The 576,716-nt window shown below is 46.3% G+C and overlaps 1 protein-coding gene across 2 annotated transcripts; it reads right to left on the reverse strand.

Moving 5' to 3' along the window:
• Nucleotides 1–38,598: 38,598 nt before the first annotated feature.
• ERP29 (endoplasmic reticulum protein 29) lies at nucleotides 38,599–440,139 on the reverse strand. 2 transcript variants are annotated; one of them, XM_069619502.1, is made up of 3 exons: nucleotides 439,944–440,139; nucleotides 177,058–177,196; nucleotides 38,599–39,462 (listed from the first exon to the last, which is right to left on the reverse strand). In XM_069619502.1, exons 1-3 carry the CDS (start codon nucleotides 440,064–440,066, stop codon nucleotides 38,960–38,962), a joined length of 765 nt encoding a protein of 254 aa, XP_069475603.1. In that variant the 5' UTR covers nucleotides 440,067–440,139; the 3' UTR covers nucleotides 38,599–38,959. The 2 variants fall into 2 exon arrangements, with proteins under 2 accessions (XP_069475603.1, XP_069475604.1); XM_069619503.1 differs by lacking the exon at nucleotides 439,944–440,139 and adding an exon at nucleotides 196,873–196,893.
• Between the last annotated feature and the right edge of the window lie 136,577 nt (nucleotides 440,140–576,716).

The following is a 576,716-nucleotide window of genomic DNA, read 5'->3' on the forward strand; positions in this document are numbered from 1 at the left end:
ATCTTAAAAAGAAAGAGTGAAACCGCTTGGAGGCTTTGCCCATCAGCGGACAACAAAGCCAAACGTTCCACTCTCTCCTCACTGTATAAAAAAGAAGTCTGCCAGGCAAAACGTAATTCATATGATGACCGCATAGCGAAATCCAACTCCAGTATGAAAGAGCTCTTCTCGATTCTAAAGGAACTTGAGTCCCCCATTGCCATTCAGGACACCTGCACCAAGGACAAACCTTGGTGTACGGATATCCAGCAAGCCCTTACCAATAAAATCATCACACTCCAAAATAAAATCAAGCAAAAAAAAAAATGCACTCAAAATTCAGGATCCGCCTCATACCAAGAACTCATTGGGGCATAGTAACACCTTCCACTTCTCCAAAATGACCACCCTGGAAGTAGAAAAAGTTATCCTGTCGCTTAAACCTTCAAACTGTAAAGGTGACATCTGCCCAGCACAGCTGATAAAAGACGCTGCCAGAGAATTATCCCCCTTTATTGCTAAACTGATCAACGCTTCCTTCGCTTCAGGTACGATCCCGGCCAACCTTAAACAGTCCTGGGTTCTCCCTCTCCTAAAGAAGCAGACATTAGACCCTCTCATCCCTACTAACTACCACCCTATCACGACGGTACCGTTTCTCCTTAAGATTCTGGATAAAGCTGCCTATATCCAAATTCAAAGGCACCTGGAACTACACAACCTATTAGGAGAAAGACAATCGGGCTTCCGACCCCTACACGGAACAGAAACTGCCCTTATAGACTTGAAGTCCCAAATCGATGAGCTAAGAGACAAAGGGAGAACAGTACTCCTACTACTCCTGGACCTCTCAGCGGCCTTTGATTTGGTGGATCACAGAGTCCTCTGTAGCCACCTGGACTCCGCCGCTCATTTCTCGGCAGAAGCTATTGGATGGATCAAGTCCTTCCTGAGCGAGAGAACGATGCGAGTCTTCTCTCCCTCCGCGGAGGCAGATCCCACCCCGATCTCGTGTGGTGTCCCTCAGGGCTCCTGCGTATCCCCAACTCTATACAACATTTTCACCAAGCCATTGTTCGACGATCTGGATCATCTTGGTATCACCTATACTAACTACGCAGATGATACACAGATCCTCCTCCCGCTTTCTGGGGATCATGCTAAGGACACGGAATTGGTGAACAAGGTATACCTTATCATCCAGGCATGGATGGCCACTCACGGCCTTTGTCTAAACGATGATAAGACAGAGTTGATCATCTTAGGTACCCGAGCCAATATCAAAAAACTAGGACAGGAATTTGCCTCCTTCAACATAGACGGGAACATCATCCAAGTATCCAAGGATGTTAAAACCCTGGGATTCTATCTTGATTCTACCCTATCTTTTGACAAACAGCTAAAATCCCTTGCCTCCTCCACGGCCTACACGTGCAAACTGATTAGTGCCAGTAAACCTTTCCTCTCCAACAAGAGTTGTCTAATCCTGGCCAGAGCCTTAATTCTTTCCAGAGTAGATTATTGTAATGCCCTATACTCTGGAGCTAATAAAAAAATAACCCAGAGACTACAAACATTACAAAATAATGCCTTGAGAGCGGCACTAGGCATTAACAAACAGTCCCATATCTCGTCCACCAGACGACATCACAACTGGCTGTCTACAGAGAACAAAATAAAACTCAAGATGCTATCCTTGACCCACAAAGCCCTCAATAACTCTGCCCCTAGTTACTTGTCTGACAAACTCCATAGGAGAACATCTTCCAGACCCACCAGAGCTGGTAACTTCAACTGTTTGACAATACCGAACTTTAGACTGAACACTATCGGAGGAAACAGTTTCCCAGTAAAGGCGGCTAAAACTTGGAATTCTCTACCACAAGACCTGAGAGCAGACATGCCCTACCGTTGCTTCAGGAAAAAAGTTATTCAACTCCTCACCTCGACTGACCTTTGCTGACCGGGGGCTCCTACTTCCTACGAACATCTTGACCCCCTTGAACTTGTATACTTGCTGTAATTACTGTATGCCTGATCTGTCTAACCCAATGTAATTTTAATGTACATTTTGCCATGATGTAACCTGTAAGTTTCGTATTTCCTTGCCACTGCGCCCTGTTACCCCTGGGTCTGGCGCGCATAAAAAGTGAATAAAACAAACAAACAAACAAACAAACAAAAGTCCCACAACTTCATTTTAGTTTTAGTGGGGTTAATGATTAGTTGCTCTAAATCTGAACTGATATTGGCCAGAATATCTTCGCAGAGCATAGCAAATTTATATAGGAATCCAGATCGGTAAATGTTATTGCCAGCCAGTTCATATAACGTGTTGGCAGTAGGGGCCTTAAGTTTAGCATAAAGCAGAAGCTTCCTCCAATCAACTCGTGCTGTTAAAGAGATATAGCCTAGCTCGAAGCGAATCGCAGCCAGGGGTACTGCATTGGGGATGAGTAAAACCCGTCTCCATATGTCCCCTTCAATACCATCCAATTTGGCGATGGTTAACCGAGTGCCGAACTCTAGGCCATAAATCAATTTCGGTGCGATTTTCCCCTCGAAAAAGAGTAAAGCGGGTCTAATGGAAAATCGGCCATATTTACGGTCAATTTTAAGGACCTGACTGGCCAGTACCTTAGCTTTATTCAGGAGAAGAAGGTTCTGCCCTTTTGAACCTCTACTTGCTCCCAGATAATAGCCCAGGTAAGTAAGGCAAGTGGAACAGGTTACAGTTGCACCTCCTAACTTCCAGGGGTTTGTTTTCTTCCTGACAACCCCTTTAGATAAGGCAAGGATTTTGGTTTTCGCAGGATTAATATTCAAGCCATTAAGTTGAGCATAGTTGGCGAAAACATCCAGCAAACGCTGTAACCCCACCTTAGTTAGATCAAATAGAACAAAATCGTCAGCGTAAGCCAACCAAATAATCGTTAAATTGACTCTGTCCAATTGTAATGTGAAACCAGGCTTTTATGAGATGGACAGCCTTGCGCTGCTAAGAGATGACTCTTATGCAGTATTTTCCCTTTGATCTTCCATTCAGTGCATATCGATCACTCTGCCGCTCCTGGCCCCGTTACTAGCAAGCCGAGCACAGCGGCAGCGTCATGTTGCCATGACAACATAGTAAAGCATGTTCCCAACAGATAGTGTATTTCCATCAAAATCGAATGGGTAGCCACTGCATCCACATTATCCCCACAGTAGTCAGGAAGGTTCCTTTTCTGTGGAACACCATCAATTCAAGCTCAGAATATAAACACTGTTCACAATTATGAATCAAGCAGATCTTAAATGCACACAGGAATCCCGTTGAAGCCCTGTGCCTCAATATATTTTAATCATGGTCGGTCTTTAAATTCACTTTGAAATATATAGTGAATGGACACTGCCACGTCGACAATGCACAAGATGACCGCCACTATTCATTGCTTCGTGGCCATGGCAACGAAGATACACTGCACTCGGCAATAGGCGGACGAAGGCCCTGCAATGACTCAACTTTTTGAGGTAAGCGGCCTTGTCATTTACTAACACATGAGCTAACACGTCCGATTTCATAAATGATCGGATAGTAACGTTATTAGGCACCACTCTGTAAAATACGACAGGGCGATTGCGTCAACGGGGGTGTACTGTTACATCTAGATTCTACTCAGCATTCTAATTTTACTTTAAGACGCAGATACTTAAATCATTATTTGGCACACAGAGCGTTTGTTAATAGATAAAAAATGTTGCCAACTGGCGTGACAACGTCTCGACAATACCGAGGCAAATTCATCCGTAACCTGCCCCCAACAAAATCCTCTGGGTAGGGTAAGACTGTATGCATTTACTCCGGGGGAGGGGGGAGTACATGGGATTTATCAACTCATCCTTTTAGAATCAAATGATTGAAACAGTCTCTGGGCCTCATTACACGGAATGCGGTAAGGGTTTACCGGTACCGGTAAGGGCACCGGTACCGGTAAACCCTTACCGTCTTACTACGAGGTCCCTTTGCGGGACCTGACCTCAACGGCTGGTTTTACCAGCTGTTAAGGAACAGGCCCGCAAAGGGACCTTGTTGCTAATTACGGTACCGCAATTTGCGGTACCGTAATTAGCTCCTTGGGGGCAAAAATGGGAATGGGGAAGTGCCTTGGTGAATGGGGAATTACGGCCCCCGCTCACCTTGGAGTAGGGCGGTAATTCCGCTATCCACCAAGGCGGACACTGTAAAATACCAGTGGCAACCATGGCCCTAATAGCGCCATGGTTGCCGCATACCGTGTAATGAGGCCTACTGTCCTATATTGATAGATACATGTGGTACACATCATTAGTTGATTGGCAGTCACCACGTTGGGATTCATAATCCAGCTACACATCCTGCAGAGGCGCATGCACTTATGATTTGGCCATAACGCAATCCTCAGACAAGGGTAAGATCGTACCGATTTATCTCATGGGGGACATCTACAGGGATTTCCTCTACAATCAAGTAACTAAAACAGTCCTTGTTTAACATTGACAGATCTTAGTGGTATTCATCATTAGATGTTTGCAAGTCACCACTTTGGGACTACTTCTCAGTCCTTTTGCCTTTAACCAACGTTGTGGCTTCGTGTCTTTCAAAAACTGGTAAGACCTTGGCCGGTTCTTGGCAGCAAAATTGAATTTAAGCATTAAAATGTAAGAATTAATTGCACTTGATTTATAATGGTATGTTCTCTGTAACCCGTACACATCCCTGACACACTTGTCTCTATCTATTCTTCGACAGAGTGAGCAGGACCCTTCCACCACAATTTTAATCATCCTGATGACGGCCTACATAACAGCAGCTACACAACATAGCAAGAAATGGCCGAAACACAGTTGTGTTGGCTTTTTTGACTCTACGTCCCAGTGTCTAAATCCTACACTGCTAAAATTGTGTAATCAACCACACTCCGTGTAATTTGTACATTTGTTCCTATGTTTTCCTTCACAGATTGAAGATTTTGTATATGTTTATGTACTCTGAACCAAGGTATCTTTGTTGGGTAAACATCATTGTATCATGTTCAGATACTTATTTGTGAATCGATAAGTATCCTGGAAATGTGTTGTAATCCCTTGAAAAAGTGAAACTATCAAATGTAATGTGTGGAAACAGATAGAAGTGTATATCTTTGGGTTCAGTGACCCTCTTCACTTGTCTGCTATAGGTATTCTGGATGTGCCTGTACTACAGCCGTGCCGGTAATTCAGGCACGTCTGGTGACTCTTTCCGCAGTTTATGGTCACGGTGCTGCCGGGTGCGGTAGCACCGCTGGTGTCACTTTGCGGTATTAGAGATTCCGCACTTACGACTCTGAATGAGCCGGTCCAGAAAAAAGGGCTGGTACGGTGCTACTGGCACTGCTCTTTCCGGACCAGCATACTTGTAATGAGGCCCAATGACCATTTCTCTGCATCTTCTGGGGGCACGAACGTGCAGCAAGAATCCCTGATATTGCGGCAAACACCTCCTTCCATCACCATCATCATGTCGAGCACATAGCGGTTCTGCATCGTCATCAGTCTTAGTGCTCTCAGCTCGACCTTTATGATGTTTAATCCGTGTTCAGTATTATTCGCCAACTGGACCAGTTCCCAGCGCACAATTTGCAACCACTTGGCCTTGGTTGCTGCTTGTACACCGGGTAGCAGTAGTGAAGCAAAGAATGTCTCAGCTGAACTGAAAAGTCGGAATTCATCTGGGATTTCAGCGAGCAATGCAGATGAGTCTTTGGATAAGTAGTTCAATCTCTTTTTCCTTTTCAGGTTTTCGTACTGCCCGCTTCCGGGTAGGATATAGAATTCAGGTGATGGTAGTGGATGTTGTTCTTCGAATGTTGGAGGAACTCTTGGGGCGGTATCTGGGATCAGGCCTCTTTTCAGGTGTTCTTCTGGGACTACTAATAGCACTGAGTACAGGGTGGCCAGCAAACAATAGCCCTTCCATGATGGTGGGAGATGCAAGTACACTTGTTGACCACAGACCCAGTAGTAATCCACCACTGTAGCAGTGTCCCTTTTCAAGTCTGGAATCAACAATGTTCTGTTACACCATTCGTTGGAGCCCAATAAAGACTTCACTATGGAAACATAGTTCATAACTCTCCTCTCTGTGCACTTTCACTGGCTTTTTCATTGCTGCAATTCATGTTAACTTTGTGATGTGCTCTGTCCATATTTGTGCACAGGTTCTTTCCACTAAAGCCACTACTTCTTACTCGTATCCCAGAATGCCTTCTGCTAAGCAGCTGAGTGTTGTTTCTTGCCACTTGCTGTTTACGTACTTCAGTTAGTTAATAACTAAATATGGTTGTTGTAGGCAGTTGTGATTTCTTGTGTTATTGTTGCATTGCAGGGAGTCTGGATTGACAAGCTCTAGTTGCACGCAGTGTGCCTGGAAGGTGTTGTTTATTCTACATAGCGCAAGATAAACCAGGCATTGTGCCTCTATAATTGGAACTTCCTGTGGTACTAAAACCTTGGGTGTCCCTGATGCGTGCAGTATTAATGAAAATACACAGCAGCTGCTGTTGGTGGTTTGTCTTCCTACCAGACTCATGTCGGTAAGCCATCTGTTGGAGTGCTCAGGATGTCTAATGTCTTCTATAGCATCCAGGCCTAGGCTGTGGTATGCATCATATTTGGGTCTACGCGCTGGCCTTCTCATTCTATCATGCCTTGATATATATTGTTTTGTTAGTGAACTGCTGCTAACATTGCTACTGATATTTGTGTTACACATTTATTTTCAAAAAATTGTAGGAAATAAATTCTCTAATATTTTACTCACACTCATCCGTCCAGATACATTTGTTTGTGTGTTAACACTGTTGTTACTTTCATGGCAAATGTTATACTTGTATACAGTAGCATTGCTGGTTTTGTTTAGCAATGCACATCCCTTTATGTTCCCTCTCCCCACTCTTTTAGTTGGCTTGCCCAGATAAAACAGGTACCCCAATACATTCCTAACATAAACATCAATACAGTAAATAGGAAAGCACTAAAGTGTAGGCCACATTTGTAGGAATATAACCATCTGGAATTAACATTATATTTAGTTACTTTTTTATTATACAATGAATCAAGTGACGTTGAGGATTCCATTTTCTTCGCTCCGGTAGCGGAAACAAAAACAGGGGTTGGGTGGGGGAAGGGGGGAATGAGGGAGAGAGAGATGGGCAGTATGTGTAGGGTAACTGTGAGGTATTTGGGGGTGCTCTATGAACATCAGAGCGGTGAATCCAATACCGAAGCCCCTTTAGTTTTACTGCGAGAGGGGTGGCAAACACAACCTCATAGGGGCCATGGAATCTAGGGTTGTTCCACTTACGCACAAAGCTTTTGATTTCTATTAATTCTCATGGTAGCAGCAGTTAGGTGAGTGCAGGATTGGTGGTTGGTTGCACTGCAGTGTTCGGTGTGTCTTCTAGGCGGGGTGGTGGAATCTGTCGGGAGACATTTTTTATTGAAGGCATGCACACAAACGCTCACGCCAAAAGGAATACAACCCGCTAGGGAAAAAAGGCCAAGAGATTCTTTCAAGCATAGCAAGTTTTAATCACACAAAAAGGAGGTATGCCAGCAAAGAACTCTGCTGCTCACGAATGTTATGCCGAAAAATGGAACAAACCGAATGTTATAAGGAAAGACATTGGGCCTCATTACGAGTCCGGCGGTAACCGAGGCGGTAACCGAGGCGGTAAAACCACCTGGTTACCGCCAGACTCGTATTACCATTCCGCCTCCGTGATTCCCGGAATTACCGGGGCATTACAACCCCGGTGACCCGGGAATTCCGGAGGCGGAATGGTGTTAATCCCTATTCCCATTGAGTCCCATAGGACTCAATGGGAAGGGGGATCATGGAAACACCGGCACCATCTCGTGATGGTGCCGGTGTTTCCTCGTCCGCCTGCAGGCGGGCGGTGTTAAACCCGCCAGGTCAGACCTGGCGGGTTTGACACCTCTGCCTGCAGGAGTTGTGATCACCCGGCATGGAAAGAACGGTGGCGGCGGGTTTACCGCCACCGTTGTTTCCATACCGGGTCGGTTGTAATGAGGCCCATTGTCATCAATGACGCACACATATGCAGCAAAAACCTGCATGGCTGGTTGGTGAGACCCTATACATGGGTGGCCTGCTCCATAGGGGATACCATGCTGCTATTGGTCCCAGCCCTGTCTGTCCGTCTTCCATCATGGGGGGTCTGCTGGGCTCATCGCCTCCATGGAACCAAGGTTGAATTCGCAATTAGTTACTATGTAAAACAATGCTACTTTATAATTATGGCATGCACCTGGGAGGCTCGGGAACTGGCACGGGGTGAGGCGTAAGATCGAGCTGACCCACACATTCTTCACTCATTCCGTATCATGCTATCCGCATCCAATGTCACAACCCTTAACCCAGACCCCCACTGGCAAGTCAACCTGCCAGGTAAGGCCAGGGTCTGGGATTCCATTAGGGCCTCAGTAGCCTTACATCCTCTTCCAAGACTCTCTTGGAGTCAGTCCTGGCGCCTGTGGCGCCAGGCTCATATTCAGTATGAAGAACATCTTTGAATGGGGACTACTTTTCTTTGGGCCTACAGTCAACATGGAGGCACTCACAGAACCCAGTTCCCAAGAACTGAGCTATGCGGTATAGTGTTTTGGGTGTGGTGGCCTGGGACTACTTTACCTGAACTACTTTACTGGGAGGCTATTTAAACCACACCCAAGCAACTAAACACGCTTCGCGTTATTCTTCAGCTTGCAGCGTAACGCTGACCGTGTCCAGTGTCCTTGATTCCAGCAATCCTTGGAGCAACGAGCCTGCAGAGGGGAAAAAGAACATCATTATTAGAATCTTACCTGCAAACTCCATCCTGTCATACGGCCGACGTTCATTCCAGATTCTGCTTATTTGCGGGCCACTTTTCCAGTGAACTACATCTTCAAGGCACTGCATGCTTACTGGAACGAAGCAACCTGAAAAGGAGAGAGAGAGAGAGAGAGACAACATTAGTAAACGCACACCCACGGCTTTCCATAAGCAACGGACATCACGAGAACCTCACCTGGCTAGTCGCTTCTTGGCCAGCATCGTCCCGGAACATCACACCCGCCCGAGAAGAACACCGCGACCTGCAAAGGAAGAGGAAGACACAGGTTAGCTTATACATGGCGAAGCAGCGCCGCGCATAGTGCATTACTTACCGCATTGCAGCGCGCATCTCACGCCATCCATTACTGGCAGGTGCTCAATCCAACCAGCACGAAACGCTGAATCTCCCGCACACCTAGGGAGAAATAAAAAGACATTAACCACAAAAGGAAAGGAAGGCAAGAACTGTATTGCATACAAAGACTGCTGGGCAGCAAGACCTACCTTAAAGACCTACCTTTCAGACATTTGAACGGGCTCGCACCAGTGAAGTAACTCGGTTGCCCGCGCCCACTGGCGCCAACGCACCCCTGTCAAAGAGGGCAGGACGGAGAGCACGCCTTATAGTAAAACAAGTCTTGACTTCCATCAAAGACACCACCCGGGATCAGGGAGAGGGTTCCAGGCGCATCTCATCCAACCAGGGCTGAGTGGTATCCCTGTGTATACCAGGTGAGCGTAACACCCAAGGCTCCCACTCTCTCTTTGGACTATCATTTATTCCACCCTGTACATCGCATTACAAACCTTGTCATTATGAAATAAGGTGGGATGGGCGTGTTCTTTTAGATCTTTTATGACCAGTGGGTTTATGGTTGGTGGTCAGGGGTCACCTACTATTGTGGAATTCATGGGTCTTGCAATGGGACAGTTGTGGGTGTCATAACTCATGGTGGTCTGGGTTGCGTTCAGCCTGGCTGCGATAAATGTGCACTGTGAGGCGCCTGGTACTGTCTCGCGGTCTTGAAGGGCACATTCCTTCTTGGGATAACATGTATTAGCAACAGTTGTGGAACAAAGGAAAGTTTCTATGGGAGCTAACAGCGTGGGTCTCTCTATCGTCAACGATTGGGCCTATTCAGGTTTCTTCATTCTATCTGTGTTTACCGCACAGCCATGCAGGACCGAATGTTTCCACCATAGTTATGAAAATGGCGCCTACTTAAATGTGTGCACTAAGTCTAATCATCTATATTTCACATAATATTGTGTCTGTACAGGGTCTTTTAGCACACACCTCTCCCCCCTGGCACATCGCAAGTGTATTTACAGGATTTGCCTTACTCTAAAGCACATAGGGGTGTGGGAGAGGGTCATTTCTTTCCCAACATTCCCCCCTTTCGTTACTTCTACAGTAATACATTCCTCTGGATACCTGCATTCATTTTTTCTCCTTACTGTGGCCTCATACAGTGGAGTTACCTTCATTGACATCCAAGCTCTACAAACTGACCACAAGATTTCTCCTGCTTGGGCATATTCTTCGGGTGTGCATGTCATATAAATACATCCCCGATCTCCAGCTAGATCTACCCAAACTTTCTTATAATTTTCAGGGTCAGGGGGTGATGTATGGTATAAGCGGTCTACTTCATCTCCATAATAAATAGGGAGAATTTGGGGAATGGTATGGTCAGTTTGTATTTGAGTTTCTTTTATAGTGGGAGGTACTTTTGAAACACCAATTGATCCATCATCATTGCACTATTAGGCACCGCTTTGGCACAACACTGGAGTCCCATTTGGCAGGTGCAGAAGATGACCAAGATGAACACAATGACAGGTACCAGCATCTTCACAATGGCTCCTAACCAGGACGGGGGCCCAATCGAAGGCCAGATCGAACTAATCCCCCTCTTGTATTCCTCCTTCCTTCTTCATGTGAACACCTAGTCTGTGCACTGCTGCTATTATATGAGATGACCATTTCTCTTTGTCTTCTGGGGGCATGAACGTGCAACAAGAATCCCTGATATTGTGGCAAACACCTCCTTTCATCACCATCAGCATGTCGAGCACATAGCGGTTCTGCATCGTCATCAGTTTTAGTGCTCTCTGCTCGACCTTTATGACGTTGAATCCGTGTTCAGTATCAATCGCCAGCTGGACCAGTTCCCAGCACACAATTTGAAACCACTTGGCCTTGGTTGCTGCTTGCACATTGGTAGCAGTAGTGAAGCAAAGAATGTCTCAGCTGAACTGAAAAGCCGGTATTCATCTGGGATTTTGGTGAGCAATGCAGAGGAGTCTTTGGATAAGTAATTCAATCTCTTTTTTCTTTTCAGGTTTTCATACTGCCCTCTTCCGGGTAGGATGCAGAATTCAGGTGATGGTAGTGGATTTTGTTCTTTGAATGTTGGAAGAACTGTTGGGGCGCTATGTGGGTTTGGCCCCCCTTTCAGGTGTTCTTCTGCGACTACTAATAGCGCTGAGTGCAGCGTGGCCAACGAACAATAGTCCTTCCATGATGGTGGGAGGTGCAAGTACGTTCGTTGGCCACAGACCCAGTAGTAATCCATCAATGCCACTGTGCCCCTTTTGAAGTCTGGAATCAACAATGTTCTGTTACAACATTTGTTGGAGCTGATAAAGACAGTTCCTTCACTGTGGAAACATAGTTCATAACTTTCACTGGCTTTTCCATTGCCACAATACATGTTCATTTTGTGATGTGCTCTGTCCATATTTGTGCACAGGTTCTTTCCACTAAAACCACTACTTCTTCCTCGTATCCCAGAAGGCCTTCTGCAAAGCAGCTGAGTGTTGTTTCTTGCCACTTGCTGTTTACACACTTGAGTCCGTTCTAACTAAATATGGTTGTTGTAGGCAATTGTGGTTTCTTGTGTTATCGTTGCATTGCAGGGGGTCTGGATCGACCAGCTCTAGTTGCATGTTGTGTGCCTGGAAGGTCCCTTTTATTCTACATAGCGTAAAATGAACCAGGCATTGTGCCTCTATAATACGAACTTCCTGTGGGACTTAAACCGTGGGTGCCCCGATGCGTGCAGTATTAGTGAACATACATAGCAGCTGCTGTTGGTTGTTTGTCTTCCTACCAGACTCATGTTGGTAGACAGAGAAAGGGAGATGGGCAGTATGTTTAGGATAATTGTGAGGTATTTGCGGGTGCTCTACGAACATCAGAGAGGTGAATACAATACCAAAGCCCCTTTACTTTTACTGCGAGAGGGGTTGGAAAACACCACCTCATAGGGGCCATGGAATCTAGGGTTGTTCCACTTACGAATTTTCACGTATATTACTTCTCCTGGCAGAAGCGGTTGGGTGGGTGCGGGATTTGTGGTTGGTTGCACTGCAGTGTTGTGTGTGTGCAAGTTTGGCATGTTGTGCAGTATATAATCATGTTTGTGAGATGCTCTTCAAGGTTTGGTATAAACCAAACTTCTTTTATGTCTGCTGCAATGTGTTGTTTTGAGCTATGAGACGGGTGGTGTAGCTGATCAAATGCAATCGCCAAGAGCTCTGTAGGCATAACTGTCTTGTCAGTGCATGTCTGTCTCCATAATAAGTCAGTAGGGGACTGTTTGCACCCTCTCTTTGACCATGGTTATTTTTCTTTGTTGGGTGCTTTTGTCTGCAGCTCAATGAGCTGTATAATGGGCGGAGCTGTGTATGGCATGTTTTGCTGATCATGTGATGGCTTAGTTATGGCGTACTCTGAAATTACTGGTCCAGGGAGATATGCTGCCATCTTGGCCACAGCATGCGTTGCGACGTTCCCTAATGAAATTACATCAGTGTTACTGGTGTGGGCGTCACTTTTAGCGATCGCTACCAAGGAGGGTTGTGACAGGGGCAGAAATCATTGTATCTAGTAGTGCAGCATGTTTTACTGGGGAACTGTCTGCTCTGTGGAAACTTCTTCTCTTCCGCCGTGAAAACCCGGCATGCATTGTTGTAGTGACGTGAGCCGACTCATAATAAATGGTCACATGGGATCCTTGTGATGCATGTAGAGCCTCAATGAGTGCCACGAGCTCTGCCGCTTGTGCTGAATAGTGCATGGGTAACCTTTTAATCACTAGTGTCCCATATTCTCCTCTCTCCAGATGTGCAACTGCTGCGCCTGTATGTCTTTGTCCTGTGTCTGGGCAAATTGTCGCTGAACCATCAACAAAGAGTACCTCCCCTTCCTCTAACGGACTGTCTTTTGTTTTGGGGATGTCATCTTCTTCCCCTGCATATGTGGCACAGTTGTGTTGTTGCAAGTCATCGTCTGTACACACTTCTGTTAGGAACGTGGCAGGATGTACAGTTTTGCATTGCACAACATGAATGTTTGGGCTTGAGATGATAATCTCATATGCCGATGCTCTCCGAGTAGTCAGGGTAGACTTCGATCTTTCTAAGATGGTGAATACTGAATGCTACACGTACAATGTCAGTGAGCATCCCATTACAATTGTGGAGCTCTTTTCAATTGCAAAGGCAGCTGCAGCAAGTGCTTGTTTGCATGAAAACTGTCCTTGCATAACTGAAGCAAGCGTTCCGCTGTTTGGCCCATTGTACTTTGCTGGGTCAGTAAGGCAATCATAAGTGTGCCACTTGAATGTGAAAATACATAGAACTCTTGTGTGTAATCTGGAATGGCGATAACTGGGGCTGCGCAAATCACTTCTTTCAAATCATTGAAATTTTGTACCATGTCAGTTGTCCATTCTAGTCTGTGGTTCCCTTTCTGTGCTTCCTTGAAACCTTGTAGAAGTGGCCTTGTGTATGCTGCATAGTCTAGGATCCATGCTCTGCAGTAGTTGCACAACCATAGGAATGTTGGCATGTCTTTTACTGTAACAGGTTTGGGCGTGGCACGCACAGATGCTGCTCTGTCTGGTATTATTATCTTGCTGTTTGCTGATATCCGCTGGCCCACGTAAAGTACTTCCAGTTGGCAATATTGGAGTTTGGCCTTGTCAACCTTGTGCCCCATGCGGTCAAGAGTTGTCAGAGAGTAATGGAGTCCCTTCAGCAGTTTTGTTCGTTGTCACTAAACACAAGTAAATTGTCTACTTTAACTTTTTCACTTTAAGACATTTGTATAGTGCAACATGCGTTAGGGCGCAGATAAGACTTAAAAACACTAAACAGAAATAGAAACGCTTTCTGACACGAAAACTCCTCAGACTACACTACCCAAGAAAATCAGATAAATAGCCATATTTTCTATTTTTTCTTGAAGCATGCTAAGGAGTCCTGACATGGAGATCAGAAGGAAGCAAGTTCCAGGCTTTGGGAGCTGCCATAAAGAGTGCTCCACTTTCAACCTTTTTAGTCCTACTTCTAGGGAGGGTAAGATAGTTCTGGTTACTAGTCCTGAAGGATCTGCTATTCACCTTGTTGGAGATGAGAACTTGCAGATAATTGGGCATTAAGCCAAGTCTACATTTGAAAGTGATCACCAAAAGAGGAAAGAGAGCACCTGCAACCACAGGGGGCCAGTGCAGAGACCTTCTGGCAGCTGAGAGATGGTCACAGTGGGATAATTTCAAAAGTACACACTGAATGACCGTGCTGGGCACTTGGATGTTACCTAAGTCTGAGTGTAATATTCTGTTGAATATGCTTGGGCTTTTGCAATACCCTTAGGGCAAACAAGTGTGCTCATAGTGCTTTCCACCATGTGTAAAAGCTGTGAGGTATTGTGAGTCAGGGTGCAAGGATATCGAAAAGAAGGCGTTCTTTAGAAGTGGGCCGCTTCTTTAGGGATACTACATAAAATGGTGGCAGGATTCGGAACTACAGGAAATTCTTTCTGTACTACATCATTTAGTGGCCGTAGATCCTGATCATTCTCCAATTCCTCCTGTGACCTTTTCGACAGGGCAGGTTGCAGTATTGCATGGTGAGGTGGAGGGCCCTATTATCCCTTGGTGAAGCAGGGCCTGTATCGTGTCGTTTATTCACTCTTCTGCCTCTCTTGATAGTGAGTATTGTTTTACTCGGGTAATACTGTCCCAATTTTTAGTGTTATGTGTACTGGGCACTTCTTTTAGAAGCCCTACGTCATGTGCTTTTATTGTCCACAGTTGTGCGGGAACATACTCCAAGTCTGCCTCAATGAACGGAGGTGGTGCGACAACAGCCATTAGGGGGCACTGCACCGTTCTATACTGCACCATAATCTCACAGGGGATACAGATCTCTAATATGATTTCTCCGTCATGGTCATTGTTTTCTAAACATTCTGCATCTGTCAATTCTTTTTAGGAATATGGTCGGATCGATGTATAGCACAGTACGCGACTTGCACCCTTGCCTGTCTGTTCCAAGGACAACCACTGTCTTTGCAGATACCACCAACCCTTGTAAGTTTAGGTACAATATTGTACCTGCCACCAATTCTGGGGACACCACAGGGCGAAAAATGAAATTGGTTGGTGCTCTTCAACAGGCCTTGGCAATTTGTGGTACTGCCTCTGCTAGTACTGTTATGCCGTAGATAAAAATGTCTGGGTCTACAGGTAGTTCGCGGATTACCACCTCGCGTGCCAATGGCATGTATTATGGCCATCGCTCTCATTGCACACATCCCTGGTGTGGCGCAGACAATGCTGTGATCAGTAAATTATATTGTCATGTTCAATTTGCTAAGTAGATCCCTGCCGAGCAGGTTGGCAAGAGAACTCTCAGAATATAATAGGGCCGCGTGCACCACCTTCCCCTACACATTTACATCCAAATCTTTAGCATATGGAACCGTAGAAATAGCACCAGAGAATCCCTGTGTGTCGAGAGTTTTGCCAGATAATGGGAAGTCCCCTTCACTGATGCATGACTTCTCAGCAGCCGAATCAACCATAAAAATGAATTGTTTCTTATCTCTGCTCCCAAAGGGTTCCTCTTCAAGGTTAGGGGTCATCGACAGGACAAGACACACAAGTGCTCTCTGTGGACTGTCCTAATCAGGGTATGTATTTGTCCCCAGAAATGAGAAGGGGTTTTCCCACCACAGTTGCGGTTTGGAACGGGGCAAGTGAGCCATTGGGCGCTCCGTTAAAGGGGTTCATGTTACCTGCCTGCTGTAAAGTGTCATGGGGCATATATTGTTGCATCGTTTGCTGCTGTGGTGGAGGGCCTGGTGTCTGCGAGGGCAGCTGCGTGTAGGCTTGGTGTATTTCGTGCAGTATGGAGGTCATTCTGGGAGTCGGCCCCTCTTGAGGTGGTGTACCATAATCTTGTTGACCATAACTCTACCCCATGCCCTGTCTGCTTCTACACTCTCTTGAGAAATGTCCCAATTTTCTGCAGTTCCAAGATTGTGACGGCCCCATTCCTCCTCCCCTAGGTCCCATTCCTCCAAATCCCACTCCTCCAAATCCCCTCCCCTTGATCCTCGGAAGCCTCCTCTTCCTCGCTGTTGTCCTCCTTGCCACTGCTGGCCGGGGTATTCTGTGTTCCTGCTACAATGTCCTTGTTTTCCTTCTGACCACACTGCGGCTATTCTAGCGTTCACGAAACTCAGGGTGTATGCTGCCATCTTTGTCTCTGCTGGCTTCGATACTGACGCCTCCACAGTGACCTTAGCTAATTTATTTGTATTAGTTTGCTACCTCTGCTTGTCGCCTCTGAGTCATTTCCTTGTCACGCTGCTTTATGTCTGCAATAAAGTACTATTACGCTCTGTATTTCAGGCCACCCCTTTGCTTCAACCCCCACAATTTTGTCTAGTGCCTTCTGTTAGGACTGAGTTTCTATACTCTAGCCTGGTGGACAGATGAATAGAAGGACAACCTATATTGTGACAGGAACAAATCTGGGAAGCTGTAGCCAAACCAGTTTAGGTAGCAGTGACAGGCGGTCTAGGCTAAGTTCTTCAGAGGTGGTGAGCTTATAGGGGGTGCACAATGGGGTCACACAATGGGAATAACAGATTTAACTTAGACAGGATGTATAAAAATAGTTATTTATTTATGGCCGAAACACACTATAGAAAAATGACTACTAGAAGGTAGACTTTTTCACACAACACTATCAAACCAAATACATATATACATTCACTTTCTGATAGGGCTTAATACACATAAGAAACTCCTGCAAAGGAAAGGTTCGAAATAGAATTATGCACTTATGGTCCACAGAGAACGCAGCAAAAAATTTGTGAAATGCTGGAATCCAGCTGAGAGCCGCGGCGAGACTTGGGAAGGACATAAAGGGTCCACAAGTACTTTGAAAGGAATGGAGGACAACGTGACTGAAATATATGGCACGGCTGATACCGCACTGTAGAGAGGATGCGAATAGGTGAAACGGACACTGCTTGATTCAAAGGAACCCCTGAAAAAGGATCCGGCGATTCGAAATCAAAGAGTCACATTTATTTTCTCGCCGTTCTATAAACAAGACACAGCGACTTTCCAGCACAATTGAAATCAATCTTTGAGTTGAGATTCGACTAAAGATATGTTAAAACACAAGATCATCATATAACTGGAACTAATTCTAGAGGAATTAGAAGAGATTGACTCAACACACAGGTCAACAGAATACTGAGAAAATTCATCCATACCTGATGAAGGGCTTGTAAACCCGAAAGCGTCGTATAGAGGAGAGAAAAAGGATATAGCAGGAAAATAACTTATTAGTATATCTGTATTTGATCTCACACAAATTAATTTTTTAGTTATGAAAATGTTTGAATTTGTAAAAACAACGTTGAAAACAGGAGAGCAATGTATTCATGATACAATGTTGCAACTAACAAGAAGGATCAGATTTAACAAACCAGAGATTTGGTGATTTATTATTTGAATGTCAATTTGTAAAATCAAATCTCTAATGAAGCTTTTTACTTCATTCTTATTAAATTGAAAAAGTTGAAAACACAGAAGTACTTGTTTAGCATTGTTTAGGTGCTTTATAGTGTGCACAGAGTTTCAGCCACATCGGATAGATGTGACTCTTCTTTACTTCCTATAGATACTGATCCTGTAGCCCAGGACCTGTCTCTGTGGCACCTGAATATTTTAAAGATTTATTTTTCCAATATTGAAAATACTATTTTGAAAATGAAAGATTGTTACCTTATAAAAAAGTGTACCCCTCTACATTACTTGTTCCACAGAGATGATCCCTAACTAAAATTGTGCAGCCGTAAGGTGTCTGGGGCCTTTTGTAAAAGTTCCACAGAAGTTATGAAGCAGGAAAAAATGCAGGTAGGGTCTCTTGGGTCCAGTGAAGGGTTCTTAGGGTTCAAGTTAGACTAATGCCCAAAAGTAGCCCCAACAGTCGGGCGTCTTGCGCAAGCAAGCATTGGCAAAGCCAAACATGTTAGAATTAAGCTTTACTATAAGCCCATTGACTTATAATGTGAGTACAGGGGTAGATTAGAAACTCTGCAACTTACCCCCATACTCCGATTCTTCCCCAGAACAAAGTAAGATGGTCCGAAGTTGCTTTTCCCACCGTAATTCACTGTCCTCGAATCACAGGGTTTGCAGGTTCGAGCTGATCTCTGGTTGGTGTCTTTCACTGTTGCAAGGACTCCCAATTGAAGAACCCCTCTCAGAACTGGACTCGGGTCAGGTAAGCTATTTCGGCCGGGGGTCACTGCAGCAGGGCGGCCCAAAAGGACTCAGCAGCCCCGGTCAGAGTTTCCCTCCTATCTCAGGTCCCCTCAATGCTAGGATGCCGACATTTTGCAGGAGGTGGTCTCGTAGGGCCAGCTGAGGATGCCCCAGGTTTGAGGCCAATACTCGCTACAGTGACACCGGCATCACAGTAACACCAAAACAAAGCTGGTCAGCCACAGGATGGTTCCAGGGCACTTCCTTTGGCAGGGCACTGAGCAGACGTCAGGAATGGATGGTTCCTCCACTCCAAGGGCCGCAGCTCCTTCGCAGGATTGCTAAAGATCAAGAGCAAGATGGGGCTCCTCCAGAACAGCAGCAGAAGTTGGTTGCCAGGCCTCCTTCAGTCAGGTCTCAGATTTCTTTGTAGGTCTCACAGCTGGTGACGATACTTGGCTCCTTCAGGTTTCTCCAGGATCTCTGAAGAATGGTGCAGGGATCCTCTTCATATCCTAAAGGCCAGGTAAGAGCTGAAACTCCCAATAGCAGGACCAGCCTACGCACACACCCCAGCAGTGGTCCAATCAGGACCACTGGCGGGAACATTCATACATACCGCTCAGACACACCAAAACCAGTTTGTGGATTGGGTCAGACAGACCCAGCCCACATCCTGCCAGTAAACACGCACAGCCCTCCAGTAGCCCGGCAAAAGCTTCTGCTTTCTCGGGCACTGGAAGTCCTTATAAGGATATTCCTGGCCAGAGGCCAGGAAGAAGGCGAAAGAACAAGATGGCAAAAGGACAAGCAAAAAATCTTGTGGCACGGCCATGTCAGACCAGTAGCCACAGTTAGTAGCCAAACATGGTAAACGCAGTAAGGCTAAAACGAAAACCCCCAAAAAGTGGGGAAAAGCTGCCACAAGCTTATCCTTTTAGCACCCCTGGAGTAACCAAAAATCCTCTGAGTGTTAGTCTAGAGCAAAACAAAAGTGCAAGCCATTGTACTGCAGTGTAAACTGTATTGTACAATGATAGAAAGTGACCACAAGTGATACAAAAGTAACCAAAAGTAGTAACACAGTAACATGACTAAGGGAAACAATGCTTCCCAGTACTGATAGCCTGAAGGACATATCAGTTTCCCGATAACATATGAGCAAAGGCCAGTGTAGTGAAGCTTAAGGCTTCACTGCACTGTGAACAGTACAGGTCAGATTCAAAAATAAAAGCAAAATGTTTGGGGGTTCCATGAACATGCGTTTCCTGTTTTTGCTCTCCACATCTCCTGAACTTTAAGAATGAATTCAGCAGCGTCTTCATCGTCACCCATAATACACTGCATAATCGACTGCAAGATGGGTGTACCACGAAATACTCACCACAGCGCATCCCATATTGTTGCCCTAATCTTATTAAAGGACACTCCTTCATGTGTGTCCTTTCCCAAAGTTACTCCCGGGTACCCTGCTTTTACCCACACATCAGAAGCCTCATCTCGGATCGTAGCTACCAATAGGCTTATGATGTCTCCTACCGCTAGGGGCACACCCGCCATCTGTTTTTCAAATGCACAGATCCACTTGCCCACGCCCGCCGTAAAGGCCGAGGGTGCTTTTATTAGATTATTTTCGTCCATCTGTGCCCATGGCACATAATGCGGTCTGCCTGTCCCCTTATGTATGGGAGGCATTTGCAGTCATGCTTTGCTGCCATCGCTCTTCTTCCCATTTCCCTTTTTCCTTGCTACCGCCATCCGGCCGAACCTACTCCTTAACCTCCCATCCCATAAACGTTCCACACTAGGAGTTCGTTTGGGTGCCTGTTCTGTCTCCTCATCCTTGTCATTGTAGAAGACCAAAAAGGCATCAACGTGCTGGGAAAAAAACACCAGAGAAGAGCTACCCAGTTAAAACAGAAACGTTTTTAACTGCTTACTGAAGATGGATAGGGCCTGAATGCTCCTGAGGTGTAAAGGCAGGGCGTTCCACAGAGTCGGAGCCAGTACAGAAAAGATCCTGCCTCCCGTACGAGAGCGTTGGATAGTTAGCAAAAACTGATGAGCCGAGCGTAGAGTTCTCTTAGGCTGATAAATGGACAGTTTAGCCACCCAGAGAGCGAATAGCACGATGTACCCGGCACAGAACCTTACATTTTACCCGGGTTCTGACAGGCAGCCAATGAAGGCGCCGAAGGAGGTCCTCAGAATGGGTAAGTCGAGAGACATTAAGAGCCAACCTGGCTGGCACTTTCTGGAGGATCTGGAGTCGTTGAAGCAGTGCTTCTGGTTGGCTAAAGTAGATGCCGTTACAGTAATCTATAGCACCCATAATGGTGGCAGTAGCGATTTTACTCCTAGCCTTAGTAGGAAGAAACGGGAGAGCCTTCTTCAGAACCCTAAGTTTCACAAAGCCAATCCGAAAGACCACTGAGATTTGCATGTCTCTGGAGCCCGAGGACATGATCTTAATTCATCCTCAAACTCGTTGAATGTACTCCACCCGTCAGCATTGTCATATCCTAGGCTGTCCGCCCATTCACTTCCCTCTCCCTTCTTTTCCACATGCATGTTTTTTATGGGTGTATTATCTATCCTGAATAGGAAATCTCCTGTCTTCCAATCATCTGGTGCCTGTTCTTCCTGTCTGTCTGTCGACTTTCACTTCATTTTGCACTGTTCGCAGTCTATTCAATTCTGCTCTTGCCGAGGCCAGTGCCACCTTTAAATCTCTATTATGTCCTGGGGCGTCCGAAGGGAACACATATGGGGGCGGTGGCGCAGTTGCTGCTGTGGACACATACGTTGGGTTGGTACAGGCTGGCTGTCAGTGGGTATATCCCTCTGTGCTCTGTCGCTGCCCAGCCCTCGTTTCCTGGGCAATTGTCCTTGTTACTGTCCTGTCCGTCCTCTCCCTTACACTCGTCAAGGTCTTCGAACATCTTCCAAAGGTCTAATATTTCCTTCCGTCTTTGTAATTCTTTTCCTTTATATTGGCTATTAGGAATATGGACATATGTTCTAGCATACCCTTATTGTGGAAGCCCTGCTCTGGCCACGAGCGGGGCATTCCGCCTCTTCTTGTTTCTGTCACCCACTGCTTATAGTACTTCTCAAGTCTGTTTCGGTACAGCGCTAGGGCCTTATACATATACTCTTACTGGGGTTTCTCCTCCCATGGTGGTGGTGGTTGTGCCCTGTTGCCCTTATGCTTGTACTAGTGTGCTGCAAACAATGTTACATTTTGTCAAAAAAAACATGATCACTTTTCACCCCCCCTTTGTCAAAACGTGTCCCCCCCTTCTTTCTCTCCACACTGTTGTTTACATACTCCACACAATCAAATATACCACAGATCACACCATGCCCCCCTTGGGCTTCCATCCTACATGATAAAAACACCAATAAAACAAGCTAAAATAACAACTACTACTATTCCCGAGCCCTCTAATTATGCAGCGCTCCTATATATTTCCATTCTCCTCCGTTACACAGTATGAGTGGCGCCAACTTCTCCCCTCACTCGGGAGGCTCCCTACACTTCCATTTTCCTCTCCTTAATATTCTCCTCAAAAGATTAATAATACCAAAACACAAAACCAACCACCTACAAATCGCACTCACACCTTCACTCTCGGCGTGTTCACACTGTCCACACCCATCCATACATTTATCCCCAACTTGTTATCACTTACAAGGCTATACTCACATGCGTGGGTTCATCCAAACTCCTCTGTCACGGGGTTCCAATAACACTGGCCTGCATTTCTCCTCAGAGCCACGCCCCAGTCCAAGGAGCAGACAGGACTTCTGCAAAGACGACTCCTAAACAGACACTGGAGATACACGTTTTTTGGATTGGTCGCTGTAGGTGGGTGCGGTCCCTTCAGAGAGGCTGCCTGGATACCTCCGCAGGTATGGGGGGGCGCTGTGTTCACGTTGGGGTCACCAAAAGACGGCATGCCCACAAACGATCATGCCAGAAGGAATACAGCACTCTAGGGGAAAAAAGGCCAAGAGATTCTTGCAAGGATAACAAGTTTTAATCACACAAAAATTAGGTATGCCTGTAAAGAACTCTGCTGCTCACAAACGTTCTGCCGGAAATGGTACAAGCCAAATTTTATAAAGAAAGACATCGTCATCAATGATGCATACATATACAGTAAAGACCTGCATGACTGGTTGGTTAGACCCCTATACATGGGTCGGCCTGCTCAATATGATATATGGCATTTATAACCCGCCTATACAGAAGTGTTTCATAGGGCATACCAGGCTGCTATTGGTCCCAGCCCTATTCGTCAGTCTTCCATAACGTGGGGTCTGCTGGGTTCAACATCTCCAGGGAACTAAGGTCGAGTTTGCAATTAGTTACTATGTAAGACAATGCTACTCTATCATTATGGCATGCACCTGGGAGGCTCGGGAACTGTCACAGGGGGAGTCATAAGATTGAGCTGACCCACACATTATTCTCTCATTCAGTATCGCGCTATACACACCCAAGGCTTCCACCCTCACTTTGGACTATAATTTATTCCACCCTGTACCCAGCATTACAAATCTTGTCATGAAATAAGGTGGGATGGCCGTGTTCTTTTAGATCTTTTATGACCAGTGGGCTTTTGGGTGGTGGTTTGGGGTCACCTATTATTATGGATTTCAGGGGTCTTGGATTGGGACCGTTGTGGATGTGTGTCATAACTCATGGTGGGCTGGGTGGAGGTCGGAGGGCTGCTTTGGCCTGGCTGCGATAAACGTGCACTATGAGGCGCCTGGTACTGTCTTGTGGCCTTGCAGGGCATGTTCCTTCTTGGGATAACATGTATTAGCAACAGTTGTGGAACAAAGGAAACTTTCTATGGGAGCCAACGGTGTGGGTCTCTCTATCATCAGCGTTTGGGCCTATTCAGCTTTGTTCGTTGGATCTGTGTTTACAGCACAGCCATGCAGGGCCAAATATTTATACCATACCTATGAAAATTGCATGCATGCACTAAATCTAAGCATCTATATTTTGTTTTGTATTGTGTCCGTATAGGGTCTCTTAGCACCACCCATCCCCAGGCACATCGCAATTGTATTTACGGGATTCGTCTTACTGTAAAGCGCCTAGTGGGGTGGGAGAGGTTCATTTACTTCCCAACAGCATTAAACCTGTAAGCCAAGGACGGCGGCCAGAGCACTGCATGGTCTCTGCCCCCTATTTCTAGACTAACACAGCGTGTTTCTCTTAAGTGTGGTCTAGTCATTAGGTACATATTCAATGAAACTTGAAAGTCGTCCCTGCCTTCTCTAGATGCGATCTGCAGATTCCCACAAGTAGCTACCAAATCATTGGAAATGAACATGTAGTCCAACGTTGAATTACACCATCGGGTTAGCCCAGGTATATTGTGCTGGAATGTCACCCTTTTGGTTACCATTTAGAAGTACCATATCCCACATTTCTGATGTAGACCTAATGACTAACCCTCTTTCTTTTGAGATTTGTGAGGCTTTCCTTCCATTGTTTTCATAATAATGCTGATCCAAACATTCACTATTGAAATCCCCAAGTATTAGTACACTAGTTCTTGAATCATCTACAAACTTCTCCAAATACTCAGAGATAAAATCCATAAATGTCTGCAAAGAATTTTCAACAGGATTGTAATACACATTCAGGATTATACATGATCGCTGTAGCATCCCTCCATAGGGACGTCCACTGATACCCTTGCATGCTCTTTCATAGCAAATATCAAAACCATCAGTAACTGCAATATCCATAAGTAACGTCTCTTGGAAGCAAATTAAATCTGCACTATTCCACAAAGGGTAATTTGACATCAGGTGTTTAAAGCCATGTGTGTTCCATGTAACCACTGTTGTGTGCTGATTTCATTTAACTCTTTGGCTAATATCTCCCCTTTCATGCAATGAACTAAAAATATGGGTCCAATCATAAGAAACATTTCTTTTTCCTGTGCCCACCCTTGATTAGACTGTCGATGAGATGTGTCAGGGCATATGATATGATATGGCATTTATAACGCACCTGTACACAAGTGTTTCTAGGTGCGACAGGGCATACTGTAACCACCAGAGATTTTTGCACAAATGATTGATTAAGGCCCACAATCTGTTTTGGTAAAGTCAGAGCATCAGCTAGGGCTACTGAATCGGTAATCAAGTAGCCAGGTTGCCTCAATGTTGTGGACTCCCAAAGGAGCATATCCTTGACCAGTATAGAATGAAAACCAAGTCTCACCAGGTCAACTCTTTTAGCATCAATAAACTTGACCTGGGACAGATCTTTAGTAGTTAAGTATTTTAGGCTAGATGGCTCCCCAAACAAAGCCAACACGTAACGCCTATTCAGGGGGAAAGAACAGTTTACTTCAAATAAGCATTCAAGTGTAAAATAAAACAAATTGGCCTGCCTCTGATCCTCAATGGCTGGTTCCATACCACTACCCTTGGGCCCCCACAAATCATCCATGCGGGGCAATTTCAATAGATTAGATGTTTTGTGATCTTGTTGGGCTCGATTTTCCCCCCTCTGCTTTGACTACTGGAGTTAACTGGCTTAAGATTTTCTTTCTACAATCTTCCACTGATAAACATTGGGAACACATTTTCAGGCATACTTGCTTGCACAATAGGTGGCAAAGGGGCTGTTACACTCGACTTCAGCAACAAAGGACCCATTACATGACCCCTAGTCTCTTCTACCACAGAGTCCAACCCCACTTTTGTTTCATCGCAATCTGCCTCCAAATTTGTAATTAAATAGTCTAGGTCCTCTTCCGCAGCTGTGTCTTGATCCAATATAGATAGCAGCATCAACTGACCAAGTGGTATCACCTCCCGCTTAGGCCTTAGAAAACTATTGATAAAGCCATTAGATTGTTTATTAGTTGTATTCAGAATCTTCAAGGGCTTTCTCCTTTGTGGATCTTGATGGTGGGATGTTGGGGGTAGAGATACGTTACTAGGGCCCGCCTCTTCCCATGTTCTTGCTGTGAAAATGTTTTAACCCAAAGATAATGCTACAGTAGCTTCCACCAGTGATCCCTCCACATGTCTGAGTGACCAGAGGAACTTTCGTGAGCCTTTTTTGTTGTTTTTCTGTTGGGCATTCTTAATATTCATAGATTTTTTGTTTTTCCTCCCTTTTTGTAACTGAAATTGATCATCCATTTGTACTTCACCTTCGTATGTAAACAATTCTCCAGAGCAAACTTCTTCAACCACATTCGTGGCAGGGATAGATACTATAACATCCTTGATCGCTAAAACATGCTCCAATTCATGGGCGAGTACCACAGGCTGGCAGCGTATGGATTTCAAGGTTGTTCTTGTGTCTAATGCAGTGCCTCCAGTCAAGGGCACCCCACCGTGCTGAAATGTGTTTGTGGATTTTGCAAGCAGTTGGCCACTTGCCATCACATACCCTTCAATAAAATTCATTTTAGCACAGAGATCGTGGAGCACCATCCGTATTTACCCTAATTCATTCTGGACAGAGCCATGGCCTTTATCCATAGTATTCAAAATCCTTGAAAGCACAGGAAAAGAGAGAACATTTATAATCTGGTCATCTTTAGAGATGCCAGAATGATTATGATCCTGCAGACTCTGCTGGTCTCCCCCTCCCCTCCCAGTAGGCGACTACTCTGCTGTAGGGAAGGTATCCGGAACACCTGTTGTTTTCCCGAATGGAGTCCGGGAGAGAAGTATAGATTTCTTTTCTGCAGGTCTACGTAGTGAGATGTCCTCTCGACTAACCCACACAGGACTATTCGACAAACAGGGCCCCAAGTACAAACGCACCAGTTTCCCAAGTTCACTTAACACTTTGTGGGCAATGATTGAAACATCCAAGCTCAAATCTGCATTTCTACACATATTTAAATCCATGGGTCAGTATGCTCTAATGAACATGATGCACCACTGTCGTCAATGTTCATCTGAGGCGAGCCAATGGCATCAGTCTCTTGCACAGCAGTCTGCTCTGGAAAGGTATTTAGCTGTGTGTAATGTACTTCTGCTGCATTTTCCCCATCATAGGTGGGGGATTCTCTCCTAGTGCCATCACTGCCTCTGCCATTGTTCTTTTCTGTGCATGGACCGCCAAGAAGTGGCCAGATTTCATGGGAGTACCACAGTGAAGGTTCCTTTTTGTTTTCCCCATATTAGTATTCAATTGCGACTTACTCAATAAGGCAGCAGTATGGCTTCTCAATCCGTATACCATGTATTCACACCCTTAGCCAACTACCAATAACCCGGTTACCATAATCAGAGATGTAAGACTTATGGCTGTGTGTGATCAGATTATTCCGACTGCCTTTGCTTATTGCCTTACTGCCAGATTTCACCTTCTCTCACTCTGCCAAATTTCAGGCACTAACGTGCTGTGCCTTCCCCTTTGTAGTGCAAAAACAAATTAGGCAGATTAGCTGCAGTCCAGTCCAACAGATGAGATTAATTAGCCCAGGGAAAGGAATCCGTGAAGACAGCGGGGTCCAGACGGCAACCTCCGCTGGCTCACAGCTGTTCTGAATGTCAATTTCACTCTGAGCTGATCGCCAAAGAAAACACTGCAGTCCTTGAGGGTTTTAGAAGTGAATAAAGCTTTGTAGTTGCTGAAGTCCAGTCACAGCAGAGACAGAACACGCTGAGTCAGTACAGAAAATTGCCAGACTGCACCTTCTCTCACTCTGCCAAATTTCACTTACTCCTTTGTTCGATATTCAGTAGTAGTTATAATGGTTTTCATTTCATTCGGCATTCAAAAGTTATTGAAATTCTTCACCCGCCCCCTCGCCATGCCCAGGCCCTTTTCTCCAGGTGGATTCACCGGTTTATGTGTACGGCGGTTCTGCGAGTCTCCCACCTACCACGGTTCCACTTCTCCATGCAACGTCTCGCATCTGTGGCGTACTGGCGTTCAGCGGCTTTGCTTCTTTCATCCGGAGGCTGTCAGCGGGACGGAAACTTCCATTCACTCCAGCAGTTCAGCCTGGACCTCCATCTCGCACTGCGTCCTCCTTCCGCTGCCCCATCTCTGCACTTCGCGGAACTCCTCTTAACCGCCACGCATGCCATCGATTGTGGCTCTGGCTCTCCCAGCTGAGTTCAGGCACTCCGACTCGGTCTCCATTTCTGTAAGGCTTCTGCCTTTTAAAGTACCTGCCATCATGATTGAACAAAAAAGGACTCGACTTCTCGCTGCTGAAGCAGTAGTGCTGCATTACTCTTGCAGTTCTCCGCGTCTCAGTACTCAGTTGAGGTCAATATGTGTGTGTTATTAGAATGAGGTTGTGTTGCTCTAGTTGGTCTTTTCCTCAGCTCAATAGAGTGCTGTTGAATCTTGGGAAGGTTTTAGGGGAAAGACAGGGAAAGGGCTGACAATAGCCTATAATGGCTAGTGGGATGGAGATTTAATTATAAAAAGGAAATGGGGGATACCATGTCTCATCTAAGGACGTCCTCTCCCCACTCCCTAAATTCCCTCCGCCCAGGTGATACTCCCTCGCATTTCCACCCATAGGGTCAGGATCCAATAGCAATGGCCTTTCCACCTGGCCAGCCCTCAGGGTCCTCACATACCCCTGCCCTAAGCAGGTTGGACCTAGATGTTTCAAAGGGAAACCGGGAAAGGAAGTCAGCGTTTCCCTGATCTCGCCCTTTCCAGTGTTCCACTGTGAAGCAATATGGCTGAAGGTCCAAGAACCAGCGCATAGCTCTCAGGTTTGTCTATTTTCCTTGGCTTATCCACACTAGACGAGAATGATCGGTCATCAGTCTGAATTTGCGCCCCAACAGGTAATATTTCAGATGGAGTATGGACAACATTCTACTGATGTAGAGTATAGGGTGTTCCAGCCAGTCATGTTCTAGAGAGGACAGCTCCTAGTCCCATTAAAGAGGCATCCGTTTGCAGGATGAACTCTTTTGAGAAATCAGCTACCTCTAAAATGGGGCTCGGACAAAGGGTCTCCTTTGAGGTGGTATAACAAATTTGATCTTCTTCATCCCATTTCATCTTTTGGGCTCAGTGTTTTTCAGTTCATCTGCAAGTCTTGCGGTTTTACTTGAGAACCTGGAGATAAAGCAGCAGTAGAAACCGATCAACCCTCAAAAGGCTCTAAGGTCTTTCTTGGTCTTTGCTGTGGGGGTATCAAGGACAGCTTTACCTTGGTCCTGCTGCGGTTGCACAGTGCCATTAACCCCGAAAAACCCCAAATATTTGACTGCGAATTGAGCAATTTAGATTTTTTGGGATTAGCAGTTAAGCCTGCTTTTCTCAATACTCGCATGACTATCTAGAGGTGATGTACGTGATCTTCTCAAGTTTTACTGTGTATTACAAAATCATAAATATAGACTCTGCAAAAGTCACAATAGAGTTCTAAGATCGTATCCATCAACCTTTGGAACATGGCGGGGGCCCCATGTAGTTCGAATGGGAGGACTTTAAAATGGAATAGACCTATAGGTGTAGCAAAGGCAGTCTTTTCCTTGTCAGGACTGTATAAACGGAACCTGCCAATAGTCTTTTGAAAGGCAGATATGGCATTTACTTTCCTGAAGTCGATACAAAATCTTCAGCTCCATCATGTTTAGCAACCAACACAATGGGGGTAGACAAAGCGCTAGTAGATGGTTCAATAATATTAGCCTCAAGTATCTGCTTGACATCCTGGATGATGGTTGCTTTTCTGGATTCAAGTAATCTGTACAGTTTTAAATGTACCACTTTGCCTTCTGGAGTGCGGATATGATGGTAGATATGCTTAACTCTCCCTGGTTCCTCTCTGACCACATCAGTAAATTGGAGTATGAGGTCATATAGATCTTGTTTCTGGCTATTACTAAGTTTGGGCGGAATCAGAACTTTGTTATCAGAGTCCTCAGGCAACAAACAAAAATAAATGGTGGCATTAGAATCTGAAGTATTCTCCTTCCATTCTTTTAAAAGGTTTATGTGATATACCTGGGATTTCAATCGTCAGTCAGGGTCAGAAATTTTGTACTTACAGGGTCCTGTCTGTTCCAACACCTCATATGGTCCGTGCCACTTTGATAGTAATTTATTCTCAGAAGTTGGCAATAATTCTAATACCTTTTGGCCTACTGAAAAATATCTTAACGTAACTGTTCTATCATATGAGGCTTTCTGTTGTTCCTGTGCCTTGTCCATATGGGTTAGCACTAAAGACCTAACTACCGTCATGTGTTCGTTAAGTCGGTTTGCAGTTTGGGAGAGTGGGATGCGTGCCTCTTCCCAGGTTTCTCTCAATATTTCCAAGATATCTTGAGGTTCCAGTCGATAGAGTAATTTGAACACGGAGAACCCTGTAGAAGCCGGAGGGGTCTTCTCAATAGCAAATAAAGCTCAAAGTATCATTTGATTCCAGTTTCTGCCATCCTGTTCCTCTAATTTACTCAACATGGTTTTCAAGGTCTTATTAAACCTTTCTACAAGGCCATATGTTTGTGGGTGACATACTGAGGTTCTTCAAGTGGTAAGATGCAACTATTGTTTTACTTCCCCCATGAGTTTGCTCATAAATGTCAAGCTTTCTCTGGGAAACCTTACTCGTGAAAAGAAAGGGAGTAGGTGTTTCAAGATCTGTTGGGTGATGTTGGCTCTCAGGGCAAAGGCTTCTAGGTAGCGAGTGGCATAATCCTCTATTGCCAAGATGTACTTGTTCCCTAATTTTGATGTTTCCAGAGGGCCTACAATGTCCATGCCAATTCTTGAAAATTGAATTTCAATGATTGGAAGTGACTGTAAGGGGACTGGTGGTGGTATATGGGTACTGGTCTTTTGGCAGATTGCACAAGACTGGATAAAGTTTTTAATGTCAGCATGAATTCCTGGCCACTAAAATGTATTAAGGATTTGGGCCTGAGTTTAGGTCGGTCCTAGATAACCTCCTGTCAGATGGGAATTAGCTATTTCCAGGACTACTTGATTTTGACATTTAGGGACAACTAGTTGGGTTTTTACTATGCCCTCTGAAGTAGTGTCTCTCCGGTACATTAGCCCATGTCGCTAAAAGAAAAAAGGTCCTCCTCTTTCATGGCCCCCTTGCTCAGGTACAATTTGCAAAAAGGCTTCAGCCAACAATGGGTTGTTCCTTTGGGCGAAGGCCAGGTTGGGAATAGTTTGTTTCTTCTTCTCTGACCCTTCTGGGTTCGGGGTCTTGAGAGATGTCAGGTGTATCATCAGCCTCCCCGAAGCCTTGGGTATCTGTTACCTCCTTCCCTTACTTTTCCTTTACCCTAGGGAATACTGCTCTCTCGAGCACCCCTTGGACAATTTTATCCCCCTGATGAATCTGGAAGGGATCCTTACCATGGTTCTGTAATAACACTGTGATGATACCTCTGAAGTTAGGATCTATAACCCTGGTTAGTACATCAATTCTAAACCTCCATGCTAATCCTGATTTGGGAGTAAGTCCGATGTAGGTATTTTGGGGTGGAATCAAAATCAGATGAGTGGGTTTTAGTCTTCTTTAGTCTTCTTTCACCTGGGGGAATGATCTCTTCCCTACTACTGCAGATATCAAACCCAATAGAGCCCTTAGTGGCTACCGAGGGTCCGATGCTCTTTCAAATTTTAGGGTTACCCAACTGTTATAGGTTGAGCCGCATCGCACTCCTGACACCACTCCTCCACTCCTCTCCCTCCCCATCTCTCATGCCTCCCTTGGCCCCCCTCTCCCCTTCCCTCCTACTCTCCTCGTTCTAACCCATAGCACCGGATGAGGTCTCTAGACTAGTCCTCTCTATGACAGTCTCCTCCAAACAGGTGCTCCTCCAGAACTATCAAGGACAACAATGTCTCCCTTGCGCCAGCCTTGGCCGATTTCTGTAATCACTCCTTTGCCACTGGATCATTTCCTCAACCCCACAGGCACTCCCTTGTGCATCCTCTCTTCGAAAAAGCCCTCTGCCGACCCCTCCTTCCCAGCTATCTACCACCCTATCTCTATTACCCCCTTCTTGGGCAAACTCCTGGAAAAGATGGTCATCTCCCAACTGATCCGACACACTGAATCTGTCTCCACGACCACTAGTCTGGCTTCAGAGCAGCCAGAGGCACGGAAACTGCTCTACTGAACACCCGTGAAGAATTGCTTTTTAATCTCGATTCCAACTCCCCATCTGTTCTTATCCTTCTGGAATTTCCTCTGCCTTCGACACGGTCAATTATGCCACCCTTACAATTCAGCTCTGTGACACTCTTGACATCATGCCCTGGCACTTGACTAGTTGTCCTCATTCCTCTGTGACAGACCTTCCCAGGTTCAACTGGTCCCTTTTCTCTCCACCATCACATTCTCCACCTGCAGCATCCCTCAAGGCTCTATCCTCTCGCTGTGGCTCCTCAACATTTATCTTGCCCCTCTGGCTCACATGATCTCCTCCTTCTCTCCTCACTTCCAGTGTTAAGCAGATGACACACAGCTCTCCTACAAGCTTCCCTCCACTGCGTCCTCTTCCTCCTCTCTCATCCCTGACTGTCTGATTTTCAGGCATGTTGTGCTCCTAACGATCTCTGCCTTAATGCCAGTTAAGACTGAGATCCTTCTCATTGGACCCCTGCTCCCTGCTTTCCTCCTACCCTCTGGCTGCCCTCTATGGGTCCCCCTCTCCTCACCCTCTTGTGAGGCAAAAAACCTTGGTGTCATCTTTGACTCCCCTCTCTCTCCTTCTATCCTCACACGGCGGGCCTTGCCAAGAAGGCCCACTATCAGCTGCACCTCTTTAGAGGCATTCCCCTTTTCTCAGAAACTCGATGACTCCAGAGCCCTGGTCCTCTCTAGGGTGTACTACTGCAACAGCCTCTACCTCAATCTTTCTGTATTCTTGCTCTGCCCCCTACAACTAATCCAGAATAGGACTGCAAGACTTATCCTTGCTCTCAAGCCCAGGGACTGTATCTCTCCAGCCCTAGAATCTCTCCACTGGCTTCCGGTTGCAGCTAGGATTATGATCAAGACCCTCTGCATTATCCAAAAGGCTTTCTGGGGCCTAGGACCCTGCTACATCCAACTCTCTCTCCCTAAATACCTACCTGCTAGAGCCCTTCGATCTTCTACCTCCAACTCTCTGCAGATCAGATGCTTCTCTAAGCAGAGAGTGGGGGTAGAGCTCTCTCTGCAGCAAGAGCCTCCCTCTGGAATGGTCTGCCTGCCCCTCTCAGGCTTGACTAGGATCTCCTTAAGTTCCGGAAGCTCCTTAAAACCCTCCTCTTCTTCCTTCCCTCTCCCCTCCCCTCCCCTGCTAACACCTTTGCTTGCCTCATGGACTGGCTGCCTGGTTCCCTCTGAGTTATACAGGACACCAGCCCCCTCGCCCCCACGCTCAGTCCACCCCCTCCTTGCACTTAGCATGTGGACCCTTACCCCCTGCAATCCCTGGCACTTGCTCTCCTGGCCTCCCCTTAGCACTCGACTAGCCCCGGTTGCCCTCTCCCCCCTCCAACACTCCCTGTTTCACTTGCTCACTCTCCTCCTTACCCTCTGCTTCCCTTCCCACCATATGCACTTAGTGTTCACACAGAATGGCACTCTCCCCCGCCCCTCCCTCACACTTCTTTTTACTGCACAATCTGAACATCACAAGGCCTATTAGGACCGTTATTGTTACCCCCCACCCCCTGCATCCCCCTCTGTCTTTTGGTGCCTTCAAACACCATTTGTTATAAAGGCACCTTACAAATATCCAATAAAATAAAAATAAACAGTTTCAAGTTTGGTTCACAAAAAGCTTTATTAACTTGAAAGGCAGGATGGAGTAATGCTTAACTTGCCCTATGCTAAGGTGGGATTTCCCTACCTAAAGAAAACTAAGGGTAGTCTGTGTAGGAAGTCCAAAACAAATGTCTGTCTGTGTCCAAAAACCTATACTTGCTTTCACAACTAACTCTATACAATGTGTAGGGAAGTCAGCATCAAAATGAGTAGTGTTCAAAGTAAAGTTTAGAGCTTCTTCCAGCTCTTGGCTTGAAATCAGCTTCCCCTTACCCAAGTTCAAAACAGTTCTCAAGGCATCTTGGTTCCCTTCCCCAAAGGTTCAATTTTTTCAGCTTTTCAAAAACAACACAGTTCATTGGGACACATCCCAGCTTTTGGGTTATTGGCACTCTTCACTAATTCACATAGGCAGTTCTGTTTCTTGACTTCAAAATCATATAAAAGGTTGTTGAAACACACAAGCTTCTTTATGGATACTTTCAGTGGCTTTACCATACAGGACCCTCGGCCTAGACATAACTTGCAGTTCTTTGAACTCCTTTGGCTGTTCCCCATGCTCATTTTCCCAAACAGTACAATTAATTGAATTCTATTGGCTTTAGCCAATATTTGATTTATAACACCATACCCTTCTTGGTATTCTCTTGACTTTGACAATAATACAGTTTGTGGTATCAACCAAATTCACCACGTTTCTTCCACTGTATCTTCCACTATTTTGAATATTCACAAGTGCTCAAAACTTGCTTTCACTCTGTCCTGTATTAAGAAGTACGTATTATGATTATGATATGGCATTTATAATGCATCTATACACAAGTGTGTCAAAGCGCGACGAGTCAAGGAAGAGGAAACAGAGGGAGGACAAAAGACAACGATCTTACTAGGCCAAGTGACATTGAGATTGTGCAAGTGCAGCGGAAAGGGGAGGGGAAAGTGCCAGGGGTAGGGGAGGATGGGCAAGTGCAGAGCAAGGGATCAAAAACAACAAGTAGTGCAGCCAACAGGTGGCAAGTGCAAGGGTTAAGTGCAGGCAACAGGTGTCAGATAAGTGCAGGTAATGGGACTGTAGGGTTACAGAAACGGACCTAAGTGCAGGGGTTGCCAGGAGGCAGTGCGGGTGTGCAACTGGGTGGGCAGGGACCTGGGCTCGAATTCAGAGGGTAGCCAGGTGACCAGTACAGTATCAAACAGGAGATCAGCAGGGGAGAGGAAAAGAGAAGGCAGAAGCAAAGTGGAACTGCTTCCGGAACCAGAGATGGTACAGCTCAAGTTTCATAGAGGCTGTTCCAAAGAGAGGCACCAGCCGAAGAAAGATCTGTCCCCAACACTTTGCTTGGAGAAGCGACTGACCCTCAGGGAGTTGGAGGAGGAAAAGCAAGCTCGAGGAGGCTTTCATGTAGTTCGATAATCAGAAGTAATTTTCATTTCATTTGGCATTCAATAGTACTTTTAATTCTACAACTCATACAGGCTCAACTGCCCCCTCACCATGCCCCCTTCTCCAGGCGGGCTCAACGTTTATGCGTACAGTGGTTCTATGAGTCTGCTGCCTGCCACGGTTCCACTTCTCCATGCAGTGTCTTGCATCTATGGCGTGCTGACGTTCGGCGGCTTCGCTTTTTCCACCTGCAGTCTGTCCGCGGGACGGAAACGTCCTTGCGGGTCCTCCGGCTCTCATCTGCTTCATTCCAGCAGTTCAGCCTGGACCTCTGTCTCGCACCGGGTCTTCCTTCCGCTGCCCCAGCTCTGCACTCCCCGGGACTCCTGCAACCTACTTGCCTCCCGCGCATGCCACCGATTGTGGCTCCGGCTTCCCTAGCTGGCATCAGCCACTCCCACTCAGTCTCCATTTTGGTAAGGCTTCCGTCTTTTAAAGTTCCTGCCATCATGATTGAACAAAAAAGGACTAGATCGCTTGCTGCTGAAGCGGTAGTCCTGCATTACTCTTGCTGTTCTCCTCGTCTCAGTACTCAGTTGAGGTCTATATGTGCGTGTGTTATTAGAATGAGGATGTTTTGCTCTGGTTGGTCTCTTCCTCGTCTCAGTAGAGCACTGTTGATTCTTGGGGAAGTCTCTAGGGGAAGGACAGGGAAAGGGTTGGGCTGACAATAGCCTATGAAGGCTTGTGGGATGGAGGGTTCATTATGAAAAGGAAATGGGGGATACTATGTCTCACCTAAGGATGTCATCTCCCCACTCTCCACGTTCCCTCCACCAAGGTGATTCACCCTTGCATATCCACCCCCAGGGCCAGGATCCAAAATCGATGGGTCTTTCCCTGGTCACCCGAGAGGAGGATTGAGGGGGAAAAGAAGTGAGGACGCTATCAGGTTCCTCACAGCAAGAAAAAAAATAATTTGCAAAATCAGCTATTTTTCATAAACATCAACTCTGTTTAGTTTGCTATTTTTATAAAATGTGATGTTTTTCATAAATAATTACTGTTTTCTTACATATGTCGTATGTCTTTTTCTATATGATCGCTTTGTTTGTTTGTATTATAGGCTCAGTTCAGGACACCGCACAGTCGCCATATGGCATTAATGACCCCTTGCAAAAACATGACTCTACTGTGTATTTCAGAAAAATATAAATAAAATTCCCCTTTTTATTTGATATGATAGTTTATTTATATAGCGCCTATACACAATGTGTTTCAAAGCGCTTCAAGGCAAGGGAGGTAACAAGGGAAAATACAATGACATTCTTACAGGCCGTGAACATCAAGGATGTGAAATTAACTATCGTACTCGGCCTGACGACATTTCAGATAGTGCAAGAGCTAATACATAGATAAGGAAGGGAGAGGGAGAGTGGGAAGGAAAGGGAAACAGACAGGCGACTACCGTACTGGGCATGACGACAATTCTGGTAGAGCCGGAGAAAACAAAAGGTGAGGAAGAGGGATGCAGAAAGAGATGGGGGGAACAAAACAAGCGACTATCGTACTATGCATGACGACATTTCAGATAGTTCTGGGGTGAGGAACAAATAAGTGGAAGGGGGAGGAGACAGACGAGGTTGCTATCATGCTAGCTCCAAGGGCAATTTTGATAGAGTAAGTGCATAGAAGAAAGTAAGGGGAGGACATAGGAAAAGGGAGAAAGGGAGAGGAGAAGAGAATAGAGAGTAAGCAGTTAAAAAGAGTGGAGAAGCAAGAGGGGAGAGCGAATACAATTGCAGAAGTCAGTAGTAACACACAATGTTGCAAGTCTGGAAACAAGATGAAGATGGGACCATAGTCAAGATACAAATTATATATCTTGACTATGGTTGATGGGACTTTCAAAAGTACTGAAGCAGACATAATGTCAAGGTAAAGTACCTTTGTGCAAAAAATCTCCCAAATTAGAGTGGGCTTAGAAAAATTGGGTTCAGAAAATGTATTTTCCTTCTGGACATCTCCAGTCTAAAGAAGTGAAAAATGTGTTTTTTCAACTTGTCCCAACTTCTCATTTATTGCATGCACTCTTTAAAAAATGTATATGCTTCATTGGATTTGTCACGACCAGTTGCTGCCAAATTTGGTGAAGGGCCATCCATGTGCTTTAAAGGATTAGAAATAAGTATTTTGCCATGTTCCTATGTAAAGTTTTTTTTTGTGCATTTTTTTATATAGCGCTACGAACCCTCCGGTATCTGAGCGCTGCTTATTATTACCCATGGTGTGTGGTGCTCATTTATCGACCTCGGAAGGATGAAAGGCTGAGTTTGGCCCTGCCGGGATTCGAGATAGCAGGTTCTGCACAGATGTCAAGCAAGCGCTTTACTTGCTGTGCTATCGGACCGGCTAGTGTGATATAACCTTTACAATACTGCTGTGACTGAGGCAGTATCACATATACACCCCAAAAATATTCAACCGGTTATTTTCTTAAAGCGAGGGTCAAGGAAGAGGGATGGTAGGACACTTTAGGGAAATATGCCATCAGCTTTGAAATGCTACAGACTGCTTAAGTCACTTGTCTGGCATTTACAATTATGAGGTGAAGCATGGTAGGTTGGTAGAGGGATGGAAAAACAGGAAATGTATAGGACAGATAGACCTGTCTCATTTGCTCATTTCCATGCCATTGGTGTTATGTTGTAGCTCCTTGTGTATCTACCAATTTGTAGTACTCATTGTGGGAAGGAGGGAGATGGATGCAGGAAGAGGAAATTGGTTAAGGTTGAACAAGAGGAACACATGAAGAGGCATTCACTGCTTCTCCATCTTTGCAGCACTCTGGGCATTTCATGAAGTGCATCTGCCTGAGAATTAATTGCTACAAGTACTTCACAGATCATGCATGTCTAAAAAGTTATGAACAAGCCATTTGTTTTTCTCGGATATACGTGATTTGACTGTGGCAGAATTTTCACAACGGAATTGACTATGGTCAATTTTGCCAAGTATACAATTCTGCCGCAGCCAAATCTGGCAAAACCTTGACCCCACCCCTAATACACCCCCCACTTACCTTTTGCTTCTTTGCTTCCTTCTGACCCTGCAGCATTGGTTCTGTCCCTCTTATGCGGGTTGGATCTGACGCCGCAGTGTACGCTTTTCTCTCTTTTTTTACCGTCCCCCGCCTCCAGTCCTCAGGAAGCAGGGGCCACCCCACAAGGCAATCACTACCAAACATGGGGAGCGGAAACACCCCTGCAACCCCTGCTCTCCATGTCCGGTATTGAGTACCCAATTTGTTCGAATTTAATCGAACAAATGGTAGTGGCCGCATTCGGCCAAATCTACCAAACTATCAATTAAATTCGAATAAATTAGCAATACCTTTTTCTCTCTGATAAGAAGCTATCACGTAGAGTAAAGTCTTATTACAGTAAACATTTGATGGTGCCTACCTCCCTTTGAACCGAGACTCAGGCCCTCATTAGGACCCTGGCGCTAAGTGTTTAACGGCGCCGTAAAAGGCTGCGGCGCTGTTAAACACTTAGTGCCTTACTACGAGGTCCTTTTGCGGGACCCGACCTGAACGGCTGGTCTAGACCAGCCGTTAAAGTAGGGACCCGCAAAGGGACCTTGGTGCTAAGTACGATACCGCAATTTGCGGTACCGTACTTAGCGCCTTCCCCAGTCCCATTGCGCCCTATGGGGCAAAAATGGGAATGGGGAAGGGCCAATGTTCAATGGGGAATTACTGGCCCGCCAACCTTGGAATGGGGTGGTAATTCCCCATTGAACATTGGCGGACTCGTTACGATACCGGCACCAACCATGGTGCTAATAGTGCCATGGTTTAGCGCCAGTATCGTAATGAGGGCCTCAGTCTTAGTATTCCTTTAAACATCTTTTGGAGATTTGTGGATTTCCTTATTGTGATTTATGCAGATTTATTGAAGGGTAAATGTATAACAAAATGCTAGAAAATGTTTGGAATTGTGTTGTACATTTTATTTTACTTTTAAAAATGTGAAGTTTGATTCTATGGGCAATACAACAATCATCTTCCCTCATTTTTCAAACCATTTACCTATCATGGATTCCTTGGGGATCAACAAGCGCTGGTTCTGGTATTTAAAGGTTGTCTTGTAAGTAATTTTCATATGAAAGTGTTAATTACGAAAAAAGAAAACTTCTTGTAAATTCTACATTGACATTCTAACTCAGGATAAGAGCTTTTTCTTTTTAAATCAATTGGCATAATTTTTCATTTAACACTGATGCCAAACAACACACTTTTAGTATGTTAAAAAATGTACTGCTTCTTGACTTTTTGTTTCATAAACGTTTAAAGCTCTTCTTTTTCCTGATCCATTTTCTGGAAAGAGCTGAGAATGTTTAGCCTTTTTTGAAGCTCTGCCTTCTTTGCATCACTCATTGCATCCTTTTCTATCATTTTGGAGAGTCTTTCGGTTTCAGTAACAGGAAAATGCTCGTTGTGTTCCAACATTTTTCTCATGATTTTCAGATACTGCTCTGCAGATTTCTTGTCTGCCTCTTCAACATGTTCAGACTGGCCATTACTTTCATTTAGCAGGATACGACGTTGTTCTTCACTGCTAGCACTTACAAATTTAGCTGCTATAATATCAAACTCTTCCAAGCAACCTGGCATGCCAAGGTACACACCATTTCTTTTTAGCCAACGCTGGATATCACTAGCCTTTATGTTTCCAATATATGGAAATGGGTTCTCCAAGTCCCCATTCACGAAAAGATAAAATTTTGGATAACTTTCTTTTTCGATATTGTACTTTTCGGCCAGCTCAGTGTTCAACTTGTCTCCATAATCTAAAAACAGAAAAGAAAGAATAGTTTAGGAATTGTACAAGGCGTAGGTTTCTTCAGCCATTACAAAAAATCCAGCTTTGCCATTTTGCATTTAAAAACAAATCACAACATTGATATTGGGAGCCTGCGCTTTGTAGAACTACCCAGGTTCATTCAGACACATCATTACATTTTTTATTATACATGTACAGAAATACATACTAAAAGGTATAGGACTGCATCCAGGGTAACAAAGAGTGCAATATTGAATAAAGCCACTTCTGAATGATAAATACTGCATTGTTCACAAACATAACATTTGTAGATGTTCAACTACGGAGAAGGCAGTACACGTCTAGTATACGGCAATATTGAGTACTGGCTCTAAACAACTGCAATGGATAAAGACCGCTTAATAATGTGTTTAAATGTCTTTGTTGAGCAAAGATATTTCCATTCAAAGGTATATGAAAACACTGGTTTTACGCTGGTAGCTCTAGTGATACAGAGCTCGACAGAGATAGCAATAGCCAGAGCAGTGCATGGGGTCTATAGATGTTGAGAATTCTTGCAGAGAGTGAACAGGCACAGACAGGATAAATTGCCAAAGCCAATAGGTCTGGTTTTATAAATGCTTTGTAAATTGGTGAAACAACTCTTACTCTGTGCATTTGCAAAGTCAGACCTATTGGTTTTGCCAGTGTTTGCTATTGTGTATTTTGTACTGAGTGGAATTCTCAGTGCTTCCACTTCACGTTGCCTGCCAGATTGCTAAACTTTATTTGTGGGGGAGCCTTATTTGGCTTCAGAATTCGCCCAGGACTCATTCCCGTAGCAGGGAAGCCTGATTGTTTTGAATACAAAATGTTCCTTCTTGATATTCATGTTGTCGTTTCTCAAAAGATAGTGTGATGAATCAGTAGTGATTCACGCAAAAGCCCGGCCTGGGACCTTCCTCATGTGGCCAGGGAAAGGCAGAAGCTTCCCGATCCCGATCCTGGGGGTGGTGTTCTGCGGGAGGGTCAAATGAGGGAGGAAACAGATCAGGAGGAAGAGAAAATTTCCCTGTTTAACTTCCCCTGAGACCCTAGTCTCTTGATGGCTTATTTTAAAGTGGAAAAAGTTAGGAAAACAAACTTTTCATTAGGGACTTCACGTCCCAGAATTCCCTCAGTACTGGGACGAGGAAGAGGGATGCAGAGGAACAAAGATGTAGTAAATGGTCAGCTAAATAGTCAAAATAACCTACACCTGAGGGAGACTGGGAGGCTTAAAAGGCCCCCTCGGGTGCAGGTAATGAGGAAGTAGAATTGTAGAAGGCAGTGCGGGTCGTGTATGCAGTGGGAGGAAGAAGTCGAGGACCAAGAAGATGCCGGGACTAGGACGAGTCAGAGGTCTGTGCCTCTAAATTTCCAAATTGCAGAGGTTACTCAGCATGGAGAGGAAACGCTTGCCTGGCAAAACTATGTTGTGCAGAGGTTGCGCAGCGGGAAGCAGACGTGGTGCGAGCAGTCGAGTGGTCTCAGGAGGCTGGAGTGCGCCGAAGACTCTCGGGAGCCAGAGCGGCTCCAAATCAGCATGGGGGAGCGGTGGCGACCAAAGGGCGAGTGTGCACCTGGTTGGGAGAAGCCACATGGTCAGCAGTCCTGCGAACACGGCGAGGAGCACCTGGAAGCGACTTACCCCGTAAGTCTGAGGCGAACGAGTGACTCTGGGCCGATCCGGTGCAGGCCACGTTTTCAGCACAGGCAGACACACTTGCGAGCGAGTGAAAAGCAAACAAATAAGCGTTACGAATACCGAACGGTTGAAAGCTTACCAAAGCAAGCTAATAAGTATTACGAATACTGAACTATTGAAAACCTATCAAAGCAAACTAATAAGCGTTATGAATACCGAACTGTTGAAGACTCATTAAAGCAAGCTAATATGCATTACAAATACCTAACTATTGAAAATTCACAAAAGTGGCTGGTGTTAAATCAAAAGAACCCTATAACTGAATATGTGAGTTTGAGCAAACACCAACAACCCAGTGGGGAGGCCTTATTAGAATCTGAGGCACACCACCAATACACAAGCCAAGAGAAATTAAAGACCAGGCAATATCAGACTAACAGAAGTTGGCAAACACAAGATGGGAATGTTGGGAAGCCCCTTGGTTGTCAAGTTTGCGACTCACGTTCTGGGACACCTATAATTGTGGTTGTAATAAATTCACATTGCTACAGCTAAGGCATAAACAGGAAAAGACTGTATCCAGAAATATTATTTTGGTATTGATGCAGAATGGAAAGTAAGGCAGCAAACAGGCTGCCCTTCTGGAAGAAGCTATCCAGAGGGAGATGAACATCGTTTGTGGAGGAGTCCTAATATGAATCAATGTGAATGTTCTATTCTCTGAAAGCTGCTTGAGAGCTTATGACTTTTGTAAGATACTTTATTGAAAGAACAGAACTTTGTGTTAAATTTGATTTCCTTTTTTTCCTTTGAACTGTGGATAAAACTCATTTGGATCTGGGCAAGGGAAGTTCACCCAGACCACGACAAGAGACATTAATCATGCTGTGAACCAGGTCATATGTTATATATATGTGTTGAATTGAGTTGCCATATGATACCTTTTTGTTCTGATTGTTGTACAACTGTGAGGGTTAGATATCCCTTGGTAAGAGTGTTCCCTCTAGTTTATTCTCGTCAGGGTAGGGATAGTGAGGCATTTATTCAACCTGTGTATTTAATAAAATGGCAAAGGTTGAAAAATCTATACAAAGTTGTCCGCCTCACATTTCTGACCCCTCACAACAGATTGCTAAGAGTAGGATGGGTGGATATTAGTGTGGGAATAAACATGGCCACCCTCAGTTTGACATGTTGCAGAAATAGTGTTCAATGTGCCAATCTGCAAATATTTATTTCATATAATACATCGAGAAACTGTATATGTTGCACTAACAAATTAATTGTATGCCCCATTCACTAGTCTGCCCCATCCTGCAACCCCTCCTCAACGCCATTAAATCACTCCAATGCAAATAAAGCTTGTTTAATTATAGTGAATTCGAGTATTTGACAGTATATTTTATTTTTGAAAGTCTGTTTGTCCACTATAGAAATGGAGGGGGAACTATCTAGAGGGCTCCAAAGGGATCTAACAGGGATAACACATTTTACAAAGAATGTAATGGTGTGGTTGAAAGTTTCTTAAGTGGCACCCCGGTGGACAAAATTCCAACTAATGCTCATTTTGCTTAACAAATGACCATAGCTATTTTGCTTGATATACAGCCATAACAAAAGCTAACAATTTGCTCAACAAATGACCATTTATTTATTTAATTTTTTAAAATTTTTATTAGTTTGTTACAAACATTTAAAAGAAATAGCCGATTGAATAACATCATTTGATTATCAGCTTTTCATAGTCTTTGCTTATATCTGGTGTGATCTCCCAATCAGTCTCGATCAACCTTTTTTTAAAAAAAAATAGCCCATTGAAGGATGTTTCATATCATTCCCAGCTTTCCATAGTCCTTATTTATCTTCTGGTGTGATCGCTCCATCACTCTCCATCCATTTATTTGACCAATTCTTTTCTTTACTTTTAAGGATTATCTATTGTTACTGCTAATAGCTTGGATATTTGGTCCAATTAAGTAGTTAATGCAAAAGTTAACTTGGTATTCACTCCATTGCACCATAATTGTCACCAATATTCTCTGGTTAATAGCGGTCTTTCGGCTATGAGGAGCCCCAAATGTCTCGTTCTTAATTAACTGAATGCTGGGTAGAACAGCGTTAGATGCTTTAATGTTTATGCTATCTTGTTCCAGAATCTACACTTGTTGTCTTTGAACGGACTGCGTTTCTGAATTTCCAAAATGTCTTTCGTCGGAAATAGGTTAAAAACGGAATTTCATATATAGGTTCTGATGTTGGTTTGGCAATTTCTCTAAGTATTTCGGTAAAGTATTCGTAGCTTTTGACTCGCTACATATATTTTGGGCCAATTTGTGTTTTAGTCTTTGGTCTAAAGTGTCGGTCCAATCTCGATGCCGGATTTTCTTTTTTTTTACATCCTCTGGATTTAACTGTAGCATGGTCATGGTTGTGTTAGGCTCCAAAAGCATTTCTTCGCATCGTTCAGCCCATTCTGTAAATGTGGGTTCATTCATGTGACTGTGCTGTTGGCGCAGGAAATTAAATTGAGGAAGGTTGCCATCTGTCACAGTTTTTCTGTAGAGTGACTTGCATGCTCCACATCACTCTGGCGTTTATTGAAATCAGTCCCAACTCGTATCCTATGCTAACTGTCGGCACACCCTTTGGCAGCCGCTAGACTGCTCGCCAGAAGTTATTTTCCAAGGATGACCACAATGTCCCAGGGCATCCAAATGCACAGTCTACTCCATGGATTAATGCAGGAACCACCTTTTGTTTGTAGAAAATTGTGACTGCTCTCAGCGAAAATGTGCACTTCTTTTTTATTGATGATAAGACCTTGTGCTGTTAATTGCTTATTTTTTGCCTTTATGCTTTCCACCTAGGGGGAATCATTGATGCTGGAATTGATCCACATCCCTAGGTATTTTGTGTAGTTCACTCATCTCAGTGTTTCTTTTTCAAGGCGCCATCAGAACTTCTTTTTAAGGTTACTATTCCTTCCTTTTGTGTTTTGTAATGTCAGAATTTCTGATTTCGAGGCATTGATATTTAAGCCATTAGCTTCTAAGTATTTTTCAAGTAGATGTAGTTTCTGTTGCAAGCCGATTGGTGTTACGTTTTACAGCACAAGGTCATACGCATACATCATCCAACTGAGGTGTTCTCCATTGAATTTCGGCGGAAACGCATTAATGCTTCCTAGCGTCTCACCAATATCAGATATTAAAAGGTTAAAGAGGAGAGACGCCAGTGGACATCCCTGGTTGACTCCTCTGAAGGTTTTGATCGGCGCAGACAACAAGCCTGATTGATCAAGGCGTATTCTTAGCTCAGTGTTAGAATGTAATTCTTTAATCACCATGATGAGGCTTGTTGGACAGTTCAATTTTTTTAGTTTTGGCTCCTTGTCGAATTTCTTTCATTTTTAACAGGTTAATTAGGAGCAAATTGAGCCCACATCCAACGCCCTTTATAAAGCCTGTTTGTCTAGGGCCGTAGTTTTGAGAAGATGTAATCCAAGTTGTCATTTCTGCTTGAATTTGCGAGGCAAATATTTTGCCTACACAACTGAGAAGTGCAATTAGGCGATAATGTTTCAGATCAGATCTAGTTCCTAACGGCGATAGGTCAAAATCAAAATAGGATGCTGCACCAATCAGCGCGCTTCTACAGGCCTGGTGCATGTGAGATAAAGTCACTGAATGAAGATCTGAGGCGGCGGCCATCTTTAAGACAGGTCGCATTGCGGATTTCGGTCTGTTTTATTTTCAAATTGTATCGTGGCTAGGCAGATGTGCAGATCAAGTGAGCAGGGCACACCAGATATGGTAGAAGCAGGATACTGGGCAGTAGGGCAGGCAATTGGGGCACTTAGATGTGGTAAGCTCGGAGGGGCTTCTTGGCAGCTGTTAATATGCCATAAACTTACCTCTGCTCACAAGCTGGATGGCTGGGTGCTGTGGGTGTGCTGCTCCTGCAGCACACGACTAAGCTAGGAGCTCCTGCTCCAAGGGGCACGATGGAGTCGTGGGTTTGTTTGATGATGGACACTTGCTCTACGTTGAGAGCATTTAATGCTGGGCAAGGTACTAGATTCCACTCTCCTACGCTTATGTGATCTGTTGTTTATACTTGCGCTAATTCTGTCACATATCATAATTTCGTCTTGAGAGAGGTTACTGGCTTCAGTTGTTTGTCTACTCTATTGTGACTCACATCGGAGGTTATTCTTGTGAGGTCCCGAAGCAATTTGTCAGCCACTGCTAGAAAATTCCTCTGTGACTGAATGCCACTCCCACCATCTCCAGGTCCATTCACCACCTCACACGTTGTTGTCTGCGGACCAGGATTGAACGTGCGTTGTGGGGCGAATACACCAGCCGGTTCCTGAAATTGTTCCATGGGCTGTGCAGATATGGGAACTGTCGAATTCACAGATGACCAGGTGCTTGTGTTCTCTGCCAAAGTCTCCATCTCAACGTCTTCCTCATGGCTGGGGCTGTGCACTTGATCGTTTTCCTGGTCATACTGGGACAGTGTTATGTTAATGGCCAGGTGATTTGGATTTTCCTTTACGATTTCCTTGGGTATGCCCAACGGAGTGCTTTTATCCTCGCAAATTGAGGACTTCTCACTGGAAAAACATTGAGCACCTTGCCACACGTTTTGCACTAGTGGAATGGACAATGATACCAAAGGGCTAGTCTCATCTCCCGCACACGGTTGATTTTGCAACCCCCCAAGTGGCCATGGCCGAATTCCGGCCATTCACATGGAGTGGCCAACCAGAGCCGCAAGCCGTGGAACTGAGTAAACCAAAGCGGAGGCAGAGACCGTTAGGTTTACAGCTTCATTCAGATTGTAGTTTAGAGGACCTGCGGGGCAATGCAAGGCAGGCAGGAAGGGTATACTAGCAGTATTATCAGTATGGGTCTCACACGCTATGACTGCAGCGTCTTGGAAGGCATGAAGGCAAGGTGTCACTGGTTCTGCTGCTCGAGGGACAGCAAGCGTGGGATTACCAGAGGCACACTGGGGCGCGCTATTGCTTACCTTCGGCCGCTTCCTCGTTCACGGACTTCCTTTGCACCCGTTTATCCCCAAGCGGGAGTCTGGTCAGCTGTGGTAATCCTTGCTGTGTCTGTAGCCTTGTCTGCAACGACGAGGGAGGCATCCGTACCGGGTCAAGCCCCGCTGCCACGTATTTAGAAAGGCAAGGTGTCTTTTTAGGATCCAGCAACGCTTTTATTGGTCAACCCCGGTCGGCCCAGGGAAACACAGGAAACACTCCTGATACTCTGCGACATTCCACGTGGAGTGGGTATTTGAAAAGCTTGGCTTCCTCCTCTCTCCTCTCAGCAGAATAGGCAGCAAAGAAAACCTCTCCACAGCACAAGGAGAGCAAAGTGAAACACCAGGAACCTCCACACAGGAAACACTCCTGACACTCTGCGACGGTCCGCCTCGTGGAGTGGGTATTTGAAGCTTGGCCCCTCCCCTCTCCGTTTAGCAGAATTGGCAGCAACAAAAGACTCTCCACAGGACAGAAGAGCAAAGTGAAACGCCAGGAACCTCCACACAGGAAACACTCCCGACACTCCAACCATAATAAAAGTCGAAAATGCATGAAAAATTAGTACAAGAAATCCAGACGAATTAAGACAAGAGAATCGGGCCAAATACTCTTTTTGACAGACAAGTACACTTCCCCAGTGGCAAAAAACCTGTAATTCGATCATCATGCCATTCAAGAGACTATCTACTTTTGGAGACACCAGAACAGAGACAAGCCAGACCACAGGCACATATGTAGCTGGAGAACTCACAACAAAGGCAAACCAGACAACAGCTTGATGCAGCTGAGCATGCTTCAAAACGACAGAAAGAGACATTAGATCAATGTCAAACAAGACTCCAGAGTAAAAGGGCCTTGCAAGGTAAGGTAATCTTTTTATGTATGCTCCTACTGAAAAGACATGCAACATTGTGTATACTGAGGTGTTCAGTAACAATGCTGATCATTCCTAAATATGTACATGTATGGCTATACATTGATAAGGAATACCAAACTATTAAGCCACTTCTTATGTCTCTTTGTTAACCGGTGGAAAACCATATGAAAAGTATGGTTACTTTTTAGCCCGGGCAACACTGTGTATATCTGGTAGTATGCGCGCTCAAAAATATTATTGTCCCGAGGGTTTGGGCATGTGTTTTTAAGCATAGGTTGATTGATCGTACAAACAGTTCCTATGCATCTTAATGTAGTTTTCCTCACTTTTACACATGCAAAATCAGGCAGCAGGTGGCGGCCACCTTGTGCTTATCTTATACGTTGCTGCATCGCCCTAAGGTGAACTGCCCTGGCAGCACTAAATCATACCCTCCCGCCCCTGGAGCTGACATCACTAGATGCGTACGCCCCATTTCGCAATGCCAATGCACGTCTCGTGTCAACGTTCTCTGCGCTCCAGCTAATGACGTGTTTTCATGGAAGTGGCAGGACGCCTCTTTCCTCAATAAGTATAAACAGACCGCTTCTCATCAGACAACATCAGAGTTGCTTTGTCAATCGTTTCACTGTCTTTTCTTGTGTATCTTGTGGCTCGTTTCTGCTCTATTCAGCTATCTTCGTTGCTCGTAGCCCATGCGAACAGATACTAGTACTATCATTACTATCTATTTTAATTTTGTCGCATAATGGCAACAATACAGCACTATCAATACGAGCCGGAGTATTCAGAGACGGAATTAGTCTAAAGAGAGATACGGAAACGATGGGGCTTTGGACAACAGTTGGGCAGACAAATCATCGGATCAAGAGTCTGAGCCTATTCGCATGGAAGACGTTTCCACCTGGTGTAGCTGCAATCGGTGCAAGGTCATACCAACCGAGGAGAACTGCTGCTGCTGAGAAAACTCTGGATGCTTGGCCTACATATCGGAAGACGAGACACGCCCACAATGCGCTACCGAGCTGCATGACTTCAGGGCAGCCTGCCCTACACGGTGCGTGTTTGAGGATTATGATGGTGCTTATGCACAAACTTAGCACAACAGTTCGCCCTCGCAATCCAAGTAACTAGTAAGTGTACTCTAAATTTGATGTCACTTTTACCATTGAGGCCACTTACATTTCTTGTTTGTCTCCTATATTGTCGTAACTTTGATCTATCAACGCCACATTAATGTAGTCTTGCAATTCTATAGATCACTCATGATTTGGGGAACTCATACTGGTCATCTTTTGTGTCTTTCACGTACAACCAAGAAACAATATTTCTCTGTGCCCCCAATGTTACAGAATGCATTGCTATTCACTTTTGTAATGTGTCTACACTTACGCCCAAGTTGATTGATCCATGAAGTAACATTTGTACTGGCAACTATGCCATAGGGTACAAGATTGCATTTTCAACTAAGGTTTGATACACTTATCATGTTAATTTAAATGCAGTTTGTATGTTTCTCTTCCACAGGTGGTACAGGTCGGTGGCCTATTGTGCGTTTACATGGTGGGTTCATGGGAGGTTTGGATACCACGTTCGACGAGTAATACCCGCCTGTGTCGTTGGTGCCATTTAGAGCCACATTTCCCAGTGACAACAGTCAGTACAGGGGATTTTCCCACATTCTGCTGCAACCCGAAGTATATAACGTGTAGTACATTTGTGCCATCAACATCAGCAACAAAATAAAATACAACTAAGTTTTATTAATGGTTGTTTCAATTTTTCATTGAATCAAAGACACGCTCACTTGTCCTGGCAGGGCTGACTGGGTGGGACTGGCTGAGGGGCCAAACACCATGTACACTTCAAAGGTATCTTCTGCGCAGGGGCCATTGTTCACATGGCCTCCCCACACCCAGTGTCTCCAGGCATGCTCCCCTGAAGCAGACCGTGCCCCTGCAATCCACATAAGTGTGTCTCTCCCTTCAGCGTTGTTACGGGCCTTGTCTGCACGCCTCATGCCCAACCATCCCCCCTCCATTAACAGCGGCAGTTCGCACTTGTGTCGGTGCCCTCCCAAGGGGACTCTCAGGGTGGGAAAAGCTGAGGTGCCAAACACCATGTACACTTCAAAGGTATCTTACGCGCAGGGGCCATTGTACACATGACCTAGCCAGACCCAGTGTCTCCAGCCATGTTCCCCTGAAGCAGACCGCGCTCCTGCAATTCACATGAGTCTGTCTCCATTCAGCAGTGTTCCGGCCCTTGTCTGCACACCTCATGCCCATCCATCCACCCTCCATTATCAACGGCAGTTCGCACCTGTGGATGTGCGCTGCCAAGGAGACTGGCAGGGATGGCAATGGCCAAGGTGTCAAACAGCATGTACACTTCAAAGGTATTTTACGCGCAGGGGCCATTGTACACATGGCCTAGTTAGACCCAGTGGGGGTAATTCATAGAATGCAGCGCACAAGCGGCGCACGTGGCTGGCGCACAGTGTGCGCGTGCGAATCCCTGCGCCAGCCGCGTGCGCTGAAATCCATTTCCGCGCACAGCGTATTCATGGATTCCAGCCACCAAAACCAGCCGTGGCGCACAGTGGCGCAGCGACCCTGCAGTAGCGTGTTACGCCCCCAAGAACGCCTCTCGCGCAGGGAAAAGCCATCAAAATCCACAATCCAGTGCAAAGGGCTGCGCTAACCCTGTACCAGCACGGCAAGCAGGCTACGTGTATCACTGGGGTGCGCAGGAAGTACCTCACGCGATTGCCGCAGGGTACGTGTATTTCAGGGGTGCGCGGGAAGTTCCACACGCGATTGGGCCCGTGCGAGCAGGGTACGTGTATTTCAGGGGTGCGCGGGAAGTTCCACACGCGATTTCAGCAGGGTACGTGTATTTCAGGGGTGCGCGGGAAGTTCCACACGCGATTTCAGCAGGGTACGTGTATTTCAGGGGTGCGCGGGAAGTTCCACACGCGAATGGCCCCGTGCGAGCAGGGTACGCGTATTTCAGGGGTGCGTGGGAAGTTCCACACGCGATTGGCCCCGTGCAAGCAGGGTACGCGTATTTCAGGGGTGCGCGGGAAGTTCCACACACGATTCCAGCAGGGTACGCGTATTTCAGGGGTGCGCAGGAAGTTCCACACGCGATTTCAGCAGGGTATGTGTATTTCGGGGTGCGGGGGAAGTTCCACACGCGATTGGCCCGGTGCGAGCAGGGTACGCGTATTTCTGGGGTGGGCGGGAAGTTCCACACGCGATTTCAGCAGGGTACGTGTATTTCGGGGTGCTTGGGAAGTTCCACACGCGATTCCATCAGGGTACGCGTATTTCAGGGGTGCGCGGGGAGCACCACACGTGAATTGCATGTGTGGGTCCTCCCAGGTGTTCCCGCTACACCCTCCACGGCCCCTGCAGGTGGCTCACACCACAGGGGCCTACCCTGCACATGTCCTGCAGGCACCCCATCCACCATGGCCATGCCCCCCAGCCAACCCACATGTCAACTTGCATTACTGCCCACCAACGCATGTCCCCCTGCACCCCCAGCCACCAGGGGCACCCTCCACCAGGCCCCCACCCATGCCTCCCACCCCCCCAGCACTGTGGGGCAGCTGCCAGCAGGCCCCCACCCATGTCCAACTCATGTCTCCCACCCCCCCGCACTGTGGGGCACCTGCCAGCAGGCCCCCTCCCAGGTCACCCACCCCCCCACCCCCCAGCAGTGCAGGGGCACCCTCCACCAGGCCCCCACCCATGTCTCCCACCCTCCCCACCCCCCAGCAGTCATGGGGCACCCTCCACCAGGCCCTCGCCCATGTCCCATCCATGCCCCCCTGCACCTGGGTCCCACCAATCCCCAATCATGTCCGTAATGGCCATCCTCCCCTGCCAAAAGGCCCAACCAACTATCACATCCACCCACATATCAAAGGCAATTACATGTTACACACCAAATGTAAATAATGCAAATGAACACATGTCTGTCACACACAATGGCTGCAAGTGAATGTTAAAACACCCAACATGACATGCATGAAAGCAATGAGATGATACGACACATTGAAGGATGAAAATAAAAATGTATTTAAAATCAACTTGAATGGAAATGAAATGAGAAAAACCACAAAGCAAAACAACCAAAAGAAGATGAATGTCCATGAAAAAAATCAAAAACACACAGCGCAATCAAAATAAATGGTGTCCAAAGTCACAGTCAGAAAAGTAATCCAAGTGTAAATGATAAACAAAAACCATTGCTCCATGGCGATGAAAAAAATCCAAAAAATAAAAAAATCCATTGAAGAACTATTCACAAGATAATCCCGGGTCCATGAGCCCAGCCAAATGAAACCTAACTATGACAACTAACTAAAAACTGAACTATATACAAAAACGTGGCGCATTGTCCAATCGCAACCAAATAAAAAATAAATAAAGGAAACCTAACACTAACTATATAACTATATACAAAGGCGGCGGGCAAGTCCAGCGGCTCACTCCGTGGTGTTCCGGGCCAGGGCATCATCGAACTCCTGTTCGATGTCCCGGAGGCGGTCCTGTTCCATGGCCCCGAGGGTCCGCAGGGACGACGCCATCTCCTCCTCCAACCCCCTGCGGATTGCCTCGAGGCACTCGGGCCGCCTCAGGGCCCTCCGCATGGAGTTCTCCGCCCTGACCATTGTGAGCCACGCCTCTTCCGCCCGCCACCGCTCCGCACCTATCTGCTGGCCCAACCGCTGCCACACGGAAGACACTTCCCGTCCTGGGTCCTCCTGCCCTCCGGCCGATGCCTGCCCCTCCGATGTTGATGGCCCCGAGCCATGATGCCTCCCACGTGGACTCCGCTGCTGCCTCCGACGCCACTGCCTCTGCCAGCACGACGGCATCCAGGCTGATGGAATCCACCGACGCCGTCGTGCACGTGCCCTGCCTGATGATGCCGGCACATCCTCCATCTGCTGGGGTACAGTTGCTGTGGTGTCCACTCCTGCTGGACCTCTGACTCCCGACTGTGGCAGGGATGGGATCCCCACCGAGCTGGCTGCATTGGTCAGGGCAGGTCCACAGGGGGCCCTGGTGGCATCTGGGCCGGAAGACGGCAAGGAGAACGACTGGCGTATAGTCTCCACAGAGGAGGAGAGGCCCACCAGATTGGCCGACACATGCAGGAAACCCCCGAACATGGACGATCCCAATTGGGCCACGTCGACACGGTGCTCTTCATGATGACGTGCGTGCTCCTCCTGGGAAGCACGCAAGGCATCACGAATCACAGCCGTGCGCATCGCGACCCCAATCAGGACCTTCTCCATACGGCCAGGGGTCCCCTCATCCGCAGGTGGAGGGGAGTCAGATGACATGGATATCCCCTCTACCTGCGGATGGGCCTGGAACGGGGCATCCCTGCTGGTGCATGGTGGTGCACCCACAGGGTCAGGGACAACGACATGCACAGGCCCCTCCACGGTGACCTGTGCTGCCTCCTGCCCCTGGACTGCACCACTTGCACCAGCAGGGATGCCCCCACCAGGCCCCATGTGCGCCTCAGTGGCGGCCTCCTCCTTCTCTGTGGAAACCACCAATCTGGATGGCTCCTCACTGTCTTCTGCCGAAGCAGGCCCCTGTGGGGGCTCACCCACCCCTTCCGCTGCAGCCGTGGGGGCATCCCGCCGCCTTGCTCCACAGCGCCGTCTCCGCCCTCTTCTTCACTAGCCGCTGCATAGAGGGAGACATAGAACACAAGCATCAGGGTACTGTACAATGGTCCCCTAGACAGGAAACAATAGCAGATGAGTGCCACTGTCAAAGTACACTTCCATCATGTCCCTCCACAACACATGTGTCAATCCAGGCAAAACACACACAGTGACAGTCATGGTGCATGCCATGGACATTTCCATACATGTCCAATGGACTCTCGATACATACAATGTAATGGAACTCACATGCATCATGGGTCATGCCTATCACATGCACACACTTCATCTCAGTCACATCCATCTGGCCCCGTACACCCCAATCACAGTGGATACAAGGATGACTAGGCTGCAGCAGTCAATCTGTACATTGTCACAGACATGTGTCATGCATCCATGGCATTCACAAGTCACAGACACGCAGGTCAGGCACACAGACATGGATACCATATATGTACCTGGCATCAGCACCCATCCCTCACCCCCACCCATGTCCAGGAACAGAGACTGCCATGCTCTCATGTGTACAATCTGCATAGGGCTCCCCATGTCGCATTTAAACACATGCAACAACCGTGCGGTTCACACATTACTGGTCGCACATGCATTACCATGATGTCCCTGCACACATACATGCGTACATGGCCTATGTCACACATACATGCAAGTATCAGACAGCCAGCACACTGCAACATGCCCTGTCTCACACAGCAATGCTTGGCCACTTACCGCTCAACTCCAGACGGGTCTCCCTCTCAAGGACCTGGGCGTGGAGCGCTGGGTGTACGCGTTCCAGGATCCTCATCTGGATGGAACTCATGCGGCTCCGGCTCCCCTCCACGAGGCGCCGGGCCTTTATGAGGGTCCTGGACCTCAAGTCCTCCTAGCACTTCTTGACCTTCTGGATGGTGCGGGTTGCCAACCCCCTCCACGTTGATGGCAACCACACAGTCGGCCCAGATCCTCTCCCATCCTTCCTTGTTAGCGTGGGACGATCCGAAGAGGGCATCATACTGCCCCAGGACTTGCTCCACCAGGACACCAACTTCGGTGGCAGTGAAGCTGGTGCCCCTCTGCCCCTCTGGCCGGGGGTTGCCACTGGTGCCAGATGTTGATGTACCCGACATGGCAACCCCAGGGGCAGGAGTGGGTGGGCAACTGGGTCCTGGGGCTGGGCTGTGGAGCGATGTTATCCGAGTCGGGAGTCTTCTGTTCCAGCAGGGGTGGACACAGCAACTGGACCCCTGCAGATGGCTGATGTGCAGGCACCAAATGGCAGGGCACGGTGGCAGCCGGCAGGCAGGCAGCAGCAGATGGCACGTGGGAGGCTGCTCGGGGCACTGGGGGGCAGTAATTCTGTGTTTTCGCGTGGCCAGCTTGATACGGAGTGATTTGGCACGTGAAAATCCTGCACGTCAGCGTGAAATTCGAGGAAAGGCCCTTAGCGCGTAAGCGCGTCAGCACGCGTACGCAATTTCATTGGACCAAAGGCCCTTACAGCGTAAGCGCGTCTGTGATGTTTCGCGCACGGGTGTTGCCCTGGCAGGGCTTGGAGATCCCGCGTGCCCTTACACTGCTCTGTACGTGCTTTTCGTGCGGTGCGTGTGTTTTCCATCCGTTGGGGTTCACACGCTATTACTTCACAGCGGGTGTTGGCTACGCGTTCTTCTACACGCAAGGCAGACGGTGAGTGGTACCCCGCTCCCCCCCAGGCCCGATCGCGTGAAAAAGTTCACGCGAACCCCTGAAATACACGTAGCCCGCTCCCCCAGGCCCAGTCGCGTGAAAAAGTTCACGCGAACCCCTGCAATACATGTAGCCCGCTCCCCCAGGCCCGTCGCGTGAAAAAGTTCACGCGAACCCCTGAAATACACGTAGCCCGCTCCCCCAGGCCCGGTCGCGTGAAAAAGTTCACGCGAACCCCTGAAATACACATAGCCCGCTCCCCCAGGCCCGGTCGCGTGAAAAAGTTCACGCGAACCCCTGAAATACACGTAGCCCGCTCCCCCAAGCCCGGTCGCGTGAAAAAGTTCACGCGAACCCCTGAAATACACTGCTCCCCCAGGCCCGGTCACGTGAAAAAGTTCACGCGAACCCCTGAAATACACGTAGCCCGCTCCCCCAGGTGCGGTCCCCTGAAATACACGTAGCCTGCTCCCCCAGGCCCGGTCGCGTGAAAAACTTCCCACGCACCCCCGAAATACACGTACCCCGCTCAATCGCGTGTGTAACTTCCCGCGCAACCCCGAAATACACGTACCCCGCTCAATCGCGTGTGTAACTTCCCGCGCAACCCCAAAATACACGTGCCCCGCTCGCACAGGCCCAATTGCTGTATGTTGCCACTTTTGTAATGCGCAGGGACGCTACCGCCGGCCTTCGTGTGGCGGACGTGTTTTGGCTTGTGCGTGTCTTTGGCTGTGCGTGGCTTTGCCCTATTTGATTCCATGAATACGTGTGGTTCGGGTGCGTGTGGGCGTTCTGTCTGCTTCCCTGCAGTACATCCCCAGTTACGCCCTTATTTTCGCGCGTTGTTCCCCATTCCGCGCGTTACGCCCCGTGTTCCGCCCACTTTCTAGTGTATGCGCCGAGGTTGTGCGCTTTCACTGTGCGCGTCGCGCATGCCTTTCGGGATGTTACAGTGACGTGTGCGCCATGCACGGGTTTGGCGCACATCGCGAGGAAAACACGCGCAGGGACTTCCATGAATCGCACGCGTGCGCCTTATTTTGCGCTTGCGCCTGCTTGCGCAAAGGTTTTCGGCGCACGTTTGTTCCATGAATCGGCCCCAGTGTCTCCAGGCAGGCTCCGCTGAAGCAGGCTGCACCCATGTTATCCACATATGACCATGCCATATACAAGTCACTCATTCACATACACACCCACTTTTCTAATTCTTTATAAACCCCTTGATATTTATCATGAGAACATCTGTAAGCACTGCAAGTCAGCTTGTCATCATGCTACCTGTGAACATCTCTGAGCACTGGAAGTCAACTCGTGAGTGTGCTACCTATTCTCCTTCTACCAACTACCATGCTTGCTGAATCTAACTGTTTGTTGGTCAAGGTAAGGGCAGGTCACCAAATCATCTCTTCTTGAGCTCTAAATTTCTATCTATTTCGAAAGAATGTACCCAGTAGTGTGATGTTGATTCATCTCATTGCCATTACCATTGACTTCTGTTTAATTTGTTCTGTTCTCTATATACATCAATTGCCATCAGTGTCAATTGAGATAGAATTGCAACCTTAGTGGATCGTGTCTATAAGTATGTTTCCTTTTGATGCATGAAAGTATATTCAACGGACACGTTGATTTGCGTCACATCAATCAATTCTGTATGAAAGGTATCCTAGTGTATAGTCGACTACGCTACACAAGTTTTGCTTCTTTGACCAAAACAAACATTGCATAGCAAAATGTATGATATAAGTCCATCTTTCTCACGCATTCATGTAAAATATTTTTTTTTAACTATGTGTACTTCTTTTTTTTATTTAAACAGATTTTTCAACAATGCTTGTTTGTATGGTTTACGGTTGCTGTTCTAAGACCCATACCAAACCACAATAATGCATATATTCCCGAGAAATATCGATCTAATAAGAGATTGGGTCAGATTATGTGGATTTGCGCCGGGTGAGCTAGAAAGTAGAGTCCACGATTACATAAATGTATTATGCATGGAATTTTAGATAATATGAAATAGTTTACGTATCCTGTTGTTTGTTTACATAATGTTTCATTTATGGGTTTTTATTTATATGTACCATTGACTGCATCCGATTGTCTGTTCAATTTCACAGTTTTTATCCATACTAAAACAAGTACTGTGTTACAGGGGGAGGCTGGTACATTGACTACAATTACATCATCCTTTGGAGCTGGTCCAGAGTATGAGGTATGCGTACTGACAGTTCCCTTGAATGAAAGAAAGCAAATCCTACATATGATACTATGAGCCAGTGACATGCAGTTTGTCAAACCTTTATCATTTCAGTTCTACCGTTACAATTTCTACCCTAATGCTGAATACAATGCAAAATGCTTGAGTGCAACATTACAATCAGTAGGCTTTGCACAGTGATCTCTGATCAAGTACACTTGCCATCAATCAGGTGAAATTCGAAATGTCTATTTTGACTAAACGGCGTACACTGTTTACGAGGGTATGTATGTAAGTGACGTGTATGATGGAAGAATTTGATTTCAAATACGATTGACTTTTTTAAAATGAATATTCTATTTAAGGTATGTACACAAGGTCGGGAATTAGAAGAGGAGGCACATGGATCAGAGATGGTGGACCAACTTGCTGGTGCGGTCGTTACAGTGAAGAACATGGTTTCACAGAAAATCAAGAAAACAAGGGTAATTTACAAACAATTCTGTTTACTGGGCTGGTGTCCTCATAACATTTTTTTTAAATCTAAAGTGCTATATACTGTATGTTGGATTTACATTGAACATGTTTTTATAACTGATCTCCTAGAGGCCAGAAGGAAAAGAAGTATAAACAAATGAAACCAAAGATGCTGCTTGCCAAACAGATTTCACAATGGAGCAACTATTAGTTGAGGCGCGGCGTAGTCCAGTCAATAAGCAGACTCGAAATGCTTATGTCCAATGGCCAGAAAATGAATTGAATGTGACCGGCGAAGCAAGCAAAGTTATTTTGGACCATTGCTACAATGTGAGAGCTCGACAAGATGAAGAAGAAACTGAATATAAGGAAGATGCTTTTGAATTACTCAGTGACCACTTCAAACAATCGACACCCGCAAAAAAAGGCTACCCAATAAACAATTAACATTGATGGTTTCTCCAATTCGTGTGCAAATAACACAAGCTGAAATAACAGATGCTGAAGCCTCAACGCAATTGACCGAGGAACTTGCCAAAGATCTCGACTTCAGTGTGTCCTGTTCGGCCGATATGTCCACCACAGTGGAGTCACAAACCACATTCATGCAGGACGATTGTCTAATAAAGGAGCACAAATACATTGTATTAGACAGCTGCCTGGTAGAGATTATACTGATGCTGAAATGTGTCCATCCAGTGAGGGGGAAAGTATGCGGGCAGCCATTGGTGAATGTGACCGTGTATCACAAGACACCAACCTGAAAATCCAGGCCACCTGTGCCCTGCTCCATGCTACATTTTCATGGTCAGCTCAACCGATGCTGGGCAAAGTGCCAGCTGGAAATCTAATGTGTGCAGCAGCTTTACTTTTCAATGGCTATACTTTTAGTAAGTTGTCCAGCTTCTGTCAATGTGTGGGACTTCAGTTTCTTTATAAAACGCAGTATTATAAATATCAAAGCAAATTTTTATTCCCTGCTATTAGTCAAGCCTGGAAAATTGAACAAATGTCTATCGAAAGGACATTCTCTGCCAAACGGTTCAGGCTAGCTGGCGATGGACAGTGTGACAGCCGTGGATTTTCAGCAAAGTACTGCACATACCACTTTTAGGATATGGAAACTAAAGAAATAGTGAGTTCTGTGGTCGTGTAGGTGTCCCAATGTAAATCCTCAGTGGCCATGGAGAAACATGGTTTTATACAATCCCTGGAAGATCTCCAATCGAGGGGAATGCAAATAGACCTCATAGCCACCGACATACATGTTTCAATAGCCAAGGCCATGCGAGAGCAGTTTCCAAACATTCACCATCAATTTGATGTATGGCGCGTTGCCAAATCAATCAATAAAAAAATCACAGCGGCTGGTAAAGATAAGGATTCTGAACATATTTTACAGTGGTCCCAGTCTTTCAGCAACCATCTTTGGTGGTGCTCCAAAACGTGTCATGGGTCTGTGGAAATTCTACTTGAAAAATGGCATTCATTGATGCACCACAGTTCCATGTCCACTCATGGACAGAAAACATACATTTTCACCAATGTGCACGTGGACCGTTATTGGAGGAGCAGGAACGCAAGAAGAAGTGGTTGGTTCCATCTTCACCCCCACACAAAGTTCTTGAGAAGATTGTGTTTGATAAAACTCAATCAAGAGATCTGAAGGGACTCGCAGAATTCTGTCACACAGGAGATTCCACAATATGTGCCTAAAGTACAGGTCCAAGAGATTGAATTTCGGCATAGACGGAATGCAATATCGAACACTACTAGTGGTATTAGCGCATAACGAGAACATAGGGAGAGAACAATCGAGAACTGTGGGAAACTTTGGGATGCTTCGTTACACAATGGCCTTTGCAAAAAGAAGCAAAAAATGGGTGGTCAAGCCAATATACCAGGAAATGGAATTCAATTTTGTGAAAGATCTCACTTTGACTGTGTTGAACATGCATACTCATGGAATCGCTCACAATTTTGTTCCTAGGACAAATGCATTGCCACATAACATTGCAAACGTGCCCTGTCCACTGAAAGCAGACCTTGTGGAACAGTTCACTTCCCGTTTCAAATGATTAGCTGCTATTTATATGTTCAACTATGTTTATACATTGTACATGACCAATGGAAATCTATTCAACTTGAATTTCAAAGCTATTAAAAGTATAAATTGTCCAAATTGTCTTTCCAAATGTATTCTCTGTGTCAATTGTCCAAATAAAGCATCCACATTGTCTATTCAATTATATCCTCTTGCTCAATTTCTTTTTGCAAGAAGTGCCTGTTGGAGGATGCCATACATTGTAACTCTGTGCTTTCACACTCCCCGCTTTCGTCGAGCTCTTGCGGGTCCTTCACTGATCGGGGAGGGTCAGATGGGTCATCATGAAAGCAAATGCGGGGTTTGCCGTTGCCTTAGCAAGCACGTGTCCAAATTGCTGAATAGATACGCGTCCCACTAAGGAATGAGACCTAGGCTAGATAACAAACTTGGCATGCAAGAACTACTGACTGTAAGCAAAACAATGCATGAAAGGGGGCTGTTGGTGGGAAATAGGTGCATTCTGACCTATATGTTTTTATGGAGGCATGTGTTAGGGTTAATTACTAACGGATGCCTTATCAGAAGTACCGATCTTTGATTTGCAGCCTTTGGAGTCTAACGATTTGAAACACAGTGGGGATAGGTGTTAGTGTTACCAAAATATATGACCACTCCAGATTAGGTATATGGGAGGTGAATTTGAAATGGTGCGGGGGTAGTGTCTGGGGAACAGATGCGTTAAAAGGGAACAGGGGTCATGGGTTCAGGGGACCGCGGCCTGGCATGAGGGGTTTGGAGATGGCACGAGTCAGTCAGCAGAGACGGATTGTGCACAAAGGTTGGAGCAGGGCTTGGTCACATTACTCCTCGAAAACAGTGTGCACGCAGATGTGACAATGGGGAGGACACTGACTGGAACTGTTTTCATAAAATAAGTAAATCACTATAAACTTTGCCCTACATTGGTGGATGCCAGCAAACAATTTGTTTCTTTTTTGAAAATATTTCAAATGCGCGTTGGTCTGCAGGGCTAATCGCTTCCATGGGAGTGACGTTCACCGCGTTTGATTTTTGCTTGTGAGCTGTGCACACCCACGCATCATACACTGTATGTTTCAGATTTGTGGCTTCCCTTCACCAAAAGCAAACTTAGCATAGGCACTTCTAAGCATGGTTGATTGTTTTTCGTCTTTGGAAGAAAGGGAGGATTTGCAATGGAGTGAATGAACAGAGGTCTGTAATACCGTCAAATAGGATAAGGTTCACCATTCCAAAACTGGACAAAGGAACATGTAATTTCATTTTATGAAAATTCGTTGATCTGAATGGACACTCTGTGTTACGCCAAGAGAATGGAAAAGCTGAATATTATTTTATTAAGTTTTACTGTAGACGAGTTTAAAGACAAACGAGTCAAGGTTTCATTTTATGACTGGTATTGCTGGCTAACATTGTAATGGGTTGTTGTTTTTGGCATATTGTAACGACACGCAAAAAAAACATGTGTGTACTTGTCTTTGTCCCAGGAACATGGGCAGTCCTGCACCAAAATGCATGTAGTCCATGTCTGGGTTCCGACAGGTTCCACCAATGCCAACTTCTATGCTAATATTCCGTTAAAATGCCCTCTATGTGTTCGAATTCTTCTATCAGCCTCCGCATCGGCATCCTATTGCGAGCTAAACATACTCCATAGCACTAACCTCTCACGTACATCGTAGACTCCAACATTCCACAATATTTGCACTGTTTCCAATTTTTCATGTTTGTGTTCATCATCAGTTTTCACACGGTGCATAATTAATGTGCTAATTGATACATTAGAATAAATAACCACTACTGAGACACATTTCTGTTATGTTTTCTACCCAGCTACATCCTCCCATTCTGCGAATGTCATCAATTCCAGATACCAATAGACGGCTTCTTCAGCAGGCAGTTGCAAATACACCTAAATGGCTGGCTTTCCATCACGTTGTTTTGGGCCAATCGCCCCGGGCCGATATGCCCTTTTGCGGTACTAGCGACACGGAGCAACTTGACATCGTTTACCATGTTCTAGCAACAAGCTGATGCCGAAGCCTCGCGATTCACGGTGCGTCCAATGTGCTTCTTATACCCAAAGGAACACTGTGTGACTCACGATAAACATTAGTGGATTGAGAACAAAGAAAGAAATTACCAATGTGGTTGAATATGGAAATCGGTGGATGTTCTCGGGACATTTATTGTGAAATAAAAGCACATTCTAAATTGCAGAGTATTGAGGTTTCCTTTTAAAATAGTGTTTTGTATTCACAATTGGGACGCGCTCTGCTGTGAGAGGATGTGTGTTGATATTCCTGGTTCTGCGTCAACTGACATTAAGACGTAGGTGATGCTGGGCGCGTTTGGCTATGCTGCACAGCAACGTCATGGAGATAGGCTGAAAATATCACTAGGAATGGTGATGTCAGCTTCAGGGGCGGGTGTTATGATTTAGTGCCGCCAGGGCAGTTCTCCTTATGGCGATGGATAAACAGATAAGATTAGCACAAGATGGATGCGCTCTGCTGCCTGATTTCGCATGAATAAAAGTGAGGAAAACTACAGAAAGGTGCATAGGAAATGTTTTTACGATCGATCAACGTATGCTTAAAACCACATGCCCGAACGCTCGGGACAATAATATTTTTGAGTGCGCTATTCCTTTAATGTTAACGTTAAAGGATATTTGTATCATGCACTATCACCACCGGAGTGGTGCACTGGCGCTCTGGCGGATCTGAAAAGGGAAGGGGGGGTGGAGTTAGTGGGAATGAGCGGGAAAAGTGCAAGAGAGCAGAGATGTGCTGTTGGCAGCTTCAGTTCTGTTAACACTGTTCACTGAGCTTGGGGTGCTTTTCGGTCGGTAGCCGTTGTGTACTGTTGTTCGAGGCTATGTGTGGTTTGTTTTGTTGTTGCGGTGTAGTGAAGTTTGTGCGGTTTGTTGTGCTGTAGGGTTGTGGTTGGTTAGAATTTGAGAGGTATGTGCAGAGGGTTGACATTGTTAGCAGGCTGGTTATTGGCGTCGCTGTCTAGAAGTGATGTACTAAATTTCTACGTTCTTTCTAGATGTGTCGCGTGAATATCTCTGCATTTCTGTCTAGATCTGGAACTGGCTAATATTCACAATCCTTTCTATGTATGACGCATGCCAATATTCACAAATATATCCAAATGTAACGAGTAGTAAATCAATATCAACTACCAGGACGAGAGATTCAGATAATAAGACTGTGAGGAGGAAAATTAAGAATAATGAGTATTGCTGGTAAATAATCAAAACGGCCGAAAAAGCAACACAGCCTTAGGTCTGAAGCAGGTCCCAGTAACAATCCTTGTGAAAGAAAATGAGATAGGAAGGAGTACACATAAGCACCCATAACTCTACAGACCATCTAGCAGCAGTAATGGCGAGGAGACACAATGGTTTGAATGGTAATAACTTCAGTGAAATCGCCTTCGGGGGCTCAAATAGGGGAGTTTCCAAAACCCTAAGGCTAAGGAGATAGCCAAACTGGACAAGGAGAATGTAGACCTGATCTGAAAATATGGAAAATCCCAAGAAGGTGGGAAGTGTTTATCTCATACTCACACACCCTCCCCACCAGTACATGAAGACTCATATGGTAACCAGCTGTCAGTGCAAAGTAGAAACAGACAGTTCAAGATTAAAACCATTACCAAGGAAACATACATGTGAAAAGGAGAGCAAGAAGGAGGATCCAGACCCATCCATAGACAGCACCCGAAAGATCTTGCAAAAGTGATGGACAAACTGTCGACCAAGGATACACATAGTAGCTGATGACATCTGGGGGAGAAAAGCGAACCAGGGATATCTACGCCACAAAGGCGTGAGCAGGATGATAGATGTTTTCACCCACTTGGCCTGCAGCGGAACATGGTAAAAAGAGCAGAGGGAGGTAACACATTGATATGACTGGGCCACACCAGAGACATCCCATCCAAGCCCAGGGCCGAGGGATCTTGAAGTCTAGAGTAATAAAAAGGAATATAATTTTCTTTGGTTGCAAACAGATCTATACTCTGGGTCCTGAACACTTGGCACATTAAAGAGGATATGGCAGGCCCTAGGGAATACTCCATTAAGGAGGGAAACATCCTGCTAAAGTCATCTGCATGGTATTCTGCACCATGGGGCTTTTGCCTGTAGTGACACATTTTGTTATGGCTATGACAGAAGATCGCAAGCCACCATCTCCAACGATTGTTGACTCGTGCTTAACTGACTGCATATGGGATTTCAAGATGGAATTGTCTTTTTATGCCAATACTTCCCCTGCCAGCTCCCCCATGGACGAGAGAAAACCTGGATAGCCTTGAAAATTGCAGACATTTCCGGAAGATCTCAGATGAGATTCTGTAGCCAGAGGCCCTAAAATAATTTGTGTTCTAGAGTGTTACCCACATCGGGAATCACTATGTGGTATAAAAAATTGGCGGAGGTGGATATAGAAATTATCCCATCAAGAGATGTCCACTTGTACCACCATCTAGTATGTGTGAGGGGCACATGAATACTCTGGTGGTAATCCTGGGAACTTGGGACCCAGTGTTGTAATAGGTGGTGAACCAGTGGCTCCAGATGTACTCTGGGCCAAGGTATTACAAACGCACTGCTGATGAAATGTTCCACTGTTACTGTAACCATTCTAGCATCCAACAAGGCCACACCATACGCGGACGACATCCTCCCTTGCCTACGTACTCACACATTTGACTGAAGCACTCTTCCCTTACCTGACAATCATCAACAGCTCCCTAGTTCAAGGCACCTTCCCCTCAACCCTTAGGCCAGACAAATCTTGCTGCTTCTCAAGAAACCAACACTGAACCCTGATGACCTGAGCAACTACTGTCCCATTAACCATCTTCCCTTACTAGGTAAAATCCTTGAGAAAGCAGTAGTCACTTAACTCATCCAACACATTGAAGCCAACAACCTCCTTCATCCCTACCAATCTGGCTTTAAACCCAAATACAGCACAGAAACAGCTACCATCAAGGTGATTGACGATGCCCTTAAAATCCTAGATGATGGCCATCCTTGACTCCTGGTTCTCCTTGAACTCTTAGCAACATTTGACACAGTAGACCACCAGACATTCACTGACAATCTACATCGCCACATGGGGATCAGTGAGATAGTCCTCTCATACCATGCTAATCGGCACCAGTTTGTACAAATGGATTCCTCAGATCACAAACTCTCCCAATCTTTTCTGGAGTCCCCCAAGGATCCATCCTCTGCCCTGTGATCTTCAATCTTTACATGAAACCACTTTGAACCCTCCTTACTCAATACAACACTCACATCCACAATATGCAGATCACGCCCACCTCTACCTTAAGATATCCTCCATCAAAGAAATCCACAGGCTTTCATTGACCTAGTCATGGATGCCCAGTGCTTACCTGAAGCTCAACCACCCCCTCTCCCCACGCCATGACTGAATTCCTACTGCAACAACGAACACCCGGACATCCAGACATGGCCCTCTGCTATACACCTCAGTGCTTCACACCCCAGCCGGCCACCTGCACCAAGTCCTTTGTGTTCAACATCGACAGACACATCTCCTTCAAACAGCACATAGCAAGGAAGATATAAACAGCTTTGTACCAACTTTCTCTCCTGTGAACAATCAAGCACTTCGTCTCGGAAAACAACTTCATATTTGCTGTTCAAGCCTTAGTCCTCTGACATGGTGGCAATACCCTTTTGGAAAACCTTCCGGCAGTTCCCCTGGCTCCCCGGACATTTGCCCTGCATTCGGCAGCACAACTCATCAAAGGACTCAGTAAATTCAACCACACTACCCCGACCCTCATCGATCTGCACTGCCTCCCACTGCAAGTCTGCATCATTTTCAAATCCTGCAGCATCATCCACAAGGCTGTTGCCCTGAAGCCCCCAAGCTATCTCACTAAGAAACTCAGCATCTCCGCAGGCCTATGAGTCTTTCTCTGTCTATGCCCCAAGACTCTGGAACCTCCTCCACATCAATGTCCGACTCGCCCCCTCGGTTCTGCAGTTCAGGAAGGACCTCAAGACTCTACTCTTCAAGGAATGGATCCACCCTAACACCTAGGTCCATACACCATCCATCCCCCACCTTACCTGAGACTGGGTGGTCTGATACCCACTGTTTCCTCCCCTGGTTACTTGTAGATCTATTGCTGACTAGAAGCGACCAGTGCTTGGTGCGGCTTGACACTTTAGGCTTGATGCTTGGTGTCTGTTCACGGTCTATGGTGTCTTTAAGGAGCTGGTATTATCATGCTTTCGTTCCCCATGCCTTGGTTTTGGGCACCCGCTGACAGTTGGGCACCTGCTGGCCCCTGATTTCTATCAGGCAGAAAGAAGGGAGTCTGAGGATAGCCTGAGGTGAGCCTGAGTGGAGCCAGAGAGGAGCTGGAGCACCAGTTGGGAGCAGCTACTGTGAGTCTGAGCTTTTACCTCAGTGTAAGGTGTGAGTTGCCCCACAAGGCCACTGATAACTTAGTGGTGGCGAGGTACAAGAGACTAGTAGTTAGTGTCAGCGCTTGTTAGGGAGATGTATCATTATTGTGCTTCATCTCCTCTCTTAGTGAGACCCCCAGTACTTTCTGCTGGACCTCTTTCTTTCAATCCTGAATGAGTGGAGACTTTTTCCACCCATTCAGTCTTGTGGGCTCTGTCTTTTGGAACTCTATTCTTTATATTCTACCTGTACTATGGAGTCTGTCTGCTCCATAGCTCTTAAAGGCATCTGTGTTCTACTACTGCAGCACACAGCTCCTTATGGGTAGTGTTGCTGGGGACCCTTGGGGTCCTCCTTTAAGATTATTTTTCTATATCCTTGAGTAACTACAGTTACTTAGTATCTCTCCCAAAACTCTATAGTCTGAGAGATTGGCACACACCACCTTCAGTGGAGTGCCAAAGGGATATTTAGTATCCCCCTTCTCTCTGCACCTGTGACTTTTTTGTCACATAGACAATCACCTGGTTATGGCTGGTGGCAGTGGACGTGTTCTACAAACTGTTCTATATTTTTTATACCGCAGGCTATGTCCATAGCCTCGGTAGTGCACAATAGGTGCACGCAAGTACCAACTTCGAGCCTCCCTTTTTTTCCGCCATTAATAGCGTGGTTGTTCTTTGTTAGCCCTTCTTCTACCATTCTGGGAGGGGGAGGTCTGTGTATGTGTTTTGCATTTGGCAGGAACCAGTAGGTATCCCCGTCTAGGCTCCAGAGTGTCTGGGCAGGCAGGAAGTGGGGGACGAGTCTTCCACCCCCTGTCTGCCTGAGGGCCTGAATAGGTCCAGCACCCACAGAGGGTCTGGCTGTCCTGATTGGACAGCCAAATGCCCATTTCTGCTATGTTGATTGATTTTGTAAAGCGCACGCACACCGAAGCATCTTGGCGCTAAAATAGACCGCATGGATTTACGAACTGGCTGACAGAAAAAAATAATATTTTAGAACAGATAGGTTTTTAACATCCGACGAAAGGAAAGAAGATTTTTTGTAGCCCTTAGTGAGACTGGCAGGGAGTTCCACAGTTTAGCGGCCACCACAGCGAAGGAGCGGCCCCCACGCACTCAAACTGATAACGAGGAACCATGAGAAGACAAGAGCCCTTAGACTCAGTTCGCAAGAGGGCAGGGACAGACTTTTTCCTGGAGATATTCAGCACCAGAACCATAAAAAGCCCAGTGCACTATCACCAGCAATTTAAATTGAATACGCTGGAGAACCGGGAGCCAGTGCAGTGATCAAAGAATGGGGTAGATATGGGCACCGTAAGGGGTACCAGTGAAAATACGAGCAGCATAGTTTTGTAGAAGCTGCAAGCGATGGAGGAGATAGAGGTTGGGCTAGGAAAAGAGAGTTGAAATAATCCAACTGATTTAGAACTAAGAAGGCTGGAAATAAATGCCGAAGTCAGACAGGAAGGAACGGCAGGACCTTACAGAGCACTCGAAGTTGAAAGAATCCTGTTTTACAAATGGCCCCAATTTAGCCATCCATCGACAAAGAAGCAGAGAAATGACTCCCAAATTGTTTACCTCCGAAACCGGAGAGGGACATGGGCCGAGTTCCATGGGCCATAGGCTGGAGACCAGATCGAAGCACACGCAGAAAGAAACACCTGAGGGCCGTGTGGGTGGGTACACCACCAGTAACTCCGTCTTTGTCATGGTGCATGCCCCGAGACATCAGGAGCAGACCAGCCTACCCAGGTTGCTGGCACCCAAGGGGACCTTTAAGTCTCCAAAAGGTTGCCTTACCGACTTCCTGGAGTCAGTCATGGCGCCGTTGGCGCCACGCTCATATTATTCCATCTTTATTTATTTATTCGCATTTGTAGAGCGCACTTTCAGCCCAGAGGCACCTTGTTGCAGGGAGCATGGAAACACACATAGCCCAGCCTGAAAGAACTGAGCCATACAGTCTAGCTTTGGGTGTGGTTGGAAGGACTACTTTACCTGGGACTACTTGTGCAGGGTGTGGCTGGAGGGACTACTTTACCTGGGACTACTTGTGCATGGCTATATAAACCACACCCTAAGGACAGAACACGCTTCGCGTTATTCTGCACTTCTGCAGCGTAATGCTCACTGTCTGCTCAGCTCCAGTTACCTGGTCTTCAGCCACGCCTGCCTTGGGAACCACGAACCATCAGCACCTGTGGAGAAAGGAAAGGAAGAGAGAACAAGAACAAGAACAGTGGTTGAGTCCTTACCTGAGAAGCAGTCCATCCGAAAGGCCTTTTCTCTGCCGCTCTGAGGATCGCCGCATCTGCAGAAAGGAAACACACGCATAGAGAGCCAATACTCTCCCGGAGGCTGCACTCTTCCTATATTCCATCGAAGCAGTTCACGCGATTGCCGCTCCGGAGCCACACCGCACCTGCAGAACAGGAAAGAAAGAACAGCAGGTTAGTTACGTAAAGGAAAAGAACCATTTTCAGTACATTTCGATGCCGCTCTCTCGCGCTAATACTCACCTGCAAGAATTCTGCTCAGCGTCGTGGGGAGACGGCAATCCTTCATCTGGCACCCTCCTAAACTGCACCTGTAAAGGAATAAGAACAATAATGAGAACTTTGGCAACTAAGAACATTTAAGCAAACTATACCAAGAGTCTATTGGCATAGAGACTTACCTACAGAGTCACAGTTATTCAGAACTCTGCAACAGCCCGCAGGATCAGTGACGCAACTAGATCCAGAAGATTCTGGAACATTACCGCGCCTCTGCATTCAGTTGCAGGACAGAGAATCCACCATTAAAACACCGCAGGTGAGGCATAAGCAGAGAGGGGCACTCAGAGGTTATGGGAGGTGGGAGCCTAGCCCGCCCCCCACGACTGGTTAACATCTCGTTTCAACATTCTAGGCCAACGCTCCCCTGTGAAGAAGTAGTGAGACAGAGAAGACACATGCAGGCAATCATCATGCCACTTCGTGCGACGCACGTGTGGGCATTCATCGCTCAGCTTCGTGCGATACCCTTGTGGAGACCAGGTGTGCGTGACAGTCTTGCCCCCGTTTAATTTCAGCCAATTGTTGCCCATCCACTTACTCACGGCCAACAGGCAACTCCTAAGCTGAGATGCAAGGGCCGGTTGGGTAGAATCCAACCCGATGATGATTTGCGTATCATCAGCATAGGAGTAACACCTGAAGCCGTAAGAGAGGATGAGCAAAGCAAGAGGCTGAATACAGATGTTAAAGAGAGTCGGGGACAAGGCCAATCCCTGTGGATGCCACACAACAAACCGAAGCGGCTGAAAAAAAGGAGGCAAGTGTCAATGTTTGGCTGCCGTTGGCCAAGAAAGAGGCAATCCAGGCCAAGACCTGACCAGAAAGGCTGGCCACTGCCAAACGATCCAGTAGTCCCTGATGGTCCACTGTATCAAACACAGCCGATAGGTTTAACAAAATAAGGGCTCCAGTTCCACCACCATCAGCCAACCGGCAGAGGTCATCATACACTGAGACCAGGACACTTTCCGTCCCTTGACCAGGACGGAAACCAGACTGGAACGAGTTCAGGAAAGAAGAATGCTTCAGAAAAGAGGTGAGCAAAGGGGACACAAGAGATTCCAACAATTTCATACAAAAGGGTAACAAAAAAATAGGCTGAAAACTATGCTGGCAAAAAGGGATCTAAAGAGGGCTTTTTCAAAAGCGGAACAGCAGCTTGTTTAAGCTCTGCTGAGATAGATCCAGTTTGGCATGAGTCATTAACCGCTTCCATCAGCCATAAAGAAATATGAGGCGTGATGTCTTTCAAAATTCTCAGAGGGATGGCATCCGAAGGTGAGGCAGACTTCAATCTGCCAATCGCAGACTCCACCTCTTGAACTGAAAAAATGGGAAATACCGACCAGCTATGATCTAATGGACAGAGAGAGGACTGCTGCTCAAGAGAGGGAGAAGCGGATAGACAGATCTGTTCCCGATATCAAATTAAATTTATTGATGAAAAAAGCTGCCAGATTGTCACAAAAAACTTGAGAATGGGTGGCCTGCAAGGCAGTATGCGGAGGAGAAGACAGCGCTCGAACAACAGAAAATAATTCCTGGGGTTGATTAAGAGCATTTTCAACCTTGCAAGTATAAAAAGTGCTTTTAGCTATCCGAATGGCACGATGATAAGTGCTATATGTCGAAGCAAAGGTTGACTTGGCACTGGCGGAATAGGTTCTCCGCAATTTCTGCTCAGCCTGCCGTTTTGTAGCCCTTAGGGCCTTAAATTCATCTGTAAACCAAGGCTCAGAGGGACGACCCCTCAGCTTACGGAGGGTAAGCAGGGCTAAAGTATCTGCTACATCTGTGAACATTTTTGTTAATGTGGAAAAATGTATTGCACCCGCCACTTGGCAGTGTGCCTGAATATTGGAGGCAATGTCTGCATTAGAGGTTTTTAACCAATTTCGACAGAGTTGATATTTGCCTCCCAACGATGCACGAGTGACCCGTGCCTGAATCAAGAAAGTAAATGGTTGGACCAAAGAATAGGGAAAGGGGGGAAAGCAGTGACCAGGGGATTCCTGGCAAAAACTAGGTCCAGTGTATTACCAGCTACATGAGTCAGAGCAGACACCAGTTGAGTCAGACCCACATCCTTGTTTGCTCAAAAGAAATGCTTCTCAGCCATCGTGGCATGACAGTTAAAGAGCAGATTAAAGTCACCGGTAATGACCAGGTGCGGATATCTAAGTTCCAGAACTGTGACAAGCTCAAAGAATTAGTCACAAAAGGAGCTATCTTCTCCAGTGGGACGATAAACCAACAGAATATGGTGTAAAATGCTGACAGAGATTGCAGAGGAGTGTGTGCTGCAACTGTATAAAAGGTGAGGCTTCTGGAGTGTAAAGCAAGTCGCCCACAGGAAGCAGAAGTAACCGAAGAAGATGACCAGAGACGCCTGCCGACCCTTTGACAGACCGTGAAGCGACCACTGCTGTTCTGACCCTGTTTTCTATGCGACAGAGGAGCTCTGGTGAAGACTCCTTCCCTTTGGCTGGTGAGAACAGCCAGTATCAAGATCACTTTGAAACAAGCCATCTCCCGAGGTCCTAGGAGCTTCCAGAGCTGCGGAACCCCAATACCAGGAGACCTGCTACCCATTTCGAGTGCATTGTCGTGGAAAGGCCGAATCCGTCCAAATCTTGCTGAAATTGTAAAGACACTCCAGAGATCCGATGCAACTCGCCCAGACCCCCTCACCAGAGTGTGGGAGAGCAGGAAGTGAAGAAGATTGACTGGGCGATTTGTGTCCTTTGTGGGTGCTGCTGAAAAGGTGCCAAATCCTTAGAGTGAACTGAAAGTCGTGCTACAGGTCTTTCCTCAAGACTGCTGCTGAGAGACAACGTCCATTGTCCTGCCTTTCGTCACCAGACCAAGGAATCCAGAGGTCGGGTCCAGAGCTGCCACATTGCAGAGAAGCCAACACAAACAATTTCTTCAAACCAAAGGTACTGTGGGGAAAAGGTATTGCTTAACTGATTCCAAGAAGTGTTGGAGTGCACATTGAGGTGTCAGGGGCAACTCTCTCTTCCCTCTGACCTAGGCTGCTGCTTGTGTCCCCTTCTTGAGTCTGTTTTTAGGTCTCCTTTGTTAGTTGCTAACTTGCTACTTCAATAACTTTAGATACTGGAAGAAATCTGAAGGAACTCTTCATTATTCGCTGTTTGTCAAGACTTCAAGCCCTCTCCGAACTGCATTTAGCTAGGGGTGCGTTTTCGGACTTAAAAGACATGCCAGGAGAAGAATCTGTTTCTAGAAGCTTCTGGTTACTGCTCATGTTGCAGTAACCACTTATTTTCCTCCCTTTAAGTGACTTTTGTATATGTATTTGCAGAATATATGCATTACCGTACGACCTGTTAAGTATTTAAAGTGATTCTGGTGTAAATATAATAAATATATATCTTTTATATAACTATATGTGTAAGTGCTTCTTTGTTGTGCCTATCTAAGTAAGATTCAGAGTACTTACCTACAGCTAACATCTTCCTCTTAAGATAAGCCTGACTGCTCTGCCACACTACCAAGGTCCTGAGTTAGTACAGACTGATACTAAGAGTTGGGGATCTACAAACCATTGGGATAGCTCACTAAAGTCTTACTACCAGTAGGACTTTAGGAAAACTCCCCTAACAGTGCTGGCCACTGCTGACCTCACTTCACAAATCCAATCTCCCATATAATATAGGGCTGTGCCTTAAATGTTGTCTGCACAGTGACTACTGGGTTTTTCCTGTAATAAGGAAAACTCTCTGAGCTGTCCATCTTTAAGTGGCCATTTGTGCATGGTTACAAGTGTGTTGCTAAGTACAGTCGGTAGTCTGCAGGAGGCAAGGTACACAGGTACGCTTTATTGGTACGCCCCAAAGAGCAGTTAGGAGGCTTTGGGGGTTGAATTTTTGCCGAGTGTGAACGGCTACTGGGCTCAGAGGTGTAAGACCTTTTGCCCCGATTGAAGATTCAGAAATGTCTAACCTGCATAGTAAGCAACACCACCGCAATGCAGAGGGGAGCCAAGAAGATCACTCACACGACACTAAGTGTACTACTGCAAGGTCCTTACTTGTGAATCAGTTTGATGGCACGGCCTCAGTTAAATTGGCTTCTCGATGTCAGAAAAACATTATGGATTTATTTAAAGATATAATACAGCAAGAAGATTGAGGGGCGATTGAGGGGTTGTGTTTTGATTTCATGGAGGCCGAAGGGGAGAGCCCGGGGCTGTTGAACACAGGAATAGCCGAAGAAATATCTTATCAGGACAAACTACATTCTCTCCATCCAATTCACCTGCAATTTTGAGAGACTGTCTTGGAGACTCAATGTTGGATCATTACTGCTCTTGCTTGGATTTGAATTTGCAGTCATTCCTCTTTATGAATATTGTATTGTTTCAACACTCATTTGTCAGGTTCGGTGAATGAATACTCTTATTATGTCATTATATGTGTCACTGTATATATATAATAGCCTTGAAAAGTCCTGGGAATAGGTCAGAACATGTGCTAGCTGCAATTTCGCTACATTCCTCTTGCAATACAGAGCAATATATGTGAAATTAACTATCTCCGTTATCAGTTACAGATTTATCGTAGAGTCAATATTATCACGCAATGGAGAGCGCATTTTGGTCAGGACAGTGGCCCTCATTATGACCCTGGCGTTGGACCATGGTGCTAATAGCACCATGGTCCATGCCGGTAACTTACCGACTCCGCCATGGCGGAATGGGGAATTACCGCCCCATTCGAGGTTGGCGGGGCGAGGGCTCAATGGGAATGGGGAAGGCGCTAAGTACGGTGCCGCAAATTGCTGCACCGTACTTAGCAATAAGGTCCCTTTGCGGGTTGGTTTTTAACACCTGCAAAAAGCAGGCGTTAAAGTCTCCAACCCACAAAGGGACCTCGTAATCAGGTGTTAAGGGTTTAACGGCGCCGCCACCTTTTACGGCGCCGTTAATCCCTTAACGCCTGGGTTGTAATGAGGGCCAGTATCTTGTAACCTTCAACTTTCAGTGACGTTAGGCATCACCACACCTTTGTCCAGTTCAGTGCAGCACCTTTATTACCAATTTATTGCTTTATAAATATTTTGGGAAGAGTAGCCGGAACCCGATAGGAGCCCAGCTTCAATTTGAGTTTACTTTTTCCGTACAGGTTTAAGCTCCTTAGCCACTCTTGGTTTGGCAGAGTACATCTTGCCCAGAGTTGAGGACATTAAGGCACTTTTTGCCCCTAGGGGCAGCCCATCCAAAACATTTAGGACCGCCAGCAAAACCCAAGAAACTTTGAGACAGAAGGTTGTCAGACTTTAAAGATGATCGAAAACAGAGTTCAACATATTTTGGGTAAAAACCACGATGCAAAACTATTATGAACAAAATGAAATCCCCAGAGTTTTATGATCCTTATACTTCCTCACTTCAATAATTCAGATGATTCAGATCTAGCCCCCTAATGGGAATAGAACCTGAACCAGGGATCTAGAATCATGATTCAACTATTGATTGAACATGCTACTCGAGAACATGTTAGGATAACTAGTCAAATTGAGTCCTTAAAATTGGAAATGGAACATATGGACGTCCATCTAGCATCTAAGGGGAACAATTATAAAACTATGTATGATGTCTTAAAAGCACACAAAGATTAAGTTAAAATTAGGAAATTTCAAAAAGATTTAAGGGAAGATAAGGATTATCAAGAAGACTTTGTTTACACTTTCCAACCAAAATATGATGAAACAAATCAGATATCCTCTAGAAATTGCACCCCAACTTATCTCGGTGTAGTTTGGACATAGAGAATGAACCAGAAACGTCTAATGCATAGTGCACAGCAATTGCATTTTCTGATACTACAGACTCCATCAATAAGAGGAGTTTTTTTTTAGAGCAAAACAAAAGTTACAAGAAGGGCAATTTCAGAACCCAAGTGAAAAATGTCAGATTTCAAGAACCACAACCAAAGATATTACAACACACCCCAATTCAAAAGGGGAAGAAGATAAGGACTCAGGAGAAATTCAAGAGCACACCAGACGCGTGACAAGATCAGGGTCACATAGTCAACTGAGACCCAGGAGAAGTTACATTTGGTGATGAATCTTTCTAATAGACAATTAACCAGCTACTAATACTGATTGGACTGATTTACAAATTGATTTACCCAAGTTCATCAGGAAACTGAAACTGAAGAAGTTTTTTTTAATCATAAGGCTCCACTTCAGAATGCACGAGTACCAATTTTCCCAGATAGTGAGTTCACTACTAAAGATATTCAAGATATACAACTTTTACTTTCTCTGCAGGAATACAAAACCATACATGATATGGACTTATTACGAGACTTGAGCGTTACCCCCAAGAGCTTTGGCAATATAGAGCACAAAGACAAGTCCAAGTTCACTTGTGTCAGATAATGTTATAGACACCCTCCAACGAGCTGTCACTTTGGAGATTAATAAAATCTTGGGCAGAACCCATTCCCCCATAATCATTAATAATCTCTCAGCAGCGGAGAAACGTGCCCTTACTACACTAAGAAATGACTCTACGATCATCATCAAGGAAGCTGACAATTGAGGGAATATTGTAATTCGTAATAAACAGGATTACATCTTAATGGCCAGAACACATGTGGACACTCTCGGATGCCATGAGAGATTTATCAGTAATCCGAGTAAGAAGATTAATTCTTTGGCCAAGGGGTTGATACTCAAATGGTTCAGTATTGGCTTACTTACCCTCATTACGAGTCCGGTGGAAACCGTGCTGGAAAAAAAGGCAGGTAGCCGCCAGACCCATAATGGATTACCGCCGCCTGACTTGCCAGAATAACCAGGGCATTACAGCCCCGGCGGTCTGATAAATCGGGCGGCGGCAATTGTTAATACCCATTCCCATTTGGGCTCAATGGTAATGGGGACCATGGAAGCACTGGCACCAATAATAATGCTGCCGGTGCTTCCATGAACGTCTGCGGCCTGATGCCGATCCGCCGCCAGGGCAAACCTGGCGGGCGGCACGGCACTACGACGCAGACTTGTACTTTTGCCGGTCCGGAATCAATGGTAGAGGTACGCTTACCGCCACCGTTGTTTCCAGACCGGCTAAGTTGTAATGAGGGCCAAGGTATATAAGCACTTTGACTTCATCCCAGAAGGCAGACCAATTGTCATTGGGGTTTCATGTCATTTCACTGACTGAAAAGACCTCGAAGTAATTTCCTTCGATGCTATTACTTCAAAATTGTTATTTATATATTTTTTTAAATACTTATATAAATTTAATATTTGGAAGTCATTGCATTGAAGTAAACTACTTTGAAGTGTTTGTTGTCGCTAAAACCATGGGATACCGTCAGCAGGACGGGTTGGGTGACAGAGAAGTTTTCCAGATATATTGACTCCATCATTCGGACAGAAGTCTTTAAACTTCCGGCCTACCAGAAGAACACTATGTATCTATTACAGTTACTAACTAACTTTGTGTGGCAGGAATATTATCGTTTTGTAACACTCAATGTAAAGGCACCGACACTGGATGTATTTATTGCCCACGATTTGGCTCTGAAGACAATTGACTTCACCTATTCAGATATCTCTGCTTCATATTCCGCACACCTGTCCATGTTGTAGGAAATGTTGGAATTTGCGTTGAGCCACAACGTGTTTATTTTCAATGATGAGATTTAAAAATAATTAAAGGCATTCCCATGGGGGCTAATTATGCACCATCATTGACCAATCTTTTTGTAGGATTCTTTGAAAAAGTGTATGTTGAATCCAGCCACCGGTTTACCCACCATATCTTGGTCTTGTATAGCTTTATAGATGATATATTTCTAATATGGAGGGGTAATCAAAACATAATTCATGATTTTGCCAATTATCTCAATTGCAATAGCTTTAGTATCAGGCAAACATGTGCACCACACAGAAATCAACTTCCATGATGTGCACCTATTTACTGAGGCAAACCATATCCATTCATCTACATTTAGGAAGCCAACAGAGGTACATTAAGTACTTTTGGCTACCAGCAGTGACTGTAAAAGTGTGATCAATAACATCCCCACATGGGAATTTATTTGTGCCCATAGGAACTGTAGTACAGGACAGTAATTCAGGAAGGAGTGCACATTACTAACAGAGATTTTCTGAGCAGAGAGCTTGGAATAAGGATACAAAGAACCTACAAGTACCGAAAATCAACCCAGCAACCAAGGACACTGTACTTGTCAGGATGATTACTCGGTACACCTCTTACAGCCAAGCCATTCTTAATACCTTCGAAAAGCATTGGCGTCTCCTCACACTTGACCCAGATCTCAAAGATTATATCGATAAGTCAGCCAATTTTGTGTACACTAGTGCTCCAAATCTGACGTCGGTTTTAAGTCCCTCCTACATCAAATGACAGGATTGCCCTAAACAGACATGGCTGCATACAAATCTGATTGGCTTTTACAACTGTGGTACATGCAATGCATGCTCTTATGTTCTTCCTTGCAAAACTTTGAGCTTGAATATAATGAATCCTTGAATAATCAAAGAAATTATAAACTGCCGTTCTAAGTTTGTCGTATATGTGATTCTCTGTATATGTGAACAAATCTATATTTTGTGAAGGCATCATGAAGAACGACACAGACAAACAACAGACTTCAAGTTAAAACGAAAGAATATCTATTCACTTAATGTCAGGATGGTTGAAGGCCTAACTTGTCCTATGCTAAGGTGGGATTTCCCTGCCTGAACGAAACTAAGGAAAGTCGGAGTCAAAGAGTTCAACTTAAAAGTCTGTCTGTGTCCAAAACCTATCATGGCCCTCACAAATACAATATGTAGGGATGTCAAAATCAAAAGAAACTGTGTTTAACTAGTTCTGAGCTTCTTCCAGCTCACAGCTTCCGTACAGCTCCCCTTCCCCAAGCATAAGAAAAAGTCTCAAAGTGTACTTTTGTCCAGTTCAAGACAATATAGTTCAGAACCAATCCTTGGGGTTCCCTGCCCGAAGTTTCAAGTAACACAATTCAAAACAAAGGAGTCTTGAGACTCTGGTCCCAAGACAACAAGTGTAATCCCTTAGGTCTCAGGATTCCCTTCCCCAAGACTTCAATGCCTTTAATTACACTTGTCTTAGTCTTTGTAGAAGTCTTTAACAAAACACCATGTCAACTTGTTTCAAGGTGTGCTTAACTTTTACCATTCGGGGCTCTCTGGTCTAGGTGCAGTTGTTAGACTGCACTGTCCACCCATCACAGGTCGTGTAGCCAGGACTCCTGGGCCCGTCAGCCCAGACACACGGGTTAGTTGGTACTTATTCCTGTGAACCAGTCACTGTCACTTGATTACATTTAATGGGCTCTTGGCTTAGGGTGTATTCTTGTGCTCCTCTGGCTTCTTCTTGATCGTCTTGTGGCTCTGCCACCATGTATCATACACCCCTTGCCAAACTGTAGCCTTGCTACACTGCATTCACTCATTAAAGTTCACAATGTTTGGCTTCTACAGCCTTTAATGTATTGAACTTCAAGGTTTGGGTTAATTTGTTGTGCCAGATATATTTAAAGTTTACTTTTAGCTCAGAGTTCACCGCTCTCTTATGTTGCTTAATTAAGTTCAGTATTCAATGTATACTTGTTCGCTTTAATGTTAAATTACCATTTAATTCAGTATTCAATAGGCGCTGGTTTTATTTCAATGTTCAGTTCATTCGCTGTGTGCTCCCTGCCTCACATCGGCACCTCTGAAGCTTGTTTCTGGACGCGGACAGCATCCCCGGCATTCCGGGCTCCTTAGCAGCTCCTGGGCCCGTGCTGAGGTTTGAAGGCTCCCAGGCTTGTGGGGAATACAGAGTCCACTTACATCGGGTCCCACAAGTCCTCTGGGACTTCTGCCGGGGCCATCACAGCTGCCCCCTTAAACGGGTTTCCTGCTGCCCCTCCACACTCAGGCCTCCCTGTTGCGCCCTACCCTGCTGGGCTGGTCTCCCTTTATACACCTGCAGCCCTTTGACAGGCTGCAGGTGTGGATCTTCGATTAGCCCTGCCTGACCAAAATTAAAGGGACATGCCTGACTCTCACAGGTCCTTGCAGGCATCTTCCTCATCCCAGTACCAAAGTGCTGTAAAGGTATAGTCTTCATCACTCTTAGTTGCCTCTTCTTTATCTCAGTACTGTCAAGTGTTCTACGTAAAGACTTGAGGGGATCTGGCTTATAATAGCCTACAAAGGTTGGGGGAGGGTTCGGTGGTTGTCAATAGGGAAAGGGGGATACCATGTCTCGCCCAAGGGCACCCCACTCCCAAGTGATTCTGCCTCGCTTCACCACCCCCAGGGTCAGGATCCAAGAGCGAGGGCCTTTCCCTGGCCACCTGTGCAGAGGATCCAAGGGGAGTTAGGAGTGAGAACACCCTCAGGTTTCTCACAATAGGCAGCACGATATGCAAACTATGCGTACAAATAAGGAAACATCTGAACTCTATCGGAAGTCAGGACCCCAAATTGCTGCTAGCGGTACATTGGTAAGAGAAGCATCAGTTAGATTCCAAGAGTGACGTCAAGTTTGTAGCACTACAGGCTGCCACATGTGATGCAGGGGGCGGGGATAGAGAACTTCGCCTGAGACAACTTGAGATATATCTGCAAACACAGAACAGTGTTTCTAGGATAAACACAGACTATGAGATGACCGTTTTTTTGTAAAACACGGACATTACCAATGCTTGGTGCATACTGTTACACTGGAATTTTCATCTGTTAATTTATATTTTGATTCTGTGATTGTTATGCCGGTTACTACAACTGCAGCACATTGTGAGCCCCATCTCTATGTCTCATTAGGCCCACCTTGACACTTTATTTTTCTCCAACTCCCTAAAGCCGTTTTACAGTTTCCTATTGTATTGGACTTCCCCTGCAGTGTGATCTGTATCACAATGAATCCCCTTTAGATAGCTCCAGATTAAGTAACATTGGGTTACCTGTGACTTCAGACTGTTTGTGCAACTTTAATATTTGCCTTTTTGCTAGTAGAGACTGTGTAAACAATGTTCCAATGTATAGATATTTTTTATTCAATGTCCATTTCTTACAGATCTCACACAGATATTCGTTTGTGTTACAATTGTGTTCATTATTTTACGCATATTTGACATAATCCAACCATGGCTATGTCTTTCAGACTGCATATGTATATTCCAACTGTGCCTACAATGTGCTAAAATACTGTTGCTCAGTAATTATATAATTCGTATGCTTTTGCATACATCATCTATTATTTCTCAAGTTCAAGAAACCAAACCTAATTCCACTGCATTATGAATGATTCATTTTTGTGATCCTATGAGTGTAGACTGCGTTTGTATAAGGTTTAAGTTACTTACCTGCAACTATTGTTCCGCAGCATGGGTCTGGCATGGATTCACATGCTCATGAATAGTCCCTGTCGTCAGGCTGGGAATTCTCAGTAAAAGAAAAAACAGTTTCACTTCCACTTTAAAACTGTATTTCTCCTCTAAACCAATCACTGTCCTCTAGGACATACTGCCCCCATCCAATGACAGTCCTCTCCCTAAACCCTGCCTCTGGCAGCCATTTTCAGATTTGGTAAGCATGTAAAAGTGGCAGTATGACCAAGAAGAGCCACAGAGGGGCCGGGGGTAGAGGGGTTTTGCATGTGAATCCATGCCAGATCAATGCTGGAGAACAATAGTTACAGGTAAGTAACTTAAACCTTCTCCAGCATGGGGTCTGTCATGGATTCACATGCTAATGAATAACGGATACACATCAGTACACATTACACAACCAGGGGAGGTGGCAAGGCTGCACAGAAGCAATTAACACTTACCCCTGGAACAGACTCACTTCAAGCAAACAGGTTGCGTAGCACCGCTTGGCCGACACTGGACTACTCCCTGGAATCCCTGTTGATGCAGTAAAACTTTGTGAAGGTATGCATGGACCTCCACGTTGCAGCCCTGCAGATGTCGAGCAGGGGCACACCAGAAAGTAACACTGCTGTCGTTGCATCAATCACTCTGGTGGAGTGGGCTCTTAGACGGTCCAGCAACAACTGGTTCGCTAGCTGATGACAGTGCATGATGCAGCCGGAGAGCCATCTTGAGATGGAAGCCTTGGACAAGGCCTTCCCATGGTTCACAGGCCCAAAGTTTACAAACAATTGAGAAGTCTTCTGAAAAACTCTTTGTGCGTGCCACGTAGAACTTCAAAGGGCGAGCACCGTCTAGCGAATGCAAGGCCCTCTCCACCGGCGACGCAGGTTTCAGGAAGAGAACACGCAAAACTAGAGGCTCATTGAGGTGGAATTCTGACAGAACCTTCAGCATGAAAGAGAGGTGTGTATGCAGTACCACCCTCGATTTGTAGAAAGTCAAATACAGTTGCTTGCAGGATAGGGCCTGTATCTCACCCACACGTCTGGCAGAGGTGATGGCCACAAGCAAATCCGTTTTACATGAGAGAAACTTGAGTGGGGCTAGATGCATAGGCTCAAAAGATTCCCCCATGAGCCTCGCTAGGACCACTTCGAGTTCCCAGGTGGGAAAGATCAGAAAAGCTGCTTGAGGAACTCCTTGACGAGTCTGTGGGACCACAGCAAGGATCTTCCCAGGGACCTGGCGTAGCGGGAGATGGCCACCAGGTGTACCTTGATGCATGAGCCAGTTCAGGTCTTGCCAAGGACAGCAAGTATGAAAGGATCTGTGGATCCATAACCCTCAGAGGGGTAATCTTCTGTGACCGGCACCACATAGCAAAACGCTTCCACTTATGGTCGTAGCACTTTAGAGTCGACAACGCCCTGGTTTTGGCGAGGACTTCCTTGCAATCCGCCAGCAGCTCATAACCTGCTACCTCTGAGGCTGCAGGAGCCATGCCTTCAGGTTCAGCAATCCTCGGTCGGGATAAAGGATTGCACCTTCCTCTCTGATGAGCAGATCCCAAAGTACCAACAACTTGACTGGAGGCGACACTGTCAGGCTGAGTAGGTCCGGATACCAAATCTGCCTCAGCCACGCCGTTGCGATAAGTATCATCTTGCATCGACAACGTCGGAGTGTGTTAATGACATGTAGCAGGAGAAGAAATACAACCGTACAGAAACAGACCTTCCAACATGAAGGTTAATGCGTCCCCCAAGCTCCTCGGTTGATGGAATCTGGTGGCAAACCTCTGGCATTTGGAGTTTGCTAACGAGGCAAAAAGATCGATCCGGGGTCTGCCCCATTTGATGAACAGATGTTCCACCTGATCCTGATGAAGTTCCGACTCGTGGCAGGAGCGCAGTTCCCTGCTGAGGGAGTCTGCGAGGGTGTTCTTGATACCTGTCAGGTGGAGAGGGATGAGGAACATTCCCTGTCCGATGGCCCAGTGCCTCAGGTCCTGAGCTTCCTTGGAGACTGCTGGAGACCAAGTGCCTCCTTGCTTCTTGATGTAGAACATGGTGGTGGTTTGTCCGTGAATATCCTCACCACCTTGCCCTTCAGAGATGGTAGGTAAGACTTGAGGGACAAGAACACCAGCCGTAGCTCCAGGATGTTGATATGCAGATACTTCTCCTCTGGAAGCCACATACCTCTGGTGTGTAGACACCCGTTGTCAGCCCCCCCCAACCTTCAAGAGAGGCGTCCATGGTGACAGTCTCCTGGTATGGCAGGGTTTGAAATCCTGTTTCCTGGGTAATGTGGGAGCGCACCCCCCACCACTCTATCGGCCGCCAGAACTCCTCGTTGAGAGGGATCTTGTCCGCTAAACCTCCGGACACTTGTATCCAAAGTGCTTCCAAGAATTCCTGTAGGGGTCGCATCTGCAACCTGCAGAGACGGACGAGGTAGTTGCAAGACGACATCATCCCCAGCAGCGACTTGATGGCCCGCAACGTGGCTGTCTTCGCCGAAGACCGTCTTTGCACCTTCCCTTGAATGGCTGCTAGCCTCTCCTCTGAGGGCGACGCCAGGTAAGCCACCATGTTGAGTATGGCACTGAGGAACAGTGCGTTCTATGATGGCGTCAAGCAGGACTTTCGGATAGCTCACAGAGAATCCCAGCTCCGTCAGTAGTCGGATGTTCTCCTTCGTGTGCTCATCAGCCAGCTCTCTCGAGCGGGCACGTATCAGCCAATCGTCCAGATATTGGTATACCTGTACGCCCTGACAATGCAGATGGGTCACCACCGGAGTCAGGCATTTTGGAAACACCTGTGGGCCGATTTCAAGCCGAATGGTAGTGCCTTCAACTGGTAGTGCTGAACTTGCACCACAAACCGTAGGAACTTTCGGTGTTTCTTGTGAATGGGGACATGGAAATATGCATCCTCCAGGTCCGATGACGTCAGGAAATCCCATTCTTATCTGGCAAGACCCGATACCCAATGGTTTGCCAGTGGAAACTTGAAAAAGACTGGGAGAGCCAGTGATGGGGCCCATGCACAGCATGTTTATACAAAACAAAAAGAGTGGGCACCTCCCCCCGGACTGCAGGAAGGCATGTATAGTGGTGATCCCCAAACCTGGGAAACTGCCGGAACTCTGTGTCTCTTATAGGCCAATATTGCTAATAAATGGGGAGAACAAGGCCCTGGCGCGGGTCCTAGCTAGCCGACTACTGGGAGTGATGGACTCCGTAGTACATCCAGATCAATGCACATTTATGCCTTCCAGATCCACACGGATTAACCTGTGCGGGGGGGAAGCTTGCCATTAATCATGCCCCGGGGATACCAGACCCACTAGCGCTCTTAGCCGTGGACTTCAAGAAGGCATTTGACTCGGTAGGGTGGGACGCCTTATGGGACATTATGGGCCGAATGGGATTTGGGGACGGCTACATGTCCTGGATCAGGCTATTAAACAATGGGATTCACATGGCCGTGGGGGCGGGATGGACCGGGTTTCACTCTATGCGGACGATCTCCTTATCTATATAAGCAACCCTGTCACCTCCTGCCCGGTGGTGACACGCATCCTAACAGAATATTAGAGGTTCTGCAGACTTAGGGTGAATAAACAAAAGACAGTCCTATTTCCTCTTCACGATGGCTTGGGGGGGGGCGGGGCGATCCCCATGCAGTGCACATACTCGATCTCGATCTCAGGTTTCGAATATCTAGGCATCCGGATGGGCCCGGACCCTGGGGAATTCCTAAGGCTCAACCTACAGCCGGTGATAAGACAGATTCTTGGCCGATGTGGCTCACTGGCAATCCCTTCCACTAACACTGTTGGGCAAGGCGGCCCTCTTTAAGATGCTGACTTTATGTCCTCAGAGCACCCCACTTCCCGTCCCCAAGGCGGCTTTTACATCCATCAATGGCATTCTTTGGGGATTGCTCTGGGGGGGTGGGGTGGCACAACCCTGCATCAGTCTCAGGACCCTTCATCGCTCAGTTTGCAAAGGGGGAATTGGTCTGCCCTGTCCCTGCAGCTATAACTGGGCGGCGCAACTGGGAGTGGTGAACGAATGGCTTCATGGTGACCTTAGGTTACAATACATAGGAGGGGGGGAGAGAAAGAAAATGGGACCTACCACACCCCTGCATGTACTGTACAGAGATGGGAGGGGGACAGCGGAAATGATGCAGCACATCCGACAAACCTTGCCGGATGCTTATCACTATATCGGCTGGGGCGGAAGGCCAACACTGGACCAGCCCCTGTGGAACAATAGGCATATCCCATGAGTCCTAAAAATGGGCCATTTTGTGAGCTGGTAGGGGCAAGGGATCTGGATCCTTGCGGACGTAGTACAGGAGGGGCGTCTTCTTACATTCGATACACTGCAGGATAAGTTTCAGCTACCAGATAAGGACCACTACAGACCTCTGCAATTAGTGCACGCCATTGGCTCTCAGTTTCCTGTGTTAGAGGAGGCCCTGAAATGCTCCCCCCCTGGAGGCTAACATTTTCCCAGAACGAATTCCAACTGAGGTTACTTCCACGCTGTACCAGGTACTTACTGCTTTTGGGGCCCAGGAGTTGTCCCAACTTAAAGAGATGTGGCAGAGGGAGGTGGGCCAACTGGAGTCCGAGGAGTGGGTGGAGGCACTAATGTTCCCACGGGATATCGGAATAGCAGCTAGGCTTCACTTAATCCAATACAAAGTCCTGCATCAGGTGGATTATTCGCACGCAGCGATGGCACGATGGGGGCTTGTGGATAGTGGGGTGTGCCTGAGATGTGGGAGGCGAGAGGGTACATTCTTCCACATGGTGTGGAGCTGTGACTCAATCCAGGACTTTTGACAGAGGTGCATTTGAAAGATATCTGGGATGTTGGCGTCTCAAGTTCCACAGGACCAGAAATTGGTGCTATTGGGAATCTGGAGGGAAGTGGAGTTTACCAGACATGAGAAAACGTTCCTTGCTGTGGCGCTGGGGATGCGGAAGAGGCTCATGGCTGCAATGTGGGGCTTTGTAGAAAGATTAAGCCTCAGCCGCTGGGCTGCTGAGGTTGACAGATGTGTGTCCCTAGAAAGGCAAATCTATAATGCCACGGGTTGCCTGGGAAAATTCCTAAAAGTGTGGGGGAGATGGGTGGGAGTCGAGTGAGGGATGAGCAATGTATTGCCCTGGTGCGTGGATGTAGTCCCACCACCCATAAGATGGAGCTGTGGTCTGACACTGCCATTTCCCTGCCAACTTGGGATCTTTATGTATGGACTGTTATACTATTGACATGCTGTAACCAAGCTCTGGCAATCTTTATTGTTTTCAATAAAATCACATGAAAAACAAACAGATTTATAAAAAAGAAAGAAATCCTCTTCTTCCAGTTGGCTGAGCACATGTTGCAACATAACCATCCTGAATTTTTGAGACTTCAGGTACTTGTTCAGACAGCGTAGGTCCCGGATGGGTCTCTAACCCCCTGTCTTCTTTCTTACTCGAAAGTATCTGCAATAGACTCCGGTGCCCCGGAGCCAATGGGAACGAGCTCTAGCGCCCCTTCCCGTAACATGGCTCACACTTCTTCCAGGAGTTGAGGAATGTGCTGCTCCTGCAGGGGAACCGGTTGCATACAAGGGCACCTGTGTTGGAACTCCAAGGTGGAGCCCTGGGAGAGAGCGTCCAACTTCCATCTGTCAGTGGTGATCTTCTTCCACTTGCTGGCAAAACTCGTCAGCCAGCCTCCCAGCAGGGTGCATGAGTGGGAGTCCGACGTCTTAGCCGGTTCAGGTCTGCTTGGGCCTGGCAGCGGCCCCTATAGGCCTCCTGCGTGGAGGATCGGGGAGGTTGCCTTTAAGATTTGGAGAAACCTTTGGACGATCTGCTCGACGAAACAAAGACGAGCAGTGCTGCTGAAGGGTGCCAAAGGACCGTGCTGTCTCCGTATCTGTTTTTATGGCTTGGAGGGACTCATCGAGCACCTTCCCAAACAGATTCTGGCAGTCAAAAGGCAAGTCCAGCACCTTTGCATGAACATCCTGACGAACGTTAGTGGCCTTCAACCATTCCTTCAACGAAGGCAGACTCTGTTGCCCATCTGTCGGAAGCCCGTATCGGCGATGTCCACTGCCACCAAGATGGCATGGTCCAATGCCACTTCCCCTTCCTGAAAGAGGGCAAGAGCTTCCATTTTGTTGTCATCTGGGAGGAACTCCAGGATACGCCCCAGCTTGTACCACAGTTCCCTGTCGTACCGGGCCAAGATAGCCAGGGCGTTTGCCGCCTTGAATGTGGACGCAGCCATGTAAAGGACCTTCTTCCCAATGGCGTCCATCTTCTGTCCCTAGCTGTCCAAGGGGACTGATGATGATGATGCCAGGTTAGCCAAACGTTTCCTTGCGGCAGTCGACATTACAGAGTCCGGCGACGGTTGAGACCTCATGCACTTGGACACGGAATCCAGCACCCTGTACTTCTTCTCCAACCTGTCTCGCTTGGCTGGAACTGTTCATGGGTTTTTCATGACGGCTAGGCCATCCTCCCAAATGTCATCCAGAAAAGGTACTGCCATGATAGTCTTCCTCTTGGATTCTTGTTGCTGATACAGGGAACCCTCCTTTGTTCCTCAGGCGCCAGCTGGGACAGCTCAGCAGTCCTGGAGATCATGGAGTGGAACAATCCCACCTCGTCCGGTGGAGAAACTCTATGAGGAGCATCTTAATGTGGCGATTCATCGTCCGCCGGGACAAGTCCTCATCCTCGTCGATAACCGTGGCCATTTCTGTACCAGTGTCCGGGTCCGCTGGAGGAGTCGGTTCCGACGTGGTGGCGGAGGTTGATGCGGGGGCGTTAGATAACGCTTTCTCTTTTTACTTGGAAGCTGATCAGGAGCCTGAGGCACCACGGGTGCCGGTGCTGATGGCAACCTCTGTTGAATCTCCGCCACCAGGGCATGGAGAGTCGAGAGAATGGTCACTGAAATGTCCCTTGGCTGAGGATGGAGCGACGGAGCGCTATAACCTGCCCTGTCAACGTCCTCATAGACCTTATGAACGGAATCTTGGTTGTCGTCTGTGAATGAAATGTCCATGGGTTGAATGTCAGCTTTGGAGGGCTGTTGCAGGGCCTCCTCGCCCCCCACTTTTTTTTCCCTGAGGGCCTTGAACTGGGATCTGGACCAGTGTCTTAATCCCTCCAGGGTTACCTGCAGCCTTCGCTGATGCCTCTGCAGCCGTGTCTCGTTGTGAGGACATGGACACCCTCTGTGCCTCAGGAGCTACCCTCGTAGGATCGGCTCCCACCGTCACGGTGGTCATCACTGTAGTCGTCGACGAAGTGACCTTGTTCGAGTTAAGCCATTTTGCCAGCCTGATGTGGCTGCCTTTCATAGTCTTCTTTGAGAAGCCCAGGCATATCTCGCACTCCACCTCCATGTTGTCCTTGTGCAGGCAGTAAAGACACTGCAGGTGTTCTTCCACAAAGACATTCCGTAGCCCGCATTTGGTGCAGAGACTGAAGAGGGTCCTTCCCTCCTTCTCCGACATGGTCGGATTGCGAGTAGTAGTCCCAAGGTGGCCTTCTGGAAACTTCGCCGAATACTTGCCATTGAGGGGAGCAAAACTTCACCGACAACGGATCCCTGTTGCCGGCCGATGGGGAAAAGAGTACAACAGACTATTGTACACAAAAACTGAACTTTTCTGTGAAGAAATCTGGAAAAACGTACTAGATAGCTCAGAGACACTCCCAACACTGAAGCGTGATGTAAAAATCTGAAGATGGCTGCCAGAGGGGGGGGCTTAAGGGGCGGACTGTCATTGAATGGTGCATTACCACTCAGAAGACAGTGGTTGGTTTAGAGGAGAAATACAGTTTTAAAGTGAAAGTGAAACTGTTTTTTCTTTTACTGAGGATTCCAAGCCTCATGACGGGGAATGTTCAGATCCATGTGAATCCATGCCAGACCCTATGATGGAGAAGTGATATTAATCTGTAGACTCTATGCTGGAGAAGTGATATTAATCTGTACCTTACTTCATATTGGGACTTTTATATAACAGTTATCTGGCAGCTCTTTTTCATATGTGGTCTGGAATGCTTACTTTATTTTCTCCCTCTCATGCTTTTTTGTGTAGATCATCCAAGTCCTATTGGTGGTTTACTGAGCCTAATTAACTCCGTTCATTTACGTTTCTTCTAATATGAGCCACTTTGCCTTTATTGCTTGATTTCTTTACTATTGCATAACATTACGATTGGGGTTGTCTTTTTGGATTAGGTATGTTCGGTTTTCATAGATCGCGCTGGTATTCTACGGATTTGTAACTGACAGAACAGTTAATCAGGTGTGGAAAGTCAGTATTAATGCATTGATGTTTAGCTTTGACACATTCACTTTTACTTAGTGTTTTCCCTTTTGTTTCTGATTCTTGGTTTTGAGTGGGGAATAAACGAGGCCATCGAGTGGACCTTTATATATGGAAACAAACTAGTTCTGAAGCATTTTGCGTCACGTTCGCACCTGTCCATACCATTAGGTGAGTTTATGATTGGCATGACGGCATTTGAGGGATGTTTGCGTTTTCACGGATATGCTGGACCATCTAGTGTCACTTGTGTGGTTTTCTTGGATTTTCGTGATACTTCACGTGGTTTGTGTATGACATCTGCTAGCACACTTGACCTTTTCACGCTTAAAACACACGGTCCAGACTACTCATTTGGTCTTACAGAAGCATGTCTACATGGAATTACACATTTTTCACCATCGGTTTTGGTAATAGTGATGTTTTAATTGTACAGACATTTCCAGTTCTCTCATCAGTGTTGTTATTTACGGTTTTCTCCCTCCCTTACCTGCCTTCCTGCTCTTGGGTTTCAATTTGCAATCATTCCTCTTTATGAATATTGCATTGTTTCAACATTCACTTGTCAGATGTGATGATTGATTACTCTTATTATGTAATTATATGTGTCACTGTGTATATTTAACAGCCTTGACAAAAACTTGGGAATAGGTTGAATGACATGTTGGCTGCAATTTTGCTATATTCCTCGTGCAATAAAGCGCAATAGATGTGCAATTAACTATTTCCAAGTCATCTGTAACCAAGTTATCCTAGAGATTTTGCAAAGTCATTATTATCATGCAATGGAGAGCGCATTTTGGTCAAGAAATAGCTTGTACCCTTCAACTTTCTGTGACGTTGGGTATCGCCACCACCTTTGGCCAGACCAGTGCTGCCCCCTTCATTACCAATGTATTGTTTTATAAATATTTTGGCTGGAGTAGCTTGAACTCGATAGGAGCCCAGCTTTAATTTGTGTTTAAGAGTAGGCCCTATACTTCCCGCGCCTCATCAATTTCCTTTCTTCTCCTGCTGTCTGCTCTCCCCCCTCCACAGCTTCCTCGCCTCCCCCCTGCTGCCTCCTCCTTGACTACCCTGCCCTCTCCTGCTTCCTTTTCTGCCCCCCTTCAGGCTTTTCCTACACCTCTGCAGGGCATACCTCTGATTTCTACCCCTCCCCGAAAGTCTTTCAAGGACGGAAACCTTCTCCATATCGCCACTCTTAACTATCGCTCAGCTGTCAAACACTCCTCTGACATCTGCCGCCTTCTGGAGGAACTTGACCCCGATGTGCTCGGTCTCACCGAGACATGGTTCACGGCCAGCTCTGTCACGAGCTTTGACACTCTCCTCCCTGACGGTTACAAGATCCTCTCCGCGCCCAGGTCCAACCATTCCGGACGGGGTGTAGCCCTGATCTTCCCCGAGTGGATTCCTGCCTCTGTCATTCCTACGCAGGCCTACTCCTCTTTCGAATGCCTGGTCTGCAGGCTTTCTCTCTCTCTCCTAGCCATTCCCTTACTGTGGCTACTATCTATCGCCCACCTGGTCAGGCCTCTTTCCTCTCTGAGTGGGCAGACCTTTCCTCTTACCTTCTAGTCTCAACCACTCAACTCCTCTCTCCTCTTTCTTGGAGACTTCAACATCCACCTGGATGCTTCCTATCCTTCCGCTGGACTCTTTTGTGACCTTTGCGAATCCCTCTCACTCTCTATTCTCCCCTCTGGCCCGACTCACTCTGCAGGGCACACTCTGGATGTTCTGATCTATACAGACCTTCCCCTTTCCATCCCTCTCACCACTCCTCTCTCCTGGAGTGATCACGTTCTCCTTTCCTCCCACCTCACCCTCTCTACCCCTCCGGCCAAGCCAACTCCATCACTGCCTCCCATCTTCTCGGTCATCTGACCCATGAAGTGCGTGTCAGTTGAGGCTTTCGCCGCCACTTTCTCATACCCCCTCCCCCTCTGGCTGACTCACACCCGGATATAGCCCTTTACATGCTTCACTCTGCTATATCTGATAATCTCGATGTTCTTGCCCCTGTCATGAGGATCCGCCTGAAGCCCAAAGCCAAGTGCAAATCCTGGTACGACTCAGACCTCGTCACCCTTAAACGCAAGTGTAGGGTGGCTGAGAGGAAATGGCGCACTTCATGGACAGTCACAAATTCTGGTTCGGATGATTTTGTTTGCTTAATAATTTTTCGGGGGGAATCAATATTTGATTTTCATTTTCTATTGCCTTTTTGCCATATCAAGACTACTTTCCAAATGAAACATTCTTTTAGTCTTTAATCAGTTTCTATGGAAAGCAGAAAGTTATTTAAAAAAAAAAAACACAGGTTCTTGGCAGTTATCTTTTTGTTTTTACCATAAACCAATAGTGTCTGTAGGTTAGCGAAATTAAAAAAGTATCAGGGAGATGAATGGACCAAATATTTCAAACAGTTCTCCTAAATACTAGGTACGTGGACCTAAGTGGACCTCAGCTGTGGGTGCTGTGACTCTGTACCGCAGGGCCTCTTTGATGGGAAGAGGCAGGGGCTCCTGGTCTGCCAACCCGTTAATCGAGTCAGATGATCACGCAACGTATGAAGGAGCCATCCCACGCTCACATTCGGGGCACTTGACGGCTGTGTCCCGGAGCTTGGGGAACATCACCACCGCAGAGCCTGGCTGGGCGTGAAGGTGAGGAGCAGCGGGAGGTGATGCCACGCCGACCTAGATGCGAGCACCGGCGTAATAGAGACATTCTGTGCGGCCCGCCGGCATCCCGTCCCCTGGTGGTCGCAGCGTTCACAGGCTGCCTGGGCGTGAAGTGGTGGCACCGGGGCTGGAGGACCGCGAGGGACCGTGTCAGTCTTTGGGCCACAAGCTGATACGGCCGGACCAGAGGAGAAACATAAACGAATCTGGGGGAGCAATTTCCCCCTACCCACATCCCTGGAACGGCCTTACACTGGTCCCTTCTTCCGCTCCTCTGGGCATGGAGATCTTGTGAACAATAAGCAGGCCCGAAGGAGGTCGACCCCCCCTTGGACATGAGCCGTTCATTCCCCCCTCCCTAACAGCCGAACACCAGCCCGGGGGGCTCTTTAGAGAGTGAGGGAGGAGCCACACAAAGGTGGAGTGGCTAGGGGACCGGCTCTCCTGTATTGGCACCTTTGGCGGCCGGGATCCCCTCCAAGATAGTAACATACCCTCCCCCTCTGCACCAGTGGGGCCCTGGCTGCGACGGGGGGCATTTGATAGCTTCATCTGGGCTCAGAGTGGTGCTTGATCGCTGCAGAAACTCCCCATAGCTTCGGAATCCATTGGCCCTGGTTCACAATACCCAAAGCTGGGTGAAAGGGAAGCCAGCAGACATCGAAACATTCTTAACCCATCAAGACTCAGTGAAATCGGGGATGCAGGCTGTGAGAGCCAAGGTCCACTCGCCCCCTCTGGAGCCAATACCCTCTGTACCTGCACTCTCCAGAAGGGGTCACAAGGACATGCTGAAGGTATTCAAGCAGGACATCACGCAGGAGATAAAACAAGAAATAAAAACCTCCAAAGACTCCCTGGCCCGATCAATTGCGGACCTGAGCTCACCTACTGGGCCTCGAATCTCACATAAATGACCTCGAAAACACAGCATGTGAACAGGCACGCGGCTATGCGGAAACTTGCGAAGAGAGTGTATGGGATTGAGGAGTACCTTGAAGACATCTGGGCGAAACAAGCCGATTTGGGGAATAGGTCAAGAAGGGACAATGTCCACCTACGAGGGGTTCCGCGCCACATTTCAGACCGAGACCTGGCAGCATATGTGAGCGCTCTCTTCACGTCATTGCTTGACCTTCCGGATACTGAGGAACTCATTGGGTCTATTCCTCTGCCCAACAGACGCAACCTACTGCCAGACGTCCTTTCCCGCGTGCACTTCTACCATCAAAAAGAGGTGATAATGGCCGCGGCCCAGAGGTCGGAGCCGGTGATTTTCCAAGGGGCCTCCCTCACTTTATTCCAGGACCTCTCGCTTTATACCCTGGCTAATCGGCAGCGCCTGCAAAAGATCACTTCATGGCTACAGTAAAAAGAAATCTGCTATCGCTAGGGGTATCCCTGTAAATTGGTCTTTGATTTCCGCAATCGTCACTACACTATTGGCTCAGAAGAGGAGGCTAGAGAACTTATGGACGAAGTGAACAACACCAGCAGTTCGGAAGTCGGAGAGCCGAATGATCCCCAGCTTGAGCCTAACCCTAGAGTTAAGAGGAGGAAACCTAGGAGGCAACATACATCATCATCTCAGCCCGCAACACTGAAGGACAAACCGGAGTCCCTCTGACCCCCAGACTGATCCTCCTGCATCTGGAACTGTTCCCTAACAGCAACAGCTTCAGAAACTGGGGGGATGGCTGCCTGAGATTGTTCTGCCGGAACCTCACCCAGTATTTGGGCCGTGTGGCCCTAGGGGGGGATCACCAATCTAGGAGCTCTTGTGTCCTTTTCTTTTCCACATCAATACAAGAAGAAGATGTGGAACGTAGTAAACGATTGGGTGCCCTGCGTGGATAACGCCCACTACTGTTGACATTATGTCATTGTTCAAAATGTTATGGCAAATTTTTAAAGGCCTTACTTCATTTTTATTTATGTTTAAATTTAGTAGTCCTGTATTTGTACTGTAGCACACTGCCTGGGAGAATGAATTCATCGCCAAGTAGGGACTCCTGGCCACCCCTGCAGGGGAGATCAGCCATTCAAGGCAACATATGCTTACCCGATCGTGTTCAGGGTGGCGACTCCAGATGTTAATTGTCTCACCCTGAACGTGCAGGGTTTAAATGCTCAGTTAAAACGCAAGGCACTCTTCCACAGAATGTCTACCCTTAATTCCTTGCTCCGGTTTCTCCAGGAGACTCATCTCCTGCCCTCAGATGAACCCCACCTCAACAATAAATTGTTCCCTACTATGTTTTGTGCCTCTAGTGGCTCAAAGAGATGTTGAGTTGCCATCCTGATGCATAAAGGTACCCCGTTGAAAATGCTGAAAATCCTGCAAGACGAGGTATATCTTGGTAGTTGCGCTATTATATAGACGTAAAGTGACCCAAACATCGATATATGGCCTTAATACCCACCAGGGAACATTTTACGCATCTTTCTCAAAGACGCTAAGGGGGTTTGCTGAAGGGGACATCATTATGGGCAGGGACTTCAATGCAGTTGTTAATCCACTGGTGGATAAGTCTCTACCGCCGACAGGCCCATTACAAGAAAAACTCCATAGCCCTCATCACACTACTACGCGAACACTCATTAATTGAGGCATGGCGCTTCTTCCAGCAGAACAAGCGCGATTATACCTTTTTCTCGCCAGTCCATAATGGGTTCTCCAGGCTGGATATGTTCTTCCTCTCCAACACCCTAATCCCGCATGTAGTTAATATTAAGATTCTCCCAAAAGCCCTATCAGATCATGCCCCTGTAATGCTTGCAATGGCCCGCCTACCCAGACCCCCAACACAAACCCTCATGGCGCATTAATAATTTTCTATTGGGGGGCCCTTTGGTCCACAACCACGTCTCCAAAGCAATCAAGCACTACTTTTCAGAAAACGACACTGGTGATTTTGGAGTCAACACTTTGTGGGATGCCGGGAAGGCGGTTATTTGGGGTTGCATCATAGATCAATGAGCAGCACGGGGGAAAGCAAGGAAACTGCTTCAGACCCATCTGGAGGAGGAGCTTTGAGGAAAAGAGACAACACATAGGGAGAAGGGGTCTTGGCGCTCACTTCGGGACTTGCGTGTAGCGTAGAAAGCCCGGGAGGCGCACCACATGGACCGCACAGCACATTCCTTGTTGCTTACAAAACCACACTTTTTCACTAAAGGGAATAAGGCCAACAAGCTGTTAGCAGCAAAACTGAAAAAGAGGGCCAGGCGCAATTATATAGAGGGTCTGCGGGACATTAACGGTAAGCGCGAAACTTCAGAAGAGGGTAAACTACAAATTATGGAAGGCTTTTACTGGGTGCACTCGGCCGCACATCCAGGAGACCAGCAGGCAACGTGCAACTTCATACACAACTCCCAACTCTCCCAGACTCTACGGGAGCCCTTAGAAGCACCCATCACCGATAAAGAAAGGTTTTACTGGTAATTCACTCACTTCCCTTGGGAAAGACCCCAGGGCCTGATGGCTTCACTAACAAATTCTATAAAACATTTAGCTCAGAATTAGTCCCTCACTTGACCAAGATGTTTAACTCCTTTTTCTCCTCAGGAGCTGTAAAAGCACACCATGGCGGAATCAGCTACCATGCTACTCTTGAAACCGGGAAAGAATCCAGTGGAACGTTAACCTTAATGCCCAATAGCTTTGCTCAACACTGACGTGAAACTCTTCAGTAAAATTGTGGCGCGGTGGCTTGGGGAAGTTCTCCCGCTACTAATTAATAAGGATCAGACCGGTTTCATACAAAATCGGTCGGCCCATGATAATATCCGCCGAGTGATTGATGTCATAGCCATGGCCCCTCCAATTCCAGGAAAGCTATCACTATTGTCCCTGGATGCCAACAGACCATTCAATAGTATGTCCTGGGACCATCTGAGAATGGTACTCCAGGGCTTCGGGATTGGTCCGTGCTTCACCAAACTAGTGTTTGCAAACTTTCAGTTTCCAACTACCCCCCTTTAGGGTTAACTCCCGGTTGTCCTCCCTGATCTCCTTGGGTAGGGGCACTAGACAGGGATGCCCTCTTTCTCCCCTAGTATTTGCTTTAGCTATGGAACCCCTAACCCAAAGAGTTTGCCTCCACCCTGGTGTACAATGATTTAGTTATGGGGGGGAATGCCACAAACTGGCATTGTACGCAGAAAACTTGTTATGCCTTCTAAAGGACTCACCACACTCCCCGCTCTCATGGACCTGTTCGCCCAGTTTACGTCAGTCTCTGGGTTTGCAATAAACCAAGGAAAATCTACAGGCATGGGCCTGACAGAAACACCAGCAGCACTAACAACTGTACAGGCAAGATTCCCATTCCGATGGTCGGACACAGATATCTCCTACCTGGGGGTACACACAACCCCCCCACCTTCTCTGGCCTGCTAAAGGATTCTCAGGAAATCTCACGGCTAGGCCGAATTTGGGAAATCTCATGGCTAGGCCGAATTTGCACTGTCAAGACGACACTCCTCCTGAAACTGCTATATATTTTTCAGGCGCTACCGATGCTCATCCCGGTACGGGAGCTACTTGACCTACAGAAAGCTGTGGGGTGGTTCATTTAGCAGCGCAAAAAACACAGATTCCACGCACGCTTCTCACACGAGGGAAACTGCTGAGTGGCCTAGACTTGCCTTTCGATTCCACGGTATTACTGGGCTGCTCAAGTAGCGGCAATGCTGGGCTGGGCGGGGGTAGGTGAATCTCCCAAATGGAGAGACATAGTACAATTCACATCTCCCTTCCCACTGGGTCATCTTCCGTTCCTCCCCAGGGAGGCACAGCGTCAGTGCGACTCCATGCTGATTGCCACCCTAGTGACGCTTCAGAACTGGGACAAAGCCTGCCCTCAGAAGGGTTTTAAAATGGGTCTTAGGCCCATTCTCACTGATTACCCGAAACCCAGCATTCACCCCGGGTCTGAAAGCAAGAGCCTTTCAGCTATGGAACTCTGGTGAACTCCTGAGGTTGCAGGACCTCTCTGGTGATTCGGGCACCTGACATTTATCGAGTGCAAGGAGAAATTCAACCTGCCTGAAGCAGAGCGGTTCCGCTATAGCCAATTGCATCATTGGTTGACTAACGCAACAGTCCGACAAGCTGGCACCCACCCCCCCCACCCACTCCAATCAGGCGTAGAATTTAAAGAAGGGGCAAAAAACACATAGAATATCTGCATGTTATAAGCTTCTGGAAAATGCCACGCCAGAGGAAAAGTTCCCTTACATGGTGGCATGGGAAAAGGAATTGGGCCTGGAAATTTCAGGGGAGTCCTGGTCGAGGATATGGACTAGAGCTCATAAAAGCTCACGCTGCACCCTGGTGAAGGAAGGGGCGCTCAAGTTGTGCTTCCGTTGGTATCTCTCCCTTCAGCGCTTACATGCAATGCACCCCACCTACTCGGCTGGCTCTAGTCATAGTATGAGGAAACCTCACAGTTCTCTGCTGTCTTGGTGTAGGTAGGTCCCACCTGGGCGCAAGGACTCACATCTTGGGCACAGCCCCATTTGGGTTTCTTTAAGGCTGGGTTGGATGATGGCTGAAAGGAGAAATGCTGATCAAAACAGTTTAAGGCAACAGAGTCAAAACTAAATCTGTGATGAGGTACCTAACCTAAAGAACCAGACGTACAAAGTCCATCACTATTGTAAGCCCTATTCGTAAAGGACCAGAGGGGCCAATCAATACCAGCCATACCAGCCATATTCTTTCAACAGAAAAGGTTCCCAGGTTTTTGCCCAAGATATAGGGCCTCATTACAAGTCTGGTTGTTAATCCCCATTCCCATTTGAGTCCCATATGACTAACGGTGTTAATAATGGAGCTGGTGCTTCCGTGATACTCTGCGGGCGGGTGCCGTTCCGCCCACCATGTCTGTCCTTGGCGGGCAGGACAGCACCCGCCCGCAGAGTCATACTGTGCTGGTGCGGTAACAACGGTGCCGGTAGGCTTAGCGGCATCGTTGTTACTGGACCGGCACAGTCGTAATGAGGCCCATAGTGTTTGGCCAACTCCCAGTCTCACTGAGTGGAATGCCCCTGCACACCTTTTGTCTGTAGCTTTGCATCTTGTTGTGGCTGCTTCCTAGGCCTGACTGATGTTTCCTGCAGCTGGTGACATTCATGGAATTGCCTTTGTCACCAAAAAAACTGGGTGGTAACCTCATGCAGCTACCTGGGCAAGACCTTACACCCCTATGCTCTTAGTGTATTTGAACCTCAGAAAAGCATGCAGCGATTTCCCCCGTCCTTGCAGGGTAATTTTGGGTAAAATGAATGAGTCCTCGACCTAGGTTTATTCACCCCAGTCAGCAAGTCTTTCTTTTATTGTATTGGACCTGCTGACAACATGCACTGCACCATTGTCCCGAGGACTGGAGCCACAGCGGCCATGTGACTCCTTCACATCTGCACGTCATGGTGCTTAACGGCATGGAAGAGCAAAGAATGCCTGTGCATAAATCAAAGCCCACAGCGGTGGAGAGCAGGGTCCATTAGCTCACATCATATGGACCTGCATACTTGATAGGATTGACAGACCCGGTTCTACTCAATGGGGACTCGCTCTGACCCCAATCGGGAGGCTGGCAGTGGTGCTTTTCAAAGCTTGCACAGAGTGGTCCGTTCCTGCTGGGGATCCACTCTTCACTCACATAGCCCATGCTTTTCAGGCCACTCCATAGTCAAGCCCTCTTGTGCACACAGGCCTTGCTTGCTAGACCTACACCAGCTACTACAATGTGGGGTTCATCTCCAGATGAACCCCTTCTGGAAAGGTTCCACCTTTTTATGAATACCCCTAACTTGAACTCGTGTTCACAGACCTTACAGGAGAGGTGGTCCCCTTGGCCTCAGGCGCGCAGGCTACACTTGTGGAAGTTAGATCACCACCTATATATCATGCAAACCAGTACACCACCACCAAAAGGTCAAACCTCTACAGGAACAGGGGGCCTATGACCCTCCTTATTCTGGTGGAAAGGTGGTCATGACGAGAAGGTCCTCCCTTTCTCATGAGAGCTTTTTCAGAGAGAGTGCTCCAGTTTATGGAATGTTGGGATTTACAATTCCCGGGGGCTCCTCCAGCAGAGGAGAGGGTACTCGCTGAGGTTGTGGGGTTAGGCTGGACAAGATCGGCAGAGATATGCAACCGGATGTCCCAAGGGAGGCAAAAAAGTTGTGGGAAGCTGCCCACTTAGTAACTCCATCAAACCGCAGGCTGAAGGCTAAATTTGGCCTGGCGCCAGTGGAACAAACCTGCCTTGCTGCCCGTTCCCTCGCGCTTTCAGCTGTGGCCTTGGCAGCTCTAGAGCAAGGCACACTTTTCTCCTCAGCGTAAGCTTCGGGGCGATCAGTCCTGTCGCCGTCTTCTTCAAAGCAAGATAAAGCTATGGATGCAATGGGTAAAAGGTTTATGCAAACAATTGCCTTATGCCAGGTACATTTAGTTGACATCCTTGGTGCCTGCAACCTCAAGTTATGGAGGGAAATAAGGGTGTTTCCCTTTGATCTACCCCTTAATAGAAGGGACACATTCTTAGCTTGTCTGGCGGAGAGAAAATCTGCTGTGGCTGACATCCATGTATAGGCAGCAGGGCATGTTTATGCGACCACTAGTGGGATGCGCAAATGTTGGACAGCAGGGGAGTAGCCTGGCTGAAAGGCACTTCACTGATACAGGAGACTCGTGAGAAATGAAGAAGAGCTCTTTCCTTCAATGGGGAGACCCTGTTCCACCCCACAATGGATGACACCCTCTCCAAGGGAAAGGCCAATGCCAGCACTGCAAAATTATTGCCAAAATATTTGGGCCCTGGCATTTATTCTTTTACATATTAAGCACTGGCTGCCACCAACCAGACATATACTTTACACTAGGCAGTGAGACAATAGTCACACTAGATGACATCGTGTCTCCAACGGGCACATTTCACAGGTTTATGCCATTGGTGAGCCCTGAGCTAGGACTCAACAAGAAGCTGTTCGAGAAACCCAGGTAGGAATAAAAGGAACATGAATGCAAACACCCAGGCATGCCAAGTCTCCCGCAACTCGCGGGAGTCTCCAGCAGAGGGAGACAAACTCCAGCACTCGCTCCCACCTAAAATAATGAAAGGCCTAATAAAATCCTATGGCGAAATTCCTTTCTCCCGGTTTCTGGAGCAACATCTCCTTCCTGGTCGAGAAACTTGGTATGTCTGACCACGGGTGCCAACTGTGATTCATACCTGATGCCAAAGCCTAAGTGTAACACACAAGCTATGGGCCGTTTATATCACTCACTTCTGGGCCTAGGAGGGCTCTGTACACATCTTTAAGGTAACATGCATATAAAGATTGAAAGACTTCATGTAGTGACACCCGTGGTGAGTTTGAATGGCATTTTACGCAAGGCTGTTGAGAGAACGTACTGGCTTATCAGAAGAAAAGGAAAGGGATGAGTAATGAAAGAGGATTCAGTCTTAGACTTGGAATTTTTTTGGGCTGGCCGTCCTTTCCTCCTAAATGAGAGAGTACCCTGCTCCTCTCCAGAACAAACATTCAGTCTGCATTATTCTGTATAGTCACAGAAAGCCAGCAACAATGTTGACAATTACCCCGTGGCATGTGGGTCATCCCCTGCAGTCATTCTGGCACTGAGATTATGTACGAGATATGATCTGACAGGACAGATCAACTAGCCGGAAGAAGACGGCGAAGAACAAGTTAAGCCCATAATTCCAAAGTGACACAAGCAACGTGTATCTGAGTTGACGGGGATTCACTCGCCCGTAAAATGCGGCAATTGGTATCATTATTTGCGCTCAACTTTGTCTGAAATGGTCCCCAAAAAATAACTAAAATAACTGTTAGAAGTAAGATATCCCCGCACAGATAGTTTAATGAATGTATTTGATCTGTGAAGCATGGATGGCAGAGATGGCATTTTTTACAGGGACTAACGAACGTACATGATACAAAATGAAAATATGTTGATTGCTGATGAAGGTATACAATATTATAGCCATTGTATAGAATAAACTGTGAACTGTAGTTTGATACATTTTGTGCTTAATAATCAAAAATAGACTGCACGTCTTTCTGATGCGATGCAGTCAGTGTCGTAATGGTTAACATGCGGAATGCTGTTTTTCTTCCATTTTAACCATAACAATTAAAGTGGAAGCAGTGGGTTGGCCCCTATCCTTTACGCAGGTATGATGGAAAAACGTTCTGTCAAATAACTGCCTTCTTGGGAGGCAGACTAACTCCCACTCCTACAGTCCCCTTGATACATAAGCTCTGTGCTATAGATCAGCGCCAGATCTGACTGTAAGGAAGCGGATCCAGAATGCACAAAGGTGGAGCACTCCGGGTCCAAGTGCTAAAAGTGGGCGCTATGTTGCCCAACATCAAAGGCATGTTTGTAAAATTGCCGAGGTGTTTCAGCAAAACCGTGCCCGATTCCCGAGGATTAGCCTCCAGTGTATGAAATGGACCAAAATAGAACGGTCACTTGCACAACCTCGAGCTGCAATATTCGTATGCCTTTTAAAAAAAAACCTCTAATGTTGCAGTCGTCGGAGTGAGTGGCTTCTACCAGGATTGGGCGGGCGGGTTTACGCTGTACTGAAGCACAGAGGTGGTTGCAGGCTCTTCCCACACCCTGGTGGTTCCCAGGTGGCACAGCTGGCCTGCCCGACTAATCAAAGGCCTACTCAGTGGCTGTACTGTCCGCATAAATATGTTATGTTAAAGGTTCTTATACCGCGCACTGTTGACATTTGCGTGGTTTCTTGGCGCTCTGGCAGATCTGTAGAGAAGGGGGGGGAGGGGCAAGTTAGTAGGACTGAGAGGAGGAAAAGAGCAAGAGAGCTCTGATGTGCTGTTGGCAGCTTCAGCTCCGTTGACACCGTTCACTGAACGTAGGTGGGTTTTCATTCCATTTGGTAGCCGCCATGTGCTGTTGGGCAAGGTTATGTGTGGTATGTTGCATTGTTGTGGTGTAGTAAAATGCGTGCAGTTTGTTGTGCTGTAGCAGCATGGTTGTATTGGTAGGTATATGCAGAAAGATTAGATTTTGAGTAGGGTTGGTTAGTGGCAATACCATATCCTGCCCCCTCTGTTTTGATTGGCCGTGGCCTATATCCCTTCCCTTGTTGTGAATTCTGGTGTGCCTCAATTAACCCTGCTATGTTGTGAGCAGAACAGTGAGTCCTCAGTAGGGCTATTCCATGGCAGTACCTTTTCTATCCCCAGTGTTAAGACTAGGTACCGCCCAAATCCCTTTCCCTTTAACACATTTTTTTGTGCAGCAATTACCACCCTCATGGGTTCCTCCAGGGGGCGATGTGTTGCCTGTGCCCTGTGGTCCAGCATTTCCGAGATCGGGACACCTCCCTCTCCCTTTTGTTCATCTAAGGCCCTCTATCAGTGGTCCAATTACGTCAGACCCATCTCTCTCCCCTGTTTCCCATTTGACCCTCTATAGGGAAGGGTACACCTAGGTCTCCCTCCCATTCATACACCTCTCCTCTTCCCTGCACTCCACTCCAGCCTATTCCCCAGTCCTTCTCAGTTGTGTGTTCCTTTCATGGTGCGTGGGTGTCGTTCTTTCTTTTTTTCGTCCCGTTCAGAGTTGAAGAGCCAGGCTTTTAGATGTTTTCAGAATATTAGATGGTCCTTCATAGTTCCAATTTCTATGGGGAGGGAGTTCCAAAGTTTTATGGCTAAGCAAGTGAATGCTGATCCACCAAGTGTTTTCCACTTGTATGGTTTAGGTTCTAGGCGGATGTCGTCGCTGGATCTGAGTGTTCTAGTCGGCTTGTAGACAGTGATTTTCTTTTGTGTGAATTCCGCTCGTAGGCCGTGGATTGCTCTGTATTCAGTTGTCAAAGTGTATGAAAAGAAGTAGTGGAACTATGTTCCTTGCTGGCCTGACCCCACCCCCCACAAACCCCATCTCCAGGCCCCCTCCACACATATTACATACCCCCAAATGAATGCGCCTGCTGTTTAAGGGAACATTCGGTGCAGTGCAAGTTTCAACTGCTTCCTACACTTTTATTTGTAAACAAACCCATTCCGGAATGGTTTATTTTTAAAATAAAAATATAGGAACAGTAAAACTTAAATTAAAAAAGTAGACGAGCACCGCTCCCACCCACTTTGACCACTGTCTGTATTGCTCTTTAAATATATTGAACTGAACTGGGAGAATGATGTTAAAAATGACCAAAGGAAAATCATCTTTCCACCAAGGTACTCTCGGCACCAAAACAACACGAAGCAAAATGGAGCAGTTCTCCAGGCCAGAGAGTGGTGTCAATATTGACACAATCAGTGATAGCGCCAGACACCACATTGATGCCCAGAGGGGTCATTAGCGCTATCTAAACTGGAGTAACGTAATGTAAACACAGCCAAATCAAAATAACCTGCAGATTACGTTGGCCTCTCTGTTGGAGGCAGTCCAGGAATCCAAGTCCACCTTGGGCAGTAAAATTGAGGCCGCCGCCCAGTTCATGTCACTCATTAGGGATGATTTCAGGAAAGTATCTGATAGCCTGACAGACACAGAGAGCACATAGGGGGGTTGGAGGAAACGGTCAGATGACTGAAAGGGACTTAAAAAGCATGGAACATCTGACTAAAAACTTAGACTGGTGAGCTGTGTATGTGGAAGATGCTGCTACACAATAAGGATAAGGGTTACCGGCCCTGTGGAAGGAGAGGAAGGCCACTCCGTGGAATTATGTGTCGAGAAATGGATAACAGAAGATTTCTGAACCATAAGCCTCTTGAACATTATTTTCTATTGAACACCCACATAGTGTCCCAGGAATGAGTTCCCCTCTGGGAGCCCTACCAAGGCCATTAGTAGCAAGATTCCTCAACTACCGCTACAGGGATGCAAAATATAGGGAACAAAGTGAAAAGGCCCAATCCTACATGGCAACACGAACATTATTATATTTCCAGTTTACATTCAATATGTGCAGACCCAAAGAAAGCCTTTGAAGTGGTTAAGGGAAAGATGAGTGATGTCAGGATAAAATACAAGCTATCGTACACGTCATTGTTGAGGGTGCAATAGGAAGACATGGTCCTATTTTTCACAGAACTGCAAAAATCATTGGATTGGGGGGCGGGATTATCTGTGGAGGAACTACCTGCTAAAGCCTATGGGAAGGGGAATGACAGGCAAAATGTCACCAGAATCAGCACACAGATTCATTTATCTACAGAAGGTTAACAACTGGATCCTCACTTTTTAGGCAAGGGAAGAATATTGGTCAAGAAAACTGGCCAACTGTCGTGAGATGAGGTTGTAAGACAATTGTCATCGGAGCACGAAGACAGAGAAGCAGTGTTATTGACCCCCCCCTTGCCACTGCTCAGTTGCGGTTCTGCCACATACTGGCAGTCTACTGCTGAGAGATGAAATCTGGATATACAAGGTTGAACTAATGTTAGTAGAGTGATGAGGTGTGATGAAATTATTACTGCTCTACAGGGATGAGTATTGGCAAAACCGCCTACTCAGCCCCACATTACTGCTAATCCAAGCTTCTACGTAAGGATTCTTTATCCTGCTCCAGGCAAACAGCATTGAGTAGGCTGCTGGTCATGTGACCATGCCCTACCACTCAGTTGCTCTGCTCACAACCAGTTTCCACGCATTCCGAGACTCTACTTAAGGATTCTAGGCCAGCTCCAGGCAGACAGCATTAAGTAGGCTGCTGGTCACGTGACAAGGCCCTGCCACTCAGTTGCTCCACGCACCACCTGTTTAATCAATCCTCCTTAGGTATCCTCATCGCTGGAGTCCTCAGCAAGGGACAGGTGAAGACAGGGACCTGACCTGTTTGTGCCTGTTGTTGCCTCATAGGGCCAAGGGCCTGACCTGCTATCCTGCATTTTACCTGCAAACTAATTGCTACTATGGCTACTCACCAGAAGACATTACTATGTGTCTTCTCCCGCCACAGCCCACTCCCACTCCCACTAGGGTTCGAATGGCCAAGTGCCCTGGGCAGCCCCGGCAATCTACCCCAGCGAACCTGATCAATATCGCCCTTGCCCACATCCAACACTCATGAACCACATGCACACGCCCTCTCATGTTGATCAATGCTCACTCAGCCACTCAAGCTGCAGAGAACGCTGACCTCATCTCGTACAACAGCCTTTATGCATTGTTCATCACATGTTTTCGACATCCTCCTACCCTGAGGCTACAGCATCCAACATGCTGACAGGACAGGAAGGGCAGGAGTCGGAGTGGGAATCATCCACAGAAGCAATTGGCCATGCTCCATCATTTCCCCTCCCAGAACAAGCTTGTTTGAATCACTCTCCTGCCAGTTGCCTCTATCGCACAAGGAATCCATCACCTTCCACTTCATCTACAGACCACTTCATGGGAGTGACTCTTTCATTGCAGATATCTCCAACTTACTCCCCTCTGCCAAATTAGCACATTCTAATAATGTTTTTCTTGGTGATTTCTATGTCCCTGAGTCCCAGGCTAACAATCACACTCGTAACATGCTTTTCGCACTGACTACTTCATTGACCTTAAGCAAATTGTGCTCTCCCCACATATAACAAAGGCAACATCCTAGACTCAGTCTTCACATCATCTACCTGTATCAGCTGAGCAGACCCTATCCCACTTGACCAGTCTGACCACACTGCCATTCCATTATCAGTCACCCACTCCACTACGGCCCACAAAGGTCAGGCTAAACACCCCCTAACTCAACACAGAACATTCAAAACCTTCCCAGTCAATGAGCTAGAAGAAATATTTGCAGACTTGCCCAACACAGGGAACACCTCAGGCCTCCTGGAATTATTCAGTAACTCTGCTATGAAACTGGTGGACACTCATGGCCCCTTAAAGTCGAGCTGGGCTAAGACCAAACCCCCTCCCGTCCCCATTGTACACCCCCGAGCTAGCCCCCAACAAACGCTCAATCGGTGCCCTAGAGAAACAGAGGCGCAAAAGAAAATTACCCGGGAGAACTCGAAAACCTCAAATCTCTCAGTGCAAACCGTAGGATTCCGATTACCAAGGTCAAAGCTGCTTACTACTCCACCACCATTGTGGCAGCGTCTAATAGTAGCAAAGCCTTCACCCGACCCTGAGGTACCATCAGGAAAAATCAACACATATTTTATAGAAAAAAATAGACAAAATCCGAGAGACCTTCGAATCAACCTCTCGGAGCATTTGCATGCTCTGCACTCTGGCACACACACTGCCCCTCTGGATCGAAATCTCTCTTCTCCCCCCAACCCCTCCGGATCTCCTAAAAATGATTGCCTCCCTTAAACCTAATTCTTACTCTGACGACATAATCCTGGCCTTCAGTCTTGAACAATTGGTTTACCTACTACCTCTCAGGTAGACAACAGGCTGTCCAGATTAACTCATTGCATACTGTCAGGAGTCTGGCCGACGGGCACAGTGCAAAGGCTATACCTCAGAGCATGCACTGTAGATTAGGAGAGATGCACAAGGTAAAGATAGCATATAACATAAACAGGGTACATACCAAGCTGATTTAAGTTGTAACAGGTATTCACAGGAACTACAGGGGCAGGAGATGGCTGTGAGCAAAGAGACACCGAGAAAGCAAAGGCAAGCAAATATACTGGGCAACACGGATTGATCAGACTAAAAGGTGTACTGAAATATAAGGGGTCTCCAGGGATTAGGGAAAACCCTTGGGATCAGTACCAGCAGATTACTCTTAACAACTGGCATACAGCAGCGTCATGAGTTAGGTGTGCTGATGACACTGTTGTACTCAGTGTAAGGGTGAAACTGGGGACCATATGTTGAGAAAGTTAAGACTCCAACGCACTAGACAAAGGTATCAGAAGTCTTTCCCTTATCTGATCTGAACGGAGACCAACGCAGGATGACAGTGTAAACGGTTACAGATCGGAGACACAACAGTGGATCAAGATGTAATAAAGGTGGAAAGGAGCGTTGAAAGAAATAACCAGGTACAGGACAGGTAGAGAAACAAAGTAGAAAGCAGAGGCTAAAATATCAGGACACACTAAACACTGGGCTCAGACAAGACTGGACGCTGCCAACACAGCAAATACGATGAGTTCAGGAAACTCAGAGCATTAAGACCAGGCACTAGAACTATGGCCTGTAGTCTGGGAATTAGGCAAGCAAAGAACAAACAGAAAAGCTAAATACTGGAGGTAGCTACTAATTTAGTAAATTCGTGGCATAGAACAACATCAGCAAAGGACAGAAGAGCATGAGACTGCGATTGCAGAGAGAAAGGGAGAAAACAGTTTAGGCAGAAACAGGACAAGTAAGAGATGCAGAAAGGCTTACAGAAAACAGGGTTTTTACAGAAAGTTGGAAAGGCAGCAGAGATGTCAGAACAGAACTGGATGGCGTTAACAGCAAAACAGGGCAGGGGATGTAACACAGCAGAAACGACAAACAGAGTTCAGATACAGGCTGCAAAGCAGACTGGAAAAGGTGCTGCAAAACAGCAACAAACAGGATTCACACGCCAAAATCAGGATATTCAGAAAAGGTTCAAAAACTGGCTGCAGAAGCACAACCTCACAGTGGAAGCAGTTGACTGAACAACGGCTACTGTTTGAAGTGAGCTTATAAATGCCCTCCAAGCCCACAGCCCAACAGGGTGGAGCTGATTGCAGTCTCAGGCAGCTGTGTTCAATCAAGCCCAGTTCAGGCTTCAGTAGTCTGCAGCAGTGGATTGTAATTAAGGTCTCTCTGGCTCTCGACACCTTAGCCTGCAGTAGCTTGGAACAGGTGAAAGCAACCAGGGCCTCTCCAGCTCTTAGTAACTTTCTGCAACCAAAGGTACTTCTGTATGCCTCCTCCAGCCCTGTGCCTCTTGGACAGCATACATATAACAGAATGCATCTGCTGGTTTAACCCAAAACCTGAAATGGGACATGAAATTAGATTGGTCCAAAACTGCACCGATAAAACAAGTAAATAAATGCAGGGGCTGTTTGTTGGTTTTAACTTCGCAATTATGCCATAAACAGAGTTTCTGAATGTACGCATGTAGCAGTGCTGGGTGGCAGACTGGTAGGATTGTGACACATACTAGCTGACTCCGGGTCTCTTGCAGAGTCCCCCAAGGCTCCATCATCTCACCAATCCTTTTTAACCTTTACATGGAGCCTCTGGGCACTCTCCTCAAAGATCCCACCAATATGCGGACGATATTCAGTTGTACATGAGAGTAAACAGCACGCAGGATATAATTCATCTCTGCATTACCCAGCCATCATCCAGACCTAGATGTCGACCGCCTGCCTCAAACTAAACCCATCCAAGACTAAATTCGTCCTCATCGGTCCGCCCTCTAAAAACAACTTATCCAACAATGGCCAAATGATATGCGCTGAAGGATTTGATTCACAGCTCTCAGATTCAGCAAAATCCTTAGGCTTCACCGTTGACAGAAGCCTGTCCTTCCAGAAACACATAGCCAAGAAGGACCAAATAGCCTGGCTCAGAATCACTATCCTTCGAAAAATCAAACCCTTCATCCCGCTGCAAGACCTCCGGACAGTAGCGCAGGCCCTGGTGATCCTGCATATCGATGGGGGGAAATGCTCTCCTGACAGGGCTGCCAGCTGTTCACTTAGCTCCCCTAAAAGCAGTCCATCACACTGCAGCACGTCTTATTACGGGAGGAAATTGACCAAATTACCCCATTCTAAGTGCACTACATTGGTTTCCACTCCTGTTCAGGACTGCATGTATCATCTACAAGGCAGTCACTAGTAGAGCAACAGCGTACCTGGCGGCACACGCTCCTCACGCAGTAAATCGACCAACCAGCTTGCACCCCAACTTGTCCACAAAGGGAGTACCCGCGAACAATCCATCTTTTGTTATGAATCCACCCTCTGGAACACTATGCCCTCACAATTCTCCAATTTAGCAAATCTCTCAAAACGTGTCTCTATCAACACCTGACCAAGGACTAATTCCAATGGACTCACATACCAACACAGTACTTCGCTACTGTTAAAAGATGCCAGTCCAAATGCTGGCTACCCACACTCTGTACAGCTCTCTGCTGCTCTCAAGCTATGTCTGCGCTCTAAACAAAAAATTCAAATAAAAACCAGCAGGGATCCCAATCATAAAGGTTAAACAGGCACATTCCGACAGGTATACCTGCTTTGCCTCTTTTGGTAGTGCAGTCTGAGGGGTGGCTATATCTTCAGGAGGGGTGTTAGCTGATAACAGTAGCAACTGAAAAAGCATTAGTACAATGGTTCCAAAAAAAGAATGGCCAATCAAGGTTCTATAAAAATATAGGAACTTTAATGAAACAATCACTACACAAACTAACTTAAAACACTACAACCACCCTCCCGCTATAAAAGAAACACAAAGAATGCAGAACTTGGTGTGAACGGGCACTCTAGGTTGGTCAGCACAGGTTTTCAGGCAGGAGACATGGCAAAAATATCAACAGGGTAAGGATATTTCTTTGTACACAAAAGTAGTTAGGGTGGCTTAAAAGTCACCATGGTCCTGAAACAATGACCAGGTGGCCCATTCACCATACCTATGGTTTTTTGTCTAAACAACATTGAACCAGGCTTTTAGGAGCTCCCTGATGCAGTGATTTGGTATTAGGTTGGTAATTGGATCAAGTGGGTCCAACACACAGTGTGTCACAGCAGCAAGGGTGCGTGGCATGAAGAAGCTTGCGTCAGGTAAGCAATGTCCAGGTCTGTATAGCTCATAAGCAGCTCAACGCAAGGATCAGGGCACAGAGCTGTTCATTAGGTTGCTGGGAGGCCCAATCCAAGGTCTCCATAGACCAATGTGTCCTTAGTTCTGCATGGCCACTCCAGGAAGTTGCCTGGCAGCCATTGGGGGTCCTTCACCACCAGTGAGCTGCCTCCTGGTTCCAGTGTACAACCAGCAGAGAGGCCTTGGTCCAACAGCGGTCTCACCCCCACTGCTGCCTAGGGGTGCACAGGGGTGCTTAGGGGTCAGAGCTCTTCTCTGACTTGGAAGCTTCTGTCTTCACCACTATGGCAGAGTACTTTGGAATAGACTGTATCCCCAACAAAGTTCCAGATTAATCCTTTTTCAGAGCCCCAAAGATTAACCAAAAAAGGAGAGGCATTCCTCTCCTTATATAGGCACAATGTCACAGGGGATTGGTCCAGAGTCCAATTCAGGCTATTATAATAAGTGCCCTTTGCCATCTGACATCACACACAAAATGCCTTGCCTGCAAGAAATGGAGGACAGGAGGAGGTAGAGAACCCTAACAGAAATCAAGATAGCGGAACTCTTCTCTCAGCCCTCTTCTCCCTTCTGGCTAGTCTAACTCTGCCCGTCCCATTCCTGCTGACTTCATATGAACTCTAGTGGTCAGCGACCTTGTGGGAGTGTGGCTTTGTTATGTCAGTGCTGCTTTTGAAAGACTGGTTCCCAGAAGAACTCTTGGGGGTAGGTTTCTGTGTCCTGTGAGGAAGGTATTAGCCTTCCTCTGGGGAGCTAAAGTGTCAGCATCCGGGCCACTGCTCCACAAGGCAGTTTGGAAGACAGCAGACCAGACACCAATACACATCAGTTCTGTTATAGCTGGGCCATGCTAACAGAGCGGACACTTACGTGATATCAAATTGTTGTGGCTGTATAATTCTGTACTCTTAGTAGGCACCATGCCACAGACAGGCGTGTCTTATATTTAAAGATGTCTATATACCATTTGAAAACAGAGGTGCACAAGATTAAAACCACACCTCTGTCAACATAACCTTGGTGTTCTAGCAGCTGTCTGGAAAGCACACCTGACCTTTCAACCTAACTTGCGCCATTGCAGGGCTGTGACTGAGGGCTCATGTAGGCACATGTTCCCACTGTAATTTAGGCATGGAATGTTTATGAAAGGTGGCCTGATTAGCAGACTTCCCTTTCAGAAGAACAAGTTACTTACCAACTGGTAACGTTCTTTCGACTGGATGTTCCTCCAACGCATTCCACATCTTTGACATGTAATGTCCACAGCTGTGCACTTCGGTAACTTTTTCAGCAGAGGGCGTCCTGCGTCGATGGCGTCGGGTCCATGTCCCTCGAGGGCCTCCCTTGAGGACAACGTCACAGGATGTTATAAATAGGACACATGGCGCCCGTAGCCTCAGTTTAAGTTTTATCCCCCAGAACTGGTGACACCATTCTGATGCCTGCCGGACTGTGATTTGCCTTGCGGAAACGGAAGCTGCAATTGCATAGGAAATTCTCCTGAGGGGAAGGCTGGGAGGGCGATGTGGAATATGTTGGAGGAACATCCAGTCGAAAGAAAGTTACCAGTTGGTAAGTAACTTGTTCCTCGAATGGATTGTGTCCTCTAACACATTCCACATATTTGACAGACTCCTAAAGCAGTACCAATAAATGGAAATGGAGGAGGCAAAAGAATTTACAATACCCAATTAGATTGCGGAATAAAGAACCGCCTTCCCAAAGGCCATATCCTGACCATGGATTGTATCCAGTGAATAATGTTTTACAAATGTATGGATTGAAGCCCAAGTAGTGGCATCACAAATATTCCTAATAGGAACACCCCGCTTGGAGGGCGGTGGAAGTAGCCACCCCCCTAGTGGAATGAGCTCTCAACCCTTCAGGAGGGTCTTTACCCACCAACCGGTAACATTCCGTAATGGTAAGGATAATCCACCTGCACAAGGTCTGTTTGGTAACAGCCTAGCCCAATCGGTGTCCAGCATATCCTACAAAGAGTTGATCGTCCATTCTGACCCTGGACATCCTAGAAATGTAAAAGCTAAGAGCTCTCCTAGGATCTAACCGACGGAGACGCTCCTCTTCCTTACCAGGATTAGGAGGGAGGTAGAAAGATGGGAGAACCACCTTTTGACTCAAATGATATTCAGAGACTACCTTAGGTAGAAAAGAAGGACGTACTCGCAGTACAACCCTGTCCTTGTGAAACACAGTAAAGGGTGGCTTAGCTGAAAGTGCCTGCAATTCACTCACTCTGCGAGTGGAAGTAACCGCAACCAAGAACACAGTCTTGAAGGGCAGTAATCTCAAAGGACAAGAGTGCAAAGGTTCAAACGGAGCACCCATGAGAAATCTCAAAACCAAATTCAAATCCCAAACCGGCACCTGGAAAGGGGACGGCGGGAATACATTAGTCAGTCCTTTAAGAAACTGGGAAATCAAAGGAATCTTAAACTAAGAACATTCTTCAGACGAGCACATAAAGATGGACAGCGCCGCCAGCTAACCCTTAATGGTATCCACTTGAAGGCACCTATGGGCCAAAGAAAACAAGAAAGACAAAACCATAGGAATGAAGCACTGAAAAGGACCAACATTGTGATCCCTGCACCAGTCGCAGAACTTAAGCCAACGGCAACAGTACAGGGATTTTGTTGCAGGCCGCCTGGCCGAAAGCAACACCTCCATCACGTCATCCGGGAGGTCCCAATCCTTATACCTCAACCTTTCAGATACCAAGCGTGAAGGTTGAGAGTCTTGACCTCTGGATGGAGAACCTGACCCCCCCCTCGCACAAGAGCAGATCCTCTCAGTGGGGAAGACGGCATGGAGGGTAGATGGACATTTCCAGAAGGTCCGGGTAACACGCTCTCCTGGCCCAATCTGGAGCAATGAGAATCATGTGGGAACCGAACCTCCGTAACCTCTGCAACACTTGAGGAATGGCGTGTACTGGGGGAAACGCGAACAACAGTGGGAATGACCAATCCACCACGAACGCGTCTCCTAAGAGGAAATAACCTTGAGCAGAATCTCTCGCACTTCCGGTTGACACTGATGGCGAAGAGATCCACTTGTGGGGTACCCCAAAGGGCAAAGATCTCCGGAAGGACTTCCTGAGCCAACTCCCACTAGTGAGAGACTGGGCTCTGCCTGCTCAGATCATCCGCCACCACATTTTCGTCGCCGGCCAGATGAACTGCTGAGATCGTAATTTCCTGCTGGATGGCCCAAAACCAGAGCTGCATTGCCTCTCTGCACAACGGGAGTGACCCTGCTCCCACCCTTTTTTGTTGAGGTAATGTATGGCCACTGTGTTGTCCATCATGACCAGGACAGTCTTCCCCCTTACTGAGGGCAGAAAAGCCTTCAGTGCTACCCTGATGGCTCTCAGCACTAACAGATTGATGTGGACTCTGTAATCCGACGGAGACCAACGACCGCTGGCGGTCACCTTGTTGGCATGAGCGCCCCAACCTGTGAGGGAAGCGTCCCTTCACTACAGTCATCTCCGGCCACAGTTGCCAAAACGGTTCCCCCATCATCAGGTTCTCTTCTTTCACCCACCACAGAAGGTCCTGGCAGACCGAGCGTGGGATCTGAACAGGATCCGTCATCTTGCCGGAGAACTGTGACCACTGCATCTTGAGGACCCATTGCAGGGATCTCATCCGCAGCCTGGCCTCTGGCACCTGAAAAATGCAGAAAGCCATGAGGCCGAGCAACCTTAAGAATTGGAAAGCCGGGAGACCCTGCGCATGTTGAAACTTGTCCACCATCTGCACAATGTGATGAGCCCTTACCTTGGGAGGCAAACACTTCCCCAAGGACGTATCCAACACAGCACCAATGTACTGGAGCTGTTGGGAAGGTGTCAGGTGCAACATCTTGAAATTCAGGGAGAAGCCCAGCCTGTGGAGGGTGCGGCAGGTGACACTGAGATGATCCAAAGCTAGCTCGGGAGAGCGTGCCTGGATCAGCCAGTTGTCCAGGTAGGGGTAGATGTGAATCCCCCCCTCACCTGGCGTACACTGCCACCACCACGAGCTTGGTGAAGACCCTCGGGCGGAGGTCGATCCGAACGGCAGGACCCGAAACAAAGTGCGAGTGGCCAGCCGCAAACCTCAGGTACTTCCTGTGCGTGGGATGGATCGGCACATTGAAGTAAGCATCCTTGAGGTTCAGAGACACTAACCATTCCTGAAGTTGAAGGGCCTGGAGGACTTGAGAAAGAGTGACCATCTTGAACTTGTCCTTCCGGAGGAGTTTGTTCAACCAACTCAAGTCCATGATGGGTCTCAAACCCCATGTCATGATTCCTGCCTCTCATGTCCCCAGCCCTCCAAGATGTCAGGCTGGAACCAGGCCATGATCACCTACATGGCCCTCAAGGGCCTCTCCATACCTCCAAAGACCCACTTGGAGTCAGACTTGGCGCTTGTGGCACCAGACTCACTCACTCCCATAGGATAACATTGGGGATTGGACTTGTAGTGCATTGATGGGGACAAGATGGATGCCCCCACATATTTCAGTTCCCAGAACTGCATGTGCAGTCTAGTCTTTTGGGTGTGGTTCAGTCCAGAGACACCTGGGATACCCAGAGACTATTTAAGCCACGCCCAGGCTGAGAAACATGCTTTGTGTTTTCTGCACCTACAGCGTGACACTCACCGTGTTTGGATCGGTCTCCAGTAGGCCTGCATCTTTCTTCTGCGCTCAGCTCCTGCAAGAACAAGAACACTGTTAGGAACAGCCTTACCTTGCAGCACTTCTGCCCATCATTCATCGCTCCTTCTGTTCTGCGGGCATCTTCGGCGGTGTCATTCCCATCCTGGCACGCCGCTTCCTAAGGAAAAGGGAAAAGAACAGAAAAAAGGCATTAGTAAGCGTTCAGCAAATCTTCACTTATTCTTTAAAGACTTTACGAGCTTCAAACGCTTACCTGAATCCCAACCGCTCTGGGGGAACTCTGTCTCCGGAACTTCTCATCCATCTGCAAGAGGGAAAAGACACTCCAGGTTAGCGTGGAAACATCTAGAGGCGCAGCATATCGGGCTTACTCACCGCATTTCTTCTTCATAACCGGCATCCACGCTGAAAATGTTGCAGCACTTAAAAGACACAGAAAAATAATTCAATACAAATACAAAAGGGTCGCATCGTGCATCGCGCTCTCACTCACCTTCAGCGCTACTCATCTCAGCAGCACGTTGCCATCCCCGGATGCCAGCCATCATCTAAGGAAGGAAAGGAACAAAGTTAGAGAACTGTTCAAAAGACTCATTATACTTACCTGTCGGACTCTTGCCAGTGAAGTAACTAGGCAGCACCGAGCTTGCATCAATCAACGCACCCCTGCGCTGAAAGCAGGACGGAGAGCACACTTTCCAAGAAAACAAGGTGAGCTGTGGATCAAAGGGAGGGATTGGACCCTGGGGAAGAAGGGGTTGAAGCACACAGAGACAATAGGGAGTTAAACTCTACCAATCCTGTGTTTCAGGCCCAGTCTCCAGTCGAGTAGACTCCAGGGAAGGGTTTGAGGTCATAAGAGGTCAGAACAGGCTGAGTGATGTCGCCGTGGATACCAGGTGAGCGTTACACCCCAGTCTTTCTTTGGGATCAAAAAATAAGATAAGGGGAATACCATCTCTTGTTCCTCTCTGCTACAGGCACCAGTTTTATAGCGCCATTCTCCAGCAGGGACAAGATTTCCTGCGCAAGGAGCAGATCCTGAAGCTTCAAAGAGAGTTTCCCCAGAGGATTGTCGTGAGGCCGCTTAAGGAAGGGAGGACAGTAGCCGTGGGCTATGGTACCCAACACCCATGCATCTGAAGTAATGGCCAGCCATTCTTCGAGATGCTGAGACAGTCTGCCCCCAACCGGCGAACCATGGGACATGGCCTCATGACTGTTTGGAAGTGGCTTCAAAAGTGCCAGAAGGCAAAGAGGCAGCTGCCTGAGCGGCTCTGGCACCAAGATTTCCCTGTCCATCATGGGTACCTTTCCGCTTGCCCCTTTGACTGGCGGCCCCTCTCGTACTACCAAAGGAGGATTAGTACCGAAAGGAACCTCCCCTCCACTGCTGTCCCCTAGGACGAAAAGGCAGAGGTTGACGCAACGCAGCGCTCAAAGACTTCGCCGCAGCTTTTGAGGTCTGCAACCTCTCAAAGCTCTCGTCAGCCTTGCTGCCAAATAAACATGAACCATCAAAGGGCATGTTGAGAAGACGGGCCTGCACATCCGGAGCAAACCCCGACTTCCGCAAGCACGCAAATCTGCGTATAACGGTGCTCGCAGCCATGGATCGGCTAACACTCTTGGCCTTATCCAAACCCGACTGAAGGGATTCGCATATGGCGTCCTTGCCGTCTTGCACGAGAGCAAGGAAACCATCCCTTTCTTCCCCCTCGGGAATATGCTCAGCCGTCAAGGAAACCTTGCCAAGGCCCACGTGGAGTTGGCCGATTTCAAGGCCATGCTCCCAGCAGAAAATACCTTCCGGGCCCAACCGTCGAAGCGCTTGTCGTCCCTATCCGGAGGTATGGAAGGGTATGCCGCCTGCCTCGAGGTGGCCGTAGCCGCCTGAACCACCAAACTCTCAGGAGTGGAGTGAGTAGATAAATAGCTGGAGTCACTAACGGAATGGCAGTATTTCTTAGTTAGAATGTTATTCACAGCCGGAAGAGATTCTGCAAGGTCCGAGGACGGACCTTGATCCAAGATGTCCGTCAGATAATCCTGCACAAAGTCTTCAGGAGGACCAGACTAGACCAGCCAAGATACTCCGAGACTTACGCCATGAGTCTCCTATAAGAAGACTCCGCATGAGCCCCAGGCTCAGGCCTACCAAACTCCACTTCCGGGGGAAGTGTCCAGCCCACTTGCATTATGGAGGGTCTGCCTCAACTCCTCCAACTGACTGTCACCAGGAAGAATTGGAGCATCATCAAGATCACCTGGTTCCTCAACCCCAGACCTTTCCTCCTCTTCAAAAATATCATCCAGAGGGGGTTGAAACCCAGGCCTGGGGACAGAAGAGGGCCTGGAGGCAAAAAACCAGCCTCACCGACTTCGACGTAGCCTTCCTTGGAGGATCCACGATATCTGGGTACTCCGACGGCAAATGTCAAGAAAAAATACCCGAAGGCGCCGTCAGCGCCGAAGGCTTCGACATCGAGAGCGTGGACAACCTCGACATCGGGATCGTCGAAGGCTTCGGCATCGACGTCGACACAGGTGCCGATGGCACTGTGGGCTGATATGACGGCAAAGCTTCGATATCCGAATTGGACGGACATGGCGCCGAACGAGTCGACGCCGGCCCCAAGCCCTCAATAGGTTTCTGCAGTCTCGCTGAGAACGAGGACTGAGACCTAGAGATATGTCTCTTGTGACCTTTCGATTCCTTGTCTGTACGGGACCTCGACAGCTCCCGATGAGTGTCGCATTGCGAACCCGAGCCCGAAGGCATGGGAGCCACGGAACGAGACCGATTCTGGCCGGCTTGGTCAGAAGGCGCGATCGGACCCGTGTCCTGCAATTGAAAAATCACCATCATGGATTTCTTAAACGGCACCCATTCCTCCGGAGTCGAGGACTTCGTAGGGCACAAAACCTTCCTCGAGGCACCATCCTCCGAGGAGGACGGGGAAGACGACCGGTGACGGCGTTTCCCTGATTGCCGGGATGAGGAAGACGAGTGGCGGGAACCACTCCGGGACCGAGATCCACAGAAATCTTCCGACGTGGAGAGTCCCCCCTTGAGTCGTCGGTGGAAACCCCCTTGGACTTGGAAGTCCGGGACTTAACAGGCTTAGAGCCCCTATCTACCTGGAGCTTCCACTTCCGCTCCCGCAAGGCCTTGGCAGTCAGCGACTGGCATTTCGAACAGTCATCAGTGTTGTGCAACTCGCCCAGGCACCACAAAGAAATGAGGTGGGGGTCGGTGAGCAACATCTTATTCTTGCAGTCCTGGCAGGTCTTGAAGCCGGACCGCGGAGTCGGAGGGGTCGATGAGAAAGACATTTTCAATGAAGAAAAAACACGAGGCGCGCCGAGTCTCACGAAGTTAACACGTTTGCGGAAAAAAACGGAACTGAGGCTACGGGCGCCGTGCGTCCTATTTATAACATCCTGTGACGTTGTCCTCGACGGAGGCCCTCGAGGGACATGGACCCGACGCCATCGACACAGGAAGCCCTCTGGCGAAAACGTTTCCGAAGTGCACAGCAGTGGATACTACATGTCAAAGATGTGGAATGCGTTAGAAGACACAATCCATTCGAAACAGAATCGCCCGAAGCCTTTTATTTTATCAAAATAAAAAATGCTAGAGCTGTCACACACTCGCAGATGGCAATCGATCACATGAGGATTGTGCTGCCTTGTGTGCCTCGAAGGGATGACCGGATATACTGTTATATGTTATGGTCACAGTCGCATTAGACTAGACTAGGAACAGTAGGCAGGCATTCTCTAATTGTCCCGATTGCTGATGCTTGTCAAATGGCCCCATCTATTACTGCACATGTTTATTCTGTCCCATTAAGTGGCAGTAAGAGGTTATGAATACAATATCAAGGGATACTGCTTCCCCTGTTTAAATATGCGTATCTTTACACCAGAAGTGTAGGCTTTTGCATTGGAAGAAATAGGAAGCATGAAGTGTGCTAGTTAAAAGGAGTTTGCTGGTGGTATGCCCCCGACCAGGTTTGCTTATTTGTTTTGTCTAGGGAGCTGAGAGACAGCATAGAGACGTGGCGGGAGCAAACCTTTCTTTTTCCCAGATGACTTGTGCTGTGGTGCTCACCCCTCTGGGAAAGGGTGTTTGGTTGTTGAAGTTGGCGGGGCAGGGGGTTTCTTTTCTAACTTTTGGGTGATGGGCGAAAGATGGTTCTCAAGCTTTTCTAGGGGAAGTGTGGGAGGTATTTAGGGAGTACATTCATTGTGTTGAACCAAGAACTGGCAATTTCCCACATGCTACCGACATAATGTTAAATTCAGGTGAATCCGAGTGGTCTGAAACCATGGACGGGTGTGATCCTATTTTCAACGTAAATAATGAAGAGCAAAACATGTTGGTGGTTGACGTAATAATGTGTATGGCATTATGTCATGGAATGTAAATGGCCTAAACAATAAAAACAAGAGTGGGGATGTCTTGCAATACATTAAAAGAGAAAAAGAACACATGGCTTTGTAACAGGAAACACACCTATTTATTATTTTCATCATTATTATTATTGTTGTATTTATTGAGTGCGGACCTGGCTTCAAGAAGCAACCGATCGCTTGACAGAGGTATACAACAAAACAGATACATAACGGAGCGCTTTACAGAGGTATACAACAGTACAGATGAATAATGGAGCATTTTTTAGAGTTAACAATATAACAGAAATACAGCGGGGGGGGATACAGAGAGGCACAGAGAAGGGGCACAGCTGTATGGGATGGCTGGGAGGAGAGGGGCAGGCGGCATCTAGCGAGTCAGGTGGTGCAAGCGTTGATGTGATGGCCTAGGTGTTGAGCACCTGATTGGGAGCTGTTGTAAGGTTTTAGGCAGGTTTGCCCATGACTGGAGTTCCCACTCAGCCTTTACAAAGGGTTCCTGTGGGGCAACAATTCTAATAAGGAAATCACGTGTGTTTGTGTTGCACACCTTAAAACATACCAATGGGGCATATACCTATCCCTATTCGGTGTGATTGGAGGAAAGCCTTTTACATTTATTAATGTGTACTCCCCCTGACTTTGCTCACATGTACGCTGGATGAGATGCAGGTGTGTACGCTGGATGAGATGCAGGTGTTGAAATTCAAAGACCCCATGGGTACCCTGATTGTGACAGGGGATTTTAACTCAGTTATGGAGCCAGAGAATATAAAGGTCGATTGATAAGACACCCCAAGACTGGCAACCTTTATGGATGACACTTGATTGGAAGATTTCTGGCACATAACTTTGTCGAAGAAAGAAGTTATCTTTATTCTCAGCCACCAACACATCAATGTCACACATTGATGATGTTTTTCTTCTGAAACACAGCTTTGGAGTATCCCAAAAATAGTCTACTTGACAATGGCCATATCTTTATCTGGAAGGGTTCCCAGAGAGGAGGGAATTTGGAGTATCAATACATTTAAGTCGCTGGATGACAGGACCACATATGGTCTTAATGGAGCAACTAAGGAATACTTTTGACTTAACAGAAGCTCTGCCACTAGCAAGCAAATGTGGGAGGCTTAAAACAGTACGTGATGGAAAGCACTGAGTTTGATATGTAGGTAGGAAAAAAATGAAATTGTCTGAGATGGTAGATCTGGAGAAAAAAAACGATCACATGGAGAAACAATGGGTGACTTACACGTCAGAGGTAACCCTAAGGGAGCTTAGGTGAATGAGAGACATGATTAAGACTAAGGCATTATACATTGCCCAGATCTATCTGTGGACTGCAAGTGATAGATCATGTGAGCAAAGGGATAAGGCTGGTTTGCCTGCACAGACGAGAAATCAAAAGTAGTGAAGGAGCTTCTGGTTTCGGGTAGAGAGGAGAGGCTCAATGAATCCAAAGATAGTAGTGAGGCCTTCTCGAAGTAGTATTGTGGCCTCTATAGGGAACACGTGGAAAGCTCCGATGCAGAGTTTACTAAATCTATGTCTGATATCACAGTTCCTCAACTATCAGACATGCAATGGAAATCACCAAAGGGGGAACTAACAGAGAAGGAGATTGAAGTAGCCATATATAAGAAGGAGGGGAGGTGGACTCAGGGTCTCAGCGAGTTACACACTGAATTATGGAAGAAATTGCAAAGCAAGGTGTTGAAGGCATTGTGGCTAATGTTCATAGAAGCAAAAAGTAAAGTTACTCTCCCTCCACAACTTAAGGAATCAGACACCGTTGTGATTCCTACGGAGGGACAATCTCCAGATCTATGCAAGTCCTTCAGACCAAATTCCCTAATAAATGGAAAAAACAATCTTTCCAGAGACCTAGCAAATTGGCTACTTAGAGCTATTGGAGAGTTAGTACGTGAAGGCCAATGCAGTTTTATCCCAAACTGATCACCAAAGAACAATCTGAGAAGGTTGCATATTGTCTTGTGCCAGTTGAGACTCCTTTGGGACCCTCAAAGCATACTTGCTCTTGATTCCCACATGGTGTTCGACTCCATTTACTGGAGGTATATGTTTGAGGTCCTAGAAAAAATAGGTGTTGGTCCAGTCGTCTTCAGCTGGGTAAGATTATTGTATAGTAAAGCCAGGCCAGAGTCAGGGTGAAAGAGGCGCTCTCTGATCGCTTCAATCTAACAAGGGAAACAAAGCAGACTTGCCCACTGGCACTTGCTTTTTGTTCTAGTAATAGATACACTGGCACAGTGGATCCAGAACAACCCAATTTTCACAGGTTTTGGGAGGCCTGGAGAGAGACAGGAGCGTATCTCCTTATATGCAGATGACATTTTGTTACACTTTACTACCATGAGTGATGGACAGATGCACATAATAAAAGAACGTACACTGCCCTCCAGGTCGAGAATCAATTGGGAGAAGTCAACCTACGCTCCTGTCTGCATGGAAGTGGGGTTCACCACATTGATTACCTTCTAAGAATGCCCAATGGAAGGTTTAAATATCTGGGAATTGACGTTAGCATTCAGACAAAACAACATACTCACACCTATAAGACGCTTAAGCCTAGCTGTTGCATACTACCGCTTATTAGATGCTTAAGCCTAGTTGTTGCATACTCCCGCTTATTAGATGCTTAAGCCTAGTTGTTATACACTGGAAGCACCTTCCACTATCACTGAAGGGCCGAGTAGACTTCTATCAAATGATTGCACTTCCGAGACTCTTGTATTTAGTTATAAAAAAACTCCCCAGTGATGTTGAGGAGAGATGATTTCTAAAGTACTGGGAAAAAAACATTATGCTCTTTTCTTTGTTACGATAAGACTGCCCGTCTTACTCTGTCCACACTGTACAATTCCCCTTGGGTCGTGCAGAAGTGTTATTAAAAAAGAATTTTGGCTCCAGCCGTTACAGTTAAAGGTTATTGCAGCATACCAACGCTCTAGAAAAAGAGTGAAAATAGCTTTCTGCATTTTCTTCCCACATCCAATGATTCTCTTGCAGCATTGGGGACCAACCACTTCCAGAACCCTAGACAATGCACAATTAGGATGATTCAGCACGTTCACAAAGGGATAAATGCAGAGCAGCATTTCACAGGGCTCTTTCCAGAGGGTCTCTACACTTATGCAAAGAACACCAATTTTCCGACATGTGTCAGAATGAGCCAGGAAGAGCTCTAACCATGGCATTGCAGGGCCTTTACATCTAATCACAAGGGAGAAAGGGATCAGAAACCAGACCAAAACTAAATAACAGAGAAATGCTCGATAATTAGGAATATAGAACAGGATGTTCCAAAATCACAAAATGAGGAAGGGTTACAGAAAGCCAACTCAAGACTTCAGGTATCAACACTTCTTGAAGTATTACAAACTCAGAGTTTAAAATGGAATTGGGCTTTGTCCTTTATTCCTTTCTTACTCAGTGGCCTTCTTAGCCACCTTAAGGTTGAGGGTCAGGGTTTTACCGTGCTCTTCTTCTTTCTCGAGGTCTCTGAGTTCTAGGTTTGCAGACTTCAACTCTATCATGCTTGAGAGATTCATAGACCCCTCTTCTCTTAGTCTCGCGCTTGAGAGTTTTATGTGCTCCTCTTTTCTCTCTTAATACCGGGCTTGAGGATTTCATGCATCTTATTGCCTCTCACAGGCATAAGGGTTTGCTTCACCCCGTTTCTCTAGCCACGTCTCCTGCTTTAGCTCCTCGTTCAATCTTTGGTGCTCAACTATCTTTGTAGGTGATGGCGTGCTGCCTTCAAAGTCGGGAAATCTGAAATCTGGAGGAGATTTTCAAGGAGCGTTAGGTAGAGGCAAGGACTCCTGACTAGCCTTGTTTTTTCACAGCAAGCCATAAATGGGTTCCAAAGTCCGAGTGTCCTTCTGTCACCTTCTCTAGGTGTTCATCAACCACCTTCTTTGACTACCACTTTCACCTCCTCCTGTTTACCAGCCTCATCCAACTTTCCCACTTTTACCTTCTCCTGATCTCCAAAGTCTGCTTCTCCACCACCTCCACCTGATGTTCTTCAACTTCCTCCTCGATTCCTTCTTCAAATGCTCTGGTCTCAACCCACTACCTTCTCTACCACCTTCTCCTGAGGTTGACAACTCTCCTCAATTCCTTCTTCCACCTGCTCTGGACTTTGACCACCCTCCTCCTCAATTCCATCTCCCTCCTCCTTCTCCTACTCTAACTTCCATCCTCCTCGCCCTAGATTTTCTTTGTCCCAAACTCCTTCTACTTTCCAAGCTCCTCTTTGATTTCTCCAGACTCCTCTCTCCTTCCTCTTGCTACCATCTCCATACTCAAAGCAGTATCTCTTTCTCCAAACACCCACACTGTCTGGACATATAGAACTCTGCAGACCCTCTTCCTGGGCCGGACCCTCTGAGGATCTGCGCATGTGATGGCAAGTTGGTGAGGGGCTGGAATTTGTTGTGGTTAATGGATTCACCTGGGCTCACCAAGGATGGTAAAGTCTTTAAATAATTGGCCCGCCGTCTTGAATTTCACACAGGCCATGACTTGGTCTGAAGGGAGCCAGGGAATTTGTAGTGTGCTGCTTTATACAGAGTTCGATATTTGAAAATGGGAGCTAGCACGGGGCACCTCCTGCTTTCCTGGCAATTGCTCTGCACATGGATTAAGAGCTGCTGGCAATGTCGGAGGCATTTGTGGCTTCCCGTTAACTCGCTACATAGGCTATGGAGAAGGATTCTGGAAACTCCTGAGGTCTGCGCGAGCCCATGTGTGAGGTTGCACAAGAATGAATGGAGGGCCTCAATTGTAATTGTAATTTTAACTGTTTATTTATAACGTGCTTAATACCAGGAGGTTTCTAAGCGCTGACCCAGGGATCGAACCCGTGTTGCACCGTGTCATCTTGCTTCCAAGGGAAGCGTGTTGCCCCCGAGCTAACCTCCCAAGTCTCTCAGGGTGCCATTGCAGACCAGTGATTCTTTGCACATAGTGTGCTATGTTGCCATGAGATGACTCTGAGTCTCCATTCTTTAATGGGACATGTCACTGAAATGGCTTTCAAAGGAAGGGGGCTGGGGACACTCGGCCCTTTGGTAGTTGGTCTGTTGTAAAGGGGTGGATCTTTGACTTTACTTGATCCAGGGTGCCTCTTACAGATGGTTTAAAAGGCCAGTGCATCATGGTGTTCTCTGTGGTAACTCTAATCAGAAAACAGGTGATGGCTCTTCCCTTCCTGCCCTTGAAACCTTCTTGCACTCTATACTGTTGATACGCACACAGGAACACTGGCCAAAACCTGACAACACGCCTATCCACCCATACCTTCACGGAAGTCGGCAGCGTTCGCAGCAACACACCATGATAAATTCAGCACCCTCCCCTCTCCCCCAGACGGTCGTACATCACTCTCCCATCCCTCCATGCGCCTCTCCCACTACTCAGGCTCTTAATCTAGGGAGACCACAACTAGCGAGACCAGCCAATCCTGTTGGACCTAGGAAAATGACATTGAAGATTAACCCCATTTGAGTTCAAAGTATGTATACATTGCACCATGTCTGTGGACACAGGCAGCAGGCATGCCCACCCGTACATGCACTATAGAATGCAGCTAAGCTAAAGGTATGCAATTCCTGTCTAGCAGCTCGCATAGCCATCCAAACTGAATACTCTGCCATTAGTACACAGCAACAACCTATGAAAAATGTCGGTCTTGTTGGGCACACATCGAGTCTCTGGCACTAGCACGCTATCCTAAACCACCAACAGCACCCGCCCACTAGCCTGACCTCTTGCCTGCTTACTGGAGCCCAGCCAGCCCACCTAAGTCCTAACCTGGAAAAATGCACACACACAAAGTTGCTGCTCTCTGCCCCAACTTTCAGTGCTATGCGGATTACATTTTCAGGCTCCTTTCCACCACCTCTTCTCCTTCTCTCATCTCTGACTGTCTATCTGCTATGCAGGAGTGGTGTGCCGCCAATGATCTCTGCCTAAATGCCAGTAAGACTGAGATTCTCCACATCAGCACACCTGCTCCCTCCTTTCCTGTCGCTCTCTGGCCGGCTTCATTTGGCCCTCTTCCTGTGAGGCTAAAAATCTCAGGGTCATCTTCGACTCCACTCTCTCCTTCTCGTCTCACATCTCTGATGTCTCTAAGAAGTCACACTACCAGCCGAACCTCCTCAGTGGGGGAAAGCCTCTGAGGAGGTAAAGCTAAAAGTGATCCTTCTTGGCAAGGTCAGCAATGTGAGGTGAGAGGGAGAGAGAGGAGTCAAAGATGCCCCAAGAGGGCGAGGGGGCCCAAGAAGGGGGCCAGAGTGTGGGCGGTAAGGAAAGTAGTGAGTACCAATGAGAAGGATCTCATTGGTACTCACTACTATTAAGATAGAGATCATTAGCAGCGCATCATGCCTGAATAGAGGTCAGTCAATCAGTAATGGGAGAGGAGCTTAAAGGAAAGTTGAGTGTCATCCGTATAACACTGGAAGTGAATGAGACTTTCTTTTTTGCGTATCAAACTAGCAGATATCATAGCTGTAAACTAAGCTTTAGAAGGGGAGTTTTGTTATTGCTCGCTTTCATTGCCTAGTAAGAAATTTGGTAGGTAACTGGAGCTGTGCGAGTTTTCAGCCGAAAACTTTCCAACACAACTCCTATTACTTAAACATTTACATATTAGCAAAGGCACTGCTAATAACAAAGAAACATCACAAAAATGTTATTTGCCAGGAATTCCAAATCAATAGCTGCTATATGACGGACACCAATGGTAACAGGCCAAGCTCACTTAGCGAAACAGCAGCCGGAGCGCCGTGTTAAGTGCAAGGAAGGCTGGGACTCCAAGGGGAATCACACCACGGTCCTGTAAGACTCAGGGGAACACCAAGCAGCCAGTCAGCAGAATGGTGCAGGAAGAAGGAAAGGTTAGCAGGGGAGAGGAAGAGAGAAATGTAAGGAAGGCATGGTATCAAACAGTAAGATAGAAACAAGTGATCACAGTTCAAGGGTGTTTATTGAACTACAACTGGGTTAGAAAAATGCCTATCCAATCCTAAAACTAAAGATGGGAGCAAGCTAATACCATCAAACAATAATACAGTCCCAGTGGTGTCTTTTCAAAATAAAAGGGCCTATAATAATAAACCTATTGCCAATCCTTACTTCTAAATACAAATAGTGTGTGAAACAATCTTATGCAAAAGAAAAGTGTTCAAGAAATATGTCCGGCTACTCAAGCCGTTGGCTTCCCTTCCCCATGTTTTCAGCGTGGGACAAGGCGGCAGTCTCAAGCTTAGCATACTCCCTGGCTTCTCTAGCATGAGGATGCAGTTCACAACTTCAACATCGGGACCTTCTGTGCCAAAGTCTCTTTGTCATTCAAAGTCTATTATTTCAGAGGGCCTGATGCAACACGATAAAACAGAACAGTTCCTTTCTTCTTAGGATTTTCACGTATACAACTTCTCAGGTGATTTACTGTTGGCCCCTGGTTCCTCTCCGCCGGGCTCAGACCCACACTAACACAAAACCTTCAATTAGTCTCCCTCTGCCGGGCTCGGACCAAATTCACGTACTTTTCCAAACTTTCTGTATTTCATCAAAATCGTAGACTTTCGACTGTGTGCAGGATTTTGCTTGACCCGTCGCAGGACCACTTCGATTCACATTTATTTGTTCTCTTTCAATTGGTCTCCCTCCGCCAGACTCGGACCAAATTTATCTTTATTACTTCTGGATACCTTACAGAGTCCTTCGATTGAGCACCCACGCGTTGCCGGACCACTCTGTCAAAGGTATTGTAGCTTGCTTTAAAGTTCAATCACTCATCAGCAGTTTAACTTCACTTGCGTCTCTTTATCACACGCGTTTTAACTATGTTCGTTTCAATGCTCGACATACAATGTTGCTGCTTGCAACCTTGGATTCAACACAGACTACTCATGTATCAGTTTTCCCAACTCATGGGCTGTGTTGGTTTCACTGTAGCAGCTTTGTTCTTGGAGCCAAAAACAGAACAGTGGCTGGTGATTCTCCCCACCTTGATTATTGACGTGGGAGGGCCCCAGGTAGCTCCGACACACGGTACATGATTCTTCAGCCTGGCTTCCTGGTCTTACGCTTTCTCTCGAGGTTTTGTGAATTTAACGGTTCCTTGTCGAAAAGGTCAAGGGAATTTTCCTCCTCGTGATCCCCTTCGGTTTTGCCGCCTTTCCTCTCTTGCTCAGCTGCCGTCTCGAAACTGCTGTTTCCTCATGTGCTTTGCCTCGTTCAGAGTGTGCTCTTGTGCTCTGTCTTTTGTCCATGTGGGGAAGTGTAATGGAAGTCAGGTGTGAGTGATTGTCGATAATTGAATGACCGCTCCTGACAATAGTATTGGGACATCTCAGGTATAAGGCTCGGGTGTTAGTCTGTTTTCCCTTAGAGCGGGCTGTCAGTGATAAGGTGTTTGTGTTGTAAAAAGAGGGGTAGAGTTCCTAAATATCAAACTGGGTAGGATGGGGTAAAGATGTTACAGGGAAGGGGATACCCTGTCTCACCATTCAGTGTCCCACTCCCACAAGACCCCTTACCCAGGTGATCCTCCCACACTGGTCCACCCCCAGGAACTGGATCCAAAAGCGATGGCCGGGTCCTAGCCATCTGGAATACAGATACCCGTGGACTAGTGGGTGAGAACCTTCTGGTTTCTCACATGCCCTTCCCCTATGCGATGTAGCCGCATCTGTTTCACAGGGAAACCAAGAAAGGAAATCGACGTTCTCCGGGTCTTTACCTTTTCAGTGCGTCACAGTGAAACAGTAGGGTTGCAGGTCTAGGAACCATTGCATGACTCGAGGGTTAGAGTCCTTTTGTTGGCTTATCCACACTAGTGGCGAATGATCTGTGACGAGTGTGAACTTCCTTCCTAGGAGATAGTATCTTGGATGGGTGATGGCAAGGCCCTCTAATTCTAAAAACTGAATCGTTTTTTTCACGTGGGAAGAGTTTTCGACTAGTGAATAGAATAAAGGTGTTCTAATCCATCACAAACAAACAACAGAACTGCTCCTAACCGTGCAAGAGAGGTGTCAGTTTGTAACACAAACTCTTTTGAAAAATCTACTAGCTTTAGGATTGGGTTCTGGCACAGGGTTTGTTTAAGCTGTTGCAACATACATCGTCCTCGTCAGTCCAATGAATCTTCTGGGGTTCGGTGTTCTTTAATTTGCCTGTCAACTTAGCTGTTCTGTCTGAGAAATTAGGGCTAAACCTACGATAATAACTGATTAACCCTAAGAATGCTCCGAGGTCTCTCTTGGTTTTAGGCGTGGGGGTATCAAGGACGGATTTCACGTTTTCTCGATGAGCCTGGACACTGCCATTCCCTACAAAGAAGCTGAGGTATTTCACAGCTGATTGAGCCATCTTACATTTGGATGGATTGGTAGTTAAGCTGGCTTCTCTGAGGGCTCTCATAATAGTAAAGGGATGGAAAAGATGGTCTTCAAAAAGTCTTACTATAGTCTCACACTCTGTATTTCCCAGCGTACGGAGCCGGACGGTACTTGTCTCCAGTCGAGTCATACAGTCAGAAACCTGTAAGTATGCTGACAACGGCCCTCAGCCAGAACTTTTTTTACCTTAAGAGAATCTTTTAGATCCTAAACTGGGTTTCTTCGATTCCCCAGATTAAAGAAAAAGCCACACCGGCATTTCTCTGCTCCTAATGGAGAATCCGTGGATACTACGGTAACGTAGCAGTATGCCTACAGACCTCGAGCACGACCATCTTTCCCACATCTTTAGAGATTGAACTCCATTAAGTAAGTCTATTATGTATCCCCATTAGTGAACATTTCAGTTTAGATTGTTTGTGTCTTTAATCATATCAATATACCAATATACTTAGACTGGTCCATTACTTTATTTTACACAGGCTTAAACACTGTATTGACTCCTGTTGAAACTGTCGATGTGAAATATTTTACAGACCCATAATCATGGATCATCCTTCTTATTCTAATGTTTAAAACATAAAAACAGGGTAAGCCAACCACTATTCCTTACCACCTTGAGATCTCGTGCTGAAATAATAAAATATGTAATTAGGAATTACTCTGTCCTTCTTTCTGAAAATGGTGATTAACTAGTGCTTTTTCTTTCTGTTACTTTAATATTAGCTAAGAAACCAATTGGTTTCAATAAACTAAGTTTTTTCCACAAGAATTATGGATACCTCTTTTGGTTTTGTATGGTGTAATTGCCAAAATTGTGAACATATGCAACAGTGGGATCACTGTTACACGATAATCAATGCTTATACTGGAATTGTAAATAACGAGGTCTTCTATTATCTAATGAATATCTTCTTGTAAAAATGAATATTGCAATTGAATGTAAATTATTAATATCAATTATTCAACTAATGTAGAACATTGTTTAACCTTTTTTTAATAGATTTAAAGTTTTGAATTGCATATAGCCCCTGAAGAAGAGAATAACTCTCGAAACGCGTTGGGCAATCCTGTTTGGACCAATAAATCCTGAACTAAAGATCAAGTCACAAGTTGTCTTTTGTACTTAAGTGAATATCCATTCTATAACTGTCTCTATGTTTTAACTATGTTAGGCAAAAAAACACTTGCTTCAATTAACGCTTGGTTTAAGTCTAATCAAAAACTATACCAAATACCTATATTAGATACTCTTTGAATACTTTGGCTCCATAAGCCCCAGATAGTGTGCAGGGGACGGGAGTTCCCTAATAGGTAACTTACTCTGTTCTCATATTTCCTTCAACCCATATGCCAGGGTTGCTATTTTTCTCCCCCACACCTTGACTTTAGATAACGTTACAGAAACATAAAAAATAACTCACACACAAGTCTAGATACATTTAGATGTGCAAAGGTGTCCTTTTCTCCTTTGAAACCTCCAGGAATTATCAGGTTTTTTGACCAATACTATAGTGGAGGACCATGGGATTGAAGAAGGTTCGATAATATTTGCCCTTGACATTTTGTTCACTTCCTCAACCACTGTTTACAGGCTTCCAGGAGTCTGTATGGTTTCAAATGGACCACTTTTCCCTTTGGAGTTCTCATATAATGATAAGTGGCTTGCACTCTCCCTGGTTTCTCACAGAATACATCGGGGAATGTCGTGACTAAATCTTTTATGTCTTCTTTTTGACTAGATAGCCCTTGAGGAATTAATGTGAAATGATCTATTTCCTTTGGTACCAAACAAGACAGTATTGTGGCAGTGGTTGCCGATGGATTTTCGTTCCATTCTTTTAAGAGATTTGCATGGTATAGGTCATAGGTGGGTATTTGCTTTCTTGTCAGGTTGGACTATTTTATAGGTACAGGTCCCTGTTCGCTCTAATTTTTCATATGGCCCATGCCACTTGGAGACAAGTTTATTTTCAGAAGTAGGTAAGAGGACTAATACCTTTTGTCCTATTGAAAAAGATCTTAAGTTTGCCTTTTTGTCATAGGTGGACTTTTGTTGTGCTTTGACTTTTTCCATGTGGGTATAGACTAGATTTCGCACAAGTTTCAAATGCTCTTGCAATCTGGTGGCTGCTTCTGAGAGGGGGATAGGTGCCTCTTCTCGTTCTTCCCAGGTCTCCTGGAGCATGTCTAGGACAACTCTGGGTTCTCTACCAGTTTGAAAGGAGAGAATCCAGTGGACGCGTGAGGGGTCTTTCTTACTGCAAATAGGGCAAAGGGAATCATACGATCCCGATCCTTCCTGTCCTTGTCTACCAGCTGTTTTAGGATCATCTTAAATGTTTTATTAAATCTTTCTACTAATCCGTCCGTTTGTGGTGGTACACTGAGGTTCTTAAGGTGTCAATATGGAGCCATTACTTGACTTTACCCATGAGTTTGCTCATAAAATTGATCCCTGATCCATTAGAATTTCCTTGGGAAAACCAACCCTGGAAAAATATGGCAATAGATGTTTTGAAATATGTTGGGTTGCGTTGTTCTGCATGGTGAATGCCTCTGGGTATTGGGTGGCGTAATCAACGATTATGAGTACATACTTGTCACCCAGTCTAGAGGTTTCCAATGGTCCAATGATATCCATCCCAATCCAGGAGAAAGTGATTTCTATTATTGGTAAAGGGTTCAGAGGGGCAGGTAAGGGAATATGCGTACTAGTTTTCTGACATATTTGACATTTCTAAATGAAGTTCTTTATATCAGCATGGATACCTGGCCAGTAAAACGTCCCACTGTTGTGAGCTTGGGTCTTAGATTGTCCTAAGTGTCCCTCTGTCAAATGAGGATGTACAGTCCCTAGCACGATCATCCGATGGGTTTTAGGGATTACTAACTGAGTTTTACTTAGGCCTTCTGTGGAGGTTTCCTTTCTGTACAGTAATCCTTGTCTTAGGAAGAAAAAAGGACTTCCCTTCTCTAATCCTTCCCTTCAGGAATCACCAGTAAGAAAGCCTCTGCGAGTGCTGGGTCATTTCGCTGGGCGAAGGCTAGGTCAGGAAGGATGGTAGGTTCTTCTTCCCTCTTTGCCTCTGTGATAGATGTTTCATCAGCTTCTCCAAAGCCTAAGGTACCTTTCTCAGTTTCTTCTGGTTCACTCTCTATAAAATGGGGAAATAGAGCCCTTTCAAGAATTTCCTGTGCAATTCTGTCCCCACAATGTATTTCAAATGGAATTTTGCCATGGCTCTGTAGGAGAACCTTTATGTTGCCTGGAAATCGGGATCTATGGACGCCCGCTAGCACATCCAGACTGAACTTTTAGGCCAGGCCAAATTTTGGAGACAATCTTATATAACACCCAAGAGGGGTATCAAGACTAAGTCTGTGGGAATCATTCCTCTTATCCCTGGAGGGATATTAGCTTCTCTGCTGCTACAGATATCAAAGCCTATGGATTCTTTTGTGTCGATAGAGGGATCTGAGGCTCTATGACTAAGCTTCTGGAATTATAGAGTTGCCCAATTTATCTCAATTGAATCTCATCCCATCTCTGACACCATATGTAAGAAAGGCATGGTATCTAACAGTAAGACAGACACAAGTGATCACAGTTCAAGGGTGTTTATTGAACTTCAACTGGGTTTGAAAAACACCTATCTAATCCTAAATCTAAAGACGGCAGCAAGCTAAGACCACCAAATATTAATACCGCAGTCCTAGTGGTGTTTTGTCAAAATAAAAGGGCCTATAGTAATAAACCTATTGCTGATCCTTACTTCTAAATACAAATAGTGTGGGAAACAATGTTCTGCAAAAGAAAAGTGTTCAAGTAATGATAGGTTAGTATATTCAAGCCTTTGGCTTCCCTTCCCCATGTTTTCAGCACTGGACAAGGCGGTACACTCGAGCTTAGCACACTCCACGGCTTCTCTAACACAAGGATGCAGTTCAAGACTTCAACGTCAGGACCATCAGTGCCAAAGTCTCCTTGTGATTCAAAGTCTCTTATTTCAGAGGGCCTGATGCAACACGATAAAACAGTACAGTTCCTTTCTTCTTTGGATTTTCATTTATGCAACTTGTCAGGTAATTTACCGTTCACGCCGGGTCCCCCTCTGCTGGGCTCAAACCCACTCTAACACAAAACCATGAACCGGTCCCCCACTGCCAGGCTCAGACCAAATTCACATATTTTTCCAAACTTTCTGTATTTCATCAAAATCAAAGACTTTCGACTGTGCGCAGGTTTTTGCATGACCCATCGCAGGACCACTTTGATTCATTTATTAGTTCTCTTTCAATTGGTCTTCCTGTGCTGGGCTCTGCCCAAATGTATCTATTGTTATTACTTCTCAGCTGGATACCTTACAGAGACCTTTGATTGAGCACCCACGCTGTGCCGGACTACTCCGTCAAAAGTATTATAGCTTGCTTTAAAGTTCAATCACTCATCAGTAATTTAACTTTACTTGCGTCTCTTTATCACAAACGTTTCAGCAATGTTCGTTCCAGCGATCGCCATACAATGCTGCAGATCGATCTTGTATCAGTTTCCCCAACTCACCGGCTGTGTTGCTTTCACTGAAGCAGCTTTGTTCTTGGAGCCAAGGGCGGAACCACAGTGGCTGGTGAGTCTCCCCACCTTGCTTATTGACGCGGGATTCATTTATTAATTCTCTTTCAATTGGTCTCCCTGCGCTGGGCTCTGCCCAAATGTATCTAATGTTATTACTTCTCAGCTGGATACCTTACAGAGACCTTTGATTGAGCACCCACGCTGCACCGGACTACACCGTCAAAAGTATTATCGATTGCTTTAAAGTTCAGTCACTCATCAGCAATTTAACTTTACTTGCGTCTCTTTATCACAAACGTTTCAGCAATGTTTGTTGCAGCGATCGCCATACAATGTTACAGATCGGTCTTGTATCAGTTTCCCCAACTCACCGGCTGTGTTGCTTTCACTGAAGCAGCTTTGTTCTTGGAGCCAAGGGTGGAACCACAGTGGCTGGTGAGTCTCCCCACCTTGCTTATTGACGCGGGACGGCCCCGGGTTTCCCTGACACACAGTGCAGGATTCTTCAACCTGGTTTCTTGGTCTTATGCTTTCTCTCGAGGTTTCGGGAAAGTAACAGTTCCTTGTCGAAAAGGTCAAGGGAATTTACCTCCATGTAATCCCCTTTGGTTTTGCCCCCTTTCCACTCTTGCTCAGCTGCTGCCTCGAAACTGCTATTTCCTCGTGTGCTCTGCCTCGCTCAGATTGTGCTCTCGTGCTCTGCCTTATATCTGTGTGGGGAAGTGTACTGGAAGTCAGGTGTGAGTGATTGTCGATAATTGCCTGACCTCGCCTGACCATAGTATTGGGACATGTCAGGTATAGGGCTCAGTTGTTAGTCTTTTTTCCCTTAGAGCGGGCTGTCAGTGAAAGGTGTTACAGGGAAGGGGATACCACGTCTCACCATTCAGTTTCACACTCCCACTCCCCAAAGACCCCTCACCCAGGTGATCCTCCTGCACTGGTTCACCACCAGGAACTGAATCCAAAAGCGATGGCCGTGTCCTGGCCACCTGGATGACAGATCCCCAGAGACTAGTGGGTGAGACACCTTCTGGTTTCTCACACAGAGAAGAGAGGAAAAGGAAGGTCTTGAGGAGCTTCCAGAACTTAAGGAGATCCCGCTCAAGACAAAGAGAGGCAGGGAAGCCGTTCCAGAGGGAGACACCTGCAGAGGATAAGGATCTACCCCACCCCCAATCTCAGATTGGAGAAGCGACTCACACGCAAAAGAATTAGAAGTAGACGGGCGGAAGGATCTTGAAGGAAAGTACTTGGGAAGAGAGAGTTGGACATAGAGAGGACCCCGGCCCCAGAAAGCCTTGTGGGTGATGCAGAGGGTCTTGAACTTGAATACCTCTAAGGAGGTGCTGCTGGAAATGGGCCTTTCTGGCAAGGTCTGTGATGTGTGGAGCGAAGGTGGGTGAGAGTGTAGGCAAAGATGATCACAAGGTTTTTTGCCTCACAAGAATGTGAGCGCAGAGGGCTCAGGGAAAAGCGGGAGCAGGGGTCCCAATGAGAAGGACCTCAGTCTTACTGGCAATAATAGCAGAGATAATTGGAGGTGCATCATGCCTGAATAGCAGACAGACAGTCCAGGATGAGCGTGGAGGAGGCTGAGGGTAGCCTGAAAGAGAGCTGTGTGTCATCCGCATAACATTGAAAGTTAGAGGAAAAGGCACTTAAGGAGATCCGACTCAGTCTGAGGGTGGCAGGGAGGCCGTTGCAGAGGGGGCCACCTGCCGAAGAGAGAGATCTACCCCCCACTCTCTGCTTGGAGAAACACCTGACTTGCAGATAGTTTAGAGTTAGAGGACCGAAGGACTCTAGCAGAGAGGTATTTAGAGAGAGAAAGTTGAATGCAGTGCGGTCCAAGGCCCCAGAAAGCCTTGTGAATTTGATCCTTGCATTCACCGGGACCCACCTTTTCCTCAAACACTGAATGTTAAAGAAAACGGTAGAGATCAGGAGGGCCAAAGAGGCCAGGTAGACATTGAAAAGCCAGGGGGAAGAGGATAGATCCCAGGAGAACACCACATGTGGAGAGAGAGGTGGTGGAGTGGAAGGACCAAAGTTAAACTTAGGAGGGTTGGTCCAAGAGGAAAAAGGACAGCTACGCCAGAGCCCAATCCGTGATGCTCAGGGTATCGGAGAGAAGAGTGATCAGGATGTTGTGGTTCACCGTATCAAAAGTAGAGGATAGGTGGAGGAGAATGAGGACAGAGGGAGAGCTAGAGTCAAGGTTAGAGAGCAGATCTTCACGGGTGTTCAGGAGAGCAGTTTCTATACCTCTGGCTGCTCTGAAGCCAGAATGATGGTCATGGAGACAACCAACAGCTTCGGAGTGGGGGGTTAGCTGGAAGTTTGCCCATAAAAGGAGTGACAGAGATCTGGCGATAGTTTTCGGAACTGAGAGGTCGGCAGAAGGCTTGTTTAGAAGGGGGTGCACAAGGGAGTGCTTGAGAGGAGAGGGGAAAACTCCAGTGACGAAAGAGTGATTGCAGAAATCTGCCAAGCCTGCAGCGTGAGAACCAATGTTGTTCTTAATGGTTCTGAGGGGCAGAGGGTCACCTGTTTGGACAAGACCGGACTTGTATGGAAACATCATCAGCGAGGAGAGAAGGAGAGGCAGCCAATGAGGGCCTGAGAGAGGTAGAGGGCGAGGGGGGAGAACAGGCAGAGAAAGGCTCTTAGTGCCTGGAGAAGGGGAAGGAAAAACGTTTGCTCTTGCGGGCTCACGCATTTTCCACATTCTCTTAATTCGGTCTAAACGCAGTGGCTACGAGTTCGCCCAGCCGTGCCGGAACAGGAGCGACGCAGAAGTACCAGCAGCAAGTGAACAGAGCACTTTCGCTGTGGACAGGCGAGACAGGCGAGAAAGATCGGTAGTAGAAGACCAGGAGAAGCAGAGGATGCACGGTGTGCAGGAGCAGGAAGGCGTGGCTGACAGAATTCAGACGAGAAGGATGGCGGAAGGAAGAGCAAAAAGGGCTCAAGAATTCTCAGAATGGGCAAGGAAGGCAGAGAAAGAATATGGGGCACAATGGGTGCTGGAGATAATGCAGAAGGAAGAAAGGGTGAAGGCGATGTCACCCTTGCTGTTCATAGAGCCCAGCAGCAGCGAAGAAGACAACGAGGTACCGCAAGGACAGAAGAGGGGGTGAGAGGAGTCGAAGAGATCGGAGGAACAGACAGAAGCACCTACCAAGAGGAAGAAAAGAAAAGATAAAAACAAAAGGTACTGTGAATAATAATGTGGGGAATAAAATCATAAAAATGTTTAAAAATTGCGTCATGGTTTCGGGTAAGTCGCCCAGCACCAATAGCAAGAAGAGCAGACGTTATAAGGGATCCAGGACGGAGCAGCAGGGGAATTCTTCAACTGAAGAAAGCAGTGATGACGAAGAAAGGGATTATTTAAGGGCTTGGGTAAAATGGAGAGGAGTGGTGAGCAGGGAGAATCAGAGAGGGGCAGGGGCAGAACCCAGGGAAACCCCGGTCCTGGCGCCACAAGGGGCACCAATAGTCCCGGCGCCACAAGGTGCACCAGTAGGGCCAAACACAGGGGGAGCACCGCAAGGACCCAACCCACAACCGGTGGTGCCAACGGGGACACCAGCGGCACCAGTGGCAGGGGACCCACCGCCGGGGGCAGTACCACCAGTGGCAGCGGCGGAAGTTGGGGGGCCACTCATGACGAAATATGGCAGACCAACCATGGGTAAAGATGCACAGGGCAGGTCAATGAAGGCAATGGCTTGGTATATAAATGACAAAGTAAAGGAGAAAATATGGAGGAAGGAATTGATCGATATTTTCACATTGTTAGATTGTCAAAAGAGGGGGATGAATGTGGCACTTGATGACATTAAGGAGGACGAGAAAAGCTTACTGAAAAAGGGGCCAGTAGTAAGAAATTTTGACAACTGGATGGCGGCCTTCACCATAATGTCTACAATTATATTACAGAAATTCCCAGAAGACGGGGTAGCATTAGTTGCGTATCAGCAGAGGGTGTTGAAGGTACACGCAGCATTTGGGGGAGACGCATGGCTGGAGTACGATCACGAGTTTAGAAAGGAGATGGACTGCTTTCCGGACATGGGATGGGATGAGGAGAATTTTAATCTCTACATATTTAATGTGCTGAAGGAGAAATGGGATTCCAAGGAGCGAAGCGCAGGAGGGCAGCAGAGAAGGCAATATTGGCAGAATGATTACAAAGCTGATTATAGATACAATAACAGAAGATATGAATACAGCTATGACAGAAATAGAGACCAACATTTTCGGAGCAGGAACTATGGGTCACAGAGAGGGTGGCAGAGCAGCCTGCCCCCAACAACGCAGGGAGGGGGCAGTGGGAGCACGGGGACAACACGGGCAGAACCTGGACAATGTTGGAATTTTGAGAAGGGAGAACCCTGTAGCTGGGGATGGAAGTGCAAGTTCAGCCACAAGTGCGAGAGATGTAAGGGTGACCACAGCAGCTCCAAGTGCACAAGGGCCGCAGCTCCAAGCGGCAGAAGCGATGAGACGTGAAAATAAGAGCTGGGACGGGAAGGGGGCCACGTCAGTAAAAACTGAGAGGATGGAAGTGTGGCTCCAGAAATACCCAGACCAAAAAACAGCAGATGAGATCAGGCAAGGCTTTAGAGAAGGTTTTAACATCCCATTTACCGGGCAGGGAGCACAGGACATTCCTAGAAACCTGAAGTCTGCAACCGAGAACAGAGATATAGTGACCAGTAAAATCCGAAAAGAGGTAGAACTGGGTAGGGTGGAGGACCCCTTTACAGCCTGACCATTTGAAGAATTTATATGCTCTCCACTGGGGCTGGTGCCGGAAAAGGATGAAGGGGAATACAGGCTGATACACCACCTATCCAACCGCCCGGGGGCCTCGGTGAACGACGGCATTGCCAAGAGCGATGCAACAGTATCATATTTAGACTTCGAGGAGGCAGTAGAACTGGTCAGGAAAGCAGGAAAAGGGGCATGGATGGCGAAAACAGACATTAAATCTGCATTCCGGCTGTTGCCAGTCAACAGCAGATCTCAAAGATGGTTGTGTATACATTGGGAGGGGGAATACAATGTCTCCCTATGGGGTGCGCCATCTCATGTGCATATTTTGAGAGGGTAAGTTCATTTTTGCAGTGGGCAGTCACAGAAGAGATGAGGGAGGCCATGATGGTACATTACCTGGACGACTTTTTATTCGTAGGGCCCAAAAGTTCAAAGCTATGCAAGGCAACCCTGGATAAATTTGTGGAGATAACGAGCGAGTGGGGTTTTCCACTGGCGGGGGAGAAAACGATGGGCCCAACGCAGATTATCCAATTCCTAGGAATAGAAATTGACTCAAGCAGGGGAGTGTGCCGGATCCCGGATGACAAGGTGACGGATCTGCTGAAGACAATAAAGGAACTACAAGGAAGAAACAAAGTGACAGTGAGAAAATTGCAAGCGCTGGCAGGAAAGCTGAACTTTGCAGGAAGAGTCATACCACAGGGGAGGGTGTTCCAGAGAAGCATTGAGCTAAAAACAATAAAGGCTACAATGAGGCACCACAGAGTCAGGCTAGGGGGAGGAATCAAGAGAGATCTGGAAGTGTGGGCAGAATTTCTGAAGTACTTCAATGGGTCGGTGATATGGCGCTCACCTGTAAATGAGGAAGGGAAAAGGGTGTTGTTCACCGATGCAGCAGGTGGCCTTGGGTTTGGTGCAATACTGGGGAGACAGTGGTGTGCAGGCAAGTGGCCAAAAACATGGCAGGTGGCGGAATGGACAAAAAACATAACGCTGCTGGAGCTCTTCCCAATATGGGTCGCGTTATGCGCATGGGGGGAAGAGCTAGGAAACAAGGAGTTGGCAGTATGGTCGGATAACATGGCGGTGGTGCACGTGTTAAATAAAGGAAGTGCATCATGCATAATAGTGTTGGAATTAATGCGGGCAATCACTTTGGAAAGTCTAAAAATGAATACATGCATAAGGGCAAGGCACATCGCTGGGGAAGCAAACGCGGTGGCTGATGCAATCTCTCGCTTCCAGTGGGAGAGATTCAGGGAGCTGAGACCGGACGCCGACAAGGAAAGAACGCCCACACCGCGGACGGCATGGGTCCCGTTGGAGGCACTGGAAAGGAAAGCACGGTTGGCTACAAGGTCGACTCTAAAGAAGTGGGAGAAGCACGGAGAACGGAACGGGTCATTGACAAACTGACCAGGAACGCCCTAACGTACAAAACGGGTAAGCAGTACGAAAAGCATGTAAAAGATGTGTTGGTGGAAACAGGTGTGCAAGAGCTGGAAAAAATGTGAACCGAAAAAATGTGTGAATTTCTCGAAGGGGCATTTGCCAAAGGGAAAAAGAAAAGCTGGGCAGCAGCGCACCTAGCGGTGGTGGCATATACCACAAAAGTGGTGGGCATACCGGACCCAACCGACAGCGCTAGAATAAAATATGCTATGAGAGGATGGGCTAAATTAGAGGGGAAGAAACCAGATAACAGAAGGCCGGTGAACTTTGGGAAGTTGATAATTCTGTTAAAAGTGCACGTACGAAACCGCGCTGTTCAGGGCAGCATTTGCGCTGGCATATTACGGGGCTTTCAGGATAGGGGAACTGGTGGCCAGTAATACGGTGGCAGGAGACGGCCTGGCAAGGAGGGATATTAGTATGGCAAACAAGGGCATGTCTATAATGCTAAAGAAATCTAAAACAGACCAAACGGGTAGGGGAGAGCAATAGACCTCAATTGCATCAGAGAGAAGGACCACTGTCCCAGATGCATCACTCAAGAATTCCTAGATCTCCGACCAGAGGTCGACGGGCAGCTATTAATATATAGGGACGGCAGCGCACTCAGCAGGTACCAGTTTCAGGCAGTATTAAAACAGGCGGTGGCAAAAGCAGGATGGGATCCAGCCGAATTTGGAACACACTCATTTAGGATAGGGGCGGCAACCTCTGCATGGGCTGGGGGCCTGGGAGCAAAGGGAGTGAAAACAATTGGGGGATGGAAGACGCAATGTTTTAAAAAATACATAAGGGAGGAACTGATATAAACGCTTATCTCCCCCGTTTCCATAGAGGCTGGACCCTACAAATCGACATGGATAGTGGGGCACTCTTTCGTGACCCGGGCAGGCAGGTGGCTGGAAGAAGTGAAGCAAGGACTACATTTCAAAAACACAATTACATCCTGGTGGGGCCTCTCGGGGATGCACTGGGAGGACATTCACGACAGGCTGTCGAACCTGATAGGTTTCATGGACCCCCCTCCCCGAGTACCTGGTTATACACCTCGGAGGGAACGACCTGGTGAGCACAAATAGGGGTAAATTACAGAGGAACATTTGCGAGTCGCTGCATAGCATAGCCCACAGTTGGTGGAAAACCGAGATTTTCATGTCAGAAATAATACCAAGAAGGGTCTGGTATGGGGTAAAGAGGAGGCACGCAATCGAAATAGCCAGAAAGAAACTAAATAAATCAGTAGAAAAGTACTGCAAGAGCACAGGGCTACACTTCATAAAACATGGACTACACCGGAACAATCCGGACATGTTTCACCAGGAAGGGGATGGGTTTTTTTTCCGACAACATTTTTAGGGCACTCCAGGAACGGGGTTGTAGATAGGGTGCTTTTGGGGGGGACCTGAACGGGCGCGAATAACACCCACTCAGGTGTGGCGGCATGTGCGAAGGCCCAGGGATAACAAGGACTCAGGAGGAGCCTTGGGCAACTTCGAGATTGGACACAAGATGCCCAGGTAGGTAGGGATCTGGTAAGAAGAGCAAAGCGAGCCCACACTACTCAGCCTATACCCCAGGCCCCGGGCCGCATGAAATGCAATGCGGGACGATGGAGGGCCTGGGTGATTAGGCGCGGGGTGGGGGAAATGGCGTGAAAGCGGAGGGAGGGGTGGCCGAACGGCGCCACACGAAATAAAAGGGCAGGAAGCAGCACCTGGGGAAGGTGCGAAATATAACAGCAAGGGGCCAGGGGGGAAACCCGGCCCCCAAGAAGGAACAAAAGGCCTGGGGTGTATAAGTAAGCCAGGAAAAGGAGAGGCGGCATAAACCAGGTAAAGAGCTCACCTCTCTCGGGTAGGCTCTTAGTGCCTGGATAAGGGGAAGGAAAAACGTTTGCCACCCAACCCACCCTACAAGAATAACGGAAGAAGAAGGGAGCCGGCAGGAGCCGGAATGCCGAGTACTCTTTCGGTACATGGTCCAAAAAGAAGGAGCAGGCAGAAGTGGGAACGCCGAGTACTCTTTCGGTACACGGTCCAAAGCATGTCGTAGGCGGCATGTGCCCAGGAACGAAGGCCCAGGGATAACAAGGACTCAGGAGGAGCCTTGGGCAACTTCGAGACTGGACACAAGGTGCCCAAAAGCATATGGCAGTGTATTGATTTTTGTTGTTTTGTATTTTCTGTAAGAAAATAAAATGCCTACGGCCTACAACTTTTCCATAAACATAATTGGTCTGTGATTTATTATTTAGGTAGGGATCTGGTAAGAAGAGCAAAGCGAGCCCACACTACTCAGCCTAATGCTATAGTTCCTCCTTGTCATTGGCACAAGTGACATCTCTCAGCCACAACTCGCTTGTCAGAGGCTGTTTATGAGTCCACCTCATCACAAAAGCCCTCTTGGCAAGCAGCAAACCCAGATTTAAAAATATATGCTCAACTATGTCCAGTTTCCCTGTGTAGCCCAATGCACACTTAGTGCTGACAAAATCAACCATTGACACAATTGGCCTGATTCACTGATGTGTATTATAATGGCTCAATCCCATAGCAAAATGTTGTGTGAATCAGGCCCATTATGTCAGCCAATACCATAGTAACATTATGCCAGCATTCATAGAGTTTAGGGCAGGACCATAACATATGTAACAGGGTCACATTTTCGTCTTCACATCTGGGGCACACTATCATCCTATCAGTTTGGAACAGATTTAACCGTGAAGGGGAATAATACAACCTGTTCAAAATCTTGAAGTGTATAAGCCTATATTTAGAGTTCCCGGACAACCGTTCTGATAAAGCTCAGACTGCCCTCCACTGCATATCAGTGAACTCAGTTTGGAGATCGCTGCACCACTTGGAACAAGCTGTTCTAATTGAGTGAATATCTATAGCCTGTGCCAGTTTGTACAGCATAGAAATGCTTTTTTTAACGTTGGACATGTGCAATATATATGACAAACATGCACACGCTAGAGGTTCATCAGGAAACGTTGGCCAGCGGGCCTTAAATGCAGCTCACATACGAAGACAATGGGGCTCATTATAATACCGGGGTAGCCGTGCCGTTATAACAGGCACAGCTGCCGCCGGTATCATTTTGTTTTCCCGGCGCCCGCGAATGGGCAATTACCTGGTCATTACGGCCCCGCTGGACCCGGTAATTGCCCATTTGCGGGCGCCGGAAAAAATGCCGGAAAGAATGCTCCCCATTCCCATTTGAGCCCACTCTCTCACTTACGAGACAAGTGAGCGCTACTGCCTCCACAACTGCTTACACTAATAAGCTTATCAGGGCAAAAAACTTTCATTCTGTTGTGATTTTTGTATAATTGGTGAAGTGTGTTGTTCCAGTTGTTTGCCTGCGCCTCTCATCCCCTCCCTGCCCCCCCCCCCACCCGAAGCTATGGAGTCAATTACTGATTGAATTTTTGTTATACAGATCTGTGACCATTTGCCTTGTTTTTTATATATATATTGTTCCCCTGGCCCACGGTTTAGGGGATACCCAACCTTTTGCTCTTTCCAAACTCCTAATGAGTGCCGGTGTTTGGATATTTGGACGATCTTTTATTTTTGGAACCATTGTACTATCGCGGTTCTAATAGATTCCTTAACTAAACAATAACGTGCAAATAAACGAGCACCCGCCTGTAACGGGGGAAACCTAGAATGGGGAGCTCTGGGCTGATATGAAGGTGTGTTCAGGCAAGGCTTTCTACAAATGCCAATTTTCAAAGGTATTTTCTTGCAGAAAAAAGGTAGAGCACATAAGCTTAAGTCGCTATAGGCCCAAAAAGTGGACCCGAGGGACAGGGCCACTCCGCAGTACGTTTTACGCTGGTCATTGGTGTTCTACAGCATCGAGCTGGGCTTGTTGGCACTTTAGCAGAGATCGAGTCGATGCAGTCCCTCTGATGGTAGACGCTCCCGATAGGTTGAGTCGGCGTTCGAGATGATGGCTTCCAAAGGTTTGGGGTCTTGGAGACTGCAGCAAGATGTCTCCGAGTTGGTGTATGAGACGAGCGAGCGTGATGTCTTCCAGCCTTCAAGTCCGCACACTGGTCAGTTGCTCCCATGAGGGTATGGAGGCGATCTATAGCAATGGGTCGAGCCAGCGTCTAAATGGCTCGAGGTTCACAAGGGGTTGGAAGGTTCATAATTCCAATAGCAAGACCACGTTGTAACTCGACGTGCCCAGAGCTGGCTGGCAGACTTCTTGGTGCAAAGAAATGGGATTCCAATCTGCTTCTGGACTTTTGGTTGGACGCTGTGTTGGTTGGACTCCCAATCCAGGGTCACCAGGAGAAGGTGAATCATTAACCCATGCACTTCCAACCCATGAACTTGCACCTACAGGGACTCCTTCAACTGTATTGATTTGGATCCTGGTTCCAGAGCCGCAGGAGAGGGCTTGGCCCACAGCAGTTCCCACCCCCCCCCTTGCTATTCTCTGGGCAGGTTCGGGGACCTAGCTCCCCTCTTCCGTGGATGTGTTCGCCTCTCTGGCAGAGGACTTGGGGATCGACTGCATTTTCAGTAGAGGATCCAGTGAATCTTCGAGTTCCTCTGAGATTCCAGAGGTCTCAGGAGGAGACTATTTCCTCTCCTTACAAGGCCACAATGCTGCATGCGGATGGTCCAAAGCAAGCCTGCTGCAAGGGGTTCCATGTGGCTGCTGCAACGAGTGCCCCTTGCCATCTGGCATCCTAGCCAGAGTGCTTTGCAATGAGGGGGGGCTGGTAGTAGAGGGCCCTTCCAGGAACCAAATTAGTGGAATCTCTCTAAGCCCACCTCTTCCCCCTCTCTGTCCGCTTTCCATGCCTGCTGACTTCAAGGGGACGCGAGAAGTCCTCGCCCTGGAGTGGGTGTGGCTTTGCTATGGCCGTGCTGCCTTTTAAGTACCGATTCCCAAAGGATCTCTTGGTGAGGGCTCCTGTGCCCTGCTGGAGGCAGCAGTCCCATTACTGTCCCACATACACATCAGTCCTGTCATAACTTTGCCCTGCTCCCAGAGCGGGCCCTAGTGCGACGTATTGCTGTGGCTGTGTAGTGTGTGCTCTCAGTGTAGGACCCATGCCCCAACCGGGCAGGGCTTGTATTTACATAAGTGTGTGCTGACGAAAGCCTACAATTACAAGACACCACTGCCTGCTGGGACTTCGCATTCCAGCAGCGGTTAGCAATGCACATGTGGCCTTTCAGCCTGCCATGTGCCATTGAGCGTGGCATGGCAGGAGGCTATCTCAGAAAAGGCACATACGTGCAGTATACATTTCGCTTGGAGCATTCATGAAAGGGGGTTCTAATTGGCAGACCCTCCCCCCCTTTCAAAAACAGAATTATCAGCATTATTTTATTTTAATTAAAAAAAAAAACACTGGCTATCCCATCCTCGCCATTCTCACACTGGTACTCCAAAAATACACCTGCTCTATCTACCTTTCCCTAATGATGCCAGTATTGTCACTGTGCTTGTTAGTAATCACATTGCCTGTACCGGCACCCTTCTTACCCCCTGGGCCCCTTCATGCACTTAACTCTTTGTGATTCTGGACACTCCACTCACGACACACACGCACTCGCTTTCCCTCTCGCTTTGCCTCTCGCACTCTTTCCTCTTTTTTCGCTCCCTCAATGCTTTGTGATAATGCAGCAGTGGGAGAGCGCTTTGTGACGGCAGTGAGCGCATGCCAGTGCTCTAATGCAGCAGTGGGAGAGCGCTTTGTGACGGCAGTGCATGCGCCGGTGCTCTAATGGAGCAGTGGGAGAGCGCTTTGTGACGGCAGTGAGCGCATGCCGGTGCTCTAATGCAGCAGTGGGAGAGCGCTTTGTGACGGCAGTGAGCGCATGCCGGCGCTCTAATGCAGCAGTGGGAGAGCGCTTTGTGACGGCAGTGAGCGCATGCCGGCGCTCTAATGGAGCAGTGGGAGAGCGCTTTGTGACGGCAGTGAGCGCATGCCGGCGCTCTAATGCAGCAGTGGGAGAGCGCTTTGTGACGGCAGTGAGCGCATGCCGGTGCTCTAATGGAGCAGTGGGAGAGCGCTTTGTGACGGCACTGAGCGCATGCCGGCGCTCTAATGGAGCAGTGGGAGAACGCTTTGTGACGGCAGTGAGCGCATGCCGGCGCTCTAATGCAGCAGTGGGAGAACGCTTTGTGACGGCAGTGAGCGCATGCCGGCGCTCTAATGCAGCAGTGGGAGAGCGCTTTGTGACGGCAGTGAGCGCATGCCGGCGCTCTAATGCAGCAGTGGGAGAGCGCTTTGTGACGGCAGTGAGCGCATGCCGGCGCTCTAATGCAGCAGTGGGAGAGCGCTTTGTGACGGCAGTGAGCGCATGCCGGCGCTCTAATGCAGCAGTGGGAGAGCGCTTTGTGACGGCAGTGAGCACATGCCAGCTGCAGCAGTGGGAGAGCGCTTTGTGACCGCAGTGAGCACATGCCAGCGCTCTAATGCAGCAGTGGGAGTACATTTCTCTGCTGCTAGGTCCATAGTTCTGCAAAAGGAATGAAGCGTATTTGTTATGTGTTGTGGTGATTGAGTTGTGCTTCCAAGACGGATTAGAAGAATGAGTACACATTGTATTGTGGGCATGAGGAGCCAGAGAATCGGCTCAGCATTTTTGGAAGTTTGACAACTCCATCCGTTGCACCCCAGGTCAAACTCCAGAATGTTAATTGTGTGACTGTCGACCCTGATGCAAGAGTCACGTAGTCCAGAAGCGATTGTGTAAAGGTGGAAGGTACGTGAATGGCGTTGTCCTAATAGTGCAGTGAAATCGGAGACAGTCTGGCTCATAGATGTAAAAATGGTTTGTTAATGCCATTTAACATGATCAGTGACTGGAAGCTGGGTCCTTATTTGCTATACATTTTCCAGTATAGCAATACATAGGCACCTATAGGGAGGAGATTAGCCGGAGCTCCCTGTGCAGGTTGTGCTCATTGGACTGTGCGAAAGGCTGGATTTGCCAGAGAGTAGGTAGGGAGAGAAGGCCAGAGGTCATGCCTTCTGCACGCATTGACACTCTGGCCCCCACCGCTTATGCTACTATGCCTCGACTGTCGCCACATGTGTATGATGTGTGTGTGTGTATGTGCCTATCCACCGGCGCCTCGAGTGAATCGCCCATTGCAGCTGCGCCCCACTGGTGAGTGTATCTGTGTTTTCCCATCCGACCTCCATTTGCTGCTCTAAACCTGCCCTAGACCCCTCATCTTCCCTCCTGCAGCCCCGTTTGCTTCCTGGCTTCCTCGTTCCCTTGGTCCCGCCCATCCACCCCCCTGATTGGCCCAGCCTTCGTGTGTGTGTGTATGTGCCTATCCACCGGCGCCTCCAGTGAATCGCCCATTGCAGCTGCGCCCCACTGGTGAGTGTATCTTTGTTTTCCCATCCGACCTCCATTTGCTGCTCTAAACCTGCCCTAGACCCCTCATCTTCCCTCCTGCAGCCCCGTTTGCTTCCTGGCTTCCTCGTTCCCTTGGTCCCGCCCATCCACCCCCCTGATTAGCCCAGCCTTCGTGATTGGCCCTGACGAGAAGACTACCCTCCATTACCAGCTGCCCTAGGGCAGCCCTCTGCCCGGCAGCCCATCGGATAAGGACCAGAGGCAAAGGACCGCTCCTATAAGGACGGCTCCAGATCGTATCTGCAGGTATCCGCAGGAGAAGCAAGAAGCCAACAACAAGTAAGTGTGGCAAGGGCAAGGCCAGAGGCAACTACTTCAGGCCATACTACCCTACCACCCCTCTAACTCAGCATCAATCCCTCTATAGTCAAACTCGGAATCCCAGCATTGCATTGTTCCCAATTACATTTTTGAAGTGTCCCCAATCGCATTCAGGTGCTGCGTCCAATAGCCTCTCCGAGGAAAGCTGCATTTAGAAATGTTCCCAATTGCATTCTGAAGTTGCGCGCAAACGCCTCCCTAAGAAAAGTTGCATCTAGAAGTGTCCCCAATTGCATTAGCAGTGTTCCCAATTTGAATTTAGGTGCTGCGCCCAATAACCCTTGAGGAAAGCTGCATTTAGAAGTGTTCTCAACTGCATTTAGAAGTGTTCCCAATTGGATTCTGAAGTTGCGCCAAATAGCCTCTCTGAAGAAAGTTGCAACAGCACTCTCGAAGTGTTCCCAATTGCATTCTTGAAGTGTTCCCAATAGGATTCTGAAGTTTAGGTGCTGCGTCCAATAGCCTCTCTGAGGAAAGTTGCATTTAGTAGTGTTCCCAATTGCATTAGCAGTGTCCCAATCGCTTTCTGAAGTTGCGCCCAATACCCTCTCTGATGAAAGCTGCATTTAGGAGCAACAGCACTCTCGAAGTGTTCCCAATTGCATTCTTGAAGTGTTCCCAATAGGATTCTGAAGTTTAGGTGCTGCGTCCAATAGCCTCTCTGAGGAAAGTTGCATTTAGTAGTGTTCCCAATTGCATTAGCAGTGTCCCAATCGCTTTCTGAAGTTGCGCCCAATACCCTCTCTGATGAAAGCTGCATTTAGGAGTGTTCTCAACTGCATTTAGAAGTGTGCCCAATTGCTATTACTAGTGTTACAAATTGCATTTAGGGGTTGCGCCCAATTGTCTCTCTGAGGAAAGTTGCATTTAGAAGTGTTCTCAACTGCATTTAGAAGTGTTCCCAATTGCTTTTACTAGTGTTCCCAATTGCATTTAGAAGTTGCACCCAATAGCCTCTTTGAGGAAAGCCGCATTTAGAAGAGTTCTCAACTGCATCTAGAAGTGTTCCCAATTGGATTCTGAAGCTGCGCCAAATAGCCTCTCTGAAGAAAGTTGCATCTAGAAGTATTCCCGTTTACATTTAAGTAGTGCTCCCAACTGCATTTAGCAGTGATACCAATCGCATTCTGAAGTTGCGCCCAATAGCCCCTCTGAGGAAAGTTGCATTTGAAGTGCTCCCAACTGCACCTAGAAGTGTTCCCAACTGCACCTAGAAGTGTTCCCAACTGCACCTAGAAGTGTTCCCAATTGCATTTGAAGTGTTCCCAATTGCATTTGAAGTGTTCCCAATTGCATTTGAAGTGTTCCCAATTGCATTTGAAGTGTTCCCAATTGCATTTAGGCGCTGCGTCCAATAGCCTCTCTGAAGAAAGTTGCATTTAGAACTGTTCCCAATTGCATTAGTTGTGTCCCAATCGCTCTCTGAAGTTGCGCCCAATAGCCTCTCTGAGGAAAGCACCTTGAAGTGTGCCCAATAGCCCCTCAGAAAAGTTGAATCTAGAAGCTGCATCTAGAAGTGTACCCAACAAGCTAAATTGCGAATCTAGAAGTGCGCCCAACAACCTGTCTAAGTCAACGCAACACAACTAAGTCAACGCAATGTAGAAGCTAAATGGTGACTACAAAATTGATTTAGATCCACACAACACCGTCCCTGTATAAAGGCGAATTGGAAAAACTCCACCACCACCGTGCCCTACCCAATCCTATTCAGTATAACCAACAGTACTGCATTAGTTGTGTCCCAATTGCTCTCTGAAGTTGCGCCCAATAGCCTCTCTGAGGAAAGCACCTAGAAGTGTGCCCAATAGCCCCTCAGAAAAGTTGAATCCAGAAACGCACTTAGAAGCTGCATTCTAGAAGTATACCCAACAAGCTAAATTGCGAATCTAGAAGTGCGCCCAACAACCTGTCTACGCAACTCTAACTTAGAAATAACTAACAGTATAACTGCGCAATGTAGAATCTAAATGATGACTACAAAGTTGATTTAAATCCACACAACACCGTCCCTGTATAAAGGCGAATTGGAAAAGTCCACCACCACCGTGCCCTACCCAATCCTATTCAGTATAACCAACAGTACCACTGTATATTATTGAATCTAAAACTGTGACTAATAATCTGACTCCCCCTCTAAGCAAATAGAATCTAGAGGCTGACCGAATATCCTCCTGACGACAAACAATCTTAGAAGTGTACCCAATAAACTAAAACAATCACTATCTACAACTGTAACTAGAAAAGCACCAAGTAAACCTAATACCATCTTCGAGCAGTTGAACCTTGACGCGTACCTAAAAGCGTGTCATCACCGATCTTAGAACTACAATCAGAAAACCCTCCTAAACCATCCTTTAAGCTTACACCAATCATGAATGCACCCACTCCACCAGAATCAGTCAGAAACATCTCCCATGGGCCACCCCCTTCCTCCGATCAGTCTTCCTTCCCATCCCGCCCCCCCGAAACCCCCGCACCCTCTCCCTCTCTCCCTGCCTTTCCCCTCTCCAAACACCAAGCCAGGGGAGCACGATGGCGAACCACCCACCCTAAAACCACTCTTCCCCTGAACCCCACTCCCGACCCACCAGCACTCCCCATACCCGCTCCCATCACTACCATACCTAGCACACCCCACCCTGCAATCACCCACCTCCCGCCCTCCCCTCATACCCCTGCCATCACCAACCTCCCGCCCTCGCCTCATACCCCTGCCACCCTCCCCCCCCCGACCACACCGTTTCCCCTCCCTAAAAACTGCACGGCTAGCCCTAGCAAGAACCGAAGCTGCCTCCTGCTCACCCTCCGACCCCCCTACTCTCTCCCACACACCAGTCGCAACAAAGAAACTAAAGAGGAAACGTTCTTGGTCCCCCTCAACCTCCCAGCACTCCTCGCCTCCCCTGGCTCGACCCATCACCTCTATCCCGCAATCCCCTCCTTCCCCCGTCGCTTCTCCCTACCTGAAACCCCTCTCCCTCGATTTCTCATCAACTCCAACTGAAACTCCGAACCGCCAACATCCCTCTTTCAAACCCCCCAATCAAAACCCGACCATCCTATCACACACTGCCTCCCAACCCCGCCAATCTCACTGCTCGCCCACTATTCCCATCTATCACCACCCACCCTACCCCTTTCCGTCCACACCCCCCCCCACCACCGCCCCGTCCCGCTCCAGCACCGAGACCATCCTTAGCTGCCGATGTGAACTGCATCCTATTTAACGCCCGATCGGTAGCAAAAAACAGACATTCCATCTTTGACCTCCTCTCCTCTGCCACACCAGACCTAGTTTTCATCACCGAAACCTGGCTCTCTGATGACTTCGGCCCAATCGCTAATGAAGCTTTTCCTCCGGACTACTCCCTCATCCCACTGAACCGCACGTCCAGGAGAGGAGGGATAGCATTCGTCTTCAAATCCCTCTTCCGCGCCTCAATCATCGACAACCAACCCTCCATTCCATCCTGCGAATCGCTCCTTGTTAAACTATCCCTCTCCCTTTCACTCTCGTACAGCTTCCTAATAATCTACAGGCCCCCTGGCTATGATAGACAACCTTTGCGACTCCATCTCCACCCTCCAACTAAACCATCCCAACCTCACCCTTCTTGGAGACTTCAACATATGGCTCGACATCCCCACCAACCCCATGACATACTCCCTGATTGACGGTTTAGATGCAATTAATCTCCAACCCCACATAAACGGCCCGACTCATTATAAAGGACACACTCTTGATGCCATCTTCAGCTCCAACACCCTGATTCATCTAAGGCCGCCCACACCTATCATCTGGTCCGACCACTTCATTCTCTCTTTCGCCATCCACTCATCTGAACCCCTTCCCATACTCGTATCTGAACCTCCGAACATTCGCAAAAGCTGGAAGAAACTAATAGTCACCCCTGACCTAGCCGAGGCACTCCTCCAGTCCCCACAACCTGCCTACCATCTCAACAATCAACTAACCCCTGAGGCCTTTGATTCATGGCTCAACTCATCCCTGATGTGCCTGACCCCCTCGTGCAAACCATCAACCCGACTTGGCCTTTTCCCCAGATGGTTCACTCCTGAGCTAAAAAACACTAAACGACATTACAAATACCTAGAACGCAAATGGCATAAAGAGAAAACCCAAGACAGCAGGACCACCTTGGCACAACACCTGTACCAGTACAAAGCCGAAATCCGGAAAGCAAAAAAAGCCCACTACAACTCACGAATCCTAAACTGCAAAAACCCATGCAAAGAACTTCACAAAATTATCTCCGAATTCACCAAACCGGCATGTAACACAACCATCCCGACCGCGTCACAATCACTATGTGACTCTCTCCCTCCATTTCTACTCCACGGCCATTGAAAGGACAAAATCTCTGACCACCAAACAGGCTCTCTTACAACCACCAGGCAATCCTCAGCCCGTACGTGCCAGCCCCCCTACTACGACCACTACGCAACCAACTTTCGAATCCTTCAGTCCAATATCACCAGAACAATTTCTCAAACTCCTATCCGACCGCAAGCCATCTGGATCACCACTAGACCTTTGCCCAGCCACAACCCTTAAAGAAATCTTTGCCTCCACCTGCGCAGGAGAACACGCAAGATCTATCATAAACGCCTCCCTTTCCTCCGGTATCTTTCCAGATGCATTCAAATTAGTGTACGTCAAACCTCTGATTAAAAAACCCTCACTCGACCCTCTCGAACCAAAAAACTACCGCCCGATCTCTAACACCAGGTTCCTTGCCAAACTCATTGACCGAACAGCCTACTCCCAACTAAACGCCTTTGTTGAAGCCAACAATCTCCTAGACCCCGCCCAATCAGGATTCAGATCTTGCCATGGAGCTGAAACCACCCTAACCTCGATCTGGGATGACCTAAAAATGACTGCTGACTCTGCAGGATGCGCCGCACTAATCCTTCTCGACCTATCAGCCGCCTTTGACACGATCAATCACTCAATACTCCTTGACCGCCTCCACTCCCTAGGAATCCGTGGAACCGCCCTTAAATGGATAGCCTCATTCCTCAAAGACAGGCACCAAGTAACGACACTCTCCAACTTTACATCACAAGCCCGACCAGTTGACACAGGAGTCCCACAAGGAGCATGTCTATCCGCCCTCCTGTTCAATCTCTACCTGATCACCCTCCCACCAATAATTCGTGCTCACAACATCCTGTGTTACAATTACGCAGATGACACTCAACTAATTCTAAAGTTCCTGAACGCGAAACCCAACTCCCAACCTGACCTGACCTCTTGCCTCCTCAACATCGAGCGCTGGATGACCCAAAGCCACCTCCTGTTAAACCCCTCCAAAACAGAAATCATGGTCTGCGGCAACTCAGATCTTCTTCCGCACCCACTACCCTGGCCACCCGCCATGGGCATCTCACCGACCCCCTCTAACACAGTAAAAAATCTTGGGTGCACCCTGGACTCCGACCTAACACTCTCGCGCCAAGTCAACAATGTCTCTAAGTCCTGCCACTACCACCTCAAAAACCTTAGGCGCATCTTTCCATATCTCTCATTCCCTAACAGAGTCTCCGCGGTCCAATCAATCGTCATATCCCGACTGGACTATGGTAACCCCCTGTACCTCGGAATTCATGCCTACCAACTGAATAAACTACAAAGAGCACAAAACGCAGCAGCCAAAGTGCTTCTCGCGCTCGGTCCAAGGGACCACGTATCCCCAGCCCTTAAGACACTGCACTGGCTTCCAGTAGCCCGTAGGGTAGCTTTCAAAACCCTATGCCTCACCCACCGAGCCCTACATAAAACTGGACCCTATTATCTTCAAAAAAAGCTAATACCCTATCACCCTACCTGCACCCTTAGATCAAGCTCAGCCGGCCTCCTAGTAATTCCTAAAGCAAACTCAGTCAGGTTAGGCGGAGCATCATTCTCAGCCCTGGCCCCAACCCTGTGGAACTCGCTCCCACCCCACATCCGCCGAACTCAGGACTTAACGGCCTTCCGCAAACTACTGAAAACCTGGCTCTTTCCCTAAAACCAACCAGCCCTAAACCACCATCATCCCCAAAAAAAAAGAAGAAAAATAAATAAATAAAACAAATATATTAAATAAATAAAGTAACCGAACCAGATTGTAACCTACATTGACAAACAGAACTAAAACGAATAAACTAGATCTAAACAGGGAAATGATTAAATAGAAAAAGAATCACTGAATAATGGAAAGAAGAGAGCGTGGAGAGCGGATGAACAAGGAGAGCGGATGAGCATAGAGGGCACGACCAGACGAGTAGAAAGAACAAATGAGTATGGATGAATGTGAGAATAAATGCTGTTGGCAAATGAGCCTGGAGAATATGCAGAGCGCAAGATCATACAGAACGAAAGAGCGCTGAGAACAGAGGCACATATAGAGCGGAGAAATGTGGGGAACAACCGAATGGGGGGAGAGACTGAGTGTGGGGAGCGTATGAATGTATGGAACATATGAGTGTGGGGAGTGTGAGTGTGAGTAGCGGATGAGTCTGGAAAGCGGATGGGTCTGGAGAGCGTATGGGTCTGGAGAGCGTATGGCTGAGTGTGGGGAATGGCTGAGTGTGGGGAATGGCTGAGTGTGGGGAATGGCTGAGTGTGGGGAATGGCTGAGTGTGGGGAATGGCTGAGTGTGGGGAATGGCTGAGTGTGGAAAACGGCTGAGTGTGGAAAACGGCTGAGTGTGGAAAACGGCTGAGCGTGGAAAACGGCTGAGTGTGGGGAATGGCCGGGTGTGGGGAATGGCAGAGTATGGAAAACGGCTGAGCGTGAGGAATGGCCGGGTGTGGGGAATGGCAGAGTATGGAAAACGGCTGAGCGTGGGGAATGGCTGAGCGTGGGGAATGGCTGAGTGTGGGGAATGGCAGAGTATGGAAAACGGCTGAGCGTGAGGAATGGCTGAGCGTGGGGAATGGCAGAGTATGGAAAAAGGCTGAGCGTGAGGGATGGCTGAGCGTGAGGAATGGCTGAGCGTGGGGAATGGCTGAGTGTGGGGAATGGCTGAGTGTGGGGAATGGCAGAGTATGGAAAACGGCTGAGCGTGAGGAATGGCCGGGTGTGGGGAATGGCAGAGTATGGAAAACGGCTGAGTGTGGGGAATGGCTGAGTGTGGGGAATGGCTGAGTGTGGGGAATGGCTGAGTGTGGGGGAATGGCTGAGTGTGGGGGAATGGCTGAGTGTGGGGGAATGGCTGAGTGTGGGGGAATGGCTGAGTGTGGGGGAATGGCCGAGTGTGGGGGAATGGCCGAGTGTGGGGAACGTACATAATATGCATTGATATGCGGGAACATTCGAATGAACATATATCATACCACACCTCACGCCTACTCTCCTCTTTACATCATCACTCAAATAGAACACAGGGATACTATGACACCATTCGGTATAACTGTTCTCATATCAACATCTCCCGCTCACTCCCCATCACTCTAAGTAACCACCGCTGGTTTAACACCCCCAGCCAGGCGTTTCTCCTCAGGCCTAACGCAGCCACTCTCGAGCTGGATTAATTCTGCCAGAGCGTACACATTCTCCTGACCTCTCAACCACCAAACCTACCGCTAAGAAGCAGCTACCACAATAACCCCGCACCAGCTGCACACATACTCTGTGCGCACACGCACCTTTTGTCTCTCTTCACCCTCTCTACTGACTCGAACCTCGGTTCCCAAGGGCGTTCAACCTACCAGCGCCTTCAGACCATACCAATGGTATATAAGGCGCTATATAAATGCAAAATACAATACAAAAATACAATACATTCAAATCCTACTTGTCCCCTAACAGCTGTATTACGCTAGCTAGGGCGCTAGTCCTATCTAAGTTGGATTACTGTAACTGTCTATTCCTAGGATCCTCAGAACACAACATTAATAGGCTACAGGTCCTTCAGAACAATGCCTTGAGGGCTGTGCTAAACATACCTAAGTCCCACCACATATCAAGCCTCAGATGAGACACACATTGGCTCCCAATTCGTGATAGGATCTTGCTCCGCACGCTCGCTATCACGCACAAATGTCTGTCCAATACTGCACCAAAATACCTCTCAGACAAATTCTCTAGAAATCAACAAGCCAGACCAACCAGATCTGTCTACTCATGTCGCCTCAGCATCCCTAGGTTTAACCTAAAAACCGCTGGAGGAGCCAGCTTCCCAGTTCAAGATGCCAAATGTTGGAACGCTCTCCCTCCCTTGATCAGAACCGAAAAATCTTTCTGGCATTTCAAAACCAAAGTAAAGAACGGGCTTACAGACAAATCTTTTTAACAGCCTCATGACATCTCCCTGCATTGTCATACAATTGTAACATCCGCCAATTTCCTGCACTTACCTGTATTTACATGTACGCCCCCCATTCTGTAACTTCGAGTCGGCTTGTCTCTGTATTGTACCTGTATTCCATTCCTGGTTTGTTTTTGTAACCATGTATCAAGCTCATGCGCCCAGTTACCCGAGGGTTAGGTGCGCTTTACAAATAAATAAACTAAACTAAATGTATGGAGGTCCATGTTTCTGCATCATGCTACATCAATCAGATCATAAGTGTGTCTGTAAAGTTACTACAGTATATCCCTACACTATAACTATTGTACTAGAACAAGGGTGTGTGTGTGTGTGTAGGATTGTTGCACTGTTCAACATCATGAATTGGGCACTCATTGTAGGTGATCATGAATTGGACACTCATTGTTGGTGATAAATTAATCATCATTTGTGTGATCATATTTGGATAAGAGGTCTACCTTGAATAGCTGTCATAATACATACCTCCATATCATCCATAATATTTACACTTGGCAGTATTATTCAAATTCACAGGTAGAATGTATAGTTTATTTCTTCCTTAATCCCCCCCTTGTGTAAGAGAGTCCAGTCGATCTATCCAGTATGTTTCTTGTTGATCCAGACGCCTACTTAGATCCTCGTGTGCATTGTATTGTTTCACCACCTCAACTAATTGAAACAGTATTCGGTTAATGTTATGTTTTTTGTCATTCCAATGTCTTGCAGTCGCTGAGTTGGTATTGTTAGTTCTAATGCATGACCTATGTTCATTCCACCGCACTTTTCCTTGCCCCTTGGACTGACCTACGCAGTAGGCCCCACACAGGCACTTCATGGCATAAATTATGTTTGGTGTGTCACAGGTAGTGTAGCCACTGATTTTGATCTTCTCTCCTGTTCGTGGGTGGTTAATTGTGTCTCCTTTGGTTATGAAGCCCCAGTTACTACAATGTAGACACGGGAAGGTTCCTTTCCTGGATGTAGTTGGTGATTTAGTGGGTGGTCTACTTTTGACCAGCCTGTCTCTGAAGTTGGCGCTCTTCTTATAAGCAAATATCAGGTTGTCTTTGGATAGGTTTTCAACTCTTGAGTCACTGGTTAGTGTGCGCCAAGTTTTAATGATTGCAGATTTGATATGACCACTCTGGATGGAGTAGTAAGAGACAAAAACTAGTGGTGTTTCAGCTTAATTCGATCTTGTCCTGTGTGTAGGTGCTGTGATTCGATCCTTTGCGGCTTGTAGTTCTTCTGTTTTGTAACCACGTGCTTCAAATTTGTTAATCATATTCTCTATTTCTTACTCATAAGACAAAGATTCTTTTCAGATTCGTTTTAATCATCATTTGGCTGAAAGGTAAGTTCTCGATTAAGCTCTGCTGATGAAAGCTCAGACGGTGCAAAAGGTTGTTCTGGTCTGTCTCCTTTCAAAAAATGTGGGTCAGGTATTTCTCTTATTCTACTTGTGTCGATACATCCAGAAAGTGTATCCCTGTGGTGGAGCTCTCATTAGTAAATTGAATTCTCGGAACTATTGTGTTCAAATATTCGAAGAAATCCTGTAGGCTTTCAGGTGAGCCAGTCCAAATGCCAGAAATGTCATCAATATAACGAACCCAAAGTGATATGTAATTCCTCCATAATGCGTGGTCAAGGATATATTCTCTTTCGAATCTGTGCATAAAGCAATTGGCGTATGTGGGGGCCATGATGGCCACCATCGATGTTCCTGAAGTCTTTAAAAAGAACTGGTTTCTGTATTGAAAATATGAGTTGTCTGAAATAAATAGGAGAACCACCAAAATAAATTCTTTAATTGCTTTCATTTCTCCCTCACTGAGCAGAAACCATTTGATTGCCTCAAGTCCCATGTCGTGATGAATGGACGTATACAGACTCTTTACGTCAATGGTGAACAAAATTGAGTCCTTAATGTAACCAGTGTTGTTAAGGTGTTCTAAAAAATGGGTAGTGTCCTTAATGTAAGTATTGGTCTTTTGTATTAAAGGTTGGAGGAAATAATCTATATATTCCCCAACAGTTGCAATAGGCTGTCAATCCCAGAGACAATGGGCCTCATTATAACTCTGGTGGTAGCCGTGCCAGTAAATACTGTCACGGCTGCTGCCGGAGTCATGAATTTTCCGGCACCCGGCAATGGGCAATTACCAGGGCAATATAGCCCCGGCGGACCCGGTAATTGCCCATTGCCGGACACCGGAAAATATTACTCCCCATTCCCATTTGAGTCCCACTGGACTCAATGGGAATGAGGAGGAAGGATGGTGCCGTTGTATCCGTCAAGGTCTGCGAGCGAGTGCCGTTCCGCCCGCCAGGTCAGACCTGACGGTCTGAAAGGCACCTGCTCGCAGACCTCGTAGTTTGCCGGTCTGGTAACAATGGTACCGGAAAGCTTACCGGTACCGTTGTTACCGGACCGGCAACCTTGTAATGAGGCCCAATAGGTCTCCATGGGGGTTGATTCAGATGTTTATGAACTTTGGGTAAAGTATAGAAGTTGGGAACTCAGGGGTGTCTGTTGATCAAAAAAGATTTGGTCTTATCAGTTATCCAGCCAAGATCTTCTGCTTTGTCAAGCAGTATTTCTAGGTTGTGTAGTATACCCGCTCTGGAGTCTCCTTCTAATTTTGCATAAGTGGTTGTATCATTTAGTTGTCTTTCACACTCCTTATGGTTATATGCACTGTTCATGATTACCAGTGCGCCACCTTTATCGGCTGGTCGTATCGTTATGTTCTCGTCGCCATAAAGGTTCTTCAATAAAGTGAAATCGGTGGGTTTCAAGTGGCTGAATCTTGGGCGTTTATATGAGATCTTTTTAAGATCGCTCAAGGTCTGCTTATGGAAGATCTCGATTGACGGGATACTTATACGAGGCATAACATTGCTTTTACTTTTGAATTCATTTAATGAATCTTCATCTGTTGTCTCATTGGTTGTGGGCTCAAGCTCATTGAAAAAGACTAAGCTTCAGTTTCCTAACAAACTTAAAAAGGTCGACTTTTGTTTCAAAGGGTGATGTACTATGTGTGGGGACACAGCTCAGCCCTTTTTGCAATAGATCTGTCTCTGCTTCATTGAGGTATCTTGATGATAGGTTTATAAGTAGACGTCCTTCTTTTGCAATTTGGTGACTCTTCCTTCTGTTCTTGTGTTTCCTTTTCCCCCGCCTGGTCCTCTTTTCTCAGTGTTTCGTCCTAAAAAAAGAAGCACCTCCTGATGTGGTCAGTCCCAAGTTGGTTTCTTCACTTGGCGTTGTTTTCTCTCAAGGGGTTATCCGTTTGTCTCCAGTGGTTTCTGAGTCTACACTAGAAGAATGATCACTGCTCCCTGGTTGTGGTCTTCTCTGAAGTGGAGCTGTATACTTTTCCATCCATGTGTAGACTTCACCATTTAAATAGTCATAAGTCTCCCTGCGGAATTTTCTGACTTTCTTTGCCTCTATTTCTGTTTTGTATGATTCCAGCTTCTGATTTATATCTGTAAGTATCACATCTAGTTCCTCTTTGCCAATTTATCTTTATGGATGATAAAGAAAGGGTACGACAATTCTTGCAATTCATTAACTCTTCTTATGGAAGTAATAGCCACTAAGAAGGCATTCGTGTATGTCAGGTGTTTAAGACTTGACTTATGCATAGGCTTGAATGGGGGCCCCATGAGCTTTGCGAGTACTACATTGAGATCCCATCCTTGCGGTAGGTTAGAAATTGGAGGGTGGAGTCTCTTTACTCCCTCCATGAATGCCTTAATGACTGGAATTTTCCAAAACAATACTTTACTTTGAGAGGTGGTATATGCTGATAAAGCCGCCAGGTGGACCTTTATGGAGTTGAATACTAACCCCGAGTCTAACAAGTGGAGCATATAATTTAGAATGTGTGAAGGAGTGCATTCAATGGGGTTTATTTGTTTAGACTGGCACCAAATTACAAATTTCCTCCACTTGTCAAAATAACAGTGTCTAGTGTTTGATTTTTGTGCCTCTTTGAGGATATCCATTCACTGCTGTGGTAGATTAAGGTGTCCGAACTCTATGATTTCAGCAGCCATGCAGCCAAGTTCATTCAGTGTGGTTGAGGGTGCACTGTTATGCCCCCGTGTTGAGTTAAAAGATTGTTCTGACACAGGAGTTTGATGGGAGCGTACATAGCCAGCTTGCGCAGATGTGGATACCACGGCTGTCTCGCCCACATGGGAGCAACTAGGATGACCGTCATCTGTTCTCTGTGCGTCTTGTTCACTATCCTGCTCATTAATGGAGTCGGGGGAAAAGCGTAAGCAAATTTCCCTGACCAGTTCATCCATAGGGCGTTCCCCTTGGAGTCTGGCTGGGGGAACATGGACGCAAATGTCTGGGCTTTGCTTGTTTTCTCCTGTAGCGAACAAGTCTAGTGGGGGTAACCCCACTAGTTCCCACTCGTGTTCCTCTGGTAGGGGATCTCTGCTCAGAGAGTCTGCTAGAGTGTTGAGCACCCCTGAACGTGTTGGGAGGATAGGGACATCAACCGTCTTAGTGCCCATTTTCATATTTTCTGCGCCAACTTGGACAGACTTGGAAAGTGTGTGCCCCCCTGTTTCTTGATATAGAACATTGCAGTCATGCTGTCCGTGAGAATTTGAACCGACTGGTTCGTTAGTTGTGCTTCGAATGCTTGAAGTGCTTTGAATACTGCTAGTAGATCAGGCAGGTTGATGTGGTTCTGTGACGTGATTTGAGTCCACAGACCATGTACTGTGTGGTGAAGGTAATGAGCCCCACACCCGGAGAGTGATGCTTCTGTTGTAACGATCGATTGCGCTTCCGGATCGTGGAAGGGTTTTCCCTTTAACAGGTTTTCTTTTGTCCACCAGCGTAGGTTCTGAACTAGTGTTGGCGAAACGACCACTAGATCGTCCTACTGACCGCTTGCCTGAGACCACTGTTTTGCCAACCACTCCTGCATTGGTCACATGCCCAGACGTACGTCTGGGACCAGCTATATGCACAATGCCATTATGCCTAGTAAACGCATTGCTTTGTGTACGCTTATCTGGAGACCAGCATGGATGGAAAGGTTAAGCCTGCTCTTGTAGCTAATACAGCTCCTGGGAACTGTTTTGTTGTGTTTGGTACAAGACTTGACTTTTTCTCGTTTATTGAGAAGCCCAATTGGAAGAGAAGGTTTATGGTTCTTTGCGTGTTTTGTTTGCAAAGATGGGGTGATTCTCCTGTGATCAGCCAGTCGTCCAGGTAGGGGGGAACTGGGATTGCCTCCCTGCGCCGGTGCGCCGCCACCACTGATAGTACCTTCATGAATACCCTTGGAGCTGAAGCTATTCTCAAGGGAAGCACCTTGAATTGGTAGTGCTGGTTTGCCATTTTGAAACGCAAGAGTTTTCTGTTCGCTGGGAACATTGAAATATGAAAATAGGCCTCTTTCATATCCAGTGTTGCCATGTAATCCCCCCGCTTTACCAGGGGGATGACCTCTTGTAGCGTTATAATGCAGAATTTTTGTGGCTTTCCATAAGTGTTTGCAGGGCGTAAGTCTAACAATGGGCGTATAGTTAGATCTTTTTTTGGCACATGGAAGTAGGTTGAATAAATACCCTTGTTTACCTCGTTGGACAGCACAATCTCTATGGCGTCCTTGAGAAGCAACACATTGGGCCTCATTCCGAGTTTGGAGGTAATCATGGCGCTATTAGCTCCATGACTACCTCCAATACCGGTACCGAGTCCGCCCTCGTTCAATGGGGATTTACCGGCCTATTCCGACCTTTGCGGGACCGGTAAGTCCCCATTGAAAAAGCCATTCCCCATTCCCATTTGAGCCCCCATAGGGCTCAATGGGAAGGGGCTAATAACGGTACCGCAAATTGCGGTACCGTTATTGGCTCTGAATTCCCTTAACCAGTCCCGTCCATAACGCCTGGTAAAACCAGGCGTTAAGGAAGGGACCCGCTAAGGGTACTTGGAATAGGGCGCAAAGGTGTCCTTACCAGTGCCGGTAATCCCTTTGCGCCCAACTCGTAATGAGGCCCATTGAATTCTTCGAGAAGGATGAGCTGTTCTTCCTTTGTTGTCTTCGTTTGGCGCAGGGGATGGTTTTTGGAGAAGCTCCACACAATAACCTCCCGCTACTGTCGATTGCGCCCACTTGTCTGTGGTTATTCCCTTCCATGCGTGGGTGTAGTGTGAAATCCGTGCCCTTACTGGTGAGACATGGGAGGGGACCCGAAGTGCGTTGTCATTGTTTCGGAGGTGTTCCTCCACCTCTAGATGTGGAGGATCTCCCCCATTGATTATGTGTTCAGGAACACCTCAGCTTCCTATTCTGATCATGTACTTATGCTTAAACAATTTCTGCAATTTGTACTTGCGAACAACATGTTCATTTTCAATGACCACTTTTATTTGCAGGTGAGGGGTGTGGCCATGGGTGCCAAGTTTGCACCATCTTTGGCTAATTTATTCATGGCCTTCTATGAAGAGACGCATATACTCAATCAAGTGCAATTTGTGTCAAACATTGTGATGTGGCGCCGTTATATTGATGACATTTTTCTGATTTGGAAGGGTTCTGAAGACTCTTTCACTACTTTTTTATGTCATGCTAACACTAATGGATTTGGAATCAGCCTTACTGGCCTTTGTAACTCATGTCAAATTGACTTTCTTGACTTACATATTTTTCTAGAAAACAATAGAATATATACTAGTACTTTTAGAAAACCTACTGAAGTGAACTCAATTTTGGCTGCTCAGAGCAACCATCAACGCGCCACTATCAATAATATCCCAATGGGCGAATTCCATAGGGCCAGACGCAATTGTTCCTTACCAAAAGATTTTGACAGAGAATGTAACATCTTGAATCAGCGATTCCTCAACCGAGGGTATAAAAGTAGTGTTATTCATAAAGCATATTCGAAATTTACCCTAATTGACCAGCATGACCTCCTGACCAATGTGACCAGGTCAAAAGAACATCCCCCTTATATTTCTCTAATTACACCGTTTACGGATGATTCTTCACTTTTGTATAAAATGGTTGCCAAACATTGGCACATTCTGAGACTCGACAAAGATTTACAACCTTATTTGACATCCAAACCAAAATTTACTTTCACCAAAGCTCCCACGATTAAAAATCTAGTGAGTCCTTCCTTTTTCAGTAATAAACTAACTACCTCTACTTGGCTACAACAGCCGGTTCGTTTTCACAAATGTGGCCATTGCAACCAATGTCCTTGGGCTGTCAACAAATGTAAAGTCTTCTGTGACAAATTTGGATCTCAAGTTGATATACGTGATTTCATTAACTGTAAAACCACCCATGTGGTTTATGCTATTGTTTGCACCTGTGAGAAATTGTATGTGGGCAGCACTATTCGCCAACTGCATATCCGAATTAGGGAACATTTGTCCAGTTTAAAGATGCCTGAACCTAAATCACCTTTGGCTGTTCATTGGCAATTGGAGCATCAGCTGGATAATATTGAGGATGTACGTTTTATTGGCTTGATGAAGGCACATAGGGGAAAAAGGGGTGGCAATCTTCAATTGAAACTACGCCAAATGGACGCTAAACTTATTTGTTTATTATGTTGTACCACGCGGGGTCTCAATACTGACAATGAGATGTCTGTCTTTTTATAACACTTTCTGGTTTATTTCACATTGAACTGAATGTCCCAAATTGGTGTACGAGGTTACACTACGCCGGAGCCACTAAACATCGCATGACGGCACCAGTAACTTATATCTTTAGCTTGTTTTGCTTTTTATATTGACTAATATGTTTTACACTTGTCTAATAATAGATTTATCTGTTTGTAACATTCAGTATTTTGTGCCCTACATTTGTTTTAACTCGGCTGCTTGCTCTCACCACTCTTTGTGCTGTATGCCGTTATGGCTCACATGTTATGCTGGTTCTGTGATTACTCACCTTTATTTCCAAATTATTCCTGTCTTTGCGACCGTTTCTCATTATATCACAAATAACAGCATTTGCTTATTGATTCCATTTACTTTACTTTTCATTAGTGTAATTTGACCGTTATGCTAATTTCAAGCATTAGACTTTTTACACATATTATTTGTTTACATCTGACGTCATACATGCGACGTCCGATACGTGCGACGCCGCCCACGTCACTGCCGTGACGTCGGCCGCTATCCTGTATTTCCTTCCTCTCTTTTACATGGACAACTGCTTTCGGGGATCTCCGTGTTAATTGTCCGCTCGATTTACGAGTAAGTACTTTGCCAGCTCGGCTCCAGCACAATTGCTTTACTTGTTATAACCAGTATCCTTACGGTACTGTACACTTTTGTTTCCAAGGTCATATACTTACGCGGCCATTACGGCAGGGATTGTTATTTGGATGCGATGTCCGATTGAGTCTTACATCGCCTCCTTCATTTTGAGGTATGTCAATCTGATATTCTTCCCCTTCAGTGTTGGTCCTTTTCACACTAATTTGATCTGTTTATGGAGTGTTACTTTCATTTTCACCCATGGTTATTTTGGTTTAGGGATCACCCATTCACGATTTATCAACAAAGTCATTCTGCGTACGGTAAGCCCAGTTTGTTTACTAATGTGTTCTCTTTGGACCTTAGTTTCTTCCTGTTAAGACTTTCTTTTGATTTTTCAAGGGCCATTGGTGACCTTTATATGTTGCCTTAAGACATTCTCTTTATTTGACTAATAATTGATTGGTGTTTTCAGTGCATGGCTGGTGGCTCCGGTGTCTCTGCGTACTGTTCAAAGGAAATTGTTCCGTTTTATATATTTTTCCATACTCTGAGTGCTATATTCATTCAATGGGATCACCATTCCAGTATTGTATTCATAGGATGAACATTTTCAAAAAAATGACTATACTCATCATATCATTTTTTGATCTGTTTTTAACTCTTGCAACTGCTTCCACCTCGCGTACTCCACTCTTCAACCCTGGTTCACGGTATGCCAACAATTTTTTGTATTATACAATGTGTTGTGATATACTTGTTTTGTACTAATCTCAATCGCCATTTTTTGTTTATACGATGATGTTGTTAATGTGTGTATCAATTCTGATTTGTATTCCTTCTCTTATCTTCTTGTTGTTGTTATATTTTAATCTACCAATTACTCAGCCTTGAGAACGACCAGCGTGTCGAAACACGTGTCGGCTGTTTCTGCTACTATTAAACATCAACTATATTATTTGTGTGCCTTATTGTTGCAATATCTAGCGCATCTCCACCTCACCCTATCCTCTACCAATTTTCAGTTCCAGCCAGGGTGGTCTGGCTGTGTAGGTGGTAATGCTGCTGATATTTTATTTATTCTTTTGATAAAACTTTTATTTCAATCAGTGATTACTAGCGCACAGACCGTACTTGCGAACCCACAGCCTTTCTTCAATTATATTTTGTCGCCTGTCTGTGCCTGCTGACTTTCACTGTGTCACGATGGTTGATTACATGTCTAATAGAGACAGAGATAGGGCAGCACTATTTGCTCCGAGGGGCAGTACTGATAATGCTTTCAAGAGTAATTTCTCAACACCAGAAACTCTTAAACAAAAATTCATTAAACTCGAACGTTTATCAAGAAAAGAAATCAATAAGTATTGGGAACAAGCGTCCCTTACTAATTACCTTGAGAATAACCTTATTCCTAGAGGTTTGCGGATTCTTACATTCCCTAACTTTGATCATGAAGAGGATGCGGATCTAGCAGAGCAATGGGTAGAAAATCTTAACCAAAGTTCCAAGCATATGTTAGAACTATTAATTACACATGCTACTAGGGAGCATAAACAAGTTCTTTCTCAAATTCAAGAAATTAAGGAGGAAATTAGTAAAATGCCCAATGCAGAAGAAACTAAGCAAAAGAATTTTGAGAAAATGCACGACATTTTGGTAGAATACCAAGATGAAATTAAATTACGTAAATTTAGAAAGTATTTCCGTGACGACAAAGACTACCGTCAGGACAGAGTTTACACTTTCCAACCCAAGTATGATAATATCAATACTAGCTCCAAATCACCTTTGACGAATACTACCCCTGTTAGTTCTGATCCTGTTTCAGAATTCGACACGAATGACTCAGTTGCCAATGAGGCTCAATCAGGTCAAATCCCAAACTTGAAGGGGAAACTTTTTTTAGGCGAAATCAGGCGCTACAAGAAGGGCAATGTCAGATTCGCCAACACCAAACAAGTCAGATTTACCAAAAATCCAACTGTGTTTACTCCAACCATGCCAAGCATACCAGGGGCAGGAGGGGGGGCAAACGGCAGTGGAAGCGGAAGCTCGGACGAGGACATGACTCGTCCAGGGATCTTGACTCGCTCAAAGAAACGTTTGGGTCTATAGATGATCCAGACTTGGTGATTAACTTGTCTGGCCGCCCTTTATCGCATGATGAGAACTCTGCACTTAATAAAGGTTTATCTTTTTCTCCCAGTATTGGCACTAATTTTGTGAACTTTCAAATTGATTTATTTAAATTCTTGAGAAAATTAAAGCTTAAAAATAAAAATGTTTTTGCTACTCAAGTCACAATGTATAATCCTAAGCCTAAACCTGATCCCCCTAGTTCCTTCACCATTGGGGATTTAAATGTTATTGAGACTTTGGTCAACTTGGACCATGAGGTCTGTTCACAATCTTCCAATGTCGCCCAAGATTTAAGTATTAATACACTTCATTTGAATCTTAAAGAACTTAAATCCAAGTCTAAATTCACCCCTCAACTTTCTGCAGATAATGTCATTGAAACCTTCAATCAGGCTCTCACACAAGATATTCATGCATATTTGGACAAACAGACTAATCCATATAAGAAAAGTAACCTTACTATCAATCAAAGGAAAGCTTTAAAACACTTAGCAGAAGATCCCAACATTGTTATTAAAGAGGCAGATAAAGGGGGTAATATTGTTATCCTTAATACTTCTGACTATATTATTATGGGCTGTAAACATTTGCATACCCCTGGCTGTTATGAAGTTCTCAAATCCAACCCGACCAAACGTGTGGTTTCAGAGCTTATTGAATTAATTGAAACTTGGTATCGCAGAGGTTTTCTAACTGATGATGAGAAACATTTTTTATCCAATACTGATCCTACTATACCGACTATGTACTTTCTTCCTAAGATACACAAAACTTTTCAGACCTTACCTGAGGTACGGCCGATTATGAGTGGTATCGATTGTGCTACTGAAGGTCTTTCAAAATATCTGGACGAGGCGCTCAAACCTTTTGTTGTACAAATGTCATCTTATATACGTGATAGTACTCACATTTTACAATCCCTGCAAACTATTACTTGGGAACCAGACTATTTGTTGGCAACAATTGACGTTGTGGCACTCTATACTAATATCAGCCATGATTTAGCCTTGCAGACCATTGATTATGTGTTCAGGAACACCTCAGCTTCCTATTCTGATCATGTACTTATGCTTAAACAATTTCTGCAATTTGTACTTGCGAACAACATGTTCATTTTCAATGACCAGTTTTATTTGCAGGTGAGGGGTGTGGCCATGGGTGCCAAGTTTGCACCATCTTTGGCTAATTTATTCATGGCCTTCTATGAAGAGACGCATATACTCAATCAAGTGCAATTTGTGTCAAACATTGTGATGTGGCGCCGTTATATTGATGACATTTTTCTGATTTGGAAGGGTTCTGAGGACTCTTTCACTACTTTTTTATGTCATGCTAACACTAATGGATTTGGAATCAGCCTTACTGGCCTTTGTAACTCATGTCAAATTGACTTTCTTGACTTACATATTTTTCTAGAAAACAATAGAATATATACTAGTACTTTTAGAAAACCTACTGAAGTGAACTCAATTTTGGCTGCTCAGAGCAACCATCAACGCGCCACTATCAATAATATCCCAATGGGCGAATTCCATAGGGCCAGACGCAATTGTTCCTTACCAAAAGATTTTGACAGAGAATGTAACATCTTGAATCAGCGATTCCTCAACCGAGGGTATAAAAGTAGTGTTATTCATAAAGCATATTCGAAATTTACCCTAATTGACCAGCATGACCTCCTGACCAATGTGACCAGGTCAAAAGAACATCCCCCTTATATTTCTCTAATTACACCGTTTACGGATGATTCTTCACTTTTGTATAAAATGGTTGCCAAACATTGGCACATTCTGAGACTCGACAAAGATTTACAACCTTATTTGACATCCAAACCAAAATTTACTTTCACCAAAGCTCCCACGATTAAAAATCTAGTGAGTCCTTCCTTTTTCAGTAATAAACTAACTACCTCTACTTGGCTACAACAGCCGGTTGGTTTTCACAAATGTGGCCATTGCAACCAATGTCCTTGGGCTGTCAACAAATGTAAAATCTTCTGTGACAAATTTGGATCTCAAGTTGATATACGTGATTTCATTAACTGTAAAACCACCCATGTGGTTTATGCTATTGTTTGGACCTGTGAGAAATTGTATGTGGGCAGCACTATTCGCCAACTGCGTATCCGAATTAGGGAACATTTGTCCAGTTTAAAGATGCCTGAACCTAAATCACCTTTGGCTGTTCATTGGCAATTGGAGCATCAGCTGGATAATATTGAGGATGTACGTTTTATTGGCTTGATGAAGGCACATAGGGGAAAAAGGGGTGGCAATCTTCAATTGAAACTACGCCAAATGGAGGCTAAACTTATTTGTTTATTACGTTGTACCACGCGGGGTCTCAATACTGAGAATGAGATGTCTGTCTTTTTATAACACTTTCTGGTTTATTTCACATTGAACTGAATGTCCCAAATTGGTGTACGAGGTTACACTACGCCGGAGCCACTAAACATCGCATGACGGCACCAGTAACTTATATCTTTAGCTTGTTTTGCTTTTTATATTGACTAATATGTTTTACACTTGTCTAATAATAGATTTATCTGTTTGTAACATTCAGTATTTTGTGCCCTACATTTGTTTTAACTCGGCTGCTTGCTCTCACCACTCTTTGTGCTGTATGCCGTTATGGCTCACATGTTATGCTGGTTCTGTGATTACTCACCTTTATTTCCAAATTATTCCTGTCTTTGCGACCGTTTCTCATTATATCACAAATAACAGCATTTGCTTATTGATTCCATTTACTTTACTTTTCATTAGTGTAATTTGACCGTTATGCTAATTTCAAGCATTAGACTTTTTACACATATTATTTGTTTACATCTGACGTCATACATGCGACGTCCGATACGTGCGACGCCGCCCACGTCACTGCCGTGACGTCGGCCGCTATCCTGTATTTCCTTCCTCTCTTTTACATGGACAACTGCTTTCGGGGATCTCCGTGTTAATTGTCCGCTCGATTTACGAGTAAGTACTTTGCCAGCTCGGCTCCAGCACAATTGCTTTACTTGTTATAACCAGTATCCTTACGGTACTGTACACTTTTGTTTCCAAGGTCATATACTTACGCGGCCATTACGGCAGGGATTGTTATTTGGATGCGATGTCCGATTGAGTCTTACATCGCCTCCTTCATTTTGAGGTATGTCAATCTGATATTCTTCCCCTTCAGTGTTGGTCCTTTTCACACTAATTTGATCTGTTTATGGAGTGTTACTTTCATTTTCACCCATGGTTATTTTGGTTTAGGGATCACCCATTCACGATTTATCAACAAAGTCATTCTGCGTACGGTAAGCCCAGTTTGTTTACTAATGTGTTCTCTTTGGACTTTAGTTTCTTCCTGTTAAGACTTTCTTTTGATTTTTCAAGGGCCATTGGTGACCTTTATATGTTGCCTTAAGACATTCTCTTTATTTGACTAATAATTGATTGGTGTTTTCAGTGCATGGCTGGTGGCTCCGGTGTCTCTGCGTACTGTTCAAAGGAAATTGTTCCGTTTTATATATTTTTCCATACTCTGAGTGCTATATTCATTCAATGGGATCACCATTCCAGTATTGTATTCATAGGATGAACATTTTCAAAAAAATGACTATACTCATCATATCATTTTTTGATCTGTTTTTAACTCTTGCAACTGCTTCCACCTCGCGTACTCCACTCTTCAACCCTGGTTCACGGTATGCCAACAATTTTTTGTATTATACAATGTGTTGTGATATACTTGTTTTGTACTAATCTCAATCGCCATTTTTTGTTTATACGATGATGTTGTTAATGTGTGTATCAATTCTGATTTGTATTCCTTCTCTTATCTTCTTGTTGTTGTTATATTTTAATCTACCAATTACTCAGCCTTGAGAACGACCAGCGTGTCGAAACACGTGTCGGCTGTTTCTGCTACTATTAAACATCAACTATATTATTTGTGTGCCTTATTGTTGCAATATCTAGCGCATCTCCACCTCACCCTATCCTCTACCAATTTTCAGTTCCAGCCAGGGTGGTCTGGCTGTGTAGGTGGTAATGCTGCTGATATTTTATTTATTCTTTTGATAAAACTTTTATTTTAATCAGTGATTACTAGCGCACAGACCGTACTTGCGAACCCACAGCCTTTCTTCAGTTATGATTTTGATGTAAGCTACCTGCCAGGAAGAAAGAGCATTGTGGCAGATTGCCTTTCAAGGATGCCAGTGGAAAGGGGTCAAACAGAACAAGCTGAGAAATATGAAGAGTATGTCGTGTCTGAGCTGGTTAGTACAGACCACAAAGATTGGGAGAATGTTGAGCTTGTAGATGAGGATTTAAAGCTTATTAGGAGATGGACCGTGGATGGATGGCCTAACAAGGAAGTATTGGAGAAGAGATTTGAAATTTGGTGGGAAATCAGAGAGGAATTAAGCATTGTGGGGGCAGATTGAGGAGAGGAATTTGCATTTTGCCTCCATAAAGTGTGATGATAGCTTTATTGGAACTGGCACTACAAGGTAATCTGGGCGAAGGTGCTACTAAGAGAAAGTTAAGACAGAGCTACTGGTGGCCCGGAATGGACAGGATGGCAGAAAGTTTTGTAATAGATTGCAACTCTTGCAAAACAAGGTCGTGCGTGAAACGCCTTTGGTTCCAAATACAGTTCCAGTTCAACCATGGCAAAAGTTGGCCGTTGATATTTTAAGTCCTGTTACAGGTTTGGGTGATGGGTTCAAGTACATCTTTGTTCTGGTAGATTTCCACTCCAAATGGGTGGAGTGGGAGGTGGTCTGTGAAGTGACAACTAAGGATTTGGTTAATTTCTTGGAAAAGATCTTTCTTAGGGAAGGATTCCCATCAGAGATAGTGTCAGACAAAGGTATTCAGTTTGTTTCCACATTTATGAGGGCCTTTTTGGAAGGTTATGGCATTTAGCACACCAGCACGGCTCTTTATCACCCTAGGGCCAATGATTTGGTTGAGAGGGCAAACAGGTACATCAAAGGAGGGATTCAGCTTGTGATGCATACAGGGCAGCCCTGGAGAGAGGTATTAAATCACATGATGTGGAGTTATTTGACTACTCCCCTTACCATCACGAAGGTGTCTTCTCTTGTGTCACTCAAAGGCAGGGAGCCAGGAACCAGACTATGTCCTGGGTGGCTAGGATTGGCAGGGTCGATTGCAGTGAATAGAGAGGCCATTATGGGATTTATCAGGAAGGGGCAGTGTGCAAATAAAGAGTCATTTGACAGGAGAAATTGGGTCAAGGAGGGGGAATGGAAAACAGGAGACTGGGTATTAGTGAAGAATCCCAGGTCCACACTCAAGTGTGTGGAGAGTAAATTTATTGGGCCAAAAAGGATATCTGCTGTTCGATGAGGAGTGGTCATTTTGGAAGGTGGAGAGGTGTGGTCCAAAAGTAGTTTGGCTAAGGTTGAAGCAGTGAAGGATGGAGAGGGTGATGTAATGAGTGATGAGGAAAAGGGGAGTGAGGATCTTGATGTTAATCGTGGGTGTGAGATGGATGAAGAGGTGGCTGTTGGTGTCAGGAAGAGGGAGAGTGAAAGTGAAAATTGTATAGCTTGTACGTACAAGAGGATTGCTCGCAAACCTGGTTGGATGAGTGATTATGTTCAGTAATTGATTTGTTTCATTTACTAGTATTCTGTTTTGCTGTGTTCATCATATTTAATCGTTTTTTTTTCCTTCTTTTCCATTCCTTTTCGTTTTTATATTTGTTAGTTGGGGGAACGTTTTTATTTGTTCTTGAGGAGGGATATATGTAATGATTTGTTAAGCATTGTTTTCTTTTGACAGCCCTTGTCTCAAGAGCTTAGCGTGGCGTTCCATGGAAGCTCATGAGACAAGCGATCTACAGTTGTGAAGGCGACAGCGGCTGTTTATTAAGGCTACGGATGGGCCCGCTTCCAATAAAACCTACGAGATTACAAAATACTCCTACCTCCAAATCTTACTTTACAGTGTTCTATCCATGTCTGGGAAAGGCATCAAGGCAATAAAGGAAAAGGGTGACTCTCCCTACTGTAAGGGCCTATGCCGGTTAGCCTTCCAAGCCCGAAAGGGTCCGTTGAATCTTGAATTCGTCCGACGGCGCTTTTTTATCTTTTCCACCACATCAATGAATTTGCCAAAGCCAGAAGGAAAAGGACAGAAAGAGTAAACTATTTTTAAACGTATCATAAGCAAATGGCGTTAGCTGAAATTAAACTCCACGAGAAGCGTCCGCTCACGATTGCGGAAAAAACAATCTGAGGGACATCCGCGTGTGAAGGACCATAGGTTCAGTGGACGTCACACTAGGTATAGTATTACTGGCACGCCCTGCCGACGTCCCTTTTCGAGTTTCGAAAACAATAACTGTAATGCTCTGCAGATTCCACAAGCCTCAGAAATATATATATAGATCAATGTGTTGAACTGAATGATTGAATCTTTCTGTATTACTATAATGTGTTCTAATAACTTAATGCAGTGCCTTAAGCCCTGAAGACGGACATAGTCCGAAATGCATCGGCAAACACATGCAATGGCACTGAACGGTTGGATGAACTTTCAGCCTTCCAATTAAATTTTGGAGCATGAAAACACCTAAATATTTTCTTGGCTTATAATTTTGAACACAACCTTAGACACTAATTGATGTTGATCGACCATACTGCAACTCCAAAGGAGAGCTTAGTGTGAGCAAACCTGGAATTAGATTAATTTCTAGTTCTTTCTTTTTTCATTTACAGTAACCTTGTGCCAAGGCCTCATGGTGTGCTCCGAAACGTACAACTTCAAATTGAGTTATCATTGAATAACCACTGGTGCCCACCCTCAATCACCCAGACCTATAACCCTGACATTTTTCTGGTGCCATTGCCCCTCAAGGTCTTTGTTTTTGGATAACACTTTTTTCTCTTCTGCCTCAAGGTGACTCATGCCCGCTTGCAAGGTTGTGGTGTGATCTTCTGTGTTGCTTAGGTTAAGGAGCAGATGTAACCTTCCTTGGCTAGGTAACAACTCTTCACCCTCTGCCCCTGGGAGGAGGAAGAATCCAGTTGTTGCACTGTGCTGCGAGGTGTGGCAGTGTGCTGGGCAAAATTGTTCATCTTGGCTTGCTTTTAGGGTAGCCCATATCTTTTGTAGGAGGGTCTTTGGTAAGGAGGTGAATCATTTGGGTGTGCAAGTCAGTGCAAGTGTTCTTCTAGAGGTTAAGTAGAGGTCTTTGCCATGGTTCCCGTTGAGCAGCAGCTGCAAATATTTTACAAGCAGTGTGATGGTTGTAACCTGCTTTTTCTATGTGCCATTCCTCAGTCTTTGGTCAGGTTGCCCTGCTTGTGGTTTGTGGTGCAACCCAGCCTTCCATGTTCTGGTCAGTGTGTGCTGGTGCAGATCTGTGCTTCGTTCAAATCCCCACTCAGGGGCATGCATGCAATCCCAGTGGTTCCCCTATGAATGCTCTTTTTGTCATTGCATCTGCATGCCTCTCAGGTCATTATGTTGATGGTACTGTGGGTGAGACCCTTCCCGCTGTGTAGTACCTCATGGCCTGCTGCGGTACAAGCCCAGATCGTCAGTTTACTCCCTATCGCCACACAACGAAGCGACTGCTGGCAACCCCCGGGGGTCACCTGGCCCTGGCCTCTCTACTGTGAGTCATCAGGCATGGGGTGGGAGTGAAGGGCGGATGGACTGGTTATTGTGCATTTTAGTAATTTTAGATTCAAAGGCGGAAAAGTCAGCAAAGAGAAAGGAGGATCTAGCACAGTTCTTGCAGGGAGAGGAGCATGCCTTGAAGGGTCACAGAGAGTTTGCAAGGGTTGGAACAGAGCGAAGAAATTAGTTCTACATTGTAGGAGGAGTTAGCAGAATTAAGAGCAGTACTAAGAGTAAGAAAGAAGTCTTTGGAGTGGGGGAGCAATCTTTGGACCACTGGTGTAGGTAGACAGCTATGGTTGTCCTCAGCATTTGAATGGATGGGCTACCCATGGTTGGGGTGAAGGTGAGAGATGATATTGGAGAGGGCAAGATAGTGTTTGTCAAAGGGTGTAATATTGAATTCAGCAGCGGTGAGTTCAGTGGAGTGGGCAAATGGAAAAGAGAGAGCTTAAAGAGAGAACTTGACTAGATCAGGATAGGAGACCATGTAGTCAGTTTTGAATTTCCTTTTAGTGATAGATGAGGTACAGATGAGAAGGGGCGGGGAGACAAAAATGGTAAAATGGATAAGGGAGTGTTCTGAGGGGAGAGGTAGACAGAGTACAGGAGTCAAGAAAGGAGGTCAAGAAAATGTGATCCAAGGAGTTCCTTGGGTAAGGTAAGGGCCGCTGTGAATGTTGATCAGTGAGTGTTGTGATATGGTAAAGGCCTGAATTAGTTGGTGGAGCTGGGTCATTCCGGGGAGATCTAGGTCACCCATTACTGTATCACGGACCTTGGTAGGCGCACGTGAATCAGAAGTTCAAGGTCAGAGAAAAAGAGATACACAGTGCCGGGACAGCAATGAAGTCCCCTCGAGGGTAGAAGGGAAATTGAGTGAATTGACAACATTCTGAAGGAGATGCCTTTCGAAAAATGTTGATCCGTTGGGATTGAATACTCAATGCCACTCCCTTGAAGAAAGCTAAAACGAAAAGTAGATTAATGCACACAACTGAGGAATCCAACATCCCCATTCCTTCTATCCCAACTTTGTTGAAGAAGAGAGATCCCAGAGAATGTTACTGTATTTTTGCCTTGGAGAGAACTTTAAATCACATAGCAAAAAGAAGCAAAAGATATTGCTAGAAAGTATGGTGTATAAGATATCTTTTTTCTGTGTACGGCAAGTACAGGAGCAAATCAAAGGAAGGGCTAAGTAATACCACTGAAGCATGATAGAAATTGAGCGGTAAAGTTGTATCTAACACCGGGTGTAACACTGTATTGCAAATATATGGTTACTAAAAGGCTAGCTATTGTCTAGTCGGCATGGGAAAAGCACAATCAAAATCCTGTAAGTGACAAATGTGATATCACAACTTTCCTTATGCTAAACAAGAACTCGGTTAGGTTCATGAATAGAAAAGCAAAGAGAAGTCACAAGTGGTTCATCCAATTGTACAGTAGATGTTCTGCAGTATACCTAGGACAAGAAAGGAAAAAGGAACTATGCAATATGTTTAATATTATTATGGTATTTGAGCGCGGACCTGGCTTTGAGAAGCAACGGAGTGCTTTACAGACGTATACAACAGTACAGATACACAACGGAGCGCTTTACAGACATATACAACAGTACAGATGCATAACGGAGCACTTTACAGACATATACAACAGTCCAGATGCATAACGAAGCGCTTTTCAGAGGTATGCTGGGGAACAGCATTTGGATTTTGTTTCCCACTTAATAATGATTCCACGTCTTTTGCATTAGCAAAAAGGGCTCTTTGTGGGTAACTTCATGCCTGAAGTTAGTTCCTTATGTCTATTACTAATTGTTCACCCAAATCCCTTTGTCCTCTAATTAGAGTAGATTCTGCAACAAGAAACGCAGCAGGTTAAATAAGAAGCAAGTTATCCTTCTTATTTACTCATTTTGTGTAAGCAGCGCTTAACTCTAGGATCCATAATATAGCTGGGCTGCTCCAAAGACGAAAACGACAAATACTGTTACTGAAACACTGGGCATTTTTTATTTTATACATTCAGGTGAATAGTCTGAGGAGGAAAGCTGAGCATGTATGTCTAGGATCCATGCATGCTTGTGCGAGTGGTTCTTTGCAGTGTGCTCACAAGCACTGTCCAGGCACAAGTGCATACACTCCTATGAAGCTTTCCCTGCAGAGTGGAGAGTTGTGACCGTGTATTCTGAAAAGAGACCTTGAGTATTACGAATGTGAGTACATGTGTAAATCAATGCGTTCTGCTGCTCCTGGTTTGTAGAATCTCTGTCTGCAAGGATATGATACTTGCACTTCTTTGCATGGAAGTTACTGGAGGCATGAAATAAAAAGTAAAATGAAATTGCCTCCTCCGATTGACCCCCTCACAGAATTGGGCAATTGGAGTTACCATGAAATCCCACCTTTTTATAACAGCCTAATTGTAGCTGTTGTAAGAGTTTTAGGTCGGTTGGTCTAATGCATACGTTCGAAATTCATTTTCACAAGGGGCGAATTCGTTTTTGTTACATCTTTTTGTACTAAAACAACTTTGGTTTGTAATATTGCAACCATGTAATAACAGGACCTTGGTAATTCTACAACTGCGTTCCGCCAGGTGCCCCTATCAAATTCCACATGCATAAGCACAGTATTATGTTTTGACTATGCTTGAAGCTTGTAACAATACAACAATTCCTAACTCCCGTATTTTTGCAATTGATATACATTTACTATACATTTATAGGCTTCTGAATTGAAATTGGGATGTTAGATGAGAGAGGAGGATGTGAGTATTCCACCCCTCAATCCCTTGTCAGAGGTCGGGGTTTGCAGGCAGTATGCCCCTCGCAGTTGCTGCATTGTGTTTGGTGAGGGATGGCACAGGAAGAAAGTGAGCCCCCATTCCCATGTTAGTCTTATTGTAGTTATGATTTCTAACTGAAGCATCATTCGGTTTAGAGTTATTTCAAGGAAACTGTGTATTAAATTTGACACTATCGGCCTGATCAACAAAGCATTTTTCAATGTCAAAATCCCTTGAAAAATGCTTTGAGAAACAGTCCCTTTTATTTCAAGCAATTCATTTAGACCAAAAAGGTATTGAAACACAATTTGTAAAGCCTCTACATGTTAAGTTAATCAGATTTTATACTGTGCCTACCTTCACCATAGTGGTCTTAGTGGATAGAAACTGAGAACTCCAAGGCGCTACAGGGATAGGCAATGCCCCTCTCTTCAGTAAAGGCTGGAGGGTGTGGAATGGTAACTTTCTTCCATACTTTGTATAAGATCTATGTGAAAAAACAGACTGACGTGTTTCAGGAGCTGACCGCTTCCACTTACTTTCTGCGCCATCCAATCACAGAGGATGTTTGTATGGTGTTTCTAAACATAAGGACCACATAGAGAAGAGTGTTATGCGTGTAGCACAGGTAGCATTTGTCAGTTGCCACCAGGGGTATGATAGCCCACACTACACAAGACAAGCATTGTGCCCAATGGTAACATCCACGCCACACAGTTAACACTGAAGGTAAGGGCGTTAGCACCTGGATAATACTTATCAGAAACAATACTGCTGAAACGGATGGTACTTGGCTGACCTTAAAAAAGGGACAGAACAAAGAGCAGATGCTACTACTTTTCGAAATACGAGACGTAGTCACCAAACATTCAGGAGGGGTTTTTAGTGGTGGAAGTACTACTATCCCGACCCTGAAATGTAAAGCTCTTGTGGAAGGTGATCTTTTTGTATGACTTACAGTGCATTGCTTACCCTAGTGGCAGGGCTCCAAATAAGACTTTGAGGTGGGCGATTTGTACTCTCTAGTCTTAGAAGTTGGGGTAAAAGAAAAGGGAAAACATGCTTTAATTTAATATAGCGTTAATGAGCCTGGGCTGGTGTCGGCCAGGACCAGTAAATCCCAGTCAACAAGGCAGACCAGAGCCAAGTGAGCACCTCGCTAAGGGCTCTGGGCAGTTGCCGACCCACCCCAGCCTCATTAACACCCCGGGGCTTCCATTCCCCCGTGCTCTTTTTTGGCTTTTAAAGGAAACGGAAACACGCATGTTGCGCACACCCCATTTCCTATAAAAAAATAAAATCGGAAATTGCCTGGATCACTAACAGCAGTCCTTTTACTATTCCGCCGCGATGCCTCCGGGCTGTTGCGCGCTCTATAAATGTGAATAAATAAATAAATAAATAATACATTCCGCAGGCCTGGCTGTCCCGACTGGAGCGAAGATGGGAGACTCTGGAAGAGAGGTAAGTGTGGGTCTGCAGCGCGAGGGAAGGGGAGACAAAGGTTAAAGAGATGTGAGGGATGGGGGAGTGGAAAAGGGAGGAAGAGGGTTGGGGGAGAGGGGGAATGTGAGGCCAGACCAACAGTTTAGTGAAGATGCTTATGATTTAGGTATTTTCCTTTTGCGCCAACTAGATTGATTTGTAAACTTTTCAAATTGCTTTCCCTACCATCGTCTTTAAAGAAAAGATTAATCCACGCTTGGTACTGTTAAGAAATGTCACCAAAGTGACAATGGCTCTAGTTCCCAGCCGCCTGATTGGCCGCCACAACTCTGAATACTTTTTTGTTCCCAATAATAAACAGAACGCTGCTGAAGGCTCTAGGCTGGACACATGAGCACATCACTACTGACATCAACAAGGGGCATACACATGCCCATCAGTTTACTCCGTTGTTTGGTTTGCGAGAATTTGCCTAATTGTTTTTTTAAGTGAAACAGGTACCTCAATTATCTGGAGGGCTGTCCGGTGGCAATATGATTTGCTGCGGGAAATGGTGTCTTATGCCAGGTGTATTTTGCTCACAGCAGTAACCAACACTGACGATATTCACCACCAGGGTAATGCCATATGGCTATCATTAATTCCTAATCAAAATATTGGACACAGCAACATTCTAAGTAGAGTTTTGAACTGATGGCATTTCTTAAATAATGATGTTGTGATATGATCACAGGTCTAGTAAAAAAAAGGTTTATATTTCTGTGCAACATTATTGTTCCTTCAATATTAAAAACATCACTCTAGAGAGATTTTACCTGAAATTCCAATCTCAGCCACAAGTAGTTCCTCGTTTGAAGATGAAGTCTCTGCCAGTATCTTAAATTCTTCCTGATTTGTGCCATAAGGGTATTGACTATCAAATTTCACCAGTACAAACTTGCTCTTTTGAATCACCTGAAAGAGGAAAAGGTTTTATGCACAATCGAATAATGAGTCCATAACAATGACACACATTCGTTTTATGTGGTGTATATATGCCACATATCCTGTCCAAGCAACCCACCCACGAGACCCCCTGCTTCCTAACGCAGACATCTCCATGCTAGGCTTATCACATGTATGGAAATCCGTGGCAATGCGGGATGACTCATGCCCTCTTACATTGAAACAACTACATGTTTAGTAAACACCCAGTGTAGTAGTGCTAAAACTGGTGTCAAGATGTGATTGTTAGAGATGATTTCTACAGCGCAATACACATATTCTGATCTGACATCCAAATCTGAGACCCTGCATTACACGCTCCTGTCTAATTACGGGATTGACATATAGGAAGCAGCATAAGCAGAGATGGCCTGCATAGCTGGCAAGTAAGGTGAGCCAAAGAGGATTAGGAACGGTAGAACCGTATTTTCCAGAGAACACTGAACGAACTGAACTTTTACCAAATCTGAAGTTGGCGACATTTTACTCCGTGCCACCTGTTTAACTCCAACACGCCCCCCCCCCCCCACCCAGAAATTATGTTTAGTTTTGGTTTTTCTAGAACCAGGAGCACAGAAACAACGTTTTTTTTGTTCATTCATTTCTCAAGATCTTGATCTAAAATGTTGCACAGAGCAAATATTAAACCACATACAGTGGATGGCAATTGAAAGAGGTAAAGCCTTCCTAATCCAACCAGTCATAAATGAAGTTTGAGTAACTTTCCAAAGGATTTAGTTCTCTCATCTCTACTAAGGATGAGGGCATGTCTGCAAGGATGCTCTTCTGCAAAGTGTCATGGTGTGGGGGTGAGGAAATATGCAAAATAGCCAGACCATTAAGAGTCTCGGCGGCTTCTAGTATGCCATTTGGGTGATTCAAGGTATTGAGGTTAAGTCTTCTGGCGGATATCAGCGATCGTCTGCCTACTTGTACCTATACCTCAGAGGCAGAGGTAAGAATTTAAAATTGGCACCAAAATATTTCAGACTTTTTATTGTACAGAAGCAAGGACGTTCAGGTGCTACCCTTCAATACTGTAAGCATATCTGATCCCAACCTTCATCACTTTACTTATTTATTGTTAGACATCTAGCCAATAGGCTTTGTATAACACAGACAAACAACATAAATACACAAAATCTAAAAACATATTACATTTCCAATATATCTTATACAATACATTTTAAAATTGCCACAATGTTCAGATAAAAAACAACAATAAAATATATCAGGTTAATATCATTTCCTCTCATAAAAATCATCCATTGATCGGATATGTCAGTCATCACAGTGCCATTATTATAGGATTTAAAACACATGGTTCGCAAATCATTTAAACTTTCACAACACATAATAAGATGATGGAGGGACTCAACAACATTAACTCCACAAGGGCGACAGTACTTTGACATATGTGGAGTCCCCATTTTGACACAATTAGTCTCTAGTGCAACAGTAGTGTTGAATTTCATCATTAGATAGATGCGAAAGGTACCTGTATTGGGATAAGCTACAATGTATTGAGGAGGCAAAGCTCTACTCAAATACTCATCTAAGAACCAGCCACTGAACCTTTTAGATGCTAAATTTACCGTGTTTTGTTCATGGCAATAGTCATGTACTTTTTTCTTAAGTCTCATTTTGAACGCTAGTAGAGACAAAGTTCCTGGGACAGACCCATTTGACCATGTGCGATGGAGCCTTTGGATGGTACCGATAGTACCAATCAACACATTACCTTCAAGACTGAGATATGCTGATAATTCATAAAAAGAGAGCATTGAGCCTTTCGGAATTCACAAAATGTACACTAATGGTACAAACCACTATTGTACATTATCTGTTTCCACTATCACAATCACAATGAAATGGACATTACAAATATTACACAAAAATTATTTCAGAGGTCACCACTGGCAGCAATGGTATTTATCGAATACTGCCGGTAGTACTCCAGAAATACCACTACCAACAGTTGTAAACTCTGAATTGGGCAGATGTGCATAAATAACAGCAGTGGTCATTGTATTTACCATCGGTGGGAATTCTGAAAAAAGATCTGTCAAAAGTGAAATTACAACATTAGTCTGTTTTTGTTAAAAAAAAACAGCATTTGCACCTTCGCTTTCACTTACTAAAAATCGTTGAATATCTTTGACATGGAACCTTTAGTTCACTTTCAACTCTCCTCCTTTCTTAACTCTAATAATTTACTTCCTTCTTAACAATCTGGCTTTAGATCTGGATTTTTCACAGAAACTACACTTGTTTGTTTATCCGATTCTATTTGTTATGCACCCCATCTCAAACTTTCCTCTATGTCTATTCTTCTTGCTCTCAGTGCAGCCTTTGACACTTGATCACCCAACTCTACTCTCGCCTCTTTTGATCTCTCTTCCACCGTGTTCAACTGGTTCTCTTCCTACCTCTCTAACTGCTCCTTTTCTGTTTCTTCGAAAGGGTTTCTTCTTCTTCCTTTCCTCTCTCTCATGGTGTGCCGCAAGGTTCTGTCCTTGGTCCTGTTCTTTTCTCTGTTTACACTTCGTCCCTCCCTGCTCTAATTATTAATTTTGGGTTCCAGGTACACTTCTATGCTGATGATACACAGATTCTTTGCTCATTTCCTACCTTTTCCGATTCTGGATCTCAGTTAAAATATCGAGAGAAAAAAACTGAGGGTGAAAACACATTTTTCTTTTCTTAATTTTCCCTCCTTTTTTAAAAAATATGTGGGGGTGACCCCCACCTCCTGCCACCTTTTTTTAATACCCTTTGCTCAGGTTAATATCTAAAGGTAGGAAAATCCTGCACAAATTCAGCCAAATAAACGCGATGTTTTTGGCCTTGTTTTATTTTACCATTCGTCTTTTTGGGGGATTACCACGATTCTACTCAGCGTCTATTCTCCTGCCTTTCTGCTATCTTGGACTGGATGTCTTTCTGTTTTCTGGGCCTCAACTCAAAGAAAACCGAAATCTTGTTCTTTCCCACTTCCTCCAAGATTGCCCCCAAATCCATATATCTACTTTCCTGCGCTGCACCTTCCACTGTCCTCTCAAGCACAGAATCCTGGAGTCATCTTTGATCCCACCTTCTCCTTTCAAACTTATATCTCGTCTGTATCTCGCTACTGTCATTTTCATGTGTTTAATCTCAAGAAAATGTGCCATTTGCTCACTTTCTCCTCCACCAAAACTTTACTCCAGTCTCTAGTTCTTTCTCGAACCTGTTATTGCTCTTCACTTTACGTTGTCCTACCCATGTCTTTCTTCCTCTATGTTTTATCCTGCACTCTGCAGTCAGGATTCTGTTTGGCCTTCATCCCTCTGTTCACATCTCACCTTACCTTGCCTGCCTTAAATGGCTTACCGTTCACGGCCGGTGTGAATTTAATGTTCTTTGTCTTGTCTTTAAATGTATCCATGCTCTTGCCCCTTCCTATCTCTGCTCCTTGGTTTCCTTTTATCAACCTACTCGGAAACTCCGGTCTTCTTCTAAATTCTTTGTTCCCCATTCGCCTTGCGCCACCTCTCGCTTTTGTTCATTTTAGCTTCTTGCCCCTGAACATTTGAACTCTCTCCCCTTTGAAATTCACTCTTGCCCCTCACTCTGTCTTTAAAAAATGTCTCAAGTTTCACCTACTCCTTCTTTTCTTCTCTTGATAAACGTTTCCTTTTTTGTTAAAGCGCTTTTGATAAACACGCTATATAAGCACTGCAAATAAATAAATAAAATATCCATAATACACTTATAGCCTGAATGAAATAATTAAATACCTCTAATGTATTTTAGAATTGAAATCAGGGGTTATATATGTAGTGGCACAGTATCACCAAAAGCCAATGCAGCACTTTACATAGCAAAAGGAAAAAATACCAGGCAGTGGCGGGGCATATAACATAGCTTGTGATACAGTGCCCTGATTGTCAGAAATGCATCTGTGACATGCAAATGTTTTATTTCAAACTTTTTTGACTGAAAGAATATTCCTCACTGTGTAAGAATACGATAACAATGCAGGAGAGCTGCGAGGAGGTGCAGTCTGGCAGAGAACCCTGAGTCTTTTTTCCTGCTGCCTGAGTCTGTTTCTGCCTTTCATTAAGGCATAGGGTTTAAAAACCCATTTTGGCCGCGGAGCGGCCGCGGAGAGCTGCGAGGAGGTGCAGTCTGGCAGAGAACCCTGAGTCTTTTTTCCTGCTGCCTGAGTCTGTTTCTGCCTTTCATTAAGGCATAGGGTTTAAAAACCCATTTTGGCCGCGGAGCGGCCGCGGAGAGCTGCGAGGAGGTGCAGTCTGGCAGAGAACCCTGAGTCTTTTTTCCTGCTGCCTGAGTCTGTTTCTGCCTTTCATTAAGGCATAGGGTTTAAAAACCCATTTTGGCCGCGGAGCGGCCGCGGAGAGCTGCGAGGAGGTGCAGTCTGGCAGAGAACCCTGAGTCTTTTTTCCTGCTGCCTGAGTCTGTTTCTGCCTTTCATTAAGGCATAGGGTTTAAAAACCCATTTTGGCCGCGGAGCGGCCGCGGAGAGCTGCGAGGAGGTGCAGTCTGGCAGAGAACCCTGAGTCTTTTTTCCTGCTGCCTGAGTCTGTTTCTGCCTTTCATTAAGGCATAGGGTTTAAAAACCCATTTTGGCCGCGGAGCGGCCGCGGAGAGCTGCGAGGAGGTGCAGTCTGGCAGAGAACCCTGAGTCTTTTTTCCTGCTGCCTGAGTCTGTTTCTGCCTTTCATTAAGGCATAGGGTTTAAAAACCCATTTTGGCCGCGGTGCGGCCGCGGAGAGCTGCGAGGAGGTGCAGTCTGGCAGTCTGGCTGCTGGCGTGCTGGTTGTCTGTCTCCCCCCCGACTGCTCCCTGCAAAGCTCACCCAAGTACAAGATCCCAAGCACTTAAGAACTCAATAGAACATTCCTACGACTATCCTAGTATAAGGACTTAAGAACTCAATAGAACATTCCTACGACTATCCTAGTATAATCATGGAGAAGCCCGCCCTGATAGAAAAGTCGGAGCTGGGGCATACCGTGCAAGAAGAAGCCGGCCGCGTGTTGAGAAGTGGCCTTCTCACACTAAAAACTCAAGAGGAACCACTTGTGCGTAACAAATTAGAACCCAAACATAAAACGAAGAAATCACAGCAACTAGAGACGCATCCTCTCTCCCCTCCGATCCCCCCCCTCAGATCGCCCTATCGGCAGCAGCATGACCTACCCTGGAGAGGAGCTGTGCCGCCGCCTGTGGGATCCGTTGGTGAGGGAGAGCGGCGGTCGTCAGAAGGGAGTCCGCCCCTCGAGGTCGTTATCGCGCCTCCGGCGTCCAGGCCGGCCGGCGGGGGGGGGGGGCGAGAGACGGCGATGGAGTGCGCGGTGGCTCTGCCGATTACTGAGAGGATGAACGTTGGGGCCGCTGTGCCCCGCTGTGTAGAGGGCCCGGCGCCGGGGGTTGGAGGGCTGGAGGCGGGCCCTATCCCAGCGAGCCCGAGGCTGGTTCCGAAGCTCCAGGAAACGGGGAGAGGCGAGCCTGTGCCGGAGAGTGGCCGCGTCACGCCCTCTTGTGGCGGATTGGTGCCACCACAGGGTGAAATGTATACAGAAGTAGCAATAAGGACAAACTTAACTACAGATAAAGGACTGAAGGCCTTTTTTGAGACAATAAGTGAGAAGAAATACACTGGGTTGGAAAAAATTGACCTTTGTAGAAAATTAAAAATTGAAAGCGAGGTTCACCCAAGTACTATAAGAGCTGCCTTACCCAGCCCTGAATTAGATTCGATTGGATATGGAGACCAAAACTGTCCAAACACAACTATATCATATCTGGAGGATCCCGAAGTAGAGGTAACTGATGATCTGAATATCCTGAGAGATCATCATTGGGCCAAGTCAAACACTTATTCAAATACAGAAGCACACGACGGATTCAAGTCCAAATCTATTCTGACTCACTCCCCTACTCCCCGAAAAGAGGAGGAGGCAAAGTCAAAATCTCAAATCCTCAAATCAAACGATATTGTTATAAATCAGAACATACAAAGCCTAGGAGAAAAAAAATTAAAGCCAACTGGCTCATCAACACCCAATAACAGATTACCAAATAAGACTCAGACGAAAAAACCAACTAATACAATAACTTCGACAAATAACCCGATCGAAAGGTTTTTTGAAAAATTGGGAAAGATTCCGCCGGCTAACCGGTTTGAACTATCGGATTTGGAAATCTTGGAGGGAATCCCCCCATCCCCTCGAAAAATCGTACCTAAACAACCGGCCTCAGCGCAGTGCCTGGGAAGCACTGGTTACTCACCCCAAACACGCTGGCATTACAACCTCCCTACGTCCCAACAGAAAACCGAACCACCTAACGCCAATACAGATCTCAGACCCTTGGAGCGAAACTTGGAAAACAATGCGGAAAAGAGAGAAAAAAGCGCCTCTGGCCAACCAGCTATAACCACACACCGGGAAGAAAAACAACTAGATCTTGGCTTACAGTCAGCTCCGATTGAAGGAAGAAACTACGATGAAACACAAACGGTAGACCTCATTACGAGCGAAACATTATTGTCCCCATCTTTAGGCCTGGCAAATAAATCGGGCAAAGCCGAACCATCAAATAAATCCATTGCGGCGACAAAAAACGAAACGGAATCAAATTCAAAGATGGTCCAACTAGATCACCAGAGAAAATGTGAAGAAATTAAACTGGAGGAGGCATTATTAAGCTATAAAAACACGTTAAAAATCAGAGACACATTTCCTGGCGGGATTCTGATCTCGAAACAAAGAAAGGATGTTGATCAAGCAGAAGCTTCACGATCATTACTCTCTACTCCATATAATGCTAAGACAGAAAGCGAAATACATTAAAAAAAGACACCAATTTACCTACCAAAAGCACTGACATACTACCAATAATGTCAGCCGTGACCATTGCGCTTGCACCATTTGGGAAGCTATATGAAACCATCAACGATACGTCAAAGGATCATACCTCATTAATAGCGGCATGCAACTCAAAGCTAACCCATCTCGAAGGCTACATAACAGCCTTAGAAGCTTGGAAGGAAAGTACAAACGATCAAAGTACCATGACAGACAATCCTGAGGTATTCCACTTCAAACATAAATCAGTGAACGTGAGCACTCAAACGAATCTGAATGAGACTAAAAGAAAACCTAAACCAGAAAACAAAATGGCAGACGTATATTCGATGACCTTTGACAACACGGGCGTTAGATCGCCAAAAAGAGCAATAAACTCACATGCCAAGTCGGAAGACACGGAAAATATATGCAAAAATCAAACTGATGAGGTTCAATCCAGAACGCGAACCGAAGAGAGCAGTAAAAAACCGCTGAGACAAAAGGTTCAAAAAAATCAAGCATCAGCGAAAGAAAAAACCACAAAAGCTCTCTTTGCACAGAAGATACAATCAACAGAAAGTACCTTAAACAAGCTTATGACCAAATGGATAACGGTGAACGACCAAAAACCAAAACCTACGGAGAACGAGTCCTATCAGATTATTGAAGATGAAGAGCAGAGGGGAGCCACTGAAGACAACTTGTTGGACCTATCCAACCTAAGCGTCTACTCCATTGAAACATCGGAATCAGATATTCCCAGACCATCTACAAAAAAAAAAAGGTATCCTTTCTGGACGATAATCTCTTGCAACATGACTCAAAAGACCCACATCACCAGATCCAAAAAAAAACACCAACAAAAAAGAAAGATATAACTGACGACCTAAGTAAGAGAAGTCGTCAAATTACCCCAGAGAGGAAAACGCTTTTTCGCCTAGGAAACTCAAAGATCAACAAAACTGAATTAAAGCATGGAGGTACCGAGGATTCTTATTTAAGGATATACAAGGAAAAACGCAATGTTGAAAGATTTGAAGAGACATCAAACAACGAATCGCGACATAGACAAAAGCCTCCGACTAGTCAAAGCGACACAGATAAAAAGGCAAACGCACCAACACACAGAACATCGAGTCACAGGAGGGACGAAAACAGACGAAGACATAAATCCGGGGACTCAGCTGGTTCAAATCGAAGACTTTTGGCCTTGCCCACACAACAAAACGCCACGCGTACATCCAAAATCTTCACTCAAAAGAGTCATGCGTCACGTACGCTAAAGCTTGAAAGACGTGACAAAACGGGAGAAAAAATCATCCTCAATAGAAGAGCAACGATGAAGCTCCTCGAAAAAATTCACAGCGGAGATCAAATCAGAAGTGCGGATATAAAAATAGTGGAATTCGCACAAAAAGCTAGGACAGATAGCATCTTTCTGCACATCACGTCTCAAACAGTGAAGAAACTCCTGCTCCAGGCGGCAGGTGAACTGTTTAAAAGAGGGTACCTCCTAAGGGAAACTACATCAGAAGAAAGAGGTTATAGGAGTGCCCACCGGCATGCATCGAAACTGGAGCGCAATTACGAGACAAACGGAAAAGATAGATGGAAATCAGTTCTGATTACCCCGGAAGGGATAGACACTTCAAGCGCAAAGAGAAAATCATACCGAACACCAGAGAAGAACGAGCGAAAAAACAAAGACAAAAGAAACACAGTGCGAGAAATTACAAGGCAATACAGCCCAGACACCAGAAGAGATAAAGGAAGAGTAAAGAGTATTGACAATTTTACCACCACGGGAAGGTGGAAAACGCAGGAGGAGTCCTTAGTAAGTAAATCAAACAGACAACCGAGGGGCCCACCCTCGAGATCGGGCATAAGGGAAACAGAAACGCGTAACAATCGAGAAAAAACCCCGATTTTAAAGCATGCTGACAAGGTGGGAAAATATTCCAAAAAATGGGCTTGGATTCCGTCCGTATTGACACGCTATGTGAAGAAATAGCAACCAAACCGCCCTCCGGCGAGGACTGGAGGAGACTCATCAGAGCGAATGCAAGGCATACAGAAGAAGCAGCAAATGATCACTATTGGCTCCTGGAATACAAGAGGCCATTCCCATCTGACCAAGCCCGGAGAGATAAATCTGGGCCAATTTGACCTAATAAGTTTACAAGAGACCTGGCTGCTCTACCCACCCAGCTTGGACGGCTACGAAGTACTTTTATCTCCTGCTCAAAAAGGAGACAAAGGCCGACCTATATCAGGCCTCTTAACAGCAGTCCGATCAGGGGGTATCTTACGGATAGTCCACAATCTGAGTTCGTCCTTGGCAATCCAGGTAACATTACTGAAATGGGAAAAAGAGGAAGCATCCCAAGGAAAACTCAGACACGACCTCCTTCTTCTCTTGAACATTTATTGGAACCCATCAGAAACCAAAACAAACGATTTTCTAAACATCGTGGAAAAAATCCTGACCGACGTTGCTGAAATTTATGATGTGGACCATATTTTGATATGTGGTGACCTGAATGCCACCTGTCCAGGTCACAAAGCATCAAAGCCACAGCAAAATACAACAAATCCATGCTCAATTGCTCGCGGTTGCGCTTGGTCGGAGTTGATGAAATCCAGAGACTTGTACAATTTGAACTCTTTAGAAGCTGCCAGCACCACCACCCCTACATGGGAAAGCGAAGGAAAGAAAAGTACATTCGACTACATTTTCGCCTCCAAAGAGCTATACTCTACAATCACGAGCTTTAAGGTAGTGAAAACCACCAGCAGTGATCACAACTTACTATCTGCAACGTGGCCAGTAAGAACATATGTGACCACAGCAATGCCTTACAAGCTTGAGGCAAACGCACAAGGGAGCCGGCTGAAAATGACATCAGATGTCTTAACTGATATTACAACATCCTACTATTGACAAAGGTCTATTAAAGCTACCCCTGAAAAATTGGCCTACTATCCTCTTCTCATTCCACATCTACGCCCAATGCAAAAGAGAAGACTGGAAACAACTCATCTGCACAAATATAACGAAGAGCTGAGGATAAAGAAATCCTCCTTACGGAAGATAATACGACAAGCAAAACGATATCCAACACAATCAAATCTAAAATTGGCAACAATACAAAAAAAAGGCTACAAAGCATGGCTCCAATCAGTGCGCTGGAAATTATACCAAGAAGACGCTGAATCCATGCTGAGAACAGTGTGTAAAAGGAATTCACAAGACTTCTGGAAACTAATCAAAACCAATCAGACTACCACAGATATGACCATCACCAACAGTGTCCCAGAAGAGAAATGGGTAGAACACATCACTGAACTATTTAAAGAACCTACAATACCAGAAACCGTAGTGGAAAAACCAAATACATCGCAATGGATAACTTGCTCTGAGCAGGCCATTCTGGAAAAGATCTACAAGTTAAACAACTCTCGTGCACCTGGCCCAGACGGAATATCCAACACTCACCTAAAACAGGACGCAAAAGCCTGGGCGCCGCTAATAACAGAGATTTTCCGAAGATGTAGGAATACAAGACAAATTCCTGACACGTGGAGAACAGCAAACATCGTCCCCATCTACAAGAAGGGCATGAGAGATGACCCGAAAAACTACAGGCCGATAGCACTTTTGGATGTGCTTGGAAAACTCTTCGGCTCCTTGGTGCTAGACGAATTCCAGGCATGGCAAAAGGAGGCTAAAATAGCAGACCCATTTCAATCGGGTTTCGAAAAGAACCTAGGGACCTCCGTCAACATCATGCTGATCAGCATCCTGAAGTCCAAAGTCCTAGAAGGCCAACCGAGAATCTTCATTGCTACGATCGATTTGGTCCAGGCCTTCGACCGTGTCAATAGAGGTAAATTATGGACGAAACTCGAAAAACAAAACTGCCCACTATTTATCCTGGAACCAATGAAGGCCTTGCATAGCGACACCTCCGTCAGAGTCCGGCTTAACGCAGCGGGCTCGTTGTCTACAATCATAAAGACAGCGAGAGGTGTCAAACAAGGGTGCCCTCTGGCACCAGCATTGTATAAAGCATACATGGCGGATATAGTGGACGCAGAAAACGACACCCGTTCATTTCCTCCTCAAATAGGGAAGCAGAAAGTGACACGTCTGCTCTACGCGGACGACATTCTTTTATTTGACCAAACGCCCATTGGACTCCAGAGACAACTGGATAGCCTATCCTGCTACCTAAAGAAAAACGATCTGGAACTTAACACCTCAAAGACCAAAATAATGATCATGGAAAAAGGATCTAAACAGAGTAGACGCCCCCAGTGGTTTGCAAATTCAGAAAAACTGGATACAGTTAAGAGCTTCACATACCTGGGGGTCAAACTATCATGCAGCAGAATTGAAATAACAATGCAAGAACATCTATTCTCCAGGGCAAAAACACTAGCAGCACAAGCCGTATCTTTGGAACGTAAATTCGGCAAATTTTCAGTCCTGCCAATAATAAGATTCTTCAAAGCAAAAGCCACTCCAGCTCTAACCTACGGAGCAGAGGCAATGCCTTAACTGCCGAAAACACTGTGGGCAAAACTGGAAGGAATATTTTGGCGGAGAGTGCTCCGATTGCCAAACTCCACCCCGGTAGCAAACATTCGACGGGAATTAAGCTTGCAATCATTGAAATCAGTGGTGGAGAGAAATAGCTTATTGTTCCTGGGAAAGATTCTAAGGCACCCACGACCAAAAATCCTGGAAATTATTTTCGCAGAAATGAAGAGCGGCCAAAATCGAATGCTAACAACATGGTACAAAAACCTTCTAGATCAAGCTGCAAATATTGGTTGTTCTGAATGGGAAATCGAACGCATTCCTGGAAAAATAAAGAAAAAATTAAAATTACAAGATTGGATCGAAACACTTGAAATAGCTGATGAACACACAACTTCGGCCCATCACACAACCAACACACAAAAGCTGGATGATGTAAGAAACTACTTTAAAAAGTTCCCAGACAAAAGACTGCGTACAATCTTTCTGAGAGCTCGCTTAAATATCCTGAAGACAAATGAGATCCTTTACACCAGGAAACAATCAATGACCAACAAGTGCCGTTTCTGTGCAAGTGGGGACACCGAAACTCTTAGACATCTACTCCTTCACTGTCCTGGTACGAGCAACCCCAGACAAATTTATCTTCACCCACACGGATCAAAGCTCCAGACCATAAGGGAAGAGGATTGGTGGAACAAGCTTATGAGTGGGGATTCAATTTCTTTTTGACTATAGCAACTGCAAAATTCCTGGACAGTTTGAAACTAGAAGAAAAGGACACTTGAGATCAAAACGAAAAACAGCATCTCCTAACCTAGAAGAAACAGTACCCTAAAGAATATCATAAAGAAGAAACAAAATAATTAACGATCTTAAGAAGCACCCCACAACAGAGTGAAGGAAAAGATCTTGTAAAAATTGAAATACAATTAAAATACAAGTAAAAAAAAAAAAGAAAAAAAAAAAAAAAAAGAACAATGCATTGGGTTCTGAATCGAACATTATAACCAATTGCAGTGCAATATTTGTGGAACTATGTGAATCCATAAATGCAAATAGCTATGTCTGCAGAAGCAGATATGACCGGTTCCATCAAGGAGATGGGTCCAGACGATTAACGTACTTGTGGGGAACTGAACATTACAGTGAATAGGACTCACCAATGTCAGTCCTCGTAGAATATAGGATTCCTTGAACAGACTTGGGTTAGACCGCCACCTATTCCCTGTACATAGCTGATGAAGGGAAACCACGCGTTGAGGGCCCCTGCCATTTGACTAATCACCTGTGCTATGCCAATACTGTATCCATTGTAACAAGATCGCATACCCTATCCAACTATGCTGCAAACAGCCCCGAGTTAAAATAAGCTCAGAGACATTTAGCAAGTGTGTAATGATCCTAGAATTGCCTGCACACATTGTATGAGTTAGTCCTATATTACAATAGCAAGATCAAGGGGCCTTCAGTAGTGGGATATTACTATATATATTTAATCTTGGTCAGACTTTCAGACAAGAAGTGCTGCAACTTTGGGCCTTCCAACACATGTGCAGCATATCTCCTATTTCCTCCATACCCTGCCAGCAAAGAGACCTCCCACACAGGAAGATGTTGCCTACTCACTGAAGATACCAGCAAAACATACTTTAAATAGGTTTTCTTTGAGGTTGGTGCACGAGAGAATATGTGGGCCCTCTACCATATTCACTGTTAGGAATCACCCGATGTGATGCTGGAAATGCCTTGGAGGGACAGGGCCCACTCGTCCTTGTCCCGCTACCTCCTAAAACTGTGTTTTCTGTTTCTTTCCTGCGTTGGAGTCCAGTTTGAATCCCTAGCAGTGCAGCTCTTAATTTCCGTTCTTGGTGAACAAAGACCCATGAGATACCCTGATTGCACCCATGAGTAGGGGTACACCTTTGCTCCCCTAGTGTGTGTTTTGGGCACATGTGTGTTGCCCACAGAGCAGGGTATGGGCTGGTGGCAGCTAGATGCTGACTGAAGAGTGGCTGTGGGTGTCCTACCTTTTTCGGGACACCCAGGCCCTGCCATAGGAATCAATGAATTCCTGGACAAAGGCAAGATGGGCACTGGTGGCCTCATGGTTTCCTTTGCCTTCCCCCCCTTGTTTCTCAAAGTTCTGAGAACCCTGGCTCTGCTCCCGTCCCCCGACTGGAGGTTGGGTTCAAGGATGATATATGGAACTGAACCTGCCCTCACTAATCTAGCTGGAGCCTTCCCGGGCATTGCTGTTTTTGGTACACCTCAGGGGTGTGGGACCTGCCTGAATGGAGAGAGCAGTGAAAATCACATTATGTGTTGTGGGTGTCTGGTTTTGGTTATGTGTCACAATGCCTGTGGTTCTTCCTGAGCCCACCCTGACTGCAACTATGTGAATACAATGAATGGTCCGAAAAGCTAGGAGTAGCCTTCAATCCACATCCTGTGTTATGGGTGTCTGGTTTTGGGTGATTGGCCGGAAATGCCTCTGAGCATGATTGGTAGCTGCACGAATACACTCTGTGTGATTGGCTGGCTGAGCATGGCTCAGCATGAGTGAATGGGGAACATTTGTGTATAACTAGGGACCCCTCACCTACCTCCATGTCAGAAGCTGAAAGTCGAAACCAAAGCAGAAGCTGAACTCTCAAGAAGCGTGTATCCTGAATACAGCTGGAGGAAGAAGTCTGCGGCTGCAACTTCATCAGATCCAAAAGCTTTGCTGATTCAAGGACTGAATAGGTGACCTCTTCCTGTAGCTACGACTGGACATCGGTCAACTTATGCTCTTCACCCGAAGTGTCCTGGAAGCCAGTCCTGTGGGCCTGCTGTCCCGAAGAGGTGCTTTCGTGGGCCCAGAAGAGGGGTGTACCTCGGCATAGTGCAAGAGTGCCTGGATATCTTAAGCACCAGAAGTCCCTCTGTGTCATCCAGGGTCTGGAGGAGTGTTTGTGACTGCTGGAAGGCAAGTTGTCGTGTTTAACCCAGAAGAGGGGGGTACCTCGACATAGTGGTGATCGATGCCCGGAGCTGTCAAAGTTCCAAGTAACGCAAGAAATCTTCAAGCGGCATCTGTCCACTTTTCTGCCCCAGAGAAGATCCAGGGTTGCCGCCTGCAGAGGAGTGCCAGCCGGTTGGTTTCCCATCACCAAACACAGAAGAAAGCATCCAGAAGGTCCAGACTTGGTGAGGGTTTGCAGTGCAACCCAGTGCTCAAGTCCAAGTGGCCAGAAGTCATCCTGTCATCCGTGCTGTGGCTGCAGCACTGAAGAACCGAAGGGCGGCCAATCGCGAAATACCAAAACCCGACACCTACTACTGGCACTGCACTTGTTGCCACCGAAAGTCATTGATGACCACCAACGGACTTATCTTCTTCACCCAAGCCGTGTTGAGGTCCACAGCAAGTTTCATCTTCGTGGAACATCCACAGCTGGCGTAGCAACCCAACAACAAAGACCACCTCGACAGACCTGCATTGCTGCCTTTCCGACACTGCTTGGTTCCTTTCTCCTGCTCAACACTGACATTCCAATGACTCCCTCTTCCAAAGGGGGTCCATCCTCGAGGGGCACTGTTGAATAAAGCAAATAAACTGTGCCACTTTGCCTTCCAAGGCATCCAATGTACTGTGACAAGGAAGAGCATCTTCCATTTTCAGGTTTCCTCCAGGGGTCCCAGATACATCTGAAGTAACTGAGGCAGACTATTAATGAACATATTTGGACAGGGCTACAGGTTGCCCAGGTGGGGGGGATCCTCTCACAGTATTACCATTTTACACTAAAGCATTCTGCCTATGTTCTAAGTAGTACATGTGGGGTACATTTACCAGCCCAGCAGAACTCCCCAACATCACCAAACTGCACTTCAGCAGTCACCAGCAGAATGGCTGCACTGGATCTGTTGAGCACTATTGCCTTGCATCAAAAATGCATTTTGCAGTCACCAAAATAATGGCTGTGCTGTCTTTACCAGGCACACATGAGGCGAGATGAAACATAGAACACCCAGAGAATTGCTGCAAGTTAATTTTCTTCATGTGCACGAAAAAGAAGAATTCAAAACCAGCCTAGTGCAGCGCTGCTATGCTGCCAGCTTAAAACTTCCCACTGGAAAAGAAAATATTCTGTGTTAAAATGGCTTGGCACTGATGCCCTTTCCATTTTATCAACCTGACACAGTGGTTCCAGTAAGACACATTCATGCCCATCTATCTTCAGGCCATACACCAGCAAAGGAGGGCAGTCCTCCCTGAAAGGCATGATGTGGCAAGTCAAATCTGTAAAATAGCAGAGCAATTCACTCCAGCCGCACGGCAAACGTTTTCCCTTTGCAACAATCTAACACTGTCCAAACTCTTCAGAAAAGCTCGCTCTCTGCTTTTGTTTGATGTCAGTTTCAGAGAACCCTTGTGTTGGACAGATTTCTGTGTAGTAGAAATTGACTAGGGCAATAAATAATGTTCAGAATATGGATGCGAGGAAAAATCGCACCTGTAAAAGTGACATCCAAGAAGAATTAACGCACGTATGAAATTGTGCTTTTGCCAAGCAACAAAATTTCTTTTAAAAGTAAATGTTAAAATGATGCCCTGTGCTTGGACAGAAATGTGATTGAAAATGGGGGTTGCTCTAAAATGTACATGATATTAGTCCCAAAAATACTTGGCTTTTGTGAAAGAAGATTTTTTTTTTTATAAGCTGTTTGAAGACTCCAGAATTTGCTGTGAAACCGTTTTTGCAAGGCAGCCACTTCAAAGTTGCCCTGCCTCTCATGGGAACAGAATTACTTCCCCCAAGTGGACCAGACCCCTGTGTACATGAAAAGGACCAAGGTGGGGGATTTCACAATCTCAAACTACTTGGCATTCTGCAGCCAAAAGACAATGGACTGCCAGGACACATAGGTGTGAATTCCTGGTGACACCTCTCCTCAGCTGCAACTGCCAGGATTAAAGAAGTCGTCATGACAACCTCTGGGACAGTGGGCCAGAGAGAGACATTTGGCTTGGGGGGGAGGGGTGGAAAGACTGCCCTCTTTGGGGACAAAGCCGGCCCACCTGGGTCAAAAGACTTTTCTTCTTAAAACCTTTATTTCTGCAACCTGAAAACACAGTAATGTGAAATTTTAACAGTTTGAATGTAATTTTCGCACCTTTAAAACAAGACGATGCGGACCTCTCTAGCATGGGGGGGGAGACGCAAATGCCTGAAAAATGACATTTATGAAAAAATTGTATATGACACAGTTATGAAAGTTAGATGCAAATATGTCCCACATTGATAGGCTTCAGTGTACCGATTTGTAGATTTTTAGCGGAAACGGTTCCCATTAGAAATTGCAAAAGATTATTAGAAGGACTAAACAACATTGTACAAACCTGGGAGTTGGAATGACAGGATCTGTGTAAAATATGGAATCTGCCTATGTGATTTTCAAAAGCGCAACAACTGTAAAAATGGGCATTTTTGTGCCATAAACGATTTTGGCAAAAGTAACTGTGGGGTGGCCATGTACATCATAAAAGCACACACCATAAAACTGAGTCACCTCCTTCAGTCCAATCTGCTTCCAGGGAGGAGGCGACAATACAGCTTCGCCTATCCGATTTAGAGGTAAGCGCCTAGCTTAGTTCAGCCCACATAGTAAAAATACTCTGATGTCATGTGCCTTTTATAAAGGGGAGGCATAGGGAGCTCTAGACAGAGACAGCCTAGCCTCTCTTCTGATTTTCCAGCTCCAGCACATCCAGAGATCCAGATATTCCATATTTACCCTGCAAAATTCCAGATTCCAGAAGCCAGGCCAGAGCCAGATGAGTTATCCAGGTAGTGCCATCATCCAGAATTAAACCCCACAAAGATCCCAATAATTCAGGGAGAAAGGCTGTGGTGCCCTTTTTGTGATCATCCTGTGATCAGACCTTCTTTGCCCAGCTGATGCACCTCACTATCTACTGAGGCCAGACCCCGGTTGCCTCGCTGAGTCCCTAAAGGAGAGCCTAGCCACTGCACAGTGACCAGACTCCTGTCCCCTGTCCAGAGACCCGGTTAGCTGTCCGAGCTACCCCACTCAAATATTTGTTGTAAGTATTTACCCTCCGCAGTAACCCAAATATTGGATCCCTTGCTTTGTTCCATTGGATTATGTCCAATCCCATATAAATCCTATAACTGCCTTAGCAAAATCCTTAAAATTGTCAGAATCCTCTGTGCACACTGTTCTTAGGAAAATCCATAGTAATCTCCATGTGTTAGCGCCGTTCGTCCCAATAATTTCAGCCTGTTGGATAAGTCCTTAGCACTATTTGGAATAAATTAATTAAATTCCCATCTAAAGAGACAAACGGTGTGAAGGGGTTACACTTGCAAAGTAACCTGTGTCGCTGGCGGCGTTCCTCTTTGCTAGCCACTAAAATATAGTATCAGTAAAACCTCCTTTTAAACCGATTTTCCCTGTGCAACTGCTTTCATTTTAAAAAACAATTTTTCCTTTCCCTATAAGAATCACATACTGTCATCCATTCAGTTACCCTTTCACTTGCATATGCTACCTGTGAGGTGTCTTTGTACTTTAGCATAAAATACGAATTCCGATTTTGCCTTTTTAGCCCAAATTTCAAACCATTTTGCCATTTTAAACCTGTGAAGTGAATCAATCGCAATGTATCCACGTGTGATTTTGCTGCACTGTGTTTTTCTTTCCAAAGTTGATTTTCCGTAACTGTATGCCCGTTGTTAATACATTGCCTTGTAGTCTGCTAGTTTTCTGACCATACTCACCCATGCCTTACTCATTCAACCAGACATGTAAACCAATTATTTAGTCATTCTGAGTGCTATTTTGCCCAATTTCAAGCGTTCTTAAATCCCATGCAGAGGTGGAAGGTCAGATTTTAATTCTATTTGTTGCCTAGTATGCCTGACTCCTTGCAGCTACTTTCTACCCACACAAAATTCGGCTAACAGGAGTTTGAGGGAGTGTTGCAAGGGGAAACATTAACTGTGGTGCTTTTGGGAAAAAACACCCGAAAAGTAATCTTGCTTTTATTCAATTGTGCATTGGGTTTCTTATGTTAAAAGGTCAAACTAAGCGTGTTCTATCATTTTACAGTGTATTTATCACTACACTGGTGATTGCTGCCCTATATTAAATTTGTGTGATTTTCATTGGAATTTAAAAATAAATAAATATTGTGTTATTACACACCGGCCTGGTTGATGGTCCATTGCGACCAAGGGTATTTGTAAAGGGGTGTTTGAGACGGTTTGGGTGCCTTCTCAACTGAATTTGTAATAAATAAAGTAAAAGTGTTTTAAAAGTGTTTTAATTGTGTGCAGTGGCGTCGCCAGGAATCAAATTTATGAGGGGCACAGAGGGGGCCAAAAGTAGGGGGGCCACAGACAAAAGTAGGGGGAGAACATGGTCACTGCTCATCTTAGGTAGGGGGGTACAATGGGGGGCACAGGGTGGGCCCCGGCCCCCCCATATTCCCCCCTAGCGACGCCACTGACTTTCCAAACGTATTCAAATAAAAGCCACAGCCATAATTGTTTGTTTATTTGGCCGAGACATAATAGTAAGTCCCGGGTAAAGAAGCTCTGCTACATTCCCCAGCTTATGTTCCAATATCCACCAGTACTTCTAGTATTTTCCCTTCATTTTGGCAAACTTTAAGATCTTTGTCTTCTCGTTTATGACGAGAGTGTTCTGCTGGGCGTACAGGGAAAATGCATTCAAATGTCTCTGTAATCCCATTTAGGATGATCCAGCAGAACAATATTGTCTGCATACGAGCGACAGACCACCTTCACTTCCATAATCTGCAGAGCAACAAAAGAAGCACGCGCTACCTGGTCACCCATGTCGGAAAGACATAAATTGAATACAAATGGAGCCAGTATGCATCCTTGTGTGTAGACCTGTAGGTGTTTTTACAATCTCGGAAAGGTCTACTTGAAGGTTAAGCCTAATTTTCAACCTCGAGTCCTGGTGTATTTCCAAGACAGTGCACTTAGACAGTCACAACAGCAGTGCTCCTTCTGTTTGAGGTGCTCCTTCTGTTTGAGGTGAGCTGGTAAAAAAAGATTCAAATAAAAATGAATGAACTGGGAGGTGATCACTCGTTGAATCTCCCTTCTGTTTGCAGCGCTGTCTTGCCCAACTCCACATCTAAGGATGCTGTTTACTACATGTGAAACTTTAATGGACAAAGATGCTAAGGGCTCAACACTTACCATGACGTCTTTCAATCAGAGCTTTCAGAGTCCTGCTGAAAAGGTGTCGTGCCTTCTGCTGCTATATCGGGATCTTATCGTCTTTCGGAGGCATACTCCATATGTGAGGCAAAAGCACAAATCTAAAAAAAAGTCTAGTGTGTAATAAAAACACATGACAATAAAGGACAGTTTAAAAACCTTCTGTGCGACATGTTAATTCTCTTCAGAGAAGGCATGGATTTGTGTAGCTAACTAAAGCTTTGTGCTGGCTTTCAGAATAAAAGTGCCCCATTCGCACTTCTTATCATGGAAACTTTAAGACACACGGTCTAAAACGATGGCTTCTTAAATGAGCCATCACTGATAAATAGCCCCCTCACCCCCACTTACATGCTTGGTCAACACTAAGTGCAGTAAGCAGGGGAGTAGTTGTCAGCGGCGTCTCCAGGAATCAAATTTAGGAGGGGAACAGAGGGGGCCAAAGACAAAAGTAGGGGGGGCTGCCTATGAAAGCTAATGTGTGATGTCACAGGAACTACTGCAGAGAGGAGTTTGTGCACACCAACTACCCACACCCCACTGCACTTCCCGTCCCATCAGAATGCTGGCACGAAACCATTCAGTGGCTAATGGCCCAGCATGAGCAGTTTCGTGGCTACATTCTCATGGGAGGGGCTGCAAGTTGCTCCATCACTGCTGGCTCTGAGACAAAAGGAGTACTGCCGTGTGCTATGCAGACATTGGCCTCAAAATAACAGCACAAACAGCACAATGTCACAAATAACAGCAGGAACAGAGAACATGGTCACTGCTCGCCTTGGGTGGGGGGCACAGGATTTCAGAGGGGGGGCACTGGCCCCTCCAGGCCCCCCCTTAGTGACGCCACTGTTGTGAAGCCCCAATGGGCCTGCTGCACCGCTACTGCTCGGCAGCTGGAGAGGTGTGGGGAGGGGATGTGTTTTTAGCGTGCCACAGGAGGTTGGGAGGTAACAGCTGCGCGGTCTGGCCGTGGCAGGGAAAGGCAGCCACATACAGAATATACATTGATTTATTTGGAGAAAATGAAAGCTTAACTTTTCACTGTTGGAGCAAAGAAAGGAAAGCGCTTTCCTTTGGTCTGAACAAATCAATTTATATTTCATTCGCGGCTGCCTAAATTTCATACAGGGGCGGGTACTCAGAGGCAGCTGTCTGGGTGGGCTCCTTAGAGCCCCCGCCCCCCTCCCAGGCTCCCTAAGCTCCATCCCCTGGCCACTCTCCGCCTTGCCCACCCCAGGAAACGGCTCTGGTCCAGCCACTACATGAAAGTGCACTACCCTCAACCAGAATGAATCCAATTTTTGTGTGCTAACACTAGGAGACACTTGGACAGTATCCCGGGCCGCACCTTTGTAGTCCATAAGGCCTTCCAAAGGACAAAAGACATTATTCACATCCCCAGTGAGTCCTGGATGGTTTTCAATGGCGAAAAGAAATCCATGTGGTGTGCATTAAATTCCCCTCTTAATTTGTGTGGGAAGCAAGCTACCATGGACTGGGGTGATCCAGCCACTACCCGATGTGCCACCTACAGGGTAAATGAGGAGGTTATCTCGCCGGCTCGCTGACCCCAGAGATGCGGTAACCTGTCCTTATGAGCAGCACTGGGCAATCTTGCACTTGGGAACTCCAGAATGCACTACAAGGAAGCAGGCCGGTGTACAGAGCATACGACAGTCAGCTGGACCGGTTTGTGTATCTATGGAATTAGCGAACACCATCTAGTTGAGTTACCTGAATAATAAAAGCATGCAGTGTAGCACTCATCAACCATGAGGTCCAGGGTCCCTGCAATGACAGATACTGCAACAGGCATAGGAGACCGTGGAACACTAGGGAGCGGCTAAACACAATGAAGAGGAATTCCATTATGGGACTGTATGCCGCGAACGCATATGCAGCCTCACATTTCCTAATTAAACCTAATTGGAGCGATTCCATTCATTCATTCATTCATTTGTATAGCGCCTTTCACCATAATTATGGTCCCAACGCGCTGTTGGTTGAACGCCCTTGGAGGGACCAAAGGCCAGAATATGGGAAAATTGGAGGTGCTTATGCGTGTGTGCATTTCGGCCATTAAAGTTATGAGAGGATGGCCAAGACCCTGCTAGTCATCCATGTCAGAACGGCATGTGGATGGGTGGAAGGAGGTATACTAGGAGCTGAGCATGAAGGTGTTGTGTAAGAGGGTGGTTATGCAGATAGCTACAATTCTAATCTTTGTTGTGAAAGGAAGCTGCATTCTTATGGCAGGGGTGTTGTGCAACAGGGTTTATATGTGAGAGGAGATGTTTGTGGTAGTGAGGCCGTGCCTTCAGCTAAGTTCCAAGGTGCGGCGTGCGACAGGAATAAATGGGTTAGCGTTGTATGGCGTATTGAGCATATTCCACTTGCTAGGTTGACTACAACTACTTGGGCTTTTCCATCACAGCTAACCCTAGTGGGAAATTCTTCCAGGAAAAAGTCATTACAAAAGTATGGAGAAAGTGGTAGGCCATAAAACATGATATTGTTTATCGTGGTGGTGATAATATTGAAGGTCTCCTTGAAGTGTATAGTGCCAGTATGTTGCCTACAATACTTTATGGTATTGTAGCTTTAAAATATGAACAAATTGATTGGTTAGAACATCTTGAGAGTAAATTACTGAGATCTGTTATAAATGTACCCAAATCAGTTGCAATAGAGGCTTTGCGGCTCGAGTATGGGGTCACATCAATAATTACATTGGGGTATGTTCAAAGAACGTATTGTATGCAAAGTTTATGAGCAGTAGCCAGAAGTCCAACGGTCTGGTCTTGTTAATGGGAAAAAGTGCTGGTAATCTGGATAAAAATAGTTTCACTGTAGAACTAAACATTCATAGGCCAGCTACACCTTGCTCCTGATGTGTTAACATCTGATACTAATTATGAAGTTAAATTAAAAAAAGAAACCAAGAAGCTGGGATTTGTAAAATAATGTTGATAAACCTCATGGCAAATCTCGGTACTGTGATTTATCTCGACAATGTTTTGGTAGCCATTTACCTATTACTTACTTGACTAAGCTTTGCCCTATTGACCTCAAACGCTTCGTCTTGTATTTGCGTCTGAATGTGCTGCCCACCATGGAGTTTGTTGGCGCCTGGTTGAAAATCCCTTACAAGGAAAGACTTTGCTGCTTATGTTACTTTGAAGTGGAATCCTGTTGTCATGTTCTTACAAATTGTAAGTCTTTGGAACCTCTTTATGTACGTGGGTACGCCAATTGTGTTACTGACATAGAGGACTGTTCAAGTGATAACATTTGGTCCACTCTGTTTGGTGTAACATCATTGGTCGTAGTGGCAGCAGCATATAACATATGGAGGGAAGTACTGAAGAAGGTTACAAAGCATTAATCAGAAAAAGTGTCTATACAGCGGATACTTTTTATTTGTACCCACTGCAGTATAAATGTGATCATTATGATGAAAATTATTTTATTGTTAACTGTATGACTTCATTACATTTAATCTTTATCTTTATTTGATTATAACTGATTATAGTGTTATTGTTCTTTTCTTGTAATTTTACATGTTTTCTTCAGTTCTTTTATGTGCTTAAAGTTTTGTATTGAACTAAATGCACAATAAATCAAAAAATAAAAAAAAATAAATGGGTTAGCAATACATTTGTCAACGCCCCTGGGTTCCATCTTGGTACGAAGAGCAGTGCTTAATCTCAAATACGATCTAAGTGCAATAAATCCCCACCCTCTGTGTTGATCTTAAAGTGATACATTGCCCATCCCCTGGTCCTTCAAGTGCAAAAATATTCCCACCATAAATCTATAGTTGCAGCTGCAATGCCCACCCTCATTTGCGTTATACAGTAATCGCCTAGAAACACTTGTGTACAGGCGCGTTATGAATGCCACCTAATATCATACAGTGCCAAACTCCAATGTTGATTCAAATGCAACTAATTAACCACCTTTAAACGTATCCAATTGATTGACCTCAAGGTGCGTTTATGTGCGATATGTTACCCACACCCAGAACCCGCTTGAGTGCAATACTCTGCCTACTCTCAGAATTCATATCAAGTGCAAGTCAGTGGAAGTCCTCTTGATTCCCCCTGGCGCCAAGCCCTCTCTGCAATGCTGAAGGGGTGGGGGGTAAGGTGGGTGGCTCGGGGGAAAGTGTGTGGGGGCTGAGTTCAGAAGATAATGAGAGACAAGTGCAAGGAAGCAATGACAGACAGGCGGGAGGGGATAGGCATGGGAAGGGCGTCTGGATGCTGGCCGGTGCTGGTGTGTATGGGGGACGCAGGGGTCAGGGGGATCAGGATGCACAAGGGAATAACCAGGTTTTGAGGGCCTTTCTGAAAGCCAGGTGATCCTCTATGAGATGGAGAGTAATGGGGAGGGAGTAATTTGGTGCAAAGACGGAGAAGCAAGCTCCTCCTAAGTCTGGAGAACTTGAAAGGAGGGACTACCAGGAGGTGTGCTGAACCTGATCTGAGGACTTTGGTGGGGTGGTAGCGTGCAAGTTTGTTTTGGAGGAATTCAGGCCTTTCTTATGGATGGTGCAGTGCGTAATGCACATGGCTTTGAAGGTGACCCGTTGGCTGCTGGACAGCCAGTGGAGTACCCTGAGTGCAGGGCAGATGTGTTTTCTAGGGCAAAGTGTGAGGGGAAGGCTTGTTGCAGAGTTTTGGATCCATTGGAGCTTTCCGAGATGAGATGCAGATGCGCCGAGAGAGAGGGAATTGAAGTAGTCTAGGCGAGAGAGGCTGATGGCCATGATTGCAGAGACTCTGTGGTGGTAGGAGAGATACAGAAAAATCAGCTTGAGAATGCAGAGGTGAAAGTTGCATGATCTGGAGACAGCATTGATGTGGGCAGAGGCTCAGGTCCGAGCTAAAGGCGCATCCTATGTTATTTGAAGGAGGGTGATGCAATGGGAGGGGGTCCTAAGCAAGGCAGCCAAGGGGTAGGTTGGGGACGGAGAGCTGTTTTGCCGCAGATTACGGTTTTGTGTTTTTCCAGGATTGAGAAGGTGGTGGTGGTGGTTGTTCGTCATTCAGCGGTCTATGTCTGTGAGGCAAGATGCAAGATCTGGGTGGGGTGAAGAAGTGGAGTTAGAGATCTTGAAGGTGATCTGAGTGTCACCAGCATAGTTGTAGCAGCTGAGATTGTGCGAGCGGATAAGAGTTGGGAGGTGCGAAAGGTAGAGGCTGAACAGGAGAGGGGAAAATGAGGCTTCCTGGGGGACGAGGCTGGGGGGCAGAGGAAAAGGGATGGAGGAAAATGATCTGGGAGCGGTCAGAGAGGAAAGAGGAGATCCATCTATCAGTGTTGTTCCTGATGCCTAGGGCGAAGAGTCTGTATGTGAGAATTGAGTGGTTGATCATGTTGAAAGCTGCCGACAGGTCAAGGAGGATATGTGCAGCACAGCCTTCAGAGTCTGCAGTTTTCAGGCCATCCCAGATTGAGATAAGGGATGTTTCAGTTCCCTGGAGGCATCAGAACCCTGACTGGGAACGGTCAAGAAGGCTGTGGGATTCTACAAAGAGGCTGAGCTGGGAATAGGCAGTACGATCTGGTAGTTTGGCTTTGAAGCAATTGTTAGAGATGGGGCGGTAATTGGAGGGGAAGAAGGGTCAAGGAAGAGCTGGTTGTGGATGCGGTTTTCGAATATGTTTAGAAAAAAGTGAAATATATGTTTGTTGTATTGTATGTGTACATTTATATGTGTTTTTTTAATATGAAAAGTATGAATAAATTGTGCTTTTAAATATTAAACAATATTGCCGCGGTAATGTAATTACACTGGCATTTTGCACCATACAGTACAGAATTTGCACATAAGGGAGGGGTAGCCGGCCGTCTCTTGTGTTGTTAAGTACTGTTAAGTATTTTTACATCCAGCCAGATTTGCCAAAAAGGTTCCCCTATCACGACCGTCTCCTTGCAGGCCCACCACAGGAGATTCTGTGCGACCTTGCTCGGAACCTGAGGAATGTCAGTCATCCTGCCTGAGAATTGGGAATTTTGACCTCGTCCTTAAACAAGCCTCTGGGCACCAGGAAAATGCAGAATATCATGAAGCCAAGCAACCTCAGCAAATCAAAAGCCGGAAGATGTTGGGCATTGTGAAATGTTTTCACAATCTGCAATTTGTGTTGAGCCCTCAACCCGGAAGGCGTAGCCTTTTCCGATGAAGAATCCAGGAACGCTCCAATTAATTGCAGCTTTTGGGAAGGTACCACTTGGGACTTCTTGAAATTGAGGGAGGAGCCCAGTTTGTGGAGATAGTGGCAGATGTAGCTGAGATGTTCCAGAGCCCGTTCAGAAGAATGATGTAAGGGGTCAGTAATGCGAGGTGGACAACTGCTAGTAGATTTCTCAAAATATGCCATTTACTAAAGAAAATAAAGTGAGACAATACCTTGCTTGCCCTACCCTACAGAGGTACCCTCAACTCTAGCATGGGTAAACTGGCCCTCACACTGAACAACCAATGTACAAAGGAAATGATACAGCAACACAATATAATAAACAATATTAACATACTATCTGAATGGCGTTCTCCTGCACTGGGTCAGGTCCCTTCCCCAGACTTTAAAGTCACTTCAAAATGTTCAACAAAAGAAAAGAAAGGTTATGAAGCAGCTGTTGAAAGTTCATAGTCAAAAACAAAAGTACATCCAAAAAAATCCACTGCTAACAATTGTTTGTTCCAGCCAGAGTGAAAAGATCCCCTTCCAACTTCCAGAAAGAAAATAGGACCAATGGTAATCCTGTTAATGTGGTGTTCATTCCCCGTTCTAGCCCTGGGAATGGGGGATGAAGGCCATTAGCACCATGGGTTGCCAAAGCGGTAACCTTAGGTGCCAAAAAATAAAAAAAGATTTTCCTTCCTACAACGGGATGCAAGCAGCATCCCGCTGTAGGAAGGAAAATCCTTTTCGAAGATGAATGCCATGGAAAGGGAAGGCGGGCCCCATTCGGAGGCCCTCTTCCCTTTCCATGGCAGCCTGCAGGAGGCAAAGAGAAGGAGCGGATGCGGTTGTGGCACTCGCCGCTGATGAAATAAGGTAAGTAGGGATGTGGGGGGGGGTGAAAAATAAAATGGAACGGAGGGTGGGTGGGGGGGAGATGACGGTGGTGGGAGTTGGCCGTCTGGCGGCTTGGAATGCGGGATATTACCAACGGATCAAGCCTGCAGTCCTAGCCGCCTGATTGGCTGGCTCCCGGATCCAAGGGTGCTAATGATGATGGTCTCTTCTTCAAGATAATTTGCCACAGTTCAAAAGAAAGTTTAATATCCCTCAAATGTCAATAATACACTATTCTTTAGAACTACTTCAGTTACAACATTATATTTGGTATATTTTTCAGGGTGCTTTCTCTGTGCTGCTGCTGCTTCTATTTTCAACAACCACGCTTCTACTGTTGGTTCTATGAGAACAGTCCCCTTTAGTACGTTACTGCTTCAACAACTTCAATGTCAACTTTATATACCACCACAGTTGAATGGTTACTACTAGTACTCCAGTACTGTTGAATTTGAATTATTAGGTAGATTTTAACCAGACACTCAACCTCTTAAGGTAAACAAGGCATCATTCCTTTTAATGGCTTTTTAAAAAGGGGCAGCATCTTTGCCCTTTCAGTCCGTCTGTCCAACTACCACAGGAACAACCTGCTTCTGCCCAATCAGACTCTCTCCGTTCTAACTTCAGCTATTTTATGCACCACAGGTTGTATTCTACTTCTGGGTTTTCTTCACAAACATTTGTTTCCCCTTCCCCAGCTTTGCTCCCACCTTTCCACCAAGTATTAGCCCAGGAAATTATCCAGAAGCTTATGTACCACTCTCGCAGCTTCAGGTAACAATGGGGTACTTGTTTCTTATGCCACTTGATTGTTAACAACGTTACAGTGGAGTAAGATGACTCGTTAACGCTTGGCAAGACTGTTTCCTATTGGCTTGGGTAATGCGTGTTCTTCTCTCCAAAACTTTATACTCTTTACTTCTTTGGAATAGAATAAATGTCACTTCTGGATACAGTATAGAGTTCAGTCTCTTAAGTGAAAATACAATTAGGCACACGCAACCTCTCCTTCAAATAGAGGTTTAAAATTGAGTAATTTATTATATTCCCATGTAACGGTAAAGGAGGAGATTTGAACGTCCTTTGGGAATTATATTTAGGCACACATGGCCTCTCTTTCAAGTAGTTTTCACTTTCTGTAACTTGTATTTTATATATGGACAATGTTCGGCACTCAGTAATAGTTTAGGAAGCAATCCCTCTTTTAATCAAGGGTATGTGACCAATCTATGATGCAGCAACAGTCTTTGAAGGCTTTAACAATGGGTTTCAAGAGGGGCGTGGCCAACCAGCACACAATGTGGACGTGATTCCTCGGTGCTCCGGGGCCGCCAGCCATATCCTGTAAAAAATCCTGAAAATATCGATCAAACAGATGTAACGAGACCACGACTCAGCTCTGAATACATCCGGTACCAACTGACAGCCTTGATGAAGAGAACCGGAACGTAGGAGCGAAGATATCGGCTGCGGAAAGTGTATGTGCCTGATGCCGAGCTGGAACCAAATGGCAGCCGCAAACATAAAGTGGAAGAAGGCCCTGTGACTTCACTACAGCGGTGCTGTTTTCCCCTGCTGTCACGCTCTCCCACCGGCTGAAAGCTGCTGGAGAGACGTGGGTTGCTGAACTGACTACAGCCATGCTGTGAGGCTGCACTGCGGAGTAACAGCAGAGGAGAGCGCATGGGACCCTCGTGCTGTGGTCCGGCCTCAGCCCTGCACCTCCAACAGGGATTGCCTCCGGTGCTGAGTCGAGACCCCAGTGTGGCGTGGGCGGTCCCATTGCATCTGGACTCGCGGCGCCACCCCAACCGTAAGAAGAGGGAGTCCCCTGTGCTGCCCAACTGCAGGGCGAGCGGAACATCCACTGACGCCACAGAAATGACAGAGCAGCGCCCCGGGGGTGTGGTGAGCGAGGCCTCCGGAGTGTGCCAGGCTGCCGCGCTCCTGAAGGTAAGCCGCAGGTCCAAGGAAACAAGCAACAAAATGGCGAGAACTACAGACCATCACGGACCTGAACCCGCGGAGCCTTCCTGTGATTTTCCCGGCAAGGCGCGGCGGGGGGCGCCGATAGGGGCCTGGAAGTGGCTGGCGCCAGCTGCATGAGACAAGCCGATGCGCTATGCTGCCCCTGCAATGAATAGATGCTGTGTGTTCTAGTTCATCTCGGAGCACACCCGCAGGGAGGTCTGGGGCACTACCGACATTGAGGTGCTGATGTTTCCAATATACATCCCAAAAGCTGAGAATGCACAAACAGCAAATTGCTCGCATGAAGGGCAAGATATTCCACCTGATATGATCCCTATAAGACCACAGCTGCAACTCGACCAACGGACCATATTGTGGAGGGACAACACGGAGTCCCCCTATGTATCGACGGATGCTATAGCTGCCCTGTAAATCAAAGTGCAGATACTCAGGAGTGCCTCCCACTGGGACCGGGCGCGGCATTTGCAGAGGTGCAAGGCGCACAGTGCCTCACAGCGTTAAACAATCCAACACCTACGTCTCTGGAGTGAACCGTATAACAAGATATTTAAAGACTGAATAACAGCCCCGCTTACCTGTCAGGTGCTCGAACTGTGGAAACGGGAGCAGGGTGGGGACAGACTGTGGTGGTAGAAGAGATCCTGTAAGGGTGGAGGGGAGAGAACCTACGGGACTCATGGGAAATCACGCAGCGATAGCCTCACTCACTCCGCTGCGGGACCGATCCCCACCACAGATCTGGTCCCACAGGCCCTTTCGTGTGCGCCCGGTGGGAAACAACTGTGAAAGAGGGAAGAGTGCAAAGACACGAAACGGCGACACGTGGAATGCAGGAGTATATAGAACACTGAGGGCAAATGAGGCCATTGGGGTCTACATAGATAAGTCTTCAACATCTGGATTGGCTCACACCGGCTACACCTGCCCACGAAACCGGAGCGGCATACTTGCAGGACACTACCAGCATGACGGCAATACGTCAAAAAATATAACGCTTATCGGACCAGAACAGACTCACGCTACCATATCTCGGTGAAAACACAATAAGCCTGACTTGTAATTGAGGCATACAAATACACTAACTGTGGAAGTGGCGGAGGAACTCGAATTTACACGTAGGCACTGCATACACAGGGAAGGATAAAGATCCAAACACTGGAATCACCCGTGACCTACATCTCCTACGGGGATCAGAAGCGAAGGCAGGACGAATACTTACTGTAACACAGTTATGGCCCGACACCTCCCATCATAGTGCTGTGTCCCACGATCCCACGGTCTCCGCTCCGAGCCGGTGAATGACAGCCAGATACCAGCACTGTATGCGATTCGGCCTTCTCACAAAACAAGACAGATCCCCTGCCACATAGCAATTAGAACCTACAATATGGGGAAGGACAAGCCTAGGAAGTCCTCCACACAGAGTAGGATGAAACAATACATGACGGTGCCTCTAGCCACTCATCGGAACAGGCCGCATCAGTGAAACCAGAGAGCAGCGAAGACAACATCTCCCTCAGAGATGTAATGAGTGCCATAGCTAGCTCCAGGTCATCAATGGAGAAAGAAATTGACAGTATAGGCACAGAAGTATCCCTCCTGCGCCATGATCTGCAAAGCTTACCTCCCGCACGGGAGAGGCTGAAGCTCGCATCTCAGAAACAGAGGACAGCCTGCGTGGTGTAAACCGGCAAATGACTGGAGTGTTAGAATGCATTAAAATCCTGGAAGGGAGAGTGGACGAAAGCGAAGGGAGATCCAGACGCAACAATGTCCGGATTCTTGTCCTACCTGAAAAAACCGAAGGACCAAGCATGGAGTTATTCCTCGAACAATGGATTGCAGGGCTATTTGAAATGAAATATTTTTCGAAATTCTTTTCAATCAAACGAGCACACTGCGTACCAACTGGAAGACCAGTACCTGGAGCACCACTCCGCACGGTCATCTCGAAACTCCTAAATTACAGATACAGGGACGCCGTGCTCCAGATGGCGAGGACAAAGGGGTCCAAAATTGCATTCTTCCCTGACTTTACCCGGGAGGTACAAAAGGCTTGTCACTCCTTTGACCCGCTCAAGAGGCGTCTGCAGTCAATGAAAGTCAAATATGGGCTAATCTTCCCTGCACAGCTAAAAATATCCACAATAACACAACAGTACACATTACGGATCCCAAAGAAGCATGGAACTGGGCCGAAAGACATATTGACAGAGATTGGAATGCACAAGGGAGGCACGAGGCCAGGCGTGACAAGACCACGCCCCCGAAAGACCACCACGTGACGGACCGCAACAGCAACCGGAAGGAATGCAGCAGGAGGATAATGATTAAATAGGAACTGCAGACATGCGTGCTGTCACTAGTTTCTGGATGTGAGTACAAAACACAACTCCCGAAACACACTGTAACAATGGATCACATATGTGTACAACAGCTGGCGGACCACTTCGAGCCGTCCCCTGAAGTAGAAGTGAAAAGGAAACATCAGCTGTGAGTGAGATAGGCGGCCAAGGAAGGTACCGCCTCGTGGGGGTTTGATGTTTATTTTGATGTGTTTTGTTGTAATATAGTCGGATGCAAGTGGCAGTTGTTCCCCGACTCTCTTTCGGGCGACAGATGCTTCGAGTTGGGATGAAGTATGGGGTTGGAGGGGTCAGAGGGGGGGTTGAATGTTATAGTTTAGGTCATGAAGGACATTCTGACAATGGAGAAATAAGAGGGTTCTATCGGGACAATTGCAGAATCAAACAAAGTGTGATTCACACTCATATGTCATGGTTCCACAATACGTCTTCACTAGGCGATATAGCGACTGCACCAAGGCCGCCGTCACTTGCCCACAGCTATAGTTAACTGATGGCTTCCCAAAATGAGGTCTTCCGAACCCTGAAGCTTTTAACCTGGAACGTCAATGGTCTGGGAGGTAGGCACATGCCGGATATAGTTTTCCTGACTGAGACACACCTGGCGGGCACAAACTTTCAAACGTACTAACATACTAACATCCGCACTGCTATACTGGCCGGCTTCACAATGGGCTCCCGAGGGGTGCTGAATTTAATACATAAAGGCTTCCCTTCACTCTCACGTAGGTCCTGCAGGACACCAGCGGCAGATACACATACATCACCGGTTGACTGTGGAACAAAACTGTCTCTCTGATGGCAGTCTACTCTCCTCCTACACTACTTGCAATCCTATTGCAGGATATTACATCGATACTGGTAAATGACACAGCCGATGTCCTGATTCTTGGTGGGGACTTCAGTGAGGTTATCAACGTCACCCTAGACTGCACACACTTGCGTGAACGGAATCCAAAAGCACATACCAAGCTCGCCGCCATTGCTGAGGTGTTAGGACTCCGGGACGTTTGGGGCAATTTCAACCCTGTTAAATGAGAGTATTCATACCACTCGGGAGTCCACGCATCGTTGTCATGGCTTGACTACTTCTTCATGCCGGGGACCGCGATACACAAAGCAACAAGGGCACATTTTCTCCAGAGAGGTATCTCAGATCACTCCCCCCTAGTCATAGAGATTAAGACTGAAACGCCGCATCCAGCACCGACATGGCGACTGAATAGCTACTATCTAGGGTTCCCGGACCTAATCGAACACATGCAGTCTGCTACTAAATTGTACTTCGAATTGAATGTGGGGTCCGTGGATAACGCGATAATGCTATGGGAAGCTTTCAAACCGGTGCGCCGAGGGGAAATTCTCTCCTGGAACTCCGCACAGAAAAAAGCCCACCTAAAATCACTGGAGGATGCGGAAGATAAGGTCAAGAAAGCAGAGGAAGCACACCTCACAGACAAACAGCCACATACACAGAGCCCTGGTCCTAGCCCAGAAACGGCTACAGACTGTCGCATTAGACAACTCCAAACATGCTCACTTAACAATGAAAGATAGAATATACAAAACTGGTGATAAGACAGGAAGGATGCTGGCATGGCTAGAACGGAGAGATGAAGGCCACATTCAGGTGAGAATGATCATGTCCGAAAATACTAGCCCACACCCTACGGATGCAGAGATTGCAGAAGAGTTCGCTAAATACTATGCAGAGCTTTATCGAGCCCAGGATGCCTCCCCAGATATTACCATTCTGGAAACTATGCCTCTCCCTTCGCCGAGTGCCACACAGAAGGCCTCGCTAGACAGTCACATTACAGAGGACGAGATACTATTGGCATTTGGACAGCTCCAATCCAGAAAGGCAACACGCCCGAATGGTTTCCCGGTTGAGAGCTGGAAGAAGGTGGGTGACGCTGAGATAGCTCTGCATCTCCTAAATATGTATCGACAAGCAAAAGCACTGGGCCGCTTGTCGGAAGACCTTAGAACTTTCACAATAATAATTATACCGAAGGCAGGCAAGCCACCGGAGCGATGCAGCTCGTACTGGCCGATCTCCCTCATTAACAGCGAGGCGAAGATCCTGGCCAAGGTACTGACCTTACACCTACAACGGGTTATTACATCTCTGATACACCCTGACCAATGCAGCTTTATGCCCGGGAGATCCACTAGAATGAGCAAACGTAGACTACACCTAGCCATCGAACGAATGCAATCATCTCGAGACCCCCTAGCGCTACTAGCGATAGATTTTGAAAAGGCGTTCGATTCGGTTTACTGGGAAGCAATTTGGGGAATATTGCGAAGGATGGGGTATGGAGATCAATTTCTGGGTTGGGTACAGCTCCTATATAGCTCCCCCATGGCAAAAACCAGAGTAAAAGATGGGAATCTCAAACCTTCGAGCTGAGGAGGGGGACAAGACAAGGCTACCCCCTGTCTGCTCTAATATTTGCACTGGCAATAGAACCCCTGGCTGTTCTGTTGAGGGTCACACCAACATGGAGTGGATTCCCCGGTCCGACGGGTTGGGAAGATCGAGTATCGCTTAATGCGGACAACCTACTCCTATACCTTAATCACCCTGTGACCGCTTGTCCTGTAGTGACGCACATCCTGAAATGCTATGAGGCTTTTAGTGGGCTCAGAGTAAACTGGACAAAATTGATACTTTTTCCACTCAACGAAATGGCAGAGAGCGTCCCTGAAGAATGCCCATACAAAGTGGAGCGGATTTGCTTCCGATACCTGGGAATTCAAATCACGAGAGACCTCGCAGATTATGCACCAGACAACCTTCAACCGATAATTGACAGGTTCACAAGAGACAGCCAGCACTGGGTCTCCCTACCCTTGGCCCTGCTAGGACGTGCCGCACTCTTTAAAATGTTAACACCCCCCGTATTCTTTATGTCCTGCGGAACGCCCCGCTCTACATCCCAACCCGAGCGTTCCAGACAATAGAAAGTACTCTTAGAAAACTCCTTTGTGGTGGTGGACATCCGAGAGCAGTTCGGACACTTCAACGGTCTATCTGGGAGGGCGGTATAGGCTAGCCCAGACTGCAAAGATATTATTGGGCAAGCCAGATGTCTGTAGTGAATGACGCTCTCCACACGGATAAGTTGCTGCCACATGTAGAGCATCAACGTCCATGCGACTATACCAGAAAACATCAGCATCTCTTTCCCCGTCAATGATACTGCAAACACCCCAAATTTGGGCCGAAATTCACACCTTCATAGGCTGGGAAAGCAGATTAACACCATTACAACCTTTATGGGAAAACAGACATCTCTGCGAAATTGATAATCTGCCGAATGGCCGATCTGGGTGACCAGTGGTATAAGTAGGGTGGGGGATGTGGTTGTGGATGGTGGTATAGCTCCCTTTGAAGAACTAGCTTCAAGATTTAAACTGCCTGTATCTGAGAGATATCACTACATACAACTCAAACATGCACTACGGCGGCATCTCCCAGCCCTATCCAACATGCCACACTGTACCCCTATAGAGAGGAACATTGTCATGGAACGTATTGGATCCAAGGTCACTACGGTCATGTACAGTGCTATCATATCCTTTGCAACCACAGAATTAGCGAACCTCAAAACTAAGTGGGAGACTGAGGTGGGGGACATGTTGCCGGAAGACTGGGTAATGATACTAATGTACCCGCACGAGGTGGCCATCTCGGCCAGGCTGCGTCTAGTCCAATTAAAAATTCTACACAGAGGGCCTCATTACAACCATGGCGTTAAGGGGTTAACGGCGCCGTAAAAGGCAGCGGCGCCGTTAAACCCTTAACATCGGATTCACACTTTAACGCCTGCTTTTTGCAGGCGTTAAAGTCCAACCCGCCAAGGGACCTTGGTGCTAATTACGGCATCGTAATTTACAGTGCCGTAATTACCGCCTTCCCCATTCCCATTGAGCCCTACGGGCCAAAAATGGGAATGGGGAAGGTGCCATGGTGAATGGGGATTTACCGCCCCGCCAACCTTGGAATGGGGCGGTAAATCCGCCATCCATCATGGCGGAATCCGGCATGGACCATGGTGCTAATAGCACCATGGTCCAACGCCAGAATCTATTTTCCAAGGGTGGCACTCCACCGATGGGGCAAGATTGCAGGACCCAACTGCCTGCGATGTAAGAGCGAGGAGGGAACGTTCTTCCACATACTGTGGAACTGCCCACGCATACAACACCTCTGGCAACAGTGCTGCGATATACTGTTGCAAGTCTTGGGACAAGTGATCCCCCTGGAACCCAAAATGTTAATGCTGGGGGCGGAGGGTGATGTTGAACTGTCGCGATATAAAAGACGGTGTCTCTCAACGGTTACAGCGCTGCTAAAACATAACATTGCTAGGCTATGGGGTTCTACAGTGTCACCAGATATTGAACAATGGGTAACAGATGTCCACATATGTGCATCCATGGAACAGAGAGTCTACAGTGCACGAGGATGCCCGGAGAAGGCTAACAAAATTTGGCAGAGGTGGGAGGAAGCTATGTGACTGTAAAGAATGCAAAGCGGCGAAAGATGCATAATGATAAGAACACTGTTGAAATGGAACTGGTGTAGCCCCAAATAATGTGTATATACCGACAGAACCCAACGAGGACAAATATGATATTAATAATGTTGTTATGATTGATGTGTGCCTTCGCATGACCGTGTTTTAACTCTTCTTGGAGCCCCCTTTCTTTTGTTATTTTTGCATAAAACCAATAAAATGTGTTGCAAAAAAAACCAATGGGTTTCAAGTACTTGAACTTCTCACGCAAATAGTGATCTTCAACGTTATACGTGAGTGCATGAATTCCATTGTTAGAAAGACTTCTGATATAACGAACAGTTTTTACTCTCATTTACTCATACATGAGTCAGTTAGGAGTTGGTTACAGTTTCCGGAAAGGCTCGCGCAGTGCATTTGAACGCTGTGCTTAACTCACCGGCTTCAGTGACACTGGCTGTGTGGTTTGCACTGCTTTCCTGACTTCTTCTGCTTCTTCTACTACTTCTGGCTCACTGGGGACCCACACCCTTCTCCAGCACAGTTGTCTCCAGTCCGGCACTTGAATTGAGAGTTCCCCTTTCTCCAGAGACACTCAGCTTGCCTTCTGCTTCTGGCCTTAGTCTCCTGCCCTTCTACGGCACTTCCATCACTGCAACACGGCTCACATGGGGAAAACTCAGCCTGCTGTATATCTTCCACAGTCTAGTCTCTACAATTAAGAGTTTGACAGAAAAGGACTCTCTCAGAGCTTGGAGGTGAAATCTGCTGTCTCCATGCTCCAGCATGCATTCTATTCTGCCCCTTTCTTGTAATTTGCCAGCCTTCTGCTTCTCCTCTCCTCCCCTAACCTTCCAGTCCTTGTTCCAGCTCCTTCTACTACTCCTTTCCTGCTGGGGCCTTTTATGCCTCACAGGTTTGAAAATAGGCTTCAGGTGTAGGCTATTAGCCTTATTTGCCCGACTACTGCAATGGCTACTAGGATTAATTGCCTTACTGCTACATCTGCACATCTCTTCAATCCTCTGTCTCATCTCAGTACCTCTAGGATTCTGGGACTTGTAGTTTCTTCCACAAAAGTTAGGTTTTTCAACTTCTACATTATGAAGATTTTATTCCGTTAAGGCTTTTAACAGAGGCGCTATGAGAATTAGATATCATAGAGGAATATGGTTTACTGAAGACAGCATTTCCATAATCCTTTACATTATACCCTTGGGTTTTAGAAAGGTGCTTAGTCTGGGAAACCAAAAAGTATCTTTCTTTCAATATATTTTGTTCTGATTGAACAACCTCAGGGTTCACAACTTTAAATCTCATATGAGGTTGAGAGACATTAAAATTACAATAAGCCTTAACCTCCTTAGGTACAGTGGTAAGAATCTTCCTGTCAGAGTACAAATACTGTGTCTCATTTCATGGAATCTCCTCACCACCCTGGGCCCGGTCTACTCTCAGGTGATCCTCCCACAGTACACCACCCCCAGGGTTGGGACCAGGAAGCATCTGGCTTCCCCGGGCCAACTGGGAGGAGACTTTAGGCAGGGGTTCAGTGAGGGATCTGTAGGATTCTTCACAACAGGCTATGATCAGCCAATCATCCAGGTAGGGATAGATGTGGATCCCTCCCCTCCTTGCATAGGCTGCCACCACTGCCATCAGCTTGGTGAAGACCCTCGGGCGGAGGACAGCCCGAAAAGAAGTACTCGAAACTGAAATTGAGAACTGCCAATGGTGAATCTCAGGTATTTCCTGTGTTTAGGATTTATAGGCACATGAAAGTGAGCATCCTGAAGATCGAGTGACACCATCCAATCCTGAAGCTGAAGGGCCTAGACGACCTGCAAAAAGTGACCATCTTGAATCTGTACTGTCTTAGGAACTTGTTCAAGTGTCTCAGGTGAAAGATGGGTCGCAGTCCTCTGTCTTTCTTGGTAACCAGAAAATAGGTAGAATGCTAACCTTGTTATTGCTACGCTACAGATATCCTTTGCACAGCACCTTTCCCCAGCAGGGAAAGAATCTCCTGCAGAAGGAGTGGGTCCGGTTCCCTAAGAGACTGCTTGCTCAGTGGACAATCTGGAGGCATTTTTAGGAATGGGAGGCAGTACCCTTGAGCGACTGTCTGCAGAGCCCAAGCATCTGAAGTAATGTTTTGCCATTCTTTGAGATGCTGGGTTAACCTGCCCCCCACTGGAGACGTGCAAGTCAAGTTCTCAAAGCGGTTTTGAAGTAGTGGCTGTGGCAGAGGGTAAAGAGGCAATAGCTGTTTGGGCAGCTCTTCCTCCACGACCTTGAGCTCCATGTGGGAATTTTTTTTGGCCTCTCTGGGCAATTCGTCCTCTACCTCTTGCTCCAAATGAGGAATAGAAATAAAAGGAACGTCCTCTCCAACTGTGAGAGGATGACTGCTGCTGCTGAGTCTAGCGAATAGCTGCCCCCAAGGAATTTACAGCTGCCTTGGAAGCCTGCAACTTTTCAAGGCTCTCGTCAGCTTTGGCTACAGAAAGGTGTGACCCATCAAAAGGCATGTCCAAAATCTGGATTGCACATGAGGAGCAAAGCCGGATTTTACAGAGCCATGTAAACCTCCTTGCAACTGTGCTAGCAGCCATGGAACGACCAACAGAATCTGAAGCATGCAGTCCTGACTGGAGAGACTGACATGCTGCCTTTTTGCCATCTTTTATAATGTTAAAGAAACCCTCTCTCATTTCCCTTTGGGGACATGTTCAGTTGCATGGGTGACAACATCCCATAAAGTGTAGGTGTACTTAGCCAATGCGCAAAAGCATAAATGGCTTTCGGGACCATGCTCCCAGCTGAAAACACCCTCTTCCCCAGCACATCATATTTTTTATCATCCCTGTTGAAAGGAATTGTAGGGTAGGCAGCTGCTCTAGAAAAAGAGGTAGCTGCTTGTACTACCAAACTTTCAGGAGTAGGGTGTTCACAGAGGAATTCCGGGTCAATGGCTGATGGTTTGTACTTTCTAACCAGCTCCTTGCTGACACCAGGAGTGGTATGTGGTTTTTGCCACTCATCAAGAATGTTATTCTTTAAAGCAGAATGAAATGGCAGAACAGGTTCTGTAGGGGGCCCTTTGTCCAGGATGTCAGTAAGATCACTCCGCTCTATATCCTTGGCAGGACGACTCCAACCTAGGTACTCATTCACCTTATTCATAATTCAAATTCAGCGAGCAGCGTCGGAAGCGGCCACGGCACACGTCACATTGCAGGAGACCGAGCGTGTGTTGTAGGTGCGGCTTGACGCGGACTACGGGTCCTTTGGGTACCTTCCTCTAGCGGCGAGGAGCCGGAGGCCGGAAGCAGCAACTCGGAGACGCGCGACGGGGTGAGGTGGGGTGCAGCTGTGGAGACCTGGATGGATGCTGCTCTGGTATAGGGGCTGCGGAGGGCCGAGAGAGCCAAGAAGCAGATCTGAGCCGAGCAGCGCTGACTCGTGGCTTAGACAGTTCCCTCAGCTCCCGCAAATCGCCTGCAACTCCCTGTGGGAACGCTGACGTGCACAGTAGAGGTGAGGTACAGCGAGTGGTGAACTGGGGGATCGAGCTGGGATTCCTCTCGCCTCTCCCCCCCCTTTTTTTTTTTTTTTTTTGCCACAGGAGCCTGGGCTGCAGCGCCCCCTCCTCTCCCCCTCCCTCCCCTCCTCCCTTTTCTTCTCCCCCTGCCATCTGGTCTCTACTTCTGCTATTTGGCACACGTGTGGTGCCATTGCATTTAGCCCAATTGCCTGGACCTTTTCCATATACCCCTTGCTCCCTTCCCTGCTTTGCCTGTACTCAGAATAATGGCATGTTAGTCAGAGGTAAGGGAAGGCGCAATCTATAAACGTGGATCCTATTAACTATACATACTGTGGATCAGGGATATTCTGGACCATTTGACTGAACCTAGGACACAACTGCTGTGCCCACTGATTGAAAGTTCTACCGAAGCCTTTGCACCAATTGTGCTAACCACCTGAGGATTTGCTCAAATACTCCCAAGATACTCAGCTCGCAATTCCCTATGTTTTGAAAGTGCCAAGGGAACATTATACTCCACCAATAAAAGGCGATTTTGTTGAGTACTCTATACACGGCGCATTCCCTCATTACCCTGATTTGTCAAGAAAGTGAAGGAACAAACTCACTATGCTAAATGCCAAGAAGTGTTCTGCCACGAGATACAATCTACGGAATCAAAAGGGCAGAACCTCTACCACAGGGCTGAACAAGGGCAAGGGCACGAAACCTGTTCTGAGGGAAAGAGGTATTATTACAGACTTTTTTCCACCTCCGCCCATTCCAAATCCCACAAGCCCACTGCTAAGCGAGGAGAAGGAGCCGAGCATTCATAGCAGAACGAACAACTCAGTGTGCCTAGGGGAGAGCATAATTGATAATAACTCACTGCTAGACCTTTGCTTGTCTATGCAGAGAGCCATGACTCCGCTACAGAGAAGTAACACGAGCAACCAAATTAATAGTTACCAACACCTGACGATAACCTCACAACGGGAAGCGTTAGACAGATTATCCGCTTCCCCTAATCTTGATGTCCACTTAGACTCGCAGGACCCCGAAAACAACAGCGATCATGAAGAAGGCAGCACAAGCCTGGGGGACTTGCAAGCCTCTGTTGCATCTGTACAATTCGCATTAAACATACTACTGAAGATGTGTGGGAAAATACTAGACATCACTCTCGCAATCGCAACAAGCGACACTGAGCAAAACATTTCAAAGGAGACCGAGCCGGAACTCATCAATACTAATACGCATGATGGCTCTGACTCTGGAACCCAGGACCCAAATACTACTAATAACTCGGAAATTTACCTCTCACGCAAACAAAGACGCCTGACAAAAAAGGCGATTGGAAGAAGAAAGCGTCAAATGGCAACAACCATACTACCAGATATAGCAGAGTCAGTGGAGGAAATCACGAGGCTAACAGTAGGCAGCACTCCCAAAAAGGGACAGAGGAAAACAAAACAGAGAGCGGCGCGTGCACGGAAACGCACTGCAGCAAAAGAGGGAAAGCTCACTAGCTGGCTCTTGAATGACAAATGCGACACTTTTAAATCAGCAATGGCACCAGAACCAGAATCATCCCTATGTGAAAAAGAACAGGACACAAACGTATCCCAGAATAACACAAACAATCTATCAGCTATTTCATTATTCTCGACCAACGAGCCCCAAATATCGACAGCTGCACCAGAAGAGGACAAGGGCAATTTCACAGTACCTAGGGGTGGAAGAATCTGCCTGATTAAAAATCTCTATCAATCTAGTAACCACGATTGGATTACCAGATCAGCATTGATGATTAGACTGTATTCCATTCCGCAGCTGAGAGTGCTACGATCCGAGGACTTTGCATTTGTCGAACCATTAGAAGTCGTGAATTCAAGTACATCGGCCCTCCACTGTAAATTCCTAGCTACCGCAGAGCTGCTGCGTAATTATAAAACCTACTTGAGGGAAGTTGACCTGGAAATAGATGCTGATCCTAATATCCCTGACCCCCAGTGGCCAACCCAGATGCCAAGTCCAATTATGGAAGAAAGGACCATAACACAGCTACCTAAAGATGACACTGTTCAGTTGGCAGATATACAGAAGGTGCTCAAATGGCTAATAGAGTCTCTACCAGCAATAACATCAAACCAATGAGATAAAACCATAATATCCTGGAACTGCCGGGGATTCAGCCATCTATTATAGCCTGATGGTTCAATTTCCTTATTAATGGGCCATACCTGCATATGTTTACAAGAGACGTGGCTTACCTCCCGGGCCCTGCTAAATGGGTACACCATACACCAGGAATTGGCAAAAAAGGGTCCAAGGGGAAGACCATATGGAGGCCTATTAATTGGCATTTTGCATCCACTAAGATCAACCCGCATTCACATGAAATTGGATGAATATGTACTAGCAGTTGAACTGGAGCTCCCCGGCAAAGATAAAACGGAACACGTTCTCTTAGTTAATATATATAATCCACCTGAATCTTCTCAGAGCGAGTTCATCCAGGAAGCTTGCCACGATCTGTTGATCAACTGGCTGACGGAGCCAAAGAAAAATATGGTAATCTTTGTGGGTGATTTTAATTGCCACTTAATTGGCGAGTCGAGTACCAGCAACAACCCCTTGCTGAAGAAAATAGGCAAACTGAAACATGGAAGTGTAAACTCGGAGGGACAGATATGGCTTAACTTCTTTAAGTCATGGAACTTTGAAATTTTAAACGGCAGAACCATCAGTGACTACCCGGGTAAACCAACATGGGGAAACTCTATATCTAGTAGCACACTGGATTATATATACGTGAGTCCCACCATGACTACCTGGGTCACAGACATGAAGATCAAGGACAATGATTGGAGCGACCACGCTACTCTTACACTCTTTTTCAATTATATCACACAATACACATCGCTTAGACCTATTGGAGAGTTGAAGACGAACCATGCTCTCTCCAAGATTCGGTGGTCTGATAATAACATCAATCGAGCCACAGAATATACAACTAACTATCCCAATCTGTGTCGCACAGAACTCTCAGCTATGACCAGCAATGAGATTGAAGAATGGATCGCAGCATTCTCAAACACCTTTGCAGCAGTTAAAACAAATATGCGGGCTCCTGAGACAAAGACCACTAACATATTTGACATTGAAATTAGAGACGCCAAACAAACTCTAAGAGCAGACTTGAGGAAACTACGTAAAGTTTCGATTATGTCGCACTATTATCTGACTTTAAGCAAGAAGATGAAAAACGCCTACAGAACATGGCTAAAGCAGAAACGCTATGCAATAAAACTGCTCAAATGGCAAACAACAGTCCAAACACTATGCACGGGAAACTCCCGATCCATATGGGGATTACTGAGCACGGCTCGTGGTGACATCAGTATCCCCTTAACCAATTCAATTGGTATTAGCCAATGGGAGGAATTCCTGAAAACCCGAAACGGTACGGAGCAGGCAAAGCCTCAGGAGAGGATTCTCCAGGATCTACCTACGACCCCTTTTAAAGTGTCAGTCGAATCTATGATAACCAGGATAAAAAAGCTCAAATCCTCAAGAGCCCCGGGACCCAATGGCTTAGCAAATGCCGTATTAAAGAGCAACCCCGAATACTGGGCAGAAATACTCGTGATCCTCTTTGAAAAGATTATGAAGGAAGGTCAAATCCCTGAATCCTGGCAGACAGCAATCTTGATTCCTGTACATAAGAGAGGCGACCGTACAGTCCCTGGTAATTACCGTCTACTTTCCATGTTGGACTGCACGGGCAAGATATTTGCAGCATACCTCCTACAAGAACTCCAAACTTGGGTAGAGAGAGAAAAGATCCTTGACCGTTTCCAATGTGGATTTAGAAGCGGATATTCTACCACACACAATTTGGTAGTAATGGACATTCTCTGTAACAAAGCCAGAACATCAGGTAATCCACCGTTATACGCTCTGTTCATAGACTTTAGGTCCGCCTTTGACCTAGTCCCCAGGGAATTACTATGGGCCAAACAGGGACGTCATTTGGGGGTCGCCAGGGGTCGCAACTGCGACCTCTGTGGTGTCCCTTGCGACCTCTGTGGTGTCCCTTGCGACCTCTACTAAAAAAAAAAAAATTTTTTATTTTTTTTATTTTTTTTTTTTAAGTTATGCAAGCTCCTGGGCTGTGGCTCTTTACTTCTGGGGTGGCTGGCTTTCTTGTTCAGGCCCCTTAAAAAAAAAAGACTTGAGGCACTTGTTCTTATTTTTCTTCTAACACTTTCAGCACTGACCCTAAATAAGAAAGAATAGGTATACCAAATAATGTGTCTTTCTGGAATTCTATACAGTAATTGCTGGCCTCATTAAATGTTTATTTCAGCCACACTTCAGGGGGTGAGTCACTGATTTAGTCTGTTCTTAAACGCCTCACTAAGCCTAAGCCGTTCATCCTTCTGAGGTCGATAAATGAGTACCAACACAGGTTGGGTGATATTGGGTGTATATTTTTTCTATATAAAGCGCTTAATGATGTGTTATTATATAGCACTTACGCTTATCATTTGGTCATGGACGTCTGCTTGCATACACAGTCATTTGGTAATACGGGCCAATAAACACTGAACTTAATGATACATATGGCGATCCATTCTTGTATGAATGTACATCATATAGTGATATCATAACTATATTTTTCATAGTTTACAATGCTATGTGATGCCACTTCCTGTTTTTTCAACGGGTGAAATGTGGTGTACCATCGCTACCCGCTATATCACTTTGTGGCGGGGTCTAATGACATCACTTCCTGTGATGTCATCAGAGGGCCAAGGGTCGGGTGATGTCACTTCCGCTACCCCTGGCATTTTGGTGAAATGACGTCCGTGGGGCCAAACTTGAAAAATTGGGATGTCCAAAAGAAATACTATATTATCTCAAATTATTGCACCACAATACCACAGTCTCCCTGAAGCTGGATGCTAAAGGGAATATGACTAATAAGATCAATCAAAACTGTGGTGTGAAACAAGGATGCGTTACGGCACCAATATTGTACAACTTGTTTGTTCACGACATACCTAAAATGCTATTATTGGAAAATAACTGCCCCCCTAAGATTGGACCCTCCCACTGTGTGGTGCTAGCATATGCGGACGACTTAGTCATTTTGGACCACACCATTAGCGGCATGCGAAGATCAGCTGAGGCATTATGGTCCTATACTAAATCAAATGGGCTGGCGATTAATCTGAATAAAACACAGATGGTAATGTTCAGTTCTAAGAAGACAGCAAGAATCGGTCTAAACATATTTGGGACGGAAATCAAATATACCCCATACTACAGATACCTGGGTGTCGAGGTTGAGCCCAAGGGGCAATATACCATCTGCAAACAAATTAGATCCACAAGGGCTGCCCAAGTCACAGCACTTATTTACCGTTTTTCTACATCTTATTCTGGTTATACCATCTGGGCAGCACGCCAACTTTACCTTCAGGTCTTAACACCGATGATAATCTATGGCCTTGAGGCACTACAATTGATAGACCTTGATTGGCTTCAAATCCTCGAAGGAAAATTTTGGAAAAAAATACTCGGACTCCCGGGCTGTATCCCAACGGCCATCCTCAGATTAGAGCTGGGCCTTATTTCCTGGAAGTCTCTTGTACTCAGGAAAAGAGCTGAACTATATCTAAAAGCAACATCGGATACAGCCAACTTATTGTTAGCAGCGATCCACTGCGAAATTAACAAAGTGTCTTCATATTCTATTATGAAAAAGAATATTATCAACTACCTCGAAGCTATTGGCTGGACACAAAAACAAGTGGTCTCTACTCCTTTGCTGAGAGCGCTAGCCAAGAAATCTGAATTACACGACTGGATCAGCAATTTTGCGCATCTGGAAGATCTGAAGCGCTACAAATGTGTGCAATTCATGAATTACACTATTAAAAAACCATTACCATACCTGAATCTATGCCCTTCACCACGGCTACGTCGATTCATTCTTTTGCTAAGGATCGATCAGCTACCTGTACTGGCCATAAGTGGGATTAAGAACAATCTCCCCCTACCTGAACGTTACTGCAGGCTGTGCAAGGACAAAACGGAATCTGAAACGGGCAAACACGTCCTCACTAGATGTGTCGCTATGGCAAAGGTCTATACAATATTTTATACAGACTTTGTACATAACTTGGAATATGTTGGCAGTAACGAATTCTGGCACAGAGCCGTTAATGCAAAGGGAAAAGGAATGAAATTATACATTGCTATGTATAATGTCTGGACGATTGCTGAGAAATCATTGGACATAAACATATAGCAAATGTCAACTCGGGGATGTCCCTTGGGAACGTCACTCCTAGGAAAATAGGAAAAAACTAATATTCATCCATTGGTGGATTTATGGATTCCTTTCTACTAATCTATGCCATTTATGCTATTATTTTTACTATCGACTCAATATGTCAATATTATTTTTAAGGAATGATTGTTGTTCGAATGTAATTTCTTACGTCATGTGAAAAGCTTATAATAAGCTGTAACACATTAGTAATAAATTAAATTAAACTTATTCATAACAGACCTATATGCTCCACTTGGGTGGCCAGCTGGGTCTGTAGTTGCAAAATCCCCTTCTGGTGAAATGTCTCACCCACTGGCATCTCTTAAGCACGTACACAAATATTCTAGTCTGGAGGCCTCAGAAATGAGTTCCTCAAGGATATTGGGCATGCCAAAACTTTGAAATCCAAAAGGTGAATCATCATCCTCTTCTTCCTCCTCCTCGAAAATGTAACAAATAGACTTAAAAAGCATTTTTTAGGCAAGGGCTTAAAACTCATCGCTGGGTCGGTGGATGACATTAATGACCTTGACGTTGAAGGTCTCAACGGCGAGACAATCAATAAGGAAGAAGAGGAAGCCAGCGGCTTCCATGTTTCTCGTGTCGAATACACTGTCGACACAACTCGAGAAACCTTCTTCGGCTTTCGACCCGGGCTCGTGGGCATGCGAGACGTAGCCTTCAACTAGTCCTTTTCTGCCTTACAAGGCGCAATGTAGATAGTAGTCTTTCTTGGCTCCTTCGACGGACCTGGAGGTGCGGCCTTCACAAACACTTCCATCATCTGGAGATGGAATTCTTCCCATTCTGCTTTAGAAGCAGATTTATATGGGACAGATCACTTTCTGTCGGGCGAGGAATCTGAGGCGCCTCTTCTTGGATTTACGCCAAGAAGACAATGATGAAGAGTGTCGGTAATCACTCCTGGACCTCGAGCGCTTAGAGTATTTAAAGCGCTTTTTTGATCTATGGGGACTTATCCTACAGACTTCTATCTTTGAACGACCTCTTTGAAGGAGCGAATGTTGTGGATTTTGTAGCCAACCGACCTAAGGTGAGTTAAGCCTTCCTCTACTTCAAGGCCTTGCTGGTCATGGACTGGCACTACCTGCAATTGTCTACCATATGTCCCTCACCTATACACCAGAGGCATATTCTGCGCGGATCAAATATCGGCATCTTCGAATCACAGTCCACACACCTCCTGAAACCAGTCTTCGCAGTTGACAGACTCGAAGATTTTTAGAACTACACAGTAGAAATTCACAGAGGCAAAAATAACCATTTGAAGAGTGCTGTTCATGCTGAAAAAACAGAACTGAAGCAACGGGTGCAGTACGTGCTATTTATACCAACATCGATGTCACAGCAGAGTGCGGGGATGGAAGCCACTGAGGGACTTCGACTAGACGACCCATGGCGCCCTCTGCTGACGAAAAGGTTTTCTAAAGCTGCAAGCAGGATATCGGTATAACAAAGATGAGGAATCCATGGGAGGACACAATCCCTTAGAAAGAGAGAGACTAGAAAGGAAATCTGCAGCAGAGGTTTAACAATACTAGCTGCCTGACAAGGACCCAGATTGAGGGGGTAGAAATACCCCTTCGGAAGTACAAAGCAAGAGGCCTCTGAGAGGTATTATTGTATTTGGAGACTAGGCTGGGGCGGGCCTGAAAAGCTATGCTACTCTATAAGAGACTTGAGATGAGCCAGAGGAAGAACACTTTGAAACCTATAATTCTGAAGAGGCAAAGGGGACATTGTGAATGTCGGAAGACCAGAGTTGAAGATGTACTGTGGTAACACCTGGAGCGGCCTTTAACGAGAGAACAGTTTTGTTTGATTACTTTCAATAGGGATGGACCTTTTTAAAATAGGAGTTTTTAACTTTTATGGCCAACTGTTCAAGACTCTTGAGTTTTAGAGTATGGTAGCCAAGAGAGTTAGCCACACTTTTGGAGCTTATTTTTAGGATAGGATGTCCAAGGAGGAAAATGACTTGAAAAGCAGGAATTAGAAACTTCTTGATTTCACAGTACACAGGGGAAGCAATGTACTACCAAATGACCCATCACCTTCTTCGTACCAATCTGACACTAGTTTGAATATGTAGCCCTTGGCCCAATTAGGGCCTGGCTAAGAGGATTGCATTGCTCATCGCCTGAGGGAAAGATAAGTAATAAATAAACAAACACATACACCAAGGTGTTGAAATGGTATATTTAAATGTAATTGTGTTTGTTTTTACTAATCTACCGGTTGGTTTATGGGCTGGACCATCCATCCCCACCTTGGGATACAATGGAATCTTGAATGGAAAGAACAATGGACAGGTCGCCCCTGCCCAGGAAGGGATTGGGCAGGGGAGTGAACTGGAAAAACGATGAAAAAGACCAGATGAGAGCAGAAGGCTTTGGAACAAGCTCCATGGGGGCCTTGGCTTCGAGTGGTCCCCAGTCCTAAAATACCTTTGCAAACCAGGCAGCGTGTGCCAGGAGTGGGGAGTGGCCTAACATTACCTTGAGTCCAGGGTTGCATGCCCAGGCCACCACAGGGCCTGCAGAGGTGTTGGCCCACCCGAGGGGTCAGGATGGGTGGGCCATGGAGTAGGGAATCCCCAGCCAAACCCCAAATGCAAGATCAGGGCCGGCCAGGGTCCATAAGTGGAGCTGCCTTGGACCAGGCAGTGTGGCAATACCCTCTGTCAGCCTGCCCCGGGGCCAGACAGGTCAGGCCCAGAAGATCATTGCTCCTTGGCCTCATAGGTCAGCCTGTAAGCCTGCACGAGTGTGGGGGGGGGGCAATCCACCCCATCCAGTGTCAGGTGGGCGGGCATTGGAGAGCTGAAGCTCCATGCTGCAAAGTCGCAGTGGCCCACATGAAGATCCAGAGACGTGGGCTCCATTCGCTGGAGTGAGGAAAGCACTGGAGCGGGGCTGCCCACCCGTGCCACACAGACGCATATGGAGGCGTGGGCAGGCCCCACCTCCAAACTCTCTGGAGGGAGTATTTGTAAGTGCAGGGTTGCGGGAGTGAGTGCAGCTCCCCATGAGGAGATGAGGTGCCACTTTAAGAAGATACCTCTTCCAGGCCCCAAAGTTGTGGTGACAGCGGTGGTGCCACATGTGGGCACGGGGTACCACCAGGACAGTGACAGCATCAGGGGATAGGTCAGCCCATGGAGCAGCAGGGATGGGTTGGCCCACCCAAAAAAAATCACCAGCCAGCAAGGCTACTGTGGAAGGTCTGGCTGCAGCAGCCACACCCTTATATATAATGTATATAGTTCTTTACGCAGTCATATTTATAGTTATATAGATAGTCATTCATACATATATTTGCTTATTTATTTATGCATGTATTTAATTATATAGGTAGCTGGTGGTTAGTGCATGGGGGATTTAAGTTAAGGGTGAAAAGGTAAATACCCTGGCGTGAGATGGTTGGTATAGATGGCGGTTTGCAGAAGCCATCTAAGGGAGGGGGCATCCTTCTAGGGCTATCCTGTGGCCCCTCTTCTCTGGTGGGTGACATTGGATTGGTAGGAATGGTCTGAGCTGTCAGTTCACCCTAATGGTCGATCCATCCATGACCCTTCTAGGGATCATGATCTGGTGCAGCAGATGCATATAACGGGAATCGTGAGAGTGTAGGGGAAAGACAATGGAGAGTTAAAGTTGATATGGTCTAGTTTTGGTTAGTGTTTAATAAAAAAGGGGTCCTTGTTGGGGCTCACAAAATTCACCCTGGTGTCTATCTGAAGTGCTTACAGCAGTTATGGTTTGCCCATCTCCGGTTGTGTGTGACGGGTCTAATGCCTGGTTCTAATTTGCAGGCTGCCTAGCGCCCCACTTGTTGCAGATGGTCTGCGGGGAAGGGTGTGGTAAGTGGCCTCTCCCTAGCCCGGGGTACGGAGCGTGCACAAGTGGCCAGGCCAGGGCAAGAAACACCAGGGCTACAACCTTTTTATTTATAGTCCCTAGTCCCTGTAGGTGTTAAACTGACATTTACCCTAAAATAGCACTAAAATAAATGTGTACAAAACATTAGAAGTTGATTGTCCTGTGTATCACTGCACGATCATCTTACACAGGACATCCTAAACAATACATCTAAAAGTGGAGGTGGCTCTCAAAAGTGAGACAAAGAGGACTTTCTTCCTTACTCTTACATGTATCAGAAACACAATTTGGGGTCATATTCTAAATGTCTTAAGCGGTCAGTTAGTTATATGATGGATCTGCTAACGTCCACAAATAAGCAAGCATATAAGAGAACAGCATTTCAAGTGTTAAACGACTCGAATAGAATTCTAGTGACATTCTTGTGTATTTCAATTCATTCCACAGGCTCTAGGAGTCGATACTCTTTGGAATCGTGAACCGAGTCCTTATAATAACCTGGTTGCATTTACCTATATCAATTCTCAGTGTACGCTCATTGATATGTTCGGGTTAAGCCTTATCTTCTTAACCCACTTTGAATTTCACAAATGCCTCGCTGTCTATTTCATGAGAAGGGTCAACACAACTCGATCGTAGAATTGTCTTTTCGCTTAAGGAATAGAAGTAAAAAAGCCATTTTACATCATAACGTCTAGGAACATGATGATACCATACACGAATACCAAACAATGTATTTATTAGAGATCTCTTCTAGGCCTTATTGTGTTTGCCTTTGAAGATGTTTAAACCTGCTGCAAGAAGTAAGCTCGAAGATGCCCACATATTTAGTGAATAATAAAACATCACAGCATGACCAAATCCCCATGCAGTTGCAGCAATTTTGTGTTTCCTCCCACAGGATATTGCAGAATAAAATACCATGTTCAACATCAAAGCGTTGGAGCGTTGGGTTTCGCCGCATTCATAGTCCTCTGCCCATTACAAAGCCTCCATTTTTAAATTCAGGAATGCAGCCAAGTGAGAGATTGGCCAGGGAGGGGCTAGCAGGGTGGCTCGAAGATACTGATATGGTGTTTTCTATAAGAACTAGTTGAATGTTTAGAGCACAGTGGAATACAGTGGCTAAACCAAAGTACCGCACTATAGCACCCCAGCCACTTCCTTCCGCATGCACAAACCACGAAGACCGCGAACACATGCCACATGCTTACCATGCCTTCAACTCCATTCCACATATCGCTACAACCCTAGGACCATGATGCATATAGTAAACGGACCGGTCAGATTTCTCCCCAGAACCCTGCGAATTTCTGAGGCCCTGTGTGCAAAAAAGACATGCAAAGGTCCTAATTTGCATGTTGACATCCTCCGAAGTGACATCACCAAAAATACATTTCAAGGAAGATCCACAGTCTTTGATACTCGAGGAAATCATGGGAAGTGACATTACAAGAAGTTGCCATGAATAAGTCAAGAGACCAATAACTTTGGGATGCATAATTTATGAATGGTCACTATTATTTTATATGGGGCATCACCATAGTCTAGTAAACCACGAGTATGGCTTTTTTATTATAATAACGTGAGCTGGGAACTGAATCACTTCTGGGGACTCAAAGTAATACATAATAGTGAGGTTAAATGGTTTGCCCAGGATCACACACTTTGGTTAAGTGGTGAAAACTGGATTTGGGCCCTATGTGTGATTTAAGCACTTGACCACATATCTTCCCAGGGTTAGTTCATTTAAATATGTGTTAAGGTTTTATCTTCGTTAACTTAAATAAAGATTTGTTTTATAGTAATGCCCTGAAGAGAACACAAACTAATCATAAACTAACCTGGCAATATATAAATCGTTATAGAAACATGTCGGGCAAAAAGAATATAGTTTTGGCTTTATTTTCCCCATCCTTAGCGAGGATCACAGTAGCACCTGGCACAAGTTCACACAACACGCAGAGTTAGACACCTCTCCCATTTCCTATCACCTACCATTCTCTCCTCTTAAGGGCCAATGGTCCCTACCAAAATCCCTCTTACTGCTGTGTCTGTGACCATGAACCCCTAATTGCTCCCAATGCAATGCTCAGTTGACACAGAGAAACGTGTATGGTAACAGTGAGACAGACCCCTAGAGGTGCGCAGTGCTGCCTGGCCTTGAACTGTCACACGAGAAAATGCGAGCTCAAAACTCTTAGGAGCTTTACTCCTGGTGTAGACAAACAAAGTCAGTACTTTTCACTGCCACAGACAGATTGTGTACAGGATGCGGGACACAGCCCTTTAAAGCTGGCCAGTCCCTCCCACACAATACAGGACGGTTGGCCATCCTAATACTGACCTGCCCATCTGGCCCTTAGGGCATTGTCCAATAGGCAGGTCTGACCCACATTGTCGTATCAGAGATGAATCTTCAATGCCTGACTGCCCGCCCCACTGCGTCACCCCTCAACCCAACTAATTTCTTATCCCACTTAAAGCACCTCTTTGACTGGATGTTTTGTATAATGGGGTTATAATAATGGACTGTGCTGGACATGGAAATTATTAAATGTGGAATCCCACCAGCGGCAGGGGAGGAGTGGTGCCATCAGGAAGTCTACGCACGTGGGAGAATTTTCTAAGCCCCACCCTTTAAATACACATTTCAGGAGATCAATTAGTTAACACGTGGAAAATTACCCAAGAGAGGAGTGTTTCCTATGATGCAGCAAGCAAAGTATAAAAGGCGTATGTATACCTTTCAAACGTACAAGGATTGCTTAAATATTTTTTGCCGCTTTCACTACTCACAGAGATATTCACATTTTTTTTAACAAGACGTAAAAGAGGTTCAAGTGGTCTAGTGGGGAAGTCTTTCAACTTCCATCCCGAGGACCTGTGTTCGAATCCTGGCTTAGCTGAAGGGCGTTTATGGTTTTCCCGAATCCAAGATCCAGGGGGACATATTTTGGGGATCTTGGATCCAGGAAATACTGGCCCAACGACCAGCCAGCACTGATCATGTTTATCCACTGATTCGATTTTATTGGACACAATTACAGTGCTTCGACCAGTCAGTACAAAGAGACCCTTAGTGTGTTAATTAAGGCTGCACTTACAATACACCCACGTCGTTGCTACTTGTAAAGGAGGACACAGAGGTTGTTGTGTCTTTTCCATTTCTTCTTTATAATCATGTAGATTGCTAATGGTGGACTTTTACCAAACCAATGTAGGAGTGTGATTGGAGGCTGCATATTAGGGGCTCATAGTATGAGTAAGGTAATATGGGGCTAGAACTGGGTTACAAAAGGGGTGCATAAAGTCTGACCATAGATTTGTATGGGGTTTGGGAGTGCATTGGGGCTGTAAATCGAGGATTATACGGGTGAACTACATCTGCCACAATAATAAATCCCAGATCCCTCCAAACTAATACTTCTCCCTACAAACCACTACTCCTTCCTCCAAACCTCTATTCCTCCCTCCAAACTACTACTCAAACACACTACTTTTCCTCCGGCACATTCTATTCACAATCACTCCTTACTCTATCGTGTCTACCCACTCGCCACACAAACATGCACACTCATACTGCATGATTCGCTTTTTTATTAGGTCAAACCTAAACAGGAGTCAACTGAAATCAACTCAACTAGACAGCAGCATGCAACCTTCCAATTATCATTGTGAAAGAAATCCACCGACAATGAACGGCTTTATGATTTTTATTGTTATGTTATGTTATTTTGCATTTATATAGCGCTTTATATACCATTGGTATGGTCTGAAGGCGCTGGTAGGTTGAACGCCCTTGGGAACCGAAGTGCAGGTCAATAGAGAGAGTAGAGAGAGTTAAAGGTGCGTGTGAGCACCGGATATGTGTGCAGCTGATGTGGTATTCGTATAATAGCTGCTTCTTAGCGGTAGGTGTGGTGGTTGAGATATCAGGAGTATGTGTTCGTTCTGGCAGGATTTATCCAGACCGATTGTGGCTGCATTAGGCCTGAGGAGAACGCCTGGCTTGGGGTGTGTAACCAGCAGTGTTTAGATATAGTAATGGGGAGTATGCGGCAGATGTTGGTATGAGAACAGTTATACCGAATGGTGTCATAGTATCTCTGTGTTCTAGCTGAGTGGTGGTGTAAAGAGGAGAGTAAGCGTGGTGATGGGTTACATGTTCTTCAATATTCTAAATTCAACTTTGTACGGAGAGGATACTTGGCACACTTCTAGATTCAACTTAGCACAGAGATGCTTATTAGGCACACTTCTAAGTTCAGCCCGGGCACGCCATCAGCACCTTCAAATTAAACTATGAACAGAGAGACTATTAGTGACACTAGTCAGTTCAACTAGGCACGCTATCAGGGACACCACTTCTAAATTCAACTTTGCACAGTGAGGCTATCAGGGACACTTCTAAATTCAACTTTGCACAGTGAAGCTATCCGGGAGACCTCTACATTCAATTTTGTAAGGTGAGGCCATCAGGGACATCTCTACAATCAACTTTGTACAGTGAGGCTATCAGGGACACTTCTAAATTCAACTTTGCACAGAGAGGCTATCAGGGACACTTCTAAATCCAACTTTGCACAGTGAGGCTATCAGGGACACTTCTAAATTCAACTTTGCACAGAGAGGCTTATTAGGCACACGTCTAAATTCAAGTAGGGCACGCTATTAGGCACACCTCTAAATCCAACTTTGCACAGAGAGGCTATCAGGGACACTTCTTCATTCTAAATTCAACTTTGCACAGTGAGGATACTTGGCACACTTCTAAATTCAACTTTGCACAGTGAGGATACTTGGCACACTTCTAGATTCAACTTGCACAGTGAGGCTATCAGGGACACTTCTAAATTCAACTTTGTATAGTGAGGATACTTGGCACACTTCTAGATTCAACTTTGCACAGTGAGGCTATCAGGGACACTTCTAAATTCAACTTTGTACAGTGAGGCTATTAGGCACACGTCTAAATTCAAGTAGGGCACGCTATTAGGCACACTTCTAAATTCAACTTTGCACAGAGAGGCTATCAGGGACACTTCTAAATTCAACTTTGTACAGTGAGGATACTTGGCACACTTCTAGATTCAACTTTGGACAGTGAGGCTATCAGGGACACTTCTAAATTCAACTTTGTATAGTGAGGATACTTGGCACACTTCTAGATTCAACTTTGCACAGCGAGGCTATCAGGGACACTTCTAAATTCAACTTTGTACAGTGAGGATACTTGGCACACTTCTAGATTCAACTTTGCATGGTGCTAATGAGCCACTAAGTGAAAAGCTATTCTAATGCACCCAAAAGGCATATCAGGGACACTTCTAAATCCAACTTTGTATAGTGAGGATACTTGGCACACTTCTAAATTCAAATTTGCACTGTGAGGATACTTGCCACACTTCTAGATTCAACTTTGCACAGGGAGGCTATCAGGGACACTTCTAAGTGCAATTGGGAACACTTCTAGATGCAATTCGGTACACTTCTAAATTCAACTTTTCTCAGAGAGGCTATTGGGCGCAGCTTTTAAATGCAATTGGGAACACTTCTAAATGCGATTGGGTACATTCCTAAATTCAACTTTTCTCAGATAGGCTATTGGGCGCAACTTTTAAATGCAATTGGGAATACCTTTCACATGCAAAGGACAGAGTTTCTGAGTGCAACTATAATGGATTTACGTTGATGATGCAGCATTAGAAGAGTGGTAGGGTAGTATGGCCTGAAGTAGTTGCTTCTGGCCCTGCTCTTGCCACACTTACTTGTTGTTGGCTTCTTGCTTCTCCTGCGGATACCTGCAGATACGATCTGGAGTCGTCCCTGAAGGAGTCGTCCTTTGCCTCAGGTCCTTAGCCGCAGGGCTGCCAGGCAGAGGGCTGCCTTGGAAGGTGCAGTAATGGCCTGAGCAAGGAGGCCGGATGGCCAATCAGAGAATGGTGGGCGCGTCGGGAGGCGGGCTGAAGGGAAACCAGAAAGCGGGGAGCGTTCGCTGGCTGCGGGAGGGACACGGACCGAGGGACGAGGGATGGATTCAGAGGGAGAGCAGTCTGGGCTCACACAAATGCCCGAAAAGGCTAACAACTGGGGGGCACTCACCGGATAGAATCAGGAGCAAAGTGAGGCACTGGAGAAGGCCGCGAGTCGGTAGACTCAGCACAATAGGCCGGATGGCCAATCAGAGAATGGTGGGCGGGTCGGGAGGCGGGCTGAAGGGAAACCAGGAAGCGGGAGCGTTCACGGGCTGCGGGAGGGACACAGACCGAGGGACGAGGGATGGATTCAGGGGGAGAGCAGTCTGGGCTCACACAAATGCCCGAAAAGGCTAACAACTGGGGGGGCACTCACCGGATAGAATCAGGAGCAAAGTGAGGCACCGAAGTCCATTTGATTTGGACGATTTCCATGATGTCGAATGGTGCTAATGAGCCACTAAGTGAAAAGCTATTCTAATGCACCCAAAAGGAATGAATCCAATGGAAGGAACAAGTAAAGAAAAAATAAGCACCCCTGCAGAGCTTGGAGGAATTTTGTATGCCAGTTCGGTGTGTTTACTGCACGAGACTCCGCCCCCCGGGCGTTGTGACGCCTCCTTGTGAGAAATAAAATATGTGGTCCCATCGCACCCGCGCGCACACCGTGGGGGTACTTAGAAGTACTGTTTACTGCGGGCAGGTGCTGCTGGACTCGTTGGCTGGATTCTGTTGGCTGCGTGGAACACCCTGATCACTAAGGACTATGCTACTTTCAAGCGAGGCTGGAGCAGTCAGGACGTCTTTAACGCCGGCACCAACTGCCTGGCCTTGGTAAAGGAAGCAAAGGTGACCGTTTTTCATACGGGTGCATACGAGATGAACATTGCCCTAGATTAACCTACATTTGAACTTACGTGATGCTCGTACGTTGTGTCTTCTGAACACACACGTTGTGCCCTTTACACGTTGTTCTGCCCCTTGGCTGTATATGCAACGCCCCCTTGATCGCTCACATTGTTTGTTTAGTCTATCAAACCCAACGTGCATTGACACTCCTGTTTTCTTTTCCTTAAAGGTGTGTTTACTGCATGAGACTCCGCCCCACACGCGTGCACACCGTGGACGTACTCAGAAGTACTGTTTACTGCTCACGGGGCGCGGGGGCGCTGGGTCTTCCTAAATGCTGAAATGGTTAATGCTTCTCTTGGCACCTTATAACAATTCTGAGTGAGATTTGTTTCCCAAGTATTCTCCTAACTGACTTAGGCAATGGTTGACACACATGCTATCTCAAACGGAAATGCGGATAAAAAACGTTGACTTTTGGGTAAGTGTGTCAACTTGACCAGTCAATCAAGGCAGCCTCAATTGTGGAGCTGCCTTTTCCAAGTTGCATTTGGACTGAATTCTGGCTAATTGTGCTAACTGTGCACTGACTTGTGTGTGGTATACATGATGCTATATATTAACTCCAGCAGTCCTTTTTGTGTGACGATACATTGATGGGTTGACACCTCGCCCCTTAACATTTATGTGTTCAATTACCTACTTTGAAATTATGGCTAATCATTAACGGTACACAGGATATCACTAATTGTGGTGCTATTAGTGAGGGCCAATTGGGTCGACATGGTCTAACCTTCAAATGGTTTATTCCCTATGCAGTGGCCGACCTCCACGCAAATTCATGGCTAAAAATACAAACTCTAAAAAAGCAAACAAAGCTGCAACTACTAATCTTTCTCCCATTGTTGAGATCGTAAATATGGAGCATAAACAGGGGGAGAAAACTACTACTTCCAATCTGGCTTCTGCTTCCACGAATGATATAATCTGCCATGAAATGGCTTTTGCATATGCATGCTCACAAGCGGAATTAGCAATGCTAACGCTCGCCAATCAGATAACCAATCCTACTAAGGGGGGTTTGGCATGCACGCCCTCATCTCGGAAAAGCTTTCTGAGTATGAGGATGGACAAGCCACCCCCGTCGGGGAAGAATAACACTGACCCTTTAAATACTTCTCCCTCCGACAATTCTATTCTTGTCCCAGCAGTTCTGGCTGCCCTTGAAAAACGTGTGTGACTGTCAGATAGCCCCTCTACCCCGGTCACTCTTCCCAGTTGTAAGAGAGCGGATGTCCACTTACACTGTAAGGAAAGTGTCATGTTGGACATTTCTAACATAACCTCAAGCTCAATGATCCATAATAAGCTCCCTGCAACATCGGCCCTTCTTAAAGAGGTGCCCTCCTCTGCCAAAACAGATTTGACTCCTCCAACCGCAGGTGATGCCTCCTCCCCTACTCCCAATCCTTTTGTCCCTCCACTGGGCTTTGACCTGCTGGATCCTTCAGATGACTTACACTCCCTAGAGGCTTCATACCCGGTCCTAACCCGTATCTTAAATTTACTAGATAAAGGACATGACTACACCCACTATGAACTTAGAGATTGTAAGTCTTGTATGAATCAAATCCTTTTCGAACTCAACAAACTAGAAGGATTCAATTTTGCCGACTCTATTCGTACTGAAGGTGCGGGCCCTGTGGTCGGGGTGACTGCACCTGTCCATACGGCAAAAATAGTAAAGGTGGAATCAGTGAGCATAGCTACTCAAACTGAACAGAAAGAACAGGTGTCTTCCGTAGACATGATGCAACCATCTCTACCAACCAGCTATTCCTTCGCGCAATCCTTTGCTCAAACGGTTGCTGCCCCCCTTGCTCCTACTCACCATCAAATTTACACTCACGCCCAACTATGTCAAATGGTCAACACAAATACGGAAAAGATTGATCAATTACTCTTTTTCATTCAAGAGAATCCCATTGAGTGTCCAATGGTGTGTGTAGAGCCCCAAGATGAAACGGAGGTTGATTTAACTTTTCATCTGGACAGTCCGTCGGCCCTTACTAATCTCTTTTTGGAGCCAAACGGTGAGCCAAATACTCCGAAAAGTATATTAGGCAATGGCAAACATAAGACAGGCAACTCAGCCACTGCTGGCCAATTTTTCACTTCTCGCAAGGAGAAGCGACTCTTTTTTAGAGCTCTAAAAAGGAAGGCGGACAGAAAACCATCTCTGCCTGTGGTCAAACTTCCCGATCCCAAACCTAACAAAAAAATCAAAAATGAAAAAAAAAAAAAAATCCTATGTCCAATGCAACTGGCACCTCCCAACAAGAGAACAAACCGGTTGCAGACCATGAGCATGGACCTGCCCTAGAAGCTCCTATTAGAGATAGCAAAAAAGTCCAACAGCCACCTTCTCAAGTTACTGGGAAGGACATTACATCACATTACATTAAATTTGTAGTGCGCGCTATTGACCCTCAGGCATAAAGGCACAGATATTACATGGCATGTAAAAACAACAAAGGAAAGAATAATGCGACGAATCGGAAAGACACTGCAGGGATAATCCCTGGTGGGTTCCCGCCTCCCTCTGACAATCACCAATCACCGCCCAAACTCAGTTATCAGCCTTGTTCAAGCCCATTGCCATCAAAGCCATCCAAGCAGGGAAAGCGGCATGTCAAATCCCTCCCAAGCATGAAGTACCACAAAATATAAATTCACACCTCATTGCACACATAGACCACTTACATTCCAACTCATCCCATGGAGGGGCTTTGTGTTGCGATCAACCTGAACACGAATTCTTGCAGGAGGCTTCACAACTGGATGGGACAACAGTAGAAGAGCCCGCAAGAGCATTTATGCTAATCTAAATTTAAAGATAAAGAGTCAACACCTTCATCTACCATATTAGGTTGGGAGTCCGACCCGGAGATCTATGGCAACAAACGACTCAACCGCTCTGCCCTGTTCAAGGCCTTCAGGCAAATCCCGGCACTCCGAACTTTCCATTCGGATGACATAGAATGGATCACCCTTCCTCAAACGCACAACCACCGGATGGTATGTAAATTACAATCCATCATCATAACCAACCTGGTTTGGCAATACAGGCGGGATTTGCAAATGATTGGACTTATGCCTATATCTTTCGAAATTCTCGATGAGGCTATTGCTTTCAATGAAACCCCTCTCACTCAACCTATCCAAAGCATACCACCGGCTGCTGCTTCAAATGATCAGAGTGGTATACAACCCGAAGTAATAAGTCAGTTGGTTGCCCTCTTGAATGCTAGTAAGGATTGGTCATGGTTGACCTCCCTTGCTTCTACCTTGAATCCCGCCATGGACAACGTCCCGACCTAACAACTTACACAAACTGACTATTCACTCATAGAACTCATGTGGATTTAAAAATGTGTATTCCTGGTTCAATAAGATGCATGACGATCTTAAGTGTGATATACTTTTCTGCCAAGAAATCATGGCAATGCAAAATATTGCACTGCCTGGTTTTTCTGTTTATCAGGCACTCGTGGCGCATGGTCAAAGTGGCCGCCCCCTTGGCGGTATAGCTATTTGCATCAATACGAAACTAAATATAATTACACATGAAGTCCATGAATCCTTGCTGTATTTGGCTCTTGCAATATCATTTCAGGCAATTTCTTTGGACTACTACTTATGTGTATCATTATACCATAACCCTGTCCGACAAAAAATTGCCAGCACATTTGATTCACTAGACATGCTCTTTGATAAAGTACTCACAACATATTCGGCATGTCGAATAATAATTGGTGGAGATTTTAATGCCGAATGTTCGGGAACATTGGACACCACTGTGGATTACGACCTGGCTTCATCATCTATTAGCAGAGGTCGTTTGTTGAATACTTATCTAGCATCTTGGGATATAGTATTCCAACCAACACAAAACCAAGGCTTTGGGTACACTTGGAAGAGGGGATTATTATCATCCTGCATTGATCATTTTGCTATCTCAACAAATTTACAAAACTCTTGCAAACACGTACAAACAATAGACCCGGAACTTGGCGATCATATACAAATTCTGTTGCCTATTCACATCACTGTTGCTGTCCTTGACTATGATCCTAATCAGGGACTTTTGGAAGGAGATCGCCCACAGATCTCAGTCAGATGGAACAACCGTTTATGCAATAAAATAAATGCTCGAATTGACAGCTGGCTTGATGGTCTTCAGTGCACTTCAACCTTGTACCAAAAAAATCACTATAGACCCACCTCAATATCTGAAAATGATAGCGGCCATTATGGCCACTATCCAAAACGAAATGAATAGTTCACATGCCAAAAATCCACAGAATGACAGTTGTGAACTTCTCTTTGCAAAACAAATCAAAAATGCTGAAATACGAAAACTGAAAAACAAAAAAATGCTGTTCAACAGACGAATATGCTAAGTTGAAAAGAATAATTTGCAATGCATATCGAAATAAATGCAAAAATGTAAAACGACATACCTACAACTCTGACAATCAAAAGATAATAAGTGGTCTATGCCGCAATGACTGGCGCTCGACATGGGCAATTCTCAGGTCCGATGCAAGTAAACTATCCACTAATCAGGCTTCCACGATAACTGCGGCAACATGGGTTAACTTCTATGCGAATAAATTTGTGCTTCCAATGCGTTATTCTACCATTAATGCACTGGAACCCATTATCCCTAAATCGCCTATACACCTGTGAACCCTCCAAGATATAGAGTGTGCAATCAATGCCCTAAACTACTCAAAGGCTGGTCCCGACGGCATTCCTCCTTGCGTCTTGAAACAAAATCCAACACTCTAGGCCAAACTTCTGAAATCCCTATTCGACAATGTGTTAAGATCTCTAGTAATTCCCTCCTCATGGTTGGGCTCAATTATTGTACCCATACACAAAAAAGGGGATAGGGATAATCCCGCAAACTATCGGCCCATCGCACTCATAGACGCAATAGCCAAAGTTTTTGCCATCTTATTACTAAGGGATCTCCAAGCTTTTCTGAAAAATCATAATATTATATCTCGGTTTCAGATTGGCTTTCGGGCCCGGATGGGGACTTCCCTTAATGCAACCCTTATGGCACATTTGCTCGCCAAAACAAAGACGCCTGACACAGGTTCATTAGATACGGCCTCTGTGGACTTGACAGCTGCCTTCGATTGTGTAGTAAGGGGACTTCTTTGGCAAAAAATGCGGGAGATGGGTATACCAACTCACATGATATACCTAATTGCACACTAACACTGTGTACTATATTAGAGTAAACCAAACTGGAGCCACTACGGGCCCAATTCCGATTTCACTAGTTGTTAAACAGGGTTGCAACCTGGCTGCCACCTTGTTTAATTTATATCTTTGTGGTATAAATGACATCTGGTTGAAACAAATCACCTATCCAGCTCATTTAGGCATTCTAAAAATTCAGTGGCTTGCATTCGCTGATGATATTGTCATCTTCGACCGAACACCGTCAGGCCTGCAAACAAAATTATCTTTGTTTGCTGATTACTATCTATCTCACAATTTGCTGTTCAGCGCAGGTAAATCATACATCTTTCTTTTCAAGAACTTAAAGAGAAGCTCCTGTCCATGGCAGTGGTCTATTGGCTGCACTACCATCCCACGGACATCCACACTTAGATATTTGGGCTATTCGATTTCTGACTCAAATGCAATTACATCGTGGAAGAGCATCCTGAACGAAAAAGCAAAAATCCTTTCAACTCAAATGCGTATGTTATTAGCTAAATATTGTAAGTTCTCCCTGCTCCCATTGTTTGAATTCTATACACTTAAAGTTGAGGCGATAATATTGTATGCTCTTGACATGTGCTTGGCAAACCTAGACCAGTTTCTAGATCAATTGCAAGGACGAATCTGGAAGGGTGTGTTGCGTCTGGCTAGCTCCCTTTCGAATGCGGTATTAAGGCAGGAACTGGGACTGACTTCCTTGTCCGCACGATACAATTGGCATCAACTAACAAACCTTGGAAAAAATGCTATATCCCCCTAAAAACTCCTTATACGAAGATCTGGGAATAATGATTAACAATCTCAACCCTCCTTCCATTAAAAACCTCTATAGGAAAATGGAAGCTCTATTGGAAGAGATAGCACTAACGCCCGCCGACCTGGAATATCGCCAAGCACATGTCAAACTTCGCATATTTGCAAGCGATTGGTGTAAAACAGTAAACACCCTGGAAAAATGTAAAACGTACAAAGAGCAGCCAAATTTGCTACTGCCCGCACACCACGCAAATTATATCTTTTGCAATTTCCATGCCCTACAGCCCGCAATCTGTACCTAAGGTTCAAATTAAATCAATTTCTAACTCTAGAAAAAACAAAAAATGGGACTAAGCCAACTGAAGCATTGTCTGGAGACAGTTGTAGATTCTGTAAAATGTCCAACTTGCAGGAATCGCTCAAGCACTTGTCCATATATTGTGCCTATTTTGAAGCCCAACGCAATGAAATATATGAACTTGAACCCGTGAATGACTCGGTCGCTTCAAGAGAATGGCTGTGGCTGGCATGTATGTGGGGCTCGACTACCAAAGCCATCCTACGGCTTACGCGTTTCTTATCCATACTGAAAGTTGAGCTGAATAAACAAACTCCGCATCTTGCAGGTACTTCTGTGCTGAACAGCAATTGAATCTGAGGAAAAAAACAAATCTTGCTGATAAATTGGCCTGGAAACACTAAAAATTATGTTAAAATTACCAACAAGGTTGTAGTGACAATGTGATATTGTCTGATACCAAACAAGTATTGAGATTCCATGTTTGGGGATGTATTAGGGTAACCAAAATGTAGAAGCGAAAGAAAATGAAGAGACAACCTCATAGGATCTATTTTTGTGGTCATAGAATGTTTTAAGTATTTTAAAATATTATATTTTATAGGAATAACCTTTGCAAAATGTTTATGTAAAGAAAACCTTTTGTAATTTGTGTGAAAATGTAAAATTGGAAAGTGAAATGAGAACAGAAAGTTGTAAAGGTTTGTTAAACTATAAACAACGTTTTTGGAATTTAAAAAAAAGCTATTTTTTATATTAATTGGGTTACTGAATTCTGAGATACAGATGAATAAAATGTAAATGCAAATTTTTTCCCGAAGGAAGACTTTTCCATTGGTGTTTTTCCACTCTCTCTTCCATAAAGAATCCTGTTCAGTTATGACAGCACTGGAATGCTAATTCTTTAGAAAATTAAAAGCCAGAGTTTTATAATAGTAATGGACATTACATCGCAGCTTTAACGGTGAGTCTTGTGGGGTAAAATATAGCCCCTGAATGTCCGAAATAAAGAGCCCATGCCAGTATTTAAGAGTGAAGCTGATTGGTGCTAACCATTGGAAAATGCAGGCCAGTCCTCCCTGTTACTTGAAATGATGCATCTATTCTCCTCCCTCAGCCTACATCATACTCATCTCTCAACTTCTGGTCCTATCAGCAGCCAGTGGGCTTCTTGGTGGGAGGTGAAGGGAACCCACTAGCTTATCCTGGCCGCAGGAATTATGACAAGGTTGCAGTGTCACTTGCCCTAGAAAAGGGCAGGTTTGCATCAGAACTGGGCTTTTTGTGAATTATTCTGGGAGAGAACTGCTGCTGGACTCTTGCGAGGAACAAATAGCAGAGAGGCCTTGCTTTGGAGACAGTGACTGGGAAATAGAGAAGCTAGCTATGGCCCAAACCAGAGGAGCAGAAGGAGTCTGTGTGTAGGAGGAAATCCTTGACTGAAAGCCCTTGACCAGGCCTGTGCTGTCCACAGCGGAGCCCTGCTGTTTTCCCTAACCAAAGCCACCCATGTAAACAGATATCTCAAAGCCATCAATTGTGTGGGGGAGCCACCTGCCTTTATCCCTTTCCATTAGTGGGTTAAGGGGTGGGGTGAAACTGGACAGGCCCTTCGCACAATTTATTAAATCTCACTCAAACTTATTTACCCATAGACAACCACCCCTCTGTTGAAATTGCATTGTGTTGGGAGCAGCCAGCCTTAATCCTTTCCATGTGTAGATCCTTGGCACATTTGATTAAAGCAAATCAATTAATTCCCATATAGAAAATCACGGGCTGAGTGTTGTTAGAATTCGAAACTAACAAAGCTCATGCTCAGTGTGTTATATAGCTGGTATAGCCCATAAAGACTTGGTTGACTGTTTCTGAAATCCTTGATTTACACATAGAAAAGGGGGGTGTCCATAATCCACAATTGGTAATCCTAAATATTACCTTTCCAGTGGATGTAGACTGTGCGAAACGAAATTCCCCATTCATTTTAAAATCAGAATTACAAAGTATTGCCTTTTATTTTCATGTGTGTTGAAAAACTATTTTCATTTGAGTTCCTTTTTCTCAATCTTGCCTTTAAATAAAAGCTGAAAAATGAATTTTCTCATTGTATTCCTTTCCCTAATATTGCATTTCCAGTAACAAGCACAAAACAATTTTTTCCATTGAATACCTTTACCAAGCATCGTCTTTTTAAATCAGCAGCAAAACTATTTTTCCATTGTGCTCTCACTCCCTGCACCTTGCTTTTCAATCATTGGGGTCATATTAAATAGAGGCCTCAATTGTGGGGGTTGCTGGGAGAAAAGTATTGTTTCAAATGAAGTTTTTGCTGCGGACCTTGTCTGGTTTTGTGAATGTTTTCTATAGGTTAATTGAAATTAAATCTGTTTACGTTGTTATTGCACATTTCAAAATTTCACCTGTGTTGTTTTAGATAACCGAGTCATGATTGCGATATTGGCTGATGCCACAGAATTGGTGGCTGATGTTAGGCTGTTTAACCTCAATTAAATAAATTAATAAATATATATTCTTCCTACACACCGGCCTGGTTCCTAGTCCATTGGGCACACAGGGTATTTGTTGGGGTTGGGTGAGAGACGGGTTGGAGGTAAAAAGGGCTTTATTATGCGCCACTTTGCTTGGGAGGAAAGGAACTCCCTGAGTTGAGTGTGACCACAAAATAAACCGCGACAAAACTGGGGGCTTGTGCCGTGTTTGTAGAGTCTTCATTTGTGACAGTGCAGTAGCAGCAGACTATTCATTTGGGTGTAATTGCATTGCAGTGGATGGAAAGTTGTGTTGCATTGTGAGTGGAAACTAAGCAGGAACAGGGTTGAGATTGTTGCACTTGCATAGAGAGAATATAAGGTGCAGAACACATTTCAGAATGAGCACAGTAGAAATCAGTATGGGCTGGAAGCACCTCCTATCCAAATTGTTTATTAAATTGAATGGGTAGAACAAGAACATGAAATGTGGCAAGTTAGAATGATGCCGGAGGTTACCTCTGAAAATGTTGATATGTGGCAGGATAATGGGCTGTTACATCGGGCCCTGACAAACCTTTACATGACACAAGCCAGCAAAGATGAACAAATTAAAATGGCTCGGCTCACAGGATATATGTACTTCCATGTGATGATCATGGAAGAAAGATACCGGGAAAGTGTAGCCTCTGTGCAAAACCAATCTGAGCTTTTGAAGCAAGCCCAGAGAGAGTTGAAACAATTGGAAGAAAAAGCAAAACAGAGCCAAAATTCAGACACAAAATTAGAAAGTTTTATTCAGCAGCTAAAAAATGAGTTAGCGACACAACAGCAAGTGAATGCAGAGAGAGGCTCAATTTTCTGTACTGCAAGGGAAGTATCAAGAATGTGTTGAAAACCTGAGTGCAACTCAACACAAATTAAGTGAGCAGGTTGTTCACAATAGAACCTGCTCAGAGGAAATTTTTACATTTCAAGCTCAGATTAAACAACTGAAAGCTGGAAATAGCCAGTTAGTCATTCGGGATGTTCATTGTCAGGGTGAATTCGATCAAATGGACCAAAATCTGAACTCTTTGAAACAGCAGAGAGAGCAGTTGAGGGAAGAAAATAGCACATTGAGTAGAGAATAGTGGCCCGTTTCAGTAAGCGTGTCAGTTAAGGACGGACGTGGAGAAAAGAGAGTCATATTCTCAGGAACTGACTGACATGAGGCTAGAAAATGAAAGATTAAGAGAACATGTGAGGCAAGCAGAAGTTGACATAGAGCAGGTAACACAGGCCAAATTTGCACAAGGGGAGGAGATTACTCTCCTGAAAAAGAAGAGGTTGGAATATGCACAGAAAATACAAGCTTCACAGAAGGAGAATTAGTCCCATTGTGAGGAGAACAAGGGACTCAGAGACCGATTTTTGGCACAAAATAAAGTGCTAGAAGCTACTCAAGCACTGGTGTCAGAGTTGAAAACTCAGGCCTCTATATATCACCAAGAGAGGGGCCGAGAAAAACAAATGTGGGAGGGTGGAAGAGGAAATAGTCAATTACAAACAGGCTTTGAGGCACCCATACCAGTGAGAGTATGGAAAAGCACCCTCCAATCAAGTAGTGATGACCTCTTTACCAGGGACCTCAAGCCAACTCACCACCTCATATGTACAGGGTGCAGCTAACTTCAAACCTGCCAGTTTCCAAGAACAGGGACACATGAGACAGTTGGACGCAACCAGGTCTAGTCCAACTGAGCCAGAAGGTCAGTCCTTATCAGATATTGATGAATATTAATCTCTACCCAGATTTCTAAAAGAAACCCTAGCATGTACATCTGACCAGGAGGGCTCCTATGATGAAAAGATCAGAGAATTGGACTGGCAGAAACCGAAGTTACAAAAAGACCACCTGGTCCGCGTTGCAGACAGAGAAGTACCAGAGTTTAAGCCTAAAAAGAGTATTTTAAAAACCTCCACAAATTCAGGGAGGTGGGGGGAATTCCCTACCATACCCAGAAAGAGGGATGAGGAAGATGAGTACTTCCCTGTGCGAAAAGGGGAGTACAAGGGAAGTGACCCTGAGAGCCCACAGCACCACAGGGGAGAAGAGACCAGACCCCGTCTTTCTGGGAGGGATTCCCAGTCTCATAGAGGTAGGGAGCGCTTAGAGGACAGGGAGTGGCCCACCAACAGTAGCAGCTCGGAGTCAGAGGGCGAGTGGACTCGGGTGCAGCGGAAAAGAAAGTCTGCCAAACAGAAGAGAGGTCTTGTGAAAGACCCAATTGGGCAGATAAAGGCCATAAAGAGCTTTATGATTCCCTACCATAAAACGCCAAATACTCAGTAAGGGAGCATATAGAGCTTTATGACCAAATGATGAATTCCATTGAGTTTGTCAAATGGACATTCTCCACGAAATACTCCAGCTTCTTTGCAGGGCTGGAGGATCAAGATAATCAAAGATGGTCCACCTACAAGGTGGCCATTTTAAAGCACTTCTCCATTCACAGGTACCCTCAGGAAGCCCGCAAGACGGCCTACAACTTGCAGTGTGGGGAAGACCAAGCGCCTAGAGAGTTCATGCAAGAGCTGAAGCGGGCATTTGCAAAGCCCTCTAGGCGGGTGAACCCCAATAGCCGGGAGTTCATCAACACTTACTTCCATGCGCTCCCGAAATACATTAGGACCCAACCGGTAAAAGACTTCCATGAGCGTAGGACCCTGGATTGGGTGATAGAAAAACCACCTGGATTTATGAAGTCCGAAAGCCCTCCGAAAACCAAAACACCCCAAAATAAAAGTCAAACACAACCACTGCTGCAAAGGTGGCGGAGGTGAAAAATACCCCCACATTGGACTTGGAAACGGGCGGGACCTAAAAATACTCCTCCCACCAATGCCAACAAGCAGAATGAGAGGAAGAGGAGACCCTCAGATCCAACCCAATCGGGCGGTAGCCAGGCAGGGTATCAGACCAACACTCCATCTGACCCTGCCGCCTACATCAGCCCAAGAAACAAGGGTAACAGACCCAAACTGGGGTATGTATGGACTCCCCCGGCACAAGGGGGGCATCCAGGTAAGTACTGCCCCAGGAAACCTCCCTCAGAACTTCCCTCAGGAGGGAAGAAATACTCCACCCCCCCAACCTCAATTTATTTACCAGATACCCTTTAAACATCAATTTCCAGAACAATCCTCCTCTCTCTCCCCGCTTTCAGGACAATAGATTCCCAAATCAGGGAGAAGGTTATATATGAGTTTAAAGGTTATCAGGGAAACTCCCAACACCCAAGCAACTCTGGAAGAAGGGACAGCTACCCTTTTCTGGGAGCAGCAAAGGTATGAATCCAGACCCCCTACCAACCATAAAGTATGTCTAAACTGGAGCGACAAGTCCAACACTTAACACAAGACCTGGGTCGCATTGTGAGGGCTCAGCAGATCCCTCCACTGGAAACTGCTGACCAGAATAACTTCAGCATCCGGGCCTGGTGCCCTGGAGCAATGACGGGAAGAAACCTCTGACAACCAACAGGTTCCAGATGAGGGGACCTGGGTGGAAGGGAGATGCAAAGCCCTAGAGGAAGCTTCCTTTCCCACCGGAACAAACCCCCTGGAAACCTCTGAACCTGAACATAAATCTTCTACCCCCGAAAAAGCTGGAACCTAGGGAAGAGAGGGTAAGTAGGAGAAATCGGGAGCAAAAGATAACCCACCTTGTGGAGGAAGTCCGCATTATCCAGTTCAAAGGAGAAGAATCCCTAGAGGAAGAAAATCTTCTCTCTCAGGGATGGAGGGATCCCTCACAAGGACAAATGGGTCCCAAAAGACCCTGATTTAGACTGGGTAAATTCTTAAAACCCCACAATGTCACCCAGATGACCCTGAAAGCAAACAGGTTTGGGTAACTGTCTCCAGGAAAAGGGGGACAGCAAAGAATCAGGGGGAAAAGGGGACTTCCCAATCCCACTTGTTTCTGGGTGCAACATCTTCTTTACAGATTCCCGGACTCCGACACAGAAAATTGTCAAGATCACACAGTGTCAGAGTTCAATATAAAACAATTAACGGCCAAGCTGGCACAGGATGAACATTTTCTTTGTCCCCTTGAAGAGACAGAAGGAAGATTGTATGTCTTCTTCAAGGTACAGGGTCAGTGTGCATTATCAGCGCTGGTGGATACTGGATCCCAAGCCACCGTCCTGTTCAAAAAGGCCTTCAACCAACTAAATTCCGGAAGGGGGGAGAGTTGCCAAATTCCCCTCACACCTCTTCCTGCACAACTCCAAAACTTTGATGGGAATGATATTTCCCTCGAAGGAACTGCGGATTTGGAGATCAAAATTGGGCGACATTGGGTGAAACATCTGGTGATAGTCGTCACTCCAGACGGCACACCTCGTCTACTGGGGAATGACCTCCTTCGGAGGTTATCACCCCTGATTGACTGCGTGAACAAGGTCCTCTGGACTCAGACTAACCGGACAATCAATTAAAACAAAGCTCACATTATATGAGTTTAAATGGCACATGCCACATGATTGAACACAATCCGACAAAATAGAATTCCACTTTATGAACAATCAAGTCCCAGATATCACTGTCATTTCTCTAGGAGAACAAACTGGTGATGGGAACCCTGCTCCATGTTTTAAAATAAATTTCCCTCCCAGTTGTAAGTGGCATTCCACACTGGAAGGAAATACTCTGAAATTTTATACCAATCCACAATCAGAAGAGAGCCCAAATCAAAAGATGATGAAAAACCAGCTCAAAGTTAGACGGACATCCAGATAAAGAGAGAACAGCTGTTTTTACCCATTCAGGTAAATGAGGGGGAGGAGCAAAGCATTATTCAGGAAACTCCCAAAAGATCAGACCATTCCCACGTTATAATTGATTGATAATGGGAAATGGGCCTGGAAACTCCAAATTCCAAACATCTCCTGCCTAGCAGGTGTATGCTAAAATTGTTGTGTAAAAAAAGAGGGGTGAGGCGCTCACTCCAATTCCTGGCCAATATACTACATGAAAAGGGAAAAAGAATAAATGGGTTAAATCCCAAAGTGTCCAATTCACTGGGCTAGATCCCAATTGTTGCAAAAATATTCACAGGGTTAGATCCCTTATGCTGCATTGGTACTGCTGTTCTCCTCCTCCAAATATTCACAGGGTTGTATCCCTTATGCTGCATTTGTATTGCTGTTCTCCTCCTCCTAGCGCTTTTGTGTCCCAACACTCTTCAGGGAGGATGTGTTGCCTTTCACTTTAGGTGAGTCCAATTAAATTGCTAATGCAGTCTCTAAGAATTATGGGAGCTGTAGTGAAATAATTTGTTCAATTCAGGTGACCAAGGAAAGACTCCCCTCCAGGACCACACATCTTACCCTTAGCAGGGGGAGGGAAGAAAACCATACCTATGATTCTCCACTGTAGGGGAAAAATGTCCCCAGTGCTGCAGCCTCTGGAGTCCGGATCTCCACAAATTACATGTAAAAAAAGATGGGTGAGGCGCACACTCCAATTCCTGGCCAATATACTACCTGAAAAAGGAGAAAGAATAAATGAGTTAAATCCCAAAGTGTCCAATTCACTGGGTTGGATCCCAATTGTTGCAAAAATATTCACAGGGTTAGATCCCTTATGCTGCATTGGTACTGCTGTTCTCCTCCAAATATTCACTGGGTTGGATCCCTTATGCTGCATTTGTACTGCTGTTCTCCTCCTCCTAGCGCTTTCGTGTCCCACCACTCTTCAGGGAGGCTGTGTTACCTTTCACTTCAGGTGAGTCCAATTAAATTGCTAATGCAGTCTCTCTGTTGGAGGGGAGTCTTTCACTGGTCACCTGAATTGTTTAAATGGGTTCACTACATTGACCATAATTCCTAGAGACTGCAACTGCATTTATATTGGTTTCACCTGAATTGAATGGCAACTCAGCCTCCCTGATGAGTATTGCAAATACGAAAGCGCTTGGGGGAGTTCAACAGTGCAAGAAGGGAATCAACCCTGTGAACTATTGAGCAGCAAGTTGGGATTTATCTCTGTGAATTTTATGGACACTTGGGAGTAGCACAACAGTGCAAAAAGGGAATCAACCCTGTGATTGTTTTTGGACACTTGTTCAGGTAATATATTGGCCAAGAATTGGAGTGCGTGCCTCTCCCCTGCTTTTTTGAACATTTAACTTGTGGAGATCCAGACTCCAGAGGCTGCAGCACCAGGGTTATTTTGCCCTACACTGGAGAGCCATAATCATGGTTTTCCCCCTTCCCCTGCTAAGGGTATGATGTGTGTGTTGGAGGGGAGTCTTTCACTGGTCACCTGAATTGTTTAAATGGGTTCACTACATTGACCATAATTCCTAGAGACTGCAACTGCGTTTGTATTTGTTTCACCTGAATTGAATGGCAACTCAGCCTCCCTGATGAGTATTGTAGATACGAAAGCGCTTGGAGGAGTTCAACAGTGCAAGAAGGGAATCAACCCTGTGGACTATTGAGCAGCAAGTTGGGATTTATCCCTGTGATTGGGATGTAACCCTGTGATTGTTTATGGACACTTTTCAGGTAATATATTGGCCAGGAATTGGAGTGCGCGCCTCGCCCCTGCTTTTTTGAACATGCTAAAAATTTCCATTGGTGACAAAAGCATAGAACATAATTGTTGGGTTGTGAGAGATGTCCCCTCTGCCTTTTATTTAGGCCGTGCCATTCTCAATCGATTCACAATTAATTTGGACCCAATTATTCACAAAGCCTGGTCCTGACTAGGGGGTAACCCCATGTGATTTGATGACACTGTAAAAGCATTTCGGCCAGCTCAATTGCTGCTGTATGCGGTTGAAGTTCAAGTGGGAGAAGAGGTAACCATCCCAGGACAGGTTTGACAATTTACCATTCCCCTAAAGATTAAGCAAGGACAGAACCTCAAAAAAAGGACGCCTATATAAATTTGAATTATCATCTGCCAACAGCGAGGTTTGTACTTACTTCTGACACCCCTAGCTGACCTAGAACATGATACCATTTGAATATTGGTGAATAACAGCAACCCTAGAAGTATAACTTTGGGCGCAGACACCTTTATTGGAATGGCGGTTGATGTCTTACATTTTTCTATTGATTTAGGTAATGAGATCTAGGGATGTAACGGTATAACGGTATACCGTTAAAGATACCGTGAACCACTTAATTGAACAATAATAACCGTCACATTGTTTATACCGTTCATACCGTAAAGTGTGCTTTTCAATCTGATTTGGAAAGGCTGCATTAAGCAAGTGCTGCGCAGTCTTGGTCTTGCACTGTTGGATGTGCCGTCTGCCAAGTAGTTTCAGTTGGAGCCGTTTTTAATGCCATTCCATAAACCACACGTGCCTGACACAAAATCAATATGTTAGCAATAGGAAGAATAGATACAGTGCCAAGAAGGAAAAGGATTTACTTTGGGTTGGCGGATTTGGGGTTTATATATTTATAATGGATAATGTTCTCTAAACATATGGCAATCGGGGATTTCCCTGGTTCTATCATTGAATTTACATATAATAAGTCACACTGCGAAATTCACTCTGTGGGTATTCCCTGCTGCCATACCAAACGGTAACATGTCCGTGATTACTGAACACCTTTTGGCCCGCAAGTAAACTAAAGGCTGTAACGTAAAGAGGGTGCGTGTGTGTGTGTGTGTGTGTGTGTGTGTCTGTGTGTGTATATGCGCACAAGCGTATACTACCATCAGCCTCCATTGATCAGTGGCATGCAGATTATCAAGATGGCAACATGTTCATCTTCACCAGTAGCCAGTGGGGGAGCATAAAGCCTAAATGACCACTTAAGAAAAGCTATTCAGTTTGCTTTGCCAGTTGCAGCAGGGCTCCCCCCCATTCTCCCCTCCACACGTGTGTTTGTGTTTGGTGGAAGCAAGGCATTCCAGTGGAAAGTATGTTGAAAAGCCCAATTCTGGCCCTGGGTGCCTGGTTTTGTTTGTGATGATAAATCTGTCAATTTATGACCTTTTAGAACATTTTTGTTAAGATTAGTTAACTCCACCTGCTATACCGCGATTACCATGATATACCGTCATTTGGCAAGAAGGTTATCGTACCGTCATAAAACTAATACCGTGACACCCCTAATGAGATCATTGGGGCAATTCCAAAAAACTGCTACAATTTTAACGACAATATCCCTCCGGAAAAGATTTTCACCCGGCAAGGGGGGGAATTTCCTGGTGTACTCTTCCTTCCCTTATGGTGTGGAAGAGGTGACCTGTGACATCAGGAAGGATGAGGTGGTATTGCCTCCTCTCCTTGGAACCTCCTGTCCAGGCCAACACCATAACAAGAGATCTCGCCACCCAACTGGAGGATACTGCCGAAATTGCCAAGCCCAAGGTCTTTCCAGGTTTTAAGCAGATGGTCGAAGAACGTATCAATCTTGCTGATCTTGCTGATGCCTACGAGACCGAGGAGCAAAACGGGTGTTTTGGGATTTTCAGGATATCTTTGCAGTGGATTCTTATGATTGTAGACGCACAGAGATACATTCAACCTCCATACCTACGGACCCTGAGGTGGCCCAAGTATTTGTGAAGCAATACTGGTTGCCTCTCACATCTATGGAGTCACCCACAGAGATTATTAAAAAACTTAGAACCGGTAATGGGGATACTCAAACCCAATGGCCAATGGAGACTTTGCGCAGACCTTAGGGAGTTAGATAAACGGGTCCATATGTCAAGATGGCACCTTCCCTACGTCGATCAGGGACTGGCCCAGATCCAAGGGTCAAAGGTGTATATATAACGCTCACCTGATTCCCATGGAGGCGCGGGTCTTGGCAGGAAGCTGTCTGTGACTCGAAAGGTGATGTGTAGGACTCGATTGGCTTATGGGGTCGAACCTCTTCGCACTGTGTGTCGGACTCGAAGAGTGAGGTTTCTGCAGGTGAAAGAATATGGGGGTTAATGGTCTGGGTTGTTGAATGTCCCTCTCTCTCTCTCTCTCTTCCCAGCTTTTTCGTAGAGCCCCCAGGTCAACGTGCTCACCTTATATAGGTGAATGCTGGGCTCTCCATCTGCGTCTGGTGCAGGGTGCCGTTGCCAGTTCCTTCACTGGTGAAACACGGGCCTCTTGAATTCAGAGGATGGTTACCGTCGTTATCTGCACGAGCGGTGAGTTTCTGGACACCTTTTGTCTCTATAGTCTTTACATGCGTGGCACGTTTATATGCAGACTCTGTATAATGCCTTTCCCTTATGTATTGCAGGGCTCTTGAGATGAAAGATGAAGTGCAGCGCTTGGAAATTCGTAAGTATGGCAAGCGCTCTAGCTGTCTCTTTCCTTGCAGCTTAGTTCGTGTTAAAGAGACGCCGGAGAATTCGCAGGCGTTTTATTGCGACGAGCGTGATGAACGTAAGTAGATACCTGCTTAATGTCTTTTCTTTTGCCTTTCAGATGTTGGGTTGCAGGGCCGGAGTCCGCGGAATGCCAGTAAGTTGTTAACGATACTTTGTCTTCACAGGCGGCGATGCAGAACGAAGAAATACGGAATTCACAGCGTGCCGGTAAGTATGGCAATGCTTTTGTTCTTGCAGGTGGAGATGCGGCGTGAAGAAACGGCCGCAGCCGATGGATCGGGTAAGTAAGCACTGCGTGTAAAGTTCGCCTTGCTAACCTGGTGTTTCTGTTCTTTGCAGGTGCTGATGATGTCTGGATACTGAAATGGTAAGTAGGATTCTTGCAGGTCCAGGATCGGAAGAAGAAAGGCCGGAGCAGACTCGGTGAGCGTTCTGCTGCAGATGCAGAATAACGCGAAGCACGCTTCATCTATCGGGTGTGGTTTAAATAGCCTTGGAGTGATGAGGCGCCTTCTTCCACGGCCCCGCCTAGGTAAGAAAAGAGTTCCAGTTTCCAGAAGAGTTCCAGTGCTGTATCCAGGGAGTGGAGCTGCCCCACCCAGGTAAGAAAGTAGTTCCTGTTCTCAGATGGCTTCTAAGTGGCTGGTAAGTAAGCAGCATGATCTGCTGCAGGTAAGTCCACCCAAGCATCTTCACACCTATTATGAGCCCGGCGCTTCCAGTGCCGGGACCAATGGTTTTGATGAGCCTGATGCCACCGGCGCCAGGACAAGGTCCAAAAGGTCCCAGTGGGGACCGGCTGGTGCTTAGGATTAGGGTTAGGGGCCTGCTTCCAAGGACGTTGGGCTGGTCCTGGCTCCTTGGAAGCAGTGATCATGACAGTACCCCCCCTCAAGGCCCCTCCTAAGCGTGTCTTCTCCGGGGGTTTTGGCTTGTCGGGGTGATTCAGATGGAATTTCTTGACCAGACGAGGTGCGTGGACATATTCTGAAGGTTCCCAAGACCTTTCCTGGGGGCCGTAACCTTTCCAATCAACCAGATAATATAACTTAGATTTGGAGATCTTGGAGTCTAGGATGTTCTTAACTTCAAATTCAAGTTCTCCATCTACTAAAACCGGTTCTGGGAATTCAGTCAATCGGGTTTCTGGTTGTACTGGTTTTAATAAGGAGACATGGAATACTGGGTGTATTTTCATATGCGTAGGTAACTCCAATTTGACAGCCACCGGATTAATTATGGCAGATATGAGATAGGGTCCAAGGTATCTCGGGATGAAGGTGCGGGGTCCCTTTAGAGGCAGGTGCTTAGTGGATAGCCAGACCTGATCTCCTACAGCGTAGTGAGGAGCCTCTTTACGGTGTCGATCTGCTCCTCTTTTGAATTGAGCTTTAGCTCTTTGCAGATGGGCCGAGGCTTCCTTAAAAGCACGGGTGATCTCCGAGTGCAAGTGATCCACAGCAGGTGCTTCGAATTCTTGGGGAGGATCCAGGTTAGAGGTTCTAGGATGGTGTCCGTATAGTAGGAAGAATGGAGTCTTCCCTGTTCCAGAATGAATCGAATTGTTGTAAGCGTATTCAGCGATCCAAAGGATATCCTTCCAGGGGTTTTCAGTTTGTTGGAGCATGCAACATAGATATTGCTCTAGAGTTTCATTTGTCCTTTCGGTTTGTCCGTCAGTTTGGGGATGGTGACTAGTTGAAAGTCTTACATCAATTTGGGCTAGACGACAGCAACTGCGCCAGAAGTGAGAGATGAATTGACTTCCCCTATCGGAGACTAAAACCGAGGGTAAACCGTGTAGCCGAACGATGTTTTCTAAGAATTCTCGGGCCAATACTGAGGCTGATGGTAGACCCTTCAGGGGAATGAAGTGAGCCATCTTGGAGAATAGATCCACGACTACTAAAATGGTAGTATACCCCGAGCATGGAGGTAAATCCGTGATGAAATCCATGGACAGGGTATGCCATGGACAGGTAGGGATGTCTAGTGGCTGTAATAGGCCGGCTGGTTTCTCCTTCTGACTTTTATTCTGGGCACACACACCACAGGAGATTACAAAGTCTCTAATATCCTTTTTCCATGACGGCCACCAGAAATGTCTTTTAATCTTTTCCATGGTTTTGGTAATGCCAGGATGACCCTCCATTAGAGAGTCGTGATAACAGGAGATTACTTGTTTTTGTATTTTCTCACAGGGTAAATGCAATCGTCCTCGGAAATATGGTAGGTCTTGATCCACTGAGAATTCTTTCCCCTTTAATTGCCAATCTTGCAAATCGCCCGGAGTTAGGAGTGATTTAACCATGGTCTTGATGTCTTCAAAAGATTGAGCGTTGACCAAACCCAAAATTCTTTGTTCTGGGATTATGGGTATTGATTCTGGATTGGTCAAATGTTCATCTACTCCCATCCGGGAGAGAGCATCTGCTTTTCCGTTCTTACTGCCTGGTCGATAAGTAATTATAAAGTCAAATTCTGCTAGAAACAGAGCCCAGCGAAGCTGTCTGGAAGACTGAGCTTTGGCTGTCTTTAGATATTGTAAATTGCGGTGATCAGTCATTACGGTGACTGTGTGTCTGGCTCCTAGAAGATAATGCTGCCAGGCTTTAAAGGCCGATCTGATGGCCAAAAGTTCCTTGTCTGTAATTGAATAGTTGATCTCGGGAGGCGAAAACATGCGGGACCAAAAGGCAACAGGATGTAGTTGGTGTGTGACCGGATCTCTTTGTGATAAAACTGCCCCCATAGCAAGACTAGAAGCATCCGTTTCCACGATGTAGGGGAGTTCTGGGCGAGGATGTTTTAAAACAGGTGCAGAAATGAATTTAGCTTTTAAGTCCTCAAAAGCTTGTTCTGCTTCAGAAGACCACTCAAAACGTTTGTTCTTTTTCAACAGAGCGGTGATGGGCTGGACTATCCGAGAAAATTCAGGAATGAATCTGCGGTAAAAGTTAGCGAACCCTAACATGCTTTGAACTCCTTTTACCGAGGTTGGTGATGGCCACTTGATGATTGCATCAACTTTCTTTGAATCCATATGGACTCCGTTAGGTGACAATATGAATCCCAGGAACTCGACTTCCGTTACGTTGAAAACGCATTTCTCAAGCTTAGCAAAAAGATTATGTTGACGCAATCTCTCGAGAACCTTTTTAACGTGTCTCTGATGTTCCTCTTCAGATGATGAATAGACGAGGATGTCATCAATGTAGACAACAACACACACGTCTATGAGTTCTCTAAGGACATCGTTCATAAAATACTGGAAAGCAGCAGGAGCATTACACAGTCCAAAGGGCATCACTTGATACTCGAATAGCCCGTACTTGGTGCGGAAGGCCGTTTTCCATTCATCGCCCTCTTTTATCCGTACCAAGTGGTAGGCTCCTCTGAGATCCAACTTTGTGTATATACATGCATCTTTGACTTGATCCAGGAGTTCAGGGATCAAAGGTAACGGGTATCTGTTTTTAACGGTGATCTGATTCAGGGCGCGGTAATCTATGCAAGTCCTAAGGTCTCCTTCCTTTTTCGGAACGAAGAACAAAGCTGATGAAGCTGGAGATTTTGAAGGACGGATAAACCCGTTAGCTAGGTATTGGTCTAGGTATTGTCTGAGGTGAAGGTTCTCTGGCTCGGTGAGGGCATAAATCCTGCTGCAAGAAGGAGTTGTTCCAGGTATCAGATCTATTTGACAGTCGTAAGACCTATGAGGAGGCAGGGTGTTGGCTTGATCCTTCCGGAAGACGTCTTGGAATTCCTGGTATTCGGGAGGTAATTTGGGCACCTCCTCAGATGAGATTGCCGCCAGTGAAACATCAGGCCGAGGATAACAACTGGTAAAACACTCTGGAAACTGAACCGTCTTTGCTCGCCAATCGATCTGAGGATTGTGCTTCTCTAACCAAGGGATTCCCAGAATGATCTGGAACTGAGGGGCCTTGATTACATCGAACACGATTCTCTCCCGGTGTCCATCTTGACTCACTAGCGTCACTTCTTGGGTGGCATGCGTTACTGGTCCGGAGGCTATCTCTGTGCCATCCACAGTAGTGATGACGTCTTTCACTGCCTTAGGGACAAGGGGTAGATTCATCCTTGATACCATTTCACGGTCCACATAGTTACCGATTGCTCCGCTGTCAATGTAAGCTTCAATTGCATGCAAACGATCCGGACGTTCAGGACTAATGAGGACCATGGGTATCACGAAATGCGAGGTCACGGGACAGATCTTAACGCTCGGCAAGAGGACCTCTACTCTTGTCGGGCGAGGTCGTTTCCCTGCTCAGAATTTGTGGTACAGGTATCCGCGGCTCCTACAGTCTTCTTAGCTGGTTTCACTGGACAGTCCCGAAGAAAGTGTCCTGAGTTTCCGCAATAGAGGCATAATTGCAGCTGCCTTCTTCTTTCCCGCTCTTTCTGGGTTAAAGGTCCTTTCATGCCCCCTATTTGCATGGGTTCCACAGTGTCAGCTCCCTTATTCGAGGTCTGTGGTTTAGAAAACACTCGGGTATCAAATCTGGAACGATCTGCCTTCCTGTTCTGTAGTCTATGGTCCAATTGGACAACTAAGTCAATATAGTCAGAACATTCTTGTGGAGGATTCACAACTTGCGCTAACACATCTTTGAGCTCTCCACGCAGGCCTCTGTAGAAAAGCGTTATTCTCTTGTCCTCGGGCCATTGTGTTTCCACTATGAGTCTATTGAAGGAGGCTATATAAGTCAAGAGGTCTTGATTACCCTGTCGTAATGAGAGAAGCTCATTGTCCAAGGCCTGCCCTTGTGCATGTCTTGCGAACAGTTTCTCCATGCTAGACTGGAAGGCCTGAAAATCATGTAAAACCGGATCATCCTGGGTGACTAAAGGGATCGACCAATCTGCAGCGCTGCCACTGAGATAAGAAAGCACGAAAGCCACCTTGGTCTGGTCTGTTGGGAATGCAGCTGGTTGACATAAGAAGTGTAGGCGGCACTGATTGATGAACACTGCGAATTTCTTTGGATCACCGGAAAAGCGTTCGGGCGGAGCCAAGGGAACATTACCGGGCAGATTGATTTGCACTGGATTTAAAGATGATGCAGAAGGATAACTTCCTCCTGGAACAGGCAAAGGTGTCTGTCCTGCCTGCGTTTGTAACAACTGCCTAGCAAGGTCCTCTGTTCGCTCCTTGGAAAGTATCAATTCTCTTCTTAGAGAGTTTGTTTCCTGACGAGCTGCATGTACTTCTGCTCTTAATTCCCCGAGCAACTGGGCTAGTTGATCAGTGTCTGAGGTTTCCATTGCGCCTGGGTAGGAGTTTTGTGGTGGGCTTCGCGTTCTGTAACGCTCACCTGATTCCCACGGAGGCGCGGGTCTTGGCAGGAAGCTGTCTGTGACTCGAAAGGTGATGTGTAGGACTCGATTGGCTTCTGGGGTCGAACCTCTTCGCACTGTGTGTCGGACTCGAAGAGTGAGGTTTCTGCAGGTGAAAGAATATGGGGGTTAATGGTCTGGGTTGTTGAATGTCCCTCTCTCTCTCTCTCTCTCTTCCCAGCTTTTTCGTAGAGCCCCCAGGTCAACGTGCTCACCTTATATAGGTGAATGCTGGGCTCTCCATCTGCGTCTGGTGCAGGGTGCCGTTGCCAGTTCCTTCACTGGTGAAACACGGGCCTCTTGAATTCAGAGGATGGTTACCGTCGTTATCTGCACGAGCGGTGAGTTTCTGGACACCTTTTGTCTTTATAGTCTTTACATGCGTGGCACGTTTATATGCAGACTCTGTATAATGCCTTTCCCTTATGTATTGCAGGGCTCTTGAGATGAAAGATGAAGTGCAGCGCTTGGAAATTCGTAAGTATGGCAAGCGCTCTAGCTGTCTCTTTCCTTGCAGCTTAGTTCGTGTTAAAGAGACGCCGGAGAATTCGCAGGCGTTTTATTGCGACGAGCGTGATGAACGTAAGTAGATACCGGCTTAATGTCTTTTCTTTTGCCTTTCAGATGTTGGGTTGCAGGGCCGGAGTCCGCGGAATGCCAGTAAGTTGTTAACGATACTTTGTCTTCACAGGCGGCGATGCAGAACGAAGAAATACGGAATTCACAGCGTGCCGGTAAGTATGGCAATGCTTTTGTTCTTGCAGGTGGAGATGCGGCGTGAAGAAACGGCCGCAGCCGATGGATCGGGTAAGTAAGCACTGCGTGTAAAGTTCGCCTTGCTAACCTGGTGTTTCTGTTCTTTGCAGGTGCTGATGATGTCTGGATACTGAAATGGTAAGTAGGATTCTTGCAGGTCCAGGATCGGGAGAAGAAAGGCCGGAGCAGACTCGGTGAGCGTTCTGCTGCAGATGCAGAATAACGCGAAGCACGCTTCATCTATCGGGTGTGGTTTAAATAGCCTTGGAGTGATGAGGCGTCTTCTTCCACGGCCCCGCCTAGGTAAGAAAAGAGTTCCAGTTTCCAGAAGAGTTCCAGTGCTGTATCCAGGGAGTGGAGCTGCCCCACCCAGGTAAGAAAGTAGTTCCTGTTCTCAGATGGCTTCTAAGTGGCTGGTAAGTAAGCAGCATGGTCTGCTGCAGGTAAGTCCACCCAAGCATCTTCACACCTATTATGAGCCCGGCGCTTCCAGTGCCGGGACCAATGGTTTTGATGAGCCTGGTGCCACCGGCGCCAGGACAAGGTCCAAAAGGTCCCAGTGGGGACCGGCTGGTGCTTAGGATTAGGGTTAGGGGCCTGCTTCCAAGGACGTTGGGCTGGTCCTGGCTCCTTGGAAGCAGTGATCATGACAGTATACCACCATTGACCTGACAACAGTTACTGGACCGTACCCGTGAGTAGGTTTAAGACCAGTGCAAACTTTACCTTCGGGGGTCAGCAATGCACATGGACCAAAACCCCCTTTGGATACATAAACTCTGGCAACAAATGTAATATCTTCCTATATAAGGCCATGCCCAACTTGGGCAAAAGGGGAAACCTAGCCTATGTAGATGATGTCTTAATCAAGAGCTCAACTGTGGAGGAACAAATAGCTGAAATACTCTATGTTCTGACCCAGTTTCAGAAAGCCGGAGCAAAACTGTCATTTCTGCAGGCACAGTGGTGTAAGATGTGCCTGAACTTCTTAGGGCATGAAATCACCACCGAGGGTCTCAGTCCCCAGGCAAAAAAGGTGGAAGCATTATTAACATTAAAAGACCATACTACTCTGCGAGAACTAAGAAGCCTTCTTGGAATCATTCATTATAGTCGGAAGTTCATTGAAGACTACGCCGAGATCACACAAACCTTGGTCCATTTATCAAAGGCCAGGGTCAAGTGGGAGTGGAGTGCGGTACAATCTGAGGAGGTAAAACAACTAAAGAGAAGCCTTTCCCAAGTCCCTTTGTTTGGCTTACCCCATAAAGAACAAGGAATTATTCTTGGAGATGGGGTTCTCAGATACTTACTGAACAGAGGTATTATACCAAAAGCATGACAAGGTCAACAAAGTAATCTCGTATGCGAGCAAGACTTTATCCTCTATGGAGGAAAAAATAAATAATTGCGAAATGGTACTCCTGGCAACGGATTGGGCGTTGAATAATTACCACCCAAGAACGTGAGTAATTCCAGAATTACTTCCTCGATTCTGTCCATGCAAGGCTTTCCTGTGGAGGTTAAATATGGCCAAAACAAGATGAGTCCTCTAGCGCAAAGATTAGCTGACTTGCATGACTGTGCCCATGAAAACTGCCTCGAGGACGAAAGTCTAAGGACCAACAACAATATGAAGGTGTACCTTACTTCCCCGCACAAAGTCTATGAGGAAGACACGTGTCAGGGAATACCCACAGTTTATATGGATGGGTGCTACTACCATGTTGACAATCACAGGGAAAAAGAAATAGTGGCTGGCGTTGGAAATGCCTGGGTGAATGAAGCCCCAGAACCCTCTGCTGGGTCCACAAAAGGTCCCACAAGTAGTCAGGTGGCAGAGTTGATGGCGGTACATCAAGCCATCCTCACTGCCGTGCAACACCAACTCAAAGAACTGGCCATATTCACTGATTCAGATTATGTCAGGAATGGGTTCGTGGAGCACCTGATTCATTGGAAAAATTGAGGAATGCTGTGTGCAAATAAGAAACCGCTCAAGCACGGGAAATTAATCCAATCAATTGGCGATCTGGTCACCCCTAATGAGACGACCATCTATTGGAAAAATATCAGAGGTCACTCCAAAATAGATGGACCAGAGAAAACTGGTAATGATTTGGCTGAGAGGTTGTCCAAAACCAGAGCCATTCACAGGGAACTCATAGAAACGTAATCCCTGTTGGGGGAAATCCAGGTCACTGCTGTCACCAGGTCCCAAACCCATGACAAAAACGAACTCTCAACTGCGCAGTGGTGTAAAGAAACCCCAGATGCATATTTGATTACTGCACAAAAAGAGGACCCAATTATTGGGAAATGTTATCAACATATTGAAGACCCTGTGAACTTTCCTCGGACAAAATCCGATTATATCGGGAAAGAGGATCTCTGGGTATTGATGACGTTTTCCAAAATGTTCCAAATCCAAGACAACTGTTGGTACGGAGATCCATATCTGGATGTGACCAGTGGGTGGTACCACCCTCATTCCAAAGCCTGATGTTAAGGTACACCTATGATGTGGCCACTGCTGGTCTATAGGGGGTTTCATACTGCATTAGAAATCTTGCGAGAGGTCGCATTCTGGCCACAAATGGGTCAGGACCTCGACCTATACTTAAAGGGGTGTCTTGTGTGTGCTCAGTTCCAGCCAAGTTCCCTCACACACAGAGCTCCCCTACAGAAATGGGGAATGACACTGCCTTGGTTGGATTTGCAAGTCGATTTCATCGGGCCAGTGATTCACTCCTCTAGAGGAAACAAGTACATGCTGACTGTGACATGCTTGTTTACCAAGTGGGCGGAATGTCTTCTGGCCCCAAATTGAAAGGCAGAGACAGCTGATGCACTAATGATCAATTACATTTTGTCTCGTTTCGGCCTTCCCCAAAGGATTGAGTTGGACAGAGGAAGTCATTTTTACCAGGGAGGTGATAGCAAAGATGTGGGAGATACTAGGGGTAAAGAGAAAACTCCACATTGCCTACCCCCTAGCCTCGAGCGGGGGGGAGTTGAGAGGTACAATAAAACAATTGTGGGCATCTTGAAGAAGCTTGTGGCAGACCCTGGACCTAGTTGGGACATCCGATTACCGATTGTCCTGATGGCCATTAGGCCTACACAATCTTCTGCTACAAAAATGTCTCCATTTGAGCTCATGACGGTGCAAAAAATTCTGCTACCTCAGCATCTGCTCTACAGAACTCAAGAGCAGACCCTGATCAACACATCCACGACCCATGAGTATGTTGAACATATATGAAAACCCCTTCAGTAAGCCTTTGCTTACGCTCAGCGAAATTTAGAAAAGTTGTCAGAGGGGATGAAAACCCACTGTGACTTAAAGACTACCGAGAAGGAGTATGAGGTAGAAGACAGGGTCTACCTATACCATATCCAAAGGAACCAGACCAAAGAGCGGAAGTCACTCCCCTCTTAGCGGAGTGCTTTTGACATTGTTGATAAAATCTCACCTGTTGCTTTTAAGATTCACATCCCTAAAGAAGAACAGACAGAAGAGAAATGGGTCCATATCAATCAGCTCAACAGCTGTAACCCAAGACAGACTTTGTGACTGATTGAAGAGCCCAGTTAGGGTAGAGCCCAGGAACCATCTGAAGAATAAAAGTAAAGAATGAAACTTCAGATGGAGAACATCACATTTACAATGAGTAAAACAACTTATACTGATGAGGAATGCCCCAAGAGTAGATGATGTTGTGAGTTGTATTTGCCTAATGAAAAGTAATGTGTAACTTGTTGTTTTGTTGTCAATTCATATGTCGATAGTACCAGGGAAATGAGTACTGTATAAAATACTTAACCTTTCATTTACTCTCGGCAGATTAAATAACTCCTTGCCTCTACAGGCCGGAGGTGGAGCTACCAGAAAGGAGGGGACCAAGAAAAAAAAGTAATCTGAAAAGAGTGCAGACCAAAGCGCCACTGCCTCAGGATGGGGAAAAGAGCGGACATGCTCGGACTAGGAAATTCATGGAATGAAACAAAGCCTAAAGGAAACAAAAACTCCACTCTCTCCTTGCTCTCTTCTCTGAGTCACCTGAATCAAAGAGTCAGGAGGGAGAATCTATGAGGTAAAATATAGCCCCTGAATGTCAGAAATAAAGAGTCCAGGCCAGTATTTAAGAGAGAAGCTGACTGGTGCTATCCATTGGAAAATGCAGCCCAGTCCCAAAACACTTCTTTTTCTGATTTAAGGCTGAGCGACATGGAAAGAAATGGGCCTAGTTACACTCTATTAAAATGGACAAGTGCGCAACGCGCAAAGGCCTACTTGAAGCATTGCGATACTCATGTTATTTCAACTGTTATATTAAAGAAAGACATTACACATGAATAGATTAAAAACTGCAGCAGGATATATGGGAGGAAAATAAATAGTTGTGCATTTGGAAGCTAAAAAGGAGGAATGATACATCATTTAAGAAATAAAATGTGCATTCATCAGGAAGAAATAGACATTAAGTCCATCATATAAAATGACAGCATGACCAAAGAAGGGCCTATTTTGTTTGGTGTAGATTTGACTAATGCTTCCCTATGTAACTATGGACTATCTGTGTGGAGAAAGTGAACTTATTTCTGTTTACACAGTATTTAAAAAAATGCATTTATGAACATCAAGCCTAAATGTTATCTGAAATGCAACATGTTAAACATACAGCGCCAATGGGAAATGTTATTCCTTTAGGGCCATGCAGGAAACTAGCTGCTGCTGTTCTTCTCCACTGAGCTGCTGGATATCTGGAATTGTGACCCTGACCCTTGGGGGCTGGGTTCACAGAGGCAACCGGCCTGTAAGTTCAGTAAACATATAAAGAAATACAAAGCTAGAGATCAAATTTGTGGTGAATTGCTGATAACACAACCAACAGACACAACCTTTAAGGTCAGGTTCCCCATAAAAAGTGCATTTAGTTCTGAACAAAGACCCTTTGAAATCTGAACTCTCAACATTTTGGGGCTGGCCCCACCAAGAAGAATGTCTGGTTGTCAATTAGTTGCTGATAACATGTACTGCATAAGTAACCTTGACGTCAAGCTTCCCATAAACTGTACATTAAGCACTGAGCAAGGCTTTGAAGCCCAGCAGAACATGTTAAGATAAACACAGATAAACCAGATGGCTGGTCACATGTCTTGAAATAAATTAAACTTACTGGGGCCTATGAACTTCCACTTAGACCTGTGGAAGTCAGAATGGACAAAGGACTTGTCCCCTACATCACAGGATTGATGCTTATACATATGCCGACTCTTCCACAAGAACTTCTTGTATCACAAGCACATATCTTAATGTTGAAAAATTGATATGTCTTCAAAGGTGCATTTTGAACATTACTCGCATATGGACACAAGGTTGAACGATCTACTATAACATGCTTCCAGATTTTGTGAATTTTGTGTATCCGTATACAGATAGAATTCCTTCTGTGTCAACTGTTTAAAATTGTGATTGTATATATTATTTATTTATTTCATTGTTTTAAGTTCACAGAACTTTTACAACTATATTCATTCAATAACAACAAAGGAAACATGAATAAAACATAAATGACAGAATTTCATACTTCTTAATGCATACGGATTGTATTCTTTAGGACTGCATGTAATGATTATTATTGCACTTCAATAATGTATCCATGTTTGTGATTTTTTTTCCATTATTGAAGAATGCCTAGAAAGGATTTTTAAGTTCATCAGTAGATCATTATGTCATTTGTTCCTCAAACAGCGTATATGCGACACACTACCAGAGTGATACTCATGATTCATATATGGTAGACTACATGCGCACATTGACACATATTAGAATACACATTGGTAGCACATCAATCACCATGGCCACTTTAACTGTGCATGTACCACAGACATAGATATGGGTTAGTCTGTTTGCTATTTTTGCGTTGTGTTGATTTAATTGTATTATTACCATTCGGTCTCTATCTCCACACGTGCTTGTTCATACACTGGGATAAGCACATTGAGAAGTGGACGCGCTCCGGTACCTCTCCATATGTAGGGATCGGGACGCTGGGAGCTGTCGGCATGGCAACTGTGGGGCGTGGACTGTAGCATCCTCATCATCTCCATAGCAACTGAACTTAATTAGGCAGACTGCTTAGAAATTGCATATGCATTGCGCACATCTAGATATGTAGGTACTTTGGCCGCACCTTTCCCTTGTTAACGTGAGCACTTGCATATTTGTGAACAGTGATAGCTTTGTGGACAGTTAGGGACACACAAGGAGATGGGCGTGTCTCGATCGGGATGTAAGGCGTTGGGGGCATGGCCTCCCTGGGGGCCGCACTGCAGCGTTTTAGCCATCTCCTTGGCAACCATATTTAAACAGACTTAACACGCGCCCACGTGTGTCGTTTGATCCCATACACTAGCTTCTGTTTAGTCAGGTAAGCGGCAGCCTTGTACGCCGTCTCATTACAATCCTGAGTATTGGCATATGTTTACAGCATGGTTCTGTCTGTCATTGCAGCGTTACAGTGCTCAACTGTGAGATCACACCGTATCTTATCTCGTGAGAATTCACTAGTAGCATTCACCTTAAACGGGCAGCGATATTTACCCAAGGTAAGAGAATGCATAGCAAGCCGTGGAGAGCTTGTCAGCATTGGTATAAGGGACTTCATTAGTGTTTATGTTTACAGCTCATCAAGTGGGTGTTCACACACCATTTTCTCCCATTGGGAAACTAATGAAATTGAACTTATTGTTCCAACAATTTAGGTAGTGTACACTTTTTTTACATTTGCTAACAGTACTATTTCTATGTTCTAAAATCCCTATACTAACAAGGTGACAGATTGTTTGCTCACTCCTGTATTTGTCTGATTTACATCACGTGTGACCTCGGTATGTAACATCTTTCTATTTTGTTTATATGACATATGTTGATCGATGTGCATTTAACATTTGATTGGTTACATTTAACAATAGGTAGGGCTCCGCCCTGATGAAGGAGTAAAGTCTCTGAAATGCATTGGCACTAGAGCTCTACTATATATGAGGCGGCAAGTGGCCTCCTCCACTGTTGGACATTAAAATTGTTTGATTCAGTATCATTCAGAACTTCAGCATCTTACTGTCTTTGTGACACACTTTAAAATTTCAATATTTACTTCAAGATTTCCAAGAATATATTTCAACATAAGTATTTTTAACAAAGCTTCGGGTAACTCCATTCGGAGTATGTCATGAGAGCGGCTGATTAGCTGTGGGGTTTCAACACAGCATTTTTTGTAGGCCATGTTATGCCCTGCCATTGATTAAACATTAAATACAGATTTTCCTTAATAAAAGGAGCAGCATGTGTCCGATAGAGCCCAACCCGCGCTCAAATTAAACAGGAGAAAAAGCTCATTGGGACCCTTTAAGAACTTTTTGTGATGTGCATAATTCAGGTTATGTGGAAAAGTATGATTTTTGCCATTTTCATACACCTGGGAAATGGGAAAGTTGGCACAGGAGTAGATCATGAAAATAAGGTTTAACTTGGAAATGATCCCAATTTTAGCAATTTTTGCGCAGCAGAAACCTATGAAAAACAGTAGCTCCGCTCAGGAAGGGTGTGCCGAAGTTGAATTAGTATGGTCTGATTTGCCGTAAAATATAGAATATATATCTCATCATGGGGTTATTTGAAAGACCTAGGGAGTTATTACCGTATATGAGATTTTTCAGAACAAAAGATTTAGAAACTCCTTTGTCACTTGAAATGTTGTAGCTATTCTCCTCCCTCAGCCTACATCATACATATCTCCCAACTTCTGGTCCTATCAGTAGCCAGTGGGCATCTTGGTGGGAGGTGAAGGGAACACGCTATTCAATCCTGACCGTGGGAATTATGACAAGGTTGCAGTGTCAGTAGCCCTAGAAAGGGCAGGTTTGCATCAGCACTGGGCTTTTTGTGAATTATTCCAGGAGACAGCTGCTGATGGACTCTTGTGAGGAACAACTAGCAGAGAGGGCTCAATCCTTGCATTGAAGACAGTGACTGGGGCCCAAACCAGAGGAGCAAAAGTAGTCTGGGTGCAGGAGGAAATTGTTGACTGAAAGCACTTGACCAGGCCTGTGCTGTCCTTAGAGGAGCCCTGCTGTATTCCCTGACCCAAACCTCCCATGTAAGCAAGTATCCCAAAGCCATCAATTGTGTGGGGAGCCACCTGCCTGTATCCCTTTCCATTAGATTAATGGGTTAAGGGGGGCGGGGGATCTGAAAATGGACAGGCCCTTTGCAAAATTTATTAAATCTCACTCAAACTTATTTCCCCATAGAAAACCACCCCTCTGTTGAAATGTTATTGTGTTGGGAGCAGCCAGCCTTAATCCTTTCCATTAAAGTGTGGGGAGGGGGGGAAGTTGTGTAGATCCTTACCACATTTGATTAAAATAAATCAATGAATTCCCATATAGAAAATCAAGGGCTGAGTGTTGTTAGAATTCGAACCCAACAAGGCTCATGCTCAGAGTGTTATAGCTGGTATAGCCCATAAAGACTTGGTTGACTGTTTCTGAAATCCTCGACTTCCACATAGAAAAGGGGGGTGTCCATAATCCCAAAAAGAAGTAATCCACAATTGATTCAGAAATAATATCTTAAATATTACCGTTCCAGTGAATGTAGAGGGTGCAAAACGAAATTCCCCATTCATTTTAAATCAGAATTACAAAGTATTGCATCACATTTGTATGTGTGTTGCCAAATGAAATTTCCCCTTTTGTTCCAATTTTTCTCTGACCCCACGTTATCAAGTCCTGCCTTTTATTTTCATGTGTTGAAAAACGATGTTCATTTGAGTTTCTTTTTCCCCAACCTTCCCTTTTACATAAAAGATGAAAAAACGATTTTTCCCACTGTATTCCTTTACCAAACAGGGCCTTTTAAAATCAGCAGCAACACAATTTTTCCATTGTGCTCTCACTCCCTGCACCGTGCCTTTCAATCAAAGGGGTCATATTAAATTGAGGCCTGGAGGGTGGGGGTTGCTGGGAGAAAGGTTTTGTTTCAAATTAAGTTATTTCTGTGGACCTAGTCTGGTATTGTGAATGTTTTCTATCGGTTAATTGAAATTAAATCTGTGTACGTTGTTATTGCATGTATCAAAATGTCACCTGTGTTGTTTTATATAACCGAGTCATTGTTGTGATATTGGCTGAAGCCACAGCATTGATGGCTGATGTTAGTCTGTTTGTCAAACCTTGATTAAATAAATTAATAAATACATATTCTTACTACACACCAGTCTGGTTCGTAGTCCATTGGGGACACAGGATATTTGTTGGGGTTGGGTGCGAGACGGGTTGGAGGCCTCATCAAAGCTAACCTGAATAAAAAGTGCTTTATTGAGCGCCGCCTTGCTTGGGGGAAAGGAACTCCCTGTGTTGAGTGTGCCCACATAATAAACTGTGACAGTCTGTTGCTGACAGTTTAAAAGTTATATTTTTAAAGACATTAATTGCCTCACACACATTAACAGAAAAATTCCAGTAAAGAAAATCCTTTTTTTATGGAAGTCGAAAAAGAGTTACTCTTTTCTGATTTAACATGAGATTTACTAGAAATGACATCTCATTTGTTCATTTCCTTGTGGTTGATGACTAGATGTGCTTGAAAAAGCAAACCTTGCCTTCATCATCATGTTAGGCTGGCTGCGGTTTTCTACAAACATTAAAGGCATATGCAAAATATCCAGTCTTCCAATGCCATAAACTTCACCAATCGTGCGCCATACGATAGTAACTGGCTGCATTGGAAAGGTTAACAGGATAAAGACATGTTTACCATTCGACCATTTTTAAAACATGAACCAGGTCCAAATGGGCATCAGAACCTTTTACACAGGTGGCTTGGAAAGAATAGTGTGCAGTGGAGAAAGGAGTGGGTTCAGGCTACCTCTTCTTCTGAGATACTTACAGGTGTGGCACAAAAATACATGTAAACAGATCCTAGTACTTGAGATCTATGTTGTTATTGTAGTAGAACACAGCCTTAAAAGTACACAAACTTATTTATTTACACACAAGGAACAGTTTCCTTTTCTTAACATACAAACATATAAGTACAAAAGTCAATGTTGACATTATATTGTGTCATCATATAATGTAGATGTTTCATCGACATAAGCAATGTGAGGATTAGTACATAATGACTGAGAGTGCAATGCTCCTAGACATGCACCTATCAAGTCAAAACGTCTACATGGGGGAGAGTTGATTAAATAAACATGTAGTTGTGCCTTAACATGCCTGTTTCAAGATATTTGGTGTCTCAGGGCAGGATTAATTGACAAAATGGCGGATTGGCGTCTCTCAGTGCCAAAACGAATGGAGTGAAAAGGCTCCGGTTGCACACATGGTGTTGGCTGCAACAAAGAACAAAAACATTTTTTGTTCAACGATCTGTCATTGAATGTAACAGAGGAAAAATTGCATAACGTGCTTTAAGGCCCGTGGAGTATTTTTAAGGGGCGACTGCACCACCTTGATGGGGAGAAACATACTAACTATAGGTGCGGGGGCGGTAAGTGCCCATAAAGAAAATCGTGACGCTTAATTGCGTGACATGGACTATAAAATGGGCTGTGGAGAGGTGGGAAAATGCCCCGTATCGCCCAACACCCAAATGCTTGTTCGAGCGTGGGTACAGGTGTCTCTCGTTACCAGGTCGATGTGCGGGTAGTTCAGAATCAGCTGTGTCTCCCGTGGATCTCCGGACGTCCTCTGCACATGCGCGATGGTGTGCAGGGAAACGTGAGGGACCTAAAGGAGAAAAGGTATGCTGGTTCCTGCGCAGTAGAGTAGTGTTACGACTACTGCGCGTGCGCGTCAGTGTATATGGAAAATGAGAAAGTGGCCGTCATTTTGTAACGCACGGACGCCAAATGCCCGGGCCCTGATGCCGTAATACAATGGGTAAAAGTGTTACTTAGAAGCATTGTACATGTTGCTTGTAAAAAATTGATGTTTCATTACATACAAAGCATATTGATGACAAGTATCTTGAAATGCTTGAAAACCTTTTGACCAATTTTGAGGAAACACTCTTTACCGGAGAAGGCTGATTTGGAAAACCACATTTTAGAGAAAACCACAGTTTAGACATAGTTTAGAAAAGAAACCATTTGTGACACACTATTTTTAGGCATGTCAATATGTGTTGGTCCTGTTGGGTGTCTAAAGGGAACTACATATATGCATAGTGAATAGGTGATGTTTGCAAAACTGGCTATCATGTAGAAGGTTCTACCAAACTGTATGCATATGTCATATTACACTGTGATGCCGAGAAAAACAGGGAAGTTACTGATAGGGTCTATTTCAAAAGAAAAGATTCCACTCTATGCAAATATTGAGTCCATTTCTCACTGTGTCCAATCTATGGATCCATTTCTGTTCCAATTTCCTGAGTGCCAGGTCTCTGTCTCCTCCACGTTCCTTTTCACTGATGGTCTGGATGATTGACCACGGCATGAGAACACGCCAATGGACGCCACAACCTCCACAGCAAACTTGGTAATACCAATCTTTAACATAAGTGATCATATCCTCACTCCAGATGACATCAACATCCTTAGTAAAGGGCTGAGTTTTGTACCTACTAACAGAGCAGACCATTTTTCAACAGAAGTCGAAGTAAGGACATTTTTCAGAACTGTACGCCTGAAATATTTCTTCCGTAACTCTAATCAAGATAAACCCAAAGACCCCACTACCACGGGACTAAAACCTAAATCCACCTTCACACCAGTTACATCAATGCTATGCCCAGAAATACCTGCTTTTGAGAACAAAGTCCTAAGAGAAATGGAGACCATTCTTAAAACAAAAAACCATCAAAGAGATAACCTCACAAAAGAAGAGAGAGGTGCACTGAAACACCTAGAAAATCAGAAAACCTTCTGTATAAAACCAGCGGATAAGGGAGGTGGCATCGTGCTATGGGGGAACAAACTTTATGAAGAGGAACTACAAAAACATCTCCAAGACATACGGTTCTATAAAAAACTGGACAGCAACCCAACGGCACATCTAGCAGACGAAATCAAAAGTTTAATGATTTTTGCAGAGTCCCAGGGATGGATTGATGAAGATGAGAAATCTTTCCTTACCAAAGAACATCCGATCACCCCGGCGTTTTACTGTATCCCAAAAATACATAAACACACTACCAAACCACCAGGAAGACCCATAGTATCTGGAATAGGCTCACTCTTGGAGCCTTTATCCATATACACAGATGTTTTTCTACGACCCTTTGTCAAAAAAATGCGATCCTACACGCAAGATACCACGGCAATGATACACCACCTCGCCAAAATTAAAACAGAACTAGACGACATCCTAGTTACGTTCGATGTGTAAGCACTCTACACCAGTATCCCACAGAGAGAATGCCTAGAAATACTCAAAGTTTACTTGGATAAAAGATCAGACCAAACAACACCGGCATCCTTTATTTCGGAATGCATACGCATAGCACTAACGGAAAATTTCTTTATGTGCCAAGGCAAGTTTTTCCAGCAAATACGGGGGACCAGTATGGGCTCCACTTTCGCACCAGACATAGCAAATCTATATATGGACCATCTGGAAATCAGCAACATCTACAATGAAGATAACAGATACAAAGAAAAACTGATAGACTGGGTCAGATACATTGACAACATCTCCACCATCTGGAGAGGCACTCAACTAGAGCTAGAAGACTTCCACACATGGCTTAACACCATAGACCCATGTATAAAATTTACTATACATTCGGACAAAACCAGCATTCCCTTTCTGCACCTTAACATCCAGACAACAAATGAAGGAGGTTTGATGACAACTCTTTTCAGAAAACCTACAGACAAAAACACATTGCTCAATTTCAGAAGTTTTCATCCCCAAGCTCTCAGAGAAAATGTTCCGTTTGGACAATTTCTTAGGATACGCAGAAATTGCACACCACTACCTGACTACGACCGAAACGGAAAAGAACTAGAATCCCGCTTAAAAGCAGGAGGATACCCACCTAAAATCATAAGAAGAGCACGGAGAACAGCTAGGAACACCAGCAGGGAAATGTGTCCCACAAAAAGATCAAGAGTGGAACATACTGACAAAATGACATGTGTTACAACTTTTTCACCAATAAGCAACAATATCCGCAAACCTATCTTAGCCAATTGGAACCTCCTTCAAACAGATGACTTCAGTCCAGTAAAACCCAGATTCGCACTTAAACGGAGCCAAAATTTGAGAGATCGGCTAGTCCACACATACCCAGCCACTCCTCAGAAACCCAGACAAGCAAATCTATGGGATCTACCCCCTGTTATTGGACATTTCAGATGCGGCAAATGCTCAGTGTGCAGCTTAACCAAAGACCAAAAAGAAATCTCACTAAACGGTTTGAGTGGAAATACAAATCCTTCTCTAACTGCCAGACAAAATGGAGCATATATGTTATAAGGTGCCCCTGTAACTTACTTTATGTAGGTAAGAGCAAAAGAGAAGTGAGACAACGCAGATGTGAACATAGATCGTGTCTAAAAAATGCAGTAGAGGATAAGCCAATAGTAGCACATTTCAGTAAATTGAAACACAAACACACAGATTTCCAGTGGTCAATCATCCAGACCATCAGTGAAAAGGAACGTGGAGGAGACAGAGACCTGGCACTCAGGAAATTGGAACAAAAACGGATCCATAGATTGGACACAGTGAGAAATGGACTCAATATTTGCATACAGTGGAATCTTTTCTTTTCACAGTGTAATATGACATATGCATACAGTTTGGTAGAACCTTCTACATGACAGCCAGTTTTGCAAACATCACCTATACACTATGCATATATGTAGTTCCCTTTAGACACCCAACAGGACCAACACATATTGACATGCCTACAAATAGTGTGTCACAAATGGTTTCTTTTCTAAACTATGTCTAAACTCTGGTTTTCTCTAAAATGTGGTTTTCCAAATCAGCCTTCTCTGGTAAAGAGTGTTTCCTCAAAAGTGGTCAAAAGGTTTTCAAGCATTTCAAGATACTCGTCATCAATATGCTTTGTATGTAATGAAACATCCATTTTTTACAAGCAACATGTACAATGCTTATAATTAATACTTTTACCCATTGTATTACGGAATCAGGGCACGGGCATTTGGCGTCAGTCTGTTACAAAATGACAGCCACTTTTTCATTTGCCATATACACTGACGCGCACGCGCAGTAGTTGTAACACTACTCTAATGCGCTGGAACCTGCTTACCTTTTTGTCTATAGGTCCCTTACGTTCCCCTGCACACCATCGCGCATGCGCAGAGGATGTCTGGAGATCCACGGGAGACACAGCTCATTCTGAACTACCCGCACATCGACCAGGTAACGAGAGACGCCTGTACCCACGCTTGAACAAGCACTTGGGTGTTGGGCGATACGGGGCATTTTCCCACCTCTCCACAGCCCATTTTATAGTCCAAGTCACGCAATTAAGCGTCATGATTTTCTTTACGGGCACTTACCGCCCCCGCACCTATAGTTAGTATGTTTCTCCACATCAAGGTGGTGCAATCACCCCTTAAAAATACTCCACGGGCCTTAATGCACGTCATGCAATTTTTCCTCTGTTACATTCAATGACAGATCAGTGAACAAAAAATGTTTTTGTTCTTTGTTGCAGCCAACACCATGTGTGCAACCGGAGCCTTTTCACTCTATTCGTTTTGGCGCACTGAGAGACGCCAATCCGCCATTTTGTCAATTAATCCTGCCCTGAGACACCAAATATATTGAAACAGGTATGTTAAGGCACAACTACATGTTTTTTTAATCAACTCCCCCCCATGTAGACGTTTTGACTCGATAGGTGCATGTCTAGGAACATTGCACTCACAGTCATTATGTACTAATCCTCACATTGCTTATGTCGATGAAACAGCTACATTATATGATGACACAATATAATGTCAACATGGACTTTTGTACTTATATGTTTGTATATTAAGAAAAGCAAACTGTTCCTTGTGTGTAAATAAATAAGTTTGTGTACTTTTAAGGCTGTGTCCTATTACAATAAAAACACAGATCTCAAGTACTAGGATCTGTTTAAATGTATTTTTGTGCCACACCTGTAAGTATTTCAGAGGAAGAGGTAGCCTGAACCCACTCCTTTCTCCACAGTATAATCTTTCCTCCAGATTCAGGCCCCCCTATAAAAATAAAAGAGGAAACCCCTTTCCCTCCTTTTACAAACCAAAAAAGAATAGTGTGCATACATAGACTAATGCAACATACTGAATGCATGATTATCTACATTACCCAAATTAACTGTGACAAAGACACATACATGAACATGGTTGTGGCAGCAGCAGTGACCTGAAACAATATATAAATAAATATGGGTGGTAGGGCCCATTAATGTAACCCCCTTGAAAATGTAGCCCTGTATGAGGGAACACATGTTAGTGGAATCTGTCATAGATAAAGCACACCATGTTGTGCTCTATAGGGGTTGTAGCTTCATAATGCCAAGCATACCCTTCTGAGATCTGTAAACACAGACCATTATAGCTAAGCAAAGCCGAGGAGCCCAAGGGCCCAGTTTTGGCTCATACCTTATAGGAGTATTCTTATGATTACACATAGGTGATTTGGCCAGTAGACACCATAGGGGAGCCTAGGAGACTCGCTTAGGCAGACTCTAGATTAAGAATAGTTCAACTTTACTATGGCGTTGGATACTATGAAATGGGTCTAAAGGGTATCAATAGTTACCTGGAGGGAAGTAGCCATACTCAAGTTTCATTTGAGGGAAATTTCGTAAAAATGAAGGTTGTGTGCTCTTCTCGGGAAAACAGTTAAGTAAAAAGCAAGGCAAAGCACAAGTGAAAGTGTGTTCCAAATTCAACCACAACATCACCCAAAAATAGTCCACGTTTTTCTTTTTTTCAGTATTTCAATTTTGCGTTTTAGGGAATATTTCATAAGGCTTTTATTAATTGTTCCTTCAGAGAAGAGGGTGAGAAAAAAAGTGCTACAAGCAAGGGAAAGACAAAAGGTCAATCAGATGTATTGGCTTAAGTAAGCACAAATCGCAGGGGTACGTCTGGCCTAAGGAAGAGGGATCTTTTCTCCAAGCTCAGTCCTTTGCTGTGCTAACAATTGGTGAACTGCAGGGCAACTCTCACACAACGTATTTTGGTCTTCATATGCACAGCACATTTATATCTGGGATTGAAAGACGCAAAGCAACTTCTCTTGAAGGACTCTGAGAAGCCATCTTAAGTATTCCTTTTTCATGTGCAAAGCCAGAGGTTGGGTGCCACTCTGGAGTTCTTGGTCTGTGATTATGGAATTCACTACCTCTGAACATATGCCACTGACAATGCTTCATAGCTTTCAACTGTTCGTCATGCTTCTCTCAATCATTGGTCAGTCATTCTTTGTGGCTTGTTGGTCATAGATGCAAATAGCTTGCAGTATGGAAAAACGTTATGGGATCTATGTGAAAATCTCGAGAAAAACACTGCAAATAAGAAAATATAAAATTATGTTTTCTTTTGGCCAATTTCACCGCCAACATATGCAGAGGGAGACCTCCCTGCAGCCCCCCACATTTATTATCCACTTAACCAATCCCCCCACATATATATGCAGTGAAATGAGGCTGTAGAAATTCAACATTTTAGGATTTGCAGTGGTGGTCTGCGATATTTTGTCATATTAGCAAAGTTTATTTACCTTACTGCGTCTTAGGCATGGAAGGCTCTCTGGAACCCAGAAAAGCATGCCCAATAAGGTCATGTTGCTAGAGTTGTGAACTACTTGGAGGCAATACAGGGCGGGAGTTGCAGTGTCTATCCTCCTAGTCCATGCTCCCTCTTGGAAAACAGTGACTTGACATCAGAAGATTTAAACTATGGCGAGACGCCTTAGTCCTCTTCATGTCACTTATATGTGAGGTCCATGTAAGAGGGAGCAAGTTCCCGCGGAAATTACCATGGCTGTTATCATCAGACACTCACTAAAGTTTGTCGTGATATTTTGCACACTCACTTGTGAAAAAGAAATATATGAAATATTCATGAAAAAGAATAATTAAGAAAAATTTCAAAAAATAAATAAATAGCGGTATCAGATTGACCGCACAGAAAAATACATGTAAAATGCAATATGTGCTTCGTCCAAAACTGAGATTAATACCTTTGGTCCTCTTTTTGCCTTGACCTAGCTCATCTAGGACTCATTTAGGTTTTTTGCGGGCTGATTCACTCCGGCCACAGAATAATGAAATTAGTTCATACTGGATTGAAAGTATGATAAAATGTACTAATGGAAAGAACACTCCATTGTTTCTTATCTTTATTTAGCCCTTCTGTCTTTCCACTTAGGGGCTCCCCTTGGGCTGTCTACCTTTCACATACAGCTAACGCTGCAATAGGGACCTTTTCTAACTCATATTTTAGCAATTTAGAGGCAATCAGGCTATTCCTGAAATTATCAGTACTTTTCTCACGGCACCACTTCACTTTAGAAACCCGTGTGTGGAGCAACTTTATTTACATACACCTTTTGAACACCTCTTTAACATCGCTCACATTTCCACTTTGAGGGTCACACTCTGTGCCCCGATATCAGCGGCACCAAGAAGGAATCAACCATGGAACAAACTCTAAGCTTTACAGAGGATCAAATTAATGATATTATAAGAGGTCCAACCCTCTTCAACATGCAAGGCATGAACCAGTCAACTGCAGCTACAGCATCTAGCGATGAATTACTTAAGCTAAAGAAGAAATGCTTCAGAACTGAATTACATGGACACTTCCTGAGGGAATACCTTAGGGCGAACTTGGTCCCAATAGGACTCATAGTATGCAACAAACCGGCCCTCTTTCTGGAAGATAAGGAGTACATGCTGAGCTTTAGTCCCATTGCCTCTAACTGTAGTAGGGACTTGATGGTTTTAACCTTTCCTACGGCCCAAAGAATCCATTTGAAAAGCAAGGAAGAACTTGAAAGAGAAGGATAAATTTGTTAACAACGCCTGCCTTCAGAACGCACGGGACAAACTAAAATAAATAAATACAATGGATCAATTCATGTCAGACTCTCTTGAAAAGAAACTGGCAAAAGGAAAACAATTTCATAACTGAAAATGTCTATCCGTATCTTGCTGCAGAGTATAAAGAAAATAAAGAAAAAGAAAGGACACAAAATATTGGAGCAGCTTCAAGACAGAAGAAAAAGTGGGTTACCTTTTCGGACGCCTCAAGCTCAGACTCGTGACAGGACAACCAATACACTAACTATGGGCCAAATACCTAGCCAAGACCGTACCAACAACAACTGCCTAGACAGCAATGAGATCCCCATCTTCAACCTTTCGGGTCTAACAATAACATATATGAGGTAGCAGTCCTCACGAAAGGCCTCACTTTCATCCCTACTAATCCTACGAATTGGTTCAAACATTGATATGGAATTTAGAAGCTTCTTTCGCAAGATAAGGTTAAAATCATTCTTTGAGGATACAACTGATGAGAATCCAGAGACAGACAGAGGCTTCAGAACCAAATCATCCTTCTGCCCCAGCGACAACGAACCCTCCCGTCATTATTACATTTGAGAAATGTATCACAAGAGAGATCCAAAAAACTGCAATTAAGATTCAAAAACCAGAAACACGTGACCAATAATGAATGAAAAGCACTAAAATCATTGGCAGACAACAAAGACATTGTGATCAAAACAGCTGACAAAGGGGGAGGGATTGTGATTCAGAACATTAGTCAATACCAAAACAAAAACAAATAGGTGATGGCTGGAAGGTTTAGAATGAATCTTAACCACTGGCATTGCTCTGGGCAACCCTCCTGACCACCGTTCTTCGCCTGCCAAGCCATTACAGAAGGGGAAAGACCATATGCAAATCAGGCTTGGCCCCACCCCAAAAGGGGCAGTCCAGCCGAAACTGCTAGGCCACATCCCTTCTGCACGAGACCACAAGCATCCCCAAACATGTTTCGCCCTTGTTGGGGCTCATCAGTGAGGAGTAGCTTGGGTCTCTAGGCCCAGCAGGCACAGGACCCACGTCTGGGCATACCCGTCCCACTCGGGGTGACAAAGCAAAAACAAAGAGGTGATGGCTTTTTGCTAAAGTCACCCCGAGTGGGACGGGTATACCCAGACGTGGGTTCCGAGTCTGCCGGGCCTAGAGACCCAAGCTACTCCTCACTGATGACGCCCAGCAAGGCTGAACCATGTTTGGGGATGCTTGTGGTCTTGTGCAGAAGGGATGTGAAGTAGCAGTTCGGACTGGACAGCCCCTTTTGGGGTAGGACCAAGCCTGATTTGCATATGGTTTTTCCCCTTCTGTAATGGCTTGGCAGGCTGAAAAACTATGGTCTGGAGGGTTGCCCAGAGCTTTGCCCGTGGTTATGATTAATTCAAAACCTTCCAGCCATCACCTTTCTGTTTTGGTAATACCAAAACATGGTCAGGGCGCTCTTGGACGATGAAACCAATCAATGATCAAGCATCAGATTCAAGAAATTACCTCATTTGCACTGGAGCACCAATGAATCGCAAAGAAAGAGGAAGAATTCCTCAACACATCACAAGGCAGAATACCTGCATTTTACGACCTGCCTAAAATCCATAAGGATGCACAGAAACCACCAGGTAGACCGATAGTGTCAGGGTGCGGCTCAATCCTGAAGTCCCTGTGCAAATTCATAGACTACTTTCTGAAACCTCTGAGCCAGAAGACCCCAACCTACCTGGGAGATACCATGACCATGATTCAAATCTTTGAGGATACACCATATAATGAATTAACAAACTTTTTGACTACCATGGATATAAAATCACTCTATACCAGCATCCCTCAAACTGAAGCTCTGGAGTGTGTTCGCGCATACCTTACACATCACACGACACAAAGAAGAGTGACCACTAACTTCATTGTTGAACTGTTGGAACTAGCTCTTACACAAACATTTTTTTCCTTTGATCATACCTTTTATCTGCAAACTTGTGGCACCGCGATGGGGCAGTGTTTGCACCCAGTCTAGCAATTATTTACATGGCAGAATTCAAAAGAACACATGACATCAATGAGATCAACCCATTCCTTAATAACATTACGAAGTGGAGAAGGCATATAGATGATGTGATCTTCATCTGGCAAGGGGACCGAACTACACTAAAGAATTTCCACACTTTGCTCAATTCGTGCAATCAATCAATAGAATTCATCTTGCAAACTAGCACAAATTCAATTAACTTCCTTGACCTGACTATTCAGGCTAAGTACGCCCGACTGATGTGCACACTGTTTAAAAAGGACACAGACAGCAACACCTTGCTCCACTACAAGAGCTGCCATCCAAAAAACATAAGGGACAATCTCCCATATAGGCAATTTCTACAACTCAGAGGAAATTGCACTGAAACATCTTGAATATTGCCAGCATGCCCAGGACCTGGAAAAAAGACTACAGGCCCACGGATATCCAAGGAGACAGATTAAGAATAATTTCAAACAAGCGCTAAACACCCCTAGGGAAACCCTTCTTCAACCCAAGATTCATGACACCGCAACGACACCATCACCTGTGTAACTACCTTCTGCCAAGACACCACCAAAATTAAACAAATCATTAAGAAATTCTGTCCATTGATCCAACTGAAGATCCCGGACGAACCATATCCTCGAATGACCCTGAAATGCTCTAAAAATCTTAAGAAATATCGGACACAAGCAAGATTGTCAAAAAGACATCAAGAAACACTCTTTGGAACCTAAGAGACCTATCATGGCACCATCCCTGTGGAACATGTTCTGTTTGTAAATTCACAAGAAAGACCAAGAACTTTGATATAGCAGGCAGGGAATGTACGCTTCGACACTTCTCCAATTGCAAAAGTACCAATGTAATCTACATCATTGAGTGCCCCTGTGCTCTCTGGTACGTAGGCCAAACCAAGAGACCAGTAAACAAACTGATCATTGAACATCGCTCAAGAATCCGTTGCAAAGCAGCCACTGCCCCACTTGTCTCCCACTACATCGAATTGCAACACAACCAGGACGATTTAAGGTGGTGGGTAGTGGACAAAGTGCAAAGCAACACCAACATAAGCAATGCACTTGATTACAAAGAGGCGTGGTAGGTATTTAAACTGCAAACCATTAACAAAGGACTTAATGAGGCTGTTGTGACATCCCCATTCGGGTGAACACTGTCGCCACTGACTTTAGCTGCACCCCAAAGCCTACCAACCTCAATCCAAAGCATGGCACCCCCTTCCATGTTCTGATACATCATAATATTCACTAGGTGGCCTGGATTTATCATTTCTCCATGCACTAGCCGCCTCACTTCATCAGATTCCGGAGCACATATAACTCTCTCTGCAGCCAGAATGAATCAGTCCAACCAAGTGAAAATCACGGTCTAATTTGGGGGACACGCCATACAAATGGGAATCATAATGCATATGGGCAATTATGAAGTTATACACGCACACGTAATGTAGAAATACAGAGATTTACATGCCGAGATCCTTTGTGGCACATAGTTAGGGCGACTTCCAGCCGTTGCCCAAACAGTCACCAACTCCTTTCAATCAGCGTCATTGTTACCATGACTATCTTCACGTTGGCCTGTTTACCACGCATGCACAGCTTCAAGCCACTGCCCTTGCCTAGCACTGCGCAGGCGCGCCAATTGATATGAGGCTTGTCGTCTCCATGACAATGCTCACACATAGTCTGCTCAAGGCAGACGGCATCCCCATCAGACTCGAGATTCCACATTGGGTAAGCGAGTTTCCCTTCATCCCCCCACATACGGCGCCTCGGCAACCCAGTCCTACATCTACATAAAATACCAGAAAGAAGTGTGCGAGTATGCCAGTTCCGAGACTCAGATTCTCCCTCTTCTTTCCTGTTCCTCCAGCACAATTTAGACGCTGAAAGTGCTAACTGGAGGCGGAGAACAGCAGCCTGACTCCAACTGTACCTGACAGGCATTTTCTTGAATGGTGCATGCACCTCGTCATTCCTGTATTCCGGTGACTTTCCAATCCATTTATACTTGGATGTTTAATGTAGAGAATGTAAAGTGTCTCGCGGCGGTCGCGCGTGCTCTCGTGTTTTCATTTGGAATGAGAGTCGCGTGACCGCAGCGGGGAACGGCGGTTGAGAAAAATGAAAGTGGGCTTGTAGTGAGAAGGGCGACCGGCGAGCTCCGTTACAATAAACCTACTTACCTGTTTCATCAGTGTGGCCTTCCTTCTTCAAGTGGCGACGAGGGGGCACACGGAGCTTGCCGCGGAGCCTAGCGACGGTTCCCTGTACGCGGAACGCGTCGTTTGCAGCAAGGAGAGCAGTTCCGGAGACGGGAAGAGGCCTGTGGAGAGGTGGGGGCCTGAAGAGGGACTGTCTCCGCGGCGCCTCGGAGCGTGGCGCTGCAGGGGGACGCTCTCCCCACTTTCACTCGAGCTGCCATACAAGGAAAGGCTGTTTCTCCTGGTGGGTGCCGCCCACTCCCCCTCTCATTGGATAAGAAGGTGAGGAGCAGGGAGAGGGGGGAGGCTGGGGGCACAGCCAGAGAGGAACTCAGAGCCAACAAGAGCCATCTTAAGAAGGAAGTGTGTCTAGTACATTGAAGCTGTGCAACTGTGAGCCCCTAGTGCACATTTAAGTCATTGCAGTGTTCGCAGGAAGAGTGCCTCCCAGAGGACAGTAAAGTAACTGCATAGACTTCACACAATACTGTGTGTTAAAGGAATACTGAAATACAGTGAACCTGTGCTCTTCATACATAAGAGTCGCATAAGAAGGCAAGCACATGAGACTGGCAAAGAGTAGGAGATAAGGATAACAAAAGTGAAAAGGATTGGAGATAAGGGCACAGTAACGCAAGGGGTGATAATTGGTGAATAAGCCACTATTTACAAAAAAAATGGCTGCGGCTAGTATGTATGTCAGAAATCCTAGACTAATGAAAAGTGTGTGGAAAGTAGATTTCTGGGTCCTAAGAAGATATGTGCAGTAAAAGGTAATGTGGTAGTTCTGGAAGGTGGTGAAGTTTGGTCGAAAGGAAGGTTGGCGAAGGCGGGTGATGAGGAAAGGAGTGAAGGTGAGGAACAGTTGAGGAAGGTGGAGGAGGATAATACGAGATTGAGTGAGAAGGTGAAAGGAGGGGTGCAGGATGAGAACATGGGAAAGACAGGTGTGAAGGTCGGAGAAGATGACCTTCAAAGGTCAAAGGTCAAAGAGGATTCTTCACATAGGGCTAGGTCTAAGCCAGTGTGGATGAGGGATTACGAAACTTGACACTGAAGTGCATTACTGTCGACTTTCTATTATATTCTGATTCAGACAAACTTTCTGATTAACTTTTATTAATTGTTGTTAAGTTTTACATTACAGTTATAAGCATTATTGAAAGTATATTTGCCCTGTTTGAGGGGGGAGATGTGTAGAGAATGTAAAGTGTCTCGCGGCGGTCGCGCATGCTCTCGCGTTTTCATTTGGAATGAGAGTCGCGTGACCGCAGCGGGGAACGGCGGATGAGAAAAATGAAAGTGGGCTTGTAGTGAGAAGGGCGACCGGCGAGCTCCGTTACAATAAACCTACTTACCTGTTTCATCAGTGTGGCCTTCCTTCTTCATTTAACATCTCGCAAAATAGGCATGATAGCGCCATGTTTCCTTTACTGTCCCCCTACAGCTCCATCGTAAATCTCCCAGAGCGGCCCACCCCTGTGTAACATAGAGGATGCATACTTCTCCCAGGCTTCCGTATCCAATATGGAAGTGAGCTCCAGCATGGAGGAACAGCATCTACTTTAACATTACCTTCACAGAGGGGAATTTCTATCAGGTTAGTGGTGCCCACATAGGCATTGAATTTATTTTACTGTGCCACCATAATATTATGCCTTTTAATGAACCCCCAGGAAGTCCTTAAAACCTGCTTATAGCTAGGCCACCCACCCTAACCACTTCCGTGCTCTCTCTTTCTTAGAGACACGGCCACAGGCCCAGAAGGCGGCAACCTTCATTGCTTGCCGAAACATCTATAGACCAAGATCGCACTGTCCCCAAACAGTCCATACCACGCCAAGGGAACCATTTTCCGACATCGACCTAGGATTGATCATTTTGAAACTTGACCTCGCATTGGTCATTATTGAACTTGCAGCATGACCATTCATTGGCCATCTTTTGAGACTGCAACATGAACACAGTTAGGGCACACTGAAATTGTACACATGAATTCAGTTCTAACTGTGCCGATCCCACATATATGTTTGAACAATTGATTGCCTTGTAGTTCATTTTACTCTTGACTGCACTGAATTGTAAAACAAATGCTTCTGTGGTTTATGGATTTATGTCTTTATGCTTCGTAACGCATAAGTGTGCACTAAAGTTTGTTGTGATATTTTGCACACTCACTTGTGAAAAAGAAAAACGAATGTTTGAAATATATATGAAAAAGAATAGTTAAGAAAAAAAGTAAATAAGGAACAAGTTACTTACCTGTAACTGTTGTTCTCCAGCATGGGTCTGGCATGGATTCACATGCTCATGAATATTCTCCGTCGTCAGGCTGGGAATCCTTGGTAAAGAAAAAATCAGTATCAGTTTAGTTTCTGATCTGTCTTTCTTAGTAGTAACCAATCACAGGTCTCTGGGTCATACTGCCCCCATCCAAAGACTGCCCTCTCCCTAAGCCCTGCCCCTGGCAGCCGTCCTCAGATTTGGTAGCACGTGAAGTGGCAGTATGACCAAGTGAAGAGCCGCAGAGGGGTAGGAGGGAGGGTTCTCATGTGAATCCATGCCAGACCCATGCTGGAGAATAACAGTTACAGTTAAGTAACTTGTTCCTTCTCCAGCATGGGGTCTGGTATGGATTCACATGTTCATGAATACAAGAATACATAGCAGTACACACATGCACAACCACGGGAGGTGGCAAGGCTCAACATTAAGCATTACCTTAACTCACCAGGCTCACCTTAAGCGAACAGGTTGCGCAGCACTGCCTGGCCGACTCTGGACTCCTCCCTGGAATCCCGGTCGATGCAGTAGAATCTTGTGAAGGTGTGCGTCGATCTCCACGTAGCAGCCGTGCAGATGTCCAGCGGGGGCACACCAGACAAGAACGCTGTGGTAGCAGCGATCGCTCTGGTCGAATGGGATCTCGGACGGCCGGGCAACGGTCGGTTTGCCAACCAATGACAGTGCATGATGCAGCCGGAGAGACATCTGGAAATGGAAGCCTTTGAGAGACCCTTCCCTTGGTTCACAGGTCCAAAGTTCACAAAAGGCTGTGATGTCTTCCGAAAACTCTTCGTTCGGTCCACGTAGAACTTCAGCGCTCTAGCTACATCCAGCGAGTGCAAAGTCCTCTCGGCCAGCGACGAAGGCGACGGGAAGAAAACTGGTAACACCAAGGTCTCGTTGAGATGGAAGTCCGACGGCACCTTGGGCATGAAGGAGAGGTGCGTCCTCAGCACCACCCTCGTCTCGTGGAAAGTCAAGTATGGAGGCTTGCAGGATAGGGCCTGAATCTCTCCCACGCGTCGTGCAGAGGTGATGGCCACAAGGAACGCTGTCTTCCACGACAGGAACTTCAACGGAGCCGAATGCAAAGGCTCGAATGGCGGGCCCATGAGCCTGGTCAGCACCACGTTGAGCTCCCACGCCGGGGCCGGAGCCTTCACCGGCGGGAACGATCGGAACAGTCCTTTCATAAACTCCTTCACCAGGCGATGAGACCACAGGGATGACCGTCCTGCAGTTCCGGTGTATCGGGAAATCGCTGCCAGATGTATCTTGATGGAAGCATGCGCTAGTCCAGCTTTGGCCAGCGACAATAAGTACGGTAGCACTTGAGGGGCTGTAATCCGTAGAGGGTTAATCTTCTGTGCACAGAACCAGACAGAGAACCTCTTCCACTTGTGTCCGTAGCACTTGAGAGTTGAGGACGTCCTGGGCTTTGCAAGAACCTCGCTGCAGTCAGCCGGGATATCGTACCCTCCAAACTCTAGTGCTGCAGGAGCCAGGCCTGCAAGTTCAGCGACTCCGGGTCGTGATGAAGAATGGCGCCTCCTTCTCTGGAGAGAAGAACTGCGTCCGCTGACAGTTTGACTGGTGGGGACGCTGACAAGTCCAGAAGGTCCGGGAACCATATCTGTCTCAGCCCCGCCGGTGCGACAAGGATCATCCTGCACCGGGACCTCTTGAGTTGGTTGATGAGCCTGAGCAGCAACGGCAACGGAGGGAACGCATACAGGAACAGGCCGTCCCAGGGGAACGAGAAAGCATCGCCCATGCTCATCGGGTGGGGGAACCTGCTGGCGAACCTCTGGCACTTGGAGTTCGTCGCTGTTGCGAACAGGTCGATTTGGGGTTTGCCCCATCGCTGGAAGAGTCAATCCACTTGATCCTGGTGCAGTTCCCACTCGTGGCACAAGCGCAGCTCCATGCTGAGTGAGTCGGCGATGGTGTTTTTTATCCCTGCTAGATGAAAAAGTACCAGAAACATCCCCTGGGCAACGGCCCAGTGCCACAGATCCTGGGCTTCCTTGGACAGAGCTGGGGATCTGGTTCCTCCCTGCTTCCGGATGTAGAACATTGTGGTGGTGTTGTCGGTGAAGATCCTCACCACCTTGCCCTTGAGGGACGGGAGGAATGACCTGAGGGCCCAGAACACAGCTCAGAGCTCCAGTATGTTGATGTGGAGCGGCCTCTCCTCCGGGAGCCAAAGGCCTATCGCGTGAAGATCTCCGGTGTGCGCTCCCCACCCCTCCAGGGAGGCATCCGTCGTCACCGTAACCTGGTATGCTGGGGTCTGAAAGTCCGTGCCCGCTGCGAGATGCGTGCGGGTGCCCCACCATCGAATTGCTTGGCGGAATACCTCGTTGAGCAAGATCTTGTCCTCGAAGCTGCCCGTCGCTTGCATCCAACAGGCGTCGAGGAACTCCTGCAGAGGACGCATCCGAAGCCTGCACAGGCGCACCAGATAGATGCAAGAGGACATCATCCCGAGAAGGCGCTGTACCTTGCCCAGGATGGCCTGCGTCCTTTCCTCTGACGGCGAGGCCAACTGCGCTACTGTATCGAGTTTGGCTCCCAGAAACAGCGCGACCTGCGACGGAACCAGGTGGGATTTGGGGAAGTTGATGGAGAATCCCAGGTCCGTGAGCAGCCGGACGATCATCGCTGTGTGTTCGACGGCGAGTTCCCTTGTCCCTGCTCGGATGAGCCAGTCGTCCAGGTAGGGGTAGACGTGGATCCCCTGCAGGCGCAGGCGCGCCGCCACTGGTGCTAGGCACTTGGTGAACACCCTGGGCGCCGACTTCAATCCGAATGGGAGGGCCTTGAACTGGTAGTGCCGTCCTTGGACTACGAACCTGAGAAACTTTCGGTGTCCTTTTAGGATGGGGATGTGAAAGTACGCATCCTCCAAATCCAACGACGATGGGAAGTCGCCTTCCTCCAGCTGGCCCAGCACGTGCTGGAGGGTGACCACCCGGAACTTCTGTGCCTTGATGTATTTGTTTAGCCGACGCAAGTCCAGGATGGGACGCCAACCTCCTGTCTTCTTTCTGACGAGGAAGTATCTTGAGTATACTCCGGAGCCCCGGAGTCTCTTTGGACAAGCTCGATGGCTCCTTTCTTGAACATCGCCCTTACCTCTAACAGCAGTTGAGGGACGTGGTTTTCCTTCCTGGCCACGGGAGTAATTCGGGGGCACTTCTTTAGAAATTCCAGAGTGTGCCGGTGAGCCAGGGCATCCAGCACCCAACGGTCGGTGGAGATGGACTCCCACACGCTGACGAACTTCGTCAGCCGGCCTCCCACTGGGGTGCTTCGGTGGGGGCCCGACGCGACGGCCGGTTCAGTCTTGTTTGAAAGCGGCCTTACCGGCTTGGCCTCCTTGGCGATGACGGCGAGATACACCTGACTTGCCTCGTCCCCTGTAAGCTTCTTGCGACGAGAAGCGGGCCGCCTGATGGTACGTCAAGGAGCTGCCGCTGAATCCTTTGGACGTACCTTGCTTGCCTCCGGAGTTCAGAAAGGGCGGCTGCTGTTGCTTCAGAACTACCAAGGCCCGAGATGTCTCTGTGTCGGTCTTGATGGCCTGCAGCGACTCATCCACTGTCTTTCCAAACAGATTGTTCCCATCGAAGGGCATGTCCAAAGCCTTGGCCTGCACGTCTTGGTGGAAATCCGTCGCCTTGAGCCAACCCCGCCGTCGAAGGCAAACGCCGTTGCCCAACTGGTGGAAACCGGTGTCGGCAATGTCTGTGGCCACTGTTATGGCGTGGTCCGACGCCACCTCACCCTCCTGTAGGATCACCAGGGCCTCTGCCCTCTTGTCGTCCGGGAGGAAGTCCAACAGGGGGCCATCTTGTACCACAACTCCCTGTCGTAGCGGGCCACAATCGCTAGGGCATTGGCCGCCTTAATCGTCGCCGCCGCAGACGAGATGACTCGTCGTCCCATGGCATCTAGTTTCTTTCCCTCGCCGTCCGGTGGGGAAGTTGAAGTTGAAGCCGAGGCCCCCCCCGCTTTCTTCTTGACCGCTGCCGAGATGACTGTATCCGGGGTCGGTTGTGCTCTAAGGCACAAAGGGGTGCCGTCGGGGACCCGGTACTTCTTCTCATACCGGTCCCTTTTGGCAGGCGTCGGGAACGGGTTCTTCAGAAGAGCAAGTCCCTCGTCCCAGATGTCATCCAGCAACGGCACCGTGAGGACCTTCTTCTTCTTGGCCTCGCGCTGTTGGTAGAGGAAGCCTTCCTTCTTCTTTTCTTCGGGGCATAGCTGAAAGAGCTCAGACGCCCTGGCAATCATGGTGTGGAAGGAGGCAATTTCGTCAGGCGTGGACGCCAGAGGAATCAGAGACGGGAGGTTAGTCCCGTCGTCGCCGCCGTCGTCATCTGTCCCCGACGTGGCCGTCTCTGTTCCTGTGTCATCCCTCGGTACCGGGGAAGGCGACAAAGGCTGAGTAGGCTGTGAGGGCTGAAGGGGAGCCGGATGAATTCTCCTCCTCTTGTTTGGAGGGCTTCCCGATGGACCCGGTTCAGCTGGGTCGTCCGTCGGGGGTATGGGAAGTCTCGTCCTTATCTCTGTGCATAAGGCTTGGATTGCCGTCAAAATGGCCACCATGTTCTCTTGCGGCTCGGGCTGTGACGGGCGTGCCGGGAGCGACGGTTGTTCCTCCTCCACGGGAACCTCGTCATCGCCACCCTCGCTCTCGTCGTACCCCTCGTCAGGATTCCACCCTTGGTACTGGGCCTCTTCCATATTCTCCATCAGTTCCTCCTCGGTCCGTGTCTGTAACGGCCACCGCCCCCCCCCCTTTTCCCACCGGGGTCTTCACGGGGGTCTTCTCGATGGGCTTAAAAGAGGATTCCCTCCGCGGAGGCAGGGAAACTCTGTGCCCCGAGGTCGCCTCCACTGGTGTAGCCTCCACAGTCATAGCCAGGGCCGCAGCGACTCCCTCAATCGAGGCCTTGGCCGGGATCAACGCCTTCACCACCTGGGGCGCGCTTGAGGCCTTCACCTTAGGGGGAGGGTCACCGCCACGCTCCCCTTCGGCCTGCTCCTTTGAGATCGACCGGGGCCTCTCCAGAAGCTTAGCCGGGTTCTCGGAGTTTCTCTTCCCCGAGCCAGAGCGTTGGCTCGCGGTTGATGGCGTCGGTGAAGGTGCGCCCTGCCTGGCAGCCGAGGAGCCCGACCGTTCGGCGCTCCCGGTGCCCGCGGACTCGCAGTGCTTTGCTTTCTGTTGGGCCCCCGTCGCCGGGGCGTCCTCACAGGACTTAGAAGACCGCTCAGACTTCTTCTTCTTCTCACCTGCTGGGCTCTTGCCTTCCAGCCAGTTGGAGAGACGGGTCCGACGATCCCTCATAGTCCGATCCGACAGGATCATGCAAAAAGCACAGTCCTTCTCCACGTGCGTTTTGTCCTTGTGGAGGCAGTAAAGGCATTTCGAATGCTCGTCCTCCTTGAACACATTCTGTAGGTTGTATCCAGGGCAGATCATGAACAGTTTGCCGGGAGTCGAGCTTCCCTTCTCCTGGGCCATGTTCCTCTCGTCCGCGAGGTAGGACTCAGAAACTTCTGGAATCCTCCAAGAAGCGTAACTCGATGAAAACTTCACCCTTGAGGGGCGTAGATAAATCCGAAACGGGTCCCCGTTGATCGGAAGTAGAAACGGTGGAGCTTGAGGTTCGATTAAACCAAAAAATGAGATAAATCTCTTTGAAAAAGCACCAAACGCAGTAAAAGCTCGAGAGCTATAGCACGAGGACTCCCAACACTTGAACGTGAGGTAAAAATCTGAGGATGGCTGCCAGGGCCGGGGCTAAGGGAGAGGGCAGTCATTGGCTGGGGGCAGTATGACCCAGAGACCAGTGATTGGTTACTACTAAGAAAGGCAGATCAGAAACGAAACTGATACTGATTTTTTCTTTACCGAGGATTCCCAGCCTGACGACAGGGAATATTCATGAGCATGTGACTCCATGCCAGACCCCATGCTGGAGAAATAGAGGTATCAGAATGAACCGCACAGAAAAATACATGTAAAATGCAACATGTGTGTTTTGTCCAAAGGCAAGATTAAAACCTTTGGTCCTCTTTTTGCCCTGATCTACCTCATCTAGGACTCATTTAGGTTTTTTGCAGGCTGATTCACTCCGGAGACAGAATAATGAAATTGGTACATACTGGATTGAAAGTATGATAAAAAGTACTAGTGGAAAGACCATGCGCCATTGTTTCTTATCATCAGACACCCGGCATATGGTAGAAAGAATTTCCCCACAAAGATAACCTGTCTGCAGGTTCCCATCTGCAAGCGGAGTCCTTTGCGGAACAGGAAAATCCCTAGTTCAGGAAGGAATGCTAAAGTATCCTGCTGAGATAATGGTGGATCTGCAGAGGCCATATGCCAGGAGGGATCCTCGCAGAGAAACCAGAGACAAAGAGTCGGAGCAAAGATATATGTAACAAAGGAAACAGCGCTGGGATCTTCCAAGCCACTCAAGAAAGGAACCAAAGAAGCTGCAGCGAGACAAACGCCAGCCCAGTGAAGATGGTGAAGCTACAGCAAAAGATTGAAAGAGCATAAAAGAGGTGGGACGTCTGCCTGGACACAAGATGGCTGCCAAGGCTTATGGAAATTAGAACGGTGCAAACCCTCATCAGCTGGAGCAATTGAAACCTTTTAGACAGAGCATATTAGTGGGCTCCACGCAAAGGAAAGCAGAGCAGAGCAGAGCAACAGCATCTGGGTCCATAGATGATTGGCCAAAGAGAAGCCGAGCCTATATCACGCCAGAGGAAGGTAAGGCAAGAAGTGAAGCATTCAACTAGGAGCGAAGGAGTCATGGAAAAGTGTGTACAGCAGCCGGACACCAGGCCAGCAGAGGCAAAACCAGGATGGGATTCTGCTACTCCAGCTAGGAATGCTGAAGGAGTTGAGGGTTCCAGGCAAGCTAGAAAGAATGACCAATCTGTTTTCCCTTGAAGAGCTGAGAAGATTGATAGGTTGGAAAGCCTGAGAGACTTGAAAGACCTGGGATCAAGGCACTGTGAGCTGGGCACTATATTCCTGAAGAATGGGCTGGGCACTAAGTCCATGAAGAGAGAACTGGGTGATATAGTTCAATATAGGTCTTGTAGCACAAAGAAGTGAGCCAGACACTATCAATCCACTAGAGATTACCTATTTTTTTTTACTTTAGATAACCCCCTCATTCATTTAGGCGTTCATGATAATGTTCATCACACACAAGCTACACACCCTTTTTGTCTGTTTTCCTCCCAAGAATGGGTTCAGCATGCAGAGAATGCACTGGTGCCTACGCCTTTGCACCTGGTTAGCTGTCAAAAGTTATTGCATCCCCTTACGTGTAAAGAGTGCAGGGCTGCAACAGGTCATAGCATCTATCCCTGGGTCCCCCATAGAAGGCCTTCCCCTTGAGCAGGAGACAAGAAGGGCAACCAGCCTGTGATGGATTGGATGGGCTCCCAGATTTCATCTTGAGCCCACTGCTTTTTCATGCTCTAAGAAGAGCAAGTTGAGGGGGCATTCTGCAATTTGCATATTTGCGCATCAAATGATAATTGGCAGGAATGTTTGGGCTAGTTCCATAGAGAGGGAAAGAGGGTCGGAAGGGAGGTTACTAGACTTCAAACCCTAAGTTTCCCCAAATAAAACCTGAAGAAAGGTTGTTAAAGAGGCACTATCTTAATGTGTTGTCTGACTGCCAAGCCAGCTCTAAAGGTTTTTATTCTCAACAATTGTTCCCTATTATATGTTCCTCCCTTCTTGTCATGCAATCTGCAACATCTGACAAATGGCACATGTCTTCAAAAAAAGTAGATTCCTTCAAACACCTACTAATGGCTATCATCTAGATGACATTATTTTCTGCAATCCTGTTCAAAACACTTTATGCTGCCATCCTCAAAATAAAACTGGCAAATTGCCATGCAGAATCTTTCCTTCCAATGTGGTGAAACCTTCATTCAACTTTCCAGATCATACCAGGCATTATATACAAATCTACGGTCCACACATCTAGTTCTTGAGAATGGGGTTTCACACACTGGGCGGCAACGGCAGTCAAGGAGGCTTGTGCCGATAGTATGAATGCTTACATTTTGGGAGCACAAGTATGTATGAATTCTTGCTAGAGATGACCCGAGACCGCACAGAAACACATAGGCTCCTAGTTGACCCTGTACAAATATGCCAACATATACAGGTCGGTGAGGATCTATAGCTGGCCCACTATTGTTTTTTTATTTTTTTTAAACAATTTTTATTCGTTTTATTTCAACAAACAACAAAAACCAAACTTGCAGTGCATATAATAACATTTTGGATTCACATCTCTCCTGTTATGGCCACTGCTTCTCCCGTACCCTTGCCCCCTTATAAGCTTATGCTTCTTCGTGTTCCATTCCTTCGCCTTGCAGTAGAGCCTCCTCTTCCATGGTCTCTGTTGGGACCCAATCACTTGATTGACCATACACGGGCCCAAATAACGTAGCTATTAGATGCTTCCAGGCTACCAGATTTTCAGCTTCCTCCTCCCCCCCCAGCACCACTGCCTTCTTGCCATACCACAGTTTCCACTTTGGCCCATTTTTGTAGATCTTTCCACCATACCTCTATTCTTAGTCTATGGCATGCCTTCCACCCCATAGTGATTCTTCGTTTTGCCTGCACATACGCCAGATCTTTTAGCTTACTTACATGTTTAAGTTTGCGCGGTCTAGGGAACCCCCCCAACAGACAAGCCCACACTGTATCCACCACTATCTTGATCCCCCTCTCTTCCAGTCTATGTGCCACTTCTCCCCAAAATCTCTCTATTACTGGACATGTCCAGAACATGTGCACCAATCCAGCGTTTTCTTTGTCACATTTGGGGCATGATTGTCGTCCTGTGTTTTTGAATTTAGCTATCCTTTGGGGTGTCATATACGCCCTGTGGGTTATATACACTGTATCTGTTGCAGTCTTGCGTTTCTTGACACTTTTTATGGTACCCTTGGGCTCGCTCCAACATCCCTTCACTCATTGGAGCACCCACTTCCTCCTCCCAGTCCTGCCTCAGTTGTACCACTTCCTTTCCCACTTTAGACATCATCAGCTCATATATTCTAGATATCTCATGTCCACCTTCTGCTATATCATATATTGTATCTATGATGGCATCCGGTTGATCTTCTAGTACCACTTCGGATCATGTCTCTTTGTATTTGTATTTTGTATTTATTTGTATTTATTTATTTGTAGCGCGCCGCCTTGCCCTGAGGCATATGGGCGCGTAGTTACAAGAAGGTGGTTACAGGCAAGCATAACTTGATCCCTTAGTGGAACAGTCTTACAAGAAACAATATAGGAAACAATATACAATAAAGCTTATAAAGATACAGGTAGTGAAATAGTGGAGCCGGTTACACATAGTTACTCCAGGAATGTATAAAAGGTACTTGAAGCTAAAGTAGGGTCTGCAGGGGGAGAGAGAGTAAGAGAGAGCAAGAGTTGGACCAGGGAAAGAGATGCTGGTGTACTACAGAGAGCACCTAACGTGGGAACGAAGTAGGCTCATCAAGCTTGTGAAGCCAAGATTTGGTTTTGGTTTTGAAGGCGTGGAACGTGGGTTCTGATCTGAGTGTGACGGGGGTGGTGTTCCAAAGTTTAGCTGCAAGGACTGGGAAGCTTGATCCCCCCGCAGATTGTAACTTAAATCTAGGAATAGAGAGAGTGTTGATATAGGCTGATCTCAGTGGTCTGAGCGCAACATGCTGTGAGAACCGGCTGGTCAGATAAGCTGGTGCCAAGTTGTTCTGGGCCCTGTAAGTTAATGCTAATGTTTTAAGCGATATTCACTGCACGACAGGGAGCCAGTGAAGGTTGCGTCTAATGTCAGAAATGTGAGATCTTCTCGGGATGTTGAGGGCTGCCCTGATGGCATTGTTTTGTGTGACTTGTAGCTTGTCCAGGTTTTGTTTTGCTAGTTCCTAAGTAAAGGGCGTTGCAGTAGTCTATTTTTGATAAGATTAGTGTTCTAGCTAAAATGATGCAGTTCTCAGTGTTCAGGAAGGGTCTGCAGGCTGTGATGAGTTTGCACGTATAGGCGGAGGCGGAGGCTGCGGCATTGGTTTGTCTGGTTAGTGACAAGGTTGCGTCAAGATAAATGCCTACAGTTTTAGCTACGTTTGACACTTTGATGATGTTACCGTCTATGGTAAATGATTTGTATGCTGGGTCAAGTTTGGCCAGTTTGGAGTGCGTTCCAAGGATGAGTAGCTCCGTTTTCTCATCATTGAGGCAGAGGCCATGATGAGCCATGCACGCCTGGATGATTAGGTAGACATCATTAAGTGCCTTTGCGTCGAGAGCAAAGTCGCATGAGATAGGGATGAGTATCTCGGTGTCATCAGCATAGTTGGTATATGAGACACCCAGATAATCAAGTATGTCAAAGAGGGGCTTAGTAAACACGTTGTATAGTGTGGGGGGGACGCAGGATCCTTGGGGGACTCCACAGGGGACAGGGGCAGGTTCTGCTGAGGCAAGAGGAGAGAAAACCCTCATGGTTCTATTTGCTAAAAAGGAACTGATCCATGACGATGCTGAGTCGGAAAAATGCGCAGCAATTTTGAGATGGTGGCAAAGGATCTTATGGTCGACCAAGTCGAATGCTGCTGACAGATCGAGCAAGAGGAGGAGTGACAGCTTGCCCTTATCTTTAAGGTCATCAATTTGTGTTTTTAAATCAATCAAGGCAGTCTCTGTGCCATGTCTAGGGCGGAAGCCAGATTGACGAAGACCAAGTAGTTGGTTTAATTCAAGATAGTTCTGTATTTGCAAGTAAGCAGCGCGGTCTAGAATTTTTAGTAGGTAAGGTACCGTAGTAATAGGCCTGTAATTGGCAATTGGGTCAAGGGAAGGTTTTTTGATTAGTGGGATAACCCAAGCATCCTTGAGGTTCTCTGGGACAATATCCGATCTGAAGGAGGCATTTATAAAAGAAGTGATGAATGGTGCAAGGTCATGCACAGCTTCCTTGATAATAGGTGCAGGACATGAGTCGCCTTGACAATTTGAGGGTTTAAGCTTTTTGATGATATTTTCCACTACCTCAATGTATAGCGGAGAGAAGCTAAAAGGTTTGGGAGGGCATGTAGGGACTGGGAGGTTAGGCGGTGGTGAGTTCAGGGGAAGATCAGATAGGGTGTTCTTTTTAGCATTAATTTTCACTTGCAATAAGGCAATTTTATCTAGTAGTGCCTTTTGAATATTCGAGCACCAGACAGCGTGAGGGGAGCAAGTCACCAAGGGGGCTACAGGGGACTCTAGTTCCTTAAGGATCTTAAAGAGTTCCTTCGTGTTTGATTGGGACTGCGTGATGTGTTTGTTGTAGACATCTTTTTTGGCTGCAAGAATAGTGGCTTTGTATGAGGCGGTAACCAAGGTTAGGTTGTTTTTGTTAACAGTGGAAGGTATGTTTTTCCAAAGGGACTCAGCTTTTCTTTTTTCTTTGCGTAAGTCTCTGAGATGCGGAGTGAACCAGGAGTTCAGATGAGAACAAGGTTTCTGTTTACGCAATTTGAGCGGAGCAATAGTGTCGAGGGCTTTGAGCATGGCTTGGTTGTAAATATCCACTAATACTGTGGGGTCGGAACTGGTGGATACAGAGGTATTTAGTAGAGGAAGGATAATGGGAAGGAGTTTCTCGGTCGAGATATCCTTCTTATTGCGGGTTTGAATGGCCGGGGCTAGATTAGGTTTGCAAATTTGAGGGCTAGAATTGATAGCGAAGGTTATTTTGTAATGGTCTGACCATAGGCAAGGGCTCACAGAGATCAGGTTAAGCTTGCAGTTTAGGTCCGCAACCCAATCGAGTGTGCGACCTTTGATATGGGTGGGCTCTTTGATGTGTTGGGTGAGACCAAAGTCAGTTAAAGTGTTTAGGAAGTCAGACGCTTTGTGATCATTTGCGTCTTGGTAACCTAAATTGACGTCGCCAAATAGAAGGATTTGCGAGTTGGGCTTGGTGCTAGAGGCAAGAATGGAGGATAAATCATCAATAAGTGAAGTGATGGGGCCAGGGGGCCTATATATGAGATGCGCTGCGATAGTTTGGTTAGGGGAGAAGGGTATCTTAAAAGATAGGATTTCAGCAGATGGAATCTGGATGGTAGGCATCATCCTGAGTTCAAGTGAACTTTTGAAGATGACAGCTAGTCCTCCACCCTTGGATTGATTGGAATCCCTGTCTTGTCTAATGATGGAATAATTGTCTGGAACTGCAAGGGAGAGAGCAGGGCCGGATGCAGTATGCAACCAGGTTTCGGTAATAGCCAGGAAGTCTAGATTACCAGAAGTAATCATATCCGCAATATCAAGGGCGTGAGCCGAGAGGGATCGGGCATTGATCAGAGCACCAGTGTGTTTCTTGTTGCTTGCCTTGATATGGCCTGAGGTCAGAGGTGGTGATGGGTTTGAGTTTGTGTCCAGTTCTGGGTTAGGGAGGTGTGTTCGAGGGCGGTCAAAGGCTGGTCGTGGGGGGGTATGGAGTTGGGGTACAGGCCCTGGTGGCGCGTCCCCAGAAGGAGTCTGGTAGCTAGTTTCTGGTTTCTGGCGTGTGAGGTGCATGGTTGACTCCGGTGAGTGCAGGCGGGTGCAGTTGGGCTCCGAGATGGTAGGTTAGGAGCATGGCGTGGACAGGTGAAGCTGCTAATGTGGGGATGGGTATGAGTAGGTGACAAGTGTAGTCTCATACCTAGTCTCAAGTTGCGGTCATGTGTAGCGATGGGCAGCGTCGTTGGAGAGGCTCGAGTGGCTGTGCACGTAGACTGGGTGGTGAGTGCACGACAACATCTAGAGCCAGGTCTCGCGTTTCTGGTGAGGGTGGTGCAAGGGCGATTCGGTGTGGCTTTGATTCGCCGCACCACTCCATGGTATGTAATATATTGCCCCCTGTGTAGCCCCGTTTCTTCCTCCAGCATCTCAAAGTCCTTTATCTTCCCCTCCTGCCATATATCCCCGATTGTAGCTATCACAACTGGCTCCCAGTGCTTCCTGATCGCCACCCTTAATTGCTTTTCTTTTCCTACCAATTCAACTAATGGTATTTGCGGGGAACACGGGAGTGGATTTTCCATTACCTGACAGGCCCTGCGCCACATCTCCCACCCCAACATCATCATCATCCTAGGGCGCCCTTCCATGTCCGATCTGGGCAACCACAGTATTTCCTTCAAAAAGAATGGGGCACAGTCCAGTCGAAACAGCCTGGACTCTGTGGTGGATTCTTCAGAGAGCCATTTTGCTACATACTACAGCTGGCTTGCTATATAGTAGATTTCGTAATTTGGCAGTTTAATCCCCCCTTTCTCATGCAGGTTTTGTAGTTTCCAAAGGGCCACTCTATTCCTTGTCCCATGCCAGAGGAATTCCCTGCATATGCTATTTATCTTAGCAAAGAATCGCCTTGGTATCAGGTATGGGATATTCCCAAAATAATGCAATAATCTTGGCAGGACTACCATGTTCAGCATGGCCCCTTGACCCATCATCGCCAAGGGGAGCTTCACCCAGAACTTCATACTATTTTCAATTCTCTTGATGGCCTTCTCTGTGCTATGCTGGTGCTCAGCCTCCACCGTATGATATAAGTCATATCTCAAGCTATCGAAATGTCTTTACCTCCCATGGTACTTGTAGAATAGGTAACTGTTCTGACGGGAACCCTTTGTATCTGCCCAGTGGAAATATGCAAGATTTTTTGGGATTCACGGTTATACCAGATAGCCTTGTGAACCGCTCCATCACTTCCAGGACATACTGGAGGTTCTCTTCTGGATAGCACAGGTACAACAACATGTCATCTGCATACAGGGAGATTAAATGTGGCTCTCCTTTTATGCTGATGCCTATTATGTCATACTGTTGCCTCAGGTAAATTGCTAGGGGCTCTAAGGCTAAGGTATACAGCATGGGAGACCACAGGCATCCCTGTCTTGTACCTCTGCTGAGTTGCCACTTCTCTGATATTACAGCTCCTGTTTTGACCCTGGCCAGCGGTGCGCCATATAATAGTTTAGCCCATTTAAGATATCCCGGTCCTATTCCGTAACTAGTCAGAGCTGCAATCAACCAAGGCCACTTGACCGAGTCAAAGGCCTTTATTGAGTTCAGCGATACAATTGCCATTTCGCCCGCATCCCCATTGACATGTTCAATAACGCGTGTAATCGTCTCAGATTGTTAGATATATTCCTGTTAGGGACATAACCAGTCTGGTAAGGGTGTATTAATTTATCAATGACCCTCCTCATTCTATTAGCCAAGACCGCCGTTAGTATTTTACTATCTCGATTCAGCATTGATAATGAGCCGCAGTCTGCACCAGGCTTATTGGGTTTGGAGTGGTATAATGATCGCCTCTCTTAGGGACTCTGGTAGTCTTCCCACTTCATATGCCTCATTTAGCATCTCTAAAAGCGGGGGGAGCACCTCGTTCTTATACATCTTATAGAATTCACTAGGGAGTCCTTCGGCCCCCGGAGTCTTGCTAGTAGGTGGCTGCACCACTACCTCTTGCAATTCCTCTAGGGTGATCGGTGCGTCCAGCTTCTCTCGCTCCTCTACGCTGATTTGTGTTAACCCAATGACTTCCAGTGTTTCTCTTATTTCCTCGCAATCACTTCCCTCCTCACCACCGTACAAAAGTCGGTAATAGTCTGCAAATTGCTGATTAACGCCTTCTTGGGTGTCCTCTATACGCCCATCATCCCTTGTTATCGTTCTGATTGTGGGCCTGGGAGTCTCACTCTTATATAACCATGCCAGGGCCCTCCCCGGTTTGTCCCTTCCTGCATGCTGTCTCTCTATATATTGAGATTGCACAGTCCTTGGTATCACCTCCCCTTTTTAACGCTATTTCTAACTCTACTTCCGCATCTTGTAATTCTGCTAAAATTCCTCCTTGCAGTCCCTTGGATTTAGCTATGGCTATCCCCCTCAGTACCACTTTAAAGGCTTCCCAGAGCATTCCCGCTGTCTCTACACTACCAGTATTGATCTCAAAAAAGCTTATTATCTCCTCTCTCAAATCCTCCCTAAACATAGTATCTTTCAACGCCTCTGCTTTAAGGCGCCACGTCGGTATCCTTGCTCTCGGGGGTCGATACTGCCATACCAGCATCAATGGCGAGTGGTCTGACAGGACCCTCGCTTTACATTCTGTCTGCGCTATTTCCGTTGATAGCTCCTGTGTAACAAACAAATAATCTAGCCTGGTATGTACATTTTGTGGAGCTGAATAATGCGAGTATTGTCGATCCTGTGGGTGTTGCAACCTCCATGTATCCTCAAACCCTAAATCCGTTAACAGTGACTGTAACGTCCTGGCGGCTGGGGTGGGTCTGTCTATTTTATTATCTGACCAGTCTATCTTAGGGTTTAATGCAGAGTTAAAGTCTCCTCCCCAAATCACCATCCTCCCCCAAGCACATGCTGAGTTTGTTATATGGGGTCCTAAAATATGCCGGCGTATCCTGGTTCGGGGCATATGTGTTGATGATGCCTATTTCCTTGTTTTCCACCAGCCCTCTTATTATAACCATCCTACCATCTGCCTCAACTGTAGAGTGCAAGAGCTGGAACGGGACATGCGGCGCCACCCGGTAATCACCCCTCTAGCATAGGCGGAGTATGTTGCGCCCACAACGGTCCCCCTCCACTTCTTCCGTATCACCTCCAGCTTTTCTTGTGTGAGGCGAGTCTCTTGTATCAGTGCTATATCTATCTTCTGTCTACGCAGATACATCATAACTTTATTCCTCTTTAGATAACTATTAAGCCCTCTAACATTCCAAGTAATTACTTTAAGGTCCCCCATGATGTTTTAAGGTCCCGCTCCTCCCTCCGCAAGTACCGGCCATGTCCAGGTTTTACCCTTTTCTCGTATAGGCTTGTTCCCCAATATAAACTCCTCCCAACTAACAACACTCCCTCTTCTCCCCCCTCCCTCCCACCCTCCTTTTCCCCAACACCAACTCACTCCCCAACTCTCCCCAAGTCTCCCCCTCCCCAACTTACCCCTCAACCCCTTCCCCAACTGTAGCCCAGCTCCAACCCTGGATCTCAGGCACTCCCGCATCCAGCCCTTTTCCTGCTATTGCCGTACTCGCAGCTCAGCAGGGAGATATCGCCCTAGCAGCGATCCTACTATCCTAACTCCTAGGGGTAGAGTGTCTCCATCCCATAGCTCCTATTCGGCCATCAAACTATGCGAGCCTAACGCCACCTACTTTGTTTTTAACATTCTATATTCTAGTCCAACGCATACCAATGTCACATATTACGTTTTCCATTACCATCTTTGCTGGCCGCGCCAGTGTTCTCTGTTCTACTGTCTCTGCCCCCAGCCCCCCTTCCCTCTTGTCATGCATGACCGTTCCATCACTTATCGTGTTCCTCTCGGCCTCACTCCTCATCTCGCTCCGGACAGCCATGCGCGTCTAGCCATGTCGCTACTTCTTCCGGGGTGTCAAAAAAGTGCGCTTTGCTGTTATGTAAAATTTTGAACTTTGCGGGATACAAGAGCATGTATTTAAATCCAGCTATCTGCAGTCTCCTCTTGATCTCCACATAGCTGTCTCGTTGTCTTTGTACCAGCATAGTATAGTCAGGGTACACAGTGATGTTCGTCGATGCTCTTTTTATCGTCCCCCCTTTCCTGAAGAATTCCAAAATCTTCTCTCTGTCCCTGTAATTCAGGATCTTCGCTACGATTGCTCTGGAGGGGGCCCCAGGCTGCAGCTTCCTCATCGAGGCCCTGTGTGCACGTTCAATGGCGAACCCTTGGGAGAGCTTACGGCTCCTATTCCCTGTATAAGCATCTTCTCGACATAGTCCGTGGGATCTTGGCCTTCTTCCCCCTCCGGCAGGCCTACCACGCGCATGTTGTTGCATCTTGCCCTTCCCTCGGCCTCCTCTGCTCGAGTCTCCAGGTTGGCCACTTGCTGTTTCAGTATATGGACCTCCTTGGCATTGTTCGTGCTAGTTTCCGTGTTGGTTTTCACCGCCCTTTCTAGGCCACTCGTTCTCTCCGCCAGCGCTCTCACATCTTGTCTCAGCAGATTGACCTCAATCCTCACTGCATCTATCTTGGTTTCCAGCGCTGTTCTCAGATCCGCCATCACGGTTCCCCACAAGATTTTTTGTTCAGTAATGGATGTTAAGATCGCATGGTCTTCCCTCGGTTTGGCCGCGTCTGCAGATGCAGTAGCCATGCCTTGTGTCGGGGAGACGGGGGCTTGCTGCGGTTTAGTAAAGATGTCCATTGTGGGCTGCTTGCCATGCGTTTTACCTCCTCTAGCAGTAATTTTCCAGCCTATCTTCAAACCAGGACACTTCCTCCTGTCGGTTAGAAAGGCCTTTGCTCTCTTGCCATTCCTATCTCGATCCTTTCTACTATCAGGTCCAGGCCCCGCCTTGGGGCTAAGGCACTACTACTTTGTCATCATGTTGCAGGGCTACTTGTTACTGCTTCCATACGCCACCTGCAATGTTATGCCCAGCGGCGTGTATTTAACATTGTGCCTTGGCCGTTTTCATATGGCAGCTCTTCAATGCCGCCCGCACCTGCCTCTCAGTTGCGTCCAATGAGCGCACTTGTTTTGTTCTCCGTTCTTTTGCTATAGCCGGCATACGCGGCTGCTCCTCCACCTCCAGGCCGCCCTCCTCTGCAGCGCTCGTATCCACCGTGCAGGCCCGGGTCCTGGGCACCACGCATCCACGTTCCGTGGCCCCGGGTTCGCTGCACAGTCTGCATTCACGCTTCTGTGTGGACCCGGTCCTCCTACACAACTGCCCACACGTCCCTGCTTACGCCGCCACAAACTGGGCGCCCCCGCACTTCACAAAGTTGTGGGGTGTGTCAATGGAGTTCCACGTTAGGAACAATCCCTCCTCTCATGCCGAAGCACTTTTTGTGAAGGGTACCTTGCCTACCCTCAGAGGCTCCTTTGTTCATTGCATGCCGCCATTTTGTTGCCAGCTTCCACTCGGGCATCGGAGGCTACAATGTTGCATAGCCTCTGTTCCGGGCGTCCAATCTTCATGCGGACCGATGCGTTGGATTCAGCTTACATTCATGTTCCATCCAGGCTATATTTCTTGTCACATTACGTGGTCAAGAGGCTTGCGCCCATGCGGATCATTTGTCGGATCCAGGAGCGCTCGGGTGAAGCAGCCTATTCCATGGCTGCCAAGCCATGCCCCCCCGCTGGCCCACTATTGTTCAGTTGTTCTGGGATACACTTCCAAAATGTAAAAAGGGTTATGGAAACCTGACTGGTTATTTAAAGGAGTCTGAAATATTGAGGATCCTTTCAATGCAGGAGAATCTGGAGATGGCACAAGGTGACAGGACTTGCTTGGTAGAGAAAAGGTTTCTTGAGCAATCTGGTAAGAATCTCATGTGTTAGGCTCTTACGAATATGGCAGTTGTGTAAGATTTGTGGGCCAGCAAGGTTAGGTCAGGTATACATTTTCTGCAATCTGGCAAAAACATCATCTGGACATGGTTCAGATGGGAGCAGAGGGGTCAAGATGAGTAACCTTGCACATTATCTTTTAGATGCCATAACTACTATTGCTATAAAACCCGACCACCTGGTCACACTAGGGGATTTCAATATCTGGTTTGAAGATGAAAACACCATCTATTAAAAATCACTGACCTCACAACTATCCACCACGCACCTACAACAATTAGTGAAAGGAGCAACCCACTCAGTCACACGATCTTGATGAAATATTATGTATAAAAAAAAAGAAGCTACGATTACACCACAAATACACATTCTTTAGAACAACCACTTTATAATACCTTTTTTGATCCACTCTCCAACATGAGTACATGCCACCCATATAAATCTACCTCCAATTAAAAAAATAAACTGGAAATCCCTCAACACCATGGACCTTACCACTAGACTGGAATCCATAAAACCACCAAATGCTCTCCTGAACACACTTCCTATAGAATAAATAATTGAGACTCTCCAAAAATGGATCACAGAAGCTTTAGATGCTGTAGCACTGAAGAAACCCTTCACCCTCTCCCCCCAAATAAATGGCTGACAGATGGTCCACACCCCACCTGAGAGCCAAAATGAAAACAAACACAAAAAACTGGAACAAGTTTTGAGGAAAGGTTACAATCGACAGGACAAAAGCAGATATGAAACTGAAATACCAAAAGCAAATAAAACTACACTGAACACATCTCAAAAGCAAGCAACACACAGAGATGTTCAACATCAATGAGATAAGATACCCGGCAGCCTGCAATAACACCCCACCAATTCAAAGAAACTCTGTGATGATCTTGCAAACCATTTTAAAAACAAACTCATGAACATCCAACAAACAATCAGAACTATGTCCAATGACCTAAGCAGCAATATCACCAATAACCTGACTCCAGAAGAAACCACACTACTGAACCACTTCACAGAAGACTTCACTAAACTAGTGAAGGCAAGCACTAATGCTGGCTCTTCAGTAGACCATGGTCTTCAATGGACCATAGCTCTCCAGATATTTACAAGAACATCCTCGCAAAGAGACACCTGCAGAACACTTCCGCAATCTCACAAACCACTTACTGGCAACAGGAACCATACACTTTACCGTACACAGTTCTCAAAGATCCCTCAGGAACCAGAACACCCAACCAACTATCGGCGCATATCAAACAACCCTTACCCTGTCAGTCTCATAGAAACATACATATACAGACAAATCCTGACATTTGGAAACCAACCACCTACTGGACGAGGCATAAATCGGCTTCAGGTAGGAACTGAATCAGCACTACTCTCCATCTGGGACGCCTTAAAATCAACTCAGACGCCAACATTACTTCTGTCCTGATACAGCTTTTGGGAGCCTTTGACAAAGTCGACCATGCCACCCTTATAAAAAGGATCCAAGAAATAGGGATAAATACTGCATTAGAATGGATAAAATCCTTCCTGACATTAAGAACAGGAATCACCGGGTTACCGCTCTTCAGCTCAATACCTCGAAAACCCAGCTGTGAGGCCCCAGAAGGCTCATCCCTCTCAACACTATTCTTCATCATCTACAATAACCCACTCACGAATCTCATCAGAGTACATGGCCTCACATGCTACAACTTTGCAAATGATACTCAAATCTACAAAAACAGTGAAGACACAGACCAAACTCTTATGAACTGCCTCTCACAAAACCAATGGATGGATGAGCAGCCACAAATTCAAACTCAACCCGGACAAAACAAAAAATAATTGCACTGAATAACCTCTACATTCAACAGCTGTACTATGGCCTACGGCAATGAGAAGCAGACAAGAACGAGCCAACGAAGTTACACATCTCGAAATTCTGATGCATAAATGGCCTAACACTTGAACCACAAGTCCATGCAGTACTGAAAAAATGCTTCTTCCATCTACGCACCATAATGCGGATATTACCCTTTCTTACCTTCCCACACAGAACAATTACTATCATCTCGCAGCCTTCTTCCTTACACCCTACCCCCTGCTGCATCCACTGTAGTAAAAAACCTGAGATGCAACATGGACACTGACATGACACTTTCACACACATTAACACTATTTTGAAATCTTGCTACCTCCACCTCTGCACTCTCAGACACATCTTCCCTTACCTCTCCTAACCCCACAGAGTCACTGCAATCTTGTCCATTATCCTCTTCTGCCTAGACTGTGGCAACTCCCTCTACCTGGGCGGCCTTGTTTATCAACTTAGAAATTTCCAAAGTGTCCATGCCCTCCACACCTAGGCTCCTCCTTACCCTCGGCCCCAGGCAGCACTACCCCCCACCTTCCGTCTCCTCCACTGGCTCCCGGTCGGAAAGGACACTTTTAAAGCCATGTGCATCACTCACAAGATAGGCCCTGAATACCTTTAACAGAAAATCACCCAACAGAACATGCATTCTGGCTCTGCACTCCTCTTTGTGATCCCGTCAGGGCAGACCTCGGATCTCTGCATTCTAAAACAGCCCACCTCTCAAGAAGTGAATGCACATTGTTATTAAAGGAAGTTTATTTCACAACGGCAGCTGGGGATAGGCTAGACAACTCCTTGGAGATTGAACTAACCAAAGTCTCCCTGAACCACAGAACAGATACAGTATATATACACACTTCCAGAGCAGTTAACACACTCCCACATTTCCCTCATGTTCCCTTACAAAGTAATTCCCCAAAATACAAATGATTTAGCCCTGCTGAAGGAAGTCTAGTGCCCACAATCTCATTTGCTGCCTTCCCTGTGGCACCATCCCCTTAGACATACAATTTCATGACATTGCAAATACAAGCCCAACCCTCTTCTTGGGTTCCTTCCAGCAGGACATACAACCCTAACATGGGCATAAAATACAGTTTTAGTGCAGATTCCACTTAGTCACAGACCTGCAATGCTAAATCTGACATGCATGGTTTATGTATGGGCACTTCACGAGGCTCTAGAGAGCTAACAAAAGGCTCCTTTGATCGGGCACTAACTCTTCGTTTCTCCAAACACTCTGACACCCTTGATATTTATTCTTTGGCCCTCTTGCGCCCTTTCATTATGCGACCACCATTTCAATTTGGCCTCTAGTCCTACTATACTGTTTTCCCTGCTAATCTACTTGACCCTCTCATAGCCCAGCGGTCATCTTCACTTCCAGTCACCCTTCTACAGTTTTAGCCACTAACCCTACATTGACCCTGCCAGGTGGCAGATGCTTCTTCAGCCACTCGAACAACAATTTCCAAGTACAAAACCCTGGGCCCATCGCTCTTCATTCTATTTCGGCTCCAAATAGCCACTCCACTCCCATGTTATTGCAGCTGTCCCTCTGCCAATCTATAGCTAGTCCGAACAAGTAGATCCCCATTAATTTCCCATGTATGCATGCTTATATTTATGTGCGTGTGTTCAAAACTACTGTATTCCCTCATAATGGGTTTTCTATTCAATAACCTTTTCCCACTTTGAACGGAGCTGTGTTCTTTAAATCTCCTTGTGCTAAATTGTTCAATGTGCCCCCATATTATGTTGCTATGTGCATGCAAAACTAAATATATCATACTAGACACAAAGTAACACTAAAAGTAACCTATAACAAACCTCAATTAACTATTCTAGGTACATGCAAAACTGCAACATTGTAACAATATTGCATCCATTCTTGTCCCATCATAACATTAATATGGTGCGCGCCAATGTGAACCCCTCCTTTCTATTGGGATACAATCTGTCTATCCCAACAATCCCCACCTTCAAATCGACTAGAATAGGAGGATCCTCCTTCTCAGTCCAAGCCCCCAATATCTGGAATTCAATGCTGCTTAACATCCGACGCATAGAAGACCACCTGGTCTTCTGGAGGGCCGTCAAGCTGTGGTAATTCCTCCTACCACCCAGACTAACCCTGCCATATTGAGCTAGTTAGCCACTTCAGGTGGTAAGGGGCAGCAAAGAACGTCCATGAAATTGCTGAATGACGGTACAACTAATAATCTAGCTGTATTTTAAAGCGTAGTCAATGTATTGAATATAGCGGAATGTTAGAGTGTAGCCAATGCAGCCAATGTATTATATTAGGTGAATTTATATAGCTAAGTGTAGAATCTAGCCACACTTTGAATTCACTCCTTCTAAATTCAGCTGCATCTACACAACGAAGACACCAACCAGGACACACTGGTACGTACCACACTCCATGCTTATGGAAAAAGCTAAAGGCACGACCACCCACCTACACGCATCTGCTATCATACACTACTCTAAGACACTTTGCACAATACATCTGCCATAAGAATGCAGCTATACCCCACAATAAAAGCTGCACAAATAATGATTCTCCTGCTCTTGCATACTCTCCAGACTACCTTTCAGCACCCATTGGCATGCCAGCTCGACATGGGTGACTAACAGGGACTTGCCCACCCTTATCTACCTTGGTATTGCTAAAATGCACACATGCATTCTAAACTCCTCTGATGAATTTCCCATACCTGGAATTCAGTTCCCCGAGGGCGTTCAACTGACAGCACGTTGAGACCATATCAATGTTGAAAGGCGCTATACAAATGACAATTACATTACATGTCAAGAATCGACGACGCCAACAGCATCTACCTTGGAATGCTGGACAACCTCATCAACAAAACTATAATGGCTACAGAACGCTGCAGCAATACTCCTCCTCAGCCTTTGTAAAATAGAGCACATCACACAAGCACTAAGATCCCTACACTGGCTTTCAGTCAACAAAACTATCCATTTGAAAACACTCTGCATTGTCCACAGAGCAATGCATAGCCAAGGAGCAGAATTTCTGCAAGATAAATTCTCCATATATAGACCAAAAAAAACTGAGATAGGAAAAGTTACTCACTAGAATGACTACTGTACTCCTCGTCCATAGTCCCCTTTCCACCTTACTTGTGGGATCATTCCGTCCTTCGGGACGATACCAAAGCTTTTTGTAGAACCATAAGCACATTTTCTATACTATGCGCTTGGGCCAGAGGCTCCGCCTCCCCAAGCCCTGCCTCCGGGCCTCGCAGTAAAGGGGACTATGGAGTAGGAGTACAGTAGTCACCTTGGTGAGTAACTTTTCCTTACTCCTATGTCCCGTCCCCTGTCCTCCATACTTGTGGGAGATTCACAAGCACATGTCTCCCCAAGGGTGGAAGGTCCCTCTTATTGACTTAGCCGAAGATATTTTTCAATAGTGCTTGACCAAACTGAGCATCGGCTCTCAAGCTCATGCCCAGGCAATAGTGCTTACAGAAAGCTAATGTTGAAGCCCAGGTTGCTGCCTTTGCAATAGTGTCCCACCGAACATGTTTCTGATATGCCACTGAGGCTGTCTTGGCTCTGACGAGGTGGGCATGAAGACATTTTGGTGGCGGTAGTTTCTGCACTGAATAGGTTACCAGAATGGCTGCCACAATCCACCTGGCAATGGTTTCCTTTGAAGCTGGTGCCCCCTTGCTTGTCCCCCCGAACGTAACAAACTGTTGCAGAGACTTCTTAAATTCTCTGCCCCTGCCGAGATAGACCTTAAGGGCTCTCCTAACGTCTAAAGAGTGAAGATCGCTCTCTGACTCAGAAGTTGAATTTGGAAAAAATACAGGGAGGCAAATCTCCAGGTGAATATGAAACTCAGAGACTATCTTGGGAAGGAACGAAGGGTGTGTGCGTAGCACCACATTGTCTCGATGAAAGGTTGTGATCATTTGCAGTGTCACAGAGGGAGTTTGTGTTAGAGAAATACTTCATATGGACAAAGTGTTCTACCTCAATATTGGCTTTTCCAAACTTCATGTTTATTTGCCGTTGGACCAAGTGTACCTTACATTGGCATCCTCAACAGTTGTCAGAGATAAATTTTTTTGTAGATAGTAAAACTGCTGTTTTACTGATTTCCTTCTTTCTTTTCAAAAATTGGTATTCCCCTTTGTCTTCCAAATGTAATTTATATCCATATTGTGTCCTTGGTGTGCATATGTATGTTGAATGCACACTGAGTACGTGGTGTTGTCTTACGTGCGTAGTAAATTTTTGCATATGCATCACCTGGAAATGCACATGTTAATGGTGTCTGTCTAACGTGTTAATGTTATGATATGTTGGGTAGATTTATGTAGTGCTTAATGCCAGACACCTGCAGCTTCTGTGAATTGTGTATTAGTCGCAACTGTATAGTGTTTTAATGGAGTGTGTGCATTTGTGTCGCAAATGTATTTAAGTCGTAAATATTAGTAATAGTCGTGAGGCACTTTTTGCCTGTTTTACAAGGGCAGTATGTTCTTGTGGCATTATTGTGTGCTGGTGGTGTGTGCGTGCGTGTATGCATTTTCAACATCTGCAAATATGCATTTCAACTGTGTTTCTATCTTATGTGTATTTTTTGGGATTTAAATCTTTTTATTGGCATTCATATATTATAAAACAAGTGCTCAAATTGCTGTTACATTTGGAGCTCCCATTTCAACGGGAGGACGTGCAATGAACATCAAATTAAGAAACATCGAATTACATAAACATCCAAACAAGGAGGCCTTGATCAAATTATGCACACGTTGACGGCACAATAAATTAAAATTAGACAGAATAAGGATAATAATAACAATGGGCCTCATTACACGGTAGGCGGTAGCCATGGCGCTTCTAGCGCCATGGCTACCCCCTTACCGCATTCCGGGTCCGTGTTCCCGGAATAGGAACTTACCGGGTCATTCCGACCTTGCAGGACCCAGTAAGTCCCCATTCCGGGAACCATTCCCCATTCCCATTTGAGCCCCCATAGGGCTCAATGGGAATGGGGATGGAGCTAATAACGGGCCCGCTATTAGCTCTGAAGTCCCTTAACGGGTCCCTTCCTTAACGCCTGGTAAAACCAGGCGTTAAGGAAGGGACCCACTAAGGGACCTTGCAGCAGGGCGGTAAGGGATTACCGGCTCCGGTGCCCTTACCGGTGACAGTAATCCCTTACCGCCTACCGTGTAATGAGGCCCAATGTGTCCCAACAGCTCCATACTAGGAATGCAGCAATCACCTAGGAGCATTCAAGCAATCCCATGGCCCGCCATTTAAAGGGGCATGTAAAGTCTCTATTGTGCGTCTGTGCATAAGACAAAAACTCTCCCCACCTTCGAAAGAATGCCTGTACCTCGTTCTCTGAGAAGTAGACTACCTTCTCAGATGCCACTATTGCCACATGCGCACCCACCAGTCATCCACGGTTGTCAGCCTTGGAGACCTCCAGAAGGACGCTACCGTGGCCTTTGCTATGATATGATATGGCATTTATAACGCACCTGTACACAAGCACAGTGTGTATCAAAGCGAAGTTGAGATTCTGCCTGATGCCTGGTCTTCCCCTGAAAGACCCCCAACAGGCAGACAATCATTTCAAGCAGCAGCAATGACCAAACGATACCCTTAAGCGTGTTCAACACATCCAACCAGTATCGCGTGATCTTAGGGCAGCACCACCATATATGGAAGTATGTTCCTTTGTCCCCACAGCCCCTCCAGCACATCCCACCTTTATTCCACCCTATTATGTGCCTCATCCTATCCGGTGTTAGATATCCTCTAGTTAAGAACCTAAATCCTCGTGCAGTATATTAGACACTCCTAGTGGCCCTCCTCAGCCCCCTCCACACCTCCCTGCAAGCCTCTGGATCATCATGCCAGGACCGCACATACGAAGGGAGAGAATCTGTACCATCCCCACTCAAACAGGATTAGAGGCTGGACACGTGTTCCCTGGAGCCACTGGTCGCAAGTATCAGTTTTTCAAATTCCATAAGCACCTTAGTGGCGGCCTGCCGAAGGCCAGGGTGCATCATCCAATGTTGCAGTTGCTAATATTGGAACCTGTCCCTCTCCTTTACCCCAAAGGTATTCTTACAGGACTCGAAAGACCGGATCTGGCCATTATCAAACATGTGTGCTAGGAATTTGCAGTCCCCACCCTCTAGTTCGAAAACGTAGTCCCATCATAGGCTGGTTGGAAGCTGGGGTTGAAGTGAACAGGGGTGAGTGGAGACAGGAACAAAAGAGTCCCAGGCGCACCGCCAACGAATCCCGGACCTGCATAGTCATCCTAGTAGCTGGTAGTTCATATACACTTAGCGGTCTATCTTCGTTAGGTAACCACAGGATGTAGCAAAGTGGTTTATCCGCCACGTCCTCCTCCAGCTGACAGGTAGTGAAGGGGAGAAGGGCTTCATCCAATCTTGTATACCCCTTAGCTGTGCTGCTCTGTAATATATATATATATATATATATATATGTCTGGTAATGCCATACCATCTTTGTCCCTGGACCTATAAGAAGGGTAACTTTAGAGATTCCGGCTCCCCCCTTCCAGAGATATACCATGATCTCCCGCTGAATCCTCACTAGGGTACTAGCCGGGATAGCGACCAGGAGTGCCAGAAAATGGTATAACCACCTCTGCAAAATGTACATTTTAATTCCAGAGACCCTCCCAAACCAAGAGATAGCCTTCATCCCCCAGGATCTTAGCTCTGCCTTGATGGTGTCACAGGCCAGGATAGTCTGTTTGGTATAGGTCACTGCATCAAGAGGTGAGATAAATGCCCAGGTATTTAACTTCCCTGTCTCCCGGTCGCTCAGTTAAAGAGGGTCACCTGTTTCAGAACACTGAGAGCCTCCGTCCCACATGACATGTTTAATGCCTCACTCTTGCCTAGGTTCACCTTGAACTCAGATACAATGTGGAAGTATTCCACAATCCCCAAGAGCACGGGGGCCGAGGTTTCAGCACTCGACAAAGTCAGAATCACATCATCAGCGACGAGAGCTCTTTTTTGAGTATCCTTCCTATACGGAATGCCCTGTATGCGCTCATTTGCTCTCATCTGCACCGCGAGCGGTTCCACCACCAATGCAAATAAAAGAGGGAAGAGGGGGCACCACTGCCTAGTGCCTCTGGAAAGTGTGAACCCCTCCAAAATCCCACCACTAGTGCAGATCTGTGCCGCCGGGCATGAGTAGAGAGAACACCCCCTTTATGAATCCCTCCCCCAGGTCAGACCTCCTCAAGACCTCCTGAAGAAAAGGCCACACAAAGCGGTCAAGCGCCTTTTCAGCGTCTAACCCCAGTAATAAGGCCAGAGTACCAGTACAATGGGCCACGTCAATGAGGTTTGCAATTTTCTGGACATTATCTGCCCGCTGGCGTCCCCTCAAAAATCCCATCTGATCCTCCCCGACCAGTAGTGGCAGTACTCTATCAAGCCTCAAAGGCAAGATTTTAGCATACATTTTTATGTCAGTGTTGAAAACAGCAAGTGGGGCATTTGCCCGTTTAGAAATGCAGGATATCCTAGCCTGGCCCATGGTCTGTGCCGAAATACCCTGCAAAAACATCCCAGTGCATGAATGGGTTCCAAGAGACTGCCTGAACATTTCTTGAAAAGGGAAGACGTTAAGCCATCTGGGGGGGGGGGGAATTGTCCCCACTCTCAGGGATGAGATCGCCTGCAGTATTTCCTCCTTGGTGATCTCGCTCTCAGCAGGGCACAGACCGGCCCGTAGGATGTATATAGCGTTCTATAAAAGGCATCCAATTCCCCCAGCATTTTGTGATTGCTACATAACATTTTGCCTTCCATATCCTTGATGCTGGTAATCTTCCCTGCGCTACTTCTCTGCTTAAGCTTCCATGCAAGGATCTTTCCTGCTTTCTTACCCTCGTCAAAGTATTTTTGCTTGGCCTGGACGATACCGAATACTGCCTTCGAGGTCTCAAACAAATTAAACTGCCTGTGCGCTGCTTGTAAGGTGCAAAAAGTCTTACGTGAACCAGTTTCCATGTATTGTGTCTCCCTACTCTTCAGTTCCTGGGTATGCAAAGAGACTTGCTCTCTCCCGAGTCTGTTGAACACAGCAGCCTTTGAGATACAAACGCCTCTTATTTAGCCTCTTATTTAAGCCTTAAATGCATCCCATCGGGTAACCTCTGGTACGTGACCCGAGGGGTTGATCAGGAAAAACTCTGTAATTGCCACCCCGTATCATGGGGTCATTCAATAGTGCCTGGTTAAGCTTCCAACATCTGTAGCCCGCTTCACTGGGGAGGTATAATTAGACTCATATGTATTGTAGCGTGGTCTGAGAAATCAACAGTACCTATGTCAATTGTGCCCACCTTGGAAATTAAAGCTCCCCCACCTAGAAGTAGACTATCCTCGAGTATATGCAATGAGTGTGAGGAAAAAAAAAGGTATAGTCCCTCACATTTGGATGCAAGTGATACCAAGCATCAACCAGTTGTGAGTCTGAAATCTACTTAAGGAGAACATTAGATGGCCGGACAGATCCCAAGTAATCCCTTTTAGACTCGCCTCAGTTGGGGTCCATGGGCAGGTTAAAATCCACCACAAGAACAATATGGCCCATAGAGAACACCATCAGCTGCCCAAGCACTGTGCAAAGGAAGTCATTCTGCTCGAATATGACCCATAAATCAATGCTAGTTTGAAATAGGAGTCCCCAAGTAGGACTGTTACAAAGAGAAACTGTCCCTCCCCATCATATTTCACTCCTTTATTCTGGAACGGGACCCTCTCCCCAATAAGGATGCCAACTCCCGACTTTTTGAGCCACTGCGTGAAGAAAAACTGCTGCAGAAACTCCCTTGCGCTTAACCTACCCACATCTGATCTGCGTAAATGTGTCTCCTGGATGAATGCAATATCAAATAGGTGCCGCTTCAGCCTGTGCAGCAGTATGCTATGTTTTCTAGGGGAGTTCAAGCCCCTAAAATTATGGGTCAAACATATATTTTATTTTATATACTTTATTCCACTTCACCTGCAATAGTAACGCGCCCATAGAGTGCCCCAGAACGCCCCACAAGGAAACCATTGTTGAGACTCCTCTACCGTCTGTAACACGGGACCCCTCATGAGTCAACGCAACCTCCAATTTCAGAAACAAACAACAAAAGTGAACACAAATAATAAACATGAACCATACCCAGGCATGTAGAGTACAGGCAGATAGATCCCGTCAGAAACCACTTTTCCCAGTCGGATAAGCCTGTCTCCCCCTCCCCAGGCAAAGCACACCCAGAGAATCATTATGAGCTCAAATCATCAACGAATAGGAAGGGCAAGAGAACCGTTCAGCCAGCACTCTCTTATATTAAGGCACCAACTCCTCCCGATGGCCCTCCCCCAGTCTCCCCCTTCCACTCAAGCTCCTGCCCCGCACACGTCTCCATCTTCTCTGTGTGTCCTCCTCCTTATTTTTCTCTAGGGAGATACCCAGGACCTTGGCTGCCTCGTCCAGCGCAGTGCAGCACCACTGCTTTCCCTCCCAAGTGAAGAGCAGGCCAAACAGGAACATCCAGCGATATTGAATGTGCTCCTGATGGAGTTTCCCCATAACTGGTCTGAATGCTAGACGCTTTTGAAGCATAAGAGCAGCCAAGTCCTAAAAAATGAGGAGCTTATGGCTCCATAGGAAATCTCCCCCATTGACTTAGAGGCCCTCAGAACCTCCTCCTTGACAATAAAAGCATGACAATTCTTGATAATGTCTCTGAGCTGGCCTCGCAGGCCCTTACAGAGGGGCCCTACCCTATGCACTCTGTCAAGGACGATGGGATCCGTGGATGCGCCAGGGAAGGTGTCCTTGAAAAAGTGAAGAACTCACGCTGCTCAAGCCCTTCAGCTGATCCCTCGAGGCCTCGAATTCTGAGGTTCTCTCTGCTATGTCTATTCTACAAATCTTCAATGGTAAAAATGAACAAGTTACTAACCTGTGGTAACGTTCTTTCAGCTGGATGTTCCTCCCACGTATTCCTCATCTTATGATATCTCCATAGCCAGCTTTAGCTGCTTTGGAACAATTTACCAGCAGTGGGCGGTACGCGTCGATGCCTGTCGACGCGATGGTCATCGAGGGCCTCGTCTCGGTATCGACATCATCGATGGTATAAAGCGTGTGCAGGAAACGTTGGCTTCAGTTGTGTTTTTACGTGTATTGGTTTATCCTACGCCCGACAGCTACTCACCCTGAAAGAGCGTAAACTGCAATGACATGGGAATTCAACTGCGAGTTAGGTTGGGAGGGGTGATGAGGAATACGTGGGAGGAACATCCAGTCGAAAGAACGTTACCACGGGTAAGGAACTTGTTCTTTCGAATGGATTGTGTCCTCTCACCTATTCCTCATCTTATAATAGACTCCCAAAGCAGTATTTGCATCTTTGGAGGAGGGAGTCAGAATGTACAGTTTCAAATTAGAATGTAGGAGTACCTTCTTGGTCTATGTGTACAGAATGTAACAGTGCCTTCCCAAAACCACCTTCCAGGCCTGAGGAAGAGTCCCGACAATAATGCTTGGTGAAGGAATGGACTGAGGACCATGTTGCAGCCGCACAAATATCCTGAATTGGTACTCCCCTTTGTAAGGAATTTTAGAACTATGTTGAGATCCCAGACCGGGACTTGAAAAGGGACCGGAGGGAAAACATTTGTTAATCTTTTCAAAAATTGTATAACCAGTGGAATCTTGAAGAAAGATACCTCTTTAGAGGAGCACTTGAAAATAGATAGCGCTGCTAGATACCCTTTAAATGTACAAACCTTGAGGCCCAGTTTGGCCAGGTGTAACATGAAGGATAACACCATAGATGTACTGCATGTCAAAGGGTCCACATGTTTATCTGTGCACCAGCTGCAGAATCTATTCCAACGGCAGCGGTATAAGGATTTCCTGACTGGCCTTCTGCTTGAACGCAAAATCTCCATTACGTTGTCTGGGAGGTCCCAATCCTTATATCTCAACCTCTCAGAAACCATGCATGAAGGTTGAGTGTCTTGACCTCTGGTTGGAGAACCTGACCATCCTCTTATGAGAGAAGGTCCTTTCTTTGTGGAAGACGTATTGGAGGGCAGATGGACATGTCCTTATCTAAAATATCAGTCAGGTCGTCCTGCTTAAAAAGTGATGCAAGTCTTTTCCATCCTAGATATTCTATGACCGTAGACATTAGCTGTCTAAGATCCATCAGCATGGTCTGGGGGATCTGGTCTGCCAAACTCTATTTCTGGGGAAGTGTCCAACCCACTTGCAGATTGCAGGGTTTCATGATGTCTTTTATTCTGGAGTCCTCTGAAATTAAGGCCTCTGGAACATTTTGTGTCGCATACTTTAACCCAAAGATGGTTCATAATCTCCATAAATTGAGGAAAAAGACTTCAAAAAGTCTTTCTTAGGCATTGGGGTGAAAGTTTTTGCAGCATCCTTCAAGGGTTTACCGATTAGCTGTCAACGCTGAGGGCTTGATGGCTGTGGCGTCAAAGCTATTTTAGGTATCGACTTGGAATCTTTCGGCGCCCATGGCGTAGAGGATTTTGGCTTCGAAGGAGTCTTTTCTCTACTCAAGGGAACCTTTGTGGGCTCCTGAAGAGTTTCCTCCTGGACACTCAGCCCAAGGGCGCACAGGTTTTGTCCTTGGGCCTGGCTCTTATCTTTCTTTGAGGGGGTCAAGGCAGCATTCTCAAATACTTTGAGTATTTTTAGTTTGAACCTATCCCACTCAGACAGTGAGGACGATTTGGTCAGGCACGAGACTCATTCCGGAGAGGAGTTTCACATTGAAGATGGCGATCTGGGGCACCTTTTCTGCAACTGCCACGAGGATGCTGACGAATAGTGTAAGCCACTGTGTGATTGGGACCTTTTAGCTTTCTTCCGACGAGGAGAGTCATCTCTTGACTCGTCCGAGGATCTCTTTTTCGACTGGGTTTTCGAAAGGGATTTATGAGACTTACCTGCAGCTAACTTCCTACAAGGATCAGTAGGGGCAAAATGGCCTGCTCAGCCCTCACACTTCTACAAACCAAAACACAATGCAATCATATAGGTAAAACTGGGACAATCAAGAGATATACCTCCTTCACCATTTGTGGTAACACAGGCCGAGGGAAGGTTATACTTTCAAGATGGGTGTGAAGGTGAACCAGTAGTGACCCAAACAACACAGGATAACAGGCCAAAATAAAAAGGGACTGTCCAATCAAGGTCCTATAAAAATATACACTTTAATAAAACACACTGTCTGCAAGTAGAGCCAAAAGAGATTACTATGCAAAAACCCCAACCCAAAGGAAAGAACAGAGTAGATGAAACAGACTGGAGAAAGTAGCACTCTGAGCATGGTTCTGAGGTGATAGATAAGGTACTACCGTAAAAAGGATATTGGGTTGAAAATCAGAGTGATCGTGCTCTAACCAGTCTCTAGGGCCAAAGTGGACCATGGGGGCAGTTCAGTGTCACCGTACCAGGATTCAGCTCTTGGTGGGCTGATGCATCAATATGATCAAGCTCAGTTCGGGCATAATGATAATGATGTGTTATTTATATAGCGCCTTAATCCAATCGCTTTACAGAGCACATATTTACATACAATATCACCCAACTGAAATTGGTACTCATTTATCGACCTCGGAAGGATGAAAGGCTGAGTTGGCCTTTCCAAGATTCGAACCTGCGACCTGAAGATCACACTCAGGTTGAGTAGGGGCGTATGCGGGTGCTCTGTGCGGTTTAATGGCAGCAGTTCAAATGATGCAGTTCGGGCAGTCGCAAGAATGCTTTGCAGTTGGCCAGGCGAAGTCAGGCTTCATCTGCTGGAGGAGGCAAGGGAGTGACGCTCCAGTGGTTAAAGTTGGCGGCGATGGCCTTTGAAGAGGTGATCAAGGGTATGGCGATGTGCTATTAAAAAGGCGGCGCTTTTCGGGCTAGCTGGGCGGAGTCAGGACTGTAACCCCCTTGGAGTCAGCAAGTGACCCTCCAGAGATTCGGTTCGGGTTCCGGCATTGAGCAGATGTTTCGGGCCTAGCAGGTGATATGCTCCGCCTAGGACATGATGCAGTGTCGAGCTGGCTTAAATGCAGCGCAATAGTTTGGCTGGTTGGATGAAAGCACACACCAGCACCTCCGCCTTCCCTAATGTTCAGAATGTGGGGAACACAGAGCGACCGGTTTGGTGCGGTAGAACAGGGAGCTTCAGATGGGCTGGCCCTCCGGTGGCTGTGAGGCCTTCGCAAAGGGCTCAAGGACAGGATACTCCAGTTCAGGGTCTGCTCTTCTGGCACAGAAGGTCTGTTGTAGAATGTTTGGTCCTGGTCCACAGCACTGGTAATTTACGATGTTCCCTAGGAGTGATTAGGGGACAGAACTTCCTTCTGTCTCGGATGGCTCCTTCTTCATCTCCGGCGGAGTGCTCTGGAAAGTGCATCTGTCCCAAAGGAAGTCTAGGTGAGAATGTTCAGAACGTATCTTCGACCTCAAAGGATCCTGGAGGAACTGAGGGGAATCTTTTGAAGGGCTGCAAGACTCATTCTTTTAAAGGCACAAGTTCTCAGGTGATTGGTCTAAAGCTAGCCTGCTTAAGGGGACCAATCACTGCTGCTGGCGGGAGTGGAATTTGCCTGTTGATCTTGCACCCAAAGTGCTTTGCTCCAGAGGAAATGGAGGAGACAGGAAAGGGAAAGCGAGACTGTGACAAACAAGATGGTGGAAGGCTTCTTTCACTATCCAGAGCACTCCTGCCTTTCCTACTCCTACCCTTTTCCTCCTTCTGACAACAAAGACCTTTGGATATGCAGCAGCCTGGTGTGAGGCTACTGCTCCTGAATAGGTGTGCTCCTTTGATACCTGGGTCCGTCTGATCCAAATACACATTCCCTTCCACAGCAGAGCTGACTCGCAGGAGCCGACGCATGTGCAATATTAATTTGGACATGGCAGCCATGATCATAAGTATCGCCATGCACTATGTCTAAACTCAGGCATAGCTTATTCTTAGAGATCACCCTACCACCAGCATGGGGTACTCATGATCATCGTAGCTTGGGTACAAGGGCCCTATCTTAAATGGCACCCTTGTGCTGCAGTGACTTTGCTGTAACTGGAGCGGTCGAGTGGTCATCTTGTGACCTTGGAACCCACTCTGCGCCACAAGCACAAGCAGAGCTGGTGCTGCGGATCAGGCTGATGTATCAGGGCACAAGTACACTATGCTTTCCGCATGGAGTTGCGACAAAGGGGGTTCTGGTTAGCAGATTACCCCTTTGGAGAAGGAATCACCCGCATCATTTTATGTACTAATACAAATAAAAAAACAGGGCTTTGCACACTTGCCAGATGGCAATTCTTCACAAGCATACATTTGTACTCTTAATTTAGATCTTTAAACAAAAACCACAGTTTCTGTAAATATATATCTCCTCCCTTGATGAGTCACTTTTAGTTTCGCTGTGTGCCAAACTGTAGCATTCATTCCCCAAGAAATCAGAGCAGTCTGGTCTTCAGGCATTCCATTTCTTTTAATCATGGTGGCTGAAGCCAGGTCATGAAAAAAAATAGAAGCTTACTTCCATTCCAGTTAGTATTTATTTGAAAAGCTGCTTTGCTTTTCATAAGATCGCAATGTTTAGGCCCTCTTGTTCAGAGACCTGAACCCTCTTTGATGGTAGGCTAAACGCCTGACAAACATGGAAGGATTCTTAATTCTTTTTTCCAATATGTTGTCCAGGAAGAAATGCCTCTTCTTAATCCAATCAGAGCCATACCATATTCGCGGGACTCCAAGCACTCTGATATTTCCAGCCCTCTGAAGTTCTCACATTGTTTCCATCTTTCCTTCCAGTGAAATCAGAGCGTCCACTATTTTCCACTGCAAGGTCTGTGAGTGAGATACGATCCTCTCATTGGTCTCCAACCTCTCTTGGAACATTTGCTCTTGGGAGGTACTTTTTAAAATGTCTTTTTTTTTAGTATAATGTGCCTAAGTTCAAATAACTATTTTGCATATTACATAAAATCAATGCTACAAATAAATGAAATACGACCATAACATAATCACTACATAATTCATGAGTAGTCAATTAAATCCACATGTACTTAAGTACTTATTCCAAGGTAAATTGAAAATCCTTTTCATTTTTAAAATTCATTTCAAAGTTTCATCTTCCAATTTGTCAACCGCAACTTTCCATACATTGTATAGAGCAATCATCAAGGTCAAATTGCATGCATTCAAACAACATTTCCAGAATGTTTCCTTAGTTATCGCAGTGACATAATGTACAAACCGACCCAAGAATTTCAAATATATATATTGCAATTTTCCACAGGAAGTCAGTACATGCTGTGCCGTCTCCCTCATCTCAGGACACGACTAAGTCTTGGAATACCCAATCTAGGGCCCAACGTGGTCAGCGCTGGCAGGTGGTCCAATCTTAGTAAAAGATAGAATCTGTGCACCGCCACTGCCAGACATTTTCAATACATAGTTCTGTACAGAGAGGAATTTGTAACACAGAAAGTAATGCTATGCTTAGGAAATTGCTTGAGGGATTCTATGTGGGGAAAATTAGTAATCCAATCCCACCTACTGAGTTTATTCACAAATTCCGCCTTTGGTTTGAAAAAGTTCAAGGACCAGTCAGGGGTCCAATTCAAAACTTCAAATAGTTCGGTAGGGACTTTTGCCCATGAATGCAATCCAATGGACTTGTAATTTTTACGCACTGCATGACTGAAAAGTGGGCACTTGGGATCTTTCTATGCCTTGATAAGGGGAATACCTCTCTTTCTTAAGAATAGGGAAGAAAGTGAAGGCAAACCCAAGTCGAGTCGCACCCACTCAATTGGCACTGATCTAGGTAGGGTCAGCATAGTTCTCCAAAATCTTCATTCGATTAAGTTTAGCCAACCAAAGTCAGTCATATTGAGAGCTTCGAATCCATATACCATGGCCACTGTACAATCCCAGCATGGCTGTAGCCCGCCGTAATATTTACACATTTTCTTTATAAATGCCGTCTGTAATATTGCCTTTCTTCTCTTCCCAGCCTTCAATTCCACGTATTTCTCTGTATTGAATTCCAGACACAAATGTGAGGAGACTATATCAATCCTACCCTAATTAAGTGGCAAAGGTATTCTCTTGCACTTTGTCCCATACATAACACATCAGCCTTGTCTTTTCAAAGTTAAGCACCAAGTTGTTAGTCCCAGCATATTTACACAGCTCTCTGACTGCCCTACACAGTCCCACGTACTTATGATCAAACAATACAATGTCATCTGCATAGGACAGCCAGCAAACATTAGGTGGTCATGCAGCTCAGCCAAATATAGGTTGAACAGGAGAGGGGAAAGCACACAGCCCTGCTTAACCGGCCGATTGGAGGGGACTGGGTCAGTGCTCGCCTCTACATCGTCCAACTGTACACTATTATGGAGACCAAGTCTGTCGAGCTTTTGGCACCGTTTTTTCCAATCAATCGTGTCAAACGCTGCCCACAGGTCAAAGTAGACAACATATAGAGGCAAGGCTCCCTTACGCGAGGCTTTCCAAATGAGGGTATCCAGAAACAACAGATTATGTTTAGTGGAAGATTCACCCCTGAATCCAGTCTGGAATGTTCCCGATATTTGTCTAACATCTACCCACTCCTGTTGTGCCCGCAGAAGTAATGAGGCAAATCATTTGCAGGTAGAATCGAGCATAGACAAGAGGCGGTAGTTAGCTGGTAAGTTCCTACAGTGAGTGGCAAGAGACTGAAGTACAAACGCGTTGCACAGAGTTGGTCCTCCATTGATTCCAGCCGTGCTTCAACAGATGATGCGGTTTGTTCCACTTTATCTACCTATCTGTGTAAGACTTCCATACACAATATAATTTCCCTGAGAAAATCGGAAATGTTCTCCAGTTCCAGCTCCAGGTAGAACTCGCCCACCCCATTTGTGTTTGTGTGGTATAAGGTTGTGTTGAAAAAAGTCATATTTCTCTCTTTTTGCCACTATTCGCTCAGATAAGCTTGGAGGGCCTTCAAAAAGCCACACCACGGCACACCATCACCTCTAGGGTGTGGTCCTCCAACTGTCTTTACAGTACTTCGCACTATCAAAGGGCACCCCGTACCCAAAGGATTGAGTGTTTACAGCAGCTCCAGTTCACCCACTTTCTATTGCCAGGTTTGAGAAGCTGCAGGTGTCCCCTCTATGTGAGTCTCAACCCCATATCGGGACACTCTCACTGGTTTTTTAGGAGGAGGCACTAAAGCTGCTGACAGTGCAATGGGGAACGCCATTTTAGGAATGCAGTATCTGGAAGCTAAGGTCAGTTCCACTCACGTTAAGACACCTGGGTGCCGGAGGTAGATTTCCACAGGTGTGCCAGCCGCCACTCCATCAGTTGTCCTCCTCAGAGAGCCTCACAGCATGTCTCACATTGCCACTGGGGCACCGAAGGAGCCTAAGAAGCAAAGGAACAGCAGAGATGGAAAGACACAGCCCATCCTGACGCTGCCTGGCCCCACTCTTCCAGTCAAACTATATTCTAAGCTAATGTGATTCACGTGGAGAAAAAGAACACAAAAACCAGTAGGAGATGGAGTGATTTGCTGTTCTGCAGCTATGCGATTTATGGCAAAAATAACACATTCTATACTTGGAAAGCAATCAGCACTGGAAGCTGGAGAGATTCATTGTAGTACAGTGTTGTGATCCTTGGCCAGCATTATAAATCGGAGCTTTTGTGCTGGATAAAGAGGGAGACAATCAGCACTAGCAGATTGTGGAATTAATTACAGTGCAGCCTTTTGATCTTGGGCAAACAACAGATGTTGAACTCTTTTGTTCAACAGGCAAGAAAGGAAAGCGATCATATCTCAAAAACTCATGGATTCATTGTAGTAAAGCCTTGCGGTATTAGGCAAATACACCATATAAAGCTTTTGTGTTCTATGAAGAAGAAAGGGACCCAAACAACACTAGGAGATGGTGAAATGTATTCCATGGTATACTTGTGATCTTGGAAAAAGCAGCATATCCCTAGCTATTGTGGAAAGCAATAATTGATGGGAGATTAAGAGATTCACTGTAGTGCGGTCTTTTGGCATTGGACCAACAGTCCAATAGTATATTCCAAGCTTTTTTATTCAATGGGGAGAAAAGGAAAGCAATCACCTTTGTGAGATGGATGGATTTGTTGCAGTGCAGCCTTGTGATTGTGAGTAAGCAGTACTGATTTAAAGTTATTTTTAACGCAATTAACATTTCAACCCTTTTCCGCCTTAAAACTGTTTGCATACACCATAACCCTCCAATTTTCAGCTTCTAATTCTGCCCTCCAGTTTTTTGTTGTTGGTTCAAGTTTGGAAGTTTATTTCAATCAGAGGTTGCATATACAGCATATTTTAACTCCTTGTAAAAGTTATATATGTAACTCGGGGATGATCTGTTTAGGGTCAGCAGCCACTGGAAAAATGGATGATAGTGGTCTTGCCATAAGGTGGAATCCATGTCATACAAACCTCGTCATCAACAGGTGTGAACAATGCAGATGCAGTAACACATACCTTAACCTATTGACTGGCATATCTCTATACTATAAACTGTATAGAGACTGCAGACAATCATCTGATGACATGACTATTACAGTGATATAATCCTATATAAAGCTGATGGAAAGAGAACAGTCAGCTTTGCATGTTCACCATTAATGTTCCGTATACATTCATTAGAAAAAGCTTGAATAATTTATTAGTATTGTCTACTTAAGTCTACTTCCAACGTGTTCTTATATGTCTCTGCACCTTCCGTGTCCATGTTACACATTGCCCCCCACCTCCTTACCAAGTAGAAAAGACTAAAATCTGCTGAAAAGTCCACTGGTCTCTGTAATAGATGTTCCTGTACTTGGAAATCCTGCTTTGATCTGATGTTATTAGTGGCTAGGTCCCTTAACCCATTTGGTCCAGCTCAGGGAGCATTACCACATCCATCGGAGTACAATTCTACGTTTTGCGCTAATAATATGGCTAGATTGATAAACCTCTTCTGGAAGGAGGGTAAGGGATAGCTTAAACAAACTACTTAATAAGGCGGTCCTTTCTGCAGGCCTCAAATGGCGGTCCTTTAAGCAGGTCTCAAATTTTGCACTCGCCACTAGCCACTGGCCAGTGAGAATTGACTCTTGGCGAGAACGAAATGGTGTCTGTCTGCATGTGGAGACCTGAGGGCCTGAGTGACATTTTGAGCATGATTAGTGGCCTACAACTTGAAATTTGGACTTGTTCGGCCTAAGATTTTATATCTTCTTCCACTTTTGCCCAGGCGTCCTGCACTGGGCTAAAACACCAATACCAAGTGACAAAAAAGAGAAGGCACCTGGTACTTCCCAGCTCAAGCAACATGCACTGTGTGTCCGGTCATATGAATGAATAAGATGGGGTGTGATGTAGGAGTGTGTTAGAGTATGATAATTTATCATTCGATGCTCGGCATTTAACACTACAGTCTTGGTGTAGAAGCAGCCTGCCACATATCACCTGCATTTTCAACCCCACTATATCTGCCCCATCTGTTCTTGACTTTTTGGGTATCCTCTGTGCTTGTGTCCGTAATCAAGGTGTAGATGTTGGTGAGTAATGTCCTTGCACCACTTGCTTGTCATATGTAAGAAGATGGGACAGGTCACGGGTTCCAGTGTCAATTGTTGCCATCGTCCCTGGATTACCTCTCGTAAATGTGCATAGTGTACCAAGTTTATGCTGGACAAGGTTTGTCCCCAAACATCGATATACAGGTAGTGACCCATTTTATACAGGATTCCCAAGTGTAGGGCCTTCCTCCAAGTGTGATTCAGGTCTTGGGGGCCTTAAGTTCTCTCTTTCTGATTTGTCCTCCCCACACTTCTAAACTCTTATGCAGGGGTATATGTGCACTATGGGGGGGGGGAGCGGGTTATGGCACATTGTACTGGTCACGCTTGCTTTCACATATCCATTGTTACCTCATTGTGGTTTATTTTGGCTGCCTGTCTACTGCAATATAATGGCAATAGTGCCTTCACAGCTTCCTTCGTCCTGCATTCCCTTTCAATTTCTACATACGGTGCCCTTATATTATGATCTATTCAACCCGCTGTAGGAAGTAGCCCCAGAGATTCAACAACTTCCTCCCACCATTCTCGTATATCGTACTCGTTGTCTTTACAGATACCCTAGACATTCCCACTGCCCAGACGAATTTGGAGAGAATGGTAGCACACTATGCGAAAAACTCTTTTAGTGTATTGTATGGTATATTAGTGAATAAGTACAAAATGTAGGTACAATGACCATGTTTGCAAGGAAAATTATGTCCGCCATTCAGCAGGTAACTTTATCCAGCATTCAACCCTCTTCTCTTGTGCCTCCAGCACTTTGAACACGTTCTCGTGAAAGGTTTCTATAGAGTTCTACAGATCTGGATTTCTAGGTATTTCTAGGTATTTAAATGTTTCCAGGGGTGCCCATAAGGGCAGTCCAGGGATCTAGGGACCTCTCTATTAAGATCATATATTTCCAAATAGTGCCAATAAATGTCGAGGACAGAGACCTTGCCGAACTGGTCCAAAATATACTGCGATGAGCCTTGCGCCACCAAATGCTGTCTTTTCTAAAGAAGAACTGTGTCTGCTTACAGTGAACTGATGGTGTCTACCCTGCAACACAATTCCACTACCTGCTATTTCACCTCTAAGCATGATTGGCAACTATTCCATGGCCATATAGCTATTTAACCGAAACATCTCTGATTGCCTGCCACTGATACTGACTGCCACCCCAGAGGTCCAATATAAGCGCTCAACCAGATGACCATTGGTGTGTCCTATGGCCATTTACTCCAGCACCCTCGTGAGGCATGCCCAGGGCACTGAGTCGAATGCCTTTTCTGCAAGGTGCTTACGGTGAATAAGAGCCACATTGGTGATAGTTCTTTCCAACCTTTAGCAGCACCACAATATCAGCTATTTGCAAGGTAATGCATTCCACACTTCACAGAGTTTCGAGGTCAGGGTTTCAACAAACATTTTGTAGAACTCACTACTGAGTCTGTCAGGTCCATGAACGCTCCCTGAATTTAATTCCTGTATAACTCTCCACACCTCTTCTAATGATACATGTTCCTCTAGGATAGCGTGTGATTTGGTTATTTTTATTCTATTTAGGTAGGTCATTGGGGATTTCTTGGGTGTATAATTTCTGAGTTTAGTATTTAAACGTTGGACTATTTCTTAAGGGCTTCTTGTGCTTGTTCCATCAGTGGAATCTCCAACACACCCAAATGTCCTGGTTCTCTCCTAATCATCTGTGCCAAAGTCGTTCTTGGCTACTCCTCTTGGGCATACTGTCTAGCTAAAACATTTTAAGCCATGAATTTGATTTTGCTGCCGACAGTATTGTTAAATTCATATTTTAGATCGCTCATGTCATCCACAATTCTATGACAAGACAAGAGGCGAGCATTATGCTTCAATTTCAATGTATTACTCCTCAGACGTTTCAACAAAAACACAAGAAAACTCGGAAAAGTGTCCATAACCAACTTTTCTTTTCTGAAACTACAAATCCCAAAGTCTCTGTAGTCCAGATCTGCACAGCCCAGCTGTGACACACATCCTGTCCCTGGGCTCCCCCTCTTCTTTTACTGCTCTTCAGCAGATAAGTGCTATTTTATCACCTCTCTGTGTAATGCATGTGTGTAGCTAGATATGTATAGTTAGGAGGGGAAATACTAGTGGGAACGCTATGTAGAGAAGCATAACTGCAGAAATATGTGATTATTCGTAGAATATTATTATCAAGAAAGGAAGTTACGAGCGTGCGCGTCAGGCGTATTTAATATCTTAGGAAGATTAGGCGGTGCACGGCAGTTAGGCGGGCGGCCCCGTGCTGTATTCCCGGCATGTCAAGGGCTTAGCTTGGTCTCGCGGAGCCGAGCGAGCAGGCTCGCCGCTTCTTGCCCCCACCTTTGCGGGGGCAGAGCGAAAGCATTCGGAGTGTTCCGGCCCCTTCCTGCCCCCACCCTCGTGAGACGGAGCCGAGCGTTGATCCAACGTCGCATTAAGGAAGCGACGGAGAGAACGAACGTCGGGCCCGGCGGTGAAATTAAGAGCATAAAGCATTTGAATTTCAGAATAATTGAACCAAAATTATACACTGCAACATCGGCGTTCCAGGGCAGCGGAGAGTCCGCTGTAAAGCGGGCCTATATCCCGCAAAGGGGAGAAGAATGACCTCCCCACAAAGGCAGGCACATTTAACCTGCTGAGAACCACTGAGCCACAGAGGAGTGGTGGATTTAACACTGATTATGAGACTGTCTGGTGCAAGCCACATATAAAAAAAATTATATCACACATATATACAAAGGCATCAGACCAAGCGACATGGGCATGCAAACACATCTGCTCCAGGTAACAGGCACACAGCACACTTAAAAAGATGTCAGAGTTTGAGTGGAGCGATGAGGAACAGCATCTGGACCTTGCTGCCAGTTTCAAGGAAGTGCTGGGAAGTTCGCTGGTCGATGCAGTGGCACAAAGGGTGAGACGCCTGCAGGAGAGGCTGGAGACTCTAGAAGCAATGCTTAATCAGCCCGAGAGAGCACCAAGTAGACTGAGAGCACACCTACGGGACCCTTGAAGACAGGCTTTAAGCGGAGTAACCAGGCCCGAAAGAGGAAAACCTCTTACGACCCCCAGAGCCCAACAGACAGGGTGAAACAGAAGACCCCAGAGGCAGCCGACAAATTCGCTAAGCTTAAAGAAGCTTACCTGCAACATCAGGCAGTGCCAAGCCTCACGAACCCTGGTCCAGGGGAGGATAATACAGGAGAAGATGACCCAGGCTCGGAAGAGGAGCCAGCAGAGGGAGACCTTTCCTCTCATGAAGGAGAGGAAGTAGCAGAGGAGGAATAGGAGAAACCCAGCAGGGTGAAGAGAACCTGCAAAGAGAAACATCTAGAGGAAGACCAGGAGGACACTGTGGATATGTTTGACCCAGACAGTATCCGGAACCCGAGGTCCTCAGACTGGCAGCCCTCCCCAAGGGTCGCACAGTATATAACAATAAGATTGCGAAAGGCCCTTGATAAAGAATTAAGGCAACGCCTGTGCATGGAAAGCCCGTGCCCAGACCTCCAAGGGAAAGTGGCAGAGACTCCTGAGCTAGATCCTAAGGTGTTGACCTTCGTGTCCAAGACCAGTAAAGATCCACACAAAAGAATTGACAGATCGTGGAGAAGCTGTCAAGAGAAGGTGCTAGATTTAACAGGGCCTCTTGTGAAGATAATGGATCTGGTGGAGAGGGCTAAAGACACAGGGGAGGAAGTGGACCCTGACGCACTAGCGAGTTGGGCGCAAAGGGCGGTCGGCCTTCTGGGCAATGCTAACTGCGCCATCTCTTCAGAGAGAAGGAGAGGGTTGCTGCTCAAAATTGATTAAAAGTTGAGCGACTTTGCATCATTTGAAGCGGGAGAAGCGGCACAGGGCCTCCTCTTCGGAGAGACTTTTGGAAAGGAGATGGGCCGGTTCATCGACACCTACACATCCCTGGAAAAGGCGCAGGCCTCCATATGGAAGGTGTTTCCAAACAGAGTTTTTGCCGGGACTGGCCGCTTCAGGGGTCGGTCGGCCGGTCACTATCAAGGAGGAAGAAGACCCCTTAATCCCAGAGCCAATACTGGGAAAACAAACAGCAAGACACCTTCTTCCCTGCCAGGGAGCGTTTCCCTACAGTCTGCAGAGGAAGAGGAACTGGTCGCAGACAAGGCTTTACACCAGGTGAGAGCAACAGAGTATCCTCCGGTAGGGGGAGAACGGGAATGTTCTGGGGAAATTGGCGCACACTTTCCAGCGATGCTTGGATATTGCAAACCGTCAGAGGTCTGCAGCTGAAGTTCATACAACCGCCTGTGCAGTTAGGCTGGCCACACCAGCAGCGCTTAGCACTAGCGGAAATAAAATGTTTAGATTGCAAGCTGAACCAGCTAGCGTAAAAAGACGCCATAGAGAAGTGCACAGCATCCCCCAGATTTGTGAGCAATAGGTTTCTAGTGCACAGGAAGGAGAAGATCCGGCCAGTTATACATTTAAAAGAATTAAATGGTTGGATTGTGTACTGCCATTTCAAGATGGAAGGTATCCATCAGCTCAGAGACTCCCTGAGAGAAGGAGACTGGCTGACAAGGCTAGACTTGAAAGATGCCTACCTAACGGTGCCGGTGCAAGAGAATTACAGGATGTTCCTAGCTTTTCGCTGGAACAAGCAGCTCTGGCAATTCAAGACAATGCCCTTCGGGATTGCATCAGCGCCCTGGGGGTTTACCAAGCTGATGAAGCTAGTACCAGCAGCGATTCGAGAGAAGGGCATGAGGTTGATTATGTATCTAGACGACCTGTTACTCCTAGCGGAGGACCGGGACACACTAATTTACTAGACAATATGGGTGCAGAAGCTACTGTTATCGCTGGGTTTTCTAATGAACGTGGAGAAGTCAGACACCACACCAGCACGGAGACTAGATTTCCTGGGATTCATCCTAGATACCAGGAAGGCAACGTTAGAGCTACCGGCCCGGAAAATAAGAGATATCCAAAGGAAGATTAGGGCCTGCTTGAGCAAACAGTTGATCTCTCTCAGAGTTCTAGCGAGGATTGTGGGGTTATAGCAGCCTCCATTTGGGCCATATTTCCAGGCCCTTTGCACTATCGAGCACCGCAGAGGCTAAAAACAAAACACTTGCAGCAAGGTTTGAAGTATCATCAGCAAGTGCCTTTAGATCAGGAGTACATCACAGAACTGAAATGGTGGTTGAAGAATATGGACGCATGGAATGGGCGTGCCATCTTCGGAGACCGACCAGACCTGGTAATAGAATCAGACGCCAGCTGCATAGGCTGGGGAGCGAGATGCAGAGATCTAGAAACAGGAGGGAAATGGAGCAAAGAAGAACTTCGCCTTCACATAAACTGGCTGGAACTACTGGCAGGATTATTTGCGATCAAAGCTGTCACGAGAGGGAAGGTGTAATTGTGCGTTCTGCTAAAGATGGACAATATCTCGGCAGTCTGCTACATAAATCACCAAGGAGGAACGAAGTCCAAGTTGCAGGCGGAGCTAGTGAAGAATTTATGGCACTTCTGCCTCCAGTCAGGAACTTCAGTGACAGCAGAATACCTGCCTGGGGCACTGAATGTGGTAGCTGACTGGAACTCACGGTGCCAGACGGCCTCCAGTGACTGGAGACTAGACCCAGCAGTATTTCAGACACTGAATATGAGGTGGGGTCTGGTACACATAGACCTCTTTGCATCCCGTCTCAAAGCCCAGACAGGCAATTACTTCAGCTGGAGGTTAGACCCAGAGGCACAAGGTATGGATGCATTTCTACAGAAATGGTCAGGAGGTAGGCATTACGCATTTCCCCCCTTTGTGATACTGAGCAGAGTTCTAGCGAAGTGTCGGAGGGAGAAAGCAGAATTAATTTCAGTAGCACCACTGTGGAAGTCACTAGTGTGGTTCCCGACGCTAATGGACCTAGCAGTGGATTTGCTGCGGGTGCTTCCGGAAGGAGACCGACTACTCACGGACCCAGCTGGGTCGTGTCAACCTCTGAGAGTGAGAGGGACTCTCCCGCTCATCGCGTGCAGGATATCAGGAGACGCTGGGTGCTGCCAGGCATTTTGGACCAGGCTGCAGAGCTTATCGCAGAATCCTGGGCTCCATCCACTAGGAGGAGCTACGACGCGGCTTGGGCCAAATGGACAAACTGGTGTAAAGGGAGAAATCTTCATCCCATTTCATCCCCTGCAGTGACTATATTGAATTTCTTAGCACAATTGTTGCAGGACAGGAAAGAATTTCGTACCATAGGTGTACATAGATAGGCGATTTCGGTGGGGCACCTACCAATTGAAGGAGTTCCAGCAGGAGAACATCCAGCACTAGTGAGGCTCATCAGAGGAGCTAGGTAGAAGGTGCCCCCAGAGCCTAGGTATAACACAGTATGGGACGTGACAGTAGTGCTGCGCTTATTGGAGGGCTGGCCAATGGATAGATATCTGTCACTGAAAAAGTTATCGGGCAAACAAGCGATGCTGTTATGTCATATATCATGTAAGCGCGTGTCGGATGCCAAGGCGGTGGAGATTAACAGGAGATCATTTGTTCTAGAAGGTGTGACTTTTTCCATAGCCAAAAGGACTAAGACAGCGACCAATATGGTGCATCATCCTCATTTCCCAAGTAACCCTAAATGGTGCGTAGCAAGATGCATTAAAGAATATGAAAGCAAGACAGCAGATTGCAGAGCAGCTAGTACCACCCAATTGCTAATAGCACGTAGAAAGCCTTTTCAGGCGGTTGCAACAGCCACCATCACAAGGTGGGTTAAAGAGGTAATTCAAGCAGCAGGTATTGATTTGGGAATGTATGGGGCGCATTCAGTAAGAGGAGCAATGGCTTCCAGAACCTTTACGACAGGAGTTTTACTACAAGCCGACTGAGAGCCTAGCTGTTACTGTGTTGGGGAAGCTCTGAACAAGCATAATGCTCGCCTTCAGTCTTGTCATAAAATGAAGATTACCCCTGCTAGCTGCACAGGAAGTATTAATTATGTGCAGGGAGTATTAATTCTATTAAAGACTAGGAGGGGAGCATTAAATTCCCACCCGATAATGTGTTATTTGTGGATTACATGGACGCCACCCTAAATGTGTTCATTGTATGTTCCTTAGGGGAAGAGCAGAAGAATAACTGAGAGCGGAGGCCAACGGTCACTGGGACTTGAGTTGAAGAACAGGAAAACGAGTTTTGGAGTCTTCGCACTGTTGGTGGGACGTGGTTATAAAGTTCAAGAGACAGTTCAGAACACGTAAAAGAGAGGAGGGGCCCAGGGTCAGGATGTGTGTCATAGCTGGGCTGTGCAGATCTGGACTACATAGACTTTGGGATTAGTAGTTTCAGAAAAGAAAAAAAAGTTATGGACACTTTTCAGAGTTTTCTTGTGTTTTTGTTGCAACTGCTGAGCAGTAATACATTGAAGTTGAAGCATAATGCTTGCTTCCTAGTCTTTAATAGAATTAATACTCCCTGCCCAGCTAGCAGGGGTAATCTTCATTGCGTTGTTGTGTGCGGTTTTGCTTCTATGCTCTCTTTTTTTAAGTTCACTTTCTACCTGATCCAGGTCTTTGCGAACAAACTTAATACCTAATTCTGACGAGATACATAAGCCTCTGATGTAAGCTTTAGAAGGTGGAAAATGCCACCCAATCTCCACATCTCATTGTCTCGGGAGGATAGCTCAGGGCTACGTGCTCGCCTTGGAAGCAAGATGACACGGAGCAACACAGGTTCGATCCCCGACCCGTACTTAGAAACCTCTGGGTATTAAGCGCGTTATAAATAACATATCATGTCATGTCCAGTTCTTTTCCGTATCCATACGGATACGGAACAGGCCACTGAATGCTATAGTCAACTGGTCAACAGGCCACTGAATGCTATATCTGAGACAGAGATTTGCTTAAATCCCCATCTATCCCCGTTCCGTTCATCATTAGTATGTCATGTCATGACTATCGGGGAGTGATGGGACATGGTTCTACGTAGTATGTCACAGCTTTATATTTGCCTATATTATTCTTGATTTGCCAGTGTGAGGTTGAAAAGTGAGTCGTCGTCATGCACCAACAACTAAAAGGTGAATTGTTTGCCACACCAATGCAGTCCCCTCCAGAGGTATGTCACTTCGTAAAGACGTATATATGGTGCTTCAATACCTGTGCAGCTTTGGTTCTGGTGCTCTATCTTAATGAGTTCTGCAAAACTGCCTCATATGGCATCAATAGGGTGTAAAAGGGGTGTGACCTAGCAGTTCAGGCTGGCCTGTCCCTTTTGTGATCAGACCAAGCCTGATTTGCATCTAGTCTTTCCAAATGGTGTAGCCAGGATTTACTGGCAAGGTGGGCTTGCACAGTATAAACGTGGACATAAGGTAGGGGTACATACAACTAAAGAAGATATGTTTATGTTCACCTGGGTGTTTTTCGAGCATGTTCATGTGGAAGAGGCCAAACTTAAAACTATTATAGAATATTGTATACTTTTAACGAAATAGCTAAAAGACACAATTTAACCAATGCAAAATGTGATACAAAAAATAGGAGATTTAGGATTTCATTTCAAGACACACAAAGGGCATGCAGCTTGTTGTTATGTGTGAAGTGCCAAAAGATTTGAAGTGTAACAAAAATACAAACAGGCATGCATTACGGAAATTAACCTATCAGTTTGAAAAGGAAAAGGGTGGGGGGCACTTTGTGATTCGATTTTTTGTCTTTAAATGTTAGATTTGTGTTGGGGCTTTGAGTCCCAATGCACTCATTGCAGTTCAAATCACTAACGTTAAACATTTGCTAGTAAGTAAACATCAATGCATCAAAGTGAATGCCGGAGATTGACCATTTTTTAAATAATACTTATTGTTTGTTTGTTTATTTATTGATTTGTAGGGCGCACCAAACCCATAGGTAACTGGGCGCACAGCATAACAAGAATACTTAAATCTTAGTTACAGGCATAGAAGGGTACAGAGAGTACATTAAGGCTTAGTTACAAATGTAGAGAGGTGCAGGTAGGAAGCATATACATAAACATACAACTGCTAACATTAGTCTTAATGGTCGTTCAGGCGTAGCCAGGTGGGGGTGTTGCGTCTGAAACTGTAAAAGGACTGATATATATTACCTAACTAAATGCTATTCAATTGATCAACTCTGTAATATGAAAGAGGTGGCCCTGAAAGACCTTTCTCTTCTACCACAGAACAACCAAAAATGCAGACAACATAACTGCTGAATATGAACATCCGAAAGCCTGCTGAAACTAGTAATGCAGAAAAACACTTTCCAATATTCTCACCTAACCTCACTACTTCACGCACACTCTTCTTCCTTAGAAATATGATGAAACCGAGGTCTTAATTCATGTTCTATAAGTCGTGGCATTCAAAGTGCATGCCATTTTGTTCCTGTCCATATTATAAATGCAGAACTACATGCACCAGACTGCAATATGATGTGAGCATACAAGCCAGGACTGGTTTATTACCTCAAACCTGACATGACACAACTTGAGCTCTATGGAAACATAACCTATGGTCTTACGACTTTCAGATTTACACAATCCAGAAAGGCCCGTGTGATAGTTGTATACCATTATGCATAGTAACAGGATACTTGCATGTGGGGTGGGTAAATGCAAATATTGTGATACTATGCATAATGTACATATTCATTTGTACATCAGCAAATAAATGTATAAAACATCCTTTCAACAGAGGAGAAGTACCTAAGTGTCTGCAGCCTTTGAATGCCAGGGGAACTATTGATTCTGCATTCTAGTGAAGAGGAACCAAAACGTTTAACAGACATTGGGCCTCATTACACGGTAGGCAGTAAGTAACCATGGCGCAATTAGCGCCATGGTTGCCGCCGGTATTTTACTGTGTCTGCCTTGGTGGATGGCGGAATTACTGCCCTACTCCAAGGTGAGCGGGGGTGGTAATTCCCCATTCACCAATGCACTTCCCCATTCCCATTTTTGCCCCCATAGGGCATAATGGGAATGGGGAAGGAGCTAATTACGGTACTGCAAATTGCGGTACCGCAATTAGCTCCAAGGTCCCTTTGCGGCACCCTACTTTAACGGCTGGTAAAACCAGGCGTTAAGGTCGGGTCCCACAAAGGGAACTCGTAGTAAGGCGGTAAGGGTTTACCGGTACCAGTGCCCTTACCGGTACCGGTAAACCCTTAGCGCCCAACGTGTAGTGAGGCCCATTGTATGAGAGAGCAACTATTGACAGTTTAGTGGGGGGAAACAAAGCAAAAAGTACCAACACATCCAACAGTCTTTGTATGTGATAAGAGCCACAAAAGCTGCATTCAGGGTAGAAGGGACTACATGTTGTCCCTTCTCCCTTTCCATGGTCGCCTGAAAAAAAGAAGTGTACCCGACGCGCGATGCACACAAGTACATCCACGGGACTACACTGTGGTATGGCTTGGAAATGAGCCAATCCACAACAAGTGTATCCTGTGGATTTGCGTGGCCGGGTACTAATGTGCACTAATGCAGCTGGAGGAGGCCATAGTCATAGGTCAGATGTTTGCACAACACAAATTAAGGAATTAGCTCTATCAAATGAGAATTTTGCAAAGTGTTAAATTCCTGCAGACCCTTGTCTTTAAATGCACAAATAGACTCATGTGTAATGAGGAAGGGCAGGGCTTTTTTTTTAAAAATTGTACATGTTACTGGAGAATGCATATTGTGATGCTGGCCTCCGTATCCTCGTCCTTTACTGCTTTTTATTGTGTGCTCTGTCGTGTTTTCTGCGCAGGAGTTCATGTGGGACTCCTGGCGGTGCAGCTCTCTTTCTTTTGGTTTGGTGAACGGACCCGTGGGATACCCTTATGGCACCCATGGGTGGGGGTACAACCCTGGGCACCTGTGGGTGGCCCGCAGAGCAGGGTATGGGCTGGTGGCAGCTCCATGCTGAATTTGACAGGTGCGCAGAGTATCCTCCATTTTGGGATACCCCGGCCCTGCCATTGGGATCAGTTGATTCCTGATGGATGGAAAACAAGATGGCCCCTGTGGCCTCTTGCTTTCTATTACCCATTACCTTGTTTTCCCAAAGTCCTGGGAAGCCCTGACTCTGTCCCTTCCCCCTGACTGGCTGTTGGGTGGAAATGCCATATATGGTGTTGTTGTGAAGGCCCGGCCAGACTAGCTGGAGCCTTCCCGGTGATGTACGTTGTGGGTACCTCCTGTAGGTGAGACCTGGGTGAATAGAGTGTGTGACGAATATGCATTCTGTGTTGTGGGTGTCTAGTATCTGGTGGTTGACACAATGACTGAGACAACGCTGCCCGAAACCGGTATGAATGCAGCTTGGAGTGTTGAATGGCTCGGTACTTGTCCCAATACACATAACTTGTTGTGAGTGTCTGGAGAGAAGTGAATGGCCTGAATACCTCGTGTGCCTGATTGGCTGCCGGCCTGCATGAATGCCCGTAGTCGTGATTGGATGCTTGAGTGGGACCCAGCGGAATGAATGGGAGTTCAACAGTATATCTGGGGACCTCTCACTACTAGGAATCGTGTTCAGAAGCTGAAGTCCACTACGACAAGTAACTGGAGTAACTGACGCTTGACCTTGAAACCCTGCTGGACGAGAAGGAGTGCTGTGGCTCTCCCTCGCAATCTGAAAGCTGCTGTGTTTCCAAGGACTGACCCAGAGAGGACCTGGTAAGGCGCCCTCTTCCCGAGCTACGAGGGACCATCGTGCACAGCTGATCTTTGCCAATGCTCCCTGGTAGACAGACCTTCGACAGGCTGCCGACCTGATACGGGGACTGCTGCGGAACTCCAAGGAGAAGCACTCGGACTGTTGTCCACCACTGTCGACGACTGGCGTCGCCGACCGGAGCCGCCGTGCTCCCGTTTGCCTAAGAACTTCAATTGATCATCGGACGCTCTCGTCTGCATCGTCACCCGCTTGTCTCCCGCTGGAGAAGGCCTGACCGTCGACGCGCCAAGGAGCATTCACCGGTGGGTTTCCCTTCACCTAAAGACCACAGAGACGCAGACGACTCGACGCCCTGGCTGGGCCACAGTTCTTCATCATCTCTTTGAGGTCCAGAACTATCATCACCGAGGTGCCCCGCACGCCTCTTCATTGCAGGGCGCCAACGCTCTGTCGTCGACGAGCACTGCTAGGAACGAAGCAGTCACTTCCCTGCCATAGTTCGACCTGTTCACCGTCGGACGTTCGACGACCCGTGACTCACGCCTTAAAGGGAGGGCACTCAAGAAGGGCCGTCGATTCCCCGACACTGAACGCCAAGTTCCCCGACACCTCTCGACGATCCGTGGCTCCTGCCTGAAAGGGAGTCACTCAAGAAGGATCGGTCGACACATCGTCGGAGAACTCTACTCCACCAGGTACATTGCGGGGGTAAAACCTTAATAGGAAGAAGTAAGACTATTGAACGTTTGGACTGGGCTTGTGCTATATATCTTTATTTACAGGTTGCCCAGGTGGGGGCATCTCCACTCAGAACTGTGCCTCATGGTAGGGGTCAGTATTCTGCCTACTGTTTCAACCATCTTGCGTTCCTTCCTATCTTTATTGCTGGTTTCCTCGTTATTAATCTGTGTGACATTTTAACCGTACAGTTGATGCACTTTCATGAGATTCAATAACATTAGCGGTACCACTTTAGAATTGTATATATTTATCATTATTGACTTCCTAGTACAAAGTGCGTTATTGTGATCGTGTACATACCTTTGAATATTAATTATATAAAGACTGTGTTTTCAGTAATGCAGTGTGTGGACATTCCTTTGTGGGGGTGCGGGGACTACACTTTACTTAAGAACCAGCCCGCATCACCTCCTGAGAAGCTAGGCCTTGATTGCTCGTCCATTGCTTCCTTATAGAGAATCTTGGCTGGGGTCTTATGTGCCTCTCCTCTACCATATAGAGAGCAGAAGTACAGACACCCCCTACCAGTCTTTACACCTATTTCCATAGCTTACCCCGTATTCTATCAAGGATAATATCTATATCTAATAGGCACATATCCAATCCATACAAAATTGTAGCCTCAACCTTTAAGATCTAAAATTCAATTAGAGTAAGAGGTGAAAATGTACAATAAGTAGATTAACTTCATCTGATACATTAAAGGTTTGATTTTCAGGTCTAGTTCTTTTTTCCACATCGCTATTGAAAGTAGTATCATTAAGATTATACCCCAGGTAACGCAGTGTTAGCACACGTTCAACATTTATACCTTCAATCGTCCACTTAAACCTATCTAGTTTTTTTTCCTATTGGCAAAGATCATAATGTGCGATTTCAAGGGATTTGCCTGCAGATTTAACTCGCTTGCGAATTTTGCAAAAGGATTTAATTTATTTTGGAGCCCAAAAGGTGTCCTATCAAAAAAAAATGTTATCGTCCGCGAAAGGCGATCCAATTTATTTTTAGCTTACCCAAGCTAAAAGATATTCCCATGATTCCATACATCATTAAGGTCGCACATGTACAAATTGAACAAAACTGCTGCTAAGTTACACCCCTGTTTCACACCCATATAGGTAGGTATCGGATCCAAGAGAGCTCCCTCTTGATTAAGTCTAACCCTATAGTTTGTCAATTATAACTATCAAGAGCAAAGGAAATTCCTAAGATGAACATTTTCTTCCACAGAAGATTTGTAATAACTCTGCCAAACGCTGCTGTCATATCCAGGGGGCCCATATAAACAGGCCCACAGTTGGAACGTTTGGTCTTCTCCGATATGTGTGCTAAAATGGTTGCATTAAGTGCGCAACCCAACTGTTTACGAAAACCTACCTGGTATCGTGATAGAATATCATGATGTAAAATGTATTGTTGTAACTCCTCTAACATCAAAATGGATAAGACCTTAGATGATGCATCCATTAATGCAATTGGACTGAAATTGCTCAGATCCACCGAACGCCATGATACTGGAGTTGTTTTTGATTCAAAGATATAAATAAATTTGAGTTTAAGAATAGCCCCCCAAAAATCAGGGCCAGATCTTAGGACACAAGGCGGAATCCCATCTGGACCAACTGCTTTGGAGCTTTTAAGCTTGGAAATTGCCCGTACAATTTCCATCTGAGACTATGGACAGGACCCCAGGTTCAAAGTGGACACATTTTCACAATCCACTTTGGAGTATTGCATCAGGATTTGGTACTTCAAAGCTATATATTTAGTCCAGACATCAGCAGATATGGAAGATTTTAGGGAGGCCTGAGTATCAACCGTTATACTGCTCAAGACTGTACATAAATTCCTATAGTTGTGTTTAATCAAGTTCTGGATAATGCACTGATTATCAGCAATTTGTAACTCATTCTTTATAGTTTTTATCTTGTTTTTATAAAAGTTTGACAAATTAGTTTTTTAAGACTTTTAAACGAAGATAGTCAGAACTCTTAAGTTCCTTAGTTTGATATTCTTCTGTCTTTTTAATTTAGCAACTTCCGAGTTTTATATGTGTATATGGTTCTCCACTTTCCCATTCATAATTTTCTCTTTGGTGAGTTTACGTAGATGGTATTTAATAATGGCAACATCCTCTTCCTCTACTCGACAGGCAGTTAGACCGTTCCTCAAGCCATCTATTGTAAGCATATTTTCTAGTCTAATCCTATGAGTGAGTTTACGACAGAGCTTTGGATTCCATCACACTGATAGAAGATGACGATGTGGCTCTATCGCTGCGAGAGGTAACTCCTTGTTATATAAACCATGTGGCAATCCTACAGTCAATTTAATTACCATATGATCACCCAGGGATGGATATGCTGCTTCTGTGTGTGGGCAGTCAAGGAGTAGGTGTGTTGAAACAAAGAAGAAGTCAATGTATGAAATGGCATGCTCTCTACTCCAAGCATATTTACAGCTATTAGGGTCTGATTTGACTAACTGGAGGTCCTACCCTAAAATATATTTGACCCATGGCTCGTCCTCTTTTATGCCATAGAGTGTCACAATTATCAATTGCATTAAAGTTCCCAGTGTTAGGTTCGATACAAGATGAATTGAAGTCGCCTCCGAGAACAATTTTGTCGAGTTACGAATGAATGTCTCTTCCAGAATTGTATCCAGATGTGTGAACATATGCAAATGGGAATATTTGACGGGGTTCCAATAAATTGATACGAACAGAAAAGCTATTTTAGGGTCACCGTGCAGAACCACTTCTACCACCAGCAGTTCATCAGCGCCATATAACCTAGTAGATGACGCTCTTATATTGTTGTTAACTAGAATTGCAAGCCCACCTGAGGGTCTGCCTGCAAGTCCTTTCAAGGCAGGTTAAGTGAATGAATCATAGCCATCAACACTGAAAGTCTGGATTTTCATGGTCTCCTGGAATAAGTAGATTGATGGTTTATCACCAGCAGGAATGGATTTTAAACCATGTTTGGAAGTTCTTAAATCCGCAGACATTCCACAAAGTCATGTTAAGAAGGTTTTTGCTACGCTACTGAAGTCGATTTTTTATTTCCTAGTAAGCTGATCATAAGAGGCTCAAGTCAAGTAAAGTCCTTAATAGCAGAGGTAAATGCCGTAAACTGCTTTAAAGGTTCTTCGTTTGCAGCCAAAGGTTGTCCATTTGGAGAACAGCCAGCACGTCCAATTATAGGAACTACCTGCGTCTCAACAAATGAAGAAGCCTCTTCTTTTGATTTAAATATATATGGAGTCAGGCCTACATGAGCAAAATCATTTCTCTGTTCCCAAATCAGCTTCATAATTATATATGAGTGACACTGATATATCATACGATTATTGTTATTTACCGACAGTGTTACCCAGTCTATGTCATTAGATAGGAAAGTTGTTAAAGATGGAATTAGTTTAAATGCATTTAGCATATAAGTCTAGTTTAACCTGGGCCTACCATTTATGGCTTGGTCGCTCTCCCATCCCATAATATATGGCATATCTGGCTTCGGTGCATAAATATCCCCTTCTTCAGAATCATCAGTATAAGCTATACCCTTTAAGTTTTGAGAAGCATCATTCTTTATTTTGTCGTTGCCAGTGCTATCATTGTCATTTAGGTTAGCCAAGACTATGTCAATTACTATTGCCTGCAGGTGCCCACTCCCAGTTAGGACTGGGGACTGTGCTATCCTGGGAGCCCCCTTTGTAAGTGCATTTGGCATAGTTAAGGGTTTGGCCATCACAGTATGTGAGTCCAAGTGTGACTGCACTGGCTGCACAGGATTCCTTTCAACAATACTATTTTCTTCTTTAAGACATGGTCTTGATGCCATGAGTGTTACCTTACTGGGTGATTCCAACACCATATTATGTTCCCCAATTCGATTTTGCGTACCTGGGTTTGAGGTACAAGATAAGGGACCACAACATTTTTTGCTACTAGTAATCGGATAAAACTTTGATAGACACGTTTGCCTCTGCCTATTTAAGTTCATTGGACATTCTCCTAACGTAATACTAGGTTCTGTAGGTTTTATTCCTGATCTGCTGCCTGTGTGCTGTCTATAGTAGCCAGCGCCTTATTATTGTTCTTTTTGCCGCCCGATAACGAAGCAACTTCATGCATATTCTGTTCCACATCCTTTTTAATCTCCAACAATGATTTGGATTCATCATTAAGCTGGTTTAAATCCGTCAATACGTCATTGTTGGAGATATTGCAAATATTTTTTACATTGGTACTACGGGCATTTATTTTTTTAGGAGATTGATTTTTAGTTTTTTTGTCAAGAACTAGTTGTAGTTTCTTCCTATAAGCCCTTCTCTTTTGCGCCCTTAGAGCAAGGCACTTCTCCCGTTGCGAGAGATATGTCTCTGCGCTACCTTGATTCTCCATGTCCTCAACTTCCCCCTCTATCCCATGAAGCGGATTTGCGTGGTTATTTTCCAAGTCCATCAGATCGGTTAGTGCAGATGGACTATTAGGGCCACCCGCTGGGGTAATTGCATCAAGCGCACACAATTGCGGTTCTACTTTAGGAACGCTCTGCCTTTCAGCTTGCACTTCCCTTAACATTCTTAATTCAGCCTCGATTCTTCCAATTCTTTCACTATTCAGAGTAACAATTTGTGATACATAATCATCAGCTCTCTCAAATTTAGGTTCGCATTCGGGAGCAATACCAGCTACCACAGCATTGTAAGATTAAACATTAGACTCTGTTTGTGAAACTGATTCCATTGTTTGACTATGCTTGGAGCACAGCTTCACGTCCTTTTTTGGAGCACATGAAAGTGTTATTATTTAATCGTAGGAAAAAAAAAACCCCTTCAATTTATTACGTTTACCCAAAATGTCGGACAAGGACAATTTAATTTAGCGAATTTCACAACGGGTAGTTTCATGTCCTTTATCCAATAAGTTGAGGATATGGGTTAAGTACTGGAAAGGAATAGTTACCGGGATCGCTATTAACATGGAATTGAGGAGAGCATGCCAGGGAGTCCCCTGGAGCGCACTCATCACTATAGTGGTTTGAGCGTAATCCTGGCCTTTGATAGCCTTGATTATTTATGGGCCAAAACTCGGTATTGGGATGTGAGTTTTTTATAACGTATGATGGAGAGCTAGCAGAAGGCAAATAGCCATTTCCAGAAGGTAAGAAGACAGAAGGTGCAGCCTGAAATTGGGAGTTCCCATGCCTGTTGTTAAATAAAAACACATTCTCAACACCCTTCAGTTTTTGGGAAACAGGTGTTGAGGGTCCTAATGAAAGTCTAATACGCTTCCCCAACTCTGCCTGTATAGCAGGGGCCATCATGGAAACATCAGATATCTGATTTTTGAATTGCTTTTCCTGATTCATATTTGACGGCGATTTGTTTGAGAAGGTTACAGAGATATCCGATACCCGTCCCTCGTCATTGTCCATATCATTCAAATCATATAAGGGATAGCTTGCAGCTAAATCCGAGTCTTGCCCATGACAGTGCACTTGGGCACAGATCATATTGGGTAAAGAGTTCCCAACATCAAGAAGGGTCTTGGTGTTAGTGCACGGAACATCCTGTACCTCATTTCCCAAAGATGATTGAAGTGTTTAATTACACGCAGGGAGACGTGATTTATAGGCAAGCTATTTATTTATATTAATAGCTAAGTGAAAGTGAATTGGCCCCACCGACCGTGGAAAGCAACTGACATGAGACGCGTTTGAAACACGCATTCCAAACATACGTCTTTATGTTCTATTCACCCTTCCATCACGGGAGCTCGCGAAGGGTCCTGTGATGAAATGATGAAAGGACATTACACATCTCCCTTCCTTAGTCTCTTGTTGTTTATGGAACACAGTCCAGTAGCTTCTTCTACATCTCCCTTCCTTAGTCTCTTGCCGTTCATGGAATACAGTCTAGTAGGCTTCTTCTGTATCCTCAGTAATGTCAGACAAAATCCTTCATGCGGTTTGGTTTGCGGATCACTCTCCCTGTTCTTGACATATGCAGAGGATCTGGTTTAGATGTTGGCAAGGACATTTTTGACATTACATTTCTATTCAACCTAGATCTCACATGCTGAACATTCCTTTTCATTCTTTCATTGTCACCCCTACTGAGTTGCTCCTTGTGTTCCATTTCACCAGTATTTACATACTTACTTGACTCCATCACACATACTCTCTCCATATTCCAGACTCTACCATCTTGCACTCTCACTGCATGTCTAAAAACCTCAATCACACTCACTGGTTTGGACCATTTGCAGGGTCCATCTCTTAGTACAGGGGGTAGTTTAATTCTCACCAGACCCCCCACTCTGGGAACCTTGTTTCTTTTACTTTTGCTCATTAGATTATCGTGAGCTGCCTTGTTCCTCAGCTGGATTTTCCTAATACTCTCTACTGCCTCTCCAAAATCTTTTCTTACTATGGTCTCCCTCTCCAACCAAGATGGTGTCAATTTGGTGTTTGCTCTGCGCCCTCTACTTAACTCAAAAGGAGATAGACCAGTAGTACTATGGGGAGTAAAACGGTGAGCAATTATTTTCCTTTTCACCGCTTCTTCCCAGTTGAGCCCATTTGACCAAGCCCACCGAATAGCATCCTTGAGCACCTTATTGAATCTCTCAACCACCCCATTGGTTTGTGGGTGGTATATTGCACTAGTTTTGTGCACAATGGAATTACTGGTACAGAACATTTCCATCTCTTTTGACCTGAATTGGACACCATTATCAGTTAATATGCTTCTTGGGAAACCCTCTCTAGTGCATATCTCTGACAAAAAATCTATCACTATTTTAGCACTCATATGAGGTTTGATTAAAACTTCTACCCATCTAGTCAGAAGGTCAATGACCACCAAGCAAAATTGTTGTTTACCATCACAATGAATAGGCCCTAGTATGTCCATGCCTACTTCATCCCATACTTTTCCTGGAATATTCGTTATCACCATAGGGTAATTCGCACTCACACACGCCCTGTCACTCTGATTACAAAGGATACATTCTCTGATGGTTCTCTCGATTTGCAGGTCACATCCTGGCCACCAGAAATCATCGCGTATTCTCTGTTTAGTCTTCACAATTCCTTGATGGCCTTCGTGGCCCAGATCGATGATTCTTTGTCTTAGACTTGTAGGTGGAATTATTCGATCTCCTCTCATAATTCTGTCACTCGCTACGTTGAGTTCATCTGCAACTCTCCAGTATTCGATGAGACCGGACCCTTCAAACATAACTTTCTTTAAACTTCCATTGCTTCGTATAATTTGTTTCAACTGTTTTATGCTATCATCTTGTCTCTCCGCTTCTTCCCACTCATTTTTGGATATGGAAAGCGCTTCAACGTTCAAGACAACTTCAGGATTGTTTTCACTTTCATTGTCTACTTCAGAATTGTTGGTAAGTCGCGACAGACAATCAGCAGCACGATTCTTCACTCCTGGTACATATCGTACTGTACAGTTGTACTCTTGCAGAAGTACAACCCATCTTTTAATTCTGTTAGATACATTGTCCAAACCTTTATTCATAATGACATGTATCAATGGTTTGTGGTCAGTGCGAATCTCCACCTCCACTCCCCAGATGAAATTCCTGAACTTTTCTGTTGCCCACTTGATGGCCAGTATTTCCTTTTCTTTTGCAGCATACGACCTTTCTGCACCCTTTAACAATCTAGATGCAAACGCGATAAGAACTTCTTTTCCTTCAACTTCTTGTGTGACAACAGCTCCTAACCCTAGGTTGCTTGCATCTGTTGTTATTATAGTCTTCCTCCCACTCTTGAAATTCTTCAATGATGGTGCTCTGTTTAATTCTGATTTGATATTTTCAAATTCTTCTTCGCACTCCCTGTTCCATTCAAATGACTTCTTCTTTAGAAGTTCACGTAGTGGAACAGTATGTATGGCAAAATCCTTTATAAACTTAGAATAGTACTCTGCCATTCCAATGAACGTACGCACGCCCTCCTTTGACTCTGGTCTTGGCATGTTCATTATGGCATCAGCAAGTTGCTTCCTTGGTTTTATGCCGCTAGCAGATATGGTATGTCCTAAATATTCGATTTCGCTACGATTTATATTACATTTATCTCTACTAAGGGTCATACCTGCTTCATATAACTTCTTGTAGACATGTTGTAATCTTTCATTATGCACCTTCTGGTTGACGGCGTGTACCAGTATGTCATCTTGAAAACAAATAATCCCTTCGTCACCTTCAAATAGTTTGTGCATGATTCTCTGAAATACTGAAGCAGCTGACACTTATCCAAATGGCAATCTTCTGTATTGATACAGCCCATCAGGCGTGATAAAGGCTGTCATTTTCTTAGAATCCCTATGAAGTTTAACCTGATGGTATGCTGATGTTAGATCCAGAGTGGAAAAATACTTCGAGGGTCCAATAGTGGATACAATCTCTTGAATATTGGGGAGTGGATGTCTGTCCGGGATCACGCACTTATTTAATTCTCTCATGTCTACACATATTCTCAATTTTCAGGATTTTTTTCTTAATACAACTAACGGTGAAACCCATTCACTGGCATCTATTCTCTCGATGATTTTCTGATCTTCCAATAATTTAATCTCCTTTCTTACTTCTTCTCTCATTGAAAGCGGGATGTTGCGTAACTTCTGCGCAACAGGAACATGTCCTGGCTTCATTTTGATCTCATGAACAAACCCACGCAGACATCCGATGTCTTTCCTGAAAATTTCTTTCACCATATCAGCTTCCTTGGCGACTTCCTTGTTTCCTTGAAGTCTTCCAGCGTTGTTTTCAACTGAATATACAGACTCATCCGACGCAGCATCCAACTTCACTTTGAGTTTGCATTGGTGGGTCCAACTTAACAAAGGCGTTCTCCCCTTCTTTGTTATGTATATTTTCCCATTTGCTTTCCTCTCCTTGAATTTGAGTGCTCCCCAAAACCATCCAATGACATCTATTTTAACTTCGCCATATGCTCTGGGATTTATGTCTGGTTCATGCAGGTATTCATGTTTCTTCCTGTCCCAGAAAATTTGTGGTATCAAGGTATATTTTGCACCTGAATCAATCATCATGTGCATGTTGGTTCCATCAACACAAACTATGGCCTTGGGGCTTTCTATTTCTTGTTCATTTTCTTCGTCTGTCACGACAAACACACATTCTTCTTCATCTTCATCACTATTTTCATCGCTTCCTATCCAGTTAGTGGAAGTGTTTTGCCTTCTGCAACATCGTGCGTAATGCCTCTTGCCTTTGCATTTCCCACATATAATTTTCAAAGCAGGACATTCCGGGTTATCCACCCAATGATCCATGCTATCACATCTAAAACATCTCCCTGTGTTCTTCCTTCTAGGGTCGTCTCCACGCCTGTGTGGACTTTTCTTTCTCACATCACTGTTATAAATTCTGGAGCTTGGTTTTTTCCTTTTATCATCATTCCACGGTAATCTCCCGTTTCTTTCCGATTTGTATCTCCTATTGAAATTTCCTGAGATTTGGGCAATGGGTTCATTCTCTTTATTTGTAGTAAGTGTATTATGCTTCTCTTTTGAAATTTCATGTTTAATATCAGTATTTTGCATCCTGCTTTCTAATTCTTTAACACATTTCTCAGTGTGCTCCACTTCCTTGGCCACACGTAAGACAGTGTCCAAGTTGGGGTCGTCCTCAGCCCATAATCTTTCTCTTACTTTGCTACTCCTACACTCCAGCATGAATTGATCTCTCAACCTCTCGTCCAACTGAGTATTGAAATTGCATGTCTTGGCTAGCTTTCTCAAACTAGTGATGTACTGTTCTATGCTCTCACCCTCTCCTTGAGTTCTTTTCCCAAATTTATAACGTTCCAAAATAGTGCTCAGTTTCTTTTCATAATGTTTTCCCATCTTCTTCACTGACCGCTCATATTCATTTAAGTCATTATCTTCATCAGAAAGTAGATCTTCAAATTTTTCCTACCCCGCCGGGCCTAAACAATGCATTAAAAGAGACTTCCTCCTCTCCACGCTGCAATTCTGACCACATACAACGCCAGCGTAATGTTCAAATGATTTAATCCATCTTTTCCATGGAATAGCTGGTTCACCAACATCCGAAAGAAAAAACATTGGCGGTGGTACACTATTGAAAGACATGCTGACCACAAAATATATGTGCCACAAATTGGAAAGGGTTGACCAAATATGTGAATTACGGTCTCCTTAATGTCTCTTTTAAATTCGAATGCAGGGAGTTGCTGCAGTACAATAATGTATCACTTTAATTCTCTGTTTCTTTTTTTTTCAATGTACTTGCACACAGTGTAGAAAATATGGGTGGATGGCTTGAAATGGTTAATTATCAGCCAACAATATGACTTCCAGTAAATTTAAACACTTATCAGTTCAATGTACCTTCTCTTTCCATGTGATTGCGCCTTTATACTGAGAATTACGGTAGATGGAAAACTTGTAACTGACAAAAAATAAACACCTCTATTCTGTGGAATACGGTAAGCTTAACAGCACAGGCCAAGAGGCGTGTCCGGACGGCATTCATTAAAAGTAAACACAATCAGGATTAAGGAATTACTCACTTAATTGACTTTGACTAGCCGTCGCTGGAAGTCGAGTTGATTGTAAGCGGAGCGGAGCGGCCACAGCTTTTATGACAGCTGCAGGGCCTGCTCACGCACATAAATCACGGCTGGATGAAAGCCTGGGACACACAAAGGGGCGCTGGGGCCAGAAGATCCTCGTCGCCACTTGAAGTGTTTAATTACACGCAGGGAGACGTGATTTATAGGCAAGCTATTTATTTATCTTAATAGCTAAGTGAAAGTGAATTGGCCCCACCGACCGTGGAAAGCAACTGACATGAGACGCGTTTGAAACACGCATTCCAAACATACGTCTTTATGTTCTATTCACCCTTCCATCACGGGAGCTTGCGAAGGGTCCCGTGATGAAATGATGAAAGGACATTACAATGATGTCACAGCCAATCCATCAACAGGCAACAGCCCACTCACCGGATCGCTAGGACTTTGGTTCATTACGTCACAATAAACTGGAGCAGTAGAAAGGCTCCTGTGTAGTTTCCTGCCACTTCGCAGCCCTCTGACCATGAAGTATATGCTATAATGTATTACACTATACAAAGAATACAACTATAGCAGATCTATATGCATATACAATTCTCCAATCTCTATGCTTTTGTTAGCTTCATTCAAATTATTATTCTCTCATGCATACAGTACGTAGGATAGCAAGAAGAGCTAAGCCTATGCAGCCGGTCTAGCACTCCCGTATTTAATCACCACCCTAGAGCGCAATTCATTTTACGCATGCCAGATAGTGACCTCCGATATCCCACCGTTAGTTAAGGACTATCAGATACAACAAATGTAAGCCAAAGAGGTCGAGCTCCTCTTCTAAAGCGATTCAATTACAGGCTTGCAGTTTTATCCGCAGCGTTTGTAAGCCTCACCTGTTTCTGAAAGCAAAAACTCCAAGGCCGTGCTCATTAACTTGGGTTTTTAGGGGCGAACTTTCTTCGGCTAGTCCTATGTAGGCTCAATGTGACAGAGCAAAGCTTATAAAGACGCAAGTTCACCATGAGTATATGCGTTACAGAATATACCGTCACTCGTTCATAAATGGTTTTCTCAACGATGCGTCAAGGACTGTGGAAACAAGGCCCGAATACCGACCACCGACCCCCCGGCCCAACAGGCACTTGCGAGGGCACTTCCGGTGGGCGTGCATGTCTTTTTGTAGGGTGGTTCTAGCAGGGGGGTGTGGCCTCATAGTCACTGTGCAGTGGTCCCATCTATTGTTGTGTAGGGTCACCAAAATTCTTGGCACAGCACTAGAAGCTGTCAATATTCCATCTCTATGCATGAACCCAAAGGCTTGCAGGTTCTAAGGCTCGCCGGGATCTCTCTCAGGTGTAGAAGGCAATCGCTCTCACCGCCTTCTGCATTGTACTTTACCTTTCACCCTATTCGGGTTAAGGGTTAGGTCCTCACTGTTCGAGCTTATTTCATCCAGTGCTGTCATACCTTCCTTAAACATTTTCATAATGAATCTATTATATTCAGTTAACCTCAAGGTCACTAAGTGCAGTAAACCCAACACGAATGGCATTTCACAGTGGCAATGCTTTTCAAAGGTGAGCTCTAATGGAACAGACATATTTGTTATCATACGACATTTAAGATGTGGCACATAGAGATTGGGTTGAGAAACAAAATTGAACCATGGCTTACTGCTTTGTAAATGTTTAACGCGATTGTTTGAATCAGCGGAAAATTAAGAAACACTTAAAATGCCATATCTCAGCCTCCCAATGGCCTGCAACAAAAAAGCTATGTGCATTAGTGTGGCCGTATGCTGCACCCGTACATATGAAGATTACTGCCATTATTTGAAGATTTGTAACTAAAATATTATAATAAAAAAACTTTGCAATGACACATTCTAGAGAGAAGGAATAAATGGCAATGCATTTTATGAATTATGTAGGTGAGTGTGCACCGTTTGCTGTTGGTGCAGTTTTGATGGATAGAAAATGTTCTGTATTCTGGTTGTTTATTATTCTTTATGGGGTGCAGCCCACTATTAAGTACCAGCGTGCCAGGCACTTGTAAATATTAGAAAAATAAAGGAGACCTAGGCTGATGAGCCATTGGTGTGTGCCGCACACCCTAGTACCCAAGAAGGGTTAAACTATTTCAAAAACAAGTTGAATTTCTCTTTTTCCCTTTGGTTTCTCTTAAATTGTTTTCTTTAAAACAGAACTCTTTCACAATAACGGCATACACCTGAACAAAGAGGAAGAATGTTCTTTATGTGACAAATGGTGTTTCAGGTTACAAAAATGTAATATATTTTGTGAATGTAATTATTGTCTTGGCATAAAACCACTTGAGTATTGCAATGCTACGCACCAATGAAAGAAACGACTAATAAGAGAATAGGAAAAACTAATAAGTTCTGACCACATGCATGCAATGCTACTGGGACAGAGGCACAGATAAGTAAGCAAACGTCTAACTTGCACTACACACTCATTTTACATAGGAGACCTATCTGGATACTTTATCAAATAGAATGAACAGGAACCCTTAGAGAGGCACCGTATATAGGTTTGCCTGGCATTTTCGCCGAAGCAACTTTACGTTGTATAACATCAGGATCGGGCACACGTGAAGTAGAAAATTAGGCAGCTCAGATTGATATGAGATGGTCGTCTTCACAGAATTCAACTGGTACACATAATGTGTCCCATGTTTTATTCTTGCGGATATAGCTTATAAGATTAGATACCCTGAGAAGTAAAGAACACGTAATATTGACAATACGGCCTGTAGAATATAGAAACTCTACCATTTCACACGTTCAAAGATGGCCTCCGCTAATGCAACATACAGACCGTCTTTGAAAATTCCCTTGCGTCATGATCACCATGACAACGTAACAACATTTGTAAGCGAAAGTGCGACAGCGCTGGTTCTAAGTGCTGTAACGATCGCGTAACGAATAGACAGCGTCTTTCTCAGACAGTAAGCAAGGAGAACATAAGCAATCGAATGAACTGCATATAAATAAAGAAATCCGATAATGATGTTCTTAATTATGTGATTTCTGCAGAATTACATGCGGTTAAACCGCTACTTTTCACGGGAACGCGCATGTAAGGTCAGTGTCTCACGGCACTTAAGAGGATAGATTCACAGCCACATGAATAGATCTAAACGCACTAACTGTTGGGGGCCTGCTCCGGGTCACCGGGCAGGCCCCATACTCGCGTTGGAAGCACTGGACGGGGTTCCGTTGTGCGGCGATCACGCCGTGGATAATGCAGTGGGGATCACCCCACTGCGCTCCAGGTCACTGGAGCCCACACTGGGCTGGGGGCACCCACACACGATGGCCCCAGCTCTGGGGGCACCCAGGCCGGGGTCATCCCCAACAGCCATGCTCACATGGCCCGCACGAAGTGGAGGTCGGTGTTACCTAGCAGGGGCGCCGGCCTCATGGTGGGCCCGATCCCTGGGCCTACACCACACACTGTTGTGCCAGGCAGGCACACAAAGGACGACACCAGAGCCAGATTGTAGTGTGACTGACGAGCTGGAAGCGGCTCGTTACTTTTATTGTGTTGGTCACGTGCCATTACAACATCCTGGGAGCTACCATGCTCCCAGGAGGGTTACTATGCAACACCACTCCTTTTTTAATAACAACAAAACAAACTTTCAGCACTACACACTACTACTCCTATAACCACTCTACTAATACCCTTTATTAACCTGGGTGAGTGTTCTTACTATTCCACAACATCGATGAGAGCTACTGTCACCACACGACGCATTCTGGGTGTGCACAACATCACATTGCCCACCCACATTGCCATTTTAAGCAAGTCCATGTCCGCAGGCCCCTAGTCTTCATGGGGATGAGAATGACAATGATGATGGCCATCTTCCACACCTGTGGAGTTGCAGGAAAGCAGCCTATGTCCTCACTCACATTCACCAGAGTCAAAGAGGGCCAGCAAAGCCGCACCTGGGGAGGCCCAGGGGCCACATCGGCCAAGTCCATGTGCATCTCGGGGGGGGGGCACCCATGGCAGGGCGCTGGTGGCGAACAACAGGATCTCTCTTCCTGCCCGGGGCAGCTAGCAGGGCAACACTGGTGGTCGGGTGTCTGGGTGACAGGGCGCACAAGCACTCCGGAGAGCTGCAACCCTCCGCTTACTGGACCTCAGATCGTGTTGAGTCCTCCAACGGTATAGCCCCGCAACTCTGCGCCTGCTGGGCACTTAGGGCTATGTGTTAACCAGGCCAGTCCTTGGGCGGCGGCACCACCGCCCTGTTCGCTCCCTTTGTTTCTCTAGGAGCAGATTGGGCACTCTGATCTTTCTTTCCTTCCAGCTGGCCGATTCTGGGCAGGCCATGATCCCTGCCACAGCAGTATTGCGGGTCACTAGAGGCCCCAGTGTCCTTTGTTGCAGCCCATGAGAGACACAGGGCTGGATGGGGCACTCACCCCTCTGCTACGTCTCGGGCGGATACTTGCACATGTCACCACGAGGCCGGTGGCCACATGGAGGCACCCGCTGTTCAATGCGGGCCCAGGCACACCTTGAACCCGCCCACTCTTCCTCTGGCCATGCAGTTCTACAGCTGCAGGAACACCGTTGCTTGGAGGTCATCCCCCTCCTTTCTCAGGGCCACACCCACCTCCTTTGATCTTGTAGAACCCACTGCTGGGCTTGGTCGCCTTCATTTTCTTTTTTTTTTTTTGCCGCAGCAGGCCCAGGTTCTTGATGGGCTGCCGCGGGGGAAACGTAACATTTGCTCGTTTTCTCATTTTTTTTCCTCAGCTCCGGTTGGAGCAATTTTCCATGTTTTTTTTTTGTTGTTGATGTTGATCCGAACCGAAGCACTTGTCCTCTGGGCACGGGGGAGGGGGTAGTTCACTACCTTGTTGTGGCCGCATCCGCCACATCTCTTCAGCCCGCTCCCCGGAGCGGGCCCTTCACTGTCCTCGCAGGCCCAGTTGGCGTTGGGCCCGCCTCATTTCTTTTCTTGCGGCGCCGCAGCCAGTAGGTGGGGGAGGGGCAGCCCCGCTCTCCCCTGCGGCGGATGCCGCTCCATTTCTTCTTTCCATTGCGGGTCCAGTTCGTGGTGGGTCCGCATCATTCTTCTCTTTTTTAGTTTGACTGCGGCAGTCCCAGGGTGTTTGGGGGCTGCCACGGACTTCCTTCTGGATCACGGGCCCCAATTGGGATGGGCCCGCCTTCTGTTGGGGGGGCAGACTCACCTTGCTGCGGCCGGGGGGGGGGTGCGCCTGGTATCTCCCAGTGGGGAAGGCGCAGTGCCTCTTCACCGCGGGTCGCACACTTCTCCCTCCTTACTTTCCGTTGCGTTGATTGCAGCCAATTCTTATTAGAGGGGGGGCGCACACGCGACCTTCCTCCTCGGATTGGAGAGGGGGTGCAGCCGCCCCTCCCCGAGCCACATTCTCCTTCCCTGTGGCGCAGCCGCCAACTTGTTCCGTCTCCCACAGGGGACGGGTGGGCAGCTCGCCACACGTTCCCTTTTGCGGGCCCAGGTGGAGATGGGCCCGCCTCACCAGTTCTTCTTCGGGGCACGCCGGGCCCCTTCCTTCGTCACCATTGTGGGGGGCCTGCTCTGGGTCACCGGGCAGGCTCCATACTCACGTCGGGAGCACCCAACGGCGTTCCGTTGTGCGGCCATCATGCCGCGTATAATGCAGTGGGGATCACTGGAGCCCACACTGGGCTGGGGGCACCCAGCACACGACGGCCCCGGCTCTGGGGGCACCCAGGCCGGGGTCGTCCCCAACAGCCATGCTCACATGGCCCGCACGAAGTGGAGGTTGGCGTTGCCCAGCAGGGGCGCCGGCCTCCTGGTGGGCCCGGTCCCTGGGCCTACACCACGCGGTGTTGTGCCAGGCAGGCACACAAAGGACGACACCGGAGCCAGATTGCAGTGTGACTGACGAGCCGGAAGCGGCTCGTTACTTTTATTGTGTTGTTCACGTGGCTACTGCCACGTGACCCATTACAACATCCTGGGAGCTACCATGCTCCCAGGAGGGTTACTATGCAACACTAACCACGGCACCAAGCATGTTAGACTTGCACCAAAATCAACACAAAATTAATAAGAGCTAGCATTAATACAAACCAGTGATCTCTAACCACACAAAGATTTAAGCAGCTAATATATATGTGCGTCTTGGTGGAGGTCGAGCAACTTATAAAATGATTTCTGTAGATGGCCATGAATGATGGTAAATGGTTTTAACTGCATTTATCTGTTATCTCTCATTTTTTTATGTCATATGTGCTTTTGGAATGTAATAACGATGCAATGCTCAAAATGACATTAATATATACTTTTTATAATATACAGGATTTAATTTTTTGGGGTGAAAAGCATGGGCATGTGGCCCCGATGAAGGACGATTTTTCCGAGATGCATAGGCCTAACGCTGCCCTTTGCTAGAAAACTACCTGTACCAGGGAATGGTACACAAGCTGAGATTAAACATCAGTACAATTGAACAAATGAGACTGATTGCTTGCTTTTTGAAGTCAGTATAATTCGAATGAGAAACAAAATGGAAAAACAGAAATTCAACTTGTTTTTTAAATAGTTTTACCCTTCTTGGGTACTAGGGTGTGCTGCCCACACCAATGGCTCATCAGCCTAGGTCTACTTTCTTTTGCGAATGCATTTTATGAAACTAGTGAAGATGTGATTTTGTAAATTGTGAGACACACAGAATATAATATATATATTACCCCGCCAGAGTGAAACGCGTTGTTGTGATTTTCTCTGTCCTTCCTTGTCGACTGTAACTTCAATAAAGGAGTATCTACGGAGACCACAGGAGTCAGTGTTGATTTTAATAATAATGGATGAGTGCCGCCGTTCTTTGACTGTCTTCAGTCTCTTCGTTTTTCAATATTATATATATATATATATATGCATGCATATACATACATGCATACAATTGTGTAGTTGTTAGGAAGTGACGTGGTTTTCTGTTATCCAATTTCTTCCTTCTGATATGTCTAATATGTGGTCTAGCTTCCTTTGCATTTCAATGGTGGGGTCTGAATCTATTGGGCTGTATACTGATTGATCTACTAGTTGATTCAAACATTCTTCGTCGTAGTCTTGTTTATCTGCAGGTTTAAATGTAATACTTTCATCTGTGAACAGTCTTTGGATGATATTCAAGTCTTTTCTTTGGAAGTTACTAAGTTACTAAGTTAGGTATGAATCACCTTTTGACTTTACGAATCTACTTATTATCACGCAGATACAAAGGGAATAAGCAATTGGAATTACCATCCAATACAGAGAGAATTAGAAGTAGGCCATAAAGCAAAGGTAAATTAAAGCTAAAGGTATTATTATTGCAAAGAAAAACATTCTGTGTAATTATATTGAACTCTGACATGATTTGAATATATGGTTTATATATCTATTTTTCCATAACAGTCCCTGATGAAGGTCAACCAAGACCGAAATGCATTGGACATAGAACAGATGTTGCAACAGGCCTATTAAAAAACAATCTTTCCAAATAAAGACAACCATTGTGTAAAAATGTATACAACTTTTTGGAGTATCATTGAGAAGCACGAATGAAAACCTGAATTTGAATGCAAAAGAAAATACTGTGGATTATCACCTAGGCCCTTCCAGCTGCCTGGGACACCTAACCCAGACTCACTCGTCACTATTCTGAATCTGGCAACAGGACATAATAACAAACGAATTTATAACATACATTTATAAATAAACCGAGAATAAAGCTGTGCCCACCAACCCCCATTTTGGACTATGTTTGGTTCCTGCCAGTCAATAAAGTAACTGGAATCTATTTTTAGTGAATACATTGAACTCGGGTGTTGGGAGGAAGAACCTGGTCCCTTGAAAATAGTGAGTTAGGCCCCACTGTTCTAATATTACAAGAGCAACAGAAATCTTGACAAGCCCACATCTCTATTATTGTTTATAATAAGTTCAACATCGTTGAGGATGCAATGGACGAGTGTCTTTTGCCAAGCTATAAAGAAAATGTTTCTTATAGAATGTGTCTGGCATTATAGATTTAAATCTGTATGAGAATTGGAGAAGCACACATATATCTGAGCGCTAACGGAACAAACTGTTTTGTTTAAAGCTTTATTCTGAGCACCGATTAATCTTTTGATTCCATCGTGGATGGTTTTAAAATATTGTTTCATGGTGTCACAGAAAAATCAATCCATTTAAATGTGAGTGCATACATTTAGAGATAAAAATGAATATTTGAACTGATTTAGATTGAAGTGCTAGTGTAGTTCTGTTGTAATGCAAGTGGGGAATCACCCATTACTTTATTTTGATGCATTTTATTTAATAAACGCTGGTCTCTTTTCTCAGACCTGCTGGTCAGAGGGTGAGGGTTTGGTTGTTACCAACTAAATTATTAAAATGAGGGTTATCCGAGGTCAGAAAGGGAAACTCAAAAGATAAAGGAGGATTGTTCCTATCTTGTTCGGGTGTGGGATTTTAGGCTTCCTTGAACAGAGTGACGTCCAATTAATAAATAATCCAACATAGCTCCTCTGCGCCCTCATGAATCCAGCAATCAGAGAAGAAAAATTCCTCCTTAAGGATGTGCCTTTCATATTGTGACCAGACACCATTTCCATAATTGCAAGGTACATAAATAGGTGAGAAGGTTGTACGTTCTCTAATGGTGGAAACCAGCCTACAGACAGAGTACTGGGTTTGCTGGGACTCACTGGGTTTATTTTTCTCCTTTAGTGTTTGCTGTTGCGTGGGAGACTATATTTGACCCTTTTAAGTGTGATAATTTATGAACTTGCTGTGTAGTGCTTTCATTCATTAACAGTAGGAGCCGAACCATTATCACACGTCCGGCATGTTATGTGGCAAGTGTGCCACCACTCTTTCTCCTTCTGTGATGGTATGGAAGGGGTTACCCAGATCATCACTCTTCGGTTTTGCTATAGTCACCCCGAATGGGACAGGTATGCCCAGATGTGGGTCTTGAGCCTACTGTGCCTAGAGAACCAACTTACACCTCTCTGAGGATGCCCAATGAGGCTGGCACTTTTCTTGGGTTGCTTGCGGGCTTGTGTAGAAGTGATGTGACCTAGCAGGTCAGGCTGAGCTGCACCTTTTAGGATGGGCCCAAGCCTGAGTTGCATATGTTCTGTCCGCTTTTACATTGACAAGGAGAGCTGTAAAACGCTGGTCTGGAAGGTGGCCCAGAGAAATGCAGAGGATATGGTTTATTGGAAGCCTTGCAACCATCAATCTTATATTTTGTTAATGATGACCTATCCAAAGCACTGTCCAGTATCCAACTACAATCTCCAGCTATCATCATGTTCATTACGCATTGCTTCTCGAGAGACTGGAGAATAACGCCAATTGCTCCAAACCAGCACTTGCATCCTTTTTGGGTCCTAGATCAGCCAGGGTGGCTGCTGACAGATTTCAGTCGCCCCCAGAACTGCTATCCTGTGGCATTCCTCAAGGAGCCTGCCTTTCTCCTACCTCGTTTAACCTACATACCCGTTCGCTCTTCTAATTATGCGGAAGACACTCAGTTCATGGAGTTGACGGGTGATTATGACTGGGACCTTAATTCTATTGTTCCGATCTATGATCTTATCCAGAGATGGATGAACGCCAACTCGCTTGCCTTAAATGGCAACAAAATTGAATTTGTTAGTTGGCTCTGGTCTACAATTATCCACCCTGAATTCTAGGTATAGTCCATTTTCCATTGCAGGTTGTCACATCAAAACAAGCCCTTGGGTTAAAACTCTCGGTGTCTATTTGGCCACCAATCTTAACATGAAAAAACATGTTGCACACATTAAGTCCACTTGTGCATACACCACTAAACTCATTAGACTGATTAAACCTTATCTGACACTAATGTTGCGACTTTAGCTACTGCTTTGGTGAATTCTAAAAATTGATTACTGTAATAGTGTCCTAGCTGGGACTACTAAAAACAACTTGAAAACTTTGCAGATTGCTCAAAACAATGCTCTAAGAGCGGTATGTGTACTTGGACGCAAGGATCATGTTTCGTAAGCCCATCGTTCTTTGCATTGGCTCTCGGTTAAACATTGCATCTCTCATAAATTGTTATCTTTGACGTATAAATATCAAGCCCCCCTGTATCCCCCTAACAGAATTCGTAGGAAACCCATTTTTCGCTCACTTCGTTCTAATCGACATAAACTTTTTCAACCTCGACATAAGCTACAGTTTTGATGTTTTTGCTCATGCCCTATGGAATTCATTGCCACTTGACCTTAGAAATATTACTGACCTCTATCTTTTTTTTAAAAAAGCCATTAAAACCTTTCTGTTTGATTCTGAGGACTAAACTAGGCATATTGTTCCCCATGTTCTGCCCTGTCTGGCTGTTCTGACTTTTCTGGACCTTGTTTTTCTGTCCTTTTTTTTGCCTCCGCACTGAGGCCTTTGGGCGAGTTGCACATAATAAGAATGTAATAATAATAATAATTGGTAGGTGCCCGTGGTACACTCAACAGATTGAAAATGTTTGTTGAAATAACCCAGAAAATCAGTATTAGGGCCGCAGACCCCGCCCAGAAGGTGTCCTTTCCATTTCTAGGTCTTGCTTATTTATTACTGACTTGCGTCCCCTTCTTTAATAACTGATTTAACTCTGAATGCTAGTGATTTGTGGATCATCAGTACCGCTGCCCTTGCTCCTGAAATAAAACTATTTTTTAAAAAGTAGCAGCTCCCCACTTCATGGCAAATCTAGCATGCTGTTCTCTTAGAAGGGTTTCTTGGAATAATGCTAGATTTACTCTTTTTGTGGTATTTCTCCTTCAATATTTAAGTACTTCTTTTTGAAGGTTTGTTGAACCCCTCTCTTTAAATGCTGAGTAAAATGTGAAACCCCAGGACGCCTCGTCTAGAACACCCTGCCATGCCTCTGTCCTTTGATACATCATTATTAAGCTATTTTTGGTTGTCAAAGGCGCTATATAAATGACAAAAGAATTGAGCATTAATGAAAACGGATGACCACAGGTGGGTGGGTGGCTTAACATATCTGTTCTTCACAAAATTCTGCCTCTTGCTCTGTCTTTAAATTCTGCACCAGTGCCCATACCGTTAACTCTTTCAGAGTGATGTCCCCGTGCATCCTACCGTATATTTTACTACCTTACCTTTTAATCTGAGCCATGTAATCTCACTGCCCTTTAGGCGGTCTACGTTATCAAGTATTTAGTACACACTAAAATGATAAAATTAACTCACATCATTCCAAACATTAATGCAGCGTGCAGTGTCGGACTTACGTTTTCAAACATACACAAAAGATGCAATTGGCACAATGTGCGCTTTTTAGAGACGCCGCACCAAGCTGCACTCCTAGATGCAGTGTCTCTGGTCACAACGTCTGCATACACACACACGTTGTGCCAATTGCAGCCTTTCTGTTGGTTTGAAAATAGGAGTCAAAAACTACGTATACCTGAGCACATACCTCTTGCTCCGTGGCAACGTGCTCTGGGCCCTGTATCTCCCTCATCACCTCACCAGACCGGACCTTTCATGCCATACAACGGTGACCCATCTCTCCACTAACCAGTCTCCACATTTCACATCCACATACCTCCCCTCCGAGCCACCACCACTAAGTGGCTAGCTCAGTGCAACACAGGCGACCACCAGTTGGTAAAAGTACATAAGAAGAAACCGCCATGCATTCTCCTGTTTTCACAACGCTCTCTCGCCGTAGTTTGGATACATAACGGGGACTGGTCCCACCCTCGCTCAGCTTGCTGCAGGTAAGACACTGTTCTTCCAACATTCAGTCCCACACTGCATGTGGGTAACACCAGTCTTTTTTCTTGTCCCACCTCAATGTTGTCGTTATCTAGAACCCCCAATAGAACACACAGAATGGGAGGACCCCACTTGTTCACAAGATCTGCAGGGCAGCGCCGCAAGAGCAATGGGGATGAAGCTTCCAGTGAAAAGCATAGCCGCAGCACTGTGAAAAGGTCGAGTATGGTCCGTTGTCACAATTCTCACCTTAGCAGGGCACTGCATGCTGTACCAGCGGACTCCTCGCTCCTGTAGTGTTCAATTCTTTTTTGGCCCATTGAACAGGTGGGTGATCGTGAGAAAAAACGAATGTTATTCCTGTTTTATGTGATGTTTTCTCTGCCACAGGCTTTCCTCAGGAGAGCATTCCAATCTCTATAACTACGGATTTTCGCTTCAATCGAACTTGGGGAGCCACTCAAGAGTGAGGCTAACAAACGATGACCCCTCTCTACCAGAAGCACTCTATGGTTCCACAGCAGGGAGGGCGTCAGGAATAAGGTCCTCTAGAGATTCTGGGACAGTCAGAATACAAGATTGCGCATGCTTACCCTACCCTCTTGATACCCCATGTGGGCCTGTGTGATTTTCGGCGTGGTAGAGAGCACTTAGTCGGACCTACTCCTCCAGCACTGTGATGCGGTCCTCCACTTCACCAATTCTCTGCATGTCATCTTCTAGCCTCTTAGCAATTCCATCCATTCTTTCATGTAATAATAGATCAATCTTTATGGCAATGTTATCCACTTTGGTGAACAGAGCATTGTGCACCCTCACAGTATCTCTACTAGGGATGGTGTAGCATCCGACTCCCTATGGCTAGCTGGATAGTTTGCAGGCTTGACATTTTTCCCACTGTGCTCCATCTTGCAATTTATTGAAATAAAGGCTTATTAAAATAGTCTGTGGAGGGGCTGCTCTCAGGTCCCCTGCATCACCGGACTCAAGGAAATCTGTATTTTAATCAATGTTCTTTTCATTGTGGCTATTTTTCTGAGACCTGCCCTTTGCATTTTTCAGGTTTGCCTTCTTTTAAGGGAAAGAAGCACCCAATGCCCTCATTTCGCTCCCTTTTCTACCTCTAACAAGATCACATTTTTTAAACGGTGATTTATGCCAGATTCATCTCGCTTCTAAGCCATGTAATAGAAGGCGTTATTATTCCCAAATGAAACGCTACTGCATTTATCACTCCCGGATGAATGGAGAGCCGAGTCTACCCGGTCAGCATCTGTACGTGTGTCCAGCAGGTTGAATACAGATGCCTGGGGTGGACTTAACTCGATGAATGATCTTGCTGGCTTCCATGCCCCTTCTTTGACCCTTCCTCTTTCTGTATCGGTTTGTTTATTTGAATCTGCTTTGCATTGCCCTGCAATGAGAGGTTGCTGATGAACAGACACACCTAAGAGTTGCAGATGATGAAAAGATTGGTCCCACAATATGGGATACTTTACTTTTGCCCGTTAGGCTGCAGGATTTGGAACTGGTTTCAGCTGATCCCAATGCTATGCGGCAAAGCAATTAGCGATGAAAACTCACTTTACTTTTGAAAGGGCATTTTTGTTTTTACAGTATGGTTCAGAGTTTACTGTGTTGATGCTGTTGGGGTTGGGCAGGGTCACCAGGACTAGTCTCTGTGCCCCATTACGAGATCAGCGTTGCAGGACATTTTTGGCAGTCATTCCATTGCCACCACTTTGTTTGGAAGAACTCGAATTACCGCCAGATGTACCACGACACCGAATACTGTCTTTAGAGGTAAAGTTGAGGATTTACCTCCATCATATGGCTGGTGGTAAATCCCCCACTTTACCTCCAAAAATCAGATTTATTGCAGCGGAATAACCGTTGATGGAATAATCTGCGAAAATGCCCATCAAGACCTTGCAACTACAGAACAAGGGCTAACACTACCTTACTGCCACTCCTAATCCTGTTTGGTGGTAATTCCAGTGGAATTAACAAAATGTAGAGATAGGTGGGCACCACGCTTATTCTTCAAAAATATCTGTATCGCACTAGATAATGAAGATTGCCAAAGCGCATGGCGCAGGAAGTCTTGATTCTATTAAAGACACGGAGGCGAGCATTATGCTTTATCTTCTTTAATCCTGCTTAACAACAGCTTTTCAAATCTTTACTTTTTCAGCACTTTTTCAGCACTAAATATAAAGAAACAACAAAATACATTGAAAACACAGAGGTGTACCCACTACATTTCCCTTGAGTCTTTGGCTCCCTGGAAGTCCTAGCCTCCATCCTATCCTCCAATGAGATGTACTCTCTTGGTATAAATGTCCCTCTGACTAGGTGCCTTCCTCTTCTTTGCTTGTTTTCGAACTCGGTAACTTTAATAACAGTCTAGTAACAGTCTCACAATTGAACTCGCTGTCCTCTCTATTCTGCATCGTTCCTAGATCCTCACTGTTGGCGTGGTAGCTGGTTATTCTCGAGGATTCTTCTGGTCCTCTCCTATTTGGAAAGAGATCACAGATGTAAGGGGGAGGGGGAGGAATTTACTCTAAACCACATAGCAAAATGATAAATTCAGCATTGATAAACTCTGCTACCAATTTTTTTTATTCAGTCAAAATCTCTGCATGATTCCCTTGCTGGCGAGCTTGCAAACTCTTGCTGCCCCTAAAATTCCTCCAGGGAGGGATAATGCTTGCCTCCGTGTCTTTAATAGAATCAAGACTTCCTGCGCCATGCGCTTTGGCACTCTTCATTCTATTTGTCAAGACCGGAGGCGAGCATTATGCTTGTTCAAAGCTTTGTATCACTGCTTCTGCAATATTGTGTACTGGCTTAAAGTAGAAAGTTCTGAAGACAGAATTACTGGACCAGTCTGCTGCCTTCATGATCTCCTGCAGCGGAACTCCTCTGGTCGAGTGAGCTCCAAACACAGAAATGTCTATACCTGCGTTGTCCATCACTTCCTTTATCCATCTTGAAATGGTAGCTGGGGCAACCGCTTTATATGGTCTTCTGCGCGCTATCAGTATTTGCATCACATTTCTAGGCCTTACGTCTGTTGTCGCTGCTTCATACGCTTTTATGCATTGCGCTACGCAGAGTTTGCTATTGCCTGGGAAGTAGGGATATGTAATAACTCTGGAGTTGGTCTTGGTACGCTGTGCTATATTAAACGCTACCCCCTCCGGATAGAAAATCTTCCTATCTATCTCCAGTGCTCTGTCGTCTGACATTCTCCTGCAGGATACCAGACATAGCAGTGTAGCTAGCTTCCCCGAGAGTTGCCTCTTCGATAGTAGGTCATTAGTGGGCCATTGTTCAAATAGGTAGAGTATCTTATTAACATCCCATAGGGAGGAATACCTTGGCTTCAGTGGCTTGCTAACCTTTATCCCCTTTACCAGTCTAGCTACCGTTGGGTGTTCTCCTATCTGTACTCCGTCCACTAAATCGTGCCCTGCTGATATAGCTGACCTGTACATTCCTACCGTTCTGGAGGCCCTCCCCTCAGAGGTAAGAGATGCTAAGAAGTTCACTACATGTACTATAGGGGCTGAAATGGGAGAAAGACTCCTCTCCCTGCACCATAAATCCCAGGCCTGCCATGCGGAATTATAGCTCCTGATGGTGGAGGGAGCCCATGATACCTTAATGAGTTCTGTAGCCTCCTCTGAAAGTCCCGGCAAGCACCATCTGCGCCTGAAACTCTGCAGGCCATGGGGGTTGGTGTCTGGTTCAGAATCAGTGGGTGAGGCGTTCCTGTCGGATCTAATAGCAGATCCTGCCTGTGATAAATCCTCTGGGGGAAATCCGTGGAAAGTTCCATCAGAACTGGAAACAACGCTTGTGATCTCCATTCTGGTGTCACCATGACCACTTCCGCTCTGTCTCTGCGCACCTTGGCTAGTACCCTCGCCAGCATCGCGAATGGGGGAAATGCGTAATGTGTGTGACCTCCCCAGTGATGAAGGAAAGCGTCCGTACCTATCGCTCCTGGATCCAGCCTCCAGCTGAAGTAACTGGGTAGTCGCGCATTCAGCCTGGAGGCGAAAAGATCTGTATGAAGGGGCCCCCACTTTTGTTGTAGCTTGCCGAAGACTGAACTGTGTAGAGTCCAGTCGCTGGAATCTACTAAATATCGGGAGTCCCAGTCTGCCACTGTGTTCCTCACTCCCAGAAGATACTCGGCTCTGACTTCTATTTCCCTCACCAAACAGGAGTGCCAGAAATCCTTGGCTAGTTCTGCCAGCATTTTGAACTTTGTGCCCCCTAGCTTGTTAATATACCTCACGGCTGATATGTTGTCCATTCTCAAGAGGATGCAACATCTCGCTCTGTCCTTCATGAAAGCTCTGACAGCAAAGGAACCTGCCAGTAGTTCCAGGCAATTGATGTGTAAAGCTAACTCCTCCTGGGACCATTTTCCTCCTGTTTCTGTGCTTCCGCACTTAGCTCCCCATCCTGATCTGCTGGCGTCGGATTCTATTATGAGCTCTGGAAGGTCCCCAAATATTGTGCGGCCGTTCCAGGCTTCCATATTGTGAAGCCACCATCTGAGTTCTGTCCTGCTGTCCTCGTCCAGCGGTACTAACCAATGGTATCTCCAACCCCTCTGGAGATATTTGATTTTGAGTCTCTGTAGTGCTCGGTAATGCAAGGGACCGGGAAAGATCGCTTGGATAGAGGCTGCTAGCAATCCAAATATCCTGGCTAGATTCCGAAAGCGATATAACCGTATTCCTCAGAGCTGGTCTCAGGTCCTTCTTTATCGCTCTTATCTTGGCGGACGGAAGTTCTAATGTGGCCTTCTTGGTGTCTATAGTGAAACCCAGGAATTCTATTCTCCTGGAGGGAGTCAATACTGATTTCTCGGTGCTGACCAGAAATCCTAGACTTGCAATGAGGGATGTTGCGTATTGCACCTGACTCTGCAATCTCTCCTTGTCTTCTGCCATGAGTAGGATGCCGTCTAGGTAGATGATCATCCGAATACCCCGATTCCTCAGGGCTGTCGCCAGAGGCCTCAAGAGTTTCGTAAAGGCCCAGGGGGCTGAGGCTAGTCCGAAGGGAAGAGTTTTGAACTGCCAGAGCTCTCCCTCCCATTCGAATTGCAAGTATGTTCGGAACTGTGGGGCTATAGGTATTGTGAGGTAGGCGTCCTTTAAATCTAGGCGGGCCAACCAATCGTCTTTTCTGAGGAGGTCCGCGAGGAGATGGATTCCCTCCATCTTGAAATGTCTGTAAATGAGCCAGCTGTTTAGCTCCTTTAGATTGATAACTGGACACACTTTTCCTTTCCGATGGACAAGGAATATGTTGCTGAGGAAACTGGAACAGCGGGGCTGCGCTCTCTCTATGGCTTGTTTGCGCGCTAAGTCGCGAATCCCGGCCTCTAGAAGTTGCTTTTCTGCTAAGGAAATTTGTATACGGTGCAGTGCAGGGCTGCTATTTGCTGTGGCTCTCCTATGAAATCTAGATGGAAGTCCTGCGCTGTTTGCAGTACCTAAGCGTCTGACGAAAGCTCGCGCCAATTGTGCATAAAAAGCAGTGTTCTCCCACCTACTGGGGGGTATATAACTGAATTTTCTCTCACCTGTGGGATTGTTCTGCCTGTAGTATCCTCTGCCTCAGTGTCCCCTGACTTTTCTACCTTGATTGGGGAAGAAGGAGTCTTGTTGCCGGGATTCCCAGTACTGGGCCCTCGGGCCCGAGGTCTTCTGTTGGCGTTATAGCGGCCGGACGGGTGACCTCTAAAACGGCCGGCCCCTGCATAAACCCGACTGGGAAAGACTTTCCTTATGGAGGATTGCGCTTTCTCGAGCGCCGTGTAGGTCCCCACAAATGTATTCATTTCCTTGACGAACGTGTCACCAAAAAGTAGTCCTAGGGCACCTTCGCCCGCCTCATAGGAAGCTAGGTCCCCCAGCTTGTTATCGATCTTCAATAACATAGATCTTCTCCTCTCTGCCGATATTGCGCTATTCGCGTTCCCGAGCAAGCAGACGGCTCTCTGGGCCCATCCTGCTAGAATGAAGGGGTCTACAGGCTTGCCAGTGTCTTTGGACCGCTCAGCCAGGTCCATGATTTTAGCGATGGGACCTGCCAGGTCAAGAATCTCGTCTTGACAAGACCTCCATGACCTATCCATGCCTCTCCGGGTATCCTTGTTAGCCTTTGTAATGAAGGTCAGCATTTTTGGATCCATCTCTGGCATCTCAGCTACTTTGCTTGAGAGCTCGGGTCTTGGGCATTCTGCTCTAAGGCGGAACCTGGTCTCCTTGTCTAAAGGTCTCCTGATTCTCTGAGCCATATAAATTGCCACTCTGGGGGACGGGGTCCACTCCGTGGATCTGGGGTGTCTTATCGCCTCAAACATGTCTGATGTGTCTTCCGGGATACCCTCCACTGAGCTGGCTTCTATTACTGGCTCTCTACTCTCCTCCTTGTCGAGGCAGCCGCCTTCGCCCTGACCTTCTGCCTGGTCATATTCTTCTGAGGAAGAGAGAGCGTCCCCTGGATTATCAGCCCCTGGGGTAGGGGGTACGAGGCTGGGCACCACTGAAGATTTTGATAAAAAAGCGTCCTTTAGTCTCTTGAACGCATCAGTTGCCACTTGGGGCTTTTCATCCTTCCCCATGTCAGAGCCCGGTGGGGTAGAAGAGTGCTTCCTCTTCCGGGCTGCCTTACTCCCCCTTGGTGTATCTTCTGGAGGCTATCTAGTGGAGCTCCCCTCACCTGGGTCATCCTGTGTGCCAGCTCTGGTGCCCAAAATCTCCTCCAGGACCTGCAGTCTGTCCTGTATAGGCTGCATCCCCTAGGCCACTGCTTTAATCAGAGTCACCCAGCACTCTCTTGAGAGGTCAAATTCCTCCTCGAGGGGTTCTGGCTCCTGATCGCTGTAGTCGCACCAGTATTCCTCTGGTCTATCAGAGGCCATTTCTGTGTCTTACAGTAAGGGGAAAGCAGCTGCAGGCTCTGTAGGTCTGCTGTGTTGACCTGCGTGTATTCCCCAAAGCAGGTCAGGCGTTTCCGAAAATTATTATTATTATATTTTTTTTTACCCTAGATCGGGTTCAGCCTCATTAGAATAGTGGAAACGCCGCCAAAAGGTGAGGAGATAAGTTTAATTGGCCGCGTAATGTCCTCCAGTGCAGCCAAGCGTTTGTTTTCTTGCTCGCGATCGAAACGTATGGAAGGAGATCCCAATGCACATGCGCGATCTCCTTCCGTGCGCGGAGGCGTTCCTGTCAGGCTGAAGCAATCGCTACAGGCCGCGGGATTGCCCGACTTCGCGTGATGTCCTGCGGGCCCGAAATCACTTATAAACAAACCCGCGACCGCGTTCGCATTGTTAACATGTACGTGCTGTATTCGTAAATTAAATATAAGTAAATATAATCAAATATAATGAAATATAATTAAATATATTCAAATATAATTAAATAATACATCCTGTTACAAGGCTGCAGTAAGCGCTGTGGTGGATACGCTGCGCTTATGACAATGGTTCATAAATATCCTCTAATCAGAGTAGCAAGTAAGTAAATGGGGTACTTAGCTGTCGAAAGCAGCAAAAAAGAAGAGGAAGGCACCTAGTCAGAGGGACATTTATACCAAGGGAGTGCATCTCATTGGAGGATAGGATGGAGGCTAGGACTACCAAGGAGCCAAAGACTCAAGGGAAATGTAGTGGATACACCTCTGTGTTTTCAATGTATTTTGTTGTTTCTTTATATTTAGTGCCAGTTGGCCATAACATTTCTTTTACAAAAATTATGAAAAGTAAAGATTTGAAAAGCTGTTGTTAAGCAAGATTAAAGAAGATAATGCATAATGCTCGCCTCCGGTGTTGACATAGAATTCAATATCGTTTCTGAACAGTAATCGGAAAACAATGGTCCAGCTCTAGGCACTAGACACTAGAGTATAGATTTCCAAACCAGATCCCAAAGTTGCCTTTGGAAAACCGTGTGCTCACGCATTGCTCAGTAAGAGCTGCAAATGTCTTTACTTCATCTCACACTTCTTATATGCAATGCCTATAGTTTGAAATATGTACTTGAATGATATAAAAAAAAAAAAAAATTTAAAACAGATTTATTTAAGTGAAGCAGTCTATGTTGGCCAAATGTATGTCAGACTGAGTACATCAGACTGAGTACATCGTCAGGGCTAGACCCTTTGTGTAACTTCCCAAGAGGCAACTGCGCTTCACATGTGCTCGCAAGAAGCCAGTGGGCAATTAGCTGTCTGCCTTCTTGTTAGAGAAGTCTCTGCACAAGTGGGACTAGGAGCGGAAAAAGACGACAGTGGAATGACCACCAAAGTTGTGATGAAGCCCCCTGTATTTGACTGCAGTTTTGTTGGATTCTTACTAGTCTCTAACAACATGAAAAGAAACTAAACGAACTGCATAGAAATCAGGTTCATTTTGATTGCTTCAGGCTCTGACGTTATCAAGGGTATCCCAGTTCTGAGTGCCCGGAAGATGTATGTTGGGGCAAATTGTGCTGGATCTTCGGCCACCATATGGAACCAGGCACCCCCAGGAGAGCATGGGACCTAAACGCAAGTCCTCTATGCTATCGATTTAAACAATAGGCACATGAGAAATGAAGCATGCCACACTATACAATTTGCCAAGACCAGTGCAACATTTCATGTAAAATTTAGCACCTGAATAAAAGGCAATTGACTTTTTTATTTTTTTTTAATTTTTTTAAACGTGTGTGTACCTTCATATATTTGCAGGGAAATCCCCCCCCCTTTCTGTGTTTTTTGATGCGACATAATTTTCCAAACAAATGAAATACAATTCTAAAGACAACATGTGTATTTGCGTCTGGCTTTGTGTCACAGAGCCTGCCTTTCTGAAGATTATTTGAATATATCTGTTTCTGGAACTTTTTGGATTCCTGCTCCCTTTCGTGCTTTTCTTTTCCATGTATGTACTCCTTCCTCACAATTCCGAGGCATGTGTCAATTTTCTTCCTCCACTTCCATTCCCGAACCGCTTCTACACTACTGTACTATTCTCCCATGCTAAATCTCCTCTTCACTCTTGCACTTCCTCCCACCTTCTGCTAGTTAGAAATGTGCTCCTTCTTTTGTTCCAGCTATCTCCATTCTTGAGTGTGAACCATATCTTTTTTCCACTGCGTTTCTGAATTTCCTCATTCCTCAGTTCTCGCCTCCTCCATTTTCTCCTTCTGTCTCTCCCTCTCGTTTCCTGAGCATCGTCGTCTCTTTGTCCCACTTCATTGCTGTCCCTTTCTCCATAACATCTCTCCTTCCATCTCTATTCCTGAGCTCCCCCTCCTTGCTTATATTTTTCCTCCTTCTAAGGCGCATTCCTCCTCTAACAAAAACTATTGGATGGACTTTTTTTTAAAGACCACAGGGAGCTGCCACGACCTTTTCCAGGACACCCAAAATATCGTATGTATACGTGACCGTGAATAGAATTGCTAAACACATAATGGATGGTGGCCAAAATGTAAATCCTTGAAATACCATTTAACTAACACCTTTAGACCAGGGCAAGACTACGTTGGAATAGTATGTGTGTAGTAGTTCACCGATTCATAGGAGGTAACGGTACACTATGAAATCAAGAACACCGCACTAAAATATATGACTTTTTATTCAGTACATGTGTAAAGTATTTGTCGTCAAATTCACTATCCACCTATTTTTTCCACATTTTTGCAGTGTGAACCCTGCCCTATTATTGAGAATTACCTAGGAATTGGTACCTTGATGCTTTCAGAGCGGTACAAGAGATGGGTAAAGCAAGCGCAACACTGTATTCAGCTGTCAAAATATTTAAAAATGTCTACAAAGAGTGTATATGGTTTCCGGCTATGATCTGATTGAAATATCCCCAACCACAACGCATGGACTGTGTACACCATCCCAAACGTAGTTTCCCTGTACATAGCATTCACATGGCATGAGCTATGAATAGCTGTACAGTGTGTGTAATCCCGTGGGTACTACACCTTGGGCAGGGCCTGTGGCCCTAGACCCTATGCTGTGTCCTCAGAGGTGTGTCCAGGCAGTGGTCTGGAGTGGCATGTGCTACCCTTGGAATCTGATTGGCTGCCCCAGGTGCCACCCCACTATCCTAATTTATGATGATTATCTGGTGGGTGTGTGTGTGCGTGTATGTGCGTGTGTGTGTGTGCGTGTGCGTACTTCATACCATAAGTCAGTGAACCACTTGAACCACCCCAGTCAAAAGAGTCTGTACACGCCACTGTCCCATCACTAATATTGGCATTGCTGTTGGATATTTTACATCAACATTGATGTTTGAGAGATAAAGAGCAATTTACTATAATTGTTTCGCTAATCATAACTGGCAAAGGTTAGTGGTTTATCGGTTTTGGATCATAACTGTATAGTCTTTTCACATTAGTTTTTTCCAAATATGGTTTACAACCTTTGCTTCATTAAACCTGAACCTCCATTATCTAAAATCATTCATTTCAGTTCATTGATTGCAGTCTGTAATGACATACTTAGATCATTTTACGCTGCAGCAGTACCTATAGCAGACTGTTATTTTATTTTTATTTTCATTTGACAATTGGTTAAACAAGTAACCTTACACATTTTACAAACACAGAAAATCCACATTTGATCAATGAAATAAATACATTAATAAAACAAACATTCATATCAAACCAACAGGTAGCGGTTAGTTAAAAGGCAATAAATACTATGCTATAGCTAAAATCCACATTAAGGTTACTGCCTTACATCAGTTATATTAACGCTCAAAAATTTCAAACAGTGATAGTTAAAGCATTTTGTTTACACTCAAGACTCTCACCCAGAAATCGTGAGTAATAAGACAACTAGGGATCTGCACATATATGCCAAAGAGTGCCCCACAATCCACCAGGAAATGCTTTAGAGACTGCACCAGGTAGTCTTTACACAAAACACAAGAACCAGAGACAATACCTATCCTGTCTCTTAAGTGGCAAATCTCTCTTATGGGAAGTAGGTCAATCGAAACTTTAGGAAAAGTCCTGTGAGAAAAGAGATCAGAAATGTTTGTAAATATAGAGGATGATTCCCCAAAGGCTCTCTAGCCAGACTGGAATGGATTTTTGACTTTCTCATCTGCTCAATAGTAATTACCCAGTCCCTTAGATTTAGACATTTTTAACCTTAATAGGATTCTCGCATAACTCCTCTTTAGTTTGTTTAATCCTAGATAGGACTTTTTGAGCTCTAGTGCAAATATTTCATAAAGGAACCAAGCTATTCTTTAGTAATTGTACCTTTAAGTCTATATACAAGGAGTTGCTTGATGGTACTAATGAATACCTATAGAACGCTAACATTTTCGAGTCTGAAAAACCTTGCACTGACGTTATTCCTAATTCATTCGTTAGAGTAACCATTGGAATTGAATCAAGCAGATTGAGTACTTTCTTCCAAATGAGAGAGATTCTATTGCTTTCCAATTCATTTCAGATGAGACATAAAAAATGTCTTGACCATATAAAAGACCAGGATCAAATTTAAACCTATAAAAATCAAAAGGAGTTATGGAAAATGTACAAAATCTCAAATTAAATCTCTTCATCTGAGGAACAAACTTAGTCGCTTTCTCTTTGATCCTTGAGAACCATAATTTAGTAGAGTTTGTTGCAGCAACATTAAAACCCAATTACGTTCTAATCAGAGATGGCGCTAGCTCTGCATTTTCAACCTTCCAGGTATAGCCATATGGCCTCCCTCTCTTTAATGTGAATTTCATTATAGTTGTTTTTCAGTGTTTTCAGCCTAACCTGAAGATATGCTTTTTTTCATGCAGGTAGGTCAGTATTGCCAAAAAGTAATCTGGTACGTTCCAGGATTTCAACTTTTCCATGAAAGGATCTGGCTAACCAAGTCGAAGGCCTGAGAAAGGTCAATGGATGCCATGTAAATAGGGCGACTGTCTCTTGACCACGCCTTTGCTTGCAAGCAGCCAACTGTAAAGCCATTCAGTAAGGTACCCACACCTTTTTACTAGCCAAGGTTTCCAGATCTCCAAATACAAAACACTAAAAAATGTTGCTCTCCATGTCAAGAAGTGCGATTGGGCGGTAGTTGGAAGGAATTAAAGAGGTTTTCCATGACAACTTTCTTAATCTGTTCATTAAGATATTTTTAGACAAGAGAAATAAAATGTTAGCCCACTAACCAGGATCCACTTTGATGATGAAATTGATAGGTTCATCTGGCGCTACATCATTTTAATATCAATTCCTCTATTTCGATATTAAGAGCCCAATCCACATCAATGGGCGGGGCATAGTCTACTGTTCCAGAGTTATGAAAGGTCTTTAAGAAATGTGCTTTCCATATTTCTTCCGCAATCGGGTTACTTCAAGCATTGAGATTCAGCCGGGAAGAGATTATTAGCAAGGTCCTAAAAGTTACAGGTGTTTTTTTGTGTAATAACCGGTAATATATGCTCAATATCCTTTTGTTTTAACAGACATTGATAGCCTTAAAGCCAATTTCTATAGACCATTTGCAGTTGCTGTTTCTTTCTCTTCTCCTCAGTAAACGGTTAGTTATGAAGCACATTCAAGTTCTTCCTCAGAAGTGTTTTCTTCCCTGAAGTACAGTGTCATAACGATGGATATTTTGTCTCTTGGGGGGTGTAAGGAAGGCATGGTATCAAAGTAAGACACACAAGTGATCACAGTTCAAGGGTTTGTATTAAACTGTAAAATGGGGGGTGAGATAAACGTCTAGTCTAAACCTAAATCTAAGAGGGAAGCATGCTAGGACCATCAAATAATAATAATACAGTCCTAGTAGACTCTAGTCAAATAAAAGGCCTATACTAAAGAAAACCTATTGCCAATCCTTACTGCTATGCTACAAAATAGTGTGGGTTAACGTTCACAAGAAAAGAAAGAAGTGTTCACAAAATGATGTGTCGGGATGTTATGGCCGAGGTCGCTCTTCCCCACATTTTTAACACAGAACAAGACGGGACTCTTGAGCACAGCACACTCCTGTGTTCCTCCGGCTGAAGTTTACAATTCCTTTTCTCAATATCAGGGTCTTCTGTGCCCAAGTCTATTTGATGCAAAGTCTTTAGCTACGGAGGGCCTGACATGCCAAATACAATAAAACAAAAATTCCTTCTGTTAATCATCACGTCAGTGATTACTCTTCACGCTTGGATCCCCCTCCGCCGGGCTCCGATCCTTCGCTCAAAGATAGCCTCCGTCAGTCGGGCTCAAACCAACAACTTCACTGTGGACATCCCTCAGTCAGGTTCACGCTTGTCATCATAATGTTCATGGGTGTATCACGATTCACCCCTATTCGCAGGCATCCGTCAGTCCGGTTCACGTTTGCCCTTTTCACACAGTTCACTTTGTTTTCTTACAAATGTGGGATTCACTTCCCTTAGTCTTCTCCTGGCATCCCTCCGTCAGGTCCACACTTGCCACAGTTCCCAGTTCAACAAAAAGTATAGACCCCTTAGGTTCTTCCCTTTTCCTAAGTCTGGGACTCAGCCCCAGTCCGGCTTTCTCTTGAGTCCCCAGTCAGGCTTCACTTTACTTCCACAAAGTGTCAAAGACCTTCGACTGTACAAGGGATTTGGCTTGACCCTCGTATGACCACCTTGATACCTCACGCCGGCCTCCCCTGAGGCCTCTTGGAACTTTTGTAGTTTCCACAAAGTTAGTTCAATACATTCTCCTTCTTCAGGAGAGGGGTACCAGTCAGAGTCCTTCAAATGTGCACCCACGTGGAGCCGGGCCACTCTGTTTCTGGTACCAATTTCAATCACAAAAGACTGTTGTCTATTATGTTATTTCTTACTTCACTGTTGCCACTGCAACCTTGAGCTTAACACAGTCGGGTCCACTGTGCTGAACTCAACCTTACTTTTGCCGCTGGAGTCAAGGACGGTATCACAGTAGCGTTCGCTTCTCCCTGCCCTGGCTATCAGTGTGGGAGGGTCCCATGTACCGCTGATATCCGTCACACCATTCGCCAGCTGCGATTCCCAGTCTTACATTTCCTTTCTCTGAGCCTACGCCTGTCTGGGTTGAAAAGGGCAAGGGCAATTCCCTCCTTATCGTCCTTTCACGGCTCGCTGCCTTTCTCTTCCATTTGAACTGTCGTCCCGGAATAGCTGCTTCCATGTGCGTTTCGACTTTGCTCAAAGGGTGCTCTCGTGCTATGCCTTTTAACCCTCTGGGAAAGGGCAGTCAGATCTGTGTAGTTATCTGCAATTGCCTGACCCTGCTTGACCCTTGAGTCAGGACATGGCAGGTAAACGGCTCTGGCGTTAATCCGTTTTCGCTCACAGTGTGAAGGAAGGGGGGGTAGAGTTTCTAAATAACCTACTGGGTAGTATGGGGAAAAGGTGTCATAAGAAAGGGGATACCGCGTCTTACCCTTTGATGTCCCACTTCCACTCCCCAAAGACACCCCCATCCAGGTGATCCTCCCGCATTGGTCCACCCCCAGGAACTGGATCCAATAGTGATGGCCGTGTCCTGGCCACCTGGATAACAGATCCCTGGGGACTAGCAAGTGAGACACCGTCATTACCCGAGGAGGTAGGAGAATATTGCTCAAAGCTCTTCGCTGTAATTACTAAATGTTTCCACTCCCAACTAGGATAGCACCGGGAGGATAGCACAGCGGCAGCGTGCGCGTCTTGGAAGCAAGACGACACAAAGCAACAACAGGTTCGATCCCCGGGTCCGCGCTTAGAAACCTCCGAGTGTTTAAGCGCGTTATAAATACGTAACTAAGACAAAGAAAAAAAAAAAAAATCTAATCTTAATCTGTGTTTCCTCTGTAACAGCGCCTCGATGCCTCATGGGCTGCAAGTGCGCTTAACAAATGCAAATAAATAAAAATAAATAAACTAGAGTGCTCAAACGCTTCACAATCTATTATTAAAGACTGTAGTGTTAGTGATCCTCCTAGCAAGGCGATTTCCACCTGGATTCACTATCAGATTTGTCAATTCTATTGCAGTCATCGAAAACAATGTCAGATTGAATGCTACACTCAGCAGGTTGGGATCACTTGCATCTGACGCTACAACTAGTAAATGTGGTACAAATGTTAAACAAAGCCTCTGATCATTCCATGTAATCTATGCACGTAGATAAGGACCCATTTTTACATGTAGGGCAGGCGGGGATATCTCCAGCTACACAACTGTTGGCCACTCGTAAGTGCCAGTACTCAAAGTAAGCAGTCCAAATCCTCCCATTCTTAGTTCTACCTTGAGACGAGTCAATACAATCTTTACAACAAAATATCTACATTCAGAATTTAAGCCTCCACTCACAATCAGATGAGATGCATCATCCGTTAGCATGTATCTAATAAGTATTTTGTTCAGTTGCATTAAAAAACTCTCCCAGCATGCAAACAGCAGGATCTCAAAATGTATTAATTATTAAAACAGGTGCATATAAAACGTTCTCTTTTAAAAAATACTTTAAAGGTTACAAATCCAGAAAAAGGTGTTCAAATAAATGTCATGACCCAACACAATATCTGACTTCAAAGCCATAACTAAACCCCCTGATGGTCTGCCTCCTTTAGAAGGCGTTGTATCCCACTGAAGCATAATGTAGCCACCTACCATGAGTGGAGACTTCAACCAAGTTTCCTGAAGACATATAATGCTGTGAGAACATAACATTTCTTGCCATTTCATTATTATATTCTGGAAGCTGTTAAAGCCTTGCGAGTTCCAGGATAGGAGGAGGAGCTCACTAGTTGTTGTACTATGTTAAAAACCGGTCCCCATTTCTCCCAATCTTCTGAAACCATGACTAGGGCATCTGTAACAAACTTCAATCACCCTGACCAGAGGTCCGCCAAGAAGCAGGCCTCACCAATTCCATCTGTCTTCCTGTCAATGTATAACACTTAAGATTGATTTGTATGGCCTTGTCTCCTCAAAGGTTCCTGAACCTCAGTTTGATAAATCTATCTTCCCGAACTCATTGGATTTAGCTCAGGGGGAATGTGGGATTGCCCAAGGTCCTACACCTGGAGAGATTTGAGGTTGACCTTCGTTTTTGGCACCGAAAGAACTATTGGGAGAGGCTAGAACACCGCACTTGGAGGAATTAGTGAGGACAGCCAGAGACCGGCACTGGGAGGAACCTGGGGGACTGACAACAACTGCACTTTGGTGAGTCTTGGGGCGGACAGTGTGAAACATTCCAGATGAATGTGGATTGTAGCTGAATCTAGATGAATGTAAAATACAGCCAATGTAACATAATATGCACATGTAATATTAAATATATTGTCTACCCTTTTTCACACATCTTGCCCAAAATCTCTACCATTAGAATGCAGCCAGCCCATGATACAATTTGGCATAGCTGCACACATGACGCCTAACCTGCTCACATATCTTACACAACACCTCTGCCACTAGAATGCAGCTATCCCCCACAGTAAAGTTCGGCCTAGCTACACACATAATGTCCCCCTTACTCATATCTCTCACACATCACTACTGCTAATAAAATGCAGCTATCCCCACGATAAAGTTCAGCCTAGCCGCACCCATAATGTCTCTCCCTGCTCTTATATCAGCACAACACCTCCGCCATTAGAATGCAACTATCCCCCACGATACAATCCGGTCCAGCTGCACACATAATGCCTCTCCCTGTTCATATATTTGCACAACACCTCTGCCAATAGAATGCATCTATCCCCCACCTTAAATTAGCCTAGCTGCACACAAAATGTCTCTCATTCTCTTATATTTTTTCACACCCCACGTCTTCGATTAGAACGCAGCTATCCCCCATGATAAAACTCGGTCTAGCTGCAAATATAATGGCCCTCATTATAAGTTAACCGGTCCGGATATAACGGTACCGGTAAAACCGTACCGGCACCATTTGCCGGACAGGCTAACTACAAGTTCTGTGGTCATGTGGTGTTACACCCGCCAGCTCTGTCCTGGCAGGCGTAACGCCACCGGCTGCAGACGGACATGGAAACACCGGCACCATTACCACATGGTGTCAGTGTTTCCACTTCCCCAGACCCGTGGAGTCCTATAGGACTCCACGGGAATGGGGATTTACAGAATGCCAGCTCTGGAATTAGCAGATCATTGGGGCTGTAATGCCCTGGTAATTCCGGCAAGTCCGGAGCCGGTAAATCCCCATGAGTCTGGCAGCAGCCTGCCGGTATTACCGGCACAGCTACAGCCGGACTCGTAATGAGGCCCAATGTCTCTCCTGCTCTTATATTTTTGCACACCACATCTGCCATTAGAATGCATCTATCCCCCACAGTAAATTAGGCCTAGCTGTACACATTGGGCCTCATTACGAGTAATGAAAAAAGGAAGGCGGAATGGCATTACCGGCATCGTTAACGGTTCCGGGCCATTACGAGCCGACAACCCGCCAATACCGCCACCGCCCATACCGTGCCCCTTCTTACCAGCATGCGTGCGTACACGCGCCCCTTCGCGGCGAAAATACCGGGATGCCGTTAACAGGACGACATCACAAGTTACACGGGCATGCACTTACCGGCATCCCGAAGGCGGTAATTAGGGCCTGCACGACGGCGGCAATACAGGCATCGCATACCACCCGTAAATAGCAACCTGCAGTGTAGGCAACTGCCACAGGTGCACACAATCACCACAGGTGGAGTCAATGGAGCCTGTCCCAGTACAAAAGGAGTACACCCACACACCACACCCCTTCCTACACCAAAATGATCCCACTAGCTGTTACAATCATGGGGCTGGACGACATGCCTGTACTGCTACAACAACAGCAACAGAAACAACAACAACAACAGGCAGCACAGCGGAGACACAGTGTGCTGAATTGCCACTGTTCATCCCGTTTTGTCTGGCGATGCCATAACTTGATTCTGTTGATTCTAGAAGAACGGACTCCAAACGCTCAGTGATTAGAATGCCAAATGCAGGGAAGTCCTGCAAAATGATCACAGACTTCTATCCTAACGGGTTAACCAGTTTGGGCATTAGACATAAAACAGGTGGAGGAAAGTAATTTCGATGCTGACTGTAGCTTACTAGAGCTGGCACAAGATTCATCGAATGAAGGTATATCTGATAAATGCTGAACTAGCACTGGACAACCAGCTTATGAATATGCTGCAATCAAATGTTCTCCATAGCAGCGACTCACTCTCACTCGGAACGGAACATGGTGAAGAGGTGCACACTGATGCCTCTCCTCAGTAAGTTCTGCCTCACCCCACATTTTCCCTCACACACTTAGGCAAATGGACAGTAATATTCAGCTTGCGTCCCCTGCAGTAGATCTTTTACGCTAATTTGTTGCCTTATAGGACTCAATGGGAAGGGGGATCACGGAAACACCGGCACCATCTCGTGATGGTGCCGGTGTTTCCTCGTCCGCCTGCAGGCGGGCGGTGTTAAACCCGCCAGGTCAGACCTGGCGGGTTTGACGCCTCCGCCTGCAGGAGTTGTGATCACCCGGCATGGAAACAACGGTGGCGGCGGGTTTACCGCCACCGTTGTTTCCATACCGGGTCGGTTGTAATGAGGCCCATGGTCTTCTTTTGTGGTTGTTCTGTCACCTTTCTTGCCATCGTTTTGATTTAAACCTCTTGGAAAATGCCTTTTATTGCTTGTTCTCTGGGTGCCGCAGCGGTTATCAAAGAGTTGTGCTGCTGGATAACCCCTTTGGGACTGCTGTGAAAGGCATGCTGATTTGGGTACTTTACCAGTATTTATTATGCCGACATGACCTTTGTCCATGGTACTGTGCGTTGAACTCATGTTGTCATTCCTTTTCTTCTTCCGAGAGGTTTCGCTGTGCAACTTTCGCCATCAAATTTGAGGATTTGCTCCCACTGTCATATGCTATATCTGTCTAATAAAGCTTTCCCCATTCCCCTGTCTGAGCTAGGTAACATAGCATTATGTGATTTTTGCTATTCTGCTTTCCCATCCCGTCTCCTCTCAATATCTTTCTTATCGATCAAAACTATATTCCCAACTTCCTTAATTATTCCATCCTGCATTTCCTTTCATTCCTCCCAGTTTCATCGAAATGATTTCTGCGACAGGTCGCCTCCACCAAAGGGCGGCCTGTCTGGAAACAGTGCATGCGCTTAGGCTGCATATGCTAGGAAGGGACCAGGATTTGTCGGAAGATGGTGTGCAAGGTAAGGAGAAACATTTTGTGTATATGTTCTGATGAATAGGCAAAGAAATCAATGCACATACAGGAAAAGCAACACAAATGTTCACAAAACATGGTGTACAAAGCAGAGAGGTCCCATTTTCTTTGTTGGGAGCCAAAATTGTTTCTGTTGTTTTGGGCATCGATTTCTTTGCCTATTCCATCCAAACATATACGCGAAATGTTTTGTTTTTGTCCCATGAGTAAAGCATTTTATGAAAACATCTCTGAGTCATGAGAGTTTTTCGTCCATTTGGGACGCCCTGATCAATTGTATACATTATTACCTGGTTTACCTGGACAGAAGCCCTACAGTTTATAATGGCCTTGTTTTAGTGTCTGAAGGTAACAGGAATGTGGGCCATTGATTTTTTCATTGTGGTTCTCAAACGCAAGTATGTAACACTATTTGGGGGTTTTGTGGAAATCCGTATAATCACTTCCTGAAGTGTCAAGAATTCTCCTTCTTCTATCATATGTTCCCACCTGCTTAACCCACCCTCCCGCCACCGTGCTTCTTGTATCAATGTCAAAGGAGAAAAATAGGTATTTTCTGTTCTGAATATCTAATTCTGGTATGCATAATTGAGTATTGCCCATTAAATGGCTTACTTTGTTTCAGGCACATTGTGTGCTTTTTTTGTGGATCTATATCTCTGGCCAGGATAGTGCACATGACCAACATTAATGTTGCTAGTGTTGCTGGGTCAAGTCCTATCTGTTCCATTGTAACGTGTGGGTAGTCTTCATTATTGTCATTCCAGTATACTGCGAACTGGGGTCGTGCCACCAGGTAGTCATCCCTAAAATTGGCTATTGTTAATCCTAGTTGCGTGTAAGGTGTTATATGTGTTTTCCATTTTAGTAGATGTTTTGTTCCCCCCCCCACCACCCATATTAGCTTGCTAAGCACAGAATTCTGACTCTTTTTCTTTGATCACTTTATTTTGATTTTACATATAATAAACAAAATATTACAACAATATACAGGGTTTGAGCTACTATAGCTTCAATAAACAGAAACACAGTTCAACTCAGCACATATTGTAATTCAAGCAATACTATTTGGCTCTTAAACCTTCCATTAACCCCAAATCCCGTTAGTTAGAATAAGACACAAAAACAAAACAAGCAAGACAACAAAGACTAACACAAGACAAATATATACACCCCTAACACCTACCCCTAACTAACGAACACAAATATATTTAACCTACACCCCCCCATAAATTACATTAAAGGGCCCCCAAAGTTCTAAATACCTTTCCTCTCGATTTTGTCTCCTAAACACACATTTTTCAAAACCTGAAAGTGTTTGCATGTCTGATAACCAAACCTCTACAAGAGGCTTCTTTCTTGTTTTCAACACCTTCAGAATTTGCTTAGTCGCCACAAGAAGAGCTTTATCGATCCAGCATTACGACTCACATAGATTTTCGCATCTACCCTCAGCTGAAAGCAACATCACTGCCAATGAGGTACGCGGAAATGAGATACCCCAAATAGCATCAATTCTATCCAATACATCCCTCCAAAAGTCAACCACTCAATAGCATTTCCAAAGCATTTGAAGCAATGAACCTCTCTCCCGTTGACAGCCCCAACACAAGTCAGTATCTGTTAAGCCCACCTCATGCTTATGCAGTGGAGTCCAATATAAACTGCCTAAGAACTTTTGATGAATATAGCGTAGTTTTAAATCCATCTTGGCCTTAACAGCTACCCTCCATAGTCCCTCCCACTCCTTTGCCGAGATAATCCTTCTTAACTCCGCAACCCAAGCCAGTCATTCATTTCTTCCAGGACATTTGCAGGCAACCCTCCGCTGGCATTAATTTACGAAAAGTTGACACCATGCTGGGCAGCACCTCAAACAACTTACAACATTTTGGTTTACCTGTTATTGGTGCATTTAGCATCCTCTGTCTTTCAATCATCAATTCCTCCAAAGCCATATATCTCCCATACTCCTCTTTACCCAAACCATATTCTTCCACAAGCTTTATGAAGGGTATCATTTTCTAATCCTTCCAGACATCTTCAATTTTTAGAATTCCTCTGTTTACCCAGCTACGCCAATTCAACGTTCTATTATTTATCAGTAACGCTGGATTGTGCCAAATAGACGCCTCTATACACATGAATAAACCTTGTCCACACCCCTTAATGCACTCTGTTAAAGCGATTTTCGTAGAAATAATAGTTTCCAGCTTTACAAAAGAATTGGGCATTTAATAAAGCTTTAATCTGTCTCTTTCAATTGATACCCATAGTGGCTCCAATACCCTCCCTTCCAAGCAGACTTTTTCAGCAAGAATCCCCTGTGATAATTTTCAAGACTTGGGTACCCAAAGCCCCCTTCCTTAACATTGCAAGTCATAATGTAACAAGGAATATTTGGCCTTTTCCCTGTACCCCACAAGAAGTCTAAAAACACCCTATCAATACGCTTAAACACCTTATTGGTGAATCGCAAAGGAAGCGACTGTATGACATAGAATACCTTGGGCAAAAGCATAATTTTAATTGCATGTATTTTAGCCCAGATATTCAAGATCACACGTTCCCATCTACGAATATACCTTTGAAGTGTCTCAATCAGCTTACTGACATTAAAATCAACCATTTTCTTCATGTCACGAAGAAGACAGATTCCCAAGTATTTCACATCTAAGTTTGCCCATTGACAATTCAGCTAAAGCATTACTTGATGGCCTTACTTTGATCGGGAATACCACAGTTCCCCCCCCCCCAATTAATTGTATGCCCTGATAGCGTTCCCATCTCCTCCAGCAGACGTTTCAAAAGTATACCACACTCCTCCGGATTTGCCAGAATTAGTCATATCGTCTGCATATGCCAGGACCTTAATCTCCCTACCTCCCACTCTCCAACCACGAAGGCCTTGCTCCTGTCTGAAATAAGCAAGTAATGGTTCCAAAGCCAGATTAAACAGAAATGGGGAGAGTGGGCAACCCTGTCTTATGCCTCCAAATAGCTGAAAGTAAGAAGACAACTCATCATGAACCCTTATTTTAGCAGTTATATCAGACTGTAACGCTCCAACAGCATTCAAAAATAATGGCCCAAACCCCATTTCAAGTAACGTACAATTTAAGAATCACCAATTCACATGATCAAACGCTTTCTCGCATCCCAAAACACTAAAAACATCTCATCAGGTTTTGAATCAGACAACCCTGTAATGTCTAATAATGCTCTGATGTTATCATACACATGACGTACCCCTATAACTCACCCATGTACCTATTCAGTCAGGAAACAAAAATGTTTGTAAATATTTTTACATCTACATTCAAAAGTGAAATTGGGCGATAATTACTGCATTTAGTAGTGTCAATACCTGATTTTGGTATCATCGTAATAATTGCTTCCTTCATAGAAGAGCAAAGAATCCTATCAGCTAAAAAGTGATTATATAAATCACAAAGCTCCAGTGCCGAATTGGTACTAAAAGACCTGGAAAATTCTACCGGCCAACCATCCATACCTGAGGATTTGCCAAGGTTAAGTTGGCTTATTGCTGCCAGAACTTCAGATACAGTGATCGGTGCATCCGGGGCATTCCTCCCGTCTACCGATAAACATGGAATATCTACCTTATCAACAAATTTAGCCAGCTCTGTTGCCTGAGGAGTGAGTTCTTCCAAATAAAGGGAAGCATAGAATAATCGAAAACACTCAAAAATGTCTCATTTTTTTTAAAATGCCATTCCAGCTCTGTTGCCCGAGGAGTGAGTTCTTCCAAATAAAGGGAAGCATAGAATAATCGAAAACACTCAAAAATATCTAATTTTTTAAAATGCCATACCACCCATTCCATTATCTATCTTCTGAATATATGATCTTTCTGTTACATTTTTAACCTATTCGCCAAAAGTCGGCCCCCTCGTTGTCTTTCTTCCCAATATCCTTGTTTCATAAAGTAAAGACCCCTTTCCGCCTGTCTTTCCACTTCACCCCTTAATGTTTCCCTAACTTTGTCCATGCTCAATGTATCCTCCCTGGTTTTGGACAGCATATTTTTCCTTTGTAAGTCACCCAACTGCGTCTCAATGCTCTTTAGTTTAGCCTTTCCCATCTTCCTTGCCCAGGATATCCAGTTCATTAGTTCACCACGAATAGCTGCCTTAAAAGAATCCCATACAATTAGACTATCAGTTGACCCCTTGTTCTCTAGTTACTAATAAAGTTATCTATAGCCTCGGGCACTTTCTCATCTTTCAAGATTAATGTTTCAAGACGCCTTTTAATACAGTTTGACCAATTATGTTCAAAGTTTAATGGTAATGTGACTAAAGAGTGATTGGAAAGATAGCGCTCTCCTATGTTAGCTTCTACTACTTGTTCCACTAACTTGTCTGAAACTAAGAAATAGTCAATTCAATAAGAATCATGCACTGGGGAATAAAACAAAAACTCTCTCTCCCCCGGGTCAAAGACCCTCCAGATCTCTATCAGATCAAACACTTCAATAAAGCCCTGAAAGTCCCTGCTCAACTTGTGACCTGTAAACCTACAATCAGAAAATATGTCCATCCTGAAATCCAATACACAATTGAATTCTCCCCCAAGAATAACACAATCCCTGTTCATATCCCGCAACAGTGTGGTTAATGTCTTGAAGAAATCATCTCCACCAGTCCAATGACTGTACACTGAACCTAAGGTTATTAATCTTCCTTCATGTCTCACAACCACCAGGATAATCCGGGCCTCATCATCCGTGGTCACATTTTCCACTGCCATACCCATCTTTGAAGAATAATAATTCCTGAAAAATCAGTGGTTTTTAATAGTGCTTATAAGGAGCATCCCTGTTTGGTTCCTTTTTGTAACTATTGGCTCGAAAATCATCATTTTGGTGATTATGCAAGCTTAGGGAGTAGAATATAACAATTGATTCCATCAAAGTATGCTAGGGCTAAATTCTGTTTTCTTTAGAACTGTCCACAGATAATCCCACTCTACGGAGTTGAATGCTTTTTTGGCGTCTAAAAATGCTGCTATTGCATCTATCCTTGGGATTGCAGTTGCCATGGTGGCAAACACTCATCTAAGGTTAATTTGTGTGGCTAGCCCTGGTATAAAACTAGAAAGGACCAGATTAGTTCCTTTATGTATAGGAGAATGTGATTGTCAATTACCTTTGCTAGAGTTTTATTATCTAAGACAGGGGTCTGCAACCTTTGGCTCTCCAGATGTTTTGGACTACAACTCTCATCACCCTTGCCAGCATAGGCAATGGTATTGGATCATGGTAATTGTTTTTCAGAACAGCTGGAGAGCCAAAGGTTCGGTTTACCTAACTTCAATAATATCACTAGGTGGGCCGTGTTTAGTGTTGGGGGCAGCATCCTATTTATGCGCACATTATAAATATCAAGCAAATGCTGGTCAATTAAACCAATATGTGCTATATAGAACTCAGAGATGATGCCATTGCGTCCTGGGGATTTGCCAGAGACTGAGGGCCTGATCTACAGAATAAAATGGCGCGGAAAAAGGGGCGCTTGCGTGCAAAAGTGCGCAAGCGCCCGTTTGTCAATTCACGGAACACAATGTGTGGGGCTTACCCGAGAGATCATATTAGACTTGGTCACGGAATGGGAAGATGACCTCACATCACACACCCTGTGCTCCCAAGCACTGAGCCCCTTGGAAAAGGTGCTCAATGTACTGCATTTTTTGGCCAGTGGGTCATTTCAGCGGACAACTGCCATAGTCGAGGCCATTTCACAGGCCACGCAGTCAAGCTGCCTACGCCAGGTGTTGTCAATCATGACTGCACGCCCCTCAGCCCGCAGGCACATATACATGCCCAGAACACCCGCAGAAAGGCAGGCCGTGGTCTAGGACTTTTACGGGGTGGCGCACTTCCCTAAAGTGCTTGGGCCACAAAGCACATCTATCGCAATCACAAGCACTGGCATTCCATCAACGTGCAGGTTGTATGTGGTGCCAAGGGAATCATTACCTCTGTATATGTCAACTATCCAGGGTCCACCCATGATAGTTTCATATTCTGAATGTCACCCCTAGACCGGGCCTTGGAAGCTGGGAGGCATGGCAACACATGGCTCATTGCTGAATACAAAAGGCCCTGCAAATGCATGCATGTCTCACACAGACATAACAACACATCTCACCTCTACAGGGGACAATGCCTACCCTCTGAGCACCTACATGATGACGCCAATACGGAACCCCACCACACCACCCCAGGTAAGATACAACGCAGCCCATATTGCAACTAGGGCCATAGTGCAGCGCACATTCGGAGCGCTAAAGTCACGCTTCCGCTCCCTTGACCACTCTGGTGGTGAGCTACTATATGCACCACCAGGAGTGTGCAGGATGTGGCAGCATGTGTCCTGCACAATGTTGCAACACAGTGTGGACATGGTGGTGCCCCCACATGCCCAACCACATGCACGGTGGCTGCGCATGGTAGGGGAAAGGGCACATGGCGAGGCTGCCCGTACCCAGCTTGTGGCACAATTTTTCACCTAAAATCCAACCCTTGCGGTGTGTACACAGCCCTGGCACATTCCAGGTGACAATTGATGATGACAAAGGGAGAATCATCTGTCCCAACCTTAACACCCTGAGAATGTGTCCTTGGAAGTGCTAGATTGTGTGCATCCCTTAGTACTAAAAGTATCTCAATCAGGTGTGCACAAAAGGAACACATGGAAGGTGGAGTATGTCACTAACACCATGCCAAAGTACACATCTAAATGCCGGTATGTCACATAAACCCTCCCACACTTCATGTCACCTTGTTGACACACCATAGCATGGCATGCAATGTCATAAAATGTACACATGAACATCAATTGGCCAGTACAAAATACCCCAAACACAGGACCCAAGAGTGAATCTGTCTGACAGTTACCATTCATAATTACACATGTGCCTCAATGTGTTGTGACTTGCACATGGCACCCTTGTATATTTGTGTTGCACTGCTAACTAAAGGGGGCAGGGAAGCGCATACAGTAGGAAGGCTAACAATAATGGAGATAGTCAAGTCAATACATGAAGATGGAACATGAGCAAAGGATGGATCTCAATGTCCAAACAAAAAGGGATGCTAACCATGCACTGGACAATCATGAATCCCACTAGGGGCGTATACACAGGTCGGACTTCAGACTGCCCACGGATATAATGGAAGCCCAATGCCTCTGTGTAAGTTACTTTTACACGATGCACTCCTTGCAAGCCCATCCAAAGGGGACGCAGGAGTGGCATATGTGTCTGGAACCTGAAGCACAAACAAGGAGGGTACCTACACGAGACAAGCCTTCATGGTTCCAGCTGGAATCTACAGTGGATGCCCTCGGGTGCCACACAAAGCAACACCGTGTCACATAAATGCACAATAGACAGAAAATAAGTTAAAAAAAAATCTTAAATGCCAATGGGGGACCGGGGACCGGCCCACCTAGGAGGGAGGAGGCGCAGGGTGCATGTCAACACCCACATGTGTGGATGTTGAGAGAGAAAAGAAAACCCTCCATGTGTTAATGGGCCGCACGGCTATCATGGATCGAGAGACCTGTCACTGCGGTCGCCACTCTTTGGTGTTGCATCAGAATGTGGTAGTGCTAAGGGAGGATCACCACGTATAGCCCTTGTCTGGTCCTCCATGGCAGTGGCCATGTGGGACTGAGATGCTTGCATCTGCAACATGATGGCTCAGAGGTCCCCATGCAACACCTCACGGGATGCACGCAGTTCCTTCGTGATGGAACGAGTCATCAGTTGCATCTGCTGTTCAGACCGTCTACTGCTGGCTGCTTCAAGTGCAGCCAGTGTAGTTCTGAGGGACCTATACTCTGACCGCAGGGCTTCCCTGTGGGCCATACCCTCTGCAGCCATGGATGCGCGCAGAGCCCTCAGTTCTGCCCGTCGGCTCCCGTTGCTGGCCACCATGTTCAGCTTGTGTGAGCGGCATGTGGACAGCAATGCCTGCTGCTGGTGCTCCACCTGTCTTGCTGGGGGTATCATGGAATTGGCCACCCTATCCATGCCCTGAGCCAACATCTCAACAACAGCATACATAGACTGCTCCCACACAGTATCGCCAGCTAACACACAGCCACCGCGTTGGCAAACCCCACGCCTGCCTTGGCCAAGGGAACCTGGACCTTGTTGTGATGGTGCTGTCTGTGGCTGCAGGGCTGCAACCCTCCCTTGATGGCTGCCCCGGGACCAGGAGTCAATACTGTGGAGCGTGACCTTGCAGCCGTAACACCACAGACAGGCGTACCACCACTGAGTGGCCCTGTGAGGGCCCCAGCCCTCCTTCAGACGTTTGGGATACCACAGCACCCACAGTCGATACACTCGCCTGCGACGGCCCAGAGGTATCCATATCTGTTTCACCACTAGAGCCAAGGGCTTCCTCAGAGGCGGACTCAGACTGAGTCAGGGCCAGGAAGGCCCGTAGCACCAGTGGATCTTCATGAGCTACCACACCACGTCCTCCACTGGCGGTTGGTCGTGGCTCAGTATCCTGTTCCTCCTCCTCCTCCGCTGCATCCAGTGCCTCATCACCTGCACATGGACAGAAAAATACATGAAGAGCAATGTAAATAGCATAGCCCACACACATAGGCATCACAATGCCGTCATGCAACACATCAACCTGCCATGTCACAAACTCCAGCACGTACGCAGTGCCAATGCAAGTGAAGGGTAGCATGAAAGTAGCCATGGACGTGTGTGAAAGGGCTAAACATAACATGTAATGCAAGGTGCATAGCACCTGCTTCACACACGAGCACCTGAATGGCAGAGTTCATTCACCAACATCACTGATACAAATACACATATGCCACGTAGCATAGCCATGCCTGAACTGTATAACTGCATGAGATGGAACTTGCTAACTACTGTCCCAGAGCCATGTAGAATGGATGTGACATGACATGTAATTCACAACCTCAATACACACAAGTCTCACAAGGTGCTACAATGCAAGGGTGGTGGAATAGAGTGAAGCCAGACACACACATCTCATGAGGCCATGTCACATTGACATTACACAAGTGAACATGCACGGTGAAGATGATACCTGTGGTTATAAGTGGGAGTGGGCAGTGCAGTACATGGGAACGGCATACAAATTAAATACAACTACATGATCAGCTATGAAAATGTGGCGGGCTGGTGGAAGTGGAAGTGCAGACATCAGGTGTGAATTGCTGGAAGAGGGTTGTAGGGATACAGTAAACAGCCACCAAGTGTGGGGGATAGTAGGGAGGCTGTGCATGGGTTCCACTGGTGGCACAGAGGCCCGTGTCAGAGATTAGAGTGTGGGCAGGTGACTAGTGCATTCTCTCAATCATCCAGGACTCCAGCAGGGGAGAGGAGGAGAGAAAGTACAACACATGAGGAAGCCTCAGAAGTGCCTCCTGTCCCAGAGAAGGTTCACCTCCGGTTCCATTGAGGCAGGGAGTCTGTACCAGAGGGTGGCCCCAGCCAAAGATAGACATTAACCACCAACTAATTGCCATGAGAAGTAACTGACCCTGAAGGAGTAGGAAAGGGATGATCAAAGACCATGAGAAGGAAGTGAATTTTGAAGATGGAGTTGAAGGACTGCGGCCCCAGGACCCATAAGGCCCTGTGGACAATACACACGGATAGGAAATGAACAGTCATAGCCACTGGGAGCCAGTGCCATCATCACAGTCCTAGGGCGATACAATACCTGGCCACAAGACAAAAGGACAAATCCCACAGTCCAGGTCTGGACGAGTTTCAGAGGGAAGAGCGTAGAAGCACAGACATCTTTGTAGAGATTGTTGCAGTACCCTACCATAGGTATGACAAGTCCTCTGGAGACAGTGAGCTGCTGGGGGAAGGAGAGGAAAGGAAGATTACCCCTGCAGAGGTGTAGCTGGCAGGGTGACCTGTCAGAGATGTGCAGAGAGAAGGTGAGTGTAGAGTGGCAGATTGTCACAGGTTATCCGCCATCACAGGTTGGAGCAGGAAGAGGGCCAAGAAAGGCTGGACAAAAAGTCACATGGAAGGAGTGAGCAGGTGTGGTGATGGGGTGTGTCACGGTGTGTAGCACATTGTGCGTATGCAGGCAGCAGGACAACAGGCATGTGTCAGTCCACCATGGCATGGTTCACCCCATGGAAGTCATGTAAATGCAGGCAGAACTGCCAGACATCATTACACTTCATCCAAGCAACATACACATGTCCTGGACACACACGCCTCACCACTCACCAGACATTCCCCCATAAATTGGCAGGTCTCCCACGCCTTGGATCTGCTCCACATCAATCATATCACTAATGATCTCTTCATGTGGAGTGAGTTCTTCGTCCTCTCGTGGTGACCCACCTCCAGTCACCAGAGAAGAGGCATAGTTAGCACCCAGCTTATCTTTGGCTCGGCGCCGGAAGTCATTCCAACACTTCACTGCCTCAGAAGCTGTGCACCTCTCAATGCCCAAGGTGTTCATACGATCGGCAACACACTGCCAGTGTGCCATACGCTGGGCAGGCATATGTGTGCTCCTTGCCCACACAAGCATGCCATGTTTGTGTTCCCGGACGTAGTCCATGAGGATCTGGAGTTCCTCATCACTAAAGCGCCTCTTCCTCGACTTGTGGGTCTCCTGTGCTGTGCCTTGGGGCTGAGCCTGTTTGCCTACTGCACGCTTTGCCTTCTTGCTAGGTCCTGCAGTGGGACCACTTGGGTCAGTAGGGGCTGGAGCACTGGTGGCCTAGGCTGTGGCATCACACACTGATGGTGTGACAGTAGGTGCCCTTGCAGGTGGCTGTACCTGGGTGCTGGTGCAAGGATGCTTCACAGCATGTCCCATCCCCACAGATGCACGGATAGCATCTGCCCCTGCATCTCCGTGGACTGGGGTGGGGAGCACCACAGGCCTGGCTGGGTGACCCTGAGGCTGGGTGGTGAGGTCTGCAGCTGCCGCTGCAGCTACCTGACCCTGGCAGGTGTGTACAGGTGTTGACAGTGCTGCATCTAGACCCTGGGTGCCGGTGCCAGGACGCCTCACACCATGTCCCTTTCCCATAGATGCACGGATAGCATCTGCCCCTGCAACTCCGTGGACCGGGGTGGGGAGCACCAGAAGCCTGGCTAGGTGACCCGGAGGCAGGGTGGCGAGGTCTGCAGCTGCCCCTGCAGCTACCTGACCCTGGCGGGTGTGTACAGATGTTGACAGTGCTGCATCTAGACCCTGGGTACCGGTGCCAGGACGCCTCACACCATGTCCCTTTCCCATAGATGCACGGATAGCATCTGCCCCTGCATCTCCGTGGACTGGGGTGGGGAGCACCACAGGCCCGGCTGGGTGACCCAGAGGATTGGTGGTGAAGTCTGCAGCTGCCCCTGCAGCTTCCTGACCCTGTTGGGTGCGGGGCATAGCTTTACCTGCACAGCCCCGGACACCTTGCCCACCTCTGCCACCTCGCCCACCTCTGTGACTTCACCCACCTCCGCTACCCCAGCCGCCTTTGCCTCGCTTCCCACTAGTTGCCCTCCCAGCCATGGCACAGATGGATTAGTGCAATGGGAGGTGCAGCTATCGATTGTCCCGGGCAATTTCAGTGCGGGGGCAGTGCATGTGATGTTAAACATACCAGTGTGCCCCAGCAAGGCTCGTTGTAACCCCTGGGGAAAAAAGAAACGGGCAGCGAAACGCACAGGCACCCCAAATATGTACGCGACCCCTCGGTAGCCCACGTGTAAAGGAATAACCTAACACAGTGGCACGTAACACAAAAAAATACGTACGTGAAGGACACGTAACATACAGTGATGTTAAATAAGGGGTTATGTGACACACAGGGGCACCCACAGAATGCAAAATGCATACGCAATTCACCATCAGCCTCAAAAGTACACAAGCTTGTGCGCAGAGGCAATCCCCCACCAAAACAAGAGGCTCGCACGCAGTGAAGAGATCGCGTGGAAACAAAGTCTGTCAGCTATAACTCGGCGAGCTTGTGATGCTCTCCTACGTACTACTTTATCCTGATCCTGAACGCCACACCCAACCCTTACGAACCATCTGCTGCTGCCTGCCCACTGTGTGTGCCTGCTGCCCAAGTGGCCTGCAATTAAGGTGCCTGCTGTACAGCCATTGACAGTGCTCCTGTTGTCGGACCTCTGACCACCTCTGCTGATCCAGAAGACTCTCAACGTGCCAAACCACTGCTCCACAGCCCAGCCACAGAACCACCTTGCCCACCCACACCTGCCTCGGGGGTTGCCATGTCTGAAACAACATCATCGGAGGCAAGTGGCAACCCCCCGGCAGCGAGGCAGAGGGATGTCAGCTTCTCAGCCAGGGAAGTTAACATCCTGGTGGAGCAAGTCCTGCGGCATCATGATGCCCTCTTCCCCGGACCAGCACAAGTCAGTAAAGAAGGACGGAGTGAGATCTGGCCGGACATCGTGGATGCCATCAACGTGGAGGGGGTGGCACCCCGTGACTACCACCATGTTCACAAGCGCTGGGAGGACTACAAAGCCAGGACCCACAACAAGGCCCGGTACTTCCTCAAGGCTGGTGAGAACCAAGGAGGATGCCGGGTCCGTTTAACCACCGACAATGTGCGGGTCCTGGAGCGGTTCTACCCAGCGCTGCAGGCCCAGATCGTGGAATTGCAGCTCCATCTGGAGTCGACTGGTAAGTGTCCATGTGTTGTTGTCCTCACAATGCATGTGCATGTTGATGTGTGGTTGAAGTGTGCACCTTGACCTTATGTCAGGCATGCCTCTTGTACCAATGTCTTTGTGCATGTCCCATACACTGCTGCATGTGTCCATTCAAGCATGTGTGACATCAACGGTGTTTGTGTAGCAATGTGTGATGCGCAGCAGCAAGTACCGACGTGCACACGGTTGATTTCATGTGTCTGGACTTGGCCATGTGAGAGTTGTCACACATGGGTGCTTTTGCCAACATCATGGACATGCATGGCGCATATGTGCATGTGTCTGAAGAGTGAGTGTGTGACTGGCCAACACTCCCGGATGGATGTCACTTGAACATTAGATTGTGTGATTGACTCATGCTGCCAAATTGACCTCTAGTGCACTCTGACATGATAGCTCCATGGCCTGCTTCAGGACTGTCAGCTGATGTGTGCGAATGAGATGTGTATGTCCCATGATGCATGTGAGGTGAATGCACAATTTTGAGGTGCTGGCAGTGCCTTGTCCAAGGATACGATTGTCTGTTGAGAATGCCAGACATGATTGTGCATGTGTGTTAATTGCACTGACCTGTGTGTTGTGGACGGTGATGATGGTTGTGACCTTTGACAGTGCCACTCATGTGCATTTGCTTTGTGCCAAACCGACATATGTTCAGTTTCCTGATGTTTGTGTTCCATGTCTCCCTATCCACAGCAACGATGAAAGAAGAGGGCGGAGAAGGCGCTTTGGAGCAAGGCAGCAGGGATGCCTCCACCAGGCACAGACGCAAGGCCCAGTCACGCTCCCAGCTCATATCATCATCGGGGAGCGAGGAGACTGGTGCTGCGTCTGAGTCAATGGCCGCAGCTGCTGAGCGGAAGCCCAAGAGGGTGAAGTTGGTTGTGGGTTCCTCAGCAGTGGGAGGGACAGGTGAAGTAGCACAGGGGCAATCCCATGTGGAAGACGTTGGGGAGGCATCCAGGTTGGTGGAGGTGCAGGAGGAGGCCACACCAGCCCACCCCGCCGGGGGTGATGACGTGGGTGTGACTGGTGCAGTCCAAACTAAGGAGCAAGAGGCAGTACAGATCACTGTGGAGGGGCCTGTGACTGATCCTGCCCCTGGGACTGCGACTGCACCAGTATGCATCTGCGGGCATGCCCCAGGCCGGACCCTTCTGCAGGTGGCAGATGTTTCCACCCAAACGGAAACACCAATACCAGCGGATGTCGCCATTCGGGACTGTGTGGAACCGGTGCTAGCCGGTATCATGACGCAGACAGGCACCATTCGTGATGATGTGCAGGCTTCCAATCTTGGGATTGCACGTCATCACAAGGAGGTCTGCCGTCTTGTGAACTGGCTAGCACATTTCCTGGTCTCGAATTGGGTGCGTGGGCTGGCCACTTCGGCGAACCCTTCCTCATCTTCCTCCTCTGTGCGCCAGTCGTCCTCCCTGCCGCCTTCCAGCACAGATGCCACCAGGGCCCTCTGTGTACCTGTCCCAACCCCGGCAGCCAGTCTGGTGGAGTCAACATCCAGGCCAGAGTCGGTAGTCGAAGCTGGATCTGTTGAGGTGGTCACCACACAGATCCAGCCGGCGACAGGAGCTGTGGCAATGGAGGGAGAGCAGGCACCACAGCCCCAGGAGTTGTCCTCATCCCGGAGGCTGTCCTTAAGGAGCAGGCACAGGGCTATTCGCAGCAGCAGGCTCGGAGTAGGAGGCTACATCACTCGGAGAGTACCGACTCAGGGAGGCAAGTATCGGTCATCAGGCAGGAAGCAAACGTGGACCTTACACAAAGGATGTCTTCTATGTATGATGTCTTCTGTGTTGGAGCATTTAGGGCAGCAGATTGCGGCAGAGCGGTAGCCGGCACGGGAGGCACGACTCACCATGGCCAGGGCAGACATTTCACTGCATCGGGCAGAGAGGAGGGCTGAGGTCCTTGAAGAAACTTGCAGGGAGTGGGAGACGAGCATGTTGGAGTCCCTGCAAGCCCTCCAGGTGAGGGCGGAGGCCGTCCTAGGGGAATTGGATGCAGTGTTCGATGATGCCCTGGCTGAGACATTGAGGGAGCATGGTGTGGAGGACTAGCCCGCTGCCATTGTATATCGTTATTTAGGTATAGGTTTCATTTGTATTTCATTTTATTTTAGTGTTTGGACTATGCTCTACTTTTTGTACATAGTTTTTTTGTGTGTCGTTTTGTGGATTACTTTTTTCTTTGTTTGGTGTGCATTTTGGACATTGGACCTCTTTCTTCTGTACATAGTTTGGATTTTTTTGGCTACTTTTATGCTCAACATGAAGCAATGGATTTCATTTATTTTTTATTTGCTTTGGGATGATCATTTAAGGACATGAGCCCTCATTCCGAGTTTGGAGGTAAGTTCCGTCCGTTACCAGCATGGCACAAATAGCGTGTCCGAGCTGGCAACAGCCCGCTATAAGCAGGCTATTACGACTTTGCGGGCACGAGCATTGCACCATGCCGGTAATGTACCTAGCGCCATGCCGCAAAAGGGCCCCAAAAAGCCCTTACCGGCATGAAGTGCACCGTAGATAACAGTACCACCATAGTCCAATGCGGCATTAGCGGTGACCGTAAATACCGGTGACCGCTAATTACGGTCACCGCTATTTACAGTCACCGTTAAATAGCAGAACCGGAAATAGCATCATTGCACAGGAACGGGAAGGAGCACGGCGGCCATCTTTAAAAACACAATCCATTGCCATCCTCACCACACAGGACCCCTGGGACACTGGTGATCGTCCGGAAAGTTAATCTAACCATCCAGGAATACCTAAAGCACCCAAGAAGGGATCTGCCCGCCTCCGAAAGGAGCGCTTCAGCCAAGACGAACTCCAGATGCTCGTAGACAACCTACACGAGCATGCTGCGACTGTGTTCAGCAGCAACATGAGGAGGGAGGCCGTGTTGCGAAAAAAAGAAATTTGGGCACTAGTATGCCAGAAGGTCAGCGCAGTGGGCGACACCCCCTGCATGGTCAAAGATTGCCGCAAAAGGTGGGATGAACTGCGGCTGCGGAACATTCTTTCTGCAAACCGTTCCCAGGCCTTGGAGATCGGAGGAGGACCAAGTTCTCCAATTAAGCTCACACCGTGGGAGGAAACATGTGTGAGCATGATTGGGCCAGAATCCATAGAAGGGGTCGGAGAGATGGAGTGTGGCGCCACGTCATCAGCTGATGGAGGTGAGTGTCCAAAGCAAAAGTTGCTAATCCAAAAGTGATGAAGGTCAATGCCAATGTCTGTCCAAAGAGTGACGCCATGGTCGGCCACACACACACTCCCTGTGAAGTATGCCAAAGCAAGTGAGACAAAAGCCAGCGCCTGGTGCAAGGCCGTAACATGCATGACACATACCACACAAAGTAGCAAAATCCATGAGGCACACAGCGTCCATGATCTAAATAGTGTGCATGTCAGACAGCACAGTACCTGGCCAACATGAGTGACAACCACATATGCCTGCATGTATGTATCACCCATGTATGGAATGACGTGCCGTTCCCTACACAATTGCCTATTACCCAACAATTGTGTGGATGTGCAATCATACAAATGTATGTATGCTGGTTATCCAAACATCACTCATGCCGTCCCTCTCTTTCACCCCACAGGCAGTGAGCATGACAGTGAGGAGCAGGAGAGCAACCGCCCCGCCACATCCAGGGGCCAAGGCAGGGGGCGCTGTGTCCCAGGAAGGAGGCCACCACTGGGACATATACCACCAGCAACAGCAAGGCCCGTGGAGGGAACACCACCCCTACTCCCACCCCTCACTGCACTGCCTGCAGACACCTGTCCAACCCCACGTTCTGAGGAGTCCAGTGTGGCTGGGGAGGTGGCAGCCACAGCCCCCCTCGCAGTTGAGGACAGCCCCAATGACATCTGGGGAACCATTGAGGACGACTCAGTGGAAGTAGTCCACCCCTCAGCACATTTGCAAACCCCCCAGGTATCCATGAGTGACACTGGTGATACCAACACACTGGAGCAGTCTGGGCAAGAACAGACACAGGGACATATCAGTCCTGTATACAGTCCCGTGGAGTATGAGCCGGCTGGACATGGCAGCCCAATCCCCAGCAGGACCAATGGTGCAGCCGCAGGAGCACAGTGGGCTGACCAGCTCTCTGCCCTAATATCGGAATTTGTGCAGGGCAATCGGCAGGCTAGGGAGGAGTGGCGGGCGGATTTGAGGGCACTGGGCCAGTCCATCACAGAAAACACAAACCGCCTCTGCGAGGTGCTCGGCCGCATATCCGATGCTTTGGAGGCAGCTCTTCCCGGCCAACAGCCTCAGCATGAGGACACACCATCCACAAGCAACTCCACACAGACCAGCCCGCTCTGCCGGTCGCTCCGTGCGCTGCACCGACGGGGCATGCCTCCCCCTGGCTCCGGCAGCGCAGAGTGACTGTACTGGCAGCCTCATGTGGCTCCGTGGACCCTATGGGACTTGTGTGGGGTAGTTGTGGGGAGAGTTGGAGGTGGGGTGAGGGTGTGTGGGGGAGTTGTGGGGGGAGGGGTAGGAGGTGAGGGTGTGGGTGGGAGGGTGAGGGGGGAGGATGTGTGGGGGAGTTGTGGGGGGAGGGTGTGTGGGGGAGTTGCGGGGGAGGGGAAGGGGGTGAGGGTGGTGGAGGGTTTGTTATTCACGTTCATATTAATACTTTCAATACACCGGTTTTGTTACAAGAAAAAAACCAGAGTGGACATTCATCATTGCTCATGTGTCATTTAATCTTGCACAGTGCATAGTGTACATGTATCCCCACACCCAGTGCCCTATGTCATAACATTATGTCACCCTCTGCTGACTTGTGTGTCAGAAATATTGTGCGATCACTGACTGCCGCACAGCACGTCCCTCCTGTGCATCGGCACCATGATGATGTCCTGCCACTTCTTCCTCCTCCCCTTCATCATCCTCAGGTGGTAGCAGTTGCATGTCAGGTGGCAGGGGCACGTTCCGGCGGATGCACATATTGTGCAGCATTACACATGCCATGGTGATCTTGGCCACCTTCTCATGGCTGTAGAGGAGTGCCCCTCCCGACCGGCTGAGGCAGCAAAATCGTGCCTACAACAGGCCAAAGGTCTGCTCAATTACCACACGTGTACGGGTATGGGAACGATTGTAGTCCTCCTCGTGCCTATTCTGTGGGTTTCGGACAGGGGTCAGGAGCCACGGCTTCAAGGGATAGCCACCATCACCTGCATGAGAGGGGAATGAAGGTTAATGTTTGCACATTCATGTTGGACAACTGTACTAGTCTCACATGGCTGCAGGTAATTTGTGCCCACATGCACATGTCCCTGGATGCATTGACCCCATTTCAGGTCCCATATGTGTCCTGTGCAATGCACTAATGGTGTGAGTTGCATCTTCAAGATGTATCATGGTGTGCACTGACATCTTGTTGCACATGCATCGTATATGCATACAGCTATGTTGGTGTAAAATTAGTGATGTGTTATGCTCTGTGAGATTTAGTAGTAGGGAGCGTTGCCTGTAGTGTGTACAATATTGGGCATTCTGCACCGATCATTTCCATGGTGACATGCAGCACTCCTATGGGTGTGCCAAACCAGTGAGACACTGTGGAATCCCTGGTTGGCTCAGTTCAATGCACTCCCAGGGATGATTGTCCTGTGTGGTGATATGCTGGAGACAGCAACATAGTGCATATGCACTGCATGGTGCAGGATGGCCTCACGGTGTGTTAGGGCAGCTGATGAGTGGTGCATGTGTTGTGGGATGTGGGCTGGTTACCTGTTAGTCATGTAGTGTCGGCCTTACTTCATCACTATGGAATTTGGGTGTCATGTACCGTTTCTGATGCTTTGGGGCACAGTGTTCAGTGATGTGCACATCGTGCACTGACATCAACATTCCCACCCAGGTGGAGTATGCATCCCCCATTCCCACCCAGGTGGAGTATGCATCCCCCCCTTTCCACCCAGGTGGAGTATGCATCCACCCACCTCACAACCCCGATGCACTGCCATGGCCCAGACAGGCAACTCACCAAGCAGCCAGGCACGTCGTCCAGCATGTCGCTCCATGAATCGTGGAGTTCTGCAGGACCAAAGAGTCATGGGTTGATCCGGGATATCGGGCCCAGCAGTGTGTGATGATCTTGCTGGCGTCGCAAACCATCTGCACATTGATGGAGAGGTACTGTTTGCGGTTGCGATACACCACCTCCATGGCATGCAGGACCTCCAACTCCACGTGGGTGCAGTCGAGGGCACCTACACAATTTGGCATGCCTGCCAGTGCATGGAAGGCAACTTTTGTATCGAATATCTCCTGGGGAGTCTGTGGTAGGGATTTGTAGTCCTTGCATGCTTGAGGAGGGCATCCAGCACTTGGTTCAGAATCCGGGAAAATAAGGGTTGTGATATGCCATGCATGTGTCCCACTGTGTGCTGGTAGGTGCCTGTGGAAAGGAAGTGGAGCACAGACACTACCTTCAGTAGAGGGGGGATGGCGGTGCGTATTTCTATGAGGCTCACTATGTCGTTGTGTATCAGGTCCACTATGGTGGTGATGGTGTCCCGGTCAAGCCGGTACAGGGTGTGAATCTGCTGAGGGGCTAGATTGAATGGACTGGCTCTGGTGCGAGGGATTGTGGGATTCCGGGGTGGTAACGGTGGCTGCACTGGTGGGGCGTGCTGGGCCTGTCTCACCCTCCTTCTCCTCCTGCGTCTCCTCTGTGGTGGCGGCTGTTGTTGTTGTTGATGTTGAGGCATTGCAAGCAGGGCATCCAGCTCTAGTAATGCTACTACGATTGGTATCATCTTGGTGTGGGATGGGGTGTGGTGTGTGGGTGTGCTCCTTTTGTACTGGCCCTGACTCCATAGCCTCCACGTGTGCTGATTGTGTGTACCTGTGGCAGTTGGTAGCACTGCTCAGGGCTCTTTACGCCTGTTCGGCGATGCCGGTATTTACGCCATGCCGGTATGCACTTTTTCCGCCTTCATGAGGCCGTTATTTGCATGTCCGCCTCACTTGTGATCCTCTCCGGTTTACGGCATGCCGCTAATGCCGGCATGGTGTGTCGCACGCGCCCAGACCGCTATTTACGGCATCGTACTTTACAATGTTGTTAATAGCGGTCTGGTTGGTCAGAATAGCCCGTAGCGGTAAGCGATGCCGGTAATCCTTTACTGGCATTGTTTTTCCCTTACCTCCAAACTCAGAATGAGGCCCATGGACTTAATTTGTGACTTATCACAAATGTTTCTTGACGTACCCTGGATTTTCATTTGGACATTGTTAAATTATTATAGATATTTTCATGCACATCTTATTTCATTTTGTATATATGTATGATGTTAATACTGGTTTTAAATATATGTTATTTATTTAAGTCCCTGTGATGTTTGATTTGTTATTTTTTTTCATGGTTTGGCGCTTGCTTACACTTTTCTGTTTCCAAGATGATGACCAATGTTGTTCATGTGATGATGACCAATGTTGTTCATGTGTGTGCACACTTGCATGCATGTGTCATGTTTGACATCCAGTTGCATGGGGCATGTCCTGGTGTGCATGACCAGTGGATGGGTTATAAGGGGGAGTTGGAGTGTGCACGGTGTAGTGGCATTTGATTGCACATGTGCAGCATCAATGTGTATTGGTCTTCACTGTGTTGGCAGGGCGGGGGTTAATGATCGGAGTGTAAAATATTTTCCATTGTGGCCCAGGATTTAATTGATGCAGTGTGACGCACATGTCCTCCTTTGGCCTTCGCCAGCATGTGTTTGTGCTTATGTAATTTTCTCTCGTGTAGTTGGCCATCTAGCTTTGCAATGGAAATTTGAAATTGGTGTGGTTAAAAAAATTAGAACAGACCAATGCTGCAGTATTTGTGGATAGTTAACGGTATGATTGCCATGTACTCAATCATGACTTGAGTAATTCCTCTATGGATACCTACCCAACGCCATAATTATTCATGAATTGGGTCTATATCCATTAGAAGACAGATTTCTTTGGCGGACGGTATCTGCATTTTCCAAAATGATTTCCCCTCCCCCAAACTCACTTTATGAGGATTTTCAGGAAATGTTAGCCGGAACTTGTCCAATTTCACTCACCATTGTGAAAGACAAAATACAAGCGATTTTAACTTCCTTGAATATGACGCAGGATGATCTGGTAAATACCCCTGCCAAAGTTAAAAGGCGTTTTTTCAAAAAATTCTTGGGCTCACAATTGTGATCGGATTGGAAGCTACTCTTCCTTTACTGTATATGCCACTTTTAGACATGCAGTTGCACCTCGGCTGCCTTATATCCTGTCTTTCCCAGACAAAGGAGCAAGAAGGTATTATATGCGTTTCCGCATGGATCTTATCCAGACGGGTTCTCGCATTAGAAATTGGAATGGCTATAGGGCCTTGGCAAAATGGGAGGGATGCAGATTTTGCCTAAATACATCTGAGCCTGAAACCCTGGCACATCTTTTTATGCATTGTAATTTCTTTCTCATGCATAGACAACGTTGCTTGGCCGCATATCTCACTTCGTTCTCTCTGTTTGAATGTCATCTAGTATGGCTGAGATGTATGCAGGGAAATTCTAACTCCATCATACTAGCAACCGTTAGACTGGTTACAATAATAGAAGAACAACTGTTGTTACTTAATAGGACCTTTTGGAAAGGGTAAATTTGTAAATCTCTGAGATGTTGTTTAATCGATGACTATTGGTATCTGCCAACTGGTTGTGGCAAGATCTAAATTGGTGGAGGCTTGCGACGCCCTACTATCACTATTATGTTAGGTGGGTGAGGTTAGGATAGGTTAGGTTTGATACTTGGTATCGTAGTCCTCCACTGTGATTCGGTGATGCTATGATAATGCGACCTTGTGATTTTGTGATTCGGTGATTTCGGGGATTCATGTTGATGTATTAGGAAATGTTTTAACGTTCTAATGATTTTAGTATTGTTTGGTTTGTAATCCTTCGTTCTATTATGTTTGTTTTATGAGATTTTATATGTTTTATACGTGTTATGTACAATTTGTAAAGGTGTAAATTAATTTTTGCTACCAAAACAAATAAATAATTTAAAAAAAAAAAAAAAAATTCCTCTATGCTTGTGCTTTTGCTACTCCTCTGCCCTGATGTTGTACTGTCTGAATCTGCTATGGTCAACAGGCTACCCTCTGTACTTGGCAAAGGGTCCCCTTACACGGCACATGCACACCTGCACTGGCTCCCAGGCATGCACAATCTTTAGACTGTTTTCATGTATGCCAACAGAGACCTACCAACAGTTTGCACCTCCAGACTGTTCTTAGGCTTGGAATCGCCACCAGCTGGCCATATTTTCAGAGTTGTCTTTTGAGGTTTATTTGTTTGGATGTCCTTCACATGGGCTGGTCTGGCACTTCCACAGACACATTTCAACAATCGACACATCACATGCACTGGCACCATCTAAATGCCACCTGCCCTGACAAGTTTCTTGTGTCTGTCTTCACTCTCTTCCCCCTCCCGGGACTGTTAGATACTTGTGTACATGTGCATTCAGAATGACATGTCAATTGATTGTATGTCATGTCATGTCCCTTCACACATGGAAGTGTCACTCATTTGTTTATGAGGTTATCTGTTCAGGTGATGTGTGCTCATTGAGGCTCATGCCGTGACACGCACGGCCAATGTTGATTAATGTGACACAAGTCGAGAGTGCTTTGCATTTTGTCTTTGTGTGATTATTTGCACATGTGGATTATTGACATTACTTTGTCACATGCCATGCAGGCCCTCACTTTGACATACACTTTTGTGATGTGTATGTTGGGATATGGTTGCGGTCAGCAATTGCGTATGATCAGCTGGGAAACTGAAGCTTGTGTGCCATGTGTATGTATTTGTTTTGGTGTTTGCAGGATATTTTGTGACCAGGTAGTTGAGGGTGGTGTCACTACACTGCAAGCAAGTTCCTGGACATGCCATTGATGGAGTGAACGTGTGTCACTATGTCAGCATCCAGCATCAAGGTGTTGTCCAGTCTGGAGGGGGGTGGAGGAGGGGTCCCATGTGGCAGGGCCTTCCTGCAGGTTGCCGTCACGGGTGATGGGGGGTCCCATGTGGTGGGGCCTGCCTGCAGTTGCTGTCACGGGTGATGGGGGGGTCCCCATGTGGCGGGGCCTGCCTGCAGGTTGCCATCACGGGTGATGGGGTGGGGGGATCCCATGTGACAGGGTGTGCCTGCAGATTGCCATCATGGGTGATGGGGGGTCCCCATGTGGTGGGGCCTGCCTGCAGGTTGCCGTCACGGGTGATGGGGGTCCCATGTGGTGTGGGCTGCCTGCGGGGTGTGGTCTCGGGTGATGGGGGATGTGGGGGTCCCTTGTGGTGTGGGCTGCCTGCGAGGTGTGGTCACAGGGGATAGGGGGTCCCATATGGTGTGGGCTGCCTGCGGGGTGTGGTCACGGGTGATCCCATGTGGTGTGGGCTGCCTGCAGGGTGTGGTCATGGGAGATGGGGGTTGGGGGGTCCCTTGTGGTGTGGGCTGCCTGCAGGGTGTGTTCACCGGTGATGGGGACTGGGGGGATCCCTTGTGGTGTGGGCTGCCTGCAGGGTGTGGTCACGGGTGATGGGGGTGTCCATGTGGTGTGGGCTGCCTGCGGTGTGTGGTCACGGGTGATGGCGGCTGGGGTGTGGCTGTCCTGTCAATAGGGATCTGCTTCCAGTGGATTTGTCCATGGTACGCAGGTTACACGCAGGAGTTTCCACGCGATTTGGCTACAGTGCGGACGGGTTACGTGCTGAGTTCCCACGCGATTTGGCTGGGGTGCGGAAAGGGTATGCGCCGAGTTCCCATGCGATTTGGCTGGGGTGCGGATGGGGTACGCTCTGAGTTTGCACACGATTTGGTGGGGTGTGGACACGGTACGTGCTGAGTTCCCACACGATTTGGCTGGGGTGCGGACAGGGTATGTGCTGAGTTTCCACGCGATTTGGCGGGGTGCCGGCAGGGTATGTGCTGAGTTTTCATGCGATTTGGCTGGGGATCGGATGGGGTACGTGCTGAGTTTCCACATGATTTGGCGGGGTGCGGACGGGGTACACGCTGACTTCCCACGCGATTTGGCTGGGGTGTGGACGGGGTACACACTGAGTTTTCACACGATTTGGCGGGGTGCAGATGGGGTACGTGCTGAGTTTCCATGTGATTTGGCTGGGGTGCGGACGTGGTAAGCGCGTGAAAAGTCAGCACGTATCCCGTCCGCACCCAGGCCAAATCGTGTGGAAACTCAGCACGTACCCCGGATGCACCCCAGCCAAATCGCGTGGAAAGTCAGTGCATACCCCATCCGCACCCCAGCGAAATCGCATGGAAACTGAGCATGTACCCCGGACGCACCCCAGCCAAATCGTGTGAAAACTCAGCACGTACCCCATCTGCACCCCAGCCAAATCGTGTCGAAACTCAGCGCATACCCCATCCACGCCTCAGCCAATTCACGTGGAAACTCAGCACATCCCCTGTCCACCCCCCAGCCAAATTGCGTAGAAACTCAGCACGTCCCCCGTCCGCACCCGAGCCACATCTCGTGGAAAGTCAGCACATACCCCAGACGCACCCCTGCCAAATCGCATGGAAACTCAGCGCGTACCCCAGATGCACTCCAGCCAAATTGTGTAAAAACTCAGCACATACCCAGGACGCATCCTAGGAAATTGTATGGATACTCAGCGCGAACCCGGTCCGCACCAAGTTTTCACGTGATTTCGGTGGGAGGGGGCTGTAAGCTGGTCCAGGGATGGCGCGGGGGCTTGCGCTGTGTTTGGCATTTTACTTGCTTTTTACTGCGCGTGGGGGCATGATGGGGGTGTTACTGCCACTGCTTGATGTTCCTTGCGCCACAGGTAGTGATGCCTCAGGAAATCCATGAATACACGTGCCGCGCAATTGTCTCTTTGTGCCACGGCTGGCACACGCGTGGTGCACGCTCCTTCTCGGCACAGGGCGCTTGCGCCTCTTCTGCGCTGGATTCTATGAATCGGGCCCTAAATTCTTAATTGAAGAAGCGGTCAAAGAGATTGGGTTGTCAGTTGTTGTTCCTGCACCTTATTTGTATACATAAAACACAAACAGTAGTATGTATCAAGTCTGAAGATTTATTTTAGAGTGGGGTTGCTATAAGAAAATGGCCATGGCCATGGCAAACAACCCTATTCCACATAAAGATACAAAAACACACAACAGGCCTTAAGTTAAGCGCCCTAATCATGAAAAATATAGAAAATTACTATAACTCCTTACATATGCACAAACTCTGAGGTTGGGGAGGTGAATTTTCAGCCACATAACTTTGCATACATAGAACACTAATTGATTACCATGAATGACCGCAAATCTATTTCGTGCACATTGTTTTCTAACAAGACTATCAGACACCTCTTATATACACATATACGTATAACGGATATTATTTTCACAAAAACAGAATTCTTTCCATTGAAAAATTAATAATGAATTCATGAACAAAAATAATTAATTCATGCATTAATCTTGCACAGAATAGTGACTTGATGTATTAGCCTGGAAAAAGCCCATTGGGCGAAACTCATGGCGGCCATTGAGTCAACTTGTTGATGCACATATGTGGCTTGTTGATGTACATATGCAATGATTAATACTTTGTGACCCTTTTTGGCAATTAAATAATAACTTTTTCCCTTTTGACCTTTGCAAGGAGTTATAGTAATTTTCTATATTTTTCATGATTATGTCGCTTAACTTAAGGCCTGTTGTGTTTAAACGTTCTTAATTACTGTACGTATTGCTAGCATTGTTAGATAGGCTTCAAGTATCTCCACTACTCGATATGACAGCGAAAGCAGCGTGGTCTTGTCTAAGTAGGGTTCTATTGCTGACAGGGCTGATGCAGTGTGTGTGCCATATCATTTTGTATAAAACTCTTTAACTATTGAAGAAATATCCCCTTTCCATCTGTGATCCTGGTACCATCATCAGTTAGTATTGCCTTGATGGGCTTTTATTTATTTCCCTATTCAAAAAAGCCAGAGTAAGGATCTCCCAGGTCTTTCACTTTCTCTGTATTTTCTTGCTGCTCCTTTCCTATGCATGTGTTTGACTTCAGCATCTGCAATTTCTCTAAATTTCATTAGTTTATCCTACATTTCAGCCAATGTTTCCGGTCTCCTACTTTTGCTGTGTGGTTTCTGCAGTTGGCTCGTGTCTTTCTCTAGCCTGTTTAACCTGGCCCTTAATTCTCTCAGGAAACGTGTTGCTAGAGATAAACATGCCACAAATATATGATTAATATGGTTCCCAGAGCACTGTATTAGAAGTAAACAAGCTGCAGTATTTCATGCTCCACACATCACATTCCATGCTGAGGAAGGATTGCACTGTTGAGCCGGAGGGCTCTTGGATAAACCTCAATAAATAATTTACCTTGAAAACCGTATCCTGCATCATTTCAGTGGCAACGAGGATGAATGGCATCCCACCGAGTAGCCGTTCATCCGTTCATCCTGAACCCTACCGACTCCAACAAAGTGAAAGGCAGCCCTGCAGTGCCACATGGACAAAAGAAGAAGGAATCTGCAGGGTCCAAAGCCAAGAAGGGCGTCAATCATCCATGAGTAAAGACGGAGAAAGCAGAGAGCAATCGCTGGTAGCGAAGAACTCTCGCTGGTTTATTGAAGCGAGTGTGCCGCATTGGAAACCCGTTGCAAGCGAAACCTATTACAAGCAAAACCTTCCCATCAAAATGCCTGCCCCCTGCTTCCCAGACAGTACACGTCCCCTCCGCCTTCCTTAAATGAAAGTGCCAAACGAAATTAAGCACAGGCGCGAGATCAGCGCGATGCATAACCTGTACAAAGCACGCGCATGATCGACCAGTGTTGCGCGAGCTAACTGTACCTCTTTTCCTCGGAGTAAAGGACCTTACAATGTCACCGTATGTGTTGCCATTTTGGTTCCCTAGGGAACCGCGCATCGCTGACAATTACAAACATTTAAAAGCCATCAGAGCATGGCCGGCAATTGTAAACAATAAGAAGGATTATATTAGAACTCCAATAAGTTGTCAACGCTGCGCATTGTTGAGAATTATAAAGATTTAAAAGCCAGAGCATCGCCAACAAGCAGGATTAAAGGACTCCAATACATGTTTTTTTTTCACACAAAAAAAAGAAAAGTGAGTTGAAGCAAAAACTTGCTTTCTACCACATCAACAAGGAAATCGAAGTGGAAGTAAAAAGAAGCAGGAAGGCATGTGCATTATGTACACTAAGTAACAAGGAGATTATAAGTGAAAGGTGAACACAAGCAGGAAGCACGTACATTGTATACACTAAACAACAGAATTAAGAAACAGAAACATACTAGACAAGCTTTAACAACTGACAAGGTACTTCTGTTGGGAAAGTAGTCACAAGTAGAGCATAACCAGAAGACAGCCACATCAGAAGGAACCAATAACAGCAACCCCATAATGAATACCTGGCGGTACTGGAAACACCAGACACGCTGATACAAACCAGTAACCCAGCACTGCATATAACATTCTCACATAGAAGGATAACAAAACAAGACAGTTGCAACCATTCCTCATGCAAGGAATACCTACGGCAAACTATTTTCTAGATACAAGAGGTGAACCCAGCGTACCCTGAAACATTGGAAAAAACGTTTCGATCATTTTGTGTTTGCAGCCCATGGGCTGAACTTTGCAAGTGAGCTGATAAAATGCTTATTCATGCACTGTCTAGGCAATTACAGTCAAGAGCAATTTGAAAATCGACCTCCTCCCTCCGATGAAGAATCAGAAAACCTCACAGAATATGAATAATGCATTAAAATGTTGGACAAGCACTATGACAAATCCGTCAGCATCATCCTTGAGAGATACCAGTTTGGGAAAAGAAAGCAAAAGATTGGGAAGACGGTAGAGCATTAAAGCTCTAAGGAGTTTAGCTGCCTCGTGCGAATTCGGCAGCACACTCAATGAAAAGTTACGTGACCAGTTTATGTGAGAATGCAGCGACAGAAAGGTGAGAGAAGCATTATGGTCAAAGAGCAATCCAATCATTGATGAAGTGCTCAAAGTAGCAAAAGAAGTTGAACATACCAACAAGTGTGTAAATGAGTTGGAAAAACGGACTGAAACTGAAATAAAGAAAGAAGAAATCTTACAAGTGGCAGAAGTTCTAGCAGTACAAGAGAAGAATTTCACTAGTAAGAGACAACGTGCTAGAAGGGCAAACTTGACAAAGAAAATAGGGGCAAGATTCAAAGAGAGGAAATATGAGAACAAAAGATGTTTTTGTTGTGACAGCCTATATCACCTGGCTAGTAGTGACACATGTCCAGGTATCATGGAATTGTGCAAGAGGAGCAACAAAAAAAGATCACTTCACTATCCATTGTAAAACAAAGATGGAGAATATCGGCTGTGTCGATGAGTTGTGTGAAGAGCTAGAAGAATGTACCTTTGTCATTGACTGTAAAATAAACAATGTGGAAGACGCCGACGTTGAGAAGCCCATGCCAACGATTGAAATCGGCAGCATAAAAATGGACATGGTAATTGAGTCTGGAGTGAAATATACCTTGCTATCCAGATCCATTTTTGACGCAAAGATGGGGAACAATATTGTGCTGAATGAAATAGATGTTGTAGTTTATGGTGGCAAATGCATCGACTTGGTTATGGTCTACCAGGTGATCTACCATGCGATTTAAGGACAGATTAGCAAAGGAACATATCCACTACTGAGCTGGTCACATCAAAAAAGACTCAAAATTAAACTCTATCCCTATGCCGAGGAGGCAGTTTACGCCATAGATTGTGACAAATCACCAGAACTAGTTGACCAACACTCAGTGTTTCAAGAAGAATTGGGCAATTGAAAACATTTTAGGCTGGGCAATTCAAAACATTTTAGGCATAAGATACGCCTGAAAACCAATGCTGTTCCAGTTTTACAAAAAGTGAGACCAATACCTTTGGACATTAGGACTACTGTGAAGGAGGAACTGGAGAAAATGGAGGCACAAGGTGTAATAGAAAGGGTTGAGTCTTTCGAGTGGGTCTCGCCATTAGTCATTGTTCACAAACCCAATGGGAAACCTAGATTGTGTATTGACTTGAGATGTGTGAACCAATGTGTTATACCGGACAGGCATCCTTTGCCTAATATATAGCAGAAATGCTAGGCACAATTAACTGTACAAGGGTGAGGAGCACCTTAGATTTAAAGTCTGCATACCATCAAATTGTATTGCATCCCCTTTCTAGGAATGCAACTACTTTTATCACCCCTGAAGGACTGTTTCAATGCAAACGGACGCCTTTCGGTCTTGTTTCGGCAGCAGCCGTATTTCAACACATAATGTACCAATTGTTTCACCACATGAAAGGGGTATTGTGTTTTCAAAATGATGTTTTAGTATATGGCAGAATACAGTAAGAACACAATTTTAGGCTTCGGAGAGTACTAGACACCTTCAAGGAAGTTGGTCTAATGCTTAGCAAAGATAAATGTAACTTTAATAGATCCAACATACAATACTTGGGGCATGAAATATCTGAACAAGGCATTAGGCCGAAGAAAGATCTGGTGAATACCATTTTAAATTTTCTCAGCCTAAATAACCAGGAAAAATTAATATCCTTTATAGGAATGGCTGAGTACTATGACAAGTGTATTCCTAGCTGATAAATCTTTCCATATGAGAAAACTTGTAAAGAAAGGAGTGAGATTTCAGTGGAATGATGGATGGAAATAGCATACCCATTATTAACTCCCAGGTCTCTTAACGGGTCCCGCTAAGGGTGGCTGGTAAAACCAGCTGGCCCTAGTGAGACCCTCTAAGGGACCTCGGAATGTGGCTGTGGGGGTTTAACGGCACCGGTATCCTTACCGATGCCGTTAACCCCTTACCACCGCACTCGGAATGAGGCCCATTGACTTTAATATGATCAAGGAGAATATTATCAAGAGACAAGTAAGTAATAAAATGTGCTTTGACATTAGAAAAACAGCCAAAAAGTGCTGTGTTAAGGAAGGTGACTGAGTAAGGATAAGACTTCCACACACAGGAGCAGGAAGAAATGTTGACTGGTCTGAACCCATGGCAGTTCAGGAGAAGTTTCATGGAGCGGTTAGAGTTTCAGATGGCAGAGTGTGGAATGTTAACAGAGAATTCAAGTGTGTGAATGGTAATCATAATAGCATGAGAACCACAGGACAAAACATTGACAGGGAAAGGAAATGTCGTAAGTCTGGGGAGGAAGGGAGAGATAGAGAAGGGAGTTATTCCACTCATGCCAAACATGTGTGTGGTAGACCTTCATGCCTGAGAAATTATGTGAGTTAGAGAGAAGATGGAGATGGGCCTCAAGGGAAAGGGTATTGTAACGCTCACCTGGTATCCACAGGGACGTCACTCAGCCTGTTCTGACCTCTGACGACCTTGAACCCTTCCCTGGAGGCTATTTGACTGGAGACTGGGCCTGAAACACAGGATTGGTAGAATTTAACTCCCTGTTGTCTCTGTGTGCTTGAACCCCTTCTTCCCGGGGTACAACCCTTCCCTTTGATCCACAGCTCACCTTGTTTTCTTGGATAGGGTGCTCTCCGTCCTGCTTTCAGTGCAGGGGCGCATTGATTGATGCGGGCTCGTTGCTGCCTAGTTACTTCACTGGCAAGAGTCCGACAGATAAGTATAATGAGTCTTTTGAACAGTTCTCTAACTTCGTTCCTTTCCTTCCTTAGATGATGGCTGGCGTCCGGGGATGGCGGCGTGCTGCTGAGATGAGTAGCGCTGAAGGTGAGTGACAGCGCGATGCACCCCTTTCGTATTTGCATTGAACTAAGTTCTTTTTCTGTGTCTTTTAGGTGCCACGATGTTTTCAGCGTGGATGCCGGTTATGAAGAACAAATGTGGTGGGTAAGCGGGGTATGCGGCGCCTCTAGATGTTTCCATGCTAACCTGTAGTGTCTTTTCCCTCTTGCAGATGGATGTGAAGTTCCCGAGGCAGAGTTCCCCCAGAGCGGCGGGGATTCAGGAAAGCGTTTGAAGCTCGTACAGTATTTAAAAATAAGCGAAGATTTGCAGAATGCTTACTAATGCCTTTTTTCTGTTCTTTTCCCTTTTCTTTAGGAAGCGGCGTGCCGGGATGGGAATGACACCGCCGAAGATGCCCGCAGAACAGAAGAAGCGATGAATGATGGGCAGAAGCGCTGCAAGGTAAGGCTGTTCCTAACAGTGTTCTTGTTCTTGCAGGAGCTGAGCGCAGAAGAAAGATGCAGGCCTACTGGAGACCGATCCGAACACGGTGAGTGTCACGCTGCAGGTGCAGAAAACACAAAGCATGTTTCTCAGCCTGGGTGTGGCTTATATAGTCTCTCGGTATCCCAGGTGTCTCTGGGCTGAACCACACCCAAAAGACTAGACCGCACATGCAGTTCTGGGAACTGAAATATGTGGGGGCATCCATTTTGTCCCCATCAATACACTACAAGTCCAATCCCCAATGTTATCCTATGGAAGTGAGTGAAGCTGGTGCCACAAGCGGCAAGTCTGACTCCAAGTGGGTCTTTGGAGGGATGGAGAGACCCTTGAGGGCCAAGTAGGTGATCGTGCTGGGGGCATGAGGGGCAAAAATCATGGCAGGTATATAACCATCAAATATTTTCCACATCACTAGGATGAATACTGTTAATCCACTAACTTAGGTGTGTCTTTTAACAGTCTGAAAAAGGTAGCCTGGCTCTATACTACCACATCAGTATCAGTGATGTCAACTTAGCTGTTATCTAATGTTTTACTTGTTGTTATATGTTGTATGGTTTATTGTAAGAAAGGGAGATGTGTAGTATTTCATGCTCCACACATTACATTCCATGCTGAGGTAAGCGTGGAATGTGGAGTATGGAATACGGGGAGAAAAATGCATATGAGAAAGGCAGTTGGAAGGATTGCACTGTTGAGCCGGTGGGCTCTTGGATAAACCTCAATAAATAATTTACCTTGAAAGCCGTATCCTGCATCATTTCACAAGCCGATGTTAAATCTGTAGTATTCTTTTGGTCAGTTCTATGATCTTGCTCGCAAACACGTTGGCAATTAATGATCGCGAGTTGAACTTCCATATATCTGGGTTATTATAATTTACTGGGAGCTGCCATGTGACTGTGAATAAGCTGTGGTCTGATAGCATCCGAACCAGGATTGTACAATCTTTTGTGTCTACTACTGCAGTATTTGACACCAGTACATACTCTATGCGTGCGGCTGTGTTGTGTACTCCTGAATAATGTGTCTATCCGAGAATTTGTGGGTTATATCGTCTCCATATAGCTGTCAATTTGTGGTAGTTAGCTATATCTCTCCTTTTGAGTTCTGTTTGTGTACATTTTCTGTCCTAACCGCTAGTGCAGTCCATGCCTGAGTCTAATACTGCATTGAAGTCTCCTACACATATAACTTTATTGTCTCAGTGATCCAGTCAAAATTTTGAGGGTGGTCTTTATTGGGTGCGTAGGAATTGATTAGCACTAGCTTAATGTTGTTTATTGTCCCTCTTATTCCAAGGTATCTGCCTTCTGGGGCTTCAATACTCTTGATGTGTAAATCGCAGTGATTTGTGGACATGAATCACCACCCTTCTGGTGCACACCATAGTAGCAGTTTTCATCCCAACCTTTTCCAATGTTTTTCCTTGTTTTTATTAAGTTTCCTGTAAGCATAGGATGTTGGCACCATGTGCATATGTGTTTACTTTCCGTATGCTCCTATTATCGGTCTTCCCAGTTAAAGTCATCCCATGTTTTCCGTCATCCGAGTATGCATTTAATTTCAGCCCCTGTGCCAACACTATTCTCTTATATCCCTCCATTCCCCTCTCCCCCAGCCACACTGAATAATCCCCAACATAAGTGGTTCAACGATATTAACCGTCCAATTCATTTTTATCATGTAAACCATCAGTGTCGCCTTCTTGGATGTTCCAGGTAGCTCACCTCACATGCCTTCATCTTCTTAATTTGCGTTGCTCATTAACATCAGTATGTTATTGTCTGTCCTAACAGTAACGTCCAACATCCAAGTCAAGTACTGTAGCAGAGTATATAGCTTCAAGCTTCTTTAACTTCCTTATGTTTTTACCCCACCCTAGACAGTGGATTTTCCATCTAGTCTATTCTCTTTTAGCTTATTTCGTGTGCCATCTTTTTCTTTTACTTTTGGTATGCCTTCTATGCGTTTCATTGCCTCCTATGCGTTGGTGAAGAATATTTTTCTTTTCTCTATCACATAAAAAGTTTAGAGGGGCAAATCATGGCATACTCCATCTCCTCAATGCTTTTTTCACTGTGCGAAGTGTTTGCAAGCTTTTTGCACTTCTGGAGTAAGATCTGAGAAGGACCCGATTACAGTATTTTTGTGACGTACATTCCCCTAGCAGTTTGAACTATGGCCTCTTGGTTTTGATAATTTAGAAGACTCTGTATTATCGACTGTGGTGGGCAGAGGGTTTCCTGGCATTTGTCGTGGTCCTAACGTTCTATGACAAAGTGCTCGGAGACTTTCAGTGCAGGAAGTAGTTGTATAATTAGAGCTTCCAAGAATTGTTCCATTCTGCCTCCTCTAAGGCCAATTATGCATGCATTGTTTCTGCCTGATCTTCCTTCTAAGTCTTCCATTTCAGTTTGCAGTGCCTTTATTGGGATTATACAATTACTGCATCCCGTTTAATGTGACCTCCGAAAAGACAGTCTTTTTCTAACCAGGGTGGTGTGAGAAAACTGAGTGTGTTCTCACATTTACTCCCCCTGGGTCCTCTTCTCATTTGGCCAGGGAACGGCAGCCACTATTGGATCCAGACCGTGGGGGTGGAGAAGCGATGGAGGATCACCTGGGTGGAGGGTACTTGGGGAGTAGGAATGAGACGTCCACAAATAAGATACGGTACTCCTCATTTTCATTTGCAGGAAAAGACTAAATTCCAGATGCAGTCATGGGGTCCCATGTCCCACTAACCAAGATAACACTAAGAGGTATTATCAGTCTAGGAGCACTAGGAAAAGGGTAAAGAAAAGAAGGTTTAAGGGCGAGACATGGTATCCCCACTTTTCTATTGACAGTCAACCTAACTCTTCCCCAGCCTTTATTGGGTATAATAAAGTTATTTCCCTCACTTCCTCATACATAACACTTGACGGTACTGAGACGAAGAAGCAACAGTTAAGAGCAATGAATGAACACCACACACTTTAACCACTTCGGTACTAGGACGAAGAAGATGCCTACAGGGAGCTATAAAGGTCAGGCATGTCCTGTTGATTGTGGTCAGGCAAGACTAATTGGAATTCCACACCTGCAGCTTGTTAAGGAGCTGCAGGTGTATAATAGCGCCTTCATCCAAAGCGCTTTACAGAGCACATATTTACATACAATGTCACCCAACCGAAATTGGTACTCATTTATCGACCTCAGAAGGATGAAATGCTGAGTTGGCCTTGCCAGGATTCGAACCTGTGACCTGCAGATCACGCTTAGATCTCAGCAGCACGCGCTCAACCCGCTGAGCTATCTTACCAGTATAAAAGGAGACCAGCCCAACCATAAAAGGGGAGTTGCAGCAGCAGGGGAAGCAAAGCTGCAGAAAAGGCATGCTCGTGGAAACAGCTAGGAGAGAATGTTACTGGAGGCAGAGTGCACCGCTAGCAGGGGCCCTGTGAGTCTGGGGTCTGACCTTGTGAGTGGCATTGTAGCAGGAGCTTCTTTATGCAGCGTTCTTGCAGCAGGAAGCAGTGCCAAGCTGGCCCATTCCCAGACAACCCTAATGAACTGCTCGTTACCTTCGGGGGTTGGGAGAACACTGGAGTGTCTGAGGAGCAGGCGGAAGACTTTGCGTGGAAGTGGGAGCAGCAGTGAGAAAGACCGTGACTGAAGCCTGCCGCTGAAGGGGCTGCCTGTACTGTGGAGCTGAGCTGAAGTACCGGTGAGTTTCAATAATATTAAGAAATCCGGGCCGCTCCACACGCGAACACTATTATTATTTAAAGATACATTTATTACCGGAGTTTTGTTGAAGCAGTGTAAAAGCCAGAAATCCCATACGCAAGATGAAAAAGTTGTAGGCCTTTGGTCAACTAATTAAGGTAAACAAACGGCAGAAGCTGAAACCATTGTGAGTGAACTTTCCCAATCATAATGAAGTGAAACATTATATACAAAGCTGTATGAAGTGAAGATACATGAAATGACGGGAAAGGACATTGTACAGGATTTGCCAAAGCCAAGAGGGTGTGGTGGCTTTATTTAGAAGTATTGAAGAAGTAATATTGGCAAGATCAGCAAGTTACCCAGGAATGGAAAATGGAACCTACATTGGCAAAGTCAAGAGGATGGGAAAGTAACTTGCATTGGCAAAGCCAAAAACATGTGGCAACCTGGTTTAAACAAGATTGTGAACGCATAATATGTTGCATGTATGGGGCGCTCGAAGGAGGGTGATGAAACCACAACACCAGATGCCAAGAAGAGGTTGATATCCTGAAGGAAAAGTGTTGTATGAAGCAGAAAGAATACAACCACTAAAAGGCCCAGCAGGAGAGTAAACTGGGAATCTTGTGTTGCTTTCCACAAGATGATGAAACGAACTGTAAATTCCTAGCAGGAGAGCGTAATGGGAATCTTACTGGATGTGTGAATCCTTATTCAAACCTGGCAGAAGTAAATTACCAGGTTCCCTTGGAAAAAAGGAACAGTTTTGTTATTTTGAAACTTGTCAAGAAGCTGTTGTTAGAGAAGAGAGGCTGGCACGCACCCCCTACTTGTCATTGTGAATTTAAAGCCTGAGGCAGAAGAGCCTGTGAAGGGGCCAAACAAGGCTAGGGGAACTTATGGTTGCATGACCTGTGATGGGAACCCTGTGGTCTGACAACTGCACCTAGACCAGGGTGCCCCAAATCACGACAAGCAACATACCTTGGGAATAAACCATTGAGAACTGTAAAGTGAATGCTAAAGCAAGCTGGACAGGCGGGCCAAGTGGGCCTATTGTTTTCTTATAGTGAACTATACAAATGAAAGCAGTATAAGTGTTACAGTGAAATCTTGGTGAAGGGAACCCTGAGAACCGAAAGAACTGAGAAACATTGTCTTGGGGAGGGAACCTCAAGACCTCCTTATTTTTTTGTGAACTGTGCTAGATTTTACTTGGGAAAAGGGATCCTCAAGACCTCTCTTTTGTATGAACTATGCTAGATTGAACTTGGGGAAGGGAATCTCAAGACCTGGTGGAACATTGGTAAGACAAGCAGCTATTGGAACTGTGTTGAACTTGGGATAGAGAACCCAAATGGAACTGTAAGGGAAGAACCACTGAGACTTTATTTTTGAACACTATTTTCTTGGCTACGAAGAACCCCACACAACATTTCTTCTAGATGTGAGGGCAAGCATATGTTTTCACACAGACTTTTGATTTGGACAAAGACTTCCCTTCCTTTTTTTAGGCAGGAGAAATCTCTACCTTAGTTATAGGCCAAATTAGGCCTTACACCACCGTGATATTGAAATAAAACATTCTTTGAAACTTAAAATCTGTTGTCTGTGTCATCTCTTGATACCATGACTGTCTCACATATGGTGTCAGGGTGGGATTTTGCTCAACAGATACAGGTAGGGGAACCTACCAGATTGAGGAACAACATCACTTAAAGTCTACTCCCCTGACAAAAGTACACCATGAGGAAACAACTAATAACTTCCTCTTCACCAGCAGGTCATTTCCCACAAGAAAGAGAACGAGCAACCCTGATAGTACTCAAACTATGGGCTAGGGGGTCACCTTTCATCTTTTAACCCCACAGGTCATTCCTCCCGTGAGAAAAATTGTGGAGAGAAACATGTATCATCTGCTTTGTCCATACGACCACTCAGTACAAGGAAGAAACAAAATAATATTGTTTGTGGGGCTACAGTTCAGCTTCCCTGACAATTTTGCTATCTATATAATTTCCAGTAGAGACAGAGAGTTGAAGATTTTACTGCTCCTCTCTTGTGGAAACAAGCTAAAACCTGTTCTCCAAAAATGTTCCTGTAACCTGGTAACAATAAAAAGGGGTGAACTAGTGGGAAATCAGGTATACGACATTCAATGGGAACATCCTCCCCAAAACATATATGAGGAGAGCAAGAAAGGACTGTAGAAATACTTCATAGGGACGGGAGATCCCAGAAAAATGTTTTTACTTCTCAGAAAATAAAGTTGTAAAGAGCCAGATCCAGAGTGAGTCCTTAGAGATAAATGGAACCGAAACAATCCAGCCTTCCCACCCTCCCTTGAGGATGACACCTAACATCTAGTAAAAACATGGGAGAAAAATCATCCTCTGGACCTTTATCTCCTACAAACAAAGAATTTGATATCTTGCAGGAAAACCGTGAATGGTCCCAAACTCAAATGAGTCTGTTCCTCACCTTAGGTAACAACTCTGGGGAGATTCAGAGCGGGGTGATTTTTGTCATGGTACCTACCAACATGGATAGCAGTCCTTCTACTGTACCTAAGGTACCCTCTCCTTCCATTAAAAATCACCCCGGGAACTCCAACCCTTCTTCACTGATATCAGAGGAGATGAATGCATTAAAATCTGAAAAAAATAGTTGAAACAGGTGAGGAAAATGTCCCATCTTCCCTATCCATATATCTACCATTAGAGGACACAGTCATAAAACAAGATGTTCCCCCTTGAATCAAGTCGGCCCTCCCGCAGTACCATCCTTTAAAAATCAACAGAATGGGTTGGATGATGAAACATATCATGCAAATGTTTTCTTTTTGCAACCCCATGAATTATTAGCAGACCAGGAAGCGAATACTAAGAAACATAACCCCAAAGAAAAGGGAAAGAAAACACAGAAAAAGTTTAATGTTTTTCTGTACACGGGGGATAAACCTCTGACAGAATCCCGACAATCCTAGGGGGGGGGGGAATCATTTGGGCACAGTTGGAAGTAAAAAATGTGCAATAAGGATTCTGGAATGTTGGCCGACCTAGAAACAGCTTAAGCCAGCTGCTCCTGCTCCCTCCCCTGCCTGTGGATACTAAATTAAAATAATGAATACTGGGAGTAAGAAGAGAATTGATGTTCCTGAGAATCCTATTCCAAAAAAGCCAAAGCAAGGAGGTGAGGTGGAGGAGACACCCAGCAGCAGTGATATCTATTCCGTTTTACAGAACGTGAAAGAGATGAAATATTCCCTAAATGAATTGACCTCAAAGGTGAACCATGTGGAAATTAGTGTTACAAAAGTTGAATCTGGTAACTCAGCCTTGTCCTTAGAAGTGGCAGGGAGGTTCAGGCCATATAAAGGCCTAACATCTGAGATTTCTGACTTAAGAAATAAGAACTTGTCCCTGGAAGTTGAAAGCAGGAACCTGAATCTACGGATGCTGGGTTTACAGGAAAGTCCTGATTTGGATAAGGATTTAGACTCACGGAGACCTTGGGGTCTTGACAGAAGTGCTGGGACAGGAAATTGTGACCTCTGGTGACTTGGATTACTCCTACAGAGCTGGGAAAATCATGAAGGACAGACCGAGGCAGATAATTTTGGTTTTAACCAGAGCCAACGTAAAGGAGAAAATCTTGAAGGCAGGAAGGGAGAAAGGGAAACTTGTTCTAGATGGGAGAGCCCTAGCCATTTTACCGGATTTTCCCAAGGAGATCGTAGATAAAAGGAGTGCTTTTAAAGTCGCTAAAGCCATTGCTCTGGAGAAAAACATTAAAACTATGTTGGTGAAACCTGCAACTCTCAAGATTTACTTGGGTAAGGGTGTGAAAACAACTGTAGCTCCTGCTGAGGCTGAACGGTGGCTCAAAGAGGCAAAAACCCATTGGATAGACCAGGAATAGCTTTCATTTATAACGTTGGGTCAAAATTACAGAAATGTAATATTTAAACATTATTCTAATGATTTGGAGATTTATATTCATATTTCTGTTCATTTTATTGGTATTTTTGTTTATGATTGGTATTATTGTTTAAAATTCAGGATTACCGTTTTAAACGGCTCTGTTGAGCTTTTAGAGCAGCGCGTGGTGAGAAAGGGAGAGTGTGCGCGGTATGTTGTGAGGTGCCTTCCTTTAATAAGGAAATGAAAGCCGGAGTGTAAGTGATGGCGCAGCGTATCGTATTGCCCCTCAGTTTATGGTTCTCAATACTTGTGTTGCGAGAACCTCGTCCCGACTGCTGGACTGTTGTGAGGAGCTGCCACCAATATGCTTATTATTGTTACGCTGATGTTGCGTGCAGCTAGTTAGGATCTGGAATGGTGCGTTCTTGCCGCCAGATCGTGGTAGCACTGCGGTACCCATCCTGGTCAGTGATTAAGCAGTGCAGGGTGATCTTTTAAATGATGGGCTTGGATGTTAGTTAGCTAATTTCATTGGTCCCCGTGTATCTCGAGGGCCAGCGCAACAGTTAGGGATAAGCCGGGCTGTTGCTTGAGTTTGGGCAACATATGGTGTCTGTGGAAGGTTAACCAAAGTTTTTCCCCATGAGAAAAAAAGCATTTGCCTTCTGTTTTCATCTCTAGATGTCAAATATTTTCTTTGCTAAAATGTGGAACTACTCTAAGTGGTGGACTTAAAAACTGCTTTTATAAATTCAATTGTGCTGGATACCGGACTGCATTCTAATGAAATTGCAGCAAGATGGGCCCGGAGTTATTATGGCCCTGCCAGTGTTTTACAACGCTTTCTGCTTGTGTCATAAAGTAATGGATGTGTGTGCACTGTGCCCTGCAGTTTGCTTTCATGGATAATATTCTCTGTATAAAGTGTCCGTCTTGTTGCACTTGTTGTTTTAAGGGCACATGGCAAAATACTTGCTGGTGCACCGAGAACCATAATGACGTTGCAAATCTATGCACACGGAATCGGATGAGGACGGTGGCTCATCATTAGTCCATTTATATTTTATACAAAGAATGGTTTATTTGGTTTACTTCGGTTTGCCCAATGCGGGCAACTTGTAATTAAATGGTTATTCCTTGTTGAGTGACAGGTAGAGATCAGGGTTCGCACGTAGGATGTCACATGGGTCTGGATGTCATTGGTCAGTTTGACCGTTGCATCTATGTGTACACCCTCCCCATCAGGAACGTCTGAATGCATTTTTGTTGGAGGGAACTGTGGGCGGTGCTGTTTTTGCAAGGGTTTATTTATTTCCATTGCTCTTCTGTTTTGTTGGTACCCCTGCTTCACTTTCGAAGTAATGGTATATTTGCATGTAAGTAAGTTGCTGCGGCATGTATGTTGTGGGGTATGGTTTATAAGAAATCTAGGCATTCAAGACATTAAATAAGTATGTGCACTATAACTATTTGTGTTACTTTGAAAGTTCAAAATGCTTCATAATATATTTGCAATGTGTATGTTCCAAATGAATGGGATGACAAGTTGTATGTGCCTCTCAAACAGTTTATACAGAATATAAATCAACCAAACCTAGTTGTGGGAGGAGATTTCAATATCACCCTAAATCCCCCGATAGATAAAAGTGTATGCTCTGTAAGTAATGAAAGCAAAATGAAGCCGAAACCCATGATAGATTTTATGGGAGAATGTGGCTTACAAGATATGTGGAGAATTCAACACCCCTTGGGTAGACGATACTCATTCTATTCAGGGTGTCATAAAATGTTCTCACATATAGACTTGCTCCTAACCTCTGGTGTTTGCACAAAGAATTGTGATGAAAGCGATATTAATACTATCCTGATAACTGTCAATAGATATGTCTTTGTCATGCCTAAGACAAGTATTTGGAAAATGAATGTCACTCTTGTCTTCTCAAGAATGTAGAAATAGTGGACAAGATAGTGACAGAAGTGACAGAAGTGACAGAAGCTATGTTTTTGTGGAGAAAAACTGGTCAGAGGAAGTAGCGGTGGAGAGTGTATGGGAACCGTTCATATGTTATATGAGAGGAATGCTGATTGGCCTTTCTAGTAAAAAGAGGGACAGATATATTGAAGTGTAGAAACTATGGGAAGAAATTGGAGGAATTAAAAAATGCACAATGTTAAATCATACTGTGGAATCTTGTTCAGCACTAACCTTCAAAAAAGGAAACTGGAGAAACTACTAACAGAAAAGGCAGATGTACTCTTCTTTAGAGCAAGAAGTAACTACTAGGAGGGTGGAGAGAAATTTGACCACCTCTTGGCGCATTGTCTGCAGGTTATGGAAAAATAAAAATCTATTAGGCCAATTGAATGCCTGACGGGAGAAATAACTGTTGAGACAATACAGATTAACAAAGATTTCAGGGAATACTACAAAAGATTATACTCATCGGATGTGCAGATTAACCAGGACCGCTGCATTATGCCGGATGAAGTATATGCTCTGATGTTGGCCATGTTGCAATCCTCGCAGAAGAGGGACCTACTCCCCCCTTCCACTCGACATGCCACTTTCTCGTTGTTTATAAAAAAAGGCTGTGGCCTCTCTGCATTGCTTGTTACTGTAGCCATGTACATTTAAGAAATGCGCCCAGATGCCTTTGGGCCAGGTGCGCAATACAAATAAACTAAACTAAGGAAAATCAGCGATGAATCTGAGCAATTATAGACCAGTAAGTCTAATCAACACAGATAATCTTAGCAAAGGCCTTAGCAATGAGAATTGAGAACTTTCTACCAGGGCTCATTGGCCAAAAACAAACTGGCTTTGTTAAAGGGAGACATGCTTCTCAAAACATGCGCAGACTGAAATGAACCCTATATGAAAGCAAGCAGTTACCTGCTGAGGTGGCGTTACCATCACTAGACACTGAAAAGGCGTTTGATTGCATTGAATGGGATTATCAAATGGCCACTTTAGAGGGCTCCGGAGTGGGAGAAAACTTACTCGGATTGATTAAACTGCTATACTCAAAACCAACAGCAAGTACATAGACTAATGGTTTTTCCTCATAAAGTTTCGAATTGGGCAGAGGAACACAACAGGGATGCCCTCTTTCACTGTTCCTCTTTGCACTCGCTATGGAACCATTCGCGGCAAAAATCAGAGGGGATCAGACTATTCAAGGGGTCAAATTCGGAGAAGCCTGGCAAAAACTATGTCTATATGCGAACAATATGTTGCTGGTGGTACAAGGAATAGACACATCGGTCCAGGCAACAATGGATCAAATCAGTGTCTTTCGTGAGTACTCTAGAAGTAAGATAAATTGGTCTAAATCTGAAGCGATGCCAGCAATTAAGGCTTGTACTAATCAGCAGCTAATTGAGTATGGCTTCAGATGGTTTCCAGAGAAAATGCAGTACCTGGGCATTTGGTTGACAAAGGATGTGGATCATATGATGGATGTTAATTTGCTTCACGCTATTGAGAATCTGAAAAATGACCTACGCAGATGGGATGAATTGAAGCCGAGTCTGTGGGGAACAGTGAACGAATCAAGATGACTTCGGCTCCCGTTATTAACTAGATCTGGAGTATGATCCTGATAATAGCAAATAGCAAAAAAGAAGCAAATGAGGAAGATGGAGAGCCTGATACAGTCATTCTTGTGGGAGGGGAAACAAGGTCAGCTAAAGCTCTGGAAATTCATTATCAACGGAAAATTGAGGTTTAACAGTCCCGTATCTGGTCTATAGATCCAGACATTTGCTACCTTTCATTGAAAATTAAACGGATGTTTGGACTCAGGCAGAAACTAGCAGACATACTTCACTTGCACCAAGGGCGTTGATAATGTCAGAAGACGCACATGGATGCTCCAACAACATTTTTGAGGGAGTGCTGGAAAGGGCTTATGAAGCTTAGTAATAAAAGGAGACTCCTGCTTAAGTAACTCCTCTCTTTGGCTAAATCCAGAAGTTAAACTGGAAGGGAAAACTCGGTTTTGGCCTAACTGGTATTTGAGCGGTATCCAATGGCTGGGTGACCTTTTCGAAGGGGGGAAATGGATCATCTTTGAAAGATTGAAAATGGAAAAGAGAGGGGTGTGGCCAGCGGGCACAGCATGGAGACGTGATCTCTCGGTGCTCCCGAGGCCGCCAGCCGTATCCTGCAAAATCCTGAACAAATAACAGGTGCAAATGTACAAAAACAACATTTTCCAGAAGCGGAAACCTGCCTCTACGGGGTCGCTGAAATCTGGAGGAGAACCGACGGCTATAGCCAGAAGAATCTGCTGTGGAAAGGCAGAGCAACCGGCATTGCAAGAGACCTAAGATGGTCGGCGAGCGCGAACGAAGAAACGCTCCGTATCCTGGCACTCTCTGAAGCAGAGCCGCACGCAGACTGAAAATGAAATTCTTGCGCTCCGACACCGAGACACATGCCCCTGTGGCTGAAGGCGCAGAGTGCCTCCTGACTCCTGCACGGAGCTCTCCAGCCAGAGATCGAAGGTGACACCAGGAGGGGAGGGCTGCCCCGAACGGCGGTCTGCGCTGTGGTCCCTGGCCTCCGTTCCTGGGCGGGGGATACATTAAATGATCGCGGGCGCTCCGTATAACGTTGAGCGCCCAGCTGACCCACACACATAGCCTGACACAGAGCCCCAGACGGCGAGAGAGCAAGCAAGGCGGTAAGGAGAGAGAGAGGCGGGGAGCAGGTACCAGATCCAGCGGCCAGAGCAGCAGGAGGGAGGGAACCCCTGCCTGCCGGGCCGGGCTGGCTTGGCCCCACTCCCCCCACGAACCACAGAGGCAACCAAGGACCGGCCCACCAGGGGAGAGAAGGGGGGAGCGGCCGCAAGCAAATAACAGAAACTAAACAACACACAGCTCCCAAGATAGCACCCAAAATACACTGTGTGAAAGCACTGTGTGAGCAGGCGCCAACTTGGAGAAATGGCCCCAACCAGGAATACACGGACTGCAACGTGGTGAGCATACATATAGACACCAGGGTTGGGAAGGCAAGAACTGCACGCCGAACAGGAACGTGTGAGAGCGGAACCGCCGGGCAGCCCCTGACCTGCCCTCACAGTCAATTAAAGACTGATCCAAAGCCACAGGCACCCCACTGCACCAGGTCCTAATAACACAAGATCTCTGGGTGGTGGCAGCTGGAGAAGGAGGCCAATAAATGATAAACGCCTGATATGGTCTGAACCCCCATGCAAATACTCACTCCAACACTGGAAACAGATAGGGGAACGGGGTCGGAGGCACCAGACCAGTGAGAGGAGTGACTGCACGCGGCAGCGCCCTGTGTTGCCCCACACCAGGACACACAACTCAATTGATTCCATAAGGGCATGAGGGTAATAGTGGAAACCTGACGTCACCTCAACAGACGGGTGCATCCAACCTCGGGATATACTGAAGCAACACCGATACGCTGCACACAGCAACAGAGAACTAAACAGATAGCAACACCGCTGTACTAACAAGTGGCACGGCTGAGACCACGAGGACCACAGGGTACACCAGGCTCGCACTCTGAACTGAATGAAACCCCATACACCATAAGATCACAAGGGGTAAAGTGTACAGCCTCCGAAATGGGCAAAGAAAAGGCTAAGAAAACAGGCACCCAAAGCACAATGGAACAATATACGACATCCGCCCGGTCCCCCCAGCGGACCAAAATAAACCTGGTGAATCACAAGACCCTGATCAAGACCTATCCCTAAGAGATGTGATGAACGCCATCTCCAATTCGCGAGCCTCCATGGAAATCAAAATGGACAGCATCAGCACAGAGGTCTCCCTACTGCGTCACGATCTCCAGAAGCCATCGTCGCGCACAGGAGAGGCCGAGACACGCATTTCTGTAGCGGAGGACGAACTAAGGGGCATGGCCCAACAAATGCACAGGGTAGTGGAACGTGGAACGCATCAAAGTGTTGGAGGAACGAGTGGAAGAGGGAGAGGGCCGATTGAGAAGAAACAACATCCGAATTCTCGGCCTGCCCGAAAAAACGGAAGGAGCAAGCATGGAGCTCTTCCTAGAACAATGGCTTACCGACCTATTCGCTCCCAAATCCTTATCCAAATTCTTTTCAGTTGAGCGGGCTCACCGGATTCCGACTGGCAAACCACTCCCCGGAGGACAACCACAAACAGTGATAGCCAAGATCCTGAATTATAGAGATCGAGAGGCGGTGCTCCAAATGGCCAGGACGAAGGGAGACACAACTTACAACGGCTCCAAGATAGCCTTTTTCCCTGACTTCACGAGAGAAGTACAGAAAGCGAGACAATCATTTGATCCACTTAAAAAACGTCTTCAGGCGCTGAACATGAAATATGGTCTATTGTTCCCAGCACAGATGAAAATATACCATATGGGCACGACGGTGCACTTCACGGAAGCATGGAACTGCGCAGAGAGGAATCTGGAGGGAAATTGGGGCCCATGGAGACGGCAAGAAAACCGAAGAAACAGACCGCGACCAAACAGACCGCCAGAAGAGCCACCACAGCAAGAAATAGAAGCAATACCGCAGAGCGGAGATGAATAAAAGCAAACAGCAGGCAAGCAAACAGAGATACTTACCGTGTCTGAACGATTGAGACCCCGTCAGGGACATACACCAACCGAGAACCAAAACGCACCTCACAAGATGGCTGGCGGCCCACGACACGCCACATTACATCCCCCCCTCGATCCAAGTGCCCACCGCGGTATCTTTAATGCCACAGTGACGAGAGACACTTAACGTTAGACTATTTGATTTAAAGTTCGGTTGAATGGGCGACAGATGCTTCAGTTGGGGATGGAGTATGTGGGGGAGTTGGGATTTGAACAAGTTATTTGTTGGCAGCAGGGCAGGCACAGCTCGAACGACCACACTGAATATAAAAGACATCACAGCACTCCAGATTGAATGAGCACAAAATGCCTCTCATGGAAGTTGCGGCTGCCTACACATAGACCTGCACAGGGCAAACTATGAACTCAACCGGGCCTAATACTAAAAAGCTCACTCTCATAACATGGAATGTGAACGGCCTGGGAAACAGCATCAAGAGAAGGCTGGTAACACAATATCTAAACCGGCACAACCCAGACATAGTGCTTCTCACTGAAACGCACCTGGCAGGCACAACGTGCCAATTCTTCAAGAGAACCAAATACCGCACAGCAACGCATGCAGGCTTTTCCATGGGCTCGAGAGGAGTTTTAATACTGATAAACAAGAGAACCCCTATCGAGATATCTAACATAATCCAGGACACCGGAGGACGTTTTGTTTTCATACAAGGCACGCTGTGGAACCAAACCATCGCCATAATAGCGGTCTACTCACCCCCAGCACTCATGACAGCTCTACTGGAAGACATCACACCAATCATAGCCAACAACACAGCAGATATTCTGGTAATAGGTGGAGACTTCAATGAAGCGATGAATGTCAATGAAGACCGCACACATATAAGGGGATGAAATCCAGCGATACCAACCAAACTCGCTACCTTCACAGCAGCAATGGGGCTGAGGGATGCATGGAGGGATCTTCACCCGACAGAGCGACAATACTTGTTCCACTCGGGCGCACATGTGTCATTATCCAGGCTAGATTACTTCTTCCTTCCCGGCGAAAATATACATAAAGTAACGGAAGCAACTCTGCACCCCCCGAGGGATATCAGACCATTCCCCGCTAATGATGTTACTCGAAACAGAAAGACCCCAGCCCCTGCCGACCTGGAGGCTAAACGCCTACTATTTAGGATTTCCAGAGTTGATAGAGAAAATCCAGGAAGCTACTGCATCATACTTTGAACTAAATCAAAACTCGATAAATGATGAAGGAATAACATGGGAAGCATACAAGTCAACTCTGAGAGGTGAGATATTGAGCTGGACAGCAGTACAAAAAAAATCACAAAGGAAAGTGGTTGAAGACGCCGAAGCAGAGGTGCAAAATGCCGAGGCACAGTATATAAACACAGGTGCAGCTGAAGACAACAGAACCCTACAAGTGGCACAAAAGAAACTACATAACATCACACTGACCTGTGCGAAACAGGCACACAGAACCATGCGAGCTAGACTATACGAGACTGGAGACAAAGCTAGCAAGATGTTAGCGCGGTTGGAGAAGAGAGAGGAGGGCCTCCTCCAGGTAAGATGCATAAGCATCACAAATGCAGAACGAATTTCAACTGACCCAGGCATTGCGGAGAGCTTTGCAGCGTATTATGAGGCGCTATATGCCTCTCCGACAACTCCGTTGGATCCCAGTATATTGGACACAGTCACCATTCCGTCCTTAAATGACACGCAAAGAATGAGTCTAGAAACAGATATCACAGAAGAAGAACTGACAGCAGCTCTGTCCCAACTCCAAAATGGGAAAGCCCCGGAACCCAACGGCTTCCCAGTGGAAACGTGGAAAAAGATTGGCAGCGGGGAAATAGCACCCCACATGCTTAAAATGTTCCTACACTCCAAAGAAAAAGGAATTCTTCCCCCAGAACTAAGAAAGGCCAGCATAGTGCTGATACACAAGGAAGGCAAACCGCCAGACGCATGCAGCTCCTACAGACCGATCTCGCTTATAAACATAGAAGCAAAAACACTGGCGAAAATACTAGCCAATAGATTACAGACAGTAATAAAGTCTCTCATTCACCCAGACCAATGTGGCTTTATGCCACAGAGATCCACACAAATGAATATTCGCAGGCTCCATTTTGCCATTGAAAAGACACCATCATTACAAGATTCACTGGCACTCCTCACTATTGATTTTGAGAAAGCCTTCGACTCGGCCCACTGGGACGCCCTCTGGAACATAATGGGTAGAATGGGATTCGGTGACCAATTCATGGGCTGGGTCAAGTTCTTATACAATGCCCCGACAGCCGAGATCAGGGTGAATGGATCGACCTCACGCACCATCAACCTGGGCAAAGGAACTAGACAGGGCTGCCCCCTCTCTGCGATGTTATTCGCATTAGCAATTGAACCCCTTGCAATAATGCTGAGGGAATCGCAGTTATGGAAAGGACTACTGGGCCCATGATTGGGAGGATAGAGTCTCCCTGTATGCTGACGATCTATTGATCTATCTGAGTGATCCGTCAGTGTCATATCCAGTCGTCACCCACATTCACCAGGACCAATGTGGCTTTATGCCACAGAGATCCACACGAATGAATATTCACAGGCTCCATTTTGCCATTGAAAAGACACCATCATTACAAGATTCACTGGCACTCCTCACTATTGATTTTGAGAAAGCCTTCGACTCGGCCCACTGGGATGCCCTCTGGAACATAATGGGTAGAATGGGATTCGGTGACCAATTCATGGGCTGGGTCAAGTTCTTATACAATGCCCCGACAGCCGAGATCAGGGTGAATGGATCGACCTCACGCACCATCAACCTGGGCAAAGGAACTAGACAGGGCTGCCCCCTCTCTGCGATGTTATTCGCATTAGCAATTGAACCCCTTGCAATAATGCTGAGGGAATCGCAGTTATGGAAAGGATTCCACTGGGCCCATGATTGGGAGGATAGAGTCTCCCTGTATGCTGACGATCTATTGATCTATCTGAGTGATCCGTCAGTGTCATATCCAGTCGTCACCCACATATTAAACAGATACAGAGCCTTTAGTGGACTACGGGTTAATTATAATAAATCCATTCTATTCCCGATTAAAGGGATCAATGCAACAGCCCTAAACAATTGCCCATATAAAATAGAAAACAATCACTTCCGGTATCTAAGGGATACAAATCACGACTGATCTCATGCAATACGTACCCCAAAACCTACACCCAATCACAGATAGTCTTGCGAACGATGAGAGACACTGGATGACCCTACCCCTCACCCTACTGGGAAGGGCGGCTCTGTTTAAGATGCTGGCTCTACCGCAGTTCCTCTACATCCTGCAGAACGCACCATTATATATACCTAAAATAGAATTCCGCAAAATAGACGGAATACTTAGAAAATAGTGGTGGGGAGGATGACACCCTCGAATTGGTCTGAAACCCAGATAGCGCTCTATATGGGAGGGAGGCATTGGACTCCCCCACCTTCAAACATATTACTGGGCAGCCCAGATGCCAATAGTAAACGACATCCTACATAATAACCCTGAACTACCACACATCAGAGCGGATAGCCAGGCAAGACAAGGGCTTACCCCATTAGAGAGCCTCTATCGAAACACAACACGTCCGACCCCCAACACAACAACGGCCCATAGAACACAGATATGGATAGACGCACACAAGCACCTTGGCTGGGAGGGGAAGGTCACAATGATGCAGCCCCTGTGGCGAAACAGTCATCTACCGGAGATCAGCAAACTTCCGAAATGGGCGAACTGGGAAGCAGCTAGGATAACAAGGCTAGAAGACATGATGCAAGACGGGGAAATAGTATCATTCCAGACCCTGAGAGACAAATTCAAGCTACCCTCCACAGAACCCTTCCACTATGACAGATACAACATGCACTCACCACATGTGCGATAGACTTTCCCAACGTGCCAGAGTGCACACCGATCGAGAGGAACATCGTGATGGAGCGTATTGACAATAAAATAACCTCCACAATGTACAATGCGATCGCCTCATTTGCTACAATGGAATTTACGGACCTGAAAGCAAAGTGGGAAAGAGATGTGGGGCCATTACAACCGGAGGACTGAACCACAGCCCTCATGTATCCCAGAGAAACAGCTATATTGGCCAGAATCAGACTGATTCAATTTAAAATTCTACATACCGACTGTTTAAGATGTCAACAAGCGAGAGGAAAATGTTTCCACATCCTATGGGAATGCCCACAAATGTAGTACTTTTGGCAGAAATGCTGTGACAGACTATCAACGGTCATTGGCCAAGTGATACCAATGGACCCTAAACTGCTACTACCGGGGATAGATGAAGATATAGAGATATCCTGTTTTGAAAAGCTTATGCTTGCAACGACTACAGGCCTCGCAAAAAGGAATCTGGCCCAGCTGTGGGGCTCTGCCTCACCCCCACAATATGAACAATGGATAACAGATGTAGATATGTGTGTGTCAATGGAAACAAGAGTATACACCATCATAGGATGCCCTGGGAAGGCGCGTAAGATCTGGCAGAGATGGGAAGACACCTAGAGATGCCGAGAAGCTGCGTATATGGCCTGAGGGACTGCTGAGTTCCACCTGAACTATGTGTATATTGGAAGCCCACAGACGTAATATATAAAGTGCCCTTCAAAACGTGAATGAAAGATCCGCGCATCGAGAATGATTGTATGCCTGTATGTCTAGACTCTATTAAGTATTAAGTATTGTTTGTTTGTTTATTGCAAAATCAATAAAATATGTTATAAAAAAAAGAAAATGGAAAAGAAACTTGAGAATAGCACATTCAGGGAATACAGAAGACTAAAAAAAGCTGTGAGGACTAAAATTCCCAGAGATTGCAAGGACTGGATGGATTGGTTGCAAGATTTCAAGCTGAATGGACACATCGCCTCAAAGGTATATAGACATGCAGCACAATATAAGGTAGCCAATGAGAAACTGTTGGTCAAATGGTCAGAGGTGATAGATTCGGAAATGAGTGTGAGAAGATGGAACAATATATGTAGGAATGTGTCATTGACCTCGTTGAATCTAGTAGAAAGAGCAAGACGGATTAAGATCATGAATAGGGTGCACTGGATGCCACAGAAATCATATAAAAGAGGCTTGTTGGAGTCAGAGGCTTGTTGGAAATTCAAACACATAGTGGGATCCTTTGAACATATGATGTGGAATTGTGAGGGAATTCTGTAGAGAAGTGACACTGACAATGAATAAAGTTCTGATGACTGATGTGGACTATGATTTTGAAAGTATCATTCAACTGGAGGAGGAGCAGATATCAGATCTGACATTTACGCAGAGATGTTGGTTCTTTAGAGCTTCCCTTTCAGCAGAGAAAATTATTTTGAGGCACTGGAAAAGTGAGCAAACACCCTCTGTTCTGAAATGATGACAGATTTGGTGTAGACGTCAAAAATAGAGAGGGTGATCTTGTGTAGAAACAAGAAAAGAGACCTATATGAAGGAATTTGGGAAAGATTCCTGGATCTGTGATTTATGCTTCAATACCTATTTTCTTTATTTGCCTTTGTGCTAATGTACATTCCACTACTGTGAATTGATGTATATTTGTAATATGTGATGTAACACTAAATGTAATTTCTCAAATTATAATAAATATGTGAACACAAAAAATAAAAGAATGTGCGATAAGGCCATAATATACTACACCACGGTTGGAGGAAAGTTGGGGAGGAGAAAACAGGTTGTGTCCATGGACACATGATCAAGCACAAATTGCCCTTTCTATCGTGGGGAGGAATCGCATCTTATAATGGCCATAATCCCTGACCTTCCGGCACAGTTAGACCTGGGAAGTAGTGTACCGCACTTTGATCAGAGGATCTCACACCTGGCCCAAATAAAACGACAAGTCCCTGGAAGACCAACATCATCAGTCCCTTGGGCGGGATGCCACTCTTCAATGGGAAGGGTGTATGAGAAACCTGAGAGCGTTCTAACATTTACGCCCTCTGGGTCCTCTTCTCAGGTGGCCAGGAAACGGCCATCACTATTGGATCCAGACCCTGGGTTTCGAGAAGCGAAAGAGGATCACCTGGGTGGAGGGTCCTTGGGGAGTGGAATGAGACGTCCACAGGTGAGCTACGGTACTCCTCATTTTCATTTCCAGGAAAACTCTAAATTCCATGCAGCCATGGGGTACCCCTGTCGTACTAACCAAGATACCACTAAGAGGTATTATCAGTCTGGGAGCACTAGGAAAAGGGTAAAGAAAATAAAGTTATTTCCCTCACTTCCCCACATATAACACTTGACTCTACTGAGACGAAGAAGAGACAGTTAAAAGCGATGAACACCACACACTTTTACCACTTTGGTACTAGGACGAAGAAGATGCCTACAGGGGGCTATAAAGGTCAGGCATGTCCTGTTGATTGTGGTCAGGCAAGGCTAATTGGAATTACACACCTGCAGCTTGTGAAGGAGCTGCAGGTGTATAAAAGGAGGCCAGCCCAACCACAAAAGGGGAGTTGCAGCAGCAGGTGAAGCAAAGCAGCAGTAAAGAAGTGCTTGTGGAAACAGCTAGGACAGAATGTTACTGGAGGCAGAGTGCACCACGAACTGGGACCCTGTGACGCTGGGGTCTGACCTTGGGAGTGGCATTGAAGAAGGAGCTTCTGTCTGCAGAGCTCTCGCAGCAGGAAGCAGTGCCCAGCCAAGCTGGCCCGTTCCCGGGCAACCCTAATTAATGGCTCGTTACCTTACCATTAATAATGAAGTGAAACTTTGTATACAAAGCTGTATGAAGTGAAGATACATGAAATGACGGGAAAGGACATTGTATAGACATTGCTAAAGCCAAGAGGGTGTGGTGGCTTTATTTAGAAGTATTGAAGAAGTAATATTGGCAAGATCAGTGGGTTACCCAGGAATGGAAAATGGAACCTACATTGGCAAAGCCAAGAGGATGGGAAAGTAACCTGCATTGGCAAAGCCAAAAGGATGTGACAATCTGGTTTAAACAAGATTGTGACAGCATAATAGGTTGCATGTATGGGGTGCTCAGAGGAGGGTGATGAAACCCCAACACCAAACACCAAGAAGAGGTTGATATCCTGAAGGAAAAGTGTTGTGTGAAGCAGAAAGGAATACAACCACTACAAAGACCCAGCAGGAGAGTAAACTGGGAATGTTGTGCTGTTTTCCACAAGATGATCAAAAGAACTGTAAGTTCCTAGTAGGAGAGCATAATGGGAATTTTACTGGATGTGTGAATCCTTATGCAAACCTTGCAGAAGTAAATACCAGGTTAATTTGGAAAAAAGGAAGCACTCCTCCATCTTGTTTGAGTGACCTTCCGGGTTGTTTGGGGTGCCGGGCCCGTGTGGTTTCCCCAAGGTAGTTGTCTACTGTATCTTCCGCGCTGCGCCCGGTGCCTTCATATCCTATGCTTGTCTGGGCATCAGCTCTGCCGACTTCTCTCTATGGGTCTCGCATCCAGACTGCAGTCTGCACTGCTCCAAGCTCTCATGTTACGTGCAGCACCAAATATCCAGCACCTGCATGTCGACATTGTTTTCTACCACCATTCAGCAACTGGTCTCTGCCGCTTCATATTTTCACCATGGCTTTCTGGAGGCACCCTTTTGCCACCTGCTTCACAACTTGGGTGTTGTGGTGGGTTTGCTGAGCATATCGTGCAGTGCTTACTATCTGCATTCAATCCATATTTATGTTGTATCGCTGCATTCCTCAGGTGATGGGTGCCTCAGATTTAATAATTATTGTCAAAATCTTGTTGTTAGGAGAAATATATCAGCTAGGGATCCTGTATCCCCGGATAGAGGGGGCGCCTCCACATTCCATCTAGACTATGCCCATCACATTCACAATCATATTTAATATCACTTTACCTAGATATCTTGCTGGTGATACAGGCGGCATGCAAAAGGTCACAGCTAGACTGATAAAACAGAAGGAGGGACAAGATCAATTCCTTTTTTATATAGGAAGAAAATAGAGAACAACAATCAAAGAGGAACTATACCTAGAATAAAACTGTTAGCCCTCCTTTTACATTGGTATGAGTGGCATAAGTCCTTGTTTTGGAAGCAGACGCTCCACAGTTGGTCAGAACTGTGACAAGGAAGACAGAGGTAATAATCCTTTATACACATTCCCAAACACACAGTTAATGTGAAATAGCAATGTTTGATATCAAAATTGCAGTGAAACAATCAACCATCACTAGTGCACTCACAAAGGGGTAACCAGCCAGAACATTCAAGACACAATTTGTAAATAAGAGAAGGATTGACTTGGTAATTTAATACAACAAAAACAAATAACTGCTTTCTATATTTTCAAATCTCCATGGAGGTCTCCCTTTTGAGACAACCCTTTGAGGAGCAAAGAAATACTACTGAGTGCATCCATTTAGCAGTTCTCCACCCCTGGAAGTAGGTAGCCTCCAGAAAGAAGAAATGAAATGCTCCTCTGCCCATGTCATAATGGAGGAGGCCTTCTGCACCAGTCCGTTTGATCTGATGCTCCCCATGGTGATTCAAGTTAAGGTGAAACAAGTGAGACGTGAGGCCACACATTTAGTAAATTCAGATAATCCTTATCGAGGCACTGTTGTGTACACGATGTGAAACACTTGTGTACGAGCGCGATAGAAATAAAATATCATATATATCATATCATATCATACACATTTTAGGTCAATGGTTGGGGATGGTATTTTTCTCTAGATCCCAAATTCTTTGTTCACAACTTTCCATGTACTCTGCAGGATGGAAAGATCATGTGTCGAGATTAGCACATACTGGCTTTAGGTATTCTGGGGCAACAGGAAGAGTCAGTGCCAAAATTACAGATTTCCAGATTAACCAGAAGGTCTCATCTCTTTATAGGCAATTCCTATGGAAACCCAGTCTGATGAGAGTGGGAACTCTGCAAAATGTGTGCCTGGAGTGGCAAGTGAATGAACTAACAAAAGGGACTCCTATAGCAACTGAAACTTGTGCAATTGGTGGAGGGAGCCTCTTATCCAAAACTGAGTCTAATGCCTCCTCTACGGGTCTCTCTGGAGCTCTGCGACCAGGATGGTCATAGCTGGAAGAGGAACGGTAGGTGGGGTCTTAGGTCAGGGAGAGCCGGGCTTTCTCTGCTCCTGCCACTTCCTGGACGAGGATCTAGAAGCCCTCTTGTGTTCCCTGGAGCGGGATCCTCGGTGCCCAAATCTGTCTCTGGTATGGAAGCGGTTGTGCCAGGGGTGTTTCCTGAACCTTGTGTGCTGCAGATGGCTGTGCCACAGAGACCCTTTCTCCCTTTGATTTTCCCTTAAGTGGCATCATGCCATTCTACCCTTGGTCTCCCTCCTTCCATAACTGAAACAGGTACCTGGCATTAACCTGTAGGGTTGCCACCTTCACCTCTGTACCAGCCTAACAAAGCCACCTGCATACCTTTCAACCCTTTCAGTCCCCAGGGCGGGTGAGAAAGAGGATTTTAATGTTGGCAGGTGAGAATCCACTAATGTGTAAAGATGGGTAAGGATCTTGGCGAGTAAATAAATCATTTCATGGCGGGTCATTCCTGGAAAAAGTGTGCGAGTTAAGAGGTATGCCATAGGGCCCCATTACACTGCATGCTCCAACTCTTGTCTGCATTGGGCAGGATGTGCCTCAACTGCTGCAAAAGAGGCAATTAAAGTCACCCACGGTGTCATAGCCTGGGTCTGCCCTATGGCTCAGCCCTCCCCTACTCCACTCCGTATCAACTCTAAGAAACAGTTGACAACCTATCTGCTGCGCAGTGGCAAACAAAACACAACATAAAAATAAAAGATAGCAACTAAACAGAGCACTTATTAAAGATACAACATACACCAAAGACATAGCCGATTTCTGCAAGGAGTTTTTCTTACTTATCAGTGACTTTCAGAGGAGAACTTATCAGTAGGGTAGCTTTAAAAACAAGAACTATGAGGAAGACTTACAGGATTCCCTCTGAATTATCAAACAGCTAGATAATCAGTACCAGCTGGTCAACTCAGACGCTACCCTAAAAATTCTGGTGAAATTAAATAAAAATTCAATTTCAATGAAAAATTTACCACAACAGGTAACGTAAGGCTACTTAATATTAAAGCAAAATACCATGATGGCTCAAATAAAGCAGGTGGAAACTTCGAGAGCTACTTGAAAGGTAAAAAAGAGAAATAAAAAATTGAATCCATTAGGAATCGGTGTGGCAAAACATGCACCACAGACTCGGACATGGCCCAGGTTTTCGCAGACTACTACCGTGCACTCCTTGCATCTGAAAGTTCTTCAAACCCCAACATCCAATCAGAAATAGATCTATTCTTTGTAAACATCCAGAAAAGGAAACTTAAAAAAAATCTCCTGAAAGGCTTAGACTCTGCAATCACTAAGTCAGAAATAGTAAATGCAATCTCTTCTATGAAAAAAAGGAAATCACCTGGTCCTGATGGTCTCCCCATAGAATTGTATCAAATCCTTACAAATGTGTTAACCACATATCTACTTAGCTTATATGACCACTTTCACTATAAAGCCCTACCTTCGGCTACTTTCAGGGAAGCCAACATTATTGTCTAACCGAAAAACAATAAAGACCTTGCAGACCCTAAAAGCTACAGGCACATATTGTTAATCAACGTTGATTGTAAAATGTTCGCTAAAATCCTTGCTTTTAGATTAGAAAATCTCCTTTCTTTCTGGATAGAAAATGATAAAGTGGGTTTTATTAAGATAGAGACGCCAATGCTAATACTAGACTTGTCACTGACATTCTCTCGCTTACCAACCCTATCATTGAACCCAGGCTTTTAATGGCGTTAGACGCAGAGAAAGCTTTCGATCGCTTCGAGTGGGATATTATGTTTAAAGCACTAATATGGCACGGTTTTAGAGACTCCTTTATCAATCTGATCACTTGTCTATACCATTCTCCCAAAGCCTCCATAACAGTGAACAACACAATTTCCAGCTTATTCCACATAAACAGAGGCACCAGACAAGTTTGCCCGCTATCCCTGCTTCTCTATGTCCTTGCTCTTGAACCTTTACTAGAACTTATCAGAAACAACACAACTATTATGGGACTTCAAGCCCATAATACCAATATTAAGCTCGCATCTTTTGCAGACGATATTATGTGTTTCCTCTCTAACCCCTCTATCACAGTAAGGACAACTTTGGATAATATTGAAAACTATGGGAAAGTCAACAAAGAGAAAACTGAGTGCCTCCCTCTTTCTGTCTCATGTATTTAAAGCAGCCTTGATGCCCTAGGTTTATACTGGAAAACAAATCACATTAAATATCTAGGGATAGAAGTTTCTCCCGATATTGAGCCAACAATTACTAAAACCCAAAACCTGCATATTAGAAATGATTTTAAAAAATCAGATACCTGGTCGCCCCTATGCATATCTTGGTGGGGAAGATTAGACACAGCTAAAATGGCAAGTGCACCATTATTACTCTTTCCTCTTGCAATGATTCGAATCCCATTCAGTAATAAGTTCTATAAAGAGGTGAATTATATCCTCTCCAAATTTTTATGGAAAAGGAAACCGCCTAAAGTTTCCATCAAGAAACTCTAATCAGATAAAGACCAAGGGAGGGAGGGTGTGGGGTTCAGATTTCCAAATTTCTTGGCTTACCATCACGCTTTCATACTAACACAAAAAAAACAAATTGTGTACGATGCAGCACATGACCGCTAGGATTCCCCCAAATGGCTAGAATTTGAAGAAGCCTTATCACACCCATTCCCATTAATATACATATTCAGCACGACTAGCTCAAAAGAGCACAATCTAATCCTGAGCTCGGCCTCTGCAGTTAAAATATTTATAGGGTCCATTGTAGCGTCTGAGATGAAATATAAAGACTCCCAAATGGCCACACTCTGGAACAATACTTCACTAACAATTAGAATACGACTCTTCAATAGACAGAAAAATCTTCTTTGTGTACCAAGTATGGGGCAATGACTCTACTCTCAATTTTGCAGAACTCCAAGATAAGTATGGACTCCCTCCGTCTGAACTTAAGAGCTATAGGAAGCCATCTAAAATAATCTAAAATAATCTCAAAATATAAAACAAATGCTCAGACGGCATACCTTTGCAATATAGATAACACAGCATTGTCCAGCACGCTTAACAAGGCCAACATTTGCTCTAATAACCACAAAATTCTCAACTTGGAAACAACTAGGAAATGGGAAGAAGCATTGAACCTGCGATTGGAACTAAACCAATGGCAACAAATATACATGAGGATAGCGAAAGCTTCCAGATCAGCTAGCAAAACTCAAACTCTTGTATTTGTTATACATAGGGCACTTTGGACTCCGGAAAAATTATATAAGACCAAAATTAGTGACAATCCACATTGCTGGAGATGCATAGATACACAGCTATTGGGCACATTGGAGCATACGCGTTTCTCATGTCCTAGATGATCTATGTTTTGGGGCGAAGATAACTCAAAATATCTTAGATATTCTTTCAATTGGAGCTAATCATTCACTGAAAGACCTGTGCTACCCACAGTAAAGAACAAATCATAACTGCTAAACAAATATCTGTACTAGGTACCCTTCTAGTAGCAGCCATACAATGTACCACCGGGACCTGGAAGAATAAAGACCCGCCAATTCATCGATCTTGGTGGAATTCTGTATGCTTGTCTCACATATTGGAAAAATGTCATTGTGGAGATACCAATGAAACTCTGAAATTCCCTGGAGATTTTCATGTACAAGTCCCTCCTCAACTCCACATCTAATATCAAGTTCCTAGAAGTCGGCAAATTTCCGTAATGATATCCAATAAAAGTTCTAGTTTGAGTCCCCCTGACAGTTCCATATATCACAATATTTTCTAGAGCTTGGGTGATGCCTTAACCATTCCTGGCTGGGCTCCCCCCACACCCCACCTCCCCATGCTGCAACACTCTGTACATCAGCCACATGGATCTTTGAGCTACTCTCAACTGGTCTAATGCACTATAGTCACTCTTTCAACGTAAAATACACCTTCACCCCAGTAGAACCTACTAGCGTCAGTAGCTGAACCTTATTGTAGTTCACAAAGGATGGGTTATGTTAGGGAGAATTCTCAGAAATGTGCTAATTCCCTTCTACCTTAGAGACCCCCAGCTCTTTTGCTGGACTTAAGGACTTTTAATTTCTAACCTGGGGAGAGTGAGACCCTTTTCTCCCTCTCTCATGTATTTTTATTGTGATTTGGACTCTGTGTTTCTTTTTACTTTGGGGTCTGACAAACTCCATAGGCATCATCTTCACATTGTGACACACAGCACCTTATGTACAGTGGCACAGGGAAGTGGCATTTAGATTTCCCAAAGATTTAAATACATTTTCTTGGTGAAACTACTGTTTCCAAGAGCAGTGAAGTGAAATTGACTTTACTTACATTTTGTAACTCTCTAGACCCAACACACACTATATTACCATAGGGTGCTGGAGGGATTACTTAGTATCCCCTTTGTCTAGTTGCTCATGTAAGATTTTTGTGTTACTCTTTCTACAATGAATGGCTGGTGGCAGTGGTTTAATTTTTACTACCATTGTCTGCTTTTACCGCGGGCTGCGTTCGCATATGCAGTAAAGCACCCATGGGTGCCCATTTCGTCAAAATGGCCCTGGTCTTCTTTTTTCGCCATTTCTTGTTGGAAAGTTCTTTCTTGAGATTTACTCTGGCGCCAAACCAGGTTTGGTCCCTTTGTCGGTTTTGTCTTTGGCTGGATTCACGAGTGTAACCCGCCTCTGGCTACAGTATGTCTGGTAGGTGCAGGAAGTGAGGGAAGTGCCCGAAACTCCCTGTGCTTAATCCCCTTGGTTACAGGAATGCACCCAAAAGGTGATTGGCCGGCTGGCTGTCCGGCAAGGACAGCCACCCTGCTGTGTAATTGACAGCTAGGCTGGAATGAATGGGAGAAACCTGCATAAAAGGCGAGGCTTTTTGGCTTGAAAGGCAGAGTCGACCACTGGATGAAGGAATCCGAAGAAGAACTTGGAAGAGACGCCTGCTGCAACTCCTGGATCGTTGGTTTGCCCGGTGAAGCCCTGCTGCTGTGCTGAAGCTCTGAATTCGCCACGACTTCAGAAGCCCTGCAAGGACGACTTCTCCCCTTCAGTTGGTGGGACCAATCAACTCCAAAGTAAGCCCGTCTGGACATCCTCTCAGAGCTGGCTGTACTTCCACTGCTGCTACTGCTGGAACCGAAGTGCCAGGGAGAGGAACACCAGATTGTGTGCGTTGCTTTTAAGTTGGACCCGAGCGCCAGGAAGCTCCTCCGGACTTCCTTGAAACAGGACTGACCAAGCCTGAGCCACCTGAACAGAGTGCTGGACCCCAGATGTGAGGAAAGTCCAGAGTGGTATCCGAGAACCGCTGTGTTGCTATTTGCTGTCAGACGTGAGGAGCTGAAACACTGAAGGACCGCTGAATTGAAGTTTGCCCATTGCTGCCGCTGACCTTCCCATTGCAGAGCAGGAGTTCCCAGACGCCCTCCCTCTTGTCCTCACGACTGAGGCTCAGGAACAACAGACTCTGCAAAGCTGTACAGGAACAGAAGCCACCTGGAACCGTTTCTTCTAACCAGAGGTACTGTAAAGTCGAAGAGAACTTACCTCTTGTTGTGTAGCCTTGCTTGCTCTCAGTTGAGACCGGTCTTGGTTACCTTGCAGAGTTGCTATACTTTGCCCCTCACAAGCCTCCCAGCTTGTGGCCCTTCAAGTGTTCTATTTTCTACAGACATTTCTAAAACATTGTGCAAGACTTTTTACCTACCTGCAAAGAAGAACTTGAACTCCCCAAGACATTGTGCAATTAACATTTGCTGTCCTGGCTCCCTGAGAGACTCTTCTTCCCTTTGACTCTGTGCTTTATCTTTTCCTCAGGAAAGGGTTAAACTTATTTGACATTCAAAGGTTTTTAAAAGTACTTACCTGTTTGTGATTTATTTGTTAACCTTTGTTTTATTCCTCTCTTATGACTTTTACACCAAACTCAGTATTGCTCTAAATGTACCAATGATAAATCAATGTTCACAATGTCCTAGCTATTTAAGTCACCTCCGAGTGTAGATAGTGTCTGTGTGTAATCCCCAATGGGTATCATCTGATTTAGAGAAACTAACAGCCTGACTCATAGGGCCTCATTACACGGTAGGTGGTAAGGGTTTACCGGTACTGGTATTTTACCGGCACCAGTAAATCCTTACCGCCTTACTACGAGGTCCCTTTGCGGGTTGGGGAATTTAACGCCTGCTTTTTGCAGGCGTTAAAAACCAACCTGCAAAGGGACCAGTGGAGCTAATTATTTGCGGTACCGTAATTAGCGCCTTCCTCATTCCGATAGAGCCCTATGGGGCAAAAATGGGAATGGGGAAGGGCAATGGTGGAAGGGGGAATTACCGCCCCGCCAACCTTGGAATGGGGCGGTAATTCCCCTTTCCACCAAGGCAGTGGTATTTTACCGGCATGAACCATGGCACTAATAGCGCCATGGTTCTCCGCCTACCGTGTAATGAGGCCCATAGAATTATTTGCGGGAAAAACACAGGTTTGCGCGCCTTTCTGCCCGAAAATCCCTGTTTGAACTATGGGAATTTTCGGCCAGAAAGGCGCGCAAATCTGCGTTTTTCACGCAAATAATTCCATGAATCAGGCTGTAATAGTGTGTTTTGAAGTGTATTATAAGTGTTACATATATTGCTCCCTTTTGAAGAAGGCTTATATAACTGACTGTGAAATAAATTAATAATTGTTTTATCAAGAACCCTTGAGTGTAAGAGTTTATTTGAATAACTGTTACTGTGAAACTCTGTGTCACAACATTACTGCTCACATTGACCCCTCTTGAGATAAGCCCGGCTGCTCAGCCACACTACCAACCTGTGTAGTTCAGACTTATACCAAAGGTGGGGTCCCTACTGCCAGGAGGTCAAGGTTACTGTAGTGCACCCAAAGGGTACTGCATACAATCTTGCCTAAGAGGTTACTTCTTTCTCCCTACCTTTCTACCCTCCTTTCTTTCTTTACGCTCACCTCTCTTGTTCTCCAAGCCTCTTTTCAGTAGCAACATTACAGTCAGAGATTTCATTGTACCTTCATTTCTTGGTACACACTGGAGCGAACCTGGACATTCATTAAGTATCTTGAATGCTTTTGTAATAAACACCAATCTTTGGGCCTCATTACACGGAAGGCGGTAAGGGTTAACGGTCACCCTTACCGCCTTACTACGAGGTCCCTTTGCGGGACCCGACCTTAACGGCTGGTGTAGACCAGCCGTTAAAGTTGGGACCCGCAAAGGGACCTTGGTGCAAATTACGGTACCGCAATTTGCGGTACCGTAATTAGCTCTTTCCCCATTCCCATTATGCCCTATGGGGCAAAAATAGGAATGGGGAAGGGCCATGGAGAAAGGGGGAATTACCGCCCCGCCAACCTTGGAATGGGGTGGTAATTCCCCTTTCCTCTATGCTGGCACCGGTATGGTACCGGCGGCAACATGGTGCTAATAGCACCATGGTTTACCGCCTACCGTGTAATGAGGCCCTTTGTATTAAATAATGTATTTCGATTGACTTAGCCGATACTATGGGGGTCATTATGAGGTAGGGGGTAACCATGCCGCTATTAGCGGCATGGCTATCCCTTACGGGTACCGGGTTACTTGAATGAGGAATTACCGGGCCATTCCGACCTTGGAGGGCCCGGTAATTCCCCATTCAAGGAACCCAAACCCTGAACATCCCCATTCGATCCCCCATAGGGCTCAATGGGAATGGGTAGGGTGCTAACAACGGGCCTGTTAATAACGGGCCCGTTGTTAGCACCCTGGTCTGCTCGCGGGACCAGCTAAGGGCGCCTGGTAAAACCAGGCGTCCTTAGCGGGTTCCGGTAAAACCAGGCGTCCTTAGCGGGTTCCCATGAACAGACTCGTAATGGGGCGCTAAGGGGTTGATGGCTCCGGCACCTTTACCAGCGCTGTTAACCCTTACTGCCTCACTCGTAATGACCCCCTATGTAATAGAGCCTGTCTCTGTTCATTAATGTGCTCTTTTTCTAATATTCTATGCATTTTCTTAGTATGTTGTGGCTCCCCTTGCATACCGGCAGCCTTGTCCTTCACTTTCGTAATATATACTTTCTTGCTTTGACATTTGACTCTGACTTATTGTCTCCCTCTGCGGGGACCTTGGCATTAGATTTGCAATGTCTGCTGATATCTATGTTGAAAATACAATAAAACTTTTTGAAGTAAAAAAAATAAAAAGGTGGGTTGGGAGGTTGTGCGGATCTGGCAATTCCTGTAATGTGGGACTAATATACTGTACTGCGGCGTGGACCTGTTGAATCCTCTGACAGCCAGGCACTTACACACTGCACGTAACGTCAGTAGAATAGCACAAGAGCGCCATGGGTATATTCACCTCCCAATTCTCTGAGAGCATCGCTTGCTTGTGCAGTCTTTGTCAAAGCTCCGCCTCTTAAAACGTTAGCGGTGCTTCAGCAAACTTGTCTTCACCGGATTGGTCAGTTCAATACCAATGCCAACCTGTTCGTTCCTTATTGGTCAAGTCCAACCAATGCTCTCTTTTACGATTACAAATACATGTTTTACACTATAAACAAAAGGAAGATTCAATGCTTCTTCAAAACAATTATATTTGTAGGGAACGTTTTTGACAAGCACATCTCCCATCTAGAAAAATGCTTTTCGGGATTTACATTCTCTCTTATATTCCGTCTTCATCATTTTTCGAGCAGTTTATGCATGGTTAGTCGAATAAAACACGTTAGACGTACTGTGAGAAACGAGCAAGTTTGTATTTTATATCGTTCTAAATCAGCTCGGTGGGAGACGCTGGGCGTGACGCAGAAGCATAACTCGAAAGTGGAAGAGACTATACAACACAGGCGTTGGGAAATAAGAACTACGGATATGCGTCTTTACCTTTGCGAAAGTGATGGTGTCCAAAGTTAGGGCTCCCTTAGTGTGAAGAGCCTCGCTGCGGGTCAAACATAGCGCGATTAAAATCAGCGCCAGCAGGAGACACACGCCTCTTGACAGTGCCATGCTTCCAATTACGGGTCACATGAGTCTATCAATGACTGAGGTGTGGGAGGAACGGGTAACTGCACTGCAAGCGTGCTTCCTCTTTTTTTAGGCTAATGAGTGACCAGACACAGTGACGGTAGATTTCTATACAGCTTTTGTAATTGAGTAGTCGAGCTAAACATATTGTCAACCCCCGGTTAAAGAAATCACTAAATGACATTACCCTAAGTCCTACTCCTCATCGTCACAGTACTTACTTGTGAGGTCCCGACCTCCATCTCAAGAATCTATTCGATCTTTTTTTTTTATTGATTATTGATTTAGCTGCTTACAATCAACTTTCAACATACTCACAAAAAGATTTTTTTTGCATCACTTAAACCATGTTTATAAACATTAAAACAATACCCGTCGAGAGCAATGAAATAAAAAAGTTTGTATAGAACTTAAACAGTCAACCAACCAACAGTCATCATCTATACATGGCACAGATGTAGAAATGCAAACATGCTCTCAAACAATCTAATTGTTTAACATTTGATCATCATCAAGACGTAATGCATTACGTTTACTTCTACCTGTGTAACTAAGATATTTTATTGTACAGTTTATTTCTGCCTGTGTAACTAAGTAATTTGCATTATCTTGTACTGCGCCCAGATACCTACCGGTGAGGTGCACATTATGCATAAATAAACAAAAACTAAACTAAGAACATTAATTGTTGCAGTTCTCAGTGCAGTTCGATTCGTACAGAATATGAGTTGCCAAAACATTTCTGCATTAATGTAGAATCTGGATCAGGTGAGGCTCGTAGCACGGCCACACGGTTTCATTCATGTACTTTGCATTACAGATGATACAGAGACAGGAGGATGAATGCACACATCTGTATTCATTAAACTCCTAAAGGTAACAGCCCCTTCCCGCCTCCCGTCCCTCCCTGTTGGGGGCTGCCTCCGGTCTTCGGGGCAGCCCACAGATGCTATCGGGATACCCCATATCGTCGGCACGTCGGTGGACAGCCGGCGTGTCTCGTGTAGGGAAGCACCCTACGGCGCCCGGTGTCACTGGGCGCAGGCTCCACAGTGCGGGGGTGCCACCCCCAGACTCCAGCGGTCGCGGCTCCGAGGGCACTCGGGCCGTGCCGCACACAAGGCCACGACCACGTGGCAGGCCCACAAGCCGTACACAAGAACACACACACAGACACGAGTTGCCACTTCCCGGGGCTCTGCTGCTCTGCCCTCGCAGCGCCAGCAGAGCCCCTTTTATTAAACAAGCACGTGAGCGTCATGACACAGTCACAGCGCTCACGTCAACAAAACACTAGACCCCCACACAACATCCCTCCTTTATTATAAGCAAACAAAAGCAAACAAAAACCCACCGCAAACATTTGGTGCATTCCAGTCCGCGCACCACCTACAAATTACTAAAAACTCTTTTGACACTGCAAAACAAACAAGTGTGTTCCAGTCCTCACACCACGGGGCCCTATGACGGGCTCCTCCAACTCAGAAAATCCCGGGATCAAACTGGCCCCCGGCGCCGCTGCAGGACAAGAAGAATACATTCTCTTCGTACTCCTCCTCCCCTATATCATACAGTACTTCTCGGGGACTCTCCGCCACCTGGACCGCCGCCACCTTGGGGGTCTTTCTCCCCGTCACCTCACTCCCCCCTGATGCCCCCACCATGCCAGCTGGGGCTGGAGCGAGACACACTTGTGCGAAGTGATCTCCTTTCCCGCACCTTCCACAGATCTGTCGCATCGCCGGGCAGTCCTGCGGGTGTGGAAGATCCCACCCTCACTGATGACATATGGTAGCATTGGGGTCTCTCTTCGGCCAGTCTCCCCTCCTCATCACTCTTCCTCCTGGCCACCTGCCAACAGCCGCCACCTCCTCAACCTTCACTCGCGGCACGGGGACCTCCATCTTTAGGTGGTGTCTAGAGGAGTCCATGACCGAGGCTCGCACCTCCACCAGTTCCTGGGACCCTGCCAAGCTCCAATATGCGATCGAGGGTCAGCGCTGGGTCCCTCAGAACCTGCTTGCGCAGTTTGGTGGAGCTGCAGCAATAGATGATCTGCGCCCGGATCTCGTCCTCCTCGAAATTCCCCAGGTCACAGGAGAGTGCAATTCCGCGCAGCTTCCCGTGGAATGCATCGAGGCTTTCCCCTTCCTCCTGCCTCGCACACCTCATCCTGAACCGTTCATAGTCCCTGTTGACCATGGGCCTGAAGTACTCGTTCAGGACTGCGATGGCTGCATCGTAAGACTGATCTCTGGGTCTTATGGTCTTGAACAGCCTCTGGACGGCTAGCCCGGCCGAGTACAGGAGTTTCGGGCACTTTGCTGCGTCTTTGATTTCCATGGCCTCAAAGTACAGCTCTAGGTTTTCCACCCAGGCTGTCCACTGGGGTCCCAGACTTTCAGGCGCACCCAGGACATCGAAGTTGGGTATTGGTGCCAGCTGACCCCGACATATCCCCTCGTCATCCGCCATGCTGACTGCAGTTGGGGATGCTGGATGCTGTCACCGGTGTTGATATATGCCTGCTGTTACTGGGCTTCAGGTATCTTGATCCTTGGTGGGGAGCACCTTTGACGGCACCCAGATGCACCCAGGACCGCGCTCCTCCTTCGGGGCCCGCTGCTGATGCAGCACAGGGTGTCTTCACTGCACTGTTCACCACCCTGGATGCCCCAGTTCTTCCTGCCCAGGGGCGCACGAGCACTCCAGATGGAGCCGCAACCCCCAGGGCTTGGCACAAATGCGGCTTGTCGAGGGGCAATGTCAGTTTCCTGGGCCGTTCCAAGTTCTCTCCCTCCATGGGGCAGCCCAGCCAGTCACGATGCCCACACTTGAAAATGTTTTTTTTTTCTTTGGGCCCATATATGGAGGGGCTTTCCTTTATTTGCGGTTGAGCCGTTCACCACCGCGGACCGGGCGTGGGGATCCCCCTTTCAGGCTCTGCAGGTGAGGCAGGGACCTGGCCCCGCCCCTTTCCTTTGTGTGCGAGGCTCGCTGGCAGGCCACGCCTCTTCCCGCTCTTCCCCGTTGGCGCCTGGGGGAAGAAACAGGCCTTCAGATGAGGCTCGCAGCGAGTCGCGGGCCGGAGCTCCAAGCCACGCCCCCTTTCTTTGTCCGCGATCCGGGCCCCCTCCAGCTCCCACCGCGGGCACCAGGCGACCAGCGCAGGAGGACCGCAACAGGTCCCAGGGCCACCCACAATCTCGCGGCCACCACGTCCCTCTCCTACACGGCCGCTGATTGAGGCCGTGTGCGCGGGTCCGTTTTTACGCCCACCACCACCACCAGCTGGCGAGCACGACTTCATCGCCAGTGTTGGGGGCAGCCTCCAGTCTCCGGGGCAGCCCACAGAAGCTATCGGGATCACCCGATAGCGTAGGCACGTCGGTGGACAACCGGCATGTCTCGTGTAGGGAAGCACCCTACGACGCCCGGTGTCACCGGGCGCAGGCTCCACAGTGCAGGGGTGCCACCCCCAGACTCCAGTGGTCGCGGCTCCGAGGGCACTCGGGCCGTGCCGCGCACAAGGCCACGACCACGTGGCAGGCCCACAACCCGTACACAAGAACACACACACAGACACGAGTTGCCACTTCCTGGGGCTCTGCCCTCGCAGTGCCAGCAGAGCCCCTTTTATTAAACAAGCACGTGAGCGTCATGACACAGTCACGGCACTCACGTCAACAAAACACTAGACCCCCACACAACACTCCCCCTCCAGTAACTCCCAATCCCTTCCCACGTGATGTGGGAGTTCTCAGGAGGTCACACACCCCGGTACTAAACACAACAATGTCTCTAGTTCATCTCCTCAATCAATCGCTGAGGTCGGTTACAAGCTCTCTGGGGTCTGATCGTGAGGGTCAAGGGCCCGAGGCCCTCAGTGTCCTCCTGATATGCTGGGTCTCCTTCATCGCATGAGTCCTCTTCATCACCTTTGTAGGGTGGATCCCACCCTGTGACAGTGGTCTCTGGAACGGTGGCGTTGTCTGGGATGATGCCTGGCATTCCTCTGAAGTGTGAAGAATTTCAGGTGATGCTTTTTCTCTCACCTTCTGCTGTGATGAGGGGTCCCTTTACAGGCCTCACCGTCAAGGGATCTTTATCAAATGCCGCCATAGCCTTTCGGCTTTGTGGTTGTCGCACTATCACAACGTCTCTAGGTTCCATCGCATTGGGTCTTACTCTCCTGTCTTCATCAGCCCTCTTCTTTATGTTCTCCTTGCTTCTGGAGTGTTGTTCTCGCAGTTCAGCGTCTCTCCTGTATCTTTCTTCTGGACTGGTTGCAAGGTGCAACCTTGTTTGTATATTTCTGCCGAACATGACCATGGGTGGTGTCTTCCTCATGGTGCTATGCGGGGTGTTTCGATAGTCTTGCAGCAGCTGGTAGAATATCTTCTCTACCGGTTCCCCGGCTAGTCGAGCGATTTGTACATTCCTCTTGATGTTACTCATAAAACGTTCTACTGTGCCGTTCGCTTGCAGCCACAATGGTGTGATTTGCCGATGTGCAAATCCCATGTATTCTGAGAATGCTTTGAAGTCTTGTCCCGTCGAAGGAGGTCCATTATCTGACATCAGGATTCTGGAAATGCCATACGTAGCGAACATTCTGTCAAGTGCAGGGATGGTGTGATACGCAGAGTTTGAGGGCACAAGTTGTAGATCCGGGAAGTGAGAATATTCGTCTACGCTACGAGGATGTATTCGCCCCCTTCCAAAGGTCCAAAGAAGTCCACTGCGATTTCGCCCCATACCTTTTCTGGTAGTTCTGTCATGCCCCTGGCCTTGTGTGGGGGTTGATGACCGCACATGTGGGGCAGTGCTTGAGGGGGTCTTCCACTTGAGTATCTAGGCAGGGAAACCATAACTTTTGTCTGAGCATCCTTTTTTTGGATACTATGCCTCTGTGGCCTTCATGAGCTAGATCTAGCACTTTGCAGCATAGTATTCGGGGAATCACTATTTTCGTTCCTTTCAGAAGGAGTCCTTCATCTGTCTTGGCAAGCTGATCCTTGACGGCCATTAAACAGGTGATGTCTTGTTTTGTTTACTCACAGGTGCTCTCCCCCACCTGTTTAACTTGTTTTCAATGTCCTGTTTCAATGCATCAGAGAATGACTTGCAATCCTTCGTCGTTCTCCGTTTCCTGTGCTTTTTGATGCGGGCCCAGCCCTTTTGGTGTGTAACCCTGTATAATGTAATGGATGTATTGATCTGCGATGGAGTGAGTTGTTTGAGGCTCCTTGCAGGGATGACGCGACAAGAAACCTGACGGGTTGTGCTCCTTCCCTGGTCTGTGCACTATGTTGAAACTGTAGTCCTGTAATCTTAGCAACCATCTGGCGATTCTCAGGGGCAGCTTGGCCTGCAGATTCCCATAGATGAACAACGTTGCCTGATGGTCGGTGACTACTGTAAATGGCTGTACAGGAAGAGGTGGAAATGCTCACAGGCCCACATCACTGATAGTCCCTCCATTTCTGCCTGTGAGTAGGCATGTTCTGTTTTTTGTGAGGTTCCTGCTGGCATATAAGATACAATGTCAAAACACAAGAGTAACAGGGGATACCAGGAATATCTCAATACTGTGACCTGGCCTGGATAGAGCATAGAAAAGATTAACATTGAAGGTCAGAGTACTGTTGTGTTTATGTGGTGAGTCCCAGTGCAATACACCTGTCTACATAATCATCATAGCTTCACAATGCAAGAAACATCTATGAAAAAACGTGTCTTTCAAAAAACCAAGTCCTGAGAAGAAACAAATTGAATTCAACCCAGTAGACACTCAATCACAATTCAATATTTTTTATTAACATGTATAGAACAAATCATTATAAAAAACTGATCTCATAATTATAAAAACATACATCAATTTAAGTATCAATACATTTATTAATCAATCCATCAAATTCATAATTGGACTGATAAGATACATCATTCCCATCTAAAACCACAACAAACCACACTTCAACCATACTACATTCATACTCAAACAATTAATCAAATCACTCAATTATAACAAATATTTCATCAATAAAAACAAACATACTAAAACACAACTATACAATTTCTAGTCCATTATTGATATGAACCGTGAGTTTAACACAGCTAAGCCAGTCTCTTGTTTATATGGTCTAATCTGACTCAAGCTGGTATCAATTATGACTGTTTACAAATAACAGTACCCTCCCTAACCCAACATGTTTCTTTCTGTACAAATCTTGGTTAACAGAAATTCTTCAAGGGCACTATGGTCCAGCAAGGTCGAGTGGAATGTAGATGGAAAAAGAGAACGTGTATACTACACCAGCAGGGCTCACCTAAATATAAACATGAAAACACAACATCAATCAGGCTGGATGCTTAAGTTTCTAGATTGATCATTACTACCACAGCACCATAAATCAACAGGGTGTAGAAAAAAGGTTATCAATACCCCCCATCTGCCTCTACCATTAGGGAAAACATGTGAACCGTGGTCCGGAACCATGATAGAAACACCATGTTAGTTGGTATATCCAAAATATTACCACCATCACCAACACCTCGCGACATTTTAGGACTTCCAGAACCACTGAGGTCGTACCTGTAAAAGAAGTAGAACCTATCATGACCCATTTGTGTACCATGCATGAGAAAAAGGAAGATCTGTAAATGGGGTCATTTCAGACCAAACACTCACAATCGATCTTCTGTAACTTTGTCGATTAATGCCACTGGTGTATACCAACCCCGTGGTACACAATCACCGGAGAGCAAAAAGTGCCTGACACTTAATTAAGTAGAGGAGCCCAATCTCATACACTCTGTATATGTGTCACGGCAACTTCTAGCCCACCTGCAAATATAGAGGCGGAACATAACCAGTTAACAAAAGATACAATGTGCCTCGCGGTGCTCTCCTTGGTATCGATTTGCGTCAGGATGGCCGACTGGGCTAGCGTCCATCACCAACTCTGTTTCCTGTTTGGAGTTGAAGTAGGCCATGTTCTTGGTGTCTGAAATGCTTGGATTTATCGATTGGAATGGCTGTTGACACTCCTTTGTCCATGTAAATTCAGTATTTTGTTTGGTTAGGGCTCTGAGGGGTTCGCTGATGGAAGCAAAGTCAGTAACTGGCAAGTCCAAGAAATGAGCAAAGATCTGATGCGTTTCTGGGTTATTCTGCCTCATTTAGTGCCGTAACTGTTTCGGGAGATAGGGTCATACCATCCGATGAGAATATGTGCCCAAAGAACCGGAGGATTTGCTTTCTGAATTCACATTTGTCTTTGTTCAGAGTGAGTTGGGCTTCTTCTAGGGCCATGCAGACTCGAGTAAGTGTGTTGTCATTCTGTTTCTGGTCTTGCCCGAAAACTAAAATGTCAAGCAATTTGGTATGTGCTTTATTACGTTGCAGATTTCGGATTGAAAAATGTCAGCAGCCGAGGAGACTCCGAAGCTGGGCCGCTTGCACCTGTATAGTCCTAAATGGGTAGCAAAAGTGGTGATGTATCTGGAGCTTTTGATGATGATGATATCCCTTGTTGAGATCTAGTTTGGAGAATATGGTGGCACCATTTAACAGATGCACCATATCAGTGATACAGGGATCTTGGTGGCATTCTCGTAGAATGGCCTAATTCGGCCTGCGCATGATCATGCATATGCGTATGTTTGTTGAGTCCCTCTTTGGCACAGGGACAATGGGGGACACCCATGGGGTGGCCCCTTCTGCAGGTTCAATGATGTCTGCTTCAAGGAGTTTGAGGAGTTCCTCTTCGACTTGTCTCTGTGTATTTATCGGAATTCCTTGATAGTGTTGAACTACAGGAGGAACTCTCGGGTAGTTCTATCTGGCGTCCTTTTAATTTTCCAAGGCCTTTGAACAGAGCTGGAAATATTTGTTACATTTTTGCTGTTGGGTGGAGATATTTGTCAACCATTAGTCTGTATAATACATGGATGAGGCCCATGTCAATGGCTTCCTTGTAGCTCAGGATGCAGCCACTCTCTGTGGTGGCCTCAAGTACACGCATGGGGATTCTCCTTGAGTGTCCTTTGTACGTACACAACGCCATAAAATACCCCTTGCATGGCAGCAGTGTCTTTGATCCATACGGGTAAATATGAAATTTTGCTGGTTGAAGCCACAGGGCTTGCGGTATACTATCATAAACCTCTTCGCTGAAACCTTGACGGTTGCTCCCATATCTACTAGGAACTCAGCAGCTATCTGGTTTCCTTGAATGATGAGGTTTGGGCTGTGTTCCTTCGCCGTCGGGTTGCCTAAAGCATACAGATATCCTTTTCTTCTCAGTTCCTCTCAGCGTTTCTCACTCCTCCTTGCGTCATCGTCAGATGATGCACTCGACCTGCTGTCCGATTGTGAGTGCTCAACTAAATAGCGTATGTATCTCCGGGGTCTTCTTCTTGACCTTGATGGGTTTTGGTTTGCTGTCAGGCCTGTCACTCGACGTTCTATCATGTGATCTTTTCTCTGACTTTTATTCCTTGGGTCTGCACTGAGGAGGCTCAAATGTTTTGCTGGGTGCTCTGGGGGTACTTTGCACCAGCATATCTTTTCCTTGTGGCTGTCTGCCTTCACCCGGCATCTGCCTCCGATACATGTAGCACACCGCTTTAAAGTGATTGTCTCCCCACAGGCTGAGCACTGTTGAGCGATGGGAGGGCATGGGCCCTCATGCGGAAAGTCATATCCGCACCTGTAACAGAACGTTTCACTGTTACCTCTGGAAGCAGTGTCTAGCTTGTTAATACCTTCACATTTGCCATGGGTTATTTTGATTTCGCCCAGACCTTCGACTTGGGAAGCCAGGGCTGCGTCCAAGCATGTGAGTCGCAACATTTCCTCTAGTGTGGGTGGTTTCTGCAGTAGTCTTTTTCTAAAGTCCGCACATTCGCAGCCCGCTATGATTTGTGACTACAGCGCTTTGTCATTTGAGTAGTTGTTGAAGTTGCAGTGTTTCATATTCACCCTTAGCAGCATGACAAAGGCATCCATATATTCCCCTTTTGTTTGCTTGGTCGTGTGGAACACGTGCCTTTCATAGTCCACGTTTGTGTATGGAGTGAAATAGTCTTAGTCTGCCATGTCGATTTGAGGCTTGCATAGGTGTCTGTTGCGTCATTGAGGAGCTCATCCACAATGTCTCTGTCATTGGGGCCGATAGACAACTTGAGGAGTCTGTATTTCTTTTCTTCATCTACAGGCCCAATCGCTTAATGCACACCTCAAATTTTCTGATCCATCTCTTCCCGCAAGGCCCTAGACTGCTGTATTCTGTTCAAACAAAATGTGTATGTAGCTGAATGATAAAGCTATTCTGCATTCTGGTGGGTATGGTTGATACAGGTGTGAGGGGAACGGTGAGTGTATCATCCCCTGACATTTCCTTGTTTGACTGTGCGCACACTCTCTCCCTTCTTATGCTCTGTACTGAGGACAAGTCACTCACAGTCTAGTAGTATTCTTTCTGTGCTTTCGAGTATGTGGTGTAACTGTCCTTGGTGAGTTGTTCCCCAGTAGCTGTTGCAGGGGTTCGCAAGGGAGAGCGAGAGAGGAAACATGTGGTGAGAATGGCGCTCCTTGTGCACGTTCTTTTCGTAGTGCTGCCCGTTTCCTTTCCAGGCCGCATGGTTCGATGTTTCAGCGCCATGCACGTGCATGAGTACCGTGAATTGCTTGCGGACTGGCCTGGTCCTGATTCAACTCCCAATGTATATTACTGCATGCTTCAGCAGGTGGGGTGCTGCTGTGCTTAATGCTGCCTTGGAGTGCTCTAATTGTTTCCGGACCGGACTGTTTTCACTCTTCCAGTGACGCTGCCTCTACCGCATAATGCTGCACGCGGTCTCTCTGACAGTTCTGTTGATGTGCGCTCGCACAAGCGAAGTCTGTGCTCCACGCCCCGGCGCTGGATGGGGAGGCTGGGCAGGAATGGATGCCTGTTCTACACACCTCTGACGAGCTGAGGTAAGCTCCATGCGGGCCTCCACTGCTGCAGGCTCCTCACTCGCCTTATCACAGAAGCGGGCCGACACTCCCGCCCTCTGACAATTTCCGTGCTGTCCTTTTCTCCTCTCGCACCACCGCAAGGAGGGATCACCGGTACGGTGGATTCTGAGGCCTTGTCGCCAGTGTAGAATCTGGATCAGGTGCAGCTCGTAGCACACCCACATGGTCTCATTCATGCACTCTGCATTACAGATGAGATGGGATGATGAATGCACAAATCTTTATTCCTCAAACTCCCAACGGTAACTGTCCCTTCCCGCCTCCCACCCCTCCCCTTCCCGTAACTCCCTGTCCTTTCCCATGTGATGTGGGAGTTCTCAGGAGGTGACGACATCACAATCAAGTATTTTAAAATGCTTGAAGTATCTTCTCAAGTACAAAGTACGCTTGTTATTAAGGCTTGGACATTCAGTGATTAGGTGCTTTAGAGTTTCAGGCTGACTTGCATGTTTACAAAAGCTACAGACATTTTGTTCTGTAACAATAATTCTCTGTTTTGCATTTTTGAGCATGGGTGATGGAGATTTTGCTAAGTATCCCTCCAACGTGCGGTGAGTGTCGTTATTAAAAGGATTATTTTTAAAATCCTTATATGTGAGACATATTTGCTGCGTTCTTATACAATCAGACTGTAATCATTTCTGTTTAGCCCGAGTTGGGTTCCCTAAGAAAAGCTCCACTGATATATCGGCGTCAGTCAACATTTTTATAACTGCAGTCTTCCACCCAATTATGAACTTATGTTCAGATGAAGAAACCCATGATGCTAGTATATACAGAAGTTGGTCTGATTCAGGTGCTAACAGACATTTTCTATATAACACACATAACTTCCATGTATACATGCAAAAAACAGAGATCAAGCCCAGCTCAAATTGTATTATAAGCATCGGAACACATTGAGGCAAATTGAGAAGCTGCCTCCAAAACTTTCCTCCCATTTCAGCCAGAAGGCTTCAGGAAACATAGGTTTAATTTCTGTACAGCATAACATCTGTGGGACAGCCTTCTGGTTGAAAAAGGCCAGTAACGGGACACAAGAGAATTTGACATATTTGGCATGTATCACCTTTGCTTCGGCGGTTGCCATGCGCATTTTGTTCTCAATGGTTGTCATATAAGAAGCATCAGAGGCTTAATCATTTATGTTGACACCTAGAATGATGTACTCGTTCACTATCTCAAGGGTGGAATTGTGTAGTGACCAAGTGAATGGTTTCGATACAACTCATGATTTATTACAGTTCATGACTTTAGTTTTCTTCAAGTTGATTTGTAGTTGATTCTCCACTGTGTAGGTGCCTAGGCCATTTAGTAATCTCTGAAGCCCCTTCAGTATTTTCGATTGAAGCACAAGGTCACCTGCGTAAAATAACCATGGTATTAGCTGCATACCCAGCTTTGGCGCATCCGTCAAAATGTTAATGAACTTTTCCTTCAAATCTGATATGAAAAGATTAAAGAGGGCTGATGCAAGGATACAACCCTGCTTCAGCCCTCTATGCGTGGGTATCGAAGCAGAAAGAGTTCCATCCAGTGTTAGCCGGACCTGTATAGAGGTATTGGTGTGCAACGGATCTATAAGAGAGATTATAGATACCGGGCAATTCGCTTTGGCTAACTTGGCCATCAAGAGGCCCCTGGAGATGGAATCAAAAGCGGATCGAAAGTCCACAAAGGCTAAATGGAGTGGTTGCTGCTGTGCCAGGCAATGCGTTTTTAATGCTGTAATAGTCATCAAGTTAACTTCTGTTTGAAAAGGGTCACGACTTAAGGACCTCATTGTCCACTCATTAAAGTCTCTTAAAACAAAATGGGCAAATATTTTGCTTGGTGCATCGAGCAAGGCTATTGGCCTATACTTGGATGGGCACTGCCTATTGCCCTTCTTATAGATTGGAACAATTATGGATTTCTGCCATGAGGTCGGTACACAGTTGGATTTTATTGCATGGGTGAAAATGCTGTTAAGAACTGTGGCCCAAGCTTCTGGATGCTCCTTAAACATAGCATTGTTTAGACCATCAAGCCACGAAGCTCTTGTGCGACTTGATCTTTGTATATAATATATGATATCTTCCTTGGATATAAGAAGGTTTAAGGGCCTCATTACGAGGTAGGCGGCTACGGAATGAACGGTGTCGGTAAGGGACCGGCACCGTTCATTCCGGGCCACCCTATTACGAGGTCTGCAGCGGGTCCCGCTCTGCAACGCCTGGTCAGACCAGGCGTCCTTAGCCGGACCCGCTAGCAGACCAGGATGCTAACAACGGACCCGCCATTAATGGGCCCGTTGTTAGCATCCTCCCCATTTCCATTGTGCCCTATGAGGACTCAAATAGGAATGGGGATATACCGGTTCCGCGTCCCGCGAATGGGATTTACCGGGCCCTCCAAGGTCGGAATAGCCCGGTAAATCCCCTTTTGCGGGACCCGGACCTGGTATCCGGTATGGGGGTAGCCATGTCGCTTAAAGCAGCCTGGCTACCTCCATACTTGTGCTGAGGCCCTAAGTCTTGGAATGGTAGATTAATATCCTCTGACGGATGATCAGAGGGATTCACATCAGGTAAGGCATATAGATCTGTAAAGTATGCTTGCCATCGTTGTTCAGAGACACCATTCATTTGAATGGGTGTCTGTGTAAGGTGATTGGCATGATTAACTGCCTGATTCATGGAATTATTTGCGTGACAAACGCAGATCTGCGCACCTTTCTGCCTGAAAATCCCTGTTTGAAGTATGGGGATTTTCGGGCAGAAAGGTGCGCAAATCTGCATTTTTCACGCAAATAATTCCATGAATCAGGCAGTAAGTAGATTCCAGGTTCCCCCCGAATTCTAGGAGTCGATAACCGCCAACATTTGCTCTCCATCTTTTTGAAATAACAAGGCTCTACGAGCCATTATCCAGTTTTGATAACTAGTTTTTATTTGTTTGAGTGTGTGAGATCTTTTATTTGGGCGAGGAATCAGGTCTTTTTTCCCCTGCGGAATTCTACTTTTCTGGTGTGCAATTTCGGATCATTTGAATGTTTTTGTTTATACATTTTCTTTATCACTATAGATGTTTGTTGAGTAAAGAGTTGTAGTGCTGCCACCCGTAGTTCACATGCTCATCAGGGAAACGTTGGTTCTGAATGACGCACTCATTTAGTTGCTGTAGGGTGGATTCTGTCCACGGGAAGCGATTTATACCACCAGTAGCTATCAATTGACTTTGATATGACATTATATAGCGCTTAGTATGACTAGTAGTCCATGACAACGTTAGAGTCAACATTACGTGATCACTTTGAGTTTGTTTCACGATTTCAAATCTTTTTGCCTGTGCAAATAAGGTCCGATCAATATACATGTAGTCAATGATTGACTCCTGTGACCCTTTGCGCCAGGTGGTCTGTGCGGGGAGGTCACCAGAAAGAGCTCCATTGGTCATTGCTAACTGTCTGCCCTTCATCAGCATCGCCCATCTCCGACTCACTGGATTGTCAACTGTAGGTACTTTCACCAAGGAGTGAAGGTTTAGATCTCCAATTATGATGTTGTGCGTGATAGACGAGTACATCCCATATTACCCATATTATACCAGTGTTTAAAAAGGGCTCCCAAGAGCTTCCCGAAAACTATTGCCTGCTGGCTCTCACTGATGTCTCTGGTAAAATCTTCTGTACCCTGATTCTGAAAGAGATGCATGCCTGGATAGTAAGGGACAACATACTTGACAGATTACAGACAAGGCTCAGAAGGGGATGCTCTTCAAATTATAACATCTTCTTGATATACACCTTGATTGACCAAGCTAACGATAATGATGACCTGCCCCTGTACCTATTATTTGTGGATTTTTCACCCGCTTTTCATACTGTGGACAGATCAAAACTCTGGGCTAAATTTGAAAAGATGGACATGCCCGAACACTTATTGTACCCCTGCAAAATGATATACGAAAATAACACTGCTAGAGTCAGGCTGAATAATTTAAGTCTGATGTCTCGCCAGATCCCTATTAGAAAAGGAGTGAGACAAAGTGATGCCTTAGCACCTATATTATTTCATTTGTTTCTTGCCAACTTTGGTAGTAGCTTTATTGAAAAAATGAATGCATTTGTATATGTAATTGTGTTTGTTGTATTTATGTCTGTTTTTGTGTAATATGTGTAAAAAATGAATAACTGTGTACACAATAAAAACAAATATACAATGATTGGGCAACGAGATCTAAAATCGATTCCATGTCCAAAAGGAATCTGTTGGTATCGATTCCTGCATGGTTCCAATAAATATTGATAAGGGCAATTTGCTTGTCAGCATATGCAATTTTAACAAGTTGAACAAATTGGTTCGGGGCTATCCATGGTTGGATTGGGAAACCAGTGCTAGTTTTGGTTGCAACAAGGAGGCCTGCCGACGGCTTTCCTTTAGAAGAGGTTTTCGCAGCATGTGAAACAATCTGATGGCAATCCCAGAGTGGGGATTCGGAAAGCGATGTTTCTTGTAAAGCAACAATATCAAAGGAGCTTAAAGAGTTGTTAGAGGCATCCATTAAGTGGGTATACCCTCTAGTGTTCCAACTTGCTAAATGCACATGGGTTATCGACTGTTGCTGGAGTTATTTATCGGTATTACGCCATCTTTGAGATTTAGCCGCTTGGTCTGATCTTCTGTTGGTATATTGTAATATATGTCAGTGGGAGGAATCTTGGCAAATAATCTTTAAGAGTGGCAAGGTTATCACTGTCGCTGGTAATGCTTCAATTTGTCTTTCTGGTGTGTTAAAGGACAGATCTTGCATGATTTCCAAACCCAAAACAAACAGGTCCTTTTTTGCCTTCCAAATGGCATTCAGCACCACCCCTCACTGGATCCACAGCCTTATAACTGATAAATCTCACTCGTCCACAAATTTGACTTGACATATATCCGAGGATACTAGATCGTCAAGCCTAGAAATGTCCCCAAATATATTAAGGACACTCGCCCTGTTAAGATCATAGACCACATAAGGAGAGGATCTACATTTCATAATTAAACAATGACAATACTGCTGGCGTGCCTTATTGTGTTCCTGGGATACCATGCCCTCTTTATTGTTATTTCTTTTACGTAACTGTATCGGATGAGACGATGAGGTTCTTTCCAGCTAGCTGTTCTGGTTTGTGTTTGGCATCCATTGTTTGAGACCACTCGTTGGAACAGAGGCGTTCCTATGTATAATGTTTTCATCTTTTGTCTCATAAGGTCTTGCTTTATGTTGAGTGGCTAAATAGGTTTGACCGATTTCTGAATCTCTGCTCGTCTTTGCTCCAAGGTAGGTAACTCGTGGCCAGATGGATTAACTGAGGTGGGCCATGTTTTGTCTAAAGGAGGATTGGGTGAGAGTAGGCGAGGGATCAGAGGTATAAATGTGGTCTTTTGTTGTTCAGCAACAGCTAGGACTAGATTGTCCAAGGGTTCATAGGCTGAAATGCACTTATTGCTTTTCTTGTTAGTTTCTTGTTTCCACTGCAAGATTTTCAAGTACTTCTTGAGTACCACAGAACTCGCTATGACACTCTGCTTTTTAGGTAGAGAAATCGGCCAAATTAATTGTTTTGAATTGAATTGAATTGATATTTTATTTCTATCGCGTTCTTACCCAAGTGTTTCAGAGCGCGACAAGGCAAGGGACGGGAAAAGGGGAGAACAAAATAATATATTTTACTAGGCCCAGTGACAATGAGAATGCGCAAGTGCATGGGAGAGGCAGAGGGGAAAAGTGCATGGAAGGGGGAGAAGTGGAAAGTGCGGAGCAAAGGAGAAACAGATAAATAATAATAAATAAATAAATAATAAAGGCAACAAACAGTGGTAGTGCAGCCAGCAAGGGTCTAAGGCAGCATACAGGGTAGGTCTGATAAGTGCAGGAAGAAACGGGGGGGCTGTATGGGTACAGATACAGACCCCAGTGCAAGCGGTGGCCCGGAGGGTGGCAGGGTGACCAGGTACCTGGGCCCAGAGGACAGAGGGTGGCCAGGTGCACAGTGCCGAGAGAACAGATCATCGGGGGAGAGGGGGGGTGAAGGCAGATGAAAGAGGAAGGTCTTGAGATGCTACCGGAACTGGGGATGGTCTTACTCAGGTTTTAGAGTGGAAGGGAAGCTGTTCCAGAGGGAGGCCGCAGCCGAAGACAGAGATCTACCCCCAGCTCATTTCTTTGAAAAACGACTGACCCTGTGGGAGTTAGAGATAGAGGAGCGAATAGCTTGAGAGGGGAGGTATTTGCAGAGGGATAGCTGAAGGTATTTTGGACTCAGGCCCCAGAAAGCCTTGTGGACAAAGCAGATGGTTTTGAATGTAATCCTTGCATCCACTGTGAGCCAATGGATAGATCTCACAGCTGGAGGGATACAATCCCAGGGCTTGAGACCAAGGACAAGTCTTGCAGTCCTGTTCTGGATTAGTTGCACAGGGCAGAGAGAGGAGGCAGGTCGATTTAGAAAGAGGCTGTTACAATAGTCCAACCTAGAGAGAACCAGAGCTTGGGAGACAGTGAACCTCTGGGGGAAGGAGAGGAAAGGAAAGGTACCTCTGACGAGATGCAATAGGAAGTTTGATTTTTTAGAGACATCAGAGATGTGGAAGGAGAAGGAAAGTGTGGAGTCAAAGATGACCCAGAGGTTCTTAGTCTTGCAGGTGGGGGTAGGAGGAGGGGAAAGGATGGTGAAGGTGTGCCGATGAGGAGGATATTTGTCTTGCTGCCATTCAGACAAAGATCGTTGGCGGTACACCAATCATGAATGGCAGTTAGGTAATCAGAGATGAGAGAGGGAGAGGAGGTGGCAGAGGGCAGCCTGAAAATGAGTTGGGTGTCATCAGCGTAGCACTGGAACTTAGAGCAGAAAATGGTAATGCAGGTGGCAATAGTTGCCAGGTATTGGTGGAAAAGCCAGGGCAAGAGGTTAGACCCCTGGAGAACACCACAGGTAGAAAAGGAGGAAAGAGGTCAGTCAGGCCAGAGCCTGATCAGTGATACCCAGGTTATCACGGAGATGGTTGAGCAGGATGGTATGGATGACCGTGTCCAAGGCAGAGGAGAGATCGAGTAGGATGAGGACACAGGGAATGTTAGAGTCAAAGTTGGAGAGCAGATCTTCACAGATGTTCAGGAGAGCAGTTTCCATGCTTCTGGCAGCTCTGAAGCCAGACTGGTGGTCATGGAGACAGCCAACAGAATCAGAATGAAGGTTAAACTGAGAGATGGCAAGCTTTTCCAGGAGTTTGCCCAGAAAAGGAGTAATGGAAATTGGGCGATAGTTAGTCGGACAAGAAGGATCAGCGGTGGGTTTCTTGAGAAGAGGATGCACAAGGGAGTGCTTCAGAGGGGAGGGGAAGGATCTGGAGGCAAAGGAGTGGTTGCAAAAATCGGCAAGGGCTGGAGCGAGGGCATCAATGTGGTCCTTGATGGTTTTAGAGGAAAAGGGATGAACCTGTTTGGACGAGGCTTTCATAGATCGGACCTGTCTAGCGACCTCATCAGGGGAGAAAAGAGGAAAGGTCGAGAAGGAGGGTGGCGGTGGTGGCTGAAGGAGGGTCGCCAAGCAGAGACGGAGAGGGGAGAGGAAGGGGAAGGGAGGAGAGGGTGGACAGGATGTCCTGGGTTTTTGAGATGAAGTGAGAGGCAAAGGCATTGCAAAGAGCCTGGGAGGCAACAGGAGGGATAGAGACTGCAGCAGGGTTGGCTAGCTCCTTGCAGATTTTAAAGAGTTCAGCCGAGTTGTTAGATGCCGGCACAGGCTTGAAAGTGGACTCTCTTCTTGGTGAAGACAGAGAGTCGGTATTGCCTTTGGAGCAGGCGACAGGCCAGTTTGTCAGAGGTTGAACAAGAAGCCCTCAATTTCCTCTCAGCCACCCTACACTTACGTTTAAGTGTAGCTAGGTCGGAGTCATAACAGGAATTGCACTTGACTTTGGACTTCCAACGGATCCTCATGACTTGGGCAAGAACATCAAGAGTATCAGAAATAGAAGGATAGAGCAGAGACAGTGCTGTGTCAGGATGTGAGTCAGCCAGCGGTGGAGGGGGGGGAAGGTGGCGGCAAAAGCCTCAACTGACACACGCTTCATGGGTCGGATGTCTGAGATGGTAGGTGGCAATGTTGGGGTAGGCTTGGCTTGGGGGGAAGAGAGGGATCGAAGTGGGTGGTGATCTTATTTTTTGTTTTCTTCTCCCGGTGTATCAAATGTTTGTTTTTCCTTTGTTTGTTGGTGGTCATGCCGAGGAGAAAATGGTCCATCATGTCATCTTCACAAGGTCTAATTATTTCATCAAATACAGGCAGAACACTTTTGTTTGAAGAGGGCAAGACATCTTCTCCTCGGCAAGTTAACTTAGACTGTGATTTTAAAGATGTGGAAGAACTCTTCAATACTGTCGCTGATTGCGGAGCCATTAATCCCAGCTTCAGCAAGGGTTCCAATTTCCTGTTCACTCCGCACTGCAAAAGTTGTGTGATGAAGACCATTTGATGATTCATTTTTTTTTTTTTTTTTTTTTATTGATTTGGTTGAATTTAATCAACCTTTCAAACAATACAAAAGATAAAATGATTAAAATATACAGCACCTAACATAGTTTTGACTTTCATCATATAAATCTTACAAAGGACAACATCTAATTTACCTCATTTACCAATTGAAAAAATTGGAAAAACATCAAGTGCAACATTTGATTAAATTCTCGCTTTGATTAATTGTCTAGTTTAAGACTAACAAGAAAATTAACAGCTGCTATTTGGATTGCAATATTATTTGAACCTAACAGAACCGACCAGCATTCATCCTGTGAAATGTTACCCAAATATTGACAGTGTCTAGCAAAAGCAATTTGTCTAATAGGACTGAGTGGTACACATTCTGTAAATAGATGGGCCAATGTTTCACCCGTAGGTGAGGCTTGACAGAATCTACAGATGTTTTGTTCGGGACTAATTAATTTGCGTTTGGCTCTAACTTCCATGGTGGCCCAGAGGTTAAAGCGAAAACGCATTATTCCTGTTCTGTACTTGGGAGCCGGTGATCGTACTAGGTATGCTGGTAATGTTTTGATTTTTTTTGGAGGGAAGCGTGCCGTATCGCTGTCACGATACTTGGTACATGTTTCACATGTATTAATCCAATCTGTTTGATGTATTTTAAATTTAGCTTTTTCGGGGTTCAGCAATAATAATTCAAGTGAGACTTCTGCTTTCGTCATTATTTGGTATACTCTTGTTAGCCAGTCTACAATATATCTAGATTTCTTTGGTGCAAATATGTGGCAAGAAAGCGTGTTTAGTAATACGTTTTCATTAGTTGACAACAAGCATTTCCCAAAGAGTGAACATATTCTCCAGTTATAGTGGGCTTCAAGAGAGGACAGACCAAGCTCGTATCTCAACCATGATGTGGGGACGCATTGAGGTAGATGAAGGAGTGCACGCCAATATTTTGCTTCCCACTGGTCGAATTTGAATGCAGAGTCTACAGGAAGAGTCTCCAAACCATATAATAGTATGGGGACAACTTTCTTAGTCCAATAATGCCATGCTGGGAGAATGGAGAATTTGCCAAATCTGTGCATGATAACACGAGCTTGGGAGATGGAAGAAACTAGCTTGGACTCAAGCCTCTCTATCTGCCCATGAGGTTTTGGGTGTCCTTCAACGATCATACCTAGATAGCAGTAGCTTGGAACGATACTTAGTGGGGTGCTACCTATGGACCACACAAATGAGGCTGGGCCTATACGCTTGGGTGAGTATTGCATGATATAAGTTTTGGACGTATTAACTGATAATTCATTAGAACGAACATATTGATGGAACGTAGCAAGAAGTCGCTGTAGCCCCACCTGGGTTCTGGATATAAGGACTAGGTCATCTGCATACATGAGTGATTTGACTTCCCGATTACATAGTCTGGGAGAATCGGAAATAACAGCAGAAAAAGCAAATTTAACATCATGGATAAAGTAATTAAACACTGCTGAAGCTAGAGAGCAACCTTGTTTCAAACCGCGGAAGGTCGGTATACTGTTTGTTAATAAACCATCTAGTGTGATGCGTACTCAGATCGTCGTGTCATGGTGCAATAGATGTATGATATCGTATAGAGTCGTTGGACAGTTGTCTCGGGCGAGCTTATTTAGTAATAACGGACGACTCACAGAGTCAAAGGCTGCATGTAAATCGATGAAGGCCAGAAACACCTGTTGTTTTGTTTCTTGACATTGAGCTTTGATCGCATTCAAGGTCATAAGATTTATGTTGGTCCCCATTCCTGCCATAAAACCAGTTTGATTAGAGTCCCTCAGTTTGTTGTTGCCTGTCCAGGAGTTAAATTCGGCTAGTACCAGTTTTGTAAAAATCTTCCCGGGGGCATCTAGTAAAGCAATCGGCCGATAGTTGGCAGGTATTGACCGATCGCCTTTTTTAAAAATTGGTATTATGATAGATGACTTCCATGAAATCGGAATCATGCGCTTACGTATGATGTCACAGAAGATTTTGAATAAGATCTTGGACCATATGTCTGGAAGGCTTTTGAACATGTGATTTGACAATCCATCTGGGCCTTCAGCTCTTGATGAGCTCAATTTTTTTATTATGTCATAAATGGCCTCAACTGAGATTTTTAAATTCCAGCTAGATGTCGGTGCCGGCAAATAGTTGTCATGTTTATAACAAGGGTCGTCATATAGTGTTGAAAAATGGTTAATCCACATGTGTTCAGAAACCCCATTCAGTTGAGCATCTGCTTGGAGATGACATGATTGGTTATTTAAAAGAGCCCACATGCCAGCTGAGTTTTTGTTCCTCATGGCATAGCCCATAGCTTCGCTATCTTGTTGATATAACAGAGACTTATGGCCACTAAGCCAATTTTTATATTGACTTTTCGCAGATTTCAGTGCTTGCCATTTGTCGGCTTTAGTTGAAAGTAGGATTTTTCTTTTGAGCATTCTATATTCTGTCCTTCGTTTACAGACTACCGGGTCAAATGTATGTGGATGTTTGATCCTATTTGATTGTGGAATGTTTACGGTCTGGACAAATGCCCCTAGTAGATTGATGTATTCAATGCTGCTGCAATGGTGGGCCCCGGTCATTACAAGATCTTTAAACTGGTTCAAAGAGTTGGCAGTCCATTTGAGACGTGTACGGGAGTTGTTCACTCCCACAGTACCATGATAATGCGTGTGACTAGTTGAAATTGTGGAGTGCAACATACACTGTAAAGACAGGAGGCAATGGTCGCTTTTGGGATGGTCTATGATGTCAAGGGAGACTACCTGTTGGAAAAGCTTGATGTCAGCATAAATATAATCTATGATGCTATTTGCAGATCCTCTATGCCAAGTGTAGTGTGGGGGGACATCATTGTGGACTGAGCCATTTACCATGTGATAATTGCGCTCAGCCATGATCAGCTCCCATTTGCGCACACCTTGGGATTGTTCTCCCGCCTTCAAGCAATTGAGGTTCAAATCACCGAGTATGATGGTATACGAGATTGTTTTGTCCAGATAGATTAGGTCAAGCATATCGTTTAAGCCTTCAAAGAACAACTCATCAGGCATACTGAGAGAATTGCGGTAAATATTTAATAAGGCAAAGTTTATATCTTGATTGCAAATTCTCACAAGTTGAATGTGTGCGCCCACCGAAGCCCATGGCGTAATTGAAAAGCCAAATTTAATATTGACAGCCACTAGGAGTCCCGAGGATGGTCGACCTCCAGTCAGTACTGCAGGAATTAGGGCAATTTCATAGCAATCCCATAACGGAGATTTAGTGAGCCATACCTCTTGTAGAGCGATGAGATGGTATAGTAATAGCATCTCACTAAAAGAGGCATGGAGATGTTTGTGCCCTCTTGTATTCCAACTGGCCACAAAGAGAGCACTTCGAATTTCATCTTTTGGTGGTTAATACCGAGAGTTTTCAGATGTCCATGATGGTCTGGATTCGCTGCGGGAGCCCTGATATATCTTGGGGGCCATAGCAGAAATGTTTGGGGGCAGGTGAACGGAGTCTGGTTCCTCTGCCAGCAAGAACCCCATATTAAATAGAACCATTTTGTTGCGCCATATTAATTGATGTACTATGCCCGATGGAATCCAGAGTCTAACTATTGATAAGGAAGTTTCGGAAATGAATTCAACTCTATCAATATCATGCGAAGAAATGTTGCATAATTCCTCGGTGTCACCAAAAATATTCAGGACACTTTGTCGGTTTAGATCATATTTTTGATCGTTGCCCTCCCGACATTTGAGGATTAAGGTATGAAATTGGGATTGTCCTGGATTCGATTGCCCAGTTGACCAGCGCTTGTTGTTATTGCGCGGAGGCCATTGTGCATTGGGGGGCCTGCTTTGTCCAGGATTTCTTGTCACTTCCGATACAACATTCACAGATGATTGATTCGCATTATTTGGATGTTCTACTGGTCTTATGGGGACGCCTTGAGCCTGTGTGAATACAGAGACCACCTTTGCAGCAAGATATTCGTCTACTTTCTTTTTTAGTTCATTTGTCAAGGACTGGATGTTATTTTCATTAGGTTTGTATGTATCATTTGGCATAGGTGCAAACGTGACCGTCTTGGACTGGTTTGCAAGAACAGAAGGAGCTTGTACAGGAATAGGGATTTGCTGGGGACAGAGGTTTGCAGGGAACAAGCCAGTACCACTCTTGATAGATGGTTTGAGTGGAGTCTGGCCCTGTGACTGAACTGTATGTGGAATGGTGGAATTTTGAACAGAGATGTTTTTTTCTGGAATCAATGCAGTTATCGGAATTTTCTGTAGTACGCCCAAAACTTGTACTAGTTGTGATAAGGGAGACAGGGGCTCAGGTGGGGTAATCACAGTTGTATCATTAGAGGAGGGGGCTATAAGGGGCCCTGCTACTTCTGTCTCTCTGGCATCTAAGGAAACGGCAGTTTCTATTTCGCCTAACTCACAGATTTCTGTAACTGTTTTCTTTTTACTAAGTGCTTTGAAAAAGGTCGCTAATGTGTTTTTTTGATGTTTAAATTCAATCATATTTTTCGTTTTTTTTATTGGATGAGATCTTTGTTTTTTGTTATTCTTCTTTGTTATTTTTTTTTTTGATTTCTCCACTAGTGAGGGCTGAACATCACTCAAGGTTTGTGTATCTATTGGAATGTCACCAGTTGGAGCCGTTAGGCCTGGTGTTTTTGGAGTCAGTTCCTTGCTTTGGTCATGCATTATGGACACTAGGTCCCGGCCAATAATGCCTTGAATTAGAGGCAAGGGACAGGGAGTCAATACATGAGCGGGTGCTTCATTCTCTAAATTATTAGGCAATGTAGCGAGTGACTGCTCAAGTTTGTCATTCATGGTCTCCATTTTTGTAAGTTGTTGCATTGAGAGCCACTGTATCAAATCTTCAAAATGAGCAGATTGTTGATTTACTTTGGTGTCTAGTGCTTCATAAAGTTTACACAGACTGTATACAGCTGTGTTGATAGCAGTTAATGTGGGTTGAATCATGGAAAGGATTTGAACAGGATTGTCAAGCGATTGAGGGTTATGGGTGCGTGGTGTTGGAAGGGCAAATGATTTGAGATAGGGAAGTGCATTGTCTGGGCACAAGGCACTAATGTCATCAGGGACACTACTGATGCTCTTGGAATCAATGTTAGCATGGCTTGAGTCGGATATGCTTCCATGGATAGATATAATTTGAGGATCAGATAATAGCGAGGAGAAGACAAGTGGAGGTATGGACATATTCGCATTGTGCGTTGTGTGACAGGATTTGGTGGATTCGAGCATTGTCCGATCAGAAATTGGGCGGGAAGCAGAGCGCCTCAAGGGAGTTTGTTGTGGGTTGCTGAATTGGCCGACTGTTATAGGGGAAGGTGTAGAAGTCATACTTGTAGAAATGTTAACAGAGGACTCTAGTTGGGTCATATTTGACTTGCCATTTACTTTGTCAAGCGGGAAGCGACTTTCCTTGCGCAAGTTTGCAGGAGTGACATTAGTAGCTGTAAAAAAAGCTTGGAGGGCCGCTATCGAATTCACTGACTTGGGCGATGAAGATTGGGGCTGTGGCATCATCGCCATGGGAGCAATGGTTGGCATGTTAGAAGTGAGCTTGTATGCTGTATATGAGGTCATGATGGAGGTGAATATACTTAGATTCACAAAGACCTCAGTAGTTGGTCAAGGTATTAAAAATGGTGTATACGAACCAACAGAGTGCCAGAGATGAATAGACACTGGGCACTATACACTTGACAGGTTGCAATAAATACCTTTAAGTTTGGTGCTGTGTTGAGCCAGAACTAAGATTACTTGCACTAGCACACAGTTTCTTTGACAAGAATTACGACAACTATATGTCAACTCGATCTACTAGCCGTTAGCATGAATATTTCGCCACCATTCGCACAACAGCCGCACAACAGTCAGCGGGCTTGACTCCTACGGGCTTAGCGCCGCAAGGGTGGCTCGGGCCTCAATAAATACACGGATGGTGTCACGTGATTGGTCATGTGCCGCGGCCAGATCCCGCCTCCTCCAGGAAGCAGGAAGAGTTGCAGCAAGAGCGCTGGGCTCGCAGTGCTGACGGCTGACACGTGGATTCAGGTAAGCGTTTCAGGAGATGAAAGCAATCCTTTGCTTCTCGGCAACACACGCCGCTCGGGCGGCTCGGGCCTCAATAAATACACGGATGGTGTCACGTGATTGGTCACGTGCCGCGGCCAGATCCCGCCTCCTCCAGGAAGCAGGAAGAGTTGCAGTAAGAGCGCTGGGCTCGCAGTGCTGACGGCTGACACGTGGATTCAGGTAAGCGTTTCAGGAGATGAAAGCAATCCTTTGCTTCTCGGCAACACACGCCGCTCGGGCGGCTCGGGCCTCAATAAATACACGGATGGTGTCACGTGATTGGTCACGTGCCGCGGCCAGATCCCGCCTCCTCCAGGAAGCAGGAAGAGTTGCAGCAAGAGCGCTGGGCTCGCAGTGCTGACGGCTGACACGTGGATTCAGGTAAGCGTTTCAGGAGATGAAAGCAATCCTTTGCTTCTCGGCAACACACGCCGCTCGGGCGGCTCGGGCCTCAATAAATACACGGATGGTGTCACGTGATTGATGATTCATTTTACTGTTCAGTGTCTCAAATAATTTGAACAGCGATGTTAACGCATTGTTCATGGCAATCAGAGTTATATCTATAAGGGGCATTGCCTGGTATGGACACCGGGCAATAGGTTGAATTGGCACGGCGTCCCTCACTTTGCGAGGCGTCAGATGGGTAAACGAAATAGATAACGCTGATGAGTTCTGCAGGGAGTGTGCAAACATAATAGGGGATTGCGATAGATTCAATGTGTCAATTTCAGGTAAAGCTGTTTGAGTTGCCGTCCCTCATTGGTTCGATACAGGATCTTACAAGTTAGACGCATTGGCGTTCTGTTCATTTTGGATTTTGATTTTGAATATTTCTTATGCGCACCAAGCAGAATAAACTGCATTTGGGCGCAGATGTTAAGTATGATTTGTACCTTGATCAGCATATATGGCAACTGTGATATAGATCACCTAAGTTCAATTAAATAGGAAGGTTTTTAGTGCTTTTCTAAAGCTTTCCAATGATGGACAAAAACGGATAGTCAACGGTAGTTGGTTCCATAACTTTGGACCAAAGACCGAGAACCTCCTATCTCCCTTTGAGATCAGTTTAGTCTTGGGTATAGTCAACAGCATTTTATCTCCTGATCGGAGATCTCTCGTTGGTTGGAGATGGTGGATCCTGGCACTCAAATATTTTGGTGCATGATCATAGAAACATTTATGCATAAGGCAGGCCATCTTAAATTTCACCCGATCCTCCACCATCAACCAATGGAGAGATCTGCGTGAGGCTGACACATGGTCTCTTTTACTTAGGTGGGCAATTAACCTAACTGCCGCATTCTGGGCCCTTTGCAGTCTCATCATCTGTTTGGCTGGGGTCCCTGCCATTAAACTGTTGCAGTAATCGAGGTGAGAGTTGGTTAGCGCCCCTATGACCACTGGGGCTTTGATCCGCTCTTTTGGAAGACAGTGTGGTTTATTTAACTGACTTGTGGCATCAGGTTCCATTGTCAACTGGTATACAGGAATGTCTTTATGATTGTAGCAAGGCTTACTGATGGCCGTCGCTAGTGAGGTGTTGAGTTGCGAGCGCAGTTCTTCAGTCGTCGTACCCACCGCTCCACCAATGTAAGGGTAGGAGTCTGAGTGAACACTGCTATCATCAGCGAGTCAGTTATAACAATGGGAGTCTCACTGGAGTCCTCCGGCATGTTAACGGGCGATGGTTGGACGCTTGCATTCACGTCCACAGTAGACATTTCCACTGTAGTTGCAATACAGTTTTTTCCTTGTTCCGAGTGCTAGAATTCTCGGATATCAGGTGTGTGTGTCTTTTTCTTTTGAACCATTGTGTCTGCAATAAGTGATTTCTTCTCCACGGTCGGGGCAGGAGAAATGATTTGCAGTGTTCGCTTTAATTGCAGTGTAACCTTGTTTAGATCTTTGGGAATATGCATAGCAGATTTCAGTATATATATTCCCTTTGACATGATTCAATTACAGATATACAGTTGCAATTACAGCACTGATTACAAGAAACAGTGTAACTGTGAGAGTTCCCGAATGCACAATCACTTGCCCAAAAATCACTCACCTACACCATAAGAAGTGAAGGAGACTGACACTAGCCGCCCAGCCAAGCAGCTAAGCAGCACCTCCAGCACTTCCAGTGCACTTCCACGGATGCGCGCGCGTGGATGCACGTGCGCGCTGCTCATATAGGAAGTCGACGATAATAGTTCCTTGAGGGCGCATATGGATTAAAGGAAGGGATTCAATGCATGCCACGTAAGAACAATGTCCAAGAGCATTCTATGCAGCTAAGCAGCACCTCCAGCACTTCTGGTGCACTACCACGGATGCGCATGCGCTGCTAATAGAGGAAGACGAAGGTAAGGGGCGGAGCTTGGTGCGCAATACAGAAAGTTTCACCAAATTCCCCGTAATAATCACGTAAGAACAATGTCCAATAGCGTTCTATGCAGCTAAGCAGCACCACCAGCACTTCCGCTGCACGTCCACCATCTTTTTATTACTGCATATGCTTACACAGGGTTCTCAACCTTTTTTGCTCCAAGGGCAAGTGAAATCACCTAAGTTGATGAGTGAGAACCCATACACAAATATGGATTTGCAAGTGGCTTAGCGGGTGAGAGCATACATTCCAACCCTCCCAATGTTTCAGTTAAAATAAGTGCTATTTTTTACTTTCTCCTGCCTAAAATAAGGATAACCCTGATGCAATACTATGGGAAAATTACCTTCTCTCGATGACTGTGGTGAAATCTCCCTCTCAGAGACTCCACAATGTTGGCATATCTGTGTGAGATAGCTAATTGAATGGTGGGTGACACCCACCAAAAGCATGTGAATTGAGAGGCATGGCCTACCCCACCCTGGCCCTGACAGTACAAAACTCCCAAATACACACACTGTGTCAGTTCAATACCACCTAAGCTATCATGGAGGGATTTTTCACCCCGCACCAGGACGGAAGAGGAGGTTCGTAAGTACTGTGACAAGGAAGAGTAGGCCTAGGAGTAATGAAGATTTCTGGTAAAGAACCGGGCCATTACCTCCACATCCTCTTCCTCACGCCAGTACTTGTATATATGCCAACACTCCAACGCACCTGGTAGGGAGATTTCATCAGAGAAATCGGGAGACATCAAATTTCCCAAAGGCATGCATTTGGGAAAGAATTATTTTAGATGGGAGAACGTGAAAAATAGCAATATTTTTCACTGAAGTCTCACACCTAAATCGGGAGGGGTGGCATGTATACTGTATTGTGAGGCATATCAAAGACAGCAGTGAAAAAATTATCCATGAAGAAAAACATAGACCAACCAGAGTGCAGCTCAGCCCTATCACTAATTTATTCTCAAACCCCACAACAAATCACCCTTGAAAATGTGTACCAGCACTCAACACCCCGTCACCGAAGGAGAAAGAACCCTGCACATGCAAAATGAGGCGATAGTGCTGGTGATATCCTGAATCGGCACTCCATGTGACTCAGCCCAAGACGCCACCATGCTTCTAGCAGATCGACTTTGAACAGAAGCTGGCAAAGAAACCTGTGCCCCTAAATAGGCTAAAGCAATAACCTGCCAAATCCATTGGTTAATCGTACGCACAGTCTCATTCATACCAGGCTTTGGACCCCCAAATGTTACAAGCAAACTGTTTGCCAAAAGGACGATGACCTGTCCAGGTATACCAAGACAGACTTCGTAACATCGAATTTGTGCCACCGCTCCTCTAAGGACTTTAGGAAGGAATTCCAGATCACACCGGAGAACCAGCTAATCTCAGAGAATATGCAGGAATGGAGCCGTACACAACAAGGCTCAATTTCCTCCAGCCTCCTATCTGAGGTTATAGTTACTAGGAACACCGTTTTCCATGTGAGAAACTTGATATCGATCGACTCTATGGGTTAAAACCGAGAATCCTGTAAAGCCCGCAAAACCAGGGGAAGATCCCAGGGAGGCACCACAGCACACACCATGGGCTTGGACAACAGGAAACCTTTCAACAGCCTCATAACCAATATCTCACAGCCAAAACTGAGAACCCAGGGCTCCCTGAAAGACTGCATCACTGCCCACTGTGCCCTAAGAGATGATACCACCAGACCCATTACCAGCCATCTTGCTCAAACTGTAAAATCATTGGCACAGAGCAGACCACTACCAGCACAGACTTCCTAGCGCACCACCATGCAAAGTTCTTTCAATGCGCATCGTAGACCTTCAGAGTCGAGGGCTGGCAGGACTATTGTATCTTCATAGCGAAATGCAGTCAATCTCTGTTTGCACAACCCCTGACTTTCAACTTTCAAACCCCCAACTCAGAATTGAGAGGCAGAAGACCCCAGCCCCAACCCAAAAGGGCAAGGATATGAGGGTAGGTACCAACCCAGAGATACTGTCAGTTCGAGCAGAAGATGATACTTGGAGCGTCTTGGCCACATGGGCGGCACCAGAATCACCTCCAACTCCAAGTCCTGAATCGTCAGCATTACCTTGGGAAGCAGAGGCATCGAAGGAAATGCATAAAGAAGCCCCCTCGGCCAGTCCAGTGTCAGGGTATCCACTTCCGAAGCCGCTGGAGACAGAGAACTGGAGCAAAACCAGGACAGTTGTGAATCCAGATGCGAAGCAGACAGGTCCAGGACTAGTCACCGGAACCTCCTGCAGAGCAGGTGAAACACAGATCTGTGCAAGATCCAAAAGGACAAAGGGAAAACTCTGCTCAGGCTGTCGGCTTGCACGCAAGAACAGCATGTTGCGCTTCACCCAGCATCACAACTGGAGCACTAGAGAATCCAGCCGATGTGACCTCGTACCACCCTGGCGATTCCCATACGCCAGTGCCGACGTGTTGTCCAGCCGCACCAGAACAGCTGACCTGAGGTTGAAGCTGGAAAATGTTTTAGAGCAGTGGTCAAAGTGTATGAAAAGAAGTAGTGGAACTATGTTACTTGCACTAGCACACAGTTTCTTTGACAAGAATTACGACAACTATATGTCAACTCGATCTACTAGCCGTTAGCATGAATATTTCGCCACCATTCGCACAACAGCCGCACAACAGTCAGCGGGCTTGACTCCTACGGGCTTAGCGCCGCAAGGGTGGCTCGGGCCTCAATAAATACACGGATGGTGTCACGTGATTGGTCACGTGCCGCGGCCAGATCCCGCCTCCTCCAGGAAGCAGGAAGAGTTGCAGCAAGAGCGCTGGGCTCGCAGTGCTGACGGCTGACACGTGGATTCAGGTAAGCGTTTCAGGAGATGAAAGCAATCCTTTGCTTCTCGGCAACACACGCCGCTCGGGCGGCTCGGGCCTCAATAAATACACGGATGGTGTCACGTGATTGGTCACGTGCCGCGGCCAGATCCCGCCTCCTCCAGGAAGCAGGAAGAGTTGCAGCAAGAGCGCTGGGCTCGCAGTGCTGACGGCTGACACGTGGATTCAGGTAAGCGTTTCAGGAGATGAAAGCAATCCTTTGCTTCTCGGCAACACACGCCGCTCGGGCGGCTCGGGCCTCAATAAATACACGGATGGTGTCACGTGATTGGTCACGTGCCGCGGCCAGATCCCGCCTCCTCCAGGAAGCAGGAAGAGTTGCAGCAAGAGCGCTGGGCTCGCAGTGCTGACGGCTGACACGTGGATTCAGGTAAGCGTTTCAGGAGATGAAAGCAATCCTTTGCTTCTCGGCAACACACGCCGCTCGGGCGGCTCGGGCCTCAATAAATACACGGATGGTGTCACGTGATTGATGATTCATTTTACTGTTCAGTGTCTCAAATAATTTGAACAGCGATGTTAACGCATTGTTCATGGCAATCAGAGTTATATCTATAAGGGGCATTGCCTGGTATGGACACCGGGCAATAGGTTGAATTGGCACGGCGTCCCTCACTTTGCGAGGCGTCAGATGGGTAAACGAAATAGATAACGCTGATGAGTTCTGCAGGGAGTGTGCAAACATAATAGGGGATTGCGATAGATTCAATGTGTCAATTTCAGGTAAAGCTGTTTGAGTTGCCGTCCCTCATTGGTTCGATACAGGATCTTACAAGTTAGACGCATTGGCGTTCTGTTCATTTTGGATTTTGATTTTGAATATTTCTTATGCGCACCAAGCAGAATAAACTGCATTTGGGCGCAGATGTTAAGTATGATTTGTACCTTGATCAGCATATATGGCAACTGTGATACAGATCACCTAAGTTCAATTAAATAGGAAGGTTTTTTGTGCTTTTCTAAAGCTTTCCAATGATGGACAAGAACGGATAGTCAACGGTAGTTGGTTCCATAACTTTGGACCAAAGACCGAGAACCTCCTATCTCCCTTTGAGATCAGTTTAGTCTTGGGTATAGTCAACAGCATTTTATCTCCTGATCGGAGATCTCTCGTTGGTTGGAGATGGTGGATCCTGGCACTCAAATATTTTGGTGCATGATCATAGAAACATTTATGCATAAGGCAGGCCATCTTAAATTTCACCCGATCCTCCACCATCAACCAATGGAGAGATCTGCGTGAGGCTGACACATGGTCTCTTTTACTTAGGTGGGCAATTAACCTAACTGCCGCATTCTGGGCCCTTTGCAGTCTCATCATCTGTTTGGCTGGGGTCCCTGCCATTAAACTGTTGCAGTAATCGAGGTGAGAGTTGGTTAGCGCCCCTATGACCACTGGGGCTTTGATCCGCTCTTTTGGAAGACAGTGTGGTTTATTTAACTGACTTGTGGCATCAGGTTCCATTGTCAACTGGTATACAGGAATGTCTTTATGATTGTAGCAAGGCTTACTGATGGCCGTCGCTAGTGAGGTGTTGAGTTGCGAGCGCAGTTCTTCAGTCGTCGTACCCACCGCTCCACCAATGTAAGGGTAGGAGTCTGAGTGAACACTGCTATCATCAGCGAGTCAGTTATAACAATGGGAGTCTCACTGGAGTCCTCCGGCATGTTAACGGGCGATGGTTGGACGCTTGCATTCACGTCCACAGTAGACATTTCCACTGTAGTTGCAATACAGTTTTTTCCTTGTTCCGAGTGCTAGAATTCTCGGATATCAGGTGTGTGTGTCTTTTTCTTTTGAACCATTGTGTCTGCAATAAGTGATTTCTTCTCCACGGTCGGGGCAGGAGAAATGATTTGCAGTGTTCGCTTTAATTGCAGTGTAACCTTGTTTAGATCTTTGGGAATATGCATAGCAGATTTCAGTATATATATTCCCTTTGACATGATTCAATTACAGATATACAGTTGCAATTACAGCACTGATTACAAGAAACAGTGTAACTGTGAGAGTTCCCGAATGCACAATCACTTGCCCAAAAATCACTCACCTACACCATAAGAAGTGAAGGAGACTGACACTAGCCGCCCAGCCAAGCAGCTAAGCAGCACCTCCAGCACTTCCAGTGCACTTCCACGGATGCGCGCGCGTGGATGCACGTGCGCGCTGCTCATATAGGAAGTCGACGATAATAGTTCCTTGAGGGCGCATATGGATTAAAGGAAGGGATTCAATGCATGCCACGTAAGAACAATGTCCAAGAGCATTCTATGCAGCTAAGCAGCACCTCCAGCACTTCTGGTGCACTACCACGGATGCGCATGCGCTGCTAATAGAGGAAGACGAAGGTAAGGGGCGGAGCTTGGTGCGCAATACAGAAAGTTTCACCAAATTCCCCGTAATAATCACGTAAGAACAATGTCCAATAGCGTTCTATGCAGCTAAGCAGCACCACCAGCACTTCCGCTGCACGTCCACCATCTTTTTATTACTGCATATGCTTACACAGGGTTCTCAACCTTTTTTGCTCCAAGGGCAAGTGAAATCACCTAAGTTGATGAGTGAGAACCCATACACAAATATGGATTTGCAAGTGGCTTAGCGGGTGAGAGCATACATTCCAACCCTCCCAATGTTTCAGTTAAAATAAGTGCTATTTTTTACTTTCTCCTGCCTAAAATAAGGATAACCCTGATGCAATACTATGGGAAAATTACCTTCTCTCGATGACTGTGGTGAAATCTCCCTCTCAGAGACTCCACAATGTTGGCATATCTGTGTGAGATAGCTAATTGAATGGTGGGTGACACCCACCAAAAGCATGTGAATTGAGAGGCATGGCCTACCCCACCCTGGCCCTGACAGTACAAAACTCCCAAATACACACACTGTGTCAGTTCAATACCACCTAAGCTATCATGGAGGGATTTTTCACCCCGCACCAGGACGGAAGAGGAGGTTCGTAAGTACTGTGACAAGGAAGAGTAGGCCTAGGAGTAATGAAGATTTCTGGTAAAGAACCGGGCCATTACCTCCACATCCTCTTCCTCACGCCAGTACTTGTATATATGCCAACACTCCAACGCACCTGGTAGGGAGATTTCATCAGAGAAATCGGGAGACATCAAATTTCCCAAAGGCATGCATTTGGGAAAGAATTATTTTAGATGGGAGAACGTGAAAAATAGCAATATTTTTCACTGAAGTCTCACACCTAAATCGGGAGGGGTGGCATGTATACTGTATTGTGAGGCATATCAAAGACAGCAGTGAAAAAATTATCCATGAAGAAAAACATAGACCAACCAGAGTGCAGCTCAGCCCTATCACTAATTTATTCTCAAACCCCACAACAAATCACCCTTGAAAATGTGTACCAGCACTCAACACCCCGTCACCGAAGGAGAAAGAACCCTGCACATGCAAAATGAGGCGATAGTGCTGGTGATATCCTGAATCGGCACTCCATGTGACTCAGCCCAAGACGCCACCATGCTTCTAGCAGATCGACTTTGAACAGAAGCTGGCAAAGAAACCTGTGCCCCTAAATAGGCTAAAGCAATAACCTGCCAAATCCATTGGTTAATCGTACGCACAGTCTCATTCATACCAGGCTTTGGACCCCCAAATGTTACAAGCAAACTGTTTGCCAAAAGGACGATGACCTGTCCAGGTATACCAAGACAGACTTCGTAACATCGAATTTGTGCCACCGCTCCTCTAAGGACTTTAGGAAGGAATTCCAGATCACACCGGAGAACCAGCTAATCTCAGAGAATATGCAGGAATGGAGCCGTACACAACAAGGCTCAATTTCCTCCAGCCTCCTATCTGAGGTTATAGTTACTAGGAACACCGTTTTCCATGTGAGAAACTTGATATCGATCGACTCTATGGGTTAAAACCGAGAATCCTGTAAAGCCCGCAAAACCAGGGGAAGATCCCAGGGAGGCACCACAGCACACACCATGGGCTTGGACAACAGGAAACCTTTCAACAGCCTCATAACCAATATCTCACAGCCAAAACTGAGAACCCAGGGCTCCCTGAAAGACTGCATCACTGCCCACTGTGCCCTAAGAGATGATACCACCAGACCCATTACCAGCCATCTTGCTCAAACTGTAAAATCATTGGCACAGAGCAGACCACTACCAGCACAGACTTCCTAGCGCACCACCATGCAAAGTTCTTTCAATGCGCATCGTAGACCTTCAGAGTCGAGGGCTGGCAGGACTATTGTATCTTCATAGCGAAATGCAGTCAATCTCTGTTTGCACAACCCCTGACTTTCAACTTTCAAACCCCCAACTCAGAATTGAGAGGCAGAAGACCCCAGCCCCAACCCAAAAGGGCAAGGATATGAGGGTAGGTACCAACCCAGAGATACTGTCAGTTCGAGCAGAAGATGATACTTGGAGCGTCTTGGCCACATGGGCGGCACCAGAATCACCTCCAACTCCAAGTCCTGAATCGTCAGCATTACCTTGGGAAGCAGAGGCATCGAAGGAAATGCATAAAGAAGCCCCCTCGGCCAGTCCAGTGTCAGGGTATCCACTTCCGAAGCCGCTGGAGACAGAGAACTGGAGCAAAACCAGGACAGTTGTGAATCCAGATGCGAAGCAGACAGGTCCAGGACTAGTCACCGGAACCTCCTGCAGAGCAGGTGAAACACAGATCTGTGCAAGATCCAAAAGGACAAAGGGAAAACTCTGCTCAGGCTGTCGGCTTGCACGCAAGAACAGCATGTTGCGCTTCACCCAGCATCACAACTGGAGCACTAGAGAATCCAGCCGATGTGACCTCGTACCACCCTGGCGATTCCCATACGCCAGTGCCGACGTGTTGTCCAGCCGCACCAGAACAGCTGACCTGAGGTTGAAGCTGGAAAATGTTTTAGAGCAGTGGTCAAAGTGTATGAAAAGAAGTAGTGGAACTATGTTCCCTGCTGGCCTGCCCCGCTCCCCACAAACCCCATTGCAACGCCCCCTCCCACGCACAATACAAACCCACAAACAAATGCGCCTGCTGCTTAAGGGAACGTTCAGTGTAGTGCACTGAAGTACAAGTTTCAACTGCTTCCTACACTTTTATTTTAAAACAAAACCATTCCGTAACGGTTTCCTTTTAAAATAAAAGTATAGGAACCGTAAAGCTTAATTAAAAAAAATAGAGGAGCACCACTCCCACACACTTCGAGCACACGTTTCAGAGCCAGGAATATTGCGGCCACTGCCCCCCAATTGGAAGACTGAGAGGCCTGCACTTGTGTCCAACATCCCTGAGCACTCCGGGTCCCAAACACTGCACCCCACCCGAGGCCAATGGCGTGGGTAGTAGCTATGTTTGGCAAGGGGTGAACCAATAGAAATCCCTGCAGGAGATTGTCCAAGTCCATCCACCACTGGAGCTGAACCCTCATATGCAGTAAAATGGCAGTCCATGCCTCGCAAATCTTGTAATTGTCTTCCAAGATCAGTTCAAGTGTAACACCAACGGGCGCATTGAAGCCTCTCCCCACGGCACCACAAACACACACGCTGCCATGTGTCTCTGCACTTGGAGAATCTCTTTTGCCGTACCCCAGTCCCTGGCTAGCAGACCAACACCCCCCCAAGAGACACTACAGGCAGATTGCCTGATCCAGTGGCAATAACACCTGCCCCTTCACAGTCCAAAAGCAGGCCCCTCTGTACTGCAGATACTGGTACGGCTCCAAACAAGATCAGTTCAAATTGAGCAGTAACCCCAGAGATTTCAACACTCCACAGGTGACCATCACATGCTCCATCAATAGTACCCTGGAAGAAGCCTTGAGCAGCCAGTCCTCCAGATAAAGAAACACCTGTATCCCCCTGGCATGAAGGAGAGCCACCACCGGGCCCAGCATCTTCATAAACACCCTGTGAGCAATCTTCAGGCCAAACAGAAAAGCCCAGAATTGGAAGTGTCGGCCTATGAAGAGAAATCACAGATATTTCTAATGAGACCTCCGAATGGACACCTGAAAGTACGCATCCTGGAGATCTAGGGCTACCAAAAAATCCAACTCCTCGACCAACTGGATTATCCTCTGCAGATGCTCCATCTTGAAATGCAGGGTCTACACAAACACATTTGTCCATGACCTGCCGAAACTTGCCATTTGGTCTGGACACCACAAATATGTAAAAACCGAGAGACCTCTCCAACCTGGGAACTTAGATTGCCTCTTTCTCCAACAATTGCAGGACACCATGCGTCATGGCCAAAGTGTTTTCCGCCCTCCTGGGGATAGGAGTCAGTAATTCTCCTGATCACGATGGAGGCGAGGAAAACTCGATATGGTACCCCCATGAACAATCCTATTCACCCAAAGGTTGGAAAACACGGCCCTCCATGCACGCCAGACCAGTGGAGCCTTGCGCCCACACACTCAACGTCAGCTCTTCTAGTATGTACCAGAACAAAGGGTTTGTTAGACTTCTACAGGAACTTAGACCAATTCCCAAAAGATGGCTTCCAATAACCCCCTTTGGGCACCATGTGACTCCAAAACTTCTTATGTAAGAGGCGTATGTAGCAACACGAAAGGCCATGTGTGCCCTACCGCAAGACCTTTTCAATGCCAAATCTTCCCTTTTGTCCACTGGACCGCACACGGCCGCCTCCTCAGCTGCCATTGACGAGCGCCCCACCAGGCTTGAAACTATAGTATCGACCAGAAGCACCTGTGGAAGTGCCAGCCCTGCAGTAAGTCAAAGGTTGCAGCCTGTCCACAGTGGAGCACCAGTAGGACCACCGCAACCCACGGTTAGGGCGCCAACAAGACAGCAGCAGAACAGCATCCAGCATTATCTGGGGAGCAGTACAGAACAGAAACAACCAAACAACACAAGCAAGCACCAGTGCCAAAAAGAAACTCAACAAGGCCTGCATTTAAAGGCAGAAGAGGCCAAGCAGGTGCACTGCATTCAAAAGTAACCCAGCCACACGTACATGCCCTGCCCCCAAAGCACCTGGACCAGCATCCGACCACCTGACTTAGTCGAACAGCCGTGCACAGCCGGACGGCAAATCACTCACAGCCAAGAAGTACGATGCAGTGTAGTAACAAGTGTGCTGATCCCCAACCCCTACGGGAGTGCCAGACGCCTGCCAGCCCTCCCACAAGGCTGTAGAAGCTGCCTGCAGCATGCGCAAACTCTCCCTCAGGCCGCCAGACACCAGAGCCAACAACCCTGCCTCTGCACCAAGCTGGAGAAGGGGACTGACCACACACGGCACCACCCAGAGGAAGAGTGAAGAGCAGGAGTCGGAAAGCAAGCTCTCCTTCCAGAGCAGTGACACCAGGCTCATCCCGGTGAAATGAGGAACCAAGAGTCCCGCCCTCAGACCCCAACTCAGTCCCGGGCCTGAAGTCCGATGGGGCCACCCTGGCGAAGAAGCACAGCAGGATGCCAGGGCACTGAACACTCAACCAGACCGCCTGCCCAGCAGAAACGCCTGGGAGCCTGCAAGTCCAATCCCCATGAACACAGACGCTCAGCAGGGAATGCAGAGGGAAGGGGAAAACACCAGTGCCCCTCCAGTGCCCCTCCAAACAAAGAACGGAGATGTAAGACAAAGCAGCAAGCTGCCAAGCTCCCAACCAAGATCCTGACAGGCAGGAACATTAAAACGGACACATTGTGGAGGCTTGGGAGTATTAAACTCTCAGGGGAGGAGTGGAGAAGGCATATGTAATAATAGAAAGATGGAAGTAGGTTGATCGATGCTTATGCAAGTTGAGGAGAAAGTGTCTGCTGAAAGTATTCGGGTCAGCCCAGGTCACCGCCCTGTAACCATCCTGAATAGGCACACCCTGCACCATAGCCACCTCCATTCCTATAGTCAAACAACCCTAAATAGAGGCCGGCAGTGAAACCTGCCCCACTGAACAGGGCAAAGCAATCGCTCGCTGAATCAATGGGCTAATAGCAGGAACAGCCGCCCTCATTCCTGGCTTTGGAGCCCCAAATGTGACAAACAAACTGGTGGACTATCGAATGGATGCAGTCCTGTCCTGGTACGTCAAGAAAGATCTCTTGATGCCCAACTTGTGCCACTGTTCCTCCGGAGCAATGCCCCAATCTTTCACAACCTGTGGGCCGAGGTAACAGCCACCAAAAACACTGCTTTCCAAGTGAGAAACTCCATGTCCCCCAACTCCAGCAGTTCAAAGAGGGAGTCCTGCAATGCCTCAGCACCAAAGGAAGATCCCCTGACGGCACCCCAGCATACACATCAGAAGGAAACCCTTCAACAGCCAAGTGACCAGCGGCTCACATCTAAAACTGAAATCCCAAGGCCCTCTAACACACTGAATAGTGGCCCACTGAGCCCATAGAGAGTGCACAGTCAGACCCATACCCCAGCCTTCTTGCAAGAATTGCAAAGTCATCGGCACACAGCAGTCCACTGCCCATAAAGGCTTCTAATGCATGTCATGCACCTGCTGAGTTGGAGGCCTCCTGGATGTCTGCAATGACAGAGCAAGTTGTGGAGTCCAACTTCAACACGCAACCTCTGCCTCTCAATCTCCCTACCCCTCAACACAGGATATGGTAGGCCAGAGTCCTGAGAACTGTCCAGAGAAGGCACAACAAAGAGGTCAGCAATCACCCCAGAGCAACTGCCAGGTCAAGCAGAAGAGGATACAAGTGGCATCTCGGCCATACAGGGCCCACCATACCACCCCCGGCCTAGAGTGCCGGAGCTTGATCAGAACTGCGTGAACTAGAGGTATCAGTTGAAAGGCATAGAGAAGCTATTCCGCCCAGATCACTGTCATAGAATCCATTCCCGAAGACACCAGAGAAGGGAACCTGAAGCAGAACCGAGGCAACTGGGCATCCTGAGAAGAGGCAAACAGATCAAGCACAGGCACTCCGACCCTCCCACAGAGTATGCGAAACAGTGACTGGCACAACACCCTACAAGAGGAAGTGAACACCCTTTTCAGACTGTCGGCATGGATGTTGTCCACCTCCTTCAAGTGAATCAGCCGCAGAGTCAGAAAGTTTTGTTCCACCCAGCAACCCAACAGGAATGCCAGAAACTCTGGCTGATGGGTCTGAGTCCTACCTAGACGGTTCACATACACCACAGCTGATGTATTGTCTATCTGCCCCAGAATCTCTGATTCTTGACCGGTTTGAGAAAATGCTTGAAGAGCTTGGAAAAATCACCCTTTTCTCCCTCCTTTTGTATCAGGGAGATGCCTGCATGGCCAACCAAAGTCCCTGAGCTCTCTGGCACCCCAAAACTGCACCCCATCCAGGGTTAGTGGCCTCAAGAGTAATTATGTTTAGCAAGGGGTGAACCAGCCAAAATTCTCGCAGAAGATTGTCCATGACCATACAACACTGAAGAAGAATCCCCAGCTCAGGGAAAATGGCAATCTGTGACTCGTAAGCCTGAGAGTCCGCCACGTGAAGCATCCACATGGAGCCACAAGCCTACACTCCCAGAGAGACCACGGTTAATGCTATGCCCAGCAACCTATTTCCCCTGCACTTGGACCACTTCTCGAAAGTCACCCAATCCCTGACCAACCGGCCACCCAAAAGAGGTTGCAGGCTGACCGCCCGATCTAATGCAGTAGCGCACACCCTTTTGCCGTCCAAAAGTGGGCCGTAATGTACTGAAGAATCTGTGATGGCTCCCAGTGAGACTTCTCCAGGGTAAGCAGGAATGATGCCCACTTGTTCCACTAACCGATCCCTGGAGGAAACCTTGAGGAGCCAATCTTCCAGGTAAGGAAAAAACAGTATCCCCCTGGTGAGAAGGAGAACCACCAGTGGTCCCAACATCTATGTGAAGACACTGGGAGCAGTCTTAAGTCTGAACGGAAGTGCCTGCCCTTGAGCAGAAACCTCAGAGACCTCCAAAAGGGTACAGGAAACCACGCACCCTGAAAGTCCATAGAGGTCAGAAAGACAGATGTCTCTAACAAAGGGGGAATCCTCTGCAGACCATACACCTCAAAGTGCAGAAACTGCACTAAGACAGTCAATCACGTCAAGGCCATCACCACCTGGAACTTGCCATTTTTGAACCACAAAGATAGTGGATAAGAAGCCCTGAGCCTTCACCCTCCAGGGAACTACCTGAATCGCCCCGTTCACAAGGCCAGAAACCCTTGAGCATGGCGAGAGCATACTTTACTCAGCTGTGAACAGGGGTCATCAATGCCACCGAGCACAGGGCCGCTCACAGGCAAGAGGCACCGGAGTCTGTTCCCCTGCACACAAGGCAGCAGGAAACCTGTGAAGACTGAAAGGAAAAAGACTGGCTGGATTTCTGCAGCAACTAGGAACAGTTCCCACTAGAAGGCTTCCGAGAACTCCCCTTTGACACTGGGTGTTCCCGACCAGGGCTTAGCGCTTGGGCACCTGTGAAGCTTATCAACATGCTGGTGAGTCGTAAATACGCAATGCGCCCAGTCCACCAAGAAGTAGCCAGACAGCATGTTCCCCTCGAAGGGAATCGTCAACGCTGCCTTCTTAGGCCCATCCAAATGCCATCCGGATGTCAGTGACAGCAGTCCAGCATCACAGCTTACATGGGCACTGCCACTGCCCAGGCTTAATCAGAAACCAGATCCGAGAGCAGGTCTACCTGTGATTTAATAGCCTGCAATAATGGTACACAGACAGGCCTGACCTCTACCTGCTTAGCCAACTGCCTGAAACCATCGAGAGCAGTCTCCAAGTGTAGGCGGCGTAAGCAGCTGCCCAGAACATCATATGTGGCCCAGCAAAGGACCGTCGGAAGGCAGAAGCTCTTGCCCACCAGATTGCACACAGCTGCTTGCAAGAACTTGGACCTGAAGTCTGTCAGAACCACTTCCTTCGTTTCTGGAATCAAAGGCAGCCCCACCACATTTGAACGCTGAAATAGCAGAGGAGGGGTCCTGTCACCAGACGGAAAGGCAGCAACAGAAGGAGACGGCTTAAAACCCATGCAGTCTACTGCCAGAATCAGCACTGCAGCACTGGAACCCCAGCCACTACAGTCAAAAAGAGGAAGAGAAAGACTACTTCCAGGACCAGAATATCTGGCCCACTCCCAGTGAGCTTCTTTCTGCAAGTGCTCCCAGCAAACCCAGACCTCCAGGCAAAGAAGAAGGCAAACCAGTGGAGACCAGCTACTGCTCTTTATTCCAATTGAATCTGTTTATAGAAACGTGCACCTGTAATTTGTCTCATATACGAATGATAGGCGTGTCGAGACCAGGCCTCTGTCGCGGACAGCCCCCCATGCAATGCTACAAATGTTACTGGGTTGTTGGGAGTTCATTCCTCTGATTGGGAGAGGGGTGGGGGTAGGGGGTGGTAGGTTTGTGGTAGTTATGGAAAATGTGCTTGGCACGTATGTTGGTATCAGCAGTAGACAGTATTCTCCTGTGATATTCCCAGCAAAATGCCTTATGCTTGACCACCACGGCCAAGGGCCCCATGTTGTGGTTTACCCTCATGGTGACTGCATGAGTTGGAATGTACAGGGATAAGGGAACCCAGTGAAAATGCGATGACTTAAGCTATATGTAGACAGACATAAGATGCAGACCCTATTCCTGCAAGAAATGCATGCTCTGGCAATGGGATGTGAGAGATTCGCTAGGAGCTGGGGCAGACAGCGTTACTACACAGCGTATTCTACCCAATGCAGAGGGGTCATGACCCTCATCCATAAGTCAATATAATACACATGAAACGGCACACCTGGACCCACTCGGGCGATATGTGTTACTACACGTTACACTACAGGAATAGTGTTATTGAACATATACAGTCTGAATTCGGACGACCCTGACTTTTACACACAGGTTATGGACCTATTAGAGTTATAACCCCTGATACCTATTCTGTGGGGGGGGGGGGGAGGCGATTTCAATACAGTTAAGGATACAAACCATGACAGATCTGGTAGTAAGGCCGGACAGTTTACCAGGGCAGCTGAGTGCTGCGGGAGAGCTTGACCGAACTGAGGGTGGTGGACCGTCAGAGATTACTCAACCCCCATCCAGAGGGTACTCTTTCTACTCCACGGTGCATGACTCCCATTCGCTCATCGATTTGTGGTTGGTGTCTGATGCCCTTGTTGGTTGCATTGATGAGGCCACTATCCTCCCTAGGACTTTCTCCGATCACTCCCCGATCACACTGTCACTTACACTGGGAAATCTACGGGGGGTAGGCGCCCATGGCGGCTCAAACCCCAGGCATTATTGGACTCTGTGTTTGAGGCTGAAATAGGGGAATGTATAGAGGTGTACTTTGAGGGGCGTGGCCAGCACGCATGCCGTAAAGTCAGACCTCCACGGAGCTCCGTCCGCGATCCTGAGACAAACGCTTAACTTTCGCTGAATCCAGGTCTACAACACGAGTTGAGACCAGAATATTGTGGGGGAACCGATTGCCAGCACTCGGCAGCAGTACTGGGCGGAATCGGAGTGCGGACGACGGAAAACGGGAAGCCCGAAGCCGAGCCCCCTGGGAATCCAAGATGGCGGCGCCCGCCGTGGAGTGGGACTGAGACACCCTCGGCCCCCCGGGTCATCCTACGGACCGCAGCAGCTGTGGCGGCCGCTGCGGAGGAGCCTGTCACCTGCTCCGCCGGCGATCACTCGAGAGCGGGAGGCCGGCGCCGATGACTGCTGTGGCTGCGGAGGTCGGAGGAACCGCTGCGTGGGCGCGGCCAGGAGGAGGTCGTATCCGCCGCGGACGCTGGAACAGGGAACACGGAGCAGTTCCAGCGGCACGAAGGTGAGACCGACCGTGCTCACAGCTCACAGCTGAGCGGAGGCACGGGGAACGGAACGGAAGGCGGCGGGCCCCTTTTTAACGCTGGAAGCGGGACCGGGTCCCCTTCACAACACTCCCTAACGGGATCACCTCCCAGCAGCCTGAGGGAGCGAAGCACGGCCGGCCCTGGGGCCCAACACTGACTCTTGCGAGGAGGATTGGCCTAGATCTGCGGGGCCCCTGTCGCCCTAGAGGCTGCCTGATACGCAGGAAGACCCCAGCAGAAAGAACCCACTCACAGCACTAAGGCCCGGGGGGAGAAGGGAGAACAATATAGTGGCTGAGAGCCCCAGGGAGTCCGACCCACAGGCGGTGGAACGACACCTGCCTACTGGTAGCCCACTGGGGACGCAGGAACCAGAAATAAACTGAACGCAGCCTGAAGCCCGGGACTTATTTGCACCACATTGACTCCTAGAACAAGGCTCTCCATACAACCTGAGCCCACAACCACTGGCCAAGATTTTGAAATCTAACCTTGGAAACACTAGCTGCTAGAAACAACTGAAAAGCTAGGGCTGGATCCCTGGAACCGAAGTTCCCTTGAAGTCCACACGGAAATTTAGACACTGGGGTCGTCGACAGACCTGCACTCTGCAGGGGGTAGCACTTATAGACCTCAAACCAGGAGATGTCTCCCCCCAGGACCAAGCCGAAACTAGTCACGATGGACTCCTTCACGACAGTCAGACCCCAACGGCAGCCATCACAACAAGACCGAGAATCCCCCGAAGATTTGCCTCAACAAATGGAAGATCTTAAACACACGCAAGTCCTCCAAGCAATAGCTGCCCTCCGCACATCACTCGAGGGGCGGCTTGAAGAGGTGAAGTCAGACATGCAACTCATGCGGCAGGACGCCCGCAACCTAACGGAAAGAGTCACGGTGACAGAAACCGCCCTGCAGGAAAATGTTGAGAACACCCGAGATCTAAAGATGACGGTCAGAGATCTGGAGCAAAAGGTGGCAAGGCTAGAGGCCCGCTCTGAGGACGCAGAAGGTCGGGCGCGCCGTAATAACATCCGTATACTGGGGGTCCCTGAAGATCTGGAAGGCCCGGACCCGACGACCTTCATTGAAACGCTCCTACAGCAAGAAATAGGGGCGGCAAACCTCTCCCAGGGGTTCTCTGTCGAAAGGGCCCACAGGTCTCTTCAGAAACGTCCCCCACCTGGATCTCACCCACGACCAATCATAGCAAAGATTTTAAATTTCAGAGATCGCGAAACCATACTACGGTTCTCTAGAGAAGGTGGGGAGATAAAAAGGAATGACTCAATAATAGTTATATACCCGGACTACACCCCTGCAGTACAACGAGCCAGAAACTGTTACATTCCAATAAAAGCCCGGCTAAGAAAGCTCAACTTGAAATACATGCTCTTATACCCGTCTCGTCTCAAGATCCTATATAAAGGGAAAGCAACGTTTCTAGAGACCCCAGCCGCAGCTAACATGTGGCTTGAGCATAACAACCTGGCGGACGACAAGGAAGAATCACTGAACTCAGACCGAGGATGACCACCCACCCCCCGGAGAACGCAAGCAATGGGCAGTCCCTGCAGGAGGCAAAAGGTAATGAACACGAACTGTAGACGAACGAATCACTATGAAAGTCCTACTACAAATCTCGCAACATCGGACGCGAGATCGGAGGAGCATGCAAGCGGCGGACAAACAACCCACCCCACCAGAAAAGGTGTAAGCAGTTTGCTCACACACAACCTGATCCGGAAGGCCAGGAGTGGCCTGGAAGGCTCAGGAACCCCTGAGCGCTGCAAGTTAAAAGCAACTGCTAGGGGCAGTTTGGAAAGTTTTGTTTAGTTTTTCCCCCATTCAACACAATGGGATTTACACAAGTTCAAAAATCTCCAACCAGCGAAGGACTTGGGGCCGGAACGGGAGGACGGGTGGGGAGAGGACCAGGACAGGATAGTAGGACAAACGAGGTCAACAGGGGTCGGACAACTGTGAGTGTTACTCAATTACCCTGTAATGGCGGCTAAAATAAATATAAAGATATTGACCTGGAATGTGAGGGGTCTGGGTTCATACCTACGCCGGAATAGAATCAAGTCCTATTTGAACAGAAAGAGAGTGCAGATAGCGCTACTGCAAGAGACACACTGCACGGCTGAATCCCTAGCGAGGCTAAGTGAACACTGGGGAGGCCAGGGGGTCGGAACTTCGTACTCTAAGTATGCAAGAGGGGTATATACTTGGATTCACCCACAACTCCCTTTCCAAGTAATTAAGTCTGAGTCAGACCCAGAGGGAAGATTTGTAATACCATGGGGCAGGCTAGAACAAATAGATATATGCATAGTGAACTCTTACCTCCCCAACACTAACATCCCATCGCACCTAAACTCCATGTACGCCAGGATCGCGCCATATAGGCATGGTATCCTTTTTTGGGGGGGAGACTTCAACTGTGTCCATGATTCGATACTTGATAGGTCCTTCCCGCATCCAAAAGGGCCCTCAGCGGCTACAACAGCCCTCTCCCTATTAACCGATAGGTTACACTTGGCAGACACCTGGAGAGAGTGTCACCCTGACGCTCGAGAGTACTCATATTTCTCCTCTCCGCACGGTCTCCACACCAGACTGGACTATGTTTTCATAAGCAACGAACATCTGCCACAAATAGAAGTAGCCCAATATCTGGGCAGAACTATTTCTGACCACTCGCCACTTCTGGTGGGTTGGAATCACACTGGCCCCAGACCTCCTATTCCAATGTGGAGAATGCCGATAGATGCCCTGGGAGACCCGATATTTAGGGAAGACCTACACGAATTTATAGAAAGCTTCATTGAAAGAAACACCGGAAGCGTGGAACGCTTAAGCACAATGTGGGACGCCCTAAAAGTAGTAACGAGAGGGGAAATCATGGCCAAGGCAGGGGGGCGTTAAGAAACAACTTAGGGGCGAGCTGATCCACTTGGAGCAGCAGATAGAACAATTGGAAGCAGCCCCGGTTGCTACGGAACAAAGGGAGGATAACCTCAAAGTACTTAGAACTAACTCTACCTTAGCATGGAATAGGCTCGCCAAATTTGATTATGCCACCAAAACTAATAGAATTCATACGGAGGCAGACAAACCAGGCAGAATGCTAGCCTGGCTCTGCAAGAAAGAACACCCCAGGCACACAATAACTGGGGTACAAACTGAAGAGGGGGGGTAGCACAGACACAGCAAGCCATAAACAATACCTTTAAGGGCTTCTATGAACGCCTTTACTCTCATAATGACCAGATCCCCCTAGAGAAAATCATGGACACCCTTGAAGAGATAGGACTCCCCAAGATGCCCCCAGAACAATCTGAGGCCCTCGATGCAGATATCACAACTGAGGACATCACAGAAGCTATTAGATCACTAGCCACTTGCAAGACGCCTGGGAGCGACGGTCTGCCCACTGAGTTTTATAAGGCGTATGAGTCCACCCTAACGCCCCTGCTACACGAGGTCTTTCAGGAAGCACACGAGACAGGGATACTACCCGATAGCATGAGAGAGACCCTCCTGATCCCGATTTTTAAGCCTAATAAACCCCCTGATAGATGCGACTCTTACCGTCCGATAGCAATGCTTAACTACGATGCGAAAATCCTGACAACAGTGTTAGCAAATAGACTGGCCAGAATTATAGGGGAGATAGTACATGAAGACCAATGCGGCTTTATACCAGCCCGAAACACAACCATGAATTTGCGCAGAGTGCAGCATGTTATCGCCCAAACTGAAGCTTGCACAGAAGCATACGCACTGCTGTCCCTGGACGCCATAAAGGCGTTCGATTCGATCTTTTGGGACTGGCTATTGGCGGTTCTGGAGGGCTTTGGCTTCGGCCCGAGGTTCATTAGGTGGATCAAGATACTATACACGAAACCTAGAGCCAGAGTAAAGACTGGGAAGCATATATCAGAGGTCTGGAACATATGCAGAGGAACCAGACAGGGTTGTCCCCTCTCTCCCATGCTCTACGTACTGGGCCTAGAACCCATCGCTATCTATTTTCGAAAGCAATTTTTTGATGCTGGGATCCGGCTGGGAGACACTGACCACATTATCTCTCTTTATGCGGACGATGTCCTATTATTTGTTAGGGACCCATACTACAATGTGCCCACGATGCTGGAAGTCCTAGACAATTTCGCGAAGGTTTCTGGAATAAAATTCAGCAGGGCAAAATCCTGCCTCTTCCCCCTGGCGAATCTTAAGGGAAAGGAAACATCGGAGCTTCCTTCAGTGGGAATACAGTGGGAACACACCTTGTTCAAATACTTAGGCATACATATAACGCATTCCCCGGAACAAATGCACAAGCGCAACACTGAGTCTGCTCTCCCGACCTTGAGGAAATCTATGGCCTTCTGGGCGAAACTTCCCCTATCCATGATGGGCAGGGCCTCCATAATCAAAATGATTGTCCTTCCCAGATTCTTATATGGATTTCAGAATGTACACTTCTACATCAAAGCGCCCTTCTTTCACCTACTGGAAAGTATGCTGAGAGACTTCCTGTGGGGGAAAGGAAGACGTAAGATAGCGCTTACCACCTTGTCATTACCGTATACTCAGGGGGGAATCCAACTCCCAAACTTTGAAAAATACTATTTGGCAGCACAGCTTAGCTTTGTCACCAAGTGGCTAGCGGACGATGCCACATCGGAGACGCCACTCCTGCAGCCACTGGTCTCCCCGTTGTACATGAAAGAACTTTCCTGGGCCCCCACCCACCTGATAAGGAATGCCCCCCTAATGGTCACCCTTGGACGCAAAATCTGGCATAGGACCGAATCCCTCACCCATGTCAAACACCAATACTCCCCGAACATACCGCTGGTCTCGGACCTATGCAGATCCCCCGGGGACCTGCAACACCTCAGGCACTGGGAACAGAAAGGGATATACTCATGGGGGGACTTGTACACGGGGGGGGAGTTCAAAGACTTTGAAACGCTTCAAGAAGAAAATGATGTTCACACAGGCCAGTTTCTGTGGTATCAAAACTTAAGATCCACGGCACGTGCCAGATGGTCGTCATGGCCAGAGGAACCAGACACAAACCCCCTGATTACGCTACTGTATGAACTGGGAGAAGGAGGGAGACCAGTGTCTCAGATCTATAGCCACTTAAATGACATCCCCAACCCACGCAGTGCTGGACTGAAATCCAAATGGGAAGCAGACATAGGCCGAGAATTAACAGATGGGGAATGGGAAAGGGCTCTGACATTTCCTAAAACAGTATCCAGGAATCATAGATTTAGGCAAATACAATTGAATCTTCTGCATCGGACATACCTAACCCCATCCAGGTTGGCCAAACTCCATAAAACTCAGAGCTCCAAATGCACTTGGTGCGAAATGGACAATGCGGACCTGCTCCACGCATTCTGGCGGTGTGTCAGGACACAATCCCTGTGGTCTTCAATACAGCAGACAAGTGAAAATCTGGGGCTGACCAGATATGAATGGACTCCTGCGGAGTGCCTACTCGGCACATACCCTAGACCAGCAAAGCTAAAGCACCTCGTTAGATTAATGGACATTATGTGTATCCTGGCTAAGAGGACAATTGCAATGTCCTGGAAGAAACCATCAGGACCACAACAGAAAATTTGGCACAGAGAACTGAAACGATGGGTGCTGGCGGAAACGAAAGCCTGGGAAGAAAGTGTGGCCAGATCCACAGATGCCTCGAGTATGACCTTAGACGCCTGGAAAGGACTCACAGACCCCTTGACCTACCCCTCCGACGATAAGCCACCTTGAGCCAGCACAAACCTACAGTAGAAAAACCTACGGACAGAATTGAAGTCTTCGAGGCAGCCCAATCATAACTTCATGCGATCCCTGCTAAGGGAGGTTCCCCTCCCCTGAAAGTCCTACTCCCCCACTGTGCCCCCACTCGGCACCGGCTTCCCTGGACACAAAATACTTGGAGATAGTTAAAGTTTCAATGTTAAGTTGTAAATGTTAATAATCTGAGATGCAATGTGATTTATTATTTGATGGCAGTCATGGTAATTATCCTGTGCTTGTAACAAATAACAAATGCCAATAAACAAATTTGAAAATAAAATAGAGGTGTACTTTGAAGTCAACACAGGCTCAGTCAATACATATCCAATTCTATGGGAAGCCTTCAAGGCATACATCTGTGGTATAGCCCTGGTTAAGGAGGCTGGGCTAATTAAGGCAATAGGATGTGATATACAAGCCAGCGAAATTACTGTGGACCAGCTTGAGGACCAATATGCAATCAACCCCATTACCACCACGCTGGGCGACATCAAGGGTGAACTTGCTAAATTCCGGTTACATGCCGATAGGGAACTGAAATTCCTATACCACCCGGCTCCACGAGGAAATACGGTGAGGGCGAGCACCCTGGCAAGCTGCTAGCCAGGATCATGCGACAAGCGGGAAGCAACCACCATACCCCACTATTACAGGATGCCTCTGGGGTGCTGGTGCACACTGCACCCGGGATAAACCGGGTGTTTCGCTCCTTTTATGAAACTCTCTATGCCAATAGAGATATGGCACCCATTCCCAACATTGAGGCATTTCTTCATACCCTACCCGCTATCTGTACTGTCCCGTGAAGCCAGGGAAGCTCTCGACAATCCCATGTTGGCAGAGAAGATCTCCCGCGCCATTGAAGCCCTGCCATCTGGCAAGGCCCCAGGCCCTGATGGGTTGACCATAGAATTTTATATACACTTTAAATCTAAACTGGTGCCTCAACTGGCTGCCCTATGGGAAGAATCCTGTACCCTGGGAGTACTCCCCCCCCCACTCTGCTTGAGGCAGAAATTATTGTACTGCTGAAACCTGGTAAGCCAACCGAACAGTGTGGATCGTACCGTCCACTTTCACTCATTAACTCTGACGTCAAAATATTCGCGAGGACACTAGCCCTTCGATTAGCCCCCTACATGACATAAATTGTCCATCCTGATTAGTCCAGCTTCGTCCCAGGCCACTCCATTGCACTTAATCTGAGGTGCCTTTTTAATATCTTTGCTTAGGTGTGCCCCAGTGCGCAGGCAGTTGCTGCTGCACTAGATATCCAAAAAGCTTTCAACTCGGTTTTGTGGCAAATTATGTGGGTGGTGCTGGAGAAATGCAACTTTGGGCCTAGATTTATATCATGGGTACGCCTTCTCTACTCACGCCCCACAGCCAGGGTCAACACAAACAGACTTCTCTCCACTCCCATAGAGATCCAGAAGGGGACCCAAAAGGGCTGCCCGCTCTCACCTCTTCTATTTGCTATTGTCATGGAACCCTTGGCGGACCATATCCACTTCAGACACGCACACAGAGGGATAACATTATCGGGCTCGCCCGAAAATTATCTCACTGTATGCAAAAGATGCACTTTTCTTTGTGCAGAACCCAGAATTACACCTCCCCCCAATCATGCAGGATATCCTTTTCTTCGGTGCTCTGTCCGGACTCTGTGTCAATTGCACTAAGTCAGAGCTTTTTTCACTAACAAACTTGACGGTAGCACCACAAGATCTTATGGGGCTTGCCTGGTCCCCCTCAGAGATAAAATACCTGGGGGTCACTGTCATGCGACACTCGTCCTCGCTATACCAACACAACTATGGAGTATATTTACCCCAGTTTACAGACAAACTACACTGTTGGGCTAAGATCCCACTTACCTTGGCGGGACAGGTGTCACTTCTTAAAATGGTCCTCCTCCCAAAGATTTTGTACTACTTCTTAAATGTACCACTCTGGCCGGCCGCTAAGTTTTTTAACACTCTGAAAACTGTGATTAATAACTTTACGTGGCACGCAGGGGTAGTTCAACTAAAGTGGGACATGTTGACCAGACCATACAGTCTGGGAGGCCTCGCAGCTCCTGATTTTAGAAACTACTGGATTGCGGCCTAGGCACACTATGCTGTCTATTAGTTTGATGCAGATGCCCCTCACCTGCATGTTAAACTTGAGCGCTACACGACCGGGACTCAAGATGTTCGATCATTGCTTCTTCCACCACTGTGGAAGGATCCCGGGACTGTTGACCCCATCAGCACGACAGCCTCAGCATGGAGTAGAGTATGGGAACTGTTGAACAATCCTCGCCCATTCCATGGGAAACCTTCCGTTATGGAACTTCATCCTGTCTTTCCCTAAGTTGAGTGAAAGTGCAGTATGTGGGTGGGCGACAGATGGATACATTACTCTGAAAGACATCTACGACATGGGCTCCTTTATCACATTACAAGACTTGCAGGGTCCACCACGGGTGCGGCCCTCACAATGGCTACAATATGCTGGGCTCCGCCGTGCTGTTAGAAATGCCTGGTCGGGATTCCCTGTATTGTCCCCTGATGAACCATTAATCAGCCTTGTCATGGAGGGAACCTCTACCCGCAACATAGCGGCCAAAATTTGCAATCTGTTGCAAACTCGCGGCAACTTACTTAAACTCTGTGACAAAAGGCCAAAGATCTGGGCACAGACATTACCGATGAGGCCTAGGAGGCTATGGGCCTGATTCACAGAAGCATTTCATAATGGAGCAATCCCGTTGGAAAACGCTCTGTGAATCAGCAGCTGTATTTACAGACCAGCACCGTGTCATTTAACTCTAGATTCCACCTAATACAATTTAAAGTACTGCATAGATTTCATTACACTCCCGCCAAACTTCACCTCTTTTCATCCACTCGCTCCCCTCACTGCCCGTGATGCCACTCTGACGAGGCGAGATAGCTCCACATGTTGTGGGACTGCCCGAGGCTCAGTGATTTCTGGAGTGTAGACCGTGAAACCATGTCTACGACGTTAGCTTGCACTATTGAACCTAATCCTATGAACTATTTATTTCACAAATTTGAGATCGTTCATCGAATTTTCCACAAACTTGCTAGCCTCTGCATGCTACTAGCACTACGATGTATACCGTTGCTATGGTTGAAGCCGGCTAACCCATCTGTATCACACTAGATGCAGGCAGTGAAATGGGTTTCAGATCAGGAGGAGCAATGGGCCTTCCTGTAGCCAGTACACTGCAGGCCACTCAATATTTGCCCCCCACCCCTCCGCAATTACTTGCTATCATTGAATGGTAATGAAGAGTCGTTCGAAGATTCAGTATCCTGTACCTGATCTTCATCCTTGTCTCCGTCTGGGTTGTTGCGGACAGTGGGCCTCATTACAAGTATGCCGGTAAGTAATCCCAGTTTCCGGCATGCCGGTGCCACAGTTTCCGGCAACCTGTGTGGAAATCACAGAAACACCATTAAAACCCCCCAAAAATATCAACACGGTTGTCCTCGATGCTGGTGCTTCTGAATTCGGCAACACGGTCCCGGACCCACCGGCACCGGTAACAGTGGTCCAGCAAATACCGCGACCGGAAACAAAGTGATCGCCGGAACATGAAATCAGCCGGCGGAAATTATAAAAACACAATCCATTGCAATCCTGAAAGTAAAGGCGATATCCACCCCTTCGGACCACACAAACTCCACTGTGACCATGACATCAAGAGTCTGTAAGACCCGAAAGCAGAAGCCACGCTTCAGTGAGGCCAAGTTGAACATGCTAGCAGACACCATTGTCCAGCATGCTGCAGAGCTCTTCACCAACGACCAGCGCAGGCAGGCCCAGCGGCACAAGAATAGGATCTGGGAGGAGATAGACCAGAAGGTCTCTGCAGTCGGCACAACCTCCCACACAGTGTGAGACTTCCACATGCGGTGGGATGACCTGCGATTGAGGGTACGCAATCTCCTCTTGGACCAGCACAGACAAGGCATGGCCACAGGTGGCAGGAGCACATCCCCAATATACCTGCTGCCCTGGGAGGACATGTGCAGCAGTGTGCTGCACCTCGAGGCAATTGAAGTGGTCGGTGCTGCGGAGGCCGGAGCCTGGACTCCTGAAGAGGCTGATGAGTACATATAACCTCAATGTAATGTCAACCTCCATATCTACCCTGCACCAACTACTGTACCAGCATATGACATGAATATCAATTGCACCGTCCACAACACCAAAAAAAACCTGCATGACCCTCCCAAGAGACCAGCAACCTGGGTGCATATACCGACATACACAGTGGCCCACAAAGCATGACACATACAACTAATACAACAAGAACACAGCACAGGCACCCTGTACTGCAAACTCCACACAGACACACATCACCCTGCCACAGCTTAATGCATGTGTGCCCACTGTGCTTCCCCTGGCACAAAGTCACATCAGTGCTAAGCCCCATCTCCACTCTCAAATGACCACCGTCATACACAAAGGCAACATGTGACTCCCCTCGTCCCAGCCAGACCGACACATTAACATAAATGCTCAACTTTCTCTGTAACTGCTACAGGCAGCAGGCACATGCTGACCCCATCCATACTACACCCCTCCTCACCCTAACATCCCACAGTGAGAAGGTCCCACCCCTAACACCGTACCCAGAAATTGGCAGTACACCATGACAGTATCCCCAAGTGCACTGTGCTACCATGTACGAACATCACACATCCTCCCACACAGTACGCATGACACAAGCATGTGTGCACCATGCCATGTACCTGCCATGTCTCCGACACAGCACAGCCACAACCAACATAATGTATGTGTCTCTGCCTCATCAATCCACACTGTTCACTGAAAACCTGCCTTTCCGACTCCCTCAGATGCATTATCTGACAATGAAGAGGCCCAGCCAAGTACCACAAGGGGCACCAGCATCAACACCGCAGGACACCACAGAACACCACCTCTACCCAGGACATCACAGCCTCAACAGGCACAACTGCCACTGCCACCCCAGCTGCCCAGCTGCGCCCGTCCAGGCAGCAACCGTCACCCCAGCTGCACCCATCCAGGCAGCACTGGTCATCCCAGCTGCACCCGTTCAGGCAGCACTGGTCCCCCCAGCTGCACCCATCCAGGCAGCCACAGCTGCTTCAGTACCACCACCAGCAGAGTAGCCACATGCACGTGCACATCTGTCCAGTGCAGAGGACATAGCTAACGATGATGGAGTGGACACAGGGGAGACCCCAGACCAGCGCATGAGCCATTGGTATTCAATGAGCCCACAACGCCCACCCTTCCCCAGTGTGAGGGAAGTGGATGGCAGACTCCGGCCCATAGAGGAACGCTAGGATGCCTTGACTGCCATAGTGCAGCAGTACCTCCAGGAGGTGCAGTTGATGCGGGCAATGTCCAGGCTAGTGGGTGTCAAAATGCTCATGCCCTTGGCCGTTGTACGAATGCCATTGTGCAGATAATCAGGAGGGAACGGGAGGGCAACAGTGTGATGTCCTCAATTGCAGAGACAATGGCTATATTCCTTCAGGCATTCCTAGACAAACGGCCTATGGAACAGGTCCACGCACCATCCACCAGTTCAACGTCTGCTAGTTCCTTGCCCAGCAGCCCAAGGCGGCTGTCCAGCTCTGCACACAGTCGCACGCCAGACACAAAAAGGGCACGCAAATAGGCCCAGAACATACATGTGCCCTTTATGTGACTTGTGCAAGGACTACTTGCACAACATGACAGGAGTTGTGGAGAGACAGTTGGGGAGGGAGAGTGGGGTGGGATAGTTGGGGAGCGGGAGTGGGGAGGGGTAGTTAGGGAGGGGGAGTGGATGTGCAATGTCAGTTCATCACTGTCATCCTCCCCTGCCTCTCGTGGGTGCATGTCAATGTTGGGGGGTAGTGGGATGTTGTGTCTGATACACATGTTGTACAACATGGCACAGGCCAGGACTATCTTGCACACCTTCACAGGGCTGTACATAAGTGTCCCCTCTATCTGCTCAGGCAGCGGAACCTTGTCTTTAACAAGCCAAATGTCTGTTCGATCGTACAATGAGTCCTAATGTGAGCACAGTTGTATCCCTGCTCGTGCTGGGGCTGTGGTTGCCTCACAGGGGTCAACAGCCATGGCATCAAGGGGTATCCAGCATCAACTGCATGGGAGCAACAGAAAGGGGAAAAGGTCATTGTTGGGCCTGTATCATGTCGGTACAGTTTGTATAGTGTTCACTAACCAATGCAAAATTTCACATGCAAATTGCTGAAGACGTAGCATATGTCATAGTTAAGCATGTTAACATGTGCATTGTCAGTGGGAATGGATGTCCAAGCATTGTATGGACATTTTTGTGTGGAATCAGGGTGATTTTAGGGATTTATGTCTGCAGTCATCGATGTCAATGTAATGACACGCTCAAAATGCAAATGTGGCTTGTTTGGGTGTAAGTGTGCCGGTGCCATTACCAGGTGGCATGTCTCTGGGCCTGCAAAATAGTATTTGGCCTGAGACAGCCAGTGTGCCCGACGTGGCAGACCCTGCCGGGGGCAGCAGACCCGGTAGGCAGAGCTGACACAGGTGAGAATGTTCATCTGTGTTAAAATAAGGTATATTATTAATTTGGGATTCAGTACATGCCTGAAGGCGTACTTGCGTTTTGATGTACATGATGTGCTGCATGAGAGTGGTTACACAGCATCAATGAATCTGGCAAAGTGAGGAATGTGGATATATTTACAGAGGGGTACCATACAAGGACTTAAATGGATGGGGAAGGCGATGACAGCCTAATGATTGCCAACTTGCCAATACGCCTTGTCAATATGCGTGGTGAATATGTGGTTTGCAGTCGCTTTCCATGGCCCATTCACACCCACCTTGACCTATGACCCTTTCACTATGACACACACAAATGAGACTAGTGTGTGTTCTTACTGAGCTCTGATTTAATAGTCCTAAAATGGGCATATCACACATACATAGATATGTCTGGGTTCATTTCTGCGGTTCACCTCACATGCATATGTATATGTGCACTTGAAACAGGCAGGGAACCTGGCTACTTGGTGTGCGGTACACTAGTGGTGTGGAGGTGGGTGTTGTGATGCATAAGAGAGATCGGTCTGTACTACAGGTGGTATGGGTTGTGCTGAGTGTTTTTTCCCCTGGCTTTTGGGACATTGGTGTGATGCATTCTGGTACATGTAGTGCATTTGATGTTGCAGTACAACTTTTAGGTTGTCATGTATGCGCATGATCTGTTTGGCCATTTGGCACACGCCAGTCAAGGACTTCAACTCAGGCATGCTAATTCTGTGTCTGACATTGCATTGCACACATGCATTTCAGACAGGTGTTGAACATCCCTCTATTCAACAGTCCACATTCTTTGGTAGATACACTCGCCCAACAGACAGGTACGCTCTCTGCTGTGACGTGCCATGCACCGTGGCAGCGTGGAGTTCCGCAGCACCATGGAATCGTGGGTTGAAACCAGAATCTGGTGGACATCACACACTATCTGCACATTGAGTGAGTGGTATAGTTTTCGGTTCCTGTACACTGCCTCAATGACATGCCTGGGCACCAGCTCCACATGTGTGCAGTCCAATGCACCAATCCCATTGGGCATGCCTGCACAAGCATAGATTAATATTTTCGTGGCATTGACCTGGTCAGCTGTTCAGGATAGGCCTATGTGATCTGCCAAGTGCCGCAGGAGTGCATCAATAACCTGAAACAGGATACGCGCGAAACAGGGTTGTGATTGCCCATACAGTTCACCCACAGTGTGTTGGTAGGTGTCCATGACAATGAAGTGTAGCACAGACACTACCTTGAGGAAGGGCGGGATGGCAGTACAGATCTGTGTCAGGCTGACGAGGTCATCATGAATCAGGTCCACTATGGATGTGATGGTGTCCCTGTCTAGCCGGTACAGGGTGTGGATCTGGGTTTGGCTCAGGTTGAAGGGTGTGGTCCTTATGCGTGGTATGTGTGGCTGCCTCCGGGCTGAAACCTGCTGGCCATTGGTGTTTTGCAGGGCCATGATGGCCCTCCTTCTCCTCCAGCGTCTCCGCTGCATCCTCTGCCTCCCTGCCTCTTCAAGTTGTAGGCCTGCATGCAGTGGCTTCAGCTCCAGTACTGCTGAAAGCATGGTAGAGTTGGAAGGGGTGCGGGTTGTGGGAGTGGCCCTTTTGTGCTTTTGCAGTGCTCATGGTGGCTACCTGGGAGCTGATTTGGGCCACCTGTGGGCTGTTTCTGCACACCTTACTCTAGTTAACGCCTGGTCCGCGATGCCGGTGTTGCTGGCGTGGAAATCACGGTGCTACTGGCATGTCCATGCCAGTGTTTCCGTGTACATGGTGCTCAGAATGTGCATGTACTAATGCCATGCCGGTCTCTCATGCACGGCCAATGTGTTTTGCGCAGATTCCGGTCACATTGTTGCCGGATACGGTAGGTCACTTGCGGTGACTGTGTTAGCGGCACCGCAACTCAGAGTATGCCGGACCGAAAAAAGGTGCTGGTACGGAGCGACCGGCACCGCTATTTGTGGACGGGCATACTTGTAATGAGGTCACAGCCTTTTGGTTGTCGCCTGCATCCTTTTTGGCTATGTTCACCGTCATAATTGTAAGTGCATTCACTGATGTGTTATTTGTAATTACTGTATTAACTAATGCTGCTCTTAATTTGGTTGTAATGTCATGCACTCAATAAACAAAAAAGTAAACAAAAAAACAGACCCTAAGATTGCATGGAATGAAGACATGCTTGCCAGTTTAGCTGATTTGAAGTAGGTCATTTCCACTGCCTCAGTGCTAGCTACACCTGATTACACACAAGAGGCTTATCAGTTTTCCCATTCAAATGGCCAGCTAATGACTGTGGTGCTCACACAAAAGAGTGTGATGGGCCACAAGCCATTGGCCTATTACAGCGTATTGCTAGATTCTGTGATGCAAAGCCAGTTCCCATGCGAATAAGCGATTGCTTCGGCTTCATTTGCAATTGAGAAAAGCTTCACAATTGGTGTTCTGTAACAATGTACGTGGAACACGCAGTGTTCGACACCTTGGAACGCTTCAAATCCACCCTGACTATGCAGTGGGCATCCACGTATGAGATCATCCTGTCAAGCCCTAACATTCATAAAGTGATGTATAAAACTGTCAATCCTGCCACCTTTCTGACAGAACCGGGCACAGAGGAAGAAATGTGTGACATTTGAGGGAGAAGAGGACATCCCAAAAGCAAGGCCCAGCCCACTAAATGGCCAGGTGCAGGGGGGCTTTTCGTTGATGGGTCAGCAACTATCAACCAGGGAACTGGTTTGAGGCAAACCAGAGCAGTGGTGGTCCGCCTAGTAGATGGGATCTATGAGGTATTGGTACAGAAAAGACTAGCCATGCACTATTCGGCCCAAGCAGCAGAACTAATAGCGATTATTGAGGCGCTTTCTAGCATCTCAAGAGTGCTTTGTCGCCATTTCTTCTGATTTGGCTTACGTCACCACTATGGTGCACGCAGGCTTTGCCGTTTGGAAGAGAAGAGTTTTCGGAGGGCCGACAGTCCGCGATTCAGCATGCTGCACTGCTGGATAAATTGATCAATGTACTAGCCCAGCCTTTTCTAAGGGCGGTGGTAAAATTCACTGCCCATACTAATGACACAGACAAAGTCTCATTGGATAACGCTGCCACAGACACGGCGGCCAAGCAAGCAGCGTATTTATTGGTGCCAAGTGTTTCTGGGTACCAGAGGAGGGAACAACTGCCAGATTCCTACAATTCCTTACTGATTGCACAACTGATTGAATTGCAGGGACAGGCCCCACAGGAAGAAAAAGATTTATGGTTAGGAGTGTGGCCTGGAGCGCCAGCGATGAGGCAGCTCCAGTAATGGTCTCCGCATGGGCCCGCGGCTAAAAGCTATTTTCTCCTGGTTTCTGCTATGCCCGCCATGAACACCGATATACTAATGCAGCGGAACATCCCCAGCACCATCGCCTGCAACCTGGGAGCTTAACGCCCCCAGGATCGCTGTAAACGCTGAGAAAGAAACACTCCTCGGGCCGCCGGCACCACAACCAAGATGGCGGCCGCTCCCCTGAGCCCGCGCTTCGGCACCCTGCCAACTCCTCTTCCCCAGCATGCGGCAGACATCCGAAATCGGAGCCTCTCCGGCGCGCTTTAATGGGGCGCTGAGGGACCCTGCCCCCGCCCCCCTGGGGGCCCAGACTACTGCCCACCATTGGACCCCACCCGATGCCTCAGTGAGCCCACCACCAGCGTAATCCACGCACCGGGCCTCCGGGAGCCTGAGCCGAGGAGCTGAATTTGCTGTACGGCCTCCAGGAAAAGGGCCCCCCCCCACCTACCACTCATTGCGCGGCCCTCACAAGGGGACCGTGGCCCCCCAGGTGAGCCCTGTTGCCCTCTAACAGATGTGGCAGGCCCTGCTTTCTCATGCATTGAGGGCTTTGGGGACTCTCTCTTTTTTCCCTGCTGGCTTCACTTGCCTTCAGCTGTCCTTTGGAGGTCTCCCCTTCTGGGTTCCGCAACATCTGCACCCCCAGCGGACTGCTAACCCACGCAGATCTACGCTGCCCCCTCCTTGTGGGGCCATGACGCCTCCCTTGCCTTACTGGGGCGCACCTGCCCACTTCCCTTCTTCGCCAGCCGGGGAGAGCCTGCTATTGCCAACTGCATCCTGGTCTCTGTTGTAGAGGGTCGCCTGGAGATCCGTGGCCATCTCGCACTGTGAGGCCGCAGCCATCACGGCGACCTACACTGCCTCCTGAAGGCCTGGAGGCTCTTCCTACCTATTCAACCTCCTGGGGCGCTCCGGCCCACTCCATCCCCGCTTGCCTCGGCTTCCCCCTCACTCCGAAGCCATGTCCAAAGCATTGAAGTCCTCCAAATCGGCTGACATTTCCACCATGCTACAGGCTTCGGAAAAAGGAAAGAAAACAGACCCCTCTAAACTTACACCTCAGAAGGCGACCGACGACAAAGGGATGCTCGCAACCAAACAGGACCTTCATGCCTTCATGTCGGACATGATCAGAATTCAGAACCTGCATGACGGAACTCACTGCTAAATTGGAACAAACCGACCAAAGGGTCAGTAGCATTGAGCAGAGGATGGGGAAGGCCGAGGAACTGGCCATAGATCACTCCAACTCACTAACGGAGATGCAGCGCACCGTCCAGATGTTAATGGAGAGAACCGAAATTCTCGAATTTAAACAGGAAGACATGGAAAACCGCTCCCGCCGCAACAACCTGCACATCCGAGGGGTGCCTTCATCAATCCTTGACAAGGAGCTCCCTGAATATGTAAGTACCTTCTTCCAGTCCCTATTGCTGGATCTAGACGAGGCCCAACTTCTACTTGGTCAAACCCATAGACTGCGCCCCCGCCGGGGAGTGAACACAGACCCCCCCCAGATGTAATTACAAGAGTCCACTTCTACACCACTAAGGAGGCCATCGCAGCAATTGGCCGATCAAAGGATGAGCTCTCTTTCCAGGGCGTCCCTCTACAGATCTTCCAGGACCTCTACCCTCTAACTCTCCAGAAGCGCAGGATGCTTTGTCCACTCTCGCTCTTCCTCCGAGACCAGCAGATCCGCTACCGGTGGCTCTTCCCCACGGCGCTGCAATTCTCGTATAAAGGCACCTCCCGCACCATCAGCCACCTTGACGACACAGCATCGATTCTTCGTCCGGACTACCCCGGGACCTCAGACCCATCCTTCCTGGGACACACAAGCCCAGCCCGGAACACTACCTCCCCAAAGCCGAATCGGGCCCCCTGGTCCAGAGTGCAGAGAAACCTCAAACCCAAGTGACGTGCAAGGACGCCCGCACCGAACACGTAGCATTGGAACCACCGAAACATTTTGAGCTACCCGCGGACGCCATGCGGTCCACACCCTCCTCCAAGGCGGATGCCACACCTTACCCTTGGAGAAACTTTCAACCATGTTGGTTCTGTCGAACGACAGCCTGGACGGCCAGGGGCCATGCCGATAGTTTAAAATCGCCCCCACTGGTCGCAGTTTGGACCTCCTGTTGGAGGCAGTTGTTGAATGCTCATATCTCCCGTTGGAGATCAGTTTTAAAACCTTCAACCACAGGAGACCTTGAAATGGCTATGCTCTCACAGCCATGGCTAACTTGATCCTCCCCAAGCCTCCCCCCCACAGCAAGCGGATCCCTTGATCCAGCTGCCACATCTAAAACTCAAGTTCACCACCGTGAAAGTTAGGGGCTTGAATTCCCCCCCGAAGAGAAAATCCATATTACAAAGGCTACAGAACGACGGGACCTCGATCGCTTTCCTGCAAGAAACTCACTTAAACCCATCGGACTTCTCTCGCTTGCGAAATAGACTCTTTCCGCTACAATTCTTCGCTTCCAATGGAACTGAGAAGGGAGGCACCGCTATCCTATTCGCGAAAGATCTGTGCCCCAGATCCTGGACTCGCTACGATGTCAGGATGGTCGCTTCATCGCGATAAAATGCATCGTCCTTGGTCAACTTTACACTCTCATTTTGGCCTACGCTCCGAATGAACACCAAGAAGGCTTCTACCAAGACCTGGAAGACTCTCTCCTCCCATTCATTGAGGGGCAGGTCGTCATGGGAGGGGACTTCAACGGGGTCCCGGATCCCCTCAAGGACAGATCCCATCCCCTGACATCCAGAGATCTGAAGTTGGCAACTGGCCTGCTCCACCTTTTCCACACACTGAACGTTGTGGACTCCTGGAGGGTATTGTCCCCGGATGAGAAAGATTACACTTTCTACTCGTACATGCATCGCACCTTCTCCAGGATTGACCTGCTCCTGACCTCCCCGCAGATCCTGACCTTCACGGACGATGTGGCGATTGGCCCCCGGATCCTCTCAGATCACACTCCAGTCACACTAACCCTGCGGTCCCATGACCCGGAACCCCCTCCTCACCGCCAGTGGAGCCTATATGACCCTATTCTGGGGGACATGGCAGTTAGAGGCTCAATCGCCAGAGCAATAAAAAACTTCTTCACAGAAAACTGTGAAGAGGATACTTCTCCGGCCAACACCTGGGACGCCATGAAAGCAGTGTTCAGAGGGGAATTGATCACCCAAGGCGCCAGATTTCACAAAAGAAAGCAGGTGACCCAGGCCGCCCTGGAAGCCGAAGTCTGTGAATCTGAAGCCACCTACAAAAGAAAGGGCTGGGCCCCTAAATCCTACAGGGTCCTGCAAATGGCAAGGAAGAGGCTCAAAGCGCACTCCGCTGACGCCACAGCGAGCCTACTAACTAGAACCAAGCAATGGTATTATGTCCATAACAATAAGGCCAACAAACTGCTGGTTAACAAACTGGCCAAGGAGAAGAGCAGAAATACCATCCTGGGCCTTCGCGACCCGCGGGGGGCGATCCACTACATAGACAACGAGAATCTACGCCTGGCGGCCGCCCACCACTCACATATAATTACGGGATCCCTGAGGATCCCGGGTGAGCAGCGCGCATACATCCATGAGGCGGCCCCCCCACATCTGACCCTGGCGGCCAGGGAAGAACTCAAAGCGCCCATTACAACCGAGGAAGTGGTGGCAGCCATCAAAAGCTTGAAAACCAGAGCCCCAGGCCCGGACCGATTCTCCACCCGCTTCTACAAGCTCTTCCGGCCCCAACTAGTGGCCCCCCTGGCCCGCCTCTTCAACTACTTTGTGGCCACCGGGACGATCACCCCAACGATGCAGGAATCCATCACTGTCCTCATCCTCAAGCCGGGAAAGGACCCCCAAGATATCAGCTCATATAGACCCATCTCTCTGTTGAATCTGGACGCCAATATATACTCTAAGATCCTGGCCAACCGTCTTGCACCTATCCTTCCAAGCATCATAGACCCAGATCAAACAGGGTTTATAAACTACAGGTTGACAAAAGATAACATCCGCAGGGCACTGGACCTAATAGAGATCGCCAATCGGGACTCCAACAACTGGCCCTACTGGCGCTAGACGCCTCAAAGGCCTTCGATAGGGTGGACTGGTCTTACCTGCGCCTCACCCTAGAGGCTTTCGGCTTTGGCCCGACCTTCAAGAAGATGATCTTTGCGAACTACCAAGCCCCTAAGACCAGGTTAAGAGTCAACGGCCGCCTATCTGACCCAATCCATCTCACATGCGGGACGAGGCAGGGATGCCCATTATCCCCGCTGCTCTTTGCTCTGGCCATGGAGCCACTGGCTCGGCGAATCTGCAAAAACCCCCGGACCAGTGGCCTGAAGATCGGCTCCGAGCAACATAAAGTTGCCCTCTACGCAGACGATGTTCTGCTAACCATCACGAAAATCGAAGGGTCCATGAGGGCGGCCCTGGCTGAAATCCACGACTTCGGGAGGGTATCGGGATTCGCCCTTAATTTCCAAAAGTCAGTGGCACTCGGAGTGGGCCTGACCCCAGCCGAACGTGAGGCCTTAGAGGAACGTGGCCTGTTCCAATGGAGCACCCACTCGATCCCGTACCTGGGGGTCCGGATTCCTGCTCACCCAACGAAGGTCTATCAGGCTAACTTCCTGCCGCTCTTCGAGGAACTGGAGAAGGACCTGACCCGCTGGCAATCGCAAGAAATCTCCCTGCTAGGCCGCATCACGACATGTAAAATTAACCTACTCCCTCGCTTCCTCTATGCCTGCGCCTCCCTCCCAGCCCAAATTCTGCTCCCCCCCTACAGCGGCTCCAAAGGAAGATGGTTGACTTCATCTGGAAAGGGAAGAAAGCACGTATCCCGCGAAGATCGATGATGACCAGCACGAGACTGGGTGGATTGGGCTCTCGACCTCCGAAAATACCAAATGGCAGGTATGGGGGCTCACCACAGGGTTGCCGAAATGGGTGGAGATTGAGCAATCCTGCCTCCCTCTCACCCTCCGCTTCCTCCCGTTTCTCCCTTCCGCCTTATGCCGGAGCTGGCCGGGTGTACTGACTGCCACGAAACAATCGATAAAGGCTTGGGAGTGGGCCCGCAGGCATTGTGACGTTCTGGGAGACCTGAGTGCCCTCTCTCCAATCTTCCTCAACCCAGCTTTCTCCCCCAGAGCCCATCCAAGGAACTTTAGGAACTGGGTCGCAGGAGGCCTTGAAAGTCTGGGGCAACTCTTTGATGGGAACTCCCCCCTAACCTTTGAACGATGTAAATTGGCATTCCAGCTAGCAGAGACAGACAGATACTCCTATGCCCAACTCAGGCACTGGTGCTCTCACCCCCGGACCCGAGCAGCGGCCAGAAGACCTCTTACTCCACTGGAGCTAACAGTGAACGACCTCCCGGCCCGGGGGAAGATCTCAGCCCTTTATAAACTGCTACAAGATGATGTCATGATGCCTACCTCCAAGGAGCCAGGTCCGACCCAGCAACCCCAGAGGCAGGCAACATTTCCTCCAGGGAAGTGCCAGCGGGCCCAAGCTGGGGCCCTTTGGACACAGTCCTGGCGCCTTAGGCGCCAGGCTCATGTTGGACCCCTGTCCTGGCGCCTTAGGCACCATGCTCATAAAGCTAGACATGTGTTCAAGTGTTTTAAGGTGCACTTACCTGATGCAGACCATGCTGCTACATCCAGGCCCTCTTGAGGCCTGAATGGAACTACTTTACCTGTGGAACTACTTTCCCCTGGGTGTGGTCGGGGAAGGATACATACCTGATCGGTGGAAGGATACATACCTGGAACTTCTTCCAAAGCTATTTAAACCACGCCCGATCAGCAACTCACGCTTCGCGTTGTTCTGCTCCTCGCAGCTGGACGCTCACCGTGTCAGCTCCTGCATCTGGACTTCAGCCACGCCTGTCAGCATCCTGGGTCACCTGCTAAGAGAGATTTGGAAAGAAAGAAGACCTTACCTGCTAAAGCTGCATCACAGAGACTTCACACCGACGATCCTGAAAGGGAAGACATCATTTTAAAGGCATTTCGCTTCGATCGCTGCAGCGCTGCATTTCACTCACCTTTCCTGGGCACCTCCATCTTCAGCAGTGATCATCCGGATCCGCAGCCACTTCCCAGAGCCTAGAGAGAAAAAGACAAGAACACAAGGTGAGAGAAGGAAGGGAATAGGAAAAGCTCAGTTTCCTTCTAAGACTTACCTGTTGGGTCATTCCCATTTCATTTCGGGTCCTGCCGCTTCCTGGCATTCCGGACCCCGGCCCCTATGGGGAAAAAAGACAAAGACATTGAATGAGCGAATGCAAAGACATTACCCGAACGCTCATCCAGAACTTACCTGTCATTTACTGGAACTGCACGTTTCACTTCGGGTCGGCGCCATATCTCCGGCATTCCGAACCCCGGCCCCTAAGGGGAAAAAGACATAAGCGTTAGCGCTTGCAGCAATAAGACAATGAACATTATTATTAAGCTTGAACTTTTGAGCTTGCTACAGAACTCTTACAGCGCCTTACCTGAATAGTCAAGCTTATTTGAACTCCCATCAAACCTCAATCCAGTGAAGTAACTGGGTTTCAACGCTCCCCTGCATCAGAAGCAGGGTGGAGAACTCATCCTTCCAGACCCTAAGGGGAATATTCCTGCGCTTCACCATAGAAGAAGCATCAGCACTCGAAGCCAGACCTGAGCCTCCGTGGGAATCAGGTGAGCGTGACAGAACGCGAAGCCTACCCACAATTTCCCACCAGGGCGCTATGGAGACTTCCGAGACAGATCAGCTGGCCCAGCTTTTGGGGGAATTACGGGCAGAAGTGCACTCAGCCCGCCAGGAGACTAACGCTCTCAAAAGAGAACTGATCCTATCCAAGGAAAGAACAGATGACCTGGCCAAAAGGTTATTGCAGGCCCAGGCAGGGCACACTCCTTTACCTAATTCCGGAGATACTTCCACATCAATGGGTTTGAATAACCCGGTACAAATCAATCTACCTGGACACATGCCTTTGGCCCCGCCTGAACGTTTTGCGGGGGATCCCAAGAAATATGCCGTCTTTATGAACCAATGTTGTTTACACTTTCTATGCAGACCCGGGGCCTTCCCAAACGACCAGACCAAGGTAGCCTTTATACTATCTTACCTCAGTGGCAGTGCTGCCGATTGGTCTATTCCAATGGTAAATCAGGATGATCCCATTCTCCAGAATTTTCAGGGTTTCCAGGCCAGCATGGAAAGATTGTTTGCTCGACACTCTCAAGGACAGGCCCTTGATAACGAACTGCTATCCTTACGACAAGGTAATCAGGATCTTCTGTCCTACGTTGCCACCTTTAATAGACTGGTTGTGGAAACTGGATGGCCAGAAAACAAAAGGATCACATTGTTTCATCGAGACCTGCGCGGAGAGCTTAAGGATGTTCTAGCTCAGATAGTAGATCCACCCCAGGTCTGCGCAGACTACATAGACTTGGTGGTTCAACTTGATCACAGACTTCAAAATAGAAAAGCAGATCGGTTCAAGTACAAAACCCGAGTACCGATCAAAACCCACGCTAACTCCAAGAGTACCGACGTATCCGAACCTATGCAAATCGGCGGTGTTAAAGGACCATTAACACAGAAGGAACGAGAGAGAAGGCGGCAAATGCAATTTTGCCTGTATTGCGGGACTTCCGGTCACTTTCTTCGAAATTGTCCGGTTAAACCACCTAAGAAGGTGGTTGGAGCCACTGATAACGATTTATTGACACCTGATTCGGGAAACGACCTAGTCCGACAAGCGTAGGGGTCCGCTTGCCGAGCTTGAAAACAAACTCTTTGACCTCGCATTTTGTCATGCCAATGGTACTCGTGGACCCAAAACAGCCTCAGCTGTTGCATGCTATAAAAGCATACATCGACAGTGGAGCTATTGGAAATTACATAGACCGTGAATTGGCTTCCAGGATTAAGCTCCCTCTCCGCCCGAAAGCAACCCAAGATGTCATTACTACAGTAGATGGAACCGAAATAGCCTCAGGGCCTGTAACGCATTCCACTGTTGAAATGACACTGGTGGGTCAGGATGGACATCGGGAAGCAATCGTGTTTGATGTGATCAAGGCCCCACAATTTCAAGTAATTCTTGGAATTCCTTGGTTAGAAACACATAATCCCAGAATTGACTGGCGAGCAAAGAAGATAAGTTTTCCTGATTGTGAACCAACTTGTTACCCAAGAAATCTAGTTATGGGTCTAGCCTCAGCAGCTTCCACCCCTGTACAGCTTCCGTCAGAATACCAAGAATTCCAAGACGTTTTTCAGAAGGAACAGGCTAACATGTTACCTCCCCATCGGTCTTATGATTGCCAAATCGATCTGGTACCCAATGCTCAACTACCTTGTAGTAGGATTTATGCTCTTACGGAACCTGAGAACCTACATTTGCGTCAGTATTTAGATCAGTACCTAGCCAATGGTTTTATTCGCCCGACCAAGTCTCCTGTCTCCTCAGCTCTGTTCTTCGTGCCGAAAAAAGAGGGTGACCTTAGAACATGTATAGACTATCGTGCCCTAAATCAAATAACGATTAAGAATCGTTATCCTCTGCCCCTGATCCCTGAGCTTATCGATCAGGTGAAAGACGCTTGTGTGTACACCAAGTTAGATCTCCGAGGAGCTTATCACCTGGTGCGTATAAAAGAAGGCGACGAATGGAAGACTGCATTCCGCACCAAATTTGGGCTCTTCGAATATCAGGTGATGCCCTTTGGTTTGTGCAATGCACCTGCCACCTTTCAGTACTTTATGAATGATGTTCTTCGGGAACTTATCGACGTCTGTGTCATTGTTTATATTGACGACATCCTGGTGTACTCCTCTTCAGAATCCGATCACAGAAAACATGTTAGGGCAGTTCTTGAGAAATTGCGCCAGCACAGACTATTTGCAAAGCTCGAAAAATGCGTTTTTCATACCACAGAAGTGGAGTTTCTCGGATTCATCCTGACACCTCAAGGAGTCCGAATGGACTCGCGAAAGGTGTACACCATCCTCAAATGGCCATCTCCTAGCTCGGTGAAGGGAGTTCAGAGCATGCTCGGCTTCGCCAATTTCTATCGAAGATTCATCCCGGAATTTTCCCGAACAGTCCAACCCATGACAGTTCTCCTAAAGAAAAACAAACGCTTTGAATGGACTCTTGAGGCCGAACAAGCCTTTCAGGACCTGAAAACCAAATTCACCTCTGCACCTATATTGAAGCACCCGCACCCAGATCTCCCTTACATTGTGGAAAGCGACGCATCCAAGTCGGCCATGGGAGCTGTCCTGTCGCAAAGAGACCCAGAAACTAACCAACTACACCCTGTGGCCTTTTGGTCCAGGAAATATTCTCCTCCTGAAATCAACTATGCAATTACCGACAAAGAGTTACTGGCTATTAAATCTGCTTTCAAGGCTTGGCGTCACTACCTTCTCGGGGCAAGACACACCATCACCGTAATTACTGACCACAGAAATTTACAGTATTTAAAGACGGCCAAGGCTCAATCTTCACGACAACTCCGATGGGCTCTATTCTTTGCGGAATTTGATTTTGTAATTACCTATCGCCCTGGCTGCAAGAATGGTAAAGAGGACACCTTATCCCGGATTGGCATGGAAGAACCCAATTCGAGTTTAGAACCTGTGCCAATCATAACTGAACAAAGAATCTTAGGCCTAACTTCATTGCAAACTATTGAGGACATCCAAACGCAAGTAAAACAACTTCTAGACTCTTCAGCCTTACTGGAATGGAGTCAAAAGGGTCCTCATTACACCGTTAAGGATGACTTACCCTACTTCCAGGAGCGGTTGTTTCTGCCTAGTAAAGAATTGCAAGAACTTGTTATTGCCCATCATCATGAATCATTAATGGAAGGACACCCTGGTATCGCTAAAACAGAGGAAAAAATCAAACGCCACTTCTGGTGGCCTTCTTGGAGAAAAGACATAAAGTCTTTTGTATTGTCTTGCGGAATTTGCACCCAAAACAAGGGTCAAAAGAAAAGGCCAGCCGGCCTACTTCAACCCTTGGATATTCCACCGGCACCATGGCACACCTTGTCAATGGACTTTATAACTGACCTGCCTCCTTGTGCCGGTTACAACAGTATCCTTGTAATTGTGGATCTATTCTCCAAAATGGCCCACTTTATCCCTTTAAAAGGTTTGCCTTCAGCTTCCACCTTGGCCAAGGAATTTCTGGAGAATATAGTTCGCATACATGGTTTCCCTTCCATATTAGTCTCGGATCGTGGAAGTCAATTTATCTCCCATTTTTGGAAGAAGTGTTGCCAACTAGCACAAATAGATGTGCGGCTATCCACCAGCCACCACCCCCAGACTGACGGACAAACCGAGAGAACCAATCAGACTCTCGAGCAATATCTTCGGTGCATGTTACACCAATCCGAGTTAAATTGGAAAGACATCCTTTGGATCGCAGAATATGCATACAACAATTCAGTGCATTCTGGAACCGGACAAACTCCTTTTTATACTTTGTATGGTCACCATCCTCGGACCTCTGATCTAGATCCACCTTTGACCCTGGAAATGCCCGCAGTAAATCATCTGCATTCCACAATAACCAGAGTCTTCAAAGAAGCTGCAACTCATTTACAGCAAGCCAAGAAAAAGTATAAAGAAAACGCTGATTTGCACCGAAGTAAAACTCCTCCTTACCAAGTAGGAGATCAGGTATGGCTAGCAACGAAACATTTACCCCTCAAGGGCCCGCGAACCTTCAATCCCAGATTCATAGGACCTTATCCCATCAAGGCTATAATCAATCCCGTGGCCTTTAAACTGGATTTACCGTCTAACATGCGTATTCATCCAGTTTTTCATGCATCACTTTTGAAGCCAGTACAACCAGGGACCCGACTGTCCAAGCCTCCAGACCCAGTTCAAATTGAAGGGGAATTAGAATTCGAAGTTAAAGACATTTTAGACTCCAAGGTGTTAAAGTCCAAACTCTTCTATCTTGTTGACTGGAAGGGATATGGACCTCAGGAGAGATCGTGGGAGCCTAGTAACCATGTTCACGCACCTCGATTAATACAAAGGTTCCACCGGAGATTTCCGAACAAGCCAAAACCCCCGGAGGGAACAACCTTGGGAGGGGCCTTGAGGGGGGGTACTGTCATGATGCCTACCTCCAAGGAGCCAGGTCCGACCCAGCAACCCCAGAGGCAGGCATCATTTCCCCCAGGGAAGTGCCAGCGGGCCCAAGCTGGGGCCCTTTGGACACAGTCCTGGCGCCTTAGGCGCCAGGCTCATGTTGGACCCCTGTCCTGGCGCCTTAGGCGCCATGCTCATAAAGCTAGACATGTGTTCAAGTGTTTTAAGGTGCACTTACCTGATGCAGACCATGCTGCTACATCCTGGCCCTCTTGAGGCCTGAATGGAACTACTTTACCTGTGGAACTACTTTCCCCTGGGTGTGGTCGGGGAAGGATACATACCTGATCGGTGGAAGGATACATACCTGGAACTTTTTCCAAAGCTATTTAAACCACGCCCGATCAGCAACTCACGCTTCGCGTTGTTCTGCTCCTCGCAGCTGGACGCTCACCGTGTCAGCTCCTGCATCTGGACTTCAGCCACGCCTGTCAGCATCCTGGGTCACCTGCTAAGAGAGAATTGGAAAGAAAGAAAACCTTACCTGCTAAAGCTGCATCACGGAGACTTCACACCGACGATCCTGAAAGGGAAGACATCATTTTAAAGGCATTTCGCTTCGATCGCTGCAGCGCTGCATTTCACTCACCTTTCCTGGGCACCTCCATCTTCAGCAGTGATCATCCGGATCCGCAGCCACTTCCCAGAGCCTAGAGAGAAAAAGACAAGAACACAAGGTGAGAGAAGGAAGGGAATAGGAAAAGCTCAGTTTCCTTCTAAGACTTACCTGTTGGGCCATTCCCATTTCATTTCGGGTCCTGCCGCTTCCTGGCATTCCGGACCCCGGCCCCTATGGGGAAAAAAGACAAAGACATTGAATGAGCGAATGCAAAGACATTACCCGAACGCTCATCCAGAACTTGCCTGTCATTTACTGGAACTGCACGTTTCACTTCGGGTCGGCGCCATATCTCCGGCATTCCGTACCCCGGCCCCTAAGGGGAAAAAGACATAAGCGTTAGCGCTTGCAGCAATAAGACAATGAACATTATTATTAAGCTTGAACATTTGAACTTGCTACAGAACTCTTACAGCGCCTTACCTGAATAGTCAAGCTTATTTGAACTCCCATCAAACCTCAATCCAGTGAAGTAACTGGGTTTCAACGCGCCCCTGCATCAGAAGCAGGATGGAGAACTCATCCTTCCAGACCCTAAGGGGAATATTCCTGCGCTTCACCATAGAAGAAGCATCAGCACTCGAAGCCAGACCTGCGCCTCCGTGGGAATCAGGTGAGCGTGACAGATGACCCTTTCCGTTCCAAGCCCTCCTATATGTCCCAATGGGAGATGGACCTTGGGCATGCCATAGAAGATCACACATGGATGGACATCTGGTCTAGAACGCGCACAGCATCCCGCTGCATCACCAACCGGGAGTGCGCCCATAAAATGCTCCTGCAATGGTATTACCCCCCCTGCGCCTCCATCACTTCCAACAGGCCCTGGATCCTCAATGCTGGCGTCTCTGCGGCCTCCCCGGATTATACTTCCATATGTGGTGGACCTGCCCCAAAGTACAGGAGTTCTGGTCTCACTGCCTAGCCACTATAAAGGACGTCACTCAGGTGACCATTCCGCTAACGCCTGAGCAGGTCCTCCTGGGGATCCCGCTGCCAGACATATGCCCGAGATCAAGGAGGAGAGCGTCCCTAATATCCCAGTTTTTGCTGGCAGCCAAAATCACGGTGGCCCGCAATTGGAAATCCGCGGAAGGTCCCTTGATGACCTTCTGCTGGATCAAGCTCTGGGATATTCTGATAGCTGAGAAGGTCACGGCAGCTAAAGCAGGACTGCTTCATCGATTTATGGACATTTGGGCACCGGTGCTAGATTATGATCAGAACTTCCCAGCCCTGACATTTAAACCACACCTGATTGCCAGAGCCCTTCGTTCTATGGACGATCCGTCGCCGCTGCCGGACCAGGCCGAATGAGACCCGAGAATGGTGCCCACCATGGAACATTGGGGGTGGGGGAAGGGGATTCTGTGCTTTATATGTTTAGAGAAGCTATAAGTAATGTGTATGTATAAGCTCCTGTGTGTTGATTTATAAAGAAATAAATGAAAAAAAAGATTTATGGTTAAAAAGGGGATGCAAGCAGTCCCCAGCAGATCTATTGTGGCGACAGGATACATCGGGTAACGCAGTTATGCCACACAAGTTACCGCTGGTTGTATTCATCCAGCTGCACCACCCTTCCCATGTGTCAAAACAACACATTGCTGCAGATATACAGGAGGACTGGTTCGTCCTCAGTTTGCAGGAGGCAATTACTAAAATGGTCATCAACTGCTTGTCAAACTTACAGTACTGGTCTCATGTTCAGAACAATTCGAGGTACCCTGTCGCGCCCTACTGGGCCATTCTGCAAGTTACATATTGATTATACGGATATGGGCGAAAGATGCAACGGGTCATGCTTATTCATAGTTGTGTGTGCTTTCTCCCGGTGGGTGGAGGCTGGTCTTTGTGTACACCCTGATGGAAAATGTGCGGCCATGATTTCAGTCAGAGAGGTTTTCCCTCGATGGGGCGTGTGCAAAGTTTTAAGGTCTGATACCGGCACACACATTTTCAATGAGCTCTTCAGAGAGATCACCACATTATTGGGCATTAAGCATCGGATGTGTACAATTTGCCACCCCCATGCCAACAGGGTTGTGCAAAGGATAAATGGTTTCTAAAAGCAAGTTGTCTAAGCTTTGCACCACCTTAAAGAAAAATTGGGTGCACTGCTTACCTCTTGATCAGTTTAGCATGCGTACGCAGCCCTGTATGGATCTTCACTTATCACCCCACGAGGTGGTAATGTGGCGACGCATGCACATACCCCTATCTCCAATCAGGAGAGCATCTCATGCTCACACGGCTGCGTCTGATTTAGGGGGTGTGCCCTGACCAAAGCCATACAATGATCTTTCAACAGATTGCGCTGCCAAGGACTGAAGAGACGATCAGCGCTGCATCTGATACTCCAGCCATGTCGCCTCCTCTCCAGCTTTTCCCTGGCGACCATGTCTTTGTAAAGAACTTTGTCCGACTGTGAAGCGGGTCTAGATGTAATGACCCCTTTGAGGTTGTCTATGCTACACCTCTTGCGGTAAAGGTTTGAGAATTACAGTACTGGATGCATTTATCTGATGTTAGCAATGCACCCCATGCCACACTCCCCACCCAAACTCAGTAAAGTACTAAACAGTACATGTTAAGTGCCTGCCCAATAAAACTCTTCTCCTGGTAAAAATTCAAGCATACCACATGTAGCTGCAGAGTAACTGCTGTTGTCTTCCTGATGTGTTTTTGATGTTATTTTTTCAAAGTTCTATAACAAACCTACCTCTGTGATAAATAAAAACATTGCTAATTGCACTGAGAGAGTTCTCTCTCTCTCCATTGTTTCCCTCGCTATTGTCTCTGTCTCATCTATTTACCTCGCAATAGATGTACATGGGTCCAACAACTCCATCTATAAAAAGCAACGTTCTCGTTTTCAGAAAGATTCTCTTATAACTGTGTTTTCCCCTAGGTACATATGTCTAATGCATTGGGTAGCTGGTATCTATTTCTATGTTTGGATTAGTAATATATTTAGGGTATAGTTTTACATGGCGTGGTCATATAAAAAGGGGGGTATAAGAAATGCAACTATTACTAATGACTCTTTAGGCTCTTTGAGATATGACAATGTTGCAATAGTGGGTGAAACCAATCATACTGTGGCAGAGGTCCACAATATACATCCTAACGTGTCTGCTAACGATGCACTTGTCACCCAGAAAACTATGGAGAATTTTGCAAATTAACTCATGTTTTCGTTATTTCCTAATGTATTTTCTAACATAATAGCAACTGATACTTTCTAGTGTTTCACATTCTAGTGGCCCAAAATGCTTTAAATGACAAGCTAGAAGGGCCATGCATGAGCACTACCAAGGACTTGGGTTGGATACAATAGAAGATGTGCACCATCCAGAGTTAAGTAATAGCTGGTATGCAGACATGAGCTCAGTGGGGAAAACGAAAGTAAATGGAAGTTGTTATATTTGTTCCTTGATACAACATGCGTCGGGGGCCCCCAAGGTATTACTGCCACAGGAAATACCAATTGTGGAGGCTCAATGTTTACTCCATCTGCAGGTTGCGAAGCACTTTCCAGGCACGAAGCGTGCAACTCGAAGTAATGGACCCTGATCAGCAATGTGCCCAAACCCCCAAAAGTATACAGTGCTTGCAAAGACCCTATCTAAAATTGGAAGGCGTGAGGTTCGTGGCAAGCAGATGACAAGAAACTACAATGAGCTGTATAGCAGGTGGACTCATAGGATTTGGAGAAGAAGTGATCAAAAAAGTAAACATGGTATGCAGCAGGTACTGGAATGAGCAAGTAGCAAAACTCACCCAGGTGGAGGCCATTGAAAAACCAGTGGAGGAACAAAAGCAGGAAGAATACAAACTGTATTTTTACAATGAAGGAAGCGTCTCTGTGGGGACCAACAGTAGGTGCAACAAAACATTATACATCCCAGATCTCAAGAAGTGACATCAGCTGTGATGGACAACTACAGGGTGTGTGGCCAGCATGCATTCCTAAACCTCCTGCCATCATGGAGGGGCACCTGCTAGCTGGCCTCGCTACACCCAGAACTCTTGGTGGTCCCTGAAGAACATTACATAGTGGTACCAGGTGGGTTGTCAGCGCCAACATTTGCACCAGCGTCTGACACCCCCACCACAGTGCCACGCCAGAAGCCTATAATCTGTATCCTGCCAGGAGAAGGTCGAACTATCTATTGCAAGACTCTTCGAAATTGTCTAAAGAAATACCCAATAAATATCGACTCTACAGCAAAGAAGAAAACTGTTTTGCCTCATTACTGTTACCAGTAGTGCAGACTGCCACAAATGCCAAATGGCTGCAAATTGTGGGGGGGGGGTGTGGGGGAGAAGTGATCTAGCTGGTGAATAACACTGAACAGGGCCTCAATGTGATCAAGATGGAAATGCGTACAATACAGCTGATGACGTTGCAGATCGCTATGTGTTGGACCGCCTCACGGTCCTGGAGGGAGGGGTCTGTAAGAAGATTGGCGATTCATGTTACACCTACGTACCTCCTAATGACGCAGAGAATGGGTCCCTTACCAACATAATAGGGGCCCTGCACGTCCTCTGCACTCATATGCGAACAGAAGCTGGAATACAAGAGACTGATTGCTTCAACACCTTTCTTCGTGGAAGCCGTTCTGGATGGGGGCCATCGTGAAGCTGTTCCTGTGATAGTGTTCGTGTTGGTGATCCTCTGCACCTGCCAGCTGGGACTTCGATGCTGTGCTAAAGCAGTGCCTAGCAGCGCAATGATGATGGTTTCAATTGGGGTACAGGAGGCACTTAGTGGTACAAAAGACAGCACAGTTCACACTGACGACCCAAACAAGCCAAGCATGGTTGTGCTAGAGCAACATCTTCACCCCCCCAGGCACCACCACAGTTCCCCTTCCTGACCCCGACATACTACACAGAAACCTAGGTAGATTTAGAAGGGGATGTGGGATGTATATACATGAGATACATGAGACTAACAACCCATTGATAATTACAGGGTGGGAAAGAATCTAGTCTAGAGAAACCCACTGACAATGGGACTCCTAGGGCAAGGAGGTTGGAAGTGTGAAGGGGCAATAAAACCACCAATCAAGATGAGAAACCCCCACCTTGCTTTGAAGGAAATGACAGTTGGTTGCAGTTGAAGGGGAAAAAAATGAACTAGTGACAATGGATTGCCTTTTGTTTCCAAAGACTGTTTCATAAATAAACTTTAAAGACTTTTATCTCAGCAGCAAGACTTTGTAAAAATTTAGAATGTTCGCAGTGTAAAAGTGAATTTTTGGGCTTTCTTTTAAGACTTGGTAGAATTCACTGACACCTTGTGGACAGAAATGGGAAAATATGGTGGATTACAAGAAAAGCATCTATGTTGCAAATGTGAATTTCTGTACGTACATCCCTGATGATCATCCACATCCATGTACAAAGTTATAGAATTTTGAGTAATATAAATCCCATTAAAAAGCGTGAAAAACTGGTAGAAGGGCGAAACAAGGTCTCACAGACTGGAGGATTGGACTGCAATGTGCTGCACAAAATATGTAACCTGTGTATATAATTTGCTATGGGATTGCAATTGTATAAATGTATGTTTGTGGCAAAATCGGATTTTAGTTAAAGTAACTGTGGGAAGTTTTTGGACATTGTAAAACTCACATCATAAATCTGACATCATTTTCATGAAATCCAACCAGCTGAGAGTGAGGCGGAGACTATCACCCTTGTCCAGTCCCGTTGTTAGAGGCATGTTTAGTTAAGCCTGCCCCAGTCATATACTTGGGTGATGTTACTAGGCATTATAAATAAGAGTCCCTGACAAGACTCCAGACACACACTCTTCCTGATTTTCCTGCACCGGCGTCCTATTCCTGTTTCATCCATCCAGACTCCAGATACCAACTGCAAGGCCAAAGCAGTGCTGACCCTACTCCAGAGCCCACTGCAAAAACTCAAGCATTGCTGATCCTGCTCCAGCAAGGCCTCAATTCTGAAATCACACTAAAATTCCCAAATAACCAAACGTGGAAAGCTGTGGTGTTTTTGGGAAGCATCCTGATCCCACTAACTGCATTCAGAGGTACCGGTGCTATCCAGCTGATCTTTAGTATTCCGTGACCAGAATTGTCAATCCAGAAGTGCTATCCGATGACCAGAACTGCCCAGCTGTTTGCCAGATGCCCTGCCGTGTAGTAACCAGAACCGTTGACTGTCCATCAATTGAGTGAGTATCAATTGCCACCCCATCTAAACCCATAGCCTATCTTGTCTTTGTCCTTATTCCACTCTCTAAGCCACCCTATCCTTATCCTGATACCTTGTTCAAACTGTCAGAATCATTCTTGCAATCCTGCCCTTCATTTCTAGTGTTAGCGCCACGTTTCTCTTCATTGCTGTCTTGCATAGATCCTAGGTCAACAGCGGTATTGTGTTTAAATAAATTAATTTTCCCTTAAGAAAAGGGGTTCACTGCGTGAAGGGTTACAACTGCAGCATAACTTTTATATTCACAGGTGGCATTCCTCTTTTCTTAGCCATTAAATCTAGTAAAATTTGCCTTTCAATTATAAAACCGATTCCTCTTTTCATGCTCTATTTTCCTAAAAACAAACCTCTCTACCTTCCATATCTCTCTCGATTTACCAACTAGAGGCTTACTTTCACTTCCATATGGTACCTGTGATCTATAGCTACACCCCAACCAGCTTCACCCCAAATCAGTGTATTTCACCAATTTTTATTGAAAACTGTTTGGGTAATTTCAGGCGGGAATTGCAAAGTTTGCTAAGTTTCCAACGTGTCATTTTGCTGCAACATGTGTTAAACTTTAAACTCACTTTCGAACTGTATGCTTTTTGTAATCCATTCTTTCGGATTGGTTGTGTATTTGCATGGTGGCTTTAGTGAGGAATTGTATTTGCTTCAATGTTTTTAACACACATTCATTATTTATTTGTCCATTTCCAAGTGCCACTTCATCAACATTACAAGGGGTTTAAAATCCATTTTTCTCTCTTTTTGGGGAGGGAAGGTCAGATTTGAATGCTGTTTTCTATTTTTCAGTCCTGATTACATGCTGCTTCTGTTTATCCACTCAGAATTGATTATTTGTGGGTTGAGGGAACATTGCAGGGGGAAATTCTAATTGAAGTGCTATCTTACCTAAACCAAAAGTGCTCCTATTCTGCTGTGCTGTGTATATGTTCCACTAGTAAGTTAAACCCAGTGCATTGCTCACATGCTCATTGTTATTATCACCCCATTGGTGATTGCTGCCCCATATTAAAAAGTGTATGATTTATTTCCCAATAAATAAATAAATAAATAAATAAATAAATAAATAAACAAACAAATATTGTATTTTACCAACCAGCCTGGTTCATGGTCCATTGTGACCCAGGGTATTTGAAAAGGGGGTGTGATATGAGTGGTGTACCATCTCAATATTGAATCAATATCAAAATATAAGCATTTCAGTTGTACGCTGCATATAGGCCGAGACCAAGGTGTGTATCGCCTGATTGAAATCCTTAGCAAATTTGGGGGCTCATCCAGGATTGAGTTAGGTTGCCACCCGTGACAGTCTAACACAGCAGACTAACCTGCAGGGTAGTAATACTTTGTGTGGTGGGAATACTGGGTTACAATGTACAAGCGCCTCCCCAAAAACAAATACTCTAAGTACCAGGCCTGTGTCTAAAAGTAAAACTAAAATCAACCCCAAAATAGACAGAAAAGCAATAGAATACAGGTTACCCTTTCATAAATAGATAAATTAAGAAAGAAAGATTATGTCCAAAATGACCGTAGTAGAAATCAATATGGCTAGGGAGCACCGCCTGCACAAGCTATTTGTCAGAGGTGAGTGGCCAGAACAGGATGAAAAAGTCTGGCTACAAAAAATAACACAACAGGTCACCGCCATGAACCTGGATACGTGGCAGGACGGGGGCCTATTACACCAATCTTTGAGTGAGCTATATATGACCCCAAAAATTAAACATGTATCTCCACATGGGAGTGATGCAGGAAAGGCATGAGGAAAACACGACTCTTGCGCAGAATCAAGTTGAACTGTTAAATAAAATCCAGACTGATCTAGATTTAGCAGGGCAAAAATTACAGAAGAGCCAAGAGTTGGAGGTAGAATCTGGAAATTATATCATTGTAACGCTCACCTGACTCCCCCGGAGGCGCTGGCCTGGTTTGGATTGCTGTGGCCTCTTCTAGGGTGATGCGCAGGACTCGGAAGATGGAATGGACCAGACCCCCAAATCTGGCTTGTCTGGCTCGTAGAAATATCCTTCTGTGTGTGAAAAGGGAGTATTAACAATCTGCGGATAATGCGTAGGCCTCCCACTCCCCTTCTCACCCTCCACGAAACCCTTCTGCGATTCCCCGTGAAGTCTCACCTTAGGGTCTGAAAGGACAAGCTCTCCATCCTGCTTCTGATGCAGGGGCGCGTTGTTATCCAGTTACTTCACTGGATCTCGGATTGGTGAGAGTTCGAGTTCGCTTGACTTTTCCGGTAAGGTATCGTAAGAATTCAGTTGCAAGTTCAAGCTTTAAATAACCATTGTCTGTTTTCTCTATTTCAGGTGCTGAATGAAGATTCCGAGTTAGGGAATGGAACCGTCGAAGGAAACTTCTGGTGAGTTTTTGATGAGTGGTTCCTCTAGTGTTCTTGCATTAATGCACTAATGCTTGTGTCTTTTTCCCCTTAGGGGACGGGGTTCGGAAATGCCGAAGATACGGCGCCGACCCGAAGTGAGAAGATATGTCCCAATAAATATCAGGTAAGTCTTTGATGAGCGCTCCGCTAATGTCCTTGCATTCGCTCACTAATGCTAATGTCTTTTTCCCCTTAGGGGCTGGGGTTCGGAAATGCCGAAGAAACGGCGCCGACCCGAAGTGAAGAGGGATTGACCCAACAGGTAAGTCTTATGGTGGAAATTAAGCCTTTCTTATTCTCTTCCCTAGCTCACCTTTGTTATTGTCTTTTTCTCCTTTAGGCGCTGAAATGCGGCGGAAGATCCAGATGGTCGCTGATGGGCAAGAAGGCGCCTAGTAAAGGTGAGTGGAATGCTGCGCTGCAGCGAGCTATGCGATGTGCTTTTAAAAATGAATGTCTTCCCTTTAGGATCGTCGGCGAGATGACTCTGGAATGCGGATTAAGCAGGTAATGTCTCTTCTTTCTCCTGTTCTCCTCTCTTCTCCCTTTACAGGTGTTCCAGGATGCTGTCGGGCGTGGCTGGAGTCCGGAAGCAGGAGCAGACACGGTGAGCGTCCAGCTGCTAGGTGCAGAACAACGCGAAACGTGAGTTGCTGCTTGTGCGTGGCTTAAATAGCCTTCAAAGTAGTTCCAGGTATGTATTCTTCCTCTAAGGTATGTATTCTTCCTCCGGCCACACCCGTGTGGTAAAGTAGTCCCATAGGAAAAATAGTCCCATTCAGGCCTCTAGGTGGCCTGGATGTTGCAGCACGGTCTGCATCAGGTAAGTTCACACCAAGCACTTCTTAACACAAAGTCATCCTTTATGAGCCTGGCGCCTATGGCGCCTGGACTGTTGTCCAACATGAGCCTGGCGCCAAAGGCGCCAGGACTGAGTCCAAAGGGCCCCTACCTGGGGCCGCTGGGACTTCCCTCGGGAACATGATGTCTGCCTCTGGGGTTGCTGGGCCCGGTCTGGCTCCTTGGGGGTAGGCATCATGACAATCATAAAATTAAAAGAAGATTTGGCTCTCTGATAGCAAAATTATGCAGATCAAGAGGCCCATTTAGACACAGTAAGACTAGAGTGTCAGGAAAAGTGTGACGCTCTAGAACAGAGTCAACAGAAGCTGACTTAACAATTAATCTATAACAGGGTCTGCGCAGAGCAGATAGTTACCCTACAAGACCAGATAGAAAAACTGAAAGAGGAAAACGATAAGTTAATTTTGAGAGACCTCAACCCTCAAATAGAATTAGATGAAGAGCGCCAGAAATTCAATATCATCAGGAAACAAAGGGCTGACTTGCCTGAACAGAGAGGCACCCTAAGTCAGGAGAGAGACGCCCTAGGCCAGGAAATTAGCAAATTAAAAATGGAGTTACAGGGAAGAGAGTCAGCCCTCCAGAAACTCAATGAACTCAAAACAGATTATGGGAATCTACTGGAGCACGCCAGACAGGTAGAAGGTGCTCTCGAAGAGAACACCCAGACCAAAGATGCAAAAACTCAGGAGGTGAGTCTCCTGCAACAGAAATTGTCTCATTATTCCCAAACCATACAGGAAGCGCAGAGAGACAATGAGGCCCTCTGTGAAAAGAATGATGGTCTCCACAAACAAGTGGCAGCGCAAGAGCGGGTCATAGAGGCCAGTAAAGCCTTGATAGCTGAGCAAAAGGCTAAGATCTTTGTCTACTATCAAGAAGTAGGGGCCGAGAAGGAGAAACTAGCAAGGTTGGAGAAAGAGGGTGCTCGATTTAATCCTAACTGGAGGGACCCTGAACAGGTAGAGACGGACAGGGCGACCCCTGATCATAGCATAAGGACCTCTATACTAAGGGACTCAAACCCATTTCACACTTTGTGCAATGCTGACTTCATGGCTGCCGGTTCCCATGAGCCGGAAACCATGAGGCCATCAGAATTCAATAGGCCAAGCATGATGGAACTGACATGTCAGCACCCCACAGGAAGTGATGGATGGGCGTCCCTGTCTAGATACCCAAACATAAAGGTTGACCTATCTGACAAGGAAGACTCCTATGAGGGGAGGGTCAGGGAATTAGATCCACAGAAATATTACTTTCCAAGGGATCAGTTGGTCCAATTTGGTGAAAAACCCAATGAAATGAGGCCCAAAAAGAGCATCCTGAAGACCCCTACCCAATTAGGGCAGTGGGGGGAATACTCTGCCAACCCTGGGAGTAGGGAGGAGTCAGAAGACTACTCTCCTGTGCCCCACATGAGTGGAGAAACTAGGCCCCACCATTCTGCGAGCCCCTCTCAAGCTCAGAGAATCCGGGAGAGCCTAGGTGATCATGAGGGGTCCTCAAGTAGTAGCGCCTCTGAGTCTGAGGGCGAGTGGACTCGGATGACTAAGCCAAAGAAAGCAAAGTCAAGAGAGTTATGACAAAAGACCCCATTAGGCAGAGTAAGGCCCTTAAGAGTGTCAAAACCCCATACCATAAAAATGCAAAGTATTCTGTATTGGAACACTTAGAACTCTATGAGCAGATGATGAACACTTTTCAAATGAAAGACAACCAGAACTGCTTAGAGTATGTAAAATGGACATTCTCCCATGAGTACTCAAGATTCTTTGCTGGACTGGAGGACCAGAACCATTCAAGATGGTCCATCTACTGGGCGCCCATCTTGAAACACTTTTCCGCCCACAGAAACCCCCACCAGGCTCTCAAAGCGGCCTACAATCTGCAGTGCAGGGAAGATCAAGCCCCACGAGAATTTGTGCAGGAGCTAAAATGCACCTTCGCACAAACCACAAGGAGGGTGCGCACAGACAGCAGGGAGTTTTTAACCACCTTCTTACATGCACTCCCCAAGTATATTATGACCCAGCTGGTGAGGGACTTCCACAAGAAAAGATCTCTGGACTGGGTCATAGAGCAGACAACCCGCATTTATGAGGTCCAGAAACCTGCAGAAAATAAAAATCTGAACAAAACCCCCAAACCAACCAACACCCCTGCTGCGGCTAAGATGGCGGAGGTGAAGGTTGCCCCCATCTTAGACTTAGAGATGGGGGGCCTAAAAATATACCTGCACAAAATCAGCAAAATCCAAGACCCAGGAGGCCTTCAGGCCAATCACAAACAGGTGGCAGTCAGGGAGGTAATCCCACAAATGGGACCCTTAACTCCCCTGATTATATCAGCCCCCGGTACAATGGCAACTGACCAATCTTGGGGGGGGGATCCAATCAGTTAAATACTGCCCCGGGAAACTTCCCTCCTAACTTCCCCCAGGAGGGCAGGAATTCCCCAAATGCTGGGTTAAGTTTCTTTCCCTGGTACCCACAAAACCCCAACCTGCAGGACAACCCTCCTTTCATTCCCCGATTTCAGGAGCCCAGACAATCCAATCCGCGAGAGGGGAGCCAAGGGTGGAGGGTTACCAAAATCCACAATATCCAGGGTACTACGGGAGAAAGGTTAGTTACCCTTCCTGTGATCCACCTAAGGTTGACCAGAGACCCCCGTACCAGCCGGAACGGGTGTCCCAACCGGAGCGCGAGGTCCAAAACTGTACCCAGAATCTGGGTCGCAGGTTGAGGACTCAACAGAACCCTCAGATAAACATGGCGGCTCAGAATCCCACAAACCAAGGGTATGGTACCCCAGAACAATGACGGGGAGAGAACCCTGACAATTCACCGGTTCCAGAGGAGGATACACGGGGAGAAGGGGGGTGTAAAGCCTAGGAGGAAGCTTTCTTCCTTACTCATGAAAAGCCCCTGGACACCCAGAAACCGGAACACAAATCTCCTGCCCCCGAAAATCTGCAACCCAAGGAACAGAGGGTGGGTAGGAGAAATAAAGAACTCAAAAAGACCCATTTTGTGGAGGATGTTAGTGTCTTCCAATCTGAATGGGAAGAATCCTTAGAGGATCCTGAGGAAAATATCTTCTCCTTCAGGGACGGGGGGACTCCTCCCAAAGACAATTGGGTCCCAAGGGATTTAAATGAAGACTGGGTGGATGTGGGGACTGAGTCAGAATCACCCATCATTGAACCCCAGAACAAGCATCCTGGAAACCCAATAGTAACAGAGGTATCCCAAACCTCACAAACCGATTCTGATGATTGCTTCCAAAAGGGGGGGGCAGCCCGAAATCAGAAAATGGGGAGCCTGAAACTCCCCAATTATCCAAATGTCACATTTTTCTTGCAGATACCCAAACTCCCACACAGAATTATGCCCAAACTACCCCTGTGTCAGAGTCAAAAATAAGGAAATTGACCACCCAGCTTGCCCAGAATGCACATTATCTTTGCCCCCTTGAGGAAAAGGAGGGTAGATTTTATGCCCCGGTCAAAGTGCAAGTGCAGTGTACATTTTCTGCACTGGTGGACACTGGATCCCAAGCCACTCTTCTGTCAAAAGGACCTTTGAACAGCTAAATTCAGGGAGAGAGATACCAGATCCCTCTCACCCCTCTTCCTGGACAACTCCAGAACTTCAATGGGAATGAAATTCCTGTCGAGGGGACTGCAGATTTGGAAATAAAAATTGGGCGACACAAAGTGAAACACCCAGTCATAGTCCTGACTCCAGAGGGCACACCCTGTCTACTGGGGAATGATATCCTGCACAGGTTGTCCCCCCTAATAGACTGTGTGAACAAGGTCCTCTGGACTTAGACTAACATGCCAATAAAATTGAAACAGAGTGTCAACCATCTTAGTTTAAATGGCACATGCCACATGGTTGAACAAAAACCTGATCATATTGAGTTTCATTTTCAGAACAATCAAACACCCAACGTGACTGTAATTGCTATAGGACAACAAACTGGTGATGGGAACTCCTCTCCTCTCCTGAAAATCCACCTTCAGTCCAGTTTTAAGTGGCATTCCACACTGGAAGGAAACACTTTGAAATTCTATACTGATTTACAATCTGTAAATCCCAATTCCATAGTCAAAAGCGATGAGAAACCAGTTCAAAGTTTAGCTGATATTCAGAAAATTAGAGAACAGTTGTTCATCCCTATTCAGTTAAGTGAGGGGAAGGAATCTGTTCTTGCCCGAGTGTGCGTGAACAATGGTAAGACCTTCATCAGCGAAGCCACGTTCAGGCAGCTCCCAAAAAACCCAGCCATTCCCACATTTAAATTGATTGATAAGTGGGAAATGGGCCTGGAAACTCCCAATTCCAAACATCTCCTGCCTAGCAGGTGCATGCTCAAAATTTCTATAGGAAACAAAAGCATAGTACATAACTGTTTGGTTGTGCGAGATGTCCCTGCTGCATTCTATTTAGGCAGTGATATTCTCAATCAGTTAATTTGGACTGATCAATTACAAATCCTGGTCCCGACTAGGGGGTAATCCCATGGACTTTGATGATTCAGAAAAAGCATTTCGATCAGCCCAATTGCTGCCGTATGCAGTTGAGGTTCAAATTGGAGAGGAGGTCACCATCCCAGGACGGACACGACTATTTCCACTTGAATTAAAAATTAAAAGAGGACAGAAACTGCAAAATCTTGACGCATATGTACACCTCAATGCCCATCTCCAACAGCAGGGGTTGGGGCTAAACTCAACACCATTAGTCAATGCAGAACACAACACCATTCCAATATTGATGGATAACAGTGACCTCAGGAGTATCACTCTGGGCACAGACACCATTATTGGAATGGCGGTTGATGACCAACATTTTTCCATGTATCTAGGTAATTAACTGATAGGAGCAATCCCCAATGACTGTTTTGACAGCGATAGTGACAATGACTTACCACCAGACAGGATCTTCACCAGGCAAGGTGGGAATTTCCTGGTGTACTCTTCCTGCCCTTACGGTGAGGAAGAGGTGACCTGTGACATCAGGCAGGATGAGGTGATCTTCCAGGTCCACAATGACAGCCTCGCCTACTTGAAACCCTCTGTCCAGGTCAACACTCTAACCAGGGACCTCTCCACCCAGCTGAGATGGCAAAACCGGAGGTCTTTCTAGGCTTCAGGCAAATGGTTGAAGAGTGAGTCAACCTAGCTAATGCCTGTGAGACTCCGGGGCAAAAGCAAAAGTTGAAACAGGTGTTCTTAGATTTTCAAGATCCCTTTGCGGTGGACTCGCACCAAAATCCATACAACAACAATTCCCACAGACCCTGGAATGACTCCAGTGTTTGTGAAACAATATCGCTTGCCTCTCGCATCCATGGAGTCCCTCACAGAAATAATCAAAAACCTGGAGTCCCGTGGGATAATTCGTCCAGTCCACAGCACCTTTAATAATCTGGTGCTGGGGATTTGAAAACCGAATGGCCAGTGGAGACTCTGTGCTGACCTGAGGGAGCTGAATAAATGGGTCCACATGTCCCGATGGTCTCTCCCCTACATTGACCAAGGGCTGGCCCAGATCCAGGGGTCAAAGGTATACACTGCCATTGACCTGACCAATGGGTACTGGAAAGTGCCTGTCAGTAGGGAGGACCAATACAAGCTGGCCTTTACCTTCGGGGGGCAACAATACACCTGTACTCGGACTCCCTTCGGATACATCAACTCCGGCTACAAATTCAACATCTTCCTACATAAGGCCATGCCCGACTGGGGTGAAAGGGGTAACCTGGCCTATGTGGATGATGTCTTGATAAAAAAAGCTCAACTGTGGAGGAACGCACAGCGGAAATCTGTTATGTTCTGGCACAGTTGAGGGTTGCCGGAGCAAAACTATCCTTCCAAAAGGCACAGTGGTGCAGAACCTGTGTCAACTTCTTGGGGCATGAGATACCTCTTGAGGGTCTCTGTCCCCAGGAGAAAAAAGTGGAAGCACTCCTAAAACTGAAAGACCCCACAACTCTGCGTGAGCTAAGAAGCCTCCTTGGACTGACTAATTACAGCAGGAAGTTCATTGAGGATTACGCAGAGATCACAAGACCCCTGATCCATCTGTTGAAGTCGAGGGTCAAGTGGGAGTGGGGTCCAGAACAAGCCGAGGCAGTAAAGCAACTCAAAAGAAGCCCATCACAAGCGCCTTGTCTAGCGTACCCTTTCAAAAACAAGGAGTTCTTCTTTGAGACAGGGTTCTCGAATACATGCTTGACAGCAGTATTATATCAAAAGCATGACAAGGTCAATAAAGTCATCTCCTATGCAAGCAAGACTTTATCCTCTGTGGAGGAAAAATGCAACAATTGTGAGAAGGCACTCCTAGCAAAGGTGTGGGCATTGAAAAATTACTGCCCATTCATTCAGGGGGAACACATTATAATGGAGACTACACACCAGCCTTTGAAATACCTCCATAGTGACAGAATCCAGGCCGGAAATGTGAGTAATTCCAGAATTACTTCCTGGATTCTGTCAATGCAAGGCCTTCCTGTGGAGGTCAGATATGGCCAAAACAAGAAGAGTCCCCTCGCACAAGGTCTGGCTGACTTGCATGATTGTGCCAGAGAAAACTGTCTTGAGGACGAAAGTCTTAAAACCCAGGACAACATGGAGGCGTACCTGAATTCCCCGCACAAAGTCTATGAAGAAGACAAGTGCAAGGGAATGCCCACAGTTTATGTGGACGGGTGCTCCTACCATGTTGACAACAACGGGGAAAAGGAACTGGTGGCCGGCGTTGGGAATGCCTGGGTGAATGACGCACCGGAACCCTCCGTTGGGTAAAAAATCGGTCCCCGTAGCAGTCAGGTGGCGGAGTTGATGGTAGTTCATCAGGCCATCATCACTGCCGTCCAACACCAACTCCACGAACTGGTCATAATCACTGACTCAGATTATGCCTGGAACGGGTTAATGGAGCACCTGGTAAATTGGAAAACCAGAGGCATGCTGTGTGCTAACAATAAACCACTTAAACATGACAAGCTCATCCAAAATATTGATGATCTAGTCACCTCTCGTGGGATGACCATCTATTGGAAGAAGATCAAGGGTCATTCCAGAATAGAGGGACCAGAAAAAACTGGAAACGACCTAGCTGAGTTGGCCAACCCAGAGCCATCCAGGGTGATCTCCTTGAGATAGAGTCCCTGTTGGGGGAAATCCAGGTCACTGCTATCACTAGGTCCCAGACAAATGCTCACAATGAACTCTCAACTGCCCAATGGAGTAAGGAGACCCCGGATGCTGATTTAATCACAGCACAAAAAGGGGATCCAATTATTGGTAAATGTTATGAACAGATTGAGGACGCTGAGAACTTTCCCCTGACGGATACCGATTACCTTGGGAAAGAGGACCTCGGAGTGTTGATGAAATGTTCAAAAATGTTCCGAATCCAAGACGGTTTGTTGGTTAGGAGATCCATATCTGGCTGTGACCAGTGGGTGGTCCCTACCTCATTCCGAAGCCTGATGCTAAGTCACGTCCTTGAAGCGGCCACAGCCGGTCATCAGGGGTTTCACACTACTTTAGAAATCTTGCGAGAGGTTGCCTACTGGCCACACATGGGGCAGGACCTCGACCAATACTTGAAGGGGTGTCTTGTGTGTGCACAATTTCAGCCAACACCACTCACAAACCGAGCTGACCTCCAGAAGAGGGGGGTGACACTAGCTTGGTCAGATTTAAAAGTAGATTTCATCGTGCCCGTGATTCTCTACTCTAGGGGGAACAAGTACATGTTAACCGTAACATGCTTGTTTACCAAATGGGTGGAATGTTCCCTGCCCCCAAATTGCAAGACAGAAACAGCAGCTGCCCTGATTATCAACCACATCTTCTCGCGTTTTGGCCTTCCCCAAAGGATTGAGTCAGACTGAGGTAGTCACTTCACCAGCGAAGTGATGACAAAGATGTGGGAGATACTTGGGGTAAAAAGGAAACTTCACATTGCATACCGGCCGTCCTCTAGTGGTGGAGTTGAGAGGTACAATAAAACCATTGTGAGCATTCTAAAAAATGTTGCGGCATATTCTGGGCCAGGTTGGGACATCCGATTACCGCTTGTCCTGTTGGCCATCAGATCTACACCTTCTTCTGCAACAAAGACGTCTCAATTTGAGCTGATGACTGGACGAAGTAAGTTGAGAATCTGAGAAAACACCTTCAACATGCTTTTGCGCAAGCTCAGCGGAATCTAGAAAGATCTGCAGAGGGGATGAAGACTCAGTATGATCTAAAAACAACAAAAAGGGAATACCAAGTAGGATACAGGGTCTACTTGTACAATTTCCAAAGGAACCAGACCAAAGAGCGCACATTTTTGCCTAGCTGGCGAGGACCTTTTGAAATTGTAGATAAAATCTCACCTGTTGCCTACAGAATCCGAATCCCCAAAGGCGAATTGACAGAAGAGAAATGGGTCCATATTAATCAGCTAAAGAGTTGTCACCGTAGGCACACTTTGCAGCAAATTGAGGAGCCAAGAGAGAATCAAAAAGAGGAGACATCTGAAACATGAGAATAAGAAAAACAAGAACCCGAAGGGAACAGATAGAGTTTTGGTCTAATTATGTAACAGGGAGTATTTTTCTTTGTAGAGGAGGTCCCAAACACGACTCGTACCCCACCACCCATTTTGAGGTACCAGGAACGTTCACCCCGAAATATGGGACATATGATAAGCAAGTAAACTAGCAGAGAGCCACAGCGGGGCTCTGCCCAGTACCTATCAGACTGACAGCACCTATTGAAGTATCTGCACCTAAGAAACCTTGGACAGTAAGGTACCCATTGAGAAAACCATGTCGACAAGTGAGACAGAATGACGATTGTCAAAATGCAATACCGGAAGAAGCCAAGAAAGTCCTAAAAGAAGACGAATGGTGACGTCACAAGAACCCGGACTGACTCACATATAAAAGATATGACGACCTATGAATGATGAAAAGAGATGAAACACCATGGATAAGTGACATCCTGAGTTTAAAGCAAAATAATGATGTCAAATGTTTGAAGCTTATGCCATGAGCGTGATGAAGATATTCAGCAAGCTTACACGTGTACATACGCAAGGAACGGCAAGAAGCTAAGAAAATTGTGAGGCTTTCTAAAGCTTGGTAGTAAAATAGAGTACAGCAAGCGCCACCTATACATATCTACCTCAAGAAAAGAACTGTATATAAGTATACTTCCACTATGCACAAAAGCAGAACAGACCAAAGGTTACTTAAGGTCTCACGAGGAGAGCTTCACAGCAGGAAAATCGAGAATTAAGGACAGAAAGAAACTCAGACAAAGGCAAGTCATTCCAAGAAGCCAAGGTTGTACCAGCTGAAGTAGGCCAACAGTAGATACATTTAATGAAGAGAAGAACAGAGTATCCTATTCTGAAAGGTGAAGATAAGCCACAGGAGGCAGATGGCTGGTAAAATTAAATCAAATACACAAATTACATGGAGAATAAGGTGACTTTCACAGTGTCGAAATCACATGACTGAGCCAGCAGAAGGCATCAAAACTTTCACACCTACGCATGGAATTGTGCCATGCCCAGGCACCTTCACTTTTTCAGACCAAGAAGCAGTCTCGAGGCCAAAATACAAAGAAATAATTGACACATGACCACTGAAGTGATGATTGATTGTTGCAATAATTGGAGGGAGACTGGGGGCAGCGGACAAGCTCCCTGCACCTGGCCGGCTATTCTGCACGCTGCTAGGCTGGTGGAAAAGTATGAGTGGGGCTGATGCCAACCCAATCATAGTGGACCAAGTAATCTAGGGTCCTACAGTTAATAGAACCAATGAGACATCATACTTTTAGTGACGTCTACAGCAGCCATTTTGAAGCAAGGGCTCAGATGCCCCACCTGACACTGTTTATCCAATCCTCTCACTTCGTTACCATATACAGATATAGTACTTATATTAAAGTTACCATCCGATAACCAATAGAATTGCATGCAACATTTGAAGCATTACATGTCAGTGATGACGAGTTTTTAGTATAAAAGATGTGTTTTTTATGAAGTTCATAGGAGTTGTGAATCGAGAAGGAAGATCGAGCGATTGCTGATGTTCATGAACTCCCCGTTTTTTGTACTTGTCATTAAACGGATTCCCTTTGCCAAACTATTGAGTTGTCATTATTGATTCGATGCAAATATTAATCTGCATCCCCATCGATCTCACGGGTGCTGCTACTCATCTTAATGTACTATTGGGTAACCCCCAGCTCTATGGGCCGGTTGGGGTCCTAGTGCACATCTTCATTATCAATTGTTATCATTGAATGCCTGTGTATCCCACTGCTGTCAACCCGATTGGTGGACAGTTAGTGGGAAATGGTAGTAACCGGGTTGTGTTCTCTTAAATAGATTTGCACTGGTTGCACCGTCACTACTGTGAAGGGTTTTGACCCATGCTGAATCAATAGACTGGGTAGATGTGGGGATGAGGTGCCGCCGCCCATCATTCCATCCCAGAGTCCAGGAGAACCGCGCAGTTGTGCGCATACCAAAAGCGCCAGGGGTGAAAGGTGGTGCCAAAGGAAAAATAGCAGCACCTGTCAGAGCAAAAGCGCTTTTAAATCACCTCTGTTTCTTTGAGGGCAAGCTCCAAATGTCAAGTTCAAACATTGCAAGACAGCTAATACTGGAGACCTTTGTTCAAAAATCAGTTTTACTGATGTCAAAAAGTTGCTGAAATCATGGGCACAAGACCACTCTAAAGATTCAACCTTCTTGTGGGGGGGTTCTACATAACCACTCTAATGTAAGGATGCCTATCAAAATAATAGCAAAAATCTCCTGTCAAATTCAAGACAACTCAAAAATCGATGCAGTACCGACAAATTCCACAAGGCGGCGCTAGCGGTCTAAACTCTGACAGGAGAACTGGCTGACAAAGGGACCTGAGTCAACTGGACTTCAAAGCCTGTTGGTTAATTAAAAAATCTTAGCCACCTGCTGTTCCCAGAGGCCAAGAGGCTGAGAACTCTTAACACCCCAGAGACTCACAACAGGAGGCAGGATATCATATGGCCCTTCTGAGTGAGAGGGAGGGGGTTTCCCCTTCAGCCTGGAGGAGAGAGACAATAGCCCCTTTCAGTTGAATGGGGTATGTTAATTTTGAGTGTTTCCTGTCAACAGCCCTCTGCCAGCAAGGAGAGACATGTGATCCCTGACCCACCCAGCTTCAAGGGGCGGGCCAGACTTGAGTGTGGATTCCTATTTGCAGCAAATATATATTTTATAGAAACATTGATAACTTATTGTAACCAAATGACAGGAATGTACAACTTTGAGATTCTTAGTATGAAAAATGCCCTCACTATTTGAGTCCAAACTCCAATTTCTACGGTGTTCTAGGACCAAACCCCGCTATTTATTGATATTACAGACACCGGGTTTATGCTAGGAACCTAGTAAATAGCTGGAATGTGTGGAGAAGGAGGGTGTACATTTGTTTAATTTTTGATGAAAAACCAATGTTGCAAAACCCACTAAAATCGAAAATAAGTTGCCATTTTTTAATGCGAGCTCCTAGAAACACCAGAGTCGGAACACGGACTACCTGAAGCAATGTGTAATATGTACATGTAATGTCAACCACTTGTGTACCTGGGAAATATGTATTTGGATCAGAAATAGATTTGTGTGCACATTGACCAGGGGAGTGTCATTTCTGTAGGTCATAAAAATGACATCACTCTGACACACCATCGCTTCCCAAACCAGGGACCAAAGAATCTATTTACCTATCAAATTAAGAGAGGGGCAGGCTTAGTGAAGCTAGCCTCTCCACCCACTTTCTAAACACATAAAAGCAGACAGTGCAGGACAGATAGACATTCATTTTCCATTTCTGCGGAGCATTTTGACGGCCGACATCCCATCCAGACAGAGACCAGAACCAGGGACCCATAGACTACAGAACTTTGAACCTAGAAGGCCCACTGCAAGCAAAAGTATTCTCAGCAGGCCTTCAGAATCCAGCAAACCTAACCAAACTATTCAACAGCCGGGCGAGCTGTTTGAATTCTTTGCCAAGAACCTTTGCCAGAACCGGTAGCAGTATCCAGGAGCCGTGCTGTGTCCAGAGAAAGCAGAACCCAATCCAGAGAACTTTGGCGAGTACCAGAGACCAGACCAGAGATCCAGAGAACCACAGGCCGTTGTATCCAGAGAGCTGACCCAGATCGCTGTGAAGTGCCGAGACCAGAACCGGAGTCCAGTCCAAAACCTGACCAGATCCGTGGCGAGGCCCATTCCTGTCCAAAATATATTGTGAGTACCGCCAGAACTGTGCAAAACCCAATCTATTAGTTTAAAATAATCTAATTCAAACTATTTTAACTTAATTAGAACTGCCTCCTAGAAAGCTGTCACCTGTCATTCTAAAGCTGCACAACTGTCACCTGTCATTTTAAAGCTGAAAGCTGTCAACTGTCATTCTGAAACTGTGATTCATTTCTGAAAAACTACCTTCACAAAATCGTCTGTATCTCCGGAACCGTTTGTCCTAGGAACGTGGTTTAACTTTCATTTTACCGAATACTTTGTAATACTTTTTCCGCAATCACGATTTATGCACTCGCAAAATTTACCGCGATTTGCGATTTGGCTCAATTTCTCCATTTGTCAAAATAGCAGCTCCATTCTTTCCTTTGTTAAAATCCGTTTGCAACCTGGTAATAACTCATAGAGCATTGCTAAAGTGAGCCTGAACTAATACCAACAAGCATCTCTCACTCACCCTGAATCTCTAGAGGAATTAAAATCAGTTAGCACATTTTCCCATCCATTGCCATCACTTTTAAAAGCATTTTGGGCCTGTGTTTCAAACTTCTACCTGTTTCCTCTAAGCTTGCTGGGGGGAACTGAATTTCGTATTGTATTTGATTGTATTCCTGAGAACTGTGTGCTCCTGTTTCCATCTCCTTCCATTTCTTACATTGCATAGGGGCGGGGGGGGTGAATTGCCAGAGAAAAAGTGATTATCTTATCTTTTGCTCAAATCATATCAAGTATTTCTGTACTGCATTTTATTCCTCATTGCTTTTACCTTGAAACCATAAAAGTATTTGTGCTACCTTATCCATCCTATACTAACTCCTCATTGATTGTAAAGAAGTGTGCTAGTGCCAGAGTACCCATTGTTGATCAACATTATATCCATAAGTGTGATATCAATTATTAATTTATTATAAAAGTGTGATATATATCTTGTTAATTTTTCAAATAAACCTTTTAATTTGCAAAACAAACCTACTTCTTGGCTCAGTGGGGTCAGGGGGATTCTAAGAGGGGGGTGTTATACAAGGGTTGTCATCCAGAGTACTCAACTGGACATAAAATACATCAATAAGGGTTTTCCTCAGCATCCCAGACTAGGCATTGACTTAGCTGTAGTGTTGATTGAATATCGCTTACACTACCAATGAGGACCTCCTCAGGGACCTGGAAAAAAGAAACCCAAGGAAATCTGGGGTTGTCGCTCAACACCATGAAGGAAGATCCAAAAGAAAGCTGGTGAATTTGTTCCATGTTCCAACCAGAGGCAGTGAGAGGAGCGTGACGTACCGCTCTCTGATGGAAGAAGGACTCATACCTGACAGATCCTGCTTCGTCCCATGAAGAAATCCCACTTGCCTGACTCTCTCTCGACTTGGAAGCTCATAAGAAGTCAAGGGGGAGATGTGTGGGATATTTTGACCAACTCAACAGCATTTCCCCACATCACCAAGCTGCATTTGCACAAGAAACAGCAACCTGCCTGCGCTGGCTCGTGTGCGCACCAGGACCTCAAAACTGCGTTTTGGCAGCAACAAAAAACATGGCTGCACCGTCCTGCCAAGCACACTTCAGGCAGGATGGAACAAGGAGACACACTGAAGGAGCGTGCCAGTGTGTTCTGAAACACATAAATGGAATAAAGTGAAAAGGCAGCACTGCTTTGCTAGAAACCCAAAATTCCCCTGCAAAATGAAACTTTTCCATCCTTTAAAAATGCTGTTTTGATGCTAATTCCATCTGTTCTGTCTTACACTACTGTGATTAAAAAGGCCCTGCCATGCCCAGGATATTTCATTGTGCCTCAGCAAAACCAGGCATAATTCCTGAATGACAGGCCCAGTCAAACCAACTCTGAGAGAAATCAACCAGGAACTGTACTTTTACTCGCACGGGAACACACATTTATTTCTTTACAAAAGTATCCAAAACTCACTAGTTCAAAGAGAATCTAACTCTCTCAGGTCAGTTTCAATATATCTGTGCTTCAGACAAAACTCCTGATTTCAAGAAAATGACTATGGCTGCAAAGACAGTTTGGGAATCTGATGGAGGTGCCAAACTGAATTTAAAGAAAGAAATGCTAGCAGTTTTCAACACATGTGGAAATGGGCCTTTGCTGACTGAAGGAAAAAAATGCCAGTTTAAAAATAAATTGTTGAATGAAAGCTCGCATTACTTAGCAATGTGAAGGGCTTATGTTATTGGTGATAATACACACATAGGCTATTTTCTTTCACAGGTTTGTTTTAATTCATGATCCAAATAACCAAATAAAGGTTTTAAAACACATGGGCTGAATTTGCAAGCTCTCAAAAACCAGTTATTCCAGTTGTCAGCCCTGAAACGCCCCCCTGAGGAAGGGAGCCACACCATAAACTCTCAGCACAGACTAACAACCCACTGATCATTACAGGGTGGGAAATAATCTTGTCTAGAGAAACCCACTGACAATGAGACTCCCAGGGCAAGGAAGTTGGAAGTGTGAAGGGGCAATAAAACCTCCAATCAAGATGAGAAACCCCCACCTTGCTTGAAGGAAATGACAGTTGGTTGCAGTTGAAGGAAAAAAATATATCTAGTGACAATGGACTGCCTTTTGTTTCCAAAGACTGTTTCATATATAAACTTTAAAGACTTTTATCTCAGCAGCAAGACTTTGTAAAAATGTAGCATTTTCGCAGTATAAAAGTGAATTTTTGGGCTTTGTTTTAAGACTTGGTAAAATTCACTGACACCTTGCGGACAGAAATGGGAAAATATGGCGGATTTCAAGAAAATAATCCATGTTGCAAATGTGAATTTTTGTACATTCATCCCTGATGATCATCCACATCCATGTACAAAGTTATAGAATTTTGAGTAATATAAATCCAATTGAAAAGCGTGAAAAACTGGTAGAAGGTGGAAACAAGGTCTCACGGACTGGAGTATTGGACTGCAATGTGCTGCACAAAATATGTAACCTGTGTATATAATTTTCTAAAGGATTGCAATTGTATAAATGTATGTTTGTGGCAAAATCGGATTTTAGTTAAAATAACTGTGGGAGGTTTTTGGACATTGTAAAACTCACATCATAAATCTGACATCATTTTCATGAAATCCAACCAGCTGAGAGTGAGGGAGAGAGTATCACCCTTGTCCAGTCTCGTTGTTAGAGGCATGTTTAGTTAAACCTGCCTAAGTCATATACTTGGGTGATGTCACTAGGCATTATAAATAAGAGTCCCTGACAAGACTCCAGACACACACTCTTCCTGATTTTCCTGCGCCGGCATCCTGTTCCTGTTTCATCCATCCAGACTCCAGATGCCAACTACAAGGCCAAAGCAGTTACTGACCCTACTCCAGGGCCCACTGCAAAAACTCAAGCATTGCTGCTCCTGCTCCAGCAAGGCCTCAATTCTGAAATCCCACTAAAATTCCCAAATAACCAAACGGGAAAAGCTGTGGTGCTTTTGGGAAGCATCCTGATCCCACTAACTGCATCCAGAGGTACTTGTGCCATCCAGCTGATCTTTAGTATACCGTGACCAGAATTGTTTAATCCAGAAGTGCTATCCGATGACCAGAACTGCCCAGCTGTTTGCCAGATGCCCTGCCGTGTAGTAACCAGAACTGTTGACTGCCCAAAATCCAAAAACTAAAAAGTGGACTGTGAGTATCAATTGCCACCCCATCTAAACCCATAGCCTATCTTGTCTATCTTGTCTTTGTCCTTATCCCACTCTCCAAGGCACCCTATCCTTATCCTGATACCTTGCTCAAACTGTCAGAATCATTCTTGCAATCCTGCAATTTTTATGTTAGCGCCACGTTTCTCTTGATTTCTGTCTTGCATCGATACTAAGTCATTAGCAATATTGTGTTTAAATAAATTATTTTCCCTTAGGAAAATGGGTACACTGCGTGAAGGGTTACAACTGCAGCAAACTTTTATATTCACGGGTGGCGTTCCTCTTTTCTTAGCCATTAAATCTAGTTTGAATAAGATTTACCCTTCATTTTTTAAACTGATTCCTCTTTTCACTGCTCTATTTTCCTAAAAACGAACCTCACTCTACCTTCCATATCTCTCTCAATTTACCAGCTAGAGACTTACTTTCACTTCCATATGGTACCTGTGATCTATAGCTACACCCCACCCAAGACAACACACTCCAAATCAGTTTTTATTAAAAACCGTTTGGGTAATTTCAGGCGGGAATTGCAAAGTTTGCAAAGTTTCCAACGTGTTATCTTGCTGCAACATGTGTTAAACTTTCCACTCACTTTCGAACTGTATGCTTTTTGTAATCCATTCTTTGGGATTGTTAGTGTATGTGCATAGTGGCTTTAGTGAGGAATTGTATTTGCTTCAAGGTTTTTAACATACATTCATTATTTATTTGTCCATTTCCTAGTGTCATTTCATCAACATTACAATTCAGAAAGGTATTAGGCAGGGATGCCCTTTGTCCCCACTATTTTTTGATTTGTTTATTGAGCCCCTCGCCATTATGCTTAGAAATAACCCTAATATAATGGGTATTCCTTTTGGAGAATATGTATCGAAAGTCCTTTTATATGCAGATGATCTCCTAGTTCTGGTCTCAAACCCTGAACGGTTTTACCCTGAGCTCCTACTGACATTGCAGGAATTTTGGTAGATTTTCTAATTACAAAGTTAATGTTAATGTTAAAACTTTGATTTATCCACTTTCTGCGGCATGTCATAGGGGGTTGTTTGATATTACTCGGGAGATGTGGGCTGATTCGGGTCTTAAATATTTGGGAATTCATGTAAATAGGAATATTGAGACTTTACTTGTGTACAATATTCTCTTGAAGATTACAGAAATAGATAAGCATTGTTGCAAATTAGACAAGTTGAAACTGACTCTATGGGGTAAAGTTAGTGTAGTTAAAATGTCACTTCTTCCGAAATTATTGTATGTTTTTAGCATGGTTCCCCTGCCACTTTCAAATAGTGTGTTAATGGGTATTAATAAGTCTATGAGCAGGTTTCTATGGGGTGAAGGAAATAGGGCGCGAATTCCGAAAGATATTTTACATAAACCAGTACATCTGGGTGGGTTTGGTTTTCCTGATATAAGGCGTTATCATTCGGCTTTTACTTTGCGTGCACTGCATCATTGGTTGACGGATGCAGAGATTAATGGCATGGGTTGGATTAAAATTTAAAAGGAATCTATCTCTCCCACGCTACTAGACATGCTTTTGGTCATGGATAAAAGATTACCGATTGATATCACTCCACCTTTGATAAAACATGTTGTGAAGGAATGGCATAAAGGTAATGAGATCCGGGGTGAAAAGTTTTCATTGTGTGAAGATTCGTGTCTATGGAAAAATCAGGCTGTTAAGCAGAATAATAAGGTTATATCAAGGGTCACATGGCAAAATGCAGGTATTTGGAGAATTGGGCAGTTCTTTAATGGTCAGAATATGGTTGACTTTGAGTTTCTACGCTTTAAATATAAGCTCAAAGCAACTGAGATTTGTCGCTATAATGCTTTGAAGGAGCTTTTTGGTTTATTGTTTTTCACCGTTGAATGCTGCTATACCTGCAGCGCCGGCGATTTTCCTTCTTTCTATGTCTGTACCTTTATCTGCGTCTACCTTGTATAAGCTTATTACACCTTCTGCGTCCCAGGTGGTTCCACAATGTGGTAGGGCGAATTGGGACTCTGATTTGAATAATTCATTATCAGATTTTGAATGGAATCGTGTGTGTGCGGGTCCTGTTAAGTATAAGGTGGATTTGGATTTGAGGTATACACAACAAAGAATTAATCGCTACCTATACTGGTCACCGTTGAGAATGAAATCTTGCAAGTTGAGTGCTGTAAACACCTGTTGGAACTGTAATAGAGAGGTGGGTAGCACAATCCATATGTTATGGTTATGTCGAAAAATACAGATATTTTGGGATAGTGTTTTCCAGAGGATGGAATTAGTCTTGGGCTTACCTATACCTAGAGAGCCTCTCCTTGGTGTGCTAGGTTTGATTCCATTGGGTATTTGATTGTCTAACAGCAAAATGTTCTGGTTATATAGAGCCCTTCTCCTGGCTAAAAAGCAAATTTTAAAATTTTGGAAAAGTGATGCTTCTCCGAATACTGAGGATTGGTTGCAAGGTTTGTGCCTGCTATCCAGGAGAGAGAGGGTGTCCTTTAAAGCAAAGGAGCAACTTGACAAATATCAAATATGAGAGGATTTTGGGGAGCATTTAATGATCTCTATGCTTAGTTATCTATTGTAGTCTAGGAGAGGTTTAACAATAATAATTATTATTATTATTTGTATTTTATTTATCATTATCTTTTTTTTTTTTTTATTTTTCTTCTTTTCTTCCTTTCTCTCTCATTTTAATTTCAATTCTTGATTGTTCTTTATGGATAAAGTTAATATGATGGAATTGCATAAGTATTCTTTGAACATTGTGTTATTGTATTACATTTTGTTGTCAATGTTTAATATTAAATGTATAAATAAAGTGTAAAAATACGCTGAAACCAAAATACGCTGAAACCAAAAAAACAAGGGGTTTGAAAAATCTGTTTTTCGCTCTTATTTGGGGAGGGAAGGTCAGATTTGAATTCTGTTTCCTATTTGTCAGTCCTGATTACCTGCTGCTTCTGTTTATCCACTCAGAATTGATTATTTGTGGGTTGAGGGAACATTGCAGCGGGAAATTCTAACTGAAGTGCTATCTTACCTAAACCAAAAGTGCTCCTATTCTGCTGTGCTATATACATGTTCCACTAGTAAGTTAAACCCAGTGCATTGCTCACATTCTCATGGTTATTATCACCCCATTGGTGATTGCTGCCCCATATTAAAAAGTGTATGATTTCTTTTGACTTTTCCAATAAATAAATAAATATTGTATTTTACCAACCAGCCTGGTTGGTCCATTGTGACCCACGGTATTTGAAAAGGGGGTATGATATTAGTGGTGTACCATCTCAATATTGAATCAATATCAAAAGATAAGCATTTCAGTTGTGCGCTGCATACTAGGCCGAGACCAAGATGTGTGTCACCTGATTGAAATCCTTAACACACTTTCTCATGCTGACTCTAGTGAGTGTATATATTATATATATTACATAGTGTGTTGTCGCTTGTGTGGTGTTTTACTATTGCATTTCAGTATTAATTTGTGTTGTTATTGGGCCAATAATAAATAGTATATTTCTGCATATTAGTGTCTAAATTGTAATTCTTGGTGTTTCACTGCGTGTGCTCATTGGAGACCCCTGATCACCCTCCTGCCTTCTGGAATTTAGCCTTGACTGCTCTCCAAGCTACCGTAAATTGGTCTGGCTATCTTCTCAGAAGTGTCACCAGTTCATCTATCAAGGGTGGCCTTCTAAACATCTGTCTACTAGGCCATAGTTTAGAAATCCATTCGAACAAATTGGTTTAAAGCAGTGAGTATAAGATCTGAGGTACTCCTGTGTTGCACACTGGTACAGTGCCTGAATTATAGTCACACAGAAACACTGTGACTTTTGACCCCTTAGTAATTGTAAATCACCTGCTAAACTAATAATATGGACACAGTCACTGCTATTGCTTTAAGTGCTTACAAATCTGAAACGTTAAGAGGACTGTGTGCTGAAAGAGGTACGTCTAACTCTGGAACAAAAACAGAGTTAATCCTAAAGAGTATAGATTGACAAGAAATCTCTCCCCTTGTTTGATAGTGCAGAAGGTACAGGGGCTGCTCCCAATAACAGTAATGGGATTGCTGTTACTACCATCATTGAGAGAGTGAGAGGATGATGATGTCCTGTCCCAATTTCATCTGTCTCCTCTGCGGCAGATGCCATGCTGGAGCTTAAGAAACAACATCTTAAAATGAGAGAGAAAGAGCTTGAGTTTGCATGGCCAAGCTTGACTTGGAGAGGGTGGAGAAACAGAAAGACAGAAAACCACAGCTGGAGCTTGCCAATATACAGGCTGCCAATGGTTCCTTCAAAGGGTCCGGGAATGGTTATGGGCCCTCTTCACATCCTAGGTTTCCTAAAGATCTGCTTAGTGTGTATGATGAAAGGCATGACATCATGGACTGGCTGGCTACCTTTGAATATGCTTGTGAAGTGCAAGAGGTAGTAGATGCTGATAAGATTGCATGGTTGCTCAGTTAACTACCTCACTCTGGCTGCAGTGCTATTGTGGACATGTCAAAGGCTGATAGAAAAGACTTTGCGAAATTGAAGCAAACTCTCATCTTAAAGTTTGGGAAGACTCCTGCCCAATACTTGAAGAGATTTAGAGAGTACAAAAAGAAAGAAGTAGTATTTGGGTCACATATGTAACTGAATCCTTAAAAACTTAACTGGTTGGATGGAAGGTTATAAGGTAACCACCTTTGAGGGTATGATCCATTTGGTCATGCTTGAGCAAATATTTGCGTCATGTTGCCCTGAGCTAAAGAAGCATTTGGCTGACTCTAAGGAGTTATATCCTAAGAAGGTGGCCATTGCAGATGATTTAGGGGTATCCCACAGGGTGTCCCATAAAGGCAAACCTGCTTCTAGTAAGCAAGAGGAGGGGAAGAAGCAGAAAGAGAAAGAAGGCGGTTCATCTGAAAAATCTCCTTCTCAGAAGGGGCACAAACAATTTAAGAAGGGTAAGTCACAAGACCATGTTCAGGGTAGTGGGTCTAACCATCCCAAGCACAGCCCTGGTTACGTCTTAAGTCTTCCTATGTCTCAAGACCCAGTGAATCTTGTGTGGTTTGTGGAGCAAGTGACCCTGTGAAGGGGGACCCCAGATGTAAGGTCAGAACCTTGGGGGTCCACACTGTGAATCTGGCCTCTCAAGATGAGGTAGGGATACTCACAGGGGCATCCCTCTCTTCAGACTCCTTCCCCTGTGGGATAGGATTGGAACTAGTCTTAGTTTCCCTGGGATCCTGGGAACCTCGAGTAGCTGAGGTGTATGCCTCCATCTCTAATAATACAAAGCATTACTTTAAGGATAGTGTGCTGGTAGATGGTGTAGACACCCCTGCCATTAGGGACTCTAGATTCAGAAGAACCGTGGTGGATTCTAATTGGTAAACACAGAGGAACTGGCCAGAGCTCCTCTGATACCGACCACGTTGGCTGCTGGAGTAGTTAGGATACATGTGAGTGTACAGAGGCAAGTCCCGGGACAAGTTCTACTGGGAAATTACCTCAGAGACTTAGATATTGTGGAGGATACAGCAGATCAATCTCATACTAGGTCTCAGACCAAGGCTGCCCTGGCCAAGTGCAAGGCTGAGTCAAAGCCAAAGGTGAAACCCAAGGCAATGGGAGTCAAAAAGCAAAGAAGAGGGAAAAGGACATCCCCCCTAACTCACCTACCACTGAGGTGGAGGCAGTTGGCCAAGCCCCTGAACCTGACGAGGAAAAGGGGCTGCCTGAAATTCTCAGCCCACATGACCACCCTGAATTCCCGAGCTTGCTTGCAGAAGGTGGTCCTGATAGGGAAGAATTTAGTAAGGGCCAACATGAGTGCCCATCATTAGAAGGCCTTACAAGACAGGCCTTTTCCCAGCTTGGGGTGAACCTCCTGGGGAACATAGAATGTAATGGGAAGGTGGGCTCCTGTATAGTGAGCCCACAGAGTCCACTGAAGGAGGCCGTAGGAGGTTGGTGGTTCCTCTTCACACGAGACACTTCCTCCTGCAGTTGGTGCATGAAGTTCCCATTGCAGATCATCTTGGGATCAAAAATACCAAGGAGAGGTTATACATGAATTTCTACTGGCCCAAGATGGGGGCATAGATAGAAGGTCACTGCAGGAGTTGTGCCACTTGTCAGATCTCTGGGAAAAGTGCTAAAACAATTTAGCTTGAATGGTACCACTCCCTGTAGTGGGTGTACCATTTGAGAAGAGAGGGATTGACATTGTTGGTCTCCTTGACCATCCCACATCCTCTGGCAGCATGTATATTCTAGTGTAGGTTAACCATATCACCAGGTATGCTGAAGCCATCCCACTCAAGACAGTAACTGCCAGGTCAGTTGCTAAAGCATGACCTGGCATTTCCACCAGGGTTGGCTTCCCTGAAGAGGTTGTGTCAGACAAAGGAAGCAACTTTATGTCTAAGTACATGCAAGCCATGTAGAAGAAATGTGGGGTCTCCCATATGTTTTCATCTACTTATCATCCACAGACAAATGGCTTAATTGAGAGATTCAACAGAACTCTCAAAAGCATGATTGGAGCTCTTGAAGAGCCCTAAAGGAGAAATTGGGATCTCCTTTTACCATGCTTAATCTTTGCCTACACAGAGGGCCCTCAAGAAGGGGTTGGCTCCAGTCCCTTTGAGCTTATCTTTGATCACCCTGTGTGGGGACCACTGGCTATAGTCAAGGAAGGATGGGAGCTCCCCACTCCTCCTGTCACTGCTAATGTGATAGACTATATTCTAGGTTTGAGAAAAAGGATGGCCTTACTGATGGCTCAGGTCAGTGACACGTTGAAGTTTGGTCAGGCTTGGGTCAAGCATTTGTATGACCAGAAGGCTTCACTTGTTCATTTATCCTCAGGCCAGGAAGTCCCAATTTGGAATCCAATAAGGCCTAGAGCTTTACAGGATAGGTGGTCAGGCCCTTGCAAAGTTGCGGAGAAAGACACTTGGTGAGGTGAACTATTTAGTGGATCTTGGCCTGGTTAAGCTTGCAAAGTCTTCCACATAAATAGACTGAATGCATTCATCCCTAGGATTGATATGACTGTTCTGCTCTTGGCTTCAGACACAGAGGAAAAGGAGTCTGAGACCCTTCCTGATCTGTTCCAAAGCAGTTCTTTAGATGGCTCAATTGAGGGTGTCAGAATTGCTCCTCAACTGACTCCCAAGCAACAAGGTGAGTTGAGAACTTTACAGAGGCAATTCTCCTCCTTGTTTTCACTTACTCCAGGTTTGACACCTTGGTACAAACATGAAATTGACACTGGAGATAGTGTCACTACCAAATGTAGGAGTTATATGATGTCAGACAAGGTAAGATCCCACATCAAGTCTGAGGTCAACAAGATGCTGGATCTAGGGGTGATTGAACCCTCCAGTAGTCCCTGGTCCAGTCCAGTGGTTCTGGTGCCAAACGCAGGTACCTCTGAGTTGAGGTTCTCTGTGGATTACAGAGCTCTGAATGCTGTCACCAAGACAGATGTTCACACCCTACCAACAACAAACAAATTGGCAGACCTGCTCCGTGCTTCCAAGTACCTCAGCACCTTTGATCTCACTGCTGGGTATTGCCAAATTGCCCTGTCAGAAAATGCCAAGGAGAAGACAGCATTCTGAACCCCAGAAGGGCTTTATCAGTTCAGGGTAATGCCATTGGGACTAACAAATGCACCTGCCACTTTCCAAAGGCTAGCCAACCATATTCTGAATGGGTTGGGTGAAATCTGCATTGCATATTTGGATGATATAGCAGTATTCAGCCCCACTTGGGCGGACCATGTAAGACACCTGGAGATTGTGTTGCACGCTCTTCAGAAGGCCCACCTGACCATAAAGGCCAGCACATGTCAAATTGGTCAGGGCTCAGTGGTCTACCTTGGGTATAAAGTTGGTGGGGGTAAGATTCAGCCACTTCCCAGTAAGGTACAAACAGTACAAGACTGGCCTACCCTCACTACCCAAACCTAAGTGAGAACTTTCCTGGGCCTCACTGGGTATTACAGGAACTTGATGGCAGACTATGGCACCATAGCTGCTCCTCTGACTTCCCTCACTAGCCCCAAGAAATCCAAGGAGATCACTTGGACATGAGGAGTGTGAGAAGGCCTTCCAAGCCTTAAAAGACTCCCTGTTCAAGGACCGTGTCCTCAGGGCACTTGACAATCAGAAACCTTTTATTACGCAGACAGATGCCTCTGACACTGGGATAGATGCAGTTCTATCACGGCGAGATGAGAAAGTCAGGAAACACCTTATTCGTTTTGTCAGCCAGCAGACGGCAGAGAGCTCACTCAGGTGGTCTATCGTAGAAAAGGAATGTTTTTCCATAGTGTGGGCACTTTAGAAGCTGAGGCCCTACCTCTATGGGAACCACTTCACTGTGTAGACTGCCATAGGCACTTAAAGTGGCTGATGAATATGAAGGGTGAGAATCCTATATTACTCAGGTGGTCCATTAGCCTGCAAGACTTTGGGCCTCATTACACGGTAGGCGCTAAGGGATTACCGGCACCGGTAAGGTCACCGGTACCGGTAATCCCTTTTCGCCCTACTACGAGGTCCCTCAGCGGGTCCCGTCCTTAACGCCTAGTCTGACAAGATGTTAAGGACGGGACCCGCTAAGGGACTTCAGAGCTAATAACGGTACCGCAAATTGCGGTACCGTTATTAGCTCCTTCCCCATTCCCATGGAGCCCTATGGGGGCGCAAATGGGAATGGGGAATGGCAATTGGCATGGAGACTTACCGGGTCCTCCAGGGTCGGAATGACCCGGTAAGTCCCCATACCGCCTACACGGACCGGGTATGCGGTAAGGGAGTAGCCATGCCGCTAATAGCGGCATGGTTACCTCCTACCATGTAATGAGGCCCTTTGACTTCACTATTGAGCACAGGCCATTGTAGGGGAGGCATGGTATCACAAGCATGACTCTGACACAATGGGTACGATGTATAAAAACCTTTATCGAAATTGTTGTGGTTGGAGAAACTCCTATTTTGCTCTATAACTTAGATGGGAGTAGTCTCGACTATCAAATAATAAATATTGCAGCCCTAGTGGAGTCTGTCAAGTTGAAATGGCCTACGCTAACAAAATCTAATGCCTGCCCTATCTCTTGGTCAAAAAAGTATAAAAAGGAGAAATTTATGCAAAAGGAAAAACCAATGTTCAAATGAATAAATGAGGCTGAACCAGCTCTCGTCCCCACGTTAGACCTCACAGAGTAAGGCTGTCCCTGTAGGCAGGATGACACACTGTGGCTCAGTTTCCAACACAATACACAGTTCCAACACGTGGATCAAGGCCCATCTGGCCTTCCACATTTAAGTCTCTTTTCTCTACTTTCAAAATAATGTTTCAACAAAACAGTTCACAAAGGTCCCCCTTTTACGGGCTCAGAACTTTCCCCACATAGTCCTCGTAGGTCCCCTTCTGCCGGACTCAGACCTCTCACGATAAAGGTCAACACAAACTTGCAAGGGGGCTCCCTTCCCCAAGCTTATTTCACTTTGTGTCTCCCTCTGTTGGGCTCAGACCACTTTCGGATGTCAAGGATTTTTGAATATGCGTGGCTTTCATTTGTGGACCAAGGCAGGACCACTTTGACTAAATGTTCACAGTTCAACTTTTACTTTCCCCTTTCTTTATGAGTTAAACTTCTGTACTTCACTTTTGCTGTTCATACGCTTTCCGCTTTAAACAATTAACTTTTGACAGAGACTTTCGGGTGGGCTACTTCCTTTCGCTGGACCACTCTGTTACTTAGCATCGCTGTCTACCAGCCACCTTTTACTTCAAAGTTCATTCACAGGTCTGCCTTTGCTTGCGGTTCATTCACACACACGCAGCCTCCACTTGTGATATAATGTTGCTATCTCAAACTTTTAACACACACCAGTCCTTCAGATCGCTTTGCCAACTCACCGACTGTGTGCGTTTCTTCTTGGTTTTCACGATTCGCAATTCATGAGTCAAGGTTAGTACCACAAGCTTGATCTCGCCTCCCCAACTTTGGCGTTCACCCAGGAGGGTCACTGGAATCCTTGGAACAGAATGCAATCTTCACTTGTGGGATCTGGCCTTCTCCATGTGTCCTTTGCAGCCTGTGGAAGTCAACGACCTACAGTAAGGAACCCTGGGGTTTACCGACCTGTGGCTCCTGTCCCTTGGCCCATCGTTCTGCTGCAGTAGGTTTGCCTTAATCCCGGAAGCCCTGCTCGTACTCGTGTTCCGCCTTGCTCAGAATGTGTCTTTGGGTTCTGCCTTTTATTTGTGTGAGGGGAGCTAATTGGTATCAGGTGTATGCAGTTAGAGTCAAGTGCCTTACTTTGCCTGACCCGATTAACGGGACATGTCCAGTATGATGTGTGTAAGGGAATGCTGTTACTCTCAGTCACCCTCTTTCTCGGCCTAGTGTTTGTTTAAAAAAGGGGGGGGTTAGGACCTTGGAGAATCCTAAAACATAGCATGGGTTGGATAAACAAAATAAGACGGAATACTGCATCTCACCATCAGCAGCCTCACCCCCACTCCCCGAAGACCCCTCACCCAGGTGATCCTCCAGCACTGGTCCACCCCCACGGTCTGCCTCCAAAGGCGATGACCGTGCCCTGGCCACCGGAGAGAGAGATTCCCAGGGACTAGGGGGTGAGACACCCTCTGGTTTCTCACATACCCTTCCACTATGCGATGTAGCCGCATCTGTTTCACAGGGAAACCAGGAAAGGAAATCGACATTCCCCTGTTCTTTACCTTTTCGTTGTTCCACAGTGAAACAGTAGGGTTGCAGGTCTATAACCATTGCGTCACTCGAGGCATAGAGTCCTTTTGTTGACTTATCCATAGTAACAGTGAGTGGTCGGTGACAAGTTTGAACCTTCTCCCTAGAAGAAGTACCTTAGATGAACGATTGCCTATTTGATGGCAAGGGCCTCTAATTCCAATACAGAGTAGTTCTCAAGGAGGAAGAGTTTACGACTAGTGAATAGGATGGGATGTTCTAATCCATTGCATATCTGGGACAAAACTGCTCCCAACCCTGTGAGGGAGGCATCAGTTTGTAACACACATTCTTTTGAAAAGTCTACTACTTTTAGGTTTGGGTTCTGACACCAGGTTTGTTTTAGGTTGTTGTAACATGCATTGTCCTCACCAGTCCAATGAATCTTCTGGGGTTCAGCATTCCTGAATTTGCCTGTTAACCTGGCTGTTCTATCTGAAAAATGTGGGATAAACCTACGGTAATAAGCAATCAATACTAGGAATGCCCTGAGGTCTCTCTTGGTCTTGGGTGTGGGGGCATCTAGAACGGCTTTCACTTTTTCTTGCTGGGGCTGGACACTGCCATTCCCTACAAAGAAGCCTAGGTATTTCAGGCTGATTGAGCCAGCTTACATTTGTATGGATTAGCAGTTAAGCTTCCCTCTCCGAGGGTCCTCATGATACTAGAAAGATGAAAAAGATGGTCTCGCCAAGTTTTACTATAAATAACTATTTTGTCAATATAGGCCCCACAGAAATTGGAGTAGGGCCCCCATGCAGGCCTCAAGGGAGGACTTTGAACTGGACTAGTCCCAGGGATGTCGAGAAATCTGTCTTTTAATTATCAGGTCCATATACTTTGACCTGCCATTATCCCTTGGTTAAATCTAGGGTTGATAGGAAGGTGGCATTCCCAAGTTTATCTATTAACTCATCAATGTGTGGCATAGGATAGGCATTGAAGGCAGAGATGGCATTAACCTGCCTGAAGTAGTCTATGCAAAACCTCCAAGAATGATCAGGTTTAATTACCAACACAATAGGGGAGGACCATGGACTTTAAGAGGGCTCGATAATGTTTGCCTTCAGCATTTTTTTCACTTACTCAGCCATTATTTGTTTTCATGCTTCTGGGAGTCTATATGTTCCAATGGACCACTTTTCCCTTTGGAGTTCTGATATAATGATAAGTACCATGTACTTTCCCTAGTTTGTCACAGAATACATCAGCGAATGCCATAATAAGGTCATTCAGATCTTCTTGTTTCTGTCTAAATAGTTCTTGGGAAATAAGCTCAGAGTTGTCTATCTCCTTCGGTACCAAACAGGACAATATGGAGGAGGTTGCAGTGGAAGAATTTTCTTTCCACTCCTCCAGGCGATTTACTTGGTAAAGGTGGGTTTCAGCTTTCTATCTGATTGTGCTATTTTATAGGTCCAGGTTCCTGTTTGCTCTAGGACCTCCTATGGCCCATGCCACTTTGAGACAAGTTTATTTTCAGATGTAGGTAAAATCTCCCGTCCTACTAAAAAATATCTTAAATTCACCTTCTTGTCATAGATACACTTCTGCTGGGCTTGGGCTCTTGCTATATGAGTGGGGACTAAACTCTGGACTAGTTTCATGTACTCTCGCTAACGTGTAGCTGTCTGGGAAATGGGAATAGGTGCCTCTTCTCTCTATTCCCTGGTCTCTCGGAGCATGTCTAGGACATCTCTTGGTTCTCTACCATAAAGTAATTCAAAATGAGAGAATACGGTGGATGCCTGAGGTGTCTTTCTTACTGCAAATAGGGCCCATGGCATCATGTGATCCCAGTCCTTCCCATCCTCAACTATCAACTTTCTCAAAATAGTTGTAAGCGTCGTGTTAAATCTCTCTACCAACCCGTCCATTTGGGGTGGTAAACTGAGGTTCTTAAGGTGGCAATGTGTAGTAATTCCTTGACTTCACCCATAGGTTTACTCATGAAATTGGATTCCTGATCCATTAGAATTTCCTTGGGGCAACCAACCCTAGAAACAAATGGTAGTAGGTGTTTTAAAATGTGCTGGGTTGTGTTGTTTCACATGGGGAAAGCCTCTGGATATTGGGTAGCGTAATCAACGATTACGAGAACATATTTATTACCCAGTCTAGAGGTTTCCGATGGTCCAATGATATCCATCCCAATTCGGGAGAAAGGGACTTCTATTACGGGTAAGGGGTATAGAGGGGCAGGTAAGGAAAGTTTGTGCATTAGTTGTCTGGCATATCTCACATGTCTGAATGAAGTTCTTTATGTCAGCATGGATGCCTGGGCAGTAAAATTTCCTACTGATGTGAGTTTGGGTTTTAGATTGTCCTAAATGTCCCACTGTCAAAGGAGAATGCGCAATCTCTAACATAGTCTTACGATGGGTGTTGGGTATTACTGAGTTTTACTAAGACCTTCCCTGGAGGTTTCCTTTCTATACAATAATCCCTGTTTCAGGAAGAAAAAAGGGCTCCCATTTTCTTGTCCTTCTCCATCAGGAATCACTTGAAAGAAAGCCTCTGCAAGTGCTGGATCATTTCCCTGGCTGAAGGCTATATCAGGAAGGATGGTGGGTTCTTCTTCCCTCTTTGCCTCAGGGATAGGTGTTTCATCAGCCTCTCCAAAGCCTAAGCTACCTCTCTCAGTTTCCTCTGGTTCACTTTCATCCTTGAAACAGGGAAATAGAGCCTTCTCAAGAATTCCCTGTGCAATTTTGACCCCACCATGTATTTCAAGGGGAGTTTCACCATATTTCTGTAGGAGAACCTTTATGTCTACCTGAAAGTCTGGATCTATGACGCCTGTCAGGACATCTAGACCAAACTTCTGGGACAGGCCATATTTCGGGGCCAATTTTATTTAACAACCTTCAGGGGTTATTAGGACTAAGTCTGTGGGAATCATCCCTCTTTTCCCTGGAGGGATAGTGGCTTCTCTGCTGCTACAAATATCAAAGCCTATGGATTCTTTTGTGGCGGTAAAGGGGTCTGAGGCTCTGTGACTACGTTTCTGGAATTTTAGGGTCCCCCAATTTGTCACAATTGAGTCACACCCCACTCTGACACCATATGCAGGGGAAGCATGGTATCAAAAGTATGACCCTGACAAAATGGGTACAATATGTAAAACCTTGATTGAAATTGTTGGGATTGGAGAAACTCCTATTTTGTCCGATAACTAAGATGGGAGTATTCTCGACCATCAAATAATAAATAATGTAGTCCTAGTGGAGTCTGTCAAATCAAAATGGCCTATGCTAACAAAACCTAATGCCTGCCCTATCTCTTGTACAAAAAAGTGTAAAAAGAAGAAATGTATGCAAAAGGAAAAAACAATGTTGAAATGAATAAATGTGGTTGAACCAGCTCTACACCTCACTCTAGACCTCACGGAATAAGGCTGTCCCTGTAGGCAGGATTACACAGTTTGGCTCAGCTTCCAACACAATACACAGTTCCAACACATGGAATGAGGCTCGTCTGGCATTCCACGTTCAAGTATCTTTTCTCTAATTTCAAAATAATGTTTCAACAAAACAGTTCACAAAGGTCCCCCCCTTTAGAGCTCAGACCTTTCACCACACAGTTCTTGTAGGTCCCCCTCTGGTGGGCTCAGACCTCTCAGAATAAAATTCGACACAAGCTTGCAAGTGGGCTCCCCTCCCCAATCTTATTTCACTTCGGGTCTCCCTGTCGGGCTTGGACCCCTTTTGGATTTAATTCAACACAAACTTGCCAGGGTTCACTTCCCCAAGTCCATCTCACTTCGGGTCTCCCTCTGTCGTGCTCGGACCACTTTCATATGTCTAAGACTTTCGAATGTGCGTGGCTTTCCTTTGTGGGCCATGGCAGGACCACTTAGACTAAATGTTACAGTTCAACTTTCACTTTCCTCTTTTCTAGGAGTTAAACTTCTGTACGCCACGTTTGCTGTTCATACGCTTTATCTCCTTGAACAATATACTTTTCAGAGAGACTTTCGAGTGCGCTACTTCCTTTCACCGGACCACTCCGTTACTTAGCATTGCTGTCTTCCCAGCTGCCTTTTATTTCAAAGTTCATTCACAGGTCTGCCTTTCCTCATGGTTCATTCACACGCACAGAGCCTCCACTTACGTGCTATCTCAAACCTTTAACACACACCGGTCCTTCTGATTGCTTTGCCAACTCTCCGGCTGTGTGCGTTTCTTCTTGGTTTTTATGATTCACGATTCATGAGTCAAGGTTAGTACCACAGGCTTGACTTCGCCTCCCCAACTCTACCGTTCACCTGGGAGGGTTGCAGGCATCTTGGAACCCAATACAATCTTGACTTGTGGGATTTGGCCTTCTACACATGTCTTTCGCAGCCTGACGGAGGCAACGACCTCCAGTAAGGAACCCTGTGTTACGCTCACCTGGTCTCTGTGGAGGTGTTGGGGCACGGTTGCAGCCCTCCCTGAACTTGAATCACCCCCTTCAGGCCTCTCCCGCAGTAGAAAAGCTGTGAGCGGTGGTACGTGGTGATACTGCTCCTGCATGGAGATAACAGTGTGTGAGTGTGCCAATCTGTGATTGTTGTACCTCTTGAACCCTTCACCCCAAAGTACGGTTTCTATGAGCATACGCCGGCCATAAAGCTCACCTGTGAATTATGGAAGATAAGCTCTCCGTCCTGCTACTTCTGGCAGGGGTGTGTTGAATGGGATCTAGTTCCTTCACTGATCCCTGATAAGAATTAGTCCAGTCCAGCTGCGACTATACTTCTCCGTATGATTGGTAAGTCTTTCTTGAGCTCTTGTGATGCTGTTCATTCTGTTTAATGTCTTTATATGTTGCCCCTATTTATGCCCGCAATAATGTCTCTCTTCTGTTTTCTTCCCTTAGATGGAAATACGGCCTCAATGCAGCTGTGAGACGCGAGACGCGGCCAGATGGATGATGGATGCTACCGCAATCTTCGACAGCAGGTAAGTGATAGTTTAGGGAAAAGCACGAAGTATGGGGAAGCGCAACCTTAAACGGACTGTTTTTTCAATGTCTAACCTTGTCTTCTGTTTTCCTTTGCAGGCGCTGCTGTCGACGATGGAGCGTGTCGTGCTGTGGTGGCAAGATGAAGATTTCGGCGTTCCGGAAAGTGTAAAGATGAATACTTGGTTCGCCGAAGAGATGTACAGGTAAGAACAGCTTCCCCCAGTTGGTAAGTATGCTGGCAGGAAGCAAGATGTCCAGGAAGCAGGATCTTCAAAGGTAAATCTGACCTCAGGCACCGGTGAGCGTTACGTTGATTGCAGGTGCAGAATAACGTGAAGCACCTGTCTTGAGGATCGGGGCAGCTTATATAGCTGAGATCGTGGGCACGCCCATTAGTGCCGGCTTACCAGCTCCTAGAGAGTGAGCACGTGCGAAGGCAATCCATTAGCAGCCGCACCCAAGAATACACTTGGGGCTGCTTAATGGATGGAAGGTTCAAGGTTAATGCATCTAAAGTGCTATGTCCATAATAAAAGTTTTTTGGTGTTAAATGGATGTTCTTGTTTCCTTTTGTTCATGAGCCTGGCGCCAAAGGCGCCAGGACAGTGTCCACCAAGGTCTCCTGTGCATGCGACCCCTGCATGCCTGTGCCCCTGACTTCATGACCATGACACCCTGGAGTTTGCTGACCCGCGACTCCAAATCCTTGGTCTGTCGTTCTGCTCTAGTAGGTTTGCCTTTGTCGTGGAAGCCCTGCTCATACTCGTGTTCCGTCTTGCTTAGAGTGTGTCTTTGGGTTCTGCCTTTTATTCGTTTGAGGAGAGCTAATTGGTGTCAGGTGTATGCACTTAGAGTCAAGTGCCTGACTTTGCCTGGCCCGATTAGCAGGACATGTCCAGTATGATGTATGTAAGTGAATGTTGTTACTCTCATTCACCCTTTTCCTCAGCCCAGTGTTTGTGTAAAAAGGTGGGGATGGACCTCGGAGCATCCTAAAACATAGGATGGGTTGGATAAACAGAATAGGGGGGATACCACTTCTCACCACCAGCAGCCTCACCCCCACTCCCCGAAAGACCCCTCACCAAGGTGATCCTCACGCACTTGTCCTCCCCCAGGGTCTGGATCTAAAGGCGATTGCCATGCCCTTGCCACCTGAGAGCGATAGCCCCAGGGACTAGCGGGTGAGACACCCTCTGGTTTCTCACTCCAAGTACCCAACATTGCAACGCTGAAGGGTTTTCCAGAATGTTTAACCAACCTGAACATGAGACCCAATCAGTAGTGGATTAGTTCACCCTGTCCTCGGTTTGGGGGGCGAGTGTTATAAAAGATATCTCTAGAAGTAACTTTTCTTCCATAGTTTATGGACCACCAAACATTTTTTATTGGTTTCTGTATCCTAACCTGACTTTGTACAGTGGGGCACAGCCTTCTGCTACACTCCACTAGGCTTTCGCTTATTGTTATGGAGAAACTGACACATCCTTCAGGCGTCAGCACTGAGAAACTTTGTTTTTCTTAGTCTTTCAACTGTGTTGTCATTTGTTGGTAGCATTTTATAATTGCACAATGTACCTAACAGTATTGTGCAATGTGGTCTTTGTGTTTTATGGCCTAGACTCCCTCTAAGGAATGTTTGGTGATTGCACAGTGTGCCTTGGAACAGACTGGTGACAGCAGTTGCTTTCTCTTGAGTTTGCGTAACGTTTTACTGAGCCCTACCATGTTTACCGCATTTGGCTAATCACTGTGGCTAGTGTCTAACATGGCTGTGCCACGAGGTCTTTTGTCTGTTCCTTTAGCCATTTTGTTCCTTGGCCTTCCCCCTGCCCTTCCAGGGCCGGGATTCACTTATTTGGGCATGCAGTTGCCTGCGAAAGCTGCTTCTTTTGCGGGTCCGTGCAGGTCATGTGTCTAGGTACCCAGGAAGTCAATGGGAACTGCCTGGTTCCAATCCACACTACTAGTGCTAGAGTGTCTGGTGTGCACAAGAGCATGAGAACCCATTGGTCCCTGATTGGGCCACTGCTGGTGTTCATGCATGGAGCAGATCTGCCCATTGGTGTGCTTGGTGCGAGCACTCGCCTGACTGTGGATATGAGGAGGGGTCCTGAATTCATTTTTGCAGATCAGAACAGGTCAGAACCGACTTGCAGATGTAACCAGGTATCCTGAAGTGCTGAGCAGAAGAAAGGACGGTCCTTAGACGCACAGAAGAGGGCCGGCACCCGAATCCCGTTGTTGTCCTGGTGGAGCCCTGCTTTGCGCTGGATCTCAGAAGACCTGTGAAGCTGCTTCAAACCCTTGTATTGATGAGAACAATCACTGTTGACATCTCCTGGTAACCCTGCAAGTAAGCCTGTTAGGATGTGCCTCTGGGCCATCCAGTGGACTGTCCAACTTAATCCTTGGATGCCGCGCAGGAGCATTGTCATTTCGTGTTTCGACCCAAGACTTTGTGGAATCCCAGCTTATTTTATTAATCAGAACCACTAGAACTGCTCTGAGAAAAAATCTATACCACCGATTCCTTGGTTTCATTACCTACACGTCCGTCTTCTTCATCCCAATACATAATTGTGAGGTCCCAACCTCCAGTTCAGAAATCTATCCCATCCTTTTAATTTACCATATATTACAGGTTGACCAGGCACGTCAGAGCCTTCAGCACCCTGCAGGTAAAGGACACATGCTCCACCAACAGCTTCCTGGATGAAGCCTTGAGCAGCGACTCGTTGAGCTATGGAAACAGCTGTATCCCCTAGTATGAAGGAGCGCCATCACCGGACCCAACACCTTCGTAAAGAATCCGGGAGCAGTCTTGAGGCCGAAGGGAAGAGCCCTGAATTGGAAATGTCTGTCAACGAACAAAAACCTCAGATATTTCTGATGAGACCTCCAAATGGTAACATGAAAGTACAAGTCCTGGAAATCTAAGAATGCCAGGAAGTCCATCTCCAAGATGAATGGGATTATCCTCTGCAGACTTGTAATGCAGGGTCTGCATGAACACAAAAATTATCTTTAGTTCCATGACCAGCCTGAACCTGCCATTAGGTTTGGGAACCACAAATAGAGTAGAAGCCCTGAGCCCTCTCCCTTCAGGGAACTTCCTGGATCACCCCCTTGGCCCACAAACCCAGAATTCCCTCTTTTATGGCCAGAGTGTTGCGAGGGGTCAGAAATGAGAGATGGATAAGTAGATAGAGATTTCTCACAAGTAGCCATTGTATTAAATTATAAGGGTGAGACAAACTCCTATCTTTACCTAACCTAACAAGGATTTCCCTACCTATCAAACTAAGGCTGAAGGAAAATGTCCTAAAATAGCTGTCACTCACACTCATACATATATCAAAACCACACAGGGATCATTTGGCTGTTTAAACTTCATAAAATAACATTTAAATTCAAACATAGAAATGTGAAACAGGAATCATTTCAACCAGGGTTGAATCCCCTTCTCCTGGATTAATTCAGGATATTTCAAACCAGAGTTCAAAATGAGGAAGGTTTTTTTCAAAAGCCATGTTCCATTCCAAGTATACGTTCTTTGCATTCTGTATGTTCTTCACTTGACAAAATGACTGTCTGAATTCCAAAAAGGATTTCTCACTCTTCAAGACAATTGTTCAGGTTTTCACAACCTTCTGTTTGACAGACCAAAAAGGACTTTGGGCCTCTTCACGATTTGGGCGCTAGCCCTTAGATGCAGTGGTAACGAGAATTAAGGGCCCGTCCGATCACAAGTCTGGCACATTTACCCCCAGCCCTTAGCTGGGGGTAAATGTGCCAACTTAATGACCATTTTCGGGCGCAATCAGCGCAACGCTATTAGCACACACTAATTGCACCGAAAATGCCTCATTGGGTCCAATGGACCCAAAGGGGAATACCCATTACCGGCCAACCCTTGATCCGGCGATAATAGCGCCTGACCGGTTGGCGGTAACGCTATTAGCCCGGGCGGTATCCCAGCGGTAATACCGCCGTGATGCCGCTCAACTTGTGATGAGGCCCTTTGTCTTCACACATCAAATCAGTAGTTAACTTAATCGATCTTTTCTCTGAAGGCCAATCACTTTTTATCACATCGTATTTCTTCTTCATAAGCAACACAGTAAGGATGATGCATTAATTTAGTCAGGATGGTTATACAACAGTTCATCAATACAAGATGGTGGAATTGGCACTTTGTTTCTACCTTAACCTTCTATTACATTCACAGTACTTTATACCATCTTCTTCCTGGTCCACTCGCCTGCCAGGACTAACCACTATTTGTCCCTATCCCGGTTTACTCGCCTTACAGGATAGAAACTCCTACTACTACAACTTGTACTTTGTGATGATGTTTGTTGTAAACTTTCCACACTTATATCCTCAATGGTGAAAGTTGAACTAACAACTGCTTCTTGGGTAAGGCTTTTGAATTTCAACACAATTGGGCCTCATTACGAGTTGCCCGGTAAAACCGGGTTCATTACCGGCATGCCGGAATGAGCGGGTCCTTGCTCGTATGAACCCGCTAATAGCGGGTGATTACGAGTGCGCGAGCATGCGCCCCCCCATGCCGGTAGTGGCAATACCGCCATGCCGCTAAAGGGCCTCCAACTCCCCTATACTGGCACCGCGGGACCCGCCCATAGCGGTACCGCCTCATACCAACCCCTGGTAATACCGTGTTCTCAAAAAAACGGACCGGGAAATTACATCATCGCGCAGGAACGGGAAATGGGCTGGTGGCCATCATTAAAAACACAATCCATTGCCATCCTCCATAACCACCAGTCGATACTCGGAGAGCACAGTGGAAATCCATAGAGGATGTCAAAGGCTACCAGGAAGACCACCCCCCGGCTGCGTAAACAGCGTTACTCAGATGCAGAGCTCACCATATTAGCGGACACTCTAGCTGCACATGCAGAGACAATACAATCCCATGACAAGAAGCGGCAGGTGCAGCAACAAAAGTGGCAAATCTGGCAGGAGGTAGTCCGCAAGGTATCAGCCGTAGGTCCCACCTCCCGCAGTGTGAGGGACTGCAGGAAGCGGTGGGATGACCTCCGGTTGAGGGTACGCAATATCATGGCCACCAATCGGATGGAGGCCATGGCCACAGGCGGGGATGGCCACCCCCTGCCAAATTGATGCCCTGGGAGGAGACGGCCAGCAGATTCATCAGTCATCGAGGGATTATGCGAGATGGAGACGGGCGCGGCATCAACCGCGGAAGGAGGTGAGTGACCCTGCAGATCCCTGTAGAGGAGACCATGAAGTAGCACAAGTGAAGTGGTAGAGAGTCTAGGCAAGCCAATGTATGTCCCAACACCCACATGACCATACCCAAATACAGATGGCGGGCCAAACGCTGCCACACTGAAATGCATGCTGAGTTCCCATCCCTTAACCAACACACAGTCAACACACCTGGAGCTTGCCCATGTGATACTTCACACGAACCCAAAATCAACGGCATGCCACCTGCCATGCAGTGAATGCTTACATGCCCCCTCTGAATACCCTGCGTGACACACCTGTAAGACATGAAAGCATGAGCAAATTGTTAATGAACAGCACCGCCACTGCCATGTCACACCATCAATGATACCCTGCATCTCTTCTACCCCCCCAAGCACTGATGAGGAAGAAGCAACCCAGGAGACAACTGCGAGGGCATCAACCTCACACCGTAAGAAGAGGGCAACCACCACCACCACCTCCGCTGGAGACAAGCAGGCCACACCCACACCTGTCCAAGGGGAGTCCCTGGAAGCACCCGCCTCCACTGGGGAAGAACTTGATGCCAATGTGGAGCCTGAGGGAGACACCGAGGTGACATGCCCGGCCACCCCGAGCCCCGTGCCCACCCCCTCGCCCCAACACCTGCAGTCACCCACCTGCAGTGAAGTTGATCCCTGCCTCCGTGACTGTGACCTACCCACCTCTGAGGAGTCCAGTCCCGAAAATGCCATCCACGTGACTGCACAACCCACCACTCCAGCCCCCTCCAGAACCCTGGAGACACGATTGTAGATGGTGGAGGCCCAACAGGAGGCCATGTTAGACCTACTCTGCCAGTACATAGCGGACGGGGAGGAAACCAGGCAGGGAATTGCCACAACAATTGCAGGGACCACAGCGGCCATCGAAGCAAACACATCCACTGTCAATGCATCGGCTCGGCTAATGAGGGACTGCCTGGGGGCGGTGACACAGGTGCTGACCTCAATACTGCTTCATATGCAGCGGCCACGGCTTGCAGGAGGTGTGGAACCTATCAGCGAATCACCTACTACCTCCACACCAGCTTCATCTGTCCCCACCAGTCCAATGCGCCACACACGTAGGAGTGCAAGGCACACTGAAATGCCGCCTCTGGACAGGAAGAAGTCCTGGAAGTAGTGTGGGGGGACAATGGTAGTGGAACACAAGGTTGGGGGTGAAGGGGTGCATTATGTGGAGTCTATTGGGGGTGTTGGTGTTTGTTGGGGGGTTAGGGAGTTTATTGTGGGAGTCTGGGAGGGGGGAGTGGCCACACTTTTGCTGTTGTAAATAATACACACGTTGTGATAAGAAAAATCCATGCCCAACTCCCAACATTCCCTGTGTGCATGTCCACATTGGCCCAGTGTCTGACTGACACAAGTCTTTCATAGTCCCTGTGTTTCAGAAGTATTCGTGAATTAGTGCTTGGCGCACAGCATGGCCATCACGTACTGGCAGGGGGGCTACTTCACCTCCGTCTCCATCCTCATCATCCTCACCCGGCCCATGCATGTCAATGTCAGGTGGCAGTGGTACATTTCTCCTGACGCACATGTTGTGCAGCATGACACAGGCCATGGTGATCTTTGCCACCTTCTCAGGCCTATATAGGAGTGCCCCACCTGTCATGGGGCAAGGCAACAATCATGGTAGCTTAGCACTGGGAAAGGGGCAGAGACTAATGGTAGTCAGCGCCACCAAGAAACATGCCTCTGTAGGTAGACTCCTGCCTTACAAAAGGCTCCTATGTCCTTTCTGCAGGCGAATCGGCCTACAGACTACATTTCCCAAGCACCCCCGGGCCAAGAACTACTCATCACTGCCCAAGTCGGGTGGGATACGTGCGCGCGTGCGCACAAGATCATCAAGAGCACGGGGCTTGTGCTCAGAACTGCAACCAGTGAAGACGCGTTCTCTGGAGCTCCGAGCAAGTGCAAGCGAACGAGGGGCCACGCCCCAGCCATCCTTCACTCGGGCCCCTCATCTCATTCAGATAAGTGCCGCAAGCCATAGGCAGACCAAGCAGACCTGGGGGAAGGCGCGCAGCGCTGTAGCGCATCGTAGAGAGTCAAGGGATTTCATCAGCAGCTGCGGTCGGGGGCACGCGCAGGGGGCTCTGCCCAAGATTCTCATGTCCCCCTGCTCCGGCGAAGCTAAGTGAAAACGTCCTGATTATCAGTGCAGTAGTTTCTGCAATTCGAACTACGCGCAGTCTTAAGGAGTCACGCAGCGCATAGCTGTGCATGTATTAACCCACTAATGGCTGCAAGTTGACCTACAGGAAGAGAACGCTCTTGTTAATATGCGGCTTCCTGAAAAGTTACAACTTGATTCGTGTGAAGCACAATACGAGTTTTTGCTTCGCAGGATCGCTCTTAGTAGAACTATTACTTGGGCCACAAATAGACGCGGAGCCACGCGCGGCTGTAACCCGCTCATGAAGGCGATAACCTGGGCAGAAGCATGTGCCTAACTACTTGAGCATGACGCACCTAAAGCATGTTTGGGTGCAATTAACCACTTGTGTGAGAGTGTGTGAATGTAAGGTTCAGTGTGTGAGGTAACACGCAGTCTGTAATTCCCACTCTCTTTTCAGCAATAACACTACTCCGGATTCTGGACCTGATAGTGCGCAGGCAGGAGGCCAGCACTCACCCATTGAGATAAGTCTCTTTCTGGCTCTAGCCTTCGTTGCGGGGTGTGGGGGGAATTGTGTATGCTGTGTATGTGCAAATGTTGTATTGTGTTATCCTATGTCCCCTTCCCTGTCCACCTCCCCTTTCCTAGTCCTCTCACCGGTTACCCTTGCTACGGAACCCATCCAACCAACGAGATCCTAACCCTCTTTCCCCACCAGGGTCGCGGAGGCTTGTGTAAGTTTAAACTTGCAGGCACCAAGACCCGGGAGGGGATGGTTGGTTCGTGCCACTCCTGAGCCGGGAAGCTGGAGCCGTGACACAACGAGACCTGCTGAGGCAGCGGAACCGCCCCTTCAACAGGCCAAAGGTCTGCTCAATCACAACACGGGTACGGGTGTACACTTGATTGTACTCCTCCTCATGGCTGTTCTGTTCGTTACGCACATGGGTGAGTAGCCACGGCCTCAAGGGATATCCCCCATCACCTGCAAGCAGATTCAAATAGGTGTGTGTCACTCTGAACTGCCACATTCAGGGAGCACAGTCATGGCAGCAGCTATTTGGTGTGGCCATGCACATGTCCCTGTGAGCATGAAAAAATGTTATCTAGGTGCAATCTATACTTTCATGAGGTGTGGTAGTCTGGATGGCGTTCAATAGATGATGCAGGGTGTAATCATGCATGCTGAGGCAGATATGCTGTGGTAGTGCAACAATGTTTTGACTCCAATTCATGCTGTTCATTATTTACTATGCATGGTCACACTGCCCACATTGCCACACTTGCCATCCTGTTCATTCATGCATTGCTTGCCATCACCATGGTGGCCTGGTTGTGCCTCTTACTTGTTCTCATCGATATGCATTATTTGTGATATGTGGCCCAGTGCAGTGTCATGTACCGTTTGACTGGTTTCGGTCAGGAGTGTTTGGCTCTGCATGCATTTTCCAATCACCGGCAATTCCCACCCAGGTGCAGTATTCCCCCCCCTTTCCCACCCAGGTGCAGTATTCCCCCCCTTATGCATCCCCACACATCAGTACCCCAAAGCACTGCCATGGGATGGTTGTGCAACACACCAAGCAGCCAGGCACGTGGTCCGGCATGTCGCTCCATGTGATGGGGTAGCGTGGAATTACCCAGTAACATGGCATCATGTGTTGATCTAGGAAATCGGGCGCAGCAATGGGTGATGATCTTCCTGGAGTCACATACCATTTGTACATTGATGGAGTGGTATTGCTTGCGATTGCGGTACACCGCCTCTATGGCATGGGGGACTACCAATTCCACATGGGTGCAGTCGATGGCACCGACACACTTGGGCATGCCTGCCAGTGCATGGAAGCCTACTTTAGTTTCGGCTATCTCCTGGGCAGTCCGTGGTAGGGATATGTGGGTGCTTGCGTGCTTCAGGAGGGCATCCAGCACTTGGTTCAGCATGCGTGAAAATAGTGGTTGTGAAATGCCATGCAGCTGGCCCACTGTGTGTTGGTAGGTGCCTGTGGCCAGGAAGTGTAGCACAGACACCACCTTTAGTAGTGGAGGGATGGCAGTGCGTATTCCTATGTGGCTGGCAATGTCGTTCTGTATCATGTCCACTATGGTGGTGATGGTGTCTCAGGGGTTAGGTTGAATGGGCTGGGTCTGGTGCGAGGGATTGGTGGCTGCCTACGTGGCACTGGTGGCTGCGCTGGTGGTAATTGCTGGGCCTGTCTCACCCTCCTTCTCCTCCTGCGTCTCCTCTGTGCTGCCTGTTGTTGCTGCTGTAGTTGTTGTTGTTGCTGCTGCAGTTGTTGTTGTTGTTGCTGTTGTTGCTGTAGTTGTAGCAGTATAGGCATGTCCTCCAGCGCCATGATTGCAACTGCTAGTGTTAGCATTTTGGTGTAGGAAGGGGTGTGGTGTGTAGGTGTGCTCCTTTTGTACTGGGCCGGTCTACATTGCCTCCACCTGTGGGGGGGGTGTGGTGTGTGGGTGTGCTCAGTTTATACTGGCACAGCCTCCATTGACTCCACATGTGGGGATTGTGTGCACCTGTGGTAGCTGCCTTGTATCCTGATTGCTGTTTGCGGGTGGTCCGCGATGCCTGTATGGCCGGCATCGTGCAGCCCGTGATTACCGGCTTCGCGATGCCGGTATTTGCATGTCTGCATAGGTTGTGATTCCCACCTATTACTGGAATGCCAGTATTTGCTCCCTGAAGGGGCACGTGTACGCGCCTATGCCGCTATTAGCGGCACCGTTGTTTAGGGTGCCACTAATACCGGGTTTGCGTGTCGGAATGCAACGGGACGGTAAATGATGCCGGTATTACCCTACCGGCATCGTTTTTGCCTTACCGGCATACCTCGTAATGAGGCCCAATGGGTTTACAACTTTTTCCACAAGTATACTGTACATATTGACAATGATTCTCATATTTATCTGTTTGCCCCAGGCAATGCAGGTTACAATTCTCTCCCTCTTGATCCTTTCTACAAGGAGGTCTTCTCTCTTGCAGCCTTTGATTTATTTCTGTACCACCAATTGGCTGTTGGTAATGCAGGTTACACTTTCTCCTTCCTGGATATCCCTCTTTAGAAATGTTGTATCCCCTTGAATTTATAATTGCCCTTCTTTGGCTTTGGCAATGCTGGTTATAATATTATCTTATTGGATAGCTCCCTTTTGGTAGATTGCTTTCCCTTTGTTTGAATATTGCCCCCTTATGTCTTTGGCAATGTAGGTTACTATATCCTTCTATTCGCTCCCTCTTAATAGGAGAGTTACACCCAATTTGCTTTAATTCAAATGTTCAGTATTCAAAAGCTTAATTCTTGTACAGCAGTGTTCAATTCAAATGTTCAGTATTCAAAACCTTCATTCTTGTACAGCAGTGTACTTTGGAGCGCCCCAGGGTTACGCATGGAAGGCCAACTCACGGGTATGTTCTTGCATATCCTTCTGACTCTCTGCTTCTGCTTCTTCATTCGTCGGGACTTCCATGGCACTTGACAGCTCCAGTCAGTTTCCCTCTCCTCAGGCTGCCTGTAAATGGAGCTTTATCAGCTGCTCACACACTCCGGTGAACGCCACACACCAGAGGGGGATGCAGGTTACAGAGAGTTTCTTTCTCCGTTGGGACAGCTGGCCTCAGTACCGCTTCCCGCTGTGCAATCTCTGCATCTTACAGGCTTCCTGACTTCTGCCACATTTTTCGGTACAGCGTCCCGCTATCAGCAAAGCAGCGTCTCCATTCTCTGCTTCTTCCTGCTGCTTCTCAATGCCCACACCTTAAAGGCCCTTAAATGCTGAAAGGTCACGCTCAGGTGTGGGTCATTAGAACCACTAGACCGCTCACCATAGTTTGGTACCTCGTCTCAGTACTAAATTCCATGATTCACCGTTTCCGCCCCTTCTGGACTACATGGTCCATCAAACACTGCAACATCCTTTCTAGTATGCTCCCAACATGGCCGACGCCATTACAAAGTTCCCTGTCTAGTGTTTCAACTGACCTGCCACTTCCTAGAAAACAGATGCGCCCCCGCAGCTCTGTGCGTCTCAACGCTACCCTTCCGAAGTTCCGGCAAGTGTGTGTGTCTAACTTCCCTCTACTCCAGTGCTACCAATTCCTTCCTGGTAATATTCGGTTCTGCCCGCGCTTACCACTTGTGGAATTGTTCTTGCCGACTTCTCATTGGGCCTTGCACAGATCCGTACTGCACTCGTATACTGCCTTCGGCACGGTGCGAGCTTTCCGATTCCTTCCTGGTTCCCAAACCCTTCCCGGACTCAGATCTATACTTACTTGATCCTCCCTGGAATACTGAACGCCTGCATCTCTCCGAGGCTGGTACCCTACCTGCACACTGGTGACAGAGGATACTCGCCCGTATCTGTACAAGTCCCGAACCACCAGAAAGAAGGAAAGACCTCTGAAGTACAAGACTTCAAAGGATAAACATGTAAGAATCGAGGCAGAGTGTGACACTAAGAGCATTATGCGACTTGAAGTCCATAATGTTCTTATTCATTTTTTATTTTTTTATTTGGTTTTATTAAATTTTGTTCATTGCCAGTCACAGTAAATGAAAAAAATACAAACTCAAGGTGACAGAACACTGTTGGAGCATTTCAAGACGATTATCTCATCATACATCTTTTACATACATCCGTCTTTGAGCTGCAACAATTTAACATGGCTTTCCCTTCACCCTCCCTCCACCCCCCTGTGGGTCGAGCAGACATCTTTGGCATCTTTGGGAATATATGTTTGCGTGTCTTTGAGTGGTCACAGTTTATAAATAAGGGAATTTCCCATTGGGTGAATAATTTTTTTGCCTTTCGCTCACAACCCCTTGGATCACATCCTTTACATTTCAACCCAGTGCATAAAACATCTTGACATTTTGGTTCACATGACAAGTGTGTGTTCACAAAGTCCATCCATAGAGCCTCGCATTGTGAGGATATTCCATGGAGAGATGCTGTTATCTTTTCCATTATACATATGTTTGAGGCTACATGAATCCATTCGTTCTTGCTCGGAGCCGTTCTGGACTTCCATTTTGTTACAAGTATGGCACGGGCTGCTAGCAATAACTGGGGGGCCAGACCTTTAATCCTACTCCATTCATCTTCACTTTTTTCAAGGTAAAATAATATGAGATGGGGGTCAGGAATTCTTTGGATATCACCTATTTCTTTGATCCATCCCAGGACCTCATCCCAAAATACCCTTATTCGGGAACAGCCCCACCACATGTGCCAATTGTCAGCGACATCCCCACGTTCCCGCCAGCATCTTGGGTTGATCGTTTGGAACATTTTAGAAAGCCTGAGAGGGTCGTATTGCCATCTATGTAACAGTTTGATAGCATGTAATTTGTATTGGCTTGATATGGACGTTCGTGATGCCGCTTTGCACATCCTTCCCCACATGTCTGGGCTAATATGTTCACCTAGGTCGTTCTCACATCTACATCTCAGTGGGTCTGTGGTCCCATCCCCTGCTTCAACTAATTCTTTGTACATAGCTGATATCAGGCCCTTCATCTCTGACCTAGAGTCTAGTAACTTTTCAAAGGAGGTAAGGTCTCGCATCAACTTGTCCTTCCATTCTGGTTTCGTTAGGATGCCTTTAATTTGTATATATTGAAAGGTGGACAGTGTGCCTATTCCCAGGGCTTAAGTCAGTTCCAGTAGTTTGATAAAAGAGTCTTTTTTCTGTAGTTGCCACTGCCTCTCTAGGCCAGCCTCGTACCATGTTTGGAATCTACCTACGTTGGGGATATGTTCATTGATTCCCGGAGACCATAAGTGGCTCAGTGGGGATGCCCATGTGGAGATCTTTTGCATTCTCTGACCTTTTCTCCAAATTCCCCGTATGGTACTCAGGATTGGGTGGTGTTTGAGTCTGGTATGGAGTTTCTTCCTTGGGACCCAGAGCCATTTCGAGACCGTGGCCGGCGATAAATAGTGATTGTCCATGTGTATCCATTGAGGTACTTTGTGGTTGCGTAAGTGGGAAATTAGAACGCGTAGTTGGGCTGCTTCATAATATTTTCTGAGATCAGGGAGCCCTACTCCGCCTTTATCTTTGGGAAGTGTTAGAGTGTTGTATGAGATTTTTGCCTTCTTCCCCTGCCAAAGGAATTTCACCATGGCTTTCTTGGCCTCGAGCAAGAAATTATTGGGTATCTCTATGGGTAGCATTTGAAAGGGGTACAAGAACCGGGGGAGGCAAACCATTTTGATAGCGTTAAGTCTCCGTAGCCAGGAGATCGTCAACTTACTCCACTTAATAAGGTCGGCGTGAAACTGTTGGAGGAGAAGGGGGAAGTTGGCTTCATATAAATCAGCCAGGTCTTTAGTGATCTGCATGCCCAAATATTTCAACTTAGAGTGTTCAGTCTTGAGCCAAAGTGGGGAATACCTGATTTTGTTTGTCTCTATCAATCCCTGTAGTGCAAAAAGAATGGATTTGGCTTTGTTCACCTTAAACCCAGAGAGTCGGCCATATTCTTCTAGTAGATAGAGAGCCCGGGGAATGGACATCATGTGGTTAGTCATATGCAAGAGTATATCATCGGCGTAGAGGGCCATCTTATATTCCACCACTCCCAGACAAATCCCCTCTACCTGGGGGTCGGCCCTCATTATTTGAGCCAGGGGTTCAAGGGAGAGTGCAAAAAGGATTGCGGAGAGGGGGCATCCCTGTCGAGTGCCGCGTCCTAGTTTGAACCACCTGGAGTATTCTCAATTCACAAATATGGTTGCTTTGGGGGATGTATACACCGCCTGAGCCTTGGGCCGATCCCTACCTTACTCAGGACTGCTCTCAGGAAACCCCACTCCACCCTTTCAAAGGCCTTTTCTGTGTCGATTGAAAGGAGGACGGGTTCACTGGACATGTTCTGGGATGCATGAATAAGGTGGAGAGTTTTACGAATTGTATACGCTTCTTATCTCCCCAGTATAAAACCGACCTGATCGGGGTGTATGAGTTGTGGCATTAGTGTCTCTAGTCTAGCGGCGAGAACCCTCGTGTACATTTTTGCATCTAAATTGAGCAGGGAGATAGGGTGGTACAATGCACATTTGTGGGGTCTCTTCCGTTTTTGGGAATTACCGTAATCAGAGCACGGATGAAGGAGTCTGGGGCTTTCCCTGTCTCTAGTATTTCGTTAAAGAGGTTTGTCAAGAATGGTGCTAGTTGTACACTAAAGGATTTATATAATCCGGCCGTATAACCATCTGCACCCAGAAATGTGCTCAGTATTAGCCCTTTATTGTATCTTGTACACTTCTTGCTCAGATATGGGGGATTCTAGCAGGTCTGAGTCCAGGCCTGATATCTTGGGCATGTTAATCGAGGACAATTAGGTCTCGGTGTCAGGTTGGTCGGGGTTTGTTTCTGAGGTGTATAAGGTCTCGTAGAAGGTGGCAAAGCATTCAGGGATGTTAGGGGCAGTGTCTGCCGGGGCGGGGTTATCCTCAATTATCTCTAATACTTTCCACTCAGCTCTTTGATATCTAAGTCTTGTAGCTAGTAGTGTGTCAGCCTTGTCTCCTTTTTCATAAAATTTCTGTTTCAGGAGTCGAAGCTTGTGCACTATCTGCTCATGTTCTAACAGTCTCAGTTCCTCTCTTTTCCTTTTTGCTTCATTAATTTTGTTGGGATCATTCACCTCATCCCTCCTACTTTCTCCCTCCAGCTGACAGATTTCGGTTCTGAGTCTGTGTTCAATGATTTTTCTCTCCCTTTTCTTCCATGCCCCTTCTTTTATTAAAATACCTCTCCAGGTGGCTTTCCCCGCTTCCCAGACTACCTGCTTGGATACCTCGCCAGTATTATTTAGTTTGAGATATTTGATAATCTCAGTCTCCATTGCCATCCTGAAGACAGGATCCTTCCAGAGACTTTTGTTACATTGCCTTTTTCCTCCCACCACTGGTAGGTTCTCCCACCGGGTATCTACTACCACCATGTCATGGTCTGACCACGTAACTGGGACTATCTCTACAAGTGTTGTGATGCCGGAGAGATCCTTGGACAGATATATATAGTCGATTCGGGTAAATGTGTTGTGGGGGTTAGAGTAGAAGGTGTAGCCTTGTTCATCTGGGTGCATGTCTCTCCACGCTTCTCTCATTCCATATGTGTCCATCATCCCCACAAATTCTATGCAGTCACCCCTAGTTTGCCCTCTTGCGTCGGGATTACCAGGTTTCCAATCTTTAGTTGTGTCTGCCCATTGGTTGAAGTCTTCCCCTAGGATGATATGGTCTGAGGCCTCTAGCATAATTTTAGGCATCGTTTTAGCTAGAAATCTAGCCTGTCCAGTGTTGGGGGAGTAAAGTGTGGCAATTGTGACCTTCACTTTAGCAATGCTTCCCGTCACCAGTAGGGCCCACCCTTCTACATCAGACCGGGTTTTGGTTACCTCAAATTGTACACCCTTTCTGATAAGGACCCCCACTCCGCCTTTACTTAGTGGTCCAGATACCCAGGACTCCATCCCCACACGTTTCCCTAGGATTGGCCGTTCTTCCCCCTTAGCATATTTTGTCTGTTGTAACAGGAGAACATCCATCTTGGCCCTACGGAATTCTCTGGATACCAGTGATCTCTTAGTTGGTGAGTTGAGCCCTTTTACATTGAGTTTCCCTTCCCTTAGGGAATTTCTCTTCCCTACATCAGTAGTCAGTGCCATTGGATATTTTCGTGGGGAAATAGCTTACAATCCGTGACCAGTATTTTATTTGCCCATTAAGGTTCCCACTATATCAAGCGTTTTGGACCAATGAAGGTGCTGCTCCAATCCCATCCTCTTGTCTGCTCTCCCCTCCTCCCCCTCCTTTCCTTTACCCAGTTGGTGGCTTCCGATCAAGCCCGGTTGGTGGCACCGGTCTTGGATCGAACCACCTGTGGGGGACATTACTTCACGCCCCTTGACCTAACATGATACCTCAATCTTAATTGAGCCCCCTTTGTGTCCCTCCCCAAGTTTCCATGTCATGGCCGTACTGTAGTTCGAAAAGTGGCCGCTTATTCAAGTCACATTCTGAACATTAGAGTAGATTCAGTCTTACCAAATTCAAGAATATTCAGTTGTCCCCCCCCCGGGGAGACATTGCCTCTCCGGTACTTTCTCAAGCCTTTCACCCACTTCCTCCTAGGGCCCTGGATGCGCCATCCTCGGTCTTCCCATCTCGGCTCTTCTCGATTGCCATCTTCTTCCCAGGGTCCTATTAGCTCAGAGATGCATGCCTTGATTTCTTTTTCGGATCTCACTATTATCTTGGTTCCTTAGTATTCAAAGGAAAGGGAGAAGGGGAAGGCCCATCTGTATCGAACGCTGTTCTCCTTCCGCCATTTTGTGAGGGGTCCACACATACGTCTGAGGGCCAATGTCAACGAGGATAGGTCTTGGTATATTGATATTTGGGCACCTCCTAGAGTAATTGCTTCGCTGCCTCTAACTCTCTCGAGAACTCTGGCCTTGTCTTGGAATCGATGAAATCGGGCGAGGACTGATCTTGGTCCAAGCGGGGGACCCCTAGCTCTGTGGATTCGTTCTGTTTTGGGTTTGTCTATTGCATCGTATGCAACTAAGAGTTTAATGATGTCCGAAGCGCTTTCCTAAAATTGCTTTCAGTTTCTCCTTTTCGTTCCGGAATCCCGAAAATGTGCAGATTGTTTCTTCTTTCCTGGTTTTCCAAGTCGTCCATCTTGAGCTTGAAGTCCTCTTCTCGTTGCTCCAAATCAGTTATCCTTGCTCGAGCTGTGCTTCAAAGGTGTCTATGGACGCTTGTTTGTTCTCCACTCTGTCAAGCCTTTCTTCCATGTTGTCCAGCGTTTGTGTGATCCTGTCTATTTTGACTCCTATGTTGGCTCCCATGCTCTTGATTTTACCCAACCAGGCTGCATGTCCCCTTTTGAGCCTGCCAAATCATTTTGTGTGGTATCCATCGCTGCCATAGTAGAGTGGCCAGACCAAGTAGGTGTGGGGATGTAGGCGAATGGGGCGAGTTTTTGCCTCACGCTCATGTAACCTTGGGGGTTGCGTTGGCGGTACGCAGTGGTCACAATGAGGGCGAGTTGGTCCAGACGTTAGGTGGAGGCCTTGAGTGGATATCGCGAAGTCTTCCTGAGCACTGGGAGGTTAAGCGCATATCTTTATCCCTTTCAGAGGCTCATTAGTGTTGCTGTTAGTGGGGGTTTCGTTGTGTGTAGGAGTGCACTGCGGCAGGGGAGGTTCAGTAATGTCTCCTCAGAGTGTGGCTTAATGTCCAGTTTTCCTGCACTGCCCTTTCCCTTTAAGCCATTTGTATGGCGTATTGGATTGGTCCCCTAACCACTTTGGCAAAGAAATGTCGAACCGTGGGGTTGTGTTGCTTCAGACGCATAGGAAGATGTCTTCAGAATGATTCCAGGGGTGGGCTGCGATGTTGGGGCTGTTGCCAGGTCCACTCCTATTGTATTTGCAGCAAAGTGTATGATTGACTGCAGCTTGCTGCCCACTTAGGGGAGGGAGAGGGTTGGTGGTGCTTTTGATCCCTGAAGCGTGCCCTCTCCCCATTTCGTCTGTAGGATTGGACCGGGTGGGGGTCGCTGTGCGCTGTCTGCGCTTCTCCTCCTATGAGGGGGTATTCAGCGCGTCAGTCTGCAGTTCTGCAGTAGTTGGGTTTGGCCGGGTCTGGTGGTGTCCCAGGGTGTAGCGTTGTCAAAGCTCGCTGGTTCTTTCTCCCCTTGTGCTGTTGGGGTAAGGGCAGCCGTTATGTACTGCAATGTCGTTTGCTTCTGCGAATATCCTGTGGGGTCCGGTCCTTGCTCTAAATAATTATGCTGTAAACTCCTTACTTGCCCCCTATTCCACTCCCTGCCCACTTGGGTAGCGTTGCGTGGGTAGTCAGGGCTTATGGTATATTGTGCGGCCGCGGCGGGTCTAGGGTCACCTTTGGCTGTGCAGCACTCGAGTGAGTGGTGTGGGAGGGTTCAGGCCCTTCGAGGTCATCTCATATGGTGCTCAGCGGGGTCGTGGGAGTTTGGGGCGAGGGGGTCTCAACATGTCAGCTCACCTCCTCATTTTTCAGCAGCCCCCGGGTCCGTGAGGTTCACGCAGCGTTCCAGGGGATTAATTTCCGGGTCACCGGAACCGCAATGGGGGCCGAGAAGTGCCAGAGGGCGCCGGGAGCATCACACAGGCCCCTGCCTCAGGTCCACCTCGGGCGGGAGTCCTCTGGCAGTTTCCAACACTCGGCCTAGGTCAGCGCCTCGCTCTGCGCCCCCCAGGACACAGGGCAGAGCGGAGCGCGGTCGAGGCCCGCCCCTCAGCACTCCCTCAGTGCAGGTTTGACAAGGAGCAGGTTCCGAGCCACAGTGGGTTAGACGCCTTGCAGCCGGGGGCGCCCACCTCCTCGGTTCACTTGATTACCGGAGCTTCTTTTGTAGTTCCCTCATCGCTCGGGACTGTGGCGATGTGTTGGTCTTTGGGGGCCCGTCCGCGGCACCGTGAAGTCGCTCCTCTTCACTGCAGTGCTCTTCAGTGCACGTGTGCCTGGATGGTTTCTCTTTCGGTTTTCTGGGTCCGGCGGGCTGTAGTTTATGGTGTTGTTTTCAGGGGGATTCCTGCTCCGATTTTCTTCGGGATTTCTTCCACTTAAATGGGGGATATTCCCACAGCAGCCACTCTCTTTTCGTCTGCGGGGGTGTCCAAAAAGTGGGGGCTCAATCCACTTTATGGGGCCGTTTCAACGGAGCTCACGCAGAGAGCATGGTTGTCTATGCGCCCCCTGGTGGCCAGTCGTTCTTATTCATTTTAACATCAAAATTGTCAATTTTTCAGTGAGCCATTTAGATTGTAGGATTATTAGGGAAGTTGTTTGAAGTTGTTTGGAGGGGGTTACCACACCTCCTGACCCAAGTCCCCTCCCCTGTGTTCCTCCTGCATAACACCACCACCAGGGTCAGGATCAGGTAGCGGCTGCCTTTCCATGGCCAAATGAGAAGGGTTCCAGGTCAGAGTCTTTGGGATGATCACCTCTGATTCATCACAGTGTTCGCTGTCCTCCTGGGGACACAACTCGCCAACACCCCCAAGTATGCTGGAGGAGAGGAAAACTTGATCTTGTGCCCCCACGGAACAATCCTGTTCACCCAACTCCTAGAGACACAGCAATCCATGCAGGCCAGAACCAGCGTAGCCTGGCCCCCACCCACCTGGCATCAGGACTTCTGCAATGGCATAGGAGCAGAGGGTTTGCCAGACTTATGAGGCAACTTCGAACAACTTCCGCCAGAGTGCTTCTGACAACACCCCCCCCTTAGCCACAGTGTGACTCTGAAACTTCTTATGACTGTCAGACGTCTCCCCCTGGCACTTAGTGTCACAGTGCCGACAGAGCTTGTCATGTTTAAACACACGCTGCACCCAATCCTCCAGGCAGTCACCAAACAGCATTTTTCATTTGAACAGAATGTTCAGCTCCACTGTCTACTAAATGTACTTAATTCTTCTTGGGAGGTAAAGAGTTAGGAGTAGCATTTCAGAGCATAATGAATGTTTATTAAAGGGAGATGTGAGTGGGCGCATGTTGGACCTATTCATGAAGCAATTCTGACTAGTGGAGCTTGACGGTAGAATCCCAGGGATAATCCCCCAAAAATGACTTTTAGATTGGATTCTAGAGAGTCATTGGGGGTAATTACGACCTTGGAGGTAACCATGTCACAATTTTCGGTATGGTTACCCCCTTACGGGGTCCGGGTACCTTGAATGAGGAATTACCGGGCCATTCCAACCTTGGAGGACCCGGTAATTCCTCATTCAAGGAACCTGGACCCGGTACATCCCCATTCCCACTGGAGTCCCCATAGGGCTCAATGGGAATGGGAAGGGAGCTAACAACGGGCCCGTTAATAACAGGCCCGTTGTTAGCTCTCTGGTCTGCTAGCAGGACCCGCTAAGGGCACCTGTTTTTACCAGGCGCCCTTTGCGGGTCCCGCAAGCAGCCTCGTAATGGGGCGGTAAGGGGTTGACGGCTCCGGCACCATTACAGGCACCGTTAACCCCTTACCGCCAAGGTCGTAATGACCCCCATTGTTGAACTATTGCCTACTTGATTGTTTTTCGTATTCCTATGTCCACGATTACCAAGTGTGCATAATACCTGAAAGTGATCATAACCCACTATGCTTGTGTGGAATTCAGGGGTTACTACAAATTCTAACTGCAATATTAATGTATCAAAGGGGGAAAAAACGTTCTTCGTAAAATGGGCTGGAGTTAGCGGTCGGCAAGGAAGAGATAAATTGGCTACCGCAGTATGCGCTCCCACAGACTCATATGAGTAGATCTTTTGAGGAGCTGGCCTCTCTTTTTTCCAGGGAGTATTGCCTAAAGACACATATTACAACCTTGGTCCCCAAGAAATCGCACCAAGATGCGCCATGGTATGATAAGGAATGCTTAAAGGCAAAACATGTGCTCTTGTGGATGGTAAATTGTAAGTGCTTTGGGGAAATTGCGTGAGCTAAAATCTAGTTATAGAAATATGCTAGAAACTAAGAAACAAGCTTATATTGAATCTCAATGAGATCGATTAGATAGAATGGTTACGCAGAATAATATCAAGGGATTTTGGGCCATTGTGCCCCGTGGCTTTGGACCCAATAATGGAAATGATGGCGACCAGATCTTTCCAATGTCCTGGGCTTTCCATTACAAACAGATTATGTTTAAATCCTCTGCTGCTGTGCCACAATCTACATGGAAGAATTGTTTTTCTTCTGGCACAGTTGTGTTTACCTTAGAGGAGGTGGGGAATGCAATTCATGCTTTGAAAGAGGAGGTGTCGAAGATGGCGTCGAGTCAACAGACCCGTGTGTCGAAGGTCCCTTCGACAACGGCATCGAAGACACCGACCTCGGCGTCAACGGAACCTTCGTCGATGGCTTCGACGGAACCTTCGAAGAAGGTTTTGAGGTCATAGCTTTACTCGAGGGTTCGTGATGCGCTCGAGAAGCTTCCTTCGCCGGGTACTGTGACTCGTGGCGTTTTTGACCTCATAATATTTTTGCGGAATTCCTCCCATTCAGCCCGGGAACTATGTTTCGTGGGGCAAGGGATTCTCTTGGAGAAACAGAGGAAGAGGAGGACGGAGAAGGGGATCTTCGACGTCTCCTCTTCAAATGCTTCGCTCTCGAGGAGTGATGGGACCCACTCCGAGACCTGGAGCGCGAATGGTGACGAGGAGACGAATGTCTCAACTTCGTCGAGGAAGAAGAAGCTTTTAAAGTCTTACCTTTCTCCAGTTTCCCCCTACGCTCCTTCAGGGCCTTAGCTGTCATGGACATACAGTCCTCGCACTCCGAACAATGGTGTTCAGCTCCCAAACACCACAGACAAACTCTGTGAGGGTCAGTTAGCGACATCTTTTTCCCACAATCTCGGCATTTTTTGAAGCCGGACCGAGGGGTCGTCGGTTCCGACGAGGAAGCCATCGAGTACGGATCGAATATCTCGAGGTTAATAGGATAACTTGTCTACAAAACTGAGCAACGGTATTCCGAGGCACTGAGTAAGTGCGGAAAAACGGAACTGAGCAACGGACGCTCCGCGCGGCCTTTATAGGCAGGATGACGTCGACGTCGATACGGCGGCTGTCGAGGGGCATCGACTCGGCGGACGTCGACGCGCAGCGCCCTTTAGAGAAAAATTTTCCAAGGCCAGCAGAGCTGGAAGGAGATATCTAAGATAAAGAATACGTCGGAGGACACAATCCCTTCGAATGCTCAGATATAGTGCAAAGCTGCTGTTATTGGAACATCAAAATGCTGCTAAGCAAGCACAATGGCTCAGAATGTGCATATGCAAATATGGTCACCTGAATATCCTAGGATCATTTTAATGTTGCGACTGAATGTATTGCCCCTGTGAAGACGCATGAGTTGGCTAGCAAAAACTAAGCTGTGCGTATGTGGTTCAAGGGATACTGAAAGCCTGCTTCATTGTGTGCTGATCTGTAAACATCTCATTGATATTCGTAGAGTGTGGCTTAGGGGCCATTTTATTAAGTATACAATTAGAACCACTGCTGATGCAATGCTGTTCCTTTTGTGTGTCAACGATACTCATGTTTTAAGGGATATATGCACTTTGGTCAAAGCAGCATTTTTAAAGATTGGCAGACAGTTTTAATGAAACATGGACATTCTGCACATTTTATACTCTGTTTTATCCATTGGTGATCATAATTTTTTATATCTGTAATAGGAATGTTGTTTTATTAATTCATTATATTGTTTTATAATGTTAATGGCATTGCTGAATAAAAATATATATTTCCTTTCCTCGATAAATGGCATTATCATGCAAGGACTCTCCATCTTGAAATGCAAGGTCTGCATGAACACTTTCATTCTCTTGAGGTCTATGACCAGCCTGAACTTGCCATTAGGTTTGGGAACCACAAATATGATAGTGTAGAAGTCCTGAGCCCTCTCCCTCTGGGGAGCCTCCTAGGTCGCTCTTTCCCCCACAAGTCCAGAATTCCCTGTGTTGTCGCCAGAGTACGGTGGAGGAGAGGCAAACTTAATCTCCTACCCCCACTGAACAATTCTGTTCACCCAGACACCTGAAGACATGGCAATCCATGCAGACTAGAACCAGCATACCCTGGCCACCACCCACCTCGCGTCACGACTTCTGCAATGGCATTGGAGCGAGGGCTTGCCAGACTTATGAGATAACTTTGAACACCCTCTGCCAGAGTGCTTCCAATAACCCCCCCTTAGCCACAGTGTGACTCTGAAACATCTTATGCCCATCAGAGGTCTCCAATCAGAGGTCTCCAATCGGGGCTTAGCGTCAGAGCTCCGACAGAGCTTGTCAGGTTTAAACACATGATGAACCCAATTCTCCAGAGAGTCAGCAAAAAGCATTTTTCATTCAAACAGAACGCCTACTGATGCCCATCAGAATGCCAATCCTGGAGGTGCAAGTGAGGACCACTTGCTACCGTAGCTTCCATGGTCACTGCGCCACCTGTACTACATCATGGCGCACAGTCAGCGCCCTCCTCCACTAACTTAGCCAACTGCCGAAAGACACCCAAAGCAGTCTCCACTGTCTAGGAGGTGTAAGAAGGTAGCTGCCTGAAAGGACACATGCTCACCGGCATATGCACTTTCAAAAGCAGAATCCACCTTCTTGTCCACCTGATCACACAGAGCCGCCTCCTCAGCCGTCATGAAAAAGTGACTCACCAGACTCAATAAAATCCACCTATAGAGCCTTAGGAAGAACCACCACCTCCTCCCCCTGTAGCAGATAGATTTTGGACATGCAGCAAGGCACCACTAACTTCTCTGGCTGCCACCAGTCTCTCAACCCCCCAAACCCCTTAATCTCGAGTAGCAAAGGCACCCGAGCTTCACTGTCTGCTTAATTGCCGAGGGGGAGGCTGAGTCCCAGCCCAGACACCACAACCGGAACCGGCGGCATCTGCTGAAACCCCATGCACTCTGCCACCTGAACCAGAACCGCAGTCCATGCCTCCTTTTCCAGATACATCCCCCTTGGCTCCTTGGCCACACCATGCATTGCAACAGACTAAACGAAAGACTTACTCTCTGAAGAAGAGGAAGATGACCTCAGAGCCATGGAACGTCTGGAATTCCCCCACAAACACGTCCCCTTCCTCAAGGCCTCCTGGCAAATGTGGACCAACTTCTCCTCTGACACCTTAATAGTCTTCCTTCACTTCAAAGAGGTCAGACAACCTTTCTCAGTGAGGAAGAGGGGAAACTCCCCTTGCCATCTCCCAAAGTGACATGTTTCTGTTTAGACAGGCAACACCATGTATACACCTCTCTGTCCTGCGCTTGTCTTCAAACATTAAAGACACTTTATATAGTGAATAAACATTAGCAATGTATTCTTGATTACAAAACCTCAAACTTATTATCGGCATCCGGTTAAAAATAGTATATATCACAATTAGAATATCATAGCAAATTGTGCTTGTATAATCATCAGGAAAACCTGTTAGGCAACCCTCCGCCGTGTTCGACTTTCTCTGTGCTTTCACCAAGAGATTCTAATTGTGAGGGGCCAACAAGCTGGAGAGGTTTTCAACAGAGGTATTAAGTAAAACCTCAAGGAAGATTTTAGAATCTTCTTTGTGGAATATTTTGGGAATACAGTCAACAATTTGCCAGAACACAGTTTTGAAAAGGACTAGTTTGGTCGAAACACATCTTGGCTAGGGAATGGGTATGTATATTCAATGATATTTACTATTTTGAGCCGAATGGCGATATTAAGGTTGAGGTTTTGTAATCAAGAATAAATTGCTAAGGTTTTTTCACTATATAAAGTTTTTTCTAATGTTTGAAGACACGAGCAGGACAGGGAAGTGTACACAATTTGTTACATTTGTATTTTATTACAATTATTTGTATTCTATTACATTTATATTGCGCTTTTCGCCAAAAGCGCTAATACAGGAACAATAGGAAAACGGTAGAATCAA

Source organism: Ambystoma mexicanum, chromosome 10 (assembly GCF_040938575.1).
Source record: "Ambystoma mexicanum isolate Mex_15411 chromosome 10, UKY_AmexF1_1, whole genome shotgun sequence".
Lineage (NCBI taxonomy): Eukaryota > Metazoa > Chordata > Amphibia > Caudata > Ambystomatidae > Ambystoma > Ambystoma mexicanum.

Coding starts and splice junctions, on each gene's coding strand:
- ERP29 (XM_069619502.1), bottom strand. CDS start 440,066: ATGGCACTGTCAAGAGGCGTGTGTCTCCTGCTGGCGCTGATTTTAATC. Junction 177,197..439,943: donor ACACCATCACTTTCGCAAAG/GTAAAGACGCAT, acceptor TTCCTCTTTCAG/GTGATTCAAAAGAGCAAGTT. Junction 39,463..177,057: donor GGCTGAGATTGGAATTTCAG/GTAAAATCTCTC, acceptor TTCTGTTTTTAG/ATTATGGAGACAAGTTGAAC.